General features: G+C 45.2%; 2 protein-coding genes across 2 annotated transcripts; both read right to left on the reverse strand.

Annotated features, from left to right (window-relative positions):
• Nucleotides 1-29227: 29227 nt before the first annotated feature.
• Nucleotides 29228-84248, reverse strand: mrpl3 (mitochondrial ribosomal protein L3). The gene is made up of 10 exons (XM_080201767.1): nt 84163-84248; nt 80245-80423; nt 79364-79455; nt 78629-78727; nt 71378-71477; nt 68115-68175; nt 48082-48193; nt 46208-46285; nt 45108-45185; nt 29228-30108 (listed from the first exon to the last, which is right to left on the reverse strand). Exons 1-10 carry the CDS (start codon nt 84237-84239, stop codon nt 29959-29961), a joined length of 1026 nt encoding a protein of 341 aa, XP_080057893.1. The 5' UTR covers nt 84240-84248; the 3' UTR covers nt 29228-29958.
• A 39652-nt stretch (nt 84249-123900) lies between these two features.
• Nucleotides 123901-432116, reverse strand: cpne4b (copine IVb). Its single transcript, XM_080215148.1, has 16 exons — nt 431926-432116; nt 383841-384031; nt 267342-267527; nt 246273-246344; nt 208003-208077; nt 199432-199515; nt 195440-195529; nt 167562-167660; nt 167371-167457; nt 163828-163887; nt 158777-158910; nt 156513-156567; nt 145183-145234; nt 143713-143846; nt 137861-138097; nt 123901-124337 (listed from the first exon to the last, which is right to left on the reverse strand). The coding sequence occupies exons 2-16, from the start codon at nt 384018-384020 to the stop codon at nt 124206-124208; spliced, it is 1677 nt and encodes a 558-aa protein (XP_080071274.1). The 5' UTR covers nt 384021-384031; nt 431926-432116; the 3' UTR covers nt 123901-124205.
• Nucleotides 432117-576716: the final 144600 nt, after the last annotated feature.

Raw genomic sequence — 576716 nt, forward strand, 5'->3', positions numbered from 1 at the left:
CCCTTCAACTGAGTGTCTCCCTCGGCCACTTCAGAGGCAGTTAAGAGTCAGCCACATTGCTGTGGATCTGGAGTGAGGTCGGCCAGATCGGGTAAGAATGGCAGATTTCCTTCCTTAAAGGATCATTGGTGACACAGAGAGCTTACTAGATTTATTATTGTCGCATGTATTAACATACAGTGAAAAGTATTGTTTCTTGCTCACTTTGCGGACAAAGCATACCATTCATAGAGAAGGAAAGGGGAGAGTGTAGAATGTAGTATTACTGTTATAGCTAGGGTGTAGAGAAAGATCAACTTAATGTGAGGTAAAGCATTGTTAGAGAGTTTAAAAGAGTTAGAATAAAGTTTTTGGAGCGTAGAACCAATCACAATTGTTAAAATCACCATTACTGATACTAGCTTTCTACTCTGAAGCTGTTAACAGGATTTAAATTCCACCAGCTGCTAGGGTGGGATTTGAACCCATTCCCCCCAGGGTGCTGGCTCTAGATTACTCGCCCAGTGACATTACCCCTACACCACCATTTCCCATTTCAATCTAGCCTCCGGAGGAAGAATTACAGTGTAAATATTCGGCTCAAAGAGCCCTGGCGTAGACCATGCCGCTCAGTCAGAAAAGCTTTCAGATTGGGAGAGGCTAAAGATTCAAGTGTGGTCATTTATAAATGAAAGATGATGTGGCATTAGTAATAAAACCAGCAGCCGTGAGCTCTGAGTCCTATTCATCCGTTGCCAAGCAAATATGGAGAGGTAGAGATAATTAAAATACGGGGCATGTTTAACTGCTGTTAATAAATCCTGATACACATTAAAAGCTATTGAATGGAGAGTACTGCTCCCCGTTAGCTTATAATCACTCACTAACCACTAAATCTAAGCAAGCGTTTTAGAAAATTGCCAATCCTGCTATCTGCTATAATAAGCTATAATCAGGCAGAACTCCCTCATACAATATTGATACCATCATTTATTCAGTATGCCAAGGGAAAGGTCACACTTTGTGCTGAGACTCAAACATATTTATGATTTCCACCCGCTCCCTTTACCTCTTGATCTCAACACAAGTAAATCCTAAGCGGTTCTTAAATGAACAGGATGCCAGGGGACACTGATTTGTTTACAATAGCTGTAATAAATAATCCGGCCCGACCAGATTCTCCCGAAAGCGATGTGGGGACCGCCACGCTTTAAGGTACCTCTTCAGTTGTGCTGGATAGGATCGGTTGGATGGTTGCCTTGACTTAGTTCCCATCCAGCTATCCACTGAGCTGCCCAGGAGGGTGCAACATCACACTGTTTAAACATCCTATCGAGCTCTTTCTTCCTGTCATTGACCGCTGTTAAAAAAACTCATTCGCCATCTGACCCTCCAGCACTCATTAAAAATCACTTCCTTCTGAGAACACTCAGAGAAACAAACTAATCCTTTGAATAATTCAAACTGGGTTTATTCAAATCGGAGGCACCAGTATTTCATAAATGTGGCAATTATTATCATTTAGTTTTTAATCTGAAGTGCTTTTAAAGCAGTAATCATTTTCATACATATTTTTAAATTTACATTTAGAATTGAGTCATTCCAAGCAAAAGCAGCAGTGAGGTCGACCACATCTGATTATTACTCTGTACATTCGATAGAGGTACGAGATCTTATATCTTTTCCTACACAAAATGCTCTGTACACTATTACCCCTCCTTACATTGTTCGTCTTCCAAACACCGCTCTCTTTTCCTTATTCTTTCACAGAATGTGGACGGTGCTGGCTAGGTCAGCGTTTAAAGTTTATTTATTAGTGTTACAAGTAGGCTTATATTAACATTGCCACAAAGTTACTGTGAAAGTCCCCTAGTCGCCACACTCCGGTGCCTGTTCGGGTACACTGAGGGAGAATTTAGCATGGCCAGTGCACCAAACCAGCATGTCTTTCGGACTGTGGGAGGAAACCCACGCAGACACGAGGAGAATTTGCAGACTCTGCACAAACAGTGACCCAACTGAGAATCAAACCCAGGCTCCTGTTGCTGAGAGGCGGCAATGCTAACCACTGTGCCACCATGCCACCCTTCCCTAATTGCTCTTGAGAAGGTGGCGGTAAGTTGCAGTTACTGTGGAACGCTTCAGCGGTTAAAGGCATTCAGCCTCTGATCTTCAGGTAAGTGTTCTCCAAGGCAGTCTTCACGACAGCACAGAGTCGCTGAGCAGAGACTGAGAGCCAAGTTCTGCACACATGATAACAGCCTCAACCAGGATTTTGGGTTCATGTCACACAATCTGTAACTCCCACGACTTGCAATATCTCACTTATTGCCCTGTCTGGAGTCACTACACATCCCTTTAACCTATGCTTAATGCTGTCTCCACTCGCACTGTCTGCACCTTTAAGACTTGAATAGCAGATTAGCTGTAAAGACTCACATTCTAATCCGTATTCTGTAAACTGAGTGTGTGTCTTTATATGCCCTGTTTGTGATCAGAACTCCCCACTCACCTGACGAAGCCCCAAAAGCTACCAAATAAACCTGTTGGACTTTAACCTGGTGTTGTGAGACCTCTTACTGTATAGGTACACCCACAGTGCTGATAGCAAGAGAGATGGACGGCATGGTGGTAGAGTGGTTAGCACTGTTGCCTCATAGCGCTGGGGACTCAGGTTCAATTCCTGGTTAGGCCAGTCTCGCTCTGCGGAGTCTACATGTTCTCCCTGTGTCTGTGTGGGTTTCCTCCTGGTTCCCCTCTCAGTATGATATGACATACTGGTTAGGTGCATTGACCATGCTAAATTCTCCCTCAGTGTAACCGACCAGGTGCCAGAGTGTGGCGTCTAAAGGATTTTCACAGTAACATCATTGCAATGTTAATTTAAGCCTACTTGTGATACTAATAAAAAAAACTTTAAATGCCAGTATTTTGACCCAGGGACAGTGAAGGAATGGCCAATATATTTCCAAATCAAGATGGTAAGTGGCTTGGAGTGGTGTCCCCACGCATCCCCAACCTATGAATAAAAATAATAATTCTGTAATCAGCCTTACTCATTGCACTTACTTCATTTCTATGATCTTTAGTGCAACCTTTTATTGAGAACACTGGCTTGTGGAGAGTGTAAACATTTATTGGCGCAGATACACATTGAGCTGATTGCAAAGGAGGAATTCTCGTCTTGCACAATGTAAACTGTTCTTTGTTATTATAATGAAACAAGCTTGGAGAAAAATGACCTTAATCCATCTTTATTTTGGCTGAGGAGTTGGGAGCAGTTTTTCCTTCCACCTCAATGAGAAAAGTAATAAAATAAAATCTTCCTGGGCAGATGAGATGAATGGAATATATTGACTTATTGACTTGCTCCTTCCATCTCGAGAAGCAGCAATATGTATTTAATACAATCCAACTGCCTTAAGCTAAGCATTACTAGACTGATATGGGGTACATTTGTTCTGTAAATCATCAGTTATATGCAAACCAGTGACACCTCTTCACATCAGCAGCTTCTGACAGAGTCACTGTGCAGATCCCAATTACGGCTGCTGGCGTTAGCTGAGAGACTGCAAATCGGTTGCCAGCTTCATAAAGAGAAATAAAAGACAAGATGCAAACTAGAATACTTTCACTGCCCCGTAGGAACATATAAAAATTGTCAAAGGGTCCCACTGAGGTGGCATGGTGGCACAATGTGGCACACTGCTGCCTCACAGGGACCCGGGTTCGATTCCCGGCTTGGGTCACTGTCCGTGTGGAATCTGCACATTCTCCCCGTGTTTGCATGGGTTTCCTCCGGGTGCTCTGGTTTTCTCCCACAGTCCAAAAGTCATGCTGGTTAGGTGCATTGGCCATGCTAAATTCTCCCTCGATGTAACCGAACAGGTGTTGCAGTGTGGTCACTAGGGGATTTTCACAGTAACTTCATTGCAGTGTTAATGTAAGCCTGCTTGTGACACTAATAAATAAACTTTAAACGGGGTTAATGCAGGGAGGATATTTTCCTTATCTGGGAGCCTTAAACCAGGTCCAATCTCAGATTAAGGGGCCAGTTGATCATTTTCACTCAGGATTGTGAATCTTGGTAATTCAGAGGGCTGTGCCTTCTCAATCTTTGAGTAAATCCATTTTGGAAACTAAAGAAGTAGAGGGACAGAGCAGGAAGTTGCAGCTGACATAAATCGGTCATGATTTTACTGAACAGTGGAGCAGACTTGAGGGGCTGAGTGGTCTATTCTAGCTCCTATTTCTTATGGTCTAATGTATTAGGCTATTCACAATCACTCACTCAGTGACACTCAAACACTCCCATTCACTCTCTGACACTTATACATTCCCACACACACAATCTCATGCACAAACACGTATGGTGTCACAGGCACATTTCCTCTCAATCAAAGTACTTCCACTCTCTCTCTCGACACTCTCACACTCGCACATTCTTGCACACACGATCACTCACAACCTCACATGCACAAATACGCACACACAATTTCACATTCACAAGCACAAACTGTTACACGTACGCTCGCACACATACACAGGCCGCGATTCTCTAACCTCACCCATGGCTGGGATTCTCTAGTTTTGGCTGAGTGCCAATTCTCCATTCTCATGGGGTGGGGGGTTGGAGGTTGGGGGATAGGGGCATTGGTGGGCATGTGAAACAAGATCAGAGAATTCCAGTCACATTTCCGGACTTGATCACAATCACTCTAACACTCACAATCTCATATTCAAACATACGTTCACTCAAATGCACAAACTTGCACGTGCACACGCGTACATAGGCGTACACACACATGCACAAACACACACTAAGTCACACTTGCTAACATACATTCACACACGTACTCATACTATCACTCACTCTCAGAATCATATTCACAAGCACCGTCTCAATCCCACACACACTCTCACTGAGTACGATCACACTGGACTAATAATTCAGAGACCGAAGATGATGTTCAATAAATTTCTGGAATTAAAAATCTAAATAGAAACTTTTGACAAGTTCAAAGTGAACCTAATAAAAGGGGCCCACTGCATGAACCATGACCTTTCACCCCACTGCATTAAAGAAAGATTTACAGCTTTCATAACCATAGGATCTCCAAATACACATCACACCAGTCAAGTACTTTTATATCATAGTCACTATAGGAACCATTTTGTGCACAGCAAGCTCCCACAAACAGTGACAATGACCAGATAATCTGTGTGTTTTGTGCTAATGTTTGAGGGATAAAAATTGACCAGGACATCAGGGCTCACTCTTCCTTTCTGCATTGAAATAGTGCCGTAAGATCTTTCACACCCACCTGAGGGGGCAGCCAGGGCCTTGGTTGAACATTTCACATGGAAGTTGACTCCTCCAAAGATGCAGAACTTCCTCAGTTACTGCGCTGGAACATCAGCCGAGATTTCATCGTTCTCAAGTCCTGGAATGGGACTTGAATTCACGAGCTGGTCTATTGAGGCAGTTTGGGTCTCCAATCTGAGAAAGGATGTTCTTCCTCTAGAGAGACTGCGGAGAAGGTTGACCAGGCTGATTCCTGGGATGGCAGGACTGACATATGAGGAGAGGTTGAGTCTGTTAGGATTGTATTCATTGGAATTCAGAAAGATGAGAGGGTTGGGGGGGGCCCTCGTAGAAATCTATAAAATTCTAAGAGGACGAGACAGAGTAGATGCAGGAAGGATGTTAGGATGTTCCCGATGGTGGGGGAGTCCAGAACCAGGAGTCACAGTCTGAGGATATTGGGTAGACCGTTTAGGACGGAGATGAGAAGAAATTTCTTCGCCCAGAACGTGGACAGCCTGTGGCATTCGCTACTGCAGGAAATAGTTGAGACCAAAACATTGAATGTTTCCAAGAAATAGTTAGATATAACTCTTGGGGTGCAGGGGGTCAAAGGATATGGAGGGGGGAAGGCAGGATTAGGCTATTGAGTTGGATGATCAGCCATGATCGGAAAGAATGATGCAGCTGATTCGAAGGGCTGAATAGCCCACTCCTGCCCCTATTTTCTATGTTTCTATGCTTGTGACAAAGAGACAATGGCGTTACCCACTGGACCACCTTGGATCTCCAAATACCCAGGTAACTGCAGAATCTAAGGGAAAATAATGTCAATGCCAAAACTTCAAGATGAGACAAGGCTAATCAACAATGGCTTAATTATGCACTTTTAATAGGGCATCATTAATCTGGCAACACCATGCAATAATTGATTGTATTGCTGGAGATAATCACGGTGGATGTGTCCACTGGGGATTCGGAGGTACATAAAGTGTCAGGGAAAATGAATTTTTCAAGGCGCTGTTAATTAATTTGCTCATTAAATGTAGAATTATAATATTTTTCATGACTTGCATTTGAATTTGAGGACTTGAAATATAAAACCTGAAATTTAATTTGCTCTTTTTCTGGTTTTTAATGATCTGTTTATATCTGCTTCCCTCAATGCCTCCACTTCTCTACTTCACTGAGCACTTTACCATTTGCCAATCCTCTTTTTCCCCCCTGTGTGCCACATAACAATTGCCTTCAGTGAATGGTACCTGCCTCACATCCAGCCGCTCACCTACATTAACAGGACTCCAGCCAATGGATGAGGCCAAAACTGAGACACAGAGGGAAGGAATTTTCCAGCCCAGCCTGAGATCAAAAATTTCTGCCCGAGATCAACGGACCTTTAAATAGTCCGTCAAATTCTCCACCCCACTTGCGATAATTCCCCAGACCTTTTCTTTGAGTTTATTGACTTGTTCAGTTTCACAGCTCTCCTTCCACTCAACCCAGTGTCCCAGCTATCCCCTATATACATCTGCTCCAAAACAATTAATATCCTTCACTTGTTTCTCTTGAGTTTAACAATGAAATTGACACAACATTGACAAAAATGAACAATGTAAATGAAAAGACATCAACAACAACTCAACAAAACAAACTGTTATTTTAGGGAGGTTTCTGGGAATATTAGGGGGGGCTTCTTCACGCAGAGAGTGGTAGGAGTGTGGAATGAGCTGCCGGATAAAGTGGTAAATGCGGGGTCACTTTTAACATTTAAGAAAAACTTGGACGGGTTTGTGGATGAGAGGGGTGTGGAGGGATATGTTCCAAGTGCAGGTCAGTGGGACTAGGCAAAAAAAAAGGTTTGGCACAGACAAGAAGGGCCAAAAGACCTGTTTCTGAGCGGTGATTTTCTATGGTTCTAAAACCTGGACAATATCCAGGCTTGGGCTGACAAGTGGCAAGTAACATTCACCACACAAGTGCCAGGCAATGACCATCACCAACAAGAGAGAATCTATTCATCATCCCTTGACATTCAATGGCATTTCCATTTCTTAAGTGCCCCCCCCGCACCCCACACACACACCTATCATCATCCTCAGGGTTTACCACTGACTGGACTAGCCATCTAAATATTATGGCTACAAGAGCAGGTCAAAGATTAGGAATCCTGTCACAGTAACTCACCCCCTAATCCTCTAAAGATCTGCTCTCCATATACAAGATGTGGAGATGCTGGCGTTGGACTGGGGTGGGCACAGTAAGAAGCCTCACAACACCAGGTTAAAGTCCAACAAGTTTATTTGGAATAACGAGCCCTTGGAGTGCTGCTCTTTCATCACTCACCTGCTGAAGGAGCAGCGCTCCGAAAGCTCGCGATTCCAAATAAACCTGTTGGACTTTAACCTGGCGTTGTGAGATTTCTTACTGCATCTACAAGGCATAATTCAGAAAGGTGATGCAACATTCCCCAATTGCCTGGCTGAGTGCAGCTCCAACAACATTCAAGAAGCTTGTCACCTTCCAGGACAAAGCAGCTACATGACTGGCACCCCTTCCACAGACATTCACTCTCTCCACCACCAACAGTGGCAGCAGTGTGTGCCATCCATAAGATGAACTGCTGGAACTCAGCAAGCTTCCAAAGACGCTACCATTACCTTCTCGGCTAGAAGGGCAGGACAGCAGATGCATGGGAACACCTACAAGCTCCACTCATCATCCCAGCTTGAAAATACATTAACATTCCTTCACTGTTTTTGAATCAAAATGCTAATAGCTCTGTGGATGCACCTATCCCATATACACTACAGTGCTTCAAGAAGGCAGCTCACTATCACCTCCTCAAGGGCAATTAGAGGTGGGCAATAAATGCTGACCCAGCCAGCAATGCCCACGTCCCACGATTGAATAAAAGAATCTAATACAAGCTTGTGCTGTCTACAATCATTCTCAGTGTCTCCTAATTTAACAGAGATAAATTACGATACTATTCTTTCCGTGTTCATCATTTACACAAAGTAGTTTTGTCCACATCTTGACACCATCCTTTTTCATAACACAGCCTGAAATACTTTGCCATTTTTTAATTTCCCGCTTAAGCGCCGCAGTCATTCCTTTCATCTTCGTTTGAATGGTTTCGTTCGCTGACTTAAATCACACTGTCACTTTCCTCCCCCAAACTAAGAGAGTCTTCAGATGGAGGCCAGAGGGCGACAGAGAAACATTACACATGTTCATCAGCTGCATGAACGAGTGGAGGCTATTTTTCAGCAGGATATAAACCAGCGTGTGTGGTTGGGTTGTGAGGAATACATTCCATATTATGCATTTAACCCACTTACAGCCCATTTCTATCACCACCAATAGCAAAACAAACTGAAATATTAGAATGACACAGGAGGAGGCTATTCAGCCCATTGAACCTGCACTGACATCAATCTCACCCAGCCCCTATTCCTGTGATCCCACATATTTACCCTGCTAATCCCCCTGACACTAGGGTCAATTCAACATGGCCAATCGACCCAACTTTAGACTGTGGGAGGAAGGGAGGTCTTGCTGCAGCTGTATAGGGCATTGGTGAGGCCGCAGCTGGAGTACTGTGTGCAGTTTTGGGCGCCGCACCTGCGCAAGGATATTTTGGCCCTGGAGGGAGTGCAGAGGAGGTTTACTAGGCTGATACCGGAGTTGAGGGGGTTGAGCTATGAGGAGAGGCTGAATAAACTGGGCTTGTACTCGTTAGAGTTTAGAAGAATGAGGGGAGATCTCATTGAGACATATAAGATGATGAATGGGATGGATAGGATAGAGGTGGAGAGACTCTTCCCGCTCAAAAAAGACAGTAGGACTAGGGGGCACAGCCTCAAGATAAAGGGGGGGCGGTTTAGAACGGAGTTGAGGAGGAACTTCTTCACTCAAAGGGTGGTGAATCTCTGGAATTCTCTGCCCGTTGAAGTGGTGGAGGCTGCCTCGCTAAATATTTTTAAGAAGCGGGTTGATGGGTTCTTGATAAGAGAGGGGATTAAGGGTTATGGGGAGAGGGCGGGAAAGTGGAACTGAGCCACGACAGATCAGCCATGATCTTATTGAATGGCGGGGCAGGCTCGAAGGGCTAGATGGCCTACTCCTGCTCCTATTTCTTATGTTCTTATGCTCTTATGTAAACTGGAGCACTCAGAGGAAACTCACACAATCACGGGGAGAACATGCAGACTCCGCACAGACAGTGACCCAAGCCGGGAATCGAACCCAAGTCCCTGGCGTTGTGAGACAGCAGTGCTAACCACTGTACCACCGAAATAATCTCATAATCTCTACTGTGCAGAAGGAGGCTATTCAGCCCATTGAGCCTGCACCGACAACCTTCCCACCCAGGCCCTAACCCCGTAACCCCATGTATTTACCTTGCTAATCCCCTGACATTAAGGTCAATTTAGCATGGCCAATCAACCTAACCCGCACAGCTTTGGAGTGAGATGCTTGTGCTCAGGACTTCCTCTGATCGTGATCAATCTCACTCACCCATTTCCATTCTCACAGAAACCGCCCCCCTTATTAAGAAAGCAATTCCTATCAGAGAATGTAGCACCTGATGAGACTCCATGGGTTAAATAAGGCAGTTTTAGTACACTATTTGTAACTGATGCGTGATTTATAAAAGTGTCCTTTTGATAAATGGCTGAATATGCCAGTACTTTGGTCTTGAGAAGGATCCATTAATAACACACCCTGCTGTTGAGTTAAAAATAAATTCAAACATTTTAAAAGACTTATCTCACCAAATGCCTTTCTTAATTACACAACATGGTGTTAGCCCACATTCAGTTAAATAGCTCAAATTATTACTGTTGTCAGAACGAGTGCTGAATTCTGGCAGCCTTACACAAATCATTGGACAACAATAATAAAGGAATGGTCACAAAGCTCCAACTCAAGCTTGCTTGGCAGATAAATCCCCAGAAGCAGAAATAATTAAAACCCTCGACTAATGCAATAATTCTTTCCCAAACAATATGCGGATCTTAAATACCATTAACATGACATGTTACTTGCCTCACAATGAGTCACATCACAAAATTGTGTATATGGAGAAAAGTAACCATTAATCTAAACCAGTGAAGATAATGGAACTGAGCACCTGGACTGTCCGCTTAAACTGGACCATCTGACGGGCAACATGACAGCTCACTGGCTATCACTGTTTGCTGTGCAGATACATGGATTTGGGCCGGTGTCTGCGGGAGTTTGCACATTCTCCCCATGATTGCGTGGGTTTTCTCCAGGTGCTCTGGTTTCCTCCCACACCCCAAAAACGTGCTCTTAGGCTGATTGGTGCAACAAATTGTCCCTAAATTAGTCTTCCCTCAATCTTCCCCAGGAGGTGTAGACAAAGGTCATAGGTGGCGTGGGCTCGTTGGGCCGAAGGGCCTGTTTCCCGTGCTGTGTTGTTCTTTGTTCTTTGTTTCACCCTTACTTTAATGAAACAATCAAAACCAGTTCCTGTTCGTGACAGATCAACACCAGACACCATCAAACGATCCAAACAAATTATTCCCTAATATAAAAACAGAAAATGATTTGATTTATTATTGTCACATGTATTAGCATACAGTGAAAAGTATTCTTTCTTGCGTGCTATACAGATAAAGCATACCGTTCATAGAGAAGGAAATGTGACAGTGCAGAATGTAGTGTTACAGTCATAGCTAGAGTGTAGAGAAAGATCAACTTAGCGCAAGGAAAGTCCATTCAAAAGTCTGACAGCAGCAGGGAAGAAGCTGTTCTGCAGTCGGTTGGTACATGACCTCAGACTTTTGTATCTTTTTCCTGATGGGAGAAGGTGGAAGACAGAATGTCCAGGGTGTGTGAGGTCCTTAATTGTGCCGGCTGCTTTCGCCGAGGTAGCGGGAAGTGTAGACAGAGTCAATGGATAGGAGGTTGGTTTGCGTGATGGATTGGGCTACATTCACGACCTTTTGAACTTCCTTGTGGCCTTGGGCAGAGCAGGAGCCCATACCAAACTGGATAAACTCAGCAGGTGTGGCAGCATCTGTGGACAGAGAAATAGTGTTAACCTTTCAGATCTAAATAATCCTTCTATGGGACTCCTTTTTGCTTTCTTTGTTCATTTCTGGGGTGTGGGCATTGCTGGCCGGGCCAGCATTTGTTGCCCATCCCTGAATGCCCTATTTCAGAAGGGCATTTAAAAGTCAACCACATTTCTATGGCTCGCTGCATAGGCCAGACCAGGTAAGGATGGCAGATTTCCTTCCCTAAAGGACATTTAGTGAACCAAATGAGTTTTTACGACAATCGATTTGTGATCATTATTAGACTTTCAATTCCAGGGTTTTATTGAATTCAAATTTCACCATCTGTTGTGATGGGGTTCGAACCTGGGTCCCCAAAACATTAGCATGGGTCTCTGGTTTGTTAGTCCAGTAACAACACAATGTTCAATCTTAGCATTAATTTCTGGAGGGCGAGAATACAAGAGCAGGGATGTACTAATGAGGCTGTATAAGGCTCTGGTCAGACCCCATCTGGAATATTATGAGCAGTTTTGGGCCCTGTATCTAAGGAAGGATGTGCTGGCCTTGGATAGAGTGAATGTGTACATTTCCACTCGTGGGAGAGACTAGAACCAGAGGGCACGACCACAGAGTGAAGGGGCACTCCTTTAAAACTGAGACGAGGAGGCATTTCTTTGGCCAGAGGGTGGTGAATTTGTACTCATTGCCACAGAGGGCTGTCATTGGGTGTCTTTAAGAACAAAGATAGGTTGGTTCTTGATCAAAAAGGGGATCAAAGATTACGGGGGGGGAAGGCAGGAGAATGGGGATGAGAATCATATCAGCCATGATTGAATGAATGGTGGAGCAGACTCGATGGGCCGAATGGCCTAATTCTGCTCCTATATCTTATGGTCTAATACCACTGTGCCACCGCTTCCCTAAATCTACATGATCCTTCTACAGAAATCTGATCTAGATCATTTAGACCCGAAGCATTGGCCCTGATTTTACTGGCACACCTGCCCCGAAATCGGGGTGGGCGAGTCTCACAGAACGGCATTCTCCGCTGGCCTCGGGCGCAAGCTTATGAGCCTTGGGTGGGCGTGCCGGTGAAATTCCAGCTGTTAGCCCTGTTTCTCTCTCCCGTAGATGCTGCCAGACTTGCCGAGTTTATCCAAAACTTTCTGTTTTTATTTCAGAATTCCAGCAGCTGCAGTATTTTATTTTTAAATGACTCATTTAGTTTTTTTTTTAACATTTACCGATCTAAAACAAAATCCTCCGATAATACGCACGGATCAACCTGCTGAAATGTGTCTCCCCCATTACCCACCACCCCCCTCCCACAACCCCCCGCCCCCAATCTAATGGTGTTAAATTCTTTGTATCTGTTACGGCATTTAGAAATAACAGAGATGAAGGGAGTGAAATGAATTTGCACCGACACTGCTAACCGGAGTGAGTCAGCAGCGTGTTACATGATGGCTGCCTTTCCTTCCCATTCATTTGGAAAATATTGCCCGCTGACTTAATTCAAACCGGGTTAGAACTAACAAGTCTCCAAAAAGAGATTGAACTCTCATTCTGTGAACTTCAGTGGAAGGAAGATTATATGGCATGAAACATCAGCGGTGGCACCGTGGTTAGCGTGCTTTTACCAAGGTTCATAGAATCATAGAACCCTACAGTGCAGAAAGAGGCCCTTCGGCCCATCGAGTCTGCACCAAACACAATCCCAACCAGGCCCTACCCCCATATCCCGACATATTATACTCACTAATCTATGAATCCCTGGACACTAAGGGGCAATTTCTTAGCATGGCCATTCAACCTAACTCGCACGTCTTTGGACTGTGGGAGGAAACCGGAGCACCCGGAGGAAACCCATGCAGACACGAGGAGAATGTGCAAACTCCACACAGACAGTGACTGGAGCCAGGGATCGAACCCAGGACCCTGGAGCTGTGAAGCAGCGGTGCTAACCACTGTGCTACCCTGCAGACCGCTGCTGCCTCACGGTGCGAGGGACCCAGGTTCGATTTCCTGGCTCAGGTAACAGTCTGTGTGGAGTATGCATTTTCTCCCCATGTCTGCGTGTGTTTCCTCCGGATGCTCCAGTTTCCTCCCACAGTCCGAAAGTTGTGCTGGTTAGGTATATTGACCGTGCTAAATTCTCCCTCAGTGTACCCGAACAGGCGCTGGAGTGTGGCGACTAGGGGATTTTCACAGTAACTTCATTAGTGTAAGCCTACTTATGACACTAAGAAATAAACTTTAAAATCAGCTGTTGTTTGACTGCTAGCCCATTTGTAGATCAATTTCAGATCCCCCACGCATGCCCCCTCACACCCCCACCAGTGCCAAAATTAGATATTTCTGAAATGAACAACAAAAATATTCCTGGATAAAAGCAAATTACTGCAGATGCTGGAATCTGAAACTAAAAGAGAAAATGCTGGAAAATCTCAGCAGGTCTCACAGCATCTGTAAGGAGGGAAAAGAGCTGGTGTTTCGAGTGCAGCCGACCCCTTCTCGAGGCTCAGCGGGAGTCCAGATGACCCTCTGTGTCAAAGCTGAATCAAAGCAAATAAAAGTAATCCACAAATTGAATTTTTTCTCCATGGAGACTCACAGGTGTGCCCGTTTTATTTCATTTTCAGGGTCAGAAGGTGACAATTGGACCTGTGTTTTAGGAATTGGGAGATCCCAGCTTCTGTGATTAAGAAAAATACATCCTGGAGACTGTAGCTTTTTCATTCTGTCAATCTACTAGAGTGTGATGTTCATGTCTCTTTAAGAAAGGTTTTTCTTTAAAATTATGCTCTCGATCTTCGGTGATATCATTGATGGGAAGAGAAATAAATAGTGTGCAGCTCAGGTGAGAAGGGTTGTTTTTTGTTTAATTTTGGCTGCAGTGTTAGAAGCAGAGTTGAAAGAAGTCTCTCTCTCTCTGTTTTTATTTTGAAGGTTTTATCAGTTAGCTGAAAGCACATCTTATTGCCATCCTGCAGTAATTAATCTGTGTTTTGGGGAGCTGACACCACTACAAGCTGTACTGAGTTTTCAAGATCATTTGAAATCAACATTCAAACCAGGAAGTTGAATTTCAATATTGAGTGAGTTTTAGCCTGTGCAGTGATAAATCTGTTTAAAGGGTTTTGTTTATTGGATTTTGGTTTTATTTGGCTCACATTAGAGATATTCATTAAGTCTTAGATATTATAGTGATTGCTTTGTTTCTTATTTGTAATTGATAAACGTTCTTGCTAATTTTCTTTCTATACATGTTAACTATATTCTTAAGTTAACTTCGTTTGGTGAAAGCTCCCTGGTGGGGCCCTTGAATTATTACACTGTGTGCTTATCTGAGCCAAATTCAATGTAAGAAATATGTAAACCTCAGGCAGGTTTCATTAAACACTTTGAAGTTTCTAACCTGAACCATAACAGGAGTAAAATAAGATTCAAGAACAGAATGAAATCAAGATTAAAAATAAAATTGAGTTAAAATGAAGAATTGGATGGACGGGGAACAGGTATTAGTGCAGCTGTTTTTGATATGTGAAGCAGTGTAGAAGTAGGAAAATAAATATTTGGCAAAGCGACTGGTTGTTGGGGGTCGGGGGTGGTTAACGATAATGTATAGAAATAGGTGTTAGAATTGTAGAAGAGGTAAGTACAAAGTGCAGGGGAAATTATATAATTCACACCTACATGCTAACAGCCTTGTCCAAGGTGTTACTGAGGTATAGTAACAATAAAGGAAAGAAGCAGTGTATCCACAGCAGGGTAACTGAGTACAGTCAGGGAGCGAGAGATCCAGCTGGTAAGCAGTTGCAACCATAGCCACACTCAGCTGGGGAAGGCAGTTTGACTCCCGGAAAACAAGTTGATGTTGAAAGCTGCGGTTCCACGTTACCCTTCCGGGTTTTGGGATACCCTCGCATTCAACATCAGTGGAGTTTTTTAACAATTACCTCAAATAGATTCCCCGCTTGGGTCACTGTCTGCGTGGAGTTTGCACATTCTCCCCGTGTCTGCGTGGGTTTCCTTTGGGCGGTCCGGTTTCCTCCCACGGCCCAAAGACATGCATTGATTGGGCATGTTAAATTGCCCCTTAGTGTCCCGGGTTAGAGGGATTAGTGGGGTAAATATGTGGAGTTACGGGGATAGGGCCTGGGTGGAATTGTTGTCTCTACAGACTCGATGGGCCGAATAGCCTCCTTCTGCGCTGTTGGGGTTCTGTGGATCAAAATCATGATATATGACAGATAAGAATTAAAAAGGACTCACATTTACATGGTGCCTCCCACCGATACCACTTATCCCAAAGCATTTTATAGCTGCTAAAGAACTTTTTAAATCTTGTCACTTTTGTAATGTTTGAAATGCAGCTGCCAATTTCCGCACAGCAAGCTCCCACAGCCGGCACCTGACGATGAGCTGATTAGTTGTTTTCCTGAACAACTGACAAAGAGTCAAAGGCCTCGAAATGTTAATTCTGTTTCCCTCCTGCTCGGTGCTGACAGACCTGCTGAGTTTTACTGGCGTTCTCTGATCTTGTTTCAGATTCCAGCATCTGCAGCAGTTTGCTTATCTGAGCTGCATTCACGATGTTGTCTGGTGGGTAAACACTGGACGGGGCACCAGGGGGAACCTTCCTGCCCTCCTTGGCACACGTGCAGACGAGGCCTCAGTTCAGGGTCCCACCTGAAAGACTGTCACATCCTGCACTGCAGCACTCTCTCAGTCCTGCACTGAGGGGTGCCAGCCGTGACTTGTACACTCCGATACCTGGGGCTGAAACCCCACAACCCCGTGCCTCAGAGGTGAGGGTACTGATGGGTAAAACGTACAAACTCTGAGGAGACCAGAGAAATGGAACTTACTGGATTGTTCTGCAGGGAACATGGAGGAAGAGACAAAATGGCCGCCTTTAGTGTTGTAATCACTCTATGTAGTTGGGTAAAAAGTTCTGAAAGAGAGGGGGGAGTTTTCCCTTCCCACCTGCCATAGAATTGTAGTGGGGGGCAGCGGGGGAATGGAACATAGAGGTCCGTTGACCTCGAGCGGTATTTTGCGGTTTTGGAGTGTGCGTGCCTGGAAAATCCTGTCACAGAGTTTGTTTCTTTGAAAATAAAATACTATTGAAGTCTGCAAATAAATATCTGAAGTAACTCTTGTTACTTTGGTCAGGATTTTTAAGTTGCCCAACAGGATTCAGGCCAGAGGAGGACATCCATTAGGTCCTTTGCTGCTTCCTTGATGCTCTCCAGCCACGCCGGCAGGTATGAGGTACAGAGAATGGCAACCTGGCCAAGGTGTGGCTAATCAGAGGAGAACCATTTCCATGGTCTCAGGCTAACTTCATCAAGAACTGTAAACCAGAGACAAGCTAGTATGCCCCTCCAGGCTGTCCCCTCAACTAAGATCATGGCTTATCTCTCATATTCCCTTAATACTTTTAGAACCGTGGAAAAGATAAAGCACAGAAGGGGATCATTCAGCCCATCTTGTCCATACTAGCCCAAGGACACCCAGGTACCCTTTCTAATTCCACCTTCCTGCACCTGGCCTATAATTCACCATCTCATGGCACTTTGGGTGTGGATTCAGATATTTTATAAATGAGTTTAGGGTCTCTGCCTCCAATATCAACTCAGGTAGTGAATTCCAGACTCCCATCACACTCTGCGTGGAAAGGGTTTTTCCTCAAGTCCCCTCTACACCTGCTACCACTTAGATTGAACCATTGGTCAGGAAGGCGAATGGGATGCTGGCCTTCATAGCGAGGGGGATTGAATATAAAAGTAGGGAGGTCTTGCTGCAGCTGTATAGGGCATTGGTGAGGCCGCAGCTGGAGTACTGTGTGCAGTTTTGGGCGCCGCACCTGCGCAAGGATATTTTGGCCTTGGAGGGAGTGCAGAGGAGGTTTACTAGGCTGATACCGGAGTTGAGGGGGTTGAGCTATGAGGAGAGGCTGAATAAACTAGGCTTGTACTCGTTAGAGTTTAGAAGAATGAGGGGAGATCTCATTGAGACGTATAAGATGATGAATGGGATGGATAGGATAGAGGTGGAGAGACTCTTCCCACTCAAAAAAGACAGTAGGACTAGGGGGCACAGCCTCAAGATAAAGGGGGGGCGGTTTAGAACGGAGTTGAGGAGGAACTTCTTCACTCAAAGGGTGGTGAATCTCTGGAATTCTCTGCCCATTGAAGTGGTGGAGGCTGCCTCGCTAAATATTTTTAAGAAGCGGGTTGATGGGTTTTTGATAAGAGAGGGGATTAAGGGTTATGGGGAGAGGGCAGGAAAGTGGAACTGAGCCACGACAGATCAGCCATGATCTTATTGAATGGCGGGGCAGGCTCGAAGGGCCAGATGGCCTACTCCTGCTCCTATTTCTTATGTTCTTATGTCCCCTGCTTCTATAATTCTCCACCAAGGGAAACAGTTGTATCCCGTCCACTCTGTCTCTCCCCCTCATAATTTTGTTCAGCTCAATCCAGTCACCCTTCAGTCTTCACTGTTCCAAGGAAAATAACCCCAACCTATCCGATCTCTCCTCATGGTTACACTTTTCCAGCCCTGGCAACATTCTTGTAAACCTCCTCTGTGCTCTCTCCAGAGAAATTACATCCTTCCTGTAATGTGGTGACCAGAACTGCACACAATACTCCAGTTGTGGCCTCATCAGTGTTTTATGCAATTCCAACATAATATCCTTGCTTTTATATTCTATACAAGACTGCAGTGACTTTACTTTGTGCGTCTTGAGCTTCTCGGATTTACTGTGCTTCCAGTTGCCACGGCTCTAAGCTCTGGGATTTCCTCATTAAACATATTACTCCTTCTTTAACTTGCACCTTAAAACCTACCTCGTTGATAACAGTCCATCTACCCTAATGCTTTATTATGATGTGTGAGTTAGGCTGATTGGCCATGCTAAATTGCCTATTGTGTCCTGGGATGTGTAGGTTAGAGGGATTAGTAGGGTAAACGTGTGTTGTTGTGGGGATAGGGCCTGGGGTGGGATTGTTGTTGGTGCAGACTCGATGGGCTGAATGGCCTCCCTGTGTACCATGGGGTTGCTATGATTCTATGTGGTTTAGTGTCTAATTTTACTTCATTGCACTCCTGTGTAACATCTTGGGACACTTCACTATGTCCAAGCTGCTATATAAAAGTAAGTTGTTGTCACAAATGGCGAAAAGTTTGTGTTGCTTTCTGAGTTTGGATTTCCTTCTGTAATTACACTCCTGCGTCTGAAAAATTCTAATTAATTTCTGCTAAGCTTTAATCCGCGTATTATTGTGTTAGCCGGTTCTGTTGGCCGCTGCTTTTGTGTATCATAGTCTTTGGGAACATCTGAATGACATTTCTCCACAATGGTCTCAATCCGTCCTGTCAAATTCTATGCAAGAGTGACTAAATGCTCAATGACTATGACTTTCCATTCCTGTGATTGGCAGTCTGCACTTAAATGGATGGGAAATCTTGGGCTGATGAAGCAGAAAATCCCTGGGATCAAAACTCATGCGTTTCTTTAATATTTACTGCAAGTGTAACAATTACTTTAACTTCATGTCTATTTCCATCACTATCTTTTTTCCTGTCATGCTTGGCTATGATACCAAAAAGAAATCTATTTTCCAACGCCAACTCTGCTATATCTCCCTAATTGGCTAAGTGCATTCGGATCAATCCCAGTTCTTGCACACCAGGTTACAATCTCACCTTCGCTGTTGAGGCAAGCTGTTTCTTGCAGGTGAGTTTTCTCAGTATTTCAGTTGCTGAGCCCCATTTTCCTGTGTAAAGGCCCGTTCTCCACTTTGACTTTGTGTATGCTGTTGTTTGTCTCTTCCCCCTCTGTTCCTTCCACCCAGATGGGCAAGCAAAGCTTCCCTCGTGGGAAAGAGTCCTCTCAGTGTGACGGCAGCGATCCTCAAGGTGGTGAATCTGAAACTCATTCAGGCAACTTACAAACCATTTCGAAAAGGGGCAGGTGTCCTGTTGGCAAACCACCTGGCAAGGTGCAGGAAGGGATCTCCTTTAACTCAGTAATCACCTGGCAGGATACCATTTGACTGCGATGTTGCTCTTCTCCCTTCAGGAGAAAAAAGGACTTTGTACGCAACAGGGTGCAAGGTGGCACAATAGTTCGCACTTTTGCCCCACTGCCCCAGGGACCCGGGTTCAATTTCCAGCTTGGGTCACTGTCTCTGTGGAGTTTGCACGTTCTCCCCATGTCTGCGTGGGTTTCCTCCCACACCCCAAAAGATGTGTGGGTTAGGTGGATTGGCCGTGCTAAAATGCCCCTGAGTGTCAGGGGGACTAGTTAAGGTAAATGCATGGGGCTATGGGGACAAGGCCTGAGTGGGATTGTGGATAGCGCAGACTCAATGGGCTAAAAGGCCTCCTTCTGCACTGTAGGATTCTATGATTAACACTTTCTTTTATAGCTACAATCTAGAGTTGGAAAAAAATACTTCTTCCTGTCTGACAATGCAAATCTCACAAATGCAGTTTGTAGTGTTCAATTGTTTAATTATTCAGTCTTTGATTATGTGAGTCTAGCAACTGAGTCATGCACGCTGTGCTTGATTGCTTAAGCCTGGGTGTTGACTCAGAGCTAAAATAAATATGCATAAACAGAAAGTCCTAGATTCTGAGCTAGGATAAGAATGCGTGAGGACATTTTAGAATTGCTGAGATATTTTGAAAGCATTGCTGTAGACTTAGAAACCAGTGTCATCTCTGTGTAGCTCCGAGACATAAAATATACAACAAACCATTGTGGGGAGGTGATGGCCCAATTGCATTATCGCTAGACAATTAATCTAGAAACTCAGCTAGTGTTCTGGGGACCCAGGTTCGAATCCTGCAGGTAATAAATAAAGGCATAGTGTACGGAGACAAAAATCTTGCACTAAATGTTTTGAAAACACTGTTTAGTCTCAGATGAAGTATTGAGGTCAATTCTGGGTACAAGCCCTAAGAAAGGGTGCAGGATAGGTGTACTAGGAAATGAAAAAGAAATCGGTTTATGTGAAGAAACTAGAGAAACCAGGGCTATTATGGGGAGAAATGGCCCAGTGGTATTATCGTTACACTGTTAATCCAGAAACGGGTAATGTTCTGGGGATCTGGGTTCGAATTCCACCACAGCAGATGATGGAATTTGAAAAAATATCTGGAATTAAGAATCTACCGATGACCGTGAAACCATTGTCGACTGGAAAAACCCACCTGGTTCACGAATGTCTTTTAGGGAAGGAAATCTGCCGTCCTTACCTGGTCTGGCCTACATGTGACTCCAGAGCCACAGCAATGTGGTTGACTCTCAACTGCCCTCTGAACAAGGACAACTAGGAATGGTCAATAAATGCTGGCCAGCCAGTGATGCCCATGTCCCATGAATGAACTAAAAAAAACTCACTCTAGCTTGGCCATTCCTGACCATGTCAGATCCTATCCCCTCCAACTGCATCATACCATTCAGGTTACTCACATCAGATGTTATAGACAGATCCCAATGTAGAGATTTCCTCCCTTTTCAGAAGCTGATGGCCCAGTATTGCACTTCCAGTGGTTTTTTTTTGTTATTAATTGGCATTTTAAAGATTTTTAAAGATTTCAAATCAAGACTTGAATCTATGTAACACTTTTCACAAACTGTCTCAAAGTACTCGAAAGCCAGTGAGGTGCTTTGGAAGTGTGGTCACTGCCGCAATGCAGGGAGTTCAGCAGCTAATTTGTGCATAGCACGATCCCATACTCTGCCCATGTCTGTGTGGGTTTCCTCCGGGTGCTCCGGCTTCCTCCCACACTCCAAAGATGTCCAGGTTAGGTTGATTGGCCATGCTAAATTGCCCCTTCGTGTCAGGGTAAATACATGGGGTTAAGGGAATAGGGCCTGGTTGGGATTATGGTCAGTGCAGACTCGATGGGCCAAATTGTCTCCTTCTGCAATGTAGGGATTCTATCTTTTATCTTCAGATTCCCTATGTAGGAAGCAGCCTGCACCCCTTTCTGTCTATGTTGGAGTTGGTCTACATGGTGCTACAAGATTGAATTTCGCACCAAAGCTTTCCAACTCAAACTTCAGGCCACTCCCCCCCTTCCACAGACATTACAGAGCCTCTCCTCTGAAGTTACTGAGTCAATCTCACATGGACATCTTGATTTATCATTCTCGTTTTTTTGTATGTGTGTGTGTGTGTGTGTGTGTGTGTATTGGCAGGGGGTGGGATCGGGTGGTGCCAGTTTTAAGTCAAAGTAAAAAAGAAATTAAGCATTTGAATTGAGGAACCACAATATTAATCTAATAATTTTAACTGTGGATTTGTTCAGGCAACACTTTAATATCTTTCAGCAAAACTTTGCTTGCGTATGGATGGGTGGCACAGTGGTTAGCATTGCTGCCTCACAGCACTAGGAATTTGGGTTCGATTCTGGCCTCGGGTCACTGTCTGTGTGGAGTTTGCTCATTCTCCAGATGCTCCAGTTTCCTCCCACAGTCCAAAGATGTGTGATTTAGGTGGAAACTCTGTCGGAGAATCTGTGCAGACTTGACGAGCTGAATGGAGCGGTACGGTAGCACAGTGGTTAGCACTGCTGCCTCACAGCGCCAGCGACCCAGGTTCGATTCCTGGCTTGGGTCACTGTCTGTGTGGAGTTTGCACATTCTCCCCATGTCTGCGTGGGTTTCCTTCAGTTTCCTCCCACATTCCAAAGATGTGCGGGTTAGGTGATAGCAGGGCGGGATACAGAGCCTGTGCAGATTTGATGGGCCAAATGGCCTCATTCTGCATTGTAATGATTGAATGGATGAATCAGGTGAAATACACATGTTTTATTTGTAGTTACCACAAAATCAAATGCAAACATAACAATACAGTGTTGCAACTTACCTTCCTTTTTTTGTAAATAAAGACACAAACATTTGCTTTGCATCTGTATTTGTCTTGCCAGTTAATCTCCCTTTTGAAGTATTTTAAAATTGTGGTTTGAAGATGCTGTAAAAAAAAATGTACCTTCACTGATTTTCAAAGGTCATTTCTACAATGCCTTTTTCAAATGACATTCTCAGCTTGGCCCAGGTGATTCCGATATTTAATGAGATATTAAAACAATGAGAATTCCTTGCCGTGTTATTCTCTTCCTCTCTCATCCAGGTTTCTGCCTCCTCACCCTCAGATTGCTCTGCATTTTATTTTTCCTGCCTAATCCCACTTGTCTCCTGTTCGATCTGGCCCCAGCGCTCTGACAGTTTTTATAAACCATGATTGCTTCCTTCTGCCACGTCACGCTGAGTGCCAGGAGACACGAGAGGGAGCTGAGGATATCCCATTACCCTCACAATAAATGGCTCATCTGGTCCCTACAGTGGGGAACGAGGCAAGCGACAGGCGTCGTTGCTTGCTGTTCCCCTACGTCCTGCTGGACGAGGGCATGCAGTTGCTTCGTAATGCACTGCAAAGTTTTCCTATAATTCAGCAGGCCAGTGCTCACAGCTGTAGAATGCCAAAAGATCGCTGCCCTTGAATGATTTCAAAATGTAATTCTTCGTGCACGGAATAAGCACAGTGGCTGCATCTGTGGAAACCTGCGTTCAAAAGGTTTGAGATTTAACACTTTTAGTGCTGGTTCAGTGCATTGGCCATGCTAACTTCTCCCTCACTGTACCCGAACAGGCGCTGGACTGCGGCGACTAGGAGATTTTCACAGTAACTTCATTGCAGTATTAATGTAAGCCCTCCTGCGACACTAATAAATAAATTTAATCTTAAATCCAGGAGCAAAGGCAAACTGCCTGCTCAGAAAAGTATATAAAACACTCGCAGTTTATTATCTTGTTGCCTTTGACAGAACACCAACAAAAGGAAAATGTGTTTTGATATATCTGTGTAATAATCCAGTAGAATAACTTTGCAGCAGCAGCAGCAGCAGCAATATGTGCGAGGTTTAATTAAGTGTGGTGTGAATTCGGAATTGAATCTGAGCTTTGCCCACTTCTTCAGTCATGGAGACTTGGAGCAATACAGCATGGAAACAGGCCCTTCGGCCCAACAGGTCCATGCTGACCATAGTGCCCTCCCAGCTAGTCCCAATTGCTTACGTTTGGCCCATATCCCGCTAATCACTTCCCATCCATGTACTTAACCAAATGTTTTTTAAATGTTGCTATTGTACTTGCCTCAATGGGGAGGTGATGGCCTAGTGGTATTATCACTAAACTAGTGATCCAGAAATTCAGCTAACGTTCTGAGGACCCGGGTTCGAATCCCATCACGGCAGATGGTGGAATTTGAATTCAAAAAAAAAAATCTGGAATTAAAAATCTGCTGATGACCATGAAATCATTGCCGATTGTTAAAAATACCCACCTGGTTCACTTTAGGGAAGGAAATCTGCTGTCCTTACCTGGTTCTGGCCTACATGTGACTCCAGAGTCACAACACTGTGATCGACTCTCAATTGATTTCCAAGGGCAACTAAGGGATGGGCAATAAATGCTGGCCAGCCAGCGATGCCCGTGTCTCATGACTGAATTAAAAAATCTTTTCAAAGCTATTTTCTCTGGCAGCTCCTTCCATATCCACACCACCCTCTGTGAGAAGTTGCCCCTCAGGTCCCTTTCAAATCTTTCCCCTCTCATCTTAAACCTATGCCCTCTAGCTTTTAAAACCCCTTCCAGCCCCGAAACTGGAAAATGCCCGAGGTCCACGATTCTGTCCATGGGCAGACCCTCGCCCGCTGTGATTCCCATGGTGGTCGGATTGGGAAAATTCACCCTTTTATGTGCAGTGTGCCCATCTATACCCCTCATGATTTTACGCAACTCAATAAGGTCACCCCTCCTTCTCCTCCATTCAAAGGAATAAAGTCCCAGCCTGGCCAAAGGCTCCCTATAACTCAGGCCCACTAGTCGAACATTAGAAATCAATGAAAACTCCTTCATTAAAAATATTCTGGAAAGTGAAAAAAAAGGTGCAACGGTAAATAGCTGAAACATTTTCCGTACAGCACCAAGAGTTGGAATGCAACTCTAAACGTCATTCAGCTTTTAACAACTGTCGCTGCTTTTGTATTGCTAAGTTCTGAAAAGTAATCTATTCCCACTCTGAAAAAGATGTCAGTTAGGCTTCCCTGATTTGTGTACAACATGCAAACTACATCCTAGGAAAATAAAGACTGACTTTGGCCAGAAGGAAAACAACTCTATCGGTCTGTTTACAATTGGAACTTGATTACTGATTGCCACATTTGGGTAACAGAAGGTTGAATGCAAACTAGGAGAAAGGAGGACAATTCATCTGAGTTTTATAGAGACTCTGGTGCCAAAGCAGATTTAGTTTAAGAGTTTATTTAAGATGTGGTAGGAACCAGGTTTCAATAAGTAATATGTCGAGCTTGTGGATTTTTTTAAATAAAGAAGTTTCACTGAAAAATGCATCAATAATCTGTTAAGACTTTTTTTTGTAACAGCTGCCTGGGTAAAATGTATTAAATTACAAACTTTTTCTCATTTTTTTTGGAAGGGTACCTTACTGGCTTCATTTCATGATCTTGGTCATCAGAAAGCAACGGAACACAATACTAGATTTCGGCTCAGTTACTCAACAAACATGTTTACTCAAACAGTACGCAAGCAGCTAGTGATGGACAACAGATTTTATTTAAGGTTTCCTTAGATGATAGAAGCTAATTAACATAAAACAGAAGTTGCGGTAAATACACAGCAGGGCAGCCAGTAGCCATGGGGAGTTAATGGGCAGCATAGTGGTTAGCACTGCTGCCTCACACTGGCAGGGATCCAATTTCAATTCCTTGGGTGACTGTGTGGAATTTGCACATTGTCCCTGTGCAGTCTGCGTGGGTTTCCTCCCTCAATCCAAAGATGCATAGGTAAGGTGCATTGGCTATGCTAAATTGCCCTTTAGTGTCCCAAGATGCGTAGCATTAGCCATGGTCAATGCGCAGGATTACAACATTAGAGCAGGGAGAAGGGTCCAGGTAAGATATTGGCTGGTAAAATCCCACCCAAGGCCAACACAGAATTCTGTTCTATGAGCTGCACCCGTCCTGATTCCGAACACTCTGTCAGAGAGCTGGTGCAAATTCAATGGGCTGAATGGCCTCCTGCACTATAGTAATTCTATGATTCTGATTCTAATTTTCAATCTCAAACAGGGAGAGAGAAATGTCAAAACTTCCAGACCTGCTGCGTATTTCCAGTTCGTGTTTCCAGGATCCACAGGATTTTGTCTTTTGTGACAGAAATGCTTACATTACTGCTGTGCTAAGTTCTATTGCAAGCAATATTCTTCATTTTTCTGTGCGTGACTCAATTTTTTCTTTGAAGGCTTCAGGCAGATTTGGTGATTGGAAAAAGACAGGTTGAAAATTAGTTCTTCTTTAAAATAGGATTAGGAGCAAGCAGAGATTGCTTTTTTTTCCTGAATTGGCCAGATAGGTGTTTGATAAAATTCCAGGAGTTGCTTGTATTTGAAAGGAATGCGTTGGTTCCATTCCCACACCCGATTGGAAGTTAAAATGTCCCATGACTCCAAGTGATATTAGTTTCTATGACCCTGACAGCATTGTTGAGTCTCAGAATTATAAAGCACTAAAGGACGCCATTCACACAGGTGGTCAGGAAGGCTAATGGGATGCTGGCCTTCATAGCGAGGGGGATTGAATATAAAATTAGGGAGGTCTTGCTGCAGCTGTATAGGGCATTGGTGAGGCCGCAGCTGGAGTACTGTGTGCAGTTTTGGTTGCCGTACTTACGCAAGGATATTTTGGCCTTGGAGGGAGTGCAGAGGAGGTTTACTAGGCTGATGCCAGAGTTGAGGGGTTGACCTATGAGGAGAGGCTGAATAAATTAGGCTTGTACTCGTTAGAGTTTAGAAGAATGAGGGGAGATCTCATTGAGATGTATAAGATGATGAATGGGATGGATAGGATAGAGGTGGAGAGACTCTTCCTGCTCAGAGGATAGTAGGACTAGGGGGCACAGCCTCAAGATAAAGGGGGGGGGGGCGGTTTAGAACGGAGTTGAGGAGGAACTTCTTCACTCAAAGGGTGGTGAATCTCTGGAATTCTCTGCCCGTTGAAGTGGTGGAGGCTGCCTCGCTAAATATTTTTAAGACGCAGGTTGATGGGTTTTTGATAAGAGAGGGGATTAAGGGTTATGGGGAGAGGGCGGGAATGTGGAACTGAGCCACGACAGATCAGCCATGATCTTATTGAATGGCAGGGCAGGCTCGAGGGGCTAGATGGCCTACTCCTGCTCCTATTTCTATTTCTTATGTACATCATTGCAACCGTGAAAGCTCTTTGAGAGAATGATTCGGAGTCACAGTTCCCGTGCTCTTTTCATGTGGGGTCACTGCTGCCTCACAGCGCCAGAGAGCCGAGTTCAATTCCCGGCTTGGGTCACTGTCTGTGTAGAGACTGCACATTCTCCCCATGTCTGTGTGGGCTTCCTCCGGGTGCTGCGGTTTCCTCCCACACTCTAAAGATGTGTGGGTTAAGTTGATTAGGATCAATTTTAGCATGGCCAATGTCAGGGGGATTAGCAGGGTAAATGTGTGGGGCTACGGCAATAAGGCCTGGGTGGGATTGTGGTCCCTACAGACTCAATGGGCCAAATGGCTTCTTTCTGTACTGTACGGATTCTATGAACCGCACATCATGGGATGCTAAGGGATAATTTACCATGGCCCATCAACCTAACCTGGACATTATTTCTGGATGCCCATGTTTAGTAATACAAAATGCGTGTGAAATTCAATGAGTTAAATTACAATTTAACAGCCTGAACACTGAGGTCAGCGGCAGAGTAATCACATTCACTGGTCACCTCATTGAAATTCATACCATATCATCTCCCTGGTGTGGATGAACCTTTCCCAATGTTGGTTTGAACACAGTACTAAGACAAGGGGTCCAGGCATCCACCAACAATGATGTTGTTAAGCAAGGTAAACAATGTAGGAATTAGGAGTAGGTAAATTGAAGAAATTTTCAGTTGCAAACCAGACAATTCATCAGACCTTATACATTTTAGAATGAAACAAAGTTTGGGACATATATATATTAGAAGCTGAAATGTCAAAGGCATTAAAAAAAACTGGAATTATTATAATGGAACTTGAGTGCACAAATATAAAACCAGCACTCTGGACTCAAAACATTGGCCCTCTTCTCTCCCCACAGATGCTGTCTGAGATTTTCCAGCATTTTCTGTTTTTGTTTCAGATTCCAGCATCCACAGTATTTTGCTTTTATCTAAAGCTAGTTTTTTGGGTCAAAAGGGCTGTTCAGTGGTAGTTATGACTTAACACACCATTAAAAATCTAATATCATGAACAAAGTGTATTTTTTTTGCAGGGGAGGGGGTTTAAAGCAATATTGCAGCATTAAAGAGGAAGGTCGTATCAATGCAATGATTTCCAATTGGTTGCCATCTTTGGCACTTCAACAATGCATGCAATGGAAAAGTGCAAAATCAGTGGCAACATCTTCCCAATTTTCACATTTAACTGTGCATATGCAGACTCCAAAAGTTGTCAAGTTTTAGAGTAATGACTGTGGACACGGAGTTTGATTGTGATTACTAGGGTGAAATCCAAGCTCTTATATTCAACTGACCTTCAAGTAATTTGAAACATAATCAAAACACATAAATACTGCAGATGCTGCTTGTCCTGCACTGACCTATCAGAAACAGTCCAGGAATGCTGTAGCTTTCAAGCAATATGCCTTCAGGTCCTAGATTAAAAAGTGTAAAATTATTCAGAACTGCTACAAGACTGCTAATAAAAATTCTATCCTCACAACATGAAGGACAGCAGATATATATACCCCAATTTAATTAGCGCCCAGAGATTAGACGACTCTGATAGTTGTATAGAACAAGCTGACAAGTTAAATTAACTGCATGTGAGCATGGATAAGCCACTTGCGACAATATAGAATCTAAAATGGTTGCAAAATTTAAACCCAAGTATAAAGGGGTCAAATCAGTTGATATTACAAAGAACAGCACAGCACAGGAAACAGGCCCTTTGGCCCAACGAGCCTGTGCCGCCATTTAACATTATAAGTGCCCTCCTCTACCTATGACCTTTATCTATGCCAATTGGGGAAGACTAATTTAGGGACAATTTGTTACACCAATCAGCCTAAGTGCACGTTTTTGGGGTGTGGGAGGAAACCAGAGCACCCGGAGATATTGCTGATCGAGTATGGAATTCAGGAAACAGAAATGGCGAAAACTTTTTTTGACACATTCCTTTTCAAAGCACAAGGCATTTAATCTATTTTACACTGTCATGCTGCAATGAAAACAAGTCATCTGGTGTTTACCATCAAATTCCATCATGTTGTATCATGTAACGTGCTTGGCTGGTGCTTCCCTTGTACGCGAGCTGGTAGCAGCAAGGAAAGATGCTAAGCGTTTTCACAGAATTAATGTGTCATCTAATGACAGAGATGACAGTGTTTGATAGTATGTTACTACGCATGATATATTTGTCAGGAAGCTTTGAACATTGCAGTTCAGCTTCAATAACTTTGCCTTTCAGCGATTAGTTAACACAGCAAAAAAAAGATTGAACCAGAGCCTTCCCCAATGTCTTACATTACTACATAATAGTACAGGGCAAATCCTTATTACACTGCAGCAGAATCATAGGTGCAGGAGGCAATTTGGCCCATCGAGTCTGCACTGACCACAATCCCACCCAGGCCCTATCCCCATAACCCCATGCATTTACTCTCTGACACTAAAGGTGTAATTTAGCATGGCCAATCCACCTAACCTACACATCTTTGGACTGTGATAGGAAACCCACACAGATACATTAAGAATGTGCAAACTCCACACAGCCAGTGACCCCCCCCCCCCCCCCCCCCCAAGCCAGGAGTCGAACCTGGGTCCCTGCTGCTGTGAGGCAGCAGTGTAAATCATTGTGCTACCCAAATAATTTTAAAATATTTTAAACTACTCAGACCAAACTGTATCACTACATTCTGTACTCTCTCTCCTCCTTTCTCTATGAATGGTATGTTTTGTCTGTCTAGCACACAAGAAACAACACTTTTCACTGTATGTTAATATGTGACAATAATAAATCAAATCAATGAATCACCGAGAAGATTATTATTTTCTACAAATGTTTTAATTTATGTATATTTTCTGCCGGTGACTTCCCAGCCCTGATTATCAGCACTTCAGAAGAATGTCCTTCCATGATGTTATGTAATTGAACTACATAAAGTGGTTGATTCAGCAGTCCATAACTGGGTTACAAAGAATAAGATGGTCACAGTTCTGTAGCAGGACTTTTTCTTCTTTTAGAACATCATTCAGCAACCAACAAACTCACGTTGCTTAAAATCATTCTGGGTCATCCAATTAACCCAAAAGTTATAAAAAACCCTTTCAAGTATTCTCTATTTAAACCATTGTTGTATTTTCAATTCATGGTTAACACTTTGTTCTGTGACCCACTATTACTCCTTTTTTTCCTCCAAACCTCATCCAGCAGACTAGCCAATCACATGGAAATAAAGGTCTTTGGGTAAAGTAGACTTGATAACAGAGATACAAGAATTCGCCAAGGGAACACCTCGGAGCGTTGAACGCTAGGACTCAACGATAGAGGGTGCAGAGAACTGGAACATTGCTTCATCAAACATGTCTTCTGGCAGCTGCTCATCCCCATCAGCAAAGTAAGTTGGGAATGGTGGGTTCTTATTGTCTTCCTGATGAGTTGGCAGTGTGGTGTCATTGACCTGGGATAAAATTAAAACAAAATAAGGCACAGTGAAACAAAAACTACATCTTCAAATCAGTCAAAATGAGTATGGGTGCTATGGTAGCACAGATGGTTAACACTGCTGCTTCACAGCACCAGGGACCCAGGTTCAATTCCCGGCTTGGGTAACTGTCTATGAGGAGTTTGCATGTGCTCCCCATGTCTGTATGGGTTTCCTCTGGGTGCTCCGGTTCCCTCCCACATTCTGAAAGACATGATTAGGTGCATTAACCCGAACAGGCGCTGGACTGTGGCGACTAGGGGAAATTTCACAATAACTTCATTGCAGTGTTAATGTATGTCTTATTTATGACTAATAAACTTTTACTTTAACTTCTAATGTGCTAAACACCACTGACAAAGTTCAGTGTTTGACACTTCCAAACCAACTATAAAACCAATTCTTGTGGAAAATTCTTAATTTGGTTGAAGGCTGTTCTGCATTTTCATTTCAACAGAATAATCTGGTCTTTCGAGTCAGATGCAGAGCACGTACACTATGCTATTCCTGGCAAATCCTGTAATGAACTGACCACAACAGTTAATAATGTGAAATATAACCCTGGGTTCTAACAAAAAAGGTCACTGACCTAAGATGCTAACTCCATCTATCATTCTGTCTCCACAGATGGTGCCTGACCAGCTGAGCGCTTCCAGCATTCTGTGTTTCCATTTATTAAGCATCTGTATCATTTTGCTTTATTGTGTGACCTTTGTGTACGGCCAACTGTGATAAATGCAGACAATCTCTGCTGGACCCACTGCAAATACTGAAATGATCCTGGGCGTTCAATAGAAGGATTTGTATTGTTATATGACGCCTTTCATGATCTCAGATTTTACAGCCACTGAAGTATAAATGTAGTCACTATTCTAATATAGGAAACAGAGCAGCCAATTTACACAAGTAATTGAAGGATTAACATTAGCCAGGACAGCAAAGATAAATCCCCTGTTCTTCTTTGAGCTCAGACTCAATTTACATTAAACCAAACAAACTTCAGACTGTCAAAGTTTTACTGCATACATAAGAACATAAGAACATAAGAAATAGGAGCAGGAGTAGGCCATCTGGCCCTTCGAGCCTGCCCCGCCATTCAATAAGATCATGGCTGATCTGTCGTGGCTCAGTTCCACTTTCCCGCCCTCTCCCCATAACCCTTAATCCCTTCTCTTATCAAAAACCCATCAACCCGCTTCTTAAAAATATTTAGCGAGGCAGCCTCCACCACTTCAACGGGCAGAGAATTCCAGAGATTCACCACCCTTTGAGTGAAGAAGTTCCTCCTCAACTCCGTTCTGAACCGCCCCCCCTTTATCTTGAGGCTGTGCCCCCTAGTCCTACTGTCTTTTTTGAGCGGGAAGAGTCTTTCCACCTCTATCCTATCCATCCCATTCATCATCTTATACGTCTCAATGAGATCTCCCCTCATTCTTCTAAACTCTAACGAGTACAAGCCTAGTTTATTCAGCCTCTCCTCATAGCTCAACCCCCTCAACTCCGGTATCAGCCTAGTAAACCTCCTCTGCACTCCCTCCAAGGCCAAAATATCCTTGCGCAGGTGCGGCGCCCAAAACTGCACACAGTACTCCAGCTGCGGCCTCACCAATGCCCTATACAGCTGCAGCAAGACCTCCCTACTTTTATATTCAATCCCCCTCGCTATGAAGGCCAGCATCCCATTCGCCTTCCTGACCACCTGCTGCACCTGCAGGCTGGGTTTTTGCGACTCATGCACAAGGACCCCGAGGTCCCTCTGCACCGTCGCCTGCTGCAGTTTTTCGCCACGTAAGTAATAGTCCTTCCTACCATTCTTCCTACCAAAGTGGACCACCTCACACTTGCCAACATTAAATTCCATTTGCCATTTCCTGGCCCATTCGCCCAGCCTATCTAGATCCTTCTGCAGACTCTCCACACCCTCCGCACAATTTGCCTTTCCCCCAATCTTGGTGTCATCAGCAAATTTCGACACCCTACACTCGGTTCCCTCCTCCAGATCATCTATATAAATGGTAAATAGCTGAGGCCCCAGCACCGACCCCTGGGGCACCCCACTAGTCACCAACCGCCAATCCGAATAGCACCCATTGACCCCCACTCTCTGCCTCCTATTTGACAACCAATCCTCTATCCACGCTAACACCCTACCCCCAACTCCATGTCCTCTGACCTTCTGCAGTAACCTCTTGTGAGGTACCTTATCAAACGCCTTCTGAAAATCCAGAAAGACCACATCCACCGGCTCTCCTCTATCCACCGCCCTAGACACATCCTCATAGAACTCCAGTAAATTTGTCAGACACGACTTCCCTTTAATGAAACCGTGTTGCGTCTGCCCTATCAAGCAATTCCCTTCAAGATGCCTCGCAATTTCCTCCTTAATGACGGATTCTAACATTTTACCTACCACAGACGTTAAACTAACCGGCCTGTAATTCCCCGCCTTTTGCCTGGCACCCCTCTTAAACAACGGCGTAACATTAGCCGTTTTCCAATCCTCCGGCACTTCCCCGGAATCCAGCGACGTCTGGAAAATAACCACCAAGGCATCCACTATCACCTCCGCCATTTCTTTCAGAACCCTCGGATGCATTCCATCCGGTCCTGGGGACTTGTCCACAATCAGCCCCTCCAGTCTGTTGCGCACCACCTCTCTAGTAACAGTAATGTCATTAAGACCCTCCAGTCCTACCACCTTTCCATCGCTAACACCCGGCAAATTATTCACGTCCTCCTCCGTGAAGACAGAAACAAAAAAGTTATTCAAGACCTTAGCCATATCCCCATCCCCTACCACTAGGTCCCCTTTCTCATCCGCTAAGGGACCAACGTTCACCCTAGCCAGCCTCTTCCTTTTTATATATTTATAAAAACTCTTGCTATCCTTTTTTATATTAAGCGCTAGCCCAGCTTCATAGCTTCTTCTACCCTCCTTTATCAACTTTTTTGTCAATCTTTGTTGACATTTAAACCTCTCCCAATCCTCTTCTCGCCCACTGCTCTTAGCTACTCTAAATTCCTCCGCTTTTAATTTAACACTTTCCTTCACCTCCTTCGTTATCCACGGCTTATTACCTCTCTTCCTACTGTCCTTTTTAACCATCGGAATAAATTTCTGCTGAGCACCAAGAAAGATCTCCTTAAAGATCCTCCACTGCTCCTCAGCAGACCTACCTTCCAACGCGCTCCCCCAGTCCACATTCGCCAATTCTTCTCTCATCCTACCATACTCCCCTCTATTCAAACAAAGGACACGTGTCCGGGAACCCACTTTCTCCTCCTCCATCTGCAACAGAAACTCCACCATACAATGATCATATATACTTCAACATCCAAACAGAAGTCTCATATTCCAGAGAACAGATTTCAGTACATCACCTGAAATGGCCTTTAGAATCATAGAATCCCAATGCTCTAGCCCTTCCCTCCACTCTATCCCTGGGCATTTACAATGGCTAACGTACCTAACCTACCTGCACATCTTTGCAGTATGGGAGGAAACCAAAGCACCTGGAGGAAACCCACACAGACACAGGGAGAAAGTGCAAACTCCACATGGACAGTCACCAAAAGCTGGAATTGAACCTGGGTCCCTGGCGCTGTGAGGCAGCACTGCTGACCACTGTGCCACCGAGCTGCAAAATAGTTCCTCACTTATATCCTGGATGTCCTTCCCCATTTATCCTAAAACTTTGCTTCTTCAGGTCTAATGGGCCTAAACTCTGATGCACCTGGTGCACAAGTAGTTTAGCCATCCATTGCCGGGTCTGACTGGACTATATCAAGCTCTACTGGACCTTCTAACAAGCCAAAACCACTTGTTACTCCTCCTTTAAAACCTACCTCGATGACAAAAGCTTTTTGTTCATTGCTGCTCTCTTCTCCTTCTTTGGCAAAGTATTTTGATGCTTTAACAACAGATAGAAGGTTCCCCAACCCAGTAAGCCAGATTTTGAAAACTTACCCCCTTTTCGAACACCTTGTGTTCACATTTCAAAATGTGACTTGATGCCTTAATCTAACCACAGCATTCAAGTCCCAGGTTAATTGCAGCAGGAGAATTCCATGGGGATCAGTATAAATCTCTTTATGCGTTCACAATTCCATCCACTTGCCTGTTGCATTTCAGTTTCTTATTAAAAAAACTGTAAATCCATAATCAAACAGTGCTCAGGACTATGTACAAAAGTCTAGATTTAAAAAAAATTTCCTTGCTGTGAGATGTTTCTTCCATTATTGCCTTTTCTCGCCATTTTTATTTGCACTGGTCTATCCGTGGTACAAGTACAATCATTGCTGATGGGGGGAAAAGTAAAGATTAATTTGTCCACTGGAAGATGCCAGTACTGTTCAGAAACTAACACTGTGGAGCCTGTGACAATAATATAAAACGGCCCTGGTTAACCTGGAATGCACTCAGGTTCAACGGTGTTCTAGTATGGCACATCAGACCTACATTCTCAGAAGGTGAAAGAATAGATTACTAAGAGGAACAAGTTGCAGAGAATGAGATCGTGAGTTAAACTGTTGATTTTTCTTGTCAGATATTCACGTGCATCAGGAATGGATCACAAGCTAACTCTGGGATGGGATTTACTAACTAACACAGATTTTTCTCAAACATTCATTCATGGGATAGGGGCAAGACTGGCTGGGCCAGCATTTATTGCCCATCCCCAGTTGCCCTTGGAGGGCAGTTGAGAGTCAACCACATTGTTGTGGCTCTGGAATCAAATGTGGACCAGGTGAGGTAAGGGCGGCAGATTTCCTTCCCTAAAGAACATAAGTGAACCAGATGGGTTTTTCTGACAATCAACAATGGTTTCATGGTTATCAGTACATTCTTAGTTCCAGATATTTTTTATTGAATTAAAATTCCACCATCTGCCATGGCGGGATTCAAACCTGGGTCCCCAGAATATTAGCTGAGTTTCAGGATTAATAGTCCAGAGATAATACCACTAGGCCATTGCCTCCCCTAGCAGTAAAACTAAACACAGATGATGGGATGAATTTGACCTCTTGTCTTGCAGAGCAAGCAGGCAACGCATCTGGTGCTTCAGACCACGGTGAGGGTAATGGGCTAAATTCTTGTCACCCTTGCTTTGGCCATGGTAGTTGCAAGAGTCTAAGTTTCAGATCATAATGGGTGTGGACATGCTTACGGAAATTGCTTTATTTGCTGAAAGCAGAGATTTGAGAACCAGCTAGTGCGATATCAATCATACTCACTTCCTCTGCCCTTTACTAATAAAACCATTGTGGGGAGTCAGAAATACAGAGCACACAATTTCTGGCAAATAATAGCAAGTTTGCTTGACAGAATCAGGAATCTAAGCGGTGGCACAGTGGTTAGAATTGCTGTCTCACAGCGCCAGGAACCCGGGTTCAATTCCTGGCTTGGGTCACTGTCTGTGCGGAATCTGCACGTTCTCTCTGTGTCTGCGTGGGTTTCCTTCAGGTGCTCCAGTTTCCTTCCATAGTCCAAAGACGTGCAGGTTAGGTGAATTGGCCATGCTAAATTGCCCCTTCGTGTCAGGGGGACTAGCTAAGATAAACGCATGGGCTTATGGGAATAGAGCTTGGGTGGGATCCTTGTCGACACAGACTTGATGGGCCAAGTAGCCTCCTACTGCACTGCTGGATTCTATGATTCTAAATTTTGGAATTTTCTATGTTAAATAAACTGCAAGTTGTTCATTTTCTGAAAAAGCATACATTCTAAAAAGGAGCTAGATTCATATTTTTAAGACAACATCAATTTAAATTAATTAGTTAAAATAAACTTGCACCAATTAATAACTCTTAAACATAACAGGATATTGTTGCAATCGAAAAGTAGCACATTTCCAAACCTGTTTAGTACTGGGGTGACATACACAACAGACACTGGGAAGCAACTTCAATCACTTGCTTTCCAATTCTGCAATGATTAATGCACTAATTAATTTTGTTTGCTTTAAAATAAGCAGCTGGCTCAAATTTCATTTTTTCCCTCCACCGTAGTGAAGGATATTTCTGTGGCTCAGCGAATAAATGATTCATATTGCACCTTTTTCATTTAACAGGCAAGATTTTGTGCAGCAATCTGTAATAACACAAATAAATTCATCCCAAGATTTCAGCCATCAACCCATCCAATAAAGCGGAACAACTGAACCTTGAAAGTGGACAGCAGTGTTATTTGGACCCATGGTACTAGACAGGTATTGATCCATTAGATATGTGGAGTACTGTCAGTGCTTCTAGGTCACAAATTATATTTTTTTGAGTTAAGGATACAAATTGTTCCAATTTTGACAGTGCCCTTGCTCCTCACCCCTCATCTTGCACACAATTTGGAACTAATAAGGTGAAAGATAACCAGCTTCAAGGTCACCAGCAACACACTGTTAAACTGGCCACTCAGGCACAAAACTGTAACCCGGGGATGAATTTTTTCTCAGGTGTCACGATCATAGAGGAGTAATTCAAATCTGTGTCACCCTATTATAGAAAGGATATTATTAAACTATAAAGAGCACAGAAAAGATTACTAGGATGCTACCAGGACTTGATGGTTTGAGTTATAAGAAGAGGTTGGATAGACTGGGATTATTTTCCCTGAAGCGTAGGAGGCTTAGGGTGATCTTACAGAGATAGATAAAATAATGGGGAGTATAGACAAGGTAGATAGTCAACACCGGTTCCCAAAGGTAGGGGAGTCTAAACCTAGAGGGCATAGGCTTAAGGTAAGAAGGGACAGATACAAGAGAGTCCAGAGGGGCAATTCTTTCACACACAGGTTGGTGAGTGTCTGGAACAAGCTGCCAGAGACAGTAGTAGAGACGGGTACAATTTTGCCTTTTAAAAAGCACTTAGTTACATGAATAGAGGGATATGGACCAAATGCAGACAACTGGGACTAGCTTAGTGGTTAAAACTGGGCAGTAAGGACAAGTTGGGCTGGAGAGCCTGTTTCCATGCAGTAAACCAGCACAACTATGTCAGGCACTCTGCTAACTTCCCACTAATGACAAAGGTCTTACTTTTACATCCAGTTCATTATGTCACACACCCTCTTAAATAGGAGAGGACATAAACACATGCCAGAATTACTCAGAACCACCTGAATACTCAGTCTTCTCTGTCTACCAACAGTGCTGGCTTTATATTAATCAGAAAAGCAAATGTGATCCTGGGAGCATAATTTCAGCCTGATGGGGACTAGAGATTTCCCTTGAGATGGTGAAGGCAGCACCCAGGACAACTACATTCACATTTTGGTGTGAATCCAGTTGCATGACAAGCTGTTTGGTAATGCAGGACTTGAGTACTGCTGAACAAAAGAGACTTGTCAAAGTTTTCATCTTGCAGTCATCAGGACACTGCAAGAAAACAAGTATAAGGGAAAAACAATTTTTACCGTTATGAAAAGACTGCTGAGTGGTTGGCAAGTGGATTATGATTGGTAGAGGCACTGTCATGGAGACTACAAAATTGGTGGAGGCACTGCCTTGAAGATTACACCAGTTGATGGTGACCAATAGTTAACTGCCAAGCAACTGTCAGTCACCATCAACTGGTGCATGTGTCACAGGAATTCAGAGGAGAAATCCACAGAACTTCAATCAGATTTGGAGCGAGGGTGTGTCCTACCACAGCTAGCCTGTGTGTTTAAAGGGACTTTGTGTTACCGAGACCATTATAGCCCAAGATATATTTTGTACTGTGTGCTAACCTTAAAATCTGTGCAGTTTGTGAAGCTGGAGGGAGGGGGAAAGTAAAGTAATATTTTGTCATAATTAACTTTTTCAGGTTTAATAAATCAAATTTGTTAAAACTAATTAGCGGTCCCGTGGCTGTTCCTCCGTGTTTCCCAACAAGAAGTATGTTACAGTCTTTAGAGTGATGATTCCATTCCGGGATCTTCCCATCCAGCTAAACAAAAACTGGGATCATAACTGCATTATTTACATCTGTATGCACCTTGTTCCAAACATCAAATCAATATAACTGTACCATCCAAATTTACTGTTGACTTCCTATTATTAATCATCTCTTAGGTTTGATAGCAAGCGAACAAAAATCAATAAGTACAGAAAAATTGAACTATCAAATCAAAACGGTTTGTCATTTAATTCTGAGGGGTTGGGGCTGTGGAGATGATGGTTAATTTTTTGCCTGGCGACAGGAACCGGCTCCTAAAAAAAATTCTAATTGGTTTGAACTGTCCTCCTTTAGAGCCACTATCAGTACTGATTTCTTAATATTTTAGATGATGTAAAATGATCGGTTAGCAAGATGGTCAAAGTGACTGAAAATGGGATGTTTAATTCACTCAACACAAACTATGGATTCAACTTTTTTCTCTGCTTGTGTAGGAAAAACATAATGGGAACTCATTACAGACACTGAACAGTTCGTAATAGGAATGTCCAGGAACAAAGGTAATAATGGGGGGGTAAATTGAGCACATCAGCCTTAGTAAGAATAGTAATCATCACCACAATTTCAATCGATGAACAGCTAATTTTCTCTGTCTAATGTTATTCATCCAGAAGCCTACAAATAATGACTTCTTATATCGCAGATGGCATCTCTGAAAAGCATTTGCTCAAGTTTGGAGAAATGGGTGGTGGAGACTGACGCCACAAATTAATTACTGGACAATTAATGAAGCTAAAGGAACTTTCTGGACAAAGTGCAATATTTTACAATTGCATGCAAGACTGAAGATTGTGTAAGTTTGTAAACAGAAAAGGGCATCGCAGAATGGTTAAGAGAGCAGAAGGAGGCCTTAAGTGTATGTGCTGGATATCTCCGAGAACATTCACCGAGTGCCATTCTCTTGTCCTTTCCCTTCCAGATAATGACCCAACTTCCCTTTTGATTGACCCTGCCTGCATCACATTCTCAGGCCGTGCACGTTCCAGATCCCAACCACTCGCTGTGTGAAAACATTCTTCCTCACATTGCCACTGCTTCTTCTGACAATTAAACTGTGCCCTCTGGCTCTTAGCAGTTCTATGAACAGGAATAGTTTCTCCAATCTACCCTGTCCAGAATAAAGTTCCTCAGTATATAATCATTTTGTTTATTCATTCATGGGACATGGGCATCGCTGGCTGGCTAGCTAGCCAGCATTTATTGCTCATCCCTAATTGCCCGAGGGCAGTTGAAAGTCAACCATATTGTTGTGGCTCTGAAGTCACATATAAGCCAGACCAGGTAAGGGTGGCAGATTTTCTTCCCTAAAGGACATTAGTGAACCAGATGGGTTTTTATGACAATGGTTTCACGGTCATCAGTAGATTCTTAATTCAGATTTTTTTTATTGAATTCGAATTCCACTTTCTGCCGTGGTGGGATTCGAACCCGGGTCCCCAGAACATTGGTTGAGTTTCTGAATTAACAGTCTAGCGATAGTATCACTAGGCCATCGCCTCCCTGAAAATTAAATTGTACTTGGCTCATGAATGGCCGGCGTTGCAATCTGAACACCTGCCTTGGACATCTGCAGCTCCCATTTCATGTCCCAATGTCTTATCTTTCATCATGTACAGATCATGTTGATAACCAGGTTACAAAGTGTGGTGTTTGGCATGCGTTGATGTGTAGGATAAATTCTCACACATCTGCTGATCTTTTCTTGAGAAAATCTTTTTTTAAATATGATAATTTCTAAGTCAATACAACTAATTGAAAATGCACAGGGCCTCAACAAAATGCTAATTCTTACAAAATCACTCATGACCACTAGTCATTGTCCTCAGTAAATCCACTAGCAGAAACTACTGAGTGCTGTATTTCTAACTGGTCTATTAACCAAAGAGATTTTGACACAACCTGCCCGAAACATAGCACTGGGTTTCAATCCCACTGTATTAGTTCCCTCAGTAAGGAAGAGAGATCAGGACATGAGATGATGGTGTAGTGGTAATATCACTGACACTCATAGTCCTAAGATCTATGGGTTCAAATCCCATCATGGGAACTGATAGAATTAAAATTCAATGAATAAAATCTGGAATATATAGTCTCAGTAATAGTGACCATGAACTATTGTAAAAACCCATCTGGTTCACCAATGTCCTTTCCTTTAGGGAAGGAAATTTGTTGTCCTTCCTGTATGTTGTTCCAGACCCATAGCAATGTTTTAACTGACCTCTGAAAAAGCCTAGCAAGCCACTTAGTTCAAGGGCAATTAGGAATGAGCAACTAATGCTGACCTCATCTGTGATGCCCAGATTTCATCAAAATAATAAAAGAAAGCTACAATCAAGCACACATCTACAGTCAAATGAACACATTCAAGGTGGTCTCAAGCTATCTTACTTGAAAGCTTCAGCTCCTAAGAGTCCAAATCTCCACACGTTTGAATTATTGATCTCGCTGTCCCACAGAGAGGGAGGAAAGTTAAATCAGAAATCCAGTCACATTGGCCCATTCCCCAATACTTCCCAATTAATGTTTTCAAAGTAGCTTCAGCAGAGATTTAAACAGTAAGTGCCTGTGAGTTCCCTCAGATCGGAGATGGAGATTGAAGGGCAGAGAGATCAAAAAGAGAGAAAATATTCAAGTTTAATGATCTAAAGGCTAAGCATTTATGGAGCAACTCACATTGACCCAATATTCTAGAATTTCTTGGTGAGATAGGTGAGTTGCGTAATTAACATTCAGTTATGATTTTGGGTACTAAATCAACCACAGCCTTGTTCTTCCGGTCATTTTCTCCTCTTCAACAATCACACAACAGAGTTAAAATTAAGCATAACAGAGATCAAATCTCTATCCCACTGACTGTATCGTCAATATTCCAGCACCATTCTTAAACATTCAGTTTATATACTGTGAAGCTCATCTCATCTCCCAACATTTTTTTTCTAATATAGTAGACTGTCGTAGAAGGAATAACTCTCGTAATTCCAGCAAAATGCCCCAACTTCACTTCTCGCAGCTTGCTACAGATCAGCCTTTGGCATCTAATGGGTGGCCCAACCTACAAACACAGCACTGTCAAGACCTCTGTATTAAATAACGTTAAGCATTATGCTTAGTAATTTAATCATCTGTATAAATTTGCTTATTAATGAGGTACATGATGCTTCTGAACACACGGTAGGCACAGCTGCAAGAACTGCGACGTCAGCAGATTTTTATGATTATCTATTCCCTTTGAACAGGGCACGCTTTTGAAACAGGTGATCTTTGGCAACCAGATTTTATTTCCTAAAAGGAGCAGCTGTCACGATCAAGCAGATTCCACATCAATTCCTGTTTATGACTCAAGTTCTTCAATCTGTCTTGGGACTAGTGCGTGAGAAAACAAAGACACTCACAAAGTCACTGAAGCTAGTCAGTGACAATTGCGTGGTTAAGAAGAGAGTGCACCAAGCTTAGCTTTAGCTAAAATAATTAGGAACAAACCCGTCAGATCAACTAGCTGGAGATGTTAGGTTGAAACAAGGCAGCGTTTGATATAAATCTAGGATGGAGAGCACATAAAATGATCAGAGTAATGCTCACTAAACTTGACATGTTATATGAGCTTCTTTGCAGAAGTTCAGGGGTAAGCACTTTGACGTTTGACTTACTGGTGGTAATAAATGACAACGATTTGCATTTCTTATTCTTCTAAAACAAATTAAACGCACAGCATGCTGTAAGCAAAACAAGCACCACATGTGGTTAAGTTGCTCCACTGTTTTACAATTTCTCAATGGCTAAATCTTGTAGCTGTACAAGAGCCTGTCCTATATTCAAACTGACAGGTAGAAGCTGATTTGAAGATGCAAATTTATGTATCAGATTTTATTATTGGGCTTTACATAAGATATTTTGGCTTTTCTTTCCATTTAGCTGTGTCTAGTATATTAGTTTGCTCAGGAATATTAATAAAATGGGAACAGTGGAATTATCACTAGAATAGCAACCCAGAGACCCAGGGTAATGCTCTGGGGACCCGGGCTTGAATCCCACCACAGCAGATAGTGAAATGTGAATTCAATAAAAATCTGGAATTAAAAGTCTAATGATGACCGTGAAACCACTGTCGTAAAAACCCATCTGGTTTTACTAATGTCCTTTAGAGGAGGAAATCTGCCGTCCTTACCCAGTCTGTTCTACATGTGACTCCAGAGCCACAGCAATGTGGTTGACTTTCAAATGCCCTCTGAAACGGGATGGGTAATAAATGTTGGCCAGCCAGTGATGCCCATGTCCCATTAAAAAAAAGAATGAAAAAACATCTGCAAGTTTACTTTTTAGGCAAAGTAATTGGACATGATAGGTGATAAAGTAGAAAAGACCCGCAGTATTTTTGATTTCAGTATTCTGATGTGACAATATCAAGGTGAACTTGGCAAATACATCCACTGGAATTAAACCCACTTTTCTGGGGTTATTTTGAATCAACAAAAATAACCAAACATTTTTCTGTAATTTGAGAAATCAAAGCCAAGGTTATGCTGTATGGTTCCAGATGTGGAGGGTGAAGAGAGGAAAGGTACATTAGCAAACTGTGAAGACAGGTTTGAGTTTCAAACCTTGCAGTTTGTCAGTGGAAGGATTGACTGAAGGTACTGGAATGTGCCACAAGTTAAAAATTCTGAGAATGAACAGGTTACAGTCGAAAATCGTTCAAAAAATTTTAATTTCCCACACAGTGATTTTAGCATATTAAGGAGGACGGAGTGGAATCTGTTTTTGCAGGTCAGGAAGAAGAATGGGATGTTTAGAAATACTGCCATGGAGTTAAGATTCATTGCAGAGCTTTATGCTGCATCATCATAACCTACAGTCTTCACAAGCAGCGCAAGAGGAAAATGTCCCACCACAAATGGACTTGATGTGGATAAGGACAATGAACAATAAACAATACTCAGCCATTATACTATAAGGAGGTCGCCATTCACTCTATCCAAGCTCTCTGTAGGGAGATCCAGTTAGTACCATTCCCCCAATCTCTCCCCGCAGCCCCTCAAATTGATTGCCCTCAAGTGCCCTTTTGAAATCATTGATGGTGTCTGCTTCAAACACCCTGATAGGCAGCAAGTTCCAGGTCACTCCCACTCGCTGCACTAAAATAGTCTTCCTCACATCTCGCCCTGCCCAAAAATCTTAAATCTGTGCCCTCTGGTCCTTGTATCATCAGCTACTGGGAACAGTTTTTCTTCGTCTATTTTATGTAAACCTGTCAAACCGTGGATGGAGAGATCAGCTCTTTCTTTAGCCAGTTCAGATCAATATCAGAGTACCTAATGATAATTATTTTGCTAATTTCCAAAATACAACTGAACTGGATTCTTGTGCAATTTATTCAGAACCAAGCAGTAGTGATGCACTTTGAATAAAGATAAAAATATTGCAAGTGTACACATTTCTGTGCCCCTCAGCTTACTTCTTCTCTGGGTCTGTTCATCACAGAGGAGATAATAACTGGATACAGAGAGGGAAGCAACAGCTTTTTATTTATTAATGGAATTTGGATGGCATTGGCTAAGGCAGCATTTACTGCCTTTCCCTAATTTCCCTTGGCCCAAGTGGCTTACAACCGCATATCAGAGGGCATTTTAAAAAGTCAACCACACTGCTGACAGTCTGGAGTCACAAGTAGGCCAGACTAAGAAAGGGTGCAGAATTCATCTCTGAAAGGGCATTCGTTACACAGAGGCTGAAAGTATGCCCCCAGTGATGGGAGAAAGGAAGATGATGCATAAGAGGGGGAGAGGAAGGAAGGGATTTAGGGCTACATTAGGTTGCAATAGTATAGGAAGCGCAGGACCACAGAGTGGTTTAAAAAGACACATTTTAAATTTGATTGATCCGGTGAGGGTGTGATGGGGGGACAGGAGCCATTTTTGCTCAGCAAAGATATGATGGTGCATTTATGGAGAGAACTGGAGGAATGGACACTTAGAGGGTGGAGCTTGGGAAGCATTGGAGATGAAAACTCAGGTGACAACAATATACATCAGGGTTTCACTGATCCTGAATTAAAGGACAAGACAAAGGACGAATATTAAGTAGGTCATAGAGGTTTACAGCATGGAAACAGGCCCTTCGGCCCAACCTGTCCATGCTGCCCCCTTTTTTAAAACCCAAAGCTGGTTTCAATTGCCTGCATTTGGCCCACATCTCTCTATACATCATACCCATGTAATGTCTAAACACTTTTTAAAAGACAAAATTATACCCGCCTTGACTACTTATGAAAATATAATAGAGTTGGAAGCTCAGTTCTGGTTTGAACTGGATGCCAAAGCTGTAAAATAGTCTGAGTTAGTGACCTGAGGGGGGCATGGAGCTGATGAGATTGACAGCTGTCATTTTCTCCAATATTCATCAGGAGATTATGGCTTATCCAAGACTGGATGTGGACAAGGAGTTAGAAAGCACAGCAGTACTGGATGGGGGCTCTGAAGTTACAGTAAAGAGATAAGAGTTGGGTGCTTTCAGCATTACTGTGCAAAGCTGATCTTATGTTTGTGGACGATGTTGCCAAGAAGCAGCGTCAGATCAAGAGGTAGCGACAACCAAAGATGAATTCTCGAAAGGCTTTGAAAATGAGCATGAGAAATGGTAAAAGAAGCTAGAAGTGCTTTGGCTACAATCAGAGTTGAGCAAGAACAGTCTCATATCAATGTCACTTATAGCTGGAACTATAACAATATGATGCTTCACTGGAATTTTCCATTTTATGCTTTTCCTTAAAATTGTTGACAGTCAGATATACAATGCAACAAGGAGGATAAAAAGCTTTTGAGAAAATGAGGGCGAGGCAGAAAGCGAAACGGATACAGCAAGAGGACGCAGACCGTAGACCTATAAAAAGTCTTCAAATATAATTTGCAGTTATAAGGTGGGGAATAGTTGCTTCGTTAATTTGAAAGATAGAGAGATGAGTGAATTATTCCACTCTGCAAACACTACTATTGCACTATTGTTATCAACTCGTTATTGAAATATATTGTAGTTCATAATCTTCTTACCTTCACAAAACAGTTTTTGTGCCCTGGGACAGATCCATGAACATAAAGGATGTTCTCTTTTGTGTTCACTCTCCAGACCTATGAATGCATAAATACCTTCCCAATAAATGAACTTGCAGTGGAAACAAGAGATGTAAAAAGACCTTACAGACAGCATACATGATCAAAACATATTCCATCAAGACACAAAGCCAACCTGCACCTTGAAGCGCACAGATCAAAAGGTTTCAGCTGCGCGCGCGTGACATTCCTTATTATTTGCCTTGCCATTCACCCCCAGCCCCCCACGCCATCCTATTTAAGGCTTATTTTAAAAATTCCTATTTAAAAACTTAAAATTAAAAAAATGCAATGTGCACTATGCTTTACTCCATTAACATCAAAACTGAGCTCATCAAAATGTCTTGGTTATTCTTCTCGAGTAAGGAAATTCAGATATTAATTGGGACCCATTATGTATAAAGAAAGAATTAGCATTCATATAGCACCTATCACAACCTTGTGATGTCCCAAAGTGCAGATAAACTGGTTTGCAGCGTAGTCAATGTTGGAACATACGAAAACAAAACAGCCAATTTGCAAATAGCCATCCAAACACTGCAAGGAAAACTATAATTATAGTTGAGTAAGCCAAGTACTACTGTTCACCAGAATTCATCAGATAATGTCTAAACGTACAGAAGAGACAAACAACCTGTCCTGCAAAATGCTTCTACAAACTGTGCAATAAACATGGAACTTGCAATAGAATGCATATGACTATAGGCAAGTCTCAAGAAGGAAGAGCTAAAGGTTTGGTGAAGTTCTTAGAATAACCTCAACATTAGCCTTCTCTGCAGCATATAATTCAATGATACAAAATGACTCCCAATAGTTTATAGCAGTTTCAATTGTAAAAACAGCTTTGAAAAAACTTTAGTTCCTTCAAGCATGACCATTATCATGATTCAGTCACATAAAGTAGGTGTACCAGGCATCTCAAGTTTGATGAAAAAGATTAAGGCGTTTCAATCGAAATGAAAGTACAACAATTCTCCTCCCTCTGTACTCCACTCTGACCCCAGGGTTAATCACAATAGGGTAAGCTTGGTAAATCTCACCTTCAGTCCATATGCAGTTCTGTAGATGTTTCCCATTTTTCCAGGCATTTTCTTCCCAGGAAAAACTCTACCAGGGTCCTGCATTCAAGATGACAAGAAAAACCTCATAGTACAATGGATGGGATAAACTCAAGGCAATACACTGCTTTGCATATAGTGACTTGGATTTAATATCTTTTCATATTAAAGATTGCAATCACCTTGTTAATCCCACTAGCCCAAATGTTTGTATTGTTTAGCCATGTTTGTAGAAATCTATTACCCTTAGAATTCTAATATTCCACAAGCAATTTTAGGAGGAAAACACATTCAAGTTCTTGAAAGTTCACCATCATTCATGTTAAGTTTAAGATGGAGCTAAAATTGTGACTCAAAAGTGCAAAACGACAATAGACTAATGTAAGGGAAACATCGGAATTTGTGACAATACTATGCTTTAAGAAATGTATTTTAATCTTGGATCTTTGCAGGATTTTGTCGGCACCGTGTTGTCTGCAGCCGGTGTCCTCTAATTGTTACTTAAGCAGTATAATAGCCATCATACTGATTTTACTTTGGACTAAATGGTCCAGATTAAATGGTTTTAATGGTCCTTTGGAGATTGTTGAGTGGAGTTTGATTGAGGTTGACTGACAAGTCAGTGATATACTGGGTTTTTATCCACAGAAAATTCAAGTTTTTAGTTTTGTTTCTCAGTTGTTGCTAGAAGCTGGTGGAAAAAGGCAGTGTATCTGTTTCTCTCCATCCAGAGGCTTTCTGGAAAGGTCCAGGACTGGGAAGCCTTAGAGATTTGATCCAACATTCAAAGGACCAATTCACACAGGTGTTGAAAACTGCAACTCCATATCACGGGAGCATACTTATTGCTATGCCAAATCTAAAGAAGGGTGTGTGTCTGTGTGATGGTGGTTAACCTGGAACAGCAGAGATAGCTAGCTGTTAGGATTGTGTCATTTTTAATTCTTGCAATTGGTAAAAGTTGTCCTAATTCTTTCCATTATATTCTAACTATGTTCTTAAATAAAATTTGTTTGATAAAAGCTTCCTTTTTTTATTCATTTGTGGGACATGGGTGTCATTGGCCAGCATTTATTGTCCATCTCTAGTTGCTGTGACTCTGTGGCGTTACATGTAGACCAGACCAGGTAAAGATGGTAGATTACCTTCTCTAGAGGATATTAGTAAACCTGATGGGTTTTTCTGACAATCAGCAATAGTTTCATGGTTATCAGTAGATTCTTAATTCCAGATTTTTTTTTATTGAATTCAAATTCCATCAGTTGCCATAATGGGATTTGAACCCCAGTCCCCAAAACATTAGCTGAGTTTCTGGATTAATAGTCCAGTAATAATACCACTGGACCATCGCCTCCTCTATACCACTGGGTCATTTGTATCATACCCAGAATGAAACATCTTATGCTCACCCTAATGCCAAAATCAAATGAAAAACTTAGGATCTAGGCTAGCTTCATGAAACACTTTGGAATTTCTGGCCTGGATTTGAACAAACACAAGATAATAAACATACCATACCCCAAATTTGATCTTTTTATTGTACGAAACAATTACCCAGAAGCTCTGAAACTAGTTATTTACTCTGTGTCACTATGTAATGAGTTGCAATTTCTGAAATTGTGTGTTTTCAAATGCAAATAATGACATTAGAATCATTGTGAATGCCACTGCAGCTATTGCTGGCTTGAAGAACTGCAGTAAGCCGGGAACATGAACCACCCACCCGAGTGAACTGAACATAATAGCAAACTGCTTCAGCCAGTGCTGTGGCAAAGTGGAACAGCTTAAGCTTTGAACATTCTGTGGGGCACAGCGACGTTGGAAAAGCCACTTCCACAAACAGAATAAATACCTACACCCCCAGGGCCAGAGGCTCCTGGCCTCCTATGGGTTTTGGTCTGCCCATGCGTTGCAGGTTGTCCTTTAAATCCCCACCTCTTCATAACTCCCTGAAAACCTTTGCCAATTCTGCAAGAGAATCATAGGATTAGAAATATATTTTCAATTTACAATGACGGTTTCAAAGTTGCACATCGTAATTCACACGCATCCCTCTAGGAGTTTTCAATAGACTGAAAGACTAAAGTAATCAAAAGTTAGAACATGTATGCGCCAGTGGAGAGAATCATAAATCATTCTTGAGAGCATGGTGGAGGCGGTTATAATTGAGGCATTCAAAGGGGAATTGGACCGTTATCCGAAAAGATACAATGGACCTGGTTACAAGCAGAAGGCAGGATTGTCGCACCCAGTGTTTTGTTGGATTGGAGTGTTAGTACAGACCCGAGCAGCTAAGTCACTTTCTCCTGTGCTGCAATCGTTCTGTGACCGGAAAGAGCATTCTAAAACAATCACAACCAGATACGAACTGAGGTGTCTGCATTTTATCTATTTTTTATTAAGTTTTCACTGCCTTTCAAACAAACTTTACTTCCGCATGGATAGCACATGGTTAATGTTGCACAGAGCTATGGTGATGTTTTGGGGAAAGTCTAATCTGGCAATTTAAAATTCTGTGTAAAGCTTGATCCACAAGTGACCCAGTTCTGCAGGTAATGTTACCATGGAAACCTTTGCAACCTGGGCTGTTGACACTTTGCTTCCATCATTCGGCAGGAACCAAGTCTTAGCACATTTACATGTTTGAGAAAAGCAGGGGAGATTAGGTGGTCACCTGCAATACTGCAGCGTACATGCTGTACTAAGTGCTCACTTGTAAGGCCTGCAAGCCAAGTAATCAGCAATTAATGCAGTCACAGCAGTTTCACACCAGATGGAATGTACTAGAGCCCAGACACTAAACAGAAGACTGGATGGCACAGTGTTTAGCACTGCTGCCTCATAGCGCCAGGTTCGATTCCCAGCTCAGGTCACTGTCTATGTGGAGTTTGCACATTCTCCGCATTCTGTGTGGGTTTCCTCTGGATGCTCCGGTTTCCTCCCACACTCCAAAGATGTGCTGGTTAGGTGGATTGGCCATGCTAAATTGCCCCTTAGTGTCAGAGGACTAGCTAGGGTAAATGCAAGGGGTTGTGGGGGTAGGGATTGGGCGGGGATTGTGGTTGGTGCAGACTCGATGGGCTGAATGGCCTCCTTCTGCACTGTAGGATTCTATGAAGAGGTATAGTTTGGGGAACCTCCATTCAAAAGTAAAACAACATGCATAAGTTTGGAGAAATTAGAAATTTTCTTTAATCCATAACAATATCTCGTGTCCAACTTGTGAAGTTATGTTAAATTCATGAATTCAAGCTTATTTGAAGACCATTTTGCTATCGACTATCATTACATGTGGCAGCCTGAACTAGCTTTTGAAAGGCATCAACTCTTTAACTGGTTAGCTGAGCAAATCCTGAGAATAAGATGAATGAAAACTTTTATTATTTTAAGGTTTCAAAGCTTGGCTCACATTCCAGCACGCTTTTGGATACCGTGTTGAATACTGCGCAAGAGTGAGATTATTGGAATGGCGATACAACATTGACTAACCCATAGGTAATAAAAACAGAAAATGCTGGTAAAACATAGGGCTGCACAGTAGTTAGCACTGCTGCCTCAGAACAGGTTCAATTCCTGGCTTGGGTGACTGTGAGGAGTTTGCACTTTCTCCATGTCTGCGTGCGTTTCCTCCGGGTGTTCCGGTTTCCTCCCAAGTCTAAAGATGTGCAGTTAGGTTGATTGGTCACACTAAATTGACCTGAGAGTGTGAGGGGGATTAAATGTGGGGTTACAGGGATGGGTCTTGGGTGGGATGCGGTCGGTACAGACTCAATAGGCCAAATGGGCTCCTTCTGTAGTGTGGGGATTCTATGATCTGTGGAGAGAGAGAGAAGAGTTAAATGTTTTGCATCCTCTCAGTACTGAAGAGTCATCGGGACGTGAAACGTTAACTCTATCTTCTCTCTCCGCAACTGTTGCCAGACCTGTTGGGTTTTTCCAGCATTTCCTGTTTTTATTTCAGATTTCCAGCATTTGCAGTATTTTTGCTTTTATTTAATAGATAAACTGCTAATAGGGGAAGACTCCGTTCCTAACAATATATAATTAGGTGGAGGTGAGACCTGTTCTGTAATTTATTCTGAGCAGCAAATTGCAATGTTTCAGACACTTCACAAGAATCCGTCCATCTCACTAAATGGGCCACCTCCTACGCACGATGAAATACTCCCATGTTAAAATCTTTTTGATTTTAAAATATTTTCACATTTAAAGTACTGCATTTGACTTGACCTCACCCCCTCATATTTCCTGATGAAAGTTCTTTTAAATCTTCGCGGGGGAAGGAGATAGTCTCTCCGATCTTTCTCTGTTTTAAGATTTTTTTTCCTTCAAATCAGCCTGCTTTCACTTGGTGCAGAGCACACACAGGCTAACTGTATTTAATGGCCACCTGAATGATTTTGAACTAAAGAAAATCCAAGATATATGAATTTTGGCTACTGAAAACCAGGTAGTTTTTCCATCACTGATTTTGACAAGGCAGGCAGCAAGGGCAAAACAGTTCATTGCCTTTTATACATGCCCAGTTCAATCCCTGAACAGTGTAAGTGCTCTTATGTAAGCTCCACAGGGCAACTTATCCCTTTTCTTTCTGCAGTGATATATCTGATGAACTTCCTTGTCTGTACTTCTTGGCAACAACTGAAATAAGTTGGGAAAGTACATCAGCAAGAAGGGCAATGGCAGAAATGAAAACCTTATAAAATGGAAAACTCAATCCTATTTTTTAAGTTCAAGTTTATTTATTAGTGTCACAAGTAGGCTTACATTAGCACTGCAATGAAGTTATTGTGAAAATCCCCTAGTTGCCACACTCTGGCGCCATACTTGAGACACTGCAGGAGAATTTAGCATGGCCAATGCACCTTAACCAGCACATCTTTCGGACTGTGGGAGGAAACTGGAGCACCTGGAGGAAACCCATGCAGACACAGGGAGAACTTGGAGACTCCACAGAGACAGTGAGCCAATCAGGGAATCGAACCCAGGTCAGTGTGGCTAGTGAGGCAGCAGAGCTAACCACTGTTCCATTGTGCTGCCCTGAACAAAAAGAGGTAAATATCAATAGATGCTTTTTCTGCTTAAACCAATCAAGCTGCAGTTTTGTTATTGGGTTTTAACACATAATACCTGAGAAGCCCAGACTCACTGGTAGTGGCATTAGTCCCTGTGGCATGTTGGTTTATCTAACTGTCAAGGAACTCTGCTCAGCTTTACTCAAAAATCTGTCTGAATTTAGGTTTTCAAAACATTCTTAAAACTATTTCAGCAAAGATTATTAAACAAGGCTGCTCAATTAAAACTGTGATCCAACCCAAATTAAAGATGAAAATGGTTAAATTAAAAAAAAGGAGATTGTGTTAAAATAACCCGTAATTACACAAATGAGGTTTCTTTGCTAAATTAAAACACTGTAGGCACATATTCTTAATTTAACGGGAACACAAAAACTTGCTTGCAGACTGCTGATCAGTCATAGGCATGGCTTCAGCAACACCATTTTATCGTACAATCACAGAATCCCTACAGTGCAGACAGAGGCCACTCGGCCCATCGACTCTAGACTGATAACCCGACAGGGTATCTTACTTAGGCCTTCTCTACGCTCTATCCCCATAACCCCACATATTTATCATGTCTAATTCATCTAACTTACCCATCTTGGGATACCAAGGGGCAATTTTAGCATGGCCACTCCACCTAACCTGCACATCTTTGAGGGACAGAGGGAGGAAACCGGAGCATCTGGAGGAAACCCAAGCAGACATGGGGAGAACGTGCAAATTCCACACAGTCACCCAAGGCCGGAATTGAACTTTGATTCCTGACTCTGGGAGGCAGCAGAGCTAACCATTGTGCCCCCATGTCACCAGTAAATCATCTACACTAATTTTAACCATATTAATCATCTAATCCTTAGTCATGTACATTAATTTTAGTACAAAACAGTATACACGCACTTACATACTATAGGGCACATTTAACATTTCCCATCACTGAGAACCAAAGTAACGCAGTCATGGCCATTAAAACAGTCACAGTGACAGCGCTGTACCATTTTACCAACAACTGCTCAGAAATGTTGCGGTACTCACGCATGATCACATGTTCAACAAAAAAGATGCCCTTTTACTCTTTTCGTAATTTATTAATCAGAAGCAAAATAATTTGCATCTGGATCCCCAATTAGTTATGTAGAATAGAATCCTACAGATTCTATTCTATCTGGAGGAGGAGGCCGTTCGGCCCATCAAGTCTGCGCCGATCACAATCACATGCAGGCCCTCTCCCCATAACCCCATGCATTTACCCTAGCTAGTCCCCCTGACACCAAGGGGGTGATGTGGCATGGCCAATCCACCTAACCTGCAGATCTTTGGACTGTGGGAGGAAAGCGGAGCACTTGGAGGAAACCCACACAGACACAGAGAGAACGTGCAAACTCCACACAGTCCCCCAAGCTGAGAATCGAATCTGGGTCTCTGGCGCTGTGAGGTAGCAGTACTAACCACCGTGCCACCGTGACTGAGACACTGACAGAATATCTTACCTAGACCTTCTCTTCACCTTACCCCCATAACCCCACATATTTATTATGTCTAATCCACCTAACCTATCTATCCTCTGCTGGACTACACACAGATCGAAAGCAAAGTCTGACCACCTGAGTGGGGCAATCACAGATCTATAATCACACTTGTTTTAAAGCTAACTGTACATTCAGCTGAATTTAAAGCTCACATAGGCTCCATCACTCCTAATTACTATAGGAAAGATCCATTAGCTCAAACGTTACCATGCTGGAAGCTGTGCACAGGACCACAGGTTATCTAATCACTTTGCAATATATTTAATACAGTAATTAAACAAAGCCAAATACACTCGGGAGCATTCTCATTGTGGGTTCAAGTCCCACTCCAGGGATCCTGGTACACAGATTCAGTTTTGGAGGTGCTGTCTTTCAAAGGAGACATTAAACTGAGGCTTTGCCCATTTTCTTGGATTGGATTAAAAGATTCCATCACACTATTCCACAGAACAGCAGGGGAGTTATCCCAGGTGTCCTGGCCAATATTTATTCTCCAATCAACATTGCAATCTGGTCATTATCACACTACTGCTTGTGGGAGTTTGCTGTGCGGATACTGGCTGCCGTGTTTGCTACATTACAGCTGTGACTACATTTCAGAAGTTCTTCATTGGCTGTAAAGTATTTTGGCTCATTTAAAGTGCTGTACAAATGCTCGCCACTTCTTTTCTTTGTACAATATCTCAGATCAAACAGCAGCCCCAACTAAATTGTGGATCAATTATTCCCAAGTTACCACACTTCAGTAGTATGAATAACATCTCACAGGTATCAGAGTGTTCATTATGACAACTCAGACAGGTATGGCATGCATGACACCAAAACAGAAAATGCTGGTAAATCTCAGCGGGTCTGACAGCAGCTTTGAAGAGAGAGAGAGTACAGCCAAATGTTTCATGGTGGCTGTCTTCTCTCTATGCTGCTGAGATTTTCCAGCATTTTCTGTTTCTGTTTCAGATTCCAGCATCCACAGTATTGTGCTTTTAACTGCGTACATGATCCAACTTCTGGTAAAGCTCATCTTTGCTAAAGATTAACCTACAGTCCCAGAATTGTAAATACTTGGAACCTCAGTGGAACATACACTTGATTAAATAAATGCAGTAACGTTGGTGTTTTTATCTTGCAGCTTATTGAAATGTAATTTTTTTTTAGGATGGTTACAGTGCGGAAGGAGACTGTTTGATCCATCATGTCCGTGCTAGCTCTCTCGAACAGCTATTCACCTTGTCTTACTCCCATGCTCATTCCCTGCAGTCCTACTACTTTTTGCTCTTCAGACAACTGTCCCAGTCTCTTTTGTAGCCACGACTGAATTTGCTTCCACTGCACTTTCAGGCAGTGTATTCCAGATCCTAACCACTCACTGCATGAAAAACAGTTTCCTCATGCTGCCGTTGCTTCTTTCATCAACCATCTTAAGTTGGCGTTCTCTCCTTCTTGATCCTTCTGCCAATGGCAACAGTATCTCTCTATCTACTCTGTCTGGACACCTCATGATTTTGAACAACCTGTCAAATCTCCTCTTTAACTATCTCTGATCCAAACAGAACAGTTCCAACTGCTCCAACCTACTCATATAACAGAAGTTCCTCACCACTGGCGCAACTCATATGAATCTTTTCTGCACCCTCTCAATTGCCTTCACCTGCAGTATGGTACCCAGAACTGGACGTAATCCTCCAGTTGAGGCCAAATTAGGGTTTGATACAAGTTTATCATACCTTTCTTGCTTTTATACTCTATATCCTTAATTATAATGAACATCCTCCAGTTCAGACATTTTTGGCTTAGCAACATCCTCTCTCCCCGGAATTACTTTGGATAATTGGGGCAGCATGGTAGCACAATGGTTAGCACTGCTGTGGTGAAGAAAGCCTATGGTATGTTAGCCTTTATAAGAAGGGGTATAGAATATAAGAGCTGGAGTCTAATGTTGCAGTTGTACAGAACGTTGGTTCGGCCGCATTTGGAGTACTGCGTACAGTTCTGGTCGCCTTACTACCAGAAGGACGTGGAGACTCTGGAGAGAGTGCAGAGGAGGTTTACCAGGATGTTGCCTGGTATGGAAGGACTGGGTTATGAGGAAAGATTGAAGAAATTGGGGCTCTTTTCCCTTGAAAGACGCCGACTGAGGGGGGATCTAATAGAGGTATATAAGACTATGAAGGGTATAGATAGAGTAAACAGAGGTAAGCTATTTCCTATAATAGAGACATGTAGGACAAGGGGCCATGGACTTAAGGTGAGGGGGGAGCAGTACAACACAGATATTAGAGGGAGGTTTTTCACACAGAGGGTAGTGGGGGTATGGAATGCTCTGCCAAGTAAGGTGGTGGAGGCAAACACGCTAGAGTCCTTTAAGAGTAACTTAGACAGGCACATGACTGAGTTGGAGATGGGTGGATATAGGAGAACCTTTTAAATAAGGGTCATTAGCATTGGGGCGTCCCTGGTAATGTAAATGGGTATAGTATGATAATAATGTTTTTTTTCTCTCTTTCATTCACAGGTTTTAAATCGGTCCACCTCGTGTCCAACGAGGGGCATACACGCGATGGGTTGTACTGGGGCTGCTCTTGGTTGTTCGAGATTGGCCTAGTGCTTCATGTCGTTAGTGTGTGCCTAAACTGGACAAGATACTGGGCAAGACGACAGCTCAGTGGCTATCGCTGATTGCTGTGCAGACACATGGATTTGGGCCGGTATCTGTGGGAGTTTGCGCATTCTCCCCGTGCTTGCGTGGGTTTTCTCCGGGTGCTTTGGTTTCCTCCCACACCCCAAAGATGTGCTGTTAGGCTGACTGGCAGGAATAAATTGTCTCTAAATCAGTTTCCCTCAATCTGGATGGCCATAAAACATTAGATAGGGGTCATGGGTAGAGAGGTGGACTGGTGGTGTTGAGATGGCGGCGCGGGCTCGTTGAGCCGAAGGGCCCGTTTCCCAGGCTGATTTTGTTCTTTGCCAGAGATCCGGGTTCAATTCCAGCTTCGGGTCACTGCCTGTGCGGAGTTTGCACATTCTCTCCATGTCTGCATGGGTTTCCACCAGCTACTCCAGTTTCCTCCCACATTCCGAAAGATCTGCTGGTTAGGTTGATTGGCTGTGCTAAAGTGACCCGAGTGTCAGAGGGATTAACAAGGTAAATGTGCGGGGTACAGGAATAGGGCATGGGTAATCAGTGCAGACTCGATGGGTCAAATGGCCTCTTTCTGCATGTGGATTCTATGATTCTAATATATATATGGCACACAAACAAGCCATTCGGCCAAAGCAATCAATGCCAGTATTTACACAAGTTTCCTCCATTTTCTCTCATCAAGATCCACTAACATAGCCATCTATTCCTTTTTTCCAGAAACGTTTGCTTAGTCTTCTGTGAAATGTATCAGCATAATTTAGCCACTTGCTGCAATAGGAACAGCCCTATTCCATGTGAACCCAGATTCTAAGAAACAGTATTTTTTTTGAATGTTAAGTGTAGATATAGCTGACAACGCAGAAATACTTCAGCAAGTTTTGTCACTTCAGCTGCATTGCATCTTCTCTCATTATGATCCCAGCTGGATCTGGTTATGACTAGATGGCAAGATCCCAGAATGACCCTGGCTCAAAAGACCATAACTTTTTTTTAAGCAAACATGGAGAAACAGGATCGCTAATTATGCATGAAAAATTTGCTTACGTTACAATACTCTTAGCTTCACAAACCTACACAGATTTTGAAGTTCACACAGGTTAACTTTACCTTGGGCTATAATGGTGTTAGTAACACAAAGTCCCTTTAAACACTCAGCTTACTGTGGTAAGACACACCCTCCGCTCCGAACCCAAGTGAATGCCTATGGATGTCTCCTCAGAGTCACTCCCCCCTCCACCCTGAACTCCAACTTCCACACAAATGATCTCAAATTCCGCTTTCAAGACACACTTTCAAATCTTCTCTTAAACAGTGCTCTCTCCGAGTTGCTTGTGTTAAAAAATACCATTCCAGGATTTTCAAACTATTCTTTCAAACAAAGCTTCTGCTCCATTTTTAACAAGGAATCCAACATCCAGGTTTCACATCTCCCCCTTCAGGATTTCTGTCTTGATTGTTGCACCAATTCTTCACAACTGCTTTAACTATTGATTCCCACACTGTATTAAGATGGCACCAAACTTTTGATTTACCTCTGGTCTGCTCTCCTACTTTAAACCTGGTTGGTGCAGCTGCCTCTTTAACTCAGTACCCTGTATCTGCTTTTCCCTTGAATTCTCTTGACCAGTACCTTGTTCAGCTTCTTGGTTTCTGTTCTCTTAACTTCAGTCTTCCTTAGACGTTCTTTCTGTTCCAATTCCCTGGTTGTCTGGACTGTATTTGATTCATTGGGAAGTCTGCCTTTTGCAGCCTCATAGTCCTGTTCAGCTTTCTTCTGGCAGAGTTGAGGGATGCTCACTTCCCAGCGTCCTATCTTCAACTGCAAACAAATTCAGCTAAAACTGAATTCAAAAAGCCTTTCTACCTTAAAATGGCCCCTGGTTGCTAAACAATGACCTCGTGTTTCTGCTGGCTTCAATTTACTCTTCACGCCATAATCTCTCTAAACATAAAAGTAGTAAGATTTGAACTGAAACCAAAAACCTCACACAAACAAAACTTTTGCCTTGAAGGAACCTAGCTATAGATTTACCATTCCTAAACACGAAATTAAACATAAAACTATGCCTTTTTAAAAATATTAGCAACACAAATATAAATCCTTTAAACTACATTTATTTTCCTAACACCAATACAATTGGGATTAAACATGGAGTTTAATCATATCATTTGGACCCACTAACCACAGATTCCTGGGATTTGCTCCTTTCTCACTGGCAGCACTTGGGCAGAATTGTAGTACAAATCTCATATGTTTGAGCCAACAGCGTTTACCCTGTAATTCTGGTATGGAGAACGCAGTATGAGCTAATACAAAGAACTTCCCAATGTACAAGTGACCAATGGGCAAGGAAACTTGGGAGCCTCCCCTCTCTAAGGTTGGGACATGTGACTGGATGCACAATGTACAATCCTCCAAAGACAGAGCCCAGAATGAGTTGGCGTCTGACTGGAGTCAAGGACAGGGGGTAATAAATTATTTGTTGTTCTGGAGGCGGTAACATATAATTTTCATTATTTTCTGCAAGTGTAGAGGGCCCGTGGGTGTGGTTGCTGTTGTCAATTTATTTCAGAATTTATGATCAGCAGGAACACTAAATGCAGGCAAAATAAAGAATAAATTTTGCACAAAGATACTGGAGCTAACAGGATTTTAAATGGAGGCGTTTCATCTCCTCCCTCTGAATATCATGGAGGCCCAAGGACTACGATACATGGATAAAGAAAAAAAGGTGATCCACAGAACTCATGGCAAACCACATCTTCACATATTCTTGAAGTAGAATTGAGGGCACAGATTTGCAGCTATTGATATATTTTCTCCAGGACTATATATATTACCTGTGCTGCACAGAGTTACAGGCCAGAAGGCATGGAACTTTTTTTGTTAACTGAAAGGGGTTTCTTTAAACAGAGAATCATTTAAAATACCTTTAAGGTGGAACTGTTAGCAGGTAATGTCTGGACTTTGGACAGGGCAGAGTTGGAAATCAGTTGAGGGGTGTGTTACCAATGGAAACATTTCCTGTTCAGTGAGTTGCAACTAATCTCCTCCTCCTAATCCTCTGATAATTCTGCTGCAATCCTCAATTTGGGAACTTATGTTCTAGTTGACTTCTGTCCTTGCTCGTATCAACGTTTTCCTGGCTACAAGCGTAAGCCAAGTTACACTGTGTACCCTAGACATAGTAAAAAGTCTGACAACACCAGGTTTTAGTCCAACCTATTTATTTGATAATAGACTCACAAGCTTTCGGGGTTAGCCCCTTCATCAGGTCCAACGCTGGCATACCCTAGACATCCCACTCAATCACTAGCTCAGCTTATCCCCACACCTCTGCTCCTTTCATTTATCTCAGTTCCACCTCTTCCCTTTTGCTGATAAAACTGTCGACTGCCTTCATCATCTCCAGGCTCAACTTCTTCAAACTTTCTTCAACTTGTCCTCAGCACTTCTCCCATAGGCTTCAACTTATCCAAAGCGATCATCAAATCTCTACAGTGCAGAAGGAGATCATTCACCCATCGAGTCTGCACCAACCACAATCCACCCAGGTTCTATCCCCATAACACCATGTATTTACCCTAGCTAGTCTCCCTGACACTAAGGGGCAATTCAGCATGGCCAATCAACCTAACCTGCACATCTTTGGAGTGTCAGAGGAAACCGGAGCACCCGGAGGAAACCCACGCAGACACAGGGAGAATGTGAAGATTCCACACACAGTGACCCAAGCCAGGAATCGAACTCGGGTCCCTGTCGCTGTGAGGCAGCAGTGCTAACCATAAAACATGTTTTCACATGCAAGAAACGTAACACTCCCAGCTTCGCTAACTTCCACCAGTAACCTGTGTCCCTGTCTATCAATTCCGGAATTCTCATTCAGTTTGCTAATCTTGCCATCGCTTGGCTCCACTTTACCATCTTGGTCATTTCCCTCCCGTTTTGCATCCCTTCATGTACCCTCTCCTGTCTTAACTGACTTTCTTCTCGCGCTTTATTTGGAGTTGCTCGTTCAGTCACTACGCTCCTCAGCCTCGTCACCTTTTCTCTAGCCCAGCTGAACAAAACAGCAAACAAACATTCAATTCTCCCAGTAATTTCCATTGTAGTGATGTCCAAAGATGTGCAGGTCAGGTGGACTGGCCTTGGAAAATGCGCAGGGTTATGGGAAAAGGACAGGGATGGGATGCGGATGGGGGTGTGGGCCTGGGTGGGATGCTCTTTTGGACAGTCAGTGCAGACTCAGTGAGCTGATAGGCTTCCTTCTGCACGTAGGGATTCTATGGTTCTATGCTTATGATCCCAGCTGCAAGAATACTGGATGGGCCCGATTCTTGTTAGGACCTGGCCTGATCGACCATCATCATTTAAAAGAATAGAATATGTGGAAGAACCCAAGGTAAGAAAATAAGTGGCAATACTTCAAGGTTAAATGGAGAATGCAAAAGAATCTATATTTACAAAGCTGGGAAGTAAAGAAACACAAGTCATAATGACTAAATAGCTACAGTGAACAAATAGGATAATAATTCAAACCAATATGAGATTCCACCTTGACTTTTTTTTTTACTGTGACTTTCATTCTGATAGGCTTTTAAACATTCTCATGTACTGGATATATCTGTACAGATCACAGTTCAGATCTGTGGTATACTCTGACCAATATGACCTCCTGGTTTAGACATCGCTGATGGTCACATGCCATGACCCATCAGGCACACAAATATTCCCTGGGCATCTGCTTCACAGTTGGACTTCTCTCTTTACAAAGCTACCCAATTCTCTAAACTTACAAAGCTGAGTTCTCCTGTAAAATACAACAGGCTGGATGTCTGCAGCCTCCAGGTCAGCCCCTCTCACAATTACATTTTTTCTAAAGAAAATAGAACCACTACTTTTCCTTTTAAAGCATAGCTTCACCTTCAGCAATATTCTCCATAGCAACCCCAGGGCTATCTTGCTTCTAAAAGCTGGACAAAGGTTCAGACATGGTTTGTAAACAGACTAAACCAAAGCAAAAGTATACACACCCAATTCTCTTTAAACTCTACATTCTTTAACTTTAATAGACAATAGAGAGAATTATAACACCGTGTGATTCTTTAATTTCATTCTACAAGAACGACACCCTATCTTCAAGATTCATACAAAATCACTGATAATTCAGCAGCAATTTACAAGCTCTGAAATACCTCTGAGAATGAAAGACATTTTGCAGTAATCTCAGGAATTGTGCTGGGCTGCAACGTCCAGCTGTTAGTTTTCATTAGCTCAAGAATAAATAAATGGAACTTCAAGATGAACGCTATGCTTAATAACTTAGCAGTTGATGGATTAAAGACGTGATTTTTATTAAAAAAGAATTTTTGCAGATGTTGAAGTGTTTCCAAATGGAACACAGTTCTGGCAGTATCCAATTATTGGAGAACCTGCTGCAAGAATGGTTTGAGCACATGAATTCACCTTGCAAAAATTAAATCAGCATCACCTCAGTAAATAATCAAGCGGTAAGGCAAGACTAGAGTTGGCAGGTCTTCCAGTCATTATTCAACCAATACAACTTGTCTTCAGATTTTATTCTAATCACTTTAGGTATGGCACTTGGTGATCCATCACGCAGGTTGACACTGTCAAACACCACAGGCACAATGTTTCATCTTTAATTAATCTGCAGGGCAACTTAATGGTTGAAAAAATATTCTTGGAAGCCAGCGTTCATTCAATGGTTAACGAGAAGAATTATAAAGGCAGTCACAGCACAGAGCTATTGGAGTTAACGGGCCAAAAATGCTGAGTAATTCTTGAATCAAATTATTGGCTAATATTAATCAGGTCTCAGTTTTAAGCAGTGCTGTCATTCTTTTTAAGCAACCACCCCCCGCCCCCCCACCCAACCTCCCCCTCCCCCCCATCCTCCTCTTCCGCATATCACTTTTAAACAATCCCTCAGTAGCTACCCGAGCGGAGCGGGCAATAAATCTTACAACAATGGCAAAGTGACTTTACTCAACAGTTTCAATTGATTCTTTTTCGGATTGCTAAACAAAAGCCTTCAAAAATGTGATACCAGGAACATAAATAGAATGCAAACTGCAAGGCAAAGACTCACTTTCTGCTTACCATAATGTGAGTCGATACATATCTAGTAGGAGCAGCAGATCAATGAACAGGAAAACGTGTAAATATTCACACAAATACACAGCGTGCTTCATAGAGAAAATTGGCCAATGCCAACAGGCACTAAGTAACATTTTAAAAATGAACATTTTCAAGTTAGATATCGTGCAGGTTTATCTCACCTCTACCTCTTTCAAAATTACAGATCAATAAATACAATCAGTGAAACGTTCAGGCTGTCCTGCAGAGTCTTAAAACACCAATACGCCAGATTAAAAAAAAAAGTTTATTTATTAGTCTCAAGTAGACGTACATTAACACTGGGATGAAGTTGCTGTGAAAATCCCCTAGTCGCCACACTCTGGCACCTGTGCGGGTACACTAAGGGAGAATTTAACATGGCCAATGCAACTAATCAACACGTCTTTCGGACTGTGGGGGGAAATCAGAGTACCTGGAGAAAACCCATGCAGACACGGGGAGAATGTGCAAACTCCACACAGTGACCCATGCCGGGAATTGAACCCAGGTCCCTGGCGCTGAGAGACAGCAGTAATAACCACTGTGCCACCTGAGATACGATGTGGAGATGCTGGCATTGGACTAGGATGGGCACATTAAGAAGTTTCACAACACCAGGTTAAAATCCACCAGGTTTACTTGGAATGACAAGCTTTCGGAGCGCTGCTTCTTCATCTGATGAAGGACCAGTCCAAAAGCTTGTGATTCAAAATAAACCTGTCAGATCAGATATGAACAGCATCTTCTCCGTGCTAGAGGTGTTGGCGGATTTTTGCCCCTTTAATGCGGGGTTGGGAATGCTATTCCTCCTCTTGCCAACTCCACATTCTGCTAAATTCCCTCCTTTGCTGCGCAGAGTAGACCAGCCCTGGGCCTGGTTGCCTGGCATAGCTGGCATCAGTTGTCCTAAGGCCAAACTAATCTCAGAATGTGGGGAAGGGAGGATGCTCAAAGAGGTGTCAAGCCCCTTATCTTCCCTCTGCAAAGGGCAGATCGCCTGCTTCAGGAATGACCAAAGGGCGCTTTTGTTTATATCTTAACTCATCACGGTGGACAGCAGACAGATTTCTGCCCCAGAAAAGAGCACAAGCTTGCTGGGTCCTTTGATGGACAAATAGCAGGCAAAACGTAGGCCTGGAATCTAGGTACCTAAGGAGTGAATTAGCTAACTGTGATGCTGGTTCCTCATAGTTGATGAACAATTTGTTAGCTAACTTCAGCAATGAAAAAATACCACACAACCACCGTCTGGATAAATCTCTCATTCCTTTGGTTTGGGCTGAGTAGAGAGACACTGAGGCTGGCTGAGGGGTCCTTTGGCTGGATTTCCCTGCAGAGCACATGGAAAAAAAAGGTCTACACAAAATAGTCTGGGCACAATATTCATGAGAAGTGCTGAAATCTATATTCTGAAGCCTCCTACAATAGCAATAATAAAGGACGGCATGTTAATTACTTTCCTAATGATGGTTACAGGTAATTCTTATACCATCGTTAATCAAAATAATCCTGATGCATTTTACACACAGCTTTATTAAGAGTGGAATTTGCTTTACCCAGCCGATAACATGTTATGTTACAATTAGTTCTTAATGAACACCACAGTGATTTTATGCCTGATGAACACCTCATATTAAAAAATATCATAACAGGGTTATGAAATCCAGGGAACAGCGAGGTCTGAAAGTAATTAAAATACATTTCAAGGTTTGACCCTTAACCACCTCTCCCATCAGTCCAGTTCTTTAATATCATTGTTCCCTTCCTCATTAAACTGTAATTAAATGGAATTTCACAACTGTATTTTCAAAAGGCAGCAGCAGCAACAACACAGTTCAGCATCTGGCAACATTTAGTTCCGGATGGATAATGAAGTAGCAATAAAAAGAGTTACCATCAATTTTCTGCAGGATATGGTGCACAGTTATTAAACAGTGATATTTAAGGACCATAAGAAGTTTTGTGTAACATTTCAATTTGTTCCCCATCTCTGGGGCACCATGTTCAAAATAAATACGTGTATAAATCAAGAACAGAAACATGTGAACACACGTGCACACACACAGTATGGACAAGGGGAGTAGAGTGATGACCTCCAGGTCATCATTCAATCTGGATTACAAACATATCCCACCAACCATGCTAACATCCTTCCCCCATGCCCTCCTTGTTTCCCCTTATATACCTGGTTCAATGTGTTAGTAGCCTGACAAGTACAAAGTAATTAAACAAAGGGGAGAAGACATGATTGAGGTGTATGAGATTATGAGGGGCATGGATAGAACATAGAACATTACAGCGCAGTACAGGCCCTTCAGCCCTTGATATTGTGCCGACCTGTGAAACCAATCTAAAGCCCATCTAACCTACATTATTCAATCTCATCCATATGTTTATCCAATGACCATTTAAATGCCCTTAATGTTGGCTAGTCCATTACTGTTGCAGGCAGGGCATTCCATGCCCTTACTAATCTCTGAGTAAAGAATCTACCTCTGTCATCTGTCCTATATCTGTCACTCCTCAATTTAAAGCTATGTCCCCTCGTGCTAGCCAGCTCCATCCGAGGAAAGAGGCTCTCACTATCCACACTATCTAATCCCCTGATCACCTTATACACCTCTATTAAGTCAGCTCTTAACCTTCTTCTCGCTAACAAAAACAGACTCAAGTCCCTCAGCCTTTCCTCATAAAATCTTCCCACCATCCTAGTAAATCTCCTCTGCACCCTTTCCAATCCTTCCGGAGACCAGAACTCTACACAATACTCCAAGTGCAGCCGCATCAGAGTTTTGTACATTTGCAACATGACCTCATGGCTCTGAAACGCAATCCCTCTACCAATAAAAACTAACACACTGTACGCCTTCTTAACAACCCTATCCACCTGGGTGCCAACTTTCAGGGATCTATGCACATGGACACCGAGATCTGTCTGCTCATCCACACCACCAAGTATCTTACCATTAGCCCAGTACCCTGTATTCCTGTTACTCCTTCCAAAGTGAATCACTTCACACTTTTCCTCATTAAACTCCATTTATCACCTCTCAGCCCAGCTCTGCAGCTTATCTATGTCCTTCTGTAACCTGCAACATCCTTCCGCACTGTCCAGAACTCCACTGACTTCAGTAGCATCCGCAAATTTACTAACCCATCCTTCTACGCCCTCATCCAGGTCATTTATAAAAATGCTAAACAGCAGTGGCCCCAAAACAGATCCTTGCGGTACACCACTAGTAACTGAACTCCAGGATGAATATTTTCCATCAACCACCACCCTCTGTCTTCTATCAGCTAGCCAATTTCCGATCCAAACCGCTAAATCACCGTCAATCCCATGCCTCCAGATCCTCTGCAATAGCTTACCATGGGAAATCTTATCAAACGCAAATCTTATCAAACATAGGGTGGACAGTGAGAGCCTTTTTCCTCAGATGGTGATGGCTAACACGAGGGGACATAGCTTTAAATTAAGGGGTGGTAATTATAGGACGGATGTCAGAGGTAGGTTCTTTACTCAGAGGGTAGTAAAGGCATGGAATGTCCTGCCTGCAGTAGTTGTGGACTCGCCAACTTTAAGGGCTTTCAAATGGTCAGTGGATAGGCATATGGATAACATTGGAATAGTTTAGGTTAGAGGGTCATTAGATTGGTTCCACTGGTCGGTGCAATATTGAAGGCCGAAGGGCCTGTACTGCGCTGTAATGTTCTATGTTCTATCTCCATCCCTTTTCCTACCTGTGTCTTTGGTGCCTATGTGGACCATGACTTGGGGCTGATACCCCTCCCCCTAAAGGATCTCAAAAACACGATCAGAGACATCACAGACCCCGGCACCTGGGAGGCAACACACCAACCGCGATTCTCTCGTTCCCACAGAATCTTCCATCAGTCCCCCTAAATATGGAGTCCCCAGTGACTAATGCTGTACTCCTCTCTCCCCTTCCCTTCTGAGCAACAGAAGCAGACTCTGTGCCAGAGACCTGTAACCCATAGCTTACCCCTGGTAGGTCGTGAGTAAGGAGCAGCTGTTCTCCTTAGTTGAGGGGTCAACCACGAGGGGGCACAGTTTTGCGGTGAGGGACAGGAGATTCAGAGGGGATTTGAGAAAAAGATTTTTCACCTCAGAGGATGGTGGAGATCTGGAATGCACTGCCTGGAAAGGTACGGGAGGCCGGAAATCTTACAACCGTTAAATATTTGGATGAACAGTTGAAATATCGTAACATTAAAGGACAAGGGACAAATGCAGGTAAATGGGATCAGTGTGCCTTTAGTGGTAGTTACTGACATTGTAGACTCAATGGGCCGAACAGCCATTTCTGTACTGCACGACTTTGTGAGGGAGTTTTACTCCAGTGGATTTTTTTGTAGCTAATCTGTGTGCAATGGCATGGAAATGTCGAGAATTTTACTTTGCTGACAAATAATATTTATGCAACAAAGGCAATTCATAGGGGCATTGAGAGACAAAATTTGACACTAGTGACATAAGGAGAAATTAGGATAAATAACTAAAAGCTTGGTCAAAGAGGAAGATACTAAAGTGCCTTAAAGGTGAAAAACAATGTAGGATAGTGCAGGGGTTTAGGGAGGGAATTCCAGAACATCGAGCCCAGGCAACTGAAGGCACAGCCAATAGTGATGGGGTGATTAAAGTAAGCTGCCAGAATTAGAGGTGTGCAGTTACTCCCCCAGGATTGTGGGTCTGGAGGCGATCACAGAGATAAGGAGGGGGTGAGGCCCTGGAAGGATTGGAAAATAAGTAAGAGAATCTTAAAACCAAGGTGACCAGGAGTCACTGTAGGTCAGCATGCCCAGTGGTGAATGGGGTTTGGTACAAGTTAGAAAGTGGGCAGTAGATGTTTGGAAGATTGAAGGTGGTCAAGTGTCAGAGGCTGGCCAGGAGTGCCTTAGGATAGTCTAATTTAGACTTAAAGACATGAGCAATGGTTGAGGGTTTCAGTGGAAGATAGTTGAGACAGGAACAGAGTTGGGCAATGTTATACAGGTGGAATTATTTGACCTTAATAATGGCATTGGAAATTCATCTCAGGGTCTGATACCACACCAATGTTGCAGAACAGTATGGCTCAGTCTGCATTGTTTTCCAGGGACAGGGATATAGTCAGTAGCTGGAGAACAATGTGGAGCAGGAATTGAAAACAATGGCTTAAGTCTTCTCAATATTGGGGAAAGTTTCGGCTCATATAGTATTGTACGTTGGATAAACAGCGTGACAATTTACAGGTGGAGGATTGGATTGAGAAAGGTGATGGTAAAGTGGAACTGGCTATCCCAACGGAAATGACAAGCATGTCAGTGCATTAAAATTCTGTTCAATATATTGCACAAAGCTTTTCATCTTGCACTCATCAGGGCAATTGCAGGAACACCAAATTTCAAACAATCTCTGCAGGAGAACAGGGTGCTGATTGGTTAGCAAGTCTACTCTGATTGGCCGAAGCATTGCCATGGAAAAAACAATGGGGAAGCATAGACTCAGGTCAAGTCAGTGGAAGAGAGTTTGAAGCCATGACCTCCTGACTCACAGTGTCTCTGTGTCTTAAGACAGACATGCAGCCACATGGAGGCATAGTGAGGGTGGGACGGTGGCACAGTGAGGGCGGCACAGTGGTTAGCACTGCTACCTCACAGCTCCAGGCCTGGATTTGATTCCCAGCTTGGGTCACTGTGTGGAGTTTGCACGTTCTCCCCAGGTCTGCGTGGGTTTCCTCAGGGTGCTCCAGTTTCCTCCCACAGTTCAAAGATGTGTGGGTTAAGTGGATTGGTCATTCTAAATTGCCCCTTACAGTCAGGGGACTAGCTAGGGTAAATGCATAGGGTTATGGGGATAGGTGGGATTGTGATCGGTGCAGACTAGATGGGCTCAATGGCCTCTTTCTGCACTGCAGGATTCTATGAAGCTGTTTCAAAACAGTGACTTACGATTAAGCCTTCCCAAATGAGGAGCATAGGACAACCAGTTAGCAAATAGATCACCCAGTTCAAATGTGGTCATCAACCTAAGGAAGTTCAGAACACTTAATGAGCTTCTGTTGAAAGTCTTAAAAGAAATGAGTGCTTGTTAATTTGAGCGTCTGTAATCCTCACCATGCTGCTGAGACACAGAAAACTCATTTTTATTCAGATCTGGTAGTTTCAATACATTAACTCTGAATACTTAGATGTAATAAGTGCTGCACAAAATATACAAAAAGATAAAGAGAGCTGGCTTCCAGCGTTACCATCTCAGGCAATTCATTACTGAAGCGCGTGAAAATGCTGTTAAAGAGGGAACATAAACAGCAAATGTATTCTGTAAATGTATCTTCAGAACGCAGTTACAATGCGGGTTTACAGAACAGAAGTGCAAGTAAAAGATGATATAGCAGCATGTCGAAGCACAGCCTGCAAAGTGCTGCAGTACTGTGAGATCCCCCGTTTGATGAACGATTATGAGTTCTATCTACCGTTCCAATTTTAAGCAGTTGTTCCAAGATATGGGACTTACGTTTTCGCTGTGACATCCACATACTGTCCTGGGCGAAAATGAGCAGCATACAATGGAGTGCCTAGAATAAATATAAATTCAAATTAGATCCACCCAATTCTTGCAAATTATTCAAAGGGCAAAGTTGGAATTATCTAAAGAGATAAATTGCGATGGCCGCGTGGATTTTAGAATTATTTACAGTGCGCGTTGCATTTACATTCAAACGTTCCCTGGTTTCTAAGTTTCACAATCCAATACCTTGGTCAGGTAGCCACAGTTTAATAAATCAGAGACAGTGAGGCCAACTGCAGACGCTGAGCAATTGCACTGGCTGAGATCAGCCTTCCCCATATAGGCTGCAATCAAAGTTGATAGCTAAATGGCTAATATTCCTGTGCCCAGCAGCACAATGCCAACGTGTTAGGTGGAAGCAGCAGAAAATTTATTCTGACATATTTTACCTCCAGCAGGGGAGCTATTACTTCATAGTTCAAGCTCTGTTTTTGAAAAAAAAAGGGCAGATACGCTCACTAAGTTTGCAAACGTGGCATGAGGAAAGTGTTGCACAAGACAAGAGGCTGCAGCATTGAGAGATGCACCTTCTGACAAGTGATTACAACTTTTCCTTTTGTTCCAATTTCTAGCAGATTCTGTAAGATATTGCTGGCTGTTAATGCAGCACATAGCTGAGCAATTGAGACTCGGAAGGCCCACATTTGATTGCAGTTTGTGCTGCGTTGGTCAATGCAGGCAGAAGCATGTACATTATATACAAATAATGAAATCGGTCCTATTGCTTCCCAGTTGGCGTCCATTAAAGGGTATCCTTGGAAACTGAGTAAAAGATTCCAGGCTAAGTTTCACATTAGGGGTTTCTAACAAGCTGATAGACCAGCATCTGCTGTCTAACTGTATCTATTTTGACCTGGACTGACAATCTCTCTCTCACCCCAGTTCCGAGTGACAGGGGCACTGGCCCAACTCGTTCAAATAAACTGCACATAGAAATTCAAGAGAGTTGAGCCATGTTCAGGTTGAGCAGATTACAAGTTATACCACTGAATTTATACTGGGATGAGCAGAAGAGTGCAGATCTTCTCCTGGGGAAAGAAAAGGAAATTTTGATGAAGTGGATACGAAAGGAATGTTTCCACTTGTAGGGGGAAAGCAAAACTAGAGGTCATCAACATAAGATGGTCACCAAGAAATTCTATAGGGAATTCAAATAAAAGCTTCACAAGCCAAAGAGTGGTGAGAATGTGGAACTCCCTACCACACAGACTGGATAAAGCTTATGGTATAGATACATTTAAGAGAAAACCAGAAAAGCAAATGAAGGAGAAGGGATTGGAGGGTTACAATGCAGTAATAAGAACATAAGAAATAGGAGCAGGAGTAGGCCATCTAGCCCTTTGAGCCTGCCTCGCCATTCAATAAGATCATGGCTGATCTGTCGTGGCTCAGTTCCACATTCCCGCCCTCTCCCCATAACCATTAATCCCCTCTCTTACCAAAAACCCATCAACCCGCGTCTTAAAAATATTTAGCGAGGTAGCCTCCACCACTTCAATGGGCAGAGAATTCCAGAGATTCACCACCCTTTGAGTGAAGAAGTTCCTCCTCAACTCCGTTCTAAACCGCACCCCCCCTTTATCTTGAGGCTGTGCCCCCTAGTCCTACTATCCTTTCTGAGCGGGAAGAGTCTCTCCACCTCTATCCTATCCATCCCATTCATCATCTTATACGTCTCAATGAGATCTCCCCTCATTCTTCTAAACTCTAACGAGTACAAGCCTAGTTTATTCAGCCTCTCCTTATAGCTCAACCCCCTCAACTCCAGCATCAGCCTAGTAAACCTCCTCTGCACTCCCTCCAAGGCCAAAATATCCTTGCGTAAGTACGGCGCCCAAAACTGCACACAGTACTCCAGCTGCGGCCTCACCAATGCCCTATACAGCCACAGCAAGACCTCCCTACTTTTATATTCAATCCCCCTCGCTAAGAAGGCCAGCATCCCATTATAGATTCACACAAGAATAATGCAAGGAGATTCAAGGGGAGTATTAACATCAGCATGGACTAGTTGGGCTGAATGGCCTGTTTCTGTGCTGTACATTGTGTTTTTAACCACAACATCCTGGGAAGGCCTCTGGTTCTGTGCAAAGCTTTCACCTGTTAAGGGCACCACAACCACAGAAAGAGAGACAGGAAGATGAAACCTACTGGGATCTCCCTCTCTCAACCTTACTAACTCCCACTGAAAGCATGAGTGCAAACTGAGTAGGAACAGCACGGACTTGATTTTAATCAGGTCAGTTTCAGAATGGATTTTAAAGATAAGTATGTTCTCATTTCTATCAGAGCTTCATTTTCAGTTACCACTGCAATTAGATGTGATTTTACCAATAGCTAGAAATTAACTCCTTATACCCAAAGAAAAGGTTTAGTTGCCAGTAGCTGAAAGTACCAATCAAAACCTGAATGACTCAAACTTCTGATTATTCATTTAGAAGGTTTTTATTGTTACCATTTGTCTATTTTCAATGGATGAGAAAGTATGCTATACAAGAATCTATTCAGTAATTATGTTGTTTCTATTAACACGACTGGAATGTTTACAAACTGCTTACACCAAAGAGGCAGCAAATGCTTTCAACGTACATGCCACCTGATGAGAATAAATAATAGACCTAGAAAATCATTAGACCAACATACAGTTTAGTATTACTAAAAAGGCGAAAGCTGTATGTGCTTTCTTAAACACTGATCAGCAACCTCCAGCAGCCCGTCCCAACAGCACAGTGGGTGTATCTACACCACATAGGTGGTAGTGGTTTAAGAAGGTAGCTCACCACCACCTTCTCCTCAGCAATTAGGGATGGGCAATAAATGCCACCCTAGCCAGTGATGCCCACACCCTCTGAAATTTCTTTTTTCAAAAAAAAAACCTCCGTTTAGTGCCAAAAGAGAAAATGCTGGAAAATCTCAGCAGGTCTGACAGCATCTGTACGGAGAGGAAAAAAGCTGACGTTTTGAGTCCAGGTGACCCTTTGTCAAAGCTAAAAGGCATAGAAAGTGGGAGATATTTATACTGCAGGGAATGAAAGATGAGTCATAGCCACAAAAACAAGGGGAAAGGCTAAGAGGTGCTAATGGTGCCAATAATTCCAGCATCCAAATTTACCTTTATTCTCTCTTTAACGCCAATGAGTTCATATTGTTTGTCAGTTTTTGCACATCACAAAGCAAACGCACAAGAAAAGTTCTGCTTGAAGCATTACCTGGTTTAATAATTGCATTTTCAGACACCCTGAAAACTGTTATTTTCTGTTTTGGGGGTATCCCCGCCAACCTGTACTTTTCCATCACAGACTCTGGTTTCTGCAAAGAAAAATAAATAAATCCACAATTAAACAACTGCCTGTGTTTCCATAAAGAATACTGTAACCCAAGATGCAGAGGAGTGTCAAATAAAATTTGATACTGTGTCACGTAAGACAGATGACCAAACGTGTGCCCAAAGAGATAGGTTTTACAAAGTACCTTAAAGAAGGGAAGAAAGGAATAGACTTGGAGATGTTTAAGGAGGAAATTCCAATTCAAGGTAATCAAAGGCACAGCCACCAAAGGCTGGAGGAACTAAAGCCAGCAAGAGGCCAGAATCTGGGGCGTGCAGAGAACTCAGCAAGGTTGTGGGGCTGGAGAAGAGTTGGGATAGGGAAGGGTGAGACTGTGGAGCCATGGAGGAAATGGAAAAAGCGCTGAGACTTAAGGCACTGCTTAACAGAACAAATGCAGATCAGTAAAACACAAGGTGATGGGTCCATGTGACTGGGTGAGAGGATGTGGGCTACAGAATTTTGGACAAGTTTATCGGTGGGGGGGGAGAGAGAGAGAGAGAGAGAGAGAGAGAGAGAGAGAGAGGAGGGAGGAGGTGGAAGATAAGAGGCCAGTCAGAGATGTGTTGGAATAATCAAGTCTACGAGATAGATTGTATGGGGGAGAAATTAGTCAATGTTACCGAGTGGAAGTAGGTTGTCTTCGCAACTGATTTCTGGTCAGAAGCTCACTTCGAGGTCAAATGCAACAACACATGAAACAAATAATGGATTTCACATAGGGTGTCTCTTGTTTGTACTTCAACTGTTCACTGGCTGACTGCAACGCCATATGAAGTTTTGACTGTTATGAATCTGTCCTTCGCCTTTGCTCTGCCCATTAATGAACCAGTTATAATTTATATGAGATTACACCATTCCTGTTAACCTTATTCACAGCAGGAAAGCTGGGGTGTACCACAGGAATTTAGATCAATTCAATCAGAATACCAAAAGCATTATGTTCAAAGCAGACTACAGCTCCGAACTGGGAAACCCAGCCATCAAGAGAGAAGCAGTTTACTGCGACTGCATTGTATTGAATGTAGAGATGGAGTAAGAATTACAACATTCCCTTGTTTCAGACTTTCAGCATGTGCAGTACTTTGCTTTGCGTTGGAGCATTCTCTCATGTATTTAAAGAACGCAGTCATGAATAATGATTGCTTAGGTGAGAGACTGGAGCACCGCTGGCAACCATGAAAACTATATCAAGCTGTGATGAAAGCATACTGCATCCTGTGTTAAATAGGAATATTTTCTAGAACTCAAATGGAAGCTGCCTTCCCTTACAAAACTTCAAAATGGCAAAAAGGGATCTAACTGATTGATCTGCTAATTACTCAGTTACAGGAGCTTTGTTGAGAAGTTCAAGTTGTGCATTGTTTAAGGATTTGATGTGTGATAGACCCAGATGGTGCTTTCAATTTCCTCATTAGTATGCCATGCACTAATCATCATATAACATCTCTGATTTTGAATGAATGCTAGAAATTATAGCATTCCTTAATTTCAAAATTCTGCAGTCCATATCGTATCACGCATCCAGTCCTGTAAACCCATTGTTTTGTCATCTTTAATCTAAGTAACTTTTTGCGCTAAGTTGCCTTTTCCACACACAACTTTGCATTCACAAATAACTATTTTAGCCCCCAAATCTTTCAGGTTATTGTACTATTAGAAATATCTTTGGAGGAGGGTGCTTTTAATGAAATTTGATACTAAACTGATTCAATATTTGTTTTAAATCATAATTTTCTCTGCATTATTGCTGCAATGCATTAACTTAAGTAAGTAAAATGATATAAATAAATCAACTTGTATTAATCCAATTGTAAAATCTAACAGTGTGATATTTATTTTTCAGAATAGACACCAGAACGTGGTGAGCATTGTTAATATTCTTTGTTTGAAATAGTTAAGGTGCATTTATTAGATTTATGGTACATTGTGCTGGTCTTATATTAAAGGATTCACAGAAGAATTAGACAAATAATCATAGAATCCCTACAGCAGAGAAGGCAGCCATTCGGCCCAATCGAATCTGCACTGATAACAACCCCACCTAGCCCTATCACCATAACCTCACAAATTTACCCCACTAATCCCTCTAATTTACCCATCCCAGGACACTAAGGGGCAATTTAGCATGGCCAACGCATCTAACCCATGCATCTTTGAACTGTGGGAGGAAATTGAAGCAGCCAGAGGAAACCCACGTAGACATGGGGAGAACGTGCAAATTCCACACAGACAGTGACCCAAGCTGGGAATCAAACCTGGGTCCCTGGCACTGTGAGGCAGCAGTGCTAACCACTGTGCCGCCCTTGTAAACTGTCCTTTTGAAATGATAATAAAATAAAAAAGATTGAAAAAAGTTTTATGTAGCATCATCAGCAAGAATCAACACTTTTAAAAGTGCAAGGGAAAGTGCAAAAAGAAAAGCAGAATTTATGCATTGTGCTCCTCCATGCAATCCTGATTAGTTCAAACAACCAAAGGTTTCAATGAAGCAGGAAAGATGATAATCTCCATGATCACTGTCATAACTGTAGCTGCATAATAAGCAGTGCTGTGACATTGTCGTAGCGTCTGCATGGTCTCCCCAATGTACCACATACAACAGATGAATGAACACCACTCCACAATCAGCAGGCAAAATTGTTCTCTTCCTGTTGGGGAACACTTCAGCGGTCAAGGACATTTGGCCTCTGATCTTCAGGTATGCGTTGTCCAAGGCGGCCTTCACAACAGCACAGAGTCGCAGAGCAGAGACTGATAGCCAAGTTTCGCACATGAGGACAGCCTCAACCAGGATCTGGGGTTCATGTCACACTATCTGTAACCCCTATGACTTGCCTGGGCTCGCAAAATCTCGCTAACTGTCCTGTCTGAAGACAATACACATCTCTTTAACCTGCACTTAACGCTCTCTCCACTCACATTGTCTGTACCTTTAAGACTTGATTAGCTGTAAAGAATCGCATCCCAATCATTATTCTGTAAATTGAGTTTGTGTCTTTATATCCCCTGTTTGTGATTAGAACTCTCACTCACCTGACAAAGGGGCAGCCAGCGCCCTGAAAGCTAGTGGCTTTTGCTACCAAATAAACCTGTTGGACTTTAACCTGGTGTTGTGAGACTTCTTATTGTGAATAAATATTGACCAGGACAGCGGGGATACTCCTTGCCCTTCTTCGAAATAGCACCGTGGACTTTTTTCTGCCCAACAGAGAATGCAGCTGAGGCCTTGGTTAAACACCTCTTCTGAATGACAGCACCTGCAACAGCGCAGCGTGCCCTGGTCAGCTAATGACCTGTAGCTGCTTGCTTGGCTGACAATAAACCCATTGGGAGTGGGCATATTTTTGGCTACATTACTGTTTCATGTGAACATTTCTGTTGTGTTCCTATCGCCTGAAGTGAGGTTTATGTACATGGAGAAACTTGATGCAAAATAAACAGTTCATTCTTTGGATTAATTTCTTCATTGAGCGGTTCATTGTACTTGAGCCTAAAACATGACTTCTGGTTGGTGAAACTCAGTCTGGTATGGCAGAAATAGCAGTCAGTAGGGAGTTACTCAAGACAGAGGTTTGCAGGTCCCAGTCTTGACTGTTGTAACATGGCAGATTATTCAGCGACAACATATATTGTGGGAGTCTAGTGTTAGGTCCGCGATTGCTCTGCACTGAACTCAGTTGTGGAGGGGGACTGACCCCTAGGAAGTTGGCTGAAACACTTCAGGGATCCCCTCAAAGCATCACTGAAGAGGCCAAATGTCCCGGCCAACTCAGGGGGCCTTCAGTTGTGACCAACTGAATTGGAGAAGGATTTGTTGGGAAGGCACTAAACACACCGAGAGGCTTAGTCAGGAGCACGGGCAGCACGGTGACACAGTGGTTAGCATTGCTGTCTCACAGCTCCAGGGACCTGGGTTCCATTCCCGGCTTGGGTCACTGTCTGTGTGGAGTTCACATGTTCTCCCCATGTCTGTGTGGGTTTCCCCTGGGTGCTCCGGTTTCCTCCCACACTCCAGATGTGCAAGTTTGGCCATGCTAAATTGCCCCTTACTGTCCCAGAATGCCTAAGTTAGAGGGATTAACAGGGCAAATATGTGGGTTTAGGGTCTGGCTGGGATTGTTGTTGGTGCAGACTCGAAGGGCCAAATGGCCTCCGTCTGCACTGTAGAGTTTCTATGATTTTATTTCTACGAGGAGCATGCAGAGGTGAAGTCTAGGCCTCTGAGAGAGCACACAAACCTCCAAACAACCCATCTACTTCAACACCACCTGCCCCACATGACAGAGTCTACCAATCATGCGCTGGACTCATCAGCCATCTCAGAACACATCCAACCTGACTGAAAGCAAGTCACCTCCATCCCAAGGGACTGCCAAAGGTAAAAGGCTAAGATAGAAGGAGAGAGGATCTGTTGTAGAGAGGTAGGAGCCCTTTGCATAACTACATCAATGGAACCATCATCTTTCTAAGGAAAATATTATGTCTTTAATATCCGTATTCTGAGTTGCATTTTAAAAACTGTTTATCAGCAATTCCCCTGCCTTAATGTACCGTACCATAAAATCACTTCTTATGATTAGTTTTTGCATGAATCTCTAACCATAGGTATCCAAATTGATCTGCATTTCAAGGTCGATTGCTCCTAATGATTATATTGTATACGTCAGTCTCATGAGTACTTGAGCAGACAAGAGTTTTTCAAATATAATAAGAAGACAATGCTCATACTATGACAGTTCAGCCAAGGTAATCTTTGCCCCATTCTTGAGAACATGTTACTGTGATTGCTGCCCCTCGCTCTTCACACAAAAGGCCTCCCGGCAAAACCAATTTTGTTTTCAAAGCAAGCACAGAACGCATATAATTCACCGCTAAACAGAAGCAATAACATTTGAAATGTTACATCGACAGGGACTGTCAATTCACCATGCCTTACTCAAGACAGATTATGGAGTTATTTCCATTAATTTGGCCAATCCAAATGCTATTTTCATCAATTACTGATCATTTGGAAGTGAACAGCTCACACCGAACTGGGAATTATACAAATTTTCACAAGCTACCTGATGAGCCATTTTAAAAATAAGCCACAACAATTTTAACAATTACTCAAACCTTTTCAAAGTGGTAATCTACAGTGGCTATTGTGAATGAGAAATACTGGTGCATCATTGTACAACGCTGAATTACATCCCAAGATGACAATACTTTCAGCTCTGTGGATATAGCAGGGTTTTTAATCTAAAAGGAATTACTTCATTGATCTTTCAATAATTGTTAACAGCAAATCTTTCACACAGAGAAACCTGTAGCTCAATATGCTGGTAAAAAATTAACCCATAACTTTGTATGAACCAGTGCTTTCACATGCACAGTATGGCTTCAGAATCATAGAATCCCAGTGCAGGGGGAGGCCATTCAGCCCGTCGAGGCTTCATCAACAATAGTCCCACCCAGGCCCCATCCCCATAACCCCACATACTCACCTTGTTAGTCCCACTGACACTAAGCAGTAATTAGCGTGGTCAATCAACCTAACCCACACATCTTTGGACTGTAGGAGAAAACTGGAGCACCCACAAGAAACCCACAGACACAGGGAGAACATGCAGACTCCACACAGACAGTGACCCAAGGCCAAAATTGAATTAGGGTCCCTGGCACTGTGCGGCAGCACTGCTAACCACTGTGCTGCCCCACAGAGAATCTGCATCAGAATCTGCTCAGCAGTTCCTATTTAAATTAATGGATGGAAAGCAAAGTGAGCTTCTTTACCAGTGTACACACTCTGACCTGCCTAATTTTCCATATTCCTGAGGCCAGACCAAAATCTCCGCTATAGTCTCTGACAACTCCTAAAAGAAAGACCCATTGCAAAATGGCAACGGAACATGATGCAAGACATCATCTGGTTCCATCTTAGATTTTTTTTTGGGATTAAACAGTTCTTCACTGCACTATCACATCCACTTATAGCAAACATTAAAACATGGTTCCATACATAGGTTCCATTCACTGAATAGCTGGCAAGGAATCCAATCATCTAAAGTTGTCCAATTAACTCAGCTAATGGGACTCCATCTCAGGGTTGTGGTACTGAGCCCCACATTAGCTAATGATCATGGGGGTTGGTTAGCTCAGTTGGTTAGATGGCTAAGGTGTGGTTGCATCAATACACCCACCTTATCCATAAAACCTTTCACACATGTCAAACCTGAATCTGGAAAATGCTGGAAAATCTCAGCAGATCTGACAGTATCTGCGGGGAGACAGAAAATCTCACAAACAATTTCACAGAAAATAAATACTAGCTATGAAACCTTTTTTTAAGACAAGTTCTGCACACAGTTTGCATTAGAATCATCAAACAATACAGCATGCAAACAGACCCTTTGGCCCATTGTGCCTGCACGAGCTCTTTGACTGAACTATCCAGTTAATTGCACTCTTCCTCGTTCCCCCATATCCACGGAAATGTTTCTTTTTTCCCTCATATTTATCCAATTTTCTTTTGAAAGGTCACAACATTCCAGATCATTAAATGAACGGATATTTAAAAAAAATTGCATTCTCAGGTTGTCTCTGATTCTTTTGCCAATCATCTTAAACTGGTGTTTCTGCTTGCCAACCCTGTTGCCACTGACTACCCTTACTCTGCCTAAACCCTTCAGGATTTTAAACACCTCTCTCCAATTTCCTTTAACCTTCTCTGCTCAAAGGAGAACAACCCAAACTTTGCTCATCTCACCACATAACTGAAATCCCCATCCCTGATTCAATGCTAGTAAGTCCCTTCTGAACTCTCCATGGTCTTGATATCCACCCACAAGTAGTACACTCATTGCTCAAGCATGTCATCCTCAGAATACAAGCTGGATCTATAAGAAAGAATTTCTTGCTTTATAAAAGGTTAGGTGAGTTGCTTTGTTTTTGGCTCACTGCTGCCAAGGAAAAATAAACTAAAGAGTTTAAAACAGTGGAAAATTCAGAGTTTGGAATGGTCAGAAATACAGAGCAGTCTAGCATCCAACCATGCATGTTCTTCACAATCTACTGTAGAATATTTATATAATATTTTATTGATAATGAGTCAAATCAAATAATTAAGCATACATACAAACACTTCCTTACATTAAACGGAGATGTGTTCTTTCCACCCACTACCAACGCAGGTCTCTTGCCATCATATTGCTCTTTAGAAGTATATGATACAACATGACAATCCTGTACCTGAAGGAAAACAAATCAATACATCCTTTTATTCGTCTGCTTGTCACTGTATTTATTTACTAGCACCAATTCATGACAGCGAGAAAATCACACGTGCACTAAACTTTCTCAAGGGCAATTAGGAATGGACAATAAAAGTTGGCCTTGCTAACAGTGCCCATATCCCGTGAACAAATTAAAAACAAGACTTTTCCTTTTCTTTTAATCATATCCCAATCCCAGTGGTTGCTGCATTTTTGTGTTACTTCTGAGGGAAAAATGTCTGCTTGCATCATTTCCATAAAACAAAAAGATGTGAAAACTATCGATACAGATTTTGTCATTAAAACTTCAAATGAAAGTGGAAAAGAAAGCATCTTGTGCTATGGTAGTATTTTTGCACTGTAAAGCCTGCATGATTTTTTTAAATATTTCAATTTACCCATGTAGCACATTTGTCAAAATACCTGGCTTATTTTCTTCTGATGATCAGCAAGACAACAGTCTGTACCTGGAACACTATCGCTCTGTCGTCACCATTACTTTTAAGTATTCCATTCCCCGTAATCCAGGCTTTATTCACTTCTTCCAAAATCATAACCATCTAAACTGAGCTAGTGATTAACAGTGTTCTTTATGCTCACGCCGGGCTTTTACCTGAAGTAACGTGACTGCGTGCTTGTCACCGTCTTTGGTCCACAAGGGCATCATTCCCAACTTCACTGCAACGAGTCCGACCCTACGGGTACCTGCGAAAGGGAGAAAGGTAAGACACGATTCACTTTTAATCAGGGAAGCCCCTCAGTCGTAATTTCTTTAACTATACTAGGCAATTGAGCAATGCTTTTATTATGTAAAGCATAAAATTAAGGCCATCACAATCTGAAATACCCGGACCCCTTATGTGATTAGCACTGAGCAGAGTAGGGGGGCCATTTTACAAAATCATGTACCTTGACCAAAAATACCTCCAATGTTTGGACACAACCTTCCTTTAACTTTCTATCAGTGATGTTAATTGATGGAAATCATGGGAGATCTACATTCCCAATATGACACTCTCCAAAATCAATGCATCAGAAACTCAATTTCTTAAAATTCTATTATAAATGTCCCTTAAAAAACATAAAATAATAGGTTTCTCAATCACCTCTCATTAAACATTCAAACATTAATAGGTCAGATAATACAGCTGGTTAGCTGGACAGCTGGTTGGTAATGCAGAGCAACACCAACAGTGAGGATTCGATTTCCGTACCAGCCAAAATTATTCATGAAGGTCCAGCCTTCTCAACCTTGCCCCTCACTTGAGGTGTGGTGACCCTCAGGTTAAATCACCACCAGTCAGCTCTTCCACTCAAAGGTCATCTGGGACAATGGATTTTATCTATTTACTATATAAAAGTAATTTAAAACAAAAGGATAAAATGGATGACGACAACAGGAAGTTTATCAAGTTTCAAAGATACCTTTAAAAATGCACATTCCAAAGCTAACTCCAGTAATATTCTACAACACTGGATGCAGTTTTAACTAACCTGGCTCCCATGGTAACCTGGGCCATGGCTCATCTTTTAATGGGCAAGATTTGCTGGCAGTCAATGATTTATATTCTTCAGGAACCAAATTTCTTAAATGATGAATGTTTTCATCAGAGAGATGTTCATGCCACCAGGTGCTCTCAGTGTTTGTCCTAACAAATATGAATAATGGACACCTGGAAGAAACACAGACAAGAATGCATTTTTACTCAGACAACCAATGGTAAAGTGTGACAGAAACATTCTAAGAAACTTTTTCAAATATTACTGATACCAAATGACTTTTCCTTATAATTGAAGATGTGGCAGTGAGTTGTGAGGCTACTGTTGATGGATTCAGCTGATTTTATCAATAGATAATTTGTATGTCAAGTGCTTTAGAAATGTCTGAACAATAAGGTTATTTTTTAATCTTACTATACACCCTAGTATGTACATGATGCCGCTTCCTGTTAATATTTCCATTATAAATACCCACATCCACATTCATAAAGGAAAATATCTATAAACCTGCTTGCAAAGGAACAACAGGCAAGTCAGCAACAAGCAGACAGGATAAAAGCAAATTACTGCAGATGCTGGAATCTAAAACCAAAAGAGAAAACGCTGGAAGATCTCAGCAAGTCTGGCATAGAGGAAAGAGCTGACGTTGAATCCAGGTGACCCTTTGTCAAAGCAAACAAATCAGGGTTTCTCTAGCTGGAGAATGCATGCAACTGAATCATGCAGAAGAGGCCATTTGACCCATCGAGTCTGCACCTACCATAATCCCACCCAGGCCTTATCCCCATAACGCCATGCATTTACCTTAGCTAGTCTCATTGACACTAAGGGTAGGTTTTTGGTAGGCAAGGGCATTAAGGGTTATGGGGAGAAAGCGGGAAAGTGGAACTGAGCCACTTCAGATCAGCCATGATCTTATTGAATGGCGGGGCAGGCTCGAAGGGCTAGATGGCCTACTCCTGCTCCTATCTCTTATGTTCATAAGGGTCAATTTAGCATGGCCAGTTCACCTAACCCGCACATCTTTGGACTGTGGGAGGAACAGACACGGGGGAGAATGTGCAAACTCCACACAGACTGTGACCCAAGCCAGGAATCGAACCCAGGTGCCTAGCGCTGTGAAGCAGCAGTGCTAACAACCACTGTGCCACCTGAACTGAATTTCCAACTGAAGCAAAGTCTGGAGATTTGAAATCTGCAGAAAAGGTAGACACGCAGAGAACCTGTGTACACACCTCAGGTGAAACAGAAAAATTACACTGAATTTGCAATAACCCTCATTAACACTCAGCCTTTAACAGAGGACAAAATCCTACAGTACCTCACAGAATCACAATGCTGAGGCACAGGCGGTGAAACCAGGAGCGATTATCAAAAACTTAGCTAAAGGGGTAAGTGTTAAAGAGGGTCTGAAATAGTAGGAAAGGCATGGAAGGAAATTGCTTAGGGCCTAAAACAACAAAGGGCACAGCTGTCAATGGTAGGGTAAAGGAGATGATGCAATTCGTAATGGATAATAGATCTGGATAGAATAACAGACCAGTATGGAAGCAATTAATCAGGCCAGCAACAGACTTCCTGAGGCTGACTTGATTGATCACGAAAACAGCTAATTTATCATTATAATGAAGAGAGTGGTATTCCACCTGAAACATTAACTGTTTCTCTCTCTGCAGATGCTGTCAGACTGACCGAGCATTCCCAGCACTTTTTGTTTATATTTCAGATTTCCAGCATCTGCAGTAGTTGCTTATATGCTAGTTTAGCAATGCCAGGTTTGGTTTATACAAGTATAAACTTAGGTTCTGTCAAATGTGAGGAAATGATCCTTAAGCCAAGATGTCTTAAGCTAAGTATTCAGTATTAGTAACTATTGTTTTCCAGCCGTTTATAAGGACATGTGTAAATAAATAGGTTAAACTGAATGAATTTGGAGTGAGTGAATGAATAAGGAAGTGGAATCTGTGATTAGATATTGGACAATCAAGTCTTTGCAATTAAACATTGCATTGATGAGATAGGTAGGCATAGGTGACTGATTTCTAAGAGTAACCAGATTTATGGTTAGGAGAGCCACACTGTTTGAGCATAAGTTGACTGCAGGAAGAATGTACTACATAACTGTGTGACAGATACTGAGAATCATTAAATGCTACAACACTAAGGATCATTTGGTCCACTGTGCCTGTGTCAGCAGATTTGGAAGAGCTATTCAATCGGTCCCCACTCTCCTGCTCTTTTGCCATAGCTATCCAACCTTTCCCTCTCAAGTATTTATCGAATCCCCATTTGAAAACACTGCTGCCTCACAGCTCCAGGGACCCGAGTTCGATTCCCGGCTTGGGTCACTGTCTGTGTGGAGTTTGCACGCTCTCCCCGTGTCTGCATGGGTTTCCTCCAGGTATTCCAGTTTCCTCCCACAGTCTGAAAGACATGCCGGTTAGGTGGATTCGCCATACTAAATTCTCCCTCAGTGTACGTGGGCAGATGCCAAAGTGTGGCGACTAGGGAATTTTCACAGTGACTTCATTGCAGTGCTAATGTAAGCCTAAGTGCAGACTCTGCACAGACAGTGACCCAAGCCAGGAATCGAACTCGGGTCCCTTGTGCTGTGAGGTAGCAGTGCTAACCACTGTACCACCCGTTCCCATATAAAGCAAGTAAAATGCATTTGTTGGGAGAAAAATTGAAGCTATTTACAGTTGTTAGTACAGCATGTCATAGCTACAGAGTGAGTTTATTTGTTGAGTCTATGCAAAAACATTTTTAAGGCCACAAAGTTGGGGCTGCCTAATACACCAGAGCAACTTATAAGCCGCAACATACACTAAGTGAAAAGACAGAGGGTCTGCATCTAAGCTGGGAATCCTCTGCAGTAGAAACATCTTGGCTTGCGTTGCTCCCAGAATTATAAACAATTACTGTGTCCCAAATGGGTGGCACAGTGGCAAACACCGCTGCCTCAGCGTCAGGATCCATATTTGATTCTAGCCTCGGATCACTGTTCGTATGGAGTTTGCATTTTCTCCCTGCGTGGTTTTCCTCCCACAGTCCAAGGATGTATGGGTTAGGTTGGTTGGCCATGATAAATTGACCCTAGTGTCAGGGGGATTGGCAGGGTGGATGCGTGAGGTTGTGGGAGTGAGGCCTGGGTGGGATTCTGGTGAGTGTGGACTCCATTGGCCAAATGGCCTCCTTCTGTATTGTAGAGGTTTGACGAATCAGTAAGGGTTGCCTCATAGCAGTATGATCTCACACTGCCACAACAAATGTTATTTTACATTGTGTTTATCATAAATAAAGGTTACATTGATTTTTAACCTATACAAAGATCTATTTGTGACTCATTAAAAAAAAGCATCAACTCGTGGTTATTTAACAGGTCGGAACTCTTCCCTTAAAGGTCTTCTTTAAGGGCTGTGGATCTGACAGACGATAAAGAGATAGGGTGGAGCAGGAGCATGTAGGAATTTGAACACAAAGCTAAGTTTTAAACCCGAAGGGGCCAATGTAAGCACAAGGTGTGGATGGAGGTAAAAACAGGACCTGGTGAATTGGGACATTGTCAGCAGTTTTGAATAATCCCAAACTCAGGTTGGGAGATGGTCAGGATAGCACTGGAACAATTCAATCTAGAGCCGGAGAAGCATGTAAGGTGACTTTAATAGAAGATGGGCAGAGGGTAGGATGATGACAGAAAGCATTTAAGGTGGAAGTGGGCAATCTTTGTCATGGAGAAGATGTGGGGCCACAAGTTCACCACGGGGTCAAATAAATGGGGCAAGATGGTGGGGGAGGGAAAGAGGACAGAAGGGAGTGGGGTTGGGGGCTGTTTCTGGATCTGCCGCTGGATTCCCAGCCCCGCTCTCCTCCTCCCTGTTTAAATGACAATCTCCCTCTCCCCGATCAAACCTCTGAGTTCCGGCTCCAGCTCCTCTCCCCGCAGCTTTCAGCCCCGACAGCAGCCGCCAAACTCCTTTCGCCGCCATGTTGGCCCCTGTCCGTCACCATTCGGCGTCCCCGTCCCCCCACCCGGCCATTCCCTACCACTTCCGGTGGTCCGTCCGCCTCAACCGTCCGCGGACCCCGCTCCTCCGTTCCGCCTCCCAACGTGAGAGCAGCATCTCCTGGTCACACACTTCAGTAAAAAGTCTGACAACACCAGGTTTTAGTCCAACCTATTTATTTGATAATATTCTCACAAGCTTTCGAGGGGTTACCCTCTTCGTCAGGTGAATGGAGAGTTCTGGCCTCAGACAGAGCATATAAAGCACAGACAGTTTAGAGATTACTGATTAAAATGCGAATCCTTACACCTAACCTGCTGTTCAAGACCTGAAGTGGCTGACAATTCAGGTCTTGAACAGCAGGTTAGGTGTAAGGATTCGCATTTTAATCAGTAATCTCTAAACTGTCTGTGCTTTATATGCTCTGTCTGAGGCCAGAACTCTCCATTCACCTGACGAAGAGGGTAACCCCTCGAAAGCTTGTGAGAATATTATCAAATAAATAGGTTGGACTAAAACCTGGTGTTGTCAGACTTTTTACTGTGTTTACGCCAGTCCAACGCCGGCATACCCACATCACACACTTCAGCCCAGAGAGTTATTCACCATCGCGTCAACCAGACAGATTCAATATCAACAATCTGTTCACACAGAGCTCCAAGTAATAATGTCACTCAGAAATTTAGGGGAAAGAAAAGCAAGGGTGGCACAATGGTTAGCACTGCTACCTCTCAGCGCCAGGGATATGGGTTCGATTCCAGCCTTGGGTGTGTGGAGTCTGCACTTTCTCCACATGTCTGCATGCGTTTCCTCCCACACTCCGAAGATGTGTAGATTAGGTGGATTGGCTATGCTAAATTCCCCCTCAGTGTCCAAATAATTGTAAATTAGTGGAATTACTGAGATAAGTATGTGGGATTACGAGCAAAGGATCTGGGTAAAATGTTCTGTTGGATTGCCGGTGCACACCCGATGGGCCAAATGGCCTGCTTCTGCACTGTAGGGATCCTATGAAAAACCAATAGAATTTGGAAATGAAGGATTAATCTCAAGCTGGTCTTGTATACCTTAAAATGGAAGTCCAGTATGACTCATTTTATTGAGATTTGAAAACTTTGAATTGGTTTTTCCTTCTCTGAAAAGTTAGAATGGATCAGCCGATCTGGCAAAGTCTATGGAAAGACAGAATTGGCATTTCAGTTCAACCACCTTTCAACAGAATCATGCATTTGGGAATAAGATTCTCTCTTTTACCACTTTTCCAAGCTGCAATGTTTTTACATCTCCCTCTCAGATTTGAAGAGACTTTGATGCCCATGCCATCGTAACGGAGCTACGATCTCGTAATCGCTCTCTTGTTCATTACTGAAATTTTAAAACTGGACACAACTTTTTAAAATGGCTGAGGACACATCTATCTGCAACCCTTGAACAATAACTAATCTGACAGCAACAGGGAAATTCTCACCTCGATATCTCTGAAGAGACCCTAACCAGCCATGTGTACGGCAGAGATCAAATTCAACGAGTACTATACCAAGGCCATCTACATTTCAGAACCCGGACTGGCCAACTGGCGTCCAATAGTCTGCTAGGACAAAGAGCATTTCCTTTCAAATTCTTAATGTTGGAACATTAACAATCTCAGGAACACAGATAAAGGGATATTCACCTTGTGTCAGAGCTGAATTGAAGAGTTGGAAGTCATGTAACATGACCCACCCTAGCTGGTGAAACCTATAATATTGCCTTGTGAAGCTGCAAAGCTGGGTCTGCTAATTTTCCATTTACATAGCAGCAGTACAAAAAAGATGCTCTGCCATGCTGAATATCTTACACCCTTGTACACTGTTTCCACTAGACCTTCTGTACCGTCACTTACAAGATGGAGTCACAGTAACTTCACTGCAGTGTGAATGTAAGCCTACTTGTGACTAATAAATAATTAAACTTTAATCTCTGTATATCTATCACATTGCTGATGCCATCCCTACTGGAAAAGTGAATTATTATTCAGCATCAGTTTTCAACCTGCTAACCTCTGTGAAGGAATTCACCAGAATCACTTTTGATTCTGGCTTTGGACTCAAGTGAAATGATATATTCTTTTCTCTGTGGTCTTTCCCTGTCAATGAAATGTATCCACCAATGAACTGTTGCAAAAACACATATATAATGTGTGACTTGTATCTTTAATAAACTCTTATACATATTGAAATACAGGCCTGATATGTTTCAGGAAAAGGCTAACATCTAACCTAGCTTACCCATCTATACATAGCAACATATTCTCAATCTATCAAGTTTAAATACTCCAGCAGTAGGGACCTGATTAGCCCCTTTATCTACTTTATATATAAGAACATAAGAAATAGGAGCAGGAGTAGGCCATCTAGCCCTTTGAGCCTGCCCCGCCATTCAATAAGATCATGGCTGATCTGAAGTGGCTCAGTTCCACTTTCCCACTTTCTCCCCATAACCCTTAATTCCCTTGCCTACCAAAAATCTATCTACCTGTGTCTCAAATATATTTAGCGAGGTAGCCTCCACCACTTCAACGGGCAGAGAATTCCAGAGATTCACCACCCTTTGAGTAAAGAAGTTCCTCCTCAACTCCGTTCTAAACTGCCCCCCCCCCCTTATCTTGAGGCTGTGCCCTCTAGTCCTGCTGTCCTTTCTGAGCGGGAAGAATCTCTCTACCTCTACGCTATCCATCCCCTTCATTATCTTACACGCCTCTATAAGATCCCCCCTCATCCTTCTAAACTCCGACGAGTACAAACCCAGTCTATTCAGCCTCTCTTCATAGTTCAACCCCCTCATCTCCAGTATCAGCCTAGTAAACCTCCTCTGCACTCCCTCCAAGGCCAAAATATCCTTGCGCAAGTGCGGCGACCAAAACTGCACACAGTACTCCAGCTGCGGCCTCACCAATACCCTGTACAGTTGCAGCAAGACCTCCCTACTTTTATGTTCTATCCTCCTCGCTATGAAGGCCAGCATCCCATTCGCCTTCCTGATCACCTGCTGCACCTGCAGGCTGGGTTTTTGCGACTCGTGCACAAGTTCATATATCAGTATCAAATCACCTTGATGGTTCAGCAAACATCTCAAGTGCAATGAAGAAAGGCCAATGAAATGATGGTAAATTCATCCAATGAATGAATAGAAACAAATTGAACTGAGGTGCTGTCTGAAATTGTGGCTTGTCCTGAACCTGGAAGGATCTGCATGGCCATAACTCTGGTCCTGGCTGTGAGCTTCACAGTAGCCCAGGCCCTTAACATAAATGGCCTTGGCCTTGGCCTTCACACTGACCCTAAGCCTACGTGGCCCAGATCCTGGTCCACATTAGGGAAAATGAACCTCATGGTATAACAGAAGTACTTACCACACTCAACCTTGCTCCTAAAGTCTCTGATCCTGGCCACCAGATCATCAGTTCTCCCTCTTTTCCCTTACTTACCATGGATATCAAGCCTGACACAGTCCCATGTAATGGTAAGATTCTTAACTGAGCTGAAAAACTTACATTTCTGCAGGAACCGGTGTTTAATTTCTTCATTCACAGGATGTGGCCCTAGGAAGGCCAGGGTTTATTGGCCATCTCCACTTGCACTGAGAGGGTGATGGTGTATCTTCTCCATGAACCATCACAATAACATTTCAGTGCTAGTGACTGACTCATTAAGTCACATTAGCCGGGAGTGGGATCAACCACACATGGGTGGAGGATAAGAGTCATATCTGGGATTGATTGTAAGTGGCACATTTCCTTTCCTAATGGATATTTTGTAAACCAGGTGGGTCTACAACAGCTTCATGGTTACTTTCATTTCCAGATTTCCTTTTTGAACTGAGGTTTGATCTTCAATTCTCTCCCATTGGAATGTTTGTCCAGTCACAGAAATACTATGCCATTGTACACTTACATTCTGGCCTGGAAACTCATTGCTTTGGTTAGTCTCCACATATACTGAGAAGCCTTGTCTCAAGTTGGAGCTGGACTCCTCCGAGCTCTGCGAGATTGATTGTAAGTTCCTTGGCAGCCCCATAAACTGTGTCAGTATCAGAAAAGCCAGACTGTTGGACTGCAAAGCCCTGACATTGATTTGTGGGTGCCATTGTACATTCTGACACCTTTGGCAATTTTTACAAAACAGTTTTATGGTTTTGTTTTTAAATGATCAAGTACAAGAAATGTTATCTTTGTGGTTATATTTCCTGCCTTCTTATCCGGCTATTTCATTTTCATCGTTAGATGAGTTGTGTGATATGAGCTGTGGCCCACTGGATAGCACCAGCACTTCAAATCACAAAGTTCTGGGTTCGAATCCCACTTCAGCGCCTGAGCACCAAAGCCCAGGCTGACATTCCAGCATCAGGACTGAGGGAGTGCTTCACTGCCAGAGGTATCCATCAGAGGTGTCCGCAACTGGAGTACTTGTGCAGTTTTGGTCCCCACATTTGCAAAAGGATATATTGGCCTTGGAGGGAGTACAGAGAAGGTTCAGCAGGCTGATACCGGAGATGAGGGGGTTAGCTTATGAAGAGAGATTGAATAGACTGGGTCTGTACTCTTTAGAGTTTAGAAGGTTGAGGGGAGATCTTATAGAGACTTACAAGATAATGAAGGGGCTAGGTAGGGTAGAGGTAGAGAGATTCTTCCCGCTTAGAAAGGATAGCAGAACTAGAGGGCACAGCCTCAAAATAAGGCGGGGGGGGCAGTTTAGATCGGAGTTGAGGAGGAACTTCTTCACTCAAAGGGTGGTGAATCTCTGGAATTCTCTGCCCATTGAAGTAGTGGAGGCTACCTCGCTAAATATATTTAAGCCACGGGTAGATAGGTTTCTGATTGACAAGGGAATTAAGGGTTATGGGAGAAAGCGGGAAAGTGGAACTGATCCACTTCAGACCAGCCATTGAATGGCGGGGCAGGCTCGAAGGGCTAGATGGCCTACTCCTGCTCCTATTTCTTGTGTTCTTATTTAGCTCTACTAAGGCTCCATACACCTGTTGAGGTGGATGTGAAAGATCCCATGGCATCATTTTGATGAAGAACAAAGGAGCTGTCCCCATTGTCCTGACCAATATTTATCCCTCAATAAATACCACAAAAGATCAAATTGGTGCTTGTGGAATCTTGCTGTGCCACATTGCCTATGTTACAGCAGAGGCTACATTTCAAAAAGGAAGTCATTGGCTGTAAAGGTCTTTGAGACATCTGGTGGTCATGAAAAGTGCTACGTAAATGCAATCCTATCTTTCCTTTTTAAAGTCAATTTCCTAAGCACAGGTTACCTCACTGAGCAGGAGAACGAACAGTTCCACTGTTTTTCTGTCAGATATCTTGCTGCCTCTTCTTTTATATCTCACTGCAAGTTCAAAGCTTTTTTTTTAATCTCCCCAACCCTTGTATCTTACTGTCCATTTCCAATGAAATTCCATGTCTCATTCCTTCACAGCCTCAGCTGAATGATGTTCCATCATCTATTCCACATGAATGGGTTTCTTTGTGAGCTCGGATTTTGCCTGCTATTGAATGCTTTTCTGAAAAGGGTAATAAATTTTTGTGTAATGAACTGATTTTCCATTAGATCCCGATGCACTTTCCTCTCAAGAATCCATCACTCATAGAATATTACAGCGATTTTTATTCAACTGTTCAAAAACATTCCCTGCCCCACCCTCGGGTGCATTCATGCCCCCTTGATTAAAACAACTTAATGAGTTCAAGTTCAACTCCATGTTTGAGCACAGGCTGCCAGAGTGAGGTTTTGTAGTACTGTCAGTATTGCTGATTTTCAGATGAGATCCCTGTGGTATATTGAAAACTGCAATGAGCATTAATTTGTCCACTTGAGGGTACCATACACACATGTACCAGCAGAGGGAGTCTGCTAAGAAAATATAATAAAGAATCCATGTTTAACAGTTTTTTAAAATTCATTTGTAGGACATAGGCATTGCTGGCTGGCCAGCATTTATTGCCCATCCCGAGTTGCCCTTGTTCAGAAGGCAGTTGAGAGTCAGCCACATTGCTGTGGCTCTGGAGTCACGTGTAACTCAGACCAGGTAAAGATGCCAGATTTCCTTCCCTAAAGGACATTAGGTGGATTTTTTCAACAATTGACAATGGTATTGTGGTCATCAGGAGATTCTTAATTCCCAATTTTTTTATTATTGAATTCAAATTCCATAATCTGCCATGGTGGGATTCAAACCCAAGTCCCCAGAACATCAGCTGAGTTTCTGGATTAATAATCTAGTGATAATATCACTAGGCCATGCGTCTTGATGCAGTTCTAATTCTAAGGGTGGAATTTTCCTATCCTACCTGCCACAGGAACTGTAGTGGGTGGGACAGGGAATTGAGCGAACGTGCAAAGATCCATTAACCTGGAGCAGGAATTTCCAGTTTTGGGGTGTGTGTGTGGCTGGAAAATCCCACCCTAAATGTCTCTTGTTGAATATATAATTGTTTAAAGACTTAATAGTTTATTGCTCAGACAGATGTGAAGATTCCTTGGAGCTATGTTGAAGAAGAACAGGATCATTGTCCCTCGATGTCCTGGCCAACATTATCCTTTAACCAACATCACAAAAAGCAGAGGCGTTGGTCATGAGTAAATTGCTGTTTGTGGAAGCCTGTTGTGTGCAGATTGGCTCCTATGCTTCCAACATTACAAACAGTGATTACACTTCCATGAAGGTACCTTCACTGGCTGTATGTAGCCTTCTGGGAGATCTGGTGTTATAGAAATACAAATCTTACCTTTCCTTTTAGCTTCTCCTCCCCAAAGACAACAGCATTCAAGGTGGCAATAACTCTGCAGGCAGTATCACAATAATACTCAAAGCTAGTGTGTTGAGAAGTACAGCTGAGTAATGAAGGAAACAATCCTTTACTGGAATGTTGCACAGTGGCAAACCCTGGCTTTAAGCAATTGCTCCCTGATATTTGACTGTTGTGTCAAGGGCAAAAAAAAAACAACAATGTCTTTGCCTGATAGGCTGTGGTTAGTCCTGTGGACCAGTTTCCTTTGAATCATTTAACTCTGCTTAAACATCCCTGTAGTGTTGTTGTGAATGTGGAACTTTGTGTGCATACTTGCACAGTTTGTGGCATTTTAATGTATTTCTCTTCAGAATCATTCAGGCAGCAGATGCGTGGGATGTGCGCAAAGCAAACTGATTGTGCTGGCAGCAGATGGCATTTTCCAATTGGTGAGAGCAGCCCAGTACGTGTGGTGAAGCAACTATGACATGAAAAGACAGTGCCAGAGGCACCGACTGAGTTCTAATCAAATGCCGTCATTCAGCAGTATCATCCCCACTGTTCACCAGATCAGAGGAATACCCCAGCATTTGTTTGCAAAAAAAAAATTGTCACCCTAGATTGTAACGTACAGGAAACCTGGTAGAGCCGTTTGCTAATCAACCTCAGAGGATGGTGAATGTGTGGAATTCACTACCACAGAAAGTAGCTGAGACCAAAGCATTGTGTGATTTCAAGGAAGAATTAGATTTAGCTCTTGGAGCTAAAGGGATCAAGGGATATGGGGGGAAAAGGGGGGGATCTGGACATTGAGTTCGATGATCAGCCATGATCAAAATGAATGGTGGAGCAGGCTCGAAGAGCCGAATAGCCCATTCCTGCTTCTATGCAAGAGCTACACGCTCATCAGGTTATTTGTTTAAAGCCTAGTTAATTTACACTATATAAAGATGGGATTACAGGGAAGGCACATCTACCCTCTGGGCTATCTTTCTGCTGCCTACAACACCTAGCACATGACTGCCTGATGTGACTGCTACATCACCATGTGCCTTCATGATTAGCATATCCATTATGTTAACTCATACACCTCGCTCCAGGTGCACTATCTTCTTAGTAACAACAATATGAAGCTATATCTTTAACTATTTTGATTTGATTTTGATTTGTTATTGTCACGTGTATTAGCATACAGTGAAAAGTATTGTTTCTTGTGCGCGATACAGACAGAGCATACCATTCATAGGGAAGGAAAGGAGAGTGTAGTGTTACAGTCATAGCTAGGGTGTAGAGAAAGATCAGCTTAATGTAAAGTAGGTCCATTCAAAAGCCTGACATCAGCAGGGAAGAAGCTGTTCTTGAGTTAGTTGGGTACATGACCTCAGACTTTTGTATCTTTATCCCGATGGAAGAAGGTGGAAGAGAGAATGTCCTTAATTATGCTGACTACTTTTCCTCAAGGCAGCAGGAAGTGTAGACAGAGTCAATGGATGGGAGGCTGGTTTGTGTGATGGATTGGGCTACATTCATGACCTTTTGTAGTTTCTTGCGGTCTTCGGCAGAGCAGGAGCCATGCCAAGCTGTGATACGACTAGACAGAATGCAGACGTTGGTGCGAGTCATAGCTGACATGAGTGTTCCCCAGTTGGAGATTGGATATCTGGAGACCCTTCACTATTCTACCCGAGTATGCTCTGGTGACTACTCCAGTGGACTGCAAGTGAGCTCTGGAATGAGTTAACACACTTTAGAGCATCTGGAGCAATTTGGGGGTCTCTGGACCACATTGCATGGAGCTGGAATCCCTGTGGTCAGCAGGTGTCGGTGTAATGAGGGCTCGATTGTTTCTGGGGATGGTACAAGACAATGTTTGGACCAAATATGAGTGCAGGTGAGGATGAGGCCTTCAGCTTTTTGTATCCAAAAAAAGCTTATTTATTGGTCACAAGTAGCCTTATATTAACACTGCAATGAAGTTAGTGTGAAACTCCCTAGTCGCCACACTCTGGCACTTGTTTGGGTCGATGCACTGAACCAGCATACCTTTTAGAATGTGGGAGGAAACCAGAGCACCTGGAGGAAACCCATACAGACACGGGGAGAATGTGCAAACTCCACACAGACAGTGACCCAAACTGGGAATCGAACCTGGGTCCCCAGCGCTGTGAGGCAGCAGTGCTAACCACTGTGCCGCCACCAGACTCACTGGCTGAGAATCAAAACTGGCAGAGCTGTCACCCTGTGCTTGCCGTTGTACCTTTGGTGTTGTTTCTTTTCTCAGAGATTCAGCTCCTTCACCCTCACTGTGTTTGTGGTCAGTGGGTGTGATGCAAGGCTGATGGTTTGGGACCAATAGGGAAATCTTTGCTGTTGAACAGTGATCCAGAATGAGATTGGCAGGAGAGAAGGTTAGTGGGAGTAGCCCATCAAAATTGAAGGACAATCCCAAATTCTTGGACATCAGATCTTTACTGATCAGGACCGCTCGATCATCCTCCTTCTATGCCATGCTTGTGAACCCACCTCCACCCACCTTATGAAGGAGCAGCACTCCGAAAGTCATAAGAACATAAGAAATAGGAGCAGGAGTAGGCCATCTAGCCCTTCGAGCCTGCCCCGCCATTCAATAAGATCATGGCTGATCTGAAGTGGATCAGTTCCACTTTCCCACTTTCTCCCCATAACCCTTAATTCCCTTGTCTATCAAAAATCTATCTACCCGTGTCTTAAATATATTTAGCGAGGCAGCCTCCACCACTTCAACGGGCAGAGAATTCCAGAGATTCACCACCCTTTGAGTGAAGAAGTTCCTCCTCAACTCTGATCTAAACTGCACCCCCCACTTATCTTGAGGCTGTGTCCTCTAGTCCTGCTATCCTTTCTAAGCAGGAAGAATCTCTCTACCTCTACCCTATCCATCCCCTTCATTATCTTATACGTCTCTATAAGATCCCCCCCTCATCCTTCTAAACTCTAACGAGTACAGACCTAGTCTATTCAGTCTCTCTTCATAATCTAACCCCCTCATCTCCGGTATCAGCCTGGTGAACCTCCTGGAGTGAACCTCCATGATTCCAATAAACCTGTCGGATTTTAACCTGATGTTGTGAGACTTCCTATTGCACCCTCCTCATTGACAGAGGAGCTGGTGACACAGAACATCCCGTGGGAACTGACAAAAATTTGCAAATTGGAGCCCATTATCCAAAATAATTCCATTTGGGAACCGGTGGCTGTAGAAGAGGGTTTGTATTACGCTGGTGAAAGACCCCAATGTGAGTGTGTGGAGCCTGATTATCTCTGGATATAAAGAATAATAATCAATAACCACAAGGTAAGTCTTGTTGTGGAAGTCAAAGAAGTAAAGTCCTTACTTTTGCCACAGGCAGTGGGAAGACAGACGGTGGCAGGAGGTCCTGTTAGTGCCGTCGTTCGCCCTCTTTGTTGGAGTCTCTAAATGAGCAGACGTGCAGGAAACGGCTCATCCTCCTGTCACATGACCAGCTCTCTCCAAGTAGACCATGGATGGGAATTCCCTCCTCAGCCAGGATCCCATGATCCAAATGATTACCCAGCTGAGTATCCAGATGGTTGTCTGGACACTTTGCTACTGAGATAGGGGATGGCCTCGTTCATCTCGTTCCGAACCATTGTTCCTGGTGTGTCTTTGCAGACAGGTGGGCTCCATTTCACTAGTCCTGGAATGTAAAAGATGCAGTGAGATAGTCAGTGCCCCCTGCTGGACAGTCCGGCCAATTGTGCTGCCATCCTGCGCCATTTCAAAATGGCAGAGGACCGGTTTCTCACTTATTGTTCCGTTGTGGTTTTCTTCAGCACAGGCGGAGTTTCAAATTCAGAGCAGCAGGGTGGTGAACTGGTTGGGATGGGCTGACCGAGACGATGCTGCCTCAAGGACTGCGGTCAATAAGGCCCGGTGTGGTCAAGGTAACGGGGCTGACTGGATCACTCTACATGGCCGCCATGGACTGAATGTCTCTAAGTAGGTGAGGCAGATGTGTACATCTGCTGTTGGTTCAGCACTTGTTACTGTTATTATTTCTATTTATGGGTGGAATTTTAACATGCCCTGCTGGCCAGGGGACCCTGTAAAGACCCCCAGGGTCGACTTTCCACTGCCCTCCCACCTCACCCATCCCACACACGTTCAAAGTTGTCTTTTTTTCTGACTCTCTTGCAATAAGGAAATTTAAGGAATTTGGCATGTCATTTATAACTCTCGCCAGCTTTTACAGATGTACCACAGAAAGCATTCTTTCTGGTTGTATTACAGCTTGATATGGGTTCCTGCTCTGCCCAAGGCCACAAGGAACTACAAAAGGTTGTGAATGTAGCCCAATCCATTCGGCAAACCAGCCTCCCGTCCATTGACTCTGTCTACGTTTCCCGCTGCCTCGGCAAAGCAGCCAACATAATTAAGGACCCCACGCACCCCAAACATTCTCTCTTCCACCTTCTTCCATCGCGAAAAAGATACAAAAGTCTGAGGTCACGTACCAACCGATTCAAGGACAGCTTCTTTCCTCCTGCTGTCAGACTTTTGAATGGACCTACCTTATATTAAGTTGATCTTACTCTACACCCTACTACATTCTGCACTCTCTCATTTCCTTCTCTATGAACAGTATGCTTTGTCTGTATGGTGCACAGGAAACAATACTTTTGACTGTATGTTAATAAACGTGATAATAATAAATCAAATCAAAGGTAGGGCGTGGCACTATTGTTCACGGTGTGACACCAAGGAGATGACAGTGTCTGACCAAAACAAAAGTCCAGTGTTGTGCTAATCTGTTACATGAATTCCTCTTTAGTATACTTCACTGCAGACTGTGCAGTTTTTTCAGTGGTATTTCTGGAATTCTGTTGGCATTCAATGCCTTTCATCGTTTCTGAAGACTGGAAGTCACTTGACTGAAAGTATACGGTAGTCATAAACTGTAATCAGCAATTTTAATTAAGACACTCTGAAGAATGAATATTGAATCAAAACCTATCGCAATTGCACTGCACGTTTTATTCACAGCGAGCCAGTTTCCCACAGGACATGTATGCCCTAGCATAAAGTTAATTAAGATAAAAAGAAGAGAAAACACACTAAAGAATGCAATCGGAATAGGAGATTCACCACAATCTAGCAATTTAAGACAATAGTGTAACTTGTTAGATCACTTCAGTGCGTGGTTAAGAATCAACTGTATTGGTGTGGGTTGCTGGGTTTTATATCCAGGTGATTAGATTGCAATGAACCATCTTAGGAAGGATATATTAGCCTCGAGCGCGGTGCAGAATGACCAGAGTCAGAACTCGACCCAAGGGCTGTTTTAGCACTCCTGGGTTGGATATCTGGAAATTTCCCAACTTGTGATGCCCGCTTCGGGAGGAACTCATCCGAGTGGTATCCACTCCAGCAAGAACAAGTTGGAGGGACCGGGGGTGGGTGGGTAGCGGTGTGTGTGTGTGGGGGGGGAGGTGGAGGCGGGGGGGGCAGTGTTGAATGCTCACTCACTGCTGCTGGCTGCAGAACTGAGGTGAACTTAATTGCTGCCAAATACCAACTCATGTTGTTTATTCTCTGGGACTTGGTCCCGACTGTTTGGCTACTTATCAGACCGTCTAATCCTTACCCCCCCCACACCTTTTTTCCCACTCCATGGGTAGGTTTTCCAGCCGCGCTCACCCCCAAGACCAGAAAACCCTTCCTGAGGTCAACGGACGTTCTCATGGTCTGTGCCCTATGCCAACCAATGCCAATCCATGCCCCTCTTCCTAACCCAATGACCCCTCCCCCCCATACCCTCTATGCCAGCTCATGCCCCCACCAACTTCTATGGTCCTTGTATTCATCGTACTGACTCACCCAATATCCACCATTAGGATACATTAGGATCCATGTTGAGGCAAAGCAAACTAAAATACTAAATATTTATTACAATATTTACTCTATTAAAACCCCTCCCATTCATGAAAACCCATTCAAATGATTAAAGTTCCCTCAAGTACTTAATCCATTAGAAAAACAATCTAGCTTTTATTCATTATCCCACATCAAAGGCAATCTTTAGTACCCTCTCTGAATTGTCAATCAAACTCTGAACTTAGGCACCCCTAGCAAGATAATGATGAGTCTTGGAAAGCAGCCAAGCTTTAACGGTGACACAGTGATAACCATTGGAGTAATGTCAACAAACAGCTATTATGACTGCTCGGACATTATTTTTTAAACTTGCACTGACGCTGGCAACCTTTTTATTTTTAAAGAGCTAGGGATTTAAATAATTTCACAGCTTCAGGCCTTTTTCACCTCTCGCTGACACAGACAGCCTTTTTTGCTTTTAAGTGGCTGGAAATTTGATTAACTTTACTGGTTGACCTATCTACAGATCTTACCCACCATTCAAGAGCATTTTTGACTATTGTAAAGATTGGTAACTCCCACATTGGGCGTTAAGGCCGTTGCTACAGTGAAAATAGTTTCTGTTTGAACTCACCACTGAGTTCAAAGTGCCCTGCTGAATTTGGGCTTCTCTCCTGTGTCTTCCATGTTGGTCCCTTTTCTCCTACCAGTGAAAATAGGATCTGTTGGAAAGGAAGGGTCTGTGAAAATCCAGGCCCAAATTTTAAATTACAAGAGATTAGACAAATTAGAACTGTATTCACTGGAATTTAGTAAGTTTAAAAGGACGATTTGATTGAAGATACTGATGGAAGCTGATAAGGTAGATAGAAACTAAACTTTAAACTTTAAATTATTGATGTCACGTGTAGGCTTACATTAACACCGCACTGAAGTTACTCCCCCAGTCGCCACACTCTGGCACCTGTTCGGGTGCACTAAAGGAGAATTTAGCACAGCCAGTGCACCTAATCAGCACGTTTTTTGGACTGTGGGAGGAAACACATTCAGACTCCACGCAGACAGTGACTCAAGCCGGGAATCAAACCAGCTCCCTGGTGCTATGAGGCAGCAGTGCTAATCATTGTGCCACCACCTATTTTTGAGATGAATTGGTGACTTATTTTGAAATTAATTCATGGGATGTGAGTGCTGACGGCTGGGCCAGCATTTATTGCCCATCCCTAATTGCCTATGAACTGAGCGACTTGATAGGCCATTTCAGAGGAACATTTAAGAGTCCACCACATTGCTGTGGCTCTGGAGTCACATGTAGGCCAGACCAGGTAAGGGCAGCAGATTTCCTTCCCTGAAGGACATCAGTGAACCGGATGGGTTTTTACAACAATCGGCAATGGTTTCATGGTCACCAGTAGACTTTTAATTCCTGCTTTTTATTGAATTCAAATTTCACTACGGTGAGATTTGAACCCAAGTCCCCAGGGCATTACCCTGGATTACTAGTCCAGTAAAATCACCCCTATGTCATCACCCCACATTGTGAACAAACTCAAGCCAGATGTTTCGGACGTGAAATAACGAAACTCCTTCACAAAGTGTGGTAGATGTTGGAACTCTCTTCCACAACCTCTGGTTGATGCTACATCAATTATTAATGTTAAGTCTGAAATTGTTTGTTACCCAAAGGGGTTAAGGGGATCTGAGGCAAAGATCGATAGATGGAGTTAGGATACGGGTCAGCTACACTCTCGTTGAATAGCAAAGCAAGCTCTGGGGCTAAAATGCTTCTTGCTGCTCCCAAGTAGGCCAGGCCGAGTAAGAATGGCAGATTTCCATCTCTAAAGGGCATTGATTACATTATTTCGTTTCGTCCAATGACCTGGCAGCTTCCTGCTCACTTTATTGATACCAAGGGTGTGATTTTTTTTGATTCAATTTGATTTATTATTGTCACATGTATTAGGATACAGTGAAAAGTATTGTTTTTTGCGCACTATACAGACAAAGCATACCATTCATAGAGAAGGAAACGAGAGAGTGCAGAATGTAGTGTTACAGTCATAGCTAGAGTGTAGAGAAAGATCAATTTAATGTGAGGTAGGTCCATTCAAAAATCTGACAGCAGCAGCAGGGAAGAAGCTGTTTTTGAGTCTGTTGGTCTGTGACCTCAGACTTTTGTACCTTTATCCTTAAGGAAGAGGCTGGAAAAGAGAATGTCCGGGGTCCTTAATTATGCAGCGGGAAATGTAGACAGAGTCAATGGATTGGGCTACACTCATGACCTTTTGTAGTTCTTTGTGGACTTGGGCAGAGCAGGAGCCCATACCGAGCTGTGATACAACCAGAAAGAACGCTTTTTAATGGTGTATCTGTAAAAGTTGGTGAGAGCCGTATCAGACATGCCAAATTTCCTTAGCCTTCCGAGAAAGTACAGGCATTAGTGGGCTTTCTTAAATATTGTGTTGGCATGGGGAGACCAGGACAAGTTGTTGGTGATCTGGAAAACTTGAAGCTCTCGACCTTTTCTACTTCATCCCCATTGATGTAGACAGGGGCATGTTCTCCGTTACACTTCCTGAAGTTGATGACAATCTCCTTCATTTTGTTGACATTGATTTTCTGACTGCACTGGCTCCAAGACCAGAAAATCCCGCCTGAAGCCAATGGACCTTTGCGTGGTCCATCCGTGTTCCGCCTGCTGCGGTTCCCGTGACAGGCGGGACAGGAAAATTCCGCTCCTGCTCCCTATATCCAGATTTCATTGTTTTACAAAAAGCTGCTTTTAAATTCTGGAACTGTCATCGAGGGATGTGAAGTTTCTCTTTACAATTAATAATTGAGTCTGCAGCTTACTGGTTAAATTATCCAAAACTGAATTCCCGTAACCTTTATAATTAATTGTCAAATGCTGAAAGGTTAATTTCGGTTCTACTCTTTAACCTTCATCTGAGATGAACAGAATAAGCCAACGCTTTCTCGAATGCCACATTTTACAGAAAGGAATAAAACACTCAACTTAGGAGCAGTTATTGAACAAATTCTTTGTGAAAATGCTTCAAATTGATTTTACTTCTTGAAGCTGGAGATTTGCAAACAGCAGGTAAAAAGGCTCGCTGCGCAAAGGACTTTTTAAACTATATTTTTCGGATCGTTTTCCTATAGAATGTTAATGCTAACCCCAAAACAGGTGGGTGGTATTCATGGTATGTTAATTTAATCCTTAAGAAACACCAGTGGGGGCCATTGTTAATTTAAATACTTAGAGTACCTACAAAGAGAGACTGCTGGGACACTCGATTAATAGGTAGGAGGGCGACGATAAACCAACTATTAAGAGAAGGATTTACAGCTGGTTTAATCAGACTTGGGATCCAATTATCAGGTGGGGTGGTTATTGTGTTAAAAGGCTGAGGGTGGAATTTTCCACAAAAGTGTCATAATGGTGAGATGGGCATTGCTCTGCCATGCCCCCGATCATCCATGGGCATCAATGCCCTCTGATTCCCCTGATCGTGGCCATCACGCCGGGTCTCTGCTAGTGAAGATCAGTAATGGTTCGCGCCAGCGTGATGTCTCACCAGGGAGATGGGAAGCATCCGGGAGGGGGGAGGCTAATGATATTCAAATCCAGTCACTCTCATGCTAATAAGCTGCGAGTCCTTTCTGGGTCCAACGCAATTCGAGCCATAGGAAAGGGGTTGGGAACATAGCAAACTGTTTGTATTTTTAGCATCGAATGATAGTTTCCCGGCTCACCGTGCTGTTGGCAGGCGTGGCGAGCTGGTAAAATCGTGCCCCGAATCTCGATTCCCAACTCGCCTCAGACCTGCCCATTTCCAGTTCAAATGGAAAAAAGGACAGGGGAGAGACAGAAGACTTCCAGGTTCCCCTATACTGTTCTAAAGAAACTTATTACAGTTTTAAAGTTTATTATTGTCACAAGTAGGCTTATATTAACACTGCAATGAAGTTACTGTGAAAATCCCCTAGTCGCCACACTCCGGTGCCTACTCAGGTACACTGAGGGAGAATGGCCAATGCACTTAACCTGCACGTCTTTCTCTCTGTGGGAGGAAACCGGAGCACCCGGAGGAAACCCATGCAGACACAGGGAGAATGTGCAGACTCCGCACTGACAGTGATCCAAGCCGTGAATGAACCCTGATCCCTGGCGTTGTGAGGCAACAATGCCACCGTGCCGCCCTCAGCTGGCATCCCCCTGTGAGGACCATCAGAAGATGCACTGCAACAGCTCGCCAAGACTCCTTTGACAGCGGCTTCCGCAGCTGTGACTTTTACCACCTTGAAGAAGGGAAGAGACCCATTGGAGCACCACCAGCCGCAGGTTTCCCTCCAGGTCACTCACCATCCTGACTTGGAAATATATCGAAGTTCCTTCACTGTCAAAATCCTGGAATAGCGTTGTGGGTGTACCTACATCAGTGGTTCAAGAAAACAGCTCACCACTACCTTTCTCACGGATAACTAGGGATGGGTAACAAATGCTGGATTTGCCAGTGATGCCCACATCTCATGAACAAAAACATATACTTCCCCTCCCCACTCCTAGAGCATTAAAAATATTTATTTCAGGTACTGCCTGCAGTTAAATTTTTGTCACTCTTCTGAGATTATTGTTTCATGGATCCGACTGTACTTACTGCCTGAATTACTGCCTGAATCCGTGAGTTTGGCACCAGTGTTGCATTCGCTTCAATGGAACAATGTTGAAGAGAAACCTATGGCTTTGTGTCATTTTTTGTGTTCCCAATACTGTCCTCAAACATACACCCATGCCACTCCTCACTTGCTCTGTTCCTACTTTGTGTCCCGTGTCTGACTGTGTCCTCACAATAGGTGTCCGCACAATCTGAAATCTAGCAGTCCACAATCCTGGTGTCTTGTCAGCCGAGAGTCAGGCTCCATAAGAGGAATTTTCTGAAGGTATTCCCCTGGGGTGCTCTGTAATTGTTGAACCTCACTCAACCAATACACAGACCGTGAAAGACAGTATATAGTTAAAGAACAAAAAGGAATTTATTTTCTCGTGCCATGCGTCAGGAGAGAGACACAGTCAATGAGGGCTGACTGAGCTAATATTGCAAGGCAAAGTTATTATATTATTCTGAACATTACAATATTGCATCAAGTCTCGTCAATAAGACTGGAGGGCTGAATCACACATCTTAGCCAATAACGTTCCACCTGTCAACAAGGATAGGGGATTATTAGCTTATTGCCAGTGCAGGTTCCTTCTCCTATACCCTGGGAAACCGAACCCATGTCATTATCAGTAACCAAGGCCATAGCCAACAACTGTGAGTTTTAATTAGGACTAGGGGGCACAGCCTCAAGATAAAGGGGGGGTGGTTTAGAACGGAGTTGAGGAGGAACTTCTTCACTCAAAGGGTGGTGAATCTCTGGAATTCTCTGCCCGTTGAAGTGGTGGAGGCTGCCTCGCTAAATATTTTTAAGACGCGGGTTGATGGGTTTTTGATAAGCGAGGGGATTAAGGGTTATGGGGAGAGGGCGGGAATGTGGAACTGAGCCACGACAGATCAGCCATGATCTTATTGAATGGCGGGGCAGGCTCGAAGGGCTAGATGGCCTACTCCTGCTCCTATTTCTTATGTTATGTTCTTAATTGGTGAAAGGAGTCACTCTTTTGCCGGAACCAGGACCTCCAACCAAAGTACACACCCAGATCCGACCAAAGAACATACCCGTCAACTCCACAGACTGATCAAGACCTTTGATCCGGACCTTCAAAGTACCCCCCGTGCTCTCATCCCACGTACTCCCCACGTTGGAGATCTCTATTGCCTCCCGAAGATACACAAGGCAAACACACCCAGCTGTCCCATCGTATTGGGCAATGGGACTCTATGCGAGAACTTCTCTGGCTACATTGAAGGCATCCTCAAACCCATTGTACAAAGAACCCCCAGCTTTTGTTGCGACACTACGGACTTCCTACAGAAACTCAGCACACATGGAGCAGTTGAACCAGGGACACTCCTCATCACAATGGATGTCTCGGCGCTCTGCACCAACATCCCCCATGATGATGGCATTGCTGCAACTGCCTCAGTGCTATAAAGAGTGCAGAAAAAAATTATAGGATGCTACCAGGACTTGATGGTTTGAGTTATAAAGAGAGGCTGGGTAGACTGGGACTCTCTTCCCTGGAGTGTAGGAGACTTAGCGGTGATCTTATAGAGATCTACAAAATAATGAGGGGCATGGATCAGTTAGATCTAATAAGTCAACATATTCTCCAAAAGATAGGTGAGTCTAAAACTAGAGGGCATAGGTTTAAGATGAGAAGGCAGAGATACAAGAGGGTCCAGAGGGGGCAATTTTTTTACACAGAGGGTATTGAGTGGCTGGAACAAGCTGCCAGAGGCCATAATAGAGGCAGGTGCAATTTTGCCTTTTAATAAGCATTTAGACAGTTACATGGGTAAAATGGTTTCAGAGGGAGATAAGCCAAGAACGGGCAATTGGGACTAGCTTAATGATTAAAAGAAAAGGGTGGCATGGACAAGTTGGGCCAAAGGATCTTCTGGAAACCTCTATGACTCTGTGATAATATGTGGGCTTCCAGTTACCTGTGCAGTTTATCCAAGGCATTATATAATTCCTAACTAATGGATATTTAAAAATCTCTGTGCCTTAGCTATGACTATTAAACAATTAAATGAACTAACATATGAGCCATTCATTTGTATGTCACTACATATCAGGATACAAACTATTTATACGATGCACAGCAGGTTTTTTAAGAGAATAAACGCAATTTAATAATCCAAAACACGCATGAAACAATCAGGGGAGTTTGCCTGGTGTAGTCACTTTGTCATTAAGATGTCATGATCCACTTGATTTTCATTTTCACTGGCATTCCTCCACTAATGTTGTAACGATGTGTAACTAGGCATTTTCCCATCAAACATTTTTAGTGATCCTAATTTTGGAAAGGGATTCTGAAATAGGAGACAGCACAACGGTGCAACCCTACACCTCAGTCCAAAACCCATTCCCTTCAATTGGGTTAAAGCTCTTAGTGGGCTTGTGAAGCACCTTGGTCCAACCTCAGGCTCTGCCAAGTAGAGGACAGCATTGGAACACAGGGAATGATTCAGCCCCTTGGAACTGCTCCATCACTCAGTTAGAACATGCTAGTCCTAGTTGCATCACAGCTTGGGATGGCTCCCAACCAAGACTGCAGGAAACTACAAAGGGTCATGAACAAAGCCCAGTCCATTACACAAACCAGCCTCCCATCCATTGATTCCATCTACACTTCCCGCTGCCTCGGCAAAGCAGCCAGTATAATCAATAACCTCACATGCACCCCATACGAATTCTGTTCCACCTTCTTCCATCGGGAAAAAGATACAGAATTCTGAGATCGCATACCAACCAAATCAATAACAGCTTCTTCCCTGTTGCCATCAGACTTTTGAATGTTCCTACTACACATTAAACTGTTCTTTCATGAAACCCTATCTGTAACTGCAACATTACATTCTGCACCTTCTTTCCTTCTCCCCCACGTACTCTATGAATGGTATGCTTTGTCTGTATAGCGTGCAAGAAACAATACATCTCACTGAGCCAGGGGTCACAGTTTGAGGATTCGGGGTAGACCATTTAGGATGGAGATGAGGAGTCATTTCTTCACCCAAAGAGTGGTGAGGCTGTGGAATTCATTACCACAGGAAGTAGTTGATGCCAAAACATTGAATGTATTCAAGAGGTGGCTGGATATAGCACTTGGGGTGAATGGGATCAAAGGTTATGGAGAGAAAGCAGGATTAGGCTACTGAGTTTGTCAATGACAACTGGTGCTTCTTCCATCTGGTACGTAGCATTCATCTAACAGGAGCACGCTTAACAATTTGTGTTTTGTGCTCTGCTACTCCATTGGAAGCAATTATATGGTAAAATTCTAATGTGTTTTACCCCTTTCATACTCATGAATATTAAAAGCTCTTCCGAATAAAACTGAGATCCCTTATCAAACACAATATCCACCGGCAACCCATAAACTGAAAACAAACTAGGCTAAATATAGAGAGTTGTTGTTCTGTTTGTTGGAAACTCCATAGCCCACCTTGGTGATCTTTATTTCAATGAATAGCTACTGCCCTGTAAATTCTACAAAATCCTTGTGCAGCCTCCCCTGCACTCTAGCTGGCCATTTCCATGGTTACAAATGTACTGATGGTAGCTTCCTTGCCACAGTCTGACATACTATACGCTGTTTCACTGTATCCTCAATGTCCTTATCAAACCCTGCCCACCAAAGATAGTTTCTCTCTTTTCAAGCTCATCCCTAAGTGGTACCCATAAAGATCACACAGCGATTGTGATCTGTACCTTTCAGGAATTATAACTTCGGATCCTCCACATAACACAACCTTCAACAGACAGCTCATTCTTACGCATAAACAAACAGATTTCTGAACTCATTGTCTGTGCAGTGATGTGCCTTTAAGAAAGGTATTTGTGTCATGTTTCTTGTGCAGAATTTTTTTTAGCAGTTGGTTCCACGTATTGGTGCCACTTTGCCTATAACCAGCAGCCTACATCTTGATTCTACAGCAGCATAATTGATCTTAATTGCTAAAGTCTTTGTTTTAATCTGGACTAATGCCGTTCTGTTATTTTAGTGTTTTCCCCTGGGGTTTTTCAGAGTAGGGCTTGATTAGGTTGATTGACAGGAAAGGTCATATGACTGGGCAGGACGAGGCTTACACAAAGAGCATCACAGCTCAGTTGCTGCTGAGAATCTTTGGATCCTAAACTCACTGTGTGTCTCTCTCCTTCTCTCTCTTGATTTGGAGACTGGGATCTGCCAGAAAATGGGTCTCTTTCTCTGAAGTTCTCCTGTTTTGGGATAGATCTTTCTCTGGAGTCTGCTGTATAGATGTTGGTTAAAACATTGGAAATATAGCACCCATGTGAGCCTATACTTTGGTGCTGTTTCTAAAGAAGGATGTCTGTGAGGATAGTGCTTAGATTGGAACAATAGAGATAGCTAGCTGTTAAGAATTATACCTTGTCATGCTTAAGTATTTCAATTGGTAAAGTTATGCTAATTCTTTTTGTTATATTCTAATTATGTTGTTAAGTAAAGTTTGTTTTGATAAAACTCATTGGTGGGTCAATTGAATCGTACCTGGAGCTAAATACCTAATGCTCACACTGATACCAAAATCAAAAAAAAGTTAATTCAGAACAAAGCTTCGTAATAAAGCTTAGAGGTTTTAATCTGGCCCTTAACAGTATTAGCAGTCCATTTGTGATACGATCATTTACCCTTTGCAAATTCAGGATCCCTACGACCAAATGTCATCTGCTCCGACTACAAAACTTATCCATGTCTGAAAAGAAACATAATTCTCCCTGTTGGACTCTTCCTCAGATGGGGATGGTAATCTTGACATTGCATTGGCATTATCTTTTGATTGTCAATACATAAGCAGACAAATTCAAAGCCCATCTCTGCATTCAACCTGGAAAGTGGGAACTGGATTCAGTGGCTTACCATTAGCTTTTATTATGAAATTGCAACCGCGCTGAAATCTTCTTACTCCGATAATCAAAGATAATGCTTCACATTGTATGTGAGCATGATTTCACACGCTAGCACTGCGAGTGCCTCAGGCAAGTTGAGTTGGTCCCTGCTCATCAGTATGAGAGATCACAGCATCTACTCCATATGGAGAGGCACCACATGTTAGCATCATCTTCTTGGACACATCATAATGTGTGAGCATTGTATCATCTCCCAATTTACTGCTACACGATTGGAGTGCTTGTCACGTTCCCCTGTCCAATTCCACTGAGCATCCTTTCTTAAGAGTTCATTCAATGGAGATAATATTGTTGTCAAATTTGGTATGAATTTACCTAATAATTCACTAATCCCCAAAAAAAGTCTGAGCTTAGAGATATCCTGAGGGTGTGGAGCATTTGTTACTGCTTGGACCTCACTCTTGGTGGGATGTGACCCATCTTTGTCTATCCTGTGGCCCAAATTCTCTCCAGAGTTTTGTCTTTGTTCAAACGCCATGTTTTAAAAGTTTAAAGTTTATTTATTAGCTTTACAAGTAGGTTTACATTAACAGTGCAATGAATTTTCTGTGAAAACCCCCTAGTCGCCACACTCTGGTGCCTGTTTGGGTACACTGAGGGAGAATTTAGTAAGGCCAATGTACCTAACCAGCACGTCTTTCAGACTGTGAGAGGAAACTGGAGATCAGGGAGGAAAACCATGCAGACACAAGGAGAACATGCAAACTCCGCACAGACAGTGACCCAAGCCGGGAATCGAACACAGGTCCCTGGCACTGTGAGGCAGCAGTGCTAACCACTGCGCCCAAGCGTTGAGGGATATTTTTCAGTCTGTCATCATGGGTCTGCTTGCTTGGAGCTGAAGTAAACATGTCAGTCAAATAGCACACTGCTCCCTGAATTCCTGACAGAATTTAGTTAATTAATCCTTGGAAAATTCCAGATCCTGAAGAAACATCAAATGACAGCCTCTGAAACTGAAATTGACCCATGGGTGTATCACTAGTCAAAAATGACTTAGACTCATCAACTCATTCAAATTGCCAATAGGCATTTAACTTTGAAAAAACCTGGCCTCCTAACAACTATCTGACTTTAATACTACCAACACGGGAGCAGCCCAATTAATCTCAAGTCTTGCTCTACTTTTTCTTTTAGACCATAAGGTAGAGGATGACGTCTCTATTAAACTGGCCTTGTGTTCTTCTTACTCTACAAAGGGAGGTGATGGCCTAGTGGAAACATTGCTAGGCTGTTAATCCAGAACCTCAGTGCATGTTCTGAGGACCCAGCTTCAAATCCAACTAAGCAGGTGGTGGAACTTGAATTCAGTAAAAAATATCTGGAAATATGAACCTACTGATGACAATGAAACCATTGTCAATTGTCGGAAAAATCCATCTGGTTCACTAATACTCTTTAGGCAAGGAAATCTGCTGTCCTTACCTGGTCTGGCCTACATGTGACTCCAGAGCCACAGCAATGTGGTTGACTCTTAACTGCCCTCGGGCAACTAGGGATGGGCAATAAATGCTGGCCAGACAGTGAAGCCCATGTCCCACGAATGAATAAAACAAATGTAGGTCGTATATCGTCAAATATGTTTGCCGATTTCACTAACCTTTCACTGAGCATACTTGCCAGTCATGTTATATTGTGTTGTGAATTTTATTTCTACACAAAAAACTCATTTAACTAAAGTGCTGTAGATCAATTACTTTTGAACGAGGCTGGTTTTTGACTCTTCACTACAATGATGGGCAGTTTTGTACATTGCTCCCCGAATGTGGGTGACACGATTGTTAGCACTGCTGCCTCAAAGCGCTAGGGACCTGGGTTTGATGGGTTTCCTGGCTTAGGTCACTGTATGTGCAGAGTTTGCACATTCTCCCTGTGTCTGCATGGGTTTCCTCCAGTGCTCCGGTTTCCTTCCACAGTCCAAAGATGTGTGGGTTAGGTGGATTGGCCATACTAAATTGCCCCTTAGTGCCAGTGGGATTGCTAGGTAAATGCATGGGGTTATGTGGATAGGGTGGGATTGTGGTCAGTGTGGACTCGATGGGCCAAATGGCCTCCTTCTGCACTGTAGGGATTCTATGGTTCTATGTTACTGGAACCGACACACTTCCTAGTGTGAGGGTTTTCTCTGCTCCGTAACATTGTAATATTATGCATGATTTCTCTGGCTGAAGCTAACTTAATTATTGATGGTAAAGTGATTCAGAAACCATGCTGGAAGATGCCCCTGTATCAACCTCCATGTTTCTTGGATCTCCTATCCATTGATACCTGGACTATGATGTCCTGCGAATTCCCATTGGGCACCCTTGGACTTTGGATTCTACGGATGTCGACTGACCCCTCATTGACCTGGTGATTCTCACCATCCGTATGCAATGACTGCAGCTTCCTTCAGCGGCACTTCCTCCATTCACATTTACCTGCTGGGTCTCGGCAAGATGACTCTTCTTCATACAGCTGTAGCATTCCCCCTTCAAATAGATCATTCTGAGCCCAGTGCAGGATTAAGCACTGGTAACAGGACTTTGTTATCCATTGCCTTCATTTATGTTATCGGCTTATTCAACTGCATCTTATTCACTGCAGGAGGTTCCTGGTGGTTGCTAATTCTGACTTCTTCTGAGTCACATTCCCCCGCATCCATGGAGATCTCTGTTTGGGAAGCTATGTTAAAAGTTAATTTTGGCAAACTTAACAATTTACTGGGGGTTAGATGGATTAACCATGTTAAGTTGCCTCTTGGTGTCCAAAGATATGTAGGTTAGATGGATTAGCCATGGTAAATTGCCCCTTAGTGTCCAAAAGATGGATAGGTTATGGGAATTAGCGAGATAAATACATGGGATTACAGGGATAGGATCTGGGTAAGATGCTCTGTCCAAGAATCGGTGCAGACTCGATGGGCCAAAAGGCCTCCTTCTGCACTGCAGGGATTCTATGGTTCTACGATAAGCTGCATGTAGAGCTGGGCTGCAAATGTTCTGTCTTGAAATTCTACAAGATTACAATGAACGGACAGTTTTTGCAAAATCATGATAAACCCTCCAGTGTCCTCACTGGGCAACTGATTCCCTATTCCAAACTCATGGCTTTCTCTAATAGTTTGGGGATGTAGTGCTGCTCAGACTTAAACAAACTGTTTGGGAGTGGTATGTCTTTTGGCTCTGCTGGGGAAGAACAGATCCTTCAGTGTTTCACGTCCAACTGGACCTGCGTCTGTCAGCAATATTGTCGCTTTTCCGTTCCCCCGCTGTCTGAACAACAACCACATTATCAGGATCTTTGAGGCAGTGAGAAAGCATCTCAAACTGCTCCACATAAGCCTATTATTCATGACTATACTCTCCCAGTTATCTAATAATCCCTGTTGACGTGGCCACGCTTGAAGGTCAGTCCAACCACATATACTAACAACCTAATGCAGGATTTTTAGGCCTATTTCCCAACAAGAAAAGCTCACAGTTCCTCTGTTGGTTTGCTGGAAGCTTCTCCAATCCTGATTCACAATCCCAACTCATGGCCAGGCTGTGATTCAGCTCCAGGACAGAGCACACACATGGGGTTCTAATAACCAATCAATAGGCCTGCTTCAGTGAATCATCACTTATTTGTTAGCAACGCTATTATTTTGCCAGGGAAGACAAGGGAAAAAACACTAATGTTTAACGCTGTTTCCATTCACATCACCCTTCTGATCTTTTTCAAACTGCAAATGTCCCTCATCACAATAATGCACAATAAGGCAGGACTGATGTATGAGGAGAGATTGACTAGGTTAGGATTGTTTTCACTGGAGTTCAGACGAATGAGGGGGGAGGATCTCAGAGAGACTTATAAAATTCTTACAGGATTATACAGGGTAGATGCAGGGAGGATGTTCCCGATGGTGGGATAGTCCAGAACCAGGGATCACAGCCTGAGGATTCGGGGTAGACCATTTAGGTCGGAGATGAGGAGACATTTCTTCACCCAAGGAGTGGTGAGCCTGTGGAATTCATTACCACCAGAAGTAATTGATACCAAAACATTGAATGTATTCAAGAGGCGGCTGGATACAGCACTTGGGGTAAATGGGATCAAAGGTTATGGGGAGAAAGCAGCATTAGACTGTTGAGTTGGACAATCAACCATGATTGTGATGAATGGTGGAGCAGCTCAAAGGGCTGAATGGCCTCCTCCTTCACCTATCTTCTATGTTTCTATGCTTTATATTTCCTTCTAACTCCACCTTCAGTCGCATTTCCAGGTTTGCAACTTGAAGTATTGCCATTCTGTCTCTTGGCTTTGATGCAGCTATTATTTTTCCCCTTGGTTGCAGTGACAGCTTTGAGATGATCAGAGGTTTTTAACAGTTGACAGCAGTAGATGACCTACTTTCATTTTCCTCATCTTTCCCCTCCTGACAATACTCTTTTCCATCAAAAGAACTGACCTTGAATTTTGGGTGAAATTGAATGTTTGCACTGTGGGCGCGGTCAAAGTTTCCAGAGGGAAGTAATCCTGTTGCCTCAACTATGGGTCCATGCCTGTCCGCAACTCAAAAACTGCCATGATGAAGTACCAGTATTTAGTTTATTCCAGTTTGTTTATATATATATACACAAATTGTTTCAAGAGGGTGCTACTACAGATTGTCGTAAAAACTCATCTGGTTCGCCAAGGACACATACCAACCGACTCAAGAACAGCTTCTTCCCTACTGCCGTCAGACTTTTGAATGGACCAATCTCACATTGAGTTGATCTTTCTCTATACCCTAGCTATAACTGTAACACTACATTCTGCACTTTCTCGTTTCCTTCTCTATGTAACAGTATATTTTGTCTGTATAGCGCGCAAGAAACAATACTTTTCACTGTATGCTAATACATGTGACAGTAATAAATCAAATCTAATCAGTATCCTTTAGGGAAGGAAATCCTTACCCAGTCTGTTCTACATGTGACTCCAGACCCACAACAATGTGGCTGACTTTTAACTGCCCTCTGTAATAGTCTTGCAAACCACTTAGTAGCAATTAGGGATGGGAAATTATGGTGGGATTGGCAGCAGTTCCCACATTCCATGCAAAGAATATAAAAAGTCAATCTATTGATATCAATATTTGTGTATGCTTAGTCTTTGATGGGTATTGAAGTCTTGCAGATGTTTCGATATTTACAGATAGTGGAATAATTCACGCTCTCTACACAGGACAAAAAGACATCAAATGGGTTTCATTGATCCAAAGATGTGCGGGTTAGGTTGATTGGCCATGCTAGATTAACCCTAGTGTCAGGGGGATTAACAGGGGTTATGGGAATAGAGCCTGGGTGGGATTGTGGTCGGTGCAGACTCAATGGGCTGAATGGCCTCTTTCTGCACAGAAGAGATTCTATGATTACCTGATTTTTCTCAATTTATTTAAATAGGAGGAAAATTGAATACATTCCACAAGAAATGGGAATTCCAACCATTCCCATTTTCCATTGTTTGCTACATCCAGATATTCCAGTGCATCCTGGTGTCAAAAGCCAGGACAACCTCCGCTCAAATTTCCAGCATGTTCCGACTTTGAGGAAAAGGGAAATGAAACACTTTAACCTTGAGAATCCAGAAGGAACTGCACAGAACGTTCAAAAGCACAGACTCTATCTAATTTATAAAAATTATTCGTACCAGAAATGATTTAGTTAGGCAACGAGAGAAAGGAATTTAACATTCATCATTTGCAGCTCATCTATTTTATTCAAACAATGCTGCCTAAATAATGAACTAGCAATTGGACAATTAGATTGCAGTAAAGTTAAATTTAATCAGCTTTGCACAGTTGCAATTAAAACATGTAACGCGTATTATATGGAAGAATGGATAGAAAGGATAAATGAAGTGGGCAAAGTGTACCCCACGGAATTCAAAGAACACGTAACAATTGCAGTCTTAGCAATTATTGTAACTGTTCACCTGTCCCATAAAAACACTAAGGAATCATTCAGCAGCTTGTGCTGGGTTAATAATAAAGGCAAAAAATTATGCAAATACTCAGCAGGTTAAGCAGCCTCTTTGATTTGATTTATTATTGTTACATGTATCAGCATACAGTGAAAAGTATTGTCTCTTGCGTGATATACAAAGCATACCATTCATAGAGAAGGAAAGGAGAGAGTGCAGAGTGTAGTGTTACAGTCATAGCTAGGGTGCAGAGAAAGATCAACTTAATGCGAGGTAGGTCCATTCAAAAGGCTGACAGCAGCAGGGAAGAAGCTGTTCTTGAGTCGGTTGGTATGTGACCTCAGACTTTTGTATCTTTTTCTCAATGGAAGAAGGTGGAAGAGAGAATGTCCGTGGTGTGTGGGGTCCTTAATTATGCTGTCTGCTTTATCAAGGCAGTGCGAAGTGTAAACAGAACCAGTGGATGGGAGGCTGGTTTGCATGATGGGTTGGGCTACATTCACACCCTTTTGTAGTTTCTTGCAGTCTTGGGCAGAGCAGGAGCCCATACCAAACTGTGAAACAACCAGAAAGAATGCTTTCTATGGTGCATCTGTAAAAGTTGGTGAGAGTCGTAGCTGACATGCCAAATTTCCTTAGTCTTCTGAGAAAATAGAGGCGTTGGTGTGATGGGTAATGAGTGAAGAGGGTAAAGCATAACCCTCTTGATGGCAGGTTGAATGGGGTCAATTCTGCGGTGGGGGAGGGAAAGAGAGGGATTAATTGGATGGTGGGTGGGGTGTGGGGATCATGATCTCATCAGGGGATCAGAAAGCAATCCTGGTATTTCTGCTGATCCTGAGGTCCTGGAGACAGGAGGTGAAAGGTCAGGGTGCGGATAAGCTGGTTGGGAGAGGGCCTGAGTCAAAGGCTCTGATGATATCCTCCTAGGAAGCCATCTCTTCTTTCACCCCCAGTTTCTGGGGATAAGGCGGGAAAGTGGAGTTGAGGGTCATTGGATCAGATTGGTCACCATCTCATTGAGTGGCAGAGCAGACTCAGTGGGCCGAGTGGTCTGTCTGGCCAGCACGTTGTCTGCTGTGCTCCGTATAGCGTCTAACCAAGTGGGCCGAATCCCGCTCCAATTCCACACAATCTGACGATGACGGAAGCTGAATGGAGCTGGTAACGGGATGAGCAAAGAGGCAAACGTTTGGACCAGAAGATGTTTAAATGGAAATAACAGGATCATTACAAACATCTGAAACAAAATGGGGACAGGGGTTATGAGCTGTTGAACTCTGTGTGGGGCCCAGAAACCTCATTGAAAGAATTGTACTTTCCTGTATTCTCTATTTTTATTTCAGAATTCCAGCATCAACAATATTTTGCTTCCGTTTCGTTCTTGTCGATTATCTTTCTCGATGGGATGAGAGATATGGGGTGAGATTCTCTGCTCTCCCGACAGTTGAAGGCAGCCTGCCGCTCGCTCGCGGTGGGATTCTGTGATCAGTGGGACTTCCCACTGCCGGGAGGAGGTGTGCGACTGACAAGACCAGAGAACCCCCACCGGCGTGAGCGGCCAGAGAATTCCACCCTCCCCACCCTCCACCTGAATAGGCGTGGGCGAGGGGCAAACCATGCAAAGGTCCGTTGACTCCGAGCAGGATTTTCCTGTTTTGGGGTGAGCGCAGCCGGAAAATCCCACCAGTTTGTTCATTTTTTTATTGCTGCTTTATCTGTACCCGGGTGCAATCCCATCCTTCACATGTCACGCAAAATGTACACAAAACACCAAGGAAACAGGCACTGACTCCCTTTTCCTTCCTAACCCCCTTCTCCCCCCCCTGCCGGTATAAACCAATACTTGAGAATAGAATAGAATCCCTACAGTGCAGAAGGAGGCCATTCAGCCCATCGAGTCTGCACCGACTCTCCGACAGAGCACCTTACCCAGGTCCACCCACTGCCCTATCCCACACACCTACCCTGCTAACCCCCTAATCTACACATCTCGTGATGCTAAGGGGCAATATAGAATCCATCTAACCCACACTTCTCTGGAATGTGGGAAGAAACCGGAGCACCCGGATAAAACCCATGCAGACACAAGAAGAATATGCAGATTCCAGACAGTCGCCCAAGGCTGGAATTGAACCCGGATCCCTGGCACTGTAGGGAAGCAGTGCTAACCCCTGTGATACTGTGCTGCCAGGGACCCTAACCTTTCCCCAGTGAGTAACAGTTGCAACAAAAGCGTGCAGCCTATTGTGATGGGATTGTAATATTAACATGGACATGATGGGCAGAATGGCCTCCTACTGAGCTGTAACCATTCTATGATTAGAATGTACATGAATGTGTTTATCTACACCGGTGTGAATTGGGGGCGGCACGGTGGCACAGTGGTTAGCACTGCTGCCTCTCAGCTCCAGGGACCCGGGTTCAATTTCCAGCTTGGGTCACTGTCTGTGCGGAGTTTGCACGCTCTCCCCATGTCTGCGTGGGTTTCCTTTGGGTGCTCCGGCTAGGTGCATTGGCCATGCTGAATTCTCCCTCCGTGTACCCAAACAGGTGCCAGAGTGTGGCGACTAGGGGATCTTCACAGTAACTTCATTGCAGTGTTAATTAAGTCTACTTATGACACTAATAAATAAAACTTTATTTTTCTCATTCTAAAGTGCACAGGAGCTCCTCACTAACCGCTGTCACACGCTGATGTTATCAATACTCTCTTAAGCAAAATATGATGTAAAAAATCAAACAAGAGACCTGGAAGATCGAGGAAACAGGATGTGGAAATGAAAAGGCTCGCGATCTCATGCAGAATAAATTGCTCCCACCTGCGATCCAGCACATACGGCTCCCTTTTATTCTCTGAATCTAGTTTTTTTTTAATTCGTGTACACAGAAGGTGACTTGCTTGTTGCCAATTAAACTTTAAAACCAAAACTTGCATGGTGTTAAAAGGTCTAATTTTAACATTACTCTCCAGGCAAACAAATAACACCGTGAGAGCGGCTATCCTTGAAAAAAGGAAATGTTATTTACAAAATAATTAAAGGGCATAGGGTGGACTGGATTACAGAAAGATTTTTGCATTGAGATAGGCCATTCAGCCCATCGTGCTGGCTAACCCCCCCAACTTGTTGGTACCAGCAACACCCCCCTCCTTTTCAGGACTTGCCTCAGGCTCTACCCCCTTCAGGAATTCCACTCTCCTTCAGGAAGTCCCCATGTTCCCCAGTTCAGGCATTCCCCTCAATATCCCCCCCTTCAGGTACCCCCTCAGTCCAGGAGTCAACCCCAGCAACCCCAACACCCCCAACCCCTTGCAACCAAGTATGCAGGGCTGGAGAATTGCGCACCATGAGCATTGCGTTTTTTACCTTGGAGATATGCAGAGATGACACTCTGTGGCTTCTATACATGGACAGTACTTTCTTACAAGGGCTTTTCACAATGCCTGCAGTCACAAGCTTCTTTCATTCTCAGTTTCTCTTTCTCTGTAATCACACCCACAGGCTCAACTAGCAGCACACAGTGAAAGCATTTAACAGACACAGACAATCAAACACTGAATAGTTGAACACAACAACGGCTGTTGTACATCTCAAAGCTCTTTACTGACAATGAAGTATTTTTTAAAGTGTAGTCATTGTTATAATGATTAGGAACTGCAGCAGCCAATACAGCAGCCAATGGCTTCATAAATGTAAAAGCATGCCTGTCAAATCTATTAGAATCCTTTGAGGTGGCAATGAGCAGGATAGACAGAGGAGTATCTACAGATGTAATATATTTAGATTTCCAAAAAGCATTCACACAAAAAGCTCAGAACAACTCATGGTGTTTGGGGTGGTATATTAACATGGATAGAGGATCAGCCATCCTATGGAATACAGAGGCTGGAAATTTCCCATTCCATTCGTTCTTTATCGCAGAGGGCTATAGAGGCTGTGTCATTAATGTTCAATGCTGAGATAGACAAATTTTTGATCAGTAAGGGAATCAAGGATTATGGGGATAAGTCAGGAAAGTGGAGTTGAGAATGATCATGTCAGATCAGCTATGATCTCATTGAATGGCAGAGCAGACTCGATGGGCCAAATGGCCTACATGTGATTCCAAATAAATCAAAAAAAGTTGGACTTTAACCTGGTGTTGTGAGACTTCTTACTATATTTAGAGAAGCCACAATGATGATCCAGAACCATCCACACCACTCGCTCAGGCGAACTCCGTTAAATCCCAACCAATTAACCCTTAGCAGAATTGAAATGTAAGCGACACAAAGAAATACTGATACAAACTGTATAACATATCTCACTCATTCAGAGTGAAAACAGGAAGTGCCAGAGACACTCAGATGTTCTGGCAGTGTCTGTGGAGAGAGAAACTGAGTTAACGTTACTGTTTTCCTCTGAAATGTCCTGGGCCTGAAACGTTAACTCTGTTTCTCTTCCCACAGATGCTGCCTGACCAGCTGAACATCTCCTGTTTTTATTTCAGATTTCCTGCAGCTGCAGTATTTTGCTTTTGTGACATTCACTCTTGTGCTTCAAGGGTGCAAAGGTAAGTTTCGGTGCAAAGAAATGTAGGAACTTATTAACCATTTTGGAGATAAGATTGCAAAAATGCAATTTCTCATCCTATAAGACCATATAGGAGCAAAATTAGGCCACTCAGCCCATCGGATCTGCTCCCCATTCAATCCTGGCTGATATTTTTCTCATCCCTATTCTCCTGCCTTTTCCCCATGACCATTCATACCCTTATTCATCAAGAACCTATCTATCTCTGTCTTAGAGACACTCAATGACCCGGCCTCCACAGCCTTCTGTGGCAAAGAGTTCCACAAGAAATATTCTAAATTTTCCATTCTTGAGATGTTCTGTCATGACATAACTGACAATATAACTTATTTTCTGCAGTTCCTCCATGATCCACAGAGAGGGTTAGTCAGGTATAGATCTTAATCCATTCTTATTTCTTCCCTTACTCCGAATCTCCAGTTGGATGTTCAATTATCCGCTTAAAACGATGAATTCTCCTAAACATGCCTGTGAGCACGAGATGATTGCAGCACGTACAAGGGTTAGCATCAGTTTACAAAAGCAAGTTGTCTTTTTGATGTTTAGTTTCATGCTGGAAGCCAAGGACATTTGCCACAGGACTTCCAATTCAATTATCAGAGATTGCACTGTTTAGTGGCTGCTGCTTTTCTCGTGACTTGCTCAGTCGAGTTTCTGAAAAATGCATTTGAGGTCCATCCATCCTATCAGAAATGTCAACACTCATCTGTGTCAAAAACGTAATCAAGTTTAATGTATCTGGAAAGGAATCCGAGCATTTATTTAATTAAACAGCTTTGCAATCAGTCTCCTTTTCTTAACTCTTCACTCATTAACCTGCGCTGAGTTATTCACAGCCTCATCTTTGGGTTGCTGATGGCAACAGGAGCATTTTTATTGATTGCACCTTTTGACGGAAAGGATTTCTCTTTCATTTCCCCCCATTGTTCGTATTATCGCAGATCAAACCAGTAAAAGAAGTCAGCCTTGTTAAGCCACAAAGCTTTCTGTCTGAAGTCAAGCACTGGCATCAGAGTGGGGGGCAGGGGGGGGGGTTCCCAAAGCTTAGCCTTATTGACCCACTCTCAGTGTCAGAGGAAATTATTTTTTCATCATCGTTTGAGTCTGGTGTGACACATCGTGTGTGTGTGTGTGTGTGTGTGTGTGTGTGTTGGGGGGGGTGAAAGAGAAAAAACATTACAACATCCTGCACATCATCATTTAACACTCCAACTGCTTTCCCTAACACCAAGAGAAAGCAGCTCGAAATAACTCCTCTATCTTTACTCTCCAGTCTTTTCCTTTAGGAATAGCAGCATTTCACTGCAAATACGTAGATTTGGTAATTCCCACAATAACACGATGAGCTACATCAAAAGATGCGAGGGTTACGTTGATTGGCTGTGCTAAATTGACCCTAATGTCAGGGGAATTAGCAGAGCAAATGTGTGAGGTTACGGGTATAAGGTTGGGGGGGTACAGACTCGATGGGCCAAATGGCCTCCTGTACTGCAGGGATTCTGTGATTCTATGACTCAGGTGGGATGTGTTCTGGAGATCAGAGCATTGCAGTGACTTCAACGTGGGAATTATTGGATTGGGTTGTCAACCAGGAATCAACCGGGTTCCTCTGTTTGACGAGGATTTGTTTTCGCTCTCACTAGAACACTCACTGCTTCGTTGAACTGTCCCGAAAGGTGAGGCTTTGATTTGGAAAATGGTTTAGATCAGATACCCAGCACAGAAATAGGTCATTCGGCCCAGTCGATCCATAGTGGTGTTTATGCTCCATTCAAGCCCCCACTCATTTTTCCTCATCTACAAGGTCCCGCACGGAGGTTAGTTAGGAAGGTTCAGTCGCTAGGTATACATGGAGAGATAGTAAATTGGGTTAGATATTGGCTCAATGGAAGAAGCCAGAGAGTGGTAGTGGAGGATTGCTTCTCTGAGTGGAGGCCTGTGACTAGTGTTATGCCACAGGGATCAGTGCTGGGTCCATTGTTGTTTGCCATCTATATCAACAATCTGGATGATAATGTGGTAAATTGGATCAGCAAATTTGCTGATGACACAAAAATTGGAGCTGTAGTGAACAGTGAGGAAGGTTTTCAAAGCTTGCAGAGGATTTGGACCAGCTAGGAAAATGGGCTGAAGAATGGCAGATGGAGTTTAATGCAGACAAGTGTGAGGCATTGCACTTTGGAAGGACAAACCAAGATAGAACATACAAGGTAAATGATAGGACACTGAAGAGTGCAGTAGAACAGAGGGATCTGGGAATACAGATACATAATTCCCTAAAAGTGGTGTCACAGGTAGATAGGGTCGTAAAGAGTGCTTTTGAAACATTGGCGTTTATAAATCAAAGTATTGAGTACAAAAGTTGGAATGTTATGGTGAGATTGTATAAGATTGGTGAGGCTGAATTTAGAGTATTGTGTGCAGTTTTGGTCACCTAATTACAGGAAGGATATTAATAAGGTTGAAAGAGTGCAGAGAAGGTTTACAAGAATGTTGCTGGGACTTAAGAAACTGAGTTACAGAGAAAGGTTGAATAGGTTAGGACTTTACTCCCTGGAGCGTAGAAGAATGAGGGGAGATTTGATAGAGGTGTATAAAATTATGCTGGGTATAGATAGAGTGAATGCAAGCAGGCTTTTTCCACTGAGGCTAGGGGAGAAAAAAGACTAGAGGACATGGGTTAAAGGTGAAGGGGGAAAAGTTTAAAGGAAATATTAGGGTGGGGGGTTCTTCACACAGAGAGTGGCGGGAGTGTGGAATGAGCTGCCAGATGAAGTGGTAAATGTGGGCTCACTTTTAACATTTAAGAAGAACTTGGACAGGTACATGGATGGGAGGGGTGTGGAGGGATATGGTCCAGGTGCAGGTCAGTGGGACTAGGCAGAAAAATGGTTCTGCACAGACAAAAAGGACCAAAAGGCCTGTTTCTGTGCTGTAGTGTTGTATGGTTCTGTTTCTAAATCTACCATCTAAACCCTCTATTCCCTGCTCCCTCTTGTCTAGTTTCCCCTTAACTATAATTTATATATATCTATAGCCACTCATAGTGTCACAGAGAGTCATACAGATATACAACATGGAAACTGGCCCCTTGGCCCAACTTGTCTATGCCAACCAGGTTTCCTAAACTGAACTAGTCCCATTTGCCTGCATTTGGCCCATATCCCTCTAAACCTTTCCCATCCCTGTACCTGTCCCAATGTCTTTTAAATGTTGTAATTGTACCCACCTCTACCACCTTCACCGGCAGCTCATTCCATACATGCAACACCCTCTGTGTTAAAAAGTTGCCCCCCAGGTCCATTTTAAATCTTCCCCTTCTCATCTTAAACTCTCTAGTCTGGGACTCCCCTTCCTTGGGGAAAAGACCTTGGCTATTCATCTTATCTATACCCCTCAGGATTTTATAAATCTCTATAAGGTCACTCCTGGGATAAAAGTCCCAGCCTATCCAACCTTGCCTTATAATTCAAACCTCCTGGTCCCAGTAACATTCACTCCTCCCAAGCACTCCAAGGTAGCAAAATTCACATTCTTGCCACTCTGAGTGAAGAAATTCCTCCCAAATTCCCTGCTGAAGTGGGGACTAGTTCATTACAATGGCCTCTAGTTATTCCCTTCCCCAGAAGAGGAATCATTCTCTCTATATGGCTCCTGCTCCATCCAAGACCGCAAGGAACTACAAAAGATTGTGAATGCAGCCCAATCCATCACACAAACTAGCCTCCCATCCATTGATTCTGTCTACACTTCCTGCTGCCTCAGCAAATCAGCCAGCATTATTAAGGATCCCACGCAGCTCAGACATTTTTTCTGCCACCTTCTTCCATCGGGAAAAAGATAGAAAAGTCTGAGATCACATACCAACTGAGTCAAGAACAGCTTCTTCCCTGCTGCCATCAGACTTTTGAATGGACCTACCTCGCATTAAGTTGATCTTTCTCTACACCTTAGCAATGAACTGAATTAGTACATTCTGCACTCTCTTGTTTCCTTCTCTATGAACGGTATGCTTTGTCTATATAGCACGCAAGAAACAATATTTTCACTGTATGTTAAGACGTGTGACAATGTAAATCAAATCAGAATGTATCCTCCATCAAGGTGTTCCAGAATTTTAAGGAATTCTATTAGCTCAGTCCCTCACAACTACCCCCCACAGCCTTTTGTCACGAGGACAGTGACCTCGTCAATGAGACCTTTCCCAAGATGTATTTCCTGTGTCCCCATGTCCTTGTAAATGTAAAATAGAATGGAAATAAAAAAGATACACGCTCTCAGTCTGAAAGAAGATACTAATAGTCCGACTTCAACACATTTTCCTTAATATGAGCCAATTTCTTTGCTGTTGGGGCCTCTCAGAATATGAAACAAAAACTGAAGCCCGGAATCAAGTTTTCTAACTTCCATAACTTCTATCTCAAAGTATTAACGATAACAAGGGTTTAGAAAATATAGAGTGGGAAGGATGAAAATAAATACAAGTTAATTAAAACTTGGGTCAAATAGACAGGCTTTGTACTTTTTTCGAGTGTAGATAAATAACATTCCGTTGCATTGTTGTGGGGCCATTAAGTAGCGAGTTCTTAATCATTAGTTGCCAACAGTAATAATCCTCTGGTCTAATAACAACTCTTAGATACATAGTTTTGTCAGTTATACAATGCAGGCAAAATAATAGCAAATCAACGTACCCTTCTACACTGTAATAAGGGAACTGGTAAATATTGTCAAGTTCCAGGGAAAATCCCCCCGTCCCCTCCCCCAGTAGGTTGGTTAACTGTGACAACATTTTGTGGGAACTTCAGAAATATGCGTTAATTTGTACTTTTCCCCATCACTGTGAAATATTCCTTCATCATAGCTTCCCCGACTGCCTATTATCACACACCCCCTCCCACAAAAATGGGGAGAAGTTATCATTTAATTACGTTGCTTCTGCCAGCGAGTATTTCTTGCTTGGTTTTGAGAATCTGTGGTTTTCTTGAAGAAGTGGGTCAGGTTGTAAACATTGTGGGGGCGATTCTCCCAAAATAATTCAAAGTGTCGAATTCACGTGAAAAAAAAAACTGGAGTGAATCCCAGTGCTTTTTCCAGCGGGATTTTCAAAATGAATCTCCAACACTCTGTGCACCGCAGAGTGCACTAGCGTGAATCTCATTAAAGATCAGTAGGCATGGCCTATTCCCACTGGAGAAGCCGGCAGCGTAATGCTGAGTGGGCCACTGCACATGCGCCTATTTGTCAGGGCGGAGATTGGCGCACGTGCGGTAGCCTTGCCCTGCTGGCCTCTCGATCGCTGGCCAGCCCCATGACCCTGTATCACTGGCTGGGCTAGAGCAGCGCAAAAGGCTGGGAGTATCTCCACCCACCCCCCCTCCCCCCCACCCCACCACCCCCTGCCTCCATGTGTACAGTGGTGCGATCACTCATCTGGGAAAAGCAGGTTGCCTCAATGGCATAAGAAAAGGCCTTGTCAAGCCTCTTGCAAGAAAGACTTGCATTTGTATAGCACCTTTCATGATCGCGGGATGCCCCACAGATTTTTTTTTTAACAGACAATTGAGCACATTTTGATTTGCAGTGACTGTTATAGAAAACATGGTGGCCAATATTTGTGCAGAGCAAGCTCCCACAAACCGCACCGTGATAACAAACATTTACCAATCTGGACTGAGGGATAAATATTGGCTGAGGTGCCAGTGATAACTCCCCTGTTCCTTCTCGACATAGTGTCGCGGGGGGTCTTTTATGTTTACCGGAGAGCGCAGACATATAAACCTTACGGACCAAGAATCCTTGGACAGCACCTTCCAAACCCACAACCTCTTCCATCTAGAAGGACAAAGACAGCAGATACATCGGAACACCACCACCTGCAAGTTCCCCTCCAAGTCACTCACCATCCTGAATTGGAAATATATCACCATTTATTGTTGCTGGGTCAAAATCCTACAATTCGCTCTCTAATAGCATTGTGGGTCAACCCACAACACATGGAGTGCAACATTTCAAGAACAGTGAGAAGTCCCACAACACCAGGTTAAACTCCAACACGTTTATTTGGAATCACGAGCTTTCGGAGCGTTGCCACTCACCCGATGAAGGAGCAGCACCCCGAAAGCTCTCGCTACCAAATAAACCTGTTGGGCTTTAACCTGGTGTTGTGAGACTTCTCACTGTGCCCACCCCAGTCCAACGCCGGCATCTCCACGACGTGGCATTTCAAGAAGGCAGCTCACCACCACCTTCTCAAGGGCAACCAGATTTGGGCAATAAATGCTGGGCAGCCAGCGATGCCATGAACGAATAAAACCAAAATCTAAATCCAGAGGCAGCAGCTGAGTTCCCTCAGTGCTGCAATGGGAGTATCAGGCCTGACTTCAAAGCCCCAGCCTTTTGACCTGGTGGTGGGGAGGGGGGGCGTACAAGATGGCCACCATTCTCCAGGCAGCTGAGAATGTGCAGTGTGGCCAGTGGTGACATGTTTATTGTATTCAGATTCCTGAGACAAAACACTTCACCTAAACTGTTGAAAAGTCGAACTGTTGAAATATCTCCAGGATATTAAAGTAACATTCCAATTTATATTGCTCCATCGTGAGATGACCTCGACATGGTCCTCACAGCAACAGAAGCACAGTATTTCCAGATCTCTTTTGAGCACCTTGGCCTTTATCCGTATCTTTAGTTACATCCTTTGATAGGTATTTACCCAACTCAATTCTGTTTACAAGATTGAACTGACATTGTGTAAACTGCTTATGCTGAGAGCCCATAGCCACACAAGAAAAGGACAAAAGTTGGAAAACAGTGTCATTTTATTATAGACATGCAAAAGACAGTGCATGCATCTGAAAAATCCATCATTGGTAACAGATGGAGCCAATACTGCTCACTATCAACGTTCAATAAATGTTCCAAAATGCTTTGCAGTGTAAGAATATTAAGAAATTTAGTAAAATCCCAATAAATCTGTATAAAAAACAGATACTGATACGATTCAAGGCGACATGCTGTTATGCAAAGTAGTCCATCTTGTAAAAATCTGTCAACAGTACCACAGGTTAAAAGAATGCAAGCCTTGTGGCTACACATGCAGAATATTTTCTCTCATTCATTTTAAACGTCATTGAGACGCGCTATGCATCGTAATTTGTACTAGGTAAACGCTCACTAAAGGATTACTGTGCGAGTGTTCGGGAAGACTCGTAGTCCGACAGACATTTTGGCGGGATTGCTTTTCCATTGTAATAGTCCACCACTTGGTTCGGGACCTCAGCGAGGACACTCTTTGCGAGGGCAGCAGGAGACGCCTGCAGAGAAAAGAAGCAGGTTAATGGTCCGTCCTGTTTAAGGGGGATCGGTGGATTTTCACAGCCGCAACGAGGCAGCTTTGGCTGCGCGTGTTTTTCCTGGAGGTGGATTTCCAGTGGTGATAACAACCCACCCTTCACCAACGGGAAGGCAAAATCAATTGGTGTTCATTTTGCTGGAATTACAGACTCTTTACAGCACCAAAGGGAGCCACTCTGGAGTGAGGTGACTTCTTGCGAGCTGTGCCTAGCATACCATCTAATTCTCTCTTTTACTTTCATTCTACATTTCTAAGACTTCATTCTAATTCTTTTAAACTCTCTAACACTGCTGTAATTTAATCTCTTACATTAAGTTGATCTTTCTCTACACCCTAGCTATGACTGTAACACTACATTCTGCACTCTCTCGTTTTCTTCTCTATGAACGGTATGCTTTGTCTGTATAGCACGCAAGAAACAATACTTTTCACTGTACCCCAATACATGTGACAATAATAAATCAAATCAAATCATTTGGCCCTTTGTCTCTGCGTCTATGAATGAGCAATGCACCTAGTGCCATTTCTTCAGCTTCTTCCTTTTCAGATGACAATCCAAATCTCCCTTGAATATCTCGATTGAACCTGTCTCCATCACACTCCCAAGCAGCACGACCCAAATCTTAAAATGCCTGCTGTGTGAAAATCTCTCTCCATATCATGTCTCCAATGCTCCTGTTGCTAATCTGTGTGTGTGTGTGTGTGTGTGTGTGTGTGTGTGTGTGTGTGTGTGTGTGTGTGTGTGTGTGTGTGCCCTCACACTCGTCGCTGGAGTTTAGAAGAATGAGAGTTGATCTCACTGAAGTATACACAGCTCTTACAGGGCTCGACTGGATAGATGCCAAAGGGACGTTTCCCCGGGTCTAGAACCAGGAGCCACAGACTCAGAAAAAGAAGTTGACCATTTAGGATTGAGAAGAGGAGGGATTTCTTCACTCAGAGGCTGGTGAATCTTGGAATTCCCTACCCCAGAGCTCAGCCATTGAGTATATTCAAGACTGAGATTGATCAATTTCTAGACGTTAAAGATATCAAGAGATATGGGGATAGCACGGGAAAATGTGTTGAGATAGAAGATCAGCCATGATCTAGTTGAGTGGGTGAGCAAGCTTGAGGGGCTGAATGGCCTACTATTCTTATTTCCTATATTTCTTAAGGTACACCTTTAGTCGCTCATTTCTTTGGGAGATTGAGCCTGGAAGTCACCAGCATCAGTTCCACCTACTCGTATAGTGATCAACAACTTCTCACTCCACCCCATCCCCTGATCCCACAGGAGAGAGAACTGTGTAAAAGGCTGCTATCTTTAAACAACTGGCATAGTGCCACAGTGGTTAACACTACTGCCTTTCAGCGCCAGGGATCCAGGTTCAATTCCAGCCTCACATCACTGTCTGTGTGAAGTTTGTATGTTCTCCCTGTGTCTGCATGGGTTTCCTCCGGATGCTCTGGTTTCCTCCCACATTCCAAAGATGTGCAGGTTAGGTTGATTAGCCATGCTAAATTGACCCTAGTTAGATTAGCATGGTAGATATGTGGGGTTACGGGAATAGGGCTTGGTAGGTTTGTGGTTGGTGCACACCTAATGGGCCAAATGGCCTCCTGCTGTACTGTAGGGATTCTAGGAATCCTCTGCAGCAACTGAACTCAAAGTGGTTTTTCTGAGCTGCAATCCTAGTTCCTCCCATATCTAGTATCACATGACTGTACAACCCTCTGTAACTCAGCTTTCCATTACATTAATCAAGAAAACATCCCAAGGGTCCTTTTCTTTGGTATGCCAAAGCTGACTAAGCCTTCTGCTAAAGGGTTATGGGGAGAGGGCGGGAATGTGGAACTGAGCAGCGACAGATCAGCCATGATCTTATTGAATGGCGGGGCAGGCTCGAAGGGCCAGATGGCCTACTCCTGCTCCTATTTCTTATGTTCTTAAATAAACACTTACATGGCTAAAATGAGTAATTATCCTGCTTTCCAGCATCTGCTGTCTTCCTTCCAGACAAACTGACTGTTCCTAACAAAACATTGAATCTTAAAGCAGTCCCCCCTTAATCATATATTAACAACACAATTCATCACATGTGAAATTTCTGAAAACTCATTAATTTGCACTGAATACATTTGGGTTCATCAGTACAGAGAAGCCAATTACTTCAAGATCCATATTTGCCACACACTGCCTGAAATGTTCGTTTAATGTGAGGCTGAAATTAGAAAATCCAAAATCTAGACTTCCTCGAACAAATGTAAATGTCTTTGCAGCATTATCTAAACTGTGGGGTGTGGGGTGCAGGAAGTATTGTTTGATAAGGCAAGTCTCTTTCCCACTTCTAGGATTTCTCTCTAATACAATAGCTGAAATCTTCTGCACTTTGAACAGCTTCCAGCATCGGGACCATTCCCATATCCCAATCCCACTCGTTGCAGTAGTGCGTCCACTGGTGAAATCCTACGGGTGACAGGGTGTTCACTCGCTATCAATTAGGAAGAGAGGGGAAAAGTAAAATAAAAGTAAAGTTATTTATTAGTTACAAGTAAGGCTTACATTGACACTGCAATGAAGTTACTGTGAAAATATCTTAGTCACCACATTCCACTGCCTGTTTGGGTCAATGTGTATCTTTCAGACTGTGGGAGGAAACCAGAGCACCCAGAGGAAACCCATGCAGACACAGGGAGAACGTGCAAACTCCACATAGACAGTGACCCAAGCCGGGAATCGAACCCCGGTCCCTGGCACAGTGAGGCAGCAGTGCTAACCCCTGTGCCACTGTGCACACAACAGGCAGGAATTTGACACTTCGATGCTTATTTTGTTGGGGACAATAAATTATTAAACAAATATGAATTGATTAAAGGCATTATAACTAATATCCATGCACTTGGAATAAAAGATACCACTAGCTACACATTTGCATTGGCAGTCATTGTTACCCGACTGAATCTTTACATCTTGGGGGCTCATGGTGGTAAGATAGATGAATATCGCACTCAAGGACCTGAATTAGCAAAACACCCCAAAGGACGTGGCTGTTTATTGTAGAAGGAACAGATAGCGGGACAGAGATTAGGTGCAGCCTAATAGATAAGGGAGGCCCATAAGACATAGGAGTAGAATTAGGCCACTCGGCCCATCGAACACACTCCGCCATTCAATCATGGTTGATATTCTTCTCATCCCCGTTCTCCTGCCTTTTCTCCATAACCCCTGATCCCTTTATTGATCAAGAACATTTAACCTATCAAGGACAGATAAAGAGGCACCATGCCTCAAAAACGATGCAAGTTTATTTTTGTCACAAGTAAGGTTTACATTAACACTGCAATGAAGTTACTGTGAAAATCCCCTCGTTGCCGCACTCTGGTGCCTGTTCGAGAAAGTGGAGTTAAGGCCAAGATGAGATCAGCCACGATCGCGTTAAATGGTGGAACAGGGTCAAGGGGCTGAATTGCTGACTCCTACTCTATGATTCTCAAGAGTTAAACCGCTTAATTTTGTTATACTTAAACTGTGCTAGTTTTGCTAAAAAGATCTCTAATTTGTCAGTGGAATGACTGCTGGAATGAAGCATCCTTTCCTCACATTAATGCCAAAATAGGAAATTGCTGGGGCCTAGATTGGCTTCATAATATACCCTGGAGTATCAGATCTGGCACCTTAACACATGGATCAATTCACTGTGAAACCCCTTGTGAAATTAAAAGCGTCATTGACTGCTTGAGGTCGATACTGAGCACTAAAAACAGCGCTAATCTCAATCAGCAGAGACCTTAATACAGACTAATTCTCTGCAGCTCTTCAGAAATGAACCAGATGTTTATGTCAACAGAATCTCTTTTCTCACTAAATGACACGTCTCCGGTGCAATATTGAGATTATTCACATTGGCATGTTTCTTCCGAGTAGGAGAGATCTTCAGTGAATTTGGTGTATAATGTAATTGAGCGCAGTTCTTTATGCCGAATTCTCTCGCCTTCTGAAATGATTCCATCTCATTTGTACAACCGCTCAGAAAATTTGGCCTAGGTTACACGCTCGCAATGATGGTGAAGCTGTCAGCGTTTAGAACACAGAACATTACAGCGCAGTACAGGCCCTTCGGCCCTCAATGTTGCGCCAACCAGCGGAACCAATCTAATGACCCTCTAACCTAAACTATTCCAATGTTATCCATATGCCGATCCACTGACCATTTGAACGCCCTTAAAGTTGGCGAGTCCACAACTGCTGCAGGCAGGGCATTCCACGCCCTTACTACCCTCTGAGTAAAGAACCCACCTCTGATATCCGTCCTGTAATTACCACCCCTTAATTTAAAGCTATGTCCCCTCGTGTTCAGCCACACCATCCGAGGAAAAAGGCTCTCACTATCCACCCTACCTAACCCTCTGATCATCTTGTATGCCTCAATTAGGTCACCTCTCAACCTTCATCTTTCTAACGAAAACAACCTCAGGTCCCTCAGCCTTTCCTCATAAGACCTTCCCACCATACCAGGCAACATCCTGGTAAACCTCCTCTGCACCCTTTCCAATGCCTCCATATCCTTCTTATAATGCAGCGACCAGAACTGTATGCAATACTCCAAGTGCGGCTGCACCAGAGTTTTGTACAGTTGCAACCTGAGAACATTTGTCATCATCACTCCTCGGAAACCGACTGCAATTTCTGGGATCTGTGCCTGCAAGGGTTAAACAGGGTTGGCATGATGGCACAGTGGTTAGCACCACTGCCTCACAGCGCCAGAGACCAGGGTTCAATTACGAATTTGGGTCACTGTCTGTGTGGAATATGTACTTTCTCCCCATGTCTGCATGGGTTTCCTTTGGGTGCTCTGGTTTCCTTCCACAGTCCAAAAGACATGTTAGTTCGGTGCATTGGGCATGCTAAATTCTCCCTCAGTGTACCCAAACAGGCGCCAGAGTGTGATGACTCAAGGATTTTCAAAGTAACTTCATTGCAGTGTTAATGTAAGCCTACTTGTGACACTGATAAATAAACTTTAAAAAAAACTGAAGTTAATGCAGATTTACTTATGTAAATCCAGAAGTTACAGTCAGTGATTCCATGTTTCTCCAGAGGTAGCGCTCTCCAAAATCCCTCAGCCTTCAATCAGTTAGAAATCACTGAATTGATGAAAATGTTCTCTTCCTGTTATTAGTTTTGCTGTGAGGTTTAACTGGATTTTTAATTGGTTACTAAGTTTGCAATTACTGCAGAATGGCATCTCGGGCTTTTTGTTGAACTGGAAAAGGGAGATCCATGTCACAGAGATCACTAGTTCTTTGTGGGTAGCTTCCTTCTGGGCACTAAAAGCCAGCGCGAATAATTTCAACTGTTACATTTGAATTTTTCCTGGGATGTGAGCAAGGCCAGCATTTATTGCTCATCCCTAATTGCCCTTGAACTGAGTGGCTGGCTAGGCCATTTTAGAGGGCATTTAAGAGTCAGCCATATTGCTGTGGGTCTGGAGCCACATGTAGGCCAGATCAGGCAGATTTCCTTCCCTAAAGGACATCAGTGAACCAGATGGGATTTTTTCCACAATAATCTATGATTGTTGTCATGGTCACCATTAATATGTTAGCTGTCATGGTCACCATTATTGAACCAGTTGGATTTTTACAACAATCAATGACAGTTTCAGGGTCACTGAGGCTGGTTTTATCATTGAGATTTGTTAACTGCTATGGTGTGATTTGAAGCTATTAGCCTGGGCCTCTGGATTACTAGTCCAGTGACATTATCACTATGCCACCGTCTCCCCGATGTTCCTATGCACAGTTCCCAGCACAAACTTACATTTCTGTGAGGGAGAAACCCTTGTGTTCTCGGAGTGTGAAGGGGGAATCAGAGAATCCCTGAATAAAAACTGCATAAAATGACACATCCCTACACCCTAACTGAGACTGCAGCTGAATAATGGAAATGGCTAAACTGTCGTTCTGCTTGTAGACCGATACAGTTCCATAACCAATGCCATATCTAATCACTACACTAGAAATAAGAAATAACCCAAGCTGCCATTATGCTGACTAACTCACAGGAACATAAAAACTAGAAGCAGGAGGAGGCCATTTGGCCCTTCAAGTCTGCTCTGCCATTCACTTTGATCATGGCTGATCATCAAATTCAATATCCCAACCCCTCCTCCACCCCCCCACCCCCCTCCTAATATCCCTTGATCCTTTTAGCCCCAAGAGCTTTATCTAATTTCTTCTTGAAGTCACATGACATTTTGGCCTCAACTACTTTCTGTGGGAGTGAATTCCACACATTCACCACCCTCTGGGTGAAGAAATTTCTCCTCGCCTCAGTTCTAAAAGGTTTATCCTTATCCTCAAACTATGACCCCTAATTCTGGACTTCCCCCACCATCGGGAACATTCTTTCTGAATCTATCCTGTTAGAATTTTATAAGTTTCTATGAGATCCCCTCTCATAGAGATCCTAAGCTCCAGTGAACACAATCCTAACCAACTTAGCCTTTCCTCATATGACAGATCTGTAGATCAGCCTTGTAAACATTCACTGTACTCCCTCTATAGCAAGGGCATCCTTCTTCAGATAAGGACACCAAAACTGCTCACAATACTCCAGGTGTGGCCTCATCAACACCCTATTCAATTGCAGTGTGTCAACTGTGTCAGTACTTGTAAAACTCAATAACAAATCAAAGCAAAATAGATGAGGTTTGGCAATTCCAGGCTCTGCAGTTCAATGTGAACTTGTACTAAACTATTCCTGTGTAAGTTAAGAATCTATGGAGGTCATGACTGCAGGGACTTAGGGGTCACTCCTCACATACTGCAAAGAAGGCATGCTGTTAGAACCAAATAGATGGAGAATAGAACTGGCACTGGATGCATTGTGGCCCTCATTTCAATTTGCACAAAAAAGGATTTAGAAAAATAAGAAATACGAATTAGAAGCAAGAGTAGACCATTCGGCCCATCAAGCCTACTCCACTCAATCATGGCTGATCTTGGGCTTCAAATCCATTTTCCTGCCCACTCCCCCTATCTCTTAATTCCCGACAGACCAAATATCTGTTGACACTGGATTTAAACCTATTCAACAATGCAGCATACACAGCTCTATGGGCTAGAGAATGTGCCCCTCATGTTTTAGATCTCACAGCCTGGGGGAAAACAGCCTCTCATCCAGCTCCAACACTGCCACGGGCAGACCAGGGAAATCTGGAGAGCTGTTAGAAGTCAACTCCTCTGCAAATGTTTCTCTACTGCCCACGATGATGCCCGTCAGTGGGAAAATGTGAAATTATTCGCTTTGGAAAGGCGAATAAATAAGCAGAGTTTTACTAAAATGGAGAACAGTGGCACAGTGCCGAGGTACATTCGTCACAAAATAATTAACATGTAGGTGCGACATATAGTCAAAAAGGCTAATGGTATGCAATGCTTTTTTGTGACTATAAAATGTTATGCTTCAGTTATACAGAGCATTGCTGAGGCCATAGCTGGAATTTTACCACCTCACTCGTCTCAGTGCCGGAACGGAATTATCGCAGAATGGAATTCTCCATTGGCCTCCAGCAGGATTTTACGAGCCTTGCCCCAGCGAGGTTGTAAAATCCCGTCTCATATCTCGAATACTGTGAATAGTTTTGGTCCCCTTATTTATGGAAGGATGCAAATGCATTGATTCAGAGGAGGTTCACTGGATTGATACTTGGAATGAATGGGCTGTCCTGTGAGGCCAGGTTGGACAGACTGGGCTTGTTTCCACTGGAATTTAGAAGAGTGAAGGGGTGACTTCATTGAGGTACATACACCGAAACCCTCTATCCTCGTCCGTGGCTGGGATTCTGCGATGTTGCTGCTGAAAGGGAACGTTGTTTTGGCTGGAACGCCAAATTCTTCATTCTCACTCGAGGTGGGAACGAGATCGGAAAATCCAGCCCACAGGATCCTGAACAGCCTTGGCAAGGTGGGCCTGGAAAGGATGTTTTTTCTTGTGGGTGAGTCCAGAGCTAAGAGGGGATGTTTAAAAATTAAGGATCTGGGATAGAGACAAGGAGAATGTTTCTCTCTCGCAGGGTTGTGCGACTTTGGAACTCTCTGCTTCAGAAGGCAATGGACACAGGGGTCATTGAATATTTTTAAGGTGGAGGGAAATAGATTCTTGTTAAGTAAGGGGGATCAGGGGTATGGAGAATATGGAATAAGATACAGATTAGCCATGATCTTATTGAATAGCAGAGCAGGTTCGAGTAACCTACACTACTACAATTTGATATGTCTATATGTTCGGATATTAGGTTGCTAAAAGCCCTGAAATTGGAGCTACCAAAGCACATACCCTTTGAAATCACACTGCGAAAACAGCCACTGGCAAATCAAACATTAAGAGCTTGGAACTGGACATCTTTTGAAATATTCACACAGCAGCTGACTGTGCCTCAGCTCAGATAGCTCAGCCTTGCTTTGTCCTGAATTAACTTATTCAAAGCTCTGTTTACTCCTCGCCCCAAATATCCCGCTATTTTACGCTGTATAGAATAGGACTATTCAACGGAGGCACAGATAGAAGTTTGTCTCACGTTAGATATGTTTTTCTAACATAAGCAGTCACTTACTGAGTGTGATAGGCTGAAAAGCTCTTCGAATATTCTGCAGGTATGGTATTTATTACATTTTTTATTAATCAAAGTGGGAACATTGCATTTATTAGCCATGCATACTTAAGGCCGTGCTGTACAAATCATTAAATATTTATTTATCACATGTGTGATTGTGGTGGACTTTGAAGTTTAATCTTTGGAGAAAGCAGATATGGAAATGTTTATGGCAGGAGCCTGCAGGACTTCATCCAGTCTGCACTTCCGTTTGAATGTGAATAAGGTGGGCTTTTTAAAGTTATCTGCAGAATGTCTTTCCTCCAATTTTTCCCAGAAGTCTCTTGAAGACATCTTGTTAAAACTGGGAGCTCGCTGAAGGGAGGAGTGGGAGAAAACAATGGCCAGACGAGGAAAGGACAATTTCCCTCGCCAAAAGGGAACTAATTAATGAACCGCAGTGGGTCAGATCTCAAACACCGATGAGGCCGAGTACAGGAAAGAGGTAGAGAATCAGGTGAACTGATGCAATAACAATAATCTCTCCCTCAGTTTCAACAAAACAAAAGAGATAGTCATCAACTTCAGGAGGCAGAGTGGAGGACATGCCCCTGCCTACATCAACTGGGATGAAGTGGAAATGATCGAGAGCTTCAGGTTTCTACATTTCCAGTTTGCAAACTGTTCTGGTCTCTCCATGCTGACGCTATAATTAAGAAAACCCATCAACGCCTCTACTTACAGACGAGGTGAAGGAAATTTGGCATGTCAGCTACGACTCTCACCAACTTTTACAGATGCACCAAGGAAAGCATTCTTTCTGGTTGTATCACAGTTTGGTGTGATTCCTCCTCTCTCCAAGATGGCAAAAACAACAATGTAGCCCAGTCCATCTCTCAAACCAGCCTCCCATCGATTGACACTGTCTACACTTCCCGTTGCCTCGGCAAAGCAGTCACATAATTAAGGACCCCACACACCCCGGACATTCTCTCTTCCACTTTCTTCCATCGGGAAAAAGACACAAAAGTCCGAGGTCACGACTCAAGAACACTTCCTTCCCTGCTGCCATCAGACTTTTGAATGGACCTACCTCACATTAAGTTGATCTTTCTCTACACCTGAGCTATGACTGTAACACTACATTCTGCAGTTTCTCCTGTCCTTCCCTATGAACAGTATGCTTTATCTGTACAGCGCGCAAGGAACAATACTTTTCACTGTATGTTAATACATGTGACAATAAATCAAATCAAATCAGATGGGTTCGTATGACAATCAATGATAGTTGTCATGGTCACCATTACTGAGACGAGCTTTATACTCCAGATTTATTAATTGAATTTAACTTTGGTTAGCCTCCATGGCAGGATTTGAACCGTGTCTCAATTACTAGTCCAATGCCACCATCTCTTCCTATTGAGTATAGACAGCTGTTTGAGACAGCTCGATTCCTGGAGGTTCTATTGAGCGGTCAGTCACCAGGGCCAGAAATCTCTGGCCGTTCATGCTAGCAGGGTTCCCTGATCCCACCGACAGTGCACCCCCGTCCATGGGTTTCCCAGCAGTGTGGGGGTGGCTTCAATAAAAATTCCCATTGACAGTGACGGGACCAGAGAATCCCGCCACAGGTGAAGAGTGCACTGCCTTGTGCTATTGAGAAGCACGCGGAGCGGGGGGGGGGGGCAGGAGGAGCCCACCCCAGATCTTTGTTGTTGACATTGGTGCCAGCAGGGAGGTTGCACCATTTCCCCTTTTCCTCAAAGCCTGCCTCACTCAAAACTCTGACTGCTCAGCAGGGGTGGCACAGTGGTGAGCACTGCTGCCTCACAGAGCCAGGGACCTGGGTTCAATTCTAGCCAGGGTGATCCTCTATGGGGAATCTGCACATTCTCTCCATGCCTGCATGGGTTTCCTCCAGATGTTTCTATTTCCTTCCACAGTCCAAAAGAGGTGCTGGTTAGGTACACTGGCCATGCTAAATTCTCCCTCGGGGTACCTGAACAGGTGCCAGAGTGTATTGACTAGGGGATTTTTACAATAATCTCATTGTACTGTTAATATAAGCCTACTCATGACACTAATAAATAAATGAAAACTCTGGCTGAGATTTTCCAGTCCCTTCCGTATCAATGCCCACTGCCAGCACTTGGCAATCTGCCTCAGTCGTGGCAGTGTGGTCTGGGCATGACTGGGATTTGGGCTGTTGAATTTTGATGGGTTATGTGGTAATCCAGCAGGGTCACACCTGTTAGGGGGAGGGGTGGGTCTAGATACCTTCCGAATATAACTAGTTAACTTCCGAGTATAAGCAATTCTAGATGGAAGCGTAATAAAGGAGTGAGCAAGAGAAAAAAAGGAAGGGGAGACTGCATAGACATGGACTAGTGTGCCCATGTGGAGGAGAACAGCAGACAAATGGCATATAGCAAGGGTTCACAAACAGCAAAGGGATAACTGACTAGATAGTGTGTTTTACCAGGCTGATTCCGGGGATAGCGGGACCGATGTATGGGAAGAGATTGAGTTAGCACTGTTTTCACTGGAGTTCAGACGAGTGCAGGGGTTCCTCAGAGGCTTATAAAATTCTAACAGGACTAGACAGGGTAGATGCAGGGAGGATGTTCCTGATGGCAGGGGAGTCCAGAACCTGGGGCCACAGGCCCTGAGGATTCGGGGTAGACCATTTAGGACAGAGATGAGGAGACATTTCTTCACCCAAAGAGTGGTGAGCCTGTGGAATTCATTACCGCAGGAAGCAGTTGATGCCAAAACATTGAATGTATTCAAGAGGCGGCTGGATGTAGCACTTGGGGCGAATGGGATCAAAGGTTATGGGGAGAAAGCAGGATTAGGCTATTGAGTTGGACAATCAGCCATGATTGTGATGAATGGCGGAGCAGGCTCAAAGGGCCAAATGGCCTCCTCCTGCTCCTATCTTCTATGTTTCTATTGCTGGTCGAGTGTTATGAGATTTGCAGTGATGTTATAGTCTAACGTTAGATCTGAAAGGCAGAGTGAAGTGTGCTTCATTCCTATTGGAATTCTGACTATAAAGTTCTTCTCTCATTATAATCTCCAGCCGATCAATGAGACAGATGTTTATCAATGTCATTACAGTTCTACATTTAATTGCCATCTGCAAGATTATATTTTGCTGACACTGTGGTTCCTGGACTCATTAAAATCCTGTGCCTGTGAGAACATGTCAACCTGCCTTCACGCGGGTTCATACTGGGGTCTTGCAGACAGATACTTCAACCAATAAATTTGATTAACTTAATATCAAATCCCAGAACACTGACCATTGGATCACAGGCCACTGATCAATCAGTCCAGTCACAGAACTGGTTCAGTCACGTGCTTCGGGGATTCACTCTATCCACATTGTGACACATATCTTCCATGATAATTCCTCTCTCACTTCAGAAACAATTAGAATTTATAACATCATTAAAGCAAAAACAGGTTCCATTTTTCTATCAACTAAGTTTCAACAATCCACAATCTCCCAGTGCCAGTCTTGAAGAATGGGAAGACTTCAGACACTTACCTAATTAGCATGTCACTTTATGTTAGAGTGTCCCTTGAGAACAATTTCAATAACTAACACCGAACAATGCTGCTAAATTAGAAACTTATCTTTTGAAGTACCCAATTCACAGTATAAGTACTCCACGTAAATCGGGTTTCAACCTGAAATAATGAATTCATTTTACAACAAAAAACATTTCCGCAAAGATTCCATCGACAGCACCTTCCAAACTCACAAACCCAACCGTCAAGAGAGACAAGGGCAGCAGACACCATCACCTGAGAGTTCCCCTCCAAACCACTCACCATCCTGACTTGGAACTATATCGGCCATTCCTTCACCGTTGTTGGGTCAAAATCCTGGAAGTCTCTCCCTAACAGCACTGTGGGTGTACCTACACCACGTGGACTGCAGCGGTCCAAGAAGGCGGCTCACCACCACCTTCTCCAGGGCAACTGGTGATGGGCACTGAATGTAGGCCTTGCCAGCAATGCCCACAAGTCACAAATTATTTTTAAAAAAAATCTGCATCTTAATACATGTCCAGTAGGAATGCAAAGCTATTTCCAGAATTCAGTGACAATATCTCCTGGCTCATTAATGACTCCAGTTGAGTCATGTTGCTTACTCCTACTCTCTCCCTCATAGTTGGAGGGTCAGGTTGCTGCTCTCACTATCTATCTACTCCCGATGTGCCTCGTTACAGGTTGCCACTCCCAGTTCACTTCAGATGTGGGCCATTAGCTGCTGCTCTCTCAGGGGCTTGTTAGTACGTCCACTCTCAGAATAGCAGAGTTGTGTCCTGACTGAGAGACAGAAGACCAAAGAAAACCATATCCCTTAACACCCTGAGAAACATATTCAATGACTACGCTTTCACAGCTGTCTGGGGCACAGAATTCCAAAGATTCACAACCCTCTGAGTGCATTAACTTCACCTCATCTTGGTCTAAAAAAATCATCCCTTTATCCTAAAAGATATGGCTAGCATGGTGGCACAGTGGTTAGCACTGCTGCTTCACAGCGCCATAGAGTTTGGTTCAATTCCAGTCTCTGTTACTGTCTGTGTGGAGTTTGCACATTCTCCCAGTGTCTGCGTGGGTTTCTTCCAGTTTCCTTGCACAGCCCAGAGATGTGCAGGTTAGGTTGATTGGCCATGTTAAATTGCCCCTTAGTGTCAGGGGGATTAGCATGATAAATACATGGAGTTACAGGGATTGGGCCTGGGTGGGATTGTGGTCGGTGCAGACTCAATGGGCTGAATGGCCTCCTTCTGCACTGTAGGGATTCAATTCTATATTTAAAGATAGAAAATAAACCAATCTTTCCAGGGCCAGGATCAAACCAAGGCTCCACGTCCGCACTTACATGCTTGAAGTTCCTGAATGGCACAAACTGAACGATGTCTCGTAGAACGGGTTCGCCCTTTGGGGAACGGAGAATCCCGTCGTCCCCATCTAACATCTGCATGTCACTGAAATCAGCGTTTCCAACCCCAACGATGATCACGGACATGGGAAGGTGGGAGGCGTGGACAATGGCGTCCCTGGTGTCAGCCATATCAGTGATGACGCCATCTGTCAGAATCAGAAGGATGAAGTATTGCTGTCAAAGAAAAGAAACACATTTAGAATCACAAAATGATGCAGAAGGCCATTCAGCCCTTGGTACCTATGCTGGCTCTCTAGTAGAGCCATCCAATTAATCCCATTGCCGTGCACTCTCACAGAATCACAGGATAACAGAATCCCAACAGTGCAAAAGGAGCTCATTCAACTCTCTAACTGAGCATCCTACATTCCCTATCTCCATAATTCCACATATTTACCCCATACACATCTTGGGACACTAAGGGGCAACTTAACTCCTCTCCTCAATATCTTGTTGAAAAAAAACTCTCACTTCACCCGTGTATCCAATTTGCTGTTTTAAACTGTGGAATCCAGACCATAAAGGTTTATTGAGTGAAAAGAATTGAGATTCTCGATGCTGTATTCTGTATGGTATATTACTGAGGAAAATTCCCTCTGCGTTTTACATATACAAAAAGCACAACAAGTTGTTTGTAAAGAATGTGAAGATTTTTTTTCTACACTTGGTGCCCAGAGGAGACATTTCCCTTCAATCTATAAGCAATCCAACCAACATTCTCAGTTCCTATCCATTGTAATCCCATTTTCCAGCACTTGGTCTGTAGCCTTGTATCTCAAATGCTCATCTAAATGCTTCTTAAATGTTGTGAGGGTCTCTGCCTCCACTACCCTTTCAGGCAGTGAATTCCTATCACCCTCTGGGTGAAAAAGATTTTCCACAAATTCCCCCCTAAAACTCCTGCCCCTCGCCTTAAACCTGTGCCCCTGGTTATTGAACTCTCTCCTCTGGGGAACAGATTCCTTCCCGTCTACCATATTAATATCCCTCATTGTTTTGTGTACCTCGATCAAGTCCCTATTGACCTTACATCACAGCAGTCCATCTTGTTGCACCTGCACTGAGGCAAGTACATCCTTGCTCGGGCACGAGGACAAAATTAAACACCATACTTCAGGTGTGGTCTCCTCAAAGACCAATAACATTGTAGCAAGAATTCCTACACTCATTGCAGCAAAGGCTCACACATGCCATTTGCCTTCCTCACCAATGCCCTATACAGCTGCAGCAAGACATCCTTGCTCCTGTACTCAAGTCTTCTTGCAATGAAGGTCAACATATCATTTGCCTTTCTAATTGCTTGCTCTACCTCCATACTTGCTTTCAGTGACTGGTTTACAAGGAAACCCAGGTCCCTTTCGTACATAAACACTTCTCATCTATCACCATTTAAATAATACTCTGCCATTCTTTCTCTATCTGAAGTGCTAACTTCACATTTACCTACATCATACTGCATCTGCCTCTCACTCAACTTATCTAAATCATCTTGCAGCCTCTTAACCTCTTCCACACCACTAAGTTTTGTGAAGTTAGCAAACTTGGGAATATTACATTTGCCAATTTGTATGTTTTATCCCCAAGAGACCCACTCAATGCCGACACATCCCCACTCTGCAGCCTTGAGGGGAAATATGATTGCAGTTTTTAACTGACGTAGGCTGTTGCTTCAATGTAACTGGGTGAATTACTTGGACAATAACAATAACTTACGTTTGACGTAACAAACTATCTAAAGATTCTTCACTTGAGCCCAATAAGGCAAAATATGACAACAATACCCTCTCCTCCACCCACGATATCTCAGGAGATATTCAGGCAGCTAACTGAAATTCTGTTTTTAAGGAGCTTCGTAAAAGAGGAGTCTTAGATTCATAGAGGTTTACAGCATGGAAACAGGCCCTTCTGCCCAACTTGTCCATGCTGCCCTTTTTTTCACAGCACTAAGCTAGTTCCAATTGCCCGCATTTGGCCCATATCCCTCTATACCCATCTTTATCCATGTAACTGCCTAAATGCTTTTTAAAACACAAAATTGTACCCACCTCTACTACTGCAGCTTGTTCCAGACACTCACCACCCTCTGAATGAAACAACTACTCCTCTGAACCCTTTTGCACCTCTCCTTTCTCACCACTAGTTTAGACTCCCCTAGCTTTGGAAAAATATGTTGACTATCTACCTTACCTACGCTCCTCATAATTTTTTCGACCTCTATAAGATCACCCCTAAGCGTCCTATGCTCCAAGGAAAAATATCCCAATCTATCCAGCCTCTCCTTATAACTCAAACCATCAGGTCCTGGTAGCATCCCAGCAAATCATTTCTGCACTTTTTCTAACTTAATAATATCCTTTTTATAATAGGGTGACCAAAACTATACAATATTCCAAGTGTGGCCTTACTAATGTCTTTTACAACTTCAGTAAGATGTCCCAACTCCTGTATTCAACGTTCTGACCAATGAAACCAAGCATGCCGAATGCCTTCTTAACTAGCCTATCCATCTCTGACTCCACTTTCAAGGAGCTGTGAACCTGTACTCCTGAATCTTGTTCTATAACACTGCCCAGCACCCTAACATTAACTGAGTAAGTCCCCTGCCTTGGTTCGATGTACCAGAGTGCATCACCTTGCATTTATCTACATTAAAAGCCATCTGCCATTCATCAGCCCACTGGCAGTGAGGTAGAGAGGAGAGAGGCTTAAGGAGGAAATTCAGGATCTTAGGTCTTGGGTAAATGAAAGCCTGGCCTTCACGAGGAAGGAGTAATTAGGATTAGGGATGGTCAAGAGGCCAGAATTAGAAGAGATCTTGGAGAGTTATTGGGCTGTTGTTTCGGATGAATCAGGATGTTCGAGTTGAGTGCACGCACTTAAAATTTATAATCAGTTCCTCTTAAATAATAAAATAACACTGGCTTCCCTCCAAACTACAGGAAGCAACCCAGGCCTCGGTGAGCTATTAACTGTATTAGCCAATATCTCAACCTATTCCCACCCACTTCCATCAGCATTTCTGTAATTATTTCGGATGAAGTGATGTTAGATGCACATACAATGCTGTCTTCAGAAGTCTTGTAAATTTGTTATCCAGGCAATGCTCACGGCTAACCTGCCCTGATAATCTCTCAAAGGATCAATACTGCATTTAAATTGATTTTTTTTTCATGCTTATTTTGTAGCTAAACAAAATCTTGCCACCATCTGTCTGCTGCCAATTTCCCCATTGTCAATCACCATTTCTCATGCCACCTCCAGTCTGGCCCAGTTATTTGTTTATTGCATGGTTACACAAACTATGGTCACATTCCCTAGCATTTAAAAAGGCACGGGGCGGTTTGATTAAAATTTTCAAGATATAGGGGTGGCACAGTGCTTAGAACTACTGCCTCACAGCGCCAGGGAGCCCGGTTCAATTCCAGCTTTGGCTGACTATCTGTGTGGAGTTTGCACACTCTCCCTGTGTCAGCATGGGTTTCCTCTGGTTTCATCCCATAGTCCAAAGATACACGGGTTAGGTGGACTGGCCATGCTAAATTGCCCCATATGTCCCAAGATGTGCAGATTAGGTGGATTGGCCATGCCAACTTGCCTCTTAGTGTCCCAAGGTGTACAGGTTAGGTGGATTGGCCATGGTAAAATTGCCCCTTAGCGTCCCACGGTTAGATGGATTAGCCATTGTAAACGTGTGGTGTTACTGGTACAGGGTGGGGAAGAGAGGATGGATAAGATGCTCTGTCAGAGGGTCAGTGCTAACTCAATGGGCTGAATGGCCTTTTCTGCACTGTGAGGATTCTACGACTAAAAGGAACAGATAGGGTCAATGGAGAGAAACTATTTCTGTTGCATGGGGAGTTTAGAACTGGGGGCAAAAGTCTAAAACTTAGAGTCAGTAGTTAAATATGGGAACATCTCGTCACACAACAAGGGGGGAAAGTTTGGAACTCTTTTCTATAGATGTGCAATCAATCATGAATTTGAAATCTGTATTGATAGACTTATGTTAGCCAAAGATAGTAAGGGATATGGGGTACATGGAGTTAGGTCATTGGACAGATTCGAGGATTGAATAGTCTGCCCCCCTCTTCCTGTGTTCCTGACAGCCAAACCACTTTATATATCATGAAATCAATCTGTTTCATTTCTCCTTGGATCTCCCTCCCTATCCATTCAGTTTTGACTTTATCAGAATGATGATTACGTCAGAACATGCAGTTTACAGGAAGAATCCACCAAACACATTAGATCTGATTTGCTGAGGTTGATAAAGTAATGGGGGCTGGGTTTGCTTGTTGACTGGGTGAGCTTTGTACCATGAGTAAGAAAAGGACTTCTTCAAGACATCTTATTTAGCAGACAGATGATTAACAGGTCAGATGGAAAGAAATTGAACGGGGCCAGGGAGAGATGATTGAGAATGTAAAGGTGTGTAAACCAGCCTCCCATCCATTGACTCTGTCTACACTTCCCACTGCCTCAGCAAAGCAGCCAGCATAATCAAAGACCTCACATGCCCTGGACATTCTCTCTTCCACTTTATTCTGTTGGGGAAAAAGATACAAAAGTCTGAGGTCACATACCAACCGACTCAAGAACAGCTTCTTCCCTGCTGCCGTCAGACTTTTGAATGGACCTACCTTGCATTAAGTTGATCTTTCTCTACACCCTAGCTATGACTGTAACATCACATTCTGCACTCTCTCCTTTCCTTCTCTATAGACAGTATGTTTTGTCTGTATAGCGTGCCAGAAACAACACTTTTCACCGTATGTTAATACATGTGACAATAAGAGATCAAATCAAAAGGTAAAGGAGGTATATGCTATTCTCTGGAGAATGTTATCAACCAATTGCCCAACCAAATAATTATGTTTGTATAGAGACCTTTCTTTCTCTGAATGCAGGGTGGGGAGGGGGTGGTGATAAGGTGGGGGTGGTGGGAGTGGGGAGTAGAGGGGGTGGTGGGCAGGAGAGTAGGGGGTGGCGGGGAATGGGGGGCAGGGATGTGGCGGGGTGGGGAGCGGGGCGTGGGGAGTGGGGAGGTGAGGAGTAGGGGGAGTGGCAGCAGGGGAGTAGGGGTGGTGGGGAGATGGGGAGTGGCTGGGGAAGAGGGGGTGGCGGGGGTTTGGGGAGTGGGGGATGGGGAGTAGGGGGGTATTGCAGTTACATCTCGGTTCATTATTTTAAAAAAGCCATTGACCTATTCAAAATAGCAGAAATCGGTAAACTAGCTCACAGAGAATATTTACTGGGTGACACGGAAGCACAGTGATTAGCACTGCTACTTCACAGTGCCAGGGACCTGGGTTTGATTCCTGGCTTGGATCACTGTCTATGCGGGAGTTTGCACATTCTCCCCATGTCTGAAAAGGTTTTTCTCTGGGTGCTCTGGTTTCCTCCCGCCGTCCAAAAGATGTGCTGGTTAGATGCATTGGCCGTGCTACATCCTCCCACGGTGTACCCGAACAGGCGCTAGAGTTTGGCGACTCGAGGATTTTCACAGTAACTTCATTGCAGTGTCAATGTAAGCCTACTTACGACACTAATAAATAAACTAAATTATGTCATAGAGAGGATCCTCTTTAACCTAATGGGCAGCAGTTGTTAAAAAAAAATTGTGATCTTTTATATTTCGCAAATCTGCTCCAGAGGATCAGGGCAGGATTTTCCACTGCTACTTTTGACCTGCGGGGCAAAGAAGGGGAAATTGCCCCCTGTGTTTTGGGAAATGGAGAGACAGTCCTTTTTCTGTTGTGAACTATGTATTGTCCATGCTAATCACTCACCGTCGCCTCCTTGGTGTGCATTTCCTCTGAAGCTGAACTTGCCACTTTCTGGATAATTGGAGCAATGTTTGTTGGTCCATAAAGTTGGATTTTTGGTAGGCACTTCTGATAGGCTTCAACAACTCCTTGTATACCTTGTGGAAAAGTACAGGGAGGAGAATGAATGCAAAAACAATTGCTTCAGTATTCTTCAGTACTTACCTGCAACAGTTTCAATCCCTAATCATAAAGTGTTGGATGTGGGAATATGGGTTCACGGAACCCTCATGTCTCAATGTCTTGGGCAGTTTGTGGATGGGCCTTCAGTTCAGGAATGCTTTGGTAAGAAGCTGAAGGAATGGGAACGTCAGTCAGCTGTGTCTCAAGGGTTTGAGTGATGCTGTTCATAGTAATTAAGGAATGAAGTTGGTTGGACCATATAATCATGGTAACGGAATCATTGAGAGAGAACCTATGGCCGGAATTCTCCCATCCCGCCCGCCACTGGAATTTTAGCAGGCCAGTTGCAAAGAATATGAAACACCATTGACAGTTGGGTGGGAATTTCCAGCTTTTAGACCAGCATGGCCGGGGAATCCCGCCCTACATTCTTGGCTCCATGTTTCTAGAGTCTGCATTCTGTGTCTTTTTATGTATTATAATTTCATATTGGTATGGATGAACTGTAGTGGTCAAAGGTAGAATTAGCACTGGTGTTTTGTCAAATCTCACGGAAGTGTGAAGCTTCATACCAGGTTTCCTAAAGAGAAACATGAACTCAGTAGGAGTAAGTTTTTGTAACTTGAATCACACGATATGACATAACTGAGTTGGATTGTGTATCATGAACTTGATAACGTGAAGTCGATGTTTAAAAGTAATGAAGGAAAATAGAGCAGAATAGAACAATTTTTATAGAAAGCATTCTTTCCGGATGTATCACAATTTGGCTCTGTCCAAGACCACAAAAAACTACAAAGGCTTATGAACATAGCCCAGTCCATCACGAAAACCAGCCAGCCAGCAATAATCAGGGTCCCCACACCCCAGACATTCTCTCTTCCATCTTCTTCTTTGGGATAAAGATACAAAAGTCTGAGCTTATGCACCAACCAACTCAAGAATAGCTTCTTCCCTTCTGCGATCAGACTTTTGAATGGACCTACCACATATTAAGCTGATCTTTCTCTAGCTATGACTATAACACAATATTCTGCATTCTCCTTTCCTTCTCCCCTATGTGCTCAATAAATGGTATCTTTTTGTCTGTATAGTGCAAGAAACAATACTTTTCACTGTATACTAATACGTGTAACAATAATAAATCAAATCAAACAGTCCAGCATTGGAACGTGTGGAGATGGAAACGCCAATAACACAAACATGGTCAACGAGTATATCCATGAGCAGATTGCATTTGGCTTTGGAGAGCTCTGAAAAATGCCAAGGATATTTAGAAGTCTGTCAAAGGATTTCTGTGTTGGATCTTACCTGCACATTCTGGATTTTCTTCATTAAAATTGATTGCAAAGTCATGAGAGACCTGGAAATCAAAGAGGAGAGGGTGGGGGGGGAGAGCCCCCCCCAGAATATTAAAGTTGATAGACAAAACTTAAGTTTTGCAAAATTTTTCATATTGGACTTTCACAGGCGCTGTTCAATTCTTGACACAAAGTAGAGACGTTCACAGCAGTGAGGTATTGGAAATCTGATGGAATGATTTCAATAGCCACTGCTCAGGGGTCAAAGGTGCTGGATCAGGGAGGATGAAGATGCGGAGGTGGAGGTTTCTCTCACGTCCCTGATATTTTCTTTCTGCAATGGGATGTGGGTGCCACTGGCTCTGTCAACATTTATTGCCCATCCCTAACCGGACTCGTGAGAGGGTGGTGGTGAACCCCCTTCTTGAACTATTGCAGTCCGTGTGGTGTAGGTACAACCACATACATTCCAGAATTTTACTGGCACCGGAGTTGGTTTCACCAGAATCGGGGTGGGCGAAGCTTGCAGAACGGAATTCTCCATTGGTCTCAGGACGGGATTTCACGAGCCTCGCCCAAGTGGGAGGGTCGTAAAATCCTGGCCATGGTGTTCCCGATTCCCACCATTTCCATTTCCCTGGATCTACAGACGGACAAGCCAACTGCCCTACAGGAGCAGGAGACTGACTGCAGCAGCAGTGCTGTGCGCTGACGGCATCACTGGGATACACCCTAGCAGGCTGGGTGGGGTTGTCCACTTCCAAGAGATACAGCTTTGGTCAACAGGGAGTAAGAGAGGGGAGCGAGATGGGTGGGCATGATTTGGAGGAAACTCTGACTCAGTGCTGAGTACAAATAGACCCCAATTTATCTGTTCCAAGTGCCTTAACCAACATTGCGGAAGTCATGAATTAAAATAGTGTATGTAAACACTCTGAAAGAGCAGATAAAGCCTGTTTAAGCATTACAACATGAACTTTTTAAAAAATCTCTACTTCTTAAAATTACAAAAAGAAGCAGGCCTGCAAGTGAGAATTTTAAAGAAACACCATGACTAATATTATACAGACTAATATTATACAGGCATGTCTCACCCCCAGCCCCCACTGCACTCCCCGGAAGATGTGGTGGACCCTTTAAATTGCCATTTCTTTCAACGTGACCATAATATCCCAATGGGTGGGAGGGGCCGTAAAATCCTGGCCTGTCTGCTGTATTGTTTTGATTGACAGGTCATCTGGTGTAGGTTAGAAAAAAATGACCACCTGTTTCACAGCTCCGACGCAATGCTTTGCTGACATTTCATCAGGGCTGTTCTAATGTCAGTAGGAATGCTTGGCTGAGTTTCAAAAAGCTAGCTACCTCAGCAGAGGTTCTGAGTTCACCCTTTGATTGGCAATTTAAATAGGCTATAAAAGGATTAGCTGTCTTTTGTGTGGGGTCTAAATAGAAGTCTGTTTTTATGTAGAAAAATACTTGTTGAGATTTAAAAGCATTGAATGGATTTCCCGAATGTGTATGAGTGAGAGCTGCATTAGATTGTTGGAAGTTTATTTCTTTCTATCTTGACATGGTTCCTGAAGTCTGCCTGTGGTAGATGCTGAGTGAGTGGTTGTGTAGGTGGCATGGGATGGATGAGGGCCATGTATTGGCATCGCATTGGCATAGGGATATAAAGGGCTGGGGAGGGGGTGGTGGTCAAGGTGGGGGGAGGCTAGTGGACCTAATAGCTATTTAAACATTAACTACTTAAATAGTTACTGGAGCTGGCACAGTGCTACAGTGGTTAGCACTGCTGCCTCACAGCACTAAGGACGAGGGTTCGATTCCTGGCTTGGGTCACTGTGTGTGTGGAGTTTGCACATTCTGCCTGCATCTGCGTGGGCTTTCTCCCGCAGTCCAAAGACGTGCTGGTTAGGCCATGTTAAATTCTTCCTCAGCGTACCTGAACAGGCGCCAGAGTGTGGCAACTAGGGGATTTTCACAGTAACTTCATTGCAGCGTTAATGTAAGCCTACTTGTGACAACAATAAAATAAATTTAAACAATTGAGATGAAGCCCTCGAGAAGCAGCCCAACTCAGTCCACTTCAGCTGTCGTTGCCTACGACTTGCTTCCAGGATTGGCGAGGTCGACGAGATCCAGCACCTACCACCCAAGAGTGAAAATGGGACCTTTACACTTGGGCCACTTTATCAAGTGGGGAAATTTCCTGACTTGAACTACCGGCCTTGGTCGTGAAGATACGGCCCAGAATCTCTAGGCTTTACAGAGTGCTGGAGCTGTGATGGGGGATAACTCATTTCCTACTTCAACCTCCTTAGCAGCCTCCCAATTCACAAACTGAGTTAAAATCAGCACTTCTAAGTTAAATTTAAAATATGCTACTTAACGGTGACGCCAAAAACAGAGAAGCATTGATACAAGAATTTGGCAAGGCGGATTTTCGGAAATAATGTTTAAGAATAGAACGGATGATTGAACATCGAGGGCGTGGAAAGAGAATTTATTCTACCTATAATTACAACTCGACCACAGCCACAGTCAGTTAATCAGCTTATAAATAATCTGAGGTTATAAATAAGCTAAAAACAAGGAAAAAGGGTTTAAAGATTTTAAAAAAAGAGGATGGGATTTGTACAAAAAATAACTCAATATAGTTATCTGCTTTAAAAGAAAGGAAGTGTTGACAGTGAGTCAATATCTACAGACAGCAAGAAGAACCAAAGTAGTTTTTTTTTACATAAAGCAGACAGCACAGCAACAGATTATTCAGCCAAATGAGTTCACGCTGTTTGGAGCTGCGTTTGCAGAATGAAAGAAATGGGAGCAAGAGTAGGCCACTTAGCCCTTCCAGCGTGCTGTGCTATTCAGTAAGATCACGGCTGGTCTGATGGCAGCCTCCACTCCACTTTCCTGTCCCCCATAATACTTAACTCTCTTGGGGATAGGAGATCTCTCGAGATCAGCTGTGAATATATTCAGGGACCCAGTCTCCACTGCCTGCCAAAGATTCTCCGAAAGAAAATTCTTCCTCATCTCTGTCCCATGTTGTTTGGGTGGCACCGTGGCAGAGTGGTTAGCACTGCTGCCTTACAGCTCCAGAGACCTGGGTTCGATTCCCAACTTGGGTTACCGTCTGTGCAGAGTCTGCACTTTCTCCCTGTGTCTGCGTGGGTTTCCTCCAGGTGCTCCGGTTTCCTCCCACACTCCAAAGATGTGCTGGTTAGGTTGACTGGCCATGCTAAATTGCCTATAGTACCCCAGGATATATCGGTTACAAGGATTAGCAGGGTAAGTGTGTGGGGGTGTGGGATAGGGCCTGGGGTGGGATTGTTGTTGGTGCAGACTCGATGGACTGAATGGCCTCCTTCTGCACAGGAGGGTTTCTATGATTCTGTCTTAAATAGGAGACCCCTTACTAGTAGCTCCTAGTTCTATATTCCTTCACAAGAGGAAACATTCTCTCAGCATCAACCCTGTCAAGACCCCTCTTATATATTTCAATAAGATTATCTCTCATTGGTTTAAATTTCAATGTGTTTTGGCCCAACCTGCCCAGCTTTCCTCGTAAGACAATGCCTTCATCCTGGTGAACCTACTCTGGGCTGCTTCCCAATGTAAGTGTACAGCTCCTTAAATAAGGAGACCACAACTGGACAAGTTCTCCAGGTATGGAGTGATGACTTCAATCAGGCCATTGAGGTTGATGTATTGGAGTATGAACTTCCTGATTAAGGATCCGACTGATGGGCCAATCAGGGAATTTTTGCCTTGTATTTAACCGGACGTGTCAGTTCCTCTGACACCCCCCCCTCCCTGGAAGTAGATGGATAGCACTCTGTGTCCTGCTGTTAAAATTGTAAATAAAGGGATTTTGGTGAAAGGAGTTCTGCCTCCAAAGACTTATAACAGAAGGTCCTCACCAATGCCTTGTCCAGTTGTAGCAAGGCAGAAAATGCTGGAAAAGCTCAGTAGGTCTGGCAACATGGACTGAGGGAGAAACAGAGTTAATGTTTTGAATCTAAAATCATTCTGCATTCCACTTCTGACATTCGCCTTGGAAAAAGTACCTAGACCTCCCTCCTCTTGTACTCTCTCCCTCCTCCTTACAGTAAAGGTCAGCATCCCATTAGGGAGAAGAACAGCAGCCAAGAAACCACAAATGGGCTGGAATGTGCGATGAAGAGATGAAAGATTGCGGATAGTCATAGTCTCCCCTGCAGCTCTGCAGTGTCATCAGCAAATGCAATATTAATCCGTGCCGGCACATCTCCCAGGCAATGCTTTTGGCATTTGAGGAGTAGGACTGACCCAAATAGTGAATCCAGGGGGCTGTCGATTGCTGTCACAGGTACATTTAGAAAGAGCCTTTCTAAAGTCAACAAAAAGTAGACTAGGTTGTTATCTGGCTTCAAGATTTAACCAGATTTAATTTAATATTAGATTTATCTAATATTAAATTAACACAGTGTGAAGGAAGAGGAAGAATTCTTTCTCCTTTGCCCTCTTATCCCGAAGAAAGATTTTGTTGGCCTCAACTTCCACGGGGAGTTTCTCTCGGGCAAGATTTGGGGAAGAAAATCAGAAGCCAAATGCAATGCCACACAGAAATCTAACTCCTTCCTTAACTGTGAATCTTACTCCATGTCAATGGAATCCTTACAGTGCGGAACGAGGCCATTCAGCCCATCTGGTCTGCACTGACTCTCTGACAGAGCATCACATCCTGGTCCATTCCCCACCTATCCCCGTAACCCCACACATTTACCATGGCTAATGTCCCTAACCTACCTAAGGGGCAATTTAGCAAGGCCAAACCACCTAACCTACACATCTTTGGACTGAGGAGAAACCGGAGAACCCAGAGGAAACACACGCAGACAGGGGAGAATATGCAAACTCCACGAAACAGCTACCCTGGGCCAGAATTGACCCTGGGTCCCTGGCGCTGTGAGGTGGCAGTACAAACCACTGTGCCACCTGCTACCCTACAAAGCAGTCTTTACAAGCTAAAATTCCCTTAAATCCCGCAGGGAAATGGCACAGTCCCTTAGCAGGAATGCACACATTGTCACCTTGGAGAAATGAATTGTGCTTAGAACAGCCCATCTCACTGCTGTGAGGTCGACAGATTCAGGCAGGGAAGGGCAGCAGAGGGAGCGGTTCCTTTCTACATTCTGAGGAGGTATATAGAAGGCAGTTCACACAGGCAGATGGCTCTGAGTATTGCCTGGGGAGGGGTGAGGGGGGGCCATGAATCTTTGCCGCTAAGTGCTCTGCAGCACTGGGAACATCCGTAATTGGCTCCACGGCATCCTGGATTGCGGAAGTTTATTTATAATGCTCCTCACTCCAGTGGGAATCTCAACCATACGGACACAAATTTCAAATTTCCTGCATGAATTTCAAACAAGGGAGCCAATTCCTCAAATCAAGAGGCTCACACACGGAACAGGGAGTTTATTTTTGTAGTAATTGCACATTCTGTTTCTTCAGTCGACTAAAAGCCAACCCCTCGACCTCAATCCAATTTAGTTTCAGATAATAACTTGCTAGCACCTGCAGCGTTGCAGGAAGGTCTGTCATATTTTAGTAAGCGAGTGAGCCCTCTCTCACATAAATGCCCACATGAAGGATGTTTTTTTTAAAATCCCAACGGCCGACTTGCAAATGGGCTTCCAACAATTTGCGTTCATCGAGCTACTTCAGCAAGACGTCCCAAGCTACTTCACAGGACTCCTGCCAAGTCACGGAAGGAGATATGAATTTGACGATTTTCTTTCTTTTTTTTTACTCATTCATGGGACATGGGCGTCACTGGCTGGCCAGCATTTATTGCCCATCCCTAATTGCTTTTGAGAAGGTGGTGGTGATCTGCCTTCTTGAATCGCTGCAGTCCACATGGGCTGAGAGCATCCCTAGCAAAGTCAGCAGTCATTACTCATCCCTAATTACCCATGAGAAGGTGGGTTTTAGCCCATTGTAGAGATTGTTCTGCAGGGCAGCATGGTGGCACAGCGGTTAGCATTGCTGCCTCACAGCGCCAGGGACCTGGGTTCGATTCTGACCTTGGGTCACTGTCTGTGTGGAGTTTGCACATTCTCCCCATATCTGCATGGGTTTCCTCCGGGTGCTCCGGTTTCCTCCCACACTCCAAAGATGCATGGGTTAGGTTGATTGGCCACACTAAATTGCCTCAAGGTATGTAGGTTAGGGGGATTAGCCATGGTAAATGTATGGGGTTATGGGGATAGGGTGGGGAATGGACGTGGATAAGGTGCTCTGTCAGAGAGTCAGTGCAGACTACATAGGCTGAGTGGCCTCCTTTGGCACTGTAAGGATTCCATGACATGGAGTAGGATTCATAGGAAAGGAAGGAGTTAGAACTCAGTCTGGCATTGCACCTGGCTTCTGATTTTATTCCCCTTAAACATTGCCTGTAGCCCAGCTGATAAATCACCATAATCTTTACTTACAAAAGCTGCAAAGACATATAGTACAGAGCATTATCCCTGAAGCAGCAGCAGCAGCCATTCTCTAGACAAGACTAAATTAGTTTTGAAAGTTTCTTTTATTTATTATGTCACAAGTAGGCTGACATTAACACTGCAATGAAGTTACTGTGAAAATCACCTAGTCACCACATTCCGGCGCCTGTTCGGGTACACTGGGGGAGAATTTAGCACGGCCAATGCACCCGACCCAGCACATCTTACAGACTATGGGGGGAACCGGAGCACCCAGAGGAAACCCTCGCTGATATGGGGAGAATGTGCAGACTCCACACAGACAGTGATCCAAGCTGGGAATCGAACCCAGGTTCCTGGCGTTTTGAGGCAGCAGTGCTAACCTTTCTGTGAGCCCAATAAACTGTCAGTGCTGGTGATTATCGGTAGAAAATAATGGCTGTTTGTACCTGATTAGAGGCAGTAATCTAATTTAAGGTTTTTAGCAGCAATCTGAGCACAGAGATTACACCCAGCCAAAATCAATCTGAGATATCGGTTACATTTCTGGGAATGGGCTTTTTAGCCTCTGGTGAAGGTTCGTTCTTCCGCCAGCTCTCAGTGCAGCCAAACACCTCTGACACTCCCGAAACAATACCCCCAATTAGGCCGCAAATGCCTCAGGCCCCTCCACCCATTCGCCCTCCATCACACAGGGGACAGACATGGGGAGATTGTGCATATTCCAGAATCAAACCTGGGTCCCTGATGCTGTGAGGCAGCTCTGCTAACCCCCGTGCCATCCTCTTTGATTCTAATGGCATAGGGATGCAAGTTTCCGGATCAACATTCCGAGGAATATCTTTGCCCGAAGGAGAAAGGAAGTGGTGCGAAATGCGTGGAGGCAAGGAGTGAAGCAGGAAGTGAGATGCAGCAAAGTGTGGATGGATCGACTGGGGCCGCAATGGATAATGAGATTCATTGGATGGACAGCAATAGGGAGCTTGGGTAGTGGAGCAGATAATGAAAGTGGCGAGTAAGGTTTCAACTCCACATGCTGTGTATTCATGACCCAGAGACTCGGTCACCTAGCACCAGCTGGGATTCCAAATGCGGATTTCCGAAAGGCAAGTTGGCTGCAGCAGCACACAGTCCCTGCGCAATGCTGCTGGATTCTCCCACCGAATACAGAGGTAGTTGGCAGCGTTAGGGTGAAAGCAGCAGTATGGGGCCCATTAGGCCAGCTGCTAACATCGTGTATATGAGGTCAGTACACCAAGCGTGCGTGCTTCCCACCATAATCCGAATGAGATCAAGCAATCAGGACCACTCTGTACCCAAATAAACAGGGTAACCAAATCTCTCTCTCTAATATCATAGGAGGCACGGTGGCACAGTGGTTAGCACCACTGCCTCACAGCGTCAGGGACCCGGGTTCAATTCCCGGCTCGAGACACTGTCTGTGCGGAGTTTGCATGTTCTTCCTGTGTCTGTGTGGGTTTCCCCCGGATGATCTGGTTTCCTCCCACAGTCTGAAAGACATGTTGGTTAGGTGGATTAGCCATGCTAAATTCTCCCTCGGTGTACCCAAACAGGCGCTGGAGTGTGGCAACTAGAGGATTTTCGCAGTAACTTCATTGCTGTGTTAATGTAAGCCTACGTGTGACACTAATAAATAAACTTTAATGGTTAGGCTAACTTTGAAATCTAACAGCTCCAAACAAACTCTTCACTATGTATCTTTCGCCTTGCTCTTCCCAACATGTACTCTTAATACTGTAATACTTAGTCAATTAAAATGGAAACCCTCATTATTCTTTGCTACAGTCTAAAGGTTGGAGGTCCTGTGTCCTGTTGTGTCTGCAATCTCAAGGGAGACCTGGGAGTGTGGATGTAGTGGAATCAGAGAGTACAGTCAATACACTACAGGAGAATTTAGATTGGTTACATAATTGTCAGACATTAGACAATTAGTTAGAAAACTAGAAACTTCAGGCAGTAAATTGGGAAAACTCACAACTGGAAGAATCGCTGCGCTTTGAAGAGTGAGATACATGAAATAATTTAAGAGTGGATAATGGAAGCGTTTGGCACACTCGTGTACAGAGATTAAAATAATAGACAATGTCAAATTCTTAGAATCATAGAATCCCTACAGTGCAGAAGGAGGACATTTGGCCCATCGAGTCTGCACTGACCACAATCCCACCCACGCCCTATCCCCATAGCCTTGTGTATTTACCCTGCTAATCCCCCAACACTAAGGGTCAATTTTGCATAGTCAACCTAACCTGACATCTTTGGACTGTGGAAGAAAACTGGAGCACCGGAGGAAACAGGAAGAATGTGCAGACTCCACACAATGACCCGAGGCTGGAATTGAACCCGGGTCCCTGGTTATGTGAGGCAGCAGTGCTAACCACTGTGCTGTCCCTTTTGACCACCACTGTTTTGCTCCCCGTCTGATTTAGGTTGCCATTTGAGTTGGTGGAAGCCAGTCAGGAATCAGGGCTGATCCATGTACAGAGAGAGTGAAAATTCATTCCATTCTGTTCTGAATGTCTGATAAATAATGTTGATGCTATGATCATTTTATTGTTAATGATAACTAGGTGAAGAGTATTGGTTGATATGAAGCGCACATGAAAAGGGACTGCTGGGTAATTAGGTTGGCCATAATGCAAGACAGACAAAATGATGCATCCTGTAAATAAACCAAGAAAAGGATTCATATCTAGTTTCAAACTTCACATCTGGTTTGGGATCCAATTACCAAACAAGTATCATCTTTATCTCTAACATGCTTTTGAGAAGACATAAGAGAGCCTTGTTGCTAAATTCATGGGTCCGAATACATCCCTGCCATCTCCAGTAGCCCCAGTGCGAGGTTAAGTTTGGATGAGTGTTGATTGACATAAAGTGGCCATCACTGAGGTGGAAGTCCCACTTGAGAGAACTGTCGGCCTATCAGATTGGCCACAGCTCTCCAGTCCCTCCGAGCACAGCGCTGCAGTGGCCGGAAGAGGCACTGCAGGGAGCTGCCTGGAACTAAGTTCCAGGACCTGGAGGGCAGATAAGTACAGTGCTCCCAGGGTGGGGAAGGTAGTGAATTTTTGCGGGGTGGTCAGGGGTCTTAATGGATGAGGCGGAGGAGGCATGGAGGTTCGGAGGTCACTGGGCCCTAAGGGGAGGGCATCCCTTGTCAACAGGGGCCTGCTGATGGAGGTGCATGTGCCTCCCCCCCAACACACACTCCACCGGACTACTACCAAGCCACTGGGGCTACTGGAGTGGGCAGGTGTGTGTTCAGACCCATGAGTTTAGCAACAGGGCTCTCTTCTGTCTTTCTTCTCAAAAGGAGAAGGAGCAGCGCTCCAAAAGCTCGTGATTCCAAATAAACCTGTTGGACTTTAACCTGGTGATGTGAGACTTCTTACTGTGCTTATCCCAGTCCAACGCCGGCATCTCCACATCATCTCAAAAGCACATTAGAGATAAAGATGATGTTTACTCAGTAATTGGATCCCAAACCAGATGTGAAGGTTGAAACTAGATATGAATCCTTTTCTTGGTAAGTTGGCCCCAATTTCAAACTTTCTCTTTTCCTGGCCTCTTTATCTGCTAAAAATTGAGGGTGGGCAAGAAAAATATCAAGTGGCCATTTGGTGGCCACTTAAAGGCCTTAAATGGGTTTCCCTTCCCAGGCCCTGCCCACCTCAGCCTGAGATCACAGCCAGGTCAGGGTGGCTGGGAACCCAGGGGAAATCCCATTCATGTCATTTCACACTCCGGTCCACCACACCCCTCGCCCCCACCTCAGGACCCCACCAGAGCTGGCAGGGGGGGAGGATGAGTGCAAAAGTCTGGCCATGAATACAATGGACGCAATTTTAACTCGTTCAGAGCTCACCTCCAGAGAGGTACATCTTGTATTGGTATTTGTGTGGTATGCTTGGAGGACAGTGTACCCGATTTGACCCCTGTGCTTAGGGAAGGACATACCTGCGTTAGAAACAGTTCAGTGAGAGTTCACTGGGCTGATTCCTGGGGTTAGGGGGTTGTCTGGTGAGGAAGTGTTGGGGTAGCTTGGGCCCACACCCATTGAAGTTTAGAAGACTGGCAGGCGATCTTATTGAAACATATAGGCTGACCATGTTCGCCCAAGGCCGGAAAATCCCACCTGAGATCAACGGATCTTTGCATGGTCCGTGTCCCGCCCGCTACGATTCCCGTGGCGGGCAGGATGGGAAAATTCCACCCTCAATATTCTGACAGGGCTTGATAGGATGGTGCTGAGAGGATGCTTTATCTCATGGAGCAGTTTCGAACCAGAGTCTGAAAACAAAGGGTCTTGCACTTGAGGTGAAGATGAGGAGGATTTCCTTCTCTCAGGAGGGTGCCTTTGGAACCCTCTTCAGAGGATACAGGGCAGAACATGGAACATATTCAAGGTTGAGTTAGACAGATTTCTGATCAACAAGAGAATCAAGGGTTATGGTGGGGGAAGGGGACAAGAGTCAGGAAACTTGAATCCACAACAAGGTCAGCCATGATCTTACTGAACGACAGGGCAAGCTCGAGGGGCCGAATGGCCTACTCCTGCACCTATTTCATACGTTCTGCAGTACATGAATTGCAGAAATTGAGCAATTTTGCAGGAATCACTGGTAGATCCTGTAAACATCAAACAAACAGCTTTAAAAAAAATCATTAACTAGACGGGTTTCCTGCAACGGAACAGGGTAGATATCCAATGTAAAAACGTTAAGAGGAGAGAGATCTGTTTCACATTATCCTGTCACAGTCATCACTTGCGCAGTTTACAGACAGTGATAGTAGGATGGTTTATAAACTGGGAACAAACGCAGCATCGATTCCCGACAATGCTCACTTTAAAATCAGGTGGAATCCTGGCTCCAAATCCAAAAGCCGGGAACATTTTGTCACTGAAAGGAAATAAGAACAATATTAATCAATGAAATAAAAGTCCAGACTGTCCATGAGGACTTTTAAAAATTAAACACACACGTGAAATTATTTATTTTGTGGGGAGGAGAAATGAACACAAAATTACTTTGCGTGAAACAGCACATTTATCCTTCACGTCACTAATTCTTTTTAAAACAGCATTAGTGTCCCAGGGTATAACGGTTACTAAAAACAGTTGCTAATCAGTCATGTGTACCACTCTACATTTCAGCGTCACAAAAGTGCTCCAGACTGAACGACAGAATCCCTACAGTGCAGAAGGAGGCCATTCAGCCCATCAAGCCTGTACCATCTCTCCGAAATAGCATCTGACCCCTTTGTCAGGCAAACATTGACTTTGTATTACACAGTGTAACAGTGTTGTTTCCCCGACTTTGCTATTCTTGTGATTGTCCTGATGAGTGCAAGATGAAAAGCTTCGACAAGATGTCTTTTTTTCAGCAAAATTTCTAAACTTCCTTCATCCCTCTCCTCCGTACACCCACCAAATTTTGTATCAGAAGACACACTATCCTCAGGAATAGTGGTTAGCACAGCAGCACAGTGGTTAGCACTGCTGTCTCACAGTGCCAGGGACCCGGGTTCAATTCCAGCCTTGGATGATTATCTGTAGAGAGTTTGCACATTCTCCCCATGTCTGTGTGGGTTTTCTCCAGGTGCTCTGGTTTCTTCCCACACGCCAAAGATGTGTAGGTTAGGTGGATTGGCCATGGTAAGTTGCCCTTAAGTGTCCTGGGATGTGTAAGTTCGATGGATTAGCCGTGATAAATGTGTATGGTTACGGGGAAAGGATGGAGAAAGGTCTGGAGAGTCAGTGCAGACTTGATGGGTGGAATGGCCTCTTCTGTACTGTAGGGATTTTACGATTATCTGAATAAGTAAGGAAGCAGCGAATATTTTAAAATTGTATTAAACATAAAGATGTGCTGGTTAACCAATCTAAAAGCCAGGACTCGAACAGGCACCAGAATATGGTGACTAGGGGATTTTCACAGTAACTTCATTGCAGTGTTAATCATAGAATCTTTACCGTGCAGAAGGAGACCATTCAGCCCATCGAATCTGCACCAACAACAATCCCACCCCAAGCCCTATTCCCCCACAACCCCACACATTTACCCTGCTAATCCCTCTAACCTACACATCCCGGGACACTAAGGTGCAATTTAGCATGGCTAAACAACCTAACCCGCACATCTTTGGACCATGGGGGGAAATCGGAGCACCCGGAGGAAACCCACGCCGACATGGGGAGAACATGCACACAGACAGTAACTCAAGCCAGGAGTTGAACCGGTCGCTGGAGCTGTGAAGCAGCAGTGCTAACCACTGTGCCACCCTCTGTTAATACAATAATGTAATAATGTCACAATAATGTAAGCCTACTTGTGACACTAAATAAAAAATCAGGCTTGAATTCCACACGGAGTTACCCTTTTTGAAGATTTACGGTGAAGGATTTGGTAGCAAAGAGGTGAATACCTCAGTTATGTGCTGACAGTGTGCTTCTCTTTGTAGGTAAGATTTATGCCCCTATGTCTGTTCACAGTTGCAGGTGACTGAACAAAATTGTCGTTTGTTAATAGGCAGTCTGGAATAAATCTTGTGAAAGCTCAGCATCTCATCATTGGACCACAACACCACACTGGGATAAAGATCCACCAAAGGTAGGGGAGTCTAAAACTAGAGGGCATAGATTTATGGCAAGAGAGGAGAGATACAAGAGAGTCCAGAGGGAGCAATTTTTTCACAAGAAGGTTGGAACAAGCTGCCAGAGGTAGTAGTAGAGTCAGGTACAATTTTGTCTTCTAAAAAGCATTTAGAGAGTTACAAGGATATAGAGGGGTATGGGCCAAATGCGGGCAATTGGGACTAGCTTGGTGGTAAAAGCTGGGTGGCATAGACAGAAGGGCCAGTTTCCATGCTGTAAACCTCTATGACTCTAAATGCTTTCTCACTGAAAGAGCATCTCTTCAAACTGTAACTGCGACATTTCTGGCGGAGATGAGGAAACCTTACATTTTAAGCCAAGTGTCAGTTTATTGCCACTTAGGCCTGGCTAGTCAGTGAATACAAGGCTCTGACATCCGTCCACCTGTTATTAGAGTAGCTGTCTCCGGCTGTTTTTCCAGGAGCGGTGACCGGCTGTGCAAAGGTTGACCTTACCTGTCATAGTCCTGGCAGATCTCGCCCACAGCTACCAGTGCTTTCAGGTACTCATTAGGCTGGTACGGGTGGATGTAGTGGAGGGAGCAGCTGTTTCTCGGATCCCCGTTGGAGGCTGTGAAATCTATGGCGACCTGGAGAACAAATGCAGGCAGACACACACGGCCGTAACTAGCCTTTTAGATGCTACACTGATAAACCCAAATGAGGAGTTGAGGAGAGACCTTTCAATCCGGAGTGGTGATGAAAATGAGGGGCTTGCGACCACAGGGAATGGTTATAGATACACAGGAGGGGAAACTGGAAAAGGAATGAGGAATAAAATGGTCAGGCTGGAGGAACAGCACCAACACCAGCTTAGACCAATTGGGTCAATTGCCTGTTCTGTTGTCCTTGTTGATGTGAGGAGTCATACACATTGCCCCTTGGGGGCGATGGTTTAGTGGCATTGTTGCTCAACTATTAATCCAGAGACTCAGCTAATGTTCTGGGGACCCAGGTTCCAATCCCACCACTGCAGATGGTGGAATTTGAATTCAATAAAAAAAATCTGGAACTAAGAATCTACTGATGACCACGAAACCATTGTCGATTGTGGTTAAAAACCCATCTGGTTCATTAATGTCCTTTAGGGAAAGAAATCTGCCGTCCTTACCTGGTCTGGCCTACATGTGACTCCAGAGCCACAGCAATGTGGTTGACTCTCAACTGCCCTCTGAACAAGGACAATTAGGGATAGGCAATAAATACTGGCCAATCGATGATACCCATGCCCCACGAATGAATAAAAAGGTCGTGCTCATGCACAAGTGATGTGACTATTCCTTGAGATGCCACATAATCCATTGGAGGAGATACTACTCTCGATGGGGATCGTGAATTGGGAAACTGGGTTACTGCCAGAATTCTCGATTGAAATGAGGGGATGGTAGCATGTTGATAATCTTACTGGATTAGTATTGCAGCGGCCTGCACTAATACTCTAGAGTTATGAGTTCAAATCCCACTACAGCAGCTGAGTGAATTTAATTAATTAATAATCTGGAATAAAATGTTAGTCTCATTAATAATGACCATGAGACGACAGGATTAGTGTCGAAACCCATCTGGTTCACTAAAGCCCTACAGGGGAGGAAATCTGCTGTCCTTAAAGAGTCTGGCCTACAGATAAGTTTAGAAATTTGGTTGACTCTGAAATGGCCTCGTGAACCACTCTGATCATTTCCACAGTTTGACGGTGAACGTCTTGATTGATGCAGCATAGTCACACGATGATTGTTGATCGAGTATTCCCTTTCTCGCTCGGCTGGTTCGCCTCAACCTGTGCCACACCCCCGTCCCACAGAGAGCTCGTGTGTGCTGTCCAGCCCATTCCGGTCAGTGCTGCCTGGGGACTGAGGGTCACAATCCACAGGGTTCATAAGAGAGAGTGAACAAGGAGCAGCAGAATGGCACCTCGAGATTGCTCCTTGATGCATCGCATTGTCCAGAGGCCAGATTCCGTCAAATTTGTCTCATTTAATTAATTTTGTTTCACATTTAGAAATATCGCTCGACTGCTATCTGCAGTTAAATTCAATAGTTTAACTGGTCAGGCTATAAACTTGATGCAATATTAATAGCTGCCCAGTACCAGGTAAATTACTGTCTGCGTGTGAAGGGATTAGATCACCCACCTTTGGGGGGAAAGTAGGGCAGGCGAGAAAGAAAATAGATTATATTTACAAAGGAATAACACTCTATAAAAGGGCTGGGTTTCCATGGTGACCTGCATACTCCTGTACCTCCTCGTGTCCTCACAAACAAGTTTCTGACAAACTCTCAGGCAACTGGGTTCTAACTTAAAAAATCTATCGGTGTCGCGCACCTCCTCTGCCCCACCTCATTGCATTTTAATCCAAATCCTCACCAACCCTTGAGCTGGCCAGTGGAATCCAGTGGGGCAGCAGTCTATAGAGTCCATAGATTCCCTGCAGTGCAGAAGGAGGTCTTTCAGCCCATCTAAGCTGTGCCCACCCCAGGCCCTGTCCCCCAAACTCCACATATTTACCCTGCTAATTCCCTGACACTTTAGTATGGCCAATCCAGCTGACCTGCACATCTCTGAACTGTAGAAGGAAACTGGAGCACCCGAGGGAAACCCACGCAGACATGGGGAGAACGTGCAAACTCCACACAGACAATGATCCGAGGACAGAATTGAACCCGGGTCCCTGGCACTGCGAAGCAGCAGTGCTATCCACCTTGCTGCCCCGAATCCGAGGGTCTTCTGAAGCACAGTTCCAGAATGACCCCAGCTAAAGTTCACTGAATAACGGAATATTTAGCTGTCTGGATTGTCAGGGCAGTTGATAGCTTCCTGATCCTTAAGCCCAACTCTTTCACACCCTACCATCTCCTTGGAGCTTGGTGTCAAATGTTATTTGCTAACCGCTCCTGTTGAAGTGTTTCGATTTGCTACCCTAAAGGCGGTATATAAATGTAGGTTGTTGTTGTCCTTGGTCAGCCTTGTGGTCTGCAGGTACGTGGGAAGAGTAACTACCACACTGTCCCCACCGCCATCACTAGACACTCAGGGGAAGGCACTGGGAAGTTGGTTAAGGTCTGGGCAGAGCGGAGCCAACCTCTCCATTCATCGCTCCAGCCAACATTTCCCAGAGGTGTTGAGCGTACAACATCAACGCTATATTTATGTAGTGCCTTTAATGTAATAAAATGCACAAAGGCACTCCCATTGGGAACAAAATCTGGCCCTGAGCCAGCTGGGGTGAAATTAGGACTTGTGACCTCAGGGAGGTAGGCTTAGAGGTGTGTCTTCAAGGAGAGAAGTGGGATAGGAAGGTGGGGAGCTATAGGGAGGGAACGACACAGTGTAGGCTCTAGGCAGCTGGAGGCTTGGCTACCAATGGTGCAGCGATTCAAATCAGAGATGCACAAGGTGCCAGGATAAGACACCACATGCAATCATCTGCACCTTCATGCCAATGAGATGTTCTGGTCTCACCGATAGCACACCCTTGCCATGGATTTCCCAGTGGCGGGGAGATGGAGTCAATGGGAAATCCCATTGTCAATGGCAGGGCAAGATCCCACTATCTGTCTATCTCAGCCTTGAACATACTTAATGACCCAGTCTCTACAGCCCTCTGCGGTGAAGAATTCCACATATTCACTACCCTCAGAGAGAAGAAATTCTTCTCACCTCACTCTTAAAGAGGAGCACAGATAATCACGGCATGTTGGCACTGTGATTAGCACTGCTGCTTCACAGCGCCAGGGACCTGGGTTCAATTCCAGCCTCGGGTCGCTGGCTGTGTGGAGTTTGCACATTCTCCCCATGTCTTCTGAGTGCTCCAGTTTCCTCCCACACTCCAAAGATATGTGGGTTAGGTTGACTGGTTATGCTAAGTTGACTCTAGCGTCAGGGAGATTGGCAGGATAAATATGTAGGGTTACCTGGATAGAATGGGATTGTGGTTGGTGCAGACTCAATGGGTTGAATGGCCTCCTTCTGCACTGTAGGCATTCCAAGATAATTTGAGAGGGTCATGGGACTGGCGGAGTTGGCGAGGTGAGGCCATGGAGGGATTTTCTTAAAAAGAGGAATTTAACATTCTTGACAGTCAGGCACTTTGGGTTAGCGAGCATGAGTGATAGGGGAACAGGACTCTCTGTGAGTAAGGGTAGGGGCAGCTGGAGTCACAGAATCCTCCAGTGCAGAAGGCTGCCATTCGGCCCATCGAGTCTACACCAACACAATCCCAGGGCCTATCCCCATAACGCCATCCATTTATCCTAGTTAGTCCCTCCGACGCTAAGGGGCAATTTAACATGGCCAATCCACCTAACCTGCACATCTTTGGAATGTGGGAGGAAACCGGGGCACTCGGAAGAAACCCACGCAGACACGGGGAGAATGTGCAAACTTCACACAGACAGTGATCCAGGCTGGGAATCAAACCCACATTCCTGGGCGCTGTGGGGCAGCAGTGCGAACCACGGTGCCACCCGAGTTTTGGATGGGTTGAAGTTGAGGGAAAGAACTGCCTGGGAATCCAACAAAAGCTACAAGGAAAGGATGTAAGCAGCCTTTTGGAATAGTGGGGAATGATGCTGTCAGTTACTGGCCTCACCTGGGTGAGAAGCCGCAGACAAGCAGCTGGAAACCACCCCCCCCCCACTCTTTAAATTGAACGCTAAAGAGGCACTGGGGTTTAAACTGGTCACGTGCAGCGCCTTAGCCTAACATCCATTTCATCCCAGTTGACATTAACTCTTGCGTCTCTTACCTGGATGCGGGTTGAGGCGTTTTACTGCTGACCAGAAATTTAAACAGAAGCCCATACAGATACCGAACCTTACCAAACACATCCTCCCGTCAGCCAGCTTGTGGAGGAGACCTGATCGGTGCGGTGGAGACGCAGGGCTCCATCTTACTGGCCCTTCACACCACCTTCCCGCTGCAGCAAGGCGGGAAAATTTGGCGCCCAGCCAAATCTCCGTTCCCTGCGACGAGATGGGAAAATCCGATCGGCCCGAACGGCCTGTTTTACTTTGACAGCTCCTCCTGCGCCCAACCAAGGCCATTCAGCCCCTCGAGCCTTCTCCTCCAGTTCAAAAGATTGCAGCTGATCTGATCTGATCTGTCTGCCCCCACCATAACCCTCGACTCCCCTTGTTGAATAGAAATCGGTCTAATTTAGACTGGAATTTATTCAAGGAACCAGGCTCCACTGCTCGCTATGGGAAAGAGAATTCCAAAGACTAATGACACTGGCCCTAATTAAGATCATCAGGGTGCTTTATATGTATTTAGTTGATGTGAATGGGCAGAACTGATCGCACAAGACAGCTTCAAGAGGTGAGACGCACAACGTCAAAGACTGATGGAAGTCACTTGATTCTATCATGCCCTTTGTCCAATTAATCCTTTTCTCAACCATGTATCATCCTCATATTCACCCGGGTTAATAGGTTTCAGCAATTGTAGCAAGCTGGGTCAGGACTGGATTTTAATTTGGATTAAAATCTTGTAATGAAGAGTCACTTACTGTGAACTGGATCTGACATCCACCCATGATATAATCGAGGAAGGAATGCATCTTGTGGATCTGCAGGTCGGAAAAAACTTGGATTATGTTCAGAGAGAGAATCATCACCTTCACTCAGGCAATGGTTAATGACAACCAGCACAATGATAAAGTGTTTTAAAATGCATTACTGTCAACAGCAGCAGTATCATCAGGGCGATGGAAGCACAGAGGTCAGCAGTTTATTCCCTGTCATATGAATAACCATTTGTCAAACACAAATACTGAATAAGGAAGCAGAGGTCCAATGGACAGAATCCTCATATAACCCCTCCACCCTGCAATAATCCCTCCACCCTCCACCCTGCAATAACCCCTCCACCCTGCACACCGCAATAACCCCTGCACACTGCAATAACCCCTCCACCCTGCACACCGCAATAACCCCTGCACACCGCAATAACCCCTCCACCCTGCACACCGCAATAACCCCTGCACACTGCAATAACCCCTCCACCCTGCACACTGCAATAACCCCTCCACCCTGCACACTGCAATAACCCCTCCACCCTCCACACTGCAATAACCCCTCCACCCTGCACACCGCAATAACCCCTCCACACCGCAATAACCCCTCCACCCTGCACACTGCAATAACCCCTCCACCCTCCACACTGCAATAACCCCTCCACCCTCCACACTGCAATAACCCCTCCACCCTCCACACTGCAATAACCCCTCCACCCTCCACACCGCAATAACCCCTCCACCCTCCACACTGCAATAACCCCTCCACCCTCCACACTGCAATAACCCCTCCACCCTCCACACTGCAATAACCCCTCCACCCTCCACACTGCAATAACCCCTCCACCCTCCACACCGCAATAACCCCTCCACCCTCCACACCGCAATAGCCCCTCCACCCTCCACACTGCAATAACCCCTCCACCCTCCACACTGCAATAACCCCTCCACCCTCCACACCGCAATAGCCCCTCCACCCTCCACACTGCAATAACCCCTCCACCCTGCACACCGCAATAGCCCCTCCACCCTCCACACTGCAATAACCCCTCCACACCGCAATAGCCCCTCCACCCTGCAATAACCCCTCCACCCTGCACACTGCAATAGCCCCTCCACACTGCCCGCTGCAATAACCCCTCCACCCTGCACACTGCAATAGCTCCCCCCACACTGCACACTGGGTGACACAGCCAGAGTCTCAATGGCCTGGGTGATCTTAGCTTTCCAATTAATCTGCAGTTTTGTAGATTTTAGACAGATATTTGATTAACGAGTGAGTGGAGCATTATGAAGGGGTAGTGGGGATGGGCAGGAAAGTGGAGTTTGAACCACAATCAGGTCAACCATGAGGGGGCAGTCCAGGGGCCGAATGTCCTACTCCTTTTTATGAAATTGGTCTTCATATCCGTTGACCCGGTATTTACCCATCAGATACTGGCACTCTTTCTCGGGGAGGACTCCTTAGCTCAAGGAGCCTCACACTAGGGACAGGCGGCAACATTTAAAATCGAATTTGTCAACAACATCTTTTTGGAAGAAGTATTTCCTTCCCGATGGGAAACCTGCATTTCCCTAACTTGCTTTGCAAGCTCAGGATGTCCTAAAGTGCGTTCTAACCAGTGAATTGCTTCTCAATTACTGCCATACTTCCGAATTTTGGGAATGTAGGAGGGGTGCAGCCATACATTGATAACTCCCGTGGACAGCCAAGTGTAAAGACCAAATAACACGTTATGGTGATGCTACGATCGGCCAGGACACTAGGGATAAATCCCTTGCTCTTCAGAAATAATACCACGGTGTTTTATGTCCATTTGAAGGGGCAAGAGGCAGGACCTCAACTCAACAATGTCAACCTCAGCCAGATAAGAAACTTGGTGCCAGAAATTTCCTCCTAATTCTCAATGCTTTGTCTGTTATATTCAACACATTCAAACGCTGCTCTGTGCTACTGAATAATGGGAAGGCGATGGCCCAGTGGTATTATTGCTAGACTATTAATCCAGAAGCTCAACTGGTATTCTGGGGACCTGGGTTCAGCAGCATGGCACAGTGGTTAGCACTGCTGCCTCACAGCGCCAGGTAGCTGGGTTCAATTCCGGCCTCGGGTGACTGTGTGTGGAGTTTGCACATTCTCCCTGTGTCTGCGTGGGTTTCCTCTGGGTGCCCCAGTTTCCTCCCACATTCCAAACATGTGCAAGTTAGATGAATTGGCCATGCCAAATTGTCCCTTAATGTCAGTGCGATTAGCAGGATAAAAACGTGGGGTTATGGGGATCGGGCCTGGGTGGGATTGTTGTTGGTGCACACTTGATGGGCCGAAAGGCCCCCTTCTGCACTGTAGGGATTTTATGGTTCTAGAGCAGATGGCAGATGGTGGAATTTGAATTCAGTAAAACATCTGGAATTAAGAATCTACTGATGAAACCATTTTTGATTGTCGAAAAAACCCATCTTTTTCACTAATGCCCTTTAGGGAAGGAAATCTGCCATCCTTACCTGGTCTGGCCTACATGTGACTCCAGAGCCAACAGCAATGTGGTTGACTCTCAACTGCCCTCTGAACAAGGGCAACTAGGGATGGGCAATAAATGCTGGCCAGCCAATGATAACCATGAGCTACAAATGAATAAAGAAAAATTCCTGACCTCTTTCCATACATTACCGTAATTGTTTTGTGATGACTTTAATCAGGCTGGTTAGACTATGAACTCCCTGATTAAGGACCAAATTGATGGCCAACGAGGGAACCTGCTGCTTTGTACTTAACCAGGCGTGTCAGTTCCTCTGGGACTCTGAGTGTAGATGACTAACTGAGAGCACTCTGTATGCTGCTGTCAGACTTGTAAATAAAGGGATTTTGGTGAAAGGACTTTTGCCTCCGAGGACTTATTTCAGTTCTCAGAGTCAACCGTGACACCATCTCCAGCTCCACACAGGGCGGGCTGAGCTCAGGGGCAAATTTCTGCAAAAAAAGGTCAACAACATTTCATTCATTTGCAGACAAACACAAAATGAAGTGTTTACTAAGCCAATCGAGCGTAAGCAGGGATCTTTCAAATGAAGATATAAAATTCTGATTTGAGGTATACTGGTTGATGCAAATATAACTTGCTTTCCCTCAATCTTGGAGTCTGGGAGCTGATCTGATCAAAGGGGTTTAAAATGCAGGAAGGATCCTCCAGAGCCACTACAGAGACACCGCAGTGGTTAGCACTGCTGCCTCACAGCGCCAGGGACTCAGGTTCAATTCCTGTCTGGGGTCACTATCTGTGTGAACTTTGCATGTTCTCCCCATGAAGAAATTTCAGCTACTACCCATCGCAAATGGCCACCCCTGCTTCTGAGACAATGACCCCTCCATCTAGACTAAGACTCTCCAGCCCTGGAGGGAGTGGGGGGGGGGGAAGAGAACAACCACTCCACAAAGGTGAGATCTACCTGAACGGTCTCTCTTATCACCATGTAAGGTTTTAGATTTTCCTAACAGCTCGTATCTCCGGCCAGGCAGGGGAGACAAAAGAAGAGGCTGACCTTACAGAGGTTGAGAATGACGATGCCGGAGTTCTTGTAATTTTTCTTCTTTGTTTTGTATTTCTGGTTGATGCACTCCCACTGGACCTGGAATGAGAAAGGTTCCATGCAAGAACAACACGGCTGACATGGGTTGGTGGTAAAGACATACAGTAAGTTTAAAATGCAAAAAAGAAAAGGTTTTTCTCCACCTGTCTGCCATCCATTGCCCCACGCATTTCTACAAAGTTTGATGTAAATTCTCCGATAAAGTCGTGTTTACCATTGGAATCCCAGTCCCAGACTATCAACTGAAAGATAAGAACACGACACATGAGGATGGTCACATACAGGCAATGCTTCTTAAAAAAAAATTTAGATCCCATTCAGTTCAGAATCACTCAGTACATCCTTTGAGAATCAGTTCTACACATTTAAAACACCAAGGCTTTCATTTAGTCATAATCATTTAATCATAATCTGCAATGGAACACTCTTCCTCAGAAAGCAATGGCAAAATGAGTCATCATTGAGTTAATTCATGGCTGAGAGCTCAAGATCTGACTCGGTGGAAGTGAATGGTATAGATGTCGTTTCGGGAGGTTATCTCAGTTCACGAAAGGAATAGAATGTTATGCTGATGGGATTGGATGAGGTAAGTTGGGAAGAGATTCTCATGGAGGACAAATATCAACACAGACCAGTTGGGGAAGAATGGTCCTTTTCTGTGTGGGTAAAATCCATGTAATTATCTTAAAGCTGGCATGATATTGGGATGAAATGGTGAGGTAGCACACATTCCGTCATTCACTCATGGGACATGGGTCTCGTTGGCTAGGCCAACATTTATTGCCCATCCCTTTTGCCCTTGAGAAGATGGCGATGAGGCATTTCTGGAACCTCTGCAACCCATATAGGTGTAGGTACACCCACAATGCTGTTAGCGAGGGATTTCCAGGATTTTGAGCCAGCGACAGTGAAGGAACGGCGATATATTTCCAAGTCAGGGTGGTGGGTGGCTTGGAGGGGAAACTCCATGTGGTGGCGCTCGCAGGTATCTGCTGCCCTTGTCCTTCTAGATAGTAGTGATCGCAGGTTTGGAAGGTGTTGTTGAAGTCACCTTGCTGCCATGCATTTTGTGGATGGTACACACTGCAGTTAGTAATGGAGAGAGTGAATGTTCAATATGGTTGATGGGGTGCCACTCAAGTGAGCTGCTTTGTCCTGGATGGTGTTGAACGTCTTGAGTATTGTTAGAGCTGACCTCAACATGTTGAGTTGACCATCTCCACTATGGGATGTTACCTGGAGATGTAAAGCAGGGAGTGGGCCTTCCTCTGCTGGTCGGAAGGGAATACCTTGGGTCTGCTCTCACACACCCCCTGCTGGAACCTTATAGATTGCACCCAATAATTCCCCAGGCCCCAGATGATCTCTCAACTAGAACACGGCAATGTTTGGAAAAGATAGCACACTCAAAAACTAGTAAATCAGATTGAGATCTCCCCTCCATCACCACATCCTACATCTGGGGGGGCACAGTGGCACAGGGGTTAGCATTGCTGCCTCAGTGCCAGGGACCCGGGTTCGCTTCCCAGCTTGGGTCACTATCTGTGTGGATTCTGCACATTCTCCCCGTATCTGCATGGGTTTCCTCTGGGTGCTCTGGTTTCCTTCCATAACCCAAAGACATGCTAGTTAGGTGCATTGGCCATGCTAAATTCTCCCTCAATGTACCCGAACTGGGTCTGGAGTGTGGCAACTGGGGGATTTTCATAGTAACTTCATTATAGTGTAAATGTGAGCCTACATGTGACTAAAAAATTAACTCTTGATTAGTTGTCGGCTTCATAAACAGTTTAGGACTTTGCACACCTAAATTCAGTTAAATTTAGAAAACAATTTCTCAAACCAGGTAAGTAAACCTCTAGGGGAGCATTTATTGATTCTTATATTCTATTCAATGCAGATTATTAATACCCAGGGAACATGCAGTGCACGGCCAGTAACTGACAATGAGATTAGCTGATTGCTCTCCTGGATTCAGCGATCCAGACCCTCGGTTAATCACTCGAGGATTTCAGGATAGGAAAACTCGATGAAAAATGAACAACGCAAAAGCAAATTACTGCAGATACTGGAAATCTGAAACAAAAACTGAAAATGCTGGATAAGCTCAGCAGGTCTGGCAGCGTCTGTGGAGAGAGAAACAGAATTGACGTTGCAGGTCGGTGAGCTATCATCAGAACTGGACAAGATCAGAAAGGGATCAATGCTGGAGATTTTATAAAAGATTTAAGAGTGGATACAAAATATGCCAATTGGAAGTATGTGAAGACACTCGAACAAGCAGAAAGCTAATTGGACTTGGCATGATTTCAGATCAGGAGGAATTCTTTATTCAGTCTCCCAGTCCTGACACACCATCACTTATATCTGCTTGTGTATGGTGCCTGTGGGTTTAATGTGTGTGTGTGTGTGTGTGTGTGTGTGTGTGTGTGTGTGTGTGTGTGTGTGTGTGTGTGTGTGTGTGTGTGTGTTAGTGTTAGAGGGTGCGTCGGAGTAAATCTGTGAGAGAGAATGTGTGCAAGGATGAGTGTGTGATTGGCTGTGTTTCAATAGCGAACTACATCCTGGGGGGTTTACCATATAAATACTGTGGTACAAGACCTGGGAATCCTGTGCTGAATAAGTCACCTTCTGACTTCCCAAAACCTGTCCACAAGGCACAAGTCAGGAGTGTGACGGAATACTCTCCACTTGCCTGGATGAGTGCAGCTCTAACAACACTCAAGAACCTCAACACCAACCAGGATAAAGCAGCCCTCATGATTGCAACCCCTTCCATAAACTGATGCAGCAACAATAATCTCTCCCTCAATGTCAACAAAACAAAGATTATCATCGACTTCAGGAAGCATAGTGGAGAATATGCCCCTGTCTACATCAATGGGGACGAAGTAGGAAGGGTCAAGAGCTTCAAGTTTTTAGGTGTCCAGATCACCAACAGCCTGTCCTGGTCCCCCCGCATGCTGACACTATGGTTAAGAAAGCCCACCAACGCCTCTACTTTCTCAGAAGACTGAGGAAATTTGGCATGTCAGCAATGACTCTCACCAACTTTTACAGATGTGCCATGGAAAGCATTCTTTCTGGTTGTATCACAGCTTGGTATGGGCTCCTGCTCTGCCCAAGACCATAAGGAACTACAAAAGGCCATGAATGTAGCCCAATCCATCACACAAAACAGCCTCCCGTCCGTTGACTCTGTCCACACTTCCTGCTGCCTCGGCAAAGCAGCCAGCATAATTAAGGACCCCACACACCCCGTATGTTCTTTTTTCCACCTTCTTCCTTCAAGAAAAAGATACAATAGTCTGAGGTTACGTACCAACCGACTCAAGAACAGCCTGTTCCCTGCTGCCATCAGACTTTTGAATGGGCTTACCTTGCATTAAGTTGATCTTTCTCTATACCCCTAGCTATGACTATAACACCACATTCTGCGCTCTCTCATTTCCTTCTCTATGAACAGTATGTTTTGTCTGTATAGCACGCAAGAAACAATAATTTTACTGTATGCTAACATGTGACAATAATAAATCAAATCAAATCAAATCAAAAACATTCACTCCCTCCACCAGTGATGAACTGTGTCGACTATTTACAAGATGCACTGCAAGAACTCACCAAAGTTCCTCAGGTAACACTTCCCAAACCCGTGGGAACTTCCACCTAGAAGGACAAGGGCAGCAGATACATGGGAACACCACCACCTGCAAGTTCCCTCCAAGTCACTCACCATCCTGACTTGGAAAAATGTATCGCCGTTCCTTCCCCGTCACTAGGTCGAAATCATGGAACTCCCTGCTGTACAGCACTGGGACTGCAGGAGTTCAAGAAGGCAGCTCACCACCATCTTCTCAAGGACAATAAGGGATGGGCGATAAATGCTGGTCTAGCCAGCGACACCCACATCCCATGAATAAACTTTTAAAAAATAAAAATGTAGGGATCACCATGGGTGTGTGCACATAGATGTGTGTGAGAGAGAGAGACTGGTTATGTAGGAATGACTGGATCTGAGTGAGGGAGTGCGTGTGCATGCGTCATGTGTGTGTACATGTAAAACTGATTGCATGTGAGAGTGACTGCGTGTGTGAGATGTGTGAGTGTGTGTGTGACGTGTGACTGTGTTTTGTGTGTGTGTGTGTGTGCGCATGATGTGTGATTGTGTGTGTGTGCGGATGTGTGACCGTGTTTTGTGTGTGTGCGGATGTGTGACCGTGTTTTGTGTGTGTGCGGATGTGTGACTGTGTTGTGTGTGTGTGCGGATGTGTGACTGTGTTTTGTGTGTGTGTGTGCGTATGTGCGACTGTGTTGTGTGTGTGTGTGCGTGTGTGCGACTGTGTTGTGTGTGTGTGTGCGTGTGTGCGTGTGCGACTGTGTTGTGTGTGTGTGTGCGCGTGTGTGCGACTGTGTTGTGTGTGTGTGCGCGCGTGTGCGTGTGTGCGCGCGTGTGCGTGTGTGTGTGTGTGTGTGTGTGCGCGCGTGGATGCATGTGGGGGTGACACTGTGTGACTGTGAACTGCACACGTGTGCAGGCGTGTTTCTATTCACAGGCTGCCTGCGTTGTGTGGTGATGTAGCCAAGTTGTTCAGTGTGTTGTGTTGCGCTGGGTTGTAATTTGCAAAGAAAATGTAAGTCTAGTGATTCTTGGCAGCAGCACACGCGTGTATGAGATAGTGTGACCTAACGTTTTACTGCCACATGCATGGGCTGTTGATAAGTGACAGGAAAGTCGAGTATGTAGTGTGAGGTTATAGTGTCATAACCCAAGAGGAAATGTTGCTAAGTTACCAACAATCTGGATTGTTTGAGAGATGTTCAGAAGGCTTTTTATGCAAAGAAGCCATTGTATAATAAAATGTTATTTAATGATCCTTTATTTTAACGTTTACAGAATAAACAAAACCCTACTAACCTTTACACACTCTGAGAAATGATTAGGAAACAAGCATTCTGTCAACAAGAGATATTTATATTACCACCCTTCATTTACACAGAGGTGCAGTGTCACACTGCTTGATGAGATAATCACTGTCTGTTCATAAACAGCAGATGTTGCGGAACTCAAAGCTTGTTTTCAAATCCCTGCTTGGCTTCCCTATCTCCATCATCCCCACAACCCTCCGAGATTTCTGCACTGCTCCAGTTCTGACCCCGTTGGCAAGCCCAATTTTCATCGTTCCGTCATTGGCGCTGTGCCCCCAGTTGCCTGGACCCAAAGTTCTGGAATTCCCACCCTCAGTCTCTCCGTTTCTTCACCTCTCCCTCCTCCTTTCAGACATTCCTTTAAGCCGACCTCCTTTATCCAGCTTTTGGCATTCCGCCCAAATATCTCCCTCAGTGTCATATTTTACTTTAATAACGCCCCAGTGAATCGCCTTGGGATTTCAATTGTTTTAAAAGCGTTTCACAAATACGTCACTTTTTTTTTTAAAGCCGCGCTGTACCACAAACCCGGTCTTAAAAAACCGGTTATGAGAAATAGATTTGTGGGATCCATCAGTTAAGAAAGCCCACAATCACCTCTACTTTCTCAGAAGACTAAGGAAATTTGGCATGTCCGCTACGACTCTCAACAACTTCTACAGATGCACCATAGAAAGCATTCTTTCTGGTTGTATCACAGCTTGGTATGGGCTCCTGCTCTGCCCAAGACCGCAAGAAACTACAAATGGTTATGAATGAAGCCCCAATCCATTACACAAACCAGCCTCCCATCCATTGACTCTGTCTACACTTCCCGCTGCCTTGGCAAAGCAGCCAGCATAATTAAGTACCCCACATACCCTGGACATTCTCTCTTCCACCTTCTTCCATCAGGAGAAAGATACAAAAGCCTGAGGTCACGTACCAACCGACTCAAAAACAGCTTAGTCCCTGCTGCCATCAGATTTCTGAATGAACTTACCTTGCATTAAGTTGATCTTTCTCTACACTCTAGCTATGACTGTAATACTACATTCTGCACTCTCTCTTTTCCTTCTCCTGATGTACTGTATGAATGGTACGCTTTGTCTGTATAGTGTGCAAGAAACAATACTTTTCACTGTATACTAATATATGCAATAATAATAAATCAAATCCAATTTAGAAAACAAAGCTGGTATTTGTGTGGTAAATTGATCACATATTTGACAGAAACCATTTAAGTTTGTTGGGAGCTGCATATCTTCACACGCAGAAGGTGTGTCCACTGTGGGAAAATGCCATTTTTCAAAATTAAACATGGAGATGTTGCCATAGAGAATCTGTCAGCAACCTGACACATTCTCCACAGCAACACCTCCACCAATCAGGGCTGACTTGCCAACAAATTAGCATCCCTTTCCTCATGCAGTATAAATTGTTGCTTCCTTTGAAATTTGATATTCTTCTATCTGTCCTCATTAGTTAAAGATGAAAAACTTTGACAGCATGTCTCTCTTTTCAGCAATTATCTCGTTCTCTGGTACCCAGTGACTATTTATTTTTGCTCCCCAGCAGCACTGTGGGTGTACCTGCACCACTTGGGCTACAGCGGTTCAAGATGGCAACTCACCACCAACTTGTCACAGGCAATTAGGGATGGACAATAAATGTTGGCCTAACCAGTGATGCCCACATCCCACAAACTAATAAAAAAAAATTGTTCGTCTCACCTTCCAGCGAAGTAACTTTGTGTTTTCCCACACAGGCCAATCCAACGATACAATATCTGCTAATCTCAGATATCAACCTCTCTACTCACAGAGGGCAGTGCCCTCCATTTTCAGCATAACTTACCAACTGAGCCTCCCTTTAGGCCCATGATGACAGATAGGAGGAGATAACCAACCTCCGTACCCATGGCAACAAACACCTCGTCTCCCTCAGCAAGACTCATCACCACTTAGTACAACAACTCACATTCATATAGTTTTTAAAGTTTATTTATCACTGTCACAACTGGACTTATGTTAACACTGCAATGAAGTTACTGTGAAAATCCCCTAGTCACCACACTCCGGTGCCTGTTCGGGTACACAGAGGGGGAATTTAACATGGCCAATGCACCTAACCAGCACGTCTTTTGGACTGTGAGAGGAAAACGGAGCACCCGGAGGAAACCCACACAGACACGGGGAGAACATGCAGACAGTGACCCAAGGCTGGAATTGAACACAGGTCCCTGGTGCTGTGAGGCAGCAGTGTTGATCACTGTACCGCCAAATAGCACCTTTAATGAGGTAAAACTTGACATCTTGACCAAACCGTGACACCGAATCATTACTGGTGATATTAGGAATAGAGAGGTAGGTTTCTGAGGAGGAGGGACGGGTTTCAGGAGAATGCCAGAGGTTTGAAGTGATTAAAATCAGGATTGTGCAATCAGCCTGAATTGAAAGCAAGTAAAGATCTGGAAAGGTTTGAGGCTTGGAGATTAGAGAAATTGGGGGGGGCTGGGGGCTGGGGGCTGGGGGAGGGGGGAGGGGGAGGGGGGAGGGGGATTTGGAAACAAGGTGGAGGTCATTGCTGTCCCTGCCCCATTAGAACACTGCATACATTCCAGCTGCTCTTTTGGACTGAATCAATGACTAATGTGGACTCTCCACAGCAACTGAGCAAGAAATGTCTTTCCCCTTTCTCAATCTGATTGTGTTGTACACTTGGATATCTCAGGTCAGAAAGACTTACCATAAAACTGCAGAATCCCTACAGACCCTCTGAGTTTGTACCCACTCTCCAAAAGAGAATCCCAACCAGAACCTCCCCTCTGCCCCATTCCCGTAGCTCCGCGTAATTACCATGGTCAATCCACCTCATCTTTGACAAAGGGTCATCTGGACTCGAAACATCAGCTCTTTTCTCTCCTTACAGATGCTCCCAGACTTTCTCTCTTTAGGTTTGAGATTTCAGCATCTGCAGTAACTTGCTTTTATCCATCTAATCTACACATCTTTGAACACTAAGGGGCAATTTAGTCTAGCCAAACCACCTAACCAGCTCATCTTTTGGACTGTGGGAAGAAACCGGAGCACTCGGAGGAAAGCCATGTAGACATAGGGAGAACGTGTAAACTCCGCACAGACATTGACCCAAGGCTGGGGATCAAACCTGTGTCCCTGGTGCTATGGGGCAGCAGTGCCAACCGCTATGCCACCGTGCCGCCCTGCATCCAACGGGCCTGGTTTTGGGTGATTAGTCCCTCGATAACGGACAAGTCATTTTGGGAGAGGAAGCTGCTGTTGGAAGACAGAACAACTCCTTAGTGACCCTTCTTTAAGAACTTGTGTCCATTTTGCTGTCTGGCAGTATCAGGGTGGATAGAAAGTTGCACCCAGACAGTCTACCACCCAGATGGGATCTGGCATGCTGACTGATTGCGCTGCTTGTATTTTTAGAAGCCATAAGCCAAACTCTGAGCTAAATCCTGCAGAAAACCACTTCTGGCTCTTAAGCAGCAGCCTATCTGAAACGATGTTGCAACAAAAGTGGCAGAGACATTGATTGAAGATTCCCTGATGGAATCCATTAAGATTCACCGGATAAAAATGTCATTTTCCACCGACAACAAAAACCATCAAACGAGATCTGCTGGGACTGCAATATTGCTTCTGTGCCCACAGGCTTAGTACAAAGTGAAGTCACCAATATCCTTGTGAAGATAAGAGCTAACAAGCCCACGAAATCATCCTTATATAAGAACCTAAAGCTTCCCAGTTCGGCATCCAACTGTTCCCTGAATCATTCCATTATCTTTGCTTCCACTGAGAATATCATTCTAAGGATTATTTATCCTGTGTGAACAGGTGTCTCCAAATGTCAGTCCAGATGCTGCACTTTGCATTTTGCAAGGTTCTGCAGTCATGCAAAAGTTAAGCTTTTCTATCCTGATCAGTAACTCAAGATAGCAGAATAAGATGCTATCACTCAGTAACACTCTCGCCTTGGAGTCAGACATTGTGACCTGGAGCCCAGATACTTTGAGGACAGCCCAGGGCATTTCCACTGACGTCCGGGGAGTCTGCTGCACCCACCGAGTCCCAAGTGGAGTTTGGTGCCAGAAATATGAATGACATGACCTGCCCAGGAGATGGTTTTCAATCACCAGTCCCTCAATGACCACATTTGATGTGCTCATATGTGGTTCAATAGATGAGTAATTGGGATGCTGGACTTCCATCAAATGCTCACCCTTCTGAATAGCGAGTTTACAAGATCAGAAAAAGTGCTCAAGAACATCTTTTAAAAATCAATTAATATATAGATAGAGCCCCTACAGTGCAGAAGGAGGCTATCTGGCCCATCAAAAATACGCAGACTCTCCAAGAGAGTATCTTATCCAGCCCTATCCCCCTACTTTATCCCCATAACCTTATGCATTTACCATGGCCAATCCCCCTCAACTACACATCTTGGGACACTAAGGGCAATTAAGTATGGACAATCCCCCTCACCTACACAGCTTGGGACACAAAGGCGCAATTTAGCATGGCCAATTAACCTAACCTGCACATCTTTGGATTATGGGAGGAAAGCAGAGGAAACCCACGCAGACACTGGGAGAATGTACAGACTCTACACAGACAGTGACCCAACGCTGGAATTGAACCTGTGTCCTTGGCACTGTGAGGCAGCAATGCTAACCACTCTGCCACCTCAATCAATCAAAAAATTCAATTAAACAACTGAAGGGCGGAAACAGAATAAAGGTGAAATTCACCTACAATATTGTCTCAAAATGAGCACTAGCAAATCAGCAGCTAGTTTTACACCATGCCCAATGAGAAAGAGTCTGGGATGGAGTGTAGAACGCGTGGTTGGTTCATTAACTATGTTTTACACTCAACTCAAGACCAAGTTATGATAACGAAGGAGGTGAAGGAAAGTGTTAAATTAAAAGCAGAGGAATTTAGAGTAGCTAAGAGCAGTGGACGAGAAGAGGATTGGGAAAGGTTTAAATGTCAACAAAGATTGACAAAGAAGTTGATAAAGGAGGGTAGGAGAAGCTATGAGGCTGGGCTAGCACTTAATATAAAAAAGGATAGCAAGAGTTTTTATAAATATATAAAAAGGAAGAGGCTGGCTAGGGTGAACGTTGGTCCTTTAGAGGATGAGAAAGGGGAGCTAGTGGTAGGGGATGGGGATATGGCTAAGGACTTGAATAACTTTTTTGTTTCTGTCTTCATGGAGGAGGACGTGAATAATTTGCCGGGTGTTAGCGATGGAAAGGTGGTAGGAATGGAGGGTCTTAATGACATTACTGTTACTAGAGAGGTGGTGCTCGACAGACTGGAGGGGCTGATTGTGGACAAGTCCCCAGGACCGGATGGAATGCATCCGAGGGTTCTGAAAGAAATGGCGGAGGTGATAGTGGATGCCTTGGTGGTTATTTTCCAGACGTCGCTGGATTCCGGGGAAGTGCCGGAAGATTGGAAAGCGGCTAATGTTACGCCGTTGTTTAAGAAGGGTGCCAGGCAAAAGGCGGGGAATTATAGGCCGGTTAGTTTAACGTCTGTGGTAGGTAAAATGTTAGAATCCGTCATTAAGGAGGAAATTGCGAGGCATCTTGAAGGGAATTGCTTGATAGGGCGGACGCAACACGGTTTCACTAAAGGGAAGTCGTGTCTGACAAATTTACTGGAGTTCTATGAGGATGTGTCTAGGGCAGTGGATAGAGGAGAGCCGGTGGATGTGGTCTTTCTGGATTTTCAGAAGGCGTTTGACAAGGTACCTCACAAGAGGTTATTGCAGAAGGTAAGGGGACATGGAGTTGGGGGTAGGGTGTTAGCGTGGATAGAGGATTGGTTGTCAAATAGGAGGCAGAGAGTGGGGGGTCAATGGGTGCTATTCGGATTGGCAGTTGGTGACTAGTGGGGTGCCCCAGGGGTCGGTGCTGGGGCCTCAGCTATTTACCATTTATATAGATGATCTGGAGGAGGGAACCGAGTGCAGGGTGTCGAAATTTGCTGATGACACCAAGATTGGGGGAAAGGCAAATTGTGCGGAGGGTGTGGAGAGTCTGCAGAAGGATCTAGATAGGCTGGGCGAATGGGCCAGGAAATGGCAAATGGAATTTAATGTTGGCAAGCGTGAGGTGGTCCACTTTGGTAGGAAGAATGGTAGGAAGGACTATTACTTACGTGGCGAAAAACTGCAGCAGGCGACGGTGCAGAGGGACCTTGGGGTCCTTGTGCATGAGTCGCAAAAACCCAGCTTGCAGGTGCAGCAGGTGGTCAGGAAGGCAAATGGGATGCTGGCCTTCATAGCGAGGGGGATTGAATATAAAAGTAGGGAGGTCTTGCTGCAGCTGTATAGGGCATTGGTGAGGCCGCAGCTGGAGTACTGTGTGCAGTTTTGGGCGCCGCACCTGCGCAAAGATATTTTGGCCCTGGAGGGAGTGCAGAGGAGGTTTACTAGGCTGATACCGGAGTTGAGGGGATTGAGCTATGAGGAGAGGCTGAATAAACTAGGCTTGTACTCGTTAGAGTTTAGAAGAATGAGGGGAGATCTCATTGAGACGTATAAGATGATGAATGGGATGGATAGGATAGAGGTGGAGAGACTCTTCCCGCTCAAAAAAGACAGTAGGACTAGGGGGCACAGCCTCAAGATAAAGGGGAGGCGGTTTAGAACGGAGTTGAGGAGGAACTTCCTCACTCAAAGGGTGGTGAATCTCTGGAATTCTCTGCCCGTTGAAGTGGTGGAGGCTGCCTCGCTAAATATTTTTAAGAAGCGGGTTGATGGGTTCTTGATAAGAGAGGGGATTAAGGGTTATGGGGAGAGGGTGGGAAAGTGGAACTGAGCCACAACAGATCAGCCATGATCTTATTGAATGGCGGGGCAGGCTTGAAGGGCTAGATGGCCTACTCCTGCTCCTATTTCTTAAGTTATCACCTCCACCTACTAACCGACTCAAGGAAAACTTCTTCCCCGCTGCCATCAGACTTTTGAATGGTCCTACTTTATATTAAGTTGATCTTTCTTTACGCCCTAGCTATGACTGTTAACTTACATTCTGGACACTCTCCTTTCCTTCTACCCAATGTACCCTATGTATAATATGCTTTACCTGTACAGCGCATAAGAAACAATACTTTTCACTGTGTACTAATATATGTGACAGTAATAAATCAAATCAAATCAATATGATCAACACTAAACTGTTATAATTCTGTATTATAAATTTGGTATTGTGGCAGGAATTGGCGAGAGAGCTTGTGCAAGAATGGGTCAGAGCACACGTTGATATTGGCAAGGCTCAAGAGTGAAGCCATTTAACATTTCGCCCCCTTGGACAAGACAAACAGTTACCCTGTAGTCTTGAGACCTTACCTGGTTGTAATTTGCATTTACACAGCAGCTTTCTCTACTTCACAACATCTATGGAGACACTGAAGCACTTTTTTCTTTAAAAAGTCTGGCTGTGGTTGCTGTTGTAACGCAGGAAACACAGCAGCCAATTTGGACACAGCTAGCTCCCACGAACAGCAATCAGATAATGTTGTTTTCTTCAGTGACATGTACACAGATCCTGTTAAAAATTCTCTCTGAACTGACATAATGGCCCCTGGTTACACATTCAAAAGTTTTCCTCTGCGCAGAACGAGCAGTGGGGCTCCTGAGGGAGTCCCCTCTGCGATTCTGAGAAGTTTCCACTAATGGAGTTTCTGTGTGAAGAAGTAAAAAAACAAGGTTGAAGGATGCCTCAGAGGATTTGTACTGAATTCAATTGATTTATCCATTTGTACAAGTTGGAATGAGATATTTCTGGCACCAGAGTAGCTGTACAGGGGTGGATATTCTCCAGGTGACATGAGAGCAGGTTTTCTTTTGACATCTGACATTCTTGCACAGGTCGACAGTTTATTATTTACTGTGGCACATGCAGATGCTAAACAGGTTAAACTAAATCCAGTAAATGGGACAGTTCTGTAATGGATAGCGGTCCCTCCTGGTCTTTTTATGTGGATATCAACACTCCAAACTCAGTGTCCTCTTGTCTGCAATTATTAAATGACCTGTATTCTGTGTGCATGGCATGGTGGATCAACAGGACTGTGTGATTCTGAATATCTAGTGTAACGTTCAATGTTTAATTTTGTGGGTCTGGTAACTGATCTACACTCACAGAGCTCGATTGGTTACATGCGGTAGCACAGTGGTTAGCACTGCTGCCTCACAGTGCCAGGGACCCGGCTCCAATTCTCGTCTTGGGTCACTATCTGCACATTCTCCCAGTGACTGTGTGGGTTTCCTTCGGGTGTTCCGGTTTCCTCCCACAGTCCAAAAGACTTGTTGGATTAGGTGCATTGGCCTTGCTAAATTCTCCCACAGTGCGCCTGAACAGGTGCTGGAGTGTGGCAACGAGGGGACTTTCACAGTAACTTCATTGCAGTGTTAATGTAAGCTGACTTGTGGCAATAAATAAATAAACTAAAATATACGCTCAAAGTGCATGATTGATTAAGCCTGGGTGTTGACTCAGACCTCCTCAATTGATGCTCGATCAGTTGTTATCGTTAGATTTTTGTTACCCAAAGGAATAAAATGGTGGGTATACGGAGTTAGGTCATGCTTAGCCATGATCTCACTGAATGGTGGGACAGGCTGGAGGGGCTGAATGGCCTTCTGTTCCTACGTTCCTCACCTTTGCTGAATAAAAGTCAGCATCTGGTATAGCCTCTATTCCACAGTTCTTATCCCCACGTTCAAATCCAGAGAGTAATCCTTCTATATTCAAATCAACTCACAAACCACAGGGGTAAAGCTTCATGGACTGAATCACCCCATTTGATCCCTGAGACATCCTTAAGAGTGACGCTGTCAACAGAGGAAAACTTAACTCCTTCCGGCTTGTTCTTTTCCCCCAGATTCCAGTCCTGAATGTAAGAGTAACAACCAGCAACTTTCCGAATTGAATCCCGGAGCTTGGGCTGAAGCACTGTGAGGTTTCCTTACACTGACCATTACATGGTAACGGCATGCGTGTATGTCTCATTACATGGTAATGATACACTTGCATATCTCATTACAGCATGTTGCCAAATAATCAGCAAATCACTAATTTTGCAATAATCTCAGATGTTTGAAGATTTTGAATCACAGAATCATCAAAATCCTGGAGAAGAGGCCATTCAGCCCATCGACTCTGCACCAACGCTCTGACAGATTATTTGTTCTCACTGGTATATAGCTTCACATGTGGCTTAACAGCCCAGTGAGAGGAATGCTGGATTCTGGCTGGCATTCATCCTTCTGAACAGTGAGTTTACAAAGTCAGGAAAAGTGCACAAGAACATTTTTATAAAATTAATTTATAGATAGAATCCATACATTGCAGGAGGAGGCTATTCAACCCGTCGAGTCTGCACTGGCTCTTCGAAAGAATATCCTACCCAGGGACTCTCCCCTACTCTATCCTCGCAATCCCATGCATTTACCAATGCCAATCCATCAAATCTGCACATCTTTGGACGCCAAAGGGCAATTTAGCATGGCCAATCCACCTAACCCGCACACCTTTGGACACCAAGGGACAATTTAGCATGGCCAATCCACCTAACCTGCCCATCTTTGGACACCAAGGGGCAATTTAGCATGGCCAGTCCACCTAACCTGCCCATCTTTGGGCTGTGAGAACACCCAGAGGAAACTCGCAAAGACACAGGGAGAACGTGCAGACTCTGCACAATTGCCCAGGGTCAGAATTGAACACAGGTCCATGGCACTATGAGGCAGCAGTGCTAACCACTGTGCCACCCATGTCTTTCTGAATCCTGTTCAAAGAAAAGTGAAAGAGAGAAGGAAGAGAGAGAGAAAGAGTGAGGAAAAGAGCGATGCAGAGAATGAGACACAGAGAGGAGGATGTAATAAAGGAGAGTGAGAAAGAGGAGAAAGAAAGGGAATTTTATATGAGAGTTAGAAAAAGATAGACATAGAAGAGAAGAAAAGAAATGAGTGAGAAAGAGAGAAAATATATGGAGAACAGCTGTCTACAAGTAAGCATGAAATTCAACTTAACCAAAAGGCTTTTGCGAATTGAAGAAACTGGGATTATTCTATGTAACAAAAATAACTACAGGAAGTGAGGATGACTGGCTGATGAGTTCAGGTTTTATTGACTGCTCGGTAGGTAAGCTGACACAAAACTTGCGCAGATAAGCCTGAACTGTAGCTATATCATCAGGGAGCAGACTCTTTCCCTTGGAAATTCCTGTTTGTTTCGCCACTGCCAGAGTTTTCCCAGCTTCACACACAAGTGACAGCTGGAATTTCATCGAAGATCATTCAATATCGTTACTCGTCAAAAAGCTGGCAGATTCAACCCCCTGCCTGACACTGACACAGATTACTAATTTAACTGGAACCAGCTGGATGTGCTGAAACAATAACTAAATTACACTTTGCTTTAATGGAATGGATTTACCGAGTTTATCGAAGCCAGAAGCTGACTGTCTGTAGCAAGTTTTATTTGATTAGAGCAGCCCTATTATGCTGAATTATGCATCAACAGATGGCCTCGCAACTCTCTACAGACAAATCCTTCTGCTGCATTCCAGCACTGTCAGCACCATCATTCACACGCCAGGTTCCCCAGGTTACCGGACAGTCAACCAATTGGTACTTAAAGGGGTGACTCTTCCACGTCTCACTAACCCCTCTTCACCAGTTTCAGATGAGGATGGTTTCTTCCTTAACAGCTTCTTCCCTGCTGCCATCAGATTTTTGAATGGACCTACCTCGCACTATGTTGGTCTTTCTCTGTACCCTTGCTTTTTTTTTATTCATGTCGCTGGCTGGGCCAGCATTTATTGCCCATCCCTAGTTGCCCTTGAGAAGGTGGTGGTGACCTGCCTTCTTGAATCGCTGCAGTTCATGTGCTGTGGGTTGACCCACAATGCCATTAGGGAGGGAATTCCAGGATTTTTACCTAGCAACTGTGAAGGAACGGTGGTATATTTCCAAGTCAGGATGGTGTGTGGCTTGGAGGGGAACTTGCAGGTGGTGGTGTTCCCATGTATCTGCTGCCCTTGTCCTTGTAGATGCAAGTGATCGGGGATTTGGAAGGTGCTGTCTGAGGATCTTTGGTGAATTGCTGTGGTCCATCTTGTAGATAGTACACACTGCTGCTACTGGGCGTTGGTGGTAGGGGGATTGTATGTTTATAGATGTGGTGCTAATCAAGCGGGCTGCTCCGTCCTGGATGGTGTTGAGCTTCTTGAGTGTTGTTGGAGCTGCACCCATCCAGGCAAGTGGAGAGTATTCTACCACACTCCTGATTGTGCCTTGTAGATGGTGGATAGGCTTTGGGGAGTCAGGAGGTGAGTTATTCGCCGCAGTATTCCTAGCCTCTGACCTGGTCTTGTGGCCACTGTGTTTATGTAGTGAGTCCAGTTGAGGTTTCTGGTCAACAGTAACTCATTGACTGTAACACTAAATTCTGCACTCTATCCTTTCCTTCTCTATTTACAGTATGCTTTGTCTGTGTTGCATGCAAGAAATAATACTTTTCACCATAAACTAATACACTTGACAATAATAAACCAAATCAGAGTTTTGCAGTCGGTGTGAATTTCATTCTGAAACCATTACCACGAGGGGGAGGATCCTTAAGTTAAAGCAACAACAACTTCTATTTACATGGCATCTTGAATGTAATGAAACCTCTCATACTGCTTCACTGGAGAATTATAAAACAAACTCTGATGCCAAGCCACATAAGGAGATATTAGGTCAGATAACTTGGTCAAAGAGATATGGTTTAAGGAGCATCTTAAAGGATGCAGGTGAGGTAGAGAGGCAGCGAAGTTAAAAAAGGGAGTTCCAGACGTGGGCAACTGAAGACCTGGCCACCAATGTGGAGTGAATAAGATTGGGGGTGCTGAGGAGGTCAGGATTAAAGGAGTGGTGACATCTCGGAGGGTTGGGATGTTGGAGGAGGTCATGGAGATAGGGAGAGGCAAGGTCATGGAGGGATTTGACAGCAAGGATGAGAATTTTCTATTCAGGACATTACATGACTGGGAGCTAATGTTGGTCAGTGAGTAATTAGAGAAACTGGAGTTTATGGAAGTTACAGCCAATGACACATTAGAATGAGCAGATGCAGGGGTGATACTATTGATGGAGCCTCTGTGTTAGTGGCAGTGCCTTTTCATGCTGTATGTGGATTCGGATGAGTAGACAATGTATGGTGAAGTATTTTAAGCTTCTCCAAACTCTGCTCACCAATGCCTACCGATCTTCAATAAGTATTTGCAAACTGGTGATGGCTCCGTTTCTTTTCGTAGAAGCATAGAATCCCTACAGTGCAGAAGGAGGCCATTTGGCCCATTGAGCTTGCATTGACAACAATCCCACCCAGACCCCACGTATTTACCCTGCTAATCCCCTAACACTAAGGGTCAATGTACCATGACCAATCAACCTAACCCGCACATCTTTGGAGTGTGGGAGGAAATCCAGAGGAAACCCACACAGACACAGGGAGAATGTGCAAACTCCAGACAGGCAGTGACCCAAGGCCGGGAATCGAACCCAGGTCCCTGGCACTGTGGGACAGCAGCGCTAACCACTGTGCCACCCTAATTGTCTAATCAGGAAGTTTGGAAATCTCCTGTGGGGCTTAAAGAAAACACAAGTCCTTTTGGTGAAGGATCCTCCCTCCGCCCATGGGGAAGCCATTGGTCATTCAGGATTCCAGCATTCCCACTGTTGGTACCAGGAAGATTTTCCCCATTCTATTCTTGGCCAAGGTTCCTAACCCTGAGTGTGGGTCCCTTACCTCTGCCAGGGGGGCCACCTGTCAAAGGGCAGGGATGACCACCCCCTGAGATCTCATTTGACCCTGCCACCCAGTCAGTCCCACTGAACAAGTTAAACTCCAAAAGCTTCCCAGGAATGTTGAAAGCAATGTAGCTGGCAATACAACAGCTGTTAAATAATTTAACAACAAAGGATGCAGAATAGACTGAAGAAAACCATTAAAAATACTGTCGCTTAGATTACTCCAAACAAATATTTTATTGGTTGCAAACGCTTTGTCTGTTCAATTTCAAAGTGTAGGTTATTTACTGTTTTCTCAATCAACGCTTTTTTCTCTGGAGCGTCGAAGACTAAGGGGTGATCTTATAGAGGTCTATAACATAATGAGGGGCACAGATCAGCTAGATAGTCAATATCTTTTCCCAAAGGTAAGGGAGTCTAAAACTAGAGGGCATAGGTTTAAGGTGAGAGGGGAGAGATACAAAAGGGTCCAAAGGGGCAATGTGTTTCACACAGAGGGTGGTGAGTGTCTGGAACAAGCTGCCAGAGGTAGTAGTAGAGGCGGGTACAATTTTATCCTTTAAAAAGCATTTACATGGGTAAGATGGGTATAGAGGAATATGGGCCAAATGCGGGCAATTGGAATTAGTTTAGAGGTTTTAAAAAAAAGGACAGCATGGACAAGTTGGGCCGAAGGGCCTGTTTCCATGCTGCGAACTGCTATGATATGCAACTAAGCAACCTATTAAATCGGAATTGTAAACTTCACCACGCAAATCATTACCTAAATGAAACTTGAGAGTTTGAAAAGAAAGGGTAAGGGGAGACGGTGGCCTAGTGGTGTATTGTCATAGATGAGTAATCCAGAGATTCGGGGACTGGGTTCAAATCCCATCTTGGCCGATGATGAAATTTGAATTTAATAAAAACCTGGAGTTAAACGTGACCACGAAAACCAACGTTGAGGAAATCTGCCAACGTGGTGGAGGCAGAGACTCTCATAGCATTCAAGGAGTACTTAGATTTGCACTTGAGTTGCAAAGGCACACAAGGCTACGGTGCTGGAAAATGGGATTAGAAAAGTTAGGTGGTTTGTCTGTCGCGCAGATGCAATGGGCCGAATGGCCTTCTTGTAGCCCTCTATATGAATGCAACAGCTCCTTTGTGCTAGCTCTGACTTCCCCTTAAGCTGCAGCGTCTAGCTAACACTTGGGAAGCTGAAGTTATCTTTCCAATGTCACGAAGAGCCATCAGGATTGTAAAGCAAAAGTGCCGTACAAATTCACCAAACAGCTGCTTTTTTTCCACTAACAGTTAAAAGGGAAACAGGACTATGTATCGCAATGCTAGGACTGAGACACAGCTGTTTATCTCTCATTAATTCTAATCTATGCCTTAAATTTTTCATCTGGATACTTGAAGCAGTGATGCAGGCAAAGATTCTCCTCATTAAAATGTCCTGGGTATATTCTTCACCCTTGATTGAAGGTAGCTGGCAGCTCGACCCAGAGCTAAAGCACTCACACACTGCTGGACATCATTTGGCTATGCTCATTGCCACCCATTGAACTGTGACAGATCCATCAGTTGGAAGACAAGGACTTGTCCACTCAACAACTCCGAGGGGGCACAGGAGATGAAAGTGGTTTTGGGCGGAAGTGTAAAACGTGTGCAGAAAGCACAGGAGGAGAAAGAGAGTCAGGAACATGAGGCAAGGAACAGAGAGAGAGAGAGAGAGAGAGACGCACACCACTACAAGATTGGAAAACAGATGGGGAATGTGACAGCAGAGCTCATAGGGTAGCACCTTCATCTCCGAGTCACAAGGTTGTGGGTTCAAGTCCCACTCCTGCGCATAAGCCCAACCCATCTGCCCGATATTTACCCTTCAAATAAAATGACAGAGAAACCCCACAGATTCTGTTCATGATCACATTGCTGTGTGTGGGATAATTGATAGCCATGTTACCTCCAACGATGGCTACACCACAGGTGCCATTATTATTGGGGAGCGAACCTTAAGGCAATCCTGACTGGGCATCTTGCCTTTAAACCTGCGGGGCCACGTGCTGTGGGTTGACCCACAATGCCGTTAGGGAGGGAATTCCAGGATTTTGACCCAGTGACAGCCACGGAATGGCAATGCATTTCCAAGTCAGGATGGTGAGTTGGCTTGGAGGGGAATTTACAGATGGTGGTGTTCCCCACCTATCTGCTGCCCTTGTCCCTCTAGATGGGAAAGGTCGTGGGGTTGGAAGGTGCTGCTTATGGATTTTTGTGAATTGTTGCAGTGCACCTTATAGATAATACACACTGCTGCCACTGTGTCAGTGGTGGAGGGAGTGGATTTTGCGGATATGGTGCCAATCAAGCGGACTCCTTTGAGCAGCATGGTGGCACAGTGGTTAGCACTGCTGCCTCACAGTGCCAGGGATCCGGGTTCGATTCCCGGCTTGGGTCACTGTCCGTGTGGAGTTTGCACGTTCTCCCTGTGTCTACATAGGTTTCCTCCGGTTTCCTGCCACAGTCTGAAAGATATTCTGGTTCGGTGCATTGTTCATGCTAAATTCTCCCTCAGTGTACCCGAACAGGTGCCAGAGTGTGGCAACTCGGGGGTTTTCACAGTAACTTCTTTGCAATGTTAATGAAAGTTAATAAATTAACTTTAAGGAGTGTGATGGTATACTCTACACTTGCCTGGACGGGTGCAACTCCAACAACACTCAAGAAGCTTGACACTGTGCCACTCCTGACTTGTGCCTTGTAGATGGTGGATCGGCTTTGGGAAGTCAGGAGGTGAGTTAATCGCCGCAGTATTCCTGACCTCTGACCTGCTCTTGTGAAAGGAACCGAGAAGCCTCAGAGACTCATGGCACTTGGGGACGTTGAGGAATAGTGAAGAGGAGACTATGGCTGAGGAAGGATGTGAAAAACAGGTTTGAGAATCTTGCACAGATGCTCACAGTGTCACTCCGACGCTGGCTGAGTGCTACGCAAAGAGAAACCTTTTTTCAAAATGCGTATTAGCACAGGCCTTTTAGAACGGATTTGGAAGCTATAAATTGCTGCACGCTCACAGCAAAACCATCCCTGAAGCAGAAAACAAAATGATTTGTGAAGATTTCCCGCTGGTTTTACTGAATCATTTCGGTGACTAGCTTTACACTAAGTGCCAGAAAAGTGATTTATCTTTCTGCAAACAGATTCTGGCAGAGAGGAAACATTACTATTCACAGCTGTATGATAGTTAGACACTAACTATTCAGTTGGGACTGTGACACATCATTAGTGACATTTTCTTCGGTTAACCACATCTAAAGGAACCATGCTGGATAATTTATTTCGAGATAACTTTGATGTTCTAACTTCTAAACACTGTTGTATTCCTTAAGCAACAGAAAAAGTCATATTCATTCTCATTTTTCATTATAAAACTCAAAGTGAAGTGGTTTTATGGGGTCTTTTTTACAGGGATTGACATGTCCCTAAAACATGAAGGAAATCACAAATGATGTAAATCACAGTTTATTCATTTTTATTTATTTTAAAAATGAACTTTACTGAATCAAAAGATGGCTACCACAAGTCACCTGATATCTGGAATTGTATAGTGATCACTAAGGGTATGGATTGTACTTGGATCATGCTCTGAAATGTTGCTCAAAGAATCTCACACCTGTGACGATCAAAGTCCATTTCAAACGAGAATGACAATCAGGTCTTGTCGGATGAAGAGTCCTGTGGGAGTCCCCATGGGGGTGAGGGGGAAAGAGGCTCATGGCAGGTTGGTAGGGGGTGCAGGGAATCCCGTGGGATTCTGAGTGTACCTGTGCACTACTTACCCAGCAATAGAATTAGTTTTGATTCTTCTTTCGGTTTCCATTGACGTAAGACAGTTGGAAACATCGCAAAGTTATCCTGTAAATTGCGTTTTCGGATGATTCCCAGTACAGGGCAATCGACCAGTGGGAGTCATCATTCCCAGGAATTTATCACAAATCTGGGAATGTCTGGTGTGGAGGGTGTGGGAGGGGGACTTCCCCAGCGAATCTTTGGGGTATCTCCCAATTATAGAACCTTACTTAGGCCGCACTTGGAATGTAGTGTTCAATTCTGGTCGCCACACTACCAGAAGGACATTGGAGGCTTTGGAGTGGGCACAGAAAAGATTTACCAGGACGTTACCTGGTATGGAGGGCATTAGCTATGAGGAGAGTTTGAAGAAGCTTGGTTTGCTCTCACTGGAACGATGGAAGTTGAGGAAAGACCTGATAGAAGTCACAAGATTATGGATAGAGTGGATAGTCAGAAGCCTTTTCCCAGGATGGAAGAGTCAATTACTAAAGGGCACAGGTTTAAGGTGCGAGGGGCAAGGTTTAAAGGAGATGTACAAGGCAGATTTTTTACACAGAGAGTAGTGGGTGCCTGGAACTCGTTGCCGGGGGAGATTGTGGAAGCGGATGTGGTAGTGACTTTTAAGGGGCAACTTAGCAAATAAATGAATAGGATGGGAATAGAGGAATATGATTCCTGGAAGGGTAGGGGGTTTTAGTTCAGTCAGGCAGCATGGTCAGTGCAGGTTTGGAGGGCCGAAGGGCCTGTTCCTGTGCTGTAATTGTCTTTGTTCTATCCTGCCTTGGAGATTCAGGCCGAATATTCATTAAACTGGTGAAAAGAAAACGTGGCTTCCACAGAGGTCAGACAGACACCTCCACCAAGTGACTACCCAGAGTCGCTCCCCAATATTAAACACAGTGGCTTCTGTGGTGTAGCCACTGATGTAGGAAACATGGCAATCAATTTATCTCCCAGCACAACGATGAACAGAATCTGTGGGATGTTTCTATCATTTTGTTCGGGGGGTAAATATCGGGCACACGGGACGGGCTTAAGCGCTGGAGTGAGACTTGAACCCACAACCTTGCGACTCGGGAGGGCGGGGTGGTGAAGGAGCTACCCTGTGAGCCACCGCTGTCCCATCAGTTTTCCAATCTCGTGTGCGAGTCCCTCTCTCTCTGTCCCTTGATGGAGATGAGACCAGGGGCAAAGATATGGAGACAGCCCCTCTCTGTTTCTCTCCCCGCTGTGATTTCTGACACTGCCAGACCCTGAGTATTTCCACCATTTTCTGTTCAGGTTTCCAGCTTCCTCAGTGTTTTGAATCAAACTTTGCTGTCTCTCTCATGCTGTAATGAATCGATGTGCATTTGGCTCGATCCTGCTCACCAACGCAGGGCACACAAATCGATTGGAACAGGAATCTAAAGGAAGCTTCCACCAAATGCAGCACAGGTACAGAACATCCCCAGGATACAGCGGGTGGGTGCTGTACTTAAAGTTTCCGACAGATTCCGACATGTTTTATTTTAGCTGTGCAAGGATCTATTTGTTTATTGTATATTGATTCCATGTCCAGGTGATTTGTTCACTGGCAACTGGATTAACAATGTGTGGAACAGTGTTTTCAAAACATGAAAACCAAAATCGCTCATGCCTACTTCAACAGCACAATAACTTGCATTTATATAGCAACTTTAAAATAACAAAGCATCCCGAGGCGCTTCTCCCAACATCATTCAAACAAAATTGGGCGGCACCCCACGTAGCACGTGGTGGTTATGGCCTTGTGGTAGTATCACTAGACTATTAATCCAGAAACTCAGCTAATGTTCTGGGACCCGGGTTCGAATCCCACCGCAGCAGATCGTGGAATTTGAATTCAATAAAAGAGAAAAGTATCTATAATTAGGAACCTACTGATGACCATGAAACCATTGTCGATTGTGGCAAAAAACCTTCACACTTCAGGGAAGGAAATCTGCTGCCCTTACCTGGTCTGGCCTACATGTGACTCCAGAGTCAGAGCAATGTAGTTGACTCTCAGCTGCCCTTGGGCAACTAGGAATGGCCAGCCAATGATGCCCATGTACTCCCAATGAATAAAAAAATGGCCGATTGGTCAAAAGGGTTTTAAAAACTATTTTGAGGGAGGGGCATCAGGTCGAGATGTGGGGGAGTCCCAGAGGTTGGGGCCCAGGTAACTGAAGGCGTGGCCACCAATGGTGGAACATTAAGACCAAGGATATTCAAAGCACAGATACCTCGAAGGGTTGTGAGGAGGGAGTATTTGGAGTATTGTGAGCAGTTTTGGGCCCCATATCTAAGGGGAGATGTGCTGGCCTTGGAAAGGATGCAGAAGAGGTTCACAAGAATGATCCCTCGAATGAAGAGCTTGTCATATGAGGAGTGGTTAAGGACTCTGGGTCTGTACTTATTGGAATTTAGAAGGATGAGGAGCTATCTTATTGAGACTTACAGGATACTGTCAGGCCTGGATAGAGTGAATGTGGAGAGGATGTTTCCACCAGTAGGAAAAACTAGAACCAGAGGGCACAACCTGAGCTAAAACTGAGATGAGGAGGAATTTCTTCAGCCAGAGAGTGGTGAATTTGTGGAACTCTTTGCTGCAGAAGGCTGTGGAGGCCAGGTCATTGAGTGTCTTTAAGACAGAAATAGATAGGTTATTAATTAAGGGATCAGGGGTTATGGGGAAAAGGAAGGATAATGGGGATGAGAAAAATATCAGCCATGATTGAATGGCGGAGTAGACTCGATGGGCCAAGTGGCCAAATTCTGCTCCTACGTCTTATGGTCTTATGGGAGGAGATTCCAGAGATGGGGAGGGATGAGGCCACAGAGGGGTTTAAAAACAAGGATGAAAATATTAAAATCAAGATATTACTTGACTGGGAGCCAACATCAGTGAGCTGTGGAGTAACAGGGGAACGGGATTTGGTGCGTGTTAAGACACGGGCAGCAGAGCTTTGGATGACCTCAAGTTTATGGAAGGTAAAATGTGGGTGGCTAACCAAAGGGCTGGAGGGTACAGACATTTTAGCAATATGCAACAATACGCTTCCAGCAACTATCAAACAAATTCTTTCTTGGCCTGGATTTGATTCCCGACTCTGGTGACTTTCCAATGTGGAGTTTGCACGTTCTCCCCATGTCTGCGTGGGTTTCCTCACACAGTCTGAAAGATGTGTTGGTTAGGGTGCATTGGCTGTGCTAAATTCTCCCTCAGTGTACGGGAACAGGCGTCGGAGAGTGGCAACTCGGGGATTTTCACAATAACTTCATTGCATAGTATCCTACGGTGCAGGAGGCCATTTGGCCCACTGAGTCTCTGATTACAATCCCACCCAGGCCCCATAACACCATGGATTTATTACAACTAGTCGCCCTGACACTAAGGGACAATTTACCACGGCCAATCTACCTAAGCTGCACATCTTTGGGCTGTGGGAAGAAACTGGAGCAACCGGAGGAAACCCACGCAGACACGGGGAGAACGTGCAGACTCCAAACAGACAGTGACCCAAGCCGGGAATCGAACCCGGGTCCTCGGCGCTGTGAAGCGGCAGTGCTAACCACTGTGCCACTCCTGCAGTGATAATGTATGCCTACTTGTGACACTAAATAAATAAACTTAAACTAATCTCCAACATTTATCTACAGCTGTCTGGGAGAAATACACTCAAGAGTTGACAGTTAGAAGGAAAATGAAAGCACACAGCAGCAGAGGAGGCAAACAACACTGCAACAGACCTCATTATTTTACACTCCCTGCTGGGATTATTAAGGACATATCGGGTTGTCACAAATATCTTGGATTTAACCAATTACTGCAGTTTATTCATCCTTCTGATAACTGCTGGATCTTAAGAATGATCAACGTGAGTGAGTTAAGCTGCTTTTCACAAATGGAAGAATGTTAGACATTCCTCATCATTCAGAGTATCAGTGTAGGCTCGTTCAAATCTTTCCTTTCTCCTGAATCTGAGGAAGCTTGCTGTAAAGTGACACGTGTTGATGAATCTTTTCATCTGCCACTCATCAGGACACACACAAAGCTTGCCAAATTTCAAACAATTACGACCGTTTATAGGAGAAAAGAGCATTGATTGGGTGGCAAGTTGACTCTGATTGGCTGAGGCATTGCCATGAGGAAACCAATGGGGGACTATTGGTTCCCCAAGCTCATGGGAAAATTAATAAAGGAGCAAGGCTTGGACATATTCCTCTTGTTTGCAAAGAATGGAAGAACGGATCCCTGTGTAAAAATGTTTGTTACTGGGAACAAATGTAAATGAGCCAAGCCAGGTTACTTTGGCAACATGTCTCTCTTTTCCGTTCTGATCCAAAGAAAGACACCTAGGGGTAGAATCTTACAAGAATGATTCTGAGTGTCCAGTTGGTATGAAAATGGGAGAGTTGCAGATTCGTTTTTTTTAACCAAGTTTTTACAGCCAATCTTATGCACATAGTACATGAAAAAAAATAGGCTCGATCATTTCTAACTACTCCAGGCAGTAGGTAGGCTTAATTTGCCAGCCAGCAGCAGTGGAAGACTTTATACATGTGCAAACCTCTGTGCCTGCACATTCGCAATAGTATCAGCAGAGGGTTGACAGAGAGATCTGTCAGGCCTCTGCTGTTGCAGCCAACTTCAACCAAACCCTGCCCCCACAATTGTATATTTCATAAATCTACCTCATTGCAATGTAGAGATGACACTAGTCTCAAGCCTATAACAGGTTCATTAACAGAGCTGTGAAATATCTCAGCAATCACAAGATTTCTATACACAAGTCCACAGGCCTAATTTCCAAAGTCTCTCTGGAAGCTTCCATTCATTTTAGTTCTCAAGGTCTCCATCCAGGCTTAATAAGTCAAGAACAGTGAACAATCATCAGTCAACAGACTCACATATTCAAACACAGATCAATTAAACTATTGAACATTACAGTGTCAATGCTTTACAAAAAATATTATGGTTCAGGCTCTTCAATACAGTCTGTAAATCCAGTTTTCCTTAGCCCAATTTCACAAGGAGAGTCTCAAACACATGCAAAGCACAATTTCAACCATAGGTTTCTGGACACTTATTCCATTGTCCATACTGATATAGTGGGCTGTGTGCACCCCTCACAAGGAGTACATGTCTCCTGCCTCTCATATTGGAAATTTGGGCACCCATTTAGCAGCTTGAGAATAGGCACGATACCATTAACCGCTGAGAACTATTTCTATAAAATACTTTGCTAGAACTGAAGAGGGAATTCTATCAGCCGGAGACAAAAGGCCAAACCCGATGCTGCATGCAAAAGCCCATTGACTTCGGTGGGAATGGAAAATCCTGCCTGCAGCGGGGCTGGAAAATCCCACTCTATGATTCTATCACAATTTGCGGCATTGTGGTGTCAGGCTGACTCAATACAACCATCTACCCCAAAATAATAAACCATCCTCAGAAAGAGAAGTGGTCATCTGTAGCAGCTCGGAACCTTCCAGAAAAACCTTCTGAACGCGGAAGAAACGCCCATTTGTTCGAAGTGATACTCAGAAGTCCATTCTATATAGCTGGAATTAAATGACGATTAAAGCTAAAGATTAATTGCGTTTAGTAAATAGCCAGTGATAGAACTGTGTTCAGTTAATGACCTGAAGACACCAAAGTCCCACTCCAGGCAGTTCTGACTTGCAAAACTTAACTTCCCTTCTTGCAAAAAGATCTTGAAACAGTAACATTTTCTATCTTGGAGAATTTTCAACTAGTCCAAGTGCTAGCTTCCAAGTTTTAGATGCTTTAGGCAGGAAGGTCATGCCCAGTAGCCACCTTCAGCACAAACACAGCAGAATTATCCACGCTTCATCAAATCCTTGATTTGCAGCATTGAGGAACCTGTGACAGGACTCATTTAGCTGGATATGCTTAGTTACCCACCAGTGAATGGAACGGACCAGATAAAGGTGGTGAGCCAAAAGCTGATGTTTCGAGTCCAGAAGCTTTGTTAAAGCTCGGAGAAAGGATCATCTGGATTTGAAACGTCAGCTCTTTTCTCTGCTTACAGATGTTGCCGGACCTGCTGAGATTTTCCAGCGTTTTCTCTTTCAGTTTCAGATGCCAGCGTCCGCAGTGATTTGCTTTTACTTTATAAAAGTGGTGAGCGTTTGGCTGCCTGCTTCCCTATCGGTGATGAGAGTCAGTGGGAGAGCCCTACTGATCACACAGTGGAGTCCTTCACTGCTTCCTACCAATGTCTCAGCATCAACACAGTGTCAGATTATACCAGATTCCACAAGCTACACCTTGTGTACCAATCATTCAACGTTGACACAATACGTCATACCTCGGTGGAAGCTTCTAAAAGGTCCATTTTATCAGCAATTCAACTTGCTCCTGACCCCGGCAACGAAATGCGAGAAGACATTCATTTTTTATGAAGCTCACCTTTAGTTTACGATCATGATCACCGCTGCAGAGGGAATTTACAGAGACTTTAAATGTTTTCCACATTGGATTTAGATTGTTCATGACGACCTATGGAAGCAGAGAGGGGAAATATTAGATACTGCGCCGTCCCAGGTAACCTGTTATTTTAGTACAACTCCAACTTGTCTCCGGGTTAGCAAAATATATCGAAAGACCCAGATCAATAAACGCTTTTGACAACCTCAGGATGTTGCAAGGACAATTAATTACAGTGTCGCTGTTCTGCTTTTCTGATGTTGATTCAAAGGTGAATGTTGGCCAGGTTATATCCACCATGAGGGGGCAGATGAGACCTCAGTTTAACATCTCACCTGAAAGATGGCACCTGCAGCAGTGCAGCACCTCCTCGGTGCTGTAACAAGGTATCAGCCTGGATTGTTGTGCTCAAGCCTTTGGAGTGGAACTTCAATCCACAGCCTTGTAGACTCAAGGCAAGAGTGTTTTTATTTATTCATTCGTGGGACATGGGTGTCGCTGGCTGGCCAACATTTATTGCTCATTCCTAGTTGCCCGAGGGCAGTTAAGAGTCAACCACGTTGCTGTGGACCTGGAGTCAGGTGTAGGCCAGACCAGGTAAGCATAGCAGATTTCCTTCCCTAAAGGACATCAGTGAACCAGATGGGTTTTTCTGTCAATTGACAATGGTTCTTAATTCCAGATATTTTTTACTGATTTCAAATTCCACCATCTGCCACGGCAGGATTCGAACCTGGGTTCCTAGAACATTAGCTGAGTTTCTGGATTAATAGTGTTAGATTAATTGGGGCGGCACGGTGACATAGTGGTTAGCACTGCTGCCTCACAGCACCAGGGTTCGATTCCCGGTTTGGGTCATTGTCTGTGCGGAGGCTGCATGTTCTCCCCGTGTCTGCATGGGTTTCTTCCAGGTGCTCTGGTTTCCTCCCGCAGTCCAAATATCATGCTGGTTCGGTGCATTGGCCGTGCTAAATTCTCTCTCAGTGTACCCAAACAGGTGCCGGAGTGTGGCGACTAGGGGATTTTCACAGTAACTTCATTGCAGTGTTAATGTGAGCCAACTTGTGAATCTAACAGATAAGTAAACTTTTAAAACAACTTTTTAGCGGTAGTACCACAGGGCCATCGCTTCTTGTGAATGTGACCCACGATCAGCTGAATGTAATAATCTCACCAAGGCCAGTCTTCTATCACCAATACCCTCTATTTACAATGTGCATGAAGTGTCACATCAGCAGCGACTACAGTGAACAGGTCAAGCTCTGGAGTCTTTTGACTGCCAGCCAAAGTGGAACCAGCTGGTTTTAAACCCCATTTCCACCTCACCCCCCACCCCCGCACCTTCCCTATTGGGATGAGCCTCCACTCACTTCACAGGGGGTGTTTGTATTCTACAAGATCAATGGGGGAGATCTATTGATGATCTCCGTGATCACCATTACAGGAGAGCTCAACAAACTCTGATGTTTGTGATGGATTCTCTGAGTGTGCTGCTCCTGGGCAACTGTTAGCCCAGAACACAGTGGTTAGCACTGCTGCTTCACAGCGCTAGGGAACTGGGTTCTTTCTGTGTCTCGAGTCACTGTCCGTGTGGAGTTTGCACATTCTCCCCATGTCTACATGGGTTTTCTCCAGGTGCTCCAATTTCCTCCCACAGTCCAAAGATGTGCAGGTTAAGTGGATTGGCCATGCTAAATTGCTCCTTAGTATCCTGGAATGCGTAGGTTAGAGGGTTTAGCAGGGTAAATATGTGGGGTTATGGGTATAGGGCCTGGTGGGATTGTTGTTGGTGCAGAAGGCCTCCTCCTTCTGGGCTGAAGGATTTCCATGATTCTATGAATATAAAACATAGCACTGTACAGCACAGGAACAGGCCCTTCGGCCCATGATATTGTGCTGAACATGAAGCCAAACAAACTCATCCCTTCCGCCTGCCCTTGGTCCATATCCCTCTCCTCCTTGCATATTCATGTGCTTATCTAAAAGCTCCTTAAATGCCCCTATCGTATCTTCCTCCACCACCACCCCTTGGCAGCACGTTCCAGACACCTCCCATCCTCACATCTCCTTTGAACTTTCCCCCTCACACCTTAAGTGCATGCTCCTTACTATTCGACACTTCTTCCTGATTTGTATTCTAACCAGATTTACCAGTCGAGGCAGAATGAATGGTGCCACTTGCCAAAACATTGAATGGGGGAAGTGGGTGGGGAGTGTAAGGTTAAATAACCATGAGACACTGCACCATTCACTGTACAGCTGCTAGGTTCCAATAACCACACGTATATCTATAAATATTCCCACAGGACCAGCTCACCACAGGTCGCAGCCCAGGAACAGGTCCGTGGTAACAAATGGTTCGATCCACAGTGTCAGGACAGTGCTGAGAATATTTCCATTATAAATCAGCAGAAAAGTTGCCCTTCAACCACATTCCCCAAGGTTAAAGCTGCTATAATTGTGGGTGAGGTTGTGATGGTGGTGCAATGGCACCACCATCCAGAGATTCTGGGGACATGGGTCCAAATCCCACCACGGCAGCTGGTGGAATTTAGATTCAATGAATAAAAATTAAAATTGAAAAGCTACCCTCAGTAATGGTGACAAATTGTTGTTAAAAGAAACCCTCTGGTTCTCTGATGTCATCAAAGAAGGAAATCAGCTGCTCTATGGACCATAATGTGATTGACATCTTCATGGCCTTCAGCAATTGGTGATGGGCAATGAGTACTGACCCTGCCAGCAATGCCCAGATCTCATCAACTCCAGCTCAATATAGTTCACTCTCATCCCAAAAGCGACCACAGTTTCACAGTGGTTAGCACTGCTGCCTCAGGGACCCGGGTTCGATTCCCGGCTTGGGTCACTGTCGGTGCAGAGTCTGCACATTCTCCCTGTGTCTGCGTGGGTTTCCTCCGGGTGCTCCGGTTTCCTCCCACAGTCCAAAAGACATGCTCGTTAAGTGCATTGGCCATGCTAAATTCCTCCTCAGTGTACCCAAACAGGTGCCGGAGTGTGGCAACTAGGGGATTTTCACAGTAACTTCATTGCAGTGTTAATGTAAGCCTACTTGTGACACTAAAAAAAACTTGAACTTTAACCTATCCCATTTTGACTTCACGGCTGATTCTGGTTTATTTCTCATCATAACTGTGTTAGTATATAGAGAAAACTATGAACATAAGTATATTTTAAAAGTTTATTTATTAATCACAAGTAGGCTTACATTAACCCTGCAATGAAGTTACTGTGAAAATCCCCTAGTCGCCACACTCCGGTGCCTGTTCGGGTACACTGAGGGAGAATTTAGCACGGCCAATGCATCTAACCAGCACATCTTTCCAACTGTGGGGGGAAACCGGAGCATCTAGACGAAACCCACGCAGACACAGGGAGAACATGCAAACTCCACACAGACAGTGACCCAAGCCGGAAGTCAAACCCTGGTCCCTGGTGCAGTGAGGCAGCAGTACTAACCACTGTGCAGATCATATATACAGATATATACACACATACACAGTTACAAACAAATTTGTGATCACCCAAAAGCACAAATTTATTTTTCTAAGTTAACATTGTTGCAGAGAATCATGGCCTGTGATGTTCTTCCAGATGAATGCATGTATAATAATCTGTGATACACTGAACAACAAGTTCTGAGCTCAGTTGTTCCCGCACCCCCATCTCGCCTCTCCTCTCCCAGTAATACTGACGTCTGCAGAATAATAGCCCATTAAATACATATGTGGATCTATGTGAGTGCCTGCAGGCTGCATAACTACTGGGGGAAATCGCAGCTAAACTCAATCCTGTGCCCACCAGGAGGGGGCTGTAAAATTCCACTGGGTGAGTTGCAGGGCCCCCTACACGATTATAAATGGCGAGGCAATCGAGAGGCCAGTTTCTATTCCTATTTCCCCCATGAACAGAAACGTTTCTGATTCTTCAAACGACGAAATCAGGAATGAGAATACCTCTGTCCTGTGTACGAGCTGCTGTGTTCCATCGTCATTCATCCTGAAGATTTCGAGAAATGGGTCCGATTTGCTGAAAAAGTCCTAAAAAGGAACGGAAGCTCTGCCTTATTCAGAGAGAACAAACAGTCAGACCAAATGAGTTACTTTTAACCAAATGCAAATACTTGGATCTTGAATGGCCAACACTCCTGAGATTATAATGCCCCTAAAATACATAGAAGATAGGAGCAGGAGAAGGCCATTTGGCCCTTCAAACCAAATATAAATAAAAAGACTACTGTGTGTGTCAGGCCACGAGTGAAGATAACCAGCAGACATTACAGATTGCGTATTCCTGATCCATAAATCCAAAAAAAATCCAAAAACCTCATTTGCTTCAAATCTCTTTTCTATTCATTTCTGGGGCACGGGCATCGCTGGCTGGCCAGCATTTATTGCCCATCCCCAGTTACCTGAGGCAGTTGAGAGTCAACCACATTGCTGTGGCTCTGGAGTCACATATAGACCAGACCAGGTAAGGATTTCTTTCCCTGAAGGACATTAATGAACCAGATGGGTTTTTCCAACAATGGTTTCATGGTCATCAGTAGATTCTTAATTCCAGATTTTTTTTTTATTGAATTCAATTCCACCATCTGCCGTGGCGGGATTCGAACCCGGGTCCCCAGAACATGAGCTGAGTTTCTGGATTAATAATCTAGCAATAATACCACGAGGCCATCGCCTCTCCTGGAGTTGGATTCTTAAAATCTCTTATAGCAGAAGTTGTAAAGACACCAATTTCAGCCATTGGCCGATAGTGGGATCTTCCAGTTCTAACATTGTTGACCGGATTTCCCATTGTTGGCACTCTCCGCCACTGGGGAACCTACGGCAGGGGGATTGTCATTGGTGGGAACATTCAGCAAGTCCAGCCCCCTATTTCATTGTCCTTGGAGTTATGCGGTTCCCCCCAGGGTGACAGAAGACGCTGGAACAGTGTACCATCGCAAATGAGATGATTCTTTATCGGCAAGCCTATGAAGAAGTGAGTTTTAGGGTTGGAATGTTCATGCACAGAGAGGCTTGTGCAAGAGCAGGAAGGAAGATTAAAGAGTCAGGTTTGACTTTGCTTCTATTTGATTGCCCACCCAAATAATTTCAGAAGCATTGGCTAGTGCCTTGGAACATAGGGGTCAGCAGCCAGACTAGAATCTCCTCCTACTCTTACTAACACAAGGCTGTGCTGCAGGGAGGACCTGTGCCTGGGGCTAAGGTATTCTCAAACTGAAGTAATTGCTCATTATAGGAGCTCCTCATACATTCTATGTCTCGGCTAATAAAGGCATGTATCCCATATACCTTCTTAACCACCTTATCTATCTGTCCTGCTACCTTCAGGGATCTCTGAACATGCATGTAATAACCTCCTGCGTGGTATTTGTATTCCACATGTTGCCTTCACAGTGTAACATTAGTGTCCCGTTAAGAGATTTTTTTTTAAATCATGATCTCTGCCGCTCACAGCCTTAGGTGATATCATTCATGGAAGGAGAGAATAAAACTTTGCCAGTCATGTGACAAGCGTTGTTTTTACTGCAGTGTAGAATCAGAGGTGAAAGAAGTCTCTGTTTTTATTTTGAACATTTTATCAGTTTGCCGAAAGCACATCTTGGTTGCCATCCTGGAGTAAATCTGTGATTTGGTGTTTTGAAGAGTACAAGCTGCTCTGAGTTTTCAAGATCATTTGAAATCAGCATTCAACCCAGAGAACTGGATTCCAGTATTGAGTGAGCTTTAGCCTGTGTGGTGATAACCTTGTTTAAAGGGTATGGTTTATTGGATTTTAGTTTTAATTGGAACTCATTAGAGATAGTCATTAAGAGTTATACATTATAGCGGTCGTTTGGTTTCTTGTTTGTGATTGATAAAGGTTTTGCTCATTTTCTTATTATACATGTTAACTATATTCTCAAATAAACTTTGTTTGATAAAAACTCCCTAGTGCGTCAGTTGAATCATAGCTGAAATGAAACCTACCATGCTTATCCTAGTCAAATTCAAGATGCAAAACTTATGACCCAGGTGGGTTCCATAAAACACTTTGGAGTTTCTAACCTGAATCATAACAACAGCTAAACATTATACACAACATTGATTCCTATCACAGCTGTGCTTCCTCTGTTCACTTTCCCTAGCCTCTGGTCAGGGATAATTCTAAGCAATTGCATTAGCAAAATAAAAACCCCATTTGCATTGCATAATTAACTTACATTATCACTAAATAAAGGAACAGATGATCTGACGAACGATAAAGGCTACAATTGATATTGTGGGGCTGGGGGAGGGGGGGGATCTAGTCGTGTTGGCAAGCTGTTGGAGCATGTCTTCACATAGTCATCATCAGCTGGCACCTCGAGCTCCCGCTGCCTCAGCTAGTATTGGTTATTTAAAAACGGCACTGAGCATTTTGGCTGAGAAAGGACACTGGGGGCTAATTAGTCTTCATAAACACACAGAATCCTGGCTCATCCAACATCACAATCAGTGGATGGGCGGTTTAGTTCAACCACATTTCTTTAGTTTAAAAAAAGTACCTTAGCATTTTACGAACATCTGCACCTTGTGACTCCTGCCACCAAACTCCAATCTCAGCCTTGGCCATGAAGCAGCTTGTGTACAAAGGAGGGAGCGTGAACGAGAAGACATTCCTTTTGTTTTATTCCTTCACAGGTTGTGGCTGGTCGGGCCAGCACTTGCTGCTACTTGTCCTCGAAAAGGTGTTGGTTTCAGCTGCCTTCTTGAACCGCTGCAGTTTATAGAGGGGCGATGGCCTAGTGGTATTATCGTTAGACTATTAATCCAGAAACTCAGCTAATGTTCTGGGTTCGAATCCCTTCACGGCAGATGGTGGAATTTGAATTCAACAAAATAAATTTGCAATTAAGAATCTATTGATAACCATGAAACCATTGTTGATTGTGGGGAAAAAAACTTTCTGGTTCACTAATGTCCTTTAGGGAAGGAAATCTGCCGTCCATACCTGGCCTGGCCTATATGTGACTCCAGAGCCACAGCAATGTGGCTGACTCTCCAAGGGCAATTCAGAGGAAACACGCACACACGGGGAGAATGTGTAAACTCTGCACTAACCCTAACCCTAACTCTACACAGACAGTGACCCAAACTGAGAATCGACCCCAGGCCCCTGGCGCTGTGAGGCAGCAGTGCTAACCACTGTGCCACCCTGCAGTTGCTCAATGAATGAATTTCAAATAAAAAAAATTTCCAAATCAAGGTGTCTGCTGGTGTGGATTAGAAAGTGGAAAGAAACTTTTGAGCTGCTCTGCACGGTTAAGATGTTCTTTGCAGTTTTTTATTTGGGTAGGTAGAAGTTTTAAATCACTGCGCTCACCAAACAACTGTTCCCAGTGACGAAGAATTGCAAAGCATCCCGTCTTGTACCTCGCTGGCACTTCCTGGTGTGATCCCTTCCCCCGCTCCATTAAGTCTGAGCCCAGCCTCTGGCTCTCAAACAGCCCAACCTCAATAAAACTGGCAATCTCACTAATTGTGAACAAAATCACTGAATGCCAAAGCCCACAGAAGTACAGCATGCAAGAGAGGGTGACTGTTCCAATTGGCAACGGTTTACTTCTGTGCTACATAACAAAGTGATAAATTAATAACTGGTTTCAAATACTCAAGCATATCCCGGATAAGTTTTAATTAAAGAAAATCTCCAAGTGGAACATAATTTAAATGTTAAACATGTGAACTATATATTGTGCAGTACCCTGTATTTTAGAGACTGAATTTGTGATTTTTATTCATACATGTAATTAATTCATGTATATCATTATAATTGAATGAACACAAGACGATAAGTGACAAAAAAAATCACTGTGACTATTCACTGATGGATATGCAAGTTTGCTGTTATGCCAATTAAATTCTGATCCATCTCCCAATGTGTGCATATTTCAACATGCTTCAGGTGTCTGCACATTCAGATTAATTCTCCTGCATAACTTAGGTAATGGTCGCTGCAAAAGTTTTGATAAAGATCCCCTGCAACGTTACCAGAGATAAATTAGTATGTTTCTTGACAAATAGCTGATGTTAAAATCATAGAATCTTTACAGTGCAGAAGGAGGCCATTCAGCCCATCGAGTCTGCACCGACCACACTTCCACCAAGGCCCTATTCCCATAACCCCATATACTTACCCTGCTAATTCCCCTGACACTAGAATCAATTTAGCACGGCCAATCCACCTAACGCGCACATCTTTAGAGTGTGGGAGGAAACCGGAGCACCCAGAGGAAACCCATGCAGATACAGAGAGAATGTGCAGACTCCGCACAAACAGTGACCCCAGGCTGGAATTGAACCTGGGTCCCTGGCGCTGTGAGCCATTGTGCCACTGTGCCGGTGTGGTTAGAGCTAGGAAGCGAGAAAGACTAAGGAAGGGGATTCACAATCTGACACTCATCGTGGGGAGGGAGCAAGCAGCAGATTATAGGGGCATAGAATTGACCCATCGCATCACTTCTGTAACTTAATCACAGCATTAACAATAATGGTTTATATCATTGTCTCAAAGTCATAGAGCCCACGGTTGAGGAAGTCCCCACTCTTCTCTCCACAGGGTTTCAATAAGGTTCCGGATCACGTGATGCTATGGAATGTTACATTAGACTGGATTAATGCGTGGCTGGATTATCAGCATCTATTTTACTTGGGGCAAGTGAGGCATCGCAGTTAGACTGTGCCACTCGAAAGGACTTGTGAAGGTGTTCCAGAGTAACATAAGGAGCAGCAGAATCAGAGAGCCAAACAGACTGATGGGGTGTGAGCGCACACTTCCAAATCTCCCACTTGCCCAGGTTCCTGAGCTGAACCATACAGCCCCAGGGCAAATTGTTTTTGTGTAGGAAAGGATCAGTGGGAGTGTGCTAGGGGGAGGACCAAGAACTCCAACACAAGAATCACCTTCACAACTAACTTGCTAAAAGATTATTGGTAAAAGTATGATGAGCAGAATGCTGCCTCCCCACGCTGTCCGCCCTCAAAGCACAGCCTTTACAACCTGACAACCCAAAGGCAGCATCCACAGAGTGAAACAGTTTGGAGCACCAAGAACTATTCTGCCAGGTTACTCCAGAAGGAACGTCCCATGGGTCAGGCTCCCTTGCTGAGTTCAGAGCCTTGCACCCGATTGGAGGCAGTTCCCCTATGACCAGCCAGAGAGCAATCAGAGCTGGATGATTGGTGCCCCGATCACGGGGCTATGATGGGGATAAAAGGCCACAAACATGTCTAAAACCAAACCCGCGGAGGGGCTTCCCCTCTACCACCCTGACAGCCCCTTTGGGCCTCATCGTTTGTCAATTTCTCCAGGAGTCCTCGGGGTCACCTTTCCACCTCAACAGCATCCACTGATCCCAGTGGGATTGTCACCCATCCAGACCAGTGGCCCTCTTTGACCGAGCTTCCAGCTTTTGGGAGTCCTCACACTGTCCTTGATAGGATGGCGAATAAGGTGGTGGGACAATGGGGAGTCTTACTCCCAGAAGGTCAGAGTGGTGGGCATGCTGCTAACATGGAGTGAGCTATACAACCCTTGTCCCCACCCTATGGGCCCAACTTCAGGGTCCTGTTTCACTAATGATCACTGTCCCAAAACACCAACCATCTCCCTCCACAGACGTTGCCTGGCTCACTGAGAATTTCCAACACTAAACAGTTTCTTTTATTTCAGATTTCTGGCAGCACTTTTGCTGTGTTTTATTTCATAGGAAATGGCTTACAGAGAAAACAATAAAAGAAAGCTTTTTTATTGCCAGCTTCAACAGATGCTGTTCAGAAGACAGAAATCAATTTGGCCACTTCATCTCTCTCCTCCCTGGCGTCACCTTGCCCACTGACAACTCATTAAGGGAGGCTCAGAATGGCGACAGCTTGGGCTTATTCTTTAAGTTTTATTAGTGTCACAAGTAGGCTTACATTAACATTGCAATGAAGTTACTGTGAAAATCCCCTAGTCACCACACTCCAGCGTCTGTTGGGTACACTGAGGGAGAATTCAGCATTTAACTAGCACGTCTTTCAGACTGTGGGAGGAAACCGGAACGCCCGGAGGAAACCCACGCAGACACGGGGAGTATATGCAAACTCCACATGGACAGTGACCCAAGCCTGGAATCGAACCCAGGTCTCTGCCTCTGTGAGACAGCAGTGCTAACCACTGTGCCACCGTGCCGCCTATTCTAATGTCACACCAACTGTGGGGTAAACAAGGCCACAGTACAAACTTTCAGCAATATAATCACCCCACCGTCTTGCGAATAGGAACATAGGACTGGATTTCACATAGTGCCAGGACTCCCACACACACTAACGACCCCCCCACGACCTCCCCCCCACCCCATGGACTAACAGGTCAAAGGGAGCCGGCTCCCACCCACCCCCCCCAAATCCCAGTGGCTGCACAACATCCCACATCAATGTAATGTTGGGAACAGTTAATTGCTTTCAGCTGAGACTTCCACCTCTTTCCTCAGGTAGAGGCCGCACCTGAGGGAGCTGCCGGCCAGTCGGATTAGCCGGCAGTTCTGTGGGCCCAGCAGCACCACCAGGAGCGGTGGCCAATGCTGGAACTGCAAGTAGCCCCGAGTGCGGGGGAGCCTGGCTGGTGAGCAAGCCTGAGGTAGTGGGGGAAGAGATGGTGAAACTGGGGGGAGTGGGGGGAGGTGGTGGAATTGGGGGGAGGGTAGCAGAAAGGGGGGAATAGACTGGTAGAGGGTGAAGGGGTGGATTGAGGGGGGTGGTGGGGGGGGGGGGGACTAGGTTCAAAAGAATGTTGGGGGGGGGGTCTGTGGGTGGGGGGGGGGTGGAATGACCTGGGGAGGGTAAGGCTCCAATACGCCTAGGGGGGACCTCCCCAAAGGAGTTCCCTGTCCAACGTCAGCCTGCGGAGTTAAAGCTGTCACCACCTGGTCTAACTGTGGATGTGGAAGTTCACATTTAATTTTACATTGCAGTTGATTTTTTTTTTACAGGCCATTGTTTGTTTTTGCCACCCGGTTGCAGGCAGATTCTAACCAGCAGATAATTACTGAGACTCAGCCAGATCTCAATCGTGGTCTAAGCTTGAATAAAATTGAGAATGATGCAGGATACACAGCAGTCCATTCTGCTCCCAAGGCTCCCACCCACACTAACCCCCTGATCCCCACTGACCTCCCCCCACCCCCACAACATGGGCTAAGAGGTCAAAGGGAGCTATTCTGCTCCACCTGTGCCTCCTCCTATCTTCCCTCATCTCAATCTTTTTCCACAGCTTTGTCCAGCCTCTCCTTAAATATATTTTTCCTATTCACTTCAACCATTCCTTGTGGGACTGAATTCCACATTCTCTCCACTCTCCGGATAAAGATTTTTCTATTGAATTCCCCCAGTTGACACACAGTCCTCTAGGCGTGTTCGATACAGGTTTAGCATGACTCCCTTACTTTGTCTGGAAGGACCTTTCCGGGGGGAAGAAATGACAAGACAGAAAGCACGGCACAGTGGGCGAGGAATGCTGGCACAGTGGGAATGGCAAGTTGGCACAGTGGTTAGCACTGCTGCCTCACAGCACCAGAGACCGGGGTTCAATTCCAGCCGTGGGTCACTGTCTATGTGGAGTTTGCACATTCTCCTCGTATCAGTGTGGATTTCCTCCGGGTGCTCCACTTTCCTCTGAAGGTGTGTGGGTTAGATTGATTGGCCATGCTAAATTGACCCTATTTACCCAGCGGGGGTAAATATGAGGGGCTGCGGGAATAGGGCCTGGATGGGATTATGGTCGGCACAGACTTGATGGGCCAAATGGCCTCCTTCTGTACTGTAGAGATTCTATGAAATTCTATGAATAGAAACTAGAAGCAGCAGTAGGCCATTCAGCCCCTCGAGCCTGCTGCCCCATTCACCTTGGTCATCAAATTCAATATCCTGATCCCCCGCCCTTTCCTCCCATATCTCTTGATCACCTTTGCCCCAGCTAATTTTCTTCTTGAAATCAGACAACATTTTGGCTTCAACTACATTCAGTGGGAGAGATGAACCTTCCTTGATGGGCTCTCAGCTCCCTGTCTCCTATCTCAGGTGATGGAACAGTGGTTGACGCTGACTACTGTGCAGTTGTGTGTCTGCAATGACATTGGAAAGAGTATTTGACGGGGAGGGGGTGGGGGGAGGGTTGATGAGTTTCCGAGGTGTGATATTGTGCGACAGGAGTTTTGTAATCACCTCAAGACAATCACAAACTCAGCTGGAAGGCCACAACAGAGACTTTTAAACATGTCTAAGCAGGTGAAAATTAAAATTGAACTTGCTGCAAAATTCATTGATGTACACAAGTACATTCCTGTACAGGAACCATTGTCGTAGCTCAAATATAACTTTCTAATACTGGAAGACTCCTATAATTTTAAATTAAAGGTTTGGGAAAACAATATTAAATTAACAGGATGATTACTAGAGACTTTTTTTTAAAAGACTGATCTGAATTAGCTTGTAGATAATTTGTTTCTCTGCCCTTACCTTATCATCTAGTTTTCTCGCACTGAATGCGAACTCCACATAATCATCATTTCCCGATAGTTCTTCTGCAATCACCTGCAGAGAAAACAAAATTAGAGACAGTCAGACTCTGCCGCGAGAGTGTTATTCTTGGGATGAAAAGGGGGCAGGGTTCGCGCCAAGATCACGGCCACAGAACGGATCGCGGATTTGTTACAGAGCAGCAGGAGGCCATTTGGCCCATCGAGTCAGCACCGACTTTCCAAACGAGCCATTTGCCTCGTGTCTTCTCCCCACAACCCTGCATATATTCTTCCTTTTCAGATAACAGTCTTATTCCTCTCGGAAAGCTTCGCTTGAACCTGCCTCCACCACACTCTCAGGCAAAGCATTCCAGACCCCGGCCACTCATTGCGTGAAGAAGCTTTTCCTTAGACAGCGTTTGACTGAAACATTCAATAAAAACAAATAGACAAAGTCAGGACTACGCCAGAGTCCAGTGAAAAGTAGGGATCGGTTCTTGGGATGTTGGGAAAGTTATATCACATCCAGGGCAATTGCATTTGTTTCTCTGTACACTGACTGTGTAGGGTTAGCTCAGCTGGCTAGCTTATGGTTCAGGATGACACCAACAGCGTGCATTTACTTGCCATTACTGTGTAGTACTCTTGAACCTGCTGGGGCCTCAGCTATTTACCATTTATATAGATGATCGGGAGGAGGGAACCGAGTGTAGGGTGTCGAAATTTGCCGATGACACCAAGATTGGTGGAACGGCAAATTGCGCGGAGGGTGCGGAGAGTCTGCAGAAGGATCTAGATAGGCTGGGCGAATGGGCCAGGAAATGGCAAATGGAATTTAATGTTGGCAAGTGCGAGGTGGTCCACTTTGGCAGGAATAATGGTAGGAAGGATTATTACTTACGGGGCGAAAAACTGCAGCAGGTAACGGTGCAGAGGGACCTCAGGGTCCTTGTGCATGAGTCGCAAAACCCCAGCCTGCAGGTGCAGCAGGTGGTCAGGAAGGCGAATGGGGTGCTGGCCTTCATAGCGAGGGGGATTGAATATAAAAGTAGGGAGGACTTGCTGCGGCTGTATAGGGCATTGGTGAGGCCGCAGCTGGAGTACTGTGTGCAGTTTTGGTCGCCGTACTTACGCAAGGATATTTTGGCCTTGGAGGGAGTGCAGAGGAGGTTTACTAGGCTGATACCGGAGTTGAGGGGGTTGAGCTATGAGGAGAGGCTGAATAAAGTAGGCTTGTACTCGTTAGAGTTTAGAAGAATGAGGGGAGATCTCATTGAGACTTATAAGATGATGAATGGGATGGATAGGATAGAGGTGGAGAGACTCTTCCTGCTCAGAAAGGACAGTAGGATTAGGGGGCACAGCCTCAAGATAAAGGGGGGGCGGTTTAGAACGGAGTTGAGGAGGAACTTCTTCACTCAAAGGGTGGTGAATCTCTGGAATTCTCTGCCCGTTGAGGTGGTGGAGGCTGCCTCGCTAAATATTTTTAAGACGCGGGTTGATGGGTTTTTGATAAGCGAGGGGATTAAGGGTTATGGGGAGAGGGCGGGAATGTGGAACTGAGCCATGACAGATCAGCCATGATCTTATTGAATGGCGGGGCAGGCTCGAAGGGCTGGATGGCCTACTCCTGCTCCTATTTCTTATGAACCTCCTGTCCCTGAGAGCAGAACGCACCACCGACAAAATCTGCCAAGAAAACTACTCAGAGTGAAGCATCAGCAGCACGTACTATCTACAAAACTCACTGCAGCAATTCACCAAAGATCCGTAGACAGCATCTTCCAAACCCACGACCACGAGACTGCACTTTAACAAACTGACCCTGGCCACAAAACTGAGTATCCGTTCTTCACACGGGGTTCGTCAGGCCCCCTTCATTTAAAATTGGCGCACTGGTTATTGACACAGTTTACCATCTGTCCGAGGTAATCAGTCAAACCTCAGATAGGATCACAGAAGCACAAAAAATGTACAGCCCAGAGGGAGGCCATTCAGCCCATCATGCCAGTGTCACAGCCAAGAAACAGTTATTAAGCCACAACAGATCCTGGTTTGTGGCTGACAGGTTGTCAAGTGCATGTTCAAGTCATTTACTTTTAATTTTTGAGGGTCTCTGCCTCTATCATCCTTTCACATAGTGAATTCATGATTCCTACTTACCCCTTTCATCCTCTCACCATTATTTTAAATCAATGCCCCCGGTTTGTGAATTCTTTGCTGAGGAAAACAGGGTTCTTTCCAATCCACCCCATATCCTTATCTACCCATACCATATCCACTTCTTATCCGTATCCACCCCACATCCTTCCATATACATCAATTCAACCTCCATTCTATCTCTTCTATCCTAAAGAAAACATCCGCAGGATATCCAATCCTTCCCGACTCCAATCTTCCCTGATCCCAGCCATTCTTACCGAGCCCAATCTATCCAATCCTTCCCAATTCCAGACTATCCAACCCTTCCCAATCCCAGACTATCCAATCCTTCCCAATCCCAGACTATCCAATCCTTCCTGACCTCCCCCCCGCTCCATCCAATCCTTTCAATTCCTAACCTATCCAATCCCTTCTAATCCCAGTCTGTCCAATCCTTCCTGATCCCAGCCTATCCAAAACCTCTCTGATCCCAGCCTATCCAATCCTTCCTCATCTCAGAAATTCTTTCGGCACCATCCTCGTGAAACTCCTCATGTTGGATGGGGAATTTCTGCTCGGGGAGAGCTGATTAACAAATTCAGACGTCTGAAGTAATTACCTCCAAACCAGCCCAAAACAAATCTGGAGCTGTTAAGTTGGTGATTACGGAATATTTTATACTTTAGAGTAGTCACACTTAGCGGTGAGCAAGGAATTCATTGAACTGATGCCAGAAGCTTCAAATAATCAATGATTTGAAATATGTTATAACTGGGATGAGTTTGTGTAGGAATTCCCACATTATTGGTTTAAACAGTCAGTAATCAGCCTAGTTGTTGGTGATGACTGCCCTGAAGTATTTTTAATAGGCTGGCTTCCTGTTCTAACATAGAAACCAGAAGCAGGAGTAGGCCACCTTACAATTCTTGCACCAAACAGGAATAAACATTCACTTATTCATTCTTTAAATGCCTCCCGTTGCCTGTCCACTCTCTTTCCTTTCAGTAATGTTTCCCAGTCCATCGCGGCCAATTCCTACTCCATACCATCATAATTACCTTTACTGAGATTCAAGATCCTGGTCTCAGAATCAACTACATCATTAATCACCTTGACAAAGAATTCTTCCATATTTTGATCACTCGTCCCAAAGGATTCTCTCACAACAAGACAGCCGACTAATCCCTTTCTCACTGCACAGCACCCAGTCCCAGATGGCCTGCTCCTTTTTTGGTTCCTCAATGTATTACTCCAGAAAACCATCCTGTATCCACTCCAGAAATTCCTCCTTTATTGTGTGGTGACTAATTTGACTCTCCCAGTCTACACGCAGATTAAAGTCGTCCATAATTACAGATGTTCCTTTAACACGTGCATCTCTGATTTCCTATCTAAATGCTTTTCTTGACATTACCACCACAGTTTGGTGGTCTGTATAGCATCACCCGACCAAAGTTTTTTGCCCCTTATTGTTTCTTAACTTGATCCATACAGCTTCCACATCATTTATGCTAATATCTTTCCTCAATATCAGTATCAACATCATCTTTAATCAACAATGCAACTCCACCACCTTTTCCTTTCTGTTTGTCCTTCCCAAACACTGAGTAGCCCTCAATGTTTAGGTCCCACCCTTGCTCACTTTGGAGCCATGTCTCTGTAATGCCAACTGTATCATTTCCCCTTTACATCTATCTACGCAACTAATTCATCTGTTTTGTTTCAAATGCTCCGAGCATTCAGGTACAAAACCTTAAGATGAGCACTCTTAATGTTTCCTTTCCCTTTCCTACTATTCTTTACTCTGTTCTTATCTGACTCTGGCCATTGATTTCTCTGCCTATCACTTTCCTTTTTCTCCTTACAGTTTATTCCTCTTGTTTCTTAACTTCCCTGCTCTGAATCCTTGCAAAGATTCCCATTCCCCTGCCATATTAGTTTAAATCCTCCCCAACCACTCCAGCAATTTTCCCACCCGCCCCCCTGGTCCTGATCCTGCCCAGGTGTAACCTGTCTAGTTTGTACAGGTCCCACCTTCCCCAGAACTAATCCTAATGCCCTAGGAATCTGAAACCCTCCTCCTTACACCATCTTTTCAGCCATGTATTAATCTGGTGTCTCCTGCTATTCCTACTCAGAGTAGTATGCGGCACAGGTAGTAATTCTGACCTTTGAGGTCCTACCTTTTAGCTTGCTTCCTAGCTCCCTATGTTCTGCTTTTCACACAACCTCTACAGTGCAGAAGGAGGCCATTCGGCCCATCGAGTCTGCACCAGCCACAATCCCACCCAGCCCCTACCCCGTATTTACACTGCTGGCTCCCCTGACACTAAATGGAAATTTAGCACGGCCAATTAACCCAACCCGCACGTCTTTGGACTGTGGGAGGAAGCCGGAGCACCTGGAGGAAACCCACGCAGGCATGAGGAGAACATGCAAACGCCACACGGACAGTGACCCAAGCCAGGAATCGAACCCGGGTCCCTGGCACTGTGAGGCAGCAGCGCCAACCATTGTGTCACCATGCTGCTAAACCATGCCAGACCCGATCTCTTTTTCTATGTATGTCATTTGTACCCAGTGTATACTGTGACCACTGGCTGTTTGCCCTTCCCCTTCAGAATGTCCTGCAACTGCTCCGAGACATTCTTGATCCAAGCACCAGAGAGGCAACGTACCATCCTGGGGTCTCACTTGTGGCCACAGAAGTGCCTATTTATTCCCTTTACAGTTGTTACCACACAAAACTGTTAGCTGGCTAGAAAGAGTTTGGGAAGAAGTGCATGAAGGCATTAAATCAGCGCTGACATGGCCTCGTAATCTTTGGTAATGTGCTCGCGTCTTAAAACAGCTCAAATCATTCCAACAGTCTAAAAATTATAGGAATCTAATTCCTAAGTCATTATAAAAAATTACAATTACTTTAATATGTCAGGTTCTCCAAAACAATGACTGTGTCCCCGCTGTTGATTAAACACCTTGGCTCTGGGCCAATGCATTTATAATCAGCACTACCTCTACTTATTACCTGGGAAGCTTCGGGAAGATGGAAGTCATTATTTAAAGGGATCTCTGCTGGGATAATTCACTCAGAGTCTGACTCCCCACTGCATGGGCTAATATCTCCTGGGCAATATTCGGCCAGCCCTGTTTATCGTGCATGTGGCTCCTTTGGAAAAGGGCAACACGGCCAAAGCCTGTCCACCATCCACAAGGCACAAGTCAGCAGTGTGATGGAACACTCTTCACTCGCTTGGATGTGTGCAGATCCAACAAGACTCAAGAAGCTCAATGCCATCCAGGACAAAGCAGCTCCACGTGAATGGTACCCCATCCATCACCTTTACCCCCTGCATCACCAACGCCCAGTGGCAACATGATGTATTATCTATAAGATGCATTATAAGACTCATCCACAAGATCCATGCCGACACTATAGTTAAGAAAGCCCAAAAACATCTTTACTTTCTCAGAAGACTAAGGAAATTTGGCATGTCAGCTACGACTCTCACCAACTTTTACAGGTGCAGCATAGGAAGCATTCTTTTTGGGTTGTATCACAGCTTGGTATGGGCTCCTGCTCTGCCCAAGATTGCAAGGAACTACAAAAGGTCGTGAATGTAGCCCAATCCATCATGCAAACCAGCCCCCCATCCACTGACTCTGTCTACACTTGCCGCTGTCTCAGAAAAGCAGCCAGCATAATTAAGGACCCCACACACTCCGGACATTCTCTCTTCCAACTTCTTCCTTCGGGAAAAAGATACAGAAGTCTGAGGTCACGTACCAACCAACTCAAAAACAGCTTCTTCCCTGCTGCTGTCAGGCTTTTGAATGGACTTGCCTTGCATTAAGTTGATTTTTCTCTACACCTTAGCAATGACTGTAACACTACATTCTGCAATCTCTCCTTTCCTTCTCTATGAACGGCATGCTTTGTCTATATAGCGCGCAAGAAACAACACTTTTCACTGAGTACTAATACATGTAACAATAATAAAATTAAATCATTGCAACAACTCAACAAGGCTCCTTCGACAGCATCTCAGAAAAACTCAATCTCCATCACCGAGAAAGGCCATCGCCTCCTCAATGACAATAAGCACTGGGCAATCACCCGTCCAAAACTAACACATGCCAGCCGCTCATCCCTCTAATGCTTATTTCCTCTTACTCTGGCCCCTGCCTTTGCCCTAACGTTCCAGAGGATGCCCACCAGGCGGCCAATCAACATTGAGCTAATAGTACATGGTGCGAGCAGCCTGCTCCTCTTAAAGGCAGTCTGTCCCTCTGGAACGTTAGGGCAAAGGCAGGGCCCAGAGTAACGGATAAAGCATTAGAGGGATGAGCGGCTGGATGTTGGTAGGAGAGGTGGGTGGTGGTGGGGCAGGAGTGGGGGCTGATGGTGTAGAACGGTGACAGGATCACTCACATCCCCTTGGCCTGACGGAGCAGAGTTTTGAGTTGATTTGATTTATTATTGTTCCATGTATTAACATACAATGAAAAGTATTGTTTCTTGCACATTATATAGACAAAGCATGCTGCTCATAGAGAAGGAAAGGAGAGAGTGCAGAATGTAGTGTTACAGCCATAGCTAAGGTGTACAGAAAGATCAACTTAATGTGAGGTAGGTCCATTAACAAGACTGACAGCAGCAGGGAAGAAGCTGTTCTTGAGTGGGTTGGTGCGTGACCTCAGACTTTTGTATCTTTTTCCCAATGGAAGAAGGTGGAAGAGAGAATGTCCAGGATATGTAGGGTCTCTGATTATATTGGCTGCTTTGCTGAGGCAGCAGGAAGTGTAGACATAGTTAATGGATGGGAGGCTGGTTTGTATGGTGGATTTGGCTACATTCATGACCTTTTGTAGTTCCTTGCAGTCTTGGGCAGAGCAGGAGCCCATACCGAGCTGTGATACAACCAGAAAGAATGTTTTCTATGGTGCATCTGTAAAAGTTGGTGAGAGTCTTAGCTGACATGCCAAATTTTCTCAGCATCATGGGGCCATCTGCATGGGAGCCGGTATGTTCCTGCCTCAGGCCCCTCCTCAACTCCTGGCACACTCTTATCCTGCAGCTTAGCTCCATGAGGAAGCTGGGGATGGCGTGACTGTAGACCCACCAGCTGTCACCGACACCAATCTTCCCCATCTAGAACATAAGAACATAAGAAATAGGAGCAGGAGTAGGCCATCTAGCCCTTCGAGCCTGCCCCGCCATTCAATAAGATCATGGCTGATCTGTCGCTGCTCAGTTCCACTTTCCCGCTTTCTCCCCATAACCCTTAATCCCCTCTCTTATCAAAAACCCATCAACCCGCGTCTTAAAAATATTTAGCGAGGCAGCCTCCACCACTTCAACGGGCAGAGAATTCCAGAGATTCACCACCCTTTGAGTGAAGAAGTTCCTCCTCAACTCCGTTCTAAACCGCCCCCCTTTTATCTTGAGGCTGTGCCCCCTAGTCCTACTGTCTTTTTTGAGCGGGAAGAGTCTCTCCACCTCTATCCTATCCATCCCATTCATCATCTTATACATCTCAATGAGATCTCCCCTCATTCTTCTAAACTCTAACGAGTACAAGCCCAGTTTATTCAGCCTCTCCTCATAGCTCAACCCGCTCAACTCCGGTATCAGCCTAGTAAACCTCCTCTGCACTCCCTCCAAGGCCAAAATATCTTTGGGTTTCAGACTGCCAGGAAGGTCACCTACCAGCCACAGCGGCTCAAGGGGTAGAGAAAGAGCTAGGGCACAGCACTGGTTTAGACAGTCTGTTACTTGATCTGACACGGGTAGCACCAGCTCAGGCACTGCGGCAAGTATAGGTCTGGGCTCATTGTGGACTAAAGTAAGACATAATGGATGATATCGGAGCCAAAGAGCAGAAAGTGGAATCGTTGTGGGTGGAGATTAGGAACAGCAAAGGGAGGAAGACGCTGGTGGGTGTCGTCTATAGGCCCCCGAATAATGATCTGGAGGTGGGGCGGGCTGTTAACGCGCAAATAAGTGCGGCGTGCAGGAATGGGACGGCAGTAGTTATGGGGGATTTCAATCTGCATATTGATTGGTCGACCCATGTTGGACGAGGTGGGCTCGAGGAGGAGTTCTTGGAATGCTGCCGGGATAGTTTCCTGGAACAGTGTGTGTTGGAGCCGACGAGGGAGCGAGCTATCTTGGATCTGGTGCTATGTAATGAGGCGGGTAGAATTAGGGACCTTGAGGTGAAGGATCCTCTTGGAGAGAGTGATCATTGTATGGTGGAGTTTCTGTTGCAGATGGAGGAGGAGAAAGTGGGTTCCCGGACACGTGTCCTTTGTTTGAATAGAGGGGAGTATGGTAGGATGAGAGAAGAATTGGCGAATGTGGACTGGGGGAGCGCGTTGGAAGGTAGGTCTGCTGAGGAGCAGTGGAGGATCTTTAAGGAGATCTTTCTTGGTGCTCAGCAGAAATTTATTCCGATGGTTAAAAAGGACAGTAGGAAGAGAGGTAATAAGCCGTGGATAACGAAGGAGGTGAAGGAAAGTGTTAAATTAAAAGCGGAGGAATTTAGAGTAGCTAAGAGCAGTGGGCGAGAAGAGGATTGGGAAAGGTTTAAATGTCAACAAAGATTGACAAAAAAGTTGATAAAGGAGGGTAGAAGAAGCTATGAAGCTGGGCTAGCGCTTAATATAAAAAAGGATAGCAAGAGTTTTTATAAATATATAAAAAGGAAGAGGCTGGCTAGGGTGAACGTTGGTCCCTTAGCGGATGAGAAAGGGGACCTAGTGGTAGGGGATGGGGATATGGCTAAGGTCTTGAATAACTTTTTTGTTTCTGTCTTCACGGAGGAGGACGTGAATAATTTGCCGGGTGTTAGCGATGGAAAGGTGGTAGGACTGGAGGGTCTTAATGACATTACTGTTACTAGAGAGGTGGTGCGCGACAGACTGGAGGGGCTGATTGTGGACAAGTCCCCAGGACCGGATGGAATGCATCCGAGGGTTCTGAAAGAAATGGCGGAGGTGATAGTGGATGCCTTGGTGGTTATTTTCCAGACGTCGCTGGATTCCGGGGAAGTGCCGGAGGATTGGAAAACGGCTAATGTTACGCCGTTGTTTAAGAAGGGTGCCAGGCAAAAGGCGGGGAATTACAGGCCGGTTAGTTTAACGTCTGTGGTAGGTAAAATGTTAGAATCCGTCATTAAGGAGGAAATTGCGAGGCATCTTGAAGGGAATTGCTTGATAGGGCAGACGCAACACGGTTTCATTAAAGGGAAGTCGTGTCTGACAAATTTACTGGAGTTCTATGAGGATGTGTCTAGGGCGGTGGATAGAGGAGAGCCGGTGGATGTGGTCTTTCTGGATTTTCAGAAGGCGTTTGATAAGGTACCTCACAAGAGGTTACTGCAGAAGGTCAGAGGACATGGAGTTGGGGGTAGGGTGTTAGCGTGGATAGAGGATTGGTTGTCAAATAGGAGGCAGAGAGTGGGGGTCAATGGGTGCTATTCGGATTGGCAGTTGGTGACTAGTGGGGTGCCCCAGGGGTCGGTGCTGGGGCCTCAGCTATTTACCATTTATATAGATGATCTGGAGGAGGGAACCGAGTGTAGGGTGTCGAAATTTGCTGATGACACCAAGATTGGGGGAAAGGCAAATTGTGCGGAGGGTGTGGAGAGTCTGCAGAAGGATCTAGATAGGCTGGGCGAATGGGCCAGGAAATGGCAAATGGAATTTAATGTTGGCAAGTGTGAGGTGGTCCACTTTGGTAGGAAGAATGGTAGGAAGGACTATTACTTACGTGGCGAAAAACTGCAGCAGGCGACGGTGCAGAGGGACCTCGGGGTCCTTGTGCATGAGTCGCAAAAACCCAGCCTGCAGGTGCAGCAGGTGGTCAGGAAGGCGAATGGGATGCTGGCCTTCATAGCGAGGGGGATTGAATATAAAAGTAGGGAGGTCTTGCTGCAGCTGTATAGGGCATTGGTGAGGCCGCAGCTGGAGTACTGTGTGCAGTTTTGGGCGCCGCACCTGCGCAAGGATATTTTGGCCTTGGAGGGAGTGCAGAGGAGGTTTACTAGGCTGATACCGGAGTTGAGGGGGTTGAGCTATGAGGAGAGGCTGAATAAACTAGGCTTGTACTCGTTAGAGTTTAGAAGAATGAGGGGAGATCTCATTGAGACGTATAAGATGATGAATGGGATGGATAGGATAGAGGTGGAAAGACTCTTCCCGCTCAAAAAAGACAGTAGGACTAGGGGGCACAGCCTCAAGATAAAGGGGGGGCGGTTCAGAACGGAGTTGAGGAGGAACTTCTTCACTCAAAGGGTGGTGAATCTCTGGAATTCTCTGCCCGTTGAAGTGGTGGAGGCTACCTCGCTAAATATTTTTAAGAAGCGGGTTGATGGGTTTTTGATAAGAGAGGGGATTAAGGGTTATGGGGAGAGGGCGGGAAAGTGGAACTGAGCCACGACAGATCAGCCACGACAGATCAGCCATGATCTTATTGAATGGCGGGGCAGGCTCGAAGGGCCAGATGGCCTACTCCTGCTCCTATTTCTTATGTTCTTATGTTCTTATAATATTTCACGTGCCAGTTCGCCAGAGTGGAGAGATGGTTGACCTGCTCCAGAGGACTCAGATGAAGATCTCAACGGGGCGGCCTACAGGAGCTTGCTGAAGGTCACGCAGCTGGGCACATTGACGGGTCTGCCAGACAGCCTCCTGTCGAGCATGGAGGAGCCCAGCTCCAAGCTGGCAGAGGACATCATGTAGATTTTGCCACCCTGCCCCACCCCTGTCATTCTGCAGGCCCAGAGGCGGAGCCACTACTGAGCCCAGACCTGTTGCAGTTTGTGAGAATGGACGGTCAAGTCCTCTGCGCTCCCCGTGAGGATGTAGCTACGCTCCCCGCCAAATCTGGAGACTTGCCACACTTCCAAAAGCGCTTGAGGCTTCTCCAGAGAATTTGTAACTGAAGTTCTTCCCATTCACCATTGGTGCAATTTGGGCACCTGGCCCTTTAAGTACCATTTTTTGGGTCTCTCATACACATCAGCATTTGGTGTCTGTGAGGGAATCGTCCGAACCTGTGTAATCCAATGGGGAGACGACGGCCGAGTGGTATTATCGCTAGACTATGAATCCAGAAACTCAGGCAATGTTCTGGGGACCCGGGTTCGAATCCCATCACGGCAGATGGTGGAAATTGAATTCAATAAAAAAAATCTTTGATTAAGAATCCACTGAAGACCGTGAAACCATTGTCGATTGTGGTAAAAGACCATCTGGTTCACTAGTATCCTTTAGGGAAGGAAATCTGCCATCCTTACCCAGTCTGGCCTACACGTGACTCCAGAGCCACAGCAATGTGGTTGATTCTCAACTGCCCTCGGGGCAAGTAGGCATGGGCAATAAATGGTGACCAGCCACCAATGCCCAGGTCCCATGAATGAATAAAAGATATCCTGGTATCTTACGGCATCACAGGCTGTGTCATACCAGAACACCCGCTCTCTCACAAGCCCCTCGAGCATCCTGAGGCATAATGTGGAGTTGCTGGCGTTGGACTGGGGTGGGCACAGTAAGTAGTCTCACAACATCAAGTTAAAGCCCAACGGGTTTATTTGGTAGCATGAGGTCAGGTGAGTGAAGAGTTCAGTTCACAATCAGGGCATATATAGACACAGACACAATTGCAAGATAATGGTTGGAATGCCAGTCTCCCTGGAGAACCTTGGCGCTCTCAAAAGGGTTTGGCATGCATCCTGTGCTGAAGGCATTGCTAACAAAATGAAATCTGTGCCCTCCATTTCTGGGTTACCTTGTTTGGCAATTCAGAAAGCCAGACATCAAGACAGCAGCGGAATCTGTGCAATACATTTACTGCTGCCCAACCGATGAATCCAAGGTGTCCTTTGCAAATGTTAAAGTCACTTTGTAAGAGTAATTGCAAACCAAAAATGGGAGTGCACGTCTTTACCATTCCTCATTGATTGGGTACACGAGAGTCGTAGCACTTCAATTTAAACCATCTGCCACATAACATTTACAACCAGAATAATACATAGTGAGGTGACTGCAAGGGTCCTACTGAAGTGTGTGTATAGACTATAAAATAACTATGAGATTACAATCACATCCACTGCATCTGTCTCCAATATCCCGGTAATGATTGTTAATAACTCTGCAAAGTTTTGAGTCCTGCAACTTTGACCAAAAAACCTAACCTCCTTCGTTCTATTTTTTTTTTAAAACTTAACAGCTAATTTGTGGATCTATTTAGTTGAGGTATCCTGGTGATTTTGCGAAAACAGCAAAAATAACTTCATTATTCCGGATATGTGGATAGATTGGAGAAGTCAGGGCTGGTTTCCTCGCAGAAGGGGGGGTTGAGAGGGGATTTGATATAGGTGTTCAGAATCACAACACGATGGACAGAGAGGAACTGTTCCCAAAAGAGAAAATGCTGGAAACTCTCAGCAGGTCTGGCAGCATTTGTAAAGAGAGAAAAGAGCTGAGTCCAGATGACCCCTTGTCGAAGTTAAAAGGCGCAGAAAGTGGGAGATATTTATACTGCAGGGGGAGGGAATGAAAGATGAGTCATAGCCACAAAAACCAGGGGAAAGGCTGCTAATGGCAGCCCGATAATGGAAGGATTGAAAAGGCACAGATTAAAAGGTAATTGGCAAAGAAAGCAATAGCTACCTGAAAAGCTGTTTGACAGAGCGAGTGGTCGGGGCCTGGAATGCACTGCCTGAGAGTGTGGTGGAGATAGGTTCAATCGAGGCCTTCATGAGGGAGTTGGATTGTTACCTGAAAAGGGAAAATGTGCGGGACTATGGGGAGAAGGCAGGGGAGTGGCACTGAGTAAAACTGCAGATATAAAGGGTGACATTTTCCAGCCCTTCACACCAGTGAGGCAGCACAGTGGCACAGTGGTTAGCACCACTGCCTCAGAGCGCCAGGGATCCGGGTTCAATACCTGGCTTGGGTCACTATCTGTACGGAGTCTGCATGTTCTCCCCGTGTCTGAGTGGGTTTCTTCTGGTGCTCCGGTTTCCTTCCACAGTCCTGCTTAGATGCACTGGCCGTGCTAAATTCTTCCTCCGTGTACCCGAACAGGTGCCAGGGTGTGACAACTAGGGGATTTTCACAGTAACTTCACTGCATTAAGCCGACTTGTGACACTAATAAATCTTCCAGTCCTGTCAAAGTAGACTCCCTGTGGCAGGTGCCCCAGCAGTGGGACGGGCAAGCCATGCAAATTGCCATCGACTTCGGTGGAACTGAAAAATCCTTCTGCAGGGGGAGGGTCTGGAAAATTCTGTCCGATGAGCAGAATCCTTCTGCACTGTAACAATTCTGTGACCTGGTGTCAGGCGAGTATAAACATAAATGTTTCAAATGAAAAATTCATTTCGAGAATTGAGAAGGCAATTTGTCTCTTAACGCAGTCCCCATTCAGTGGCCAATGGAAATTGAGATCTCACACAATCCTATTCTGTTGCCCGGGTAGGTTTGATCATTAGATTGAAACAGTTCCCAAGGCATCACCGGTGGTAAACAGATAAAGTAAAAGATTAAAGTTTATTTATTAGTCACAAGTAAGGCTTACATTAACACTGCCCTAGTCGCCACACTCTGGCGCCTGTTCGGGTCAATGCACCAAACCAGCACATCTTTCAGACTGTGGGAGGAAACCGGAGCACCTGGAGGAAACCCACGCAGACACGGAGAGAATGTGCAAACTCCACACAGACAAGCTGGGAATCGAACCCGGGTCCCTGGTGCTGTAACCCCACACATTTACCACGGCCAATCAACCTAACCTGCACATCTTTGGAATGTGGGTGGAAACCCACACAGGCACGGGGAGAATGAGAATCTTTCCGGATGATTAAATCCAAGAGTGTTAAGTAAAATCTGCAATCACCGTTTCTTCCAATTGATCGGTCAAATTCAGGGGCTTAAGTTTCAAATTTGCACAATTAGATTGTGCGCTGCCAGTGCCCACTGGGTAGTGCCAGGTGGGGGTAGGCAGGAGGGAAGGGGGGGAACTCTGTACTGGGGGAATCACAAGTCTCCTGAGACTAACACTGCAATGAACTTCCTGTGAAAATCCCCAGTATAAAAGCAAATTACTGCAGATGCTGGAATCTGAAAACAAAAGAGAAAACGCTGGAAATTCTCAGCAGATCTGGCAGCATTTTGTGAGGAGAGAAAAGAGCTGACATTTTGAGAGCAGATGACCCTTTGCAAAAGCTTTGACAAAAGTGTCATCTGGGCTCGAAGTACCAGTTCTTTTCTCTCCTGACTGACGTTGCCAGGCCTGCTAAGATTCTCCAGCGTTTTCTCTTTTGCTGAAAATCCCCCAGTCGCCACACTCCGGCACCTGTTCGGGTACACTGAGGGAGAATTTAACACAGCCAATGCACCTAGCCAGAGCGCCCGGAGGAAACCCGCGCCATCATGGGGAGAATGTGCAAACTCCGCACAGCAACCCAGGCCGGAAATTGAACCCGGATCCCTGCCGCCGTGAGGCAGCCGTGCTAACCACTGTGCCACCGTGCCCGCCTGTGTGCGGGCTGATGCGTGGCTGGCGATCGGGGGACAGGGCTGGCGATGTTGGCATTGGGGGTGGGCATGCCACCCGAACTCCCTGTAGTGGGAGGTTGCCGCACGCCCCAATGAGCAGTCCGCATGTGGCCTCTCTGATGGGCTCAGACTGTCTCCATGCCCCCATCCTGCTGCCGTTCCCCCCACCCCCCACCCCCATCTCCCCAGCCACTGGGGTGAATCACCTGACATGTTCGGTGTGCACAAAGTGCTAAAAATTCATTTCCCGAATCTTGCCCGAAAACCAGTCAGGTTGGATGCTCTGACATTGAAAATCATTCTGGGAAAAGAGCCTGCTTCGTCTTTATAAAAGGTCCAAGACGGATGTCTTGAATTTAAAGGGTTAAGAAACTTCCGTTCACATAATTACTCCAAGTCAGCACAAATGAATAGTCCCAGAATTCCCGAAGGAGAAGCTGACAGTTTTCCCTCAGATCTCCATTGAAGGTGTTGAATTGGACAGGACAGGGAGACCACTGCAGACTTTATCACTGCAGCTTTAATGGGTGTTACATTCCCGCAGTTGACCACGAGGACCCTGATCACGGTGTGTGTCAAGTGTCTTTAATCTAACACGCCGGAACGGCTTTGAAGGAACCTCTACTTTCTAATCACTGAGCAGCGAGGGAATTACAATTTAAACAACACTATTGAATTTCTGCCTTTTCAGAGAAAGCACTCGTCAATCTGTGATGAGTGCCCAACCACAAGCCAGTCACTGATGGCCAATGCTCCATTATGCTGCGCTGTCTGTTACGACAACTGCTCTTTCCCAGGCACCTCCAGCATTATGGAACAACAACAATCTGCATTCATATAGCCCCTTCAACATGGTAAAGGACCACAATCTAAGAACAGCTGGCAGCAAGTATAGCATTTGCCGCACCGTTTGGTCAAAGAAGTTGGTTTGAGGGTGCATCTGAAGGTGGAATTAAGAGTGGCAGAGATGCTTAGGAAGGAGAATGGAGGGCTGAGCGACAGGCAGCTGAAGGCACATCGCAAAAGTGTTACAGAAGCACCACGTTGTCCTGACAGTCACAATATCTACCCCTGAGATTCCCTGATTTGGCAGGAAATCATTAACTCAATCAGGGAGCTCATACTTCAAGATGCACCTTACTGGCCATGCTGCGGTTAATACAATAAAATAATAAAGAGACACAGTGCGAAACAGTTAAAGAGACGCAGTGCGAAAGAGTCACAGGGACAAATTGTGAAACAGTTGAAGAGACAAAATGTGAAACAGTTAAAGACACAAAGTGAAACATTTAAAGAGATACAGTGTAAAGCAGTTCAAAGACACGGTGTGATAGAGTTAAAGAGACAAAATGTGAAACAGTTAAAGAGACACAGCGGGAAACAGTTAAAGAGACACAGCGGGAAACAGTTAAAGAGACACAGCGTGAGACAGTTAAAGAGACACAGTGTGATAGAGTTAAAGAGACACAGTGTGAAACAGTTAAAGAGACACAGAGTGAAACAGTTAAAGAGACACAGTGTGAAACAGTTAAAGAGACACAGTGTGAAACAGTTAAAGAGACACAGAGTGAAACAGTTAAAGAGACACAGCGTGAAACAGTTAAAGAGACACAGTGTGAAACAGTTAAAGAGACACAGCGGGAAACAGTTAAAGAGACACAGCGTGAAACAGTTAAAGAGACATTTAAACTGTGTGAACTAGTTAAAGACACACAGTGTAAAACAGTTAAACAGACGCAGTGTGATAGAGTTAAAGAGACGCCGTGTGATAGAGTTAAAGAGACACCGTGTGATAGAGTTAAAGAGACGCCGTGTGATAGAGTTAAAGAGACGCCGTGTGATAGAGTTAAAGAGACACCGTGTGATAGAGTTAAAGAGACACCGTGTGATAGAGTTAAAGAGACGCCGTGTGATAGAGTTAAAGAGACGCCGTGTGATAGAGTTAAAGAGACACAGCGGGAAACAGTTAAAGAGACACAGAGTGAAACAGTTAAAGAGACACAGAGTGAAACAGTTAAAGAGACACAGCGTGAAACAGTTAAAGAGACACAGAGTGAAACAGTTAAAGAGACACAGAGTGAAACAGTTAAAGAGACACAGCGTGAAACAGTTAAAGAGACACAGAGTGAAACAGTTAAAGAGACACAGAGTGAAACAGTTAAAGAGACACAGCGTGAAACAGTTAAAGAGACACAGAGTGAAACAGTTAAAGAGACACAGCGCGAAACAGTTAAAGAGACACAGAGTGAAACAGTTAAAGAGACACAGCGGGAAACAGTTAAAGAGACACAGAGTGAAACAGTTAAAGAGACACAGCGCGAAACAGTTAAAGAGACACAGTGTGAAACAGTTAAAGAGACACAGAGTGAAACAGTTAAAGAGACACAGAGTGAAACAGTTAAAGAGACACAGAGTGAAACAGTTAAAGAGACACAGAGTGAAACAGTTAAAGAGACACAGCGGGAAACAGTTAAAGAGACACAGAGTGAAACAGTTAAAGAGACACAGCGTGAAACAGTTAAAGAGACACAGAGTGAAACAGTTAAAGAGACACAGCGCGAAACAGTTAAAGAGACACAGAGTGAAACAGTTAAAGAGACACAGAGTGAAACAGTTAAAGAGACACAGAGTGAAACAGTTAAAGAGACACAGCGCGAAACAGTTAAAGAGACACAGTGTGAAACAGTTAAAGAGACACAGTGTGAAACAGTTAAAGAGACACAGAGTGAAACAGTTAAAGAGACACAGCGGGAAACAGTTAAAGAGACACAGAGTGAAACAGTTAAAGAGACACAGAGTGAAACAGTTAAAGAGACACAGCGGGAAACAGTTAAAGAGACACAGCGGGAAACAGTTAAAGAGACACAGCGTGAAACAGTTAAAGAGACACAGTGTGAAACAGTTAAAGAGACACAGAGTGAAACAGTTAAAGAGACACAGCGGGAAACAGTTAAAGAGACACAGCGTGAAACAGTTAAAGAGACACAGAGTGAAACAGTTAAAGAGACACAGAGTGAAACAGTTAAAGAGACACAGCGTGAAACAGTTAAAGAGACACAGTGTGATAGAGTTAAAGAGACGCCGTGTGATAGAGTTAAAGAGACACAGCGGGAAACAGTTAAAGAGACACAGAGTGAAACAGTTAAAGAGACACAGAGTGAAACAGTTAAAGAGACACAGAGTGAAACAGTTAAAGAGACACAGCGCGAAACAGTTAAAGAGACACAGTGTGATAGAGTTAAAGAGACACAGCGGGAAACAGTTAAAGAGACACAGAGTGAAACAGTTAAAGAGACACAGAGTGAAACAGTTAAAGAGACACAGAGTGAAACAGTTAAAGAGACACAGCGCGAAACAGTTAAAGAGACACAGCGCGAAACAGTTAAAGAGACACAGTGTGATAGAGTTAAAGAGACGCCGTGTGATAGAGTTAAAGAGACACAGTGCGAAACAGTTAAAGAGACACAGTGTGAAACAGTTAAAGAGACACAGAGTGAAACAGTTAAAGAGACACAGCGTGAAACAGTTAAAGAGACATTTAAACTGTGTGAACTAGTTAAAGACACACAGTGTAAAACAGTTAAACAGACGCAGTGTGATAGAGTTAAAGAGACACCGTGTGATAGAGTTAAAGAGACACCGTGTGATAGAGTTAAAGAGACACCGTGTGATAGAGTTAAAGAGACGCCGTGTGATAGAGTTAAAGAGACACCGTGTGATAGAGTTAAAGAGACGCCGTGTGATAGAGTTAAAGAGACACAGCGTGAAACAGTTAAAGAGACACAGAGTGAAACAGTTAAAGAGACACAGAGTGAAACAGTTAAAGAGACACAGCGCGAAACAGTTAAAGAGACACAGAGTGAAACAGTTAAAGAGACACAGCGGGAAACAGTTAAAGAGACACAGAGTGAAACAGTTAAAGAGACACAGAGTGAAACAGTTAAAGAGACACAGAGTGAAACAGTTAAAGAGACACAGAGTGAAACAGTTAAAGAGACACAGTGTGAAACAGTTAAAGAGACACAGCGGGAAACAGTTAAAGAGACACAGCGCGAAACAGTTAAAGAGACACAGTGTGATAGAGTTAAAGAGACACAGCGCGAAACAGTTAAAGAGACACAGAGTGAAACAGTTAAAGAGACACAGCGTGAAACAGTTAAAGAGACACAGAGTGAAACAGTTAAAGAGACACAGCGGGAAACAGTTAAAGAGACACAGAGTGAAACAGTTAAAGAGACACAGCGTGAAACAGTTAAAGAGACACAGCGCGAAACAGTTAAAGAGACACAGCGCGAAACAGTTAAAGAGACACAGCGTGAAACAGTTAAAGAGACACAGCGTGAAACAGTTAAAGAGACACAGCGTGAAACAGTTAAAGAGACACAGAGTGAAACAGTTAAAGAGACACAGAGTGAAACAGTTAAAGAGACACAGCGGGAAACAGTTAAAGAGACACAGAGTGAAACAGTTAAAGAGACACAGCGTGAAACAGTTAAAGAGACACAGCGCGAAACAGTTAAAGAGACACAGCGCGAAACAGTTAAAGAGACACAGCGTGAAACAGTTAAAGAGACACAGAGTGAAACAGTTAAAGAGACACAGTGTGAAACAGTTAAAGAGACACAGAGTGAAACAGTTAAAGAGACACAGCGTGAAACAGTTAAAGAGACACAGTGTGAAACAGTTAAAGAGACACAGAGTGAAACAGTTAAAGAGACACAGAGTGAAACAGTTAAAGAGACACAGCGCGAAACAGTTAAAGAGACACAGCGGGAAACAGTTAAAGAGACACAGTGTGAAACAGTTAAAGAGACACAGAGTGAAACAGTTAAAGAGACACAGAGTGAAACAGTTAAAGAGACACAGAGTGAAACAGTTAAAGAGACACAGCGCGAAACAGTTAAAGAGACACAGAGTGAAACAGTTAAAGAGACACAGCGCGAAACAGTTAAAGAGACACAGAGTGAAACAGTTAAAGAGACACAGCGCGAAACAGTTAAAGAGACACAGAGTGAAACAGTTAAAGAGACACAGAGTGAAACAGTTAAAGAGACACAGCGCGAAACAGTTAAAGAGACACAGTGTGAAACAGTTAAAGAGACACAGAGTGAAACAGTTAAAGAGACACAGCGTGAAACAGTTAAAGAGACACAGAGTGAAACAGTTAAAGAGACACAGCGCGAAACAGTTAAAGAGACACAGCGGGAAACAGTTAAAGAGACACAGAGTGAAACAGTTAAAGAGACACAGCGCGAAACAGTTAAAGAGACACAGCGTGAAACAGTTAAAGAGACACAGCGCGAAACAGTTAAAGAGACACAGAGTGAAACAGTTAAAGAGACACAGAGTGAAACAGTTAAAGAGACACAGTGTGAAACAGTTAAAGAGACACAGCGCGAAACAGTTAAAGAGACACAGCGCGAAACAGTTAAAGAGACACAGTGTGAAACGTTTGAGAATTCTAAGGGTACCAAAGCTAAACAATTAAAAATAGTCATTATGTGTTTTCACCACAAAATGTATTTTCGAATCGAGAAGCTGAACACCGGGTGACAATTAAAGCACGCAGGTTTTAATGATGCAAGGTTGAACATAGGCAAGCAGAGTGCAAGGCGAAACAATGGCTTGAACAAAGAAACTGTGGCATGCAAGGACATAATACCAGGGAAGCAATTAAAACCAGAGCAAACACAAACATCACCAAGTGAAATAGTCAGCAGACTCAGAACTGGTCAAATTGAAAAAATTGCAAGAGATTTTAAGGAGGCCAAGGCTGAGATTTTTGTAAATTAAAGCTTGATGTTGTATCACAAAGGCCCAGTCACAGGCCAAGGGAGAAACCAAAGATGTGTGTGGCACTCGACTGGGATCTTCTCTCTATGCTGATTGGCTAAACATTGCTGTCTGCTATGCAACATATCACTTCAAAAACCAAGTCATTGCTGTCTTGGTGGACTCCTCATTCAGCCAACTTGGCATTCAGCCTGGAGGCCTAGTTATGTAATATCATTTATTGCCCTCCCCTTCCATTCCACCTCCCTCCCCCCACTCCCAAACCGACCCCGACACATCTCAGTATCTGCAACTGCATCTTTATACCCACCCTTACACTGGGGTTGAAACCAGACTTATTCTAGTAATCTGACTGACCAAATTCACAGTTGGTTGGGTTGGGGTAAATGCGCTTGGTCCTGGTGTACCTGTCCAGAGTCCGGGGTAAAGAGTGAGGGGAATGGAGTCAAGTTGGCTGAAGACAGACAAACCCAATCCCTTTAATGACTAAACTTCCTCGCACAAAACTGCTTGAGGTGAGCAATCCTGTTCTGGACTTACAATTCTCAAGGGTATTTAGGGATGGGCAATAAATGCTGGCCTAGCCAGCAACGTCCATTCATTTTTAATTCAATATGAAATATTTATTACAAAAACAAGCGTTCTGAAGCATAAAAATCCATAGAAATCTATCGCTTAAACAATGCCCACCCCCTAAGAGGGCCCTGGTGACCATGGGCTTTCACTGGATTACATAGAACATAGAACCCTACAGTGCAGAAAGAGACTCTTTGGCCCATCGAGTCTGCACCGAACACAATCCCACCCAGGCCCTATTTTTGGTCCATGTTTGGTCCATGTAGTCCCTCGATTGCTAATCGCCATGGAGATAATCCTTCATTTCCCTCATGGTGGCTTATTCAATATTGAGGCCTTGTAAATTTAGAAAAGTGAAAGCTTGGATTCCCAGTTATTTTCTTCTGGTTTTCTTCCTTCATCGCTCCTGCTCTGAATCGCCTCCCATACTGGGATACAAAGCCTCACTAAAATATGTGCACAGGCAGCAACAGTCAGCAGCGGGACAGTGGTTAGCACTGCTACCCCACAGGGACCCGAGTCCAATCCCGGCTTCAGGTCACTGTCTGTGTGGAGTTTGCATGTTCTCTGCGTGGGTTTCCTCCCGGTGCTCTGGTTTCCTCCCACACTCCAAAGGTGTGCGGGTTAGATGGATTGGCTATGCTAATTTGCTCTTCAATGTGAGTGTGTTGTGTGTGCGTGTGGCAATGCTTGATGTGTTTTTGTACCCTTCAAGCTGCAAATCCCTGGTGACAGACTAACGATCTAGTCCAGGAATAATTAGCTAGTGAAGCAGAAGAAACTCTGACCTATGCACAGTCAGAGTGTGGAAAAGTCGAGGACGAGATTTAATGAAGTAAATCTAAATTCACCAGCAGTCATGGTGTACTTTGAACTCACGTCGCTCGTTCATTAGTCCAACTGTCTGGATTAGTAGTCCAATAATAGCTGTTGTAATACAGGCCAAAATTGCTAGAAAATCCCAGATGGTCTGAAAGGCTGGTCAAACCAGCCTCCCATCCATTAACTCGGTCTACACTTCCCACTGCCTCGGCAAAGCAGCCAGCATAATTAAGGACCCCACGCACCCCGGAAGTTCTCTCTTCCAACTTCTTCCTTCCGAAAAAAGGTACAAAAAGTCACATACCAACCGACTCAAGAACACTTTCTTCCCTGTTGCCATCAGACTTTTGAATGGACTTACCTCGCATTAAGTTGATTTTTCTCGACACACTAGCAATAACTGTAACACTACATTCTGCACTCTCTCCTTTCCTTCTCTATGAATGGTATGCTTTGTCTGTCTAGCGCGCAAGAAACAATACTTTTCACTGTATGTTAATACATGTGACAATAATAAATCAAATCAGCATTAACAGAGCTAAAGGCTGGGATTTTCCAGTCCTGGCAGGATCTTCCAGTCCTGCTGAGGTGATCCCCACCCCTGGTGGGTAACCCGATGGCGAGACCGGTGAGCTAAGCAAATGGCCATTGGCTGCGACAGGACTGGAAGATCCTACCAGCAGCCAATGGCAAGTTGCCTCCATCGACAGACAACAAAGCGTAGGCATGGAGAAGGGAAAAATCTCCCGGCCAATGTTTCAATTCCAATACTACTCCAGAGACTCGAAGCATTAACTTGATTTTCTTTCTCCACAGACGTTGCAGGTCTGCTGAGCTTTTCCAGCACTTTCTGTTTTTATTTTCGATCACCAGCATCTAAAGTATAAGGCTTTTATTGACCTAGCTACCATGCTGCTGCATGGGGTAGGAAGCAGGCAGGACATCTGTCTGTCCTTTAAAGGCCAATATCCCCAGAGGGATTGAAGACCGGAGCGAGAAAGTGACAGATCTTTCAATGCATTGGAAGTTACTGATTTTCTATCTCCAGGTAAAGCATCCAGCAGACTGCAGGAATTCTGGCACACTTGCAGAAGAAGCTAACATCAGCAGAGGAAGGTCAGGTGTAGTTGAAGGAGGCAGTCTTAGAGAAGTAATCTTTTAAAACCAGCCTCAGAGAGTAAACTGAGGAGAGCTGGATGGGGTCTAGGGAGGGACAGTTAAAATGGGGCTGCCCCGAGACAATGACGGTCATCAACTTTACTGGCCACACAGGGCAGACAGATACCAATGAACTGCCTGTGATGTACAGAAAGGATGGCACGGTGGCACAGTGGTTAGTACTGCTGCCTCACAGCATCAGAGACCCGGGTTCAATCCCCGGCTTGGGTCACTGTCTATGTGGAGTATGCACGTCCTCTCCGTGTCTGCGAGGGTTTCCTCCTAGTTGCCCTTGAAGAGTCAACCACATTGCTGTGGCTCTGGATTCACATGTAGGCCAGACCAGATAGAGACGGCAAATTTCTTTCCCTAAAGGACATTAGTGAACCAGATGGATTTTTCCTTCATGTGGCTCCAGTTTCCTCCCACATTCCACACTCACCTGTGAAGGGGTGGCACTCCGAAAGCTCATGATTCCAAAGAAACCTGCTGGACTATAACCTAGTGTTGAGAGACTTCTTCCTGCTCCCACAAGCCTAAAGATATGCTGGTTAGGTGCATTGGCCATGCTAAATTCTCACTCAGCGCAGCCGAACAGGTGCCGGAGAGTGGCGACAAAGGGATTTTCACAGTAACTTCATTGCAGTGTTAATATAAGCCTGCTTGTGACACTGATAAAGAAATAACAAATTGGAAAAAGAGCAGTCTGTGATAAAGTTAACTCTATTGATTCCCCGTGTTATTTGATAGTGTCGGATCATCAACAGGTATGGTAGCCATAATGTAGAACTGGCAGTGTTGCTCTCCAGGGTGCTGAATTGCTCCTTCAGCAACAAAATCGTCAGCGACAAAAATCAATTGCTCTTGTTAACAGTTCTCAAGATCAGCTCTGACTTCAGTGTCCAGCCATCCAGTTGATAACTTTCCATTAACCGGGACAGGGCGGTTTTTAAATGCTGATCGCGTCCCGCAGTGTAAACAGCAACGTCCTGAACGATTAAAGAACCCCACGCCAACTCCTCAATGAAATATTTTGACATTAATAATTCCTTGTCTCCAATGAATTAGGATATTTGCTAGAAGGCTGGAGACCAGAAAGGCATTTCATTTTGTAGCTTAAGCTGGCAGTGACCATCAGAAAACAACAAACCCCTTAACACTGGCAACAAACCCAGCCACAGCTCACTGACTGACAGAAGAGAATAGGTTTAGGAATCAAGAATCTCCAGATTAAGCACAGAAAGATCACAATTAGAAACTCTTTCCTTTTCAGTCCTCATTCTAATTGGCAGGGAGCTGGGGGGATATTAGAGTCAGTGGACACCTCAGAGCCATTTGGGTGGGTGACACGGGGGTACAGGGGTTCACACTGCTGCACAACTTTTCTCTCTCTTCGTGGTACAAACACACTTCAAGCACCACCCCACTGTGTTGAGTGGTGTATTGTACACCCAAACTGCTGACAAAGCACACCTCAGCTACTGCGCTGCATATGAGAGATTTAATACAAGGAGTGGTCAGAACGAGAAACTCACTACCACAAGGAGGAGTTAGGGTGAAGGGCATAAGGGGGAAGCGAGGGGCAGAATCTTCACCGTGGTGCTGAGGACACTTCGTAGGGAGAAGGAAATGGAAATGTGTGAAAGTTGCGCATCGGGCTATCGACCAGAAACGGCTCCACATCTGCGAGATCTTGCTGAGATGGGTTAAGAACTGCAAAGATTATCTGTCTTGCCAATTATAGGGGAGGCGGTGGCCTCATGACTATTAATCCAGAAACTCAGCTAAGGTCCTGGGGACCCGGGTTCGAATCCCGCCACGGCAGATGGTGGAATTTCAATTCAACAAAAAAATGTTTCGAATTTAGAATCTACTGATGACCCATTGTCGATTGTTGGAAAAACCCATCTGGTTCACTAACGTCCTTTAGGGAAGGAGATCTTTATCTGGTCTGGCCTGCATGTAACTCCAAAGCCACAGCAACATGGTTGACTCTCAGCTGCCCTTGGGCAATAAATGCTGGCCAGCCAGCGTCACCCGTGTCCCAGGAATTAATTTTAAAAATTGACATTTAAGTACCTAATTGGGGGAAGGATGCCATTTGAATCTCCCTAAAGGTAGATAGATGCATGTACCCTCCCCCCCACGCTCATCCCCAAGGCTCAATGTCAGCAGAAGGCTGGAGGCTGCCACCCAATCATAGACCAGATACACCAAGCCCTCCAACCATCCCCTCCCTTCCCCCCACATTGGACCACCCTGTTAAGGTTCACCCCCTCCACACTTGATGACCTGGTAACTGTGGCCACACTAAATCCAACCTTGGGCGATCTGATTGGCCCTCCAGCAGGCGGAGAGCCCGCCTGCCATCCCTGATTGGACAGGGCTGCCGGGGGCGGACTCTCAATTGGCATTACATTGGTGGGAGGGACTCAGAAACCACCGGGGTGGGAGGGGTGGTATGTACAAAGATCCTTGGGCAGGCAGGACCACTGTAACTGAGCTAGTTTTGCCCTAGATAAACACACCAGACAGAAAGCAATAGAGGAATATATTGAAGGGGTAAGATGTAAAGGGATAGGAGGAGACTTATGTAGAACATTACACCAACATGGACCAGCTGGGCTGAATGTGCTGTGGAAAATGATATATAAACTGCACAGTATTTTAGACTGGGAATTTTACACCCCATTGTACAATAACATATAACAAAAACTTGTGAATGCGCGAATGAGAATAAATCCAAAACCAATGTTGAACTCTTCCAAAGCTTGAGGTTTTTCTGTCTGTGGCTTCAATCAAATAATTCTTATTTTCCTTTTGCCACTCTTTCTGGGCCACCAGTAAAATTAAACGCACACAAAAAAGCACAAGGAAGCTGAGCTAATTATTATAAAGATAACGAACAAATACAATGGGTGAAAAGCCAGCTGCAGATTCCTTCAGCATTAACTGGTTCCCAAACGTGTGAGTTTACAGTTTTAATGTTGTCACCAACACTCTGCACACTTTTGTGTGACATGTCGCAGAGGGTGCCAATTCAGCCTGGCACTAGAATGATGTCTGTGTGCCAGGGAGAAGTGGTCTCATATGGCACAGTAACGTTAAAGAGGCTATTTTTCTTCAGGGAAGAAGCAGCTACAAGATAAACAATTGGATTAAGGAGCAGACAGGGAAAATCAGGGGATCCTTGAACAATTAAGGTCAGGGTTCAGTCAGTTCATTTTGTTTATGGCTTTTTGCTTCTATAAAACAACTTGAGAATCCCTGCGGTGCAGAAGGAGGCCATTTGGCCCATCAAGTCTACACTGACCATACCCACCCAGGCCAATTCCCTATAACCCCACATATTTACCCAGCTAATCCCTCCGATACTAAGGGACAATTTAGCACGGCTAATCAACCTAACATCTTTGGACGGTGGGGGGAAACCAGACCACCCAGAGGAAACTCATGAAGACATGGGGAGAATGTGCAGTCTCCACAGACAGCGACCCAAGGCCAGAATTGAACCCGGACCCCTGGTGCTGCGAGACAGCAGTGCTAACCACTGTGCCACCGTGCTGTAACACTAAACTACAACATACGTGTAAAAGTGTCTGTTGCCTTAGCAACTCAGACTCCTGAGGTCCATTGGCCAGTTGCCTGGATGGCCAGCGTGGATCAGATTGGTGACAGCAGCATGGGGGGGCGGGGAGTTCGATCCCCCCTTTCGGCTGGCATGGATTTAGGACCTGCCTCCATGCCGTGCCCCCGGTGGAAGTCACGGTGCAGCGTGTCAGTCCTTCCTTCAGGCAGAGATCTCAAGGAGAAGAGCGACAACTCACATTTCCCGAGTATCGCCAACAGTGAAACATTACAAGCTGCTACTCAGAAGAGTTTTAAACAACATGTGACCCTGGGCCAGGGAAAGGTGAAAGGTGGACAGATGACCAAAACTTGGCAAAAGACATCGGTTTTAGATGATATCTTAAAGGAGGACTGAGGGGAATTGGGGGCGGGGCGGGGGGGGGTGGGGGGTGTGCGGTGTGAAACAAATTCCCAGAATTTAGACCCTAAACAACCAAGATATTAAAATCAGGGACACCAAGGGATATGAATTGGAGGAATGCAGATCGCTCAGAGGGAGGGCAGGAGGCTCGGAAGAAGGGCAGGTAACTTGGAGGGAGGACAGGAAGCTCGGAGGGAGGGCCGGTGGCTCGGAGGGAGGGCCGGTGGCTCGGAGGGAGGGCCGGTGGCTCGGAGGGAGGGCCGGTGGCTCGGAGGGCAAAAGGCCTGGGGGAGATTACAGCGTCAGGATGGGGTGAGGCTGTGGAGAGATTTGAAATCAGAAAGGACAATGATTTGTGGCTGTGGGACTTCCACATGCCGTTCTGAAACGGGATAATCATCAGGAATGTAAAACTGGTTGACACAGGGACTTGAACCTTCCGGTTGTTGATGACGGTGAGATAGTTTGTCCCCGCCAATGACACACGTCCATCATGGGCTGCAGTCAATGGTAAATCCCATGACCAATGGTGTGACATGTCCCACCACGGCAGAGAGAGAGACACCATAGAATGCCAGAGCATTCCTATCAGGGGGTTCGAAACTCCAGCTGTGGGCTAATGCCAAATGGCACATTGAGGAAACCATGCGTGAGAGCTCAGCTAACCTCACAGAGTCTTAATTCTTTGTGTAGAATCATAGAGTCATCAGGTGGGATTATCCCGCCATGCTCACCCCAGAACTGGAAAATCCCACCTGAATTCAGCAGACGTTGACATGCTCCAGCTCTCCCCCCCCCCCACCCCGCACGCTACAATTCCCATGGCTGGCAGGACGAGAAAATCCCACCCATAGAGTTTTACAGCAGAAAAAGAGGCCCTTCAGCCCATCATTTCAGTGCTGGCCATCAAGCACCTATCCCTTCTAATCTCATTTTCCAGCACTCACTCCAAAGCCTTGTGTGCTGTGACATTTCAAGTGCTGATCTAAATGCTTCTTAAATGTTACGAGGGTTCCTGCCTCCAGCACCCTTTGAGGTAGTGAGTTCCAGATCCCCACCACCCTCTGGGTAAAAATGTTTTTCCTTAAATCCCCTCGAAATCTCCTGCCCCCTTCCCTTAAATCAGTGCCCCCTGGATACTGACCCCTCTACTGAGGGGAAAGCTTCTTCCTATCTACTCTCTCTATATCTCTCATCATTTTGTAAGCCTGGGACAAGTCTCCCCTCAGCCTTCTCTATAGTTTGAGGGAATGTGGTCCAGCTCAGGAATAAACCCAATCAGCAGTGTTGCTCACACTGAGAAAGTTCAACAAACCGACACCACATGAACCCATGTGAAAATGTGTCGCGTTGGGGGATTTCAAACGCTGGTGGCCTTGATAGGATTCGGGGTAGACCATTTAGGACGGAGGTGAGGAGACATTTCTTTACCCAAAGAGCGGTGAGCCTGTGGAATTCATTACCACCGGAATTATTGATGCCAAAACATTGAATGTATTCAAGAGGCGACTGGACATAGCACTTGGGGTGAATGGGATCAAAGGTTATGGGGAGAAAGCAGGATTAGGCTATTGAGTTGGATGATCAGCCATGAACGTAATGAATGACGGAGCAGGCTCGAGGGGCCAAATGGCCTCCTCCTGCTCCTATCTTCTATGTTTCTATGATTGGAACGTTGGAAGGCTGTGCTATCAAAGTCTGGAGGGAATAAATTCTCAATGAGGCAAGTCTGAAGCCATTCACTGCAGTTACTTTTGACAACCATAAGATTAGCTTGGGTGACATTTGGATCAAAATCCTGGCACTTTCTATCTACCTAACAGTACATTGGCCACACGGATTGCAATGGTTCAAGATGACTGCTCATCCACCTCCTGGAGGGGATTTAAGGATGGGTTGACCTTGCCAGTCATGCCCACGTCCCAAAATAAAACCTTTAACGAGAACCCATGGTTGAATCAACACAAACCCAAGCTCATTCACGAGCCGCCTTCACTCTGTGTTTCCTCATTACAAAATCCCCGGAGGTTTGAATCCTGTTAATGGCGGCAGCAACAGGGCCTCCTGAGAAAAAGCTCAGAAGAACAGAAAAATATAGGACAATTATTTGCAGCGGTGTTGCTGAACATCGAGACCCACGAGGATTTTAAGCTCCACGTTAATGAACAGGGGATTTGCTCTTTCTGTTGGATTTAATCAGTGAACACATTCCTACAAAGCGCCGAATTATAGAATCATAGAATCCCTACAGTGCAAAAGAGGCCATTCGGCCCATCAAGTCTGTCCCGATCACAGCTCCTATTCCTGTAACTCTCATTTACACTATCTAATCCCCCTAATGCTAGGGTTAATTTCAGCCAATCAAACTCCGTTAGTCCAAAGATGTGCAGGTTAGGTTGATTGGCCATGCTAAAATTGGCCCTAGCATCAGGGGGATCAGCAGTACAAATGAAGGTTATGAGAACAGGGCCTGGGTGGGATTGTGGTCAGTACAGACTCAATGGACCAAATGGCCTCTTCTGTACTGTAGGGATTTTATGATTCTAACATAACCTGCACATCTTTTGGAGTGTGGGAGGAAACTGGAGCACCCAGAGGAAACCCAAGCAGACATGGGGAGAATGCGCAAATTCCACATAGACAATGACCCGAGACTGGAATTGAACCCGGGTCCCTAGCGCTGTGAGGCAGCGGTGCTAACCACTGTGTCACCGTGCTGGCCTGGAATGCTGCCATTCTAGCAGCTACAATGATACAAGGTGCAGGAAAACATCCAGAGTTTGACATGACACACGGGGCAGAATTTTCCCATCCCGCCCGCCACGGGAATGATTGCGAGCAGGACAGAAAATTCGACACACCGTCCATTGGCCTCAGGCGGGCATTTCCAGCTTTGGGGGCCAGGGTGGATGGAAAATCCCACCCGAGAGGTCACCCTGGTTTTGGAAGGATGCAAGTTTAGTTGGTTAGGGCGGCACGGTAGCACAGTGCTTAGCACTGCTGCTTCAGAGCTCCAGGGACCTGGGTTCAATTCCCGGCTTGGGTCACTGTCTGTGTGGAGTTTGCACGTTCTCCCCGTGTCTGCGTGGGTTTCCTCCAGGTGCTCCGATTTCCTCCCATAGTTCAAAGATGTGCCGGTTGGGTTGATTGGCCATGCTAAAATTGCCGCTTAGTGTCCTGAGATGCGTAGTTAGAGGGATTAGTGGGTAAATATGTAGGGATGTGGGGGTAGGGCCTGGGTGGGATTGTGGTTGGTGCAGACTCGATGGGCTGAATGGCCTCTTCCTGCACTGTAGGGTTTATATAATTTCCAAGTGGACACTCTGCAGTAGGAACTGCTTCACTGAAGTGAGATTACGTCACTAAGTCGGGACAAAACTCGGTGCTACGTTTGAACTGGGATTGCTGGGCGCAACCTTGGATACAAAACGCCCCATTCCTCAACATCCTTCACTTTCGTAAGCACGAGCAAAAAAAATAAAAATCCCGCTGAAGATTTGCAGTTTAAAAACTGGAGACGGGGAGGGAGGATGAGAAATAGGCTGAAAATATCACAAGCTCATCAGGAAACAACTCAGATTGAATAAAAGCGACAGATGGAAAAGCAGGGTGGCGTGTATTAATCATTGATCACAGACTTACTTAAAAGACTCTGGTTTGCATTTATAAGCAGTTCCATGGCTAAACATTTTCTCCCGAGGACGGGTGTGAGATTCAAACCTGACAACATCAGTCTGATTTTCTGAATTATGTTAAAATGTGCCCGGTCTCTTATCTAGTCATGGGGGGAGCTTTCCCACCCCACCTATCACTTGAATCGCAGCGGGTGAGGGGCGGACCACGGAAAGATCCGTCGACCTCGGGCAGGGTTCTCCAGATTCAGGGCGAGCGTGGCCCGAAAATCCCACCCATAGAATTTAACAGCACAAAAAGAGGCCATTCGGCCCATCGTGGCTGCACTGGCCATCAAACATCCATCCATTCCACCCCCACTTTCCAGCACTTGGCTCAGAGCCTTGGGATGCTCTGGTTTTCAGGTGCTTATCCAAATGCTTCTTAACTCTTTCCTCTCGATGCTAATCTGTTCAATTATATGGACGGCACGGCAGTGGCACAGCTGCCTCACAGCACCAGGGACTTGGGTTCGATTCCCGGCTTGGGTCACTGTCTGTGTGGAGTTTGCACATTCTCCCCATGTCTGCATGGGTTTCCTCCGGGTGCTCCGGTTTCCTTCCACAGTCCGAAAGACGTGCTGGTTAGGGTGCATTGGCCGTGCTAAGTTCTCCCTCAGTGTACCCGAACAGGTGCTGGAGTGTGGCATCTAGGGGATTTTCATAGTAACTTCATTAATGTAAATCTACTTGCGACACTAATAAATAAAGTCTAAAACTATACCACAGACCAGCCCCCTCCCCGTTCTTTCTATACCTACATTATCCTTCTCCACGGTCAACACAGACATAACATACCCACTCAATACCTTTGTGGATTGACAGTTCTGGGTTAATCTTAAACTTTAAGGTTAAAGTTTATTTATGAGTGTCACATCCTTATACTCTTTGTAAAGAGGTGGCGGCACAGCATTACTGGACGAGTAATCCAGAGACCCCAGGTTAAGGCTCTGGGGTCCAAACTTCACCTCGGCAGCTGGTGGAGTTTAAATTCCATGAATATGTCTGGAATTGAAAGCTAGTCTCAGTTACAGTGACCCTGAAACTATCGTCAATTGTTGTAAAAGCTCAGAAGGACTTTGAGAGAAGGACACAAACCACTCTGACCTGGACTGGCACACACATTCCCTCACCCCTGACACCCCCCCCGTTATAACTCTCCAACATGCCGCCCCCCCCACCCCAAGATTCTGCACCTCACCCCTGCTCTCACAGCTCTGCACCCACCCCCACTCTATCCTCATGGCGACTGCCTCAACAGCATGGCCATTGGTGCTAGGAAGTCTGTACGTCATTTCATTTGCTACCCCCCATCCCCCCTCCTGATCGTCTCCCTCACCCCTGACCCCTCTCCCCCTCACCCCTGAGGCCCCCCGCCCCCCTCACCGTCATAACTCTCCAACACGCCCCCTAAGATTCTGCACCCCACCCCCAACTCCATCCTCATAGCCGCTCTCACCTATTCGGACAGGGTGATGGTGGGGAAGAGGTTTGGGCAGCACCGTCCCTGCGATCCTGCTGCCTGTTTAGCAGCTGCACGCTGCCAACCGGCTGATGTGACAGACAGTCCCCGAGGTGATCTTAAATTTATCCGACAGGAGGAAGCTGTCAAGCTGTGAGACAAAGTTCGGTCGGCTCAGCACAGCTGTCCCCGTTCCAGATGTTGTCAGCAGGTCTTTGTGGAGGCAGATGGCGCCATGGCAGGCAAGCTGGTGGAAAACAGGCCCCCAGCGATAGGCCCAGCTACACACGGGCCCTGATTTTAACCTCGCAGGCCTGGCAGGATGGGACAAGTGGGTGGTTATAATGGCTACTGGCTGCTTCCTCCTGGCGCGCTCTGTCATGGAGAAGGGATCCCTGTCATTGGTAGGCAGCATTCTCATTGACTCTGCTAGTCTGAAAGATACCCATTTATCCAGGCCTTTCCTCCCACCATCATTTATTTATCTATCCACAGGACTAATTTGCTCTTATGCCATTAATTCTACCTTAAAGTTAAGTTTATTTATTAGTCACAAGTAGGCTTACCTTAACACTGCAATGAAGTTACTGTGAAAATCCTCTAGTCACCACACTCCGGCGCCCGTTCAGGTACACTGAGGGAGAATTTAGCACGGCCAATGCACCTAACCAGCACGTCTTTGGACTGTGGAGGAAACCGGAGCACCCGGACGAAACCCATGCAGACACGGGGAACTCGACACAGACTTGTGTCACAGATGTGACACAAGGCCGGAATTGAACCCGGGTCCCTGACACTGTGAGACAGCATATCCTCGAAATGTTCAGGTGTCTGATTACCTGTAATTCAAACTAATGCTCTTGTTACTCTACCAGAATTTATCAATTTGCAACTTGCCTGGGATAAAATGACAAATATTAAGAGTGTCAGCAGTGGCTCAGTTAAGATCACTCTTGCCTCTGACTCAGAGGGTTGTGGGTTCGTGTCCCACTGCAGTGCAGAGATCCACACTAGTGTTCCACTGCGGTACTGAAGTTGTGCTGCACTGTTGGAGGTGTTCTTTTTCAGATAAGATGCTAAATAAAGGTTCTATCTTCCCTCTCAGGTAATATAAAAGCAATCCCATGGTTCTATCTTGAAAATTATCCCCAGCGTGCTTGTCAATATTTATCCCTCAATCAACATTGCAAAGGAAAAGATAGATTATCCAGATGCGATCACATTGCCCTGGGTTTTCTGTGCAGCAATGATCACTGGATTGTCCCCATGACTGATAACTCCCCCCAAATTGAACATGCTGTATAATCCTACTGAACCCAGAAATGCGCAGCACAACAACCCTCGGGAGACTCAGTCGAAGTGGAGGAGAATCGAGGAAGACAGGACAGTGTATGGTGGCATGGTGGCACAATGGTTAGCACTGCTGCCTCGCAATGCCAGTTACCCAGGTTCAATTCTGGCCTCGGGACACTGTCTGTGTGGAGTCTGCATGTTTTGCCTGTGTCTGCGTGGGTTTCCTCCAGATGCTTTGGTTTCCTCCCACAGTCCATAGATGTGCAGGATAGGTGGATTGGCCATGCTAAATGGCCAATTAGTGTCCCAATATGTGTAGGTTAGATGGATTATCTGTGGGAGGCTATGGGCATAGGGCAGTGAACGGATCTCAATAAGATCCTCTTCCGGAGAGTCAGTGCAGACTTGATGGGCCGAATGCCCTCCTTCTGTGCTGTAGGGATTCTATGGTCCTAATTATGGCCCGTTACATAGCACTGGCTACCGTATGATAAATGGGCTAGTCTTCCCATGTCTGTGAATGGGTGTTAGCGGATGGTGAATGGGTAGGCAGGTGGAGGAGGTCGGGTGGGGGAGGCGGTCGGGTGGGGGAGGCGGTCGGGTGCCCACCAGCTCAATGTAAACAGGAGTCCAGGAATCAGGACTGGGAACACTTCACCATTTAACAGCTCAGCTTTACTCATGTGATTGGCCTTTCCAAACTCCACTGCCCTTCCCTAATGTACACAACAAATCAAAGCACTGAAAATAATGGGCAGGTTGGCCAATGAGCCAGTCCGGGAGTCAATGTCAACCCTCATCTCAATCTGATCATTATCACAAAGCTGGAAATTACAGTTAGCGATATTGTCGTCCAAACATTTAGATCAAATTCCTCCCTAATCCACTTAAAGCACAACATTAACTCCTCTGCTTAACAACAAGGCGAGGAACTTGAGCTGAATGCATTAAGCATGAGGTAACGTTGCTGCCAGTCATTCCCAGTCCTGGCTGTAGAGGAAGCAACTTGGCAGACTGAAAGGCACTTTCTCGTTCTTATTTATTCCTCTTTCCTGTGTCACACCCTCAACAGAAAGAACTGATGCCGCACAGCAGGTGGCCATTCAGCCCATCCTTCCTGTGCTAGCTCCTTGAAATTGCTGCCTGAATTCAACGGCACTCTCCTGCTCTTTGCTCAGAGCCCAGCCCATCTTCTCCAGCATCGCAACGTGTCTCAGACTGACCCACTCTGTTGCCTTTACCAGTTACCAAGGGGCTATTAGTGAATGCACAGGGCTGCAGTGCGGCACGGTAGCACAGTGCCACCGTGCCACTCCAAATACTAACCACAGACAAAATGTATTGAATCTTGCTGATTAGAAATTGTATTACTTTAGCATCTGGATAGCTACACACTGGAATGTCTTCACTGTTTGAAACCTGTCTGTAGGCAATGTCAGGTTTGTCAACAAAAGTTACATCTCATCACAAATAACCACTGCGCCACCGTGGCATCATCTCACAATTTGGCATTTGCCACCATATTTTTCCAAAAAGAACAACCAATTATAATAATTTCCCCTTTTGGTACTCATCCTGTTATCCTTTGATCTAAAGTTTATGACTGAATTTGCTTCTACTGCCTTTCAGGCAGTGTATTCTAGGTTTGTACAGTTTGAGATTTTACAAGTTAATTCCTAATCATAGAAAAAACTACAGCACAAACAGGCCCTTCGGCCCACAAGATCTTATCTCTACCTACTAGGCTTACCTATAACCCTCAATCCTATTAAGTTCCATGTACTCATTCAGAAGTTTCTTAAAAGACCCTAACGAATTTGCCTCCACCGACGGCAGCCGATTCCACTCACCCACCACCCTCTGAGTGAAAAACTTACCCCTGACATCTCCTCTGAAGCTACTGCCCAGCACCTTAAACCTGTGTCCTCTTGTGGCAACCATTTCAGCCCTGGGAAATAGCCTCTGAGAGTCCACCTGATCAATACCTCTCATCATCTTATACATCGCTATCAGGTCCCCTCTCATCCTTCATCTCACTACATTAGAGGCAGAATATTAACAAAAGTTGTTTTTTTGGTGCATGAAATATGGCTATTTACATGTGGTACCAGATGGCTGCCTGAATTAACCTCTGTATAAGTCAATATTCAGGTGAAGAGAACATAAGAACATAAGAACATAAGAAATAGGAGCAGGAGTAGGCCATCTAGCCCTTCGAGCCTGCCCCGCCATTCAATAAGATCATGGCTGATCTGTCGTGGCTCAGTTCCACTTTCCCGCCCTCTCCCCATAACCCTTAATCCCCTCTCTTATCAAGAACCCATCAACCTGCTTCTTAAAAATATTTAGCGAGGCAGCCTCCACCACTTCAACGGGCAGAGAATTCCAGAGATTCACCACCCTTTGAGTGAAGAAGTTCCTCCTCAACTCCGTTCTAAACCGCCTCCCCTTTATCTTGAGGCTGTGCCCCCTAGTCCTACTGTCTTTTTTGAGTGGGAAGAGTCTCTCCACCTCTATCCTATCCATCCCATTCATCATCTTATACGTCTCAATGAGATCTCCCCTCATTCTTCTAAACTCTAACGAGTACAAGCCTAGTTTATTCAGCCTCTCCTCATAGCTCAATCCCCTCAACTCCGGTATCAGCCTAGTAAACCTCCTCTGCACTCCCTCCAAGGCCAAAATATCCTTGCGCAGGTGCGGTGCCCAAAACCGCACACAGTACTCCAGCTGCGGCCTCACCAATGCCCTATACAGCTGCAGCAAGACCTCCCTACTTTTATATTCAATCCCCCTCGCTATGAAGGCCAGCATCCCATTCGCCTTCCTGACCACCTGCTGCACCTGCAAGCTGGGTTTTTGCGACTCATGCACAAGGACCCCGAGGTCCCTCTGCACCGTCGCCTGCTGCAGTTTTTCGCCACGTAAGTAATAGTCCTTCCTACCATTCTTCCTACCAAAGTGGACCACCTCACACTTGCCAACATTAAATTCCATTTGCCATTTCCTGGCCCATTCGCCCAGCCTATCTAGATCCTTCTGCAGACTCTCCACACCCTCCGCACAATTTGCCTTTCCCCCAATCTTGGTGTCATCAGCAAATTTCGACACCCTGCACTCGGTTCCCTCCTCCAGATCATCTATATAAATGGTAAATAGCTGAGGCCCCAGCACCGACCCCTGGGGCACCCCACTAGTCACCAACCGCCAATCCGAATAGCACCCATTGACCCCCACTCTCTGCCTCCTATTTGACAACCAATCCTCTATCCACGCTAACACCCTACCCCCAACTCCATGTCCCCTGACCTTCTGCAATAACCTCTTGTGAGGTACCTTGTCAAACGCCTTCAGGAGGCAGAGGAAGAAAGAAAACAAAGGAATTTAGTTTTCTTTTCGCATTTTACAACAGCTGTGATCACTCCTAATCATTATATAATCGTACAATATCTCACAAGTGTTTTAAGCAATCACAGAAAGCATCATTTCTGGTTGTATCACAGTTTGGTATGACTCCTGCTCTGCCCAAGACCGTAAAGAACTACAAAGAGTTGTGAATGCAGCCCAATCGATCACACAAATGGAACAGCCTCCCACCCATTGACTCCATCTGCACTTCCCACTGCCTCAGCAAAGCAGCCAGGACTCCAAGCGCCCCGGACATTCTCTTTTTCACCTTCTTCCGTCGGGAAAAGGAAAGAGAAGTCTGGGAACGCGTACCAACTAACTCAAGAACAGCTTCTGCAATCAGACTTTTGAATGGACCTACCTTATATTAAGTTGATCTTTCTCTACACCCTAGCTATGGCTGTAACACTACATTCTGCACTCTCTCCTTTCCTTCTCAATGAACAGTATGCTTTGTCTGTATAACACGCAAAAAACAATACTTTTCACTGTATGCTAATACATGTGACAATAATAAAGCAACTTAAACATGTGGTAATAATAAATCAAATCAAAAATCTCTAAATGTAACATTTCTGAGTGTTAGATGCCCAGCACCTATGGTTAGATGTTGGATTTCTGACAAAGTTGTAATTTATTGCAATCATCCATGCATTATTCCACTCACTGCAACCTGGTCATGATCATTATTTCATTTGAATCGACAGAATTATTACTTTATTCCGAGCTGCCATTTGCTAAAATGCTGATCTTTTGATATTGATGCCACTTAATACAACTTGAGATGAACTGATTATGTGGATCTGCAAAGTTGGAGCAGAATACTCTCACAAGGGAATGATTTTTATTTGGATTTCAAGTCAGATAATGAAGGGGATGGATAGGGTAGAGGTAGAGAGGTTCTTCCTGCTTAGAAAGGATAGCAGGACTAGAGGGCACAGCCTCAAGATAAAGGGGGGGGGGGCAGTTTAGATCGGAGTTGAGGAGGAACTTCTTCACTCAAAGGGTGGTGAATCTCTGGAATTCTCTGCCCGTTGAAGTGGTGGAGGCTACCTCACTGAATATATTTAAGTCACGGGTAGATAGGTTTTTGACAGACAAGGTGATTAAGGGTTATGGGGAGAAAGTGGGAAAGTGGAACTGATCCACTTCAGATCAGCCATGATCTTATTGAATGGCGGGGCAGGCTCGAAGGGCTAGATGGCCTACTCCTGCTCCTATTTCTTACGTTCTTATGTTCTTAAGTCAGGGGAGCTGCTGGAGGGGAGGGGACTCTTGAGATCCACACGGAACATTTCCAAAAGGCTGAGACAGACACATTGACCGGAGGGGACATGTCACCGTGGGTCGGGTTCAGGGTAAGGTTAAAGACTGGAGCGACCTACTGTTATCGATGACTTTCCTGCAGTATTTCCATGTTTCAGCAGTGACTTAGACAGCTTTCGCTGGGAAATAATCTGGAACAAAAGAGAAAGGATGTCAGCTCAGATCATGAAGGATCAGTAACATTCGAATTACATAAAACAGCTGCTAAAGTTAAAGGACTGAAGTTTTGTTTTACATGGAAAATTGTCTGTATATCTTCCACAGCAGTAGTTTCCAACCTTTTCCTTTATGCCACTAGATCATCATCAACAGCTTTTGCGACCACAATGGACGCAAACTGTTTTAAATTTATTTTTTTAACATGGCCTATAGTTGGTGGGGGTCAAACTCCTCTGTCAAGGGGTATTAAAAGCACAGCTATTTCTGACACTGTGTGATACACACTCACATATACATTGTGCTCATGACAGCACACTTACCTTGAGTCACCCTAGTGGAAACAGGTAACGCTTACCGAATGAGAAGGCTGATGTTTTTCTCCCCTCCACTCCCCAACTGACCACCTGCAATCTCTTCGCCAACCACCAGTGGTCCACAGGGCAGTGTTTGGGAAGCATCGCTCCACTGTATATATGCACACAGTTGTGAGATGCGAATTAAAACTTTCTGTTAATATTCTCAAGACGGCATGGCGTCCAAAGCAGGGTTCTTCAAGTGCTGCTGACAAATGACACCGTGGGTGGCACAGCGGATTAGCACTGCTGCCCCACAGCGCCAGGGACACAGGTTCAACTCCAGCCTCGGGTCACTGTCAGTGCGGAGTTTGCACGTTCTCCCCGTGTCTGCGTGGGTTTCTTCCGAGTGCTCCGGTTTCCTGACACTGTCCAAAGGTGGACTGAGCCATGCTAAATTAACCCTAGTGTCAGGGTTATGGTAAATGTGTGGGGTTATGGGAATAGGGCCTGGGTGGGATTGTTGTTGGTACAGACTCAATGGGCTGAGTGGCCTCCTTCAGCATTGTAGGGATTCTATGATTTTTTTGGCCACGCTCGCCCCAAGAGTGGAAAATCGGGTCTTTTGCACAGTTCTGTCTTGCTCGCTACGATACCTGGGGCAGACAGGACAGGAAAATTCCAGCCAGCATAGAAGAGATCATCATAGAAACCCTACAGTCCGGAAGGAGGCCATTCAGCCCATTGAGTCTGCAATGACCACAACCCCACCACAGGCCCTATTCCCGTAAGCCCACACATTTACCCTGCAAATCCCCTTACAGTAGGGTCAATTCAGCACAGCCAATCAACCTAACCCACACATATTTGGAGTGTGGGAGGAAACTGGAGCACCCGGAGGAAACCCACGCAGACACAGGGAGAACATACAAACTCCACACAGACAGTGACCCAAGCCGGGAATCGAACCCAGATCCCTGTGAGGCAGCAGTGCTAAACACTGTGCAACCGTGCCGCACCAAATTAATTCTCCACTCCATGAGTTTTCAATAAGGTCATGAGGAAAAGGAGGGAGGAGTTAATGAGCCGGATGGTGTGGATGAGAGACATTTTCATTCATGTAGCTAAACATCGGTCATGGTTCAGTGGGTACTACTCTTCCCTCTGAGTCGTAGGCCCCACCCCAGGGCTCAAGAATTGATGCTAATGCTCTAGTGAATTCCCGGGAGGGGGAACGAGGGCTGCAATGTGGGAAGAGCCAACTTCTGGGGGAGATGCTACACTGCGACCACGAGGGTCCCCAACCCTCTAGGAATGGCCTGGGGTCTGCAGGACTTGGAGAATAATCTCCAGGACACTGCTGTGTGCGACCTTGGAGAAAACAACATCAGGACATCCATTTTCTTTCCGTCATTTTCTTTACCCAATATTAAAACTGGGGGGAAGTAAAGTATTGCTTGGCTGGCAGTCAACTGGATAATGAGTCTTTTTGGTGACACATTACAAAGGCGGATGCATTGGCCAATGGATGGGTGGCTGGAATGTGAGCCAAGTCATGTGATGAAACCTCCCAGGAAACATTTCATCGCCGTTGGCAACCCTATCCGCCTACACAGGTAAACGATCCCATGGAACTATGTCAAAGGACAGCAGGGAGTTATCCCCAGTGTCCAGGCCAACGTTCACCCCTCAATTAACATCAGTAAATCCAGACATTAGCATGGTGCGGTTTGTGGGAGCTTGCTGTGCAGAAATTGGCTGCGCGGAAATTGGCTGCCTTGTTTCCTGCTTTATAACATCGGCTACACTTTGAAAGTGGTTCACCAGACGTCCAGTGGTCGTACAAAAAGCGGAAGAGCAGGTTCATATTTTCTCCCCCACACAAATGAGCAGAACAGACACCGGAGAAGGCGAGTTGGTGCAGGAAGGTAAGCCAGCCACCAGAGGGCAGCCTCAGTACCTAGTAGCTCACTGAGGAAGCCCATTCATTCCCTCAAACTCATGATAAAGGGTGGTTTGGGAGGATGAGGATTAGAGTGATAGAGAGGAAGGGAGAGAGAGAGGCTGGGTAACAGGGACAGATACTGAGAGGCAGAGAGAGACAGGGAGAGAGTTAGAGACAAGCTAGGAGAAATGAGGGGAGAAAAGTAAAAGAGAAAGATAGAAGGGAGAGAGAGAGAGACATACAGAGAAAGGCAGATCGAGAGAGATGACAATTGAGGAAAAAGTAATAAAATATGAGAGATCAAGAAATTGGGAGGGATGAAGGCGGGAAGTGAGGGACAGGAAGAGGGAAACACAGAGAGCCAAGGAGAAAGACCCAATAATAAGGGTGTGAGAGACAAAGAGAAAAACAGGGAAAGAGACGGGAAGGAGAGACAAGAGAGAGAAAAATAGTATCCTGGAGATTGAGATATAATTCCTGGAGACACCGAGACAGACAGAGAGAGATAAGGAGGGAGAGAGACACAGAGGGAGAGAGAGACAGACAGAGGGGGGGAGAGAGAGAGAGAGAGAGAGAGACACACACACATACACACACACACACAAAGAGGGAGAGAGAGACAGAGTGAGAAAGAGAGACACACAGAGGGAGAGACAGTGGGTTGGGAGAGAGACACAAATAGGGAGAGGGAGAAAGAGAGAGAGAGACACACAGAGAAGGGGGGAGAGAGGGACACGGAGACGGGGGGAGAGAGGGACACGGAGACGGGGGGAGAGAGGGACACGGAGACGGGGGGAGAGAGGGACACGGAGACGGGGGGAGAGAGGGACACGGAGACGGGGGGAGAGAGGGACACGGAGACGGGGGGAGAGAGGGACACGGAGACGGGGGGAGAGAGGGACACGGAGACGGGGGGAGAGAGGGACACGGAGACGGGGGGAGAGAGGGACACGGAGACGGGGGGAGAGAGAGGGACACGGAGACGGGGGGAGAGAGAGGGACGGAGACGGGGGGAGAGAGAGGGACGGAGACGGGGGGAGAGAGAGGGACGGAGACGGGGGGAGAGAGGGACACGGAGACGGGGGGAGAGAGGGACACGGAGACGGGGGGAGAGAGGGACACGGAGACGGGGGGAGAGAGGGACACGGAGACGGGGGGAGAGAGGGACACGGAGACGGGGGGAGAGAGGGACACGGAGACGGGGGGAGAGAGGGACACGGAGACGGGGGGAGAGAGGGACACGGAGACGGGGGGAGAGAGGGACACGGAGACGGGGGGAGAGAGGGACACGGAGACGGGGGGAGAGAGGGACACGGAGACGGGGGGAGAGAGGGACACGGAGACGGGGGGAGAGAGGGACACGGAGACGGGGGGAGAGAGGGACACGGAGACGGGGGGAGAGAGGGACACGGAGACGGGGGGAGAGAGGGACACGGAGACGGGGGGAGAGAGGGACACGGAGACGGGGGGAGAGAGGGACACGGAGACGGGGGGAGAGAGGGACACGGAGACGGGGGGAGAGAGGGACACGGAGACGGGGGGAGAGAGGGACACGGAGACGGGGGGAGAGAGGGACACGGAGACGGGGGGAGAGAGGGACACGGAGACGGGGGGAGAGAGGGACACGGAGACGGGGGGAGAGAGGGACACGGAGACGGGGGGAGAGAGGGACACGGAGACGGGGGGAGAGAGGGACACGGAGACGGGGGGAGAGAGGGACACGGAGACGGGGGGAGAGAGGGACACGGAGACGGGGGGAGAGAGGGACACGGAGACGGGGGGAGAGAGGGACACGGAGACGGGGGGGAGAGAGGGACACGGAGACGGGGGGGAGAGAGAGACACGGAGACGGGGGGAGAGAGGGACACGGAGACGGGGGGAGAGAGGGACACGGAGACGGGGGGAGAGAGGGACACGGAGACGGGGGGAGAGAGGGACGGAGACGGGGGGAGAGAGGGACGGAGACGGGGGGAGAGAGGGACGGAGACGGGGGGAGAGAGGGACGGAGACGGGGGGAGAGAGGGACACGGAGACGGGGGGAGAGAGGGACACGGAGACGGGGGGAGAGAGGGACACGGAGACGGGGGGAGAGAGGGACACGGAGACGGGGGGAGAGAGGGACGGAGACGGGGGGAGAGAGGGACGGAGACGGGGGCGAGAGAGGGACGGAGACGGGGGAAGAGAGGGACGGAGACGGGGGGGAGAGAGGGACGGAGACGGGGGGGAGAGAGGGACGGAGACGGGGGGGAGAGAGGGACGGAGACGGGGGGGAGAGAGGGACGGAGACGGGGGGGAGAGAGGGACGGAGACGGGGGGGAGAGAGGGACGGAGACGGGGGGGAGAGAGGGACGGAGACGGGGGGGAGAGAGGGACGGAGACGGGGGGGAGAGAGGGACGGAGACGGGGGGAGAGAGGGACACGGAGACGGGGGGAGAGAGGGACGGAGACGGGGGGAGAGAGGGACGGAGTGGGGGGAGAGAGAGACAGAGGGAAGGAGGGAGACAGAAGGGTACCAGAGCAAGGGAAAGCAAGATTGAGAGAAAAAAGAGCACCAAAGAAAGCTTTGTCCTCGGATTATTGAACACCGATGTAAACAAACCAAAATAGAATGAGGTTGAGCAGGCAAACTGAGTACACAGACTGAAGCACTTTGAGCATCATAGAAATGAGGTGGGTGATTCCTGGGTCATTTGCAATTTTGGATAAATTAAACATATATAATACAGCGGGAACATCAAACATGACCCAGAATGAGTGCACCAGTACGTGTTGTGGAAGCTGTGAGGAAGGTCAGATAGGGCATTAGGTGCGGTGAAATTCAGGGGCTGTGCTGAGTAGATAAATTTGTATTTCTGCTCAGTTCAAAGCTCATTTCTATTATCAGCTGGAGAGCCAAAGAGAGAGAAGATCCACATAATTCTTGTGTGTAAAAATAACTTTGTTTTTAGGCTCCGGTGCTGCTCGATTTATCGTACCTGGAAACATTATTATGGTGTCACAGTTGCTGGCGTGTTTAGAGGGTTTGATTGTCCCTGGTAGATTCATGGGTGAAGACCCTGCTCACTAACACACAGGGCTCCCACTTGAGGAATTACTAGAGTGAGGCAGCAGGTCACACAGTGAGGTCAGAACCAACAACATTTTAAATAGCAGAGAGATGACATCTGGGAGACAGGACAAATCAAACAAGGTGCAATGTGTGATAGAGAGAGGAAAAGAAAGATTGGATTAAGAGAGAGAGAGAAAGAGTCATAAAGGAAAAACAAAGAGACATTATTATTGTAAAGCAATGCAGTGTGTGATTTGCCATGCGAGAGGCAGTCACGGATTTTTGGGAGGGTTTTACAGCCTCGCTTGTCCCAAAACCGTAAAATCCCATCCAAGGTCAACAGACCTTTCCATGGTCCGCCTCTCACTCCCTCAGATTCCCGTGGCGGCAGGACGGTAACATTCCAGCCATTATCTCTCTTCCGGGTTGGACGTCAATCAGGCAACACCTTGTCAATAAAGCTGCATTGGTTTGTTTAAATACTGATGTGGAGATGCCGGCGTTGGACTGAAAAATAACCCATGGTGCAGCACCTCGGAAACCCCTTTTTCCTTGTTGTCACATCGGCCAGAAACAACAGAAGGAAAAACTGGGTAACAATATTTACATTTAAGTTGAAAGTTGGCGGCACGGTGGCACAGCGGTTAGCTCTGCTGCCTCACAACTCCAGGGACCCAGGTTTAATTCCAGCCCCGGGTGACTGTCCGTCTGGAGTCCCCGTCTCTCAGTGCGTTTCTTCTGGGTGCTCCGGTTTCCTCCAACACTCCAAAGATGTGCGGATTTGGTGGAATGGCCATGCTGAATTGCCCCTTAGTGTCCCAAGATGTGTAGGTTAGGGGGATGAGTGGGGTAAATGCATGGGGTTAAGGGGATAGGGCCTGGGTGAGATGATTTGTTGGGAAGTTAGTGCAGAGTCAATGGGCTGAATGTCCTTACTCTGCACTGATGGGATTCTGAAGCTTATCTTTTTACCGTGACTTCAGTGTGAAACGGAGCATTGACGCTGGGAGCACGATCGAAAAAAAGTTCAGCGCCTTGACTCTGAGATAGGTCGAAGAATCCTCCAAACCAAGAAGATATCTCTTAAGAGTAGAGAAAGCTGCAAAGAAATAAGAATCCCAAATAGGTTTGAAAAAGAAAAGTTTGCTTACTGTTTAGAGGCTGCGTTGACCTCTGAATGGCGGGACTTCACACAAGGGGGCTGCAGCAACAGGATCCTCACACTGTAGGGAGGCGACGGCCTAGTAGTAGTATCGCCGGACTATTAATCCAGAAACTCAGCTAATGTTCTGGGGACCCGGGTTCAAATCCCGCCACGGCAGATGATGGAATTTGAATTATAAAAGGAATATCTGGAATGTGCTGGTGACCATGAAACCAATGTCGGAAAAACCCATCTGGTTCACTAACGTCCTTTAGGGAAGGAAATCTGCCGTCCTTACCCGGTCTGGCCTACAGGTGACTCCAGGGCCACAGCAACGTGGTTGACTCTCAACTGCCCTCTAAACAAGGGCAATGAGGGATGGGCAATAAATGCTGGCCAGCCAGCGAAGCCCATGTCCCACAAACAAATAAAAAGAACTGATTAAAAAGAGAGAGAGAGAGAGAGAGAGAGAGAAATGGGCATTCTAAAAGGGGAGGTCGTTGCTCCAAATAAAAAAAGGAAGCCAAACAGGAATTACAAGTGAAGTCGCGTTGTCAGAAGTGTGATTAGCTACCAAGAAGTAGTTTGATTTTTTTTTCCATACTATAGCTCCATTAACACTAACACCACAAATTAATAAAGATTGAGAAAAATAAATAAAAGGGAGGGAAAGGTGAAAGAAAGTATTATGATTTAACAGCCGGAAACTACAAAGGTATTTGAAAAACATGTGGAAACCTGGACTGCCAACAAAGAGAGATTTCAATGTTATCCAGCTGTGAACAAGATACTGGATGAACTTTCCTAAGCGTAGTAGGGCTTAAAATCTTTACTTTGCCGCAGGATCTCGTCCATCCTGAGAAGCCTGGTGAAAAAAATCTACAAGAAACTGAACAAGATCCTCGAAAGTCATTTCTCACCTAAATTATTAATAATTCCTGAGATTTTCTGATTTCACTGATGGGGCCAGGGAGAGGGCAGAAATATATTGCACTTCATTGCAATAAGGTGAGTGAGGAACTGTGCGTTTGGCTCGAACCCTGAAGACATTCTGCGAGAGAAACTTGCATCTCACATATTGGCGTCTGGGGAAGAGCAGCCAATAGTGTTCACATCACGAACGTTATCAAGCGTGGAACAAAATTATGCACAACTTGAGAAAGAAGCGCTCAGAGAATCATAGAATAGTATCTCTACAGGGCAGAAGGAGGCCATATTACCCATCGAGTTTGCGCTGGCCGCAATCCCATACAGGCCTTATCCCAGTAACCCCACATACTCACCCTGTTAGTTACCCTGACGCTAAGGGGCAATTTAGCACAGCCAATCAATCTAACCCGCACATCTTTGGACTGTGGGAGGAAACCGGAGCACCCGGAGAAAACCCATGCAGACACGGGGAGAATGTGCAGCCTCCACACAGACAGTCACCTGAGGTCAGAATTGAACCTGGGCCCCTGGCACTGTGTGAGGCTGCAGTGCTAACCACTGTGCCGCCCCAGTTAGCATAATTTTTGGTATTAAATGATTTCACCAGCACTGCCTGACAGACAATTGACTTTGTTGACTGACCGAAGGCCAGCGAAACAATTTTTGGTCAATCCGAGGGAATTCCATCATTAGCCGCAGGTTGTCTACACAGGCGGGCATTGATATTATCAACGCATAATTATGAAATAAAGTATCGGAGATAGAACAGCGTGACAACGCCTTATTGAGATTGCCACTTCATTTTCTCATGCTGCCAGAGAATAAAACATCGTTGGCCAAGGTAAATGATTTATACCAAAACGATTGGCTCACGTCCGACCCAGATGGGCAAATGGTTTTACGAAAACTATATTGTACTACTGATGACAATGCAATTTGGGATAATTTGGACTGCCCCAAATTGTTCTCCTGGACCAGTCCTGGGCAACAATAAAGTACGTCTTCGACCAGAGTTAGTGTCTTTGTGAGTTCTTCATATTTGCTGAGCAGTAATTAAGAAAGGGAAATCTCCCTTACAAAAGCCAGCAGAATACACGGATCTCTGAAAAACTCCTACACTTACTGATCAATTTTATCAACACAGTCACCTGAGCTTCGTAAGATCGTACCTGAGACTAACAGGGAATGCCGTTCTGCCCGCCCCGATTTCAGGGTGGCTGTGCCGGTAAAATCAGGGCCCCAGTATCTGCTTCCCTTTTTTTTGGGTGAGAATCCCACATTTCCACTGCCCTTTGCACTTTAGTTTGTTGGAGGAAGGAGGTTGACAATCCAGTAAGTGGTTTCCACCGACGCTGTCGATTGGTGTGATGCCACCTTGGATGTATCTCTTAGGGTTGGAGTTCAGTGGGTGGGTGCCAATCTGATTTGGATCACAATTTTAACTGTTCCTTGCATCCAACGTGTGGAGCGATTCTGTATGTTCCACTTGAGGGTGTCACAATGGTTAGCAATGCTGCCTCAAAGCAGCTGGGACCCAGGTTCAATTCCAGCCTTGGGTGACTGTGTGCAATTTGTACGTTCTCCCCATGTCTGTGTGGGCTTCCTCTGGGTACTCCAGTTTCCTCCCGCACTCCAAAAGATGTAGAGGGTTAGATGGATTGGCCGTGCTAAATTGCCTCAAGTGTCCCAAGATGTGTATGCTAGATGGATTGGCCATGGTAAATGTGTGGGGTTATAGAAATAGGGCAGGCGAGGGGGTCAGATACTCTGTCGGAGAATCAGTACAGCCTCGATGGGCCAAATGGCCTCTTCTGCACTTTAGGGATTCTACGATATGGAATTTTTTGATAGTGTGTAAAATATTTAAGTCCCAGCATCATCATCATAAGTAGGAAACAAATACACTAAAATATAATGGGACGGCAGTAGTTATGGGAGATTTCAATCTGCATATTGATTGGTCGACCCATGTTGGACGAGGTGGGCTCGAGGAGGAGTTCTTGGAATGCTGCCGGGATAATTTCCTTGAACAGTGTGTGTTGGAGCCGACGAGGGAGCGAGCTATCTTGGATCTGGTGCTATGTAATGAGGCGGGTAGAATTAGGGACCTTGCGGTGAAGGATCCTCTTGGAGAGAGTGATCATTGTATGGTGGAGTTTCTGGTGCAGATGGAGGAGGAGAAAGTGGGTTCCCGGACACGCGTCCTTTGTTTGAATAGAGGGGAGTATGGTAGGATGAGAGAAGAATTGGCAAATGTGGACTGGGGGAGTGCGTTGGAAGGTAGGTCTGCTGAGGAGCAGTGGAGGATCTTTAAGGAGATCTTTCTTGGTGCTCAGCAGAAATTTATTCCGATGGTTAAAAAGGACCGTAGGAAGAGAGGTAATAAGCCGTGGATAACGAAGGAGGTGAAGGAAAGTGTTAAATTAAAAGCGGAGGAATTTAGAGTAGCTAAGAGCAGTGGGCGAGAAGAGGATTGGGAAAGGTTTAAATGTCAACAAAGATTGACAAAGAAGTTGATAAAGGAGGGTAGGAGAAGCTATGAGGCTGGGCTAGCACTTAATATAAAAAAGGATAGCAAGAGTTTTTATAAATATATAAAAAGGAAGAGGCTGGCTAGGGTGAACGTTGGTCCTTTAGAGGATGAGAAAGGGGAGCTAGTGGTAGGGGATGGGGATATGGCTAAGGTCTTGAATAACTTTCTTGTTTCTGTCTTCACGGAGGAGGACGTGAATAATTTGCCGGGTGTTAGAGATGGAAAGGTGGTAGGAATGGAGGGTCTTAATGACATTACTGTTACTAGAGAGGTGGTGCTCGACAGACTGGAGGGGCTGATTGTGGACAAGTCCCCAGGACCGGATGGAATGCATCCGAGGGTTCTGAAAGAAATGGCGGAGGTTATAGTGGATGCGTTGGTGGTTATTTTCCAGACGTCGCTGGATTCCGGGGAAGTGCCGGAAGATTGGAAAACGGCTAATGTTACGCCGTTGTTTAAGAAGGGTGCCAGGCAAAAGGCGGGGAATTATAGGCCGGTTAGTTTAACGTCTGTGGTAGGTAAAATGTTAGAATCCGTCATTAAGGAGGAAATTGCGAGGCATCTTGAAGGGAATTGCTTGATAGGGCGGACGCAACACGGTTTCATTAAAGGGAAGTCGTGTCTGACAAATTTACTGGAGTTCTATGAGGATGTGTCTAGGGCAGTGGATAGAGGAGAGCCGGTGGATGTGGTCTTTCTGGATTTTCAGAAGGCGTTTGACAAGGTACCTCACAAGAGGTTATTGCAGAAGGTCAGGGGACATGGAGTTGGGGGTAGGGTGTTAGCGTGGATAGAGGATTGGTTGTCAAATAGGAGGCAGAGAGTGGGGGTCAATGGGTGCTATTCGGATTGGCGGTTGGTGACTAGTGGGGTGCCCCAGGGGTCGGTGCTGGGGCCTCAGCTATTTACCATTTATATAGATGATCTGGAGGAGGGAACCGAGTGCAGGGTGTCGAAATTTGCTGATGACACCAAGATTGGGGGAACGGCAAATTGTGCGGAGGGTGTGGAGAGTCTGCAGAAGGATCTAGATAGGTTGGGCGAATGGGCCAGGAAATGGCAAATGGAATTTAATGTTGGCAAGTGTGAGGTGGTCCACTTTGGTAGGAAGAATGGTAGGAAGGACTATTACTTACGTGGCGAAAAACTGCAGCAGGCGACGGTGCAGAGGGACCTCGGGGTCCTTGTGCATGAGTCGCAAAAACCCAGCTTGCAGGTGCAGCAGGTGGTCAGGAAGGCGAATGGGATGCTGGCCTTCATAGCGAGGGGGATTGAATATAAAAGTAGGGAGGTCTTGCTGCAGCTGTATAGGGCATTGGTGAGGCCGCAGCTGGAGTACTGTGTGCAGTTTTGGGCGCCGCACCTGCGCAAGGATATTTTGGCCCTGGAGGGAGTGCAGAGGAGGTTTACTAGGCTGATACCGGAGTTGAGGGGATTGAGCTATGAGGAGAGGCTGAATAAACTAGGCTTGTACTCGTTAGAGTTTAGAAGAATGAGGGGAGATCTCATTGAGACGTATAAGATGATGAATGGGATGGATAGGATAGAGGTGGAGAGACTCTTCCTGCTCAAAAAAGACAGTAGGACTAGGGGGCACAGCCTCAAGATAAAGGGGAGGCGGTTTAGAACGGAGTTGAGGAGGAACTTCTTCACTCAAAGGGTGGTGAATCTCTGGAATTCTCTGCCCGTTGAAGTGGTGGAGGCTGCCTCGCTAAATATTTTTAAGAAGCGGGTTGATGGGTTCTTGATAAGAGAGGGGATTAAGGGTTATGGGGAGAGGGCGGGAAAGTGGAACTGAGCCACAACAGATCAGCCATGATCTTATTGAATGGCGGGGCAGGCTCGAAGGGCTAGATGGCCTACTCCTGCTCCTATTTCTTATGTTCTTATATTGAAATATTTCTAATTCAACTACTGAAGCTAACAGCCAGCTTTACCTTGCATGGTCAGATTAGTTAATAAGCGTGCTAGATGCCAGAACATATTCATCAAATAACTAGCTCACTGCTCAATTTAATCTGAACAGGAACATTTAAAAGAAAAACTCAGGATGAGATATAATATTGTGTCTATTGAGCCCACACGTCGCGCAGATCATGGATAATCCAGCCTGCCATGGACTGTGTTCCACCTACATCTCCCCAGGGAACATTCTATAAATACTCGCGGCTTCATGAAGGCAATGAAGCAACAAAGCCACAATATTCATTCAGCCCCACACCTCCACACTCCTGTCCTAGCCCAGAACCCCCCTTAGTGCGCGACTGAAGCCAGCGGTGGACATTAGTGAGCTGCTTTATCCAGTGAACTGAGTGAGTTTTCAATGTAGCCAGAATTTTATCCGTACGGTTGTGGAACTGGATAGGGTGGGATTTGAACTCATGATCAGAGCCATTAGAGCAACAGATATCCGAGTGAATGAAGGGCATAAACAGATAAACTCATGAATGAAGGGCTATGCGTTCTAGTTTATCACCATAAAAAATGCAACTGAGTCAGCCAGAAACACAGTGTTCACGACTCTACAGAAGTTAAAGCTTGCTGAGCAGAGAGAGACGGGTTGCTGAAGTTTTCCATCTTGCACTCATCAGATTTGTACATTGCAGCGAACCATTCTCCGCAAACAAAAGGAGTTGGAGCCTTGCACCTTTTTTGAATTGACTCTCACCAACTTTTACAGATGCACCATAGAAAGCATTCTTCCTGGTTGTGTCACAGCTTGGTATGGTTCCTGCTCTGTCCAAGACTGCAAGGAACTACAAAGGGTATATATAGATGAAACCCAGTCCATCATGCAAACCAGCCTCCCATCCATTGACTCTGTCTACACTTCCCAGTGCCTCAGAAAAGCAGCCAGCATAATTAAGGACTCCACGCACCCTGGACATTCTCTCTTCCATCTTCTTCCGTTGGGAAATAGATACAAAAATCTGAGGTTATGTACCAACCGACTCAAGAACAGTTTCTTCCCTGCTGCTATCAGACTTTTAAATGGACCTACTAGGCATTAAGTTGATCTTTCTTTACTATGACTGCAACACTCTTTCCTTTCCTTCTCTATGAACAGTATGCTTTGTCTGTATGGCATGCAAAAAACAATACTTTTTACTGTATGCTAATACATGTCACAATAATAAATCAAGTCAATTCAAATGAAGTTACCCAGGAACTTGGGGAATCTCCTGTCAACTGTTGCTTTCTCTATGACAATACCTCAGCCAGACTCAACTTGCAAACCAAGATTTTTTCTCCTGTAGTGTAAATTGTTGTGACTGTTTGAAATTTGGCATTCTTGCATTTGTCCTGATGAGTGGGACAAAAAACTTTGGCAGCCTCTCTCTCTTCAGTAATCTTCTGGAATTGGTAAGGCTGCAACTTTTGCCAATTTCCTCTCAAATTCTGAACACACGTGGGATGAGATTTGGGCGGCACGGTAGCACAGTGGTTAGCACTGCTGCTTCACAGCTCCAGGGACCCGGGTTCGATTCCCGGCTCGGGTCACTGTCTGTGTGGAGTTTGCACATTCTCCTCGTGTCTGCGTGGGTTTCCTCCAGGTTTCCTCTCACAGTCCAAAGATGTGTGGGTTAGGTTGATTGGCCATGCTAAAATCGTGTCCTGAGATGTATAGGTCAGAGGGATTAGTGGGTAAATGTGTAGGGATATGGGAGTAGGGCCTGGGTGGGATTGCGGTCAGCGCAGGCTCGATGGGCCAAATGGCCTCTTTCTATACGGTAGGAATTCTAAGTCTCTGGCCTTCTAGTTACCTGTTACCTGCTGGCAGGAGGTGGCGTGTTGTTTGCTGGCAGTGGGATTCTCTGGTTCCGCCATTGCCAATAGGAATTTCCATTGAAGTTACCCCATGCCGGCAGGGATCCCATGGATGAACTGCTGGAGAATTCCAGTCCTGCTGTGCTAACATTATTTCGCCACTCACTCAAATCAACATGGTGACACACTGGCAGAATTTTAGTCACATATTACTGCTGCACTCACCATCTGTTAGATTTACAATGCAAGAGAGGAGGAAGAGACAGAGATTGCAAATCTAAGAGTCATGGACAATGCAAATAACTCTGCATAAATTAGAAAAGGCAATGCCTCAGTGCGAGAGAGATGGCTTTACTAAATAAACCCTGAAGGCACGAAATTGCCACTAAATAAACAGTAGGGGATATTTTGGGTTCCTGGTCACCGATACACTGTAAAAAAAAAAAATAAATTGCCCTCCCACTCCAACTGGGTGAGTGCGAGAAGATAGTACGTAACTTCCAAAAAGTACATTTCCATTTTCAGGCTGGGTGCACCAGAGCAAAACACATCACCCCAAGGCATCACAACAGGATATGCTTCAGTTCAAGTGTACGATAATATAATGGATATCGTTGGATCCTCATATAGTTCTCACAAAGATGTTTGTCATGTTCCTTTGAGTGGCATTAACTGGCTACAGGATTAGTTAGCGAGAAAGCAGAGGATAAGGATAAATGGGCCTTTCTCGGGTTGACGGGCTGTATCCAGTGGAGTGCCACAGGGATCAGAGCCGAGACCTCAACTGTTCACAACTTGGGTGAAGACCCAAGCTGGGAATTGAACCAGGGTCCCTGGTGCTGTGAGGCAGCAATGCTAACCACTGTGCCACCCTGCCACCCTTAATGATCCCCTGGAGTTCTCGTGGCTGTCATAACATCGCTCGATCCTTAGGTCCTTGTCTCTCCCAGCACCCCTGCTGTGAGGATGTCCTCTTGGTGCTCGGGCGAATGTCTGTTGAAGGGTGGGGCTGGCTCAGGCAGTGTCTACCTAACAGGGGACCTTCTTTGTCAGTGGGAGCACTGCAGTTACCAAAGTGGATTCCCGTTCAGGTTCCTCTTCACTGCTAGAACCTCTATCTCCGAGTCCGTACCTTGCCTTTGCCATAATGGAGGCAACTTCAAGCTGAGGATTGGCACTAGCAGTGGCTATCTCTAAGGCCAATGGTGGCTTGGGCAAGAACTCTCTGGCCCTGATGTGTTCTAAGTCCTTCTTTGGGATTTTAGCCTGAACTTTGGCCTTGTAATATATTGGTCTCTCCATGATGATCCCAGGGACCTATCTGGGACCATCCCTGAAGTTTCTGACATGACCCAGATCACCCGTTCTTTCGGTTCTTGTGGAATCAAAATTTCTTTTTTGGTTTTCCTATTGGGACTCCACCTTCCCTACCAAGTTTGGGAATAGCAGGCTCAATCCAGTACGGAGCCATCATCCCATCAACAGTTCTGCTGGAGCAACGCCTGTTGTGGTTTGCGCTGTAATCGAACACAAAGTTCAGTCTCCACGGAGGCCACCGGTTGTTTCTTCAGGCCATTTTTGAAAGCTTTAACTGCCTGTTCTGCCAATCCATTTGACGACGGGTGATAAGGAACAGTCCAGATGTGTTAGGGGTTCTGGAAATCAGCACCAGTGAAGGTTGTGCTGTTATCAGAAATCAGGATTTCTGGTATTCCGTGTATGCTGAAGCTTTACCCCAATATTTCGGTCATAGCCTGAGAGGTTGTGGAGCCCATGCAGTGCACCTCCAACCACTTGGACTATCTGTCCACCATGATTAAAGACATGGAACCCATAAAGAAGCTAACAGAGTCCACATATATCTGCATCCATGGCCTGCCAGGAGGCTGAGGGTGGGGTTTTTTTTGATTATTCTGGTCGCGCTGCTTTACAAAGTCTGCGATGTCAGAATGAAGACCGGGCCACCAGATGTAACTCCTGGCCAATATCTTCATTTCTGATATTCCCTGGTGGCCACTAGGTAGTTCCATTATTATTGGACATCACCCTGGGGGTTTGGCGATTACGTTAAAGGATGGTCCCGTCTTCAACACCACGTTCTGACTTCTTAGTGAGATTGGGTTTCAGTTCTTCAGAGAGTTGTCCTTGGAATCTCCCACAAAGGACCAAGTGCTTAATTTTGGATAAGGTTGGGTCTTTTCGTGTCCGGGCTTTGATCTGCTTTCCTGACACAGGCAAGGGCTCCAAAAAGCTCAGGGTTATCATAACCTCTTCCAATGCTGATAAAGAAACCAGGATTGTGGACAACGGGAGTGACTCAGTACATCAGCATTAGCTATCCGGGTCCCAGGATGATTCCAGAATATATTCGTAGGCCACCAATAATAAGGTCCAGTGTTGTATCTGAGTGGAAGCGACAAGGAAATTGCTTTGTCCTCCTTGAAAAGGGCCAGTAGGACTCTTAAAATCATAGAAGGAGTCCATTCAGCCCATTGAGTCTGCACCAACCACAATCCCACCCAGGCCCTATCCCCTAGATAGATCCTCCGATACTACGGGGCAATTTAGCATGGCCAATCCACCTAACCCACCCATCTTTGGACTGTGGGAGGAAACCAGAGCACCTGGAAACCCACTCTGACATGAGGGGAATGTGCAAACTCCACAGAGACAGTGACCCAAGTCAGGAATCGAACCTGTATCCCCGGCCCTGTGAGGCAGCAGTGCTAACCACTGTGCCCCCGTAGCACTCAGATGGTCGGTAACTATAAAAAAAAACATTGATCATAGATGTCTTGATGGAATTTCTCCAGGGTATTTCCTGATATCCTTATACAGTCCCCCATGCCTCCAACCAGCTGAGCTGAATCTGCTGGAGCAGGGGATGATATCTTAAACCCGGCCCGTGGGACTTGGACAGAACGTGAGCTTTATATCCTGCCCAATATTAAACCTGGGCCGGAATTCTCTGGCAGTTCACGCCATTGGGATTCTCCAGTCCCGCTGCAGCGAACGGAGACTTGGCTGAGCGCCAAACTTGGGGTTGTAGCCAATCCCGTCAGTTTTCCCCATTGGGCGAAAAATCCAGGGGCCAAAGGTGAAAATAAAATTAACGAAAAAATAAGTAAAGTTAACGCGGTTACCATGAATGCACTGACTGAATGGCTGCTGGAGATCATTATCGATCTTGCTTCCAAAAGGGAATTGGACAACTAACTCAAGGGGAAATATTACAGGTTTACTGGGATGAAGCAGGGCATGGGATGAATTGGATAGCTATTGCGAACAGCTAGCTTAGATGGGCTGAATGGCCTTCCCCCGATTCCATGGGAAATGCTTCGGGACTGAGCTACAGTCTTAACTTAATGACTTTAGTTGGAAGGCGCAGTGAACTTCCTGTCAGGAGAAGACAAGAGGACAAAAGGATTAAGGTCAGAAGATGCCCCCCAAAAACAGTTTTCCCTTTCCGGAGTCAAGAGGAGGTGAAATGTGGCCAATCCAGGACTCTGGGCTGCACCATTTTCCGCCATTCTGTCCCACGTCTGTGTGGGTTTCACCCGAGTGCTCCGGTTCCCTCCCACAGGAAGTCGGGCGCTGGGACATAACTGAGACCGATGAGGCCAAAGGCTTCATCCTGGGTTTCTGGGCTAGCGAATATCACACCATCCGCTCAGCTACCAAAAACACCAAGGCGAGAGAGTGACAATCCAGCCTAAATATCGTGCTGAGGTGAGGGGCTTACTCGCTGATAATGGATGGTCCCCAGCTGCTGAACTGTTCACTCTAGAACGATCCACTCCCGATAACTGTCCCAGTGCTTACCTTGCCTGAGCTAAACTATACTCTGCAAACACTCACGTCAGCAATGCACGCAGAATCACCTTCAATTAAAAAGGTGGCAACTGAGGACTGTTTCAGTTCCCTGCCATTGGAGCTGCTACTCAGATCGCCAGGAGAAGGAACTTACTGCAGCGAGACTGTTCAAATTATTCACCTTCTGAGATCAGTGTGATTACTTTTAATCACAGAATCCCTACAGTGCAGAAGGAGGTCATTCGGCCCATCAGGTCTGCATTGACTCTCCGATACAGCATCTCACCCAGGCTCATGTTCCCCTCCCCGCTCGATCCCCTGGTCTCCACAGCTGCAGACATGAAGGGGCAACTTACCACGGCCGATCCATCTAATCTGCACATCTTTGGACTGCAGAAGGAAACCCACACAGACTTGGGGTGAATGCGCAAACTCCGCACAGACAGACAGTCACCCCAGGCCAGAATTGGACCCTGGGTCCCTGGTGTTGAGGCTGCAGTGCTAACCACTGTGCCACCGTGCTACCCAAATCCAATACATCATCTGCAGACTCTGCCACATAGGGGGAACCTATCCTCTTGTGAAGTCATTCTCTCCTTGTTCAACACCACAGCCGGGGTATAAAGTTTATTTGTTAGTCACAAGTAGGCTTACATTAACACTGCAATGAAGTTACTATAAACATCCCCAAGTCACCATACTCCAGGGTCTGTTCAAGTACACTGAGGGAGAATTTGGCACAACCAATGTGCCCAACAGCATGTTTTTCAGACTGCGGGAGAAAACCAGAGCACCCGGAGGAAAGTCACGTAGACATGGGGAAAGAACGTGCAGACTCTGCACAGACAGTGACCCAAGCCAGGAATCGAACCAGGGTCCCTGGCACTGTGAGACAGCAGTGCCAACCACTGTGCCGTCCCTAATTTCCAGCCTCACCATTGACTATGACAGGAGCGGGAGATCCCGCCAGCGGGCAGGACCAGGAGAATCCGGTCCTTGTCTATAGCCAAGGGGCGAGAGAACCAACTCTCTCAAGGACCAGTTGGGTCAGGCTTCCGTTCCAATTGTGAAGACTGATACAAGAATGGTCAGGGACAGTGCGTGTCTGATCTTGCTCACATCCCCATTGGAATCCTTGTGGGCTTCCTTCAGTTTTCCCCATTGCAACAGGATTGGGATGAAATTCTTAACGGCGTTAGGGATTCACCAACACATAATTCCCGTTCCAGGATCCACAGCACGTCACCAGCACACTGCCAGTCACAACATCGAGATGCCAAATTTATTTTGCTGGGCCGTTTTGGACATGTGCCATGTGCCAGGGTGTGCATTCTCTCAGATGATGTTGAATGAGGGATGGGCCAAACGCTTATCGTGTTCAGTGAAACATAATACAGCAATGCGCTTTCCGGGGAGAAATAATCGGCTCGAAGTTTGCAGAACTTTATCACTTCAGTGTTTGATCAAAGGAATCATTTATCTAATTTTTTGAAGATGTTTCTTCTTCATTGACTCCAGCAGCAAGTCAGAAATGCATCAGTGAAAAATATGAATCTCGAAGAGTCACAAAAGATGCGGAAGATCTGAATTACAATGAAAATAAATAACTTTCTTGTCCTCTTCCATTCAGACGCAAAAAACAATCACACTCAAAGCAGATAGATAACCACATCACAATACAGAATATATTTCCAATCAATTTGTCTATCTTCAGAATAATATTCTTCCGATCTGTTGTCTAATTTGGGTCGGTTGTCAGGAGTCATGGCATAAATGTCAGTTTCCGCGCCCCTGTCTACATCAACGGGGATGAAGTGGAAATGGTTGAGAGCTTCAAGCTTCTTGGTGTGCAGATCACCAACAATCGGTCCTGGTCTCTCCATGCCGATGCTGTAGCTAAGAAAGCCTATTAACGCCTCTACTTTCTCAGAAGGCTAAGTAAGTTTGGCGTGTCCACTATGACTCTCACCAACTTTTACAGATGTGCCATAGAAAGCCTCCTTTCCAGATGTATCACAGCTTGGTATGGCTCCTGTGCTGACCAGAACTGTAAGAAACTACAACGCCCAGTCCGTCACGCAAACCAGTCACCCACCATTGACTCTGTCTACACTTCCCGCTGCCTTGGAAAAGCAGCCAGCATAATCAAGGACCCCCTGTATCCCAGACATTCTCTCTTCCACCTCCTTCCATTGGGAAAAAAGATACAAAAGTCTGAGGTTACATACCAACCGACTCAAGGACAGCTTCTTCCCTGCTCCCATCACACTTTTGAATGGACTTGTATTAAGTTGATCCTTCTCTATACCCTAGCTGTGACTGTAACACTATAATCTGCATTCTCTTCTTTCCATCTCCCATGTACTCTGTGAACTGTATGCTTTGTCTATATAGCACGCAAGAAACAATACTTTTCATTCTATACTAATACATGTGACAATAAAGCAAATCAAATCGAATCCTTCCATACTGGCAGAATAAATGTTTTAAGTTATCGTTTATTATTCTCTATATTTGATATTTTACTCTGAGACAGAGGTTCGATGTTCAAGTCCTACTTCAAGAGTTGAGAATACGACCTGAACTGACACTCTGATGCATTACTGAGGGAGTACAGCACTGCTGGGGGAACTGTTGTTCAGACAAGGCATTAAACTGTCTAAGGTGCCTGGTGGGCAGTACCAAGGTGCCAGGCTGGCACTGCCAGATGGGCACTGCCCAAGGGGCACCCCTCCTTGCCCTTGGCCTCCCCAGGGGGCCTCAATGGCCTCTGGTTCTATCGGTGAGGCCAACACGATTGTTCCTCATTCATGAGGAGCAGGTGCTTTCCTGACCAGACAGAGCCTCTCCCGACGAGACCTTGGTTTAACATCTCACCTGAAAGATGGTACCCCCAGCAGTGCAGCATTCCCTCAGCGCTGGCACTGAGGATTCAGCCTTGATTGATGTGGTTAAGATGTGGTTTAAGGTGAGAGGGGAGAGATACAAAAGGGATCGTTTTATCACTCAGTGGTGAATATTTGGAACAAGCTGCCAGAGGCAGTAGTAGAGGCAGGTACAATTTTGTCTTTTAAAAAGCATTTAGACAGTTACATGGGTAAGATGGGTATAGAGGGATAAGGGCCAAATGTGGGTAATTGGGACTAGCTTAGTGGTAAAAACTGGGCGGCATGGATAAGTTACGCCAAAGGGCCTGTTTCCACGCTCTAAACCGCTATGACCCTGGATTGAGGCTGGAATCCATGACCTTTACGTTCGAAGGTCAGAGTGCAGTCACTGAGTCAAGGCCAACCTTACGCTAATAATGATGAGTACGTGGGATTTAATGAGATTGAGGGTTATAGATAGGCCTGGTAGGTAGGGATATGATCAGCACAACTTGTGGGCCAAAGGGCCTGTTTGTGCTGTCGTGTTCTATGTTCTATAACTCACACTCAGAGCCGCACAGAAGGTTCGCAATGGGCCATGAGGCCCATTCTGTTTGGAGTGCTTACCTGGCCGAGGGTGCACTCCATCCCGCCAAGGATCTCACTGTCCTTTACCCCATTGTGTAAGTGATTGCTGCCGATGTCATGGACCTCAAACCTCAGGCGCTGGACCTCTTCAAAGTAAAAATCCACTGTGTAAACTTTGGAAAAGACTGGGTTGATACAGGTGCGGATAACTTCAGTCCTGTCAACCTGTTGGAGAAAGAAATCAAATATGTGAGTCAACTCAGCGCAACTAACTAATGCCCAGCAGAGGGTACAATGTGTATCAATATGAAGCAATGAGATTACAACCCCAAAAATTACCAACCCATTAAAAAAAAACAGTAAATGGCACAGGACAAAGAATGTTATACAACAGGAACAAACTCTTTGGCCCTCCAAACCTGCACCGGTCATGATGTGTGTCTAAAGTAAAACCGCATACACTTAGAGTCCATATCCTTCCATACCCATCCTATTCATGTCTAGATACCCCTTAAATGCCACTATCGTACCTGCTCGCACCAGCTCCCTGGGCAGCACGTTCCAGACATTCACCACCCCCTGTGTAAATCGCACATCTCCTCTAAACTATTCCCCACACACCTTAAACCTACCAGCGGGGCCAATGCAACTGTTCCCTGTTCCTGAGGAGCAGGTGCTTTCCTCACCGGAGAGAGCCTCTCCCAGCGAGTCCATAAAGGCAGTTAAATCACCTGAAAAATACCCAAGGAATTACAAAAGGTCGTGAATGTAGCCCAATCCATCACGCAAACCAGCCTCCCATCCATTCACTCTGTCTACTCTTCCCGCTGCCTTGAATTATAATTAAGCATAATTAAGGAAGCTATGCATCCAAGACATATTCTCTTCCACCTTCTTCCATTGGGAAGAAGGTACAAAAGTCTGAGGTCACGTAATAACCGACTCGAGGGCAGCTTCTTCCCTTCTGCCGTCAGACTCTTGAATGGACCTACCACACGTTAAGTTGGTCTTTCTCGACACACTCGCTATGACTGCAACACCACAGTCTGCACCCTCTCCTTTCCTTTTCCCCTATGTATTCTATGAACTGTATGCTTTGTGTAGCGCACAAGAAGCAATTGCTGGAATTTTATTCCCTTGCCCACCCAAGGCTCGTAAGATCCCACTGGAGTTCAACGGACAATGCCGTTCCGTGAGCCTCACCTGCCCCAATTCTGGGCAGGACGTCCCAGTAAAATTCCAGCCAAGACCTTTCACTGTATCCCAATACACCTGACAATGGTAAATCAAATCAAAAAATACAGGGGGGGGTGGGCAGGTGTAACAATGTTAGCTTTAGCCTATAGGGAGCCGGATTTCATCCTTTCAATACCTAAACTTATAGTTCTAAAGGGCGTTTGGTTGTAGCTGCAACATTAGATTCATTGATAAAATGTTAACGTTCCTTCAAGTGATCAATAATGATCCTTTTCCTAATCTAATGGATAACCCTTCACACTACACTTGCATTTCACAGTTCGACGTGACTAAGCTTTCATTTACCCGAGTTAAAACATATCTTCAAATAATTAGCCCATTCAGTGAGTGAGTTACACTCCTTTGGGTTATTCATCTCTCATTATGGGCACTATGTACCATGTTGTGCCAGCGGTATTACCCACAGTAACCTATCAGGGTCAAGAGCTAATTTACAGCCAGTTTGAGTTACTTCCAGCAATTACTGAAAACATGTTTTCATTTAAAAGCTTAATGTACGAACAGAAGTACATTTATATTCATGAATGTACTAAATCAGACGCTATCACATCAAATGGGAGAATTTGTGCCACATTTAACTCAAAAACACTCTCATACGCACCACCTTAGCGTGGAAATATGTTGGCCGTTCCTTCCTCCTTTTGCTGGGGGAAAATCCCGAAACTCCCTGCCCAACCGTCTCACTGACCCAGTTCAAGGAGCTGACTCACCACCAAGTTCTCCAGGGCAATTAAGGATGGGCAATAAATGCTGGCCATTAGATATAGGAGCAGAATTAAGCCTTTTGGCCCATCGAGTCTGCTCTGCCATTCTATAAGTTTCTCAACACTATTTTCCTGCCTTTTCTCTGTAACCTTTGATCCCTTTACCAATCAAGAATCAATCTATCTCTGTCTTAAACAGACTCAATGACCTGGCCTCCACAGTCTTTTGCAACACAGCGTTCCACAGATTCACCACCCTCCGGCTGAAGAAATTCCTCCTCATCTCAGGTTGTAAAGGGTCATTCCTTTACTCTGAGGCTGTGTCCTCAGTTCCTAGTCTCGCCTCCTAACGGAAACATCTCTCCCAAGTTCGCCCCATCCAAGCCTTTCATCATTCTGTAACTCAATGGGATTCCCCCCTCTCACCCTCCTCATAAGAGATAGGAGCAGAATTAGGCCACTCCGCCATTCAACCATGGCTGATATTTTTCTCATCCCCATTCTCCTGCCTTTTCCCCATAACCCCTGATCCCCTTAACAGGGGATCTTCAAAACTCTATCGAATATGGACCCAGAGTCCTCAGACATTCCTCAAATGTTAAGCCTTTCATTCCCACCTTGCCAGCAATGCCCACACCCCATGGACGAGTGTTCAGGAAAAACTTCCTTCTCTACAATTCTGACAACACACTTGAAATGATCAGAATAAACCTGACTTGAAAAGCATAGATCATCAGTCCACACAATTCAGGAAAGGTAAGAAATAGGAGCTGGCATCAGCTATTTGGCCTTCAGGTCTACTCCACCATTCAACATGACCATGGCTGACCTGTTTCATCTCCACTATCCTCACACCCCTTAATTCCCTTAGTACCCAACAATCTACCAAACTCAGTCCTGAACATACACAATGGCAGAGCGCCCAAAACACTCCCGAGGTAGAGAATTACAAAATTTTCCCCCTCATCTCAATCAAAATGGTTGGCCACCTTAATTATTTTATTCATTTCTGGGACACAGGTGTGGCTGGCTGGGCCAGTATTTATTGCCCATCCCTAGTTGCCCAAGAGCAGTTGAGAGTCAACCACATTGCTGTGGCTCTGGAATCACATGTAGGTCAGACTGGGTAAGGATGGCAGATTTCCTTCCCTAAAGGACAGTGAACCAGATGAGTTTTTCCAACAATCGACAATGGTTTCACGGTCATCAGTAGATTTTTAATTATGGAAGTTTTTTGCTGAACTCAAATTCCATCATCTGCTGTGGTGGGATTCGAACCTGGGTCCCCAGAACATTAGCTGAGTTTCAGGATTAATAGTCTAGCGATAATATCACTAGGCCATGCCTCCCCAATATTTGTGACAATGACCACATCTCAGTTTCACAATCAAGGGAAACATTTTCTCAGCATCTTCCCAGTTGCACCCTCTTAAGAATTTTAGAAAATTCAATTATATCACTTCTCGTTCTTCTAAACTTTCAACATTATTATTCCCACGAAACTCATCTCCAAACCCTGTGGCCTGGGCCTTGGCACCTCCCTCTGGTGACTGGATCCTGAACTTTCTAACTCACAAGACCACAGTCAGTAAGGATAGGGACAACACCTCGTCCACAATCATCCTCAACACTGATGTCCCACAAGGCTGTGTTCTCAGCCCCCTACTATACTCCTTATACACCTATGACTCTGTGGCCAAGTTCCCCTCCAATTCGATTTTCAAGTTTGCTGACAGCACCACCGTAGTGGGTCAGGTCTCAAACAATGATGAGACAGGGTACAGGAATGAGATAGAGAATCTGGTAAACTGGTGCGGCGACAATAATCCCTCCCTCAATATCAACAAAATGAAGGCGAACATGCCCCTGTCTACATCAATGGGGACGAAGTAGAAAGGATCGAGAGGTTCAGGTTTTTGGTCGTCCAGATCAGCAACAACCTGTCCTGGCCCCCCCATGCTGACACTATAGTTAAGAAATCCCACCAACGCCTCTACTTTCTCAGAAGACTAAGGACATTCGGCATGTCAGCTGTGACTTTCACCAACTTTTACAGATGCACCATTCAAAGCATTCCTTCTGGTTGTATCACAGCTTGGTATGGGCTCCTGTTGTGCCCAAAACTGCAAGGAACTACAAAAGGTCATGTATGTAGCCCAATCCATCACTCAAACCAGCCTCCCATCCGTTGACTCTGTCTACACTTCCCACTGCCTCGGCAAACCAGCCAGCATAATTAAGGATCCCACGCAGCTCAGACATTTTCTCTGCCACCTTTTTCCATCAGGAAAAAGATACAAAAGTCTGAGATCAGGTGCCAACTGACTCAAGAACAGCTTCTTCCCTGCTGTTGTTTTGAAGGACTTACCTTGCTCTTCCACTAGTTTATCTTTCTCTACACCTTAGCTATGACTGTAATGTTACATTCTACACTCTCTCATTTCCTTCTCTATTAACAGTATGTTTTGTCTGTATAGCGCGCAAGAAACAATACTTCTCACTGTATGTGAATACATGTGACAATAATAATAAATCAAATCAAATCAAATATTTCTTCCTTAGATGAGTCCATAAGCAGCCACACAGCATAGAATACAACCTCTTTATACATGTTCTTGGCTGCAGCTCTTCTCAGGGGATTGGCTGGTCCAACCGTGGCTACCATAATCAAGTTCAAATATTCACCCCCAATTCTTCAATGCACCCAATAAACAATGGCGAATGTCCAGCAGCAACCCCATCAGCGTACGCAAAGGAGGTTTGCATAAAAGTAAGAACAGCAGAAATAGGAGAGACTCTGAGAAAATTCACCCCCACTTGGGCAGGAGAAAGCAGAGGCCGGATGAGCGTGGAGGGCACCTTCCTGCTGGGCAAGGCAGATTCTAAATCCACCACGGCACAGGGTAGAAGCACCTTCTTGCGGGGGACTCTGTCGGGAACGTTCAGAGGTGAAACTGTGGTGTTGGAGACAGTGCACAAACCTCCCGTCAGCTCATCGACCCAACCCGTCAATCGCCTGCCCCACGTGGCAGTCTGCAGATTGCAAATTGGATTATCTGCCATTTCAGAACCCTGAGTGGGTTCAAGTCATCATCAGTTCCAGGGGACTGCTGAACAGGAGATGTGCCAGACATTTTACTCAAAGCACGGTATGGGGGGGTGGGGGGGCAGTCTTGCTGTCTTGTCACATCAGCACGGTGAGCTAGTAAAATCGAGAGGGGGCGGAAAATCAGGTTTGCACCCAGTTTCTTGCTTCTCACCATGATATCAGCACTGGGTTGTCGATGCGAGGCTGATTTAAATATTCATTTGAATATTATTCGTGAGCCCGGGGCAGAATCATCTGGGCTTATTGCCCTTACCTGCCTGTCGGTGAAGTTCCTCTCTGGCGAGGATCACATATGGTTCCCAGCAGCGGGGACCTCAAGTGATGTCCTCACCATCGGGATGGGAGGCCACTGTTGTCTCCCAGGTGCTAAAGCAAAGGGGTGGGCAATGCCCGTTGGGCAGTGCCAACCTGGCACTGCCAGCCAGGCACCCTGGCACTGCCCATCAGGCAGTATCAAGGAATGGAGCCTAAGATAAGGCAGCACATGGGAAGCCGTGCTTTTCTGGAATCAGGGATAGCCAGGATGGTGATCAGCCAGGGAGGATGAAGCGGGGAGCGGCAATTGACAGGCGGGAGGGAACAGGGGCCACAATCAGTTGTGGGGGGGGGTGGGGGAGGTTGTGAAAAAGAGAGGCAATCAGCCAGGGGTGTGAATAGGGATTGCAATTGTGGGGGATGGGAGTGCGATCAGGGGAGTTGAAGGGTGTGAGGTATCTCCCATTGAAATTACAGTGTACTCTTCACAGACAGTCACCCGAGGCTGGTATCGAACCCGGGTCCCAGGCGCTGTGAGGCAGCAGTGCTAACCACTGTGCTGCCCTATGACAGCAGCACTCCCTGAGTGGAGTGACAGGCTGGATTTGTGTGTTAAAATACTGGGCATGAGAAGGACATGAAGTTACAATCCTCTGACTCCAAACTAACAGAGGAAGAGAGATGCATGACCGACACACGTGAGTGGATCGAGTGTCTCCAAACAAAGACTGCAGAGCATCATTCGACAACTAAATACTACAAGGCACAGATATCAACTGGGAGACATCAATGGGCTATTGAAAAGGAAATAGTTCACACGAGATGATTGCACCATTTTTAATTAGCATCCATATGGGTTCATTAAAAGCTTTCCTCGAGTGTGTTACTCACTGCACTCTGCCTCTGATCAGGATATCAGAGCATGGTCTCTGACATATGGGGCACCATGAGAAAATGGAAATGAAGCAGTCTTTAACATCTATCAAACACTCATGAATTTTCATTCCTCACGCTCTTCAAACGTCTATCAAAATTCATTAGATAAGTTGCAGCACTTCCCGGAATACCAATGGATCCTGCGCACTGCTTCTTGAATTCATTAATATTTGTAACCATTGTAATGTTGGTGACATTTTAACTCCACGCGAGTTCCCGACTCTCTGTTCAAACACGGTCAGAGCATCTGACAAGTGTCATTAACAATCAAGTGAGTCACTGCACCGTGATTCACCAGAGGCAGAAAATGGACCTGCTCTTCCAATTGGAATGTCGGGAGAGTTTGGACTGGAAGTTGCTGTTAGTGGGAAGAAAAATATCACGCAAGAGCCTCCAGAGTGCGGCTCAAACCTGAAAGAACAAGACAAGCGAAAGGTGTGTTTCCTTAACTGGTGCCTGCCATGTGGCTCAGTTGGTAGCACTCTTGCCTTTGGAACTTGCTGGTTGTATCACAGCTCGGTATGGCTCCTGCTCTGCCCAGGACCGCAAGAAACTACAAAGGGTCCTGAATGAAGCCCACTCCATCACACAAACCAATCTCCCATCCATTTCCGCTGCCTCGACCAAGCAGCCAGCATAATTAAGGACCCCACGCACCCTGGACATTCTCTCTTCCACCTTCTTCCATTGGTCAAAACTTACAAAAGTCAGACACGTACCAACCGACTCAAGAACAGCTTCTTCCCTGCTGCCACCTGAATAGACCTACCTCGCATTAAGTTGATCTTTCTCTACACCCCAGCTATGACTGTAGCACTACATTCTGCACTCTCTCCTTTTCTTCTCTATGAACAGTATGCTTTGTCTGTATAACAGACTGTATTTACAACAATAGTTCCCTGGTCACCATTACTGAGACTAACTTTATATTGCAGATGTTCTTTTTAATTAATTTTCTGAAGCAATTTACACTCCCCCAGCAACGAGCCAGGCCAAGTAAGGATGGCAAATCTCTTTCCTGAAATGGCAGATAGGTTTACAACAATCAATAGCAGCTTCTTGGTCACCACTGAATGAATTCCAGATTGAATTCATTTCCACCAGCGGCCAGGGTGGGATTTGAACCTGTGACCCAGAACATAAACCTAGGCTTCTGGAAAGGTTGCCCAGTGGTATTATCACAATGCCATCATATCCCCTACAACTTGCTATTGCAGGAGTACAACTACAACAACAAACTCAAGGTATGAATCATAGAATCCTACAGCATTGCAGGAGGCTATTTGGCCCATTGAATCTACACCAACTCGCTGACAGAGCATGTAACCCAGGCCCACTGCCCTCCTATCCCCCACAACCCCACATATTTACCCTGCTAACCCCTCCCCTAACCTACACATCTTGGCACACCAAGGAACAATTTGGCATGAGCAATCCACCTAATCTGCACAACTTTGGAGTGGGAGGAAACCAGAACACCCAGAGGAAACCCATGCAGACATGGGGGGAATGTGCAAACTCCACACAGAGAGTGACCTAAGGCCGGAATTGAACCCAGGTCCCTGACACTGTGAGGCAGCTATGCAACCCACTGTGTCACCGTGCCGCCCAGTCTTCTATGTATGTGGGTGCTCTGCAAACCTTATTTCTCTCATTGTATTAACATGACATAAGGTGCCAACAAACTCCATTCCCATTTCACCTTCAATGGTGTTGTAGGACCCCAGGTCACTTCACAGCAGGGTAATCAAACAATTCATTTAAGGAGATATGAAGATAAGAGGTAGGTTTTAAGAGATAAGTTAAAAGGGGGAAAGACAAGTAGCAAGTCACAAACTGTGAAGTGATTAAACTCGGGCAGGGGAAAGAGGCCAGAATGAGATGAGTGTAGACATCTCGGAGGGTTGTACGTCTGGATGAGGTTACAGGGATGGGGAGTAGTGAGGCCATGGAGGGATGCGAAAAGAAAGATACGATTTTATTTTTGTAGATGGAGGCATTGCCAACCCGGGAGGTCATTGAGCACAGTGGGGGGGATGTGGAGGTGGGGGTGGTGGGAAGGGAACACAGCCTTCGAATGGAACTTGGTGCAAGCTAAGATATGGTAACAGAGTTCCGGCTGAGCTCAAGACCACACCAGGTTTATTACACCCTAATACACACAGCAATTACGAAGGATCTTCTCATCAGTACTTGTCACCGGTGGATTTGTGGAAGTGAAATAAGCCTTTGTGGATACTTCTGAATGAACACTGAATAATTGCACTTACACAGCAAGGATATTGATCTGCTGACAAACAATATGATTTAAAATTCCTCAGTCTGTTCAGGATGACGAAGGGAATTGATTTGTAACAGACATTCCAAAAGCAGGGATAACAGTGAAATGAAACTTGCTGATTTGTTGCTAAACCCCCCCTGTTCACTGCCAGCATGCCCCAGTGCGGCTGTGGTGTTTTAACAGTGCATCACACCGCACAATTTAGTACTCAGTAGCTAACCTCCCTGAGTCACCGGCTTCACCATTTAAAATGCACACACACACGCAGGTTGCTATCACTTTGAGCAGCATTTTTTCAGATGGAATGGACAACATTACTAAATACCTGACTTAAATACCAATTCAATACTCTGATCCCCCCATATCTCTCCATCCCTTTAGCCCCAAGTGCTATATCTGATTTCTTCCTGAAATCAGACAATATTTTGGCCTCAACTAGTAAAGTTTATTTATTAGTCATAACTAAGGCTTGCATTTACACTGCAATGAAATTACTGTGAAATGCCCCCAATCGCCACACTCCTGTTCGGGTCAATGCCCTAAGCAGCATCTTTGGGAGGAGACCGGAGCACCCGGAGGAAGCCCACACATACACGGGGAGAATGTGCAAACTCCACACAGACAGTGACCCAAGCTGGGAATCGAACCTGGGCTCCTCATGCTGTGAAGCAGCAGTGCTAACCACTGTGCTACCGGGCTGCCCCACTACATTCTGTGGCAGTGAATCCCACACATCTGGGTGAAGAAATTTCTCCTCCCTTCAGTTCATCCTTTATCCTCAAATTATGACCCCCGAGTTCTGGACCCCCCCCCCCCCACGAGTGGAAACATTCTTTCTGAATCTACCCTGTCTATCCCTGTTAGAATTTTATAAGTTTCCATGCAATCCACTTTCTAAACTCCAGTCAATATAATCTGAACTGATTTAGTCTCTCCTCATGTGACAGACCTGCCATCCCAGGAATCAGCCTGGTAATCCATTCCCTCTGTAGCAAGGGCATCCTGCCTTTAAGGAGGTCCCAAAGGACCTCCATATATTTTAAAATCAGAAATATTAAAGGTCACTGTGGGTTTCACATAATCTCTCCAAAGCATCACCTTTTTAGTGACTAAGTAGAACCAGGGACATTAGAAAAATCTCTTCATGGTCACATCATTCAAGAGTGCCCTTTCCCTTTATTGACAAAATAAGCTGTAATCACGTTAAGTTTCTGATTTGTTCATAAATTGCTCAGAAGGTCATCTCCACTAGCACAGAACTATAGACATTAGGCTGTACCAGTCTGACAAGAAACATACTCAAGCAATCCCTTTCTTGAAGGTTTCATTAATCAAACCTCTCATTAAAAATGCCTGTGAATTATTGGTTAACTCAGCAATGTACGATGGGCAAATTAGAAAAGGAAATCATTCAAGCACCAATGAAGCAATAGTCAACAATTTCCTGCATTGAGTGGATTCCCTGTGGGTGGCGCAGTGGTTAGCACTGCTGCTGCACAGTGCCAGGGACCCGGGTTCAATTCCAGTGTGGACTCCACACTGTCTGTGTGGAGTCCACACGTTCTCCCTGTGTCTGCGTGGGTTTCTTCCCGGCGCTCCGGTATTCTCCCACAGTCCAAAGATGTGTGGGTTAGGTTGACTGGCCGTGCTAAATTTCCCCTTGATGTCGGGGGATTAGAGGGTAAATAAGTGGGGTTACAGGGATAGGGTCTGGATGGGATTATTATTGGTGCAGATTTCGTGAGCCGAATGATCTCTTTCTGCACTGCTGGGATTGTATGGGCGGGATTTTACAGCGATGCTCAAGTGAGACCGGAAAATCCTGCCCAAGGACAGCGGACATTTCCATTCCCCCCCATGCCCACTCCGATTCTATGGCAGTAGAATTCAGGTTTTTAGCTTCAAATTTTTAGGTGTCCAGATTACCAACAACCTGTCCTGGTCTCCCCATGCTGTCATTACAGTTACGAAAGCCCACGCATGCCTCTACTTTCTCATACGGCTAAGAAAATTTGGCACATCAGCCAAGACTTTCTCCAACTTTTACAGATGCACCACAGAAAGCATTCTTTCTGGTTGTATCACAGCTTGGTATGGCTCCTGCTCTGTCCAAAACTGCAAGAAACTACAAAAGGTCATAAATGTAGCCCAATCCATCACGTAAACCAGCCTCCCATCCATTGACTCCATCTACACTTCCCGCTGCCTTGGCAAAACAGCGAGCATAATTAAGGACCTCACGCACCTCGGACATTCTTTCTTCCATCAGGAAAAAGATACAAAAGTCTTAGGTCACGCACCAACCCACACAAGAACAGCTTCTTCCCTGCTGCTGTCAGACTTTTGAATAGACCTACCTCACATTAAGTTGATCTTTCTCTATCACCTAGCTATGACTGTAACACTAAATTCTGCACTAAATTCCTTCCCTTCTCTATATTTTATCTGTGTGTACATAAGAAACAATGCTTTTCACTGTATACTAATACGTGACAATAAATCAAGTCAAATTCCAGTGTATGATTCTTGGCGAACAATGAAGAACTGAAAATCAAGCTCATGCTATTTGCTACCAGTCAGCGTTAGACCGGTCTCCCATATTCTACTCTCAAAACGTGACATCAGCTAAAACTCTGCCACCCGTGTCTGAACTTGCAGCAAGACCATTGACCACACTAAATTCTCCCTCAGTGTTACCTGAACAGGTGCCGGAGTGTGGTGACTAGGGGATTTTCACAGTAACTTCATTGAAATGTTAATGTAAATCTACTTGTGACACTAAAACATAAACTTTAAAAAAAGACCTTTCCCTTCACTGCTCACTGGAGTGTTCAATTGCTCTGTGTTTAATTATGCAAGTCTGGTCACTGATCTATGCTTATGGTGTTTGATTGATTAAGCCTGGGTGTGGACTCAGAGAAAAATAAATGGACGGCATGGAAAGCGCCAGATGCCTGAATTCAAACATTTTTTCACTGCAGAGATATTTTAAAGCATTGTAAATAAATCTCTTACACAAACACAGAAATGAATGTCATCTCTACATGGCTCCCGGTTAAGTAATCCCTTTATTTTAAAATTCACATCCCTGTCCACATATCCCTTCATGGCCTCACCCTCTCAATCTCTATAATCTCTGCCAACCCCATAATCCTCCGAGATATCTGGGCTCGTCTCATTCTGGTTTATTGAGCATCTCTGATTTCCATCCCTCCAGTATTGGTGGCTACGCCTTGCCTGGGCTTTAGAATCATAGAATCCCCTCGAGCCCGCACTAACAACAATAACCCCCAAGCCCTATCCCTGCAATCTCATGTATTTACCCTTCTAATCCTCCTGGCACTAAGGATCGATTTAGCATGACCCGCACATCTTTGGAGTGTGGGAGGAAATTGGAGCACGCGGAGGAAACCCACACAGACATGGGGAGAATGTGCAATCTCCACACAGACCCAAGGCCAGAATTGAACCCAGGGTCCCTGGCACTGTGAGGCAGCAGTGCTAACCACAGTGCCAACGTGGCTCCCTGCAGCTCTCTCCCTCTGCCTCTTCCTTTTAAAACTCACCTCGAAACCCATCTCACTGACCAAGCTTTTTGATATCTGCTGTAATATCGCCTTATGTCACCCAGTGTCAAATGTTTCTTTATAACAGTCCTGCGAAACACCGTGGGATACTTTATTACATTGAAAGCGTATACGAATACGATTGCTGCTGTTATCAATGCAGGTCACTCTAGGCATGCCTACCACAGGAAAAGCGCCCAAAGGTAACCAGCTTAAAAATAAACTATTGAATACATAGCACTGACACTAACACATGTCTGGAAGTGATATTAAGGCAGCAATTCAATCTCCAGCTTTGAAGGGTCATAAATACCCCCTAACTTCCCTTTCAGAGCTCTTTTGGCATCATTTGAGTTGTTCCACTGAATGACGGCCGTGTAACTCACTGTCAAATCATTTATTATCCTATATCTAAGACACTGAAAGCAGCTCCGCACTGCCAGCCAAAATAATGTTCCTTTTCAGCCAGAAATGTCACTTAGCTGCTCCATGAGGGGATTCCCTTTTCATCCACGCTTTAAGCCTCATTTCTTTTGACTGCGAGTTTGATTCTGATGCCAACTGACAAAACGTGGTCTTTAAACATAATAGGGGAAGTGCAACAAACGGTGCGCCGTCGCTATAGCAGAGCCGACACGAGTTTATGCTGCTCTCGGAAAGTGGCAAAGACAAGACACACAACACAGCACGGCGACAGATAGGATAAACAAGACTGGGGGCTAACGCTGGATTCCTTTTGGAATACACAACTCTGCAGTCAACAAGCAGCAGACAAATGGAATATAACACTGAGAAAGGACATGAATGTGAAGTGCTTTGCCATGTTTAATGACATATCATTTCTAAGCTTGTGTTTGACACATTCAGGATGTGTCTGAAAATGAAGAAAAAGCATCTTTAATCCCCTGTTTTTTCCCCTCGCTCTCTCCGACGCTCCCTCTTCCTAATCAGGCATTTTCTGGAAAGCTATTCCATCAACCTTACTCAAGTGGTCATTGTGTGTGTGTTAAAAAAAAAGACTTGCATTGATATGGTGCCTTTCCACGGGATGTGTGTTTTACAGCCAATGAAGGGCTGTACAAGTGTAATCGTTGTTGTAATGCGAAAAACACAGCAGCTAATTAATGCACAGCAAGATCCCAAAAACAGCAAGCTGTGATCATGACCAGGTAACTTGGCTCCTTGCGATGTTGCTGAAGGCTTTAAGGTTTCGCGAGACACTGGGGAGAACTCCCCTATCTCTTTGCAATAGTGGCTGTGGAATCTTTTACACCCAGCAGACGGGGTTTGAGTTTAACATCTCAACTGCCAATGGACTAGATGTATTATCGCTAGATTATTAATCCAGAAAATCAGCTACTGTTTAAATCCTGCCAGGGCTGATGGTGGAATCTGAATTCAATAAAAAAAAGTCTGGAGTTAAGAATCTACCGATGGCCTTGAAACCATTGTTGATTGTTGGAAAAAACCCCATCTGATTCACTAATGTTCTTAGAATCATAGAATCCCTACATTACAGAGGGAGGCCATTCGGCCCATTGCACCTGAACCGACAACAATCCCACCCTATCCCTGTAACCCTACATACTTACTCTGCTAATCTCCCTGAAACTAGGGTCAATTTATCATGGCCAATAACCGAAGATGCACATCTTTGGAGTGTGGGACGAAACTGGAGAACCCAGAGGAAACCCATGCAGACCCGGGGAGAATGTGCAAACTTCACGCAGACAGCGACCCAAGCTGGGAATCAAACTCGGGTCCTAGCTGCTGTGGAGACAACACACCATGCCACCCTTTTGTCCTTTCGGGAAGGAAATCTGCCATCCTTACCTGGTCTGGCCTACATGTGACTCCAGAGTTACAGTAATGTGGTTGACTCTCAACTGCCTTCTGAAATGGCCAAGCAAGACAATCAGTTCAAGGGCAACTAGGGATGGGCAATAAGTGCTGGCCAGCCATGGATGCCCATGTCCCACAAATTAATTGAAAAACACCTCTGGCAGTGCAGCACTCCCTCAGTGTAGCATTGGGGTATCAGCCTTTATTTTATGGTACTCAAGCCCTGGAGTGGGACTTGACATTATTGTAAATATGGCTATTGACTGCAAAGGACATTACAGCTAATTCCACAAAAATAATTGTCTGACATGTGTGACTAGAAGAGGAAAAAGCTTTGGCTTAAATAATCCAGCAGCATTGCAGCTAATGGTGGTAATCTCTTTACTGTGCCTCACTGGGACTTCCTCAGCCCAGGAGATAGAGGTTGTGACCTTTTGAGTCAGGCTCGCTCACAGACAGAAACTTTACCTCTTACTTATTGATGAGAGTTCTTCAATTCAGTTATTGATTTCCATCCTCTTAAAAGCAAGCAGCAGCACACATTCTCTATCCCATGATGCTAATCTCCTGCTGAACACATCACCGAGGACCTTGAGTTTATATCGGTGTAGAGTGCCCTGCAGGACAACAGAGTATCCACAGAGCAGGGCAACTTACAAATAAGGTGAGAGTTTGTATGGCCAGAGCATCATCAAACTGAATCAGGGAAGAATTCCTGTGGTGTAGAGGGGGTGAAGTCCAGACTATTTTAATCATGGGGATTACCTCCTCCATAATCTGGCTCCTAGTTTGGGAGGATATCAGCCAGTTCTCTCACAAGATACAAAAAACGTTGCACAATTCCTCCTATCACGTTACTCACCCATTCTTTTCAAGTCGCAGCCTTTTACACCCTGCCCATTGTGGTGCTCCAGCTAAACTATATTCTCCACAAATACTATCCCCACAGTGAGCAATTTCTCTTCCTCGCTGTACTCACATCAAGACGTTTTGTCCACAAGACACACACATTCCTGTCCGCAGGACACACACACTGTCACATATAAGATTCGTTGCACAGTCTCGTATGCAAGACACATCATCCAGTCTCGGACACACAATGTTGAATTTTCCAGCCCTTCCCACTGGCAGGATCTTCCAGTCCCGCTGATGCTGACTGTTCCCCACAGCCCATTCCCCAGGGGCGCAGCCACTGAACAACATAAAAAGCCGTTGACATCAGCAGGACTGGAAGATCCCACCGCCGGCTAATGGTGAGCCATCTCCAGCACTGGAAAATATGGAACAGCGGGGCTGGAAAATCCTGCCCACAGCATCTCATTGAAAAGCTACACACAGTCACTTCCACAAGACGCTCACAATTTGATACACTAACATGAAGATTTCAATATTGTGTCAGTCTTTTCCTCCCTCACTGTTTCTTTCCTATATTCTTCAGGCTATACAAAACAGGAAATTGTATTTAGATGGTTCCTTTAGCCTGCGAAATGTCCCACTGAGTTTCACAGACATTTTTCTTATGTGCACATCAAACAGAATTCAATACTGAGTCACAGAAGGGGATATGAGGGCAGATGACTAACATCATCTACTAATATCATCATCACCAAGAAAGGTTTTAGGGAATGTCATGAAGGAGGAAAGATGGGGAGAGAATCAAGGAGGGTATTTAGGGCATTGGCAGCTAGACTATCAATGGCGGAGGATTTAAAATGTGGGTGCTTAAGAGAATCGTAGGATGCATATAGTGCAGAAAGAGGCCATTTGGCCCATTGAGTCTGTACCGACTCTCTGACAGACTATCTTAGCCAGCCACTCCCCTCTGCCTATCCCTGTAACCTCGCCCATTTAGCATGGCCAATCTCCCTAACCTACCATCTCTGGACTGTGGGAGGGAACCAAAAGGGAAAATGTTGGAAAATCTCTGCAGGTCTTGCAGCATCTAGAAGGAGAGAAAAGAGCTGACGTTGAGTCCAGATGAGCCAAAGGGTCATTTGGACTCGAAACATCAAATCAACATTCCCTACCCTCTTGAAGATTTTGTGTCTAAAGTCACAAAGAAGTCTCCTCTGTTCATCTACACTTTTAAAATTGTGCCATTTATAGAAAAGCGTTGTTTCCATATTAGTCCTCCCAAAATGCGTGACTTCACACTTCTCCACACTCAACTCCATCTGCCTTATCATTCTGAAGCTGTAACTATCACTCATTGCTATTTATCATGTTTCCAAGCTGTGTGTCATTTACAAAACTTCTAATGCTACCCGCTACGGCTGACTCCAGATCATTTGTAAGAACAGAAGAGAACGGTGGACCCAAAACTGACCCGTGGGAAAGTCGAGGGCAAAACAACTCCTAATTTGATTTGATTTATTAATGTCCCATGTATTGCGATACCGTGAAAAGTATTGTTCTTGTGCACTATACAGACAAAGCATACCGCACGTAGAGAAAGAAAGGAGAGAGTACAAAATGTAGCGTTCCAGTCATAGCTAGGGTGTCGAGAAATATCAATTTAATGCTAAATCCATTCAGAAATCTGATGGCAGCAGGGAAGAAGCTGTTTTTCGAGTCATAGACGTTTACATCATGGAAACAGGCCCTTCGGTCCCACTTGTCCATGCTGCCCTTTTTCTTAAAACAGTCCCAATTGCCCACATTTGGCCCATATCCCTTTATACCCATCTTACGCATAGTCAGTCGGAATGTGCTCCCAGACTTTTGTATCTTTTTCCCGATGATGATTCTATGATTCTGGGATTCCCTCCTTGCACCTCTCTGCCTCCCCACCTCACTTTCAATCCTGAAAACACTCCTTAAAACTGACCTCTTTGACCAAGCTTTTTTGGCATCTGACCCAATTGGCCATTGGTCTAACATCTGTCGTTGGGAAAAAGTGCTAGAATCCATCAACCAGCAACCGACAGAAGGACAGTTAGAAAACCATGAAACAATCTGGCAGAGTCAACATGGTTTTGTGAAAGGGAAACTGTGTTTGACAAATGTATTAAAGTTCTTTGGAGGATGTAACCAGCAGAGACGTTAAACGGGAACCAGTATCTTTACTTGAAGATGGTCCGTACCTAAAAAAAAGCTATTTTATACCTGTCGTAGCATTACTGTCATCAACAGAATCAATATTTCATTCTGTGCCCTGGAGGTCTACGGTGTAGTATATCACACAGGAACATAAAATTCCAATTCAAATTTCTCATCTATTCATTTTCCTTCGCTAATGAAAAATAACATGGACAGAAAAATGGACAGGGATCACATCAGCCCAGAGGCTGTCAATAATGCAAATTAAGGTGGTTGTTTCCAGCAGGTTTCTGGGAAGCTGATAACAATTTCAGTTCTATCCCTTTGCATTCTAGGCTGTTTAACCTTCACCACAGTGAAGCCAATAGCAAATTTGCAATTCTCCCTCCATCAGCTGTGCTTAGAAACGTGAACAGCTCCCTCCCAAATGTAGCAAAAATCCAACCCTTTGGGTTCACTTCATACAGTGCAGAAGGAGGCCATTCTGCCCATCGAGTCTGCACCGACCACAATCCCACCCAGGCCCATCTAGTCCCCCTGACACTAAGGGGCAATTTAGCATGGCCAATCCACGGGTCTTTGGAAGGAAACCGGTGCACCCAGAGGAAACCCACGCAGATACGGGGAGAACTTGCTTTGCTTCCACTTGCTAAATGCACAGAGTTCAGGTTAATACGCCCGCCGTTTCGCTGCTTCTATTGCTTCCTGTCCACTTTTCCTTCCCCATCAAGTCAATTCCTTACCCACCCGGGAATCCCCCTCGCACTCACGCTCGGAACTTCATTTTCCGCTCTAATTCACGCCAGGCAGTTAGGCAACAGGAACGGAAAATATTACAAGATCAAAGTCGCAGTTTGCGACCACATCAAACCAGGATGTGATTGATGCCCCTCCCCCACTGTCAGTGATGAGCCGTGTACGTTGGGAATCTCATTACAATAAATTAGCATACTATCAAGCCCAATCTGTGGCTGATCGCTAACTGCTGAACAAGGAGTATAAAAATATACGGCAGAACAAAGAAAATGTCAGATACGGACCCCACAACTGTGGAACCCCTCTCCTCCTGCAGCCTCGTTTCATTGTCTGTGTGGAGTTGGCACATTCTCCCCATGTCTGCATGGGTATCCTCCAGAAGCTCCGGTTTCCTCCCGCAGTCCAAAGATGTGCAGGTTAGGTAGGATTGGCGTGCTAGTGTCAGGGGATTAGTTGGGTAAATATGTGATCTTATGGGAATAGGGCCTGGGTGGGATTGCGGTCGGTGTAGACTTGATGGGCAGAATCTGCACTGTAGGTATCCTGTGATTGCCCCCCACGCTCTCCCTGCTGCTCCATATTCCCAATGAGGTAATCAGACAAGTTCTACAAGGAGGATTCAGTGGGTCGGAGTGACACTGACTGAAATGGAGAAGGCCGATTCAGGAAGGCACGGAAACATGGGAAGATCTTGTCAGGAATGTTCAGAGATGAAGCTGAGGCATCAGAAGCTCAGGTGGGAGTGGGTGTGCACCTCCAAATAATCCACCTTCGAGGTGCCACCTGCCCCACAAAGGGCAACATCGACAGATCAACTCATCATCCATCTCAAAACCCAGGAAGCCAGAGTTTCCGGAGGGGCTGCAAGGAAGAGGCTGTAGAAGCATAGAATCCCACTGTGCAGAAGAAGCAATTCGGCCCATCGAGTCTGCACCGACCACAATCCCACCCAGGCCCTATTCCCATAACCCCATGCATTTACCCTAGCTAGTCCCGGTGACACTAACGGGCAATTTAGCATGGCCAATCCACCTAACCTGCACATCTTCGGACAGTGGGGGGAAACCGGGGCACCTGGAGGAAACCCACACAGGTACAGTCAGACAGTGATCCAAGCCGGGAATTGAACCCGGGTCCCTGGCGCTGCGAGGCAGCAGTGCTAACCACTATGCCACCCAAATAAATTTCCTTTCCCTGACTCCTGTCAAGTGCAGTCAGGGAGAGAAGGAGAAATAAAATCGTCTCCTAGCTTTTCCTTTTGTGTTCCTGAATCTGTCTTTTCCCATTAGCCTGTCTGTCTTTACTCCCTATCCCAGCAGCTAGAGAGAGGCTACATCGACAATAATTCTGGATTCCCAAACCCACCTCAATGGAATTCTCATTTTCAAATACAATAATTAATCATTGAGGAGAGCTTGTGAAGGAATCATTATCTCATTGGAATAATCTCAACCAACTTTCTCCCATAGTACCATCGAGTGCCTTTCACCTTTAGGTTTATTGCCAATTACACCATTCGAAGATTAATTCGGAGCAGAATGATTGGAGATTGGAGAGATTTGAGCAATCACACAAGGCTGGATATGTCCCTCTATCAGCTTGCTAGGGATCAGATGGCAAACCCACCAAACAACCTCTGTATCTATATGAAAATCAGACAGCTCAAGGCATAAGCCACCAAAAGGTCACATTGCTCTCTTTCCTCCCTCTATTACGGAAGAGATGCGAACCTATCAAGTAAACACTTAGACCTTTCCCTTCTAGATGGCTGGAGGCAGCAGATAAATGTCCACACGGAGGTAATCTCCTGACGCTAAGAGATCAGACAGATATATAGTCTGACTCAATCTAAAACCCTTCATTCCTACTTCCGAGCACAGGTTTTGTGAACATTGTTCATCAGCCTGATGACTTGTCACTGGTATTAACATTCCATTGACCTGTCATGCCATGTACTACATTGGTTAAGGTCACCTTGTAAACTGCGCTGCAATGTCTATGGTGCTGCTTGGAGAAGGATTGAGCGTGAATTATTATGGAGCCCTGTTCAGTACAATAATGTCAGAGGCACAGAGTAACAGTACAGTGGTGTTGTCACTGAACTAGTACTTCAGAAGACCCAGGGTCATGTTCTGGGGATCCAGATTCGATTCCCATTGCAGCAGTTGGTGAAATTTGAATTCAATAAATATCTGGAATTAAAAGACTACTAATGACCATGAAACCACTGTCAATTGTCATTAAGAAAAACCCATCTGGTTCACTAATGTCTTTCAAGGAAGGAAATCTACCGTCCTTACTTGGTCTGCCAACATGTGACTCCAGACTCACAGCAATGTGGCTGACTATTAAATGCCCTCTAAAATGGCCTAGCAAGCCATTCCGTTCAAGGGCAATTAGGCATGGATAATAAATGGTGGTGCAGCCAGCAGCACACACATCCAATAACCGAATTTAAAAAATTGCACTGTAGGAGGCTATTTGGCCCATTGAGCAGCGAGTCCCATTCCCCCACCCCCATCGCCTCCAAAGGTTTATTTCCCCAAATTGTCCATCCAGTTTCCTTTTGAAATTATGCACCATCTCTGCTTCCACTTGCCCTCATGGGCAGCTAGTCTTTACTAAGCAATACAACATTGTCAAAGAGGAGCTGGTGGCATAGTGGCAATATCACTGCCCTAGTAATCCAGGGGCACAGGCTAATGCGCTGGAATCATGGGTTCAAATCCCTCCACCGGAGCTGGTAGAACTTGTATTCAATTAATGAATCTGGAATTATCATTCGTAATGGAACTATCTTTGACTGTTGCAATCGGTTTCATGAATGCCATTCAGGGAAGGAAATCTGCCACCTTTACCTGAGCTATGACTCCATCTCCACAGCAATGAGGTTGATTCTTAATTGCCCTCTCTGGGCAATAAATGCCACCCTTTTCAGTGATGCCCAATCCCACAGAAGAATAAAAGTAACATCAAAGAAATGTTTCTCTTGTAAACAATAATGAGATTTAGTGCTTACAAGTCCTGGAATCCCTACAGTGTAGAAGGAGGCCATTTGGCCCATCAAGTCTGCGATGACTCTCTGAGCCAGGCCCTTTTCCCTGCCCTATCCCCAAAACTCCACACATTTACCATGGCCAATCCAACTAAATTAATGAGTAATTCACCAGGGCAGAAGCCAGCATCCTGAGCAAAAAATGTTTTCTTGCTTGCAATTATAGAGCGAGTTAAAGGCTAGAATTTTACCACTTTGCCCGCCATAGGAATCAGAGTGGGTGAGGGGCGGACAATGGGAAGGTCTGTTGAACTCGGGTAGGATTTTATGGTTTTTGGGGCGAGCGAGGCCAGAAAATCCACTTATAGAGTCATGGGCCAATATAGCACGGAAACAGACCCTTCGGCCCAACCAGTCCATGTCAACCGTGGTGCCCACAGCTAGTTACAATTGCCCATGTTGGCCCATATAGAAACATAGAACAGTACCGCACAGTACAGGCCCTTCGGTCCTCAATGTCGTGCCGAGCTATGTCCAAACCCAAGATCAAGCTATCCCACTCCCTATAATTCTGGTGTTCTCCAGGTGCCTATCCAATAACCGCTTGAAAGCTCTTAAAGTGTCCGACTCCACTATCACAGCAGGCAGTGCATTCCACATCCCAGCCACTCAGTGAAAAATCTACCTCGGACATCCCTCCTATATCTCCCGTCATGAACCTTATAGTTATGCCCCCTAGTAACAGCTACATCTACCCGAGGAAATAGTCTCTGCACGTCCACTCTACCTATCCCCCTCTGGGTTGCCACAGGTATTTTAATTTTGAATTTCTTCCTCCCTTAGATGTTCATTGTCATCCCTCATCCTAATCACCCCAGGTGGTTTTAAAAGTTGGGAAATACTTCAATTGTATTTCATTTTATATTTCCTAAAGTTGGTTAAAAGAAAATACCAATTTTGGGGAGACACTGAGGTTGAGGAAATGATCCATGTTTCATTAATGCCTTCAGCCCATTATCCAGGTCTTTGTACTGGCAGAGTAAATTAAGGTTTAAAGTTTATTTATTAGTGTTACAGGTAGGTTTATATTAACACTGCAATGAAGTTACTGTGAAAATTCCCTAGTCACCACACTCCGGCATCTGTTCGGGCACACTGAGGGAGAATTTAGCATGGCCAATGCAGCTAACCAGCACGCCTTTCAAACTGTGGGGGAAACCGGAGCATCCGGAGGAAACCCACGTAGACTCAGGGAGAATGTGCAGACTTCACACAGACAGTGACCCAAGCCTGGAATCGAACCCAGGTCCCTGGCACTGTGAGGCTGCAGTGTTAATCACTTTTTTAAAGTTATATCCAATCAAAGTCCAATTCAAAGTCTCGACCAGTGAGACATTCCCGATCCAAGGTGACAAGACAGGCTGGCCCCTTCCTCTCTTGGGCTTGATCTACACAATCCAAGCTGATTGGAGCAGGCATTGCACCCCCTTCCAGGATTTGATCTCATTTGCATCTTAGCCCAAATGTCAAGATGGCATTTTTAAAAATTGCTTCAAATGAAGCCTCAGTGTAACCTCATTGACTTCTATCAAGTGGAGGATGTTGATGCAACACTTGATCTTAGCCTGAAGGCCACCCCTAATTAGTTAACCATTAATTACAGATCTTGGGACCAATGAGGTAATGAGGAGTTAGTGTACTTAATTAACACCTACGCATTTCAATATAAAGAAAATTGTCTGTATTTTGCCCACCAATCAATTCAAAGAGAGAACTGTTTTCCTCTTTACAAGCTATCTGGACTAGTAATTAAAATTCTTGGAGACTGCGAGGTTGTTGGAGACATGTAACTCACCACTTTGTGTTTGGGAAGAACCAGTGAGACTTGGGCACTCCAGCTTTGGTCACCTCACTGAGGAAGGGTATTCTTCCATTAGAAAACAGTTCAGAGAGGGTTCACCAGGCTGATTCCAGACAAGGCTTCTGGAAAGATTGAGCAGGTTGGACCTTTACTCTTTGGAGTTTGGAAGAATGAGAGGTGATGATTTTAGAACATAAGAGCTTCTGAGGGGTCTTGACAGGGTAGATGCCGGGAGGATGTTTCAGAATAAGGGATCTCCTATTTAGGATGAGGATGGGGAGGAATTTCTTCTCTCGGAGGGTGGCTAGTGTTTGGAATTCCCTTCCCCTGACAGCAGTGGAGGCTGGGTCATTGAATATATTCAAGGTTAGGTTTTGACTCACAAGGGCGTCAAGGGTTATGGGGCGGACAGGCAGGAAAGTGGAGTTGAAGCCACAGTCAGATCAGCTACAATCTTATCAAATGGTGGAGAAGGCTCAAGGGACCAAATGGCCTCCTGCTGGCTCTGGTACTTCAGCTTCTATTTCAGCCAAGCAGAGGTGTCAAACTTTTTCCAGCTTTGGCCCTGAGCTTCGGGCTCCTCTATCACAGTGACCAGCGCCAATCACACTGACACTTTAAAACTCCTGTCACAACATCTGATTCTGACAGCTGGCCTTAAAACCTGTCAAACTGAATGAGCTAAATCACACCAAAACATACTCTCCCCGCCAGCTTCTATTATCAGCTTTTTCTGGAGACAACAACTTGTTTGTGGGCTATGCAGAAATGGCCAGCATATCCAGGAATAACTTTTTTTTTTAAGTTTAAAGTTTATTTATTAGTGGGCTGACATTAACACTGCAATGAAATTATTGTGAAATTCCTCCTAGTCCCCACACTCCGGCACCTGTTCGGGTCAATGCACGTAACCCGCACATCTTTCAGACTGTGGGAGGAAACCAGAGCACCTGGAGGAAACCCACAGACATGGGGAGAACGTACAACCTCCACATAGTCAAACCGGAGTCCCTGATGCTGTGACGCAGCACTGCTAACCACTGTGCCACCCCAATAACTGGCATAATCATTAACCTCAGTTGTGGCATTTTCACTGTCTGCTATTGAAAGATAGATCCTCATGGCAGAATTCCCAAAAGCAGCCACAGGCCAACTATTCTTTCTTTAACTAAACATCTTCTCTCCACCTGCTTCTCCCTTGAAAAACATGAACCTAACAAAGATTAGAAGGGGTGTTTTGAAATGGTAATAAACACACACAGAAATGCACACAAAAAATGCATGTACTCAAGCTGTACATACATGAATGCACGCACATGCACACACTATACACAAATGCATGCGCAAGTATACATGCACATGAACACAGGTGTGCACATGCACACATACATACACAAATGCATGTGCAAGCGTACACACATGAACACACCTGCGCACAGCACACACATACACAAATGCATGCCCAAGCATGCACATTCACGTACACACACAGGAAATCCACATTGGGCTGGATTACTGTTCCAGGGTCATGATCCCAGTGCCTGATTGAAGTCCAGGCTGGAAACTCGGAGTTGTCAGTGGAAGACCACGGAAGCAATTTTCAAAAAGGCAGCCAATTAACAGAGGGTTCCCGAGGCTGGTGGGCCAATAGGAGGCGAGATGGAGCATTGGCGCCTCTCTGGTCTTCCACTGGGAAGCTGCCTCAATTCATCAGCGTGGCTTCAGGTTGGTCTTTCACTGAGATGTCAGCAAGTGGGCCTGGCAGCCAACAGGGGGATGGTTGGAGCCTGCTTTCCCTCCATGGCCTTTTCGAACCTGACGTGCATTTTTTTTGTCATTCTTTACAATCTTCTGCCCCAACTGCAAGTAACCGACCTCTCGCCGCAACGAAGATTCCTTCTTAGAAAGGAAAAACTCCAGCCTCGATGAGCAATGAGATTATATGCAGTTGCATAAAATGATTTTTTACTTCTATTAGTTGAACCAGTTCAAAAGATAACTCTTGATCAACTATCAGCACAACTTGAAATTCTTTCAAAAGAGCTGCTGACCTCATTTCATGTTATTACTAAAGGAAAACCAATCCTTACAAAATTATCTGTTTAATATTCTCTGATAGCAACTCATTCACATCCAGTTAAACCAACCCAGGCCATCAGTATCCTTAAACTAATACATTGATGGTAATTTATTAACTTGTCAATTGACGTGGACTGCAGCTCACCACCATTTTCTCAGGGCAATTAGGGATTGGCAATGAACGATTTGATTTGAGTCATTGCCACATGTATTAGTGTGCTGTGAAAAATATTGTTTCTTGTGCTACATGGACAAAGCATTCCACTCAGACTACATAGAGGAGAAGGAAAGGAGAGGGTGCAGAATGTAGTGTTGTATTCACAATGAGGGTTTAGAGAAAGATCAACTTAATGCGAGGTAGGTCCATTCAAAAGTCTGATGGCAGCAGGGAAGATACTTTTCTTCAGTTGGTTGGTACGTGACCTCAGACTTTCATATCTTTTTCCTGACAGAAGAGAGTATATCCGGGGTGTGTGGGGTCCTTGATTATGCTGGCTGCTTTTCCGAGGCATAGGCTTATTTATTTATGACTCTCTCAAGTAGGCTTACATTAACACTGCAATGAAATTACTGTGAAAATCCCCTAGTCGCCACACAACGGCACCTGTTCGGGTACACTGAGGGAGAATTTAGCATGGCCAATGCACCTAACCAGCACTTCTTATCGACTGTGGGAGGAAACTGGAGCACCTGGAGGAAACTCCCACACAGACACGGGGAGAATGTGCAGACTCCACACAGACAGTGACCCAAGCCAGGAATCGAACCCAGGTCCCTGGAGCTGTGAGACAGCAGTGCTGACCCACTGTGCCACAGTAGACGGAGTCAATGGATGGGAGGCTGGATTGCATGAATGGTGGCCCAGCCTGTGAGACTCACATCCTGTGAAAGGATTTTTAAACATTGATAGCTTCCAACTTTGTCCTTCACTGAATGAACATCATAACTATTCTATTCAACCTGTAAATCAATGCCTCAGTTAATCCCGGGGAATGACAATGCAAAAGTCTCTCGTTCCACAAACTAAGTTTCTCTTGGAACCCAACAGTTTGCCAACACTGGGGGGGATTGCTCAAGTCTTGATATATTCTGACAGAAACTAAAAATAAATCATGGATTCTTGGCTCCTGGTGTTTTGGATAGATTGGGAATATCAAAGAGATAGAACAGCGTTGCAAGGCAGCAATCCAACTGTGAGAGAGAAATCCAAATGTCTTGTTAACTCTCAGGACCAGGGCTGATTATCACCTCACTCTCTCTGTCACCTCCAGTAACTTTCAGATTGGAATGAATGGTTATGAATGTAGCCCAATGCATCACACTAACCAGCCTCCCATCCGTTGACTCTGTCTACACCTCCCGCTGCCTCGGCAAAGCAGCCAGCGTAATCAAGGACCCTCTCCCTTCCACCTTCTTCCATTGGGAAAAAGACACAAAAGTCTGATGTCACGTACCAACCGACTCAAGATCAGCTTCTTCCCTGCTGCCACCAGGCTTTTGAATGGACCTACCTCGCATTAAGTTGATCTTTCTCCACACCCCCAATTAAGACTGTACAGTCTGCACTCTCTCTTTTACTTCTCTATGAACAGTATGCTTTGTCTGTACAGCGCGCAAGAAACAATACCGTTCACTGTATGCTAATACGTGTGACAATAATAAAGCAAAATCTAAGAAGGTCGCATTTTCTTTTCTCCCCCATCAAACTTCAAGCAATGCAAATGTAAACTCTGGTTTGCTTCTGTTAAATTCCCCCTGCTTGGCAGGGTCGGGGGTGGTTGGAGGCAAGGAGACATCACCTAAAGGTTAGAGTGAGGTCTTTTTGGAGTGAAATTTAGAAACATCCCATTACGCAAAGCATTGTGGTGGTTCAGAACTCTTTTCCACTAATGGCAGCTGGTGTCGGATCAACCGTTAATTCCCAATCCGAGATTGATGGATTTTCATTATCCAGTTTTTCTTTCAGTTTACTATTGTCACAAATAGGCTTACATTAACACTGCAATGAAGTTACTGTGGAAAAATCCCCTGGTCGCCACACTCCTGTTTGAGGGAAAATTTAGCACGGCCATTGCAACTAACCAGCACGTCTTTCGGACTGTGGGAGCACCCGGAGGAAACCCACGCAGACACGCGAAGAATGTGCAGACTTTACACAGGGAATGGTACCTGGGTCTTTGGCACTGTGAAGGCAGCAGTGCTAACCACTGTGGCAGCAAAAGGATTTGGGGCAAAGGCAGTTTGATGGAGTTAGGTAACAGATCAGCCGTTATCACATGGAACAGTATCAAGGAGCTAAATAGCCTTCTCCTGTCACTGTGCTGTTGGTGGTGAGGGCAGTTTGCAGTGCAAGGAAGTTATATTCGAGTTGTGTAGAATCTTGCTTCGATCAGGCTCATGAGTGTACCATGCACAGTTCAGCTTTCTATGTGACGTAACTGGTTGTAGAGGGAATGAAAAATGATAGCAGAACGGGAAGGTTACACATATCCGAGCAGACTGAATGGGCTGGACCTCTCTTCTCCAAAACAAAGAATGTGCAGCTGCCTCATCATGGCATTTAAAATTACAAAGGGGTTTGATTGGATTGATACAGAGAAGTGCCTACATGTGGTGGGGGAGTGGGGTTGGGGCGGGTGGAGAAAGAGGGGAACAGAGACACCAAAGCCATTAATGATTATTTTTGAGATGGTTACTAAAAAACTCAAAAAGGAAATTGAGAGAAATGTATTTATCCAAGGAGTGGCTTATCTAAGGGATGGCACAGTGGTTAGCACTGCTACCTCACAGCGCCAAGGGCCCACGTTCAATTCCAGCCTTGGTTGACTGTTAGTGTTGAGTTTGCACATTCTCCCTGTGTCTGCATGGGTTTCCTCTGGGTGGTCCAGTTTCATCCCACACTCCAAAGGTGTGCGGGTTAGGTGCATTGGCCATGCTGAAGTGCCCCTTAGCGTCAAGGTTTAGCAGGGTAAATACATAATATTACAGGGATAGGGCCTGGGTGGGATTGTTGTCAGTGTAGGTTCTATGGGCCGAATGGCCTCCTTCTCCGCTGTAGGGATTCTATGATTCTCTGAATGTGGAACTCACGATCACAGGAGTAACACAGATGCACTTAAATGGGAAGCTAGATAAAAGGTAAGGAAATAAAGTGAGGAAAGCAAAGGCAGGTTGCTCGGGTTGGATGCTGTGGGGTTGGAGGAGGCTTGAGTCCAGCATCCAACACCAGCAGGCAGCAGTTTATGTGATGCATTTTCTGTGTTATTCTATTCAGTGCAAGTGTGTGGGAAAGGACCGACAAGATCCAAAATGGCAGATCAGGAAGCACATTTTAGATGTGGATTGATGTCACGATCTGACCACTCTGCCCACCTATGCTATCACCCTTCGCAAGTTGGCAACTGCTGAGCAGTACACCAGAATCAGTGGACAGTGAACCTACAGCCATATAAAGCTAGTCTCAGTAACAGCAAACATGAGACTTCAATTGGAAAAACCCATCAGGTTCACTAATGTCCTTTAGGGAAGGAAATCTGCCACCCTTACCTGGTCTGGCCTACATGTGACTCCAGAGCCACAGCAATGTGGTGGACTCTTAAATTCCTCTGAAATTGCGAGATGCTCAGTTCCATTAGGGGTGGGCAACAAATGTTGGCCCTCTCAGCGATGCCCACGTCCCATGAAGGAATAACAAAAGCCAGCATTATTAATGTAGCCACTAAGGTGCTACCATTTGAGGGAATAAAGTGTTTACAAATCCCACAATTCCAACTGTGCCACATGGGATGTTGAAGTGCTGCTTTGCCACACGTTAACCATAACTAACCTCTGAATTAAAACATTTTAATTCAGAACCACTGCCCTCAAAGGTGAACTCTGAATGTTTCCGATGCTCTTTTCCTCTGCCCACTCTGACGGCTGTGGCCCAGTTGGGAGCAGTCTTGCCTCTGAGTCAGAGGTGGTGCGTTCAGATCCTATTCTAGACACTGACAGAACCCAGGCACAAACTGATTGTCCTGTTTCCTACATTACCACAAGACCATAAGGCATAGGAGCAGAATTAGGCCACTCGGCCCATCGAGGCTGCTTTGCCATTCAATCATGGCCGATATTTTTCTCATTCTCCCGCCTTTTCCCCATAACCCCTGATCCCCTTATTAATCAAGAATCCATCTAGCCCTTTCGACGTGAATGCTAACTTTGCCTTTGCCTTCCTAACTGCCAACTGAAAATGCACGTCAACCTTAGGACATTCTTGAACAATGACATAAGAACATAAGAAATAGGAGCAGGAGTAGGCCATCTAGCCCTTCGAGCCTGCCCCGCCATTCAATAAGATCATGGCTGATTTGAAGTGGGTCAGTTCCACTTTCCCGCTTTCTCCCCATAATCCTTAATTCTCTTGTCTATCAGAAACCTATCTACCCATGACTTAAATATATTCAGCGGGCAGAGAATTCCAGAGATTCACCACCCTTTGAGTGAAGAAGTTCCTCCTCAACTCCAATCTAAACTGCTCCCCCTTATCTTGAGGCTGTGCCCTCTAGTCCTGCTGTCCTTTCTGAGCGGGAAGAATCTCTCTACCTCTACCCTATCTAGCCCCTTCATTATCTTGACTCCCAACTCCCTTCATGTTTCTGATATCCTAAGCATTCTACCCATTTAGAAAATATTCTATGCCTCCATTCCTCCTTCTTCAAACTGCATAACCTCACATTTTTCTACATTGTATCCCATCTGCCACTTCTTGGTTCATTCTCCTAACCTGTCCATGTCCTTCTACAGCCCCCCTGCTTCCTCAGTACTATCTCTCCCTCTACATATCTTTGTACAACGTTACAACATTGAGCACATTTCAAAAGCACTTCATCGGCTACAAAGAAAGTGCAGTCCTGAGCTTGTGAAACGCGCCATGTGGTACATAGCGACATGATGGCACAGTGGTTAACACTGCTAAGTCACAGCTCCAGGAACCTGGGTTCGATCCCAGCCTTGGGTGACTGTCTGTGGAGTTTGCACATTCTGCCCTTGTTTGCGTGGTTTTCCCCTGGTGCTCCTGTTAGATGTGCAGGTTTGGTTGATTGGATATGCTAAATTGCCCCTTAGTGTCAAGGGATTAGAGGGTAAATATGATTCAATTTATTATTGTCACATGTAGTAATACGCAGTGAAAAGTAATGTTTGTTGCACGCTATACTGACAAAACATAACATTCATAGAGAAGGAAAGGAGAGAGTGGAGAATGTAGCGTTCCAGTCATAGATAGGATGTAGAGAAGGATCAACTTATTGCCAGGTAGATCATTCAAAAGTCTGATGGCAGCAGGGAAGAAGTTGTTCTCAAGTCGGTTGATACATGATCTCAGACTTTTGTACCTTTTTCTCGACGGAAGAAGGTGGAAGAGAGCATGTCCGGGGTGTGTGAGATCCTTGATTGTGCTGGCTGCTTTTCTGAGGCAGCAGGAAGTGTAGACAATGTAAATGGATGGGAGGCTGGTTTGAGTGATGGACTGGGCATCATTCATGACCCTTTGTAGTTTATTGCAGTTTTGGTCGGAGCAGGAGCCATACCAAGCTGTGATACAACCAGAAAGAATGCTTTCTGTGGCACATCTGTCGAAGTTAGTGAGAGCTGTAGCGGACACACCAAAATTTTCTTAGTCTCCTGAGAAAGGAGAGGCATTATAGAGGCATAATAGAGATGTTGGTGGGTTTTATGTGGAGTTATAGGGATGGGGTCGGTGTGTGATTGTTTTTGGTGCAGGCTCGATGGGCTGGATGGCCTTCTCCTGCACTGTAGGGATTCTATGTAAATGCAAATACTTTATTTTAGCGCAAGAACATAAGAACATAAGAAATAGGAGCAGGAGTAGGCCATCTAGCCCTTCGAGCCTGCCCCGCCATTCAATAAGATCATGGCTGATCTGTCGCTGCTCAGTTCCACTTTCCCGCCCTCTCCCCATAACCCTTAATCCCCTCTCTTATCAAAAACCCATCAACCCGCGTCTTAAAAATATTTAGCGAGGCAGCCTCCACCACTTCAACGGGCAGAGAATTCCAGAGATTCACCACCCTTTGAGTGAAGAAGTTCCTCCTCAACTCCGTTCTAAACCACCCCCCTTTTATCTTGAGGCTGTGCCCCCTAGTCCTACTGTCTTTTTTGAGCGGGAAGAGTCTTTCCACCTCTATCCTATCCATCCCATTCATCATCTTATACGTCTCAATGAGATCTCCCCTCATTCTTCTAAACTCTAACGAGTACAAGCCCAGTTTATTCAGCCTCTCCTCATAGCTCAACCCCCTCAACTCCGGTATCAGCCTAGTAAACCTCCTCTGCACTCCCTCCAAGGCCAAAATATCTTTGCACAGGTGCGGCACCCAAAACTGCACACAGTACTCCAGCTGCAGCCTCACCAATGCCCTATACAGCTGCAGCAAGACCTCCCTACTTTTATATTCAATCCCCCTTGCTATGAAGGCCAGCATCCCATTCGCCTTCCTGACCACCTTAACTTTACACGTTCCTGACTGGGATATCTAACAATAATCACATGGTGCATTTTGCAATGTTCAATAAATTACTATCTCACACAAGGAAAATGCTGGAAAATCTCAGTAGGACTGGCAGCATCTGTGGAGAGAGAATAAAGCCAACATTTCAAATATTCTGAATCGAAACATTGGCTCTATTCTCTCTCCACAGAGGCTGTCAGACCTGCTGAGATTTTCCAGCACTTTTGGTTTTAGCTTCAGATCAGCAGTAATTTTCTTGAAAAATTAACCTTTCCGCTTGCTCTTGAGTTCTTTTGTCACCACGCCACTCAAATCAAGCAGAAGTAAAGAAAATAATGATGCAAATGTCTCCTAATGTTTTTATGATTGGCTGTCCTCGGGGGGACTGTATCTCTGGAGGACGGGTGCCGTTTGTACAATGGCTGTTGATGAGGTCTTTTGGATAAATCTGTTTCTCAGTTGTTACACATCTTTTGGATGCTGTTCTTTTCTCATTGTTCCACTTTGCTACCTACCATGGATAGAACACTGGAGCCAAGTCACTGTGTCAATTAGCATAGGATTCTCTAACATACACACAGCACTCCCGACTGTCTGTATTATCCTGCCACAAGCGTCTGTCAATTTATAGACTGTATCATTTATAATTTTACTGTCCTGTAATCACGACAATTCAGCCCTTATTGTCCAACGTATTTAACTTCTTCCCCAGGGCAAATGTCAATTTACAAGGCAGAGCATGAATAATCTGTTCATTTTAGTCAGCTTTTCAAGGGCTTCAGATCAATTAGTTTTAAAGTCTGCTTAATTAAAAGTTACTCGTCACTCGGGAATTGTGGCGATTAACTCTCTCAACTCCAGACGCTTCTCCCAAAAATAAATGTCTCGCTCTCTAGAAACAGAGAATAGGAGGACACCACTTAGCCACTTGAGCCTGATGTGCCATTCACTATGATCACGGCTGATCCTCTGTATAAATGCCACGCTTCCACTCTTCTGCTATCACCCTTGACAGCAGTCTAACACATGACACATGTCAAATGTTATTTTTGATCCATGTGGACTTTCTGAAGAATACAAAGATGCCAATCTTTGCCATGGTGTGATCAGACCTCAATCTCGCCACACAAGTGCCAGGCAATGGCCATCCCCAACAGGAGAGAATCTGACCATTGTCCCTTGACATCCAGTGGCATTACCATCACTGAATCTCCCGTAATCAACGCCTTCGTAGAATAACTACAGTCCAGAAGGAGGCCACTCTGTCCATTGAGCCTGCGCTGACAACAATCCCACCCAGGCCCCATCCCCGTAACCCTCCCCGTATTTACCCTGCTAATCCTCCGACACTAAGGGACAATTTAACACGGTCAATCTACCTAACCTGCACTTTTTTGGAGTGTGGGGGAAAACTGGAGTGCCAGGAGAAAACCCGTGCAGACATGGGGAGAATGTGCAAACTCCACACAGTCACCTGAGGCTGGAATTGAACCCGGGTCCCTGGTGCTGTGAGGCAGCAGTGCTAACCATTGTGCCACCAGGTCACTGGTACGGTTCTGTAACTTGACCAGACACTGAACTGCACCAGCAATATTAATACTGTAGCTACAAGAGCAGGTCATTGCTTGGGCATTCGGCAAAGAGTAGCACAAAGTGATTTTTTTTTGCAAGGAGACACAATGTCCAAGGAACATTTGCTCCTTCAGAGAAGTAATCAGGAACTATAACAGCCTAGGCTACTGTTAACTGCCTGCTTACACCTTGTTACATCACAGTCTTGGCAAAGTCCAAGGGGCAGGTTGTAAGTCACAACCTCTGTCGTGCAAAATACCCTGCTGCTGTCTTGTTTCAACAGTTAGTCACGTTGGAGTTTATCGTACCAGCTCCCCAGGGCACGAACACTGTGAAATAACAGCATTGGAAACTTATTTTGTCTCATACTTGAGAGCAGGTTAAATGGATAGATCCAGAATGCTGGAATCTAGCCTACCCGAGTTAGAACGATTGAATACAAGAGCCTCACCATCTCCTTTCTCAAGTAAAACAGCTCACATGAAGCGAGTGTGTCAGCACACATAAAATCAGGCGTGTTGCCTCCGGACACACCCGCTGTGACGGTGCTGAACATCCTAGCAACTTTCAAGAGCAAAATAAGAGCTGGAAATCTGAGATTTAAAAACAGAAAGCACTGGAGCTACTCAGCGGGTCTGGCAGCACCGGAGAGAGATAAACAGAGTTAACGGGACGAATTTTCCCATTCCACCCGCCAATCGGAGTGAGCAAGGACAGGCCGTGGAAAGGTCCATTGGCCTCGGGTGGGATTTTCCAGTTTCGGGATAAACACGGCCAAAAAAATTCTGCTCAATGTTTTAGGTCAATAATGACCTTTCATCAGAACAGTGAGAGATTTTTGAAAGGAAGCTAAGGAAAAGATGAAATTAGTGTCAGGAAATCCTCTAAATTAGACCAAACGCTAATGGCAAATTAAAGCTTTTGATATTTTCCCGTCAACTTCCCAAAGGAAGCAATTAAAGTAAGTGTTCCGGGAGGCTAATTATCTCATTGCCAAAGATGCACAGGGTTGTGACAAAACAAACCCGCGAACAGAATAATAATGTTTACCTCGCTCCTTGTAACATAATGAAATTCTCCCAGGTGCTTCATGGGAGCAAATAAGACACCAAGTAATGTAAAGAGATATTGGCCAGGATTCCCCCGCCGTTCATGCCAGCAGGTATCTCTGGTCCCGTTGGCAGTGCCCACCACCCCCCACGGGTTTCCCGCCAGCAGTGGGGGGGGGGGTGGGGAGGCGGGCTGACATCAATGGGACTTCCCAGAGAACCGGCCACCAACAAACAACGTGCCACCTCCTGCCGATGGGAAATGCTGGGAGGCCGGAGAATCTCACCCATCAGGTCAGGTGACCAACAGCTTGGATAAAGAGGTAGGTTTTAAGGAGAGTGCTAAAGGGGGAAAGTAACGCAGAGATAGAGAGATTTAGAGAGGGAATTCCAGAGGTAATGGGAGGGGGGGGGTGGTGATTAAACGGGGGTTGCTCAAGACACCGGAATTACAGAATACTACAGCGTAGAAGAGGCAGGTCGGCCCATCGAGACCCCACCGTCACATGAAAGGCACTGACCTGCTCTCCTAATCCCACTTGCCAGCACTTGGCCCATAGCCTTGAATGTAATGGCGGGCCAAGTGCTCATCGCGGTATTTCTTAAAGGATGTGAGGCATCCTGCCTCCACCACCCTCCCAAGCAGTGCATTCCAGACCATCACCACCCTCTGGGTAAAAAAGTTTTTCCTCAAATCCCCCCTAAACCTCTCACTTTTAACTGGTGTCCCCTTGTAACTGACCCTTCAACCAAGAGGAACAGCTGCTCCCTATCCACCCAGACCATGTCCCTCATAATCTTGAATACCTCAATCAGGTCATCCCTCCGTCTTCTCTGCTCTGGAGAAAACAACCCAAACCTATCCAAAATCTCTTTATAACTTAACTGTTTCATCCCAGGCAACATCCTGGTGAATCTCCCCTGCCAACCTCTTCCAGCACAATCACATTGTTCCTATGATGTGGCGACCAGAACTGCACACAATACTCCAGCTGTGGCCTCACCAAAGTTCTAAACAACTCCATCATGACCTCTCTGCTTTTGCAATCTATACCCCGATGGATAAAGGTGAGTGTGCCATATGCCTTTTTCACCACCCTGTTAACCTGCCTTTCCGCCTTCAGAGATCGATGGGCAAACACGCCAAGGTCCCTCTGTTCTTCGGAGCTTCCCAGTGTCAGACATTTCATAGTATACTTCCTTGTCAAATTAGAGGAGCGCAGAGATCTCCGAGGGTTCCAGGTTGGAGCAGATCACAGACACGGGGAGGGAGAAGGTCACGGAGGGATTTGAGCTTGAGGATGAGAATTTTAAAATCAAGACATTGACCCAGACTGGCTTCCAATCGAGTAAAGAGCATTGGGGTGCTGACGGGGGAATGAGACTTGGCACGAGTTCAGACACAAACACCTGAATTCTGAGTGACCTCGAGTGTTTGGAGAGTAGAATATGGGAAATCATCCAGGGGTCTAGGGGAGGTCCAGGAATTCTAGGAGTAACAAAGGCATGAAAGAGAGCTTCAGCTGATGAACTGAGACAGGAGCAAAGTCAGATAAGGTTGCAGAGATAGAATTAGGCAGTCTTAGTGATAGTGCAAACATGAGGTCAGAAAAAGGTCAACAAGGTTGCAAATGGACTGACTACATTCCAAAACCGTTGCAGGGAGAGGAATGGAGTGTGTAGCATTGGGAACAGGATCAGGAGCAGAGACAATGCCTTTCCTTTTTCCCGATATTTAAACATGCAAATGCGAATGGAACCACATTTATATAATGCGACAGAATTCCCATTGTATTTTACAGAGTGTCTGGGGAAAGGTTAAGACCATTAATGAAGAAAGTACTGCCAGGTTTATTGAAGAACTATTGAAAAGATGTAAAAGGGAGTCTTGCCTTTGCAGGATTGAAATGAAGAACAAAATGACTACTTTCAATTTAAAGCAACAGGCATTTGTGCTGAATTTAATACTGAGGCTGAAATAAGTGCTTAAAATGAAAGGAATTCATGACACTTCTTTAGATACCAAGATTATTTCCATGTGCTTCTGCCCAAACTCAAATCCCTAGTTCCCTCTCTGCTAATGCTTCATCCTGCACTGTTTTCTTGGCAGTTTTTCTCAGTTGTAATTTACCAATGCTTTCTGCTCTCAGGGTTAGGGCAAAGAGGCAGGTCCCAAGCAGCAGGAACCGGAATCAAACCCCAAGTGTGGCTCTGAGCCACACGTGAGCTAACCGCCCCCCCCTACTACCCAGAAACAATGCGGTTCCAACAAGCAGAGAGCTTCCACGTTCAGAAGCAAAACACAACAGAGGTTGGAAATTGGAAAGGGAGACGGAAAATGCTGCAAAGATTCAGTAGGTTCATCAGTTTCGGAGCAGCGAGAGAAATGGTTGGCACTTCAGGTGGGTGACTTTTTGTCAGACCCATGGTGAAAGGTCATGACCCAAAGCGTTAATACTGAGCTCTCATGTATTACACACTGGGCATTACCAGGTGTGACTAGAATTCACGTCTCGACTCCAAACCAACTCAAATCTCATCAATATCACCAAACATTCAAGCCCAGGAAGGGGTGAGCTGTTAGTTTGTGCATTGGTTTTTGTCTAACTTTGATGATGGACATCGGTGAAGGATACCATGCTCATTAAACCAATTTCAATTTCTCCTCTGTCCTAATGCACAACTTTATGGAACTTGTTCACTTTGGAATGCAAAGTCAAACCATTTATCTGGAGATGCCCCTCACCTGGTATCTACCTGTCTGCTCCCAGTCTTACTGTAATCTGCCTGCCTGCTCCCAGTCTCACCTGTAATCTACCTGCCTGCTCCCAATCTCACCTGTAACCTACCTGCATGCTCACTATCTCACCTGTAATCTACCTGCCTGCTCCCAATCTCACCTGTAATCTACCTGTCTGCTCACTATGCTACCTGTAATCCACCTGTCCATTCCCAATCTCAGTTATAATCTACCTGTCTGTTCCCAATCTCACCTGTCATCTACCTGTCTGCTTCCAATCTCAGCTGTAATCTACCTGTCTACTCGCTATCTGACCTGTAATCTGTCTGCTCACTATCTCACCTGTAATCTACCTGTCTGCTCGCTATCTCACCTGTAACAGGCTGTATTCTGTGGCAAGGATCTTCCTCACTTCAAGGGACGTGCAAATCAATATTGATCCTTAAATCAGCATCCGAGTGAATAGATTATCCACTCACCTAGTTATAGTCATCATCACATTGCTGTCTGTGGGAGCTTGCTGTGCACAAACTGGCTGCCACCTTTCCCACAATGCAACAGTGGCTGCACTAGGAAAGTACTTCATAGGTCATAACGCATCTGGGACGACCTGTGGCAGTGAAAGGCACTATATAAATGCAAATCTTGCCTTTTTCTTTGAACCAATGATGTCTGCTTACACTGAGTCCTGCAGTGGATACCCGCTGTTAGCGACCCTTAAATCTGATGAAAGAAATCCGTGTTCTTAAATACAAAAATGGATAAATCAATGCCGGGGGCTTCTGAAGCATTTATTAATGGTATTTACATTCCCGTCTGGCAGGGGAAGCAGGATGTGTTGTGGGGATTCAGTGCAACCATCTTTTAAGAACAACGCAATAAGAATTGGATAAATTGGGGTGGAGGGGGGAGCTCGGAGTAATTCATGGGTAGTGGGTGCTTCCACTCGATTGGTTAGTGTTACTCATCCTGGAGCACATCAAACTGGCTGGAATTGAAGGGGAACTATCCGTTGTGACTGTCACCAATCCTGAAGGGGTCGGACAGGCCGGTTGCTATAGAAACCGAAGGCAGTTCGATGGTTAATTGAAGGTTATGGGGACCCCTGGTGGTGAAGCAACTCTGCAAATCTACACTCACGGGAGGGTGGGACCATCAATGTTCTCCGGGGAACAGCACCCTGGGGTTAAATGAGAACCCTCCGTGTTACACATCAATCCTCTATCAGTATGATTATAAGGGCGGGCCTGTTTTGTGGATGGGTGACTGCTGGGCCGTGAGTTGGGGTTACATAAAGGACAGATCATCTCTTAGGCCGAGCTTTGGTGTTAGGTTCAATTGCTGTGTTACAAACATAGGAAATAGGAGCTGGAGGAGGCCATTTGGCCTCTCGAGCCTACTCTGCCATTTGATAAGATCGCGCTTGATCTGAAGTTTAAAGTTTATTTATTGGTATCACAAGTAAGCTCACATTAACACTGCAATGAAGCTAGCCGACAACATCCACACCCCGTGAAAGAATCAAAAGTTGAAAATGTACTGTAGGGAGCTCATGATGAGGGTTGAATCCATCAAAAACTCATCCATTACCAAAAAGTTGTACAGAGAGAGATAAAGATGTCCTTTCCAACTCCGCCTTACTGCACTCAGCCTATAGGAAGTTCTACATTTCCATCGAGCTCCACTAACCTTTGACTCCATTCCCGAACAAGAACCTATCTTAAAAATATTCAGCGATCCCACCTCCACTGCCTTCTGAGGCCCGAGAGTTCCAAAGTCACACAATCCTCCGAGAACCAAATTCTCCTCATGTCTGTTCTTAAGAGGGCAACCTCCTCATTGTTAACACAGTGGCCCCCTGGTTCTGGACTCGCCCACAAGAGGAAACACCCTTTCCATGTCCAGCTCTCCAATACCAATAACCATCACGCTAAATGTGTAATAGAGCTGATTCATGATAATTAAAAATGCTTAAGAAAAAAGCAATTTGCATTTATACGATATCTTTAACCCAGAAAAAGATCTGAAGGTTCCTCACAAAGTGAGTCAGATTGCTGAGTCTTTTCAGGAGGATTAAGAACAAGTGACAGAAAGCTGGTTATGAACAAGGGCCTGAAATGTGGTGGGCTGGAGGGAATGATGCAAATACCAACTATTGAGTTCCAACAGCAATGGAAATTTCCACTTTCTAAGATTGAACAGAAGAAAGGGTGACCTCCAAGCCAGAGACATGGGAGGGGGATGAGTGAGATAGTGGGGACGGTGAGGGGGGAAGCATATCGGGAAGGGGAAAGCTGTGGTAAGATGGGGCAAAGTTCTGGAGGGGTCTTAAATGTAACCCACTGAGAATGCCGAGTCAGTGTCAATTCTCAGGTGGTGAAGGTGAAGAGGGAGACCTTTTCAATCTAATCTTTCAGAAGGATTGTTGGCTGGCCCAGTTTTTGGTGTCCATCCCTAATTGCCCTTGGGAGAGTCATTGCAGGAGGCGGGCTGGCCTTGTTGGGTCAGGCCATTGGTGAATCACACACGGGCAGTCTCACTGAGTCAGACAGGGGAGGGGAGGTTGAAGGAGGTGTTGACTGTCACCATCACTGAAGATAATCAATGGCAATTTTGACCCAGGCAGCTCGAGCGTCAGAAAACATCCCAAACTGAGTTGTGAGAGAAGGGGACATCTCAGTTAAAAGCCATCAACACATTCGAAGAACATGGAATAAGTGGAGAGGTTAGAAATTGGTTTGCAGCCACACAGGTTTTTTGGGACGGGGTGATGATGATGGATTTGTGGGGAAGAGGGAGAATTCCTGAACGGAAGGAGCCATTGACAATGCCAGAAAGGGTGACTCAGTTTTAGGGGGATGGCTGGGGAAAGAGGTCACAACGGTGGCCAGAGGCTGGTCTCATCGGAAAGACGAGCTGTCAGAGGGTGATGAGGATGACAGAGGGGATGGAAGGCCAGGATTTGAGCTGGGATCATTGGGAAGAGGAAGATAATGGAAACAGAAAAGTCCATTTTAGACAAAGAAACTCGTAAGCTACTCAAACTTAGCACAAAGCAAGAGAGAGAGGGGAAGGGGCAAGGGAAAGGGGTTTGAATAGACAGCTCGCCAATCAGGTGTTCTCGATCTTCAGGCTGATCCTGAACAAACAGGGGGATATAGCGATAAATTGAAACTCATTATTCTATTACAAAAGGCAAAATACTGTGGATGCGGGAATCTGAAACAAAAGCAGAAAATGCTGGAAAATCTCGGCAAGTCTGACAGCGTTTGCGGAGAGGAAATAGAGTCAACGTTTCGAGTCAAGTCAGGATGAACCTGCTCTGAAGGAGGGTCATCAGGACTTGAAATGCTAACTCTGTTCTCTCTCCACAGGGGTGACACAGTCAGCCAGCACTGCTGCCTCACAGCACCAGGGACCCAGGTTCGATTCCCAGCTTGGGTCACTGACATTGTGGAGTCTGCACATTCTCCCCATGTCTGCCGGGGGCTCCCACAGCCCGAAAGATGTGCTGGTTAGGTGCAACGACAGTGCTAAATTCTCCCTCAGCGTACCCAAACAGGCGCCAGAGTGCGGCGACTAGGGGATTTTCACAGTAACTTCATTGCAGTGTTAATATAAGCCTACTTGTGACACTAATAAATAAACTGTCTCTTATAAACAATCTCAGAGGCTGTCAGACCTGCTGAGATTTTCCAGCATTTTCTGTTTTTGTCTCATTATTCTATTGACTGGATAATGTAGCACCAATTGGATAACAATAAAACACTTCAGTCTGTATAAAGTAATCCTTTATTGCACTACAGGATTCATTAAGGCATCCATGTCAGTCAGGAAAAATTAATAAAATGGATTCCTTGCAAGGTTTATACCTTGTCTTTACAAAATGTTCATTCTGCTCAAGAAATATCGCTGTAGACAGCCAGGGTCTAAATACTGAATCGTTTGAAGATTAGTAATTCTCTAAACGCTATTTGATTACAGTTGCTGACACACTCAAGAGAGAATAGCCAATGTGCTTGCAAAGTCTTCATTCTCTTTAATGAGAATGGGATATCAAATCTATTTTCCGTTAGCTACACCAGGAAGACCTGGATACTGACAAATGGTTGATAAAATGCTGAGTAGCTCAGTCAGGATGCAAAAATAGCTGCTTCAGAAGCTTGGATTACAGAAGATGAGCGATGTCTAGGATTTTTGAAGTCCTACAAAGACTTTAAACACCATATTGACATCAGTCAAGAACTGCTGGAACTGTTCCAAAGCTGCAATTTCATTTCTGGTATTAGCTCGAGGCACCGAACACCGAGGACGTGCTCAGCTGTCTTTGTTGCCTCCTGTGTTTACAGATACCAACATGTCCTCGCCACCCACCCCCCCCTTCCCCATTCACATCCAGGTCACTGGCCTCAGGAAACAGCCAGGAAGTTTCCAGGCAAATCTCTGGTCTTGCGTCACAGTCGAGGGAAGCCCAGCTCTGAAGTGGCAAGTGGGGTGAAGACGGTGGCATCAAGCTCCAACACTGACCCAGGAAAGGCTGACTGCAGATAGTAACCTTGTGGCAGCTCACCTCCAGACAAGAAGATCGCCAGAGCCACCCAAGAGACGTCACAACGCTGATGCATGTCGTCTGGTAGAGGTTTGTCCTAATTTCAGTAACTAGTGGGTAAGTATTCTGGTGAAATTAGAATCCCTACAGTGCAGGAGGCGGCTTCTTGGCCCATCGAGTCTGCACTGACTTTCCAACAGAGCATCCCACCCAGGGGTAATCCCAGGGATTACCCTTTACCCCACTAATGCCCCTACCCTTTACATCTTGGATACTAAAGGGCAATTTAGCATGGCAATTCCACCTAATCTGCACAACATTTGAAGTTTATTTGTGAGTATCACAAGTAGGCTTACATTAACACTGCAATGAAGTTACTTTGAAAATCCCCTAATCACCACACTCCGGTGCCCATTCAGATACACTGAGGGAGAATTTAGCATGGCCAATACACTAACCAGCACATCTTCTGGACTTTGGGAGGAAACCAAAGCTCCCAGAGGAAACCCATGCAGTCACGGGAAGAACATGCAGATTCTGCACAGTCAGTGACCCAAGCCAGGAATTGAACGCAGGTCCCTGGCGCTGAGAGGCAACAGTGCTAACCATTGTGTGGGGTAGGAAACCGGAGCACCCAGAGGAAAGCCACACAGACATGGGAAGGACGTGCAGACTCCACACAAACAGCGACCCAAGCCGGGAATCGAACCCAGCTCCTGGACGCAGAGAGACAGCAGTTCATTTTTTCTCCCCCCGAGACTTCTAAAAGAAAATGCTGGAAAAACTGGTGAAAGGAAATAGAGTTAATGTTTCAGGTGGAGTGGCCTTACATCAGGACTGATGTTCCATCAGCTTTTGTTTGTATTGTTGGTTTCCAGCGTCTGCGTGGTTTTACTATTATATCTCCTTTTCTAAGCTGGCAAGACTTGGAATTTTGACTTCCACAGCTTATCTCTGGAACCCTCACTATGGTAACCTGACACCTTTAAGGGGGCTGTCCTTTGCGAGACATGTGATCTGGTTGGACCTTATGGAAGGATCTCGGGGGAAGCCGAGGCAATCGGAAGGAAGGGCATGTGACCTGGGACGGGGAGGAACCTCAGCTGGAACCGGGGAGGAGAAGGGAGTAGACCGTGTATTAGTCCTGTCAGACACTTGTCTTGTATATACATTATATTCATAATAAATCATTCATTTCCACAACCTTCAACTTTACTACAAAACTGGCAGTGACAGCTCAGAAATATTGCCTGCGTAGGAGGAAAGTTAGAGGGAAAAGGGAAAGGAGAGTTTAAAGATGAAAGATGTGTGGGTTAGGTTGATTGATCATGCTAAATTGAACCTAGTGTCGGGGGATTTGCAAGGTCAATATTTGGGGTTATGGGAATAGGGCCTGGGTGGGATTATGGTCAGTACGGACTCAATGGGCCGAATGTCCCCTTCTGTGCTGTAGAGATTCTGTGAAAATCAAACCGAAAATGGTTGGAAAGGGAGCGTTTTGCAAAAGAAAATGTATAAGAATAGAAATATCTATTACAACGTTACTTTTCAACCCAAGTCCCCAGAGGTTCTTTTTTTCTGCATGTGTAGGATTTGAAGTGATTAGTGAGAGCGTAGGAAAGGTTTATGAGAATGATTCTGATGAAGCGAGTCTCCGATTCCATGGGTAGGTCTGAGAGGCTGGAATTATCCACTGGGGAGAAGAGAAGGTCGAGAGAAGATTTCACGGGAGGTGATCAGAATTAGGAGGAGGTGTGGAACAGGGAGAAACTGTTCCTGTTTGGTGGAAATATCACAGGAACCAGAGAACATCGGTTTAAGCCAATTGGCAAAAGGGCCAACAGAGTAAAGTTCAGAGAAATTTTATTATACATGGAGTGATCAGGATCTGAAATGCACAGCCTGAGAGCCCGGTGGAGGCAGATTCAATCTTGCCTCTCAAAAGGACGGCTTGGTGGTACAGTGGTTAGCACTGCTGCCTTTCAGTGCCAGGGACCCGGGTTCAATTCCCAGCTTGGGTGACTGTCTGGTGGAGTTTGCACGTTCTCCCTGTGTCTGCGTGGGGTTCCTCCGGGTGCTCCAGTTTCCTCCCACAGTCCAAAGATGTGCTGGTTAGGTTAATTGGCCATGCTAAATTGATATTTAGCTCCCAGGATGTGTAGATTAGAGGGATTAGCGAGGTAAATATATAGGGTTGTAGGATAGGGCCTGGAAGGGATTGCTGTTGGTGCAGATACTGATGGGCTGAATGGCTTCCTTCTGCACTGTAGGGATTCTATGACAATTATCTGAAATCTACATCCAAACACAGGGACTGGGTCCAATTATCCAGAGTTTGGAGTGGCTGGGGGAGGGGGGGGGAGGGGGGGGGGGGGGGGGGGGGGGGGGGGGCGCTGCGATGATTACAGTTCTCAGTTGTTTTCACCATGGAAACCCCTCAGTCAATCTGTACGCATTTCTCCAAAGGTATAAATCGTGGTCATGGTTTGAAATTTGGAACTCATTTGTCCTGGTGAGTGCAAGAAGAAAAACTTTGGCAAGATGTTTCTTTTTTTCAGCAATCTTAAAGGAGAGATATTTAGACATCAGTCCGCTCCAGTCCAGATTTTTTTTTGTTGTCAGGGCTTACTCCTTTAGCCTTTGACTCCCCCTGAGGGATCCACGAGGCAGTGGAGCTATCTGGCCCAGCAGTGAGTTTGGATCACGCGTGCCAGGTGTGCTCACACGTGTGGGGGCAAACCTTCTCCCGGTTCCTCTGAAACTTTAGTCAGTTTCTGAGAGTTACCACAAGGAGGCACAGTTGAGGACTTGCTGAGGGAAAGACTGGATGACGGGGACAGATTTACATATTTTTGCTAGCCAGCAATATAAGCTGAAAAAGAAGCCACAAAAGCGCAAAGCATAGGATCCCTACAGAAGGAGGCCATTCGGCCCATCAAGTCTGCACTGACTCTATGACAGAGTATCTTACCCAGGCCCTCTCCCCACCCTATCCCACACATTTAGCATGGCCAATCCACCGAACTTGCACGCTGTGTGAAGGAACTGGAACACCCAGAGAAAACCCACAGAGACATGGGGAGAATGTGCAGACTCCGCACAGACAGTCACCCGAGGCCAGAATTGAACCCGGGTCCCTGGCGCTGAGAGGCAACAGTGCTAAACACTGTACCACTGTGCCATTAGGGGCAAAGAGTCACCCAGACTCGAAACGTTGGCTCTATTCTCTCTCCACAGATACTGTCTGACCTGCTGAGATTTTCCAGCATTTTTGGTTTTTGTTTCGGATTCCAGCATCCGCAGTAATTTGCTTTGATATTATTAATTTCTGCCTGGAACCCGGCTGAGCGCAGCCTGGCTTCACGGAGACACATTCCTCAGATTCGTGCTGTCACTTTCCTTCAGAACAAAAGCCCCACGGCACAATTAAGATCCATTAGGCAAACCGGGAAGTACTGAAAGCTGCAATCATCTCTAAAGTAAGAAGTTGGAGGCCAGAACAGATTGAACCACTTTACTCCCCTCCCGCAATGTCTATTCACCGGTGTTCCTGCAGACTGGGCACAGAGTGCTTAATGCATTTGTGCCCTAATGCAACAAAGCAACTATTTCGTGCTGACTATAGGCTTTCACTTTAATCAGCACATATTTCACACACACACACACATACATAACCATTTGGTTTCAGGGGCTGTAATTCTTTGTCTCCTGGATGTCGCTGGCTTTTTAACTCAGAGGGTCCCGACAAATTGATTTCGGGACAGAAGTCTTTCCCAAAGACACAATTGCTGTTTTCCAATTAAAAACCAGGAAGGAATTCAGATCAGCACCTAGGGAGGCACAGAAGTAGCTCAACAATTCCCCAGGGGCGAACGGGGGCTGCGAATTTTAATTGGGCTCCTCAGACATCGATGAAATTGGACAATAGGCAGCTTTACTTTATTGCTCTATAACACTGAGTGTCTTTTAGTTAATTTTGAGCTCCCCTCCCACCGCCCCATCCCACCATCTAATTTTAAACAATAGTTACACCAACCATGAGAGAGTCAATCGTTCAGTACATTCCTACCAAAAATGCCGAGTGAAAATCTATAAGATTTCATCCTCACATCCTTCAAAATGTACCTAAATAAGCACTTGGCATGTATAATATTGAGGGCTATGGGCCAAGTGCTGGCTGATGGGATTAAGTGGGAGTTCAGATCACCAACAACTTGTCCTGGTCCCTCCATGCCGATGCTACAGTTAAGAAAGCCCATCAACATCTCTGCTTTCTCAGAAGATTAAGGAAATTTGACATGCCCGCTACGACTCTCGCCAACTTTTACCGATGCACCATAGAAAGCATTCTTTCTGGGTGTTTCACAGCTTGGTATGGGCTCCTGCCCTGCCTGACACCACCACAGTGGGTCAGATCTCAAACAATGATGAGACAGGGTACAGGAATGAGATGGAGAATCTGGTGAACTGGTGCGGCGACAATAATCTCTCCCTCAATGTCAACAAATGAAGGAGATTGTCAAGGACTTCAGAAAGCTTAAAAGAGAACATGCCCCTGTCTACATCAACGGGGACGAAGTAGAAACGGTCAACAGCTTCAAGTTTTTAGATGTCCAGATCACCAACCTGTCCTGGTCCCCCCCATGCTGACATTATGATTAAGAAAGCCCCACCAATGCCTCTACTTTCTCAGAAGATTAAGGAAATTTGGCATGTCTGCTACAACGCTCACCAACTTTTATAGACGCACTATAGAAAGCATTCTTTCTGGTTGTATCACAGTTTGGTATGGGCTCCTGCTCTGCCCAAGACTGCAAGGAACTACAAAAGGTCGTGAATGTAGCCCAATTCATCACGCAAACCAGCCTCCCATCCACTGACTCTGTCTGAACTGGCGAAGCAGCCAGCATAATTAAAGACCCCACGCATTCTGGGCATTCTCTCTTCTAATCGGGAAAAAGATGCAAAAGTCTGAGGTCACATGCCAACCGACTCAAGAACAGCTTCTTCCCTGCTGCTGCCAGACTTCTGAATGAACCGACCTTATATTAAGTTGATCTTTCTCTACACTCTAGCTATGACTATAACACCACATTCTGCACTCTCGTTTCCTTGTCCGTGAATGGTTTGCTTTGTCTGTATAGCACGCAGGAAACAATACTTTTCACTGTGTGCTAATACATGTGCCAATAATAAATCAAATCAAATTCTAATGTGGACTTGATGGGCTGAAGGGTCTGTCCTGCACTGTAATGATTCTATGATCATATTTAACAATTTCAACGCCGTTTTCTGCTAAACTTTACAGTGCGGAAAATGTCACGTTTGGTTTTAAAACAATCTTCCTTCAAGAACGCATGATGTGGAGGCCTGCTCACCTGATGAAGGGACAATGTTCCGAAAGCTCATGATACCAAATAAACCTGTTGGGCTTTAACCTGGTGTTGTGAGGCTTCTTCAAGAATTCAGTGAAGTGTTGAGGGCAAATGGCCAACATGGTCCATTGTTCAGATAGCTTCCACTTTGACAAGTTACCACGCTGCCATCGGCATGTTGGACAACATAATTGTTGAAGTTTTTAATAAATTGTTTGGCCATACCAAAATACAATGCTGTGCACTGGAGTGACACTCACTGAAGGTTCATAGGTTGTTTTAATACTTCCCACTATAGCACATGAGACCCATGCAGAGAGATAACATCAATTGAGACACATGGGTCACCTTGATAATCTTCCAAAATTGTGTTAAGTATTAAATCTGGGAAAGGGGCGAAAAGGCCTAAAACATGATCCATTTCATCAAAGCCTGACACAACCCAATGTTGGGGATTCTGATCAACGCACCTTCAATGGTTGAGACAGAAGGAGAGAGGGAGTGAGCGAGCACGAGAGAGGGAGTGAGCGAGCACGAGAGAGGGAGTGAGCGAGCACGAGAGAGGGAGTGAGCGAGCACGAGAGAGGGAGTGAGCGAGCACGAGAGAGGGAGTGAGCGAGCACGAGAGAGGGAGTGAGCGAGCACGAGAGAGGGAGTGAGCGAGCACGAGAGAGGGAGTGAGCGAGCACGAGAGAGGGAGTGAGCGAGCACGAGAGAGGGGTGCACGAGTGAGAGAAAGAAAGTGTGGATGAACGAGAAAGAGGAAGAGAGTGTGTATGCGCAAGGGTGGCACGGTGGGTAGCACTGCTGCCTCACAGCGCAAGGAGCCCCATGTTCGATTCCCGGTTTGGGTCACTGTCTGTGTGGAGTTTGCACGTCTTCTCCGTGTCTGCGTGGGTTTCGTCCGGGTGCTCCGGTTTCCAAAAGACATACTGGTCGGGTGCATTGGACATGCTAAATTCTCCCTTAGTGTACCCGAACAGGTGCTGGAGTGTGATGACTAGTGGATTTTCACAGCAACTTCATTGCAGTGTCAATGCAAGTCCATTTGTGACACTAATAAATACATCAAAAAGAGAAAGATGAGAGAGAGAGAGAGAGAGAGAAAGAGAGAGAGAAAGAGAGAGAGAGAAAGAGAGAGAGAGAAAGAGAGAGAGAGAAAGAGAGAGAGAGAAAGAGAGAGAGAGAAAGAGGGAGAGAAAGAGAGAGAGCATGGGGTTATTACACGAGGGAGAGAGTGTGTATAAGAAAGTGTGAGCAACAGTTTATGGCTGGAATCTTATCATCATTCAACCTGGAAGGATTTTCCCATCCTGCTGCAGTGAACAGAGATCTGGCTGGCCTCGCTGCAGTGGGAACATGGTGGGAACAGCTGGTATGACCACAGCCTGTGTGTGTGTGTGAGAGAGGGAGAGAGAGAGATGTGTGAGAGTGTGAGTGTGTGCGTGTGCGGTTTGAACTGAGCAGATATCATGACTAACATTTATCCCTCACCCAACACCACAAAGACAGGCTCATTGACAGGAACATCACAACTGAAGGAGGCCATTGAGCCCCTCGGGTCAGTTCTGTCCATTCCATTAGATTGTGCTAATCTGCCACTTGAATCCAAATGCCTGTCCCTGCACCATTATCACCTTCTGACCAACTAAAATCAACCAATCGCAGTTTCAAAGCTGACAACTGACCAGCCAACGTGGTTCAAACTTCTACCATCCCCCTGGGTATGGAATTATTTTCTCCACTCCTTGCAACTCTGCCATTTTAAATAAAGTACTTTGTGGAATCCTGCTGTGTCCAGACCGACTGCTGCCTTTCCCTGCTTTCCAATTCCATTTGAGACGGGGAAGTGCTTTTGGGGCACGCCAAGGATGTGGAGACTGTGATAAAAAGACAAGTTCTTTACCTGTGAAAGGGTTCAATGTATGAATTGGAGGACTTTAAATTATTTCAAGAGGCTATAAATCACAGCGACGCACAAATGATAAACAAACTTACTTTATGAAGAATTTAGCTCAAAGAAGAATCTTATTTACATTTGAGGGCTCTGAAATATTATCCAACGGATAGAATTTTTTCCGAAGGCATCTTGCATTAGATAGGCAGTGTGCCAAAATCTAACGTTATTTCATTCAATATAATGAAACCAACAACCTACTGGCTTCATTCATCTGTCTCCTTGAACTGTTGATAAGCGAAAGTTGTCATGGTCCATCCTATAATCTTTCACTTTGCAAGATGTCACTAACAAGTTACTGAATGTTCGGAGAGAACAGGCTCCAGCCCCAATTACTTATTATCAGGCAGAGACAGAATTAAGAGGTGGATAAACATCAGTCACAAGGAGTACTGAGGGGAAGTCCCAATGTGGGACTCCAATCTGCTTCACATTATAAAAGTTTTCTTTCTAAAGTATTGTACAGCAGCTGGCGTCTAAATGGACTTTCTTTGCCTTTTGCTTAAACTTATTGGTTCATGGCATTGCACACCAACTAGTCTCCCATCTACTGATTTCATCGACACTTCCCTCTGTCTTGGCAAAGCAGCCAGCATAATCAAGGATCCCACGCATCCTGGACATTCTCTCTTCCAACTTCTTCCATCCAGAAAAAGATACAAAAGTCTGAGATCACGTGCCAACCAACTCAAGGACAGCTTCTTCCCTGCTGCCATCAGACTTTTGAACGGATCTACCTCATATTAAGCTGATCTTTCTCCATGCCCTAGCTATGACTGTAACACTTGGAGGGAGTACAGAGAAGGTTCACCAGGCTGATACCGGAGATGAGGGGGTTAGCTTATGAGGAGAGATTGAATAGACTGGGCCTGTACTCGTTAGAGCTTAGAAGGCTGAGGGGGGCTCTTATTGAGACATATAAGATAATGAAGGGGCTAGATAGGGTAGAGGTAGAGAGATTCTTCCTGCTTAGGAAGGAAAACAGAACTAGAGGGCACAGTCTCAAAATAAGTGGGGGGGGCAGTTTAGAACAGAGTTGAGGAGGAACTTCTTCACTCAAAGGGTGGTGAATCTCTGGAATTCTCTACCCATTGAAGTGGTGGATGCTACCTCGTCGAATATATTTAAGTCACGGGTAGATAGATTTCTGATAGACAAGGAAATCAAGGGTTATGGAGAGAAAGCGGGAAAGTGGAACTGATCCACTTCAGATCAGCCACGATCTTTTTGAATGGCGGGGCAGGCTCGAAGGGCTAGATGGCCTACTCCTGCTCCCATTTCTTATCTCCTATGTACTCTGTGAACGGTATGCTTTGTTTGCATAGCGTGCATAGAGACAATACTTTTCACTGTATCCCAATACATGTGAGAATAATGAATCAAATCAATTCAATTCAAATCAGGATATCCAGGCAAAAGTATGACAATACTTCAGGCTGCCAGTGTTTTCAGGGGAGTGAGCCCAGGCATTCTCCTGGACTGCAATTATTACCACATTAACTGCATACGATCAATATGGTCTGGACTAAGTGCCTCAGGGTTTTTGGACCGCTGCACACATGGAAGTCAGTCAAATGAGGAAGCAGCAGTCACTATGTGCAATGGTTGGCCCAGGAGTAAATCTCCTGGTGGGAAGGCAGTCTTAATTCAAATTTAACACCTGTCTAACAAAAGGAACTGTTTCAAGCCCAGCCGAGTTCTCCATCTCTCCAGATAGTGATGGACATAATTATCATAATGACTGGAATATTGAGAAACAATTGGGAATTTCTTTGAAAGAGCTGGCCTCTACTTCAAAGCAAGCGAAGGGTATATCTTGAAAATGTTCCTTTTTTTTAGTTTACTTAGTTTAACTATATTTTCATGTCAGACTCATTATTGGGAACTCTAGGGACACATGAGCTTAACCCAAAAATCATATTAATAGAACATTCCAATTCTGAATTTGATTAAGATTTCTAGAAAACTTTGTTGTTTTTGGTAACTGTAATAAATGTGGCACGGTCCTGTTGCATTCATTTGGCTTTGTGTGAATTTATTTCTTGTAATAAATCCAAATCAATGTTGTATCCTGAAGTACCTAGATTTGTAGCAAAGTTTTTTTCCACCTCTGGAAGGGGTTGGGCACACCATAGGTATCATCACAGTAAAGAGGAGGGAAGGCAATGGCCAAGTGGTATTATTACTAGACTATTAATCCAGAAACTCAACTAATGTTCTGGGGACCTGGATTCGAATCCCACCACGGCAGATGGTGGAAACTGAATTCAATGAAAGATATCTGGAATTACACTGTTATTTGTCATTTAAATTAATGATTTGGATGAGAATATAGGGCAGATGGTTAGTAAGTTTGCAGATACTCATGTCTGCGTGGGTTTCCTCCGGGTGCTCCGGTTTCCTCCCACAGTCCAAAGATGTGCGGGTTAGGTTGATTGGCCATGCTAAGAAATTGCCCCTTAGAGTCCAGGGATGCGTAGGTTAAAGGGATTAGTGGGTATAATATGTAGGGATATGGGGGTAGGGCTTGGGTGGGATTGTGTTCGGTGCAGACTCGATGGACCGAAGGGCCTTTTTCTGCACTGTAGGGTTCTATGATTCTATGACACCAAGACTGGTGGCATAGTGCTCAGTGAAGGAAGTTATCTCCAATTGCAACAGGATCTTGATCAATTGGGCCAGTGGGCTAACGAATGGCAGATGGGGTTTAATTTAGACAAATGCGAAGTGATGCATTTTGGTCGATTGAACCAGGGCAGGCCTTACTCAGTTAATGGTAGGGCATTGGGGAGAGTTACAGAACAAAGAGATCTAGGGGCACAGGTTCACAGCTCCTTGAAAATGGAGTCACAGGTGGACAGAGTGGTGAAGAAGGCATTCGGCATGCTTGATTTCATCAGTCAGAACATTGAATACAGGAGTTGGGATGTCTTGTTGAAGCTGTACAAGATATTGGTACACTTGGAATACTGTGTGCAATTCTGGTCACCCTATTATAGATAGGATATTATTAAACTAGAAAGAGTGCAGAAAAGATTTACTAGGAAGCTACCGGGACTTGATGGATTGAGTTATAAGGAGAGGATGAATAGGCTGGGACTTTTTTCTCTGGAGCGTAGAAGACTGAGGGGTGATCTTATAGAGGTCTATAAAATAATGAGGGACATAGACAAGGTAGACAGTCAATACCTCAAAGTAGGGGAGTCTAAAACTAGAAGGCACAGGTTTACGGTGAGAGGAGAGAGATACAAAAGGGTCCAGAGGGGCAATTTTTTCACACAGAGGGTGGTGAGTGTCTTGAACAAGCTGCCAGAGGTACTAGTAGAGGCAGGTACAATTTTATCTTTTAAAAAGCATTTAAGTAGTTACATGGGTACGATGGGTATAGAGGGATATGGGCCAAACGCGGGCAATTGGGATTAGGGTTTAAAAAAAGGGCGGCATGGACAAGTTGGGCCGAAGGGCCTGTTTCCATGCTGTAAACCTCTATGATTCTACTGTTAATCTTGAAAACATTCTCGATTGTCGGGAAAAACCCATCTGGTTCACTAATGCCCTTTAGGGAAGGAAATCTGCCGTCCTTACCTGGTCTGGCCTACATGTGTCTCCAGAGCCACAGCAATGTGATTAACTCTCAACTGCCCTCTGAAATGGCGTAGCAAGCCACTCAGTTTCAAGGAAAACTAGAGATGGACAATAAATGCAGGTCAGCCAGCAATGCCCATGTTCCATGAATGAACAAAAAATGAATGATCTCGCAGCATGCTATTTATTTCGACCATACGCAGGGTTAGAAGTGTTGGTTCAATACAAAGCATTTCCACAGAAACCGTTTGAGTTGCATATTTAAATTATTAATTGAGCTTTTATTCACAGCTTTGAGTGTAAGAGAGAGCCACATTTCTTTTGATTTGATTAATTGTCACATGTATTAGTATACAGCGAAAAGTATTGTTCCTTGTGCACTATGCAGACAAAACACACCGTTCATAGAGAAGGAAACGAGAGAGTACAGAATGTAGTGTTACAGTCATAGCTAGGGTGTGGAGAAAGATCAACTTAACACAAGGTAGGTCCATTCAAAAGTCTGACAGCAGCAGAGAAGAAGCTGTTCTTGAGTCGGTTGGTACGTGACTTACACTTCTATATCTTTTCCTGACAAAAGAAAGTGGAAGAGAGAATGTCTGGGGTGCGTGGGGTCCTTAATTATGTTGGCTGCTTTGTCGAGGTAATGGGAAGTGTAGACAAAGTCAGAGTCAATGGATGGGAAGCTGATTTGCGTGATGGATTGGGCTTCATTCACGACCTTTTGTAGTTTCCTGTGGTCTTGGGCAGAGCAGGAGCCCATACCAAGCTGTGATACACCTGGAAAGGATGCTTTCTATAGTGCATCTGTAGAAGTTGGTGAGATTCATAGCGGATACGCCAAACATCCTGCGCTTCTTGAGGAGGTAGAGGCATTGGGTGACTTTCTTAACTATAATGTCGGCATGGGGGAGGGGGGACCAGGATGGATTGTTGGCGATCTGGACATCTAGAAACTTGAAGCTGTCGACCCTTTCAACTTCATCCCCTTTGATGTAGACAGGGGCAAGTCCTCTACTTCATTTTGTTGACATTGAGGGAGAGATTATTGTCATCGCACCAAACCACTCTTTGCATGAAAGTGTTTGCTAATTGGATGGCTTGGTTTTGATTGTACAGTCACCTTGTGTCCCTTCACCCTCGACTTGCCACCAACAGAAAGTATTTCCCTTTCTCAACTCCATTTATGAAGATCTGCTAAATTAATCCATCAGGATACGTTATATGGCAAAAGACATTAGAAGTTCTATTAAATTAGGAAATAAAGATAAATGGATTCTAACGAATATTATTTTGTGCTAAAAACTCGAAAATTAAATATTTTAGATTAAGCTTGATTGAAACGCTGCTAATATAACAAACTCAACGCAGTCTGTGTTCAGCTCCCTCAGAATCAGAAATGTTTAGGGGAATGATTAGTTCAGTTATGCAATGTTTGCAGTTGTCAGTTCAGCAAGCAATTCAGACAGGCATGTTACTTTGCAACAGAGAAATTATTGTGCTGATATGTTTCTGTAAAATGTCTGTTTTGGCACCTTGTTAAACGTCCCTGACGCTTCTGAAGCTACAGCACATTGCAAACAATTACTGGGATCAATCTTGATGGTTTTCACTCATGTCGGTTTCTGGGGGGAGGAAGTCGGGGGGTGGGGGGGGGGGGGGGTGGTGAGGAGGGGGGAATGTGAATGTCCTTCTATCGCCCTTTAAGACTAACAACACAACCTACTCCATTTTAAAAAGGGATACACCAGTGAGTGTCCAAAGCGATAGGCCCCTTTTTGATATGAAATGGGGGTCCTGGAACAGTTACAGGCCTCAAATCGCCATTTGATACAGGAGCTACTCTGACCCTGTGCAACCGCTGGAACCCTGACGCGTAAGACCATAAGATATAAGAGCAGAATTAGGCCACTCAGCCCATCAAATCTGCTCCACCATTCAATCATGGCTGATTTGTTTTCTCGTCCCCATTCTCCTGCCTGTACCCGTGATCCCCTTACTAATTAAGAACCTATCTATTGCTGCCTTAAAGACACTCAATGACCTGGCCTCCACAGCCTTCTGTGGCAAAGAGTCGAACAGATTCACCACTCTCTGGCTGAAGAACTTCCTCCTCATCTCTGTTTTAAAGGATCATCCCTTTAGCTTGAGGTTGTGCCGTCTGGTTCTAGCTTTTCATACAGGTGGAAACATCCTCTCCATGTCCACTCTATCCAGGCCTCGCAGTATCCTGTAAGTTCCAATAAGATCCTCCCTCATCCTTCTAAACTCCAACAGAACCAACTCAGAGTCCTCAGTTCTTCCTCATACAACAAGTTCTTCATTCCAGGGATCATTCTTGCGAAGCTCCTCTGCACCCTTTCCAAGATTAGCAAATCCTTTCTTAGATAAGGGGCCCAAAACTGCTCACAATATTCCAAATGGGGTCTGACCAGAGCCTTATACAGCCTCAAAAGTACATCCCTGCTCTTGTATTCTAGCCCTCTTGACATGAATGCTAATACTGCATTTGGTTGTGACACCCTCTCCTCTCTCCGCCCTTTGAGTTTAGCTGGACGCTGCCTTCCTCTCCCAACTCCAAAACTACTCCAGCAAGCCCAATCTTCGGGCTTCATCCAGCAGGTTGCATTGCGCCACCTGGTGTCTCCCAACCTCACTGCAGTCTTCAAAGCAAATTGGTGTAGACCATGCGTGGGCATGCACGTGGTGAAGTAACCACCACAACCAGCCTCCACACCCCTACCCACCCCTCCCCCATGGCCTGCAGGAAAACTAACTACAGGTTTGCTCTCCTGTGTGACATCTTTGGAGCTGCTTTTAAGTATACGTGCACTCGGTCACTTACTCTAATAGGGTATTGATTTCTTCCTTGGATTAGGAAAGGTTCACAAATTTACACTGGATTACCTTCTGTAAAACAAGCCAATATTCTGCGGCCAGCAAATTCTCTCGAATCTGCAAACAAACCCCTGATGTTTAACAAAGGTCAGTCATTGTGAAGCAGAGCCTCGTAGAAAAGGTCACCACACCTACAAGTCATCCCTTTGATTGTCATCCTGGGAATAGCTTTTACAAGTTGTAAATGGAATTTTAAGGTGATGAGGGAAGGCATGTAAGAAACTCATCTGTTGGCCACTACCCATTCTGTATGTGTCTTCCTCCTCCATAGAATCATAGGGTCCCTACAGTATAAAAAGGAGGCCGTTTGGCCCATCAAGTCTGGACTGACCATTTTCCATTGAGGCCCTATTCCCATGACCCCACACATTTACTCTGCCAGTTCCCCTGACCCTAGGGTCAATATTGCATGGCCAATCCACCTAACCTGCACTTCTTTGGACTATGGGAGGAAACCAGAGCATCTGGAGGAAACCCATGCAGACACAACAAGAACATGCAGACCCCACACAGGCAGGTTGCCAGGACAGTTTTGCAATAGGGAGGGAAGCAATGGAAGAAAGAATGTAAACAGTCGGCTGCTGTTGCATTGAGGGAAACACATCCTTTCCAAGGGTCTTGTTCACAATAACACTTACTATTCCATAATTATTTTTTATACTTTATTCCAATCAAATCAAATCCAATTCAGAGTCCCAACAAGTTGAGACATTCCCGATCCAAGCTGACAAGGGCTCTCACCTCCTGTCTTGGGCTTGATCTACATGATCCAAGCTGATTGGAGTAGATGTGGCTCCTCCTCCAAGGTTTGATCTCATTTGCATCTTAGCCAAAAGGCCGAGATGCCGCTTTTAAAAATTGCTTCAAATGAAGCTAAAATGTAACCTAATGACTTCAACCAAGAGCAGCACGTCGATACTACACTAGATCTTAGCCAAAAGGCCGAGAAGAGTTTCCCAACAGGTTAATGCCGTTTCAAGAAGATAGTGGTTAGCACTGGTGTGTCACAACACCAGGGATCCTGGTTCGATCCTCGGCTTGGATCAGCCTGTGCAGAATCTGCATTTTCTCCCCGTGTCTGCGTGAGTTTCCTCTGGATGCTCCGGTTTCCTCCCCCAAGACGTGCTGGTTAGGGTTCATTGGCCGTGCTAAATTCTCCCTCAATGTACCCAAACAGGCGCTGGAGTGTGGCAACTAGGGGATTTTCACAGTACCTTCATTGCAGTGTTAATGTAAGCCTACTTGTGACACTAATGAATATACTTCAATCTAGTGACCCACATTAGCTGCCAGGGAATGGAGGTTAGTCTGTATACTGCTGATTAATTAATTTCTCTCTCCTTTCTGTGCGTAGACAGTAAAAGGAGTAAACTTGCAATCTTATATTTAAGTGTCGGAAGCTACACTGTCTGACAGAGTGGTTTTTCGTTCATGATTTTTTAAAATCAGCGCCCCTCAGGAAAACATTGTCACTTCTGCATAAAAAAAAGACTTAAAAACAGAAGCGAAAGCCAGTGGCAGGGCTGGGGTTGATTGAATTCTCTGCTCATCCCCCTCGGAGATAAGTGATGGTCTTGGCTCAGCGAGCACTAGTCTCTGTGATGAACAGTGTCAGCTGGAGTTTCCGCCACTACCCTCTCGAAATTACAGAGTGCCAGGCGCTGTGCCTTTCAAACATCGAGCAGGAACAGCACTGGGACCGCGGCAAGTCTCCAAGAATAACGAACGACACATTGGTCCAAAGGAAAGCAAATATCCAGAAATCTCTTGGGCACTATAAATCTTACAGCCACACATTTCTGGACGATTGCCATTGTAAGTATGTAGGACACCCTTGTTGCACATACATCAATACGCAGGACGTGGTTCGATGGCATCTGAACCTTTCTTAATTAATTGAAGTAATTCAAAGTTCTTCATTCCCGGGGTACCTTAGTGTTTAACATATCGGGGTACGATTTAGTTGACAGGGTAGTTTATTTCACATTTGATTTGATTTATTATTGTCACATGTATTGGGATACAGTGAAAAGCATTGTTTCTTGCACGCTATACAGACAAAGCATACTGTTCATAAAGTTTATTCATTAGTCACGAGTAGGGCTTACGTTAACACTGCAATGAAGTTGCTGTGAAATTCCTCTATATTCATAGCGTACATGGAGGAAAAGGAAAGGAGAGAGTGTGCAGAATATAGTTTTACATTCATAGCTAGGGTGTAGAGAAAGATCAACTTAATGCGAGGTAGGTACATTCAAAAGTCTGGTAGCAGCAGGGAAGAAGTTGTTCTTGAGTCGGTTGGTACGTATCCTCAGATTTTTGTATCTTTTTCCCAATGGAAGAAGGTGGAAAAGAGAATGTCCGGGGTGCGTGGAGTCCTTAATTATGCTGGCTGCTTTTCCGGGCAGCGGGAAGTAAAGACAGAGTCAATGGGTGTTTTTTGTTTGCTCAATGAACAAACATTTGCACCTCCTGACTTGTTCTAACAGTAACATTGGGGAATGAGTTTCATAGAATCATAGAATTCCTAGAATGCAGAAGGAGCCATTCGGTCCATCGAGCCTGCACCGACAACAATCCCACCCAGACGCTATCTATCATATACTTATCCTGCTAATCCCTGTAACCTACACATCATGAAGCAATTTAGCATGGCAGTCAACCAAACCTGCACATCTTTGGATTGTGGGAGGAAACCGGGGCACCCGGAGGAAATGCACACAAACACGGAAAGTACAAATTCCACACAGACAGTGACCCGAGGCTGGAATCGAACCCCGGTCACTGGCGCTGTGAGGCAGCAGTGCTAACTACTGTGCCACCCACGGTTTGCGAGGACAGTTTTGAGATAAGAAGGGGAATGTTAGAAGACAGAAACAGTTGCATTGAGGGAAACACATCTCTAAGAATCTTGTTCGCAATAACAATCGCCATGCTATAATTAAGCATTATTGAGAGCGTTTGTGCCAAACTTACTGTAAACAGCCTAAGCTGCAGCTTAATGATGCAGTGTGGCTGGGAAGCATTGACCCTTTTCAATAAGGCTTTTTATTGGTCCATGTGGAGATGTCCTTAAAATGAAAAAAGGATCTATTGTTCCCTGAGAGGACAAATAATTACTTCATCCCAACGATCCTTCTTTAGAAAGCTTTGTCTGAGTGATTTATGTACTCTGCAATGATGGTCTCTGAACTCAGCAAGATATATTCAATTCATCACATTTGGTCAGTTACAATATTAAAAAAATTACACCTAACATTGAAGCACAAGTTCCTAACAAGTGTCACTTGGAGTTGCGGGGTGGGATTTGATGGCCTCACTCAGGCGAGACCAGATATTCCTACCCAAGGTCAACAGACTTTTCTGTTGCTGGACCCTTGCCCACGCAGATTCTGTGATGGGCAAGGTGGTAGAGTTCCGGCCACAGAGTCATACAGCACGGGAACAGGCCCTTCGGCCCAACCCATCCATGCCGACCAGGTTTCCTGAACTGAACTAGTCCCTTTTGCCTGCATTTGGCTCATATCATCAAAAACTTAAACTAATTTTACCCCCTGCTCCACGATTTCTCCTACAATCTTAAATCTTTCAATTAAAATGCCAACTGGCACTATTTCTCTCACTTGTTCTATTGAGGAGCATCTAGTTGAAAATTCAGTGTAGATAGTGCAAGCCAGAACCAAGGTAATAAGTTAACAGGGAGAACAAGGATGGTCATTTATCTTAGGACAGATAAGATTCCAATATTACTTCCTTGTTGTTCTTACTTATCTCTCAGAAGCAGCTGCAGATTTCCTCCCTATCTTGCTTCCATTTATTGGTAACCCTTGCTGTAAAACTCTACTCTGTTCACAACATAATAACATCAAGGAATAGCAGGCGTAGGGCATTCAGCTGCTTGGGATTCCCTATCTCCCTACACTGTACCCATATCCCATGATTCCTTATCTTTGGCATGAATATTCTCATAATAATATCTTGACAGAATCTCATTGGTTATCAGTGCTTTTCCATCGGAGTTCCCAATACGTGATCCAGTTCCACAAATCTAATGGAGTGATTTGGAGGGAGCAGGTTTGGCAGGAACCTTAGCGGGATCTTACCCAAAAAATGGCAAAGTGTCAGGGTCTGATTGAAAAACGGTCATTTCGTCCCCAGGGATACAGGCAGGACCTCTCCCCACATCTTATGGCACTTTGTCAAAGAGAACAATGGAGGGGTGGGGGTTAGTTTGTGGGGCCTGAAGAGGCCACTAAAGCACCGAGATCGGCGTGTCATTTTGTATCTCTGCCGCAACCCCCTCCCTCTCCTGTTATCGACACCAACATCTCCTCCCCAACGCCAAAATCAACACCGGCATCTCTTCCTTGCCCCCCACGATCAACGCCAGGATGTCTCCACTCACCCCTCCCCTGCAATCAACGCTGGCATCTCCCCACCTCTACCCCCGCGCGCACCCCCCCCCCCCCCCCCCCCCCAATGATCAATATGCTGGCACCGTCACCTCCCATCCCGGTCAACACCATCTCCTTCTCTCTCCCTCCACATGACACACACGTACCCCCCTCCCCCCCAACACGGGCACAGGTTGGCACAGTGCATGTCCCTCTCTCGGGGGGGGGGGGGGCTATAATCATTTTTGCAGCCCCGGAGAAATCCCCCCACAATAGGGGTGAACCAGTTGTAAAGTTGGTTTGAAAAACAGCAGGACGGGGTCGGGGGGGGATGCTGGGTGAATTATATTAATATTTATACAAATGCATTAATGTTAGGTTCTTGCCCTTGGTGTGGGTGAATCTCGCTATGTCACCGGCGAGGGGTAGGGAAAAAAAATCGCAGAACGCGATCGCTCCAATATCACATTTCCCCATCCTCTCCGGATTTTCAGCCCGTGTCACCATCCTCTCCGACAGCAAACACGGGTGGAAAATCGCCGGCACTGGCATTGGATTTTGGCAAAAGCTTTGGAGGTTCCTGATTCCCCAAAGTGCTCCACTGCAGAGTTCCCATGGTTTGGCTCATTCGCACTCACATCTGTGGAATGACCATGTGTTAAAAAAAAACTAGCGACTGCGGTGTTCAATTGTTCAATGTTTGATTATGAGGGTCTAGTTACTGATCAATGCTCACTGTGCTCGATTGGTTAAGTCTGTGTGTTAATTCCGAGAAAAATAAACAGACTGTGAAAAGACCCCGGGGTAGACCAGTAGGCAGCGAGTGCAGATGTTTTGTGACTGCAGCGATACTGAATAAAACAAATGTCATCTCTGTATTGCTCCGAGCAAAATCAAATGTATAAAACATACAACAGTGACCGTGCATTGAGAAATACATCTCAAAGTAATGGGTAACCTAGCCAAAAACAGACACATGGGTACAAACTCGACCATGACTAGTGCTAACCTCTGCATCTTCCAAATACTGCAGAACATGGGTGGCACAGTTGTTGGCACTGCTGCCTCACAGCGCCAGGGATCCTGGTTCATAGAATCCTACAGTGCCAAAGGAGACTATCGAGTCTGTACCAGCCACAATCCCACTCAGCCCCATTCCATAACTCCATGCACTTACCCTAGTTGTCCCCCTTCTTCTAATGGGAAAGTTAGCATGGCCAATCAACGTAACCTGAACATCTTTGGACTGTGGGAAGAAACGGGAGCACCCGGAGGAAACCCACACAGACACGGAGAGAAGGTACAAACTCCACACAGACAGACAGTGACCCAACTCACGAATCAAACCAGGATCCCTGGTGCTGTGAGGCAGCAGTGCTACCCACTGTGCCACCGATTCCTGGCCTCGGGTGACTGTGTAGAGTCTGCACATTCTCCCCACCTCTGTGTAGGTTTCCTCTGGGTGTTCCAATTTCTTCTCTCAGTCCAAAGACGTGCTGGTTAGGCGCACTGGCCATGTTAAATTCTACCAAACAGGTAAGAAGTCTCACAACACCAGGTTAAAGTCCAACCAGTTTATTTGGTAATAAACCCACAAGTTTTCGGAAACACTGTTCCTTCGTCAGGTGAGTGGAAGGTTCTGATCAGAGGAGGGCATATAAAGTCACACACAGTTTACAGAATACTGATTAGAATGCAAGACTTTACAGCTAACCTGCTATTCAAGTCTGAAAGATGCAGACAATGTGAGTGGAGATGGCATTAGACAGAGGTTAAAGAGATGTGTATTGTCTCCAGACAGGACAGTAAGTGAGATTTTGCAAGCGCAGGCAAGTCACGGGGGTTACAGATAGTGCGACGTGGTTGAGGCCATCCTCATGTGTGGGGAACTTGGCTATCGGTCTCTGCTCAGTGACTCTGCGCTGTCGTACGTCGTGAAGGCCCTTGTGGATTTACTATCAAATAAACTGGTTGGACTTTAACCTGGTGTTGTGAGACTTCTTACTGTGTTTACCCCAGTCCAACGCCGGCATCTCTACATCATGACAACCCAAACAAGTGCCAGAGTGTGGCAACTGGGGGGTTTTTGTAACCTCATAGCAGTGTGAATGTAGCCTACTTGTGACACTAATAAATAAACTAAAACTTCTGGAATCCCAGAAGAGGGACAACGTATTTTGCTTTGTGGTTTACTGCCCCTTGCTTCTCAACACCCCCTCAGATCTGAGGAGGTCCAGAATTGAAGGTCAACCACAAGATCACTCCAGGTACGACTAAGTCCAGATATCACTCCTGAAGCAAAGCAGGCGAGCAGGAAAATGCCAGAAACACACGTTAACTGCTCATTGTGCTCTCCTGGTGTTATTGAGGGGGAAAACCAGCCTCAGCTGGATGCAAGACAAGCCGCAGTTGAGAGTTTTTACACAAAAAAATGTTGAGACTTTTGGATAATGCCCACACATTGAAAGCAAAACTGCCTGAAACAAAGAGTGAAGTTGACTCTCCTCAGAATGGAAATATCCAGGTTCCTTCAGTCAAACTTCTTATTGATTAATGGCATCTTGAAGTAATGACCAGGCCAAGAGGGCGAAACACAAGGCAGGCAGCCACTGATGAGCTTACAATATATATTTCTGATGTCCCTGTCTAACAAGATCAGATCACTGCTTCAAGGCATCCACTTAAAACAGGATGAGTCATTTAACACTAATACCAGCGTTCCAAAGAAAGGATGGATCCATTCCGATTCTGTGGCTGAATTGTCACAACTGAACAAAGGCACAAGCATTTAACAGGCAGCCCTCGAGAATCAAATGAGTTCACCCTTTTTATCATTAGTGACCTGAAAGAAACTTAAAATGCACAAAGAAACCACATTTAGCAGACATGAAAGGAGGCAATGTTTTTGATGTAGTGCTGTAGATGAGGAACCTTCCGTGAAAAGGAAATATTTGGATTTGTGATTTTCTGACCATTTTAAATGACAGTGACCCGAGTACAAAGGAAGGAAGTGACCTCTGACCTCTCAAAGCTACTTCGGGGCATGATGGAAATTTGTTCCCAGGCTTCTGAACCAGAGGCACAGCTACAAGCACACTCGTGTAAAAAAAAAATCATCTCTATTCATAAAGAGACGGTATTCATACTTGTGAAATTAAACAAAAAGCCTTTTCGTGGCCATGTTAGCCAAATCCATCCTGAAAAAAATTAACAACTAATACATAAATTAGCACCCGCTCATCTCTTTTCTGATATCTTTCCCAGCTTGTCTTCTGGTCAATGCTTACACAATCCACAAGACCATAAGATACAGGGGCAGAATTAGGCCATTCAGCCCAGTGAGCCTGATGCACCATTCAATCCTGGCTGATAATTTCTCAACTCCCTTCTCCCGCCTTTTTCCCTGTAACCTTTGATCCCCTTACCAGTCAAGAACCTATCTCTATCTTAAAAGACACTCAGTGACCTGGCCTCCACAGCCTTCTATGGCGATGAATTCCACACATTCGCCACCCTCTGGCTGAAGACATTCCTCCTCATCTCAGTTCTAAAGGGTCGTCCCTTCACTCTGAGGCTGTGCCCTCGGATCCCAGTCTCTCCGACTAATGGAAACATCTTCCCCACGTCCACTGTATCCAGGCCTTTCAATATTCTGTAAGTTTCAACGAGCTCCCTCTTCATCCTTCTTAACTCCATCGAGTACAGACCCAGAGCCCTCAAACACTCCTCATACATCAATTCTCAATCTGAATTTATCAAGATGTTATACTCAGACCCTCACAGGTACATGACGATCCAAATCGTGCATTTTTCCACAATACTTCAGATTCTGAAGGGTAGTCATGTTTGGATTTGAAGTGTTCACTCCGTTTCTCTCACCACAGATGCTGCCAACCCCATGAGTTTATCCAGAACTTACTGTTTCTTTTATTTCAAATCGGCAGCATCCTCAGTATTTTACTTTTATTTTAATGTTTTTCTCCACAACTTGGAGATGTTCCCATCCATTCCAGATACATGGTTCATCCCGTGAGCCCCTCCTTGGTCAATCCCAATTAATCCATACAGATGCTTTTGTTGAACGAATGGACTGACAAAGGAGAGGGAATAGTGCAGGGAGCTTCAACAGAGGATAAGCGGGAGGTGGAAGAAAAAGATTAAAGGGAGGCAGTTGAAGAAGGAGCCAAGCAAAAAAAAACTTTAGCGTGAGGAGGAAGGGAAAATAGAATAGAAAGATGCAAGATAGTCAGAGGATAAAGAGAGAGAGAGAGAAAGAAGGTTGTTCAACCAGCTAATAAAATCACAGTCCATTTCCAAGAGGAAGAAAGAGGTTTAGTTTCAAACCTGATTACTGACCTCTCCTGCCTTGCCTCCACACTTCAATACACCAGGCTTCACCCCCCCCCACCATGAGTGGCCTTTAGCTTTCTCTGGCCTGGTGATCTCAGTGTTAATATACAGGTCCCATACTCACTAAACTCCTTAAGAGAACAAGGAGAGATAGAAAGCTGCATTCTCAGCCATTGCTGGGGCCCCGGATGCAGGCAGGGGGTGGGGGTGGGGAGGGGTGGGGTGCAGGCAGGGGGTGGGGGGGGGCACACAGGGGGTGGCTAAAACCGGTCCCACTGACCTGCACGCTGGTTTCCTTCCCAGCCATGGATTTGGTTTGATTTATTATTGTCACATGTATTAACATACAGTGAGAAGTATTGTTTCTTGCGTGCTATACAGGCAAAGCATACTGTTCATAGAGAAGGAAAGGAGAGAGTGCGGAATGTAGTGTTACAGTCACAGCGAGGGTGTAGAGAAAGATCAACTTAACATGAGGTAGGTCCATTCAAAAGTCTGACAGCAGCAGGGAAGAAGCAGTTCTTGAGTCGGTTGGTATGTGGCAATCCAAGCCAGGAATCGAACCCTGGTTCCTGTTGCTGTGAGGCTGCAGTGCTAACCACTGTGCCACCGTGCCACCTAGTACGTTGTGTATATCGTTGGGAAGGGCACAGTTTAATTAAGTACTTTGAGCATACGTAAATAGGGGACTGCTGGGACACTGGCTGGGTGCAAGGAGAACTGCGGGACGGCACAAAGTCAAGAAACTCTCTCAGTAAAAAGCTCTATTTTGGTTTTGGCTTCATTAACCAGCTTGGATTCTATTAACCCGCTGCCCTCAAATGTGCAAAGTCTGTCTCCAGGCCAACGTGGTGAAAGATTTGGACTGGGAGTCACTACAGCAAAGGAGGTTGAAAAAGAGACTGACCGTCATTTATAAAATGTGGAATGGGCCCGTGAGAAACTAATAACTGGTGCCCTCCAGCAAGAGCAGAACATGAGGTCGCTGTCCACACAAACTACAAAGACTGTTTGTTTCCAAGACATTGAATCAACAATCTTTCCTCATGGGGACAATCCCAGAATAGAACAAGCAGCCTCAAGGAATAGTCACGGACCAATCACTGGAAAGCCACAAGATCCATTGTGAGATTATATCCTCAGGAATACCCACTCAGTAGCTCCTGTCTGGTATAGCTAATACTAGGAACTGGAGCAGGCCATTCAGTCCATCAGGCCTGCTGCCCCATTCAATATAATCATAGCCAATCAGACACTTCAATGCCTTTTATCCCCATTGCCCCCATATCCCTTTACATTATTGTTAATCAGAAATCCATCAATCTCTGCTTTAAACCTGGGTGGCACAGTGGTTAGCACTGGTGCCTCACAGTGCCAGGGATCCGAGTTCAGTTCCTGGCTCTGCCTGTGTGGAGTCTGCACATTCTCCCAGTATCTGCGTGGGTTTCCTCTGCATGCTCCAGTTTCCTCCCACAGCCTGGAAGATGTAATGGTTAGGGTGCGTTGGCTGTGCTGAATTCCCCCTCAGTGTGGCCGAACAGTGTGGCGACTAGGGGATTTTCACAGTAGCTTCATTGCAGCGTTAATGTAAGCCTACTTGTGACTAATAACTAAATGTTACTTTACTTTACTCAGTGACTGAATTTTCATAGCCCTTTGGGTAGAGAATTCCAAAGATTCACATCTGTTATCGGACAACAAATTTTATGAAATTGGGCACACAAAATGGAAGCAAACTAAAGCTATCCTCAGAGCCTCTCCACTAAAGTCACAAAGCAACAGACACTGATCAGTAGGCAAGAGCATGCTTTTAGAATGCAAATGAGGGCTAGCACATAAGGGAAATTGGACAGGATGGCACCTACAGGAACTAAACTAAAGAACACATCCCCACCCCATCAAAATCAGCACTTGTAAACCAGTCAAACAACCCATGGAGACACCTAAAATTAACACAGTTAAACGTCCCTGGCCCCTCAAACCTCTTTGAGATCAATAACACACACCTATGGTTCAAACCCCAGAGATTCTAGACCATTGATAACCAACCAGACAAAAACGATTAACACACACTTCAAACAATTGCTCCAACACTCGAAAACATCGAAACAGGATGGCTGAAGTCAAATACTGTAAATAAAGGATTAGCATTTGAAACGCGAAGTTCAGGTATAACTGTAGCCTGTTGTGGGGGAGTCTTTAGAGCGCTTTCGGGACAGTCCGATTGTACGTCCTGACTGCGCTTCTCCGTCGACATAAAGAAAATAAAGCTGTGCCGTTATTGAACTTCACCCTGTGTCCGTAGTGGTCGTTTCGCCCACTCGCGCTAACAACATCCCTCTGTGTAAAGAAATTTCTCTGCACCTTGGTCCAAAGTGATTTTCCTCTTATTTTTGAAATTGTGCCCCTTGGTTCTAGACAGCCAAACCAGGGAAAAATCTAACCCCTATCTGCCCTGTCCATTGCTTTAATTATTTTGTGGGTTTCAATGAGATTATCTTTGAAATTCTCGAGTATACAGGCCCAATTTACCCAATCTGTCTTCATAAGACAGTTCCACCTTCCCTGGGACAAGTCTGGAGAACTTTCATTGAGTTCCTCTGTGGCAATACTATTCTTTCTGAGGTAAAAGGGCCATTACCCACGTAAGCTTGAGCAGAATGCGGACGCTGATCTCTGAATGCTAACAGAGCCAAAGCAGAAATAATCACGCACCCGTGAAAATTCCAGTGAAGGCCATGTCCCCCGCAGGAGGATGCAGGACCCAGAAAGTGTGTCAACCTTTGTTCCCCATCCCTGCAGGGAATAACCACCCCGTAGTGTCCGAGCCTAGGATAACAGAGCCAGCACAATGCAAGCACTCACATCCCATTCATTGTCCTATATCTGGAAGGTTTCTAAGCGGAAGAAAAAGCAGAACCGCAATGATGTTTATCCAGCCCAGCAAGGATAAACAACCCCACTTTGTAAATGACATATTTGTGTCAGGGAAAGGTTGCATAAAGTCTATCAGTAGTAGGCGTGTGAAAGGAGGGAGAGGGGGTGCTGGTCCTTATAAACAATTGTATAAAATTTAATATTAGATAACAGGTAGCTACATTTAGATGACTACATTACTAAAATTAGAAATTCCCCAGTAATTAAAAGATACCAACACTATTTATACAAATGTACACTCTGTGTTGGTGCCATAGGGATTGGTTTAGCTTGGATGGCTGGTTAGTAACGCACAGCACTGCCAACAACGTCGGTTCAATTCCTGTATCGGTTCAAGTTATTTTTGAAGAGCCCATCATCTCAACCTTGCCCCTCGCCTGAGGTGTGGTGATCCTCAGGCTAAATCATCACAGGTTAGTTCAGCCATGGTGTCTTTACCTTGAGTGCCATGCCCATGTCCTACTCATAATCTTTACACAGGTACTGCATTCAGTTTAGAATTTTCTAGAACAGTGTTCTTGAAAATGGACAGTAACATGGCTGCCAGAGGTCAGGCGACTAAGATGGCTGCCAGAGGTCAGGTGATCACTGCAGTTTCTGCATGGGTAAATAATTACTTGTCTGAAAATGCAAGTTCTCAGATGTAAAGGAACCATCCTCACTAACTCAGTGGAAAAGATCCAACAAACAATGTCTGCCAGACGTGCTGGAGCTGAGAGAATGATTGATCAAATAAGGTTTTTTGGTGAGCTATTTGTAGCTGGGATTGTTGATAGGCTATCCATCATTCTCCTATTGTGTGTCAATCAACCTGTCTCCAACCCATTATGTGGACAATAGGAGTGATGGTCATGTGACAAAAGCTCTTCAGACAATGAATGGTCTTTACCTCAAGACTTGGAGCGAAACTCAATCATTTTGAAAAATGTCTGCAAAGCATATCCAATGCAGATTAACAGCTGAGGAAAGGCAGGAAGGTCTACCTGGAGGCTGTGATACCTTAATGCTCCAAGACTGATTCCTATTCCAAATCCACCTGCAAAGTAGCCAGACCTCCTGGTAAGAAAAACAACGCCTGACTACTTCTGAGACCTGCTAAACATCTGCCTCTGAGGGAATCCTGCAACAACCCTGATGAGTGACTCCAGCAATTTGAACCCCACTAAACTACAAACTCTATCAACACTTCCCGCTGCCTTGGAAAAGCCAGCATAATCAAAGACCCCACACATCCCGGATATGCTCTCTCCCACCTCGATCCATCGGGAAAAAGATACAAAAGTCTGAGCTCACATACCAACCGACTAAAGAACAGCTTCTTCCCTGCTGCCATCAGACTTTTGAATGGACCTACCTCGCACTAAGTTGATCTTTCTCTACACACTAGCTGTGACTGTAACACTACTCTCTGCACCATCTCCTTTCCTGCTCCCTTATATACTCTATGAACAGTATGCAAGAAACACTACTTTTCACTGTTTCCCCAGTACATGTGACAATAATAAATTAAATCAAATGAAATCCAAAATCTGTAAAGACTCCTTTCTTTAAGGGACAAACAACAGGAACAGGAACAGGCCCTTTGGCCCAACAAAGGCCAGTAACGATGACAAGCATCCATGAATAAGCCAAACACAGAAGTGTTAACTATTCTTTTGTTTACCATGTGTAAAAAGTGTACTTTTCTCTTTATCTGTATCTGTGTGTGTGGATCTGTGAGATTGACACAGTATTTAGAGATTCAGGGTTCGTGAATAAAAAAATCCTTGTTTAAACCCACAAAATTCGGCTTTTGTTTTAAAACTGACCTCGCACAGAGGGGAGGCTGAGAAACACATCCGCTTCAGAAAGTAAATTACATCGATCACAGACAGCAAGGGAAAGGATTGTGTTTCAGTTTCTCTCTCAATCTCCTGTCTGGAACAGTTAGCTAAACTTTTCCAAGTTCAATAACGCAGTTCTGATTTATTGTTGGAGACCTCCACCAGCTCCTCGAAGACTTCAGGAATAGATCCGCAATAATTTCCCAGCCCCTGACCTGCTCGTGTAGCCATACCCTGATTTTCTGGGATACAGCACGGTAACTGTCAAGGGAAGATGGTTAGATACCTTCACTTGTCAGAGGTGGTCATTGTTGACACTTCATTTATGAGTCAAGGTGTGGAAAGTGAGAACAAGGAGGTCATGCTCGAATCATACACAATACTAGCTAGATCACAGGATCATACAATCCCTTCAGTGCAGAAGGAGGCCATTCAGCCCATCGAACCTGCACCAACAATCCCATCCAAGCCTTATCCCCGTAACCCCCACATATTTACCGCGCTAATTCCCCTACACATCTTTGGACACTAAGGGGCCAGTTCATTAGATATGTTCAAGAGGGAGCTGGGCCTGCCCTTGCAGCTAAAGGGATCAAGGAATATGGAGAGAAAGTGGGAATGAGATACTGAAAGTGCATAATCAGCCATGATCAAACTGAATGGCAGGGCAGGCTCGAAGGCCAGATGGCCTCCTCTCTGCACCTATTTTCTATATTTCCAACCTGCACATCTTTGGGAGGAAACTGGAGCACCCGGAGGAAACCCACACAGACACGGGGAGAATGTGCAAACTCCACACAGACAGTGTCCCACGCCAGGAATCGAACCTGGATCCCCGGCGCTGTGAGGCAGCAGTGTTAACCACTGTGTCGCCATGCTGCCCTGTACTGTGTACAGTACTGATTACCAGAAAAATGTGACTGCGATAAAGAGAGAGCGCAGGGGATTTGCAAAGGTGTTGGCAAGACCGGAAAGCATTCGTTACAGGAAAAAATTGGATATGTTGGCTGACAAGTGATTTAGTTATGAAGGGTTTAGATAAAATAAATAACAATGAGGTATTAAGCAGATCAGAGGACACAAAAACCAGGGAGCATAGAGTTAAAGTAATTGGTAGAAGGATTTGAGGGGGACATATAGAAACATTTTTTCACCCAAAGGATGGGATCTGGAATTCTCAGCCTGAAAAAAAATACTTGGATGTTTTCTTAAAGACCCATGGCCTACAGAGGGATGGACCTGATGCAACAAGGTGAGATTAGACTGGCTTATCCAGCACCTCAGGCCACACTGCCTCCTTCTGGGCAGTAAGTTTTACTATGAGTGATGACTGTTACTTGCCACTTCTCAGGCTAATCAGCCCGAATCTTGCCCAGGTCTTGCTGCATATGGACAGCGGGCTATTTCATTACCTGAGGAGTTGCTGCACCATCTCGGTCAACAGTGCTCCAAGGTACCCGAGCAATCAATGCTTTTCCTATGAGACGAATATCAGAAAGTCAAGAGGATTGTCATGACACTATGCACACAAGTAGCCAAATGGCCAGCGGGGTAGCAAATTGACAGATGTTTAAAATGAATCCCTACAGTGCAGGAGGCCATTCAGCCCTTTGAGTCTGTGCCAACTCTTCGAAACACCATCTTACCCAGGCCCACCCACCCTTCATCCTTATAATCGTATGCATTTTTCACAGCTAATCCACCTAACCCGCACATCCTGGGACACTAGCATGGTCAATTAACCTAACATGCACATCTTTGGACAGTAGGAGGAAACCGGAGCACCCAGAGGAAACCCACACAGATACGGGGAGAATGGTGTAAACTCTACACAGGCAGTCACCTGAGGCTGAACTTGTACCCGGATCCCTGGCATGGTGAGGTAGCAGTGCTAACCACTGTGCCACCACGTGGGTATTGACTATCTTCTCCGTGTCCCGCATTGCACGAGTTGGATCCCAGATCGACAGCAATTCAGCACAAGGTGGATTGTAGGTTTTCTTCAGGAAGCTGCCATGACAGCGAACTCTTTGCCAGACGGGTGAAATCAAAACCCTGTCATTTCAAATTGGCATTGCACAAGAAGTGGCTTAGGGTCATTGTCAAGATTATTACAGTTTCAAGTGGGTGATTGAAATAACTAATCCAATTGTCCTCGCTTGTTCATGATTATGTAACAGAGGCAGGAGAGTTTGCTCATTAATATTCTTCCTTCACAGGATTGTACTGATGACTCAGGGAGAGAACGAGAGTCAAAGTTCCAATGGGGACACAATGGCCTAGTGGCATTATCGCTAGACTATTAATCCCGATAATGTTCTGGGGACCCAGGTTCGAATCCCCCCACGGCAGATGATGGAATTTGAATTCAATATAAAAGAATCTGGAATTAAGAATCTACTGATGACCATGAAACCATTGTCAATTGTCAGAGAAACCCATCTGGTTCGCTAATGCCCTTTAGGGAAGGAAATCTGCCGTCCTTACCTGGTCTGGCCTACATGTGACTCCAGAGCAACTCTCGAGTACCCTCGGGCAACTAGGGATGGACAATGAATGCTGGCCAGCCCCACGAATGAATGAAAAAAAAAGTTCAGAGTTTGGAGTGGAATCTGGGAATGCCAGCAAGCGTTGCATCTACAAACTGAGCTATTCCAACATTCAAACCTTCCCCAACTCCCCACGTCACTGCGTGCTCCCAATTTCCACCTCAGTTTCATGAGAGAATTGAACGGTGACTTTGACGTGGAGTTTCCATTGTGGGGAGGGGGGGGGGTTTTCTCTGAACCTCCTCACAGAACGTCACTGAAACGAAGGTGGAACTGTTACTTCATCCACTTACGCCGTTTCTCCAGGACTGACGCAGTCCGCACTCTCAGCAAGAGGTCAGGATAGCCCCTGTGGAAATTGAGGACCTCAGCCATCTGGAATTGGAACACTTGACAAAGCTGAGGGTGGGCGACTAAGACCCCGCAATTGAGCAGAGAATATACATCTGAAATAGCCATGATTCTGATGGTCTAACAGCGAGGGAATACTTTCAATGCTCCATGCTTATGAGTGTCTGGCAGAGAGGGGTGGGACAATGCCAAAGCTCAGAAATGATGTGGAGACGCCGGCGTCGGACTGGGGTGGGCACAGTAAGAAGTCCAACAGCTTTATTTGGCATCACGTGCTTTTGGAGCACTGCTCCCTCATCAGGTGAGTGACGAAGAAGGAGCAGCACTCTGAAAGCTCGTGATTTCAAATAAACCTGTTGGGCTTTAACCTGGCGTTGTGAGACTTCTCACAAAGCACAGAAAGTCATGGGCCTTGCAGGATCCGCTGTGGGGTTTAGAGATTCGCCAACAAAATGGCCACCACACGTTGACATAAAATGGCCGATTTGATATGCATCATGGGAAAGTGGAGTTGGCCAAAGTTAAGAGCTTCACTGCAAACAGGTTGCCATGGCAACAGTGATAAGACTAATTGGAACATAATGAAATAAGGGGAAGGAACAAAGATTAGTCTTTTTTTTAAGGCTAGGCTTAAAGCACGAGAGTGAGTAATAGAACATATTAGATAATAATGTGTGATGTTCATGATTGCGAAACTCTTCAGCAATAAAAATCATTAGGAGCAGGAGAGTTAGATTCCGGATAAATTAGAAAATTACTGAAGGGAAACAATAATCAAATGCCACTGAGGATCAAGGCAATGCCTTTGTAAATCAGAGATTAGGGAAAAAGTCCACCCGTCTTCTGTTAGCTTCCCATCAAAACCAGGCAAAGACAAAGCATCTGGGTGGCAGAGATGGATGATTCGTGGGTGTAAACAGTCAGAGAACCTTGTGATAACAGGCTGTCTGAATATAAACTGTGGCTGCAGAGGCCAGACTGGATAAGGATGGTCCTCTTTGCTGCCTAAAGCACATTAATCGTAGAATTCCTACCCTGCAGAAGGCGGCCATTCAGCCCATCATGTCTCTACTGAATCGCCAACAGAGCATATTACCCAGGCCCAACCCCAGACCTATCCCTTACCCCTTGCATTTCTCTCACTAATCCACTTACCCTACCCATCTTTGGAAACGAAGGGGCAATTTAACACAATCAATCCACCACAAGGTAGCACAGTGGTTAGCACTGCTGCCTCACAGCGCCAGGGAGTCGGGTTCTATTCCTGGCTTGGGTCACTGCCTCGTGGATTCTGCATGTTCTCCCCATGTCTGCGTGGGTTTCCTCCGGGTGCTCCGGTTTCTTCCCACAGTCCAAAGATGTGCACGTTAGGCGGATCGGCCATATTAAATTTTCCTTTGGTATCCCAAGATGTGTAGGTTAGGGTTTAAAGTTTATATATAAAGTGTCACAAGTAGGCTGACATTAGCACTGCAATGGACTTACTATGAAATTCCCTGAATGGGCCCATTCACCTGATGAAGGAGTAGCGCTCCGAAAGCTCCAAATGAACTTTAACCTGGTGTTGAGAGACTTCTTACTCTGCCCACCCCAGTCCATCACCGGCATCTCCACATAATGACATTCACACAGTCACCTGAGGTTGGAATTGAACCCGGATCCCTGGCGCTGTGAGGCAGCAGTGCCGACCACTGCGTCACCCATCTGAATCAGATAGTCTTTCTTTTAAATGATAATCCAGTGGTTTCACGGTCACCACAACTCACACAATCTTTTTTATTTAATTAATTAATTCAATTCTCCAGTTGCCACGGTGGGACTTGAACACCAAATGACCAGTCCAAGCCTCTGGATGACCTGCCTTGTAACAGAACCACTAACCGCTAAAACAGAAAGCTGACATAAGGAGGTCAGTAGCTGGATTGAGGGTGGGACATGGATGGGCACTGCTGGCTGGCTGGCATTTATCCCCCATCCCTAATTACCCTTGAAATGAGTAGCTCGCTAGGCTATTTCAGAGGGCAGTTGAGAGTCAACCACATTGCTGTGGCTCTGGAGTCACATATAGGCCAGACCTGGTAAGGATGGCAGATTTCCTTCCCTAAAGGACATTAGCGAACCAGATCGTTTCTTCTGACAGTGGTTTCATGGTCATCTAAGATTTTTAATTCCAGATTGTTTTATGAAATTCAAATTCCACCATCTGCCATGGCAAGATTTGAACCTGGATCCCCAAAATGTTAACTGAGTTTTCTGGATGTATAGTCCAGCAATAATACTGCTAGGCCATTGCCTCCCCAGAGATGTCCAGAGTGGAGTCTAACATCTACCACACCCAATGTGGTGTCTGTCACCAGGACATTATTGTAAAAGGGGGGTGGGAAGGATGGGTCTCACCTCACAAGCTATGATCCACCCGTGGGTAATGGTTGGAGTTAATTGTACATAACCTCGCTCATTCAATAAAGGGACAATCAATCAATCGCTGCCAAATTAATTTTATTGACCACTTACAAGAAGGTCAGCGTCCAGGCAGCTATTAGGAGCAGCTCATGTTTACCAAACACAAGGAGGTCCAAGGCTTTTCCAATGAGGATGTTTTAAGGTCTAAATATTGATCCTAAACTGACAGCAATCAGGAAAGTCCTAAATCGACAGAGATAGCGGAGGATGCAGAGATTAGGATTGGAAAACAAGCAGGTGTTGAAGAACACAGTCACTGGGCTCTGGTGGGCGTCCTGACTTTGCACAGAAGGAAATAAAAGCTCGCTAGTGAATAATCGTACCATGGGTTTTGAAAAAATCTGCAGCCTCAATAAATGAAGGTCTATTATTAGATTAACCAGTAAATTGTAGTTGAACTGAAATCAGTGTCTATGCTCCATTCTAATTCCTTATCTTTCCTCATTTACATTCATCAGCATGACCCTCTATTCCCCCACCCCGGTTCTTCTCTCTCTTCCTCTCGAAATGCATCAGTGCGATCCACTACCTGTGGCAGGGAGTTCCACATTCTCACCTCTCTTTGGATGAAGAAAGTTTCTGAATTCTCCATTGGTTTTCTAGGTGACCGGTGGCATGGTGATACAGTGGCTAGCACTGCTGCCTCACAGCACCAGGGACCCTTGGGTTCAATTCCAGCCTTGGGTGAAGTTTGCACGTTCTCCCCACATCTGCATGGGTTTCCGCTGGGTGCTCCAGCTTCCTCCCACACTCCAAAGATGTGCAGGTTAGGTGGATTGGCCACGGTAAATTGCCCCTTAGTGTCCCAAGATGCATAGGGATTAGATGGATTGGCCATGGGAAATGCATGGGGTTACAGGAATTGAGTGGGGTTGGTGGGTAAGACACCAGAGAGTTGGTGCAGACTTGATGGGCCAAATGGCCTCCTTCTGCACTGAAGGGAATTCCATGAACAGGGAATATTTTATCGCCTTGGCCGCCACGGGAATCGGAGTAGGCGAGGGGTGGACCGTGGAAAGGGCCATTGACCTTGGGTGGGATCTTACAGTTTCGGACGAGCGAGGCCCTAAAGTCCAACCTCTGATGTTCCTGATACATTAACAAAAATACCATTTACTGCCCACAACAATCTTAATCCAGCAAATGTGCGTGATTGTAGTGCTACTGATATCACACAAGTAGGATGTATGCTTGTTTGGTGAGTGCTTTTTATGTCAATATTAATTAGTTTTGGACTGCTTTACCAGACTCTGTTTACCTAATGCCCCATCAACAAAGCACTTTACCTGTGATAATGCAGGGCGAAGCGCTGATCTTTAGTTCAGTTTGATTTATCCCGAATCTCCTCAAAACAAATTCTGCCCATCAGAACATCATTTAACAACAGCTAACGATGCTGAGTTTCATTGCACAATAACCATTGTAGCCATGTGCCACCTCACCACTAAAACTGCACAATAATAGCTCCACTCAAAAAAAAGGCTGGCTCCTCTCCTTAGCTGCTACTTATTGAGTTGCAAAGCACAAAGGATCCAGGTTTTGTGAGACAACACTAATATAGGTCCTGCACTCTTATGCTGAGATGGAGATGCCAGCGTTGGACTGGGATGGGCTCAGTGCTCTTACTGTGCTCTATACTGAGGCCAAACATTCCAATGAATCCTCTTGTAAAAGCATCCATCATATACTTCGAGCTATTTCAATGGTTTGCGCCATTTGCCTCGTGTATGAAGAATGCCTGATCGTGCCAGGTACCAGAAGGTACCTGTTACGAATGCACTTTCTCCGGGTGCCCTGCTTTCCTCCCGCAATCCAAAGATGTGCAGGATAGGTGGATTGGCCATGGGATATGTACGTTTTTAAGGGGATAGGGCCTGGGTAAGATTCTCTGTCAGAGAGTCGGTGCAGACTTTACGGTTGACTGTTGTGTGTTTGCTTGTTTCTTGTATATTTTATATTTCTCGGAGCTATGCAGAGATGACACAAGGGTGGCATGGTGATACAGCTGTTAGCACTGCTGCCTCAGAGCGCCAAGGACTCGGGTTCAAGTCTCGGCTTGGATCACCGTCTGTGCAAAGTCTGCATGTTCTCCCCATGTCTGCATGGGTTTCCTCCGGGTGCTCCGGTTTTCTCCCACAGTCCAGAAGACATGCTGGTTAGGGTGCATCAGCCGTGCTAAATTCTCCCTCAGTGTACCCGAACAGGTGCTGGAGTGTGGCGACTGGGGGTTTTTACAGTAACTTCGTCTCAGTGTTAATGTAAGCCTACTTGTGACACTAATCAAATAAATAAATTTCAACCTTAAACAAACTAGTTTCTAAATCTACAACAGTTTTTTTTATTCATCCGTGGGAGATGAGCATCACTGGTTGGCCAACATTTATTGCCCATCTCTAGTTCCCCTAGTTTAGAAGGCAGTCGAGAGTCAACTGCATTACTATGACTCTGGAATCACACGTAGGCCAGACCAGGTAAGGACGGCAGATTTCCTTCCCTGAAAGACGTTAGTGAACGAGATGGGTTTTTCTAACAATGGTCATCAACAGATTATTAATTCCAGATATGTACAAGAGTTTTTAAATATCTCTGCAATCACTAAACATCTGCACTCTTGCTCCGGATTCCTGGAGCTTCCGTGGGGCCAGTTTACTTTAGCTCTGAGTCCACACCCAGGCTTAACTATTCTAGCACAGTGAACACAGATCAATTAAGAGACCCTCACTTAGTCAAACACAGACCTATTGAACACCTGTGTTGACAGAAAGAGATAGTCCCATTACCCTTTAGACTATCAAACCAACATCAGTACATAAAACCACCCAGACTCCCGTTCCACTTTGGCTGTCAATTTGTAGTCAATGAAAAGTTTAGTCTGCATCCTTTTAGATAGTCAGATAGCACGAGAAACTGAACGGGCACGAGTCACAAATGAAGCAGACATACAACATACTCTACACTTTAGTGAGTTAAACTGCACAGTCAGCCATTTCTCAAAGCTTTAAAAAGGTTCTAGCAATAAAAGATAACGACCAGTTTTAAAAATCGACTGATTCCCTCCATTCAGATATTAAAACATTTGTTGAAGGATTTTTCCACCCGTTGCATTATAAGTTTGGATCTGTTTGCCTGGAGTTTGATGTTTAAATTGACTGTTCTAACAGGGCAGAAACTCTCAGCTGCAAAACACTCAAATTGATTTTCCTTCACAAATCAGTGTCCACAACTGTAACCATTTTATAATGAACGGATGATCAATTATTTGGAGAGTAGGGGACATTGATTCAATCCCACATTTGCCTTTTCTCCTCTGAAAATATGCTTCGTTTCTCTGGTTTCCAGTTCCTGCCCCGGGGCTAGGGGGGCTGATCATGGTCTTATCTCATTGTCCCAAAAACTCTCCTGTCAAAGTACGACAAATCCACCTACAAGGACCAGCTTTGCAAACATCTGATGCAGGAACAATGTGCAGAGCTCTCGAAGTGACAACTCATTAAATAAGTCACACTGCCCGCTCACAGATACCCACAGCAGTTTCTTAAGCTCGCTATCTGCTTTGAGCTTAGCTAAACCCTCACTTGCATTTATTAACCTTTGAATCAGCTTGAAGCAGAGCAAAACTTTTAGTCGGCTGTCAATCCTAAAGACCCGTACTTTGGTTTAGTCCGAACAGGAACTTTTTAAATGAAGAGTGAGGGGTCATTATAAAGCCATAGATGTAAGTGTACCTATTAGGAAGAAATGATCAGATATATTCCCCTGCCTGGAACCAGGATATCAATTGAAATCAGAATCTGAAGCATTCAAAGCATTCATGTCTTACATGGGCAGTTAATAAAGAAGACAAATGGCATTTTAGCCTTCATAGTAAGAAGATTTGAGTATAGGAATAGGGATGTTTTGCTGCAATTGTACAGGGTGTTAGTGAGGCCACACCTGGAGAAGTGTGTGCAGTCCTTATCTGAGGAAGGATGTCCTTGCTATAGAGGGGGCACAGAGAAGCTTTGCCAGGCTGATTCCTAGGATGGCAGGTCTGTCATATGAGGAGAGATTAAATCAATTAGGATTATATTCACTGGAGTTTTGGAGAGTGAGAGGGGATCTCATAGAAACATATAAAATTCTAACAGGGTAGATCCAGAAAGAATACTCCCAATGGCAGGGGAGTCCAGAGCTAGGGGCCATAGTTTGAGAATAAACCTTTTAGGAATGAGGTGAGGAGAAATTTCTTCACCCAGAGGGTGGTGAATGTGTGGAACTCACTACCACAGGAAGTAGCTGAGGCCAAAACATTTTCTGACTTGAAGAGAAAATTAGATATAGCTCTTGAGGCTAAAGGGATCGAGGGATATTTTGGGGGGGGGGGGGGGGGGCGGGGGGGGCGCGGGGGGGAGGAGGAGGATCAGGATATTGAATTTGATGATCAGCCATGATCAAAATAAATGGTGGAGCAGATTTGGAGGGCCAAATGGCCTCCTCCTGCTTCCAGTTTCTATGTGAGTTAGCTTGCACACAACAAGATGCTCCTCAAACAATATTTTAGCACAAACAATGTCTGAAACTCTGCACTCAGGGCTACAAGAGAAATCAGGTTAGGCTGCAGAACTGCAAGGTTTCGGTATATTCTGGTCATTCAAGAGCCTGCACCTTCTGTTTTGCTGATTTAGATTTTGCAACTAATATTATTTGAAATGAGCGGCACCTGAGCCAGAAGCCTATGGAAGGGTCAGTGCAGCTCATCAAGGCCTTAAATGTGGTCAGGATTGTATCGAGGAAGCAGAATGCAGATTGCACATATGTCACCCGCAGCATGGATCTGAATCAATTGGCTCAACATGAAGATAGACCGGTGTCATTCCATCCAGTTATCAATCTCTCCTCCTTCAGGTACCGTGCCCCGAGAACACTTTGGAAACCATGGACTCCCATTGGATTGGTCCACGATTAAGCTTAGCAAAGTACTGTGATGGTTTGCCGTTGCCCTCTGCAGGTGATGTAGTGGTACTGTCATGGAGTAATAATCCAGAGACAGAGGGGAACACACTGGGGACAAGGGTTCAAATCCCACCACAGCAGGTGAATTTGAATTTGAATTTGATTTAAAAAATCTGGAATTAGAAATCTAACACTGACCATTGTCAATTAATTTTTAAAAATCCCATGTTCTTTTGGGAAGGAAATCTTGCTATCCTTATGTGGTCTGTGACTCCAGAGCCACAGCAATTGGGGTTGACTCTTAACTGCCCCCTGAAATGGCCGAGCAAGCCATTCAGTTGAAGGACAACTAAAGATGAGCAGTAAATGCTGGCCTAGCCAGCGATACCCACATCCCATGAAAGAATTTTTTTAAAGTACAATTGCCCAATGAACACTCCCTTTCTTACCACTTGTTGTCAGGCATGTTGGAAGGATAATCGACCTGTTTGACTATGTTACGCAGACATCTTCTGTGGCCATTGGGTCCTTAAGTAGAACTTGACTGCAAAGCCTCCATCCCAGAGGTAGGGACATTACCCACAGTACCACAAATCCTGCCTAGTTATCAACGTAGAGGAATTTGAAAAGCTACAGACCGGACGTATTCACCTCCTAAACCAGTAAGTTCTTTCTATTCTTTTACTGGACATGGGCATCGCTGGCTGGCCTACATTTATTGCCCATCCCTAGTTGCCCTTGGAGGGCAGTGGAAGTCAACCACATTGCTGTGGTTCTGGAGTCACATGTAGGCCAGACCAGGTAAGGATGGCAGATTTCCTTCCCCAACGGATATTAGTGAACCAGATGGATTTTTCCAACAATGGTTTCATGGATCATCAGTAGATTCTTTGATTCCAGATGTCTTTTACTGAATTCAAATTCCACCATCTGCCGTGGCGGGATTCGAACCCAGGTCCCCAGATACATTAGCTGAGTTTCTGGATTAATAGACTAGCGATAATATCACTAGGCAATCGCCTCCCCCATGAAATCCTATCAGTCGACTTAGTTTTCACCGTGATAACGTCAAGTTGGAAATCTCTGCTCCGAGCTGACTAAATGGCAAACAGATTCTATACAAGGGGAAAGGGGTGGGGGTGGGGTGTTCTTTTGGTCACAGCAGGGTGCTGAGGGCTCTGTCCAGATTAAAATTTCAGTGATCCCACAGGAGCACTTTGGTCATTACTGAAGCCAAGAGTGTAGGAAAACTGACCTTTACATTTGAGTGGTGTACACCAGACACTTTGACAAATTATGTGAGGCACTTGGATTAGTATGACTCCAATTATTGACGGAGAGACACAGAGCTTGTCATTCTAGCCATGTCTGCAATAATAGCTCACTAAAAGTTGCCTTCGGGGAACGAATACTAGATGCTTCATTTTACGTGGCAAGGTTAATTAGATTTTCTATACAGTCACAATAGACAGACCATTGATTGAGAAGTCATCTAACCTCTCTTGTAGCATCGTCATAATGGCCACATATTTGTGCAAACATGTTCGAATTCCAGATGGGAAGCGGCAGAGATGACCAAATCAGCGTTCGGCTTTATTAACTGATTTCAGTCAACTCATTCAGGGCGGCACTGCTGCCTCACAGCGCCAGAGACCCAAGTTCGATTCCTGGCTTGGGTAACTGCCTGTGTGGAGTCTGCGTGTTCTCCCTGTGTCTACGTGGGTTTCTTCCAGGTGCTCCAATTTCTCCCCACAGTCCAAAAAAGAGACGTGCTGGTTAGATACATTGACCAAGCTAAATTCGCCCTCAGTGGAGAAGGCCCAGGTGCAGTCTAAACACCAGCTAAGTGGCCTTTATCTGTGCTGTATTGTTTCATACTAGGGGCCATTGTGCACAGATGATCAATGATGAATCACATTCAGGCACCGACAGCAATTTAGTGTATAATAGAAACAGAAGCTGCTGGAAACACGGGACAGATCTGGCCTTGTTGAAAGAGAAACTGAGTTAATGCTTCAGGTCTGTGACCTTTCATCAGCACTGGGAAAGCTTTGAAATGTAATAGGTGTTCAACAAGTGAAGGTGGGCCGGGAGGGGAAAGGAGTTAGATGGAAAGGTTGACAGGTCAAATCTGATTGGTCATGGCACCAGGGAACAACCATCCCCTTCATTCTCCGTGGCGATGTCTCAACCAGAATCAACTTGCCAACCAATCAGCACCCCTTTCTCATTCAGTATAAATTGTCACTCCTTTTGAAATTTGACATTCTTGCATCTGTCCTGATGAGTGCAACACAAAAAACTTTGACAAGATGTCTCTTTTACTCAAGTTCTGTAGTACCAAGTGACTAAAAGGAAAGGTATCTGTAGGGTGGAGGGCAGGACACATTCAATGATTAAAAAGTTACATCATATAAATGAGCGAAAAGAAATGATGATCGGACGGGTAAAGAAACAAAAGAAGGTGTGTCTAGATGGGGTGTCAATGGCAGGACAGCAGCCACCCAAAATAATCGAATGAAGAACAAAACAGGAGAATTGGCCAAAAGAAGAGACGAAATGGGAGCAGAGGTTATGATCCAGAATTGTTGAACTATGAGCAATTTTATCAAGGAACAGCTGGCTATCAAATAACAATATAAATTAAACTGGTTATCACCAAAATACACACTAGTCACATCTCAAGGTTGCTATAGTTCGGCAGGCATTATTTTACAAGGAATGTGCTTCCATCTCATGAAGGTCCCAAAGTCAAGATTGAAGTTTAGGTGACTTACAGGTACAAAGATCAGACTTGTCTGATGAATTGTGGATTTGACTATCACTGGAACAACCACAAGAGGCAAAGCATAACACCTGGTACAACACCAATCTCATTTCAACAAAGGCTAGTCAATCGGTATCAGGAAAAATCAGGCCAGCACGGTGCACAGTGAGTTAGCACTGCTGCCTGACAGCGCCAGGGAGCCGGGTTCGATTCCTGGCTTGGGTTACTGCCTGAGCAGAGTCTGCACGTTCTCCCCATGTCTGCATGGGTTTCCTCCAGGTGCTCCGATTTCTCCCCACAGTCCAAACAAGAGATGCGCTGGTTAGGTGCATTGGCCGAGCTAAATTTGCCCTTAGTGTACCCAAACAGGTGCCAAAGTGTGGCGACTAGGGGATTTTCACAGTAACATCGTTGCAGTGTTAATATAAAAGAACAAAGAAAATTACAGCACAGGAACAGGCCCTTCAGCCCTCCAAGCCTGCACTAACCATGCTGCCCGACTGAACCAAAGCCCCCTACCCTTCTGGGAACCTTAACCCTCCATTCGCATCCTATTCATGTATTTGTCAAGACGCCCCTTAATGTAAGCCTACTTGTGACAGTGATAAACAAACTATTAATTACTACTCTCCAATTACCACTATTAGGTTCGAAAGAATAGAAAAGGAAGGAAGCTCTGGAGGTTAAGTGGGAAAAGACCATTCCACCATGGATCCAAATTCATAGACTGCCTGTCACTGATTATTACTCTGAGTGAATATACATTCATAAGCCAGTTGCTGCAAAAGCATCTGGCGTTACTTGGCTTCTGGAGAGAGTAGATAATATAATAGGTGAGTAAATCCAGAAGACAGGGTTATTCTTCACCCACATCCTGCCGTGTGAGTGAGGTCTTATTTCAGCTGAAATTTGTGTAGCCGTATAAAATAGGAACTTCATTTTCTTTGTGTCGGCCACAGGGGAAGAATAAATCATTCCCACGGAGGGTGAAAACGGTAGCGGAGAATAGAAGGTAAATTAAACCAGGATGTAGCTGACACCATGCCGGAGATTTCACTGGTGTTTTTGTTATCAGTGTAGAAGCAAGTTACCGCAATATTTCAACCTACAACTGTGGCTCAGCAGGCAATGCCTTTCCCTCAGTTTCGGAAAGTTGTGAGTTCAGGTCCTTGGCCCAAGCCATAGAAATCCAGGCTGATATTCCAGTGCAGTGCTGAGGCAGTGCCGCACTGGCAGGTAGCGCCATCCAAACTAAACGTCAAACACAAAGTCTCGTCTGCTGTGCTTGAAAGACATTGATGGACAGAGGAAATTTGAATTAATCTTTCGCGTCTTCAGGACTCAGAACGTTAACTTTATTTCCTCTCCCCACCGATGCTGCCAGACCTGCTGCATTTTTCCAGCATTTTCCATTTTTGTTTCAGATTCCAGCACCTGCAGTATTTTGCTTTAATAAAAGTTTCTGTGATGTGATTTTGAATGTCACTAATAAAAAGATTTAATTTATTATTGTCATGTATTGGGATACAGTGAAAAGTATTGTTTCTTGCGCACTATACAGACAAAGCATACCATTCATAAAATACACAGAGGAGAAGGAAAGGGAAGAGTGCAGAATGTAGTGTTACAGTCACAGTGAGAGTGATTATGCCCAAGGACTTGTTTGTAAGATCATCACATTGCTGTCTGTGGGAAGCTTGCTGAGTGTAAATTGATTGCCATACTTCTTACATTTCAATGGTGACCACCTTTCAAACTTATTTCAGGGGGTATCCTGAGTTTATTAGAAGTGCTACCTAAATACAAGACGGATGAATGATTTATAAAGACAAATCATTGAAATTGAGGAATTAAGGGTGGCAGTGAACATTTTGGGATTGCTTTCAGTTTAACTGATGTCTGCTCCTCGTCAATCTCCCGTCTATTCCGAACACACAAGTAGATTCACGCTCTCCTCTTCCATCGCCTGGAGCACAGCATGAATTCCAAGTGCTTTATTCCTGCTTGATTGATTTCCAGGGATAACCGACAATAAAATTCTCCCGATGGCGAGATGTTTGATCAATACACACGCCTGTCGAACAATGCTTAAAGCAGGGTCATGGGAAATTCACTGTCCATCTACTGAGGCACAAATCCTGACCTTCTTAAAGTAAAAGTAAAGATTATTTATTAGGGTCACATTAACACTGTAATGAAGTAACTGGGAAAAATCACACATTCCAGCACCTGTTCCAATACACTAAGGGAGAGTTTAGTATGGCCGATTCATTTAACCAGCATGGCTTTCAGACAGTGAGAGGAAACCGGAGCACCCGGAGGAAACCCACCCCGACATGGGGAAAATGTGCAGACTCCACGCAGACAGTGACCCAAGGCTGGGAATTGAACCCCGGTCCCTGGCGCTATGAGGCAGCAGTGTTAACCACTGTGCCACCGCACCACCACTGTCCAAAGATTTGTAGGCTGGGTGGATTGACCATGCTAAATTACCCCTTAGTGACAAAAGATGTGTAGATTAGGTGCATGATAAATGGGCAGAGTTATGGGCGCAGCGCGGGAGTGTGGGCCTAGATGGGATGCTCTTCCGCAGGGTTGGTTCAGGCTTGATGGGTTAGATGGTTCTTTCTGCACCATAGGGATTCTATGGCTCTGTGTAGCATTCTGAGCTGGTAGATACTTAGAGGATGTTTTCCCTCATAAGGGATTGTCTAGAACCAGGGGACACAGTTTCAGAATAAGGAGACTCCCAATTCAGGTGGAGATGAGAAGAAGTGTTTGGAATTCTCTTCCCGACGAGCAGCGGGAAGTTTGATCATGGAACATATTGAAGGCTGAGCTAATCAGATTTTAGTTTGACAAGGAAGCTGAGGGTTATGGGGGTTGGGTCCAGAAAGGGAGTCAAGGCCACAATTAGATCAGACATGATCTTGTTGAATGGGGCATTAGGCTCAAATGGGCTGAATGACCCTCTCCTGCTCCTCCTGTTTATGACCTTTATTTGCAGGTATGCAACAGAAGAAAAATGGGTCAGACGAGGATCTTACAACTGTGCGCAGTTCTGGTTGCCTCACTACAGGAAGGACGTGGAAGCTATGGAGAGGGTGCAGAGGAGATTTACAAGGATGTTGCCTGGATTGGGAGGCATGCCTTATGAAGATAGGTTGAGGGAGCTGGGTGTCTTCTCCCTGGAGAGACGAAGGTTGAGAGGCGACCTGATAGAGGTTTATAAAATGTTGAGAGGAATCGATAAGGTGGATTCTCGGAAGCTATTTCCCAGGGCTGAAATGGTCGCTATGAGAGGACACAGGTTTAAGGTGCTGGGGAGTAGGTACAGAGGGGATGTCAGGGGTAAGTTTTTCACTCAGAGGGTGGTGAGTGAGTGGAATCGGCTGCCATCGGTGGTGGTAGAGGCGAACTCACTGGGGTCTTTTAAAAGACTTCTGGATGAGTATATGGGATTTAATGGGATTGGGAGTTACAGATAGTTCTATGGCCTGGTAGGTATGGATGTGATCGGCGCAACTTGTGGGCCGAAGGGCCTGTTTGTGCTGTAGTGTTCTATGTTCTAACTGAGGGTAATTGGGATGAACAGCTGAAATGTATCTTTGTCCAATTTTCATGCAAATCTGACACTTAAGAATTGTTTTGGGAGAGGACCCAGCACCAGGAACCTTTCACAGAAGAATCAGGATGATGAAAGTTGCCCATTAGAATTCTGAGCAAATGGATGCAATCCTAAAGAGCAGATCTACTCAGCAACGTGTCCAAATCTTAGCCCCCTGTGGAAGGAGATTGAGATTATTTATGTACAGTTTTTCTGTTGTCCCCCGGGTCTCCCTGTGTGGGGCACTTTAGTTACATCTTTTATGTTTAAAAGTGTAAGAAACAGACGCTGGATTTGGCCATTTGGCCCTCCAGACCCGCTTCACCCTTCAATAAGATCATGGCTGATCTTCTAGCACAACTCCACCTTCCAACACTGTCATCTTAATCTAGAATAAAATAACAAGTGAGTAATCAGAGCTTTGGGATAGAGAATTCCAGGGGCAGGCCAGACTCGCTCAAATATAAACTGGCTTTTCATTGGAGTGTGTTTTTTGTCATCCTTGGGACATGGGCGTCGTTGGCTGGCCAGCATTTATTGCCCATCCCTAGTTGCCCTTACTCAGTGGGCAGTTGAGAATCAACCACATTTCTGTAGCTCTGGAGTCACATTAGGCCAGACCAGGTAAAACCTACCTCTCCATTTGCCTGGTGAAGCAGTACTCTGAAAATTCATAATTCCAAATAAATCTGTTGGACTTTAACCTGACATTGTGAGACTTCAGATCAGGTAAGGATGTCAGATTTTCTTCCCTAAAGGACAGTGAACCAGATAGGTTTTTCCGACAATCAACAATGGTTTCATGGTCATCAGTAGATTCTTAATTCCAGATTTTTTTTATTGAATTCAAATTCCATCATTTCCTGAGATGGGATTTGAACCCGGGTCCCCAGAACATTAGCTGAGTTTCAGCATTAATAGTCTAGTGATAATACCACTGGGCCATCGCGTAGTGGTGGAAGATCAGGACAATTCCCTGTGGAACTTTAGACCCAAGGGTTTAGCAGTTGGATTGTGCCAAATCAGAGGAGTGTCTATTGGGGCCTGCAGCAGGATCGAAGGCCAGTTAGTTCATCAATCGTCAGGCTGTTGGTGCCACTCTGCCGGTGCCACTCTGCCGAAACAGTTCACTGGGTTGTGGGTCAGGAGCAAGACGGACACCATCCAGGAGGAGGGGTGGGGTGGTAATGAGCAGCGAGAGTGCAGCCTCGAGTGGTCTTTTCCAGACCTGTTGGTTATAAGGGTCACATGTAGGCCAGGTAATCCTGAGTTCGGTAAGAAGTCTGACAACACCAGGTTTAAGTCCAACCAATTTATTTGATAGTAAACTCACAAGCTTTCTGGGTTTGCCCCTTCGTCAGGTGAATCCTGAATTCAACAGGCCCACAGCCTCCTACATTGAGCAAAAAGCAATTCCCCATTTGGATTCTGAACCGAGCATTGTCCCCCTTATTAATCTCACCCCCTCACCGAGACAATCCTTCTACAATGTTGGAACCAATATGGTGGCCAATCGGTTTCTGGCACGGTTGGTCCTCTTTGCACTGTTTCTCCGCCCAGATGTGACAGGGTCCAAAAATCACTCCCAAAAAAGGTTTTGCGGCGCAACTGATTATATGGTAACTCTGTTGGAGTGTTTGACACGATGTGGAGATGCCGGCGTTGGACTGGGGTAAACACAGTAAGAAGTCTCACAACACCAGGTTAAAGCCCAACCAAGTTTATTTGATAGTAAACCCGCAAGCTTTCGGAAACGGTGTCCCTTTGTCAGGTGTGTGTCACCTAACTTTGTGGTGTTGTGAGACTTCTTACGGAGTGTTTGACACCAGCACGCCAGTGTCCAGAATGCCCACTCATCAACACTGACATCAATCAGCACAAAGAGAAACAGAGAATGCAAATGTAACGAGTGCTCCTTCAACCATCACCTCAGTAAACGCAAGGCCATGGCAGCACTCTCTCCAAACGCAGCAGGAAGGTGCAGAGTAAACAAAGACAAGCAAACTGCTAATTGGACCCCCTAAGACCCGCCTGAATATCCCTGTGGATAGACAGATAGTTGACACTTTGGCCCGAGTGGGAAAGATTGTCAGAAGGCCTGCATTATGCAGCGAGTGGAACTGAACTTTTCAATGTGTTTAAACTGGATATAACAGCGAGGAATCTCAAAGTAGAACACGGCACAACAGAGGAAAGCTGAATTCCGTGACACTTTCTGCAGTATTCAATTTAAAACCTTTTTTCCTCGGGCTGTGGGTCTGACGGGGAACGATATGTTGTAAATACTGAGTTTTGCCGTTGTATTGGGGCAACTCAAGAATGGAACATGATGCGTGAGAGAAGTTGAATTTTATTTCATTCCCTTTGAAAAGCAGACTCAATGGGCCGAGTGGCCTCCCTCTGCAATATAGAGATTCTCTGATAAGCAGATAATTGGCTGCAGGCTTATGGAATGACTAATTTTTAGTACTGGGTTCAATGTTAAAGCAGACATTGGGCTTAACGCTGCAGAGTAGAACTCATAGGGTTTGTGTCCTCGCAGGTCTAGATTCCACCGTGTTTCCACCTTCCCCCCCCGATTCCCACAGCACTTTCACTTTGCATAATAAACTTTGTGTAGACTGTAATGAGGAAGAAACGTGGTATGAAGTTTCACTCATGTCACAGCTCCTACACGATCTGGCTATTGCACACCGACTACCTTCAATACAACCATCGAGCTTGCAATGGGTCAAGGATTATCACAATAGATAGAAAAAGATGATGATCAGGCCACACAGTAGCTTGTGAGATCTTGCTGTGCTACCATAAAATGGTGAGTCATCTTCCAAAGCACTTCATTGGGTGTTAAACAATTTGGGATGTCCTGAAATCATGCAAGGTGCTATATAAATGCAAGTCTGGCTTTATTTTTTGGGGGGCAGTAGAGAAGGTTTGCACGCACAGATACTCACCACACACCATTTGGCCCATCATGCCTGTGCTAAGTCTTTGAACAAGTCACCCGGAGAGCCTCACTCCTTCATTTCTCTGCCCCTCCCCTCCACGTCCCAAAGCACAGCAAAAATGAGTTGCATCACAAATAAACATAAGAACATAAGAAATAGGAGCAGGAGTAGGCCATCTGGCCCTTCGAGCCTGCCCCGCCATTCAATAAGATCATGGCTGATCTGTCGTGGCTGATCTGTCGTGGCTCAGTTCCACTTTCCCGCCCTCTCCCCATAACCCTTAATCCCCTCTCTTATCAAAAACCCATCAACCCGCTTCTTAAAAATATTTAGCGAGGCAGCCTCCACCACTTCAACGGGCAGAGAATTCCAGAGATTCACCACCCTTTGAGTGAAGAAGTTCCTCCTCAACTCCGTTCTGAACCGCCCCCCCTTTATCTTGAGGCTGTGCCCCCTAGTCCTACTGTCTTTTTTGAGCGGGAAGAGTCTTTCCACCTCTATCCTATCCATCCCATTCATCATCTTATACGTCTCAATGAGATCTCCCCTCATTCTTCTAAACTCTAACGAGTACAAGCCTAGTTTATTCAGCCTCTCCTCATAGCTCAACCCCCTCAACTCCGATATCAGCCTAGTAAACCTCCTCTGCACTCCCTCCAAGGCCAAAATATCCTTGCGCAGGTGCGGCGCCCAAAACTGCACACAGTACTCCAGCTGCGGCCTCACCAATGCCCTATACAGCTGCAGCAAGACCTCCCTACTTTTATATTCAATCCCCCTTGCTATGAAGGCCAGCATCCCATTCGCCTTCCTGACCACCTGCTGCACCTGCAGGCTGGGTTTTTGCGACTCATGCACAAGGACCCCGAGGTCCCTCTGCACCGTCGCCTGCTGCAGTTTTTCGCCACGTAAGTAATAGTCCTTCCTACCATTCTTCCTACCAAAGTGGACCACCTCACACTTGCCAACATTAAATTCCATTTGCCATTTCCTGGCCCATTCGCCCAGCCTATCTAGATCCTTCTGCAGACTCTCCACACCCTCCGCACAATTTGCCTTTCCCCCAATCTTGGTGTCATCAGCAAATTTCGACACCCTACACTCGGTTCCCTCCTCCAGATCATCTATATAAATGGTAAATAGCTGAGGCCCCAGCACCGACCCCTGGGGCACCCCACTAGTCACCAACCGCCAATCCGAATAGCACCCATTGACCCCCACTCTCTGCCTCCTATTTGACAACCAATCCTCTATCCACGCTAACACCCTACCCCCAACTCCATGTCCTCTGACCTTCTGCAGTAACCTCTTGTGAGGTACCTTATCAAACGCCTTCTGAAAATCCAGAAAGACCACATCCACCGGCTCTCCTCTATCCACCGCCCTAGACACATCCTCATAGAACTCCAGTAAATTTGTCAGACACGACTTCCCTTTAATGAAACCGTGTTGCGTCTGCCCTATCAAGCAATTCCCTTCAAGATGCCTCGCAATTTCCTCCTTAATGACGGATTCTAACATTTTACCTACCACAGACGTTAAACTAACCGGCCTGTAATTCCCCGCCTTTTGCCTGGCACCCTTCTTAAACAACGGCGTAACATTAGCCGTTTTCCAATCCTCCGGCACTTCCCCGGAATCCAGCGACGTCTGGAAAATAACCACCAAAAACTCATAAAAACTCATAAAAACTAAAAACTCATAACACCATAAAAACTCACCCTCGTTGCTCATTGTCTTTGGTTACCAAACATCACACTACTCATGTTTCATAGAATTCCGACAGGGCAGAAGGAGGCCATTCGGCCCATAGAATTGGCACCGAGACTCTGACAGGGCATTTTACCGTGGGCAGTATGGTAGCAGAGTGGTTGGCATGGCTGCCTCACACTGCCAGGAACCCGGGTTTGATTCCCTTGGGTCACTGTCCGTGTGGAGTTTGTACGCTCCCCCCGTGTCTGCGTGGGTTTCCTCCGGGTGCTCCGGTTTTCTCCCGCATTCTGAAAGACGTGCCGGTCAGGTGCATTAACCCGAACAGGCGCCGGACTGTGGCGACTAGGGGAATTTCACGATAACTTCATTGCATTGTTAACATAAGCTTTACTTGTGACTAATAAATAAACTTTAAAAAACTTCTTACCCAGGCCCTATCCCACATAGTTAATCTGCTAATCCCCCCTAACCTATACAATCGTGGGACACTAAACGGACAATTTAGCATGGCCAATCCACCTATCCCGCTCATCCTTGGGAGGAAACCAGAGCACCCGAAGGAAACCCACGCAGACACGGGGAGAATATGCAAACTTCACACAGACAGTGACCCAAGCCGGGAATCGAACCCGGGTCCCTGGCGCTGTGAGGCAGCAGTGCTAACCACTGTGCCGCCCTGTACTGTGCCCTGCACAAATCCTCCTGCCAATGATTTCTTCTTAGTTACACCACAAAAATCCCTCATAATTTGATCACCCCTATTATGTTCAATTTCCCTCTAGCTCCTTCTCTGTGAAGAAAGCAATCTCAGCTTCTCCAGTCTCTCCGCAGAGCTGAAACCGTACCCCCCTCCACCCGCACAATTCTCCAGGTGAATCTCCTCCCTGAGGTCCCGACATCCTGCAACATTCCACAACTTAAAATGTTCCTCAAAAGCGGAGTTCAGCTGATGCCTTTGCCAAGGCCAGCGTGCCAAACCTTCATGCAAAGATGCAATTAAAAATCCGAAATCAATGTTCTGAGCGAGTCCAGCAGGGATTTGACAGCACCGCGCAGGCTGTCACAGGGCAGACATGGCCTTCACGGTCACCTACCAGCTCCTGTAGCAGACGTGTGAATATAGGAAGGGGCAGCTTAGGAACGACTGATCCATCACTAAACTGCAGAGTGGCAGCTTCATCACTACAGCCATTCCACACAGCAAAAAAAAAACCTTAAACAAGCGTGACAATTAACAAGAAAATATCAGGTCGACATTAGCTTTCCAAATCCAGCTAGGGTGTTTAGTTTCTTGGCAATGGGTACGTGCATTTTTTTTGGTTAGTATCTCTGGCAATTAATCTGCAAATATTTCTGTGTTCCTTTTACTGCTTCTCAACCAGTTCCTTTAACTGGTACGTACGTCCAAATTGTCTAGGATGAACAAAGAACAAAGAAAATTACAGCACAGGAACAGGCCCTTCGGCCCTCCAAGGCTGCACCGACCATGCTGCCCGACTGAACTAAAACCCCCTACTCTTCCTGGGACCATATCCCTCCACTCCCATCCCATTCATGTACTTGTCCAGACGCCCCTTAAAACTTACCATTGTATCTGCTTCCATTACTTGCCACCAGCAAGTTCCAGGTACCCACTACTCTCTGTGTAAAAAAACTTGCCTTGTACAGCTCCTTTAAACCTTGCCTCTCACATCTTCAACTTATGCCCCCTCGTAATTGACTCTTCCACCCTGTGAAAAAGCTTCTAACTATCCACTCTGTCCACACGCCTCATAGTCTTTTAGACTTCTATCGGGTCACCCCTCAATCCCCCCCGTTGTTCCAGTGAGAATAAACCAAGTTTGTCCAACCTCTCTTCGTAGCCAAAGCCCTCCATGACAAGCAACATCCTAGTAAATATTTTCTCCAAAGCCTCCTGAAATTGCATTTCAAAACAGTTCACTGCCAATGGTGAAAATAAAAGGGTTTGTGGTTTCCAACCCAGCCCTTCCATTCTGCTAACCCTGGGTATGGAAAAGCAACGTGCCATTTTTGTTGGGGTGGGCTTGGTGGGGGCTAACGATCCCCGAAGGTTACAAAGTGAGTAAGGCAAACCATTGGTTGGGATGGGATTCACCATCCCTACCAGGACGACCTGGGGTTGAATTTTCTGGCCCTTTTCGTCGGCGGGATCTTCCACTCCTACCGACAGGCCCCAGTCGCAATTTTAAACTCCGACTCGTGAGCAGGGAAAGCGATCCCCGCAGTTCTCTCCCAGGTCCATAAGTCGCAGGAGCAGAAGTAGGCCATTCGGCCCATCGAGTCTGCTCCACCATTCAATGAGATCATGACTGATCTGATGTGATAATCCTTAACTTTCTCACCTTATCCCCTTACTGATTAAAAATCTGTCCATCTCGGCCTTGGACACACTTAATGACCCAGCCTCTGTGATAAAGAATCCCACAGATTCACTACCCTCAGAGAAGAAGTTCCTCCTCATCTCTATGTTAAATAGACAACCCCCCGCTCCTTACTGAGATTAATACCTTTTGGTTCTAGACTCTTCCACAGAACCTCTCAGCACCTACCCTGCCAAGTCCCTTGAGAATCCTATGCCCTCAGAGAAGAAATAAGAGAAATTCCTCCTCGACTCTGTCTTCAATGGGTGACTTAAGGCAGAAGAGGTTTGAAATCAGAAGAGATAAGAAAAGTTTTATTTAAACTTTCCTTTGTAAGGCCAGGAACAACAGGAAGGCTCCTACTGAGGCCTACAAGGAATGTTTAGGCCTTCCCCAATTCTGGATTCACCTCTACCCTGACCAGGAGACCACACCCCTGCCCCTCAGAGATGGCTGACTACAAATAAAAGCAAAATGCTGGATATCTGAAATAAAAATCAGAAAATGCTGGGAAAATGTAACAGGTCCGAGGAGAGAGAAACAGAGTTAAAGTTTTGTGTCTGTCTGATTCTTTCTCGAATAAGAATTGGACTAGACTCAAGCATTAACTCCATCACCTGCAAAGTTACTGGAGGGTCAACTGGTGATCCAAAGCTACTCGAATTCCCACAGGCTGGAATCCGTGTCCCAGTCCATTCCAGACAGGAATTGAGCCAGCAGCCTATAATTGAGGCCCAGAGGTTAAAGTTTAACTGAAACCAGTTAAAATTCCTGCTTTGGACACTCACCAGAGTGACAAGTAGCAACGGCCACAATGCAATATCCACACTTCCACAGATATCATCCGGAGAGAATTAGTTTGTTACCTGTGTTCAGATGTTAGTTTCTTTGGAAGATTACAGGGACAGAATTCATCCATGGCCCTGCCCACAGGTTCAATGGCAGGAGGGGGGGGGGGGGGGCGGAGGGAGGGTGGGGGCAGGTGTGGGGGAATTGGCGGGAACCCAAAAATAGTTTTCCCAGCACATGATTTTTCTGTCCATCCTGGTAGATCGGAAAGGCCGACGTAAGACTGATTTCCATCCCACTAACGGGATACAGATGAAGGCCTGGGTCCTGGGTTCAATCCCAGCCCCCTTCAGCTCACTGTCTGCGTGAAATTTTCACGTTCTCAGTTTCCTCCGGGTGCTCCGGTTTCCTTCCACAGTCCAAAGATGTGTGGGTTAGGTTGATTGGCCGTGCTAAATTGCCCCTTAGTATTAGGGGATTTGTTAAGATAAAGACATGAGGTTATGGGGATGGGGCCTGGGTGGGATTGTTGTCCGGGCAGGTTTGATGGTCCGAATGGCCTCCTCCTGCACTGTTGGGATTTAACGATTCCATGAAAACTTTGGTGTATCTAATGGATGTAAAAGGCTCTATTTAAATGCAAGTCCTTTTTTTTACCTAAATAAGCAAACAGGCTGTGATATTTCTGTTACAGACAGCACAGTGGCTAGCACTGATGTTTCACAGCGCCAGGAACCCAGGTTCGATTCCCAACTTGGACACTGTCAGTGCAGAGTCTGCACATTCGCCCCAGGGGTTTTCTCCGGGTGCTCTGGTTTCCTCCCACAGTCTGAAAGATGTGCTGGTTAGGTGCATCAGCCATGCTAAACTCTTTCTCGGAGTGCCTGAACAGGTGCCAGAGTGTGGCGACTAGGGGATTTTCACGGTAACTTCACTGCGATGTTAATGTAAGCCTACTTGTGTGTAACATACAAATAAACTTTAAACTTTACCTCTAACATTTGGAAAAAGAAGGTAACCAATGCCTCCAGTTTAAAGTTAAAGTTTTTTTTTTATTTTTATCTATTAGTCACAAGTGGGCTTACATTAACACTGCAATGAAATTACTGCGAAATTCCCTGAGTCGCCACACTTTGGTGCCTGTTCGGGTCAATGTATCTAACCAGCACGTCTTTCACACTGTGGGAGCAAACCAGAGCACCCGGAGGAAACCCACACCTATTAACAGAGGCCCTGCAGTGATGCTTGGCTGTGGTTTTATAAGCACACGGCAGCTCCAATGGATCTAAGCAAAGACGTCATAACACCTCACAGGAAAACCCCTGGCAGCTTTTGGGTGAAGTTCAAAGACGTTTCAGCTCCCTCAGGGAATTGTTGCAGGTAAACACTGGGATCACATTCCCGAGATCTCGTGGTTGGGACAAATAGCTCTCAGAGAGTAACGGAGACATTAGCCCTTTGCCAACTTGTGGGCCTGATATCGGTGTCAGGGATCCACTACAACGTCTGCAAAGGAAACCTCCAGAACTGGTGTGTGCTGTGGGCTTTCTGCATTTCTTCCCACTCACCAACCAGCAAAGCAGTTTGGCTAGAGAGACAGACAGAGAGAGAGAAAAGTAGAGAGGCCCAGAGAGAGGCCCAGAGAGAGAGAGAGGGAGAGAGAGAGAGAGGCCCAGAGAGAGAGAGAGACTGAGAGAAAGACACAGAGAGAGAGAGTGAGAGAGACCAAGAGCGAGAGAAACAAGAGAGAGAGAGAAAGAGAGGGATGGAGCTGGTTCATCAATGAGAGGTAAAAATAATAATCTGTACATATACTCGTGGCATGTCCAAAGAGCAAAGAAAAGCTGGAAAGTAAGGACAAAATACATTAAAAAATGCATTGGGATATCTTACCACTTAATAGGCACTATATAAATGCAGTGATGTTGTTAAGTGGTGAATGTGGGTTTGATTTCTGCTGCACAGTTGAATAACGCTCGTTCATTTTTAGTACAGTAATAATCTGCAATCCTTTAACGATGCAGAAAAGTTTTCCAAAAGGCAAACAAAGTGCCTGCAGCATTAAGGTTGATGGCAGTGTAATGACCTTCATTGCCATTGGTGCAATGCAGATAACTGAATCTCCTTACAGGTCAAAGTGAACTCAGTGCTCCCCCGAGTCACGGTCACTCTGGGAGCCCCGAGCTCCCTCACAGACTCTTCCCCAGCCCCCGGCCCTCCCCACCCAAACTGTGTTGTCACCTGCTGCAAACCAGGCACATCATATCCCTCTGTTGCCCTCAGTTCTCTCCCAGTTCTGCGATTTCATAGCCTATGGTGATTGCATGCTGCTCTTTGGCAAAACAATCTTTCTATCACAAAAGTTAAACTCACCAACAAGCAGTTTCTGGCGAGAGATACTTTTTAATTTAACTATAATTCTCATCAAGTCGTGGATGGAGGTCTCACACAGGCGTCCTCACAAATTTGGCCGTTCTAATCCAAGCATGAGTTCCCATCCACATCCCTGCATGCTGCTCTCTCTCTCTGTCTCTGTTCCACCCCCCCATCCCATGGATCCTGGTGCACTGCCTTGGTCTGTGGGTTTTCAGGGATAGCTTAGGAATCCTTCCCCTTTCAAAGCCCATCTCCATGGCAAAGTGAACCACTTGGGCCTTGTATCCAGGCAAATCCGCTATTCTTAAGACTACACTCGCTTTCTCTTAGAATTAAATGGACAGTTTAAAGCATAACTTGTTTACAACCTGACATTTTCAACACCTGGCTGGGGCAGCCTGCCATCCATCTACACTTCCTGGTGCCTTGGAAAAGCGGCCTGCATAACTAAGGACCCCACGCACCCCAGACATTCTCTCTTCCACCTTCTTCCGTCGGGAAAAGGATACAGAAGTCTGAGGTCACGTACCAACTGACTCAAGAACAGCTTCTTCCCTGCTGCTGTCAGACTTTTGACTGGACTTACCACGCATTACATTGATCTTTCTCTACACCCTAGCTATGACTGTAACACTGCACCCTCTCCTTTCCTTCTCTATGAACGGTATGTTTTGTCTGCAAAACGTGCAAGAAACAATACTCTTTATTGTATGCCAATGCACGTGACAATAATAAGTCAAAAATCGAAAACTTTGGAGACTTTCACTCTGACTACTATTAACAAAGATTCTACTGCCATGGCTTCCAAACATGAAAACCTTATACCTACTTCCCAGCAAAGCTAGTTGATCCCACCTTTCATTGTTAACAACCCCCTCACCCAGGCTGGTTGCCAGGCAGCATTCAGAACATGTTATTTTACCCCTGAATTGAACATACAGCCCACAACATGACAATTTCATAGCCTTCCGAGTTGTAACAGTGTGAACCAAAATCTACCAGTCCTCCCAATTCCTGTTGCTGTAACTGCATCATGAGCCAGTCACTGTGGAAGGAACCCAAGGTACCCATCAGCCTTCTTCCCATCCCTTCGAATAAGAGAATTGCCTTAAATGCAAGAACTGTAGAAACGTCCACAAGATCTCACTGCTGTAGAGAGTCGTTCCATTATGAGTTGAGGTTAACTGTTCCTTGGTATGTTGGCAGCCATCTCTAAGTCTTTGGTTTTATTGGAAAGAGACTGTCAATGTCTTGCACCCATCAGGGCAAACCCAAATTTCAAAATAAACAACAATTTATGCTGTATGTGATAAAGGATGCTGATTTGGTGGGTTGGCCAGTGGATTCTGATTAATCAAGGCATTGCACGTGGAATTCACCAGGGAAGAGTTGCCCACAAAGATTTTGTTTTGTTGAAAGGGTGCAGTGCCTGGACACGTGCTTCCTATTTGCAGAGGAGAGGACTCTGGGTCTGAGTACATCCGGTTCCTGGCAAGTGGCAGTGAGCCACGCTACAAGCCTGACTGATAATCTGCAATTGGTTGTTAGTGCGATTCTTAGCACACTTGGGATTGCTCGGCAAGTGCTGTCCAATCACAGAATCACATCAAACGTTGTTTCGCCAGCACTGGCTGGTTGAGTCTAGTCAGCACTCAGCCCACTGGGGACAGCCAAAGGGATGTGCAGTTTGAAATGACCCCCAATCCCTGAGACGTATGACACCACGCAATATCAACTGTGGCCAGTAAAAAACCCCTTTGAAATTTGGTATTCTTGCATCTGTCCTGATGTGCACAGGATGAAAAGCATCAATAACATGTCTCCTTTTTCAGAAATCTTTAGCTCTTTCCCCAGTGTCAGGTAACCCATGACGAATACTTAATCCAACAGCACAGTTTAAGTTTAGCTATTAGTGTTACAAGTAGGCTTACATTAACACTGCAATGAAGTTACTGTGAAAATGCCCTAGTTGCCACACTCTAGCGCCTGCTCAGGGAGGGAGGCAGGCAGTCCAAAAGATGTGCCAGGTAGGTTGATTGGCCATGCTAATTTGGCCCTAATGTCAGGGTATTAGCAGGATAAATACATGGGGTTACAGAGGTAGGGCCTGGGTGGGATTGTGGTCAGTGAAGACTCAATGGGCAGAATGGCCTCCTTCTGTACTGTAGGGATTCGAATGATTCACATGGAGGAAACTCACGCAGACACGGGTGGGAAATATGCAAATGCCGGGAATTGAACCTGGGTCCCTGGCACCGTGAGGCAGCAGGGCTAACCATTGTGCCACCATGCCAGCCCAGTGACTTCTCACAGAACATAGCCGAATATAAAAGTACTTCATCAACAAAATATTCAAGAGCTGATTGAGTTTCTTGATCGCTGTTGCTTTTCTTCATCAGCAGGTTTGGTGTATAAATCAGTGTAAACCTGATCAAGGAGATCACAAGACTAATGGGGCTGTTTACATTTAACCAAATTGAAAGGAAGGAGGCTGAAATATAGCTAAGTGTTGCGTACGAAAATATGTCGCCGATAACAAGGGATAATGCATGTTACGGTCCATAAAATCATATAATTCCTACAGTGCAAAAAGAGACCATTCAGCCCATCGAGTCTGTACTGACCACAATCCCACCCAGACCCTACTCCCGTAACCCCACATATTTACCTTGCTAATCCCTCTGACACTAAGGGGCAATATTAGCATGGCCAATTAACCTAACCCTCACATCTGTGGACTGTGGGAGGAAACCGGAGCATCTGGAGGAAACCCATGCAGACATGGGGAGAATGTGCAAACTCCACACAGGCAGTGATCCAAGCTGGGAATTGAACCCAGACCCCTGGTGCTGAGAGGCAGCAGTGCTAACCACTGTGCCACCGTGCCACCCCAAATACTAACCAAAACTAACACAGGCAAAATATATTGAATCTTACTGATTAGAAATTGTGTTGCTTTAACACCTGGACAACTACATGCTGGAATGTTTTCACTGTTTGAAACCTGTCTGCAGGCAATGTTAGATAGGTCAACAAAAGTTGCATCTCATCGTAAATAATCAGCGACTACAAAACAAACCCCACCAATTACTTGAACAGGATATGATTGTCAATCTCCGAAATACAGTAAGAAGTCTGACAACACCAGGTTTAAGTCCAACCGATTTATGAATAAATCGGTTGGACTTAAACCTGGTGTTGTCAGACTTCTTACTGTGTTTACCCCAGTCCAACGCCAGCATCTCCACATCAATCTCTGAAATGACAGCCATTTTAATCGTAATGTCTGGCTCACTCAGATTCAGGGTGACTGATCAGCTGCAGTTCCCTCACTTGTGACCAACACCATCAAGGATTGACAGCTTGTTAGCAAATGCTCGTTTGCACTAACCCATCAGTTGGTTCAATTAGCTGGGCTTGCTAGTTTCTGGAAGTGCTGTACCATAACAGATTGGCTCCAATGTGTGCAAATACAGCACTGAACGAGAGTTGATAGTGGCAAGGCAATTTTGAGCTCCACATCTAAGTGAGGGTACGCTTGCATTGGAGCCGTTACAGCAAATGAACAAAGAACAAGAACAAAGAAAATTACAGCACAGGAACAGGCTCTTCGGCCCTCCAAGCCTGCACCACCCATGCTGCCCGACAGAACTAAAGCCCCCTACTCTTCCAGGGACCATATCCTCTATTCTAATCTTATTCGTGTCAAGACGCCCATTAAAAGTCATAAAAACATAAGAACTAGGAGCAGGAATAGGCCACCTGGCCCCTCAAGCCTGCTCCACCATTCAATAAGATCATGGCTGACCTTTTCACCATCATATCTGCTTCTACTATCTTCCCCAGCAGTGAGTTCCAGGCACCCATCACCCTCTGTGTAAAAAAATTGCCTTACACATCTAAAAATGTTGGATTCTTCTTTGGGATTCTCTACCCTATTGGGTTTTGGATTTTGCATCATTGACCATCGTTAAGGCTGAAGAAGGAAAGATTTTTGGTTCTCTTGAAGAATCAAGGTGTGAGAACCCTGAGGACTTGCACAGGGAATCACTGATTGACCTCTCTGTAGGACTCGTTGAATACGAGCTCCCTGGAAGTTGAGAATAAATTCACGAGGCGGAGCTTGTATACTGAGCCCTGTATAAAGCAGACCCCTGAGCGGGTCCATTATTCCACTGTCCCGTTTGAGACCTCTGTGTTCACCACAGGCTTGTGGTTTTTGCTTTACTTTACTTTGTGCAATAAAGCACTGTTCCCTCACAGACAACTCCTAGAATTGTTACCCAAGGGGTATGGGAAATGGGCAAGAAACCAGTAATCAAACAGAATGGTGGAGTTGGCCCGATGTTTGATGGGCTGTGTAGTTTACCCACTCAGTTTTCCTCTGCTCTCCTCTCTGATGAAAGAAATGCCAATTTTCATCCAAAATTCTTGACCAGCTCTTTTATATTTCCAGTGTAGAAACATTCCCACATCAAGAACAATCCAATCAGCAGGCTGCACGCAATGGTATCATCATCATCATGAAAACACCACACCTCTTCATCTCCCTGGATGTTAAAAAATGCCAATTATTTTAAGGGCAGCATGGTAGCTAGCACTGCTACCTCACAGCACCAGGGACCCGGGTTCAATTCCAGCCTTCAGTCACATTCTTTGTGGAGTCTCCACATTCTCCCCACGTCTGCATGGGTTTCCTCCGGGTGCTTCGGTTTCCTCCCAGAGTCCCAAAGAAATGCAGGTTAGGTTGATTGGCCGTGCTGAATTGACTCTAGTGTCAGGGGATTAACAGGGTAAATATGTGGGGTTATGGGGATGGGACCTGGGTGGGATTGTGGTTGTTACAAACTCGATGCACCAAATGTCTTCCTTCTGCACTGTGGATTCTATGTTTTGTTTTTGCCAATGTGTAGAGTTATGGGGATAGGCCCTCTACCTGCCCTATCTCCGTAATTCGGTTGGCGAGTTGGTATGGACTCAATGGGCCAAATGGCCTCCTTCTGCACTGTAGATTCTATGATTCTTTGCCAATGTGTGGTGTTACAGGGATTGGGCGGGGGAGAGGGTCTATCCCCGTAACTCTGTCGGAGAGTCAACACAGACTCAATGGGCTGAATGGCCTCCTTCTGCACTCCAGAGATTCCATTTTTTTTGTATACATCTGCACAAAAAGCAAAACAAATCCAATCCAACCAACGCCTGTCTCATTGGTCTATCAGCAGAACAAAGGAAGGTTTTGTCGGCAGTGCTGCGAGGTGCCACTTACTCAGCAGCAACCTGCTCAGCGAAGCTGTATTTAGGTTTGTGCAGGATCACTTGGTTCCTGACCTGATTACAGCTTTGTTCCAGAGAAAAAAGTGGAATTTCTGTAGTGAAAGCGATTGCCCTGGACATCAGGGCAGCATTTCACCAAGTACGGCACCAAGGACCCGGAGGGAAATTGATGTCTGGCTGGAGTCATAGGAACATTGAAGATGGAAGCAGAAGGAGGCCATTCAGCCCTTCGAGGCTGCTCTGCCGTTCATCAGGATCATGGCTGATCATCCAACTCAATATCCTAATCCTGCCTTCTCTCCATAGCCTTTGATCCCATTCGCCCCAAGTGCTATATCCAGCTGCCTCTTGAATACATTCAAATGTTTTGAAATCAACTATTCCCTGTGGTAATTAATTCCACAAGCTCATCACTCTTTGGGTGAAGAAATATCTCCATCACAAGTGGTCTACCCCGAATCCTCAGACTATGACCCTTGCTTCTGGACACCATTATCAGGAACATCCTCCCTCCATATATCCTGTCTAGTCCTGTTAGAATTTTATAAGTCTCTATGAGATTCCTCCCCTCATTCATCTGAACTCCAGTGAAAACAATTCTAACCTAGTCAATCTCCTCATATATCAGTCCCACCATCCCCGGAATCAGCCTGGTAAACCTTCGTTGCACTCCCTCGAGAGCAAGAACATCCTTCCTCAGAAAAGGAGACCAAAACTGCACACAATGTGGCCTCACCAAGGCCCCGTGTAACTGCAACGACATACCTAGTACAAAAGATGACGGATCTGGCCGTTGGAGAATTATAATTTCAGTCTAGGACATTGCGGCAGGAGTTTCTCAAGGCTAACCATCCTCGGTCCTACATTCTCAACCATCTTGAGCTGCTCCATCAATGACCTCCCGTCCCACCTCAGATAGGAAGTGAGGGATATTTGCTAACAGTCTTACACAATGTTCAGTTCTCTTCGCAATTCTTCAATACTGAAGTAATCCATGCCCACATGCTGCAAAACCTGGATAACAATCAATTTGGGCTAGTAAAAACATTCACACCCCACTAGTGCCAGGCATTGACTATCCCCAAGCAGAGACGGTCTAACCATCTCCCCTTCACTTCATTGGCATAACCATTGTGAACTGCCTCACTACCAATAGCCCTGAAATTACCATTGACCAGAATCTGAACTAGACATTCCATATAAATACAGTGGCTACAAGAACGAGTCAGGGGCTGGGAATTCTGCGGTGAGTAACTCATCTCCTGACTCCTCAAAGTCTGTCCACCATCTACAAAGCATAAGTCAGGAGTATGATGGAATGCTTTGATTTTGATTTGATTTATTATTGCCACATGTACTGGGATACAGTGAAAAGTATTGCTTCCTGCGCGCTATACAGACAAAGCATACCATTCATAGAGAAGGAAAGGAGAGGGTGCAGAATATAGTGTTATATTGTAGCTAGGATGTAGAGAAAGATCAATTTAATGTGAAATAAGTCCAAAACTCTGACAGCAGCTGGGAAGAAGCTGTTCTTGAGTCGGTTGGTACGTGACCTCAGACTTTTGTATCTTTTTCCTGACGGAAGAAGTTGGAAGAGAGAATATCCGGGGTGCATGGGGTCCTCCATCATGCTGGCTGCTTTGCCGAGTTAGCAGGAAGTATAGACAGAGTCAATGGAGGGGGAGGCTGGTTTGCCTGATGGATTGGGTGACATTCACTTGCCTGGATGAGTGTGGCTCCAACAACATGCAGGGCAAAGCAGCCCCACTTGATTGGCACTCCATCCATCACCTAAAAGCCCTGTCAGCTATGGTTGAGTAGTTGGCAAGCTTACCTCTGAGATACAAGGCCCTGGGTTCAAATCCCACTCAGCAAATTAGCCACAAATATTAAAGTTGAAACTCCAGTTCAGCGCTGGAGGGAGTGCTGCACAGTTGGGGGTGCTGATCTCTGGGTGAAGTGTTAAGCCAATCAGCCACATCTACTCACTCGGTTGGCTGTTTAAAAAAAAATCCGCCACCTAGAACATTCGCTTCTTCTGTTACCAATGCACAGCAGCAGTGGTGTGTACCACTCACACCACACACTGCCGCAACTCCGAAACCTCTTCAACAGCACCTCCCAAATCCATGACTTCTCTCACCAGAAGGATAAGCAAGGGTGACGGGCACGTAGGTTGCCTGTCACCATCAGGTCCAAGGTAGTGGAAATTGCAATGATTAATTGTTAGAGAAATGTATTAAAGCCACAGTCCACTGGATCAATGGAAAAGGCTCAAAGCGGCTTCTGTTGTTCCAACGTAACAAAGGTGTCGATGAGCATTGCTGCACTGGAAGAATCTTCACACAGAAAATTTAAAAACACTTTCCATTAAATAAAACAAACCCATTTAGATAACCCAGAATAACTGAACATCAACTTCAGACTCTTATTTCATGAATTATTTGTTGGCCTTTTATCACTTCCTAGATGGCATGATCCTCATTATAGAACAGCTAATAGAATCTAAAGTAATCCAATGCACAGGAACTTCAAGATTTGATTAAGTTCGGAATATAGCAGAGCCCACAATACAGCATCACTTTATCACAAAAACTATCAAATAGTTATTTTACCTAAAGGGGCTAACCCCTGCAAATTTTGTGCCTCTCATTAATCTTTATGTCCTTGTGTCTCACCTCATACTTTCCACACCTCTGTTTTCCCCAAGTTATTCCTTTCACTCCTCACATTATCCTTACCCTGTCTTCCCTGCTTCCAATTTCCTCGCTTGTCATTCAAATTTCATCCGGTTCACTAATGCCCTTTAGGGAAGGAAATCTGCCATCCTTACCTGGTCTGGCCTACATGTGACTCCAGAGCCACAGCAATGTGGTTCACTTCCAACTGCCCTCTGAAATAGCCTACTCAGGTGGGGCGGCACAGTGGCACAGCTGCAGCCTCACAGCACCAGGGACCCGGGTTCGAAACCCGCCTTGGATCACTGTCTGTGCGGAGTCTGTACATTCTCCCCATGCCTGAGTGGGTTTCCTCCCACAGTCCGAAAGACGTGCTGGTTAGGTGCATTGACCCGCACAGGCGCCGGAGTGTGGCAGCGAGCGAATTTTCACAGTAACTTCATTGCAGTGTTAACGTAAGCCTACTTGTGACTAGTAAATAAACTTTAACTTTTTATACTTCAGTTCAAGGGCAACTAGGGATGGGCAATAAATGCTGGCCAGCCAGTGACACCCATGTTCCACATTATGAAAAGAAAATGCCTACAGGTGTCTGAGGCTTGTTTAGTCGCTTCCCTCATTTCAGAGCTCAGCTACTGACTGGATTGTGATTGGACGACTTGGCACTATAGGCAGTGGGTTTTCTTCATCGTTTCAAGGCATCACAACAACAACTTGCATTTATCTAACACCTTTAACATGGCGGTGATTCTCCCACCTCGCTGTGCCTGCTACAGATCATGCCGACACTGGAAAATAGCATGCAGGCCTAAAAGCTGGTTTCGCGTCAAACAGTTTCCCAGCCCTTTCTAATGCCGCAAGAGGGCAATGCTTACTTAACGTAGCATTTAAACACGGATAGTCCGTTCGACTCTCAGCTCGTGGGATTCTCCAACCTCGGGCATGGCGCAAGAACCAGCGGAGATCAGATGTGATGGTCACACCAGGGGGGGCTCAGAGGCCACTGAAACACCAGGGTGGCTGGGGGCAGCGGCCATCAGGCAGTGCCCACCTGGCAGTGCCAACCAGGCACCCCGGCAGTGCCTGTCTGAACTGCTAGTGTGCCAGGAGCAGTGCCAACAGGCGGGGCCTGAGACACGATTATGAAGGGAGGCTATGTGGGGAAGGGGGGAAATCATAGAATCCAGCAGTGCAGAAGGAGGCCACCCAGCCCATCGAGTCTGCACCAACCACAATCCCACCCAGGCCCCATCTCCGTACCCCATTCATCCACCCCAGCTAATCCTTCTGACACTATGGGCTAATTTAGGATGGCTAATCCACATCATACAAAAAACAATCCAGCACGGGAAACAGGCCATTCGGCCCAACGAGCCCGCGCCGCCATCTTAACAAAGCCTTTTCCTACACCTACCTTGACCCGTGTGTATGCATATGGTACCCCCATTGGAAACCAGATTCAGGGGAGAATAGTTTAGGGATCATGTTAGGTGTCATCATGGGGGGCACATTAGGAGCCAGGACGGGGTGGGCATGTCAGCGATCAGGAAGGGGGACCCATCAAGAGTGCACCGATGTCCTGTTGCTGGCAACCCAAGTCAAGCAGTGGGTGGGGGTTCATGCTGTCAATGAGGTGGTGGGGATGCTCCCAATGTCCACGGGCAGTGGGGGGGGGTCTAATGTGTGCTACAAGATCGCGGTGCCCTTGCAAAATGGTTCCCAAGCAGTCTGAAGCTGCGCAGAGCGCGCCTGAGAAGGAATGTTACCAAATAAAATCTGACACCGAGACAAAAGGTTCAATCAGAGAGGTAGGTTTCAGAGAACGTCTTTAAAGAAGAAAATGCTTGGGGGGGGGGGGGGGGGGGGGGGGGACAAAGAGTTCTTTACAATTAGTTCATCTATATTAGGATTTACATGTGCCTGGGTGATTAACTTGTGCAATACTTACCACACATTGTTTAATGCATTGCTTCAGATTCCGGTTTATCTGATAAATTAGGTCATTTATATTAGACATTTGAAATAATTATAGATAGGATATTATTAAACTAGAAAGAGTGCAGAAAAGATTTACTAGAATGCTACCGGGACTTGATGGCTTGAGTTATAAGGAGAGGCTGGATAGACTGGGACTGTTTTCTCTGGAGCGTAGGAGGCTGAGGGGTGACCTTATAGAAGTGTATAAAATAATGAGGGGCACAGATAAGGTAGATAGTCAACATCTTTTCCCAAATGTAAGGGAGTCTAAAACTAGAGGGCATAAGTTTAAGGTGAGAGGGGAGAGCTACAATTTTTCCACACAGAGGTTGGTGAGTGTCTAGAACAAGCTGTCAGAGGTAGTAGTAGTAGAGACAAGCACAATTTTATTTTTTAAAAAGCATTTAGACAGTTACATGGGTAAGATGGGTACAGAGGGATATGGGCCAAATGCGGGCAACTGGGATTAGCTTAGGGGTTTTTAAAAAAAATAAAGAGCAGCATGGACGAGTTGGGCTGAAGGGCCTGTTTCCATGCTGTAAATCTCTATGACTATAATGGGACTGATTTTTAACTCACTCAATCAAATCCCATTCAGTTACAGAGTTAAGATCTGGCCCATTAATGTGGGCAGAGGTGCCAGTTTCTGACATTATTCCCCAAGAGAAAGGAGACAAATTTGTCAATCCTTTCTGTTAATCTACACATTTCTAGGGACTTCCTTCTCTGTACCTCTCCAGTACCTCAATATTCTTTTTCAAGTTTTGCAGCCACAATTGTATGCAGTCCTCTAATTGTAGTCTATCCAGGGTTAATACGGCTTCAGTATAACTTCCCTCTCGTACAATTCTATCTAAAAATAAACTGGAGTGTTTGGTTTCTTTGTTTGACACAGCCTTGCTGACATGTGCAACTTTAAATGATTAATACAAGTGTTCCTCTCTCACTCGGGGAAACGTGGGGTCAAATAAGGCTGTGTCATTGCACCACCTCCCTTCTCCATCTTCCTCGCTGCAATACAACCTCTGACACCACCCCCCCCCCCTACACACAGGAGCAGGGATGTGTTGTTGCAATTATACAGGACCTTGGTGAGGCCACACTTGGAATATTGTGTGCAGTTTTCAGAAAGGATGTTCTTGCTCTCCAGGGAGTGCAGTGAAGGTTTACCCCAGGCTGATTCCAGGGATGGTGGGACTGATGTATGAGGAGAGATTGGTTAGATTAGGATTGTTTTCACTGTGTAGATGATGATTGTGTGAAACTAAGCTCCAGGTCATTGTCCACCCCTTCTCTGGACCTTAAGAAAATGGGTCTATCACTAAACATTCAGAAAACTGAAATCTCCTTCCAGCCAACTCCCAAAGCAAACACCCTCCTCCTGTCGGTTAGAATCAACAATCCTGGAAAATGTGGACCACTCTCTGTAACCTGGGGGCCTCTGGTTGACGAAGGCAGATATAGACAGCAGAGTTCACCATCACCTCCCACGTGTCAGCTCAGTCTTCCAACAGCTGAGGAGAAAAAGTATTTGACTGGGGTCTCAAACCCAAGCTTGAGGTCAGGGTTTACTGGGCAGCAGTGATCGCTGTGCTGTTCTGTGCTTCAGAGATTTGGACAAGCTCCAACCGGCACCTGGACACACTGGAGAAATACCAGCAGCAGCACCTTCGTAATATTCCTCCAAATCCAATGGCCAGGTAGGAACATCCTCTCCCAAACCAACTTCCCAAATTCAAGATCCTGATCACGCAGAATCAGCTCCACTGGACTTGTTTTCTGGTAGGGGATGGACGGGTGGAAAGAGGAAAAGAGGCCAGATCGCTCCCTGATGTGGGTGGGTGGTGGGGGGATGGATGGAGGAGGAGTGAGAGAGGGGCAGGCCAGATGGCTCTCTTTTGGGGCAGTGGGTCGCGATCGGTCTGGGTAGGGGGACAGTTACGTTATGGGGGTGGGCGATGTCTGTGGGGGCCATCACTCCTGCTTTTTTTGCGGCCCGGGAGAAATAGACAGGGGAGCACTTTTAAAATTTTTTCCTCACTGCGCAGGCGCAGTTGAAGGCTCCGATCGGAGCAGCGTTTCGGGCGCGATAAGCCCCGCCCACAGCGCGACTCAGACTCGCGATTTTTTTCAGGTTGAGTGTGTATGGGGTGCCTGAGAACAGATTTCCAAGTCGAATCTGAATCACGCCCAGATTCAGCACTTAGAATGAAAATGGTAAAAATCAGGCCCTTAGAGGCAAGAAAATATTAGATTAAAGAGGCATCTCTGACAGCACAGACTTGGCGGGCCAAAGGGCGTGTTCATAAGAACATAAGAAATGGGAGCAGGAGTAGGCCATCTAGCCCTTCGAGCCTGCCCCGCCATTCAATAAGATCATGGCTGATCTGAAGTGGATCAGTTCCACTTTCCCGCTTTCTCCCCATAACCATTAATCCCCTTGTCTACCAGAAACCTGTCTACCCGTGACTTAAATATGTTCATATATTATACCATACTTTGTTCTAGTCATCCTTGATCCTGAGCCTAAGAACAAGAAGGTTCCTCTACCCTACCTCGACTTTCAACAAGACCAAAATATTGATGTCTTGTCACTTGTCCATGTGGATCTGTATAATATTCCAATCCGGGGAACACCAGAATACCCGAGAGAGGAGCCGGGGAACTCTGCGAGTCACTAACAACCCCCCCCCCAGCCTACCATTCCCCACCAACCTCCACGTCCAAGCCAGTTTTCAATGTGCTGGAACATTTAATTTAATTTCGGTTGCATTCCTAAAACACGTTCTTAAACAAGCCGTTTAAACAACAACAAAAAAAAACACACTCAAAAAAACTGCCACATCTCTGACCACTCAGAAGCACTGCTTCCCCGGGTCAGGAGAGTCACAACATCTATATCTGGAAACTATTTCCATGGTAACTCTCATCGGCGAGCTTTACAAGCAAAAGAGAGAGCGGGCGGGCGGGGGGGGGGGGGGGGAGAGAGAATAATCTTAGAAACACACTTCTCGAACACATCATTTATTAAGCAGGAAGAAATGTTAAGCAACAATTTATTTAAAAATTGATAAAACATCGCGTTTGGTGAGTGCAGGGAGGAAATCGCAAGACTTTCCGCAGGGAGCTAAGTGCCACCATTGTGAAATTATAATGCATTGCTATTTTTTTTTTAAATCCCATTATTGTCCACAAAGACAGCTCCAATTCATAGCAACATATCTAACTCAAGATGTTTTGCCATTTAAAAGCAACGAGAAAAAAATAAAGATCCCTTTGAAGTGACGCATCAGTCTTCATTTATTGTCTGGCTTGACAGAGAGTGGATAAACCAGCTCAGTTCTCCTCTATATATAGAGTGCAATAGTTTCTATGGAAATCATTAGTTAAATTTGCAGTTAATTAAAACAGATGAGACAAGGAGATTCCAAGAAATCTTTTCAAAATGCAGTGATAGTTGATAAGCTGAATGAAAGGGCTGGTTTCTTTTTCTCTTGGTATTCATTCATGGAGAGTGTGTGTATCGCTGGCCAGGCCAGCCTAGCCTCACTGCCCAGCCCCATGCAACTCTGTGGCCCCGAGGGCAACTGAAAGCCACTCTCGTTGTCAAGGGTCTGGAGTCACATGGACTAGGGGTCGGGCAAACAGATTTCCCACTCTGAAGGAGATTGATTTGATTTATTATTGTCACATGTATTAGCACACGGTGAAAAGTATTGTTTCTACGCAGTGTACAAAGCATACCGTTCATAGGGAAGGAAAGGAGAGAGTGCAGAATGTAGTGTTACGGTCACAGCTAGGGAGGAGAGAAAGATCAACTTAGCGTGAGGCAGGTCCATTCAAAAGTCTGACAGCAGCAGGGAAGAAGCTGTTCTCGAGTTGGTTGGTACGTGTCCTCAGACTTTTGTATCTTTTTCCCCGACGGAAGACTTCGGGGGTGTCTGGGGGTCTTTGATTATGCTGGCTGCTTTTCTGAGGCAGCGGGAAGTGTAGACATTGTCAATGGATGGGAGATTAGTTTGAGTGATGGACTGGGCTTCACTCATGGCCCTTTGTAGTTTATTGCGGTCTTGGGCAGAGCAGGAGCCCATACCAAGCTGTGATACAACCAGAAAGAATGCTTTCTATGATGCACCTGTAAAAGTTGGTGAGAATTGTAGCAGACTTGCTAAATTTCCTTAGTTTCCTGAGAAACTAAAGGCATTGGTGGGCTTTCTTAACTATACCAGGACAGATTGTTGGTGATCTGGACACCTAAGAACTTGAAGCTCTCGATCCTTTCTACTTTGCCCCTGTTGATGTAGACAGGGGCACGTTCTTCTTTATATTTCCTGAAGTCGATGACAATCTCCTTTGTTTTGTTGGGAGAGATTATTGTTGCTGCACCAGTTCACCAGATTCTCTATCTCTTTCCTGTACTCTGTCTCGTCATTGTTTTGAGATTGTCAGAGTCTTTTTCCCAGGATCGAAGGGTCAATTATTCAGGGGCATAGATTGAAAGCGCGAGCAGGAAGTTTTAAAGCGATGTGAGGGGCATGTTTTTCACACAGAGGGTGGTGAATGCCTGGAATGCACTGCTGGAGGTGGTGGCGGAAGCAGAATCTATAACAATGTTCAAGAGGCAACTGGATAGATACGTGAATAGGCAGGGAATGGAGGGATATGGACCATGTAGAGGCAAGAAAATATTAGATGAGAGTGGCACCTGTGTTGGCACAGACTTGGTGGGCTGAAGGGCCTGTTCCTGTGCTGTATTGTGCTTTGTTGAGATCCCACCCACCAGGATGGTGCCATCAGCAAACTTGAAAATCGAGTTGGAGAGGAATTTGGCCACACACTAGTGAACAAGATGGGTTTTCTTTTTAATACAACAATCGGCACAGCTCCATGGCAACCATGAATGAGACTGGCATTTATTTTAGAAATTCCAGATTTACTTAATTAATTGAATTTAAAAATCTTGGTTGCCGTGGCGAGAGTCAAACTTGCGTCCCAGACTATTATTGCCAGCGTCTGGATAACTGGTCCAGTAGCATAACCATGATAACCAAGCCCTAATTAGGGATGGACGGATGAGGAGAACTAAGGGACTACAAAAAAAAACATTGGGAGTCAGTCTCTGCCGTCTCCCCACGTTCGCACTCAGGTTCGACACAACATGGCTACAGACTAGGAAATGAGCATTAATTTACGGTAGTCTGCGCTGGTAAACATCTCCAAGTGAGTTGTTCCCTATGCTGTCCCCTATCGTTAACACCTACCATTCACATTGTGTTCCATCACAACGAGGAGGTGATTAAATTCATACCAGCCATTCCGGGAGTGGGCAACAAATATTCCAACAGCTGTGGTAGCTACACAACTGGACTAGCAATCCAGATGTTTGCACTGACAATCTGGAGACATGAGTTCAAATTCCACTGTGGCAGTTGAAGAATTTAAAAGCAATTTATTAAATTGATAAATTTTGACATGTCAACCCACCACCCTGAGGACTGGTTTGTGGAACACATCTGGCATTAAAAGGAAAAAGAACACATCAACACTGACCCAACAACACAGATCCCCAGGATTCGACAGACTTCAATGACATTGAGCTGAATCCACACTGGGCATGGCCAACGTGGCCACCTTCTCCCTAAGTGGAAGGGGAGGGATGACTCGGTTGTGGCCACAAGTCCCAGACCATGGAACACCTCACATCGATCTGCCCCATAAGATCCGCCTGAAGGAGGTGCCTCACTTCTCCACTTGGCAACTCAGGAGGCCACTGAATGGGCTAACTAGACATCCCATAATAAACATTTCCAGTTTCCCATCATCAAGAAATAATTAGGGTGGCATGTTAGTTATAAATCACTGCAGAACGCAAGACAAACTACACTGAGGGATATGGTCAGAGTCAAGGCATACAAACATCTTGGCTACTTTCACCTCATGGATTCAAAACAAAGTGGGGAAATTTGAATAAATTATATTATATTTGACATTTAAAATGCAAAAACCTCCAGCCTATTGTAACTCGTTACACACTTAGTCTTCAATCTGAGCAAAGTTCCCATCCGCGTTCTATATGATGAATGATAGAATCAATGTTTCCTCTGCTTAAGCAGCAGGTTGGCCGCCTCTATCCTTTTCACTCTCTCCTCTCAAATAGCTGCACTGTAGCCAACCGGTCTGTGATATTCCTAGATTTACAGGGAAGCCTGTAACCTGATATCAAAATGCCTTCCTCCACCCTCTTTCTCTTGGTATCAGGAAACACATTAGCTTTGTATCTAAATTGAAACGCTGTTCAAATCTTTGATCCAAACTGTCTTTCATCTCAGAAATAAAGGCACAGTTTACAGCACCTCTGGTTACAACATAATAGCTATAATACCTCTCTAGAGCTTTGGGAGACTCATGGTCTATTCATCATTAGTTTTAAAATTTCTGTCATTACCCATAAGAATAACACCTTATACCTTGCCAGTTTAACTATCAGGCAGACGCCAGAACAGATCACATGGCCCCTTTTACCTACACTACATTTAAAGTCACAGTCCCAAAATATTATCAATCTCAACCATAAGATACAAAATCTCATTAATGTTGAAATTGCAGGAGTGTCAAGAATGAGAGTTAAGATTAAAAAGAAGTTATTCATAGAATCTACAGTGCAGAAGGAGGCCATTTGGCCCATCAAGCCAGCACCGACAGTAATCCCACCCAGGTCCTATCCCCATAACCCCACATATTTACGCTCCTAGTCCCCCTGACACCAAGGGGCAACTTAGCATGGCCAATCAACCTAACCAGCACATCATTCAGAATGTGGGAGGAAACCGGAGCAGCTGGAGGAAACCCACGCCGACATGGAGAGAATGTGCACATTACCTGAGGCTGGAATTGAATCTTTCAAAAGAAGGCAGGAGAAAGCTCTCCCCACAGAGGTTGCGGAGTTCATCCATAGGGTTAGCGGATAAGGCAGAGGCTATATTAATCCAAGATTAAATAGATGAAAGAAGGAGAAAGGGGCTGAAGAGGTATAGGAATGGGATAGGGTAATTGTGATGAGGGCTGTTTGTTCACATATAGACAAATGCCAGTGAGGACTGGGTGAGGACCAGATGATATGTTTCAGCATCGTAGCTTCTACTCATTACTCAACATTCAGTTTCTGCTCCAGTGCATTGCCTGGTTGCAAGTGACAGCTCCGAACTCCTACAGTTACCTTGCAGAACAATTGCTGTTTGAGGTGTTGCTGTAATGTCAACAGAGCTGGAGAAGCTGATTAATTTCCTGTTTCAAGACAGCCTCCGCAGCATCAATGGCAACACAGGAAGGGCCACACACGTTGCAACTGTAAGGTTGTTTAAAATACATTTATGGTAATGGACTTTCTTAGTGTCAGTGAACGCTCAGAATAAGTGGCAGACAGTGCCACTTATGGTGCCTATTAGCATCTGCCTGTCTCCACTGCTGTGAAGAGAAATCTTACTGCCTGTAGTGTTTCTGTGCTCTGCGGGTATCAGTAACACTGCCACAGCTATAACTGATGGAGAAGGCAAGGCCTTTGATGATGATGGGACTGGAATATAAAGGCAGCATCCTCTATTAATATTCAGTTACACTCTTATTCGATATATTCTGAGGTTTAAGAAGTAGTCAACTCAATAAGTGTTTTCAAAAACTCATCCTTAGCCGTCACCAACATCTGAGAACTAAACATCTTTGTTTTCTTGACTGATCAAACTGTAACAAGATACTATTGCCTGAACAATAGGAAGCGGCACCTTTTATTTTTGTTCTTTTATGCCCAGAGTACTCTCGCTGAGTTTTACAACTCTCCCTTAAAGCACGCAAACAGTGTGAAGATTTATTAAACACATTCCCGCTGCAAACGTACCACCAATCAGAAGGCAAAACACATTTCTAAACATAAACCTGATGCATTAAGAAAAAGAATCAATCAGGCTATGGAAATGGGTACATTCACTAATGCCAATTTGCGGCAGCACAGTGGTTAGCACTGCTGCCTCACAGCGCCAGGGGCTCGGGTTCGATTCCCGCCTTGTGTCACTGTCGGTGTGCAGTTTGCACATTCTCCTCGTGTCTGCATGAATTTCCTCCGCGTGCTCCGATTTCCTCCCACAGTCCAAAGATATACGTGTTAAGCTGATTGCTAAATTGCTTCTTAGTGTCAAGCGGACTAGCTAGTAGGGTAAATACATGGAGTGGTGGGGATAGGTGCTGGGTGGGATTGTGGTTAGTGCAGACTCAATGGGCCAAATGGCCTCCTTCTGCACTGTAGGAGTCTATGTCCTGAGAGCATTCCACAAGATCTGGATGATGTTAGCAAAACTGACTCACTCTTACATTGCAAACATAAGTGGCAATATATACATCTTGAATTTAACTCTAATGGAGATTAGTGGCACCAAGCAGGAGGTAGTGTTCCTGACTTTACTCAGGGCAGCACAGTCGTTAGCACTGCTGCCTCACAGCATCAGGGACTGGGTTCGATTCCAGCCTTGGATGACTGTCTGTGCGGAGTCTGCACGTTCTCCCTGTGTCTGTGTGGGTTTCCTCTGATTTCCTCCCATAGTCCGAAAGACGTGCTGGTTAGGTGCAACGGCCATGCTAAAATTCCCCCTCCGTGTACCCGAACAGGTGCCGGAGTGTGGCGATTTTCACAGTAACTTCATTGCAGTGTTGATGTGAGCACGCTTGCGACAATAATAAATAAACTCAAATTTTACATAGTAAGAGCACAGATCCACGGAACATTGTGTTCTGACAGCAGGCAGTTCAACTGCACACTTCAATGTTGAACATTTCTCTTATTTAAAGGAGGGAATTGCTGACAGGAAGGTTACCCATTTACACAATAACAGTCAAGGCCAGATTATTACATATCTAAGTGATAGATAATAGTAGAGTCACCAGTGACAGAGACTTCATTCAACCATCACGTACAAGGAAACCTATCTCCACATCTCCGAGTTGTAAAGGATTCAGCGCTGCATGGGGATTTGCTGATTTCTCAAAAGCGTATCGCTGTCAGGAACTTTTTCTTCACTGAACCACTGCAATTTCTACTTTTGTTTTGGAGAGACGTTAACATTCAGGATCCATGTCTGTACAAACACCCCCCTCCCCCCGACACCCCATCAAATCAAACCACTGTTATAGAATTATAGAACTCCCCAGTGCAGGAGGCCATTCAGCCCATCGAGTCTATCCTGACAACAATCCCAACCAGGTCCTATCCCCATAACCCCATGCATTTATCCTAGTTAATCCCCCTGACACTAAGGGGCAATTTAGCATGGCCAATCTACCTAACCCGCACATCTTGGGACGGTGGGAGGAAACCGGAGCACCCAGAGGAAACCCACGCAGACACGGGGAGAAACTCCACACAGACAGTGACCCAAGACAGGAGTCAAACCCGAGTCCCTGGCGCTATGAGGCAGCAGTGCGAACCACCGTGCCACCCTGATGTGTACTTATTGGCTGGGGATGCCTGGCGGAGGTGGGGGAGAGGGGGGTGCAAGACAGGGTGGATATCGATAACCTCCTTCTTACAGAAAGGATAGTGGAGAGAAACAACTGGAAAAATAAGCAGTTAACGTGAACCTTGATGTAGTCATACATCAGATTGTTGATTTGCGTCTGCACTGAGCTTCCATTCTCAACGTCAAGGCTGGGGATTGGCTCTGAATAATTAATAAAAGGTCACTGAATTCCTGGCGGGCATCAGGGGCAGGCAAAGCAAAAGGACAGGGTCACTTGGCTGTGAAAGGTGTGTGAAGGGAGCACGAGGGAATCGCAGAATAAACAGGGAGAAAGATGGGCTCTGTTGCACACGTGGGATGTTTAAGTTGGTATAGAACACGCATTGGAAAAATGTATAAAGAGGAAGCTGCAACAAAAATCCCAAACCTAACAAAAACATGAATAACAGCGGAGATTTGTTTTCTTTATTGTATCATGGAATGTGGGCAACAAGACAAAAGGAAATGTAAAAGGGTGGTGATCATGGCTAAGAAGGGTGCTAATAGCGGCCCTTTCAGAGATCAGAATGGCAGAACAAAGATAAGTAGAGTGATAAAGGACAACCTGAGACATGGGACAGTGGGGTAGGAGAGGAGGGGAGAAAGGATGGAAAGCGGGATATAAAAGGGGATGGATAAATGAATCAGTGGAAGAAATGAAAATAAATTGATAGAAATAAAAATGGGGCGAAGGGGAAGGAGAGAGATTTGGGATGAGATTGGAGGGGAGAGTTCATGCTCTGAAGTTGCTGAACTCAATATTGAGTCCGGAAGTGGAGTGCCCAATCGGGGGGGGGGGGGGGGAGGAAATACTATTCCTCCAGTTTGGGTTGGGCTTCACTGGAACATGATGGACATGTGGACAGGAGAGCAGGATGGTGGGCTGAAATAACGGAGACAGGAAGGCCTGGGTCCTGCCTGCTTTTATCACAAAGGAGATATTGGCCCAGGAGGGAGTGAAGTGTAGAATTATCAGAATAGATGGCACCTGGATTCTAAGGATTAACCTACGAGGAGAGACTAAAGAAAACTGGGTTACATTCCCTGGAATTTACAAAGTGGTGACTGGATCACCATTTTCAATATATTAAGGGGAGCACATAGGATAGAGAGAGGAACCATTGCCACTGGTCAGAGAGTCCGGGACTAAGGACCATAATCCAAAAATTAGAACCAATCCTTTAGGGAGTGATATTTAGAAACACTTCTTCGTTCAGATGGATGGTGGAAGTTTAGAACTCTCTTCCACAAAAAATGATGTAACAATCCTAAAAAAAACTTAATTTCAATCTTAAGATAAATGATACTATAACAATTCTAAACTTTAAATTGTTAGGTTTTTGTTAGTCAAAGGTGTTAAGCAAAAACGGGCCAAAGGCAGGCCTATGAAGCTAGGCCCCAAGTCAGCTGTGATCACACTGAATGACAGAACAGACTGAATGGAGGGGCTGAATGGCCTTGTCCTGAAAGAACATCCATGCAGTTTTTTTTTATTGGCGAATGGCATTCCGTGAAGAAAAAGAGAGGCTAGAATTCAGAACAACTCATTTTGTTTGCTGCATCTTAAAATCAGCCAAAGAAAGGGAAAGCCATGTTCCTCCCCTCCACTGCCCCCCATTTCCCCTCATGATGCTTCAGCCTCGTTCCCTGTACATAAAGAGTTGATATTTCACACGGCAATGTTACTAAACAGCACAGGTAAAACTCAGCTGAACCCCGGTTGAAGTTGTGGAGCAGAGAGTGCTCAGAATGGTTGTGTGACCGTACCTCTAGCCACTGTCCGTGTGACTGCATTTTGAGGATGACGCAGGGGTCCGGTTTGGAAAGCGCATCTCGGTCCGATATCCCTTTGCAAGACACCCGCAGTTCCACCTTCGTCAGACAGGGGCTGGAGAACAAGCCCAGAGTATTGGCAGCCGACTCATAAATGTTACTCATCTTCTTCATAGCACGTTATCCTGCGGAGAAACGAAGGAGAGGACTTCTTATTCTTCTACACCTCAAATTAGGAGATTTATTGCTTCAGTAAAAGTCATTAACTGCTAATTTTAAATGCGCAAAACCGCCCACACAGTGGAACACAATGTTCAAAGGCAGGGGGAGGTCGTAATTTTTACAACAATAACAACTCGCATTTCTGTAACATAATAAGATATTTTGCAGAAGAGTTATCAAACGTAATTTGACATCAAGAGTGATATTAGGAGCGTTGACCGGTGGCTCAGTGGTGGACAAAGAGGTGGGGAGATTACAGAGGGAATTCCAGAGCGTACCACCCAGGAAGCTAAAACGTTTGACCGCCAATGGTGCAGCCATTACAATGGGGGATGCACACGAGGCAAGAATCGGAGGAGAATTTCAGAACATTACCAGGCTGGAGAAGGTTACAGAGATAGGGAGGAGGTGAGGCGATGGAGGGATTAGAAAGGAAAATACGAATTTTAAAAATTGAACCTTTGCTGAACCCTATGCAACGTTAGTCTGCCAGCACAGAGGCTGAATGAAACGGTTAAAACACAGGCAGAGTTCTGCAGGAGCTTAAGTTTAGCTGTGACTACGATATGACTACAAACATGGCAATAAAAAAAACAATCAAACTCCCATTCAATTTGTTACTATTTCCCTCTGTACCTTTAGGATATCTGACCAGTAATTTTCCATCCTATATTCCAGCCTGATCAAACATGTGATGGATCCTGCATTGCATATTCAACTCAAAGGACAGAACAAGTGTAGAACACTATAAGTGGAAGATAGCTAAAGAGTAAAGCTCTCTCAATTTTTACCAGTCCTCCTGTGACTCTCTCCGTAGGGCTGTCAGTTGTTACACCGCCCGTGTCATACAACATATCTTTAATGTACAGTATCCAGTTCTAATACTCTGTTGTAGCTATTATCAGAATGTTCAGTTGGAGACCACTTATTACATGTTACATCCTCATAATAGAGCTCTCAGTTTTAACACTCCTCAAGACGCTCCCAACCCTTATAAAAGGGCTCTAATATTAACAATGACAGGGAGAGGAGGGCTGAGGTGTGATGTTTTTTCAGAGAGTCAGTGCAGACTCAATGGGCTGGATGACCTCTTTCTGCACTGCAGGGATTCATTGTGTGCACATTGATACATTGTGTACACAAAAAGCAAATCCAATCCAATCCAGAGAGTCAGCAGCAACTCTTCGATAGACTACTTTACCCAGGAGCTATCCCCGTAACCTCACACATTTATCTCGCTCATTCCCCCTAACCTACAGATCTTTGTACACTAAGGGGCAATTCAGCATGGCCAATCCACCTAACCTGCACTCTTTGGGAGTGTCGGAGGAAACCAAAGCACCCAGAGGAAACCCACACAGACATGTGGAGAATGTGCAAGCTCCACACAAAGGGCGTGATCTTACCGCCCATTCACGCCACGGTCCAGCTGCAGCGAGGTTGGAAAATTTTGCATCCAGCCAAATCTCCGTTCACTGTAGCAGGACACCAGTGTGAACATTGGCAAGATTCCAGTCAGACAGTTACCCACAGTCAGAATGAGTCCCTGGTGCTGCGAGGCAGCAGTGTTAACCACTGTGCCACCCTGATTCTTTTGAACGATTGGAGCTATGGGTTCAAATCCCACCACAGCAACTGGAGAGATTAAATTCAATTAAATAAATTTGTAACAAAAAGGGCTATGTTAGAAATAGTAGCTATAAAACTAACAGAATGATATAAACAAAAAAAAAATCTGGTTGATAAATGCCCTTTGGAGAAGGAAATCAGCTACCCTTACTCACAGCAAGACTCTGAAATGCTCTAGTGAGCCATTTACCTTCTTGACGACAAAGTTGAGGTTATTTTCACCAACAAACCTCAAGGGCAATTAGGGATGGGCAATAAATGCTGACCTTGCCAACAATGCCCAGTTCCCAAGATCGAATGGAAAAAGGTGATCTACACTGGCTCCCAGCGTGTGTCATATTCAATTGTTTAGTTATATTGTTACGACATGGAGGTGATTTCTTTCCTCTGCGCGATTTTTGGAACAAACCAAAGGGATATACCTCACCTCAATCTTATACGAATGGGCGTGGGGTAATAGGAGGCTACTGGTTTTGGGGTAAGTTAAAGCAGGATCTGACACTATCATGAACAATTAACAGATCTTTATTTAAAAACTGGTAACAACCTTTTTAAAACAATTAACAAACTGAACAAACTCCCCAACTGAAGGCTGTTTGAATGCTACAAGACTCATTCAGGAAAAATGAAATAGATCCTTATAGAATATAAACACCCTCAAATATTATAATACCAGGTGTCTGTTGGAAGTATGAACTTTCTTCTGATGCTTCCATCTGCAACACTTTGAGTTGCTATCTCTCTCTCTCTTTAGATGATGATTTTCTGTAGATTATTGCAGGATTCTATGAGACCCTCGCCTCTCCCTCCTACCGATTAAAGAGGTGGCAAGTTTACTCTGATAATCATTTCCCTTTGTCCAGGTTTAAATACCTGGAATTACCTCTCAGTATTCCTCCTATCTGAGTGGCTTGAGGCTGTTAACAAACCTCACATCTGAATTCCATTGGCCCTGTGTCTCTGTGGGCTTGGTTTAAACTCATTGGTCCAATTCAAAAGCCTGTTTTGCTATGTTGGAACCCAGATTGCTGCTTTGGATACAAATGTTGAAAACCTGCTGCCGCAGTTTCAAATCCACAAAAAGACACATGCTTTTTAAAGAGATAATGCTATAGGATTTCTTCTTTTGGTTTCAGCATTTCTTTTTAATATTTATATTGTGTAAAAAGCCACGTTTTTAATCTTATATATGCAACTTCATAACAATATACTGTTGATGGTTCATCGATGGATTAGCAAAACCTAAGTGTGCTGATTTAGAAAGGGGAACTAAACTGAAATAAGCTGCTAAAAGAAAGAAGACATTTAGAATCCATAGAATTCCTACAGCGCAGGAGGCCATTCAGTCCATCGAGCCTGCACCAACAACAATCCCACTCAGGCTCTATTCCCTTAAAACCATGTAGTTACCCTGACACTGCAGGGCAATTTGGCTTGACCAGTCCACCTAACCCACACATCTTTGGAGTGTGGGAGGAAACCAGAGCACCCGGAGGAAGAATGCGCAAACTCCACACAGACAGTCACCCACAGCTGGAATCAAACCCTTCATAAGGAGGCAGGAGAAAACTCTCACCGTAGAGTTTGCGGAGTTCATTCACAGGGTTAGTGGAAGAGACAGAGGCTATATGAATCTTAGATTAGACAGGTCCTTGGCGCTGTGAGGCAACAATGCTAACTACTGTGCCACCACGTTGAGTAAAACTCTTTACACAGAGAACCCTAGTATCTCATTGCTGCTTATATTACAGATAGGAGGGGAGGGTCCCCTTTTATGAACAATGGCACATTTCCCAACCTTTCAGTTTTGTTGTGATCTAAATTTCTATAATTAACCCCACAGTGACCTCGAGATAGGGTGAACTTAAAGGGTTAGATTACTTACACACACACACACACACACACACACACACAAAATGTAGGAGGGACTGCCTTCATACAGTAAAGAAAGAGACAAAGAACAGGAAGATTTACAGGGCAGAGGACACACAAAGAAATGTTGTTTCACGAGTCAGTTGAGGTATTCTTTCATGATGGTCAGCAGGCTAAAAACCAATGCTCTACAACTCACTTTTCCAGTGGAGTTATTTTCACACACTGGGGTAAGCATGTAGAGATGTATTAGCCTCATGGGCAATGGTGCAGAAACAGTACAGGTGTGGCCAACTGTTCAACAAGGGCAGCGCTCCTTTGAATGTGTTTATGCTAGTTTAAAGTTTATTTATTAGTGTCACAACGAGGCTTATATTAACACTGCAATGAAGTTACTGTGAAAATCCCCTAGTAGCCATGCTCCAGCATGCCTGTTTGGGTACACTGAGGGAGAATTTAGCATGGCAATGCACCTAACCAGCACGTCTTTCGGGCTGCGGGAGGAAGTCGGAGCACCCGGAGGAAACCCACGCAGGCACGGGGAGAAAGTGCAGACTCAACACAGACATTGACCAAAGCCAGGAATCGAACCCTGGCCCCTGGCACTGTGAGGCTGCAGTGCTAACCACTGTGCCACCGTGCAGGTGGTAAAATAGCAGATGGAGATCTTGCTCTACAGAAAGGTAATATAACTGGTTTCACCAGCTAGACATTCTTGTCACACGAATCCCACATCTCCTCATTACCTTTGACAGTGGATGCTGTGTCCCACATCAGGGTTCCCAAGATAGTTAAGTGTTACAACCATTAAGAATTGAAAGGATGGTTGTGGGGTCCTTTGTCCTAGCAGATGAAGAAACTCTGGTTGGCTAACCTAGATTGGGAAATGTGGATGACCTTTCTATAATTCTGTTTGAATTAGACCTGTACAACCCACAGAGGTTGGTAATGTGTCATAATGAGGTACAAGTTTCCCCTGAAACAGCCAGAAAGCTCCTTTTATTTGATGGTCACAGACAGACATTTTACAACATCCAGTTTTTAAAAAGTTGTAAATAGCCATAAGGATATTTCATGTAAATATATAGGTTGAGATATTAATTGCTTCACATCTTGAAGGCAGAAAACACAACAGTACATCCACACAATTTGAGAATGGAATATTCTCTTTCACTCTGTTAGACATTACACAAAACCACAATGTTAGCTCCAAATTCTGGCAGGAGTTACCACCACTGACAACTCACTGCACTTGTTTATTCATAGCGAAGCTTTCCCGGGTAAGATTAACCACAAACAGGAGCATCTCACCAACATCAGAACGAAAGCCTCCCAGAACCAAACTTGTTCTATACATACTGTTAAGTGAGCTTATTTATTAGTCACAAGTAGGCTTATATTAACACTCCAATGAAGTTAGTGTGAAAATCCCCGTCACCACACACTGGCTCCTGTTTGGGTACACCGAGGGAGAATTTAGCACGGCCAATGCACCTAACCAGCACGTCTTTCAAACTGTGGGAGGAAACCAGAGCACCTGGAGGAAACCCACGTAGACATGGAGAGAACGTGCAAACTCCACACAGACAGTGACCAAACCGGGAATTGAACCCGGATCCCTGGCGCTGTGAGGCAGCAGTGCTAACCACTGTGCCACCGCGCCACTTATTTCCGTGCCATTGTTTCCTTACTTCCTACGTTATGGCAGTGATTATAACCAGTTTACTGGAGGAGTCAGGATAATGAAATGTAATATCAAAGATAAATACTGAGTCAAATGAATAGCCAATAATTTTGAAATTACGAAGAACATTCATTGTAAAAAGTGTATTTTCAATTCTTTCTCTGCTTCTATACAACAAGGTGCATAACTCACCTCCTGACTCCCCAAAGCCTGTCCACCATCTACAAGGCACAAGTCAGGAGTGTGATGGAAAACTCCCCACTTGCCTGAATGAGTGCAGCTCCAACAACACTCTACAAGCTCGACACCATTTAGAACAAAACAACCTTGTTTTATTCGCCACCTCAAACATTTACTCTCTCCACTCCTGACACACGGTGTGTACCATCGCCAAGATGCACTGCAACAAGACTCCTTCAATAGCACCTTCCAAACCCATGACCTCTACCACCTAGAAGGGCAGCAGATATATAGGAATATCACCACCCGCAAGTTCCCCTCTTTCCTGACTTGGAAATATATCTCTGTTCCTTCACTATCACTGGGTCAGAATCTTGGATCTCCCTCCCTAACAGCACTGTGGGTGTGCCTGCATCTCATGGACTGCAGTGGTTCAAGAAGGCGGCTCACCGCCACCTTCTCAAGGGTCATTATGAGCAACAAACTCTGCCTTTGTCAGGAGCACACATATCACGCAGAAGAATAAAACAGAAAACATCACAAGACAGAGGGAAAAAAAAATTCCTCTGTGGTGAAATGAATCAAAATTGTGAGCTTGCCAGCTTGTTAAGGTTTCAATCCAGCAAGTCCCCAGAGGAGGTCCTGCCCACAGGCACTTCACAATGCAATAAAATCACATTAGAAAGATATGCCAGAACTTCAAAAAATAATTCGCACACAATGCGAATGAGAGCAAAAAAGGATTTGATAATGAAAACATCAATTCAAAGCTTGCTAACAAATACATAAGCAATCAGAAGGAAATATTAATGTGGCTAGGTTTGATGACAATGTTTTTCCCAATTTCCGTTTTCCCCAAAGTGTCTCTCAGTCAAATGAAGCATTTTTAAAGAGTAGTCATTATTGTAATGCTGTGTAGTAGCTTTAAGAAAACTATCCAACAGGTTCCCAGACCAAAGCAACCTTCAGAAGGGCAGTACGGTGGCAAAGTGGTTAGCATTGCTGTCTGACAGCACTGAGGATCTGGGTTCATTCCCAGCTTCAGTTCACTGGCTGTACAGAGTCCACATGTTCTCCCTATGTCCGCGTGGGTTTCCTCCGGATGCTCCCGTTTCATCCCACACTCCAAAGGTTGATTGGCCATGCTAAATTTTCCCTTAGTGTCAGGAGGATTAGCAGAATAAATACATGGGGTTAGAGTCTAAGTGGGATTATTGTTGATGAAAGGCTCAATGGGCCAAATGGCCTCCTTCTGCACTGTAGGGATTCTATGGTTCACAACTGGCTATTAGCCAAAAATTAGAGACATGGGGGGCAGGGGGGTGGGGTTCCTTTCGGGAAGAGACCTATGGGTTTTTCAACACTGCAGTCACTCACAACACAGAAGACTTTGCCATGTTGGGGGCCACCTGATTCTATCTCATTGGGTGGGGTTGAGTTGATCAGAGTCGGAAGCCATACAGCCCATCATGTTTCATGCCTTTTCACCCCATACCCATACTACGTGAGCGAGCACATACTGAAGGTCGAATCACGGCCTCACAATCTCAGTCACAGTTCCAGGAGACTGGTCAGAGACGTGCTCATTTGGGAATAAAATCCAGGTCAATGTGGCTCAGTCAGAACCACTTCCACCTCTGAGTGAGAAGGTTGTAGGCTCAAGTCCTCTCACCGGACTGGAACACAAAAATCAAGGCTGGCACTCCAGGGCAGTGCTGAGGGACAGCTGCACTGCCAGAGGTGTCATCTTTTGGCGGAGTTACTAAACTGAGGCTCTGTCCACCTTCCCAGGTACTCACAGGCCAGATGACTGGGGAGTTTTCCCAAACGGAAAATGGTGGAAAAATTCAGCAGGTCTGACTGCATCTGTGGAGAGAGAGTGGAGCCAACATTTCGAGTTTGGATGACTATTTCTCAGACGGGCCATTAGTGTCACAAGTAGGCTTACATTAACACTGCAATGAAGGTACTGTGAAAATCCCCTCGTCGCCACACTCCTGCACCTGTTCGGGTACACTGGAGGGAGAATTTAGCATGGCCAATGCATCTAACCCGCACGTCTTTCAGACTGTGGCAGGAAACTGGAGCACCTGGAGGAAACCCACACAGACACAGGGAGAACATGCAAACTCCACACCAACAGTGACCCAAGGCCAGCAATGGAACCTGGATCCTTGGCGCTGTGAGGCAGCAGTGCTCATTACTGTGCCACCATGCCATGTATGGAAATGGGAATATCAGAGGGAAAATCAGATTCCGACGCGAGGAGGTCAAGCAGGAAAAGGCAAGTGACACAAAGCGATGAGCATCTACTGAAAAAAAATAGATCAGGAGGGTGAAATGATAGTCTCATTCATGAAACTCCCTGATTATCGGCTAATTATATCCCTAATGATTTAATGTCAGGTTATAATTCATGTATTTACAGCGTTTTAGAATATTGGTCATTTAGGCCACTCAGTTCAGAGACTAACTGATTTACAAAATATCCAATCAATGGTTTAACCTTTTCATCTTGGTTGGTGAATTATTTATCAAAGCCAATGAAAATTATTGCATTCAGTCGACAAATTAATTATTTATTGCAGCCTTGCCGTATGTTTATCAGTTGCTGGGTCAGATCGGGAGATGTTACAATCCACTCCCTATCTTACTCTATCATTTCCATGCCAATTTGCTGAATAATTCCCTGTCGATAACACAATGCCAGTGAGAATATATTCCTTAATCCAGCTTTCCAATCACTTACTTACTGAGCCCAGTTCAAGCAAACAGCAAACTGCGGGAGTGTTAATTTATGGAGGAAGAGAAGTTCGGGAAAGGAATTTCCAGTGGGGACATCCATTGGATGGGCTTATGTAGCCAAAATCATGGAATGGTACCATACAGAAAGAGGCCCTTCAGCCCATTGTCCCTGTGCCAGCTCTTTGAAAGAGGCCTTTCCCCACAGCCCTTCAAATATTTATCCCATTCCCTTTTGAAAATTACTACTGTAGGGGCAGCACGGTGACACAGCGGGTTAGCACTGCTGTCTCACAGCTCCAGGGACCCGGGTTCGAAACCCGCCTTGGGTCACTGTCTGTGAAGAGTCTGCACATTCTCCCCGTGTCTGCGTGGGTTTCCTCCAGGTGCTCCAGTTTCCCCCCCCCACAGTCTGAAAGACGTGCTGGTTAGGTGCATTGGCCAAGTTAAATTCTCCCTCAGTGTACCCAAACAGGTGCTGGAGTGTGGCAACTCAGGGATTTTCACAGTAACTTCAATGCAGTGTTAATATAAGCCTACATGTGACAATAATAAATAAACACTGAATTTACTTCCACTGCCCTTTCAGACAGTACATTCCAGACCATGGCGAAGCACCGTGTACAAAAACATCTCCTTATCTCTGCTTTTTTTGCCAATCTCAGTAAATCTATTTTATTTATTAGTGTCACAAGTAGGCTTTCATTGAAAGTGCAATGAAGTTACTGTGAAAATCCCCTAGTTGCCACCCTCCGGTTTCTGTTCAGGCATACTGAGGGAGAATTTAGCATGGCCAATGCACCTAAATCTGTCTCCACATTTTGCCCACTGGAAACAGTTTTTACTTCTTCTGCAAGGAAAAAAGTACTTTGGATGGAATTTGTTTTTCTTCTTTTGAAAATGTGTCAATTCAGGTGGGAAAGATGTTGTGTATCTCGCCCATTCTGCTGCCAGCTTTTCCCACCATATCTTTCGACACATTGTCCCAGAGGCAGATCCCACAGCATTACAAATGAGATTGTCCCACCAGCAAACTCCATCTCCAACAGGTCGAAAAGGCAACCTGGTCTTTTTTTTATTCATTTGAGAGATACGGGTGTTTCTGGTGGCCAGCATTTATTACCCCTAGTTGCCCCTGGTGGGCAGTTGAGAGTCAATCCCACATTGCTGTGGCTCTGGAGTCACATGTAGGCCAGACCAGGTGAGGACAGCAGATTTCCTTCCCTAAAGGACATTAGATGGGTTTTTCCTACAACGGTTTCATGGTCACCAGTAAATTCTCAATTCCAGGTATCTTTAATAAAATCAAATTCTACCGTCTGCCGTGGCGGGATTCGAACTCAGGTCCCCAGAACATTAGCTGAGTTTCCTGATTAATAGTCTATCGATAATACCACCAGGCCATCGCCTCCCCATTAGAGAAATAAAAATTAAAAAGGAACATCCCACAGACATGGCTCTAAACTGCTTCTCTCCACCTCCCGCACCACCACCCGCCTCCCCCCGTCCCTGTTTGTCCAAAGATGTTTGCAAATCCCGCCAACATGACGTCACATCGGTTGGGGTGCGGGTTTGGGGATTCCTAACAGGTGGACAATGCAATGGGGAGACTTGCTGGTGATAGTTAAATGCATGGCAATGCGTTTAGTTTCTGGTTAATGGAACCCACCCCTCCCACCCCCCTCGCATCTGCCCCGCTGCCCACCCCCCTCTCTCCCACCGCCTGCCCCTCTCGCTGCCCACCCCAAGTGGGGGATTCAGCAATGGGTGAAGGAAGATGGGTGAATTCTCTTTTGTTGGAGCCGATTATTGCCTGGATTTGTGCGGTACAAATGTCACTTGCCAGCTATCAGCCTAAGCCTGAATATTGGCCAGGTCTTGCTACATTTGGACATAGACTGCTTCAGTATCCGAGGAGCTGCCGCTTGCTTTGGATCAGGAGGAATTCTTTTGACTACACGCAGCGAAATCCCCGGGAAACAGCATTTTTCCTCATTAACTGACATTTTAACATATTTGACTAAAGACTATCCATTAAAAATTCCGGAAAATGTATCCCGTCATTATAAACCTGGCGAGACCAAATTATCCAGGAATGAAAGGATTCTTGGCACACTGCATAAAATTGAAGGCATGACATTTAATTCAAGATTGCCTCTCTGTATGAACTGCCAGCATCAAAATAAGATCACTCAGACGCTGCTTACTGCATTAAAACCGACTAAGGCAAGGGCAGAGAGAAGCAATGTCATGGAGGTTGTAGGGTCTAACTTTTCTGTGTTCAATTATGTAAGTCTAGTAACTGATCTATGCTCACAGTGCTTGATTGGCTAAGTCTGGGTGTTGACTCAGAGGAAAGTAAACAGACAAAGAAGTTACCAGTCACTGAGCTGGGAGATATTTTAAAGCATGGTATAAAATTGTCAATAAAGTCCTGGCACACTTAAAACTAGATCATTTCTGTGTTGCTTAAAGGCAAATTGGATATATAAATTACAGAACAGAGTTGATGCAGCTGGTGTTTGTGATGGAGGCTATATGGAATTGGAATCTTAGTTAGAGGCCAAGCCATCAGCACCATCATAAGACACAAGGTGAAGAAGGGGTGGAATCGGAGGCAGAGGGAAAGGGTTTGTAATTAAAAGGCCGGCAGCAGGCCGGCCAATGAATTTAGCCTCGTGAACAGGTTCGAGGGGCTAAATAGTCCATTCCTGTTCCTATTGTGCTCATTCCCAATATTTAACTGGCCATTATCATGGACCTCCCAGGTTTGAATCACAGAATAGAATCCCGACAGTGCAGGAGGCGGCCATTTGGCCAATCGAGCCTGCACCAACAACAATCCCAGCCAGGCCCTATCCCCGTAACCTCATGTACTTACCCTGCTAATCCTTCTGACACTAAGGGGCAATTTAGCAAGGCCAGTCAACCCAACCTGCGCAACCGGGAGGAAACCAGAGCACCCGGGAGGAAACCCACGCAGACACGGGGAGAACGTACAAACTCCACTCAGGTAGTAACCCAAGGCCAGGAATTGAACCTAGGTCCCGATGCTGCGATGTTGGATAAGCAGTCTGACAACACAATGGTTGTGGTGGAGTGGAGTCGAGTGTCAGTAATAAGCGTGTGGAACCTGATGCTATGCAATCAGATGCTGCAGATGCACTATGAAAGCATTCTTTGATTCAATCACAGCTTGGTATGGCTCCTGCTCCGCCCAAGACTGCAAGAAACTATAAAAAGTCACCAACGTAGCCCAGTCAGTCACGCAAACCAGCCTCCCATCCATTAACTTTGTCTGCACTCCCCACTGCCTCGGCAAAGCAGCCAGCGTAATTAAGGATCCCACACACCCCGGACATTCTCTCTTCCATTCGGGAAAAAGATACAGAAGTCTGAAGTCATGTATCAACTGACTCAAGAACAGCTTCTTCCCTGCTGCCATCAGACGTTTGAATGGACTTACCTTGCATTAAGTTGATCTTTCTCTACACCCTAGCTATGACTGTAACACAACACTCTGCACTCTCTCCTTTCCTTCTCTATGAACGGTATGCTTTGTATAGCACGCAAGAAACAATACTTTTCACTGTATGCTAATACATGGGACAATAGTAAATCAAATCAGAAAGACGACCCATGGCTCCTCAACAAGGTGGCGGGGTGGGGGTAATGGTCTGAGGAATGGAAGAAAGCCTTTGCTGGAGATCTAGCTGTAATTGGACAAGCAAAAATGGAACCAAGTGAAGGCAGTGTCAATAGAGAGATGGTGTTGGAAGATGGTGTGGTTTGTTAATGATCAGTTTGTGTTGCAATAAAACGCACGCTAAATGGTAATTGAACATAGCTATCCCAGATTGAGGCAAGATTAAGAAAAAAAGAGTTAAAAATTTATTTATTAGTGTCACAAGTAGGCTTACATTGACACTGCAATGAAGTTATTGCAAAAATCCCCTTGTCATCACACTCAAGTGTCTGTTTGGATACACTGAGGGAGAATTTAGCACAGCCAATGCACCTTACCAGCACACCTTTTGGACTGTGGGCGGAAACCAGAGCTTCCGGAAGAAACCCAGACAGACACGGGGAGAACATGCAGACACCACAAGCCAAGAATTGAACCTAGGTCCCTGGCGCTGTGAGGCAGCATTGCTAACCACTGCACCACCATGGCACCCATAGTTAACTCTGAGTTTCCAGGGGGAACTAGGAGAGTCTGCAACTTAGCTCTGTTACCTTGGAGGTAACCCTGCTTTAATGTACAGACTAACCTCTGGCTGATTCTCCCTCAACATTCAATTATTGGAATGAACATGTTGGCCACATCAAAGGCTGCGGATCGGTGAGATAGTGCCGTATGTTCAGAGTGGATGTTGGTTGTGACAGGTGCAGGAACCTGGAGAGATTCATACACAGAGTTCCAGGAATGATAGGGTGAGAGACAACAACAACATACAAAAAGGAAATTGGCAGCGAGTGGGGGCCGAGAGAAGGACAGGTTCTTGGCAAGGACCAGCAGGGGTGAAGATACGATTTTAGTTTTGAAATGAGGGTGGAGATGTTATCTTGGTGGTTTTCAGATGAGCACCTGAGGGAGCCAGTTCCAATGCCAGCAGGTACGGTGCCCTAAGTCAACAATTTGGAGAAAAAAAATGAGAGCAGCAGCAGGTGGGTGCAATAGATAAGATGAACACAGAGAGAAGCTAGAGTAAAACACTCGAGAAAGATTTGGAATCAATGCGGTTCCTTCAGTTTGTTCCAAATACTGAACCAAGAGTCATTGTCTTTATATCATTTTCTCTTTGAAAGAAACCTAGATCAGCAAAGAACATTCCGGTTCACAGTCACATTTCTACAGTAATATAAAAGGCTTATTCTTCAATTGTACACGTCTCAAATCTTGATTCGGACCATAAATATCCATTACAATTTATTTAAACTACTTTATACCAGTAATATTTCAATATGAATATCTTGCAATTCATGTAACACATTATTTTGTGTCACATTTCTGTTGTTTTTCTTTTCACTTTCAGGATGGCTAACATGTTTTTGTTTCTCAAGAATCGTTGAGGGAACCAGATCAGCTCCAGTTCCTGTCGAATGCAAATGTCCCATAATTTCCCCACATTTACCAGGCCAAGCCACTATCTGGAGCCACACTGAATAACGTTCCACTGCACACCAACATGAGGTGACATGGTGGCACAGTGGTTAGCACTGCTGCCTCACAGCGCCAGGGAACCGGGTTCAATTCCAGCCTTGGGTCACTGTCTCTGTGGAGTTTGCAAATTCTCCCTGTGTCTGCCTGGGTTTCCTTGGGGTGCTCCAGTTTCCTTCCACAGTCCGAAGGATGTGTGGATTAAGTGGATTTGCCATGCTAAATTGAACTTAGCGTCAGCAGATTAAAAGGATAAATATGTGGGGTTATAGGCATATGACCTGGGTGAGATTGTGGTGGTTGCAAGCTCGATGGGCTGATTAGCTTCCTTCTGTTCTATAGGGATTCTATGAATGCTTTACTAGATGAAATATATTGATCAGTGATCTATCAACTGGCCCATGCTACTTTTGAGTTGATTTTAGTTTGATTTATTATCACATGTAATAACATACAGTGAAAAGTATTGTTTCTTGCACGCTATACAAAGCATACTGTTTATAGAGAAGGAAAGGAGTGCAGAACGTAGTGTTACAGTCATAGCTCGGGTGTAGAGAAAGATCAACTTAATGCAAGATAAGTCCATTCAAAAGTCTGACAGCAGCAGGGAAGAAGCTGTGCCTGAGTCAGTTGGTACATGACCTCAGACTTTTGTATTTTTTCCCCGATGGAAGGAGGTGGGGAAAAGAGTGTCTTGGGTGGTTGGGCTCCTTAGTTATGCTGGCTGCTTTGCCAAGGCAGCGGGAAGTGTAGACAGTCTATGTTTGGGAGGTTGGTTTGCGTGATGGATTGGGCTACATTCATGACCTTTTGTAGTTCCTTGCTGCCTTGGGTAGAGAGGATACAAGCTGTAATACAACCAGAAAGAACGCTTTCTATGGCGCATCTGTAGAAGTTCATTTGGGGCAGAATTTTCCCATCCCGCCCAGCACAGGAATCATAGTGGGTGGGACATGGACTCAGGAAAAGTCCATTGATCTCGGGCAAGATTTTCTGAACTTGGGACGAGCAGAAAATCCCACCCAAAAAGTCTGGATGCACTGAGCTGCGTTGCAGGGGCAGGAATGAATAGAGAGAGAAAGGAGGGCAGTGGAGTTGGGCAGAGAAAGAAGAGAGCATTAAAGAGAAAGAATAAAAAGAAAGAAGGAAACAGAAACGAAACCAAAGTTTAAACAGCTGAAGCTAGAATCGGAAAATACAACAACACAGAAAGAGGCCATTTGGCCTGCACTGTCTGTGCTAGCTCTTTGAAAGAACTGTCCAGTTTAATCTCACTCCCCCATTGCGAGTGCTGCAATTTTGAGTTTTGAATTTTTTGCGCCCATCTCGAAGGATGTGGAAACCGACAATCCCATTGGCACGCCTGCTCACCATGGCGGTTATGGTGCCGATTCCTGGGGTGGAGTAGGTTATCACACAGCTACAAATGAGACAAAGTAAAAACTAGCTTCAAGCACAACTCTCAAATACGTTGAACACCAAAGAAAATTAATAGGAGAGCTAATTTCTGATATGACACTCTCAAACCCGCTGTGGACGAGGGCTAGGACAAAGAACCGGAAGAAGCTCTCACATCACTGAGGCGGCAAGTCCAAAAACCAAACACAGAATCTCCACAGTGCAGAAAGAGGCCATTCAGCCCATCAAGCCTGCATCATCAACAATCTCACCCAGTCCCTATCCCCATACCCCCACATATTTTGCCTGCTAATCCCCCTGACACTACGGGGCGATTTAGCATGGCCAATCCATCTAACCCACACATCTTCAGACTGTGGGAGGAAAGCCACGCAAACACGGGGAGATTGTGCAAACTCCACCCGGTGACCCAAGCTGGGAATTGAACCCGGGTCCCTGGCGCTGTGAAGCAGCAGCGCTAACCACTGTGCCACCCAAACATTGCAACTCTTAAAAATGAACAGGAGGGAGTGAGCAAGTTGTCAGAAGCAGAGATTGACAGAAGCAGCCACAGGGAAGGATGTCAATGGACAGATAAGCTTAAAAAAAAGTATAAAATGCATCCACTACAACTCAAGTGATTCCTCTCCTATTTAATCAAACTCAAAATATATGTATTCATTTTCTCAAATCTGACAAATCTGAAGCAGTTGAGACTTGTTTCCGCTGAGCACAGCTTCATTTAAATTCATCCACCAACCCCGAATTTTAATTAAAAATTATCTGCAAGCCAGAATCTTGTTTCAAAGCTCAAACTGATTGCAAATGTTGCCTGTTGTGTCATTGTCTGCAAAGTGACACAAGTCCCCCGGGTTGGTTTGGTCTGGTCTGAAATGGAGAGAAACTTTCCGGCATATTCTTTCCTTTCTAGATCTTGGAGAGAGTGCGGAATGGTTCCCAAAATTTAAGGAGGGGGGATGTTTGGAGGAAATTGTTTTCCTTGGAGCGAAGGAGATCAAGGCAACACGGTGATAGAGATAGGGCAGCATGGTAGTTAGCATTGCCAAGGACCTGGGTTCAGTTCTCAGCTTGTGTCACTGTCTGTGCCGAGTCTGCACATTCTCCCCGTGTCTGCGTGGGTTTCCTCCAGTTTCGTCCCACATTCAGAAAGATGTGCTGGTTAGATACATTGGCCGTGCTAAATTCTCCCTCTGTACCCAAACAGGTGCCGAAATGTGGCAACAAGGGGATTTTCACAGTAACTTCATTGCAGTGTTAATGAAAGCCTTGTGACACCAATAAATGAACTTTAAATAGAGGGAGTATAGGTCAGCGTAGGGAACCAAAAACTGTTTCAATTAGTTGATGACACAAGGACCAGGGGACGCAGATTTAAGATTTTGGATAAATAGCAGTGAGGACAAGCTTTTTATTTATAATGCAGCAAGCCGATATGACCTAGAAATTATTGCCTAAGCAGATATCCGAAGCAGAGAGGATGAAATTGAAAAAGAAATTGACTAGACGCTCGAGGACCCATCCTGCGCCTGTTCACTCAAGGGCTACCAGAACAGAGCGAGGGGATAGGACTGACTGGTTTACTCTTCAGAGAGTAGACATGAATTTGATGGGCCGATCGGCCCCCTTTGGTGTTACTGTTCTTCTATGAATGGTGCATTAAAGAAGCTGTTTTAATCTCACAGAATCTGTTTGAAACTTCCTACAGATTTCTTGGTGCGAGATTCAAGAAACACAAAATATTTCCTTGTTCATCTTTAGTTAAATAAAATTGTCCAGTTAATAAATTGAAATCTTGCCAATCCAAGCTGGGAGGTAGATCCTTTGGAGGGATAAATAAGGGACAGAAAACTCCTGAAAAGGTTCACCCAGAAGCCTGGACACGTGGTGTGACATCTTTTCCACCGGTAAAATCAACGGCGAAAGGACAAGGTCCACAAGTGGCCATTAATTGGGAAAATCTCTATACGCAAGCTCCCAGTCCCACTTCTGGAATGTCGCAGAATTCCCCCGGTGGTGAGGGAACCTCACCCAAAGCAGCTGCGATCCAGGTACAGGTCTCAGGTTTGTCCTGATTTATTAAGTAAGTGTCCTACAAGCTCGCAGAAGGAATATTACGTGAGGAAGTGTGAAGTTATTCATTCTGGTGGTAAGAATAGAAAAGAGAACTTTTTCTGAAAAAAAAAAAGACGTGCAACTTGTAAATGTTGATGTTCAGGGGGACTTGGGTAATTTCTGTGTTAATTTGAGTATCTGGGGTGTGCTCTGATTTCAATTGTTCACGAGATGTGGGCATCGCTGGCAAGGCCAGCATTTATTGGCCATCCCGTATTGCCCTTCAGGTGGTGGTGGTCTGTCTCCCTGAGCCACTGCAGTCCGTGTGGTGTAGGCACACCCACAGTGCAGTTAGGGTGGGCGTTCCAGGATTTCGACCCAGTGACAGTGAGGGAACAGTGATACATTTCTCCAAGTCAGGATGGTGAGTGACTCGGAGGGGAACTTACAGGGGGTGGTGTTTCCACGTATCTGCTGCCCTTGTCCTTCTAGACGAAAACAGTATTGGGTTTGATAGGTGCTGCTTAAGGAGCCTTGTGCACGGTTTGTCGGTAGTGGAGGGACTGAATGTCTGTGGATGGGGTGCCAATCAAGTGAACTGCTTTGTGCTGGGTGGTGCTGAGCTTCTCAAATGATGTTGGATCTGCACCCACCCAGGGGGGTGGGAATATTCCAGCACACTCCTGGCTTGCAGCTTGTGGATGGTGGACAGGCTTAGGGGAGTCAGGAGAATGGAATTGTCCATCATCCCTGAGGGAGGCTTTCTTAGTCTTGCACTGTAGTTGTCAAAATCTGGAATGTAACAGAAGCCCTTCACACAAGGGCAGTAATGGTGCCTCACATTCAGGTAGCAGCACAGGATACGCGCCACAGTCTCACAAAGATAACACCCCAAAGCATGGGTTTCCTCCGGTTTCCTCCCACAGTCCAAGGATGTGCGGGTTAGGTGGATTGGCCATGTTAAATTGCCCCATTGGTGTCCCAAGATGTGTAGTTTAGAGGGATTAGCAGGATAAATATGTGGGATTATGGGGATAGGGCAAGTGGAAGAGGACCTGGGTAGGTTACTAGCTAGAATTTTACTATCCTGCCTGCCACAGGAATTGGAGCAGGTGGGCTGCGGAAAGGTCTGTTGCCATCAGGCGGGTTTTGGGACGAGCGAGGTTGTAAAATCCCATCCACTTTGTCAGAGTCGTACAGAGCCATTGGGCCGAATGAACTCCTACTGCATCATAGGGATTCCATGATCAATTTCAGGATTAATATGGATTTAACACGTGCCTAACCTTTCTGAAAACAGGTTAAATGACTGCAGCCCATTTTCTGTCTCACATCACGCTCTCCTTTGGCGGTCGCAGTAAAGCTAAACGACTGAACATACAAATACCAAATTCCGCTAACGTCTTTTCTTTTTGCCTTCTCATTCTTCATTTCCTCCCATTACCTTCTAAACATTGTTTTTATCGTGTAGGGAAGCAATTTTGACCAGGTTGTAAATGAGTGGTTTCTTTCTCTCCCACTTCCATTGCTCACCTTAAAACGAAAGTAACACCGTAAAGGACATTAGTCAGTGTCAGTTTCCCCTCTTCCATTCCCTCGACTATTTACCGGGGCCAGCAATGAGGAACGAGTCACATTTACCGTTTATTTTTAGAACTGTGAACATCAACACTTTTTTTTTTGGCAAAGTAGTTTGCCAGCTTCTAGTATCTCAGCATTTTCAGGTCTATTAAGTTTACTCCCGCGTTCACGTAGATTAGCTACTTTCTCATTCATCAGAAAAGGGTACCATTGGCAAGGCCAACACTTACTGCGAGTCACTAAGTGCCCTTGAGAAGATGGTGGTGAACTACTGCCTTGCTTACTGCTGAGGTGACATCTTTGGCACAGTGGCACAATGGTTAGCACTGCTGCCTCTCAGCACCAGGAGCCCAGGTTCACTTCCTGGCTTGGGTCACTGTGTTGAGTTTGCACATTCTCCCCGTATCTGCATGGGTTTCCTCCTACAGTCTGAAAGTTGTCCTGGTTAGGTGCTTTGGCCATGCTAAATTCTCCCTCAGTGTACACAGTGGTGCCCAGGGGATTTTCACAGCAACTTCATTGCAGTGTTAAAGTAAGCCTACTTATGACTAAGAAATAAAATGTACTTTTATTTTATTTTTGGCTGTTTCAGAGAGAAATTGGAAGCTGGTGCGTGCTTGGAACTACACGTAGGCTAGATTGGGTTAAGGAGACAGGTTTCCTGCCCTAAAGAAGCAGAGGAGGTCTACTTATTTATGAAAGGATCATAGGGTGAATTGTAGAATTCCTATAGTGCAGAAGGAGCCAAATAGTCCATTAAATCCACAGACTCTCCAACACAGCATCCCACCCTGTGCCCAATATGTGTATCCCCATACATTCATCCCACTAATGCCCCTAACCTACGCATCTTAGGATACACTAAGGGTCAATTTAGCATGGTCAATTCACCTAACCTGCACATCTTTGGCGTGTGGGAGGAAGCTGGAGCACCCAGAGGAAACCCATGCAGACACGAGGAGAATGTGCAAATTGAACCTGGGTCCCTGGTGCTTTGGGGCAGCAATGCTAACCACTGTGCCACCCAAACATTGGAAACAGTTCAGTGAATGCTTACTGGATAAATCCCTGGATTGGCTTATGAGGAATGGATGGACAGATTAGGTTTGTATGTGTTGGAATTTAGAAGAGTAACAGGTGACTTGGTTGAAAGATAAGATTCTGCTGGAACTTGACAGGGAGAATGCGAAGAGGGTGTTTCCTCTTCTGGGAGGATCTGGAACTATGGGACATCATTTAAAACTATGGGTTCACCCATTTAAGACAGAAATGAGGAGAAATTTGTTGAGGCTGGAATTCTTTTTCCCAAAAGGCAGTGGCAACAAAATCTTTGAATATTTTTGAGGCAGAGCTGGATAGATTCCTGGTAAGAAAAAGGGTGAATGATTATATGAGGATAGGTGGGAATGTGGGGTTGAGATTACAATCTGATCAGCCATGATCTTATTGAATAGAGGAGTAGGGGCCACTCGAGGGGCTGAATGGCCTACTCCTTGTTCATGCTCGTACATACAACAATCCGGAGGTTTCAAGGTACGCATTACTGACAGGGGCTTTTTATTCTAGATTTATTTAGAATCATAGAATGGTTATAGCACAGAATGAGGCCATTCAGCCCATCACGTCAGTGCCAGCTCCCTATAGACCTGTCTACATCTCATTCTCAAGCATCACATTGCAGATTCTAACCATTTGCAGCAGAAAAAAGTTTTTCCTCCTGTCTCCTTTGCTTCTTCCGCAAGTTATCTCTGGTTGAATGTCAACCTGCAAAGTCCTTCCAAACAAGCCAATGGCTGGCGGTAAGAGTGGGAGAGATTCCTGGTCAGCTATGTTTGATGTAGAGTTATATAAGCCTCAAGCTATAAGCCCTGGGCGACAGACTAACGACCTGGTCTAGGAATTACGAGCTATGAAAACAGACAGAAGTCTGCCTTAGTGCGCCACGAGGTGTGGGAAAAGAATTGGAATTTAAATTACTCAGCATGTCCTTCATTTCCTGAATTGTCATTGACAATATCATGCTATCAGCTGCCAAGAGGTCCATATTGTTCCTGATTGGCTTTCTCTTCCCTGATTATAATCATTAAAAAGGAATTCGTTCATATTGACAACCTCTTCAAATCTCGTTTCCTTCTGCAGCACTTACTATCTGTCGCATCTGTTTGCCGTTAGAAGTGAATAAAAAGAACATATTCGTAGATTAGGGAGTTCCTGACATTACAAGTTCAATTATTTTCTCAAGTCCAAAAGCTTTCACCTGCCAAGTGAAAAGCTTATTTTATCCAACATATTTATGTTGTATACTGATGTCGGGTCTATATTCCATTCTTCCGTAAAATCAATAGAAAATTGCAACCAGCACTCGGCAAGGTCATTTTCACATTATTATCTCCTGTCAACGAGATATTCATCTGGGAAGAATTCACCTCAGACCTCAAGATTAATAAGGTCCAGACAAAAATGCAGATACTTCAATAAATCTCTGGAGCACTTATTTTTTCATTTCTTTTGGATGTTTCATTTTCATATATTCATACAAAGTGAAGTACTGTGCAGTGGCCAACGCTGATTTAGGAACAGAAACATCGGTATTTAATTTCCTTACCTGCAACACAAGACGCACTTTATTTCAAAAGTTGCTTCTTCCCTCACCCCTTTCACTGTGTTGTCCTGCGGCTAATCTCCGCACACTTTATGTATTGCATATTCCAACTGCATTCAAAGCAGCTTTCAAGGTCCTTCCGTTCTTCCACTCTTCTCCTCGCATATGCTACTACTCATACATTAATGAAACTGTATACTTTTGTCCTGTCCAGCTATTTATAATGCACGCATTTGCACAACTAACAGCTCAATTACTTGCATCAACATCAGGAACACTTGACCTTAAAACTATTCTTCATGAGTCGACCAGTATGTCAAGGCTCATCTGTGCTGATCTCCAAGCTTACCACTTGTAACCAATTCATTTCTGCCAAATTGTTAGTTTCGAACCTCCACGTGTGGAGTGGTCTGAATTCCATCTTCCCCACCCTGCTCCCTTTATTCTTCAGCCACATCTCCAAGTTATTCTTAAATAATAACGCAATCTCTACATCTTCCTCATTTCATAGCCTCATGTGGAATTATCGCTCTCGCTCGCTGTCTCCTGAATGTTTAATCTGAAATCAATATACCTGGGATACCTGGAAATATTATCACATTGAAATCATAACCTTTGCATCCGTCTTTAAACTGCAACTTGCCATAAAGGTTCCACTGTTGCCATTTACATCACCCCCCTCCATCTCTCTCTTCTGTGATCATTTGGGTCACTGCCTGTGCAGTTTCCACTTTCTCCCGGTGTCTACATGGGGGGTTTCCTCGGTCCAAAAAATGTGCAGATTAGGTGCATTGGCCATGCTAAATTCTCCCTCAGCATACCCAAATGTGGTGGAGTGTGATGACTCGGGGATTTTCACAGTAACTCCATTGCAGTGTTAATGTAAGCCTACTTAGAACCATAGAAAAGTACAGCTCAGAAACAGGTCTTTTGGCCCTTCTTGTCTGTGCCAAACCATTTTTTGCCTAGTCGCACTGACCTGCACTTGGACCATATCCCTCCATGCCCCTCTCATCCATGAGCCCATCCAAGTTTTTTAAGAACATAAGAAATAGGAGCAGGAGTAGGCCATCTAGCCCTTCGAGCCTGCCCCGCCATTCAATAAGATCATGGTTGATCTGTTGCGGCTCAGTTCCACTTTCCGGCCCTCTCCCCATAACCCTTAATCCCCTCTCTTATCAAGAACCCATCAACCCGCTTCTTAAAAATATTTAGCGAGGCAGCCTCCACCACTTCAACGGGCAGAGAATTCCAGAGATTCACCACCCTTTGAGTGAAGAAGTTCCTCCTCAACTCCGTTCTAAACCGCCTCCCCTTTATCTTGAGGCTGTGCCCCCTAGTCCTACTGTCTTTTTTGAGCGGGAAGAGTCTCTCCACCTCTATCCTATCCATCCCATTCATCATCTTATACGTCTCAATGAGATCTCCCCTCATTCTTCTAAACTCTAACGAGTACAAGCCTAGTTTATTCAGCCTCTCCTCATAGCTCAACCCCCTCAACTCCGGTATCAGCCTAGTAAACCTCCTCTGCACTCCCTCCAGGGCCAAAATATCCTTGCGCAGGTGCGGCGCCCAAAACTGCACACAGTACTCCAGCTGCGGACTCACCAATGCCCTATACAGCTGCAGCAAGACCTCCCTACTCTCTACGCTATGAAGGCCAGCATCCCATTCGCCTTCCTGACCACCTGCTGCACCTGCAAGCTGGGTTTTTGCGACTCATGCACAATAGAGGTTATTGCAGAAGGTCAGGGGACATGGAGTTGGGGGTAGGGTGTTAGCGTGGATAGAGGATTGGTTGTCAAATAGGAGGCAGAGAGTGGGGGTCAATGGGTGCTATTCGGATTGGCGGTTGGTGACTAGTGGGGTGCCCCAGGGGTCGGTGCTGGGGCCTCAGCTATTTACCATTTATATAGATGATCTGGAGGAGGGAACCGAGTGCAGGGTGTTGAAATTTGCTGATGACACCAAGATTGGGGGAAAGGCAAATTGTGCGGAGGGTGGGGAGAGTCTGCAGAAGGATCTAGATAGGCTGGGCGAATGGGCCAGGAAATGGCAAATGGAATTTAATGTTGGCAAATGTGAGGTGGTCCACTTTGGTAGGAAGAATGGTAGGAAGGACTATTACTTACGTGGCGAAAAACTGCAGCAGGCGACGGTGCAGAGGGACCTCGGGGTCCTTGTGCATGAGTCGCAAAAAGTTTTTTTAAATGTTAAAAGTGACCCCACATTTACCACTTCATCCAGCAGCTCATTCCACACTCCCACCACTCAGTGAAGAATCCCCCCCTAATATTCCCCTTAAACTTTTCTCCTTTCACCCTTAACCCATGCCCTTTGGTGTTTTTTCTCCCCTAGCCTCAGTGGAAAAAGCCTGCTTGCATTCACTATCTACACCCATCAAAATCTTATACACCTCCATCAAATCTCCCCACATTCTTTTACACTCCAGGGAATAAAGTCCTAACCTATTCAATCTCTCGCTATAACATTGTACTTGTAACTAATAAATGAAATTTAGTCTTAACACTTTTGTTCCATTACTTGGCCTGTTACTATCATCTTTCTGGCATTTATTTACTTTTGCTTTATATCCCATAACACAACTTCCCTTTTATACTTTCCACCCTATCCCCAGCTAGCCCACTCCCTTGCCTACATCTTTAGACCTGTGATTCTTTTTCTTACCGGTTGGTTTGTGTTGAGTAATACATTGAGGAACCAACAAGGGAGCAGGCCATCTTGGACTGGATGTTGTGCAATGAGAAAGGATTAGTTGGCAATCTAGTTGTGAGAGAACCCTTGGGTACGAGTGACCATAATATGGTAAAATTCAAGGTTGCCAATGTAGGGTTCTGAATCTCAATAAGTGTAACTATGATGGTAATGAGGCAAGAATTGGCATGATGGACTAGGTAACATTACTGAAAAGAAAAACAGTGGACAGGCCACAGCAGGCAGTTAAAGAACAACTTGGTCAATTCCAGAAGTTGTTAACTCCTTGGCGCAAGAGTGGTCAGAGAATTGTGACCAAACCAAGGTTTACAAGGGAAATTTCAGATAGTATCAGATTCAAGGAAGAAACATACCAATTGGCAAGAAAAGTAATAGGCCTGAGCATTGGGAGCAGTTTAAAATTCAGCAAAGGAGCACCAGGGGATTGATTAAGAATGGAAAAAGAGAGTATAAAAGTAAGCTAGCAGGGAACATAAAAACTGACTGTAAAAGTTTCTATAGCTATATAAAGAGAAACAGATTGACAAAAACAAATGTAGGTCCCTTACAGTTAGTAGAGACATAGTTTTGGGGAAGTTGATGGGATTGAAGGTGGATAAATCCTCAGATCCTGATAATCTTCATCCCAGAGTACTGAAGGAAGTGGCCCTGGAAATAATAGATCCATTGGTGGTCATTTTCCAAAATTCTTTGGACTCTGGACTGGTTCCTACAGATTGGAGGGTAGCTAATGTAAGTCCACTATTCAAAAAAGGGAGGAAGAGGGAAAACAGGGAACTATGGACCAGTGAATGGGGAAGTTGCTGGAGTCCATTATCAAGGATTTCATAACTCAGCATTTGGAAGACAGTGGTATAATCAAAGTCAACATGGATTTACAAAGGGAAACGATGCTTGACAAATCTATTGGAATCTTTTGAGGATATAACAGTAGAGTTGACTGAGGAGAACCAGTGGATGTGGTTTGTTTAGACTTTCAGAAGGCCTTCGACAAGCTCTCACATAGCAGACTACTATGTAAAGTTAAAGCACGTGGGATTGCAGGTAATGTCTTGCGATGGATAGTAAGCTGGTTAGCAGATAGGAAGCAAAGAGTTGGCATAAATGAGTCTTTTTCTGATTGGCAGTTAGAGAATAATGGGATTCCGCAGTGATCTGTGCTAGGACCCCAACTGTTCACATTATGTATTAATGATTTGGAAGAGGGAACTGAATGTATTATCTTTAATTTGCAGAAGATACAAAGTTGGGTGGGAGGGTGAGCTGTGAGGAGGATGCAGAGATACTTCAGTGTGATTTGGACAGGCTGAGTGTGTGGGTATCTGCATGGCAGATGCAGTATAATGTGGATAAATGTGAGGTTATCCACTTTGGTAGTAATAATAGGAAGACAGATTATTACTTGAATGGGTGTAAATTGAGAGGTGGATACTCAGACCTCGGAGTCCTTGTGCATCAGCTGGGTCAGAGCAGTGTGTTTAAGAACAAAGGTTTCTCAAGTTAGAGCAGTTCCTTTTTGGCAATGACCTTAAACGATGGTTGGAATTTTACCACCCTGCCAGCCACAGGAATCAGAGAGGGCAAGGGGGTGGATAATGGAAAGTTTTGGGACAAGTGAGGCCCTAAAATCCCACCCAATGTCTCTAATTGGTTGAAAAATGTTACATCTGAGGGTTCCCCGTTCCGACAGAAGATTTTGCTTCTGTGTTCTTTTCACCAATGCCAACCCATCACGAGCAGCTACTTCATAAACCTCTGAATTCAAAGGAACCTGATGAAGGGGCAGCGCTCCGAAAGCTCGTGCTACCAAATAAACCTGTTGGACTTTAACTTGGTGTTGAGACTTCTTACTGTGCCCACTCTAGTCCAGTGCCAGCATCTCCACATCACCGTTCTAAGGAAAACAGCCCCATTGGTGTAAGGATCGAGAACGAGAGGACATCGAACTGCGGTTGTATTACCAAAAAGCAGCAATAGCGAAATGAAAATGGCTGCATTTTTGCGAACAATGCAAGGGGTTAGAATTTGGATTGCACTGCCCAAGAGTGCGGTTGAAGCAGATTTAATCGTGGCTTTCAAAAGGGAATTGGACAAAGCAACTGGAGGGGACAAAATGGGGGCTGCAGAGAAAGGCTGGGTGGGACTGCTGGAGTCAGAGAGCCGACATCCATACAATGGGCTGAAGGGCCTCCTTTTACACAGTAACCATTCAATGATATGTGGAATGCTATGGCACAGGTTTTCTTGCTCCTCCACTGATTTTCCAGTAATTTCTTCCAACAACCACTCCCCGGAAGTCAAAGACTAGAGATGTGACTACAGAGGCAGTCACACAGCTGCCCTGAAGAGCGCGTACACACCGCCCCCATTGAGGGCAATCGGTCAGGAGCTTAATCCTTTGTCTGTGAAATGAAACAGTAACACGGTGAAGGCAGGCTTCGGTTCATGGCTCTGGCATCACTGATCCTCGCTCTGTGGAAGAGCTGGCCTGTTAACAAGCCGAGTTCCCTATTATCCTCTGTGCCCTGAGTTAACTTCAATGTTTCTGTGCATCTCCTTTCCAGGAACAAACATTTGATGGCTCCAGAATGTGGAGGGAAGCCTTTCCCTGACCCTGTAAGGCATCGTGAAACCAACACATCCATTTTGCCTGAAGCCCAACTCCCTGCGGTGTACAATTCAAACACTGATCCCATGGCAAAGTTCAAACACTCAGAGCTCAGCAAGACTTTAAAAATGGTTTTTATAAGTGGATACTCCTCAACTCAGTTACAAAAACCCTGCAGAGGGCTCTCTCAAATTTCAAATGTATCCAAGCACTCTTTTTTTTAAAGAGACTTTATGTAACAATCGGTGCCTAAACTGAGAAAGTGGAGTCATAGAATCCATACAGAGCAGGAGGCAGCCATTTGGCCCATCAAGTCACCCTAACCCACAACAGTCCTACCCAGACCCTATCCCCTGTAACCCCATATATTTACCCTGCCAATCCCCCTGACACTAAGGGGCAATTTAGCACAGCCAATTAACTAATCTGCACATCTTTGGACTGTGGGAGAAAACCAGAGCACCCGGACAAAACCCACACAGATACAGGGAGAATGTGCAAACTCCACACAAACAGTGACCTGAGGCTGGAATTGAACCCGGGTCCCTGGGGCTGTGAGGCAGCAGTGCGAACCACTGTGCCACCCCATGCTCCCAGATGCTCTATTACACAAAAGTTGCATTTTCAACTTCTTTCCTTTCCAAAAAAATCCAAAACATCCTCTATTTAATGTATTTTTAATGTGAAAACAATTTGCACTTATATGCTCCCTAATTACAATTAGGTTAACAGAATAATCACCATCTCTCACCAAACCACTACTGCTCATCATTAAGATCTAAGAATATATTAATTAGAAGCCAGGCTGTGATTAACAACATCGAATCATGGAATGGTTATTCTAGGAAGAGGCTATTTGGCCCTTCGAGCTAGTGTCAGCACTATTCGATCTGTCCCATGTCCTGTTCTTTCCCCACAAATGCTCTCTCTCTGGGTGTTCTTTCCGAGTCTCTACTGAGAGTCACGAGTGATCCTACCTCCCCCGCACACTCGGGCAGCACCTTCCAGCTCCTAACTAATCCTAATTCTTTCCTCATCACCCCTGCTCCGTTCCCCAATTCCTCTTAAATTAACACTCCACGCTTTGTGATCCTTCCAACAAAAAAAAAGGAACAGTTTCTCGCGATTCACTCTCTCTTCTTGATTTTAAACACCTTTCTTTTATTCATTTGTGGGAATCCACAACAATATGGTTAACCCTTAACTGCCCTCTGAAAATGCCAAACGAGCCACTATATAAAGTCTAACTGCAGCAGCTCATGGCGACAGCTGGCCAGCGTCTTCTCAAGGGCAATTAGGGACAGGCAGAAAAAAATTCCCCAATTCTCTTCACCTTTAGTCTTCACGCAGGCAAGTTGTGAAAAGGCAACAGCAAAAATCAACTCCTGAGCAATAGTTCAGGAATTTAGAATCCCACAGCGAAACCATTCAGCCCATCGAGTCTGCATCAGGTGCAATCCCACCCAGGTCCTATCCCCATGCACGTACCCTAGCTAGTCCTCACACTAGGGATCAACTTAGCACAGCCAATCTACCTAACACACACATCTTGAGTATGGGAGGAAACCCACGCAGACATGGGGAGAACATGCGAACTCGACACAGACATTGACCCAGCCGGGGATCGAACCTGGCTCCCTGGCACTGTGAGGCAGCAGTGCTGACCACTGTGATGGACCAGAAGTCAAGACTTTCTGCAAATTAATTTTGATGTGGGGTTTGAATCTATAATAATGCAACCTAACACGGTTGCAGACACGTTTGGTTAAAATGGTCTCCTCCCATTTCTTGCCTCTCGGGTCCAATCAGATCATTCCTTCAAAACTGGAGGTGTGGTGAATCAATTTAAGATTTAGAGCTGAAAATGAATGATCACCTTTTCTCGGTGAGAGGGCCTTTAGTCTCCCAGTGACAATAATGTGACAACAAGAGATCGGAGCTGGACATCACTCCCTGACTGATCGCTCAGCAAACCTTGCACACGTTCAACTGTCTCCCCTCTGTGGTTGCCTCAATGTTCCTGATCGAAGTCTGCTCAATGGCGAATAAAGAAAACAGAAGAAAAATTACAGCACAGGAACAGGCCCTCCGGCCCTCCAAGTCTGCACTGACTATGCTGCCCGACTCAACTAAAACCCCCCCCCTACCCTTCCTGGGTCCATATCCCTTTTTTCCATCCTATTCATGTATTTGTCAAGACGCCCCTTAACAGTCACAAGGCAGTCACAATGAAGGGACGTGCAGACTGAATGATACAATGAGTTGACGAGTAGAGTGACTGATGAGATATTTACTCAGGAGGAGGCCTCATTGGTGGGCCTGAACCTCCATGGAGGGGCGATCACCGGCAGATTGCCATTCCCTCTCTTCACACAGGGCAGGAACCGTATACTTTTCGCCTCATCTTCCAACCTGGTTCTGCTGAGAAATGGCCCCTCCTAGTGGAGGGCTGTGTTGTCAGCGGGAGTGAAGCCAAGTGCCCTTTTTAATGGCCACTAACTGCCATGAACCCGGTAATGTTAAAAAGTCCTGGACACCTTCAGATGCCAGGGAGGGGCAAATGTGTAAGGTAACTGTGTGAGGGGGCGGGGGTGGTGGAATGGTGTTGGGGGTAGTAAAAGAGGGATTGAAATTGGAAAGAATGGATCTAGGTGTAGGGCAGCCATCAAAAGCTCAAACCTCCTGGGCAATTCCCATACTTTATGTGGTGGGAGAGGGGAGTCTCCCACTGCATCTTCTGGAATAAATCCGAGATGCAACCCCCTCGGGAGCAGATGTTCTGGGCCATTGAAACTAACAGCCAGCCTCACAATCAGCTGGAATCAGAAGAAATGGGAATAGGGGAGACCACGTGATTCACGAGACTGCTAACCCGCTGGTCGGATAAATTTGGGGCTGATCCAGTAGGGTACTAAACTCCACTTTCCCCACAACTCCCTTGACCAAGAAAAAAAAAATCAGTCTGGCTCAACATTGAACATATTCAATGATTCAGCCTCCATTGCTCTCCGAGGAAGAGAATTCCAAAAACTAACGACCCTCTGAGAAAACAAAGAAACAGTTCAGCACAGGAAAAGGCCCTTCGGCCCACCAAGCCTGTGCCGACACACAACACCTTTCTGAACTAAAGATCTTTTGCCTCTACGCAGCCTCTATTCCCGGCCTAATCACTTATCTGTCGAGATCTCTCAAACATTGCCGTTGTATCTGCTTCTCCCATCCCCTCTGGCAGCACGTTCCAACACTTACCACCCTCAGTGTAAAAAACCTTGCCTCTCACGTCTCCTTTAAATTTTTCCTTTTTATCTACGTCCCCTCGTAACTGGGGAAGAGACTCTGACTATTCATTCTGTCCACACCTCTCAGCATCTTTGTAAACTTTTATCAGATTGCCCCTCCACCTCCAACATTCAAGTGAAAACAACCCAAGTTTATCCTATTTCTCCTCTCCAAACCAGACAACTTCCTGATAAACCTTTGCTGTAACCTCTTCAAAGCCTCCACATCCTTCCGGTAGCATAGATTCCTCCTCATCCTCAAATGGGAGTTGAATTATTTTGAAACTGTGCCCCATAATTCTGGATTCCCCCACAAGGGGAAACATCCTCTCAGCTTCTACCGTCTTGTCTCCTCAGAATCATGTGTTCAGTAAGATCACCTCTCTCATTCTTCCAACTCCAATGAGTATAGGCCCGATCTGCCCAACCTTTCCTCATGAGGTAACCCCTTTAGTCCTGGAATCAACCCAGTGAACCCTCCCTGAACAGCCTCCAACATAAGTAGATCTCACCTTAATTGAGACCAGAACTGTACACAGTACTCTGGATGAGGTCTCAATGTCCAGTACAGCTGTGACAGGACTTCCTGATTGTTATACTCCCACCCTCCTCCTCATAAAAGGCCAGTATTCCATTTGCCTTCCTAGTTACTTGCCATGTCATCATGCTAGCTTTTTTGAGATTCAAGAACAAGGATACCCAGATCCCTCTACTCTAGCATTCCACGGTCTCTCTCCAATTAAATAACATTCCGCTTTTCTAATCTTCCTTCCAAGTTGTGGGCAATCTCACATTTTCCCTCCATCTTCCAACACTCTGTCCACTCACTGTACCTATCTATATTCATCTGCAGATTCTTTGTATCCTCCTCACAACCTACTTTCCTACATATTTGAATCATCAGCAATCATACGATAATTGGTCCCCTCATCCAAGCCGTTAATACAGATCATAACCAGTTATGGTCTCAGCACTGATCCCTGTGGCACTCCACTAGTTACAGTTTGCCATCCTAAAACTGATTTATCTCAACTCGTCCCCTGTTAATTAAGCAATCCCCTATCCATTCCAACACTTCCAACTCCTTAAGCTCTTGCCTTGTGCATTAACCTTTGATACAGCACCTTATTCAATACCTTTGGAAATCCAAATACACCACATCTACTGGTTTTCCTTTATCCACTTGAACTGTGTCTCCCACCTTTCTTAAACAGAGGTGTTGCATTTACAGTTTTCCAATTTACACATTACGAGGGCAGCACGGTGGTCAGTACTGATACCTCAGTGCCAGAGAGGTGGGGTTCAATTCTGGCCTCAGGTGACTTGTGTGGAGTCTGCATGTTCTCCCCATGTCTGCATGGGTTTCCTGTGGGTTCTCCAGTTTCCTCCCACACTCCAAAGCTGTGCAGGTTAGGCCCTTTGGCCATGCTAAATTGACAGACATGCACACACGCGCACAATAAATATCTTCCTGCAGTTGTGTATTAGATTCCAGGCAAGAGCTGCTAGAACAAGTTCCCCAATATCTTTGGACCTGAAGCATAAGGGACAGCTATTCAAATACCATGAGCACCCTTTCAATTTGCATAACAATGTATGTATGTGAAGTTTTGGGGACCGAAACAATTGTACATTCGGCAATGTTGTTTGGAATTAGAATGGCACAGGTGCTAAACATGGATCCTTTATTCTCTTCCTAGCAGACTCCCTCTGCTGGTACATGTGCATGCAGTAGCCTCAAGCAGAATGCACATTACAATTTTCAATACACAACAACATGTCAGAAACCTGACCAATGAAGGCCAACAATGCTAAAACGAATGCCGAGTGATCAAGCAAGCCGCCAGCAGGCTAAGGATGTATTTCACGCAGCTGGAACAATACAGCCATGCTTGGAGAGTTCCCAAAAACAACTGAGTGGATAAATAAAATCCATATCAATACGTGTCACGCCTCGTACACTGGAGGTTATAAACAAAAGCAAAAATAAAAATCAAATACTTTCCAATTTGTCACAGCTGCAGGAAGCAGCATATTTCAGACACATTATTACTTATTCTGCCACTGCTAAATTTAGATTGTGATTCCATCAGATTCAGATTGCCTGTGAAATCATCACCTTCTCTCACAACCCAGCAGCCTATTTACATCCAAACTGTATTCCTGACTCCTGCGAATGCTTTTGTTTAACCCAGCTGTGATCAGCACTGTCACACTGAGGGTGCGATAAACCAGGCTCCGGAATATGTTGGCAATGGAGACTGCAAATGTTGCCTGTCCAAAAAAAAAATCTATTCATCACTTCTACAGAAAAATCTTACCAGAAGTAATCTTCAAAGCCACAAGAGTTTTGGCAAAGTTAGATGTTTTGACACCACAGACACAGGATTCAAGGGATCTGGCTGAGGCAGGAGTCTGTCACAATAAAGATCATCTTGTCTGCCCCAGAATCGGGGCAGTTTCAATGCTGATTTCCAGCCTCATCTCAGCAGCAAACCGCAGCAGGAGAATACACTTCTCTACTTCCATTCCAATCATTTAATCATTTCACTGACTATCGCTCATGTCGTTTAACACTTCATTTTTAATCACACACTTTGCAAGTTATTCTCGCATAGAGAGAGAGCGCGAGACAGAGAGAAAGAGAGAGAGAGCGCAAGCGAGGCCAAGGGAGAGAGAGCATGCACAAGCGAGGACTAGATAGAGAGAGAGACAAAGAGGGAGATAGAGAGGGAGGAGAGAGAGACAGACAGACAGCAAGTAGGAGAGAGAGAGTGAAGCCGAGAGAGAACATGAGCACACAAGGCCGAGAGAGAGGGGATTAGTGGAGTAAATGTGCAGAGTTATTGGGATAGAGCTGGACAAGATTGTTGTTGGTGTAGGCTCGATGGGCCAAATGGCCTCCTTCTACACCTAAGGATCCTAGGATTCTTAAAAAAATGCCCTATGATTTTGACTTTCCATGACCGTTTTAGAAGCGAGGTGAATTCTGGGGGATTAAAAGAAATGTACCCACTATCTCTGTAGCCAACCCCATCTGAAACACCCAAAATGTAAGCCATCAGACCTCGCTGGCTTTTAAGCTTTTAATTTCATTAATTTCTCCATTAGCATTCGTTTCTTTAGCTCCTTGGTTCCTCAGGATCTGAGACATCCAACATGAGGACAGATTTCTGTAATGTCTCTGCCATTTCCTTGTTCCCCATTATAATTTCTCTTGCCCCTATGTCTCAGGGACCTTTGGCTAAACACTCCCTGCTTACACTCCTGTAGCGCTATTTACAATCTACTTTTTATGCCTTTTGCTTGTTACGTATGAAATAGGAGCAATAGGCCATTCGCCCCCTCGAGCCAGCTCCGTCATTCAGTAAGAATGATCTGATTGCAGCCTTAACTCCACTTTCTTGCCAGTCCCCATAACTCTCAATTTGTGTCAAAAATCTAGCTCAGCCTCGATTGCCCAGTATTGAATGCTCTTTGGGAGAAGAGAATATCTAGCACTAACAATCCTCAGAAGTTTCTCCTCAACTTTGTTTGAAAATGGGAGTTCTCTTATTTCAAAACTATGCCCCCCCGCCCAAGTTTTAGATGCCCTGATGAAGGGGGAACATCCATTCAATATCTATCCTGTCAATCACTCTAAGGATCCTGTATGTTTTGAGAAGATCGCCTCATTTTTCTAACGAAAGTCCAGGGAGTATAAGCCCAACCTTTCCACATAGGACAACCCCTCCATCACTCGTGCACACAGTCTTTGAACTGCTTCCATCGTAGGTCTGTCATACGTGGGTGGCACAGTGGTTAGCACTGCTGTCTCACAGGTTCAATCCTGATCTTGGATGACTGTCTGTGTGGGGATTGCATGTTTGCACAGTGTCAGAGTCTCAGTCCAAAAGGTGTGCAGATTAGATGGATTGACCATGATAAGTTGTCTCTGTGTCCCAAGTTGGGTGTTAAGGTGGTGTAAATATGTGGGGTTGGCCTGGACGAGATACACTGTTGGAGAGTCAGTGCAGACTTGATGGGCTGAATGGCCTCCTTCTGCACTGTAGGGATTCTATGATCCTTTCTTAAGGAGACCAAAACTGTACACTTTCATATTCTATCTTCTCTCTACGTGGGTTCTCTTTTTTTCTACTTAGAAACATAGAAACTAAAAGCAGGAGTAGGCTGTTCGACCCTTCGAGTCTGCTCTGCCGTTCATTTTGATCATGGCTGATCACCGAATTCAACATCTGACCCCCCCCCCCAGTAATCCCTTCAACCCCAAGAACGATATCCAGTTCCTTCTTGAAAAATCAGACAAAATTTTGGCTTAGGGTTAAACTGTCGACCAACGTGGTTTCCCTCAAGAGGTTAAAAATGCAAAAAAAAAGTGTTCAAGTTAACACAAAGATCTGATGATTGTTGCAATCGAAATGATCAGGCAGCCAGTGAGGATGCTTTGAATGCACACACAGGGTAACAAAATCAATGAAAGACTGTCATGTATTAATGGGAGGTTAATAATACAATCAGCAACTGATGTGCTATTTCTTTGTCAAAAAAATGATTAAGACTGTAAACCTAAAAAATGCCTTCATCTGCTTTCCATTATTGCACAGTAATGACCAATGGTTTTAATTTTATTGTTCAAATTACACTATCGCAGTTAGTTATTAAATAACTGTGACTCATCAATTAGTGCATGTCAGCATTAAGCACTCATCATATTTTGCTGTAAATTACTTTCCTAATTCAATTTATTGTTTGCCCATGTTAATGCACTTTATGATTTCTGGTTATTTTAGGAACAGAATTAATGATTTGCCATCCTCCCCATTTCAGTGTTACTTGGCCCACTGCCCCCCTTCTCTGACCTGATATGGGGTACAGTGTCTGGAACTAAATCTGCACAGGTATGCTGAACAGCACAGCCCTGGTCAATGGAGGTAATTTTCATTAATATCTGCTTACTTTATGCTCCCACAGAATGTGGGTGTTGCTGACGAGACCAGCATTTATTGACCATCCCTAATAGCTCTTGAGAAGGTGGTGGTGAGCTGCCTTCTTGAACTGTTGCAATCCATGTGGTGTAGGTACACCACAGTAAGAACTCTCACACCACCAGGTTAAGGGTTTATTTGGACTTTAACCTGGTGTTGAGAGACTTCTTGCTGTGCTTACCCCAGCATCTCCACACCGTGTAGGTACACCCACAATGCAGTTAGGGAAGCAGGGACCCGTTCAGCATGCTAACGTGCTCTGAGTGTAGGGGATTCATTTTGAAAATCCCACTGAGAAAACACTAGGATTTACTCCAGTTTTTATGTGAATTCGACACTTGGGATTTTCTAGGGGAGAATTCCAGCCCAGATTCTCACCCCCAGTACTGATTGGCCAAGAAGATGCCTTCCAAAAAGGAAGGCCAGCCTGGAAATCCTTCGATTGGCAGGTGGCAAGGGTAACTGAACATCTCCAGGGTCCCACAGATTTCTCTCTCTCATTTAATTTCCTCAATTTTTCTTCCATTTCCTCCCTTCCTTTCCAGAGGAGGTTTACCAGGATGTTGCCTGGTATGGTGGGAAGGTCTTATGAGGAAAGGCTGAGGGACTTGAGGTTGTTTTCGTTAGAAAGAAGGTTGAGAGGTGACCTAATTGAGGCATACAAGATGATCAGAGGGTTAGATAGGGTGGACAGTGAGAGCCTTTTTCCTCAGATGGTGACACGAGGGGTCATAACTGTAAATTAAGGGGTGGTAATTATAGGACGGATGTCAGAGGTGGGTTCTTTACTCAGAGGGGAGTAAGGGCGTGGAATGCCCTGCCTGTAGTAGTTGTGGACTCACCAACTTTAAGGGTGTTCAAATGGTCAGTGGATAGGCACGTGGATAACATTGGAATAGTTTAGGTTAAGGGTCATTAGATTGTTGCGCTGACCAGTGGAACCATCGAGGGCCGAAGGGCCTGTACTGCGCTGTAATGTTCTATGTTCCCCACCCCCTTCCTTTGAGAAGGCACCTTTCATCCAAAACCATCCCATCACAGCAGCCAATGTCAGTCACGTGGAAGGGACGGTGTGTAATTCAGGGCCTGATTTTACCATTGCATTGCGCTCGTTTTCGGGCGAGAGGCGAATAGTGCGATCCGCGGCCACGTCCGCAGATTCCCACTTGGCCCGAAAATGGCCACAATCCGAACTACGCCTGAAATGGGCACGAGGTCAATTTAAATGCATTTGCATGCATTTAAACTGACTTAATGAGCTGGACGCCCAATCTTAGGGGCATTTCTCCTTTACCACCGCACGTGCCCGCATGACCTTTGTCGAGTATGTCTGTTTTGGGCACGATAAGCCCCACCCACAGCACGATTCAGACTCGCGACTTTGTTTTCAGGCTGAATGCGTAGGGGGGGGCACCTGAGGGCAGGTTTCCAAGGCGGATCTGAATCAGGCCCAGATTCAGCACTGAGAATCAAAATGGCAAAATCGCCTCCTCAAACTCTATTCCACTTCCTGCGCAGACATATTGCTTCCTAAATGTGCTGTGCTAGAGGGAACCAGCCCCGGAGCTACGAGCAGTATCGAGGCCCACACTGAGTGGACCAGAAGCACCTCCCCTTCCCCAGAAGGGAAGCTGGATCCCAATTACCCCATCCGCAACAGCGCTCTGTAACTGGGTGATTGGCTTTCAGCTGGCACGGTGTCTCCTGCAGCTGATGGGATAGCATTCTGCGCACGGCAACCAAGGATTCTGTGCATGCGCAGTCAAATGACCGTGCCAACATCCTTGGGGTCATCATTGACTAGAAACTCAACTGGATTCGCCACAAACAGTGGCTACAAGCGTAGGGCAGACACTAGGAAAATTGCGTCAAGTAACTCACCTCCTGACTCCCCAAAGCCTGTCCAGCATCAACAAGGCACAATCAGGAGTGTGACGGAATACTCCTCACTTGCCTGGATGGCTGCAGCTCCAACAACACTTAAGAAGCTTGACACTATCCAGGACAAAGCAGCCTATTTGATTGGCACCACATCTACAAACATCCATGCCCCCCCATTACTGACACTCAGTAGCAGTGTGTACTATCTACAAGATGCACTGCAGCAATTCACCAAAGATCCTTAGGCAGCACCTTCCAAACCCACAAATACTTCCATCTAGAAGGACAAGGGCAGCAGATATACCACCACCTGCAAGTTCCCCTCCAAGCCACTCACCACCCCGACTTGGAAATATATCATAAAAAGTCTGACAACATCAGGTTAAAGTCCAACAGGTTTTCTGTTGAGACTTCTTAGTGTTTACCTCATTCCAACACTGGCATCTTCACATCTTGAAAATATATCGCCATTCCTTCGCTGCCACTGAATAAAAATCCTGGAATTCCCTCCCTAACGGCATTGTGGGTCAACCCACAGCATGTGGACTGCAGCGATTCAAGAAAGCATCTCACCACCACCTTCTCAAGGGCAACGAGGGATGGGCAATAAATGCGGGCCAGCCAGCGACACCCATGTCCCACGAATGAATAAATGAAAATAGCAGAAAGCTATCGGTGGCCATCTTGCATTGGCCGGGGACACTGGGATTTTCAAAAGGGCCCTCACAAATCGGGGTGGGGGCAATGTTTCATTAGCTCCTTGAATAATGATGGTGAATACACAATACACATCTGATCCAGACACTGCAGGACCTAACAGCTGTCCTCCCTGCGATGTTTTCCCTCGGCTGCAAGTATTCAGAGACACATCGCACAATTAAAAGTATTGTGTTAACAGGCACAAAGCACGGTGATTGATGTCCCATTTGTGTCTAACCGAAGCAGAGCAAGTCCATCGAGCTAGCTTCAGAATCAGGATTAATAACCTGTCGACTATCACCACCTCTGTGTCCTTACTCCTAACCCTAGGGCATTGCACAATGAGATCTGGCCCAACTCAACATAAATTAATAAGTAATTCTGATTAATCATGAACCCGCACACCCTAAGACTATGAACACTCACAATGAAATGTCAAATGCTATCATGATTGATTACAATCATAAAAGGACAATCCTTAGAAATTGTATTGCAAATTGTATCATGACTGTGTTTGATTTGATCATTGTAACAGTGGGAGGCTCGATAATTAATCACGATCAGCATGTTTATATTCGCTGTGTTGTTTAGAATTAAACTCGCAGTTCAAGTTGCTTCATTCAAATGATCTCAGACGACAATCTTATGTTAATCGCAATTGAACATTCTGCATAATCCATCTACTGAGTCTGATAAACTCCTATCTGTACCCAGCCCTCTAACAACAAGAGATCAGTGTTTTACTGGTCACCTGCGAGATTAGGCTCCAATCCCTGATCCCACAATATCTCCAAGCTTCCCAAATTGATACTCGGAATTCCAGCGGGAGACACGGCAGATGCCAAAGTGTAAGCGCTGCACCAGGGACCCAGGTTCAATTCCCAGCTTGGGTCACTGTCCACGTGGTGTCTCCCCACGTCTGCGCGAGTTTCCTCCGGGTGCTCCGGCTTCCTCCCGCAGTCCGAAAAACGTGGTTAGGTGCATTGACCCAAACAGGCGCTGGAGTGTGGCAACTAGGGGAATTTCACAGTAACTTCATTGCAGTGTTAACATAAGTCTTACTTGTGACACTAACAAATAAACTTCAAGCTTTAAAGTGCTCGGTGTGGATGGTCCAGATTTTTGTGGTCATAAATCCTTCAACCATCCACGGAAGACAAGCATCGAGCTTCAAGGTTGGAATTCATATCAATGGATACTGCGGTTTGCATGCCAATGAATTACTTACTGGCCCAGTGATGCACCCTCACTGTCAAAAATCAGCACTCATTTGGGAAAACAACAAACAGGAATTCTGTGCAAGGAAAACCTCGGACAATGCTGCATTCGCGTAGGAGCAAACTAAAAAGGTTTTTCGAATGGTTAGGCACGACTTCTTAAAAAGTTTTTACCTGGTATCTAAGTTCAATTCAGGTGTATGGTACAGTGGTTAGCACAGCTGCCTCACAGCATTAGGGATCTGGTTCGATTCCCAGCTTGGGTCACTGTCTGTGCAAGTCTGCACATTCTCCCAGTGCCTGCATGGGTTTCCTCCCACAGTCCAAAAGATGTGCTGGTTAGGTGCATTGACCATGCTAAATTCTCCCCGAGTGTAACCCAAACAGGCACCGGAGTGTGGTGACTAGGGGATTTTCACAGTAACTTAATTGCAGTGTTAATACAAGCCTACTTGTGATACCAATAAATAAATTTGAAATTTTATTCCTTTTATGAAGAGCAGCCTTCATAAACATAATTGGTTTTGCTGACCTAGTTTTTTAAAGTTTATTCACCAAAAAGGATCTTGACAATATTTCTATGAAAAAAATGTATCTTTTATCTTTCCTTTTACTAATCCAGCTCCTCTCCTGGAGTGCCCAGTACTAGTTATACATCAGTTGTGTTGAATTGTATGCGGACGGTGGACATTAACTGGAGTTTCACTTCAGCACACTTTATTCGAGCCATGGTGTGATTGAGTTAGGAGGCGTATGCCTGCAATGTTTCACTGTGTAAATAAGTATAAGATGGAGCAAAGGTTGTATCCAGTAGCATTCTTCAGGAAGGAGCTTTCCAGAGTAGAACACAAGTAACCACCCAAAACCCTCTCAATGGGCATGAGATAAGCCTCAAATATCGCAACTTCTATCTTTGAGCCAATTTCCACACCATCATCCAAGGACCTCAGCCACTGTTCACACCGGCAGGATTTTCCCATCCCGCTGCAATAAACAGATTTGGCTGGCCGCCAAATTCTCCCACTTTGCTGCAGTGGGGGCAAGGCACAAACGGCAGCTAAACCCATGCCCCTAGATTCCTGATTTGGTTATTTGTCGACAGGACAGGTGGAAGACATTCAGCCCATCTGCATCCCCCTCCCACAAGCGGCCCTCCTGTAGAATATTGGATCTGCAAATCTAGACTTAAATCATACGCGAGGTAACACCAGCCCAGACCACAAACAACTGGGTCTCCTTACTGAACTCTCATTCACTAAAGCGACAAGACTATCCATCAACTACAGCGAGTCATGAAGCCAGCGTGAAGATTCAGTGCCTGGAGAGACACACAAAGAAGTGAAGAATCCACCAAGATGCAGCGAAAGAAAATGCTTCGGCACAACACAATGCAATTCCACTGCTCCTGCTTCCCTTGACCTACTTAGACACATTGCCCTATTGTGAATCTCTAGAACATTATAGGTTCAGAGATGAAGAAATCATTATATCTGTAATTTTACAGGGTCAGCGACAGGCACCTACGTAGCATCTTTAATTCAACTTGAAGCTGCAACTTCAGCCCAACATATTTCTTCTCAGCAAATTGCTCAGTGATGATGTTGAGGGGAAAAATAGGGTATCTGGAACTTGGGAGAACAGGGCCACCATTTGATACCCTTGCCCCTCACCTTAATTTGCACACAATTTATAGGGAGCGCCATTAATCCCAACATCACCTTTGATAGCAGAGTTTGGTCACATCAATTGGTCACTCAAAAGCGAGATAAACTGAGACAATCTAAAAAGCAGCAACCCTTTTAAAGGGAAAATTCCTTAAACAAATATAAATTAAACTTAAACATCAAACTAAAAAGGTGATTAACAGGGTGGATAATATCTCCCAGTCCTTGCAGTGCCCAATGCACACAGAAAGTCTCCAGAGTGCCAGTGGACACTACATATTCCCTCTTCAGGTATACCCACTTGTGAATGGACGGCACAGTGATTAACACTGCTGCCTCATGGCACCAGGGACCCAGGTTCAATTCTTGGCTTGGGTCACTGTCTGTGTGGAGTTTGCACATTCTCCTCATGTCTGCAAGGGTTTTTTGGACTGTGGGAAGAATGTGTGGTTAGGTTGATTGGCCATGCTAAATTGACCCTCATGTCAGGGGAATTAGCAGGGTAAATACGTGGAGTTATGAGAATAGGGCCTGGATGGGATTGTGGTCAGTGCAGACTCAATGGTCTGAATGACCTCCTTCTGCACTGTAGGGATGCTATGGATTCTTTGAATGTAGCCATGTACTCAAAAACAGTTCCACACACCTGATGAAGGAGCACCATTTCCAAAAGCTTGTGGGATTACAATCAAACAAACTGGTCAGACTTAAACCTGGTGTCGTGAGACTTCTTACTGAAGCAAGTTTGGCCAGCCCCAGGAACAAGTTCACAAAGATCCTCCAACTTCTCCCCACAGCCACCCACCCCCCACCCACCCCCTGCCAACCCCAGTGCATATCCTTGTCCACATTAGTATCACAGAGAATGGGCTTAATTGGGCAGATTACAATTGTGAAAAAGACTTTCCCAATCGCTCCGATCAGACACTTTCACTACATTGTGATTTGATTTATTATTTTCACTGTATTCAAATATTGTTTCTTGCGCACTATATAGACAAAGCATACTGTTCATAGAATACTAGGAGAGAAAGAAACAACAAGGTATAGAATGTAGTATTACAGTCATAGCTAGGGTGTAGAGAAAGATCAACTTAATGCAAAATAAGTCCATTCAAAAGTCTGACAGCAGCAGGGAAGAAGCTGTTCTTGAATCGGTTGATGGGTGACTTTTGTACTTTTTTTCCTGATGGAAGAAGGTGGGAGAGAGGATGCCCGGGATTGCAAATATCAAATTCCATGAGGATTTAAGTTGGCTTTTTTCGCTCTCTTTTTGAAACACGAATGCAAAAAAAATGGAAAATAAGAATTAATTTCCAAATTGAAGAACCATGCTTGTGTCTCCCAGCAAAGGTAACAAGAAGCAATCAAGTCACCATTGTTGTAACTGTACACTGAGGAGTAAATGGCCAGCACTGAGCTACAATGTAGTAATTTTGTTAAGCAGTTCTAATGATAGTGAGCAGATCAACTCAATTACATCACAGCCTTATAATCATTCCCAGGCATTTTATTTCATAACTTAATTGATTGTTATATGGCAAGATACCCAGGATGCGATTATGGTTCAGTAGCTTAAATGGTTTTAAATCCTAACAGTGACAATAGGAGTTGAAGGAATATGCATTGAAGGTACAAAAACACACTACATTGTGTTAGCACAATGGGGCATTAATAGGTTCCATTCACCTATCAAATACAGCCTATTATCACCTGCCAGGAGGATAACAAACTTTCATAATGACTACAGTGTATACAGTCCCACCACAGTCTCTTTAGCTCTCTCTTGTTAGTCACTCAGTTTGAGCATCATAATACAATTGAACCATCAAGGCCTTCTGTGCTCACTGGACACTGCAGGAACCCAAGTGCCTTATCGAACCCTCTGAATCACATTTTAATTTGATGTTTTAAGTTTTGTTTGTGATTTGCGTGCTCTATTGTGAATTGGGGCAACAGTGACAGTGGTTAGTGCTGCTGCCTCTCAACGTCAGGGACCCAGGTTCGATGAGTCTACCGGTGTCCGTGTGGGTTTCTTCCCATATGTTGGAAAGGTGCTAAATTCTCCCTCAGTGTACCCGAGCAGGTGCCAGAGCGTGGCGGCTAGGAGATTTTCACAGTAACTTCATTGTAGTGTTAATGTGCACAGTAAGGCGGCTCACAACACCAGGTTAAAATCCAACAGGTTTATTTGGAATCATGAGCTTTCAGAGCATTTTATCCAGATGAAGGGCAGTGCTCCGAAAGCTCGTGATTCCAAATAAACCTGTTGGACTTTAACCTGGTGTTGTGAGATTTCTTACTGTGCCCACCCAGTCCAATGCCAGCAACTTCACATCAGTGTTAACGTGAGCCTACTTGTGACACTAATCAATAAACTTTAACTTTGGCCTCCCTATTCAGTGAAAATATCTTGCTTCATTTCATTTCCTGACTTTTTTTAAAAATGTATTCTCTGGCCAAGAATCCAAATAACCCAAAATCCCAACCGCTAGCAGACAGAGTTTGAAAGATTATACTGTGTCAAAGTGCTAACATGGTATTTCTCAGGTACGTTACATGGAGTATTAAGGGATGGAATCATGGAAAATTCCTATGCAGCAGCATCCATGGGGAAGATCTGGGGGTTAAAATGTTCCTTGAAAAGGTGTAAGCCAAATATGGGACATGGCAAAGGCATGCTACAGAAGAACACCGAATCCAGGCTTGTTAACTGAAAGTAATGATAGAGCAAATCCGAAGCAACAAAAAGCTAACATCATTTAAACCAAATATTCAGTCAAATGTTGTTGGGAAAAGTAACAGCGCATTAACCACACACCTTTATTCATTTCAAATCCATCAGCAAGTTCACAGGCGTAAGAGGAAATGGAGAGTTGCTAATGCCCAGAACTTGCTTCCATCCCTTCACAATTTGCTTCACATCAAGTCCTTAACCCTGCCTCGTCCCCCCCATCATTTATCACCGTAGGCTATGTAGAAAGCCAAGGTGAGAATTTAGTAGTGTAAATGACATGGTAATTGCTAATGCAATGCCTGGCAACCCAGAAAAGGAACAATTCAGGTCGTTCGCTCTCATTCCTCTATGTCATGAAGTGTTAGAGATTTCTAATTATGTCAACTTTCTATTTTCTCCTTTTCTCGTACCATTGGATAAAGAGAGAAAAAGAATAGATGGAACAATCTCCTTCCCCCCCCCCCACCCGTTTCTTTTTCTGCACCTGAGTTAATTATTAATTCATCTTTTTCTTGCTGCCTTTCTATTTCTTCTTCAATCTTCAAGTCTGATTGGTTAAGGAGATACACTAGTTAGTCCTGTCCAGTAAGATCCCAAGTGCTCCATTGCCCACATCACCCCACTATCACAGAATCCCTACAGTGCAGGAGGCCATTCAGTCAATCAAGCCTGCACTGATAACAATCCTATCCTGTCCCTATCCCTGTAATTCCACACATTTACCCTGCTAGTCCCCCTGACACTAAGGGGCAACTTAGCATGGTCAATCAACCTAACCTGCACACCTTTGGACTGTGTAAGGAAACCCATGCAGACATGGGGAGAAGGTGCAAACTCCATACTGACAGTTGCCAGAATTGAACCTGGGATCCTGGAGGTTTGCACTTCCAGCAAGTTGCAATGCAGAAAAGAGAAACATCTCATTGACAGAGCACGTCGGGAGATTCCTGAGCCTTTGAAACTTTCCCCGATTGTTGGAGAATGCCATCAGTTTAGAGCAGTCACTGTAATCTGTGAGGCTAAGGACTTGACGTTTAGATGTGAAACAAATTGTGAAGGGACGGAAGTTCTGGGAACTCTCAGCTCTCCACATATCTCTGAAGCCCCTGAACTTGCGGACAGATTTGAAGTAAATAAGTGTATGTGTTGTGAACACGGTTAAACAGCACATTACTCCAACAGGGGGGCGGGTAATCCAATCCCCATTTTAAGAAGAGTCATACCCAAAATTAAACTATGAATAAAGTATTGTGATACAGTTTTAGCCAGACTGGAAGAGGGTGAAATTACATGAGCATTTTTTTTCAGCCTGCATGCTTTCCAATTTCTGTTCCAGTATTGCAAAGTTACCCATGGACTGATAAACACAATTCTCCCAGCGGTGCCCGTTAATAATGCTTAACAAATTATACCGGTTCACTACCAACATAGGAACAGACCTTCAGAATGGCATAATCTTATCCGTCAATAGTAATATGTTATAGGGCAAAGCTCACACATCTGAGACAAGAATCCGCTCGCAACGATATCCTCCTCTCCCTCCCTCCTGCCCCCCCACCCCCACACAGTCTGCCTCATTGTGCTGCACTATATGACAACAAATCTTGCACCCTCTCCTTTCCTTCTCCCCATGTACACTATGCTTTGACTGTACAGCGTGCAAGAAACAATACTTTTCGCTGTATGTTAATACATGTAACAATAATAAATCAAGTCAAACATGCAAACCCTTGCCAAAATTCCATCAGTTATTTGATTCAGAACTATGAGATCTATTTCCACGCTGATTTCTTTTTATTCATTAGTGGGACACGGGTATCACTGGCTGGACCATATTTATTGCCCATCCCTAGATCCCTAATGGCAGTTGGGAGTCAACCACATTGATCACATTCCTGTGGTGTGCGTTTCATTCACCAGATTCTTAGCCTGCAGCACCGTTTTGGGAACATCATTTCAAATCCTCAGTCAGCACAGAGTTACAGCTCCTTTTAAAAATAAGTAATGAGGAATCGCACAGAGATTTAAAAAAGTGTTCGGACGCAAACTGTCCAGTGTCAGATTATTGGGCAATTTATATGAAACAAAGCCCACGTTCCGCTGGTTAAATCACCACCTTCTTCTGTCACTGCTTAATGAAAACCATTTTTCTTAGAATCATTGAATTTATGACCTTATTCTGCTATCTTCTGCTCGAGAATAAGGAAGCTCCTCTCATTCCTTATCTCAGCTGTTTGAGAGTGAAGTATGATATTTGGGGAGGGGGGGGGCGGATTTGCAACATGCCAATTTTTTTAAAGTTTCAATTAACTACACAGATTAAAAGCAAAATGCTGCAGATCTGAAATCAAGTTGGGAAATGCTAGAAATACTCAGCAGGTCTGGCAGCATCTGTGGGAGAGAGAAACCGAGTTAAACATCTTGAATTCATATCATTCTGCTTGCGAACTCTGAGCAGCTCGATTAGACTGCGAGCATTAACTCCGTCCCACGTAAGCTGCCAGGTTTTTCCAGCATTTCCTGCTTCAGTGCAAGTGTGAAGATTTAACTATTTTCCGGATATTCTGAGTTTCTAAAGGCTGAATCAGAGCAGATTCAAGCAACTAAGATGTGATTCTTAATACTTAATTCCACGCATTAACATGCTGTCTCTTGTTCCTTCCATCTCTACTTTATTTAATGAACACAGATCTTTTCCTCTCAAATCAATCAGCTGTTTTGCCCAAGCATCATAGAAACCCAAAAGGTGCGGGAGAAACCATTCGGCCCATCAAGTCTGCACTGACTCTCTGACAGAGTATCTTACCCAGGGCCTCTTACCCACCTTTTCATTGGAACCCCGCACGTTTACCACGGCTAATCTTTGATTTGATTTATTATTGTCACATCGATTAACGTAGTGAAAAGTATTGCTTCTTGTGCACTTACAGCCAAAACATACTGTTCATAGAGAAGGAAATGAGAGAGTGCAGAATGTAGTGTTAGTCATAGCTAGGGTGTAGAGAAAGATCAACTTAATGCAAGGTAGGTTCATTCAAAAGTCTGATAGCAGCAGGGAAGCAGCTGTACTTGAGTCAGTAATCCATTTTATCTACACATCTTGGGACACTGAGGGACAATTTAGTCTGGCCAATCCACCTACCCGCACATCTTTCACAGAATCCTACACAGAACCCTACAGTGCAGGAGGCCATTCAGCCCATTGCATTTGCAGCGACCACAATCCCACCTAGCCCCTATCCCCATAACCCCATGCATTTACCCTAGCTAGTCCCCCTGACATTAAGGGGCAATTTTGCATAGCCAATCCACCTAACCTACACATCTTTGGACTGTGGGAGGAAACTGGAGCACCCGGAGGAAACCCACGCAGGCACGGGAAGAATGTGCAAACTGCAGAGTGACCCAAGCCAGGAAGTGAACCTGGGTCCCTGGCACTGTGAGGCAGCAATGTTAACCACTATGCCACCATGCTGCCTTAACTGTGGGAGGAAACCCACACAGACACAGAACATGCAACTCCACACAGACACTCGCCCAAGGCTGGAATTGAACCCAAGTCTTGGCTGTGAGACAGCAGTGCTAACCACTGTGCCACCCAAGGTGGGAATACCGACCATCCATCTGAGAAATGGCTATTCTACAAACGTATAAAAGGGACTAACGAACAAATATCAAATTACAGAATCAGAGTGCTGGCAGCACAGAAGGAGGCCATTTGGCCCATTGTGTTTCTGCTAGCTCTCTGCAAGAGCAGCTCAGCCTGTCCCACTCACATGCCTTTACCCGCAGCCCTACAATTGTATCTTTAAATGTCTCGAGATAATTCTACAATTTCTTTTGAAATTAACACAAATCTCATGCCTTCACTGGTCTGCCACAGCAGTACTTCTGCCGATAGCTTGTTGGGATATTCTCCAACGGAGCTGCTTTGGAACCAACGCTCCATGAGCAAGCTTGCAAATATCAATCAGGTAACAGTATGATTGTTTTGACTGCTGCAACTTAAGAATAAATTCTTCGTGTCAAATGGACAAGCTTAACAACACCGCCTTGCCAGACTGCGTGTATAATTAAAATGATTGTGTGTGTGTTAAAAATCACTGCTCATATAGAAGTGTAATTTTCAAAACTTGTAACCTGGAAATAGCAACAAGCCCCATCAGTTTCAAAGCTGCACTATCACCTCAGTAAAAAGTCTCATTTTCAAACCCACAGGTTGGGCTCAGAAATTCTGCTTCCCTTTCTATGTTTTTTTTCCCCTACTGTACATTCTGAACGTAGCAATTTCACTTAGCCAGCCAAACAAAAAAGCAGTAACGATTAGCGGGGTTCTCGATCTCAAACGCACACTAGAAAAGGTGAGGGGTTTAAAAATAAATGGGATGGCTAAAGTTTGAGATCCCTTCTCTCGTGTCCAAACAAATGCTCAGTAAAATTAACCTGCAATTTTAAAAAGAAAGTTGGCCAGTTCTCCAGGAAAGGAAAAGACGTTTGATTAAAAAATTGATATGCACATCAGTTCAGCAAAAACCTTTTCACGTTGAAACTACAATTTAAAAGTATTTATGGTGTTTCAAGAACACAAGCGCAATTCACACACACACACAGGACAATGTGACACTAAACGCGCTGATAAACGTATGAATTGGTTACAATCATCCATCCTTTAAAACACACACCATTGTTCAGAGAGACCTGAGCAACATTCTGGGTCTCCTTTAGAACGGAGCATCCCTCCAATTTGGGGCTGCGTTGCTCCCTATTGGAAGTAGGGAAACTCTTAAGCTGTTTAATTACCTTTTTTTAAAAAAAACAGGGCTTCAGAACTGAAGCAGCAAAAGTGAATATTCCGAGGGATTCCGGCTGCAATTTCAAGTGTTCCCAGGCGATTTTGAACAATTTCTCTCCAGTGGGTGGTGGGAGAGGAGGGTGGGGAAAACACAGTTTTGAAAGCTTGCAAAAGACATGAGGAAGTCCAGGTTTGCAACCCAATGACATTCCAATTTATAAACCTCAAATCATTCTCAAATACACAATCAGATTTCGCCTCGGAAAGTTCCAAAAATGACAGTCTGACGGTTATAAAGAGAGCAAGTGATTAAAGTAAATCATTTGAAGATGTCTTACCTGCTTTGGAGATGGTGTTTTTTTTTAAAAAAAGAAAATTAAAAATCCTCGCTGGGTTCCAGTAAATAACGACTTGTTTCTTTATGTCTCTCTCGCTCCCTCTTTCCCCAGATCACTTTATCAGGAACAAGGTGTGTGGTTAGCTGTGTACAAGGCGCAATTCCATAGTCAGCGCAGTGGCTGTATCTGGGACTGGGAGACTCCAGTGGACTGAAGGAGCACACAGTTCACAGCTCTCTGAATCTCGTTACTCCTTCAACAATATCACAGCCTCCTTATTTCAAAGACCAAGATTCGCTCCTAGATACTACGCCAGCGCCCTCTATAGCTCTGTCCACAGCTCACCTGAAAAAATACTGACTCGGTGAGTGTAAGACTTGCATTTATATAGCGCCTTTCTGGGTCCTTCTTTTTGGGAGATCCCAAAACACTCCACAGCCAATGGCCGGAATTTTGCCGTCCTGCCTGCTATGGAAAGGTCCGTTGACCTTGGGCGGGATTTTCCGGTTTCAGGGCAAGTGAGACTGGAAAATCCTGCCCAGTGAGTTTAAATCGTTTGTTAATCAGAGGTTTACATCATGGAAACAGGCCCTTCGGCCCATCTTGTCTATGCCACCTTTTTTTAAAACTCCTAAGCTAGTCCCAATTGCCCACATTTGGCCCATTAGTGTCACTAGTAAGGCTTACATTAACACTGCAATGAAGTTACTGTGAAAATCCCCTAGTCACCACACTGTCTGGGTACACTGAGGGAGACTTTAGCATGGCCAACACACCAACCAGCATGTCTTTCAGACTGTGGGAGGAAACTGGAGCACCCAGAGGAAAGATACACAGACATGGGGAGAAAGTGCAGATTCTGCACAGACTGACCCAAGCCAGGAATTGAACCCAGATCCCTGGTGCTGTGAGACGGCAGTGCTAACCACTGTGCCACCCATGAAGAGGAGTGAGGGGAAGTAAAGACAAAATACTGCTGATGCTGGAATCTAAAACAAAAGCAACATCTCAGCAGGTCTGACAGCATCAGTGGCGAGAGAGAGAGAATAGAGCTAACATTTCAAGTCTGGACAACCCTTTGTCAGAGATGAAGGCAAAGAAAATCAAATGAGATTTATACTGTGAGGGTGGGGGTGAGGGGGGCTGTAATTGGACAAAGGGAATTTAAATAACAATGAGAAAGGAACAGTCATTCTTTCAGGTCGAACCAAGCAAACAAATTTAAATTACATTCAGATTTTAAATTACATTCAGAAGGAGTGGTCAGAATGTGTCAATGGCAGAACAGATCATAAAGGATTGGTAGTTAAATACCTCCTCAGAGGCCAGTGTCCCTTCACCCAGATTCCCTTTATTTACAAACTGGTCTCTACTCCTAAGAGGGCTCCAAGCACACAGTCAGAATCCAGAGTGTCAGTAACCCTGAGGCTGCTCGTTATATACACAGGCCAGCCTCCCAGATTAGTGCAGGCGATCACTAACTCAATCAGGTGGGTCTTTTTGCATACCAAACAAGTAAACAAACTCAAATTAATTTAGGGACAAATTAAAAGGGGCAGCCCCCCCCCCAAAAAAGAAAGGGGGGGAACAGCCCGAACAAAAAACAAAGTCAAAAGGAAACTTAAAAAGTTAAATCAAAATGTGCTTGTAAGGGTCTATAACACAGCCCAGCCCCTGCGGTGCCCAGCGGGCACGGAAACCGTCAACTGCACCTGTGGACACTGCATGCCCCCTCTCCAGGGACAGCTGGTCGTGAATGTAGCCGCGGTAGAGGGGCAGATAGTCAGGATGGACGACCCCACCGATCGCCCGCTGCCTGGAAAATGGATAGTAGGACTGGCGTTGTTACAAATATTAGTGAGAAAGAAACAAGGCTCTGCTGGGATCAGGTCCAAGAAGCCAACCTCACAGGCCTCACTGAGGTCATTAAATGAAATACTTGTGAAATGTGGTCACGGTTGTAATGGCAGTCACAGCGCACAGATTACTCATTGGGTATAGTGTTCCTGTCATCATCTGATAAGTGGAGGCATAGTGTTTACTTCTGTTGCGGCTTTTGTATTTTGTCAAAATCCAACTTGAATGACATCAAAAGTGGACTTCCGTTTTCAGAAACACAGGGCAAACTCCTGCAAAGCAGTAAAAACCAGATCAGATGTCGACTGAGGGTTAGATATTGGCCCGTTGCGGAATAGTATTATGGGGTCTTTTACGCCCACCCAAGTGAGCAGAAAGGGCCTCAGTGCGACAGCTCATCTGATGACTGCACCTTCAACGGTGCAGCTCTCCCTCAGCACCACACTGGATGACAGCATAGGCTGTTTTGCACTTGAGTCTCAGAAAGGGGATTTGAACCGACAACATTTTGACTCAGAAGCACACAAAATGTCACTTTCTTTTTAACCGTACCTTCACACGCCTCTGGGGAATGAATGGCACGGTGCCACAATAGTTAGCACTGCTGCCTCAGAGCGCCAGGGACCCGGGTTCAATTCTGGCCTTGGATCGCTGTCTATGTGGAGCTTACATGTTCTCCCCGTGTCTGCGTGGGTTTCCCCTGGGTGCTCCAGTTTCCTCCCATAGTCCAAAAATGTTCAGTTAGGTTGATTTGTCATGCCAAATTGCCCCTTAGTGTCCCAAGACGTGTAGGTTAGGGGGATTAGTGGGGGAAAATGCGTGAGGTTATGGGAAAGGTGGTATCCTCTGTCGAAGGACTGGAGCAGACTAAAAGGGCCAAATGGCCTCCTTCTGCACTGAAGTGATTCTATGGAATTCTATCTGGAATAAACTCCTGAGCAAATTGTCAGCCGATGGGACTGCATTATGAACACTCTCTTCATGGCCAACAGGCACTGGACTTGAACTCAGAGCTCCAGAGGTAGGGGGCATGCTCACTGTGTTCACCTAATATGGCATCAGTGCTGCAATCAATTAGAGAATAAAGGGTGGCACGGTAGCACAGTGGTTAGCACTGCTGTTTCACAGCTCCAGGGACCTGGGTTCGATTCCTGGCTTGGGTCACCATCTGTGTGGAGTCTGCACATTCTCCTCGTGTCTGCATGGGTTTCCTCCGGGTGCTCCTGTTTCCTCCCTCAGTCCAAAGATGTGCAGGTTAGGTTGATTGGCCATGCTAAAATTGCATAGTTTAGAGGGATTATTGGGTAAATATGTCGGGGTATGGGGGTAGGGCCTGGGTGGGATTGTGGTCGGTGCAGACTCGATGGGCCAAATGGCTTCTTTCTGTGCTGATTCTATGAACCACTCTCTCCAACTCTGATCAAAATGTAGCAGAACAGGGCAGTGAGCGAAATACTGGAAATCTGAAATTAACACAGAAAATGCTAGAAAAACACAGCAGGTCTGGCAGCACTTGAAGAGGAATCATGCAGACTTGAAAGGTTAACTCCATTTCTCTCATCCATGGACACTGCCAGACCTGCTGAGATTATCCAGCATTTTCTGTTTGTAATTAGCCGAGTGAAATGACCCCATTATGTCCCTTCTGGCACAAAGGGAACAAAGCATCTCTTTGAGGATAAAAGCAAATTACTGTGGATGCTGGAATCGGAACCCAAAGGAGAAAATGCTGGAAGATCTCAGCGGGTCTGGCAGCATCTGTAAGGAGAGAAAAGAGCTGACGTTTCAAGTCCAGACAACCCTTTGTCAAAGGATATGAGTTTTGGCAAAGAGTCATCTGGACTCAAAACATCAGCTCTTTTCTCTCCTTACAGATGCTGCCAGACCTGCTGAGGGTTTCCAGCATTTTCTCTTTTGATCTCTTTGTGGGTGTTTGTGTGGCTCAGTTTGACAACACACAGACGCCGTAACAAAGTATAAACACTTGGTACCGTGACATGTTGACAGTAACACGATACCTAATTTACATGAGTAGATTGTGAGCCTGTCATGGTAAAACCCCCATCAGCGTATTTCCCATGTAGTATACAGAGAACTCCCAAGTTAGCGTCAGTCACTGTCGCAACAACTCTTCACTGAAGAAAGCGATATGTTTCCATTTCAAACACAACATGACTTCCAAGAAAATCCAACCTGAAAAAATATCAAGATCAGATCTACATCTTCAGAAGGATGTGAGTTTTATGTGCAGTTTTAAGGTAGCTGCCCGTGTTCTTAAAATATTCTACCCAACATCACAGGTGATGTGAACACCAACAGAAACTGCAACCCTGTGTCAACTGACATTGGATCATAAGAACATAAGAAATAGGAGCAGGAGTCGGCCATCTAGCCCTTCGAGCCTGCCCCGCCATTCAATAAGATCATGGCTGATGTGAAGTGGATCAGTTCCACTTTCCTGCTTTCTCCCCATGTCTATCAGAAACCTATCTACCCGTGACTTAAATATATTCAGCAAGGTAGCCTCCGCCACTTCAATGGGCAGAGAATTACAGAGACTCACCACCCTTTGAGTGAAGAAGTTCCTCCTCAACTCTGATCGAAACTGCCCCCCCTTATTTTGAGGCTGTGCCCTCTAGTTCTGCTATCATCATCCAGTATCATCATCCAGAAAGCAGTAGACCTCTGAAATTCTACAGAAATGCAAAGCTTAATGCTTGTTTATTAGTTACTAGTAAGGCTTACATTAATACTTCAATGAAGTTACTGTGAAATTCCCCGAGTCGCCAAAGTCTGGTGCCTGTTTGGGTCAATGCACCTAACCAGCACGTCTGTAAGAATGTGGGAGGAAATGTGCGAGGAATGTAGAAGGTCTAATACAGATAGGAAATATACAGTAAATGGCAGAGCCCTTAAGAGTATTGATAGGCAAAGGGATCTGGGTGTACAGGTACACTGGTCACTGAAAGTGGCAACGCAGATGGAGAAGGTAGTCAAGAAGGCATGCTTGCCTTCATCAGTCAGGGTATTGAGTTTAAAAATTGGCAAGTCATGTTGCAGCTTTATAGAACTTTAGTCAGGCCGCACTTGGAATATAGTGTTAAATTTTGTGGAGGCTTTGGAGAGGGTACAGAAAATATTTTACCAGGATGTTATCTGGTATGGAGGACATTAGCTATGAGGAGAGGTTGGAGAAACTTGGTTTGTTCTCACTGGAGCAACGGAGGTTGAGAGGAGACCTGGTAGAAGTTTACAAGATTATGAGAGGCATGGACAGAGTGAATAGTCAATTACTAGGGGGCATAGGTTTAAGGTGTGAGGGGCAAGGTTTAAAGCAGACGAGGCAGATTTTTTACACAGAGAGTAGTGGGTGCCGGGAACCCGTTGCTGGAGGAAGTAGTGGAAGCAGATACGATAGTGACTTTTAAGGGGTGTCTTAACAAGTACGTGAATGGGATGGGAATACAGGGATATGGTCCCCGGAAGGGTAGGGGGTTTTAGTTAAGTCAGTCAGGCAGCATGGTCATTGCTGGCTTGGAGGGCTGAAGAGCCTGTTCCTGTGCTGTAATTTTCTTTGCTCTTTGAAATCGAGCATCTAGAGGAAACCCACACAGACATGGGGAGAATGTGCAGACTCTGCACAGACAGTGACCCAAGCTGGGAATCGAACCCAGGTCCTTGGTGCTGTGAGGCAGCAGTGCTAACCACAAGTCCACACATCTTTCATTGAAAAGACCAAATCATTGAAGAGGTGGGGGCTGCACCAGCGAAGTAAAACAATGCAAGGTATTTGTTCAAGGGATGAGGCCCAGCACTTATTGCCCATCCCTAATTACCCCTCAAGAAGGTGGTGGTGCGCTGCCTTGTTGGTTGCTGCAGTGATGTAGATACACCCACAGTGCTGTTAAAAAGGGAGTTATGCATGGTGGCACAGTGATTAGTACTGCTGCCTCACAGCGTCAGGGACTTGTGTTTGATTCCCAGCTTGGGCCACTGGTTGTGTGGAGTTTGCACGTTCTCCCTGTGTCTGCATGGGTTTCCTCCGGGTGCTCTGGTTTCTTCCCACAGTCCAAAGATTGGCCATGATAAATTGTCCATTAGTGTCAGGGGATGAGATAGTAAATATATGGAATTACAGGAATAGACCCTGGGTGGGATTGTGTTTGGTGCTGGTTCGATGGGCAGAATGGCCTCCTTCTGCATTGTATGAATTCTATGATTCTATGAGTCGCAGAGACAGCGAAGGAATGGCTGATATATTTCCAAGTCAGGATGGTGGGTGACTTGGAGGGCAGCTTGCAGGTGGTGGTGTTCCCATGTGTCGGCTGCCCTTGTCCTTCAAGGTGGACAAAGTTGCAGGTTAGAAGGTAGTGTTGAAGAAGCTGAAATGAACTGCTGCAGGACAGAAAGGGTGGTGCTGAGGTGACAAGTGAGGCCAAGAAGCCTGTGTGTTTTAACTGCTGAAAGGTAAAGACTTTCTGGGCCAGCGCTGGAGGCTACAGAAAAAAACACTGGGATTTGCCAGGGTACAGAGAATGGGAGTCAACTTCGTATCATCTGCAAATTTGGAGATGATACATTTAATTCCCTCATCCAAATCATTAGTATATAATGTGAACAGTTGGAATCCTAGCACAGATCTCCATGGTACCCCATTAGTCATTGCTTGCCAATCGGAAAATGATCCATTAATGCCAACTCTTTGCTTCCTGTCTGCTAACCATGTGTATGAAGAACAGCTGATGACTCTGGGTCTGTACTTATTGGAGTTTAGAAGGATGAGGGGAGATCTTATTGAAACTCACAGGATACTCCAAGGCCTGGGTAGAGTGAACGTGGAGAGGATATTTCCACTAGTAGAAAAAACTAGAACCAGAGGGCACAACCTCAGGCTAAAGGAACGATCCTTTAAAACTGAGATGAGGAGGAATTTCTTCAGCCAGAGAGTGGTGAATCTGTGGAATTCTTTGCCTCAGAAGGCTGTAGAGGCCAGGTCATTGAGTGTCTTTAAGACAGAGATAGATAGGTTCCTGATTAATAAGGGGGTCAAGGGTTATGGGGAAAATGGGGATGAGAAAAATATCAGCCATGATTGAATGATAGAGCAGACTCGATGGGCCGAGTGGTCTAATTCTGTTCCTACGTCTTATGGTCTAAATAAACCACATCTACTGGTTCTCCTCGGTCAACTCTTGTTACATCCTCAAAGAGTTCCAATAGATTTATCAAGCGTGATTTCCCTTTTGTAAATCTGTGCTGACTTTGTTGTGACACGTGTATGTGCAAATCAACAAAAATTCAAAATAAACATCTACCCATGCTGATTCTCATCGAATCTCCAGGCGCTCGAGCAGGGGTTTGTGGAAGTTGGGATTAAAATAAATGTTGAACTTTTTTTTCCACAGTTTTCAGTCAAAAGGATTTTATTGGATTATACTTAAGCTTTAAGCTACATATCCTAAAATACATTGAGATGCTAATCTAAACTAAATACCCATTTAACAATTTAAAACAGTTTGAATCCATCTCAGAGAGGTGAAAGTGTAATAATTATGACTGGACCTTGGGAACGATCCAGTTTGTTGTCCTGTGAACTCGAAGAGACTCAACTGCTGTATTGGAACAAGCAATCGGATGGCACAGTGGTTAGCACTGCTGCCTCACAGCGCCAAGGACCCGAGTTCGATTCCCAGCTTTGGTTACTGTCTGTGCAGAGTCTGCATATTCTCCCCGTGTCTGTGTGGGTTTCCTCCAGGTGCTCAGGCTTCGTCCCACAGTCTGAAAGACGTGCTGGTTAGGTGCATTGGCCGTGCTAAATTCTCCTGCAGTGTATCCAAACAGGCGACGGAGTGTGGCAACTAAAGGGTTTTCACAGTAACTTCATTGCAGAGTTAATGTAAGCCTACTTGTGACACTGATCAATAAACTTTAAATCAGTCAGCAGGAATAAGCTAACATCTGGGGAGAGGGAGGAAATGACGTGATATAAAATCAAGAATAAACAGAGAAATGAACATTTCATTAGCTTCAGCTTCGACTGTAAGCTAACAGCCATTCCGTAATGCATCAATCATTTCAAACATAAATACATCAGGAGAGTGGGAATGAAGTGGTTTCTGAAGTGGTTACAGCTGGAGATCACTTATGTGAATCACCAAAATGAGGGTTACGAAGCATACAAACTCTTTAAGGAGATAGACTGCAGAAATTGTCAAGAATATCAGCCTAAGTACGATCGAGTTATTAAGCACTGCTGAAAGAATTCCCACAAGTACAATGTGGAATGTGAAAGCAGCTTCCAACTTGGAGGGAAAAGCGCATTGGTCTTGGGAAATATAGGAAAGACAACAGCGGAATTACCTGGCCAATCACACCGGTAGGATTTTCCAGTCCCACTGCAGCGAATGGAGATTTGGCTGAGTGTCAAATTCTCCATTCTCGCCAGCAGCAGCAAGTATATCCTCTCCACTCAAGCAAGAATATACTTGCACTGGTGGCAGGACAGTGGCCATTCACAGGATTGGTCCCTGGGAAGAGGGGGTTGTTCCACGATCAAGGACTGAGTGAATTGGGTCGATATACGGGAGTTTAGAAGAATGAGAGATGATCCGACTGGGATATAAAATATTGTGAATGGTATTGACAAGGGCTAGGTACTGAGACATTAGTTAGGATCTTCCAGTCCTGCCAGTGATGGACATCATTGCCGGTGGGATGGGAAAATGAGAGAAGCCAAAAGTCAACTGACCTCCCAGGAATCAGTGGAGTGAACATTCTCCAAAGCGTTTCTAATGCAATTGTATTCTTCTTAAACAAGGAGACCAAAACTGCACAGTGTTCAAAATGTGGACCGGGATTCTCCGACCTCACCCATGGCTGGGATCCTCCAATCCTGCTGCTGTGAGGGGAGATTTGGCTGAGTGCCAAATTCTCCAATCTTGCTTACAGTGGCAGTGGGACACGAACTGCTAGAAAATTCCAGCCAACTTTAGTGACGGACGCGGCAACTGTGTTTGTTCCAAATATAAAGCAATCTTCTTCTTGGGCAATCCCATAGGATCGAGGATGACTTGTTTCCACTCGGGTTCTATGAGTTTGGAGAGGGCTGCTAAGTCCCATGCCCGACCCTCCGATCCTCAGATGGTGCTTGAAGGGTAGGTAGATTGTTTGGAGGTTTGTGTGTTTCCTCCAGCGTGTTAACCTCGCCTTCGCATGTTCCCAACAAAAGTCTCTCCATGTGCTCAGTGCCTTTCCAAACAAACCTTCTCCATCTTGATCAGCCACATGCCAGGGACTCCCAGAAGATGGTGGAGATGTTTGACCTATTTAGGGATATTTTGCACACCTCCTCAAGGCATTTCCTCCTGGGAGTCTCCTGTCACGATTGAACAAAGAAAATTACAGCATAGGAACAGGTCCTTCAAGCCTGTACCAACCATGCTGCCCAATTTATTAAAACCCCCAACCATTCAAAGGAAATCTGCCATCCTTACCTAGCATTTCTCCGACAATAGCTTTCACAGTCATCAGTAGATTCTTAATCCCAGATATTTTTTTAATTGGATTCATATTCCACCACCTGCTGTGGCAGGATTCGAACCCAGGTCCCCAGAACATTAGCTGAGTTTCTGGATTAATAGTCTAGCGATAACACCACTGGGCCATCGCCTCCCCTAGATTGAGTTCTGTGTGGTGCAGGGATCTGGTGTCATGTGGATAGACGATATGTCCTGCCCAGTGGAACCGATTTTGAGTGAATCAACTGTGAAACAATACAATCTCAGGGCAAGTACACATTTTCTTCTCCAGTTTAAGCTGATCAAAAGATAAATAAGGTACAAGCTATTTGTTAAGGATAGATTACAGGCAATTTACAAACATAATAACCTTAGCAGTTGAGGGATCCTATGGATGCTTGGCTCTGTTTGCCTCATTCATGCAAAGACTTCATTTTAAGATATTTCTATTTATGCAATTACATTTAAATGCAAAGCTTAAAAAGTTAACAAACTTGACCACATTTGAAGACTCCGCAGGCATGCTGGGTTATTGACCACATTTTTTGAAAGTACAATGCAAGCAAAAATAGGCTTTCTCATAAGCCAAAACAAAGTTTTTCATAAACAACATCTACAAGTTGTTTGTGAAAGTTAGATTCAACATATGCCGAGCAATTTCAATACACTGATAAGAGTTAGCCTATATTGTAGTCTCAGTTCTATGTATTTAGTTCTGTCTAGAGTCTGTTTTGAATTCTGTCTTGAGCAGTACAAGACTGACAAAAACCAATATCTCTCGCTCTCTTTCTTTCTCTTTCTCCAGTAAATCTTTTCAGTTTGCCGTCTGTAATGTTTATGTTCAAGAAAAGAAATTCACCTTAGTACCAGTGCTGTCTTTGTCTATTCTGAGAAATTCTTTGCATTGATCGAAGAACACAACTGAAAATATCATTCCATGCGGGATTGACTTGGGAAGTTAATTATTGTTAAATATTTTGCTTCCTTCGACAGCACCTTCCAATTCTGTGACCTCAACCATCTAGAAGGACATGGGCAGAAGATACATGGGAACACCACCACCTGGAGTTTCTCCTTCAAGCCACTTACTACCCTGACTAGGAAATATATCACCGTTCCTTCATGGTCCCTGAGTCGAAATCCTGGAACTTCCTCCCTCACAGCACTGTAGGTTTACCTACACCACGTGAACTGCAGACGTTCAAGCAGATGACGCACAACGTTCATCTTCTCAAGGGGCAATTAGGGATAGACAATAAATGCAGACCTACCTACCATCACCCACATCCTGTAAATGAATGTTAAAAGGCACTCCTACTTATGTGAGCCAATAAATTAAATAAAAATCAAATAACAATTGTTATTTAATTTATTGGCACACATAAGCAGGAGTGCCCAAATCAACCCCGCATGGAATGATATTGTCAGTTGTGTTCTACAGTCAATGCAAAGAATTGCTGTGGGGTCCATTCATTCCTCAGAATAGACAAAGACAGCACAGTGTATGTTCTTGAACATAAACATTACAGAAGGCAAACTGAAAAGACTTACTGGAGAAAGAGAAAGAGAGAGAGAGCGAGAGATACTGGCTTTTGTCAGTCCTGTACTGCTCAAGACAGAATTCAAAACAGACTCTAGACTGAACTAAATACCTAGAACAGTGACTACAATATAGGCTAACTCTCGTCTGTGTATTGAAATTGCTCGGCATACGCTGAATCTAACTTTCAGGAACAACTTGCAGATGTTGTTTGTGAAAAACTTTCAGAATAAGAGAAAGCTTGTTTTTGCTTGCATTGTACATTTCCAAAGAAGATGTGGCACATTGAATGGCGGGGCAGGCTCAAAGGGCTAGATGGCCTACTCCTGCTCCTATTTCTTATGTTCTTATGTTCTTATGTTCTTAAGTACAGTAGGTAGTTCACATTAACAGTGCAGCATTCTTAGTCTCAAGGTAGAGTAATATCATCACTTCTTAATACCAAGAGTGTGTGTGAGTCAGCTACAATGAATCTCAGTGCTGCAGCTTTGTACAGTGGAGCTAGCCATTGTCAAAGAGAATATGAAGAAAGATCATCGTCCAAGCATTATTCTGAGCTTGCTCCTAATCAAGACAAAGGATCTCCACTTGGACGCCCGAATGCATTTGCAATAGAATCTTGTAAGTGAAATCCAAGTTTCTGCAATGTTGTAATAATGCACATTTCTCAGTACAGAATGGGCATCATTATTTACATAGGTTGGATCACTCTTAGTGTGGCACGGTGGCACAGTGGTTAGCACTGCTGCCTCACAGCATCAGGGACCCAGGTTTGATTTCCCGGTAGTGATACTGTCTGTGCGGAGTTTGCATGTTCTCCCGTGTCTGCGTGGGTTTCCTCTGGGTGCTCCCGTTTCCTCCCACAGTCCGAAAGCTGATTAGGTGGATTGGCCATGCTAAATTCTCCCTCAGTGTACCTGAACGGGTGCTGGATTGTGGCAACTAGGGGATTTTCACAGTAACTTCACTGCAGTGTTAATGTAAGCCTACTTGTGACACTAATATTTAAAATTTAAAGTGGCTATCTTCAATTATTATCATTGGACTATGAGAGGAAATTCTCATTTTTCCACTAGAAGCATATGGGATCCATTAATAGATAATAATGTGTCATTGTTCTGGGTGAGATGGCAAATAGGACATGGGGAGTTTAATCAATATGTGTCTTCATATTCACAGTAAGAATGTCCCAGTTTCAATCTCACATCCTAACTGAATTGGAGGAACAAGAAGTAGGAGCTGGAATGGTCAGTTTGGCCCTTCACACCTGTTCCGCCATTCAACAAGATCATGGGCAGGACCTTCAACCTCACTCGACCCAAAACTGGAAAATCTCGCCTGGGGTCAACAGATCTTTCCATGATCTGTCCCTTGCCCACTCCAATTCCCATGGCAGGCAGGATGGTATAATTTGCCTCCAGTGGTTCAGTTGGCTGGACAGCTGGTTAGTGACGTGAAGCTAAGATGCGAAGAGCATGGGATAAATTCCCGTACTGTCTGAGGTTATTCACAAAGGCTCTGCCTTCTCAACCTTGCCCCTCATCTGAGGTGTGGTGACCCTCAGGTTAAATCACCAACTGTCAGCTCTCCCCATCAAAGGGGGGAACAGCCTCTGGTCGTCTGGGAATATGGCAACTTTATCTTTACCTGCTTGAGCTTCTATCTCAATTCCACATTCCCGAACTATCCTGATATCCTTTAGCAACCAAAATATCTATTAACCTCGGTCTTGAATACAATCAATAACTCAGCAGCCACATCTCTCTGAGGTAGAGAATTCACAGCTTGGGTGAGGAATGGAAATGACCTTTCACCTCAGAGCCCTTAGGGTTAGGGGTCAACGGGACATAAAGACCATATGGGTGTTATGCGTACCTGGATGTGTGCGGATGCCAGATTAACAGAGGTTTGTGTTCAGCTCGCCTCAAAGAGCTGTCCATCACTCACTGTCTAGACGCAACATCTGAAGAGTGGTCTTGTTGCTGTGATACTGGCGCCTGTTGTACAGGGAATCAATAACTAAAGAAAGACAGATAGTTGATCAGAAAAGACTAATCTGTTACTGCTGTCCCCATTATTCGAAAGACAAAATCTAGTTCCGGATGACAAATATTTTCTCGACTAAAATATTGGGAAGACCAATGACACTGTCACAAACTTTCTCTGTGCTTTCCATCTCATTTTTGTTTATTCATTTATGTGATGTTGGTGTCATTGGCTGGACCAACATTTATTGCCCATCCATGGGTGGCACAGTGGCACAGTGGTTAGCACTGCTGCCTCACAACGCCTGGGGCCTGGGTTCGATTCCAAGTCTGCGCGGAGTCTGCACATTCTCTCCATGCCTGCGTGGGTTTCCTCCGGGTGCTCCAGTTTCCCCCACAATCCGAAAGATGTGCTGGTTAGGTGCGTTGGCCATGCTAAATTCTGCCTCAGTGTACCCGAACAGGAGCCAGAGTTTGGTGACTAGGGGTTTTCACAGTAACTTTGTTGCAGTGTAAGCCTGCCTGTGACACAAATAAATAAACTTAAACTTATTGTCCTTGAGAAGGTGAGCTATCTTCTTGGACTGCAACAGTCCCTGAGGTTTAGGTACACCTGTTTGGGATAGAGTTCCAGGATTTGACCCAGCAACTGTTAAGGAACAGCGATATATTTCCAAGTCAGGATGGTAAGTGACTTGAAGAGGTGATGGTGTTCCTAGGTATCTGCTACTTTTGTCCTTCTAGATGGTAGTGGTCATAGATTTGGAAGATGCTGACTTGAGTAATTTTTGTGATTTCCTGCAGTGCATCCTGTAGATGATACACACAGCTGTTGCTGTGCGTTGATGGGAGAAGGATTAAATGTTTGTGGAAGGGATGCTAATCAAGTGGCCTGCTTTGTCCTGCACTCTTGAGCTGCACTTATCCAGAAGATTGCAGTATATTCTATCACCCTCCTGACTTGTGCCTTGTAGTTGGTGGACAGGATTCGGGAGTCAGGAGGTGAGTTATTTGCCACAGGATTCCCAGCTTCTGAACTGCTCCTGTAGCCACAGTATGTATGTAGCTGGCCAGGCTCAGTTTCTGGTCAATGACAATGCCCAGGGTGTTGATAGTGGGGTATTCAGAATTATAATGCCATTGAAGGACAAGGGGTGATACTTAGATCCTGTCTTGTTGGAGATGGTTATTGGTTGGCACTTGTGTGGCACAAATGGACACTACCCCGAGAACTCAGGACCATAGATCTCATGTTCAAACAGCAGAGAGAGTCCTGAGTCTCCCTTTTTGGATGGAGGACAGACTGTAGAACACCATGTCTGCAAGAGAAAGGAGAAGGTATATCAGTGTACACACAGAGTGAATATGGCTTTCCAGTGGGTTTTGTGACAACAAAATGTGTGTGGATGCCAAGTAAACAGAGATTTGTGTTCAGCTCTGATCAAAGAGCTGTCCATCGCTCACCGTCTAGACTTACATATGAATAGTCGTCTCTTTGCTGTGATACTGGCATCTGTTGAACAGGGAATCAATGCAACAGAACAGCAGACAGTTGGTCAGAAAAGGCAGGGCAATGTAAGAATAACCATTGCTTACAGAGTGGCAGCTGTGACTGCTTCCATAGATTCCCCCAGACAATGTGACTCAAGACTTTCAAAATGTAATTGGGATTATTTATTTACTGTGTTCTATTGCAATGCCAACCATTAACCCTTTGCGGCTGGTACTCAACACTTGTTGCCTCCTAGTGGATAATTTAATTCTAGTTTTGATTTGATTTGATTTATTATTGTCACATGTATTAGTATACAGTGAAAAGTATTGTTTCTTGCATGCTATACCATTCATGGAGAAGGAAAGGAGAGAGTGCAGAATGTGGTGTCACAGTCATAGCCTAGAGTGCAGAGAAAGATCAATTTAATGCGAGGTAGGTCCATTCAAAAGTCTGACAGCAGCAGGGAAGAAGCTGTTCTTGAGTTGGTTGGTGCATGACCTCAGACTTTTGAATCTTTTTCCCAACGGAAGAAAGTGGAAGAGAGAAATCCGGGTTACGTGGGGTCCTTAATTATGCTGGCTGCTTTGCCAAAGCAGTGGGAAGTGTAGACAAAGTCAATAGATGGAGATTGGTTTGCATGATGAATTGGGCTATATTCACAACCCTTTCTAGTTTAGCGTGGTCTTGGACAGAGTAGGATCCATACCAAGTTGTGATACAACCAGAAAGAATGCTTTCTGGGGTGCATCTGTAAAAGTTGGTGAGAGTCGTAGCTGACATGCCAAATTTCCTTTGTCTTCTGAGAAAGTAGAGGCTTTGGTGGGCTTTCTTAACCATAGTGTCGGCATTGGGGGACTGGACAGGTTGTTGTGATCTGGACACCTAGAAAAATGAGTACAGCTCTTATTAATTTGCCTAGTAATGACAAAGCAAAGTTTCTGATCTCCAGTGTGACGTAAGTATATCTTTAAGAAACTTTTTTTTTAAATCATGTTCTCTGTAGCTATAAGCAGTTTTAGTTTCATTGCTGCTGGGCCGGCTGCTAGAAGTGTTCTTATTGCTCTGTCAGTGGTTTAAATGGGGTTGTTTGCTTTTACTCTGGGATTGTTTTATGACCCTGCATTGTTAGAAGGAAGATCATGTGTTTTGGACATTTTTTTTACTTCTTAGTGAATTTAAGGCTTCATTTTCTGTTTTGGCTGGCTGCAGATTTTAGTTTTAGAAGGGACATCAAGTTGAAAAGAAATGTTTCTCTCTCTCTCTCTCTCTCTCTCTCATTTTGGAAATTCTGCTGATTTGCCTCCCTGGAGTAGAACATCTGTCGTTTCTTCAGAAAGAACTCTTCAAAATGCAGCTAATGAAAATACAAGAAAACTTACTCTAACTTATAAATCAAAGAAAGGGTTTAATAAAGAAACATCCTTATTCCAAACTTGGGGCCTCATCCTGGGCCACTCCAAGTTCTCCACAATCAGCTGGTCAGCTGACTATTACATCACTCTGTAATTGGTTCCACAGTTTACTGGGTCAGCTGACCCTTACATCTTGTTCCCATTGGTCAAATTACATCCAATACAAAGTTGTCACCAATTACATTCTAACATTGGTGTTTGACCAGAATTTCTCCCTGGTGTCTGGAAAGCTGTTCTAAGGGTGTCCAGAGGGCTACTAGTGGTTACAAGGCTGAGAAGTCAGGATTTTCAATTCTCCAACCATCGGACTCAGCTCCAGTATCATGTCAATATTAGTCTTTGCAGTGTGGATAGGGTTGTTTTGTCTATGGGAAGTTTTTGTTTGATTGGAACATCTTAGATATATTTTTTAAGGGTTATACATTATCGTAGTTATTATGTTTTTGTCCGTAACTGATAAAAGTTATTGCTAATTTTCTTACTATACATGTTAACTATACTCTAAAATAAATTTTATTTGATAAAAGCTCCCAAGCAGGTCATTTGTATCATACCTGAAGTGAAACATATCATGCTTATCCTGGCCAAATTCAAGATGCAAAACTTATGATCCAGGCGGGCTTCATAAAACACTTGGATTTTCTGACCTGAACTATAACACCAAGCTGAGAGGCACTGAACACAAGTCGATGGAATTGGGTCCTGCAGGGATATCAGCATCACTGTGTTCTGTGCCAACTTTGGCTCCAAGTTCCCAGTCGAGATAGTCATAGCCACAAACCTCACAGCGTCCTGCCTCTGAGCTAGACCCCAGGTCGGAGTATCTATGAAAAGGCACAGGATGTGGGTACGGGGAAATGGGACATTATGAAGAAACATCAGTAATTTGAAAATCATTAGCAAGTTTGTGTGTTTGTAAGTTCTGCACACAGTGAGTACTGCGGAAGGTGTAACCTGCAGAGAACTGGCTGAGTCTTTGAAGGAAAGGGATAGGAATTTTCTGCTTGGAGGAATTGTGTGGCAGAAACTGAGACCAAAACGGTGGAGGGGACTACCTTTGTTGTATCTGCTGCTCCAGGTTTAATTTGTATATTGTATCAAGCATGATTTTCCTGCTAATTCATCCTTAATTTACATTGGTCCTAATTAGTGTTGGAGTAGAAGTTAGAAAAAGTGAAATCTTTTCACTTTCTTCAAGAGAAGGTTGTTCAATAAGATTGGTTACTTTCATAGAATCCGACAGTGCAGAAGGAGGCCATTCAGCCCATTGAGTCTATACTGACCACAATCCCACCAAGGCCCTATTCCCATAAACCCACACACTTACTCTGCTAATCCCCCTGACATTAAGGGGCAGTTTAGTATGGCCAATCAACCTAACCCGCACATCTTTGGACTGTGGGAGGAAACCAGAGCACCTGGACAAAACCCACACAGACACTGGGAGAACATACAGACTCCACACAAACAGTCACCTGAGGCCAGGAATCGGTGGCACAATGGCACAGTGGTTAGCACTGCTGTTCCACAGGGACTCGGGTTCGATTCCCGGCTTGGGACGCCGTCTGTGTGGAGTTTGCACATTCTCCCTGTGTCTGCATGGGTTTCCTCCAGGTGCTCCACACAGACAGTGACCCAAGGTCTGTAATTGAACCTGGTCCCTGGCACTGTGAGGCAGCAGTGCTAATCACTGTGCCATCCTTTGGTTTATGGATCCCCATGGGGATTGTAACCTGCACCATTTGCTCTCCCTTTGCGACACATGCTGGAAGGAGTTGATGTCTTTTCTTTTCTGTGCAGAGAGTAGATCCAATCCCTTCTTAACTGCATGCTCACACAATAGGTGACAGACCATTATAATTCCTAATAGTCACACTTCATAATAACGGTGGTCTGTTCAATACCCACGCACCCTCCCACCCGAGACTTTGTTGCGTCGGTTGTTGCTTACAGACGGCACATTGGTGTCAGGAAGCAAGGTTCAAATAATGTACAGCGTTGCTCACCAAGTAACCATCCTGACTCATCCTCAGCCATGCTGCTATCTTTGACAGTCAGGCAACAAAAATAACTTGGGCGGTTTCCAAGGTAACGAGTGGATTCACACTATGTGCCTGGCAAAAGGACAAATGGAATGGGCCATTGAGCCTTTAATATCGCTGGTCATCGAAGAGCTGGCAAAGCTGTGGAATTCTGACACTGGGTAACATTCAATTGCTCACTGCCTTTGTTCCCGGGGGGTCCAGGGAGGAGAGGGGTGGAATCCGTGGTTTGCCACAGCAAAGGAACCATCATCCGTTTAATGCATTATCGATTACCCATTAATGATCCAGTGCCATAAAAATTGAGAGCTGATGTTGCCTGTGCCACTACTGAGCAGTAAGGGCCCTAATCCAGAACCAGCATTCAGAATCCAACCTTGGCCAAATGTGGGCAATGGGGACTAGAGTCATAGAGGTCTACAGCATGGAAACAGGCCCTTTGGCCCAACTTGTCCATGCCGCCCTTTTTTAAGCTAGTCCCAATTGCCCACATTTGGCCCACATCCCTCTATACTCATCTTCCCCATCTAACTATCTAAATGCTTTTTAGAACACAAAATTGTATTCGCCTCTACTATTATCTCTGGCAGCTTGTTCCAGACACTCACCACCCTCTGTGTGAAACAATTGCCCATTATGGACCATTTTGTACCTCTCCCGTCTCACCTTAAACCTATGCCCCCTGGTTTTAGATTCCCCTACCTTTGGAAAAAGATGTTGACTCTCTATCTTATCTGTGCCCCTCATTACTTTATGGACCTCTTTAAGATCGCCCCTCAGCCTTCTGCACGCCAGAGAAAAAAGTCCCAGTCTCTCCAGCCTCTCCTCATAACTCAAACCATCAAATCCCGGTAGCATCCGAGTAAATCTCTTCTGCACTCTTTCTAAGAGGGCACCAAGGTTGGCATGGACTGGTTGGGTCAAAGGGCCTGTATCCTGTGCTATATTGTTCTATGACTCTGTGGGTGGGATTTTACGGCCTCGCTCATTCTGAAACTATAAAACCCCACTTGAAGTCAATGGACCTCCCCGTGCTCCACCCCTTGCCCGCTCCGATTCCCGTGGCGGATGGGCCGGTAAGATTCCAGACCATGGCACTAATGGGAACTCAGATCCGTGTAGACAGCCTCACATCTCACCCCATGCCTCTGAAGGAAGTAATTGAACGCAAGAACACAAGAATTCGGAGCAGAAGTAGGCCATTCAGCCCTTTGAGATTACTTCACCATTCAGAAAGATCATGGCTTCTCTGACCATGGTCTTAACTTTACTTTCTTGCCTGTTCATCAGAATCTGTGATTCCCCCCCTCTGTCTAACTCTGCCTTGCATGTGTTCAGTGACTCATATAACCCTTGGTGCCAACTGAGGAAAAGAATTTCAAAGACTAATGACTCTCTGAGAGAAAAAAAAATTACTCCTCATCTCCATCTTAAATGGGAGAGCCTTTATTTTTAAACTGTGGCCCCTGGTTCTAGACAACGCCCCCCCCAAAACCCCACACCCCCTCCCCCACCACCCCCCGAGAAGAAACACCCTCTCAGCATCCACTCTGCCCATTCCTCTCAGGATCCAACATATGTCAATAAGATCACCTCTCATTCTTCTAAACTCCAATGGATCTCGGCCTAATGCTGTTCAACCTTTATTGGAATCAGTGGAGGTAACCTTCTTAAACTGCTTTGAAAGTAATTATATCCTTTATTAAATAAAGAGACCAATCCTCTACACAGTCCCCCTGATGCAGTCTCACTAAGGCCTTGTGCAGTTGTACATTGGCCTCACAAAAACTCTTTTTGGGGAGAAATTCATGCAGAATTTTCTTGGTCTGCGGACTCCCTGGCATGCACATCTAAGACTCGGGCAGTTCCTGCCTCCAGATTCAAACACTTTCCCTCCTCTTTTCCTGATCAAAACCCTCACCCAAAGCCCTGGAAACAATGGAATTTCAAGAGGGAAATCCATTACTTATTTAAGTTGTACTAACTTTAAATTCTGACTCTAACATTATACCCTGGTAACTCAGGGTTGTGTTGTATTGCAAGCTTTCACTGGAGACTTTCCTCACTGATCTCCAACCTTCGCCATCCATTCCTACCTCTTGGACACTGCACTGGGTCTAATCGTGTCCCGTATGTACAACGGAGCAAATGTAAAGCCAAAACACGGAGAAATAGCAAACTCTGCTGAGTCATGTTCCTCTCTGCTTTCACCTCCATGATGTGGGAACAAACTGGGCAAGTAGGCCCGGGTTATGGATGGGTTCAGAGCAGCCATGTCTGGGGGTGTGAGCAGGGTCTTACTCAACAGGGTAGAAATCAAGTAGCAAACCGAGGAAGTTAGCATGAATTTATGAGCGAAGCTTTGTACAATGAACACTAATTAATTCTTCTCTCTATAGCCCTGCACGTATTTCCCTCACACAATTAGCAAAGCAAAACAGATTACGATTACGGTTCTGTAATGGTTTGTGAGGTGCCAGCTAATGATGATTCAATAATTGTCACCATATGAGCTTCACATAAGAACCTAAAGACAAGAGCCTTGTGTTTCCAGAAATAGTCGCCCATCTATCAAATGTCATTTCAATGGTAAAATCATTTGTTCTTATTCCAGTAATATTTCCACTTGACAGCTCTGTCCATTAATGATAAATGTATGTATTTCAGACCCTTCGTGATAATTTATCTGGAACTCCTCGACTTAAAAAAAAGGTGGAGTATGAATGAAATGAATGCTGCTCTTTCACGATAGATTTCCAACATCAGTTATCAGGAGTGGCACAGTGGTTAGCACTACTGCCTCGCAGTGCCAGGGATCTGGGTTCGATTCCGGCTTCAGGCGGCTGTCTACGTGGGTCCTCCTCCTGTACTTGAAAGATGTGTGGGTTAGGTTGGCTGGCTGTGATAAATTGCCCTTTAGTGTCAGGGGGGGCAAGGAGGGTAGATACATGTGGTTGAGATACTAAAGGATCCAGAGAGGCGGTTTTTTGACCTAGAAGGTGGTGAATGTCTGGAATGAGCTGCCAGAGGTAGTAGTAGAAATGGGTTCCAACTTTGTCTTTTATAAAGCGTTTAGACCGTTACATGGGTAAGATGGGTATAGAGGGATATGGACCAACTGCAGGCAATTGGGACTAGCACAGTGGTTAAAAACTGGGCAGCATGGACAAGTTGGGCCAAAGGACCTGTTTCCATGCTGTAAACCTCCATGACTCTATGGCACGGTGCTCAGCTCTGCAGCCTCACAGCACTAGGCACCTGGGTTCAATTCCAGCCTTGGGTGACTGTGTGGAATTTGCAAGTTCATTCCGAATCTGTGTGTTTCCTCCGGGTGCTCCGGTTTCCTCCCAAGTTCCAAAGACATGCGGGTTAGGTGGATTGGCCACGCTAAATGCCCGGGATTACGGGGATAGGGCGAGGGTTGGGTGGGCCAGGGACAGATGTTCTTCAGAGAGTCAGTGCAGATTTGATGGGCTGAATGGCCTCCTTCTGCACTGTCGGATTTCTATCGATGGGTGCTACCATGAATTTGTGCTATTTTGAAATGTGCCAAGAATTGTACAAACAGAACTTCCAATTTGCTTTGTCTCTCCAGAACGATTTCGTCTTTAAGTCTGGGTCTGTTTGCTTCCTCAGCCCCACCCCTCCCTACCTCACCCCAATAAAAATACGCTGGCCCCTGATCCACTCTCGCCGCTGACTGATTTCTTACCACAGGAGGGAGCATCGCAACAGGCTGAGTGGGAGAACACAGGCGGCGAAATGGAGCTTTGTGGTGCCGGTGTTCCAATGGTCGATGCAGTCATCTGCAATTTATCCCTGCTGTTTTATTGGTGCCACTGACCCATCTATTTTTAAACGTTTAGCTTCACTGCTGAAGATCTGGTGAGCACATTAATATCCCGCTGTGAACCTTCAGAGCTGAGGTTCACTGTGACTGAAAAATGTTTCTAATCTCCACCAATTTTCTGAAAACCAGCTAGATGAGTCAATTAAGTGTTTAATATTTCTAACGTTATTCTATTTTCCCTGCTTATTGCTTTATAAAGAGGAGCAATACTTTTTTTTAAACCAATAACTAGTTTTAAGAAGTACTTGCTTTAAAAAGGAATAATTAGCCTTCCAGAGTTGGGACTGGAATTTTTATCTAGTACGCTAACAGCTTAACTTTGACTGGAGTCAGGATCTACACTCTGTGTGCTGCATTGAAGACAAATTTAATTTAATACATTTATTCAATAGAAGTTTCCAATTTCTATTAAGTAGCTGCCATCAAATGATCAGAAACAAATGTTGTGAAGCTGGCCAGGCTGATGAAGATCTTCACTGTGTAGGCTCCATACTCTGTGATATGTCTCATCTGATGTTCAATTCCTCCTTTCATTTGATGTTAAGTACCTCCTTAGGGGCGGCATGGTAGCACAGTGTTTAGCACTGCTGCTTCACAGCTCCAGGGACCTGGGTTCGATTCCCGGCTCGGGTCACTGTCTGTGTGGAGTTTGCACATTCTCCTCGTGTCTGTATGGGTTTCCTCCGGGTGCTCCGGTTTCCTCCCACAGTCCAAAGATGTGCGGGTTAGGTTGATTGGCCGTGCTAAATATTACCCTTAGTGTCCTGAGGTGCACAGGTTAGAAGGATTAGAGGGTAAATATGTAGGGATATGGGGGTAGAGCCTGGGTGGGATTGTGGTCAGTGCAGACTCGATGGGCTGAATGGCCTCTTTCTGTGCTGTAGGGTTTCTATTCTATGATTTTGTCCTTAGGATTCTAACACTCACAAAAGACCAAATGACACCTTGTACCAGCTTATGGGAGACCTTATCCAGGCAAGTTGCCCCCTCCACCAGAACATCCCTTGGTCTTTTAAGAAAGATTCATCAAAAGTGATGCATTTTCAATCACTCACCCTTAGGAGTTGCAGATTCTCTACGTGACTATCCACATACCTCGGGGTAAAAATGGAGGTCATATGGCAACTTATCAAATATTCATAGCAATCCAGCTGTAAGGAATCTAACAGGGATTTGCAATAGCCGTGTGACTGAAGATCTATTGATGTTGGCAATGTCTATTAGAATGTGAATTAGGGCGGCACAGCGGTTAGCATTGCTGCCAGGGACCCAGGTTCAATTCCAATCTCGGGTCACTGTGTGGAGTTTGTATGTTCTCCTCGTGTCTGCATGAGTTTCCTCCAGTTTCTTTCCACAGTCCAAAGAAGTGTGGGTTAGGTTGGTTAGCCTTGCTAAATTGACCCTCGTGTCAGGGAGTTAACAGGGTAAGTAGGTGGGGTTACGGGAAGGGGACTGGGGTAGGATTATGGTCGGTGCAAATTCAATGGCCTCCTTCTGCACTAGAGGGATTCTATGATTCTACGATGTGTGCCTTAGATGAATTGGCCATGCTAAATTGCCCCTTTGTGTCCAAGATGTGTAGGTTAAATGGATTAGCCATGGTAAATATGTGTGGTTGTAGGGAGAGGGGCTGGGTACATGCCTCTGTCAGAGAATTGGTGCACATTCAATGGGCCAAATGGCTTCTTCTGGATTGTGGGGACGCTACGATTCTACAATATCTGTTTCCATTTCCATCATTAAATACAGGAGAGTGCTAACCTGATGACGTTCTTACCATTGACAATGTGCACTTTATATAGTATCTTTCACATGCTAAAATATTCCAAGATGCTTCATCGAGACATTACCCGAGCCAGCTGAGGACAAAGGGCAAAGGCAGTTTGTAAGAAACAGCGGAGGGAAGAGAGATGGAGAAGTGGAAAAGGAAGATCATTAAGGGCCTTCGGTAATGACGGAGCGGCCAATGGCGGAGCGATTAGAATCGAGTTCATGCAGGAAGCTGGGATTGGAGGAACGCAGAGGTTTGGAAGGGGGCAGTGCCGCATGAGGTAATTTGAGATAGTCGAATTTACTGACAAAGTTTCGCAGTGCTGCCTCACAGCGCCAGGGATCCAGGTTCGATTCCCAGCTTGGGTCACTGCCTGTGTAGGGTTTTCATGTTCTCCCCGTGTCTGCATGGGTTTCCTCCGAGTGCTCCGGTTTTCTCCCACAGTCCGAAAGACGTGCTGATTAGGTGCATTGGCCATGCTAAATTCTCCCTCAGTGTACCCAAGCAAGTGCTGGAGTGCGGTGACTAGGGCATTTTCCCAATAACTTCAATGCAGTGTTAATGTAAGCCTACTTGTGACATGAATAAATAAACTTTAGTTTATAATTGGAAAGTGCTTCTAAAAGATATGAGAGCATGCTCAGAATTTCATACGCTTCTGGTGTTTCTTATCAAAGGAAACCTTTGAAAAGGTCTTGCCTGTTCACCCTGAAGAATCTTCAATTGACTGTCAAATTCCCCAGGGACAGTGATCACACGTCTCGGACGGGGATTCTGGACTGTGCAGCAGGAAAGGCAGCAAATTATTTCTAATCTCACGGCTGTCAACAAAGCCATGAAAGACTTGAGGATTGTATCCCCTCCGCCCACGCTCCCGAAACGGAGACTTGACATGCGATGGTTGACACACTGTAAAGGAGAGGGTACAAAAGCTGTTTGTCAAACAGCAGGAGTGATGTTCTAAACAGCACAAGTGTGTTCAAATCTCCAGACAGGTGTGACTAAAATCCAACAATTTGTCCACTTACTGCCTTCGTTCCGATAATACTCCACTCATCTTCGTCATTTTGCCTTCTGTGAAGAAGCTGGATGAATTGACTTGCAGTTTACAAAAGAAAGTTCAGCTGAAAAATCCTCCTCACCAACCTAGCCCAATCTCCAGCCCATCTTAGAATCGTAAAACCTCTACAGTGCAGAAGGAGGCCATTCAGCCCATCGAGCCCACACTGACAACAACCGCACTCAGGCCCTATCCCCCTAACCCCACATATTTACCCTGCTAATCCCCCTGTCACTAAGGGTCAATTTATCATGGCCAATCCATCTAACTTGCACATCTTTGGACTGTGGGAGGAAATCCACACAGACACACGGAGAACATGCAAACGCCATACGAACAGTGACCCAAGGCCGGAATTCAGCCCCGGATCCTGACACCGTGAGGCAGCAGTGCGACTGAGCCAGCAAAAACAGACATGCCCTCCCTGAGGATTGAACTCAGCACCTTCAGATTATGAGACAGACATGCTGTCCACTGCGCTAAGAAGGCAGATCTTGAGGATTTTCTTTCATTTGTTTCTTATGGGTGTTACTGCGTAGGCCAGTGTCCATTGCCCATCCCTAATTACCCTTGAGAGGGTGGTGATGAGCTACCACAGTCCATGTGGTGTAGGTACACCCCCAGTGCTGTTAACAAGCAAATCCCAGGACTTGGCCGCAGTGACAGTGAAGAAGCAGTGATATGTTCCCAAGTCAGGATGGTGTGTGACTTGGAGGGGACCTTATAGATGTAACTCCTGTAGAGATGTGCAGGAGCTGAGGTGACTGACGTCCAACCATCTTCCTTTTTACCAGGTATGACTCCAACCGGTGGAGAGTTTCCTGTGTGATTCTCATTGACTCCATTTTTACTAGGGCTCCTTGATACTGCGCTCGTTCAAATGTTGCCTTGATGTCAAGTGCAGTCACTCTCGCTTCACCTCTTGGGTTGAGCTGTTTTGTTCATGTTTGAGCTTAGGACATAATGAGGTCAGGAACTAAGTGACCCTGGCGAAACCTAAACTGAACGTCAGTGAGCAGGTTATTGCTGAGTAACTGCCACTAGATAGCGCTGTTGATGTGCCTTCCATACTTTGATGGTACAATACATGGCCAGATCGGATTTGTTCTGTTTTTTGGGGTAATTTTCCACATTGTCAGTGTTATAGCTATTCTGGAACAGTTGGTTAAGAGCATGGCAAGTTTTGGGGGACAAGCCTTCAGCCACAATGTTGCATAACACTTGCTGCATCTTGTGCCTTCAGGAAACTATTTTCCAAATGCCCTTGCTAATATTTCATTGTCACATCTGTGTATGTGGGAGATTGCTGTGTGTAAACCGGCTGCCGCACTCCCTACATTACAGTGGTGACTGCATTACAAATATAACTCGTTGTCCAGAAGGCACTTTGGGAGCTTCAGAGATTGTGGGAGACACCATATCAAATATTTCTTTCTTGCATTTAATTATATGTTCACATCCTTTCCCGTCCCTCCTGAATATTATCAGGGAAGACTTCAAATGAATGCAGTTAATTGAACTGCTGTATTGATTCTGGGAGTGAGGTTTGGGTGTTTAGAACCGTATTATTAATGAAACTTTCTCTCACTACCGCATCCCCAAATGTATAAATGGGGAACAAAAATCTTAAACACGTACCGTTCAATTAAACTGTCTTCCTGGGGAAGTCTTTGTGGTCTGGGTTCATCTAAACTTTTGAATCTGCTTCCCCTTTGGGTAAGTTGTATGTTGGATGCCTGTTCAGCTCAGGGCTAATGATGTTACAGCTGGGGTCCCACATGGTAATTTGCCCCTTAGTGTCCAAAGATGTGTAGTCTAGAGGAATTAGTGGGGTAAATCCATGGAGCTATGAGGATAGGGCCTGAGGAAGATGCCCTTTTGGAGAGTCGATGAAGACTCGATGGGCTGAATGGCCACCTTCTGCACTGGGAGGATTCTGTGTCTATGACTAATCGTGGGACATGACATTACATTTCCAACCCACATCCCTGTTAGCGAATCCTGGCTGGAACGGACATTTGGATCCCTGACCTATGCAAATCTCAGGCCTCTTTGAGGACATAAGAACACAAAAACTAAGAGCAGGAGTGAACCATTTGGCCCACTGAGCGGGTAATACGGTCATGCTGATCTCAGATCTCAACTCCACTTATCTGCCCACTCCACTTGTCCTGTGACGAGAGGCTGAGTAAATTGGGTTTATATTCTCTGGAGTTTTGAAGAATGAGAGGCGATTTCATTGGGATGTACAGGATTCTGAAGGGAACTTGATAGGGCGGTCGCTGCTGCTTTGAGAATCTAAAACACTGGAGCAAAACCTCAGGATAGGACTGAGCTTAAGAGTAATTTCTTCACTCAAAGGGTTGTGAATACTTGAGATTCTCTACCCCAGAGGTTTATGGATGCTCCATCACTGAATATATTTAGGGAAGCCTCCAGAGAAAGATCTATTGCCAAATAGCAAAACTTCAGAGAAAGAGACCCATTTTCTGACAAATCTCAGCCTCCAAATGCATAGAGACACACAGAGAGAGCTACCTCTCTCTAAAGATTCCAAGCAGCAATTGAGCTGATTTCTCTGGGCCATTCGCTCCTTGAGCCAGCTCCACCTTTCAATAAGAGAATGGTCAATGTGTTTGTGTTTCAAATTCACATTTCCATCTACCTCTAATCACCTTTGATTCCCTTGCCTGACCAGAGCTGGTCTGAACTTTGTGAATTCATTTAGATAGCCAGTGTACCCTTCAGACAGATATGGTACATCTTTAGATATGGTCCCAGGCCACCTTTGGAAGAGGTAAGTCACCTTTTGGGAAAGATAGAGCACTCTTTGGGATTGTTAAAAGCAAGCATGATTTTGCACAAAAGGCCCATAAACTCATTGGAACTGTCAAAGCTGACAAGGAACTATCAAAAACTATCAAAGCAGTCAAGGAGCTGTCAAAGAACTATCAAAGCAGTCAAGGAGTTGTCAAACAATTAAGGAACTTAGAGAACTGTCAAAGAACTGTTAAGCTGCCAAGGAACTGTCAAAGCTGTCAATGAACTGTCAATGGAGTTGGCAAGGACAGGTATAGTAAAGGATGGTGTATAGGCTGGCATGAGTTGGCACTAAGTTGACATGGGGTAGAAAGGATCATGAACTTGTGTGACACATAGATGTGATGAGATGCCTCGGGCAGTGGGTAGAGGGGCATTGGTTAACATAGATGACTCAGGGACAATGGTGAATGCATTTGGGGCATTTGACGTGGAATAGGTTGGGATGGAAGGTCATTGGGTGAGAGGCTGTTTTTGGTTTTCATCATTTGTTTAAAGAACAAGCAAATTGCTGGAACACAAAGGCAGGTTTCCCTTCCAGCCCTCCTCCACTCTGCCCCTCTCCATCCGGCCCCCACTCTGCAATCCTGCGCGCTCCTGAAAGGTTTCTGTTTTCGCCGAGCCGAAATTTCAAAACACAATGTTTCAGCTGCGAGGAAAATCCCTTCTGTTTATCAGCAATAATCTGATTCTGTAGCCACGGCTAAAATCTCCCAATCTCAAACTTAAACCGTTTACAACCTCGTGCTGGAGGAAGCAGATTTATGATGTGCAACCGAACTGATTGAAGTGATTTTGTGACACAGCTGCTGCTTTAAAATTACAAATAAAATATTGTTGGGTGCAGTGTCACGATGGATATGACGACACAGTGCTAAGGTTCTGTGCTCTGTTCTGTCTCAGCACCATGTGTCAGTGTGTAAAATGTCATATGTTGTGCAGAATGTGGTGCAGCACCTTATAAATAGTAACATTACACCTCTCAACCTGCATACTCCAGATAAATTCCGTGCTGTATGGAAAACTACAACAACCTTGTCAGACACTAACACATACACAGGAAGACAGGGGTGAAAAGAAAGACTGGCACTTGCATTTATATAGCACCTTTCACAACTACCAGACGTCTCAAAGCATTTTCACAGTCAGTGAAGCAATTTTGGAGTGTAGTCGCCCTCTTATTTCTGGAAATACTGCAGCCAGTTTGCACACAGGAAGCTGTAATAATGATCAGATTCCCTGTTGTTTTCTTTTTAAGTTCATTTGTGGGACATGGGCCAGTCAGCCCATCCCTCGTTGCCCTTGAGAAGATGGCGGTGAGCTGCCTTCTTGAACCGCTGGTTTAACTGAGTGGTTTGCTAGGCCACTGCATAGGGCGGCACGGTAGCACTGTGGTTAGCACTGCTGCTTCACAGCTCCAGGGTCCTGGGTTCGATTCCCGGCTCGGGTCACTGTCTGTGTGGAGTTTGCACATTCTCCTCGTGTCTGCGTGGGTTTCCTCCGGGTGCTCTGGTTTCTTCCCACAGTCCAAAGATGTGCGGGTTAGGTTGATTGGCCGTGCTAAGAAATTGCCCCTTAGTGTTCAGGGATGTGTAGGTTACAGGGATTAGTGGGTATAATATATGGGGGTTTGGCCTGGGTGGGATTGTGGTTGGTGCAGACTCAAAGGGCCTCTCCTTACATTGTAGGGTTCTATGATTCTATTTCAGAGAGCACTTGAGAGTCAACCACATTGCTGTGGCTCTGAAGTCACATGTAGGCCAGACTGGATAGGGATGGCAGATTTCCTTCCCTAAAGGTCATTAGAGAACCAGGTTGAGTTTTCTTGACAATGGTTTCATGGTCTTCAGTAGATTCTGAATCCCAGACGTTTTACTGAATTCGAATTCCACCATCTGCCGTGGTGGGATTCGAGATTTGAACCGTGTCCCCCAAACATTAGTTGAGTTTCTGGATTAATAGTCAAGCAATAATAATCTTTCACTGGGAAGACGGAGGCTGAGGGGAGGCCTAATAGAGGTCTACAAAATTATGAGAGGCATAGACAGGGTGGATGTTCAGAGGCTTTTCCCCAGGCTGCAAGTGTGAATTACAAGGAGGTATAGGTTCAAGGTGAGAGGGGGAAAGTTTAAGGGGGATGTGTGGGGGAGAAGCTTTTCACACAGAGAATGGTGGGTGCCTGGAGCATGATGGAAGCAGGCACATTAGTAACATTTAAGAGGCACCCAGATGGATACATGGATAAGAGGGATATGTACCGAGTAAGGGCAGAAGGTTTTTTGTTTAGTTTAGTTAGGGCATCAGCAGGCTTGGAGGGCAGAAAGGCCTGTTCCTGTGCTGTACTACTCCTTTGTTCTTTGACAATACCACTAGGCCACTGGCTTCACAATACATGCTCTATATTCTATGAAGAAGCATCCTTTTCTACCTATTGTTATTGAATTTTATTAAATGTAACTTCTTCCTGAGTGGGGGAGGGGTTAGCTCAGTTTGTTACACAATTAGCACGTGGTTCAGAATAATGCGAAGAGCACAGCAAGAGTCCAGATCCCAGTCCAGCTGAGGTGGGCTTCAGGCCTACCTGCTACCCCCACAGCACAATCGCCACGGAAACCAGTTTCAGCGACGCTCAGCTAACCGAGCACACTGCCAGTCGAAGCTCCTGTCCAAATCATTACTGCCGGTCGTACAACCATTCAGACTTATTTTAAGTGGATTTGAGCAAAATTATAGACTCTGTAAATGACTGTGGCTGAAATCAAGAGTTGAAGGATCGCAGCAATCATGCTGCAATAGTGTCTCATTTTCATTTTGGTGAATCCTTCAAATTGGAAATGAAAAATCGTTGATCAATGTTGGAGTGTAATTTTGTCTGTAAGTTCAGATGATCATCCATAGCCACTCCTATATTATCACCATGCCACAATCGAATTCCGTGTAGGTGTTTGGGAGGGAGAGGTGAAGATAGTGCTTGACTCAAGGAGTCTGGTGACGTTCGAAATGATAGAGCTAAAACATTACATCTACAAAATTGAGAACATCAAATACATTTTCTTTCTGAACTCTCCCATCAGTTTATAGGATGTCACTTCATGAGACAAGGCACTATGGATCTAACCTTCCACCATTGCTGTGTTTATGCTCTGTTACATTGCGTCATCCACATCACACACAGTGTACATGTATCATAGGATCCCTACTGTGCAGAAGGAGGCCATTCAGCCCATAGAGCCTGCATCGACTCTCCGACGGAGAATCTTACCCAGGCCCTCACCCTCTGCCCTATCCCAGTAACCCCTCACATTTATCCCGCTAATCCACCTAACCCGCACATCTTTGGACACTAAGGGGCAATTTGGCACGGCCAATCCACCTAACACACACATCTTTGGCGTGTGGGAGGAAACCAGAGTCAAGAATTGCCGAGAATTTCATCATAGAACCATAGAATCCTACAGTGCAGAAGGAGGTCATTTGACCCATCAGGTTACATCGACCACAATCCCACCCAGGCCCTATTTCCCTAACCCCATGCATTTACCCTCACTAATCCCCCTGACACTAAGGAGCAATTTAGAATGGCCAATCAACCCAACCCGCACATCTTTGGAGGAAACCAGAGCACCTAGAGAAAACCCGTGCAGACATAGAACACAGAACATTACAGCACAAACAGGCCCTTCGGCCCACGAGTTGTGCCGATCACATCAACACCTATCTATAACCCCCAATCCCATAAAACCCCATATACTCATCCAGAAGTCTTTTAAAAGACCCCAGCGAGTTCGCCTCCACCACCACTGACGGCAGCCGATTCCATTCACTCACCACCCTCTGAGTGAAAAACTTACCCCTAACATCACTTCTGTACTTTCCTCCCCGCACCTTAAACCTGTGTCCTCTCGTAGCGACCATTTCAACCCGGGGAAATAGCCTCTGAGAATCCACCCTATCTATTCCTCTCAACATTTTATAAACCTCTATCAGGTCGCCTCTCAACCTACGTCTCTCCAGGGAAAAGAGACCCAGTTCCCTCAACCTAACTTCATAAGGCATGCCTCCCAGTCCAGGCAACATCCTTGTAAATCTCCTCTGTACCCTTTCAATAGCTTCTACGTCTTTCCTATAGTGAGGCGACCAGAACTGCGCACAGTACTCCAAATGAGGCCTGACCAGGGTCTTATAAAGTTGCAGCATTACCTCCCGACTCCTAAACTCAATCCCTCGATTTATGAAGGCCAGTACACCATACGCCTTCTTGACCACCTCTTCCACCTGCGAGGCCGATTTAAGAGTCCTGTGGACCCGGACCCCAAGATCCTTCTGCTCCTCAACACAACCAAGACTCCTGCCCTGGGGAGACATGGGGAGAATGTGCAGACTCCGCACAGACAATGACCCAAACCAGGAATTTCAGATGTAGAAATTTGCTCCAGAGATGAATCAGGATGAAGGAGAATGCAGAAGTGTACTAAATGCTAACTGAGGTTCAAAACAGTAACAGGACTTCCAGGTTTCTTAAGTAGTTGAAAACTGCTCAATAACCATGTGGTTAGTGAATTCAGCTGAAATCTCAAATTGCTGTTTCCAAGGCTGAATCAGCCCATTTAGTAAACAGAATCGGCTTGTACGGGCCTGATGTCCTGAGTCACAAAGCATTCAAGTATGACATTGACGTAACACAACATAAAGGGTTCACTACCTCTGCAAAAACAGCAGAAAACTGGTCAAACATTGCACGCAATTAATGCACAGCAGGTTAAGTAAACAAACTTCACTGTGTTTTTTCTGGGACAGGCTTTCGCTGTCCCATCAATTGGCTAGCACTAAAACTTGAGACTGCCATCACAAAGGCGCTGCGGAGAAAGGCCTCCCTCTAAGGCTTTTCAGACAAAGGCCATCGAAGGGCTGGAAACTACAGACTCCCTTGAGCTGTAGGCCTGACATGGAGGCAACTCAAGAGTGGAACATGCTGTGTGGAGAAAAGTTGAACTTTATTGCACTCGTTGTAATGTTCAATTTGAACTCTTTTGGACTATATTTGTATGAACAAGCCATTTATTTTAGAAGGAGAATCATAGACTGATGATCTTAGAATCCCTACTGTGCAGAAGGAGGCCATTCAGCCCATCGTGTCTGCACCAACCACCCAGGCCCTATTCCATCATCCCATACATTTACCCAAGATAGTCCCCCTGACACTGAAGGGCTCTTCAGCACAGCCAATCCACCTAACTCGCACATCTCTGGGAGGAAACCAGAGCACTCAGAGGAAACCCACACAGACATGGGGAGAATGTGCAAACTCCAGACAGACAGCAACCCAAGCTGGGAATCGAACCCGGGTCCCTGACGCTGTGAGGCAGCAGTGCTAACCACTGTGCCACCGTGCCGCCCCAGAAGAAATTGATTGAGTCAGGTGCTGAAGACTTTTTAGCTCTTACCTTCTGATACTGCTCATTATCATTGCGCATTAACAGTCTGACAAATGCAACCGGGGGAAAATTGGGAACTTTTAATCAAAATATCATTTTGTTCGAACTAACAGGAACATGACTGCCTCAATCGAGTATCCTTTTTTTAAAAATAATTGTCGGCTGTCTTTGGGGCACTCACTTCCCCCGGGTGAATTGTTGCTTTTCCAACCTTTGAAATGCAGAATCGGAAATAGTTGCTCTTTTATACACACTAACTGCAAGGTACCCAGAGCACAGTCCAGTAGCTGGAGCCTGACAAAGGAATGTGCGTTCGCTTCTACCAAATGTCCCTGACGTTATGGTCTCAAAGTAGAGACACACTGGACTTGCAGTTCTTGGCCGCTCTGCAAATTAGAGAAAAATATGATATAATAAAAATATAAATAAAAATATAAAAAACATTACAGGAATAATCCCTGGAATGGATAGGTAGTCGTTTGAGGAATGATTGAAGACTCTGGGTCTGTACTCGTTGGAGTTTAGAAGGATGAGGGGGGATCTTATTGAAACGGACAGGATACTGTGAGCCTGGATAGAGTGGACGGGGAGAGGATGTTTCCACTAGTTGGAAAAACTAGAACCAGAGGGCACAACCTCGGGCTAAAGGGACGATCCTTTAAAACTGAGATGAGGAGGAATTTCTTCAGCCAGAGAGTGGTGAATCTGTGGAACTCTTTGCCGCAGAAGGCTGTGGAGGCCAGGTCATTGAGTGTCTTTAAGACAGCAATAGTTAGGTTCTTGATTAATAAGGGGATCAGGGATAATGGGGAAAAGGCAGAAGAACGGGGATGACAAAAGTGTCAGCCATGATTGAATGGCGGGGCAGACTTGATGGGCTGAGTGGCCTAATTCTGCTCCTATGCATGATGGTCGTGGTCTTATAATGCCAGACCAATCAGCTACCAACAAAGACCAGCTCAATTTTTACCTCCGTTTAACAGATAAATTAGTTTTTGCGTGATAACCCCGCATGTCTGGGCCGTAGGAATACAATAATGATTAAGTTTCCGTTCAACCCAAATCCTTATTGAAATTTCCAATCATTTTCAAAACAATTTTGTGGCATCAAAAAATAGAACTAATCCATTCTCCTCCAGTAATAGAAATCCAACAATCCCATAAATTAACTATGTTAACATAGGGGAGGTGATGGCCTAGTGGTATTATCGCTTGACTATTAATCCAGAAACTCAGTTAATGTTCTGGGAATCTAGGTTTGAATCCCACCATGGCAAATGGTGGAATTTAAATTCAGTAGAAATATCTGGAATTAATAGTCTACTGATGACAAAAAACAAAGAACAAAGAGAATTACAGCACAGGAATAGGCACTTTGACCCTCCAAGACTGCACCAAATTAACTGAAAACCCCCTACCCTTCCGGAGACCATATCCCTCTATTCCCATCCTATTCATGTACATGTCAAGATGCCCCTTAAAAGTCACTACCGGATCTGCTTCCACAACCACCCCCGCCAGCAATGAGTTCCAGGCACCCGTGACTCTCTGCGTAAAAAAATCTGCCTCGTGCATCTCCTTCCAACCTTGCCCCTCGCACCTTAAACCTATGCCCCCTAGTGATTGACTCTTCCACCCTGGGAAAAATTTTCTGACTATCCATGAAACCGTTATGATTGTTGGAAAAACCCATCTGGTTCACTAACATTCTTTAGGGAAGGAAATCAGCCGTACTCACCTGAATGACAGAGTACTACAGCGCAGAAGAGGCCCTTCGGCCGTTGAGTCTGCACCAACGCATGAAAGGCCCTGACCTGCCCACCTAATCCCACTTGCCAGCACTGGGCCCAGAGCCTTGAATATTATGGTCTGGCCTACATGTGACTCCAGAGCCACAGCAATGTAGGTTGACTCTCAACTGCCCTCGGGCAACTGGAGAGAGGCAATAAATGCTGGCCAGCCTGCGATGCCCATGTCCCACAAATAGTTAAAAAGAAAAGACCTCTTGTGGAAGATGAGAGCGAGAGAAAAAAGTCAAAAATTGTGTGGAGAAAACTTGAAGCAACTTAACCATCCTCTCGCCCCTCTTTCCATTGGAGACTAATTACCAACAAAACTGCAAACTTGGAGCCATGTTTCTCCTTGAAAGACACATTTTGTTCACATTTAATTTGCGGATAAATATTGCACCATGTGCAGGTCAAGTGACCTTCACAGTAACATAATTACAGCACCTCTTATCAGTGAGACACTTTATTTAAACACACAAATTCCAAAGAACAAAGTCCCTGTCCGTCTATCGAGTCCTGGAGGGATTCTCTTCCCCTCAGTGCAATTAAACCTTCGAACGTTAATGAACTCGAGGCCTCATCTCTTTGCTGTAAGTAGTTTGGGGTCAGTAATGAGTGTTCCATATTAGCTCCCAACTTAGAACCACATTAAGCGCCTGACAAGCTCCTGGCAGCTGCGAAAGCGGCAAATCTAATCCCCAATAATAGAGCTGCAAAATACCCTGGCTTTCCAGCCAAAAATTAAATATTAATTATAGAAACTTTGTCAGAGATAGATAGCAGCAGCAGCACGCTGCCTCATTGCCATTTATTGAGTAAGTCTCTGCTCCAATGGACAGATAAACTACTTCATTAATGAGCCGAAATGAGGACTCAAGGTTATAGCCGTAGATTCAGATGGTCCAATAACTCCATGGGTAGCTCCAAGTGAATGAGGGGAGATCTCATTGAAGCTTATAGATTATTGAAAGGCCTGGGTAGCGTGGATGCGAGGAAGATGATTCCATTAGGAGGAGAGACTAGGATCCGAGGGCACAGCCTCAGAGTGAACCAAGATGAGGAGGAATTTCTTCAGCCATAGGGTGGTGAATCTCTGGAACTCATTGCCACAGAAGGCTGTAGAGGCCGAGTGTATTTAAGACAGAGAGAGATAGGTTCTTGATTGGTGAAGGGATCAAAGGTTACAGGGAAAAGGCTGGAGAATGGAGTTGAGAAACTTATCAGCAAGGATCAAATGGCGCAACAGATAGATCAAATGGCCTAATTTTCTCTTATATCTTATAGTCTTAGGTAGGAGCTGTACAACTGCGAGGGCATTGCCTGGGGAGGGGAGAGGAATGGAGCAAGATGGAAGAGCAAGATGTGGGATTGAGTCAAGCATAGGAGCTTACCGCACAGAAGGAGGCCATTTTTATCCCATCATGCCTGCACTGGCTCTCTGAAAGAGCAGACGGGATCAGTCTCGTACTCCCACTTCCTGTTTCACATTCTTAAGGCCAAAATCCCTTTTAAAATTATTTAAGGAATTGGCTTCCACCATCTTTTCGTGAATTACAACTCTCTGGCTGAAAACATGTCTCCCAATCGCCTCTCCAGATCTTCCCCGAATGCTTTCAAATCTGTAGCTCTGGTTAATTGACCCAATCCAAAGAGGGAATAATGTTCTCTCTATCAGCCTCTTGTCAGCTTGGAGATCAATACTAGGTCATCCCTTAACCTCTCCCATCCTTTCCCCACAAGCACAGGAGAAGGTTCAGCACAGTGACACAGTGGTTAACATTGCTGCCTCACAGTGCCTGAGACCCAGGTTCAATTCCCACTTGGGTTACCATCTGTGTGGAGTCTGCATGTTCTCCCCGTGTCTGCGTGGGTTTCCTCCGGGTGCTCCGGTTCCAAAAGACGTGCTGGTTAGATGCATCGGCCGTGCTAAATTCTCCCTCAGTGTACCCAAACAGATGCCAGAGTGTGGGGGACCAGGGGATTTTCACAGTAAGATAAAATACTGGGGATGCTGGAATTTGAAACAAAAACAGAAAATGCTGGAAAAGGTCTGACAGCATCTGTGGGGAGAGAGTAGAGCCAACATTTCGAGTTTAGATGACCCCCCCTCATCAGATTTTCACAGTAACTTCATTGCAGTGTTAATGTAAGCTTACTTGTGACACTAATAAATAAACTTTTTTTAAAAAAACTTGAAAATTTATTGTCCAATTTTCCAAAGATCAGGAATTTCTGATACAAAAGCATTGATTTGGGAGGCTCTGCAACAGGATAGGTTGTCAATGGTCTTGTAACTTGACAAGCATCCCAGCTACTGTAGCTTTCAGGGAACCAACTACTCTTCCCAGCTGCATACTACTGGACTCAGTCAGTCCTGCTCAAGAACTGCCCATCGGGCACCCACCAAACTCTCAAGAAAGAAAGACTTACATTTGCGTAGCACCTTTCACAACATAAGGATTTTCCAAAGTGCTTCACAGCCATTTAAGTACTTTTGAATTGTAGACACTACTGTAGCATTAGAAAGACTGCAGTTTATTTATTTGATTTAATTTATTATTGTCACAGTTCTTGCACACTATATAGACAAAGCATACTGTTCATAGAGAAAGAAAGGAGAGAGTGTAGAATGTAGTGTTACAGTCATAGCTAGGGTGTGGAGAAAGATGAACTTAATGCAAGGTAGGTCCATTCAAAAGTCTGATGGCAGCAGGGAAGAAGCTGTTCCTGAGTCAGTTGGTGCGTGACCTCAGACTTTTGCATCTTTTTCCTGTCGGAAGAAGGTGAAAGAGAGAATGTCCGGGGTGCATGGGGTCCTTAATTATGCTGGCTGCTTTGCCAAGGCAGCACAAAGTGTGGACAGAGTCAATGGATGGGAGGCTGGTTTAAGTGATGGACTGGGCTTCGTTCATAACCTTTTGTAGTTTACACACAGCAAACTCCCACAGGAAGCAAGATAATAATAATCAGATCATCTTCTTTAATCCTGATGCTGGATAAGGGATAACTATTAGAGCAAGGCGCGAGGGATAACTCACCTGCTCTTCAAAATAATAGTGTAAGATATTGTACATCCACCGGAGAGGATCTTGATTCAACATCTCATCTGTGAGACAGCACCACTGACATTGTAGCACTCTCTCTGTACCACTCTGCAGTGTCAGACCAGATTTCTGCGCTCAAGTTTCCAGAGTGGGATTTGAACCTGCAATCTTCTGATTTATTCATTCTTTTTCTTTTTATTCATTCATGGGTCATGGGTGTCACTGGTTGGCCAGCATTTATCGCCTATCCCTTGGGAAGGTGGTGGTGAGCTGCCTTCTCGAAACACTGTGCTCTGGGTTGATCCACAATGCCGGTAGAGAGGGAATTCCACGATTTTGACCCAGCAGCTCAGCTGCCAATCACACAATGGCCAATGCCAGGTCCATCATTGCTAACCCTTGGCCAGGTTTTTCTGCAACTTAAAGAAATCTTGATGCAGCCTCCATCACTGAGTTGACCTGCTGATTCAGGCAGCCATGGGATGATTGAGTGTGGCAGGAGGATCAGGGCAGGAGCTGCATTGAGGGAAGAGGGATGGGAAGGTGAAGAAGGGAAGAAAGCAGAGGAAGGGGGATAAAGAAGAAAGGTGGAGGATAAGAAAGAGTAGTGAAGAGGCAGCATGAGGGCAATAGGATGAGGCATGAGGGTGTCACTCAGGTCATTACTATAATGAGGGGTTTATCTAATGAAGAAAAGTTGACAGGTTGGGCCTTTACCAATTGGAATTTAGAAGAATGACAGTTGATCTTCTTGAAGTATGTAAGATCCTGAGGGCATTGGTAGAGTAGAAACCAGGAGGATGTTTCCACTTGTCAGAGAGATTAGGACCAGGAGACACAGTTTAACAACAAGAGATCTACCATCTAACATGGAGGTGAGGAGAAACTTACATAAGAGCATAAGAACATAAGAAATAGGAGCAGGAGTAGGCCATCTAGCCCTTCGAGCCTGCCCCACCATTCAACAAGATCATGGCTGATCTGAAGTAGATCAGTTCCACTTTCCACTTTCTCCCCATAACCCTTAATTCCCTTGTCTATCAGAAACCTATCTACCCGTGACTTAAATATATTTAGTGAGGTAGCCTCCACCACTTCAACGGGCAGAGAATTCCAGAGACTCACCACCCTTTGAGTGAAGAAGTTCCCCCTCAACTCCGATCTAAACTGCTCCCCCCCCCCCCCGCTTATTTTGAGACTGTGCCCTCTAGTCCTGCTATCCTTTCTAAGCAGGAAGAATCTCTCACCCTCTACCCTATCTAGCCCCTTCATTATCTTATATGTCTCTTTAAGATCTCCCCTCAGCCTTCTAAACTCCAACAAGTACAGACCCAGTCTATTCAATCTCTCCTCATAGGCTAACCTCCTCATCCACTCTGAGAGAGTCATTAGTCAGTGGGATTCTCTTCTTCAGAGTGTTTGGTCATTGAATTAATTCAAGGCTGAGTTAGACAGATTTTTGATAAGCAAGGCAGTCAAGGGTTATGGGAGGAAGATGGCAAAGTAGATTTGGGACCACAACCAGAATGGTCATGGTCTTATTGAATGGCAGAGTAGGTTAGAAGGGCTGGATGGCCTAATCCTGCTCCTAATTCCTATAGAAGTGAGGGAGGAGAAAAAGAGAGAGTGAAGGGTGGAACTGAGGAGAGCAGGGACGGATGATGTGAAACATTGGCTTATAAAGAAAGAGAAAAGAGTTGGGGGTCAGTTGGATAAGAAATAGGCAGATTCCAGAAGCTGTTTCAGGGCAGCGCCGGGGTGGGTGGGGGTGGCGGGGTGGCATCGGGGGAAGCCAGGATTGGTGGTAATTTGAAAAGTCAAAAGAGAGGTTTCTTTTCATTCATTCATGGGATATGGGTGTCGCTGGCTGGCCAGCATTTATTGCCCATCCCTATTTGCCCTTGGAGGGCAGTTAAGAGTCAACCACATTGCTGTTGGCTCTGGAGTCATATGTAGGCCAGACCGGGTAAGGACGGCAGATTTCCTTCCCTAAAGGACATTAGTGAACCGGATGGGTTTTTCCAACAATCGACAATGGTTTCATGGTCATCAGAAGATTCTTAATTCCAGCAAATTTTTTACTATATTCAAATTGCGCAATCACTGTAGCAGGATTTGAACCCTGGTCCCCAGGACATTAGCTGAGCTTCTGGATTAATAGCTTAGCGATAATACCACTAGGCCATCGCCACCTCTATCTGCGGGGGCTATGAGCTTCGGAGGACAGTGGTGATGAGGGTGGACGAGGAAGACAAATTTTGAGTAGGAAAGAAAGGACAGCGTTAATATTTATAGGGGAAAGGAAAGAGGAGTCAGTCCGCAAGGATTGAAGGAGATGACGGAGGCGGGAAAGCAATTGTTAACTTTCACAGAGTTGCATGGGGTTAAGAATGCCAAGTCTTGAATTAAGTGGACGAGGAGAAAGGTATCAGAATGAAGTGGGAGAGTTGGAGATGGAAAAGAAATTCTTTGTGAACAGGATATGGAGTCAGTGGCGATGTGTAAAAAGTCATGCGTCTGCAGAAGTACTTGAATTGTGAAATCCCTGGAACATGTTGGCTGGAATTTGTGAAGGAACATTGTCAATTAGACTTTAACTCTTTCCTGTGCCAATCAAATCTTTCAACAGGAAGGGATATTTACCTTGCATGTCCCCTTGACACTAAGGGGTAATTTTAGCATGGCCAGTCAACCAGACCTGCACATCTTTGGACTGCTAGAGGAAACCCATGCAGACACGGGGAGAACATGCAGACTCCGCACAGACGGTGGCCCAAGTCAGGAATCAAACCCAGGTCCCTGGTGCCATGAGGCACCACTGCTAACCATTGTCTGTGTGGAATCTGCACATTCTTCCCACATGAGTTCCCTCCAGGTGCTACAGGGCGGGGGCCTGGGAGAAGCAGATGGTGAGTCACCATTTTTTTGGACTTGAGGTTGGGCAGTTCTGTAGCCAGTCACCAATGCTGCTGTTAACCCTCCCCATTTATCCAGGACTAGGAAGGCTGACCACATTCTCTCTTGCTCTTACCATGCCAGTCATTGGTGCGTTGGGAGAATGGCCATCTCTCTTTCTCAAGTTTGATGGGAATATTCAGTTGGGTTTTGCAACCGTCAAGGCAAATGGCATCAGTTCAGTTTAGTTTATTTATTAGTGTCACGAGTAGGAATACATTAATACTACAATGGAGTTATTGAGAAAATCCCCTAGTCACCACACTCTGGCGCCTCTTCGGGTACACTGAATGAGAATTTAACATGGCAAATGCACCTAACCAGCACGTCTTTCCGACTGTGAGAGGAAACCAGAGTGCCCGGTGAAAACCCACGCAGACACAGGGAGAACGTGCAAACTCCACACAGACAGTCACCCAAACCGGGAATCGAATCGGATCCCTGGCGCTGTAAAGCAGTAGTGCTAACTACTGTGCGAAATCTACGGAAATGAATTCTTTCCTTGTGCATTAATGATTCTACCATGAGAAGTGATTGCACAGCATAACAGTATATTAATTATATTGTATTGTACGCAGATAAAGGGCATTGTTTAATTAAGATGTGGAGACCTGGTGCTGTGAGACTTCTTGTTGTTTAATTAAATACTTGGAGCACTTATAAAGAGGGACTGCTGGCATAATGGGGTTGGTGGGTAGGAATCAGGCATGTGTAAAGTTGCATTCCGTGAATAAACACATTATCAAGAAAAAGTATTAGTGTCAAGGACCAAAGTGACACAGCATCTGTAAGGGGTGCTGCTTGATAGCTGCTGTTACAATGAAGAATATTAGCATTCTCCAGAATCTACCATAGCTGAGTTGCTTGCTGGAAACAAGAGTGGCATTTCCACTCGAGATATAAACAACATCTGAATTCTTTTTCATTTGCAATTCAATAGGGAGTTGTTTCACACTCGCCAAAGGAATGCAAAATGTCATCTGTGCCTCCGAAGATAATTTACTGCAAAGACCAATGCCAGAATGATTATGCAAATCAATACAGGACACAAAGGAATATGGAAAGCGCACATTCCTGTGATGCAAAAACAAGAAGTGCAGATTAGAAACAAAACACGTCTCGTCTAATTCTCTGTAAGTGTAGGTCACCAGATACATTACAATGTTCCGAGGATTGGCCGTGACCTGTCTTCCTTCCACAGAATACTGAAATGTGCTCAATATATTTGGAGAAGCATCACTTGCTCGCTGGAGTTGGAGTGACCCACCCAAGAAAGACTTGGATCTTGTTCCATTTTCCAGGAATCTAACCCATGATCAGATACAGCCTGTCAAACACTCGTCATCGAAGGTCAGTGTGAGGTTTGTGCTGCAAAACATTAACATCCTGTGACTCTGAATCCTTAACAATAACCATTTCAAACACTTGCCCTATCATACAGACCTTGAATACGGGTGAAAAGAGAGGCATAGCAGCAGACGTAGGCCATTTGGCCCATCAAGTCCGGTCCACCATTCAATGAGATCATGACTGATCTGACATCGTCACCTCCACTTTCCCATCTAATTCCCATAATCCTTATTCCCTTACTGATTAAAAATCTGTCTATTTCGGCCTGGACCATACTTAGTAATCCACCCTCTACAGCCCTCTGCGGTAAAGAATTCCGCAGATTCACTATCCTCTGAGAGAAGAAATTTCTTCCCATTTCTGTCTTAAATGGGCAACTCCTTACTCTGAGATTAGACCCTCTGGTCCAAGACTCTTCCACAAGGGGAAACAACCTCTCAACATCTTCCCATCAAGTCCCTGAGAATCCAATATGTCTCAAGAAGATCACCTCTCACTCTTCTAAACTCCAATGAGTGCAGGCCCAACCTACTCAACCTCTCCTCATAATAAAATCCCTCCATACCCGGATCAACATAATGAACCTTCCCTGGAAGGTTCAACCTGCGATTCCAATACATCTTTCCTTAGATAAAGGGACCAAAACTCTTCACAGTATTCCAGGTGTGGTCTAACCCATGCCGTGTATATTTTTAGCAAAACTTCCCTATTTTTATACTCCATTCCCTTTGAAATAAAGGCCAACATTCCATTTGCCTCCCCTATTCCCCGCTGAATTGTACGCTAGCTTTTTGTGATTCACGCACATAGACCCAGTAGAAATGTCGTATAAATTGTTGTGGTTGTTTGAAATTTGGTAATCTTGTGTTTGTCCTGATGAGTGCAAGGTTTAAATCTTCAGCAACACCTCAGACATCTTACTGAAAGATATCACATTCACTCTGATGGTAAATGTGGGAAGCTTTTTAAAATATTGACCCATAATTTTTGTATTTTCCATTTGACCGTGTTCAGGTGATATTATCATTTTGTCCATTTCTATTAAAACTAACTTAAAAGCCCAAGAAAACAGAATGAGAATATACCCGTGGTGCTCTGCATTCTTCCTCTATAGAAAGACTCTAATAACTGTATCTTTCCAATGCAGCAACATTTGGACAATATTCAGGCTGGACTGACAGATGGCAGGTAACATTTGCTTCACACAAATGCCAGGCAATGACCATCACCAATAAAAGACACTCTAACCACTGCCCCTTGACAGTCAATGGTGTAACCATCACCAAATTCCCCACTGTCAACATCCTTAGGGCCACCATTGACCAGAAACTCAACTGGACTGCCGCATAAACATAGTGGCTACAAGAGCAGGTCAGAGATAAGGAAAACTGCAGCGAATAACTCACCTCCTGACTCCCCAAAGCCTATCCACCGTCTACAAGGCACAAGTCAGGAGTGTGATGGAATACTCCCCACTTGCCTGGATGGGTGCAGCTCCAACAACATTCAAGAAGCTTGACACAATCCAGGACAAAGCAGCCCACTTGATTGGCACCACATCTACAAACATTCAATCCCTCCACCACCGATGCTCAGTAGCAGCAGTGTGTACCATCTATAAGATGCACTACAGCAACTCAACAAAGATCCTTAGACAGCACCTTGCAAACCCATGACCACTTCCGTCTAGAAGGACAAGGGCAGCAGATACTTGGGAACACCACCATCTGCAAGTTCCCCTCCAAGCATTTCACCATCCTGACTTGGGAATATGTTGCTATTGCTTCACAGTCACTGGTTAAAAATCCTGGAATTCCTTCCTTTACAGAATTGTGGGTCAACCCACAGCATGTGGACTGCAGCGATTCAAGAAGGCGGTTCACCATCACCTTCTCAAGGGTAACTAGGGATGGGCAATAAAGGCTAGCTAGCCAGCAATGCCCATGTCCCACAAGTGAATAAAAACAAATATTCATGCATTCATACACAAACACGCACATTTGAACCACAATTATCGGTTCAAAGCTTGTAAACCAGGCAATGTCTGATGTCACTCCTGGGTTTAAAACTCAGGGTCAAGAGGTTATGAGTTCAAGATTTACTCCATGACTTGCAGCCAGTATTTCACTTCCTGACCCCCCCACCCCAAAGCTTGTCCACCATCTACAAGGCACAAGTCAGGAGTGCAATGGAATACTCTCCACTTGCCTGGATGAGTGCTGTTCCAGCAACACTCAAGAAGCTCGACATTATCCAAGACAAATTTGCCACTTGCTTGGCATCCCATCCTTCAACATTCATTCCCTCCATCAGATGTACAGTGGTAGCCGTATGCACCATCTACAACATGCATTGCAAGAACTCACCAATTTCCTTTGATAGCAGCTTCCCAAACAATGACCTCTGCCACCTGGAAGGACAAGGACAGCTGATACATGGGAACACCACCACCAAGTTCCCCTCACCATCCAGACTTGGAAATGTACCGCAGGTCCTTCACTGCCATTGGGTCAAAATCCTGGAACTCCCAAATAACGCTGTGATGTTGTTAATCCAGTACATGGGCTGCTGCGGATCCAGAAGGCAGCTCATCACTACCTTGTCAAGGGCAATTAGAGATGGGCAATAAATGCTGCCCTAGCCAGTAATCCCGACATCCCAAGTGGCTATGGTATTTAGACAGCTGTGTAGCCGTGACTGAACTTTGAAAATAATTCATTGACTTTGAAGTACTTTGGAAAATCCTGAAGACAGAATCTCTCGAACGGCCAGAACCATCTGTTATAATTCCTTCTCAAGATGACTTGGCTTCAGTGTTGTTCACATTTGATACTAGGATAGATGCAGGCACTAAAGTCATTGCAGATGGGGTTTTACACAATGGTAACCAACATGGGCACCACACATTCCAACTCTATTAAAATGAGAAACCTTACTGTCATAACCCAAGTGGCAAAACAGGAATTAGCTTCAAGTCAACCATTAAAATAGCAATTAGTGATAATCTCATGCAGAAACTGTGTATATCTGCCAATTCCTCTCTGCACTCGGACCCCTTTTCTTTGTAAAGCATTGAATCCAGCAGCTGTCTCACAAGGTCAACATTTGTTCTCCAACCCTTCTGGCTCACACACTCAGAAAAAAGTCTCAGAGAAAAGTGAAGTATGTTAATCAGTAAGTACCGCAGCAAAGCTAAGCACTCTCACATCAGGGGGAAATGAAAAGTTGATAAATGTCTAGCTGATGAAGCATAATCAATCTAGCATATGGCCATCAGAGCTCAGCATTGCAAAATTACTTTTTTAAGTAGGATTTTCCAATGCGTAGAAACTACCAATTTATTATCTGTCATTTTTTTGTAAAGTTCACTATACTATAAATTAATATTAGAAATCACAAGTGATTCTTGCGCAATTGTTTTAAAAGTTAAAGCTTTCTGGCAACACAGATTGAATGAAACTTGTTATCGAGAAAGACATGAACATTTTCAAAGTTTGAAACAGAAGAACGCAGAATCTGAGAGAACACGCTTCCTACTTTCATAAATACATGTCAGTATTCACATCTTAAAATCAGATTCTGAAGACCCAAAATACAAGACCACAAGATTGGGAAGAGTATAAAAGGAAATAAGGCAAATCCCAAAGTTGTGATGAGGTTGCGTCCAGGTTTAAATAGGAGAAGCTTTAAGCTCAGAGCAGAAGAAAAGGTTGAGGATTGAGCAGGTGAGACTGAGTTAAGTTGGGATATTGCATGACACGGGCAGGGGCATGGTGGCACAGTGGTTAGCACTGCTGCCTCACTGCGTCAGGGACCCGGGTTCAATTCCCAGTTTAGGTCAGTGTCTGTGTGGATCCCTGCACCTGGAGCCTTGTATTCAGTTCGTGGCTTCACACTCCAGAATAAATATATTGGCCTTGGAGAGGGAAGCAGAACAATGATGGTGTTAAAAAGGGTTAAATCATGAGGGCACATTGCAGAGGCTAGGTTTATATTCCCTCAAGCGTGGAAAATTAAATTTTGATCTAATGAAGATGATTAAAGGATGGAGATGATAACTAGAGAAACTCTCCAAAGCTAGAATTCAGGATAAGTGAGGTAAGGGGTTGTAATCTTACAATGAGGGCTCAACCATTCATGGCTGATGTCAGGAATCACTTCTACACACAAAAAGTAGAGGAAATGGAGAAACTTCTTCTCCCAAAATAAGCTCCTGGATGAAAAATTCTAAACTAAGATGGATAGGTTTTAGTTTGGTAAGGATACAGAGAGAAGTCAGAGAACTGGAGCTGATAATCAAATTGAATGGTGGCACAGCTTCAATGGGCTGAATGGGCCTCTTCCTGTTACAATGGGTTGGATCCTCCGACCTTGCTCTCAGCCGGGATTCTCCAGTCCCGCTGCAGTGAATGGAAATTTGGCTGAGTGCCAGATTCTCTGTCCTCGCTGGCAACGGTGGGTGTGAATGGCTGGACAATTCTGGCTATGTGACAGAAACCCCTCCCCAGAATTACCATCCTTTCTTTATTCCTACAACCACACCATTCACCATTCCCCTCTGTAACAGTGCACTCCCAGAGGCCTCACACAGAAACACAAAGGGATTCATTGAGCGATCTTCCCAGAGCAGCAACACATTTGCAGCTAGCTCCAAAACACCTCTGCCTCGGATAACTCCTCCCACTGGGGACGATTCCCCACTCTGAGTCCCAATTGGTCACCTGGACCAGGTGTCCCTTACTCTGCTGTGTTGCCCTTAGAGGGACAATCACCACACTCTCTAATAGAGTGTATTAAAAGTATCAGTTAAAATTATGCAGCTTTAAGTGTTTCATTTCAGCCAATTTTTGCTCTCAGAGTGAGGGCCCCGACATTGTCCCTTTATCTTAATTTGAATATATGTAATTAGCATATGTACACATCTGTAATCACATCTGTGAACAGAATTGAACTTGGTTTCATTTACTTTCAGAAGGAGGTCAGCGTACCCATGAGACTCAGTTTCTTTCCTGTCTGAATGATTCTCCACGCGCTGTTAGTTCCAGAGATAAATGATAGATAGAGAAAGCTTGGTACTAATTAATAAAATTTCTCTTGGTTTCACTAAGAAAGGTCACAGGGACAATGAGGGCTTGGGAACTCTGTCACAGTGAAGGGTGTTTTGCTAAGATCAGGGGAAATGGAGGACATAGAATCCCTATAGTACAGAAGGAGGCCATTCAGCCCATTGAGTCTGCACTGACCACAATTCCATCAGGCCCTATTGTTATAACCCCACATATTTACTCTGTCAATTTAGCATGGCCAATCAACCTGACCAGCACATCTTTGGATTTGATTTGATTTGATTTGATTTATTATCGTCACACGTATTAACATACAGTGAAAAGTACTGTTTCTTGCGTGCTATACAGACTATTCTAAGGGGCATAACTATAAGGTTCATGGTGGGAGATATAGGAGGGATGTCCGAGGTAGGTTCTTCACTCAGAGAGTGGTTGGGGTGTGGAATGCACTGCTTGCTGCGATACTGGAGTTGGACACTTTAGGAACTTCCAAGCGGTTATTGGATAGGCACATGGAGCACACCAGAATGATAGGGAATGGGATAGCTTGATCTTGGGTTTGGACATAGCTCGGCACAACATTGAGGGCTGAAGGGCCTGCACTGTGCTGTACTGTTCTATCTTTCTATGTTTCGATGTTACAGACCAAACATACTGCTCGTAGAGAAGGAAATGAGAGAGTGCAGAATGTAGTGTTACAGGCATAGCTAGGGGGGAGAGAAAGATCAACTTAATGCAAGATAAGTCCATTTAAAAGTCTGACAGCAGCAGGGAAGAAGTTGCTCTTGAGTCGGTTGATATGTGACCTCAGACTTTTGTATCTTTTTCCTAAAGGAAGAAGGCGGAAGAGAGAATGTCCGGGGTGCATGGGGTCCTTAATTATGCTGGCTGCTTTGCTGAGGCAGCGGGAAGTGTAAACAGAGTCAATGGATGGAGGAAATCGGAGCACCGGGAGGAAACCCACGCCGATATGGGGAGAACATGCAAACTCCACACTGACAGTGACCCAAGCCAGGAAGTGAACTCGGATGCCTGGTGCTGTGAGGCAGCAGTGCTCAGCACTTTGCCACCGTGCTGCCCTGTGCAGCACGGACATGACCAGGGCGAGTTGGGAGATTATTTAGGCAGACAACGGGACAGGGGAGCAGGACATAATCAACAACAGGACTACTGAGTGCTGACAGACTGGGGAGATGTTCCTGTCAGATCTTAAGTTTATCACTTATGCATCTCCCCCTAGGTTATGAAGGCACATATTTAATTATAGGTTTTGTTCTCTTTCACCTCATCGATTGCTTTGAATTGGAGATATGGGGCGCGATTCTCAGCGGGGTGGGGATCGTGCTTCTGTTCGCTAGCGGTGGAATCTTCCATTCCCACTGCTGTCAATGGGAATTCCCACTGAAGCTGGCCTCATGCCACCAGGATATTCACAGCAGGGGATGTGCCACAGAGAGTCCCACAGGCAGGACAGGCAGTGGAGCAGTCACGTCAGGAGACCAGCAATCCAGAGGCCCAGGTAATGATCTGAGGACGTGGGTTCAAATTCACCTGGTGGAAATGGAATTCAATTAATAAATCTAGGATTGAAAACCAATCTCTGGAAGGGTAACCGTGGCATCTATCATCTACTGTTGTAAAAACCCCAAAACAAAAACAGAAAATTCTAGAAAATCTCAGCCGGCCTGACAGCACCTGTGGAGAGAGAATAGAGCCAATGTTTCGAGTCTGGATGACCTTTTGTCAGAGCTAAGCTCAGCCCTAGTAAAACTGGAGTCAATGGGTATCAGGAGAAAATTCTCCATTGTTTGGAGAATTTTTTTCCTGGCACAATGGAAGGAGGTTGTGGTCAATCATCACTCACTGTCCTGGGACATCACTGCAGGAGCTCCTGAGGGTAGTGTCCTAGGCCCAACCATCCTCAGCTGCTTCTTCTGTCACCTCCTTCCATCATCAGGTCAGAATTGGGGATGTTTGCCAATGACTGCACAATGTTCAGTGTCATACATCGCTCCTCAAATATTGGAGCAGTTCATGTCCAAATGCAGCAAGGCCTGGACGATATCCAGGCTTGGGCTGGTAAGTTGCCAGTAACAGTCATGCCATATATGTGGCACAATCTCAATGGAACACCCTTCATTGTGACAGGGTTCCCAAGCTCATTGACCCGTGGCCTTTCCCAGCAAAACCAAGTGAAATCTTTGCCAATTAATACCAAACTTTATCCATCATTTATCTTTGGAATTTGCAGTGTGTGGAGCACATACACCCATCATTCGGGTGGGATAGAAACTGAGTCCCACAGGTACACTTCTCAAAATAAATATAACATTGCTTAAGTCTTTTAATTTGATTTGATTTGATTTGATTTATTATTGTCACATGTATTAGCATACAGTGAAAAGTATTGTTTCTTGTGCGCTATATAAGCATACCATTCATAGAGTACACAGGGGAGAAGGAAAGGAGAGGGTACGGAATGTAGTGTTACAGTCATAGCTAGAGAAAGATCAACTTAATATAAAGTAAGTCCATTTGAAAGTCTGATGGCAGCAGGGAAGAAGCTGTTCTTGAATTGATTTGTAACTGACCTCAGACTTTTGTATCTTTTACCCAACTAAAGAAGGTGGGAGTGAATGGGGTCCTTCATTATGCCGGCTGCTTTTCTGAGGCAGTGGGAAGTGTAAACAGAGTCAATGGATGGGAGGCTGGTTTGCCTGATGGATCGGGCTACGTTCACGATCCTTTGTAGTTCCTTGCGGTCTTGGGCAGAGCAGGAGCCCATACCAAGCTGTGATACAACCAGAAAGAATGCTTTCTGTGGTGCATCTGTAAAAGTGCCCAAAGATAAGTAGGTTAGGGGGATTAGTGGGGTAAATAGGTGAGGCTATGGGGATAGAACCTGGGTGGAATGCTCTGTTGCAGAGTTGGTGCGGGCTCAATGGGCTGAATGGCCTTCTTCTGCACCGTAGGGATTCTATGGTTTTAGAATTCTAACTCCGCACCTCTTCGTAATAATGCTGTGGGATCTCTTCGGTCCATCCAAGTGGGCAGGCAGGGCCTTGGTTTAATATTTCATCTGAAAAGTGGCACCTCTCATAGTGGCACTAACAGCTGGAGGGTCTTGAGTGGGAATGGACCCTATGATTTACAGGTGAGAATGCTCCCCACTGCGGCCTTTAGAATACTGCTCGGGTAACATTACATGATGTTTGTATGTCAAATCTGACATTCTTTAAATGCACCTAAATACTTAATGAATAAATCTGCTCAATATTTGACTCGTAAATATATCTTTCGAAAGTAACTGATAAGTGAGAGTAACTTGTGATTGTGGGGATTGCGGATGATCAGTCGTCAAGTGTATCCAAGGTTGAGATCAACAGGTTTTTATAAGTTAGAGAATTAAGGGGGATCGGGCAGGAAAGTGGATTTGAGACCAAAGGGCAGCCATGGCCTTGCAAGCTTTGGGGGCAGCCTGGAGGGGGTCTTGAGGTTTTGCAGTTTTGGTCTCTTTATCTGAGGAAGGATGTGCTTGCTTTAGAGAGAAGATTGACCAGACTGTTTCCTGGGATGGCGGGACTGATGTAGGAGGAGAGATTGAGTAGGTTAGGATTGTTTTCGTTGGAGTTCAAAAGAATGAAGTGGGGGAACGCATCAAAACCTAAAAAATTCTAACAGGACTAGACAGGGCAAGAAGGACGTTCCTGATGGTGAGGGTATCCAGAACCAGGAGTCACAGTCTAAGGACACAGGGTAGACTGTTTAGGACAGAGATTAAGAGAAATTTCTTCACGCAGAGAGTGATCAGCCTGTAAAATTTGCTACCACTGAAAGCAGTTGAGGCCAAAATATTGTGAGCTTTGACAAAGACTCAAAACGTCAGCTCTTTTCTCTCCTTACAGACGCTGCCAGACCTGCTGAGATTTTCCAGCATTCTCTCTTTCATTGCGGGTGGGGTTATCCCAAAAAAATTGATGAATTCATGTAAAAACTGGAGTAAATCCGGTTGGTTTTCTCAGCGGGATTTTCAGAACGAATACCCCACACTCTGTGCAACACAGCGTGCCTCAGCGTCAATCACGCTGAAAGTCGGGGTCTATTCCCGCTGGAGAGAACGGCAGCGTAGCGCTGATCGGGCCACTGCGCGCGCGCTGATCTGTCAGTGCCAAGATCTGGCTAGCTCTGTGAAGCTGCATCACGTGCACCCTCCCACCCCCTCTCCCCACACCCCCCCTCTCTCCCCCCCCCCCCACCCCCAACCACCACTATCGGCCCGCCTCGATCTCCCCCCACTCCACCCCAACAGCCAAGCTCGTGACCCACACCCCCCCCACATATAAGCAGATCTGGCAGCCTCCCCATTATCCTAACCAGCTCCTCCCCACCCACCACCCCCCCCCCACCCCCCACCTCAGGCAGGCTGCCCACCACTCTCCCAGCCCCGATCACTGGCCTCCCTCCCTCTGTCACTGCCGTGTGCAATTTGCCAGCAGGAGCCCCCACTCCCACCAGTCACCCCACCAGGGGCTCCACTCCCCGATAAGCCCTGCCCCTGGTGGGCCCCGCCACCCCCCCGCCCCCCTTGGACATTGTCACTTTGCTCCTTGGGCAGTGCCAGGGAGCCAGGCTGGCACTGCCAGGTTGGCAATGCCCAGGGAGCACCCCCCGACCTTCTGGGGGGCCTGCAGGGCCTCCCTTCACTCCAACAGGGGTCGAGCCAGCAGCTCCCCGCTAGTGGGAAGCCGTTGTAAACTCCACTGGAGTGAAACACTCCTGGCGGGTGGAGGGGGGGGGGGGGGGGGGGGGGGTGGTGGTTAGCGGGCCCGGAGACTTCAGTCCAGGGGCTGCTAATTATACGTATACGTTAAAATGCTGCTTTCAGTAATATATTCACAGCCCCATGCCAATTTCTGACGTCGAGCTGATGACGTTGGGTATCTGGCGGGCAGCGACTCACAGAGGCCTTGGTCCCCAGCGGGGAGCCCGCAAATGGCCTCCGCTTATGTCTCCCAGTCACCCACCCACCCAACCCCCCCGTCACTGCCCATTGAAAACAGGGTGGAAAGTGCCCTCCCCCACCAGGCCCCGCCATTGACGCCCACGTCCCAGGGCAGAATGCACAAACCGTGGAAACAAGGACAAACTAGAGAGAGGTGAAAGAATTAAATAGGAACAAGGAAAGTCAAGGTTAGGTTTAATCCCTCGCAGATATCAGGGGTTTTTGCAGGCAAGTCTCACTGTTCCAAACCCTGGTCACACTCGTTTCATGTCAAGCTTTAACACAACCACTAGATGGAGCGTTTCACCACAACACAAGAGCCAACTCATTGCCTTTTCCCCAGTTACGATCATGGTGTGGAGTTGCCAGCCTTGGGTTAGGGTAGGCACAATAAATAGTCCTACAATATCAGGTTAAAGTCCAACAGGAAGCTAAATAATTCTGTGACAAAGACATTGATTTTAACAATCAATATCCTGAAATGGTTTTTTTTTCCCAGGGCATCGCTGGGCCAGCATTTGTTGCTCATCCCGAATCACCCTTCAGGAGATGTTGATTAGCTAACTCCTGGGACGTCTCCAGTACCTATGGTGTAGGTACACCTACAGTGCTGTTAGGGAGGGAGCTCCAGGATTTTTTGACCCGGCGACAGTGAAGGAACAGCGATATATTTCCACTTCAGGATGGCAAGTGGCTTGGAGGGAAACTCGCAGGTGGTGGTGTTCCCTGGAACCTGCTGCCCTTGTCCTTCTAGATGGTAGTGGTCATGGATTTGGAAGATGCTGTCTAAGGAACCTTGGTGAGTTCCTGCAGTACATCTTGTAGATGCCATACAAGACTGCTACTGTGCATTGGTGGTGGAGAGGGTGAAGGTGGAAGGTGATGAGTGGGATGCCAATGAAGTGGGCTGCTTTGTCTTGGATGGAGTTGAGCCTCTTGATTCAAGCACCAATCACAGAGTCCCTACAGTGCAGAAGGAGGCCATTTGGCCCATTGTGTCTTCATCCACCACAATCCCACCCAAGCCCAGGTTCCATAATGCCACATATTTACCTTGCTAATGCCCCTAACACTAATTTAGCATGGCCAATCTGCCTAACCTGCCTAACTTTGGACTGTGGGAGGAAACTGGAGAACCTGGAGGAAACCCACACAGACACGGCGAGAATGTGTAAACTCCTCACAAACAGTGACAGAGGTTGGAATTGAACCCAGGCCCCTGGTGCTGAGTGGCAGCCGAGCTAACCACTATGTTGGCCTGTGTAATTGGAGTCACACTCATCCAGGCAAGTGGAGAGTATTCCATCACACTCCTGACTTGTGCCTTGTAGATAATGGACAGGCTTTGGGCAGTCAAAGTAAAGTTTATTTATTAGCGTCACAAGTAGGCTTACATTAACGCTGCAATGAAGTTACTGTGAAAATCCCCTTGTTGCCACACTCTGGCACCTGTTCGGGTACACTGAGGGTCATTTTAGCATGGCCAATTCACCTAACCTGCATGTCTTTGGACTGTGGGAGGAAACCAGAGCACCCGGAGGAAACCCACTCAGACACGGGGAGAATGTGCAAACTCCACACAGACAGTGACCCAAGCTGGGAATTGAACCCGGGTCCCTGCTGTTGTGAGGCAGTAGTGCTAACCTCTGTGCCACTGTGCCAGCCCAGGAGGTCAGTTACTCTCCACAAAATTCCCAGCCTCTGACCTACTGTTTTGGACAGTATTGATAAGATTGGTCCAGTTCAATTTCTGGTCAACCACCACGAGGTTGACAGTGGGGGATTCAGCAACGGTAATGCCATTGAACGTCAGGGGGAGATGACCGGGCTGTCCTGTAGCAGATCAAGATTTAAAAATGGTATTTTACATGGAGCTAATACTGAAATCCACCACAACATGGGGGTCATTTTTCAGGTTATTAATCATTTTTACATTCACTTAGTGACATGCAAACTATTAGCTATTTTTATAAGTTCACAGTCTTAGTGAAGCTTTAGTACAACAGGACACGGTATTGGCATGGTAACAGGACATTGGCGGCACAGTGGTTAGCACTGCCGCTTCACAGCTCCAGGGTCCTGGGTTCGATTCCCGGCTCAGGTCACTGTCTGTGTGGAGTTTGCACATTCTCCCAGTGTCTGTGTGGGTTTCCTCCGGGTGCTCCGGTTTCCTCCCACAGTCCAAAGATGTGCGGGTTAGGTTGATTTGGCCGTGCTAAGAAATTGCCCCTTAGTGTCCAGGGATGCGTGGATTAGTGGGTATAATATGTGGGGATATGGGGGTAGGGCCTGGGTGGGATTGTGTTTGGTGCAGACTCGATGGGCCGAAGGGCCTCTTTCTGCACTGTAGGGTTCTATGATTCTATGACTAATGACAGGACTAATCAATTTAATTTCTGAGCAGGGTCGGGAGCCTGAAGAAATCCATTACGTTCATGAAACAGTTAAAATATATATCCCATCGTTGCTAGATCGTGTTTAAACCACTCTGACAAGCTCAGACAAATATGATTCAACTCACAAAACAAATTGCACAGTAGTCTGTTTGTTACAGCAAAACAGCATCTCCAGAGAATCATAGGGACAGGAGGAGGCCAGTTAGCCCCTCCAAGCATATTCCAGCAATCATGGCTGGCCTGTGATCTTGCTGCAAAGAGAGGATTAACATAGAAACATAAAAACTAGAAGCAGGAGTGGGCCGTTCGGCCCCTCGATCCTGCCTCACCATTCATCTCCATCATGGCTGATCATCCAATTCAATATCCTGATTTCCCCCTCCCACCGCGCCCCCCCCATATCACTTGATCCCTTTAGCCCCAAGAATTATTTCTAATATCTTCTTGAAATCAGACGTTTTGGCCTCAACTGCATTCTGTGTGAATTCCATTACATTCACCACTCTCTGGGTTATGAAATTTCTCCTCACCTCAGTTCTAAAACGTTTACCCCTTATCCTCCACCTCAGACCTCTAGTTCTGGGCTCCCCCACCATTGGGAACACTCTTTCTGGGATCTAACCCTGTTAGAATTTTATATGTTCCTATGAGATCTCCTCTCACTCTTCTCAACTCCAGTGAACATAATCCTAACCGACTTAATCTCTCCTCATATGATAGACCTGCCGTCCCAGGAATCAGCCTGGTAAACCTTCACTGTACTTCCTCTACAGCAAGGAGATCCTTCCTCAGATAAGTACCCCAAAACTGCACCCAATACTCCAGGTGTGGCCTCACCAAATATCCTATCCAGCTACAGCAAAATATTTCTATCCCTATACTCAAATCCTCTTGTTATGAAGACCAACATGCCATTTGCCTTGATTACTTCCTGCTGTAATTATAAATAAATATTTCCACAATTGCCACACAAGATTAGAATGATAATTTCATCATAGTTTGTGGGACAGAAACTATAATATAGTTACTTTAAAGGGAATTAGGCAAACATAGGACGTAGGAGTAGGAATAGGCCATTAGGTCCTTTGAGCCTGCTCCACTATTCATTAGGCCCATGGCTGATCCAATTGTGGCCTAGGCCTCATTTTCCTGACTAACAGAAGTCTATCTAACTCAGCCTTGAATTTTTAAAAAATGATAATAAATGCTATATGGTCACCACTGTAGCTTTATGTTCTTGACTGTTTCAGCTGCTGTTGTGATCCCAGTGTACCAGCCTCTTTCTCTGCGTTACTAAAGTAAGTGAAGTCGCCATAGTCTCAGATGGCCATTGGCATTGACCAGTGGTGATTTTAACCTGAGGGTCACCACATCTCAGCTTGGGAAGGCCACGAATAACTTCAGCAGTTAGGGGTATTGAACCCACAGCATCTCTGCATCACTAACCAGCTGTCCAGCCAACTGAGTTAAACTGACCCCCCCAGACATTCAGGATTACCCTCAGCCTGTATGGGAATTGAAACGATGCTGTTGGTTATCACTAGACTATAAGACCATAAGACATAGGAGCAGCATTAGGCCACTCAGCCCATCAAGTCTGCTCTGCCATTCAATCATGGCTGATATTTTTCTTATCCCCATTCTCCTGCCTTTTCCCCTGATCCTCTTATTAATCAAGAACCTATCTATCCCTGTCTTAAGACACTCAATGACCCGGCCTCCACAGCCTTCTGCAGCAAAGACTTCCACAGGTTCACCACTCTCTGGCTGAAGAAGGGTCTTGTCCAGTGACAACAATACTGTCTCTTATCCCTGCAGGGTATTGGGATTGAAATAGATTTATTATTTATTTGTGTCACAAGTAAGCTTACATTAACACTGCAATGAAGTTACTGTGAAAATCCCCTAGTCACTACACTCTGGCACCTATTCAGGTACTTCCCACAGTTCAAAGATGTGCTGGTTGGGTTGATTGGCCATGCTAAATTGAGCTTAGTGTCAGAGGATTAGCAGGGTAAATATGTGGGGTGACAGGAATAGGGCCTGGATGGGATTGTGGTCAGTGCAGACTTGATGGGCTGAATGGCCTCCTTCTGCACTGTAGGGATTCTATGAATCAAAAGATTACTGCTTAACAACAGTGTGTGGATTCTGGACAATGGGTGATATGTCTTTGCTAGCTGAATTCTCAACAAGTTAATCCTTAACAAGTAATGGTAGGACTCTTGGCAGTGTGGAAGATCAGAAGGATTTTGGGGTCCGAGTTCATAGGACGCTCAAAGCAACTGGTGTATTGGCCTTCATCAATCGAGGAATTTAGTTTAGGAGTCGAGAGATAATGTTGCAGCTATATAGGACCCTGGTCAGACCCCACTTGGAGTACTGTGCTCAGTTGTGGTCGCCTCATTACAGGAAGGAGGTGCCATAGAAAGGGTGAAGAGGAGACTTACAAGGATGTCGCCTGGATTGGGTGGCATGCCTTACAACATAAGAACATAAGAACATAAGAAATAGGAGCAGGAGTAGGCCATCTAGCCCTTCGAGCCTGCCCCGCCATTCAATAGGATCATGGCTGATCTGTTGTGGCTCAGTTCCACTTTCCCGCCCTCTCCCCATAACCCTTAATCCCCTCTCTTATCAAGAACCCATCAACCCGCTTCTTAAAAATATTTAGCAAGGCAGCCTCCACCACTTCAACAGGCAGAGAATTCCAGAGATTCACCACCCTTTGAGTGAAGAAGTTCCTCCTCAACTCCGTTCTAAACCGCCTCCCCTTTATCTTGAGGCTGTGCCCCCTAGTCCTACTGTCTTTTTACAAGGATAGGTTGAGTGAGCTCGGCCTTTTCTCCTTGGAGAGACAAAGGATGAGGGGCGACCTGATAGAGGTGTATAAGATGTTGAGAGGTATTGATCGAGTGGGTAGTCAGAGACTTTTTCCCAGGGCTGAAATGGTTGCCACAAGAGGACACAGGTTTAAGGTGCTGGGGAGTAGGTACAGAGGAGATGTCAGGGGTAAGTTTTTCACTCAGAGAGTAATGGGTGCGTGGAAAGGGCTGCCAGCAACAGTGGTAGAGGTGGATTCGATAGGGTCTTTTAAGAGACTTTTACATTAGTACGTGGAACTTAGTAAGATAGAGGGTTATAGGTAAGCCTGGTAATCTCTAAGGTAGGGATATGTTCGGCACAACACTGTGGGCTGAAGGGCCTGTATTGTGCTGTAGTTTTTCTATGTTTCTATGTCATCTAGTGTCTTGTCACTGTTGCCCTTTGACCTAGTCTGAACGTTTGGATAAAGGTAGCTCAAGACAGGAAACAAGTGGAGTCACTGTTGGCCCGATCCCTTCGGAACTCAAATGGACCGTGAATGAAGGATTGCTTAAGACATCCCGACATGGAATAATTTATGTCAAATGATCAGCAAGGATGTCACAACGTTATATATTTGCGTGTCTTTACATGTTATCAGAAGTCAGTCACCGGGAGCATTCTGCGGGGCAATTGTTAAGCAGCTATGTGTCACACCGTTACTGTGTCCTGATTGCTAACCGCATGATTCTCCAGAGGTTTCAAAGGATTTTTCAATTGTAGAATTGTTACTCACGAAAGGAGGCCACTCGGCCTGTCTACATACCAGCTCTTTCAGTGAACAAATTGTTTACAGCTGTTTTCCTTCCTCCTCTTACATAGAACCATAGAATCCCTACAGTGCAGAAGGAGGCCATTCGGCCCATTGAATCTGCACTGACCACAATCCCACCCAGGCCCTATTCCCAGAACCTTACAATATTTACCCTGTTAATCCCCTGATAGTAGGGTCAATTTAGTATGGCCAATCAGCTAATCCGCATACTGTGGGAGGAAACCAGAGCATGCAGAGGAAACCCACACAGACATGGGGAGAACATGCAAACTCCACACAGACATTGACCTGAGGCCGGAATTGAACCCAGGCCCCTGGCACTGAGAGGCAGCAGTGCTAACCACTGTGCCACCGTGTCACACTTTAAATGCTGTTAGTGTTTACAACGTGGACCAAGGTTTATCTTTGTCAGACTTTTGATGTTTGTTCAAGTTTTTATGGCAGCTATTTTGATACATTTGTGGTGAGCCAAGTGATCTTTGTCTCAGATAAGGCATATCGAACTTTGAGGAATTGGCTAGGGAGATTAAAGTAATTCTGTTTTGATTGGCTTTGCAAAAAAGCTGTGATCTTTGTGCTCCAAGACTCACACTTCCGTTTGGCTTAACATTACCGTACGTGGCACATTATAGACCAAAGTTTTCCAGCCCCTGTGGGGTGGGTTATCTCACGGCAGGAGTGGCTTCCCATTTGGCCGCTGGGGGGATCTTCCAGTCCCACCAAAATCAAAGGCAATTTGCGTGCCTCGCTTCTCCAGGTTGACTTTGGCCAAAACAGAAGATCCCAAAGGTGGGAAAAGCTGGAAAATTCTGCCCATGAGGCACTACTCTGAACAGGCATGATGGGAGTAGCCCAGTCACTCACTGTAACTGGATTTAGCGCACTAGAGTTAACAAATCATATTAATTCATCTTTGATCTTGGGATGAACTGCATTGGCACCACTCTTGTTTTGAGGCTTTTTGGTTGACTGTTAGGCTTTATCTTGAATTTTAATTGATCTCCCTCCATTGAACTAAGCGTCTCTTCAAATACATTCTTGTATTTATCCAGAAGGTACTGTCGGTGTGTTTTCACATTGACAAGCCTGTTGACAGCACTCCAGTTAAGCCTTATCTTCTCCAATCATGGTCTCCTAAATAGAGCTGGAAAGTTTAAGGGTGGCACGGTGGTACGGTGGTTAGCACTGCTGCCTCACAGCACCAAGGACCTGGGTTCAATTCTGGCCTCGGGACACTGTGCATGTGAGTGTGTGGAGTTTGCACTTTCTCCCCATGTCTGTATGGGTTCCGTCCAGTGCTCTGGCTTCCTCCCACACTCCAAAGACATGCAGGTTAGGTTGACTGGCCATGATGAATTGACCCTAATGTCAGGAGGAATTAGCAAGGTAAATAAAGATTATGGGAATATGTCCTGGGTGGGATTGTGATCAGTACAGACCTGATGGGCCAAACAGTTTCCTTCTGTACTGTAGGGATTCTATGATTACCATGGACCACCTGGAAAGGCAACCCCATTGTTTGTCCATTCAACTCTACGTTAACCATGACATAACCTTTGAACGGCATAGTCTTTTCTGTGTAGGTCCTTAAAATCACATCAGCAGCTTGCAAAGGAAGATGCTTCAGCTTTTGCTGATTGAGTAGACTTAGGAATTAAAGATACAGCAGCATCTGTATCAACCTCCATCCTAATATATTGTCCACGTAACTTCAGAATTATCCAGAATCTATGTGATTCACCTTGAGTGGATAAGGCATTCAACTGGAACTCTTCACCATATTTCTGGATTTTCGTTTCCTCCATGTTCTTTTTGTAGAATGCAAATTATTCTCTTTCGTGAAGGTGCCCAGATTCTTCTTCTCGGGGGAAGCTGGTCTAGCCCAATAAGTTTTTGCAATGTGACCCATTTGCCACAATTCTTGCATTGACTGTCCTTGCTCCAGCATTCATTCGCTGAATCATTCACTTTGGCACATCTATGACACACTTGTTGCTGATTTGACTTCTTCTGGGCAGTACCCATCTCGTGGATTTCCAATCCTGCACCAAATTGGCGACACGGTGGCACAGTGGTTAGCGCTGCTGCCTCACAATGCCAGAGGCCTGGATTCAATTCCTGCCTTGGGTCACTGTCTGTGTGGAGTTTGCACATTCTCCCCATATCTCTATGGGTTTCCTCCAGATGCTCCAGTTTTCTCCCACTGTTTGAAAGATGTGCAGGTTAGGTGTATTGACCTAAACAGGCACTAGTTTGTGGCGACGAAGGGAAATTTCACAGTAACTTCATTGCAGTATTAATATAAGCCTTACTTGTGACTAATAAATGAACTTTAACTTTAAATTGTGAAGGTTCTTTTGCAGCCAGTCCCATCGACACTGTGATTTCTACTGCTGTCCTCAAGGTCAAAGCAATATTCTTTGGAGAGCCTCATTTTGGAGACCATAAACTAGATAATCTTGAATTATATCTTCTGATGTCTCACTAACTCACAATGGCGTGCCATCCTTTTTAACGTTGTTACGAATTAAGCAATGCTTTCACCTTCCACTTGATTCCTTTGGTGAAAGCGGAACTGTTCCGTGACAATCAATGGTTTTGGAGAGTAATTTTCTTCTTTGTCAAGTCATCCTTCCATTTTGATTCCTGGCTTTCCTGGATGGACCAAGCACCAAAGCAAATTAAAGGTTTTACTTCCTATTGTGCTGAGAAAAGCTGGTGCGAGCAACTTGCTTCACTTGTACAAAGTATTGAAAACGCTCAGCGTAGGAGCCCCAACATTCATTTTCTTCATTGAAAAGACCCACGGTGCCTAATTGACCCATCTTTTCTCTTGCGACACTCGTGACTCGAGGCTGCCCAGTATTTCTTTATTGCTGTCTCCCCAGTACTCCCCCTTTTTTTTTACCTTGGACCCTTGATGTATTTTTGTTCAACTCCACAGCCATACAGCAAAGCTTCCCCTCGCCTCAAATACACCAGATGCTGAAATCTCAGCCTTCTCTGATCAGAAAAAAATCCTTTATAAAACCATGCAGACAGCTTCCACGCATTTGTAACTGTGCCGTGAGTCTCCCACGCTGCCGCTACTCATTGCCACATGCGTGTGGACACCTTCTGCTTAGAGAACTCTACCTGATTTTTGTTTCACAGTAAGAAATGCAATTTTTTTTTCTCACTTTGTCTTCCTTCACTCGCACCTCAATCTTTAATCCTGTTGCTGATTTTCCCCAGCCTTCTAATATTCAAAGTGCAAAGATCCACAATATTTTCTGTTCTTTTTTCAATGCTCTCGATGAAACAAAATCCTGAGTGGAAAAGCATGTTGCGTGGAGGGTGTGGAAAGTCTGCAGAGGGATCTGGATAGGCTGAGCGAGTGGGCAAGGACCTGGCAGATGGAGCACAATGTTAGCAAGTGTGAGGTTATCCACTTTGGCAGGAATAATAGTAGGAGGGATTACTATTTAATGGGCGAAAAGCTGCAGCATGCTACGGTGCAGAGGGACCTGGGGGTCCTTGTGCATGAGTCACAAAAACCCAGAGTGCAGGTGCAGCAGGTGATCAAGAAGGTGAATGGGACACTGGCCCTTATAGTGAGGGGGATAGAATATAAAAGCAGGGAGGTCTTGCTACAACTGTACAGGGCACTGGTGAGGCCGCAACTGGAGTACTGTGTGCAGTTTTGGTTGCTGCACTTGCGCAAGGATATTTTGGCCTTGGAGGGAGTGCAGAGGAGGTTCACTAGGCTGATACCGGAGTTGAGGGGGTTGGACTATGAAGAGAGACTAAATAGACTGGGTCTGTACTCATTGGAGTTTAGAAGGATGAGGGGGGATCTTATAGAGACGTATAAGATGATGAAGGGGATGGATAGGGTAGAGGTAGAGAGATTCTTCCCGCTCAGAAAGGACAGCAGAACTAGAGGGCACAGCCTCAAGATAAAGGGGGGCTGTTTAGATCAGAGTTGAGGAGGAACTTCTTCACTAAAGGGTGGTGAATCTCTGGAATTCTCTGCCCGTTGAAGTGGTGGAGGCTGCCTCGCTAAATATATTTAAGACGCGGGTTGATGGGTTTTTGATAGGCGAGGGGATTAAGGGTTATGAGGAGAGGGCGGGAATGTGGAACTGAGCCACGACAGATCAGCCATGATCTTATTGAATGGCGGGGCAGGCTCGAAGGGCTAGATGGCCTACTCCTGCTCCTATTTCTTATGTTCTTATGTTCTGACTTGTCGCCAATAGTTTTTTTTTGTAATGTTCTAACTATGTTAGGAGCTGGTGAGTTTTACACAAAAGGAAATGAAATGGGGCCTGATTTTACCATCACATTGCGCCTGTTTTTGAGCATGAAAACTTGGTACAGTCGGGCATAAGGCGAGTAGTGCGATCTGTGTCCGCCTCCGCACCAGCTCCCCCTTTACCGAAAATGGCCACGATCGGGACCACGCCCGAAACGGCATGATGGCCATTTAAATGTATTTGCGTGCACTTAAATTGGCTTAAAAGGCTACACACCCAACCTTACCGCCACTTCCCCCTTTATCACCGCATTCGCCCATCCAGAATCGGTGCGAAACAGACATGCTCCACAGAAGTACGATTTGGGCACTCCAGTTAGTGAGGAGGTAAGTGCCCAGCATCCAACAGCTCTCTCTGCTTGGGATCGGTGGGGGACGGACAGATGGACGGGGGGGCGGGGGGCTGCCAGTCTGCTTGAAATCAGTGGGGGGAAGAGGGTAGGGCCCCACAATCGGTCTGGGTGACCAGGGTTGGGGAGGAATAAGGGGGTCAGTAATGGTGTAGGGGTGGGGCAATGTCAAAAAGGGGGCAAGGGGGGGGGACACTATCTGGCCCAGGAGAGATGTGGCACGGGGAGCCGCATTCTATCTTTTTGCTGTGCACGCACAGTTGGAGGCTCTGATCGGAGCTGCAGGATTTTGGGTGCGTTAAGCCCAACCAAAGGCTACTGGAGCGCGATTCAGAGTCACTGCTATTTTTTTCAGGCAGAGTGTGTGTGGGGGTAAAGGTCGAGTTTCAAATCCGCCCAGCACTTAGAATCAAAATGGCAAAATAGGACCCAAGATTTGTAAACGTAGATTCAAACTGACAACAGATTCATTGGAAGAGATGTTCCCTGCACTGGACATAAAGTTAAATCAAGACAGAAGCCTGAGAAATTGCTCCAATTTCCTTATGATCTGGTCATGTGACTGGTTCTTAAAGCAATCATGCAACCATTTAAAAATATAATACTTATGTAGCAGGTGACAACGTTTCAAAAGAAGCGTTTTGGTTGTAAAACTTCTCCTGTGGATATGAAACATTTTGGGTGGGATTCTCTGGCCTCTTTGCGGCCTGTTTCTCATGGGGGAGGCAGAGTGCCATTGGCCACCAGCGGGACCTTTGGGTCCCATGGGATTTCCCATTGGCTCCACCCCCAGGGTCACCAGGACACCGGTGGTGGGGGGGGGAGGGGTGCGCCATCAGCGGGACCAGAAGATTCCGCCAGCACGAGCAGCTGGGGACGTTTCGCCATTACTGTTTTCCAGAATGGTTACGGCACAGCAGGAAGCCGTTCAGCCTGTTGTGTCTATGCTGGCTCGTTGCCAGGGCAATTCACCCAGAGTCCTTTCCCCTCCTTATCCCTGGAAAATTTTCCATTTCAGAAATGAATCCATTTCTCCTTTGAAATCAATGATAAAATTGCCCCCCTACCCCACCCCACCCTCTGACAGCACGTTCCAGATCCGTAGCACACTGGGCCATGGACAAATGCTGGAAAATGGGGTTAGAATGGATAGGTGCTTCATGGCTGGCATAGACACAATGGGCCGAAGGGCCTCTTTTTGTGCTGTAAAAATCTGCGGCTGTCCTAGCCATTCACATTCTATTCTCTCATTGCGACAGAGTTTTAAGTTTTATTTATGTGTGTCACAAGTAGGCTTACATTAACACTGCAATGGAGTTACTATGAAAATTCCCTAGTCGTGACACTCCAGTGCCTGTTCGGCTACACTGAGGGAGAATTTAGCACGGCCAATGCACCTAACCAGCACGTCTTTCAGACTGTAGGAGGAAACTGGAGCACCCGGAAGAAACCCACACAGACATGGGGAGAACGTGCAACCTCCACACAGACAGTGACTCCAGCTGGGAATCGAACCCGGGTCCCTGACACCGCGAGGCAGCAGTGCTAACCATTGTGTCACCGTGCCGTCATTTCAGAACCCGGTTCACGAGCTGCAGCATGTCTGACAGTGACTCTGCGGGCGGGTGAGGCTCGGAGGATGGCATTTTTCGTTGGCCTTGGGCGGGACTGTACGAACCTCGGGCAGACATGCCGGTAAAATTCCACTCTGAGCTTTCTGAACTTGATCAATCCTGTGTAAAAATCTGGAATTTTCCAACAGGAAGGGCTGGGCATGATACTATGTGAATCATTTGCAGAGTTATCTCAGTGATTGGCTATAGTATAATTGATAAGGTACTGGGAATAAAGCCAGAAATGATGTGCTCTTATCATGTGGTTTTGTGATTATGATTCCTGGTTTCTAACTGTTCTCCGAGTAAAGAAACCTCTTCTAATTTCCCAATGGGATTGATGAGTAACTATCCTGTATTTACAGTCCGTGTTTTGTACTCTCCACTGGAGTGGAAACATTCTCTCCAAATCTACCCTGTGCAACTCTTGTCATCGTTTTAAAAACCCCTGTCTGCTCACATTGAAATCTTCGCTTTTCTAAGGAAGGAAGCACTAGCTACTTCAATCTTCAAGGGCTCAAATCTCTCAGCTCTGCGACCACCCGTGCAAAATTCTCCCTGCATTTCCTCCACTGCCTCTATGGGGGTGGGTTGGGGGCGGGGGGGGCTGATTCTCCCAGCCCAGGAGACATCAGCGGAGCTATTTTAGTCCGCATTTCATTAGTGGGCCCAGAACTGACGTCTCCGTTCCCACCAGCATCTCCCCGCCTTGCCGGGAGTGTTTCACTCCAGAGGGGTTTACAACAGCTCCCCACTAACGGGGAACTGGTGGCCCGAGCCCCCACTGGAGTGGTCAGGGGGAAGTTGCTGGGGGGGGGGCGGGGGTTGCCCCTTGGGCAGTGTCAGCCTGGTCCCCTGGCACTGCCCAAGGGGAACCTTGGCACTGCCCACCAGCTATCAGGCAGTGCCGAGGGGGCCAGCAGAGGCTAGGATCTATTGGGTGGGCAAGGCCTACTGGGGTGATCGGTGGTGGGGGGGTGGGGGGCGGTGGCTGTTTGGGGGGGTGGTTGTTGTGGGGGGGGGGGGGGGGTGCTCCCGTTAACACTCTGCAGTGGGATTGGAGGCAGAGGGAAACAGGATGGTGATTGGTCCCCATTCAGGTGGGGGGGAGGGTTGAGGCCACCAGGGGGGTTGGGAATGCTGGGGCATGTGGGGTGTCAGGCCTGGTCGGTTGGTGGGGAATTGGGAGATCGGGGCTGGCCAGGGAATGGGGACAGCAGGGCCTGCCCGGGGTGAACCAGGAGGCAGCGATCAGGGTGGTGGCTCGGAGGAGCAGCAATGGGTTTTGCAGGACTGGCCAGCGATCAGGAGGCCAACAGTGCGGGGCTACTGCACGTGCGCCGATATCTGTCCTGACGGATGTGCAGTGGCCCACTCAGCACTGTGCTGCTGGCCTCTCCAGCGGGAATGGATCCCGCCCAGCGATTTTCAGCGTGAATCTCCCCGGGGCACTCTGCAGTGCAAGAGATTCAAGCTTAAAACCCCATTAAAAGAATCAGCTGGAGTTACTCCCGTTTTCACACAAACTGGGGGCTTTTTTTGGGAGAATCCCAGTCTATGTCTTTTTTATAGAATGTAGACAATAACAGTGCATTGTACTCAAACTGTACTAAGCTGACCAAACTCACATATGGGGGAAGCCCACTCCATCAGACAAAACAGCCTCCCATCCATTGACTCTGTCTACACTTCCTGCTGCCTCGGAAAAGCAGCCAGCATAATTAAGGACCCCACGCACCCCGGACATTCTCTCTTCCAACGTCTTCCAGCAGGAAAAAGATAAAGAAGTCTGAGATCCCATACCAACCGACTCAGGAACAGCTTCTTCCCTGGTGCTGTCAGACTTTTGAATGAGCCTACCTTATATTATATTGATCTTTCTTTACACCCTAGCTATGTCTGTAACACTACATTCTTCACTCTTTCCTTTCCTTCCCCCCTATGTACTCTATAAAGAGTATGATTTGCCTGTACGGTGCACAAGAAGCAATACTTTTCAGTTTGTACCAGTACATGTGACAATAATAAATCAAATCAAATCAAAAAGATGACGATGCAGTGGTAATGGCAGAGATCCCAGGCCGATGTTCAGATGTGGCAATTGGAGGTGACTGTATTCAATTAATAAATCTGGAATTGAAAACCAGTCTCAGGAATGCTGACTCATGAAACTGTCATTCACTGTTGCAAAAACCCAGCTGGTTCACTAATGTCCCTTTAGGGAAGGAATTCTGCCATCCTTACCCAGCCTGGCCTACATGCTGACTCCAGAGCCACAGCAATGTGATTGACTCTTAACTGCCTCTCTGAAATAGCCTCGCAAGCCACTCAGTTCACGGGGAGTTAGGGCTGGGCAACAAATATCAGCCCTGTTAGCGACTCCCAGGATCAAATGTAAAAATAATACAAATTTTACGCAGCTTCTCTTCTTTTGGATTCCATACCTTTAGAAATAAATCCCAGTGCTTGTTAACATTTTTAATTGCTCTGCTGCTTCTAATGATTTATAACCCCGTTTCTTATTTGTAGGCGGTGCGTCTATTTTTCCGAATGAACTGCATTGTTTCACCTCGGTCCTTGTCCCTTTTACGACTTTGCTCTCCAGTCTACAGGTTATCCTTCAGTGTGACCTGTCAGCAAAAGCTGCCCATAACTTAACACTTAAACGAGCAATACTTGGAATCTCATTCAAAGACTTGAGACACAATAGTGTGGGAGGAAGCAAAAGGAAAGCACGCAAAGGCATTCCGAGGTTGGGGCTAAGGTGTAGTTTTTCCCTCGAGAAGGTGAAAGATCCGCTCAATATTTGACACGTTATAGCCAAGCCAACATTAGATGCGCAATGTTGAACAAGTTGTTCCATTCCGCTGTCCCAACAACCTTCACTTTGGCATCCACCGCTGACCTTGAAAGAAAAAAGGCCCACAAAACTCCAGCAGCTGCTAGACGGTGATTTATTTTCCCTCTTTCCTGAGGTCAGCATGAACACGAAGCCAGGTTAATGGGATCGCCAGGCTTCAGATACCATGATGTCATCAAGCAGGGTAAGCAGCCAATCACTTTGAAGGATTCTCACGGGCAGCAAACCAGGAAGTAAAAGAAAAACGTTCTTCACTTCTAACATCTGAATTTTACAGAGAATGAAATACGTAACTTGGACAAATGTGATTTGGACAGAAGCCAAAGTCACAAAAAGTGTTTTTAAGGTACTAAAAATGCATAAAATTTATTACAATGGAAGAAATAGACATTCAACAATTATAACATGACTATTTCAGGAGCAGTAAAAGCGTTTGGTGGTAAGGATGAACTTAGTACAATACCCAATCACCACCCATCATTCAATAGGTTGCAACTTTTTTGAGGATTTTTACAATGAGAATAAAAGGATAACAGTGAAAGGTTTAGCCTATTTAATAATTCCTAATTGATTGCAGTTGAGGAGATTTCTCAACAGCCAATCTGATTCCCCAAAGTTTGGCCAACATCTACAAGGCACATATCAGGAGTGTGATGGAACACTCTCCACTTGTCTGGACAACTGCTACTCCAACACTCAAGAAGCTCAACACCATCCAGGACAAAGCAATTCACTTAATCAGCAAACCCATTCACCACCTTAATATTCATTCCTTCCACTACCAACAAACAATGGCAGCAGCGTGTGCCATCTACAAGATTCAGCCAGCAACTCACCCAGGATCCTTTGATGGCACCTTCCAAACCAGTATCTTCAACCATCAAGAAGAGGACACTATCACCTACATGTTCTCCTCCAAGCTACACAAAACCCTGACTTGGAACTATATCACTGTTCCTTCACAGTCGCTGGCTCACAATGCTGGAACTTGCTCTCCAACAATGCTATGGGTGTTTCCAGAGGGTGGTGGGAGTCTGGAACTCATTGCCTGAAAGGGTGGTGGAGGCAGAGACCCTCAGAGCATTTAAGAAGCATTTAGAGGTGCACTTGAGATGCCAAGGCGCACAAGGCAATGGGCCAAGTGCTAGATGATGGGATGAGAATAGTTAGGTGGTTTGTCTTTGACCAGCACGGACACAATGGGCCAAGGGGCCTTTTCTGTGATGTACACATCTATGACTCTACCTATACCACGGGGGCTTCAGCGGTTCAAGAAAGCAGCTCACCACACACTCTTTTGATTTTGATTTTTTGGTTTTGATTTTATTATTGCCACATATATTAGCATTCAGTGAAAAGCATTATTTCTTGCACGCTGTACAGACAAAGCATACCATTCAAAGAGAAGGAAACAAGAGAGAATATAGTGTTACAGTCATAGCTAGGGTGTAGAGAAAGATCAACTTAGTGCGAGGTAAGTCCATTCAAAAGCCTGACAGAAGCAGGAAAGGAGATGTTCTTGAGTCGGTTGGTACGTGACCTCAAAATTTTTTAATCTTTTCCCCAACGGAAGAAGGCGTAAGAGAGAATGTCCGGGGTGTATGGGTTCTTTGATTATGCTGGCTGCTTTTCCAAGGTGGCGGGAAGTGTAGACAGAGTCAATGGATGGGAAGCTGGTTTGCGTGATGGACTGGGCTACGTTCATGACCCTTTGTAGAATGGGTAACAAATGTTGGCCAAGCCAGCAACGGCCTTTTGTTAGGAAACAAACTGAATTTGAAGGGGTGAGGGAAACGGCCTTATCAGTGAGCATTCTGTCCAGGAATACATCGGTATTTGAGGTCCCCGGAGTGCTGGTCCTTCAACTGGCTGAACCCAACAATAAAAGGTGAAATAGTGGAAAGTTACAGCCTTTGTAAACCACTTCTGCAGACCTGACATTGTTGACACTGCGATGCACAAACTTCATACATTAATTCATTAGAATAACAAACTGGAAATCATTAGATTAAAAGTCACCAGAGCAGCAAAGCATCTCTTATCTGGTGGCTGAGGTGTTTTTCCATACCAAAGAAAATCTGCTACACGCACACGCCAACAGCAGAAAACCTCCCCAACTCCTCCAGGATTGGCGGTGAAAATAGCTTCACTTACGGCACTCAGAATCTTAATTTGGTAACTTGTGAAGCTCTTCACTCCTCATTTATTGTGGAGCTGTCTCCAATCACTGGGCAAACCACCCAGCTTACACAGTGTTTAGACTGGAGTCTGTCTGTTCCTCAGAAGCATGGTTAAAAATAGCCTCGCACTTTTCAAACTGATAAGAAGTTCCACATTTTCATAGACGTCCCACAGTGCAGACAGGGGCCATTCTGCAATGACTCTCCATCTTGCCCAAGCCCCATCCCTGGAACCCCACATCTTTACCCCGCTAACCTACACATCTCAGAGCACTAAGGCAGAATCTAGCACGGCCAATCCACCTAACTCGCACATCTTTGGGCTGTAGGAGGAAACCAGAGCATCCGGAGGAAACCCACGTAGACATGCGGAGAACGTGCAAACTCCATATAGACAGTCACCTAAGGTTGGAATCGAACCTGGGTCCCTGGCGTTGTGAGGCGTCAGCGCTAACCTCTGTGCCACCGTGCCATCCCTGACGGCTGATGTTGATGTCTTACCACATGAGACGGAAAGGTTCCAGCAGAGGATAGCTGTCATTACATTAACATTATAGAATCATAGAATCCTACAGTGCAGAAGGAGGCCATTTGGCCCATCATAACATAAGAACATAAGAAATAGGAGCAGGAGTAGGCCATCTAGCCCTTCGAGCCTGGAGGAATTTAGAGTAGCTAAGAGCAGTGGGCGAGAAGAGGATTGGGAAAGGTTTAAATGTCAACAAAGATTGACAAAGAAGTTGATAAAGGAGGGTAGGAGAAGCTATGAAGCTGGGCTAGCACTTAATATAAAAAAGGATAGCAAGAGTTTTTATAAATATACAGAAAGGAAGAGACTGGCTAGGGTGAACGTTGGTCCTTTAGAGGATGAGAAAGGGGACCTAGTGGTAGGGGATGGGGATATGGCTGAGGTCTTGAATAACTTTTTTGTTTCTGTCTTCACGGAGGAGGACGTGAATAATTTGCCGAGTGTTAGCGATGGAAAGGTGGTAGGACTGGAGGGTCTTAATGACATTACTGTTACTAGAGAGGTGGTGCTCGACAGACTGGAGGGGCTGATTGTGGACAAGTCCCCAGGACCGGATGGAATGCATCCGAGAGTTCTGAAAGAAATGGCGGAGGTTATAGTGGACGCCTTGGTGGTTATTTTCCAGACGTCGCTGGATTCCGGGGAAGTGCCGGAAGATTGGAAAACGGCTAATGTTATGCCGTTGTTTAAGAAGGGTGGCAGGCAAAAGGCGGGGAATTATAGGCCGGTTAGTTTAACGTCTGTGGTAGGTAAAATGTTAGAATCCGTCATTAAGGAGGAAATTGCGAGGCATCTTGAAGGGAATTGCTTGATAGGGCAGACGCAACACGGTTTCATTAAAGGGAAGTCGTGTCTGACAAATTTACTGGAGTTCTATGAGGATGTGTCTAGGGCAGTGGATAGAGGAGAGCCGGTGGATGTGGTCTTTCTGGATTTTCAGAAGGTGTTTGACAAGGTACCTCACAAGAGGTTATTGCAGAAGGTCAGGGGACATGGAGTTGGGGGTAGGGTGTTAGCGTGGATAGAGGATTGGTTGTCAAATAGGAGGCAGAGAGTGGGGGTCAATGGGTGCTATTCGGATTGGCGGTTGGTGACTAGTGGGGTGCCCCAGGGGTCGGTACTGGGGCCGCAGCTATTTACCATTTATATAGATGATCTGGAGGAGGGAACCGAGTGTAGGGTGTCGAAATTTGCTGATGACGCCAAGATTGGGGGAAAGGCAAATTGTGCGGAGGGTGTGGAGAGTCTGCAGAAGGATCTAGATAGGCTGGGCGAATGGGCCAGGAAATGGCAAATGGAATTTAATGTTGGCAAGTGTGAGGTGGTCCACTTTGGTAGGAAGAATGGTAGGAAGGACTATTACTTATGTGGCGAAAAACTGCAGCAGGCGACGGTGCAGAGGGACCTCGGGGTCCTTGTGCATGAGTCGCAAAAACCCAGCTTGCAGGTGCAGCAGGTGGTCAGGAAGGCAAATGGGATGCTGGCCTTCATAGCGAGGGGGATTGAATATAAAAGTAGGGAGGTCTTGCTGCAGCTGTATAGGGCATTGGTGAGGCCGCAGCTGGAGTACTGTGTGCAGTTTTGGGCGCCGCACCTGCGCAAGGATATTTTGGCCTTGGAAGGAGTGCAGAGGAGGTTTACTAGGCTGATACCGGAGTTGAGGGGATTGAGCTATGAGGAGAGGCTGAATAAACTAGGCTTGTACTCGTTAGAGTTTAGAAGAATGAGGGGAGATCTCATTGAGACGTATAAGATGATGAATGAGATGGATAGGATAGAGGTGGAGAGACTCTTCCCGCTCAAAAAAGTCAGTAGGACTAGGGGGCACACCTCAAGATAAAGGGGAGGCGGTTTAGAACGGAGTTGAGGAAGAACTTCTTCACTCAAAGGGTGGTGAATCTCTGGAATTCTCTGCCCGTTGAAGTGGTGGAGGCTGCCTCGCTAAATATTTTTAAGAAGCGAGTTGATGGGTTCTTGATAAGAGAGGGGATTAAGGGTTATGGGGAGAGGGCGGGAAAGTGGAACTGAGCCACGACAGATCAGCCATGATCTTATTGAATGGCGGGGCAGGCTCGAAGGGCTAGATGGCCTACTCCTGCTCCTATTTCTTAAGTTCTTATGTTCTTATGTTCTGCCATTCAATAAGATCATGGCTGATCTGTTGTGGCTCAGTTCCACATTCCCGCCCTCTCCCCATAACCCTTAATCCCTTCTCTTATCAAAAACCCATCAACCCGCGTCTTAAAAATATTTAGCGAGGCAGCCTCCACCACTTCAACGGGCAGAGAATTCCAGAGATTCACCACCCTTTGAGTGAAGAAGTTCCTCCTCAACTCCGTTCTAAACCGCCCCCCCTTTATCTTGAGGCTGTGCCCCCTAGTCCTACTATCCTTTCTGAGCGGGAAGAGTCTCTCCACCTCTATCCTATCCATCCCATTCATCATCTTATAGGTCTGCACTGACCACAATCCCATGCAGGTTCTATCCCCATAACGCCATGCATTTACCCTAGTACTTCCCCTGACACTAAGGGGCAATTTATCATGGCCAATCATCCTAACTTGCACACCTTTGGAGTGTGAGAGGAAACCAGAGCACCTGAAGGAAACCCACGCAGATACGGGGAGAATGTCAGATTGATGGCGTAGAAACAGGCCATTCAGCCCAACTAGTCCATTCCGGGGTTTATACTCCACTCGGGTCTCCTCCATTGTCCTTCAAGTCGTTTGCCAATTTCTCTTTCATCCACACTACTTGCTTCATGAACTGCCAGGAAGTTGATTTCTTTCCCCATTCGGAATATTGACTCACAACACTGAATGGTACGTGAGTTCTTTCCCTTGAGTTGCCACTTTTTGCCATTTCTCTTCACAGTATCACACATGTGGTCCTTTCATTCCAATGGAATTCCTTGCTCTTTGTTTAATGTCCATTCACTGACCATTCCCAGGAAACTGCAAAGTTCTGCTAATAAGCCTGAAAGTAACTTGAAAAGGTTATAAGAGACTGGGGTTAAAATCATGGGCGTTCCCTCCAGCAGGATCATCCGGTCTCACCGAGTTCCCCGGTGGTGGAGGGTATGGATGACAGATATCTTGTTGTCGGCCATAACAGATGAAGGCCAGTGAGCTACCAGCCCTTCGGTTGGGCCAGGGTGAGCTGGCGTGTAGCGAAACACACCTTCCTCAATTGGACAGCAACCCCCTACCACCTCTTTCTTGGCTGCACCGGCTATGTTACAAGACTGGTATCCCACCGCCTGCCAATGAAGGCTCCCCTCGTGCTTCTATCGCCGGTGGCAGGACTGAGTGATAATCTGCTCTATTGTCAAGGAAATAGGTCGACTCACGAGGTTGAGATAACATCAGAAATATCGAGAGGCAAGATTGAATGTTTATGACCGGCAGCTGATGTAGCGATACGTATCTCAGAATTACTCTATAATGTACAATTAAATTCAATGTACCATTTTATTCACTCATTGTCTTTTATGACAACTTTTACTAAGACGTCAACTCTGTGTGCTTCTCCACATGGAAGGCAGGTGACATCTTTATCACGAGCTTATCAAGGAATAGCTTGAATCTAAATATTGAACATGATAGCACAGGAATGCTGTGTACACAGTGTATATAATTACTTTGATCGTTTACTGTGAATAACAACTCTCACTCACCCATCACGGAAAAACATCCACCAGTTGAATAATCGAGAGGGAAATCAGAGCATTGGAAAAATGGACAGGAAAATCCCAGTTTTTCCATCAAACTTGAATCACCCTGGACCTGCGTCACCTTCACAAAGTGTCACCCCACTCATCCCACCCTCTCTCTCAGTCTAGTCCTCCACGCAGTCAGTTAGCCTCATGCAGAATATAAACACCAGCCTTGACCTGTCGGGCTGAATGGCCTGTTTCTGTGCTGCACATTCCGTAGAAGGTTAAAGTATAAATAAATTTTCAGGGGGAAAAGTACATACGGGATATTCATGGACAATACCCAGAGTCTGTCCGACATGAAACTCTGGGCAGCATTTCCCACCGTGCAGCTGCCGAGATCATCCACTGCCGCTGAAAACTAGCGGGCTGGGCTGTGGAATCTCCCGCTACGGATCCCACTCTGATGGGGCTGGGAAATCCTAGCCATAGACTCATAACCGTACCCTCTCCAACTATGATTGGCATCTTAAATTGAAAGGACGCTGATTTAAAAACCTCAACATTACGGTCAGTACTAGATGGCAGCCACAAGATCCAAGCAAAAACTGACCTTCTTTGAAAATAGTTAAATGATCCGGGGGAAATCCTCTGCTTCCTCAGGGTGGGTGTGGAGAGGATGGTTCCTCTTGTGTGAAGATTCTAGAACCTGGGGGATCACTGCTTAAAAATAAAGGGTCGCTGATTTAGAATGGCAACGTGGAGAATCTCCTTCTGTCAGAGGATAGTGAGTGGTTGGAACTCTCTTCCTGCAAAGGCAATGGAAGCAGAGTCTTTGAATCTTTCTGAGGTGGAGCTGGATAGATTCTTGATTAATTGAAAAACTGCAGCAGGCGACGGTGCAGAGGGACCTCGGGGTCCTTGTGCATGAGTCGCAAAAACCCAGCCTGCAGGTGCAGCAGGTGGTCAGGAAGGCTAATGGGATGCTGGCCTTCATAGCGAGGGGGATTGAATATAAAAGTAGGGAGGTCTTGCTGCGGCTGCATAGGGCATTGGTGAGGCCGCAGCTGGAGTACTGTGTGCAGTTTTGGTCGCCGTACTTACGCAAGGATATTTTGGCCTTGGAGGGAGTGCAGAGGAGGTTTACTAGGCTGATACCGGAGTTGAGGGGTTGAGCTATGAGGAGAGGCTGAATAAACTAGGCTTGTACTCGTTAGAGTTTAGAAGAATGAGGGGGGATCTCATTGAGACGTATAAGATGATGAATGGGATGGATAGGATAGAGGTGGAGAGACTCTTCCCACTCAGAAAGGACAGTAGGACTAGGGGGCACAGCCTCAAGATAAAGGGGGGGCGGTTTAGAACGGAGTTGAGGAGGAACTTCTTCACTCAAAGGGTGGTGAATCTCTGGAATTCTCTGCCCGTTGAGGTGGTGGAGGCTGCCTCGCTAAATATTTTTAAGACGCGGGTTGATGGGTTTTTGATAAGCGAGGGGATTAAGGGTTATGGGGAGACGGCGGGAATGTGGAACTGAGCCACGACAGATCAGCCGTGATCTTATTGAATGGCAGGGCAGGCTCGAAGGGCTGGATGGCCTACTCCTGCTCCTATTTCTTATGTTCTTATGTTCTTACGTTCTTAATGAAGAGGGTGAAAGGTTATTGGGGGTAGGTGGGATTGTAGGGTTGAGGTAACAATGTGCCAGCCCTCATGCAGCTACCTACTCCCTTTTGCCAGCACTTGGTCTGTGCCCTTGTATCTTGGAGCATTTCAAGTGCTCATGAGCTTACTGAATGGCGTAGCAGGTCCGAGGGGCCGAGTGGTCTACTCCTGCTCCTAACTTGTACGGTCCAGTGGACCTCAACTCCAGGATCTGAACAGGGCTTGATGCTCTGAGGACCTGCTCAGTTAAAGAAGAGTAATTTACAAACCCAGTTACAGATCACTCAGCTTGGCTGACCAGGCGTCGCTCTTACTGGCAGCCTTTGGTGTGTTTGGAAGGATCTTGAAGGATTTGACATGCCCCAGCCTGCATTATGAACACACCTTCCTTAACCTTTAAGCCATGGGGTGGGGCTCAAACCCAAAGCATCTGGCTCAGAAGCAGGGACGCTATCCACTCTGCCACTCCTGACCAGTTAAACACAACAGATTTCCTTCCATACTAGACACTGGACTGAACCAGACAGCCGACAATGGTTTCATGGTCATTTAAGTTCCAGATTTGCATTGAATTCAAATTCCACAATCTGCTGTGGTGAGATTCGAACCCAGATCCCTCGACTCTGAGCCGGGATTTTACCTGCATGCTGGCCTGAGGCTTGTAAGATCACGACTATTTTGCGAGCCTTGCCCGCCCCGATTTCGGGGTAAAATCGGGGCCTGAGTCTCTGGGTTTCTAGTCCAGTGACAATATTGCTAGCCCACTGCCTTGCCCTCTGGTTACTGCAGGTGCTAGATTCTGGCACATCAGGTCCCTCAGCTGCCTTGCGCTTACACAAAGTTCCCGTTAATCACTGCACAATCACACAACCCAGCCACTCGGAGCAATCTCCTGACCTTGATTCATGATACAGAGCTTCAACAGCAACCTAGTTTCCCTCCAGTAAAACAACTTGTATCTATTACAGTCAAAGGAGAGCAAAGCTGGGCTGCAGCAAGGAAGAGTATTTGGCAGAGGAGTCGGTATCCAGAGAACATAGACTGAAGAGAATTGACAAGTAAAAAACACAGAGATAACATTTATTTAACACAGCAGCTTGTACTGGTCTGAGTGCGCTGCCTGCCTGATAGGGTGGTGGAAGCAGATTCAGTGGTAATAGTCAAAAGTGAGGGCTAGGAATTCTGCAGCGAGTAATTCACCTCCTGACTCCCCAAAGCCTGCCCACCATCTACAAGACACAAGTCAAGAGTGTGATCCACTTGTCTGGATGGGGACAACACACAAGAAGCTCAACATCATCCAGGACCAAATAGCTCACCTTATTGGCGCCCCCCCCCCCCCCATCCACCATCCTCAACATTAATTCCCTCCACCCTCGATGCTCAGTGGCAGCCGTGTGTACCGTCTACGAGGTGCACTGCGGCAACTCGCCAAGGCTCCTTTGACAGTACCTTCCAAACCCACAACCACTATCACCTAGAAAGACAAGGGCAGCAGATACATGGGAACACCACCACTTGGGAGTTCCCCTCCAGGCCACTCACCGTCCTGATTTGGAAATATATCGGCCATTCCTTCACCGTCACTGGGTCAAAATCCTGGAACTCCCCCTCTAACCATACTGTGGATGTGCCTACACCTCACGGACTGCAGCGATTCAAGAAGGCAGCTCACCACCACCTTCTCAAAAGCAATAAGGGTTGGGCTTATCTAGCCAGTGGCACCTATATCCCTTGAAAGAATATTGAAATAAATACTTAAAGGGAAAATAAAAATAATTCTGTTACAGTGAAGAAGCAGGACTATAGGGAATAGGGCTAATTGTTTAACTCCATTAAAGAGGCAACACCAGTGTAATGGGCCAAATGGCCTCCTTCTGTGCTCCATCATCATACGATTCTAAGAAGTTGGCCCAAACTTTGTTCAACATGTCTTGTCGATTTTAAACGGTGAGTACATACTGACTCCCCATGGTCACTGGTCTAATCCTTTAGGGATGAGAGTGATTGTTTCTGGAGAGAATGGAGGGACACAGTTCCTGTAAGCTTGCTACACTTCACAGTGCAATCAACAATTATACCCAGGCTGCGAACTGATCTCAGGGTAAAGTCAAAAGCCGATTGACCAATCTCAAGGTAAATCAGAAACTATCAGCCATCACCACAGATTGAGGAAGTAGTAGTTAACCAGTCACAATAGCTGGGATTTCCGCAGGCCTGCCAGTGGTGAGAATCGTTGTGGGCAGGATGGCAACATCTGGCGAGTGGCCAAAAGTCCATTGATTTTTGACCATTCACCAGATGTTCCCATGTCACCCGCATCAATGGCAGGGCTGATTACCAAATTCAGTATCCTGATCTCCCCTTCCCCCCCATATCCCTTGATCCCTTTAGCCCCAAGATGTGGCACATTTTCATGGATTGATATTCAGTCAATCAACAGATGGTGCAAATGCTATGCTCCAGTACTCCAACTTGCTGTCACACATACAACAACACAGGAAATAGGAGTAGGGATAGACCAGATGGCCTGTCAAGCATGCTCCACTGTCATTCAATACAGTCATGGCTGACCTTTGGGCTTCAACTCCACTTTCCTGATGTGTTTGAAGACATACCTTTGAGGCGTGTTTGCTACTTGCACATCTACAACTTCCTTTTTTCTGTTCTTTTGTCAGCTGGTCACGCTTTTCCTTTATCTCTATTTGTAGTTTACCAATCCTCATAATTAAGTCCTTGATAAAAGAAATATTAATTGCTAATTATCTGTTGTGTAGAACACATCTTTAGTAGAATGCCCATCGAACAAAAACACAACTACATTGATTTTGTTCAGTACTGGACACAAAATAAGCATTATATTGCTTATCTTTGCATTGTTGAGGAGAGATGCCCAGACCCTTAAATCTTGCTTCGATCAACAAAAGAGTCAGTGGTTGTGGAGGAGAGCAGAGGCCAAAATCCAATCAGCCATGAACTTTCAAGGGCTGGGTCAAGCTTGAGGGGCTGACTGGCCTACTCCATATAATTATACTCCATATATATAACTTTTCATATAATTACGGATCTGTGCCAGACATCAATAGGATGATCCCTAGGGTAAATATCAAACAGGTCTCCCCAAACCTGCCCATATTTTGGACAATCGCCACACATTTGCATGGGTCAGGCCTTCCAAAGCATCATAGCAGCGAACGTCTCAGCATTTGCCAGTGCCAAGCCTCATAAGGTCCACCCCGCACAGAGTGCTGCACCAGGGACCCAGACTGCTTGGAGTGCCTGGAGTGGGATTTGAACTTACGACCCTCCGACTCAGAGAGGCACGAGCGCTGCCCAGTGAGCAGCTGCGGACACATAGCCCATTGTTGAATCCAACAAACAAGTCCACTGAGTCACAGAGAAAGCCGCGGCAGAGAGCCGTGAGCGTTCTTCAGGAATGTGATGTAGCAATGGGCGGAGGGGGACAGAAATGATTATGAAAGTGTGAATCAGATTCAGCCAACAGCAAAGAAACAAGCCAGGTCCTTTCCAGCTCAGGTCCAGACGTCTCATCTTGTGGCCTTTTGCATTAGAGGCAGAATCCCTACAGTGCAGAAGGAGGCCATTCGGTCCATTGAGCCTGCACCGACCACAATGCTACCCAGGCCCTATCCCCGTAACCCCATGTATTTACCACACTCTGATGCGGAGATGCCGGTGTTGGACTGGGGTGGGCACAGTAAAAAGTCTCACAACACCAGGTTAAAGCCCAACTTTACCCTACGAGTCTCCCTGATTCTAAGGGACAATTTAGCGTGGCCAATCAACCTAACCTGCACATTTTCGGACTGTGGGAGGAAACAGGAGCACCCAGAGGAAACCCTCGCAGACACGGGGAGAACATGCAAACTCCACACAGTCACACATGGCCAGAATTGAACCTGGGTCCCTGGCACTGTGAGGCAGCATTGTGAATCACTGTGCCACTGTGCATTGTGGAAACATTAGCCACTTTAAGATGGGGGGGGGGGGGGGGGGGTGCGGTGGTGGGGGGGAGTTGGGCTACCTTACCAGCTTGTCCCAGTAAATCAACATGGTGAACTGGTAAGATCAGGCGAAAGGGGAAAAGTTGGGTTCGCTTTTCGCAATGTTACCGGCACTGTTCTGCCAGCAAATAGATTTCAATATTCTTAACTTTATTTAAATATAACTAAAGAGCCCCGGACATTATCGTCCGTGCTGATTGTCCTTACCTACTACTCATCAGTGGAGGTCATCACCAACGAGGATCACATATGGTCCCCGTCACCAGAGGCCAGATGTGATGGCTTCTTCAGTGGAAACATAGAAACCTCCTGGGTGTTCGGGGCAAGATCGGGCAGTGCCGTCTGAGCAGTGCCAGCCTGACATTGCCAGCCTAGCACCCTGGCACTGCACACCAGGCACTTCAGCAGTACCCGGGCGGGGGGGGTGGGGGGCGAGGGGGGGTGGGTGTTGGGGGGGGCGGGGTGGTGGTGGTGGGGGCCAGGGCCTGATGCAGGCAGGGAATGCTGGGATGGGGCCAAATGGGGTAGAGTCTGATGGCGGGGGCAGGGCCACGTTGGGACAAGGTGGGGAGAGTTCCTGGGGATGGAGAGGGGGGGGTGAGGGAAGGTGGGGACTCTGCATAGGGGACTGGGAGGCAATCGGCCAGGGCAGTGATTGGGGATGGAGGGGGCAATCAGGCGGGGCAGCTATCAGTCACGGTGGTGATCGGGGGCAAGGGCAATAATCAGTGGCTGGGAGGGCAATGTCCAGAATGGCAATCGGCTGGGGGATGGAGAGGAGGGAGCTGTCCTGGGAGGTGTGGTGGGGCAATGTCTGGAGGGGTAGGGGAGCCAGGAACTGGGAGTGGCTCCCAATGACTGTGGGGGGGGGGTGGGTGGGTGAAGGGAGAGGGCGAGGGCATGGGGGGGGGGGGCAGTCACACAAGATCTCCAGTATATTGTGTGGACATTGTGGACTGGAAGATCGGGATGCCTGCACAATGGCACCCCTAAAGCTCAGTAGCTGGCTTCCCGGCAAGGTTAGACTGTGCCCCCTCCCCCTGCTGGTGAGAATCGTATTGTGCCTATTTTGTTTTACTAAGTGCCGTATGATTGCGGCTGGAAGCTCGCCCAAAAAATGGGTACGGTTCTGTCCCGTTTTCAAGCACGTTTGGCACTTGAATTGTTTTGGTAAGATCGTCCCTGGGGCATTTGAACATGGAACATTCTTCACGTCACACCGACAGCTGAAGTAAGTCCCGGATCTCTCCCCCCCCCCCTTTTGAAATGCTCACCACTTTTCTGTCAGCTAATTCATCCGCTGTTATCCACAGGGCTTCAATGGTATGGTTTAGCTGGAAACAAATTCACAAATAACATCAAAATTAATCAGGTTTGGAGCCCGGCCTGGCATCCAGAGTTCCCAGTCTGGCAGATATTTATTGGCAGCTGTTACGATAACAAAAAAAAATGCAAGAGTATCAGATCTTAACTTTGGATCTGCCTTCCTGACCCTTCAAATATGAACTGCCTCAGCAAACAGCTGCCTTTTAACCACAAAATCACCTCCTTGGTACAAAATAAAATCCAAATGTCACTTGAACTAGTCTATCTAACAGTTACTGGCCTTGGAGACGGTCCAGAGGAATGAAAATCTTGATGTACGAGGAGCGTTTGAGGACTCTGGGCCTGTACTCAATGAAGTTTAGAAGGATGAGGGAGGATCTCATTAAAACTTACAAACACTGAAAGGCCTGGATAGAGCGGATGTGGGAAAGACGTTTCCATTAGTGGGAGAGACTAGGATCCGAGGGCACAGCCTCAGAGTGAAGGGACGACCCTTTAGAACCGAGATGAGGGGGAATGTCTTCAGCCAGAGGGTGGTGGAGCTGTGGAATTCATTGCCACAGAAGGCTGTGGAGGCCGGGCCATTGAGTGTATTTAAGACAGAAATAGGTTTTTGTTTGGTAAGAGGATCAGAGGTTATGGGGAAAAGGCGGGAGGAGAATGGGGTTGAGAAACTTATCGAATGGCAGAGCAGACTCAATGGGCCGAATGGCCTAATTCTGCTCCTATATCTTATGGGAATATAGCTACCATTTCTACCCTGATGATAGGTCATTGAGTTGATAAATTAATTCCACTCGCTGCGGCAGAGCTGATTTAGTCATTAAAGGAATTGAGAGATATGGGGATAAGGTGGGAAGTGGAGTTGAGGATTATAGCCAATCAGTCATGGCCTCGTTGAATGGCGGAGCTGACTCGATGGGCTGAATGGCCTACTTCTGCTCCTACATTGTATGGGCGTATAAAAGGTTGTGGTTCCTGGGGCTCAGCAATTGGAGGGACGGATGGTACTTTATGTTGTGTTGTTAGAGATTTGTAATTGTGGATGAATTACTTAGACCTCCTCTGGCGCAGTCGTAGCGTCCCTACCTCTGGGTTCGAGCCTGACACGAGGGTTTGGTGGCCATGCAAGGAGTGTTGATGATGTGGTTCAGTGATGATCAGCTTGGAAATGCTTCCACCATCATTCCCCAAAGGGGAAAGAGTGTGTGAAGATATGCTTAAAAAAGAACTTGGATGCTGATGCCTAGAGGGTTAATGTTACATCTCAGTGTTTGCTTTGTCTGCAATCACAAACAGAGCATTGAGATGTGGAACTGGGGTCAATGGTCAGCAGTAACTCACAGCAAATCTTTCCCATTTGGTTGAGAACTTTTTTTATTAGTGTCACAAGTAGGCTTACATTAACACTGCAATGAAGTTACTGTGAAAATCCCCTAGTCACCACACTCCAGCACCTGTTCGGGTACTCTGAGGGAGAATTTAGCATGGCCAACGCACCTAACCAGCACGCCTTTTGGACTGTTGGAGGAAACCAGAGCACCCAGAGGAAACCCACGCAGGCACGGGGAGAATACGCAGACTCCACGCAGACAGTGACCCAAGCTGGGAATCAAACTCAGGTCCCTGGTGCTGTGAGGCAGCAGTGCTAACCACGGTGCCACCCTGTATTTCTCCCTTCAACAAATCTGCACTGTTCACTTCAACCATTCCCCACGGTGACAGGTTCCCTTTTCTCACCACTCCTTAGGTAAAGAAGCTCTTTTCCGAATTATCCATTGGATTTCTCCGTTGTTGGCTCTCTAGCTATGCTCTTCCCCACAAGAGGCCACATTGGGTGGCACTGTCTACCCGGCATGTTGCATGGCAGCAGAGGTGGCCTGCCAATTGCTGCCGGTGGGATCATCCATTCCCACTGCCATGCCACCCATTGAAGTGGCTCCCTGCCACCAATGCTAACTTGTAAAATTACCCACCGAGTGCAGTGCGAAGACTTAACTTGTAATCGGGAGAGCAGGGCTCGAGGTGGTTATTTACCGGAGCCTCAGCTCAAATGACTGCCTGTAACTTCCCAAACATTCATCTGGTTTTGCTTATATTAGCTAGCCACCAACATGGCAGCTAAAATTCCCAAACAGCTCCCATCACCAGCTGTGACACCTTTGGGAATAAAATTAACAGCTTGCCAGATGATCTGGCACCCCAGCTGAGGAGAGTTGTTTATCCTACTGAACAAATTATTAAGAGATGCCTTATTCCTTGCAGAACTCTAATCGAGATCTGTAAACACAAAGATCAAGGATTTGTAATGGATGTCCCTGCACGGGAACCTGCAACCCACATTCCGGATGCATCTTTCCCACATTGATAACTCATGCGCAAGACAATACATGCAGGATCCTGTTTGGGAATAAAGTAGGACAAGTGGATTATTTTCACGTCAGTCCTCGTGACTTTGATCAAATCCCTAAATGATGATTTAATCAGAGAGTAGCAATCTGATGACGTATGCGTGAGACAGCTGTCAGCCTGAGGTCAGCCAATTGCACACTGCAGTGAGTCATCGTGAACAGCCTTAATGTTGGTCAATTTACACGTTGGATCAGTTAAAGTCTGAATCTATTGCCCTGCATGTCTGATATGGGACTGACTTCTAAAAGGATGGAAATATCAGTGGATCATTTTTAACCCAGTTTGCCACAATATTGAACAGAGACACTATTCACTGCGCATCAGGGCCAATTCGGGATTAAGAATCTCAACTGCCTTCCCTTTTTTTGGATAAATAATTTCGACATAACATGAGCTTGCTATTTTTTCTTTCAACACCTTTAAGTACTTTCAGGTTTGGTTTGGAAATCACAGATAGATCACTAGAGATTATTACACAGAGCTCTCTGATTACTATTTCAATGCTCACTTTGTCATTTCGCCATCGGAGTGTTAAAGACATGCTTTGCTTTCAGACAATGATAACCCTTGTTCTGCTATTAACACATTCTGCTATCTGCCACTTGTGCCACGATTAGCACCTTCCGTAATCCCACCATTAACCCTCCCTTTGTGTTGTGCCCCGTGTTATGGGGAAGTGGTATTGTCACTGGACTAGTAACCCAGAGTAATGTCCTGGAGTACTTGGGTTCAAATCCCACCATGGCAGATGGTGAAATTTGAATTCCATAAAAATCTGGAATCTATTGTTGTAAAAACCCATCTGGTTCACTAACGTCTTTTAGGGTGCGAAATGGGGCAGCATGGTGGCAGTGATGAGCACTGCTGCCTCACAGCACCAGGACCAGGGTTCGATTCCCAATTTGGGTCACTGTCCATGCAGGGTCAGCACATTTTCCTCGTGTCTGCATGGCTTTCCTTCGGGGCTCTGGTTTCTTCCCACAGCCCTAAAGACGCGCTGGTTAGGGTGCATTGGCCGCGCTAAATTCTCCCTCAGTGTACCCGAACAGGCGGTAGGGTGTGGATTTTCACAGTAACTTCATTGCAGTGATTATGAAAGTCTACTTATGACACTAGTAAATAAAATTTAAACTTTAAATCTGTTGCCCTTACCTGGTCTGGCCTACATGTGACCTCACCTTACTTTACCTGCCCTTATCTGATCAGGCCTATGTGTGACTCCAGGCTCACAGTCAACGCGGTTGATTCTTAAATGTCCTCGGGGAAGGGCTGACTTGTGACGCCAATAAATAAACTTTTTTTTAAAAATCTAAGGTCAACGGACCTTTCAATGTACTGCCCCTCCCTGCTCCAATTCCTGTGGCGTGCAGGCTGGTAAAAGTCCGGCCAATAATTCTGTCTCTATCTCTATAGATCTGCTGATATTATTCAGCATTTTCTCTTTTTATCCTGGATTTCCAGCATCCGCAGTATTTTGCTTTTATTTAGAGGGCCCTTACTTATCCCGATCCTTGGACAATGCTGTACTCGCCCAGGTCTGGGAGTACTCCTATTATCGCAACGTGCGGTCTGCTTGCGGGGGGAGTTGGGGGGATTGGGGGGGGGGGGGGGCGGTGGGGTGGTGGTGCATAATCAGTGAGGTGAACCCAAAAGAGAATATCCAGCACAGAAAATCAACAGAACCACTGGAATCTTAACTCTTTTTCTGATATGGAGCAGTTGAGGAGAAGCCTTGGGTGATATTTTGGGGATAGTGGTGAGGGTGGGGGGGGGAGTTGATTTTTAAGTGAGATGCTTTAGTCATGGGTAACCCAATAATCATGGATTGAATCAGGATCGTAACCCACTCTGTATCAAAGGAGTCGATACAATATTAATCACGATCTTTATCGATTGTTAAAAATACTAAAGGTCATTGTGCATATTTTGTTTGCAGCTTTTTGTTTATTAGTGTCATAAGTATGCTTACGTTAACACTGCAATGAAGTTACTGTGAAAATCCCCTAGTCGCCACGCTCCGGCGCCTGTTCAGGAACACTGAGGGGGAATTTAGCACGGCCATCAGGGGAAGGTGATGGCCCAGTGGTCTTATTGCTGGATTATTAATCCACAAGCTCAGCTAATGTTCTGGGGACCTGGATTCAAATCCCACCATGACAGGTGGTGGAATTGGAATTCGACAAAAAATATCTGGAATTAAAGAATCTACTGGTGACCATGAAACCATTGTCAATTTCAGGGAAAACCCATCCGGTTCATTCATGTTCTTTAGGGAAGGAAATCTGCCGTCCTTACCTGGTCTGGCCTACATGTGACTCCAGAGCCATGGTAATGGGGTTGACTCTGAGCTGCCTTCCAAGGGCAAATAAGATGGGCAATAAATGCAGGCCAGCCAGCAACACCCATGTCCCGGAGGAAACCCACGCAGGCAATGACTCAAGTTGGGAATCAAACCCAGATCCCTGGCATTATGAGGCAGCAGTGCTAACCACTGTGCCACTGTGTTTTACTCTCAGAGCTCATTAGGCTTTAATGTGAAATGTCTCTGACTAATTAACTCTTTCAGTCTCAAGAATGTCACAATTTCCAAAAGAGATTTCATTGTACCTAAAGAACGGAACTCTCTCACCTCTCGGATTCTTTCATCTTTAGATTCAGTGTCTTGTTCTATATTCTGGAGATCGGTCTGTGGAAGCAAATTGTTTCATCACATTGCAGAGCCTTCTAAATCTTGTTCCAAAGCGGATGAAATTTGTAAAGTACTGAAGCCCTAATTTCTGCTCAGACCAGGATTGGTGTGCAGGGACAGAAGGCAAGGCGAGCAGTGAGATCATATGCTGAGGCCCAGAGAGATCCCGGCTCCCAGGCCTCAGTCACACTCACTGGGTCACAGAATCATAGAATTAGAGAAATCCCTGCAGCGCAAAAGGAGGCCATTCGGCCCAACAAGCCTGCATTGACACCAATCCCACCCAGGCCCTATCCCGGTAACCTGCTAATTCCCATGACACTTATGGATGATTTAACATGGCCAATCCACCTAACCTGTGCATCACACAGACAGAGGGAGAATGTGCAGACTCCGCATAGACAGTGACGGAAGCCAGGAATAGATCACACTCCCACACACACCATGGGAATCACTACTTGGCCACTGGACGGGGCTAGGAACTGATCAGGACAGGAATACTACTGAGGATGTAGAGTAATCCTGAATTCCTTTTCAGTTCAGGTAATTATCCAAAACCATTTGAACCTTTCAATTGAACCTGCCTTCACCACACTCTCCAGATCCTAAACACATGCATTTTTCCTCCTCTGGGACATGGAAAAATGGCAGCTGGAATGGGATTAGCTGAGTTGTGCTTACAGAGAGCTGCTATGAGAATGATGGGCCAAATGGTCTCTCTTCATGCTGTAACTATTCTTTGATTCTACAAAACTTGCCTTTTAATCTTCAAAAGTAATTAAATAGCAGAAAATCAACATTAGCTTGTAGATAATCACAAAATACCACAGCTGTTTATTATCCTTCTGAGCAAAACCCTTTCCAAGTGAAATTAGAGGGGGAAGTAAAATAGATAAAATGTTGGCACAGTGGTTAACACCGCTGCCTCGCTGTGCCAGGGACCTGGGCTCCATTCCAGCCTCGGGTCACTGTCTGTGTGGAGTTTGCATGTTCTCCCCGTGTCTGCACGGGTTTACTCCGGGTGCTCCGGTTTCTTCTCACGATTCAAGGATGTGCGGGTTAGGTTGATTTGTTAAATTAGTGTCGGGGGGACTAACAGGATAAATGCATGGGGTTACGGGGATTGGGTGGGATTGTTGTCACTGATGGGCCGAATGGCCTACTTCTGCACTGTAGGGATTGTATGATTCCCTGCAATAACAGAGCATGGGTAGGGGTGAAGAACTTGTTGGAGTGGGGGAGAGGAATGTAGTGCGGGCGACGTATCTCTTGGGTCAGATGCGCAGAGTGGAGAGATAGGTTCCTCACAAGCACAGCACCTCACAGGAGTGGGGGAGCCCCGAATTGACATGCATTGCCCAGGAGACAACTTCCTGCCCGGAATGCCGGGTCACCGCTGTGGTGGCATTGCCTCTTTGCCGGGGGAAGTTGTTCTTCTCTGGAAGCCTGGCAAAGCTGCAAAGTAATGTCTCCACCACGGCACAGGATTGACAAGAGACTTGAGAAATAGAAGCTTGCTATCTTTCTGTCCCCTGTGCCAGATGGCAGCTTTCTGCCGATTACTCTCTTCATGGAAAAACCCCAGCCTGCCTGCAGCCAAAACTACACAGCCGCAGAAGTCTTTGTGAGTGAAAAGGCTAAAGTGTCCTTACCTCCAGCTTAGTGTCAGCTTTGCAATGCCTGGAATAATTACTTTCCAACATGAAGAGTTTCTTAGTCATTTCAGATATCTGAAATGCAAAAGCAGTGAAAGACTGACGTAACCATTTGTGTTCTCATTGCTAATACAAGGATTAACAAGTTGTACAAAGAGTCGCTTGTATATACCGAGTAACAGGATACTTGGGAGTATATTAGAAGACAAGAGTTCATTTCTGCAGTTCAGGCACAATGAAAAGTTTTGAACCAATTTTGAACCAATAGTTCCAATTTTATAACCCTGAAAAGTGCCGTGAGCAATGCTGTGCATCTTTTTAAAGTTTTAAAAGATGTCCAGGCCTTATTGGGCGGAACTATGTATGTTTATCTCCTGCCAAAGCTTTCAGAAACATAATCCCTTCCCTTTTCATCTTCACTGCCAACAGTTCCAGTGAACGCTTTCAGTTTTAAGGTTAAATTAAACCAAAATGGCAAATGCCAGATGTTTTGATGTCTCAATGAAAACAAAAGGAGAACTGCTGCATTTATGTTTTGAGTTTATTTATTTGTGTCACAAGTAGGCTTACACTAACACTGCAATGAAGTTACTGTGAAAATCTCCGGCGCCTGTTCGGATACACGGAAGGAGAATTTAGCATGGCCATTGCACCTAATCAGCACGTCTTTCATACTGTGGGAGGAAGCTGGAGGAAATCTACGCAGACACATAGAAACATGACAGATAGGAGCAGGAGGAGGCCATTTGGCCCTTTAAGTCTGCTCCGCCATTTATTACAATCATCCAACTCAATAGCCTAATTCTGCTTTCTCCCCGTAACCCATTCACCCCAAGTGCTATATCCAGCCGCCTCTTGAATACATTCAATGTTTTGGCATCAACTACTTCCTGTGGTAATGAATTCCACAGGCTCACCACTCTTTGGGTGAAGAAATGTCTCCTCACCTCCGTCCTAAATAGTCTACTCCAAATCCTCAGGCTGTTACCCCTGGTTCTGGGCTCCCTCATCATCGGAAACATCCTCCCTGCATCTACCCTGTCTCGTCCTGTTAGAATTTTATAAGTCTCTAAGAGATTCCCTCCCCTTCATTTGTCTGAACTCCAGCAAAAACAATCCTAACCTAGTCAATCTCTCCTCATACACCAGTCCCACCATCCTCAGAGTCAGCCTGGTAAACATCGCTGCACTCCCTCGAGAGCAAGAAAATCCTTCCTCAGAAAAGGAGACCAAAGCTGCACACAATACTCTAGGTGTGGCCTCACCAAGGCCCTGTATAATTGCAACAACACATCCCTACTCCTGTACTTGAAACCTCTCACAATGAAGGCCAACATACCATTTGCCTTCTTTATTAACATCTGCTGCACCTGCATGCTTACCTTCAGCATCTGGTGAACAAGGACACCCAGGTTCCTCTGCACACTCCCTTCTCCCAATTTACAGACACGAGGAGAATGTGCAAACTCCACACAGACAACGACCCAAGCCGGGAATCGAACCCAGGGGCCTGGCACTGTGAGGCAGCATTGCTAACCACTGTGCCACCGTGTTAGCGCCTTTCATGCTCTCAGGGCATCCCAAGATGCCCTGGTCAATTATTTCTGAGGGGGAGTCATTGCTGGGAGTTGTTATTTTGTCCTGTGTAAAGGCAAATAGATGGACCGTGTGCACTAGGAGTGAAGAGTTCAGAAGTATGTACGTGCCCACTGTATGCGTTGAGTCCTACACAGTTAGGGTTAAGGACATTATTTGCGCATGATCTTACAGGAGATGGCGATGTTAAAATGGCTATCAGACATGCATTGCTGACGTCCTGTCTGCTGGTAGTGTGTGACTCTACCTTTGGACTTGTGGAGGGAGCAGAAGGTTCACATGCCCTGGCAGAGCGGGTGAAGTCATTCATCTTTTTCCTCCGCTGCATCTCTTGTTTTGACCAGGCACTGAGGGCCCAGCAATCTCCTCCCAGGCTGCTGAGATCAGGTGGATGGTCCTCCCTGAGAAAGGGGAGCTCCCACCTTTCCTGGATGGCCTGGAGGAGTCTCTCCAAGGCTGCCTTGCTGAAGGGTGGAGCAGAGGCTCTTGTTTGTTTGTCTGCCGTTGCCGTGTCCACTTTCAGCACACACATGGGCTGCAGCCAGTGAATGTGCGGTCAGGCGCCATTTAAACGGCAGGACCTTTGACCCCCGTGAGGTGACGACAGGGCTGACAAATCATTGCCCGTCCCGCCAAAAGATTTGACGATCTCCTCGATAATGAGCCGGGAGGTGAAAAATTAGACGCAAGAACTTCCCCTGCCACCCAACTGGAATGATTTTCCTGCCCGCCACAATATTTAATCTCCGAAAGGGAAAATACCTGTCCCAAATATCCCAGAATTCCTCCCTGGATGACATACTAGTGACCTCTGCGGGAACGTGTGACCATGGAATGGTTAAAAGCAAATTACTGCGGATGCTGGAATCTGAAACCAAAAGAGGAAATGCTGGAAGATCTCAGCGGGCCTGGCAACATCTAGTAAGGAGGGAAAAGAGCTGACGTTTCCAACCAGATGAGACTTTGTCACAGCTAAAGGCACAGAAAGTGGGAGATATTTATACTGCAGGAGGAGGGAATGAAAGATGAGCCATAGCCACAAAAACAAGGGGAGAGATTGTGAATAACTGTCCACAGAGAGAATAAAGGTTGTGAATGGCCAAACGGCGGAGAATCTGTAAGCCGTGACAGATGAAGATGTTTGGGGGAGCGGAGGGAAGATGGGACAGGAGTAGGAGGTAGAAAAGGGGAAGCGGGAGGCAGAAAGGGTAAGGGAAGGGGAATGAAGTAGGGGGAAAGAGTGGGGGGGAAGAAAAATGAAGAAAGACAATAAAGTAATAAAAGGTAGAAAACAATAAAAAAAATTAAACAAAATAGAATGAAAACAAAGGGGGCCGTGGAGGGGGTGAAAGAGCTGAGAGAAAGCTTCTTCTTCTCCATCGCATTTGTTCCGATAATGTCACTTTCCAAAGTGATGCTTCTAATATGTGTTTCTTTTTCCTCAACCGTGGATTCTCATCTACAGTTATCGACAGGGGCCTCAACAGCGTGCAATCCATCTCCCACGCCACGGGCTTCACCTCCTCCTCTCCCTCCCAGAACCAGGATAAACTCCTCCTTGTTCTCACATTTCACCCCGTCAGCCTCCGCATGCAAAGCAAGTTCCTCCGCCATTTTCGCCAACTCCAGCATGATGCCAACACCAAACACATCTTCCCTTCACTCCCTCCGGCAGCGTTCCACAGAGACCGTTCCCCCCGGGATAACCTAGTCCACTCCTCCACTATACCTAACACCTCTCCCATCACCCATGGCACCTTCCCATGCAATCGCACAAGGTATAACACTTGCCCCTTTGCCTCTTCTACGCTCACAATCCAAGGTCCAAAACACTCATTCCAGGTTAAGCAGCGTTTCACTTGCACCCCTTTCAATTTGGTCTATTGCATTCACTGCTCCCAATGTGGTCTCCTTTGAATCGGAGAGACCAAGCGTAAACTGGGTGATCGCTTTACTGAGTACCTTCGGTCTGTGCGCGCTCAGGACCCTGTCCTTCCGGTTGCTTGCCATTTTAACACACAATCCTGCTCCCATGCCCACATGTCTGTCCTTGGCCTGCTGCAATGTTCCAGTGAAGCTCAACGCAAACTGCACGAACAGCATTTAATTTTCTGGCTCGGCAACTTTACAGCCTTCCAGTCCCAACGTCGAATTCAACAACTTCAGATGATTTACTCTACCCCACCTCAACCCCTTTGTTTTCATTCTATTTTATTTAAGTTTTTACTGTTCTCTACCTTTTATTTCTTTATTGTCTTTCTTCATTTTTCTTTCCCCCCCCTACTCTTTCCCCCTACTTCATCCCGTTTCCCTTACCTTTTCTCCCCCCACTTCCCCTTTTCTACCTTCTACCTCTGTCCCACCTTGCCCACCACCGCACCTTCCCCCCACATCTGTCATACCTTACAGCTTCTCTGCCGTTTGGCCATTCTCACCCTTTATTCTCTCTGTGAACAGTAGTTTTTTTTCCCCTGGTTTCTGTGGCTTTGACTCATCTTTCATTCCCCCACCCTGCAGTGTGAATATCTCCCACTTTCTATGTCTTTGACAGGTGCTGCCAGACCTGCTGAGCGTTTCCAGTGTTTTCCCTTTTGGTGTTTGGGTGGGATACTGTCACGTTTAATTGTACCTTTGCCCAGTACGCACTGAGCAGGCTCATACACAAAAGAGTTAACGCTCCAGGGAAGGTTCTGCCTTTACCCACTTAAGGCAGGAAGGGAGGGAAAGTTCATAAAACATTCTATTGCAAGGTTTACATCAGTTCAAAGCTCAGCTAGCCAGAAAATGGAAAAGAATTTGATAATTTTAACAGATTCTTCGTAAGGCACACCATTAACTGGCTGCAAACCTGGTAAACTCTTCCCCCACTCATTCCACACATTCCCTCAACTATCATTGTTGTTGGTAAAATATTTTTGTTTGACTTTTCAGTTTAACAACAGTGCCGCTGAACAATAAAGGTAGTTATTTTCACAGTAAGCACATAGAATCACAGAATTGTTACAGTGCAGAAAGAGGCCATTCAGTCCATCGTGCCTGCGCCGGCTCGCTGAATGAGCATCGCACCCAGAGCCACACCCCCTCCCCCCCGGCCTTCTCCCCGTAACCGCGTACATTCTTCCCTTTCAGAGGATAGTTTAGTTTTGAGTGCCTCGATTGAACCTGCCTCTACCACGCTCTCGGGCAGTGCTCTCTGGTCATTAATCGCTCATTGACAAGCTTTTTCCTCACGTTGCTATTGCTTCTTTTGCCAGTAACGTAAATCCGTTCCCTCTCGTTCTCGGTCCTCTCATGAGTGGGAACGCTTTCTCCCCATCTACTCATTTTCCTTTTAAATATCGCTGTCAAATCTCTCAACCTTCACTTCTCCAATTCAAGAAGGCGCTGGAGTGAGGCTACTTCTTCTGAGATGCTGTTTAATTCTATCTTTTACTCTCATTCCACGCTTTTCAAACTGTACGCTTCAAACTCTTTTAATCTACACCCTAGCTATGGCTGCAACACTATATTCTGCACCCTCTCCTTTCTTTCTCCCCTATGTACTCTATGAATTAAGAACCACAGTTATGGGCATTCAGCCTCCAATCTTCAGGTAAGCGTTCCCCAAGCTGGCCTTCAAGACACACAACAATGCAGAATCGCTGAACAGAAACTGATAGTCAAGTTCTGCATGCATGCATGCTGGCCTCAACCAGGATCTTGGTTTCATGTCACACTATCTGTAACCCCCCATCATTTGGACTGGCCTTGCAAAATCCTACTAACTGTCCTAGCTTGAGACAATTCACACCTCTTCAACCTATGGTTATCCCTCTCTCCACCCGCACTGGACCTGTAAGAGCTTGATTACTTGTAAAGACTGGCATTCCAACCATTGTCTTGCAATTGTTACTCTGTCTATGCTGTGTTTGTGAGACTTATCCCACCGCTCACCTGTTGAAGGAGCAGCGCTCCGAAAGCTCGTGATTCCAAATAAACCTGTTGGACTTTAACCCGGTGTCATGAGACTTCTTACTGTACCCACCCCTGTCCAACGCCAGCATCTCCACATCATTTACTCTATGAATGGTATGCTTTGTCTGTATAATGTGCAAGAAACAATACTTTTCACTGCATCTGATTACATGCAATAATAATAAATCAAATCAAATCAAATCAAATCCAAGGAGAATAGTTCCAACTTCTCAGAAGTATCTTCATCTGTGGAACCATTCTCATGAATCTTTTCTGTAACTCTCTTCAACGCTTTCCTTCCCAGTGCCCCGAGCTGGATCAAGTGCTCCATCTGAGACCGAACTAGTGTCCTGTACAAGTGCAGCATCACCTCCTCGCTCTTGTAACTCTGTGCTCCGATAATAAAGCCCATTGCACCATCATTGGCCAGCACAGATGCAAGGGGTTGAATGGCCCTGCTGCACTGTGACATTTGCTGACTCCACATTTTCTTTAACCCGGAGTGTTTCCAGGGGAACTGGGAAGACAGCAGAAGGTCAAACTGGACCACCGCAGCAAATTCTGCAGGTCAGCAATTAAAAATAAATGAGTTGATTTTTAAAGGAACCTGCATAAGAGGTGGAGGTTACGGAGTTCACCAATATGCTGTCCTCTGAACCCCCCCCCCGCCAGAATCTGGGTTCAAATCCAGTCAGGAACAATCAGGTCAAAATAATATTCTGAGCTTCTCCTTAGCCTTGGCTGCAATGTCCTTTTGCAAATGTAATCGCACAAATATTCTCTCTGTGAGAATAAAGAAACAAGCATGTCTTCTTCAAAATGCACAAATTCTACAATCATCGGCGGAACTCTTCGGCCCTCCCCCGTGGCTGGGATTTCCTAGTGCTGCTGACAGTGAATGGAGTTCTGCCCCAGAGGGCTGTGAAGCGTCAGTCATTAGAACAGAATAGAATCCCTACTGTACGGAAGGAGGCCATTCAGCCCATCGAGTCTGTATCAGCCACAATCCCACCCCGGCCCTATTCCCATGGCCCTCGTTTACCCTGCTAATCCCCCTGATACTGGAGGCAATTTAGCATGACCAATCAACGCAACCCGCACATCTTTGGACTGTGGCAGGAAACCGGAGGACCCGAAGGAAACCCACGCAGATACTGGGAGAAAATATAAACTCCACACAGACAGTGACCCAAGGTGGGAATCGAATCTGGGTCCCTGACGCAGTGAGGCAGCAGTGCTAACCACCATACCACTGTGCCACCCTCCATTGAGCATGTTCAAGACAGAACGAAGGATATGTGGATGCTGGGCAAAAATGGCGCAGAGGATGATGATCAGCCGTGATCTATCTGAATGACGGGGGGCAGGCTTGATGGGCTGAATGGCTTCTTTCTGTGCTGTAGAGATTCTATGATATATCCTTCAATGGACATTTTAAGTCTTTATCACAGCTGTTTGTGGGATCTTACCTTGCACATATTGGCTGACACATTTCCTACATCGCAACAGTCCCTACACTTCAAAACTACTAGTTGTAAAATACTCTGGGACATCCTGAGGACATATCAATGCAACTGTCTCTTCCTTATCAATGGTATTGAAGGTTGGAGATGAAAGATACATCAAGGCTGCCTGCTCTTTGTCTCTAGGGTCACATCATTGCAAAGCTTGCTGCCTTGTTGGGTGGGCAATTTCAGGCAGTGATGCTGTTATTGCCATTAGCAATGACTTTGCTTTCTTGTAGGGCTTGACTCTTAGTCTTGACTTGGCAGCTACTTTGGACAATTTGAAGACTGGACATCTCTTGACTGATGAGGTTTACTTTCAGCAGAAAAGAAGATCATCAGCGTTTTGCGTCTGGAATCCTAGTCACCAACACAAACTTCCACTAACGTAGGATATTGTCCAGAGGTACGTTACAGGAGCTAAATTGGACACCAATTCTCACCTGGGCTCCGTAGGAGCACACTGAGTGACATCGCTAAAACTCGGTCAAAAAGGGGGTAGGTTTTAAAGAAGCCCACAGAGGAAGAGAAAGTGGTGAAGAAGTGAAGAAGACATGGGAGAAAATTCCAGAATTTGGAGACTAAAGGTTTAAAGGCATGCCTGCCAACAGAGGAACAACATGAGGAGAGGGGGCACACTAGCTGCCAGAGTTCCTGGAGGATCAGGGGCTGGGGAAGGTAACTGAGACAGAGAGGGCGGAGGTCGAGAGAGGATGAGGTGGGTAACTCACCAAAGTCCAAGAGAAACCGTAGGCTCCTCTTTCTAACAGAGAGAGAGGATTTTGGGCGGCACGTGGCACAGTGGTTAGCACTGCTGCTTCACAGCGCCGGGGACCCGGGTTCAATTCTGGCCTCAGGTCACTGGCTGTGTGGAGTTTGCCAATTCTCCCCGTGTCTGCATGGGTTTCCTCTGGGTGCTCCTGTTTCCTCCCACAGTCCAAAGATGCGTGGGTTAGGCGGATTGGCCGTGCTAAATTTACTCCCAGTGTTGGGGGGCTAGCTAGGGTAAATGCATAGGATTATAGGGATAGGGTCTGGGTGGGATTGTGTGGTCAGTGCAGACTTAATGGGCCGAATGGCCTCCTTCTGCACTGTAGGATTCTACGATTCTAAGATATAGTTTGAGGAGTAGCACACTACAACAAGCATGGGGCAAGGAGGCAGATCCTACCTCAATCAAGATGGAAGTTATACTATTGGTGCCATTCTGAAGCAGGCACTCGTTACTTAACCAACTGAGCACAAACAACCCCTTGAACAATGGTACAAAGAACAAAGAAAATTACAGCACAGGAACAGGCCCTGTCGCCCTCCAAGCCTGCACCAACCATGCTGCCCCACTGAACTATTAGAACGGAAAACGCTGCAAACACTCAGCTGGGGCAGAGAGAGAGAGAGAGAAATCGAGTTAGTGTTTCAGACCAACAACATTCCATCTCAAACTCAGTGGCCTAAAACATTCACTCTGTTTCACTCCGCACACATGCTGCCTGACCTGCTGAGCGTTTTCTGGGATTTGTTTTGGATTTCCAGCATCCGCAGTGTTTGGCTTTTGAATGAGAGTTTTGCATCGCAGGAGTTGGGGGGGGGGCGTGCGGCCAGGAGCCTCAAATGGAGATCGGTGAGGTTGCCTTTGATTGGTATCTGAGCAGCGCGGTCCTGGATGAGCTGCTGGTTGATGGTGAGCGTTTCGGCGGCAGACGATCTAAGGCAGGCAGGGTCGGAGGTGAGCAGTGTTGCAGAGATGGATGAAGTGTCTTTGCGATGGAGAGGGTAGAAGGTTGCGGTCCGAGTCAAGAATGCAACATACTGATCCGTAATAAGTCAGTTACTGTCCGGGGAGATGAAATAGCGAGCTAGGTTAGAGCGATTGTAGTGATGTTAATGAGAATCATAGAACTCTACAGTGCAGAAAGAGGCCCTTCAGCCCATCGAGTCTGCACTGACCACAATCTCACCCAAGCCCTACCCCCCATATTATTACCCACTAACCCCTCCAATCTAAGCATTTTAGAACACTAAGGGGCAATTTTAGCACGGCCAATCAACCTAACCCGCACACCTTTGGACTGTGGGAGGAAACCGGAGCACCCGGAGGAAACCCACGCAGACACGGGGAGAATGTGCAAACTCCACACAGACAGTGACCCGAGCCGGGAATCGAACCCAGGTCCCTGGGGCTGTGAAGCAGCAGTGCTAACCATTGTGCTACCGTGCTGCCCACGGCAAGGCTTCAGTCAGCACAATATTTCACCAGAAGAAATTGGGGTTTATCCAATAATCAGTCCTGTACAGACAGACCCAGGAGTGATACAGGGGTGGCGAGATTTTGAAAACAGTCAGAGCTAGGTCAGTGTACAAGTTAGAATCTGCGTCAGTGCTCGGAAAATATTTGGACCTGGTGTTCACAAGTGATGGATCCTTTATTGCCTTCTTATTAGTAAGGAGAGGAGATCTGGAGAATTCCAAGGTGCTCTGCTCAGTTGTGTACGTGATGTGGAGATGTCAGTGTTGGACTCGAGTAAACACAGTAAGAAGTCTCACAACACCAGGTTAAAGTCCATCAGGTTTATTTGGTAGTAAATGCCACAAGCTCTTCCTTCATCAGGTGAGTGGCAATTATGTCAGTTGTGTCAACTTGTAAAATTGTGAAAAGTCAGCCTTTTTTTTATAGGGTACAACTTCTAGTAAAGATAATTGTTTCTAGTCACGCATGCCGATAAATTATTTACATATATACAAAGAGGTAGGCCCAAGACAATAACTGTTTAATCATGTCCCACGGGTAATGTCATAAGTGGTAGATGGATGGAATGTCCATTCAGACAATGGTCACTTAATTACGTCTTTATTACAGTTTTGATGCTGTTAGCAAGAGCATTCAGCTGTGTCCTTTTGATAGATATAGTAAAACATCCACCTTTGTCTGTGCTGTCTATTTCATGTAAGTGCAGAGACAGCACAGTGAGAGTGCTGCTGCTGGTGTGCTAATTCCCCTAGTTCCCTGGCCGACCCCTTGCTGAGCTCAATCTCCTCTCCCACACTTGTCACTCTTGTCATGATGATTTGGCATACATATGTGCAATATTAATGTTTTAATTTCATCAAATCTATATTTAACTCATTTAAAAGGACTTTTTTTTAACAAAAGGAAGACACTGGCTTAAGGTGGCTAGTTACAACGTGGGTGATCCCAAGTTTACCCATGAAAGGGGCAAAGATTTTGCAAGGGAACAATCCGGCAGGCTGGAGGATAACACCCCTGAAGAGTCGAGGACAGTCCAGAGGAGCTGAACAGGCTGGAGAAAGCAGGCAGGGATCTGCAGGGAACTAAGAGATGTTCTGAGGCCCTACAGGGGGCGATAAGCCCAGTAAGGCTCGAAGTAGCTAAGGAGAAACCATGCGAATTTTAAAAGGTCGAGCCAGGCCGGTGGAAATAAAAAGGGGCAAGGAAATTAAAAAGGGCTGAAACCAGGTGAAGAGAATCAAACAAGGTCAACAAAGAGCCCATAAAAGTTCAAAAGGACAAAGGAAGGGAGACTGCAATCTGGTTGGCAGACACCGCTATGTAAGGTTTAAATGGGAAGCTCCCAGATAGGACAAGAGAAAGTGAGGACGATGCCCCATATAGTTGAACAGCCTCCAGGGTATTACAGCAGGAGCTGAACATTCATCTGGGAGTAGGTCGGGGAAAGTCCATTCTGAAAACAAAGGAGGAAGGGAAGGGAACGTGGCCCAAAGCAAACAAGCTGCATGGAGCCCATGGGGATCGGGAGGGTGGGGGGAGCATCAGTGAAACCCACACAGGGTTAGCCACTGTTAAACCAATTGAACAAGACCAAATTTTAAACCCCTATCACCCTCGCAGTCTCTTCACCAAACGGGAAGTGCTGGATATCGATGCCAAATTTCTACAGGTGGCAACAATCACATGACAAGCCGTTAACCTCCTCAAGGTCAAATCTGTGAAAGCGCTTGGGGTCGAGCTATTGAATTGACAGGGTATAGGGGATAGGAGAGTTAAAACTGACCAGGATAGATAGGAATTACAGCTGGGCTGTTACCAGCAGCCTGGGAGTAAGAGAAATATAAGAGAATCATAGAATCCCCACATCGCAGAAGAAGGCTATTTGGTCCATTGAGTTCACACTGACAACAATTCCACCGAGGCCCTACCCATGTAACTCCACATATTTATCCTGCTAATCCCTCTAACCTACGCATCCTGGGAAACTAAGGGGTAATTTAGCATGGCCAATGCACCTAACCCACACATCTTTTGATCAAACCTTGTAGACAATACCTATTCCAAAAGTATAATGTTTAAAGTTATAAATTTTTTTTAAAGTTTATTTACTAGTGTCACAAGTAGGCTTACATTAACACTGCAATGAAGTTACTGTGAAAATCCCCTAGTCGCCACACTCCGGCGCCTGTTCGGGTACACTGAGGGAGAGTTTAGCACAGTCAGTGCACCTAACCAGCACGTCTTTTGGACTGTGGGGGGAAACTGGAGCACCCAGAGGAAACCCACGCAGGCACAGGGAGAACATGCAAACCCCACACAGACAGTTATCCAAAGTCAGGAATCAAGACTGGGTCCCTGGCACTGTGAGGCAACAGTACTAACCACTGTGCGAAGAAGAGAGATTCAGAATTTAAAAAATCCTTTAGGTCTGAGTCCAAAAAATAAAGCAAACCCACAGACCTGATGCAAGATTGACCTCTTCTAACGAGGGTAGGTTTTGTTTGTAACCATCATCCGAAAGGGAATAGCAAATGTAACAGCTATCCAGCATCTAACTCTGTTCAGAATTATCTGGGTGTCAAAATTATAATAGAGCTTAACCAATGCAATTAGATTAGAAGTGAGAATGAATGAGAATGTGCTAGTTTTGATTTTCTTAACATTTGGATGTTGAGCAATAAATTACTCATTCTAATTTGTGCTTCCATTCTCCAGGAGATGGAGTTGCCATGACGACGTGGCATGTAACAGTAACCTGTTATTTCATTGGCTGGTCAAACATATATTAACTTCTTCAATGTGACTATTTAATACAAACAAAAACACTGACTTAAGATGGCTGCCACAGGTCACCTGACACTTCTGGTTGGTCAGTGTCTGGACGTTTCCTTTGTGGATTAGGACTTGCCAAGGCAAACCAATGGAATTTCACCTTTTCTGATGTCAAGAATTATTTCAAGGATGAATGGGCACTGGAAGCTGTCTCTCATCATCCGTATTTCTGTAAAGCTCCCTGTCAGGCAGAGACAAATGGTGGGATTTTCCAGTCATGGTCACCCCAGGCCAGAAATTCGTGTTTGCGTTGAGTCTGAGAGGTTTACAGCATGGAAACAGGCCCTTCGGCCTAACTTATCCATGCTGCCCCTTTTTAAACCCTTGAAACTGGTCCCAATTGCCCACATTTGGCCCATATTCCTCAATACCCATCTTTACCAATGTAACTGCCTAATTACTCATTGAATCTGTCTACGCTTCCTGCTGCCTTGGCAAAGCAGCCGGCATAATTAAGGACCCCACGGACCCCGGACATTCTCTCTTCCACCTTCTTCCTTCAGGAAAAAGATACAGAAGTTTGAGGTCACGTACCTACTGACTCAAGAACAGCTTCTTTCCTGCGGCTGTCAGACTTTTCAACCTTGCATTAAGTTGACCTTTCTCTACATCCTAGTTGTAACACTACATTCTGCATTCTCTCCTTTCCTTCTTTATGAACGGTATGCTTTGTCTGTATAGCACGCAAGAAACAGTACTTCTGATATGTTAATACATGTGACAATGGTAGATCAAATCAAAAGATCAAAACGACCTTGTCACACTTTTTAGGCAATAAATTTGCATATAAGTATGCAAATTTGTCAGTGGGATCATCAACACCAAATATGTTCAGCCACTGGTCCCCCTGCTTAATTTTGGGAGTTCGCTTCTTGTGTTCCAACTCCTTTAATATGTAAATTAGAGGCTAAAGGGACACTTTAAATGGACCGTGGGTGACACAGTGGCATAATGGCTGCCTCCAAGCATCAGGAATCTGGTATGGGTTTCTACCGGATAGTGGGTTTCCTCCCACCGTGTGAAAGACGTACTGGTTAGGCGGATTGGCCGTACTAAATTCTCCGTCAGTGTGCCGGAACAGGTGCCAGGGTGTGGTGACTGGAGTACTTTCACGGTGGTTTCATTGCAGTGTTAAGGTACGCCTACTTGTGACACTACTGAATAAACTAAACAAAACCTTCACAAAGTCCTGAATCAGCATAATGCAGAGACCTAGCCAACGATAAGGAATTTAATTCTTTTCAAGAACGCCAATCTGTGCGTCCAGGGTCAACTGGACTGCTTCCTTGAATCACTACAGGAGATGGCCTTCACCACTCACCAGAGCCCATCATCGCTGGAACTTCCCAGGGGAAAACTGCCATCTGGTGCACACCCCACCCCCCCCAACACCCCCAGCCCCCCACCCCTGCACCCCCCGGGCAAACCAGCCGAGTATTCAAATAAGGTGTGACATCCACCCAATGTAACAAGAGTATTTTGGATTAAAACTAAGTGAGGGTTGACCAACCTGTTTCTCGAGTTTGACATTCTGCGACCACAGTCTTCGATTCTCGATCTCCTGTGAAATGAATTTGAAATTATGTCAAATCTTTTTCCATCTTGGGCGTCGGCGGCTAGATCACCATTTACTGCCCACCCCTATTTGTCCTTGAGAAAGTGGCAGTGAGCTGCCTTCTTGAACCGCTACAGTCCACAAGGAGGACTATGCTGGAACGCTCTCCACTTGCCTGGATAAGCGTGGCTCCAACACGCTCAAGGGCTCTCAAGAAGCTTAACACCATCCAGAACAAAACAGCCTGCTTGATTGGCACCCCTTCCATAGAATCATAGAACCCAAAGAATCCTTACAGTGCACATGGAGGGCATTCGGTCCATTGAGTCTGCACTAACTCTCCGAAAGACCATGTTACCCCTCCTTCCCACCACCACATCCCTGTAGCCTGACGCATTTACCATGGCTAATCCACCTAATCTACCTTTTTGGGCACCAAGGAGCAATTTAGCATGGCCAATCTACCTAACTTGCACGTTCACTCTCTCTGCTACCCATGCACAATAGCAGCAGTGTGTACAATCTGCAAAATGCAGGAACTCACCAAGGCTCCTTAAGCAGCCCCTCCCAAACCCACGACTGCTACCATCTAGAAGGACAGGAGCAGCATTTACCTGTGAACACCATCACCTGCAGTTTCCCCTCCAAGTCATTCACCATCCTGACTTGGAAATACATCAGCCATTTCTTCGCTGTCGCTGGGTCAAAATCCTGGAACTTCCTCTCTAACAGCACTGTGGGTGTACCTACACCATGTGTAATAGCACCCACAATACTGTTAGGAAGAGAAATTGAAAGTAACAGGTTATTAAAGAGGCGCTTGTGGTAATGTCACTGACTGAGTAATCCAGCAGATCAGGCATGGGTTCGAATCCCACCGCAGCAGCTGGTGGGATTTAAATTCAATTCCTAAAATCTGGAATATAAAACTGGTCTCAGTAATGGGGATCATTGCTTATGGTCATTAAAATAAATCCTATCTGGTTCACTAATGTCGAACTATTTACTGTGTTTACCCCAGTCCAACACCGGCATATCCACACCATCACTAATGTCCTTCAGGGAAGGAAATCTGCTGTCCTTACATGGCCTGGCCTACTTGTGGCTCCAGAGTAACTGTCCCCTGAAATGGCTTAGCGAGCCACTCAGTTCAAGAGTGATTAGGGACGGGCCAACAATGCCCACGTCCCATGGGAGAATTGCTAAAAGCGCAGTGAACTGTCGCTATCTTACCAGCTTCCTGTTCCTCTGCAGCAAGTCATTGCAAAGCTTCTCGGTGACCTCCACACTTCTGATTTCCTCACAGCCTCCATCCCGACTGCACTCTGGAATGTCAGTCCTTGAACTTAGAAACAAAATTGCCATCATTTGTGAAGATAGTGCGTGAAATGTAAATTCTGAACACGGGCACGCAGCACAGTGGCACAGTGGTTAGCACTGCTGCCTCGCCACACCAGGGACCCGGATTCGATTCCCAGCTTGGGTCACTGTCTCGCTGGAGTTTGCACATTCTCCCCGGAGTTTGCGTGGGTTTCCTCCAGTTTCCTCCCACAGTCCAAAGATGTGCAGGTTAATAGATTGGCCGTGCTAAATTCATCCGGGGAATAAGCAGGGTAAATATGAGGGGTTATGGGAATAGGGCCTGGGTGAGATTGTGCAGACTCGATGGGCTGAACGCTCTCCTTCTGCACAGTAAGGGTTCTATAATTGCCATTGGAGCAATAAGTGCTCACTTGTCTGAATCGGGGGCATCCTTCTGGACAGAGATGAGGTGATTTCCCTCAGAGAGGTTGTGCAACTTTGGAATTCTTTACTTCAGGAGGCGGTGGGGGCAGAGGTAGATAGATTCTTGTTGTGCAAAGGAATCAAAGGTCAATGGGGTGGTAGACAGAAAATGTAGAACTCAACACAAACAGATCAGACATTGTCTTATAGAATAGCAAGGCAGCCTTGAGGGACCGAATGACCTACTTCCACTTCTATTTCGGATGTTTGCATAACCTGATGCCAACTAGTGAAGGACTCACACACCAGATCCTAAAATGGTGGCTGATATCGCTGTTTAAGAGTATTGGGGGTGTTCTTTTTTAGGTTTTTTTTGTCAGCCACCTCAGCGTGTCAGCTGTCGCTCATTTTGTACCACTCTCAACTCTCGAGCCCCAAATAGGTTCAAGCCCTACTTCGGCATAATATCTAGGCAGGCAGTCTAACACGAGGCTGTAAGAGTGCGACACCGCCGTCCCTCAGGTGAGACATCAAACCAAGGCCCCAGCTCAGGTGTATGTAAAAGACCAACAACCAACAACCTGCCCTGGTCCCTCCACGCCAACACCGTGGTTAAGGTAGCCCAGCTACGCCTCTACTTTCTCAGGAGGCTAGGAGAATTTTTTACAGATGCACCATAGAAAGCATCCCTTCTGGATGTATCACAACTTGGTATGGCTCCTGCTGTGACTAAGACCGCCAGGAACTACAAAGGGTTATGAACATAGTCCAGTCCATCACACAAACCAGCCTCCCATCCATTGGCTCTGTCTACACTTCCCATTGCCTCAGGAAAGCAGCCAGCATAATTAAAGACCCCACGCATCCCAGACATTCTCTCTTCCACCTTCTTCCATCAGGAAAAAGATACAAAGGTCTGAGGTCATGTACCAACTGACTCAAAAACAGCTTCTTCCCTGCTGCTATCAAACTTCTGAATGGACCTACCTCTCATTAAGTTAATCTCTCTCTACACCCCAGCCGTGACTGGAGTTGGAGCTGGGTGAAAACAGGGAGTGGTAAGTTATAACGAGGTAAGTAGTCATTAAACTTGCTTTCAGGGTGGGCTAAATTAGTTCTTATTTGGGAAGTTCAAAGCTACATTTCAGTGCATTCCTGCAACAGGAATCAGCTGAGTCAGCCCTCAACTAAATTTGGCTGGTTGTTTGTTACAACCAGTTCCAAGGCTTTGTAAGTTGTGCCTATAAAAACAGAGGCCTCAGATTGCTGCCCTGACTGCACCATAAGTGCTACCTGATTGAGAGGAGTGCTTTTGGAATTGGGTGAAACAGAGAGTTAGGTGAAACAGGCAGTAGAGGCTACAAGGGAGAGTGCTGATTGGTCAGTAAGCGTTTTTTTTTGCTCTTGGCATTGTAGTTGTTGTTGTTGTACACTACTATAGCATTTCTGTGGTTTATAGTTTAAAAAGGTTATACTCGGTAGTAACTAGGAGCAGGAAAGAAGGGCCCGAGAAAATTGGATATAATCTGATACAAAACGTATTTCAGAAGTTTAATTTAAAGGGGTAAGACATGGCAGGAGAGCTCCAAATCATGGTTTGCTCCTCGTGCTCCATGTGGGAGGCTGGGGACAGTTCCAGTCCCCTGGGTCAGCATGTGTGCAGGAAGTGTCTCCAGCTACAGCTCCTGGAAGCTTGAGTTTCAGAGCTGGAGCGATGGCTGGAGACACTGTGGAGCGTCCGTGAGTCAGAGAGTATCATGAGTAGCACTTATAGAGAGGTGGTCACATTGCAGGCTCAGACTCCACAGGCAGGTAGGGAGTGGGTGACAATCAGACAGGACAAGAGAGATAGGCAGGTAGTGCAGGAATCTCCCGTGACCATTCTCCTGCAGAACAGATGTACAACTTTGGATACTGTTGAGGGAATGACCTCTCTAGGTAAAGCAGCAGCAGCCAAATTTGTTGGCTCTGCTGCAGAGAGGTGGGGTAAAAAATGTGCCAGTGCAATAATTAAAGGGGATCCAATTGTAAGAATAGACAGGCATTTCTGAAGCTGCAAATGAGACTCCAGGACGGTATGTTGCCTCCCTGGTGCTAAGGTCAAGGATGTCTCGAAGCGGCTGCAGGGCATTCTGAGGGGGGAGGACAAACAGCCAGTGGTTGTAGTACATGTTGGTACAAATGAAATAGGTAGAAAAAGGGATGAGGCCCTAAAAGCAGAATACAGGGAGCTTGGAAGAAAATTAGGAAATCAGATCTCAAAGGTAGTGATCTCAGGATTACTACCTGTGCCATGTGCTAGTCAGGGTAGGAATGAGAGGATATATCGGATAAATACATGGCTGAATAGATGGTGTCAGGGGAGGGTTTCAGATTCCTGGGACATTGGGACTGGCTCTGGAGGAGGTGGGACCTGTACAAATTGGATGGGTTACACCTGGGCAGGACTGGGACTGATTTCCTAGTGGGAATGTTTGCTAGAGCAATTGGGGAGGGTTTAAACTAATAAGCCAGAGGGATGGGAACCTATGTAAGGAGTCTGAGAAGGAGGGGGCAGGGACAAAACGTGGGAAGAAGATTCCAACTGCATCAAAAATCAGGAAAGAAGTTAAAAAGAAGGAAAACTCGGGAGATGTTATTAATGGAAGTGTTAGAATTCAAAAAGAAGGTACAAAAACTAGCATAAGGGCACTTTATCTGAATGCTCGTAGCATTGGAAACAAAATAAATGAGTTGACGGCACAAATCACTGCGAATGAGTATGATTTGGTGACCATTACAGAGACATGTTTGCAGGATGGTCATGACTGGGAGTTACATACCCAGAGGTATCTGTTCGGAAGGACAGACAGGAAGATAAGGGAGGTGACGTAGCTCTGATATTTAAGAATGACATCAGGGTGGTAGTGAGAGATGATATCGGTTCTATGGAAAAAAAATGTTGAAGCCATTTGGGTGGAAATTAGAAATAGTAAGGAGAAAATGTCACTGATAGTGAGTCTACAGGCCACCAAATAATAACATCATGGTGAGGCGAGAAATAAACAAAAAAATAACTGATGCATTGAAAAATGGTACAGAAATTGTCATGAGGGATTTTAATCTGTGTCAATTGGTCAAACTAAGTCAGTAAGGCAGCCTTGAGGAGGAGTTCATAGAATGTATCCGCGATAGCTTCCTTGAACAGTATATAATGGACCCTACAAGGGAGCAAGCTATTCTAGATCTGATCCTGTGTAATGAGACAGGAATAATTAATAATCTTACAATTAGGGATCCTCTTGGAAGAAGTGACCACAGTATGGTTGAATTAAAATACAGATTGAGCATGAGAAGGTAAAATCCAATACCAGCGTCTTGTGCTTAAACAAAGGAGTCTGCAAAGGGATGAGGGAGGCATTGGCTAAAGTAGACTGGGAGCAAAAAATTTATGGTGGGACAATTGAGGAACAGTGGAGGACCTTCAGAACAATTTTTCACAGTAAAAGTATATGCCAGTGATAAGGAAGGACTAGAAAAAGAGATAATCAGCCATGGATATCTAAGAAAATAAAGGAGGGTATCAAAATGAAAGAAAATGCATACAAAGTGGCAAAGATTAATGGGAAACTAGAGGATTGGGAAATCTTTAAAGGTCAACAGAGAGCCACGAGAAAAGCTATGAAGAAAAGTAAGATGGATTATGACAGCAAACTAGCTCAGAATATAAAAAGTTTCTACAAAGATATAAAACAAAAAAGAGTGGCTAAAGTAAACTTTGGTCCTTTAGAGGATGAGAAGGGGGATGCAATAACTGGAAATGAGAAAATGGCTGAGGCATTGAACAGGTATTTTGTGTCAGTCTTCACAGTGGGAGACACAAATTACATGCCATAAGTTGATGACAGGAAGGCTATGGCAGGTGAGGACCTAGAAACTATCATTATCACAAAAGAGGTAGTGCTGGGCAAGCTAATGGGGGCTAAAGGTAGACAAGTCTCCTGGTCCTGATGGAATGCATCCCAGGGTTACAAATGAGATGGCGGGGGAAATACCAAATGCTCTAGTGGTAATTTAGCAAAATTCGTTGGACTTTGGGGTGGTTCCCACAGATTGGAAATTGGCTAATGTGATGCCACTGTTTAAAAAAGAAGGTAGACAAAAGGAGGGTAACTATAGGCTGATTAGCTTAACTTCTGTAGTAGGGAAAATGCTTGAATCTGTCATCAAGGAAGAAATAGCGAGACACCTGAATATAAATTGTCCCATTGGTAAGACACAGCATGGGTTCATGAAGAGAAGGTCATGTTTGACTAATTTGGTGGAATTCTTTGAGAACATTACATGCATAGTGGACAATGGGGAACCTGTAGAAGCGGTGTATCTAGATTCCCAGAAGGCATTCGACAAGGCACTGCACCAAAACTGCTACATAAGATAAAGGTGCACGGGTAATGTATTAGCATGGACAGAGGATTGGTTAACAAACAGAAAGCAAAGAGTGGGGGTTAATGGGTGTTTTTCTGGTTGGCGATCTGTGACTAGTGGTGTGCCTCAGGGATCAGTGTTGGGACCACAATTGTTTATGATTTACATAGATGATTTGGAGTTGGGGACCAAGTGTAGTGTGTCAATATTCACAGATGACACTAAGATCACTGGCAGAGCAAAGTGTGCAGAGGACACTGAAAACCTGCAAACAGATATAGATAGTCTAAGTGAGTGGGCAAGGGTCTGGCAGATGGGGTACAATGTTGGTAAATGTGACGTCATCCATTTTGGAGGAATAACAGCAAAATGGATGATTATTTAAATGGTAAAAAAATTGCAGTATGCTGCTGTGCAGAGGGACCATGGTGTCCTTGTGCAAGAGTCTCAAGGAGTTGGTTTGTAGGTGCAGCAGATCATTAAGAAGGCAAATGGAATTTTGTCCTTCATTGCTAGAGGGATGGAGTTTAAAAAAAGCAAGGTTATGTTGCAGCTGTGTAAGGTGCTCGTGAGGTCATATCTGGAGTACTGTGTACAGTTTTGGTCTCCTTACTTGAGAAAGGATAAACTGGCACTGGAGGAGGTGCAGAGGAGATTCACTAGGTTGATCCTGGAGTTGAGAGGGTTGGCTTATGAGGAGAGACTAAGTAGACTGGGACTATACTCATTGGAATTCAGAAGAATGAGGGGAGATCTTATAGAAACATATCAGATTATGAAGGGAATAGATAAGATAGAAGCAGGGAAGTTGTTTTCACTGGTGGGTGAAAGTAGAACTAGGGGGCATGGCCTCAAAAGAAGGGGGAACATATTTGGGACTGAGTTGAGAAGGAACTTCATTACACAAAGGGTTATGAACCTGTGGAATTCCCTGCCCAGTGAAGCAGTTGAGGCTACCTCATTGAATGTTTTTAAGGCAAGGATAGATAAATTTTTGAACAGTGAAGGAACTAAGGGTTATGGTGAGCAGGCGGAGCTGAGTCCACAAAAAGATCAGCCATGATCTTATTGAATGGTGGAGCAGGCTCAAGGGGCCAGATGGTCTATTCCTGCTCCTAGTTCTTATGTTCTTGTGATTGTAACGCTACATTCTGTACCCTCCTTTCCTTCTCTCTGACGTAATCTATGTACAGTATGCTTTGTCTGTATAACACGCAAGAAACAATAGAATCATAGAGTAGAATCCCTACAGCACAGAAAGACGCCATTCAGCCCATCAAGTCTGCACTGACCACAATCCCACCCAACCCCTATCCCCATATCCCTACACATTTACCCACTAATCCCTCTAACCTACGCATCTCAGAACACTAAGGGGCAATCTTAGCATAGCCAATCAACCTAACCCGCACATCTTTGGACTGTGGGAGGAGACAGGAGTACCCAGAGAAAACCCATGCAGACATGAGGAGACATGAGGTCACAGACAGTGACCCGAGCTGGGAATCGAACTCAGGTCCCTGGGGCTGTAAAGCAGCAGTGCGAACCACTGTGCTACCGTGCTGCCCCTTTTATTATGAAAATACTTTTCATTGTGATAATAAACCAAATATAAAAGATCCCATGCACCATTTTGAGTCGATGAGTTCTCCTTGATGTCCGACCATTATTTATCCCTCAATCAACATCATACAAAAAGGACACGAAGAGGGTGAGATTTTTCAGCCACGCTTGCCCCAAGGCTGGAAAATCCTGCCCAAGGTCAATGGATCTTTGTGTAGTTCGTGTCCCAACTGCTACAATTCCCGGGAAAATTCCATCCAGATTGTCTGACCATTATGACATGACTGTTTGTGGGACCTTGCTGTGCACAAACTGGCTGCATAAATTCCTACATCACAACTCTGACAACACATTATATAATATCTCACTGGCAATCAAGCACTTTGAGACAGCCGGCAGTCATGAGAGGAGCTATATGAGTGTAAGTCTTTCTGCTCTTTTCCATCGCATCAGCAAAGCGATGGGAAGGATTTAGGTCACCAGCAGGAGTTCCAGACCTGGACAAGGTGGACACTCTGGTGCAGCGCTGAGGAAGTGTCATGGGATCCTCTTGCTGCGTATTCACCCCTCCCATGGAGCAGAACGGTGCCATATTCAGCAGGCACATGTAATATTGAAGTTACATCTGAACTATGTGATAGTGCCACACCTTGATGATCCAAAGAACCAAATATTTACTTTAGTGTCTCTGTGGTAACATGATGATTTTTTTGCTGGGGACATGAGCGCAAACCTGCCAGAGCTGTTTAAATTCAGCCCGTTAAGGAAATATAAAATGAGAAGCTGATAGGAGAGGTAATGGTGTCGTGTTGTAATCACTAGGCTATAAATCCAGAAACTCGGCTAATGTTCCGCGGACCTGGTTTCGAATCCTGCCCACGGCACACAATGAAATATCTGGAATTAAGAATCTTCTGATGACCATGAAGCCATGTTAACTGTCGGGGAAAAACCCATCTGGTTCACTAATGTCCTTTAGGGAAGGAAATCTGCCTTCCTTACCCGGTCTGGCCTACATGTGACTCCAGGGCCACAGCAGTGAGATTGGGCAGGGTTTACTGCTCCATCGCTGGCATTATGGACATTGTGTGTGTGTGTGTGTGTGTGTGTTGGGGGGGGGGGGGGGGGGGGGGGAGGAGGAGGAATGGGGAAGAACATTAAATCCAGTAGGTGGCTTGCCCACTGCCAACGGATGGCCTACCCACCAACAGGCAATCGAAGCCCTTAAGTGAACAATTAATAATATGGAGGGAAAGGCCCACACCAAGCATCACACCAAGGTTTTCTGGTATGAGATGGTGGCAGATGATGGGCTCTCTCCTTAGCAACTTTATGTCCCAGTGAAAGGTCACCCACAAACCTGCTCCCCCACCACCAACTGCCAGGGAAAGGGGTAATCCCTATCCCACTGTCTCTCGGGATGGATGTCACCCCTCAATCCAATTAATGTCCAATCAGCCATTAAGTGGGGCCAACATCTGACAGGCTTCTGCTGACTTTTTTACCAAGTGCAGGAGTGGGTGAGGATGGGGAACTATAGTTAAATCAAGCCCAATAATTAATAGCTAATCTCAACTGACAAGTAAATCATTTTCTTTTTATTCATTCATGGGACATGGGCGAGGCTGGCTAGGGCAGCATTCATTGCCCTTGAACAGGTGATGGTGAGCTGCCGCCTTGAACCGCTGCAGTCCCTGTGGTGTAGGTACTGTTAGTGAAGATGTTCCAGGAGCAACAGTGAAGAAACGACTGATATATTTCCAAGTCAGGATCGCGAGAAGCTTGGAGTGGAACCTCCAGGAGATGGCATTCCCCTGTATCTGCTGCCATTGTCCTCCTAAATGGAAGTGGTCATGGGTTTTGGGAAGTGCTGTTGAAGGAGCCATGGTGAGTTTCTGCAGTGCATCTTGTAGATGGTACACATGGCTGCTACTGTGCATCAGTAGTGGAGTGAGTAAATGTTTGTGGAAAAGTTGGCTTTCTCACTGACACCTATACCAACAAATAAATAGAAAGAAAATATGGTGCTGGATTTTATGCTTCCCATTAGTGGTGTTTGAAGGTCAGGGAATTATAAAAATCAGAGTGTGACTGCATCCCACCTGCCCTTAACCTGTCTTCCAATTTCTGGGGTATGTGAACACATCAGACAGCCCGCCCACCCTTGACCCTATTGAAGTCCTTGAGTGGCCAATTAATGACCATTCCGTGCCTCATCCCAACTCCCCCCCCCCCCCCATTGCAATTTTACCCAAAGCAGGAGGAGCCCACATCAAGTTGGTCGCCTGAAAGCTGGGAGAACAGCTGTAGGGACAAGGCAGTAGGGGCATCTTTGCCCATTAGAGGCAGAACCCCCGCCCCCCCAAGAATCATACTCCCTTTCCAGCCTTTCCCCTGGCTTCTCGAACCCAACCCCCTGCTGAGGCCTGTAGGCCCCAGGCCCTGCTGACACCCTACACTTACCTCGAGTCCCAGTCCCTATTGGGGGCTGGCTGCAGTCCCAAGAGTGGCCACCGCTCGAACCTGGCGCTGCTGAGATTACAGAGCTTGAGGCCTGGCTTGGGGCATCTCCACATCCTGACCGATAGTCAGGGCTTGAGGCCTGGTCTTTCCCTGGCCAGGCTCCTGACTGATAGTCAGGGCTTGAGGCCTGGTCTTTCCCTGGCCAGGCTCCTGACCGATAGTCAGGGCTTGAGGCCTGGTCTTTCCCTGGCCAGGCTCCTGACCGATAGTCAGGGCTTGAGGCCTGGTCTTTCCCTGGCCAGGCTCCTGACCGATAGTCAGGGCTTGAGGCCTGGTCTTTCCCTGGCCAGGCTCCTGACCGATAGTCAGGGCACGAAAGGGGCGAGATGTTGGTTCCAGGAACACAGCATCGTGTAAAATTCAGCCCGTGGTAATGTCGGCAGCAAATGAGCTAGAAATCATAGCTTATGAGAGCAGTCATGATGAAGGAACAGCACTCTGAAAGCTCTTGATTCCAAATAAACCTGTTGGACTTTAACCTGGCGTTGTGAGACTTTACGAGGGCAATGGAAGCAGAGACAATATTTTCAAAAGGAGATTGAATGTGTGCATAAGAGAAATAAATTTACAGGGTTACAGGGATAAAGTGGGTTGGGGGGGGTGGTGTAGGGCTGCTAACTGGATTGCTCTACAGCTAGTCAGCATGGACTTAATGGATCAAATGTCCTCCCTCTGTATCTTTATCCTTCTGTGAATTGGGTCTTCCAATATATATAATTGATGTGTAAGTGTTTAGTGCTTTCTAAATGGCCTCAGCAGACATGGTTTCCCTGCGTAGCTTTAATAGCCTGTCCTCCAATTTCTCCACATCTTCAGCAAGACTTGGTCGGAAAGCAAGGTGGTCACTCGCTGGGTAACAGACATTAGCTTTCAGTTCAACCTTTCTGTGGCCTGAAACCATACTGCGGACATATCCCCGTGATAGACAGGCTGGAATTCTCCGACCTCACCTGCAGTTGGGATTTTCCTCATTCTGCTGCAGTGAATGGAGTTTTGGCTGAGTGCCAAATTCTCTGCTCTGTCTGCAGTGGCGTGGGTGGTGAGGAATGCGAGACCGGTAGCACAGTGGTCAACACTGCTGTCTCACCGCGCCAGGGATCTGGGTTCAATTCAAGCCATTAGTGATTGTCTGTGTGGAGTTTGCGCAGTCTCCCCGTGTCTGCGTGGGTTTCCTCTGGGTGCTCCAGCTTCCTCCCACAGTCCGAAGGATGTGTGCAGTTATGGAGATAAGGTGGGGGAGAGGGCCTGTGTAAGATTCTCTGTCAGAGAGTCGGTGCAGACTCGATGGGCCGAAAGGCTTCTTCTGCATTGTAGGAATTCTCTGATTTTGAGGTGAGTAACACCACAACAGTACACCTCTCCTTGTGTAACTCCTCTCTGCACCACCCAGCTGCTAATTACCTGAAAAATGTTCACGTTGGACAATATGCAGGCAGAGACAGGAAAATTATCTGTTTTGCAATTGCTGAAAATGTTTTGTTAAAACACCGACTGGTTTAGAGTCTCTTCAATGTTGTCAATCCATTCGCTTCTATGCACTGTTGGAATTCAGGGTACAGGGAACCAATAAACCCCCAAACCCCTTTCCAATTAACCCTTCAACTCATCACTCTCAAGGTGCCATATAAATGGTCATATTCAAACACAAGATTGACTCAGCTTCATGTTTGGATAATAATATTAAAATGTATCGGCATTACCACCATGCTCTAGATGGTAGTTTAGTTTCAATATCCTCACTCCCTGGTCACACCAGTCAATGCAGCAAATATCTTGCCTTTTTTTAATATAATTTATTCATAAAATGTATAAAAGTTCATAACATGGCTGTTCAAAAATGACATATTGCAAAAGTCAGTTTCTTCCATTGTTGTACGTTACTCACGACACTTACAATCGCAGTTAATATTGACATTATTTGTTACTGGGTTTTATCCCCCCCTATTAAGGTTGAAAGGCCTGGCTTAGACTGTGCCCCCCCACCCCCCGAAATTGTGCCTATGACAAGTGTGGCCTCGCATCCGCTGCCCTTGTCCTTCTAGATGGTTTCAGTTGGAAAGTGATGCAGAAGGCGCTTTTGTGAGTTCCTGCAGTGCATCCTGTAGCCCCCATCTTCACCTGAACTGACCTGGGACCAGTGTTAAGTTTTAAAGTTTATTTACTAGTGTCACAGTGGGCTTACATTCACACTGCAACGAACTTACTGCGAAAATCCTCCAACCGCCACACTCCAGCGCCTGTTCAGGGACACTGAGGGAGAATTTAGCATGACCAGTGCACCTAACCAGCACGTCTTTCGGACTGTGGGAGGAAACCGGAGCACCCAGAGGAAATTCATGCAGACACGGTGCGAACATGCAGGCTTTGCACAGACAGTGCCCAAGCCGGGAATCAAACCCGGGTCCCTGGCACTGTGAGGAAACAGTGCTCACCACTGTGCCACTGTGCCGCCCTATCCCAGTTATGGCAGAAAGGATAAATAGGCTGGTCACAAGGACTTTAAACTAGCGGATGGGGGAGGGAAGGGAAGGGAAGGGTAAAATTACTAGAAGTATAATGGTCAATGGGAACCAAAGAGGCAGATCAGCACATGCGGAGAAAGGAGAAGCGTAAACAGGCAGGACCAGGCGAACAACCACGGAGAGGAAAAGAAACATGAAAAAATAAGTAAGGTAACTGTGGGAGTGAAAGTTGGGGCTGAGACTGAGTGTTGCCAGAGATTAGTAAAGGAGGTGAAAAACGTAGCACACAAGAAAATCCTGCAAGAGAAAGACAGACCTGTAGGACATATTTAAAAACTCTGCATATCAACGTACGCAGTATTCAGAATAAGGTCAATGAGCTGATGGCACAAACAGAAATAAGTGGGTATGATTTGGTGGGGATTACTGAAACATGGTTAGAGAAGGAGCGGGACTGGGAGCTGAATGTCTGAGAGTACTCAGTATTCCGGAAGGATAGACAGGGTGGAACAGATTGCTTTATCGATCAAAATTGACATCAAAGCTCTATTAAGACATGGCATTGGCACAAAGGGCCAACATGTTGAATCGATCTGGGTGGAATTACAAAACAAAAGGGAAAAGAAACATCTTGGTAGGAGTAACTTACAGGCTCTGCAAGCAATACTTCCAATGTGGGGCTTAATATAAACCAAGAAAGAATGAGGGTTTGTGTTAGGAGCACAGTGGTAATCTTGGGTGATTTTAACACGCGTGTTGAGTGGATTCATCAAATTGCAAAGGTAGTCTCAAGGGAGATTTTATAGAGTATATGAGGGGTTGTTTTTTGGAGCAATATGTTATAGAACCAACCAGGAAACAGGCTATTTTAGATTTAGTATTACGTAATGAAGAAGGGTTGATAAATAGTCTTGTTGTTAAAGATCCTCTTGGAAAGGGCGATCACAACATGCTAGAATTTCAGGTTCAGATTGAGAGAAGACAAAGTGCCATACTGGAGTTTTAGTGTTGGACAGAGATAATTATACAGGCCTGAGGAAAGAGTTGGCTCAAATAATTGAGGATAGAATGGAGGATGTTCAGGACATATTGATTACCTCTCAATTAAAGTATGTTCCTGAGAGGAAGAGGACTTGTAAAAGGAAGAAAAGTTTTCCATGGCTGGACAAGGGAATCAAAGGGGACATAAAGGCAGAAACTAGGGTATGTCAAACTGCAAAAGCTGGACAATTGGGAGAACATGAAGGTTCTGCAAAAGGCTACTAAAAATAAAATTAAAAGAGCTAAGATAAACTATGAAAGGAAACCAGCAGAAAACATAAACACAAATACCAAACACTTCCACAAGTATGAAGTGGAAGAGAATAGCTGAAATAAATGTTGGCCCTTTAGAGGACAATACTGGTGAGGTATTAATGGGGAACGCAGAGATGGCAGAGGAAGTAAACTAATATTTCGCCTCAGTCTTCACGGTAGAGAATAATGACAATTTTCCAAAAACTGTAGCTAATGCAGAGCAACTTGGTGCAATAACCATCACAAGGGAGAAGGTATTGAATAAACGAATGGGATTAAAGGCAGATAAGTCTCCAGGATCAGATGGCCTGTACTGTAGGGTATTAAGGAAGGTGGTGGCGGAGATAGTGGCCGCAATGTTTGTGATATTTCAAAATTCCTTGGATTCTGGTAAGATCCCTATGGATGGAAACACGCTAATGTGATGCCCTTATTCAAAAAGAGAGAGGCAAAAAGTTGGAAATTATAATCCACTTTGCTTGACCTCGGTGGTGAGGAAATTGCTGGAATCAATCATCAAGGAAAAGATGACTGAGCATTTGGAAAGGCAAAGCTGAATTCACCATTGTCAGCACGGTTTTATGGAGGGTGAGTCATGTTTGGCAAACTTGCTTGAGTTCTTTGAGGATGCACGCAGCAAGATGGATAATGGGGAACCTGTGGGTGTGGTGTATCTAGACTTCCAGAAGGCGTTTGACTAGGTGCCACATAAAAAACTAATCCAGAAGGTGAGATCGCAGGGGATTGGGGATAGAGTACTAGATTGGATTAAGGATTGGCTGACTGACAGAAAGCAGAGTGTCGGGATAAAAGGATCTTTCTCTGGCTGGCGAAATATAACTAGTGGGATGTCGCAGGAGTCAGTCCTCGGATCTCAACTGTTTAGTCTATATCAATGATCTGCAAGCGGGGACAGAGTGTAACATAGCAAAATTTTTGCATGATACTAAAATAATAGGAAAGCAGGCAGTGAAGAGGATATGAAGATTCTACAGACAGATATAGACAGACGAGGAGAATGGACCAAAATTTGGCAGATGGAGTTTAATGTGGATAAGTGTGAGGTTGTCCATTTTGGCAAAGAAAAAAGGAAAGCAAATTATTACCTAAATGGAAAGCAAATTCAAAATGCGTCTAGGCAGAGGGATCTGGGTGCCCTTGTTCATGAATCATAGGAAGTCAGTATGTACAGGTGCAACATGTAATAAAAATGGAAAATGGGATGTTGGCATTTATTGCAAAGGGATTGGAGTGTAAAAGCAGAGAAGTGTTGTTGCAATTGTATAAGGTGTTGGTGAGACCACATGGTAAGGCGGCACAGTGGCACCGTGGTTAGCACTGCTGCCTCTCAGCACCAGGGATCTGGGTCCAATTCCTGGCTTGGGTCACTGTCTGTACAAAGATTGCACATTCTCCCCGTATTAGCGTGGATTTCCTCCAGGTGCTCCCACAATCTGAAAGACGTGATATGGAGATGCCGGCATTGGACTCAACTGGGAACAGTAAGAAGTCTCACAACACCAGGTTAAAGTCCAACGGGTTTATTTGGTGGCACGAGCTTTTGGAGCACTGCTCCTTCATCAGGTGAGTGAAGAGCTGGGTTCACAAACAGGGCATATATATAGGCACAGACTCCATTTACAATTTATAAGACAATGGTTGGAATGTGAGACTTAACAGGTAATCAGGTCTTTACAGCTACGGACATTGCTAATGGAGAGAGGGTTAAGCACAGGTTAAAAAGGTTAAATCCATCATTATGAAGTGCTTTAGTCATGGCACAAATCAATTTTAGCCTCCCGGACGACCTGGATCCACTACAGTTTGCCTATCGCTGTAACAGGTCCACAGCAGACGCCATCTCCCTGGCCCTGCACTCAACCCTGGAACACCTAGATAACAAGGACACCTATTTCAGGCTCCTATTTATTGACTACAGCTCAGTTTCAACACCATTATTCCCACAAAACTCAGCTCCAAACTCTGTGGCCTGGGCCTCGGCATCTCCCTCTGCAACTAGATCCTGAATTTCCTAACTCACAGACCACAATCAGTAAGGATGGGCAACAACACCTCCTTCACAATCATCCTCAATATCGGTACCCCACAAGGCTGCGTTCTCAACCCCCTACTACACTCTTTATACACCAATGACTGTGTGGACAAATTCCCCTCCAATTCAATTTTCAAGTTTGCTGACGACACCACCATAATGGGTCAGATCTCAAACAATGATGAGAAAGGGTACAGGAATGAAATAGATGCAAAACAATAATCTCTTCCTCAATGTCAACAAAACAAAGAGGATTGTCATCAGGAAGCGTAAAGGAGAAAATGCCTCTGTCTACATCAATGGGGGCGAAGTAGAAAGGGTCGAGAGCTTCAGGTTTATAGGTGTCCAGATCACCAACAACCTGTCCTGGTCCCCCCATGCCAACACCATAATTAAGAAAGCCCACCAACGCCTCTACTTTCTCAGAAGACTAAGGAAATTTGGCATGTTAGCTGAGTGATGAGTGTCTGGAACAAGCTGCCAGAGGTAGTAGTAGAGGCAGGTACAATTTTGTCTTTTAAAAAGCATTTAGACAGTTAGATGGGTAAGATGGGTATAGAGGGATATGGGCCAAATGCGGGCAATTGGGACTAGCTTAAGGGTTTTAAGAAAAGGGCATGGACAAGTTGGGCCAAAGGGCCTGTTTCTATGCTGTAAACCTCTATGACCTCTATGGCGTATGAGGAGAGATTACACAGTTTGGGCTTATACTCGCTGGAGTTTAGAAGGCTGAGGCGATCTGATTGAGGTATGTAAGATATTAAAATGGATTGATAAAGTAAATGTAGACCAGATGCTTCCTCTAATGGGGCACAGAGATCACAGGGATAGCCTGAGAGGCGGGAGATTTAAAACGGAGATTCTCACAGAGGGGGGTGAATTTGTGGAACTCACTGCCCCATAGCGCAGTGGGAGTCTGAATCATTGAATGGCCTCAAGAGGGAGACAGGTATATTACTAATTAAAAAGGGAAAGAGGGAGATAGGGAACGGGTGAGGAGGTGGATTCGAGAGCAGGGAGAGATCAGCCATGATCTGCTTGAATTGCAGAGCAGGCTCGAAGGGCTGAGTTTGCCTACTTCCGCTCCTAATTCCAATGTGCCTGAGCCTTCCACTGAGGCAGTGTTGTCTGTTGGATGGGCCTGAATCTCCTCTGACCAGATCGCCTTCCTCCTCGTAGCAGCCAGTCTCTCCTGGGGGGGGGGGGATCCTTAACCGTCTCTTCATCGTCATGTCAATGGACACCAATTCAACCCAATCACTGGCTACCGTTTGCATGAAGGGTCTGACGACAAAAGATGTCAAGTGTGTTCATCTGTCCACCTGGGCCAGGCCCAGCTCTCGAGACATTTAGTTTCCCGTGATTTGACCTTGATCAGTTTGAAAGCATCCCGGGGATATTGTCTGGACAAATGATGGCCTTGGTGCTGTTATTTTGTCTCCCTATAAATTAATATGTCTCTGGAACATGTTTTATCTTCCTGTTCACACACCATCCTCCCTACCCTGCCCCCCCACCAACACACACATGCATACATACACACACACATATATATGTATATACACATATATACACGCACACACTCTATATATATATATATATATATATATATACATATATATATCACACACACATATATATACACATTCATGCATACAAAAAGCTGTATGTTTTTCACACTCTAAATGATTTCTGTTGTAGTCTTTGTTGTTTAACCATTTACTGTGGAAAGTTCCATGTTGCTCCTCATCATATAAAGATACAACTGCCCAACAGAAACTGATTTTCAACTGTAATTGGGGAAGCATCAAAACTGTGTCCCACCACATCACAGCTGCTTTCCCGATGTTAAAAATTTATTTATTAGTGTCACAATTAGGTTTATATTAATGAAGTTACTGTGCAAATCCTCTAGTCGCCACACTCCAGCACCTGTTCAGGTACACTGAGGGGAAATTTAGAATGGCCAACGCACCTAACCAGCACGCCTTTCAGACTGTGAGAGGAAACCGGAGCACCCGGAGGAAACCCACGCAGACACAGGGAGGACGTGCAGACTCCACACAGACAGTGACCCAAGCCGGGAATCAAACCTGGGTCCCTGGCGCTGTGAGGCAGCAGTGCTAACCGTGCCTACTTTGTTGATGTTGGATGAATCCTGATTCAGAAGAGAGGCCTGAATGTGGACACAAACCATTTTCTTGGTACAAGATTTATTTACAGAATGCTGCATTACCCATCTCTGCCTCCATCCTAACAAACCCATGCCATTATCACAGAATCCCTACAGTGCAGAAGGAGACCATTTGGCCCATCGAGTCTGCGTGACCTTCCCAGGCCCAATCACATAACCTTACTTTTTTTTCCAATAACGCCCTGACACTAGGGGACAATTTAGCCTGGCCAATCAACCTACTCCAATTTCCTCCCACACCCAACTTTGGACTGTGGGAGGAAACTGGAGAACCCGGAGGAAACCCATGCAGACACAGGGAGGACATGCAGATTCCACACAGACAGTGACCCAAGCCGGGAATCAAACCTGGGTCCCTGGCGCTGTGAGGTAGCAGTGCTATCCACTGTGCCACCCAAAAACAGCAACAAAAACAGAAAAAGGCTGGAAAATCTCAGCAGGTCTGGCAGCATCTGTGGGGAGAGGAAAGAACCAATGTTTCAAGTCTGGATGACCCTTCCTCAGAGCTGACTTCATGTCCCAGCAGTCAGTTTTTCTCAAACAGCTTAACTCATTAAACAAATTAATGCGTTAGCAGCCCCAAGGGGCACTGTCGGAAAAAAAACCCTTTAAATTCAGGTGACGTTTTCGGGGATTGCTGACGCACATTAAATGCTCAAGCTGCCAGGAGAATCCTGTGATTGGAACACACAACCTTCAGAGCTGGAGTCAGCCCTGCTAGCACTGCGCCACAAGCCAGATGCAAATGTGACAGCATGCATTTGAGTGTTAATGAGAACACAAATAGCAGGAGGTGGCTTTGTTCCTTCAACCTCTGAGTCACACAGCTCACGTCCCCTGGGCCCCTCTGCTCAGACCCTCTTCAGAGCAGCAGTTGGCACAATAGCACAAATAAATTAACAATCGATCCCCCCCCCCACCCCTGCTTATAAAGAAGCACCGCAGCTAAAATCAAAATCTTTAACAGGATCTAAGCAAATTCAAATTCAAATGCCATCACTCTATATTTGCTCACATTTAAATGGTCACTTTTCCGCACTGTTGCAAACCTTGTGTGTAAGAACAATGTGGAAAGACACACTGCAGTAACACCAGTGTCAGCATTATCCATATGTGTCTATTCGTCTGAAGGGCATTTGTGAACCAGATGGGCTTTCATCACAATTCCGTAGTCGCTTGATCATCATTAATGAGATTCACGTTTCATTTCCAGAATTTTAATCCCACCAGATGGGATTTGAATCCATGTCATCGGTGTATTAGCCCAAGCTGCTGGACTATTGATCCAGTAATGGTGTCAACTCCCACAGCCCAGGGCATATGCGCTCAAAAGGCTTAATAAATCATCAACATCTAATCAATCAATGCCCAAGCTATCAATCAATGTCCGCTACGACTCTCACCAATATTTACAGATGCACCATAGAAAGCATTCTTTCCGGTTGTATCACAGCTTGGTATGGCTCCTGCTGTGACCAAGACCGCAAAAAACTACAAAGGGTTATGAACGTAGCCCAGTCCACCACACAAAACAGCCTCCCATCCATTGACTCTACCTACACTTCCCTCTGCCTCAGGAAAAGCAGCCATCATAATCAAGGGCCCCCACGCACCCCGGACATTCTCTCTTCCACCTCTTCTGTCGGAAAAAGATGCAAACGTCTGAGATCATATACCGACCGATTCAAGGGCAGTTTCTTCCCTGCTGCTGTCAGACTTTTGAATGGACCTACCTTATTTCAAGTTGATCTTTCTCTACAGCCTAGCTATGACTGTAACACTGCATTCTGCACACTCTCCTTTCCTTCACCCCTAAGTACTCTATGAACATATGCTTTGTCTGTAAAGCATGTGAGAAGCAATATTTCTCATTGTATACTAATACATGTGACAATAATAAATCAAATACCTCCACCTGTTTATCCTTAACCTTAACATAACAAATTAACATAACATTAACACATGGTGCCTCTCACTTGTGTTACCAAAAGCAGATTTGCCATTAATACATTGCCCTAATATATGACTCACCTGTTAATATTTTTCTCAGAAAGGAATGTAGTTGGCAACACGCTTCTCCTTTTTCCCACTGTATGCAACATAAAGAATATTTGCTGTTGATAGTAGGAGACCCTCAGTGCTGTTTAATTCCAGTGTGGTGGTGGGGGGAAGCTCGTTCCCCTCACCACCAACCCCCCTTCCCACCCCAACTCTAACTTGACCAATTCGCAGCTGCAACCATTTAACGATCATCGGGCCTTTCATTGGTTCAAGTCCCATGGAGGGGGGATGCCCCATCTCAGAAATGGCCGGCATCTCTCTCGTCCCAGTGGCACCACCGGCAGCTGTGGCCACTGCTGGTACTGCAAGCAGCCCCAAAGGATGGGGAGTTGGGATGGAGCTCAGACTTTGAGGGTAAGTCCTGAGATTCCCAGGAGCAGGTCAAGGTGTGGGGGGACTGAGTCAGGCATCAGGGGAGTAGAAACATAGGGTTGTAAAGTGAGGGGTTAACACATTTCTGGAAGCAGGTACCACTTGGGCACGGGAGGGCAGAAAAAAATGATCTGCCCCCTTGCCCAGTCGTCAGTTGCCACATTTCAGTGGGCAAGCTGGACATTTGGCACCAGCCATAACCACAGGTTGAAATCCCACTGTGGTTTAAGAGGGGAAGTCCTTAATGGGCCTTTGTGCCCAATTTTACAGCTGTCTCCCACCCTGCCAATGCCAAATCTCTCTGGGGGAAGGTGGTAAAATCTAGTCCAACATATATTTTACCCAACTGAGAGAGAATATATTCTGAGTCTTCTCAAATACTTTCCCATAACCAGTGAACAGGAAATAATACTACCTTTCCCATTGGTAACGGTTTGCCTCACCGCAGTTCAACACCCTGTGAAAGCTTAGCTAAGGATCTCAGCTTGGTGTGAGATTAGTGTAAAGATTGAATTAAGTTTAAGCTTATTTATTAACCTGGTTATTCTAGGTGAAAATTTTCTTTGTTCATGAAGAGCTTCTAAACACCTTGAGGTTGATCTTAGTGTCTGGTACACCCAGTCTAGGTGCACAACACGTACATGGGATTGGAAAAGGAAGCAAAATCATTTTACATTGGATGCATGGCACAGAAACAGGCCATTCAGCCCGTCCCATCCATGCTTCATGTTCTACTTGAGCCTCCTCCCATCTTTTCTCATCTAAATCTGCTGTTGTAACCCTCTATTACACTTCCCCTCATATAAGTTTAAGCCTATTTATTAGTGTCACAAGTAGGCTTACATTAATACTGCAATGAAGTTACTGTGAGAATACCCTAGTTGTCGCACTCCGGAGCCTGTTCAGGTACACTGAGGGAGAATTTAGCACGGCCAATCACCTAACCAGCACGTCTTTTGGATGTGGGAGGAAACTGAAGCACCTGGAGGAAACCCACACAGACACGGGGAGAACATGCGGACTCCATACAGGCAGTGACCCAAACTGGGAATTGAATCCAGATCCCTGGCGCTGTGAGGCAGCAGTGCTAACCACTGTGCCACCGCGCTGCCCTATACTTGTCTTGTTTTCTCTTAAACGCATCTGCACTGTTCACTTCAATCACTCCCTGTGGTTACGGATCCCATATTCTCACCACTCTTTCAATAAAAAATTTCTTTTCCGAATTTCCCATTGGATTTCTCTGTTGATGACTTCTAGTTATGCTCTTCCCCACAGGAGGAAACAGCATAGTGACACAGGGGTTAGCACTGCTGCCTCACAGCGCAAGGGGCCCGGGTTCGATTCCTGGCTTGGGGCACTGTCTGTGTGGAGTCTGTACGTTCTCCCCATGTCTGAGTGGGTTTCCTCTGGGTGCTCCGGTTTCCTCCCACAGTCCGAAAGACGTGCTGGTTTTGTGCATTGGCCGTGCTAAATTCTCCCTCAGTGTACCCGAACAGGTGCTGGAGTGTGGCGACTGGGGGATTTTTCACAGTAACTTTAACTTTATTGGGTGGTGCTACTTACCCGCCCCTGCCCCGGCAGCATGTTGCACAGCAGAGGAGGTGGGCTGCCAATGGCTGGCGGCGGGACCGTCCATTCCCACTGCTGTCAATGGTGTTACTCACACCCGCCGCCACCAGGTGACCTGCGGCAAGGGGAGGTCACCATCAGCTGGGCCGGAAGAATTAAAACTTCCAGTTAATGAGAGAGAGCCAGCATGGATTCGGGACAGGTAGGTCAAGCCTAAAATAAAGTCTCACTGAATTTTTTGATAGAGGCGACGAACGTCATGCACGGGGGAATGTCTGTGGGTGTTGTTCATTTGGACTTCCAGAAGGTATTTGATAAAGTCCCACGCAAGAGATTGTTAACTGAGATGGGAACCCATGGAATTGAGGGCAAATTACTGACATAACTGGGAAATCGGTTGAATGGCAGATGATAAAGTGGGGATAATGGGTAAGCACTCAGATTGGCCAGATGCGGTGTACCACAAAGATCTGTGTTAGGGCCTCGGTTATTTGCATTACTTATTAACTCGGATAATGGCACATAAAATCACACATCCAAACCTGCTGATGATTCAAAGTTAGGCAGCATTGTGGACAGTGTAGATGTTAGCATAAAATTACAATGGGATATTGACAGACTAGGAGAATGGGCAAAACTGTGGTGGATGGATTGCAATGTAAGCAGGTATGAGGTTATCCACTTTGGACTGAAAAGGGATAGATTAGAGAACTTTCTAGATGGTATGAAGTTAAATATAGTGGATGTCCAGAGAGACATGGGGACAGGTTTTTGAAGTGCCACAGACAGGGGCAGAAAATTATCATGAAGGCTAATGGAACGCTGGTCATTATAGTTTTGGTGTCTTTATCAGAAGAAGGATGTCCTTGCTGTAGAGGGGGTACACTGAAGATTTAGCAGGCTGATTCCTGGGACGGCAGGTCTGCCATATGAGGAGACACTAAGTCGGTTAGGTTATAACCACTAATCACTCGACTTTCGAAGAGTGAGTGGGGATCTCATAGAAACATATAAAATTCTAACAGACAGGGTAGATTCAGAAAGAATGTTCCCAGTGATGGGGGAATCCAGAACTAGGGGTCAGGGTTTAAGGATAAAGGGTGAATCTTTTATACCAGAAGTGAGGAGAATTTTCTTCACCCAGAGGGTGATGAATGTGTGGAATTCACTGCCACAGAATGTAGTTGAGGCCAAAACATTGTGTGATTTCAAGAAGAAATTAGATATAGCTCTTGGGGCTAAAAGGATATGGGGGAAGGGGGAATCAGGATATTGAATTTGATGATCAGCCACGATCAAGATGAATGTTGGGACAGGCTGAAAGGGCCGAATGGCCTTCTTCTGCTTCTAGTTTTTTTGTTTCTATGTTTCTACCTATAAGACTGGGTAAAAATAAACTATTTCCACTGGTTGGAGATTCTAGAACTAGGGGACATAGTTTAAAAAGAGACATGTTAGAAAGCACTTCCACACACAAAGTGCGGTAAAGTTTGGAACTCTCTTCTACAAATGGATTATAAATGTGAGGTCATCCATTTTGGTAGGGCTAACAATAGATTGTTGTTTAAATGGTAAAAAATTGAGCATGCTGCTGTGCAGAGGGACCTGGCTGTCCTTGTGCATCAATCACAAAGTTGGTTTGCAGGTGCAGCAGATGATTGAGAAGGCAAATGGAATTTTGTCCTTCATTGCTAGAGGGATGGAGTTTAAAAACAGCGAGGTTATGTTGCAGCTGTATAAGGTGCTGGTGAGGCCACACCTGGAGTACTGTGTACAGTTTTGGTCTCCTTACTTGAGAAAGGATGTACTGGCATTGGAGGGGGTGCAGAGGAGATTCACTAGGTTGATTCCAGAGTTGAGACGTTGGCTTATGAGGCGAGATTGAGTAGACTGGGGCTATACTCACTGGAATTCAGAAGATTCTGAGGAGAGATTTTATAGGAACATATAAGATTATGAAGGGAATCGATAAGATAGAAGCAGGGAGTTGGTTCCACTGTGGGTGAAGCTAGAACTAGGAGGCATGACCTCAAAGTAAGAGGGAGCAGACTTAGGACTGAGTTGAGGAGGAACTTCTTCACCCAAAGGGTTGTGAATCTGTGGAATTCCCTGTCCAGTGAAGAAGTTGAGGCTCCCTCATTGAATGTTTTTAACGCAAAGATAAATAGATTTTTGAACAGTAAAGAAATTAAGGGTTATGGTGAGTGGGCAGGTAACTGGAGCTGAGTCTACAAAAAGATCAGCCATGATCTTATTGAACAGTGGAGCAGGTTCGAGGGGCCAGATGGTCTACTCCTGCTCCTAGTTCTTATGTTCTTATGTTCTTGTGATGCTAGACAAGTTGCTAATTTTAAATCTGAGATAAATTTTTGTGGAGCAAACATATTAAGGGATGTGGGCCGAAGGCAGATATATGGAGTTAGGCCACAGATCAGCCATGATCCCATTGAATGGCGTGGAACAGGATTGAAGGACTGAATGGCCTTCTCCTGATCCTATGTTCTCTCTCCACTATTGCTTCCTGGGTGGGTTTTTTTCTGTTCTTGATCTTTCAGCCCTCAAGCCAGATATGTAATCTGGATCTCTGCTATCAGGCTGTTGTATAGGCCTATCATATTCTAAGCTGACCTTTCTCTTCACCCTACTTGCAACTGCAAAAAAGAAATTGAACGTGATTTTCCAGCCTCACTCGTCCTGAAACTGTAAAATCCCGCCCGAGGTCAATGGACCTTTCCATCGTCCACCTCTCGCCCGCTCGGAATCCTGTGGTAGGCGGGGCAGTAAAATTCTGATCAATATCCTGCACCCTTGCCTTTCCTTCTCTCCAATTACTTTATGAATGGTATGTTTTGTCTGTATAGCGCGCAAGAAACAATACCTTTCCCTGTATTGCAATACATGTAACAGTAATAAATCAAATCTATCTGACCACTGTAGGACTCTCTCCAACTTATTTTACCAGCACCTAATATGATTCTATTGTTCCAATTAGACCTGCAATGACAATCCTTTGATCAGAAGCCCCTCCCTGGTTGCTTGCCCTCACCTGACCCCCACCCCCCCCCCCCACCCCCACCCACCCCCACCCACCCCAACTGAACTGTTTTACCTTCTTGTTCCTTCGTACAGGTGAGGCCAACACAAGGTTGGGCGTGGTTTTTGTTCTGTATCACACATTCGGAAAGGCTCCTGGTCTCGGACAGTATTGGCGGGCAGCTATCCACTCTGCCGAGATTCCACTCCCGGGAGAGAGGGGGCCTTGCTTCACCGCAGTGGCAAAAGAGGGTCTCATTCTTTGTCAGAGGTACCTGCGGCAGGGCTCGCGGAAAGATGGCTTGTTCTGCCTGGCAGTAGCAATATACATCACAGGCGCTGCTCTGCCTGAGCTTTGGGGTGCCCAGTTCTCGGATGCTGTTAAAACTCCTGCTCTTTTTGATGAATGAGATCAAGTTTCTGATTCTGCGTGGCTGCATGCAGCTAACACGACCTTGTCCAGCCGCACTTCTAGGTTGGATCTCTTCCCTGATCTCTAAAGACATTTCCACGTGTGCCCTAGAATGACAGAATCAGAGAGTAACACAGCACAAAAGGCTCTACAGCCCGTCAAATCCACCCACTCTTGCAAAGGACAGATCTTGTTCGCCCCACTCCAACCACACTGCCCCCATATGCTTGCAATTATTTTTCCCCTTCTGGTATTTATCCAAATTCCTTTTGGTTAGCACCGCTGTCTCACAGACCAGGGACCCGGGTTCAATTCCAGCCTTAGCTCATTTTCCGTGCGAACTCTGCACGTTCTCCCCGTGTCTGCGTGAGTTTCCTCCGATTTCCTCCCACAGTCCGGAAGATGTGTGGGTTAGGTGCATTAGCCATATTAAACTCTCCCTCGGTGTACCTGAACAGGCGCCGGAGTGTGGCGACTAGGGAATTTTCATGGTAATTTCATTGCAGTGTTAATGTAAGCCTTTTTGTAACACCAATAAATAAATTTTGAACCTTTTTGAAAGTTACTGTTGAATCTGTATTCAACCACTCTTTCGGGCAATGCATTCCAACTCCTAACCATTCACTGCATAGAACTGTTTCTCTTATTCATTTGTGGGATGTGGGTGTCGCTTGCTGGCCAGCATTTATTGCCCATCCCTAGCTGCCCCACAGAGCGTCTTGTTAGGCCATTCAGAGGAGAGTTGAAAGTCAGCTACATTGCTATGGGTCTGGAGTCACATGTAGGCCAGACCAGGTAAGGATGGCAGATTTCCTTCCCTAAAGAACATTAGGGAAGCAGATGTGTTTTTCCAACTATGGTTTTGTGGTCATCAGTAGATTCTTAATTCCAGATAATTTTATTGAATTCAAATTCCACCATCTGCAATGGCGGGATTCGAACCTGGGTCCCCAGAGAATTAGAACATAGAACATTACAGCACAGTACAGGCGTTTCGGCCCTCAATGTTGTGCCGAGCTATGTCCAATCCCAAGATCAAGCTATCCCACTCCCTATAATTCTGGAGTGCTCCATGTGCCTATCCAATAATTGTTTGAAAGTTCTTAAAGTGCCTGACTCCACTATCACAGCAGGCAATGCATTCCACAACCCAACCACTCTCTGAGTAAAGAACCTACCTCGGACATCCCTCCTATATCTCCCACCATGAACCTTATAGTTATGCCCCCTAGTAACAGCTACATCCACCTGAGGAAATAGTCTCTGCAAAACTCATTAGCTTGAGTTTCTGGATTAATAGTCTAGTAATAATACCACTAAGCCATCACTTCCCCTTTGTATCATTTCTGGTTCTTTAGTCAATCACTTCAGTTTGTGAAATAAAAGCAAAATAGCTGCTAACAGAATGGGAAGCTGTTTTTTTTCCCATTTGCCATATGCTTTGGTGGAATATGAGGCATTTCTTTCTTGACACACTTCCTGATATTCAAGCTTCACTATTTTATTATCCAGCCAATGACGCCCACATCCCATGAATGAATAAAAAAAACCCATTCATTTCCATTTCATAGAATATAGAACATTACAGTGCAGTACAGGCCCTTCTACCCTCGATGTTGCGCCGACCTGTGAAACCAATCTAAGGCCCATCTAACCTACATTATTCCAATATCATCCATATGTTTATCCAATGACAACTTAAATGCCCTTAATGTTGGCAAATCCACTACAGGCAGGGCATTCCACACTGTTACTCCTCTCTGAGTAAAGAACCTACTTCTGACATCTGTCCTATATCTATCACCCCTCAATTTAAAGTTATGTCTCCTCGCGCTAGCCATCTCCATCCGAGGAAAAAGGCTCTCACTGTCCACCCTATCTGACCCTCTGATCATCTTATATGCCTCTATTAAGTCACCTCTTAACCTTCTTCTCTCTAATGAAAACAGTCTCAAGTCCCTCAGTCTTTCCTCATAAGACCTTCCCACCATACCAGGCAACATCTTGGTAAATCTCCTCTGCATCCGTTCCAATGCTTCCACATCCTTCCTATAATACGGCGACCAGAACTGTACACAAAACTCCAAGTGTGGCCGCACCAGAGTTTTGAACAGTTGCAACATGATCTCGAGTGAAGCATTGAGCCCCCTGTCCCTTCCCCCTCCATAATCCTTGATTCCCCATTGGTTCAAAGATTTGTCTAATAACCCAGCATGCACTGCTCTTGGAGGGTGGAGAATTTTGAAGTTTGACGACCTTCTGAAAGAAGAAATCTTTTCTCGCTTCCATGTTGAATGGGAGGTCCCTTATTTTTAAATTGTGCCCCTTGGGTCTAGAATCCCTCGCAAGAGTAAGCATTCTCCCTATCAAACTCTCTCGGGGTCGATCATGTTTCAATACTTCTCATTCTTTTTCACTTCGGTAGGCCCAATCTACTCAACCGTTTGTCATAAGACAAATTCTTCATCACAGGAATTAGCCTAACGAACCTTCAAATTTTTCTAAATTTCCTAGATTCTGGGACAGTCCCAAGGAGGGGAAGTTAATAACATCACTATTTGAGGAAGGATGGAGAGAGAAAAGTGGGAACTACTGGCATTAGTCATCGAGAAAGTGCTAGAATCTTTTAAGAACATAAGAAATAGGAACAGGAGTAGGCCATCTAGCCCTTCGAGCCTGTCCCGCCATTCAATAAGATCATGGCTGATCTGAAGTGGATCAGTTCCACTTTCCCGCTTTCTCCCCATAACCCTTAATTCCCTTGTCTATCAGAAACCTATCTACCCGTGACTGAACTATATTCAGCGAGGTAGCCTCTACCACATCAATGGGCAGAGAATTCCAGAGATTCACCACCCTTTGAGTGAAGAAGTTCCTCCTCAACTCCGATCTAAACTGCCCCCTGCCCCCCCTTATCTTGAGGCTGTGCCCTCTAGTCCTGCTATCCTTTCTAAGCAGGAAGAATCTCTCTACCTCTACCCTATCCATCCCCTTCATTATCTTATATGTCTCTATAAGATCCCCCCTCAGCCTTCTAAACTCCAACAAGTACAGACCCAGCCTATTTAGTCTCTCTTCATAGGCTAACCCCCTCATCTCCGGTATCAGCCTAGTGAGCCTTCTCTGCACTCCCTCCAAGGCCAATATATCCTTCCACAAGTGCAGAAAATTAACAATGCACTTAGAAAATTATGAGATAAAGTCAACACGGTTTCACAGAAGGAGTGTTAGACAAAGTTATTAGAGTTTTTTTGAGGCAGGAACTAGAAGGGTAGATAAAGGGAACCCAGTAGATGTAGTGCATTTGGATTCACATTTGGATAAGGCGCCGCACAAAGGGGTTAATAGCCATTAAAAGGGCAGCACGGTTGCACAGTGGTTAGCACTGCTGTCCCACAGCTCCGTTGACCCAGGTTCAATTCCAGCCTTAGGTGACTGTCTGTGTGGAGTTTGCACGTTCTCCCCATGTCTGCATGGGTTTCCTCTGGATGCTCCAGTTTCCTTCCAAAGTCCAAAGATGTGCGGGTTAGGTGGATAGGCCATGCTAAATAGTCCCTTAATGTCCCAAGTATGTTGGTTAGGAAGATTAGTGGGGTAAGTAAGTGGGGCTATGGAGATAGGGCCTAGGTGGGATTCCCTGTCGGAGAGTCGGTCCAAACTGGATGGGCTTCCTTTTGTACTATAGGGATTCTAAAAAGAAAATTAAGGAAAGATGCATTTACAAGGATGGAAGATTTGTCAACAGACAGAAATCCTACAGTGCAGAAAAAGGCAATTTGGCCCATCGAGTCTGCACTGGCCACGATCCCCCCATATCCCTATATATTTACCCACTAATCCCTCTAACCTACACATCTCAGGACACTAAGACAGATAGTAGACAGATGAAGTGAGAGTGCAGGCAGATGAAGAGCAATGTGGGAAGCATGGTGTCACCTGGTATTAAGAATAGCAAAACAGAATGGGGCAAATTTACTGTCCCACCCTCCACAGGAATCGGAGTGGTGAGGGGCGGATCATGGAAAGGTCTGTAGCCAAACAGGCCGTCTAAAATGGAGTTTTGTAAAGCACTCTGGGACAATTGGGCAAGAAACTAAACCGATATGTAGAATATTATAGTGAGTTTTTGGATCTGGGATCCATGAGTCAGATGTTTTAATGAGAGAAACAGAAATAAAAGAAAATGTTTGTTGAAACTGAGTAACGTTATTGTGATTATTAGTTTAGAAGAGTTACAGAGTGAGAAGTCAGAGAAAATTAAGTTAAAAGAGGAGTTAGAAATTATGAGAGTTATTTGAGAAGAGAAGAAATAAGTAATTTTGTGGTAAAGTAGATAAGCAGGAACAAAACAATGAGGTAAATATATTGTCTATGAGTCAGTTTTAAGTATATCGAGTTAGTGAAAAGAATCCAAGTTCTGATTACTCCAAGTTCCAGCAGGAGATTAATCAATTAAAATCTGAAGTTGACAATGCAGATAAGGATGTTGTCTGTGATCAGTTTGGGACAGTTAAGTCTGAGAGAGATGGTGTTTATGGATTGGGTTGTGGCATTGACTGGGGACCCCCCACCTTTTTTTTTGGAGGCACCTGATCCCACAGTAAGTTTAGAATTTGCCCCTGGTCTGATGAATTCTGTGACTATTAGTTGCAAGGGAGGCATGGAATTACCAGGAGATGTTGTTGATTGGGAGGGAATGAATGTTTTAAAGAATCTTAGCACTGTATATAGTCACACCCAAGTGGTCCTTTGTTTTTTTTAAAAGGAGGGAGTTTGCAGTGTGTGTGTTATAGAATTTTGAGACAAAGAAACTATGTTCTCTCAACTTACTAGGAAATTATAAATTAATTGGCAAGATGGAAAATTGATTAGACTAAATCTAAGGTTGGGCTAATAATTTGAGTAGTTTTTTTATTTGTGTGTTTGTGTGGTCTGGTTGCTTGTTGAATGTAGGTGATTGTTGTTGCATTAGATTAACAGCAGGAGTTGTTAAAAGTCTGTTTGTTTTGTGGACTAATATACAATGCTTTACACTTTGGTTTAACTACAAAGGGGCTGAGGAAGTGTTAAAACTGTTAAATTTATGTATAAGGTTTCTTGAATTTACTCCTGTTTTTGAGTTTAATTACAGTTTGGAAGGAAGAAGAATGAAGATGCCTGTCTTAATCTATTTTCTTTATTCTCTTTCAATGTTTTATTTTCGTCCCAGTTTAAAATGTTGGATTTGAATGAAAGATAATGTGGAATGAATGTTGGAAGCTTCCATGTGTGTCTGTGTGTGTTTGGTAAAGTGGTTGTATCAATGTTTTTGTTTTGTTGTTTATTTAATGTGTTAATGTTCTTCCCCTAATTGTGATTTTACAACAGTGAGTTTGATACAGATTTTAAATACAAATTGGAAATTGGATTGGATTAAATTGAAATAAATTTTTTGGAATTTTCTTAGCCTTTTGAGTATAATCAGTGGCCACGATTGTGCTTAAAAGGTATAGAATAAATGTGGGATGTTACTTTGAACACAATGTTTGGAAAGTAAATTGAAATTTCAAAATCGAAGAACATAAATTGAAGTTTGAAATAACCAATTTGAATTTTGAATAATCCTGAGTTTGAATTTTGTTAAGGATTTAAACCTTGGGGGGAGCTATGTGCTCTTTCCTTTGTCTTGAAGAAATCGTGACATCATCACATTAGAACATCTTATTTCTTGGGTTTTCTTAATCGATAGAGATTTCACCATCTTCTGTTCCTAATCCGGCAATTAAAAATTATTGGATACCGGAGGTTCTAAATTTTATTTTTGTTTTAATTTGACAGTTTTTGAGACCAAATTAATTCATTTGGCTCCAAGCCAAATGTATCTTATGTGTTTTGTTTTAAATAGATGGCTCATGAATAACAAGGCCAGCAGCTTCAAGACAAGCAAGATTGTTTATCACAACCTAGTGATAACTGAGACCTGAAGTGTTTGGCTCATTCAGATTTTCTCACTATTAACTTTCAAACTAAAGTGATTGGTTACACTTCAGCATTACAGTTTGTGACATTTAATTGATAGAACAAATTGAGTACACAAAATAACCAACTTATAAATGGGAAGTTGCTTAAATTCTAAAGAGATAAATAAGTTTAAATAAAGGGTGGTGGAAAGAGAGTCTGTATGAGTTTTGTGTTTCAAAGAGGGATGCATTGAAACATATTCTCAGTTTATGATGTAACCATTTGAACGTGAGAAAGTTTTACAAAATAATATGTTTGTTTTGTGACATTTGTATACTGAGTAAATGTTACCTGTGGTAATCCTCGTGTTCACATGTAATGTTTGTTCAGTTCAATGTATGTAAACGCTTTCAAGTTGGGAGTTAATTTTTCTGGAAAGTTAAGGGCTCTGGAGAGTGTCAATGACTTTACAACAGACGACGGGACTTTCCTAGTATTTAGTTATTTGGGGTTACAAGAGTTAAAATGCTTAAAAGGGGAACAAATAAACCATTTGTGCAAGTTATGTTATTCATAAATAAAATTGCTAAAGTAGACAGAATGCTGGAGGAGTTTCCTCTATAATTTGTTAAACAAGTAGAAAATTATTTGAATTACTTCAACTTGTACATTGGTTACAATCTATTAATTGGGTCATAAAAACATAGTATGTGTATGCTAGGAGATAGATTTTGAGCTGTGACTGTGGAAGTTTAAATCTAAAATGGTAACTGTGACAAAAGGTGTTTATTATGCAAATTTGGATAATTTTTAAATTACAAATACTTTGGAGAGTTAAACCTACCTCTCCAGCACTTTTCAGTGCATGAGCCTCCAGTCCAAATTTAAACGTTATTTCCCTTTTGCATCTGCATCAAAGATTTATTATTGTCCTATGCATAACTCTGAACCTAAAATGGTGTTTAGAATATCGGATTGTCTGTATTTGTGGGTATCTAGCTTATTGTAATAATGGGGGTTATAATATGTGGTTGTTTGTATTTGTAGACTGTTGTTGTCTGTAGCTTCTGGAGTATGTTGTAGGAATGTATTATTACTGTACATGTCAATGCCTGGGCCTTGCTTGACTATTGAGTGACTGGGGAATTCCTGACAGACATTGGTCCTGAGTTTGTGATCCATCACGCTTCGTGTTCAGGATCAAAGGGGGGAATGTAGCCAAACAGGCCATCTAAAATGGCATTTTGTAAAGCACTCTGGGACAACTGGGCAAGAAACTAAACCGACAGGCTGCAGTTTAAAGACAGACAAACAGGCTGCAACCCTGATGAGTGAATAAACAGGATATGGTCATCTCCAGGATGAAAGCGACTTTCTGATCACACTGGATTATGTGCCGGATGTAAAGGCACTGTGAATCCTTATTTAGGAGGAAGGTATGTGACTTTCGTGCCTCTAACACCTACAGACATGGCCGCTGGGGGCACACCCAGAGGTCAGTGTTGTAGCACCTGAGTGGACTCTTATCGATCAGGGTGATCAAGTCCTGATTGATTATTGGCAATGGCCAAAAAGGGGTGTGAAACCAAACGGGGTATAAAGGGTGCTGCACAGCCAGGAATCTCTCTCTCTCTCTGACCACACGAATGAGCTACAACAATGGTGAACATCGCCAGCAAGAGGAGAGGCACCACACCCGAGAAGGAAGGAAGAAAGACCACAGCCAGAATGCCAGACCAGATCAAAGGACCAAACTACATCGACAACTATCAAAACCAGCACACAGATAAAGGCCAATATCTGTTTGGGTACTTGTCAGTCATGCAAAGTTAAGTCAAGGTCTTGTATTGTACTTGAATTCTGTATTTTCTGTAAGATAACTTATTGTTGGTCAGGTGGGTGATTATTGATTGTATGGGTTTAAATAAATATTGTTTGTACTAATAAGAAGTCTACTCAAAGTTATTTGTCCACCGTATAAGGGTTAAAACAGACTGATTTTTACAACAGGTCCATTGACCTCGGACAGAATTTTATGGTTTTGGGATGTGTGGCTGTAAAATCCTGCCCAATATCTTTTAACAAGTGTGAAACTGTTCAGAGGGACTTGGATGTCTTTGTACAGGCTCTGCAGAAAGTTGGCATGCAGTTACAGAGAGAGACAAGTGACATTTTGGCCTTTATTGAAAGGCGATTAGTGTACGGGAATGAACAAGTGTTGCTCCAGTTGCATAAGGCTTGGGCAAAACCACATCTGGAATATTTTGTGCCGTTTTAGTCTTCATATTTAAGGAAGGATATACCTGCTTTACAGGTCCTACAGCGAAGGCTTACTTGATGGTCCCTGGAAAGAGTGGCTTGCCCTATGTGGAAAAGCAAGTGAATCTTCTCTGCAGTTCGAAAGAATGGGAGCCGTTCTCAATGAAACCTATAAAATTCTGATGGGCTTGATGGTGTAGATACTGAGAGAGTGTTCCCAATGCTGGGGAATCAAGCACACAAGATCATGGTCAGTTAGGACTGAGATTCACTCAAAGTTGTGAACATTTTGTCAGAGGACTTCACCCTATCTGGTTTTGTAAAATAGATGTAGATATATTCACGGCTGTTTCTAAAATTTTAAAAACTGGACAAAGACCTTTTAAAATGGCCAACCCCTGAACAAGAGGAGCTTTCTGGCAGTTTTGAAGAAACTTACGTCTTGTTACCTTGATAAGACATTGAATATCTATCTGGCCATAGGCACATTGCTTTTACTGGAACCTCTGAACCAGCACCTATAAAACTGACTTATCGCCACATGCCTACCTCATCAAGGAAGTCAACTCAATTAGAAAAGTTTATAAAAGAATTTAATTGGAACTACAAATTTAAAAGAACATACACATTGCCCTGCTGCTGCTATCATCACGGTCAAACTCAAAGAGATACAATACAAAGGCCTTCTGCATTTCCCAACTCAGGTTTGGCCAGCTGGATTCTATGAGTGGAATTTCCCCATCCCGCCTGCCCTGGGAATTGTAGCAGGTGGGACATGGGCCATGCAAAGGTCGGTTGATCTTGGGTGGATCTTCCTGGTCTTGGGTAAGCGTGGAAGGAAAGTCCCACCCTACTTGTCTGCTAGGACAAATGGCACTGCAACATTCTTTTTGATGCTTAATGGTTAGGGCATGTCACAGTCTTGGGAACACTGTGAGGGGATACACAGCCTTTATCAAAGCCTCTGTGAGGAGGTGGGAAACATGTGGCTTCTGGTTGGTGGAACCAGTTATTTTGCCCTTCTGTACTACAAAGGTCAGTCTGCCTTTTTAACATCTAGTGGTAGCAGCACGGAAAAGAAGCCCTGCCCAGTTTGAATATCTGGTCATACGCACATTGCTTTTTCTGGATCTTCTGTACCAGTGCCTACAAAACTGATTGATCTCCACATGCTTATCTCATCAAGGAAATCAACTCAATTGGAAAATTATCAAGCATTAGTTTTCAGCCTGCCAACCTCTGTGAAAGAACGTCTCATTGGACTTTTATTCTGGGCTCTGGACCAATGTGGTCTTTGCCCTGTGAATCTTTCTTTTCTCTATCCCTCTGTGGCTGTATGGGTGCACAGGGACTATGTTCCAACCCTCCTCCTGTGTTCAAGTGTGTGTAAATAAACCCTTTGAGTTCATCCTATTTCAAGTTTGCTGTGGAGGTATGGATAACAAATATGACCATCGCAAAACTGAGGGGTTGGGAAATACATCACCACTTAGGAGTCAAGTCCTTTTTTGTTTATGGACAGATGACAGGAGGAGAATTGAATATTGTTTAAATTAACCCCCCACCCCCTCCTATTCATAATACTGGAATTCTCCATTCCAGTGGATCATAGGTTGTAAAACTGTAAGACCTTAAGATAGAGGAGCAGAATTAGGCCATTCTGTAAAGCATCGGGTATGCTTTATCATTCGATCATAGCTGATAAATTTCTCAACCCCATTCTCCCCACCTTTTCCTCCCTAACTTTTGGTCCCCTTACCAATCAAGACCTATCTATCTCTGTCTTAAATACACTCAATGACCTGGCCTCCACAGTCGCCGATGGCAGAGAGTTTCACAGATTCACCATCTCTGGCTGAAGAAATTCCTCCCCATCTCAGTTTTAAAGGAGAGTCCCTTTACTGTGAGGTTGTGCCCTTGAGTTCTGGTCTCTCCCCCTAGCGGAAACCACATCCACTCTATCCAGGCGTCTCAGTATTCTGTAAGTTTCAATTAGATCCTCCCACTCGTCATTCTAAATTCCATCAAGCACAGACTCAGACTCCTCAACCATTCCTCATATGACAAGCTCTTCGTTTCAGGGATCATTCTTGTGAACTTCCTCTGGACCTTTTCCAAGGCCAGCACATCCTTGCTTAGATATGGGGCCCAAAATGATCACAGTACTCTAAGTGAAGTCTGACTGACCAGAGCCTTATATAGCCTCAGTAATACATCCCTAATGTTTCATCTTTGAATGTTTATAAGACTGCAATCAACAGATTTTTAATCTCTTGGGGTAAAAGATATGGGCAGGAATTGAGGCAGAAGATGAACCTGGGCCTGGGTGGGATCGTTGTTGGTGCAGGCTTGATTGACCAAATGGACTCCTTCTTCACTGTAGGGATTCTATAATTCTATGATATTATATTTAATGGCTTCTGGGTCTACTCCTGTCCCTTTTCCTTTGGTTCTTGTGCCACCAATTGTCCTCAAGAAGATGGTGGTGAACTGCCTTATTGTACTGCTGTGATCAGTAGGGTGTAAATACACCCACAATGCTGTTAGGGAGGGAGTTCCAAGATTTTGACCCAGTGACAGCGAAGGAATGGCAATATATTTCCAAGTCAGGGTGGTGTGGGGCTTGGAGGTGAACTTGCAGTTTGCAGCATTCCCATGTATCTGCTGCCCTTGTTCTTCTAGGGCGGTAGAGTTCATAGGTTTGGAAGGTGTGACTGTAGAAGCTTTGGTGAGTTGCTGCAATGCACCTTACTGTTGTTTGTTTGATTCACTCATGAGTTGTGGGTGTCACTGGCCAGGCCAGCATTTTATTGCTGATCCCTAATTGTCCTCGAGAATGTGGTGATGAGTCTCTTTCTTAAACTGCTGCAGTCTGTGTGGTGTAGGTACACCCACAGTGCTATTAGGGAGGGAATTCCAGGATTTTGACCCAACCACAGTGAAGGAAGGGTAAAATATTTCAAGTCAGGATTGTGAGTGGCTTGGAGAGGGAACTTGTAGGTGGTGACATTCCCATGTATCTGCTGCCCTTATCCTTCTAGGTGGTAGAGGTCACTGGTTTGGAAGGTGAACACTGCCAGTGGAAACAGCAAATGTCTAACATGGTGAATGGGGTGCCAATCAAGTGGGCTGTTTTGTCCTGGATGGTGTTATTGGAGCTGCACTCATCCAGGCAAGTTGAGAGCGTTCCATCATCTCCTGATGGTAGGCAGACTTTGGGGAATCAGGAGGTGAGTTATTGTGACCAGTACAAATCAGGACATTGTAGAGTCTGTGGATGCCACAAGGCAGAATTAAATCAGTTTCTACACACAGTCTGCCTGTCCACGAAGTTACCAAGCAGAACTGTCCAAAGAATTATCAAAAGAATGTTCTATTTTGTCTATAGCCAAATCTTTCAGAGGTGTTTCTATCATTTTGTTTTTGTCTCCTTCCCTCTGAAACTGCCTCCTTATCTCCGCCAAACCGCTGAAAAAGAGGAAGAGAGATAACTTTACATCGAAAGACTGAGTGAGAATAAAGGTGAGTACGAAAGTAAAGTGCAGAGGTCAAGACGAGGTCAGCGAGATGATCTGAGAGATATGTAAATGGAGAACGGAAATACGAGAGAGAGAAACACAATAAGGGCAGGAGAGAGAATGAGAAAGCGTGGTATATCAGACAAAGTCTGAGAAATTAAAATTGCTACCCCTCCAGGGATCTCCAGGGATTGAAGGTCAATCTCCAGGATATTACTGTGTGCGACTCTGGAGAAAACAACATTGGGACGTTAAAAATAAACATTTGTAGGCGGTACGGTGGCACCGTGGTTAGCACTGCTGCCTCACAGCGCCAGGGTCCCCAGTTTGATTCGTGGTTTGGGTCACTGTGCATGTGCTCTCCGTGTCTGTGTCAGTTTCCTCTGGGTGCTCTGGTTTCCTCCCACAGTTTGAAAGGTGTGCTGGTTAGGTGCATTGACCGGAACAGGCGCCAGAGTGTGGTGACTAGGGGAATTTCACAGTAACTTAATTGCAGCATTAATGTAAGCTTACTTGTGACTAATAAAAAAAAGTTAAACTTCTGATGGTCATTTTCTTTAAATATTGCTCTTTATCAGATATTGAAAATAGGCGGGTGGGAGTGGGAGTGGCAGGTGATATTGGGGGGGAATCATCCAATTGGGGAATTAGTCTTTTTTGCTTTCCAGTTGTGATGTGAAGGCAACGCATCACAAGGATGAGGGGGGAGTCTCATTGAAACTTTCATAACACTGAAAGGCCTGGATAGAGTGGATATGGAGAAGGTGTTCCCATTGGGAGGTGAGACTAGGATCTGAGGGCACAGCCTCAGAATAAAGGGACAACCCTTTAGAACTGAGATGAGGAGGAATTTCTTCAGCTGGGGTGGTGAGTCTATAGACTACATTGCCACAGAGGGCTGTAGAGGCTGGCTATTGAGCGTATTTGAGACAGAGATAGCTAGGTTCTTGATTGGCAGGGGGATCAAAGGTTAGGGGGAAAAGGCGGGAGAATGGGGTTGCAAAACTTATCAGCCATGATCGAATGGTGGAGCAGACTCAATGGGCTGAATGGTCTAATTCTGCTGCTATATCGTATGGTCTAAGGATGGATGTGTTAGCCAACTGGAGTGTGGGCAGGGTGGGGCGTGAGGATGTGGGGGAGTTGGGGGAGGTACATAAGTCATGAAATGAAACATCTGGGAATATATTTAAACACAGTTGGCAACACCATGAGGAACAATGAGAGAATGCTACTCAGGACAGAACAAGGCTAACCATTCCTGCTATGATGAAGGTCTATCTTCTGTAACTGACCACCAGAGGTTTGTTGTCTCAATGCACATCAGGACATAGGGATAACTGCAACTCTTTCAGCTGAGGAATAACGATGTGGCAGGTCAGTGTGGTCAGAGCAAGGAGAGTGAAGGGATTGCAACTGCAAATCTGGAGGGAATAAATTTCATGATGTGGGAATGCCGGCATTGGACTGGCGTAAACACAGTAAAAAGTCTGACAACACCAGGTTTTAGTCCAACCGATTTATTTGATAATACTCACAAGCTTTCGAGGGGACTGCCTCTTCGTCAGGTGAATGGAGAGTTCTGGCCTCAGACAGAGCATATAAAGCACAGATAGTTTAGAGATTACTGATTAGAATGCGAATCCTTACACCTAACCTAACCTAACATTATCAGCCACTTCAGGTCTTGAACAGCAGGTTAGGTGTAAGGATTCACATTCTAATCAGTAATCTCTAAACTATCTGTGCTTTATATGCTCTGTCTGAGGCCAGAACTCTCCATTCACCTGACGAAGAGGCAGTCCCCTCGAAAGCTTGTGAGTATTATTGAATAAATCGGTTGGACTAAAACCTGGTGTTGTCAGATTTTTAACTGGGAATAAATTTGACAGGTGGAGTGGGGAAATGAATTGATCTGCTGATGCTGAAACAGATTATTCTACCAATAGGAATGTGATAACTTTCCCTCCTCACCCCTTCTCCCCTCTTATGAAAGCATTTTCAGATTTTATGTTCTGTTTAAGTTTCAAAACCCCAAACAGCTGTCAACTTGAAGAGCTCTTCCATGACTTTCTGCTCTCTTTCCAGCGTCTTGTAGGATCTTTTTAACCTTTTATTTGTCATTTGCCAATGAGCATCCTACAGCCGTAAAGAAGTTAGTGTACAAAAATTTGGAGACTATTTATGGAGAAATCATAAGATTACAAAATGTACAAACAGAAGCAGACCAGTCAGCCCATTGAATCCCATTCAATGAGGTCATGACTAATCTGATAAAATAATCCTCAATTCCACTTTCCCGTCTTATTCCCAAAACCCTTTGATTCACGTGGAATCACAGAGGCTCTACAATGCAGAAGGAGGCCATTCAGCCCATTGAGTCTGCGCTGACAACAATCCCACCCAGGTCCTATCCCCGAAACCCCACATATTTATCCTGCCAATCCCTCTAGCATACACATCCTGGGACACTAAGCGGCCATTTTAGCATGGCCAATCAACCTAACTCACACATCTTTGGGCTGTGGGAGGAAACCGGAGCACCCGGAGGAAACCCATGCATACATGGGAAGAATGTGAAAGCTCCACACAGACCCAAGGTGAGAATTGAACCTGGGTCCCTGGAGCTGTGAGGAACTATTGCTGACCGCTGTGCCACCGTGCTGCTCAGTACTTTTTTTACTGACTAAAAATCTGTCTGTTTCAGCCTGGAACATACTCGACTACCCAGCCTCATCTGCAGCAAAGAATTCCACAGGTTCACTCCCCTCCAGGAGAAGAAATTCCTCCTCATTCTCTGTCTCCCTTTCTCTGAGATTATGGAATCCTGTAAACTCAGTGACGCCTTTTGAATCTCCAGGATTTATCTGCAAAAATGCACTCATTGCTTCCTGATGTCTCAATGCAGCATCGGTTTCGACACTTAGGCCTGAGCGTTACCACCGTTCACGACAGTGAGATTCTCTGGTCCCGCTGCAGGGTCCGGAGATTTTTGGTTGGGTGCCAAACTCTCCAACCTCGCTGCAGCAGGAGCGGGGCGTGAACAGCCGGTAAGATCGCACTCTTGGTGTTCCTATGAATTAATTAAAATTTAATCTCTATCTTAGGTGATTAACAAAAACGATTTGTGGGGGTGGGGCGGGGGGAGGGGGGTTCGCAGGCCATGAATAGGGCTAGCCCATTTATAAACACACAAGCACAAGGAAACAAGTTCACTCACCACCTGTTCACGTGACGTGGTCGAATCTCTTGTCTTGGTCTCGCCTAGCCAATCTCCCCCTTGTGACGTCATCTTCCAAACCAACCACCAGCTCTATGATATCATCAGAATCCCACGGCGTCACTGTGAAATTTAAAGGGCCCCCTCCTCTGGTTCTGGGACCCACGCAGTAATTTTCCACTTTGAACGGTTGGCAGAGTGAGGTTAAATCATCCATTCTCCGCGGTGTGAGTCCAGAGCCAGGAAGCAACTCTTTCCCGCAGTAACCTGAGAGTTCCATCAGAAAACGTCGAGGGTCTGAAGTTTCTTTTGAACGATTGCTGAAAAGAGAGACGTGTTACCGAAGTTTTTCACCTGGCACTCATCAGGACAAATGCAAGAATGTCAAATCCAAACAATCACAACAATTTGTATTAACAGGTGAAAAGGGTGTTCATTGGAGAACGAGGTTATTCTGATTGGCTCAGGCGTTGCAATGGAGAAAACAATAAGGAACTATAGGCTCTCCAAGCTCCTGGATAATGCAAAAACCATGCAGGGCTTGAATATATGGTGGTGAAAAAGCCATATGGAACATGGCCTTTATCAATCGAGGCATAGGTTACAAAACCAAGGAAGTCATATTGGAATTGTATAGAACTTTGGTGAGGCCACAACTAGAGTACTGTGTACAGTTCTGGTCGGCACATTAGAGGAAGGATGTGATTGCACTGGAGGGGATGCAGATGACATTCACCAGAATGCTGCCTGGGATGGAATATTTACATTATGGAGAGAGGTTCTGTAGGCTTGGGTTGTTTTCGTTGGAGCAGAGAAAACTGAGAAGCAACCAGATCGAACTGTACAAGATTATGAGACATGGACAGAGTGGATAAGGAGCAGCTATGTCACCTTGTGACATAGGTTCAAGATGAGGGGCAGGAGGTTTAGGGAGGATGTGAGGAAAAACTTTTTTACCCAGAAGGTGATGACAGTCTGGATTTGTGCTGCCTGGGAGGATGGTAGAGGCGGGTTGCCTCACATCCTTTAAAGAATATCTGAATGAGCAGTTGGCACATCATAACATTCAGGGCCAAGTGCTGGCAAGTGGGATTAGATGGGAGTTCAGGTGTTTCTAATGTGTCAATGCGGGCTCGATGGGCCAAAGGGCCTCTTCTGTGCTGTATGATTCTATGATATTCCTTTTGTTGACAGAGAATGGGCCCTTGGATATGAATGTATGCCACTTCTTGCAACCTTAAATGAGTCATGTTACAAGCATGACTGATCATCTTAAATGGCTTGCTAGTGTAGTCATTCGTGCACACAGGATTGTTCAGCAAATACTGCCTAATCACAGAATCACATCTTAACAGTAGACATTTAATTTGAGTTTTGTGAGCACAGTCCAGTTGGATACGGTCTATACTCTGTTACAAACATGCGGTTCAATTCGATCAGCCAATGTACAGACTACATATCTGGCACCACATCAGCATTGCTTTGGCAGTGTGAATCTTCTTTGCTTGTTAATGCATTATTAGCACACTCAGGACTGTTTAGCAAGTGCTGCTCAATTTGTAAGGTCACTTTTAACAGTATTTGTTTTGTTTGGGTTTTGCAAGTGTAGACTGGTTTGAGTACAGTCTGTACTCTATTACAAATAACAGAAGGAGCAGGCTGTTTGATTCGATCAACGCATTGCTGGAATGTAGAGTCTACGTACCTGGTACTGAAACTCATACATGATATTGCACAATTCTGTGGTAGGAAGAACATCCTATTGGGCTAACGTTGCATCCTATTAATGGAAAAATACTACTTGTATGGCCACAATAGTGCGAAAAAAACTTGCTTAATCTGTTCTCAATCTTTTTTTATTTGAGACTGCCTTAAAAGCCAAGTTTGCAACACTTTACTATACTTTGCAATTCATTCAGGAAAAACGTCACAGTCATAAATTTGATTGCGAGGACCGCTGAGAAATTAAGAGATTTTTTGACTTAAAAGAGTTGTGAAGCCTTTGAAATATTCTAGTGAGGGGCAATAGAATGTGTACCTGTATAGTTTGTGAATGAACAGCAAAATTGGATTAAATGGGCAGCACAGTGGTTAGCACTGCTGCCTCACAGTGCCAGGGACCCGGGTTCGATTCCCGGCTTGGGTCACTGTCTGTGTGGAGTTTGCACATTCTCCCTGTGTCTGCATGGGTTTCCTCCCACACTCCAAAGATGTGTGGGTTCAGTTGATTGGCCATGCTAAATTGCCCCTTAGTGTCTGGAGATTAATAGGTTAAATAAGTACGGTTGTGGGGATAGGGACTGGCTAGGACTGTGGTCAGTGAAAACTTGATGGGCTAAATGGCCTCCATCTGCACTGCAGGGATTCTATGAAATATAGCAAAAGGTATGTTACAATTCCTGTACCGACTAACAACTTTAAAAGAAGATTAGCCTTCCGGTGACTCATGGAAAGAATCAACAAGGACATGATTTTTAAGACTTTTGCTGTAACAAACAAACTAACATCAATAGAAATTAAAACTACTTAACAGACAACAAATACCCCAACTTAAAAGTGGCACCTATTGCAGCACTGACTTCCACCAGCAAGGCCCACTTCACTGACACATTGGTCCTTAAATCTGAAAAAGTCTTTTCAGCCCCCTTTTCTTCTTTTCAAACTGGTTGGCTGCTAACACAAAAACAGTTCATCCTGCTAGCTGGCCGTGCTAATTTCTCCCTCAGTGTTATCCGAACAGGCGCTGGAGTGTGGCGACTAGGGGATTTTCACAGTGACGTCATTGCAACGTTAACGTAATGTGATTAACAAACGTACAAGGAATGAAAAAAAAATGCAGCCTATGTAAAACGAAGCTTCTTTTGGAGAAACAAATTAAGGGAAAAGAAGTATTAGAAGAATGAAAGCAAAATACTGCAGATGCTGGAAATCTGAAATAAAAACAGAAAATGCTGAGGAAACTCAGCAGATAGCATCACTGGAGCGAGATACAGAATTAATGGGGGTGATTTTCTGACCTTGCCGCTCCTGGCACAGGTCACAGCGATCCTGGAAAATAGCGTACGGAGCCAAAAATCAGCTTGCAATCAGCCCCATTAGTTTCTAATGGCGGCAACTGGCCCATTCCCAGGAAGGGTGGTGAGCCAATTAGCATATTCGACTCCCAGTTCACGGAATTGTCCGACCTTCAGGCTCAGCGTGACAACGCCAA

The sequence above is a fragment of the Carcharhinus amblyrhynchos genome, chromosome 2 (genome assembly GCF_965287045.1).
Source record: "Carcharhinus amblyrhynchos chromosome 2, sCarAmb.v2.hapA, whole genome shotgun sequence".
Taxonomy (NCBI): Eukaryota; Metazoa; Chordata; class Chondrichthyes; order Carcharhiniformes; family Carcharhinidae; genus Carcharhinus; species Carcharhinus amblyrhynchos.

Coding starts and splice junctions, on each gene's coding strand:
- mrpl3 (XM_080201767.1), bottom strand. CDS start 84,239: ATGGCGGCGAAAGGAGTTTGGCGGCTGCTGTCGGGGCTGAAAGCTGCG. Junction 46,286..48,081: donor GAGCCTCTGGCCCTGGGGGT/GTAGGTATTTAT, acceptor TCTTGAATGCAG/GACCCTGGTAGAGTTTTTCC. Junction 45,186..46,207: donor GAACTGCATATGGACTGAAG/GTGAGATTTACC, acceptor ATGCATTCATAG/GTCTGGAGAGTGAACACAAA.
- cpne4b (XM_080215148.1), bottom strand. CDS start 384,020: ATGAAGAAGATGAGTAACATTTATGAGTCGGCTGCCAATACTCTGGGC. Junction 267,528..383,840: donor CACACGGACAGTGGCTAGAG/GTACGGTCACAC, acceptor TTTCTCCAACAG/GTTGACAGGACTGAAGTTAT. Junction 138,098..143,712: donor TGCACACCAAGGAGGCGACG/GTGAGTGATTAG, acceptor TTTCTTTGACAG/CAATACTTCATCCTTCTGAT.